The sequence below is a fragment of the Bombina bombina genome, chromosome 6 (genome assembly GCF_027579735.1).
Source record: "Bombina bombina isolate aBomBom1 chromosome 6, aBomBom1.pri, whole genome shotgun sequence".
NCBI classification, from domain to species: Eukaryota; Metazoa; Chordata; class Amphibia; order Anura; family Bombinatoridae; genus Bombina; species Bombina bombina.
Genome location: NC_069504.1, coordinates 955,141,517 through 955,718,232, shown reverse-complemented (window position 1 = coordinate 955,718,232; position 576,716 = coordinate 955,141,517). Strand labels below are relative to the sequence as shown.

At 39.2% G+C, this 576,716-nt stretch overlaps 1 protein-coding gene across 1 annotated transcript; it reads right to left on the bottom strand.

Moving 5' to 3' along the window:
* Positions 1 to 99,077: 99,077 nt before the first annotated feature.
* On the bottom strand, positions 99,078 to 393,568 carry LOC128664790 (protocadherin gamma-A11-like). The gene is made up of 5 exons (XM_053719593.1): positions 393,304 to 393,568; positions 331,553 to 334,074; positions 227,470 to 227,528; positions 225,301 to 225,386; positions 99,078 to 99,340 (listed from the first exon to the last, which is right to left on the bottom strand). The coding sequence occupies exons 1-5, from the start codon at positions 393,566 to 393,568 to the stop codon at positions 99,078 to 99,080; spliced, it is 3,195 nt and encodes a 1,064-aa protein (XP_053575568.1).
* Between the last annotated feature and the right edge of the window lie 183,148 nt (positions 393,569 to 576,716).

Here is a 576,716-nt window from a genome sequence, read left to right as displayed (position 1 = left end):
ACTTGTATTACAGTAAAAACTATTGACATTAGAACAACAGATGAACATGGATGTAAACAGATATCCCCATTATCTAAACACGTTACTTTTACTAGAATATAGTTTATATACCATGGTGAGATCCCACATTCTCCACTGAGTATTATGGGAGTCCGGGAGGCCAAGTAAGAGGCCTGACATCGAATTTAGCAGGGAAGGGTGTGGAGCTATCTCGGAGTAGTGTCTATACGCCTTCCAAGCTTCCAGATTTTCTAGAGCAATCTCGTTATTGATGCCTAGTCCCTGAAGTCTGTATGGGGGGATCCAGAGCAAGTCACTTAGCTCTAATCCCATTGGCAGTGCACACTATTCTACTTCCTTCCATCTTTGCGGCTCTCCTGCTTTTGCCCATGCAAGAACATGGGTCAAGCGTGTGGCTTCATAGTAGGCTTGAATGTTAGGCAGAGATACTCCGCCCTGGTTAAAGTGTCTTTGCAGGATTTTGCCTGCGATTCTCGGCCTGCCTTCCTGCTATACATAACGTAAAATAATTTCCTGTAAACTATTGAGGGTAGTTGGTGGGAGATTGAGGGGTAAACATCAGAAGTAATATAAAACTTTGGGTAAAATGGTAATTTTCAGAGAAGTGATACGGCCTAGCCAAGAGACTTCTTGAAAAGACCAGGATCACAGCAGAGAGCCGATCTCTTGTAATAAGAGATTATATTTCTGCTCTCTTACAATCTTGAGGTCTGGGCCCACCAAAATCCTTAAATGTTGTATGGTATCTAAGGACCAGTGGAAATCATAGGAGGATTGTAAAATTTCAAGTTTAAACTTGGGGATATAAAGAGGAAGGGCTTCTGTTTTAGCTACATTAATCGTATAATAGCTTAACAGTCTAAATGTTTTAATTAAATCAAATACAGCTGGGAGGGAGCCTAGTGGGCGAGATAGGAACAGATTAATATCGTTCGCAAAAAGGGCAATTTTCTGCCCATATTTGCTAACTTGGGCTCCATGGATAAGTTTTCATTCTCTAACGACTTGTGCTAGTGGTTCAATAGCTAGTGTGAAGATCAGGGGCGTAAGAGGACACCTTTGTCTAGTGCCATTAGATATTTGGATTTCCAACTATGAGAATCCCAGACCCTTGATCCTTGCAGTAGGTGTGGAATAGAGGGCCTGGATTGCAGTCACCAGTTCAGATGGGAATCCAAATTGTCAAAGGACCTTCCAGATGTATGTCCACCTGACTCTGTCAAATGCTTTTTCGGCATCCAACGACATGGCCAAGTTGGAAGTCTGGAAGTCAAGTTGGAAGTCTGAGCCTGCGCGCTTCTGCTAGAATATTTAATATTCTTCTCGTGTTGTCGGGAACTTCTCTTCCCAGAGTGAATCCCCTTGGTCTGGATGGACCAGTGTTGGATGTACAAGCCAAAGGCGATTTGCCCAAAGTTTGGCATATATTTTAACATCCAAATTAATTAAGGATATAGGGCAGTAGCTACCACAAAGCATTGTATCTTTTCCCGGTTTGGGGATAGTAAGGATGATCTAAGAGTACTCGACTAAGAAGAGAGTGAACATTTTTATAAAAGAGTGACGTAAACCCATTTGGGCCTGGTGCCTTGTTATTCTGCATGTCCTTGAGCACAGTCACCAACGTTTCCCTTGTGAAAGGAGCGAGAATATTCTCCTTAGCTGTATCATTTAGTGAGGGAAGATAAAGTTTTTCCAAGAATGTGGAGATTGATTGGCTTGAGGAGACCTGTACATTTGCAGAAGAGCTCAAGTTATAGAGTTTGGAGTAATATTTGGCAAAGGCTTCACTTACGTCTTTTGGAGAAGTGAGGATCTTGCCATCAGATTTAATTGCTAGGTTTCTAGAGGCTGCTGTTCGGCCTCTAAGTTTATTGGCTAGGATTGTCCAGGCTTAATATAATAGAGAAGTGTTTTAAAACGGGCTTGGGCTGCTGGATTTCTTTCTAATTCTTTATCTTTAATCAAGTACTTCAGCTTCCCGATTTCCTCAGCTAATTTGGGAGATGGGTTTTGTTTGTTTGAAGATTCTTTGACTCTTAGAGTGGAGACCAAAAGACCTAAGGGGGGCATTTCTGTCGGTTTTCAGTTGGGCTTGTCTCAAAATGCAGATCGCCCGAAGATAGGACTTCAGTGCCGCCCACCGGACCTAGTGTGAAGTTTGGGGGTATTTGTTGTGAAGGAGAAAATCAGATATAGATGATTGCATGAGGGGTTTGAATTCCGGATCTGTACACAGAGAATTGGGCAAACATCAAGTTGGATGGGTGGATTTTTCGATGTCAGTAAATATCGTGAACACTACTGCATCATGATCAGACCATGAACAGGAACAGATTTGGGCCTTGTTAACCATGTTCAGAGTCCAAGAATCAGTAAAAAAGTGATCTAATCTAGAGTAGGAGTTGTGCGGTGTGGAGAAAAAGGTGAAGTCTGTGTCACTTGGATGTAGGGCCCGCCAAACATCAAAGAGATTAAATTGTGAGATTATTGACCGGAATTTAGCTGTTAAGTTAAAGCGACACTCAAGTCAAAATTAAACTTTCATTATTCAGATAGAGCATGCAATTTTTAACAACTTTCCAATTTACTTCCATTTAAAAAATTGCACAGTCTTTTTATATTTAAACTTTTTCAGTCACCAGCTCCTACTGAGCATGTGCAAAAATTAACAGAATAACTATATATGCATTTGTGATTGGCTGATGGCTGACACATGGTACGTGTATGCATTTGTGATTGGCTGATGGCTGTCACATGGTACAGGGGGAGTGGAAATAGACATAACTTTTAAAATTGTCAGAATAAAAATCTACTATTTATATGGAGTCCAGACTAAGTGCTATTGCATTGTCTTGTTTTCTTGCATTTGTTGATTATGCAAATCTACTGTGTTGACTGGTCCTTTAACTGAGTAGGTGTCCACCTCTTTCCCTTTTTGGATCTTTTTGTCAGAAGGTTCCCAAACCATATTGAAATCACCTCCCAGGACAAGTGTCCCCGCCCTAAAGAGTTTCAACCCGGATAGAAGCCCTCGCAAAAAGCATGGCTGTGATTGATTAGGAGCGTAAAGATTCACCAATGTATAAAGGGTACCGTTCAGTCTACAAATTAATATGAGGAATCTGCCCTCCTCATCTATTTCTATGTGTATCTTTTCAAATCCCATCAATCTGTGAATCAGTACAGCTACTCCCCTTGATTTCTCTGCAAAAGAGGCTAAGAATAGTTCAGGAAGTGGTACAGAACTGGACCAATGGGTCTCCTGAAGCAAAACAACTTGTGCGTGTAAGGATCTCAGATAATTAGTCAACAGACTTATCTTTGATGGGGAATTTAGGCCTTTAACATTTAGGGTGGGTAAACTTGGTGTTGAATTCCATTAATGCATGTGGGGGGAGTGAGAAGGGAAGAAAAAAACAAGAAAAAAAAACACAATGGGAGGAGGAGAGAGGAGAGTGGGATTAAGGAGGGCAAAGGGGGAGAGCCTAGTAAAAGGGAAAAGGAATGGCTGGAGACAAGAAGTGGGAGATATTAAGAGTTTAGGGAGGGAGGAAGGGGAGTCAATAGAATTACTGTAAAAGAGGGTAATGAGACAACTGGACTAAGTTCACCTGGGGTCCTAGGTTAGCGAGGAGGAACTAAAAGAAAAAGTAAAAGTAAAAACAATGTCAACCTTGGGGAACTTGTACTACTGGTATATAAATAAGCTGTACAGCAATGCTGTTCAGTATAAACAACTACTATTTTTGAACACAATAAACAATATACAAAGAAATGATAACAGGTAACAATTTAGGGCTGTAGTTGTAATCCAAATGGGACAACAAACCTATGTGTAGGTGCAGGATATAAGGTCAACCTTGTAATATAAAGTGTTACTAGTCCTAAAGCCCGTTTACACGGGCCATTTTTTGCAGTACAGCGGTCCCACCCCTTGCTCTCTCTCCCCCTCTCTTTTGTGCTCTCTCCCCCTCTCTTTTGCGCTCTCTCTCGCCCCACCTCTCTTTTGCTCTCTCTCCCCCCTCTCTTTTGCTCTCTCTCCCCCCTCTCTTTTGTGCTCTCTCCCCCTCTTTTGAGCTCTCTCTCTCGCTCCACTTCTCTTTTGCTCTCTCTCTCCCCCCTCTCTTCTGCTCCTTCTCTCCCCCTCTCTTTTGCTTTCTCTCCCCCCTCTCTTTTACTCTCTATCCCCCTCTCTTTTGCACTCTCTCTCCCCCCTCTTTTGCATTCTCTCTCTCTTTTGTGCTCTCTCTCTTCCCCCATCTTTTGCGTGCTCTCTCTTCCCCTCTCTTTTGCGCTCTCTCTGTCCCCCTCTCTTTTGTGCTCTCTCTCCCCCCTCTCTTTTGAACTCCCTCTCTCCCCCCTCTCACGGCACTCTCTCTCTACCCCCTCTCTTTTGCGCTCTCTTTCTCCCCTCCCTCTCTTTTGCGCTCTATCTCTCCTCCCTCTCTTTTGCTCTGTCTCTCTCTGCTTTTTTTGTTCTCTCTCTCCATCTCTCTCTTTTGCTCTTTCTCTCCATCCCTCTCTTTTGCACTCTCTCTCCCCCCCTCTCTTTTGCGTTCTCTCTCTCTTTTGTGCTCTCCCCCCCTCTTTTGTGCTCTCTCTCCCCCCCTCTTTTGCGCTCTCTCTCCCCCTCTCTTTTGCGCTCTCTCTCTCCCCCCCTCTCTTTTGCGCGCTCTCTCCCCCCTCTCTTTTGCGCTCTCTCTCTCCCCCCTCTCTTTTACTCTGTATATTTCCCCTTTTTTTGTTCTCTCTCTCCATCCCTCTCTTTTACTCTTTCTCTCCATCCCTCTCTTTTGCTCTCTCCCCCCCTCTCCCCCCTCCTTTTGTGCTCTCTCCCCCTCTTTTGCGCTCTCTCTCCCCCTCTCTTTTGCGCTCTCTCTCCCCCTCTCTTTTGTGCTCTCTCTCTTCCCCCTCTTATTTTCTCTCTCCCCCCTCTCTTTTGCTCTCTCTCCCCCTCTCTTTTTCTCTCTCTTCCATTTATTTTGCTCTTTCCCCTCTCTTTTGCTCTTTCCCCTCTATTTTGCTCTCTCCCCCCTCTCTTCTGCTCTTTCCCCTCTCTTCTGCTCTTCCCCCTCTCTTTAGCTCTTTCCTATCTCTTTTTTCTCTCTCCCCATCTCTTTCTATTTCTCTCCCCTCTCTCACGCTGACCGCGCCCGGCAACGCCCCTCTCCACGCCCAGTCACGGCCACGCCCAGTCACGGCCACGCTCCCGTCCGGCCGCATCCACACTCCCGCCCGGCCATGCCCACTTTCGCCCCACCGCCGCAAACAGCATGTCAGGTAAGGCCAGGTGTGTTTGTCCTCGTGCTGTCTCTACTGCGCATGACAGCTTTGGACAAACACACTTGGCCTTTTATATTATAGGATGAGTGTGCACCTTATGACAACAAACTTACTGGAGTGTTAACTGTAGTATTTACTAAAAGGAGAGGTGGTTGTGGACCACCTGTGAAGGGTTGTCAGCCACACTAACAGTGAGACTGTTTACATCGGTCCCAGATACTGGGACAAATACTTAAAGTATAGATAAGTGGTGGTTGGCGGTGTTACTAAAGTGACACTAAACCCAAAATTTTTCTTTCATTATTAAAGTAGAGAATACAATTTTAAACAACATTCCAATTTACTTATATTATCTAATTTGCTTAATTTTTTATATATCCTTTGTTGAAGAAATAGCAATGCACATGGGTGAGCCAATCACACGAGGCATCTATGTGCAGTCACCAATCAGCGGCTAATGAGCCTATCTAGATATGCTTTTCAGCAAATAATATCAAGAGAATGATGAAAATTAGAAAATAGAAGTAAACTAGAAAGTTGTTTAAAATTGCATGCTCTTTCTATATCATGAAAGAAAAAAAATTCGGTTTCATGTCCCTTTAAGTGACCTGAGAAGCCAACACCCCTTAAGAGGCAAATATTCTGCATTAAAGAGTGTGGAACTCAAGCTGGAGTGTTATGTGGGGAAGGTACTGTGGATCATAATATAATGTGGGAAAGGCGGATGCCTGAACTAATATCAAACCACTATCCACAGTATATATGCATATTATATTAAGTGAGGGTACCTTAGGATAGAAAGGAAATCCTATTAAAGTGCAAACTGGACATTTAACTTGGCTTATCACCAGATAACAGTTATTAACAACAGGTCTGGAGTAAAAGAATAGAGATCTGTCAAGTTACCATATTGCTCCTGAACATAGAAGTTGCATGTAAAGTTATACACTTTTTTTTCCCTAACTGCTTGTGTGTAAATGGTCTTTTTATTAGATATGTGCATGATCGAAAAATTTGTTTTTCGGTTCGGAACGATTCAGAGTTTTTCAAATTTCATTTTGGATTGATTCGAATTCAGAAAAATTTGAATGAATTAGTTTCGGATTCATTCGGATTCGACAAAATTCGGCTGGATTCGGTTCAGAAATTCGGAATTCCGAAATTGCCGAATTTTCAGAATTTCCGAATCGATCCGAAACGAATCGCACATGTCTACTTTTTATAGCTTCTTTACTAGTCGGATATTAACAGCATAGAAGCATGCTATACTGAGTAAGGGCAGCTCTGAATAAGGGGGAATCTCTATCTTCTGCTTCCTGAAACTTGATGGCAAAATATAGGGAGGGCCCTATGCTTATCAGCAGTTATTGAGTTAATGTCCTGAAATTCTAGCCATGGACTCAACTGAACATGTATATGGACTAATGTTTACAACACTAATAAAATACAGGTCTAATCAATCAAGGTAAAGGCACAGCTAGAGAGCAATATGGTCTAATATTAACTAACAGTTAAAAAATACAGTCCTAGATTTTCTGGATTAAGGCACAACTGGGAAACAATTTTCCTCTTAGGTTTAGCTAGATAATATAAGAAATAACAGTTTTAATGTTACATATACTTGTGGGAGCGTTCTCCAAATAGACAACCAATTTTAACTGCTATTTTTCAGGCTGTCACAGGGTCCATGTCTGTGTCGGGAAAGTGATGGGCTATTGGATTCTGGACATAGCTGTGTCTCCCTCCTTGGTGGGGATTTACGTTGCCCCAGTTTCCAGGTCAGGGGCGATGTTTGAAGGGGTCGTGATAGAGGCATTTAATGAGAAGGAACAGGTTGTGGATTCCCCAGTCTTTAAGGAGGGCCAAGCCCTCTATAGGGGTTGAGACTAAGTAAGTGGTACCATCTTTGGTGATAATCAGTTTTTTTGAGACTGAGTAAGTGGAACCATCTTTGGTGATAATCAGTTTGGTTGGGTAACCCCATCTGTACCTAACATTCTGTTTTCTCAGTGATAATGTAATGGCTCTGAATGTTCTCCTCTTCTGAAGGGTGTAGGAGAAAACATCTGGGACTATGGTGATTGACTGATATTTTTTAGGAATAGTGGAATTGTTTGCCATTTCGTGGAGAATCTTCTCCTTGTGGGTGAAAAAATTTATCCTAGCTAGAACATCCCTTGGTTTGTCCAGAGATACATTCCTCGGATGAGGAACTCTATATACTATATCTAGTACCAGACCTGGGGGAGATAGTTTAGGGAGAAGTTGAAGACACTGTTCAGATATATATGTATCCAGGTCTGCTGGGCCTACTTCCTCTGGCACACCTCTGAATCGCAAGTTGTTGCACCTGGATCTATCTTTGATGTCAGCCAAATTTTGAGATCAGATATTTGTAGGAGCAGATTTTGTGAATACGAAAGAAGATTGGTGTGGTCAACTGCTAAGTCCTTGTGCTTTCTCTCTAAGGCATCTGTGCATTCACTGATAGCTGCAATGTTTCTTCTGAGCTCAGATGCAGAGCCTTTAATCACCTTAGTGAGTGATTCCTGCATGAGATTCATGTGTTGAGTTAAAACATCTACTATGTTAGTGGCCATATCTTGTGTTGGTGGAGAAGTAGTGTCACCTAGGCCCATATGGTCACTTGATTCTAGAGGTGTTTGATCTCAAGGTCAAAGAGGGGTCTCTGGGGAGGAAAGTTCTCTGAAGTGGTCAACGACTGTAATATAATTTTTATTAAGATGTTCTGTATTTTCACAAACAAACAAAAATAAAATGTATTGTCAATTGTAAATTCTCTGTAGTCCATTATGAATTGCATTCTCTCATAGGTTCTCTGCAGTTATGCTAGATTAGTTATCTATCCCTCACATGTTTTAAAAGCAAAAAACAAACAGTAAACATATTGATGTCATGTGGTAATACTCAGAAATAATCTTCCCTTAGGTTATCAGAGAAAAGGTTATCGCAAATGACCAATAGTGCTATTATGAGGTTGAGGGGGTCCGGTCAACTGCTAGCCCTGCTCTGCATGCATTATTATTCATTGCTTCAAAGAACATTATCCAAGGTTCCCAAATCAGTAAAAAGCGGTCTGTCTGGTCAAATAAGTCCACCCATAGGCTAGATAGTTGAAAAATGTGCTCAATCTTGCGCATAATGAGTGTGAAAGTCGGTATGTGACTTTTCCAATACCGGGCAATGTTTAGTCTGGTGGCTGTGCAAATAATTATGGCTAGCATATTCCCCTTTGGAGTCAAGCCAGGTATGGGTTGATGAAGTAAAACTTGTGCAGAAATAATTTTTATTTGTTTGTCAAATATAGAACTTAACAGAGCTGAAGTCTGGGTCTATATTTGTGAGACAGTTGTATATTCTCACCACATATTTATAAGTGCCTCTGTCCCCACATCCTCTATAACAAGTGTTAGTATTATCCCTCTCTCCTCTATGCATTCGTGTTGGATTTAAATACCATCTATTAGCTGTTTTTATATAATTTTCTCTTAGGTTAGCATTAAGGGTGAAGGAACATCCTCTTTTTATTATGTTAACCCAATCTGCCTGATCCCAGGTGACATTGAGTTCAGTTTCACATTTTAGCATAAAATGTTCTTTATTCTCTGTAGCTGGAATGTTGAAAGTAGTGTATAACCTAGGGATAGAGCTCTTGGGTCTATTTTTAGACAGGCATAGCATCTCAAAGCTAGTTGTGGCATTAGGGGTTTAGAGTAATACCCTAGATTTAAGTTGCAAATAATGGAACCAAATGTTCTTGTCGGAAGGATCCAATACTGCATATTGGCTGAAAGATAGAACCAAATTGTTTACTAATACGTCAGCTATTCTGTAAAGGCCTCTATTAGCCCATTTGTTTATTACCAAAGCTGGGAGGGGAGTCGCCATGGATTCTAAGGGGGTTGCTCTAGAGTATTTTGAGATCAGAAAGTATGTGGAGTTCAATCTATCTCAGAAATATACTGTGTGTGCTATTGTGCAGTATTTCTGCCATTGAGGAGGTCTCGCTGATTTACTTGCCCACAGTATTTTATATATGAAGGGCTATTTGTAGTAGATCGGTCTCTAGTTGTACCCATATAATTCTATCATGCATTTTATGCCACAGGGATGTTTGAGCAATTCTGGCTGCAAAATAGTAGGAGGTCAGATAGGGAACGCCCAATCCTCTGCCTTTCTTATGTTTTGTTAAAGTAGATCTATTAATTCTGGGTCTTTTTCCTCCCCAAATGAATTAAATGATTTATTTTTGTATTTGGTGTAATGCAGTCACTGGAACTGATACTGGTAATGACCGGAAAAGATAAAGCAATTTAGGTAATATAGTAATTTTGGTAACCACTACCCGTCTATAAAAGGAAATATTCTCTCTGGTCCAATTATTTAGAAGTTTTTTTTTTTTATTTGTAGAAACATTGGTTTATAATTAAGTGAGAATAGGGAGTTAATATTATTTGAAAGGGTAATTCCTAAGTATTTAAGGCCTTTTTGTGCCAAAGAGAAAATTTAATCTCAAGAAGTTTTTTTGTGCATGCATGGAGGTGAATACTCAGACCCCCACATTTATCTTCATTTAATTTATATCCTGATAGTTTTTTAAAAAAATGTAATTAATTGATAGAGTATGGGAAGTGTTAACAGAGGTTTAGTAAGGGACAAATAACATCATCCGTGAATAACGAGATTTTATAGGTGGAATCCCCAACCTTAATTCCTGAGATGTCCGGGCAATTTTGTATCTGGGCCGCAAGTGGCTCTATGCATAGAGCAAAGAGTAAGGGGGATAAAGGACAACCCTGTCTTGTACCGTTTTTAATTAAGTTTTCTTTGGACTGATAACCTGCAATTTTAGTGAAAGCTTTAGGTTCTGAGTGTATTGTTTTTATTGCCTTGAGAAACTTTCCTTGGATCCCAATTGTTTCCAACACAGTAAATAGGTAATTCCAGTTGACCCTATTGAATGCCTTCTCCACATCCAACGAGAGGAGCAGAGAAGGCATCCCCTTCACGCTAGCAAAATTAATTAAATCTATAGTTCTGTGTATGATATCTGGGGCCTCCCTATTGGGGATGAAGCCCACCTGGTCTGGGTGCACCAAGGCTGTCATAAGGGGGTTTAGTCTGTCTGCTAGAATCTTCGTAAATAGTTTGATATCTTGGTTAATAAGTGATATTGGCCTATAATTCTGGCAATGTTGTTTATTTTTCCAAGGTTTTGGAATTACTGATATTCTGGCTAGTAATAACTCAGGGGGTATTGTATTACCTTCTAAGATATGATTGAAAATTTTCTCTAATTGGGGGGCAATAATATCTTTTTGTGTTCTGTAAAAGATTACTGGAAAGCCGTCAGGGCCAGGGGCTTTAGCTACTTTAGTATTTTTGATTGCTGTTAATATTTATTGCAATGTGATGGGTTGGTTAAGTTTTTTCTATGGCTTCCTCATCTAAAGTGGCAGATGGCATTCTGCTAAAAATTGATGAGGGATAAAGAGAGGGGAAAGATTTAAGAAGGGAGGTAAAAGAGGGATAGGGGATCATTCTAGAGGTGAGATATATGATGGTTTAGTTTCACACAAGTCTCAATTGGTTTTTCTACAGGGTTTGTGTTTTTCTACAATATGCTCCCTATTTGGACACGATGATAGTGACCTATACCTGAATAGCCAAATGTGAATAGTTATCAATTTTAAATACGCTATGAGATCTGGATATATAGGGCAACATTTTTTGTTTCCACACTGCAGACAATAATCATGTCAATTTTGATCATCTACGTGGGGTTATCAGTAGGGGAGAAGGTTAAGAAAAGAGAGTTACTGATTGAATTAATGGGAAAGGAAAAGGGTAATGGGTAATAGGGGAAGGGAGTGAAAGGTGTGGGTGTTATTCCAGCATTGGAAGTACAGATATTTTACATTTTATCTTCAACAAAATAAAGAAAGCGAAAAAGTCCTGTAATTTTCTGAAACAGTTTCCTTTACTATCTAGTTAAGTCACTCAAACTTGTAAAGCTCCTTATTAAGTTTAAGGTGACATCAATTTGTTCGGAAGTTTGATCATTCACAGGTATAGGATTCTGTCGAGCTCTTTTGTGTTGACCTGATTTCTGAACCAGTGTCCATGTTCTTTCTATTGACCTTCGGGGTTCCTTTGCGGTAGTGGTTATTTTGGTGGTGTTGTAGTTTTTTTGAGTTTGGTCAGTATGGATAGACCTTCAGCCAAGGAAGAACAGTTGTATACATTGTTGTTGTAATTGAAGACTAGTTTAAATGGGAAAGCCCATCTGTAATGAATCTGCACTTGTTTTAGGCCTGAAAGTACTGGTTTTAAGTCTTTCTTTTTCCTCAAAGTAATTAGTGATAGGTCTGTGTATATCTGGATTGCATATCCTTGAAACTCTAGTTGTTTGTGCTTGCGGGATTCTTGGATAATCTGTTCTTTGACATGATAATAATCCAATTTAACTATAATGTCTCTCACATTGTTTCCTGGAGGAGGTTTAGTTAATGCCCTATGAATTCTGTCAAACAGTAGTGGGGGGGGGGGGTGTCCAATGAGGGGATCAGTTGTTGAAATATTTTAGTGACAGTATCCTGCAGGTTAGTATAAGACTCGGGGATCTTCCGTATGTGTACATTAGATCTTCTGGAGCGGTTTTCTAAATCTTTTAATTGGGCCTCCAGCCCAATTATCTGTAATTGGTGCTCTTCCAGAGTTGTTTGTAGGGTTGGTACTAACTTCTGCGATATTATCTACTTTTTTCTTCCAACTCTGCAGTTCTGCCTCCGATATTTTGGATGTCTTGCTTAAGTTCTTGTAATAATGATCATAGTTCTTCTTGGAATAGAGATTTTATTTGACCTAATAATTATTGGTTTGTACTGTCAGTATTTGATATTTGTAGTCTTTCAGGTGTATCTTCCCTGACAGTTTCTTCTTGAGTTTGAGGGGGTGAAACCTCTCCCTTTTGCTTTTTCATCTGTGATTTACATAAGTAATCCTTCATAGTTTGATTGCGTCCTTTCATGGTTTGGAGGATTCACTTTGTATTGGGTTTTCTGGAATAACGTTAATCTCCTCTTGGTCTTTTATGTTGTTTTTGGTTGTTGGCTTCTAAAATCCTTTATGGTTTCATGATTATGTTAAGAAGGGTGTGGCAATTGGTTCTGTTGGTTCTGACAACCCCTTGATGCCTCTTGGGATGATTTCTTTCTTGGCTTCTCAATTCCCAGCTGAACAATACCCAGTTGTAATTAAGAGAAAGCAAAAAGGTTAGGTCTTACTTGCCAAGTGGTCCAGTTGGTGGGGTTAAATTAAGGGTCTAGACCATCCTCACTTCCCTCTTAGATGTTGTATGTGAAAGCTCTGCTTTTTGAGGCAATTTACTGAGAGATGGTTACTTCCTTCAGATTTGTGCTGCTCCCCTGGGGAATCTGTCACTTCATGACCATGTGGGAAAAAGAATAGAGGGATATGACCATTTTATCTAGCAGGAAAGGGTGAGGAGACAGCACCTCATGTGACTGTGATCTATCCATTTATTGTGGTCTGTAGAGGGGTCAGTAAATTCCAGGATAATGTTGATGCTAAAATGGTGGTTTGCACCAAGTTTGTAGGTGTCTCTGTTGGTGGTGCAGCGGTAGTTGCCTTGTGTGTCAGTTTACATACCACTTCAAAAGTGATTATATCGATATATACCCAAAACCTCCCACTGGAGTCTTCTGGTGCTTAGCTAGATATGTCTCTTAGTAAGAAGTGCTGTCAAGCTTTGTAGTCTGGGGCTTAGATGAAGTTATCAGCCTGAACAGAGTGGCACCTGTTCCCCTATATGGGTGACTGTCAGTATGGATGCGTGAGGCCTCCAGTCAAGGCTGAATAGGGACGTCAGTTAAAAGGTGTGATTAATCCAGGCCCCACTTACGCTCTTGCAGGACTGCAGTGATCAGGACACAGCTGATAATCTGTCTCAGCCAGCTCTAAGATCCAGCCGACCACTCAGTCGTTGTTGGTACCTACGGAGCGGAGCCCCGACCCTCCGAAGCTAAGAGTGCGGCTTGATGGAAGTGTTTGGATCGTTTAGTTTAATTGCCACGTAGAGCGGTAGCACTGTAGGCCTCTCCGGGTAATGGCCGCTTTGTGATCCTTGCACCTGACTCTGGAGCGGAGTCCCGACCCTCCGGAGCGGTGATGCTAGGTGTTCGCAGTAAGTTGGAGATGGATTACTGCTTGCCGCTGGTGAAGATGGTCTTGAGCTGCTTGCCACATGGGTCACTCACAATGGAGGTTTGTTGGTGTGTGGCTGGGAACCTTTTCAAATGCCTCCTTTTAAGTTTGATTTGATCGAGAACTATCTCAGAAGTGTTCTCTTTATATTAGTGTAGTCCAGGTGGAACTTTTTTGCCAAAAAAAATGGTTTTATTATTTGCCACAGACGGAGCTCGCTGAACAAGCATCTTGTCTCTTCAGTGCCTGACTCTGTCCCCAACAACTGTTTTTTTTTGTGGACATGGGAGCCTTAGTTTTTTTTTATTGGATTGAGACATAATAATATAATAAAGAGCAATACAGTTGACAGCAGAAAAAAACTACGTAGCATAACATCAAGTATGGCGGAGTATAAGAGGATGTACAAAACCTCTAAGGGGTGCAGGCATAGGGTCTAAGGCTAACATTGTCATCCGGAGTAGGCAGACAAAAATCAGTGTCACAAAAGACTAAGGAATTTTTTCTCTGGGTAGCTGCTGCTATAGAGTGGAAGGCTGGATGGGTGGGATAGGTGGGATATTCACTCTGGATAGGAGATATGTGCTAGTTTCATGCACTTTATGATTTCAGGTTGTTCTGTGAAGGGCTATGGAGATGATAATAAACTCCTGTTCACTGCTAGGGGGATTTCTATATTATGTAGCAGCAAGTTTAGGGGCTGCAAATGGTCAGATAGCTATAAAACCTGGCAGACCAAGGCATATGTTCATAGAAGTCAACCTCACAGTACCTCAATGACTCAGACCATGAGCCAGATGAAGATGGTGTAGTGAGGGCTGCCGCCTCTCCCCTAGCTGTAGGCCTCTGACGTTGAGCCCAGTTTAGTTGTGTTGTGCAGCGGCACAGGCTGGCAACTAACTGCGGAGGCTGGGTGTATGGAAATCCAGGTATCTCTAGCCCGATCGACAGGCCTGCCCAAAAATAACTAAGGGCTGGAACTAAAGTTTCGTGGAGGCCTCAGCCGGGTGGTACTTGGCTCTAATTATTTACTGCCAAAGGGTTCACTGATAACCCTGGACCTTCAGGATGGGAAGAGAGACTTTCTTGGCGGTATAAGCTATAATGCTAGCATAATAGCCGGACCGCACAACTTGTAATACGGATGACCTGAAAATTACATGCGCAAAGGCCAATTTTCAGTGGCATAGCCGTACTGAACAACTTGTAATTTAGGTGTATGCCCCTTAAGTATAAAAATACTTTTTTCATATTGGTTTTGCAAAATGTACCAGAAACTTTCAATTACAAAGGTCCAGATTATAAGTGGCGGACTAAATGATTTTATATCTCCCACTCCACTCCGCTAAAAGTATACATTACAAGTTGAAAGTAAAGAGTGCGAGTGAAACCGGACACACACCAAAGGGACACTAAAGTCAAAATTAAACTTTCATGATTCAGATAGAGCATACAGTTTTAAGAGACTTTCCAATTTAATTATTTTATCAGATTTTTCATATTCTTTTTAAATACACACTTTTTCAGGCCCCAGGTAATGAGCAATTGCACAAGTTCATAGGGTTATATGTATACTAGTCTGTGATTGGCTGATGGATGTCACATGATACAAAAAATAATTATATTATATAATAATTATAAGGGTTAAAAGGTATATGGTATATCACAAGGTATTTGAATGGAAAGGGCTATAATGTATATATACATACATATCTAAATATGTGTATGTATGTATATATACAGTCATGTGAAAAAGAAAGCACACACTCTTTGAATTCTATAGTTTTACATATCCGGACCTAATAACAATCATGTAGTCCTTAGCAGGACTTAAAATTAGGTAAATACAACCTCAGATGTACAACAACACATGCCATGTTACACTGTGTCATGATTTATTTAACAAAAATAAAGTCAAAATGGTGAAGCCATGTTTGAAAAACTAAGAACACCCTTACTGTTTCCCTAGGAATTAAGTAGCAGCCAGGTGCTGCTAATCAAATGCCCTTGATTAATCAATCATCAGCAAGTATGACCACCTCTATAAAAGCCAAAGTTTTAGCAGTTTGCTGGCCTGAAGCATTCAGGTGTGTGTTAGCACAATGTGAAAGAGGAAAGACATCAGCAATGATCTTAGAGAAGCAATTGTTGTTGCCCATCAATCTGGGAAGGGTTATAAGGCCATTTCCAAAACAATTTAAAGTCCATCTGTATACCAAAGTATTCTAGAGTCAAATGTGAGACCATCTGTCCGACAGCTAAAGCTTGGATGAAATTGGGTCATGCTACCGGACAATGCTCCCAAGCACACAAAATCTATTAATTTATTATAGGCTGATTTGCATTTTCAAATTCAAATCAGGCATTAGAATTAAAGCTTTTTCTATTGGCTGATTTAAAATTGAACATACAATCCAATAGGAATGAAAGAGTACCTCTATATAAAAGGGATACCTCGCATTCAAAATTCACTGCATGAAGAGCACCTCCATGTTCTAGATATGAAGATGGATGAAGACCACCACCGACCGGGATGAAGATAAGAAGATGGACCGCCACCAGGATGAATAAGGACCACCGCTGGGAAGAAGATGCCGCAATCATCTTTTGTGACTACCATTTTGGGGTTTAGAGTTAGGTTTTTTTGCTTTTATTTGGGTGGGGGTGTTTTTAAGATTAGGGTTATTTTTTTTATTTTATTCTGGGCCCTTTTAAGGGCAATTCCCAGCCAAATGCCCTTTTCGGGACACTTTTTAGAGTAGTTTTTTTTTACGAATGGTTTTTTTGGGGGGGTTAATGTTAGAGGGTTGTAGTTTTTTTTTCAGAAAAAGAGCTTGATCACTTTAGGGAAATGCCCTACAAAAGGCCATTTTAACCCTTTGAGTGCTAAGCACTTTCCCACCTCGGTGCTAAGATTTTTTTAAGTTTTTTTTTATTTTTTTATTTTTTTGAACATTTTTTTTTTAACTTTTTGTTTTCTTTTTTTAGATCATTATACTGTTGGAAAGGTTAGACAATTACCTTTCCAATGGTGGGTCTTGGGGGTCTGTAGCTGCTTAGATGCCTGAGATACAGCATGCCCCCTGCTCCTATACTTAACATTGTTAAGTATAAATAAAGTTGCGCGGTGACGTCATCACGTCATTGCGCGTGACGTCACCACACAAAACGTGAAGCCCCGGCGATGCCTGTCATTATACAGGCCCGATTGCCGTGGTAGGAGCGGGTGGGAGCCCCCAGATCTCCCTCAAGGTGGGAGAGTGCTAGTGACGGCTCTGAGCCGTCATTAGCACCAGAGTGGGAAACTCTGTGATGGCTCAGAGTGGGAAACTCTGTGACGGCTCATTAGCACTCAAGGGGTTAAGGGCTATTTGTAGTTTAGTTTTAGAATAGTTTTTTTTGGGGGTGGGTTTTTTTATCTTGGGATTTTAGAAAAGGCATAACTCTTTTATATTTAGTAATTTGTTATTTCTTGTAATGTAAGTGTTTATTTGTTTTTGTAATGTTATAGGGGTTTGTTTTGGTTTTTTTAGGTTTTTTTTCTAGGTAATGTAATTTTTTTTAAAGTAATGATAGATTTTTGATATAGTAATGGTAGGTTTTTGTTTTTTTATAGTAATGGTAGAGATTTTGTTTTTAAAAGTAAGTTTTTATATTTTTAAAGGTAGTTAGTTTTTTTGTAAAACTAGGGTTAGTTTATTTTGGGTTATCTTAGGGAGTGTTAGGTTAGGGGGTTTAGATGTTAGTGGGTTACTTTGTATTGGGAGGCTGGCGGTTTAGGGGTTAATAGTATACATAGGTAGTTTGCCATTTCAGGGACTGGTGGTTAATAGTGTAGTGCAGACATTGTGGTGGGCTATGTGGCAGTTTAGGGGTTATTAGAGTAGGGGTCTATATAAACATATACATATATAGTCACTGAAAGCACACAGTCCCCATAGACCAAAATGTAAATGCACTTTACACACCCACAAACTTTAGCCCCCAAAAACTGCTTAGTGCAGTTGTTTTTTATTTAAAAAAAAAGATTTTTTTTAAAAATGAATAAAAAAATTAAATATATACTATATTTTGGAGGCAATTGGGGCACTTTTAGAAAATTAACCAGAGATCTGATCTCTGGTTAATTTTCTGAGCACTAATTGTTACCGCAATCTTGTGGTAGCAATAACCAGCAACTTGTAATGGCTGGTTACTTATCACACTTCTGTAAACGGACGAATTTGCCTAGGTGTGCGATAAATTAGTGCTCCACCAGCAATCTAGCTCAAAATGTTTAACCCCTTAGCAGGGAATAAACAGACAGTAAGGAAAGGGAATTTGTTTTAAAACCATTTCTTAACAGTGTCAATTTAAATCTCATAGACACCTTTTCAAATGGCCTTGGTGTTACATTAAACTAGAATAAATCTGCTGTTGACCATAATTTTAATTTCTCAAATACCTGAACAAATCCCTGGGAAAAATATCTTACCTACATTTCATATGTCTATGATTGCACAAACCTTCTTATTTAATAAAACAAACAACAAAAACACAAAGTAAAACTAAAATTACTTTTTTTCCTGCTTCTCTAATGTTACCTGAGTTATAATAAATGTTATAAAAACCTTTTTCCTGCCATTTACTTCTAAAGATGCTTTTGATGATACAAAACAGCCTTGACAATACAGCACCAAGTCTCATACAAAACACGTTTGTGTGTGTATATATATATATATATATATATATAGACAAAAAGTAGAATACACCAACACGAAGCTATTTAGATATGAAAGCGCAAAACAAAAGGGGTATAAACCACAAAAAAACAAAATTTTAATATTCCCGAAATATGGAAGGAATTGATTGTGACGTATCATAAGGTGAGTGTCAAAAGATGGCTACCAAGAGGCAATGAAATATAAAGGGTGAGTAACCTTTTCCAAGAAACTCAAGCATAAAATGTAGAGGAAGGGGTAACTGTTCCGATACCTCAGCGCTAAAAAAATGACACTAAAAGTAAATGATGATGTATATAAGTCCCCTATAGTCAAAGATAAAATATATATAAAAAAATACAATATATATATATATATATATATATATATATACTGTGTGTGTGTATATATATATATATATATATATATATATATATATATATATATATATATATATATATATATATATATATATGTCCACTCTCAATCTAAAAAGGATAATAAAAGAAAAAACAGCCACGGCACAGTCAAAATAGGTAATATTGATTATTGTTCAGCAGTCCAGACGGGGTTTTCGGATACAGCGTGTGACTTGTCAGTTTGGGGGCTGAACTGACAGAACTCTCCTCCACTTATCAAAAAGGTAGTCAGCGGTTACAATACAAAGTAGCACAAGAAGGCTTTTACTTTGTATGCATCAGAATTTTCAGAGCAGAAAGAGATCTTTTAGGAGCTAGGGAGGAGGAAACGACACTAAGACACTCTAATCCTGTGTGAGAAACACCATATCTGGGATCCATTAGTAACTTTGTATCCAAGTGCGTTGCTGGCTAGATCAAAAATTATGTTCTTCAGGAAAGTTCTTTTCTCTTAAAATCCCAGTTTGGGTAAAAGAGGCTACTGTATAGTTGTAAATCACCCTATGACAAGCTATTGAGCTGTTATTCGTTCCTGAGGGAGCCATTATCTTTCTGACCCAGATATTCAAAACATCGACAGACTGCCAAGACTGCCATGTCTAAGAAAGGGTCTTAACCCGCGAAGTGCTGACAAGTGGCAATGTGTCTCCCATAGGAAATAATAGTGATTGCGGCTTCAGCAAAAGTCTGCCGATATCGCCAATTATCGGCACTATCAGCAGCAGGGACTGTATATGAAGTTTTCCTACACCGCACAGACTGTGGTTTCACTGAAACAAAAAGAGGTTGCTGTGTAGGAACACTACAAATAATGCATACCTAGCATTATTTTTACTAAACCTATACTGCCTGCCTCACACTGGAAAATCAAGATGGGTGAAAACCTGTACCTAACATGCATGGCAGCTCTTGGACAGCATACCCAGTTGGCATTTAACATTGCACAAGCAGTTCTGGTGATTATAAATAAATTTTATGCAATTTATTGTATAATTCATATTATTTTAAGTGTTGTATAGATTTTAAACATCTGGGGTTTTTTTTTACTTTAAACATTAATATTTATTGTTTGCAAAGTTAAACAAATGCCATTATCTAAATATTTACAGTTGTGGCTGCTGACTTTGATAGCATAATTATTTTTAGAAAAATAAATATAAATGTTTAAAATAAAAAAAAAAAACAGAAAAATCTATACAATACTTGAGATAATATGCATTTTACAAGAAAATGCATATAATTTAAACATTGTATATACATATAATGCTGTTCTAACAAATTAACTTATTACAAATCCTCACCCCCAGTGCATCCTAACACCGATACCCTCATACCCTATTAACCCCTAATCTGCCATAACCTATTAACCTAATCACCCCCTAACCTATTAACCCCTAAACCGCCACACCCCCCCATAGCAATAGACCCCCTAACCTATTAATCATCAACCTGCCACAACCCCCATTGCAATAAACCCCATAACCTATTAACCCCTAAATCCCCAATTGCAAACTACCCCTACACTACTTAACTCCCTAAAAGCGAAGCCCCCAACACCCCTAACCTAACAACCCCTAAGCTACAAAAAATAAAAAAAATACTAGCATTACGAAAAATAAAAAACACATTACCAAAAAAAATACCAAAAATAAAAAACCTCAAACAGTAAGGACTAACCTAAAATAAAAGTCCTTTTAATAAAAAAAAAAAGCCCACTCCAAAGTAATAAACTAATACTAGTACTAAAATCTTCTCTAAAAAGGGTAGTTGTCTGGCAGTGCCCTAGTTAATGTGATTAGCTCTTTTAAATCTAAAATATGCTATAATAAAAACAATGTAACCCCACAAAACCCCCTTAAAAAAACTATCTTTAAAAAACCCTATCCTAAAAATTATACCCTGAAAATCAGTAATTTAGATATTTGCTTACCCTACAATAACGCCCCCTCAAAAAAAATGCTAAACCCCAAGGTTTCTACTCACCAAACTTGAATCTGGCTCCAAGATGGGCTGCAGCTTCTCCAAGACAGCACTCCTCTTCTGTCTTCATCCATGGCGGCACTCCGCTGGGGCTTTCCTCTTCCATCCGACCTGTCTTCTTCCATTTTCCATACGATTGTGCTTTTTTTCTTATCTCCTGTCTGATGTCCTCTTCATGTGGTCACCAATACATACTGAAGCTTGAATGTGAGTATTAGCAGTTAAGGAGTTAAGTAGTGTAGGGAGTTAAGTAGTGTATGGATAGATTGCAGTGGGGGGGTTATGTTATTAGGGGTTTATTAGGTATGTTTATTAGGTTTGGTGTTATATTTAAAAAGGAATCCTTTACATTGTCAATGTAGGTGGCGATGCTGCTTAGAATATATCGGCAGCATCGCTACCCATTGCGATGTATAGTAAAATGCCATTCGGTGAGGCTGCCTTTAAACACTGATGTCAGCCTCTTGAAATATTTTGCTGGGTTAATCGACATAGCGATGGATCCCTTTTTAATTTCTTGCTGCCTTGTGGCACTTTCGAGCATCAGGGCCTTAGTGTGTGTATGATATATATATATATATATATATATATATATAAACAAATTGGAATAGTCCCTTTAAATTACTCCATATGCAAGTAGATAATACAATCTTTACCTGTTTGCTGCCATTAAGGATCAAGTCTGGAAACTCATGATTTGTGGCCAGCTACAACCTTTGTTAGAAATATTTACTTCTAAACAATGGTTAATGTTTTGTTAAATCTCAGTGTGCAATCACATTATGTATATGACACTTCTTGGATGATAAAAAAATATAAGATGGCATGTTAATACCTCATTAGAGCAACATTTTACATCTTGTTAACGCTGTTGTCACTTAATGTTAGCTAATTGGAACAATATTCTGTCACTTTCAGTTCTGTATGGATTATCTCAATAGACCTGACTTTCATAAAATGTCCATGATGCAATATCAAGTATTTTAAAAAGAATATGCATCAGAGTTCTTTATAATTACAGAATTTTGTAAAACCAACACATTTCTCTTTTAAAGGTACCTTAATTAAAATACATGGTTGGTTTTTAAATATCTTTATTTAATCTATGAGAGCTTTATCACAAATAAACATTTAAAAAAGTAGGTTTAGAAGCTTTCTGCTTTCTAAAACAGATAAATCTACAGGAATTTTATGCAGAAATTCATCAATAGCAATTAGTCAATTAATCACAACTATCAAACTTCTCTAACTTTGTATGCAGCACTCTGTGGTGTTCCCACTGCTGTGTGTCAGATATCAATAGCCTTTCTTGTAGAACGTTATAATTAATATACAGTCAGCATGTTGCCGTATCTTGCCACAAAACCACAGAAAATAATTTATCTGACTAGAGGAAAGGAAAACCAAAATAGTAGCAGTTTTTAACTAGATGAAGGTAAAATATTGTCTACAAACAATATCTTTATTTATATATTTGTTTTTATTTAAAAAGCATCTGAAGTGTCATCTCAACAATATTTACATTTTTCTTTTTTGCGCCATATCCCTTTGTCTGCCGTATAAGCAGTATTGTATCAGCAGTGTAGTTCAGATAAAATCAGTTTAAAATGTGCCCAGAACATGAAACTTCATATTTGATAAAAATGCCCAGTGACTGTTGGGGAAGCAGCATGCCCAGGACATGAGACCATTTACTCTTTAAGTAGTAACTTTCTGAGAACATAAGTCCACCAGCTAGATTAAGTAAACATTGGATAAGACACAAATACCCAGCTGCCCTTTAAGTAGCCAACCTCCCTTTAAGTAATTTAAAGGAATATAAAACAATGCTCATTTAGGAAAAAACATAAAAATAAAACATAAAACTCTCTTTTGCGCTCTCTCCGCCCCCTCTTTTGTGCCCTCTCCCCCCTCTCTTTTGTGCACTCTCCCCCTCTCTTTTGTGCACTCTTCCCCCTCTCTTTTGTGCCCTCTCCCCCTCTCTTTTGTGCTCTCCCCCTCTCTTTTGTGCTCTCTCCCCCCTCTCTTTTGCTGTCTCTCTCCCCCTTCTCTTTTGCTGTCCCTCTCCCCTTCTCTTTTGCTGTCTCTCTCTCCCCTCTCTTTTGCTGTCTCTCTCCCCCTCTCTTTTATGCTCTCTCCCCCCTCTCTTTTGCTGTCACTCTCCCCCCTCTCTTTTGCTGTCTCTCTCCCCCCTCTCTTTTGCTGTCTCTCTCCCCTCTCTCTTTTGCGCTCTCTCCCCCCTCTATTTTGTGCACTCTCCCCCCTCTCTTTTGTGCACTCTCCCCCCTCTCTTTTGTGCACTCTCCTACCTCTCTTTTGTGCACTCCCCCCTTTCTTTTCTGCACTCTCCCCCTCTCTTTCTTCTGTTATGTGTGATCAGTCCACGGGTCATCATTACTTCTGGGATATTATCTGCTCCCCTACAGGAAGTGCAAGAGGATTCACCCAGCAGAGTTGCCATATAGCTCCTCCCCTCTACGTCACCCCCAGTCATTCTCTTGCACCCAAAGACTAGATAGGAGGTGTGAGAGGACTATGGTGATTATACTTAGTTTTTATAACTTCAATCAAAAGTTTGTTATTTTACAATAGCACCGGAGCGTGTTATTACTTCTCTGGCAGAGTTTGAAGAAGAATCTACCAGAGTTTTTTATTATGATTTTAACCGGAGTAGTTAAGATCATATTGCTGTTTCTCGGCCATCTGAGGGAGGTAAAAGCTTCAGATCAGGGGACAGCGGGCAGTTGAATCTGCATTGAGGTATGTAGCAGTTTTTATTTTCTGAATGGAATTGATGAGAAAATCCTGCTATACCGATATAATGACATGTATGTATACTCTACACTTCAGTATTCTGGGGATGGTATTTCACCGGAATTACTCTGTAAAAGTACATTAAACCTTTTAATAGGTATTTAATTCATGTTAAACGTTTTTGCTGGAATGTAGAATCGTTTGCATTTCTGAGGTACTGAGTGAATAAATATTTGGGCATTATTTTTTCCACTTGGCAGTCTGCTTGTTTTGATTATGACAGTTTCGTTTCTCTCTCACTGCTGTGTGTGAGGGGGAGGGGCCGTTTTTTGGCGCTCTTTGCTACGCATCAAAAAATTTTCAGTCAGTTACACTTATATTTTCTGCATGATCCGGTTCATCTTTGACAGAACTCTGGGGTCTTCAAACTTCTTTGAAGGGAAGTAGATTCTCTCAGCAGAGCTGTGAGATTTAATAGTGACTGTGATTTAAAACGTTGCTCTGTAATTTTTATGTTTAAAATTTAATTAGTGTTATTTTACTAATGGGAACAAACCTTTGCTAAAAAGTTGTGTTGTTTGTTAAGAGTGATGCTATAACTGTTTTTCAGTTCATTATTTCAACTGTCATTTAATCATTTAGTGTTTTTGAGGCACAATACGTTTTTATTAAATAAACTTGTAACCGAGTTGCATGTTTCTTGCTAGTGTGTTAAACATGTCTGATTCAGAGGAAGATACCTGTGTCATTTGTTCCAATGCCAAGGTGGAGCCCAATAGAAATTTATGTACTAGCTGTATTGATGCTACCTTAAATAAAAGCCAATCTGTACAAATTGAACAAATTTCACCAAACAGCGAGGGGAGAGTTATGCCGACTAACTCGCCTCACGTGTCAGTACCTGCATCTCCCGCCCGGGAGGTGCGTGATGTTATGGCGCCTAGTACATCTGGGCAGCCATTACAGATAACATTACAAGATATGGCTACTGTTATGACTGAAGTTTTGGCTAAATTACCAGAACTAAGAGGCAAGCGTGATCACTCTGGGGTGAGAACAGAGTGCGCTGATAATTCTAGGGCCATGTCTGATACTGCGTCACAGCTTGCAGAGCATGAGGACGGAGAGCTTCATTCTGTAGGTGACGGTTCTGATCCAAACAGATTGGATTCAGATATTTCAAATTTTAAGTTTAAATTGGAAAACCTCCGTGTATTACTAGGGGAGGTCTTAGCAGCTCTCAACGATTGTAACGCTGTTGCAATACCAGAGAAAATGTGTAGGTTGGATAAATACTTTGCGGTACCGGCGAGTACTGACGTTTTTCCTATACCTAAGAGATTAACTGAAATTGTTACTAAGGAGTGGGACAGACCCGGTGTGCCGTTCTCACCCCCTCCAATATTTAGAAAGATGTTTCCTATAGACGCCACCACACGGGACTTATGGCAAACGGTCCCTAAGGTGGAGGGAGCAGTTTCTACTTTAGCTAAGCGTACCACTATCCCGGTGGAGGATAGCTGTGCTTTTTCAGATCCTATGGATAAAAAATTAGAGGGTTACCTTAAGAAAATGTTTGTTCAACAAGGTTTTATATTGCAACCCCTTGCATGCATCGCGCCGATCTCGGCTGCGGCAGCATTTTGGATTGAGTCTCTAGAAGAGAACCTCAGTTCAGCTACGCTGGACGACATTACGGACAGGCTTAGAGTCCTTAAACTAGCTAATTCATTCATTTCGGAGGCCGTAGTACATTTAACCAAACTTACGGCTAAGAATTCAGGATTCGCCATTCAGGCACGCAGGGCGCTGTGGCTAAAATCCTGGTCGGCTGATGTAACTTCTAAGTCCAAATTACTTAATATACCTTTCAAGGGGCAAACTTTATTTGGGCCCGGTTTGAAAGAAATTATTGCTGACATTACAGGAGGTAAGGGCCACGCTCTACCTCAAGACAAAGCCAAAGCTAAGGCTAGACAGTCTAATTTTCGTCCCTTTCGGAATTTCAAAGCAGGAGCAGCGCCACCCTCCACTGCTCCAAAACAGGGAGGAACTGTTGCTCGTTACAGACAAGGCTGGAAGCCTAACCAGTCCTGGAACAAGGGCAAGCAGGCCAGTAAACCTGCTGCTGCCTCAAAGACAGCATGAACCGAGGGCCCCCGATCCGGGACCGGATCTAGTGGGGGGCAGACTCTCTCTCTTCGCCCAGGCTTGGGCAAGAGATGTCCAGGATCCCTGGGCGCTAGAGATCATATCTCAGGGATACCTTCTAGACTTCAAATTATCTCCTCCAAGAGGGAGATTTCATCTGTCAAGGTTGTCAACAAACCAAATAAAGAAAGACGCGTTTCTACGCTGTGTACAAGATCTATTATTAATGGGAGTGATCCATCCGGTTCCGCGGTCGGAACAGGGACAAGGGTTTTACTCAAACCTGTTTGTGGTTCCCAAAAAAGAGGGAACTTTCAGGCCAATCTTGGATTTAAAGATCCTAAACAAATTCCTAAGAGTTCCATCGTTCAAAATGGAAACTATTCGGACAATCTTACCCATGATCCAAAAGGGTCAGTACATGACCACAGTGGATTTAAAGGATGCTTACCTTCACATACCGATTCACAAAGATCATTACCGGTATCTAAGGTTTGCCTTCTTAGACAGGCATTACCAGTTTGTAGCCCTTCCATTCGGATTGGCTATGGCTCCAAGAATCTTCACAAAGGTTCTGGGTGCCCTTCTAGCGGTTCTGAGACCGCGAGGAATTTCGGTAGCTCCGTACCTAGACGACATTCTGATACAAGCTTCAAGCTTTCAAACTGCCAAGTCTCATACAGAGTTAGTTCTGGCATTTCTAAGGTCGCATGGATGGAAAGTGAACGAAAAGAAGAGTTCTCTCTTGCCTCTCACAAGAGTTCCATTCTTGGGGACTCTTATAGATTCTGTAGAAATGAAGATTTATCTGACAGAGGACAGATTAACAAAGCTTCTAAATGCATGCCGTGTCCTTCATTCCATTCAACTCCCGTCAGTAGCTCAATGCATGGAGGTGATCGGCTTAATGGTAGCAGCAATGGACATAGTACCCTTTGCACGTCTACATCTCAGACCGCTGCAATTGTGCATGCTGAGTCAGTGGAATGGGGATTACTCAGATTTGTCCCCCACTCTGAATCTGGATCAAGAGACCAGAAACTCTCTTCTATGGTGGCTTTCTCGGCCACATCTGTCCAGGGGGATGCCGTTCAGCAGGCCGGACTGGACAATTGTAACAACAGACGCCAGCCTTCTAGGTTGGGGCGCTGTCTGGAATTCTCTGAAGGCTCAGGGACAATGGAGTCAGGAGGAAAGTCTCCTGCCAATAAACATTCTGGAATTGAGAGCAGTTCTCAATGCCCTTCTAGCTTGGCCCCAGTTAAAGACTCGGGGGTTCATCAGGTTTCAGTCGGACAACATCACGACTGTAGCTTACATCAACCATCAGGGAGGGACAAGAAGCTCCCTAGCAATGATAGAAGTATCAAAGATAATTCGCTGGGCAGAGTCTCACTCTTGCCACCTGTCAGCAATCCACATCCCGGGAGTGGAGAACTGGGAGGCGGATTTCCTGAGTCGCCAGACTCTTCATCCGGGGGAGTGGGAACTTCATCCGGAGGTCTTTGCCCAAATACTTCGACGTTGGGGCAAACCAGAGATAGATCTCATGGCGTCTCGCCAGAACGCCAAACTTCCTCGCTACGGATCCAGATCCAGGGATCCGGGAGCGGTTCTGATAGATGCTTTGACAGCACCTTGGAACTTCAGGATGGCTTATGTGTTTCCACCCTTCCCGCTGCTTCCTCGATTGATTGCCAAGATCAAACAGGAGAGAGCATCAGTGATTCTAATAGCGCCTGCATGGCCGCGCAGGACTTGGTATGCAGATCTAGTGGACATGTCATCCTGTCCGCCTTGGTCTCTACCTCTAAGACAGGACCTTCTGATTCAGGGTCCATTCAAACATCAAAGTCTAACTTCTCTGAAGCTGACTGCTTGGAAATTGAACGCTTGATTTTATCAAAACGTGGTTTTTCTGAGTCGGTTATTGATACCCTGATACAGGCTAGGAAGCCTGTTACCAGAAAGATTTACCATAAAATATGGCGTAAATACCTATACTGGTGTGAATCCAAAGATTACTCCTGGAGTAAGGTTAGGATTCCTAGGATATTGTCTTTTCTACAAGAAGGTTTAGAAAAGGGTTTATCGGCTAGCTCATTAAAGGGACAGATCTCAGCTCTGTCCATCTTGTTACACAGGCGTCTGTCAGAAAATTCAGACATCCAGGCCTTTTGTCAGGCTTTAGCTAGGATCAAGCCTGTGTTTAAAACTGTTGCTCCGCCATGGAGTTTAAACTTAGTTCTTAACGTTTTACAGGGTGTTCCGTTTGAACCCCTTCATTCCATTGATATAAAATTGTTATCTTGGAAAGTTCTATTTTTAATGGCTATTTCCTCGGCTCGAAGAGTCTCTGAGTTATCAGCCCTACATTGTGATTCTCCTTATCTGATCTTTCACTCAGACAAGGTAGTTCTGCGTACTAAACCTGGGTTCTTACCTAAGGTTGTCTCTAACAGGAATATCAATCAAGAGATTGTTGTTCCATCCTTGTGTCCAAATCCTTCTTCAAAGAAGGAACGTCTTCTACACAATCTGGATGTAGTTCGTGCCCTCAAGTTCTACTTGCAGGCAACTAAAGATTTTCGCCAAACTTCTTCCCTGTTTGTCGTTTATTCTGGACAGAGGAGAGGTCAAAAAGCTTCTGCTACCTCTCTCTCTTTTTGGCTTCGTAGCATAATACGTTTAGCCTATGAGACTGCTGGACAGCAGCCTCCTGAAAGAATTACAGCTCATTCCACTAGAGCTGTGGCTTCCACTTGGGCCTTTAAGAATGAGGCCTCTGTTGAACAGATTTGCAAGGCTGCAACTTGGTCTTCGCTTCATACTTTTTCCAAATTTTACAAATTTGACACTTTTGCTTCTTCGGAGGCTATTTTTGGGAGAAAGGTTCTTCAGGCAGTGGTTCCTTCTGTATAATGAGCCTGCCTATCCCTCCCGTCATCCGTGTACTTTTGCTTTGGTATTGGTATCCCAGAAGTAATGATGACCCGTGGACTGATCACACATAACAGAAGAAAACATAATTTATGCTTACCTGATAAATTCCTTTCTTCTGTTGTGTGATCAGTCCACGGCCCGCCCTGTTTTTTTAAGGCAGGTAAATATTTTTTAAATTATAATTCAGTCACCACTTCACCCTTGGCTTCTCCTTTCTCGTTGGTCTTTGGTCGAATGACTGGAGGTGACGTAGAGGGGAGGAGCTATATGGCAACTCTGCTGGGTGAATCCTCTTGCACTTCCTGTAGGGGAGCAGATAATATCCCAGAAGTAATGATGACCCGTGGACTGATCACACAACAGAAGAAAGGAATTTATCAGGTAAGCATAAATTATGTTTTTGTGCCCTCTCCCCCCTCTCTTTTGTGTTATCTCCCCCCTCTCTTTTGTGCTCTCTCCCCCCTCTCTTTTGCTGTCTCTCTCCCCCTTCTCTTTTGCTGTCTCTCTCCCCCCTCTCTTTTGCTGTCTCTCTCCCCCCTCTCTTTTGCTGTCTCTCCCCCCTTTTTTTTTGCTGGCTCTCTCCCCCCTCTCTTTTGTGCTCTTTCCCCCTCCTCTCTTTTGCTGTCTCTCCCCCCCCCCCTCTTTTGCTGTCTCTCTCCCCCCTCTCTTTTGCTGTCTCTCTCCCCCTCTCTCTTTTGCTGTGTCTCTCTCCCTCTCTCTATCCCCCCTTTTCTGCTCTCTCTATCCCCCCTTTTCTGCTCTCTCTATCCACCCTCTTCTGCTCTTTCTATCCACCCTCTTCTGCTCTCTCTATCCCCCCTCTTTAGAGCTCACTGTCTCTCGGCAGCCGGCCGGCCCCGCCCGCATCACGCCAGGCCCCTGCCATGCCATGCCCAACCACACCCATGTCGCACCCGCCGGCCACGTCTACGTCACATCCGTCGGCCATGCCCACTCCACCCCCCCCCGTCAGGTCACGCCCACTCCACCACACGACAGGTCAGTTGGAAGGCCAGGTGTGTTTGTCCTCGCGCGCATGACAGCTTCGGACAAACACTCTTGGCCTTTTATTATATAGGTATATAGATATATATATATATATATATATATATATATATATATATATATATATATATATATATATATATTTGGAAAAGAGAACTGATAGAAAAGTTAGGGCGCAAATAATATTTTAATCAAAAATATAAACCGAGAGTCTAAAAATATATAATATAAAAGAAATATTAAATTCTAACTAATATAGAAAGAATTTTATAAAAGGGATAAGTGTAAATACAATTCATATGATAAAAACCACTTGATGGATTAGTGCAATAATATGCTGTTTCCCTATTGAGGATTCAACAGAGTGCAGAAAATGGACACAATTGAGGTAAATCAATAAACCGAACACTTAATAGACTTCTTGTGTACACTTAAAACAAAGAAATATTACTTTCAAAAAATAAATAAAAAATAAAAACAATTCATACAGTTCACAGTAAAAAGCAATACATATAAAAGTTAATAAAATATAGAATGAATGATCATAATAATAATAAAAATGTCAGAGACTGCCTACTTCCAAAATGCAGATCTCTTAAGGGGTGTCTACTTACACGCCTTTACCTCAATCAGTATGAGGTAAGTGCCGCGCAGTATCAGTAGAAAACTCCCTTGGATCTCCAGCTGTTCAAAGAATAGGATAACGACTTGCAGGACTTGAATCAAAAAGCTTGTCTTTGTAGGAGTAATATTACCCCCTCCAGATGGCCATGAGCATGAAAGACAAATGGAAATAATAATAGTGCAACCCCGTATGTAAAGTGTAACAAATTACTTTATTATATACAGTGCACTCACATTTAAAACCCTCAAGAGTATATGAGGTATTTTTAGGCAATATAAAATCAAATCAAAGACTGGCTTTTCAAGCCAGCAAAGTTTAGCGAGTAGTGTTTCCAGATAGCTGATGCACAGCTATTATGTGTTAGAATTCAAGGCAATTGTATAACAGTCCTGGTTGTCCTATTCACACTTATAATTTTGTCCTTACGCGTTTCAAAGGCATTCACACATTGCAGCCTTCTTCGTCAGAGGAATTTACAGACAGCTGATAGATGGGCTGTATTTCAAGCGGCACACTCCCCCCGAAAACAAAGATTTCATTGGTGCATACAAATATCACATGACCAGCTGTCCGCCTATAGTAATTGTAAGTCATGGATTGGTTATGGCTGAGTTCAGATCATAGTCCCTTCGTGGTAACCATAGAGATTACACTAACAGAATCAAGAATATGCACTGTATGTTAGCCGTAATGAAAATAGTGATGGTATCCTTATTGCGTGTAATTCATATTGTACGCAAAGATATACATTTAGGATTAATTTTCAATGATTACATTTTCTATATTGCTACTATTAGAAGCAGACAGTTTATAAAAAGTTAATTATATAATGTAAAACAAATCTCTAACAATATGTATTCTTAAAAAGATCTAATGTGCAAGTAAATATAAAATATGTATCACTAAAAACCTATTCTAATAATAAGTTAGGGTAAATAAATAGAAAATGATAAATATAGCAGGGTTTTAAACTATAAAACACAAGAGATTATAGCATGATTGATCTGCATGAGTATTTAATATTAGTTAATAATAAGTTTAAAAATAAATTTAAAATACTAGATAGACTAGTTGAACACCTCACAAAATGATATTTCATATTAAGAAATATCTAAATACTAAAGTTGTTCTAATATGAATTGGGCAAGTTTATATTTATATATACGGATAGAGACAATAGTATTCCTATCAAAAAGTGAATAGTTTTAAAAAATTTTATTGCAAGGAAAAAATTAATTAAACTTGAATGTCCAAATAATGCATATAGCCGGACAATAGTGTAATTGTAATGGCCAATAAAGATAAGCCTATTTATATTTAGAAGTGAAACCAATATATTGTGTTAACCCTTGTAAATGGTATTTTCAGACTCAAGTCAAACATCTCAGAGGGGAAATATAATAATCATTTGAGCTCAAGGCTGGTTGAAAAAATTTTAAAAAATTTTTTTGTATGAATAAAATTATATAAAATGCACCATGCCAATGTTTTGTATAATAATTAAAACATGAATTAGAAAAAGTTAAAAATTCATAAAATTGGTTAATAATAGATCTAATATTACATAATTAATAATCTAATGTTCTTAAAAATACTTATCTAGTTTAAAACTATGTACACCATAATTGTACACTAAAATTCATACTAAGAGCCTAATAGACCAAAAATCCAAAACAAGGGTGTTAAGATAGACTACCCAATATGGTATGAAATATAATGACCTATATTATGTCAAAAAGATATATTAAAAGATATATTAAAACAAGTGTTTTTGGGTTAAAAATATATTTAGGTTAAAAATACCGCCAAATCAATATCCTTATTGAGGCCTTGTGGAATTAAAGTTCCTAGTGTATAAATCCAATATGTCTCTCTTTTTCGGAGTTTAGGTTCTCTATCTCCTCCTCTCTTGTGTTTTGTACACAATCTATAATGGTTCCTCTTAGACATGAGGGGTCTTTATTATGTTTTTCCTTGTAGTGTGCAGAGAGATTGTGAGTTTTTTCTCCAGACTCTATGTTGTTAATATGTTCTAACAACCTCTTTTTATAAGGCCTTGTGGTCCGTCCAACATACTGAAGGCCACACCCACATTGTAGGAGGTACACTACAAAGTCTGTACGACAATTACATAGAATTTCAATCTTGTATTTTTTATTAGTTGTTGTTGAAATTATTTCTTTCGTTGGTTTATTATTGTGGAAATGATGGGTGCAGGCCACACAATTTTTGAGGTTACACTTAAAGAACCCAATTGTGGCCTTGTTAAGCCAATTAGTTTCCTTTGCATCCACATTTTTCAATTCGCTTGGTGCCAAGATATTTTTAAAATTTCTGTTTTTTTCTAAAAATTATTCTTGGGTCTTTAGTTGTTACATGATTAAGGAGGGTGTCTTTCTTGAGGATATGCCAGTGTTTTGTTATAATTTTTCTAATTTCTGGCGCCCCTTCGTTGAATGTTGTAATAAAGTTAACAGATTGTTCATTCATATTTTTTATTTTGGAACCTTTACTTGTTCCAGTTTCTAACAGATCATTTCTGTCGATCCTTTTCACCTTCTCGAGTGCTTCTCCCACTCTATAGGAATTATATCCCCTGGCTTTGAATCTATCACTTAAATTTTTCGCTTCTTTATCAAAATCCTCATTTTTCGAACAATTTCTTTTAAGTCTCTGAAATTGTCCTGTTGGAATAATGTTTACCCAATTCTTGTCATCCCCACTTTTGGCATGTAGGTAGCCATTACTGTCTGTCGTTTTTTTATACAGTTTTGTGTGTATCTTGTTGTTTTCATGAAAGAAAACAACATCAAGAAAGTCTATTTCCACAGTGTTCATTTTGTTGGTGAAAGATAAGTTAAAATCATTAATATTTAGTTTTGACACAAAATCATCTAATTGGCTAACTGATCCATCCTAAATGAAGATGATATCATCTATATACCTTCCCCATACTTTTATGTTGGGGAGATAGGCGTTGTTATGCCAAATTACCTCCACCTCCCATTGGCCCAAATAAAGATTGGCATAGCTAGGGGCAAATTTTGTCCCCATAGCTGTGCCATTAGTTTGGAGAAAATATTCTTTTTCGAAGGTGAAGTAATTATTTTCTAAAGTAAATCTTATAGCTTCAGTCAAAAAGGTCTGTTGGTTGTGGTGAAGCTTATTGTCCTTTTCCAGCCAGTACTGTATGGCTTGTATTCCCTTCTCATGGGGAATATTTGTATAAAGCGCATTAACGTCCATTGTCACCCATAACCAACCTTCATTCCACTTTATTCTGCTCAATTTTTGTATCGTATCAGGCGTGTCTCTCAGATCTTAGAGCCGGCTGAGACAGATCATCAGCTGTGTCCTGATCACTGCAGTCCTGCAAGGCCTACAGTGCTACCGCTCTACGTGGCAATTAAACTAAACAATCCAAACACTTCCATCAAGCCGCACTCTTAGCTTCGGAGGGTCGGGGCTCCGCTCCGTAGGTACCAACAACAACTGAGTGGTCGGCTGGATCTTAGAGCCGGCTGAGACAGATCATCAGCTGTGTCCTGATCACTGCAGTCCTGCAAGAGCGTAAGTGGGGCCTATCATTTACCTAACATGTAGCTACTGACAACTAGTTTGTCAAATCTTTCAATTTTGGTTTTGTTCTCCCTATCTAGTTCCTTGTAATACACATCCCCTTTAAAGATATTAAGTTTCTCTCTCATTTCTTTTATTTGAGTTGTGAGAGCTTCAACCTTTTTATTTCTGAATCTTATAAGAATGTCTATAAACTTACTGGAGCATTCCTCCAGTGCTGAGTCCCACTCTGTAAGTAATTCCACTTCAGAGCTGTCTATTATTGATTGTTTTGCTAGTTTTAAACCTTTAGGGATGACACTATATTTTTTATATCGTGCCAAGTTGTTGCTATCGTGCCAATTAAGAATTTGATTCTTGCTAAGTTTTTCTAATTCCCCTAAGAGAACCTTGGGGTCAATAATTTGCAGTATTTCAGAATCTGCTAACTGTTCATCTGCAATGGATAAATTTCTAGATTTATTACTAGGATCAAAATAATTACCATATTCCAACTCCATTGTTGGATATAACTATAGATAAGGTAGTTAAACGTCAGAACTCTATATATGCAGTATATTAATAATAAAATAAGATAAATTAGTTCAATGACAACAATATCAGAAGTCTATTGTTAATATTCAAAATAAATTAAAAAATTAGTAAATGATTAATAATTAATAGAAAGTAAATAGTAATTAGTAATAATCAATAAGAATCTGATAGCCTCTTTTATGCTGCCTAACACTAGGGGAATAGATAGATAAGAAAAAGAAAAGTGTGCATCTGGCGCAAAAAAGAGACCTCAGCTTAGGTGTATAGATTGTAGCAATAATATGGAAAAAATTATTATTAAATGCTGCCCCAATCTATCTACCAAGGAGAGAGAGTCCCTACACCCTCAAACCTAGGTAAGAATGAATATTTGGAAAAGAGAACTATATGCATTATTTGGACATTCAAGTTTAATTAATTTTTTCCTTGCAATAAAAATATTTAAAACTATTCACTTTTTGATAGGAATACTATTGTCTCTATCCGTATATATAAATATAAACTTGCCCAATTCATATTAGAACAACTTTAGTATTTAGATATTTCTTAATACGAAATATCATTTTGTGAGGTGTTCAACTAGTCTATCTAGTATTTTAAATTTATTTTTAAACTTATTATTAACTAATATTAAATACTCATGCAGATCAATCATTCTATAATCTCTTGTGTTTTATAGTTTAAAACCCTGCTATATTTATCATTTTCTATTTATTTACCCTAATTTATTATTAGAATAGGTTTTTAGTGATACATATTTTATATTTACTTGCACATTAGATCTTTTTAAGAATACATATTGTTAGAGATTTGTTTTACATTATATAATTAACTTTTTATAAACTGTCTGCTTCTAATAGTAGCAATATAGAAAATGTAATCATTGAAAATTAATCCTAAATGTATATCTTTGCGTACAATATGAATTACACGCAATAAGGATACCATCACTATTTTCATTACGGCTAACATACGGTGCATATTCTTGATTCTGTTAGTGTAATCTCTATGGTTACCACGAAGGGACTATGATCTGAACTCAGCCGTAACCAATCCATGACTTACAATTACTATAGGCAGACAGTCGGTCATGTGATATTTGTATGCACCAATGAAATCTCTGTTTTCGGGGGGAGAAATACAGCCCATCTATCAGCTGTCTGTAAATTCCTCTGACGAAGAAGGCTGTGTGAATGCCCTTGAAACGCGTAAGGACAAAATTATAAGTGTGAATAGGACAACCAGGACTGTTATACAATTGCCTTGAATTCTAACACATAATAGCTGTGCATCAGCTATCTGGAAACACTACTCGCTAAACTTTGCTGGCTGGAACAGCCAGTCTTTGATTTGATTTTATATTGCCTAAAAATACCTCATATACTCTTGAGGGTTTTAAATGTGAGTGCACTGTATATAATAAAGTAAATTGTTACACTTTACATACGGGGTTGCACTATTATTATTTCCATTTGTCTTTCATGCTCATGGCCATCTGGAGGGGGTAATATTACTCCTACAAAGATAAGCTTTTTGATTCAAGTCCTGCAAGTCGTTATCCTTTTCTTTGAACAGCTGGAGATCCAAGGGAGTTTTCTACTGATACTGCGCGGCACTTACCTCATACTGATTGAGGTAAAGGCGTGTAAGTAGACACCCCTTAAGAGACCTGCATTTTGGAAGTAGGCAGTCTCTGACATTTTATTATTATTATGATCATTCATTCTATATTTTATTAACTTTTATATGTATTGCTTTTTACTGTGAACTGTATGAATTGTTTTTATTTTTTATTTTTTATTTATTTTTTGAAAGTAATATTTCTTTGTTTTAAGTGTACACAAGAAGTCTATTAAGTGCTCGGTTTATTGATTTACCTCAATTGTGTCCATTTTCTGCACTCTGTTGAATCCTCAATAGGGAAACAGCATATTGTTGCACTAATCCATCAAGTGGTTTTTATCATATGAATTGTATTTACACTTATCCCTTTTATAAAATTCTTTCTATATTAGTTAGAATTTAATATTTATTTTATATTATACATTTTTAGACTCTCTGTTTATATTTTTGATTAAAATATTATTTGCGCCCTAACTTTTCTATCAGTTCTCTTTTCCAAATATTCATTCTTACCTAGGTTTGAGGGTGTAGGGACTCTCTCTCCTTGGTAGATAGATTGGGGCAGCATTTAATAATAATTTTTTCCATATTATTGCTACAATCTATACACCTAAGCTGAGGTCTCTTTTTTTGCGCCAGATGCACACTTTCCTTTTTCTTTTATATATATATATATATATATATATATATATATATATATATATATATATATATATAAACACAGATACTAATTAAAGGCAGCTAAATCTAAATTCCCATTCAAACCCTCTGGGGAAAGATATGTCAATTTTCAAATCTAGAAGGTTTCTCTCTGTCTGAGGCGTAAAAAACTATTTTATACATTTGAAGGGGGTATATACTCTATGGGTTTGATTTTATAAATACTGCATTCCACACATACAGTCAACCAGATAAATAACATAACTGCTACCACAATTCATTCTGGATTTGATAGGGAAAGACTTGTAACATTAGATTTAAAGGGACACTAAACCCAAAAAATGTATTTCATGATTCATAAAGAGAATACAAATTTAAACAACAATCCAATTTACTTCTATTATTTATTTTGCAATGCACATGGGTGAGCCAATCACATGAGGCTTCTAAGTGCAGCAACCAATCAGCAGCTACTGACCCTATCTAGATATGCTTTTCAGCAAAGAATATCAAGAGAATAAAACAAATTAGATAATAGAAATAAATTAGAAAGCTGTTTAAAATTGCATGCTTTTTCTATATCATCAAAGAAAAAAATGGGTTTCATGTCCCTTTAAACTCTAAGCATCTATCAACATATGTGCACATCCCACATCTAGATTTGGCATCTATAAACTCCTTTGGCTAACCCTGGAAACCTCAATAAACTCTTATTCTTAGTTGATACTTTACTAAATGTATTGCCTTTAGTAGAAACCACCTTACTTGGTGCTATAGCATTTTTTAATATCAGTGCTCTCTTAAAAATACAAATAGCTCTATCACCTATCAGGTCTTTCAAAATAGGGTCACTTGATAAAATTGGCCAGTGCTTGTTATAAATCTCTATAATATTCCTATAGTTACTATTAAATTTAGTTATGAATTTTGATGAGTTATGGAATTTATTATTCACTCCCCTAACTTTCTTTTTCAGTAATAATTCTCTATCGATAGCAAGAGCTCTATTTCTACTTCTAGTGATCAAAATATGATTGTATTTCTTATCTAAAAATCTATTTTCCAAAACCTTGGACTCACTCATGAAGTCTTCAAGACTAGAACAATTGCGCTTGATCCTACAGAATTGGCTGTAGGGGATTATCCAGCCACTTAGGATGATGATTACTATTCCTATTTATATAGCTGTTGGAGTCCACTTTTTTAAAAAAACGTTTTAGAGAAGACCTCTCCATTTTCACCCCATTTCAAAGTTACATCAAGGTAGTCAATAGACATTTCCTCTATCTGATAAGAAAAAGAGATACCCCAAGTATTTGAATTAAGATATCTTACAAATTCAAGAGCTAAAGAATTAGAACCTTCCCAAACAAAAAGCAAATCATCAATGAAACGGCCATAGAAAACAACGTTTGCCCAAAATGAAGATGAATACATAAAATTCTGTTCAAATAAACCCATAAACCAGTTAGCAAAACTATGGGCAAAATGTGTTCCCATGGCCGTTCCACAGATCTGTAAATGAAAACTATCCTGATAAATAAAATAACTGTGTGTTAAAATAAACCTAGTAGAATCTAACAAAAATTGTTTTTGTTTGGGAGGTAAGTAATTAATTTTAAATCATTTGCATATTTTGCATTAATAAAATTTAACATTGCTGGAAAGTATTTTTAAATAATTGTCCAAAATGATAAAAATTTATTAATTACATAGATAAGCTGCCTAGAGAATTTAACTCCCCTATGGGTACTCAATAGCTGAGACTTAAGTAACAATATTTTCATTATAGGTTGTCAAACCACATTAAAAATCAACTATTTCAAATCTCAAAATAGGTGTAAGTGAAATATAATTATAAACAATTTAATAAACTCCAACAGGTAAAATTGAACATTGTGAACCTTTTAAATGGAAGAAAATGTTGGATTGATCTGTTACTTTAATTCTATAAACCTTCCATCAATACTTAAAGGGAGACTATAACAAAATTGTTACTTTTATGTCTTATAAATATATATATAATTTTTTTGTATTCTTCCAGGGGATGCAAGATACAAATTGTCCGAATGGCTACTTACTCCATATTAGAATCCTCAAGGAAGACAACAAATAAGATTTAAAGAGTCCCATAAAAGCACAAGAGGCATAATTGAGAGGACATTTGGTTTGCTTAAAATGCGTTTTTGTTGTCTCGATCATTCAGGAGGTGTGATACAGTATGCACCAGAGAAAGTGGCAAAAATGATTTTGGTTTGCTGTATACTGCATAACATTGCCATCAGGACAGGATGTGTAATTGAAAATGAGACACCAATACACATCGAAGAATTTCCTGAAGACATTTGTCTTGAAGTTCCCAACAGACGTGGTATTGCAACTAGGGACAAGGATGCAGATAATTATTTTGATGATTGACTATTGTAATAATTAATAAAATCCTTTTTTTTACTTTCAAAGTTGAATAAAATAAAAAATCTATTATTAAATGGTTTTTATTTTTATTTTCTAAAATACAATAAAACAATTTCTATATTTAAACATTGTTACAAAACAAACTATATATACACTTTGTAATGCATAACTATTTTTTAATAATGTCTATTACCTACACATTTTACATCTCATCAGATAACATGGTGTAAAGTTAAAAAAAAAAAATCTTTGCTTAATGACATTATAAAAAAGTCGAAGAATAAAAAATATGACAAAAACCTTAATGCCCTCCTCCAAACTATTGATAGTAGTATATGGACGGAGGTTATGTCAAACTAATTTTGACAGGTGACACGCCCCTAACCCCGCCCCCTTTCTACACCCACTTTCACGCCCCTTTTTAATATCAATTTGATATAAAATTGATATAAAAAGTTGATTTTGATATAAATTTTATATTATATTGATATAAAATTGATATAAAAATTGATATAAAAAGTTGATTTTTATATAAATTTGATATTAAATTGATATTAAAAAAGTGTTTTTAATACGAATTTGATATCCAATTGATATGTATATTTATTAGGATTGGGATTAAAAGGTTTTAATAGGTGTATTAAGCTTATTTTTACATTTTTTATTAGGAGGATTATAAAAGTTATTTAATTATAAATGGTGTAAATTACACTTTGTATTCTATTAAGCTTAAGATTTCTCTATAATGTTCAACAGGTTTAATAAGCCATGTCAGGACTTGTCTTTTGCCAAAAATGCTATAAAATTCTCTGAATGCAAATTTATACACTTCACAAAATGGCTTATTAAAGTGGGCGTAGAAAGGGGGCAGGGTTAGGGGCGTGTCACCTGTCAAAAAGAGTTTGACATAACCTCCGTCCATATACTACTATTGATATTCATTGAAAGATAGACAACACTAATAACATTAGAAGGAAAAATGACAATAAATAACAATAAGCATGCAAACATCTAATAAATATTAATAGTGAAAACTGACGGCTAGATTTAGAGTTTGGTGGCCAAAGGGGTGCGTTAGCTATGCGTGCTTTTTTTCTCCCGCACCTTTTAAATACCGCTGGTATTTAGAGTTCACAGAATGGCTGGGTTTTCAGTGCGTTAGGCTCCAAAAAGGGAGCGTAGAGCATAATTTAACGCCACTGCAACTCTAGATACCAGCGGTGCTTACGGACGCGGCCAGCTTCAAAAACGTGCTCGTGCACGATTCCCCCATAGAAAACAATGGGGCTGTTTGAGCTGAAAAAAAACCTAACACCTGCAAAAAAGCCGCGTTCAGCTCCTAACGCAGCCCCATTGTTTCCTATGAGGAAACACTTCCTACGTCTGCACCTAACACCCTAACATGTACCCCGAGTCTAAACACCCCTAGCATTACACTTATTAACCCCTAATCTGCTGCCCCCGCTATCGCTGACACCTGCATTTTTTTTTAACCCCTAATCTGCCGCTCCGTATACCGCCGCTACCTACATTATCCCTATATACCCCTAATCTGCTGCCCCTAACACCGCCGACCCCTATATTATATTTATTAACCCCTAACCTGCCCCCCACAATGTCGCCGCCAGCTACCTACAATAATTAACCCCTAATCTGCCGATCGGAGCTCATCACTACTATAATAAATGTATTAACCCCTAAAGCTAAGTCTAACCCTAACACTAACACCCCCCTAAGTTAAATATAATTTTTATCTAACTAAATAAATTAACTCTTATTAAATAAATTATTCCTATTTAAATCTAAATACTTACCTGTAAAATAAACCCTAATATAGCTACAATATAAATTATAATTATATTGTAGCTATTTTAGGATTAATATTTATTTTACAGGCAACTTTGTATTTATTTTAACCAGGTACAATAGCTATTAAATAGTTAAGAACTATTTAATAGCTACCTAGTTAAAATAATTACAAAATTACCTGTAAAATAAATCCTAACCTAAGTTACAATTAAACCTAACACTACACTATCAATAAATAAATTAAATAAACTACCTACAATTACCTACAATTAAACCTAACACTACACTATCAATAAATAAATTAAATACAATTCCTACAAATAAATACAATTAAATAAACTAACTAAAGTACAAAAAATAAAAAAGAACTAAGTTACAAAAAATAAAAAAATATTTACAAACATTAGAAAAAAATTACAACAATTTTAAACTAATTACACCTACTCTAAGCCCCCTAATAAAATAACAAAGACCCCCAAAATAAAAAAATGCCCTACCCTATTCTAAATTACAAAAGTTCAAAGCTCTTTTACCTTACCAGCCTTTAAAAGGGCCCTTTGCGGGGCATGCCCCAAAGAATTCAGCTCTTTTGCCTGTAAAAAAAAACATACAATACCCCCCCCACAACATTACAACCCACCACCCACATACCCCTAATCTAACCCAAACCCCCCTTAAATAAACCTAACACTAAGCCCCTGAAGATCTTCCTACCTTGTCTTCACCATGCCAGGTATCACCGATCGTTCCAGACTCCGAAATCTTCATCCAAGCCCAAGCGGGGGCTGGCGATCCATAATCCAGTGGCTGAAGAGGTCCAGAAGAGGCTCCAAAGTCTTCATCCTATCCGGGAAGAAGAGGCGATCTGGACCGGCAACCATCTTGATCCAAGCGGCATCTTCTATCTTCATCCGATGACGACCGGCTCCATCTTGAAGACCTCCACCGCGGACCCAGCTTCTTCTTCCGACGACTTCCCGACGAATGACGGTTCCTTTAAGGGACGTCATCCAAGATGGCGTCCCTCGAATTCCGATTGGCTGATAGGATTCTATCAGCCAATCGGAATTAAGGTAGGAAAATTCTGATTGGCTGATGGAATCAGCCAATCAGAATCAAGTTCAATCCGATTGGCTGATTCAATCAGCCAATCAGATTGAGCTTGCATTCTATTGGCTGTTCCGATCAGCCAATAGAATGCGAGCTCAATCTGATTGGCTGATCGGATCAGCCAATCGGATTGAACTTGATTCTGATTGGCTGATTCCAGAACCGTCATTCGTCGGGAAGTCATCGGAAGAAGAAGATGGGTCTGCGTTGGAGGTCTTCAAGATGGAGCCGGTCGTCATTGGATGAAGATAGAAGATGCCGCTTGGATCAAGATGGTTGCCGGTCCAGATCGCCTCTTCTTCCCGGATAGGATGAAGACTTTGGAGCCTCTTCTGGACCTCTTCAGCCGCCGGATTATGGATCGCCAGCCCCCGCTTGGGCTTGGATGAAGATTTCGGAGCCAGGACGGATCGGTGTGATACCCGGCGAGGTGAAGATAAGGTAGGAAGATCTTCAGGGGCTTAGTGTTAGGTTTATTTAAGGGGGGTATATAGATTAGGGGTATGTGGGTGGTGGGTTTTAATGTTGGGGGGGTATTGTATGTGTTTTTTTTACAGGCAAAAGAGCTGAATTCTTTGGGGCATGCCCCACAAAAGGTCCTTTTAAGGGCTGGTAAGGTAAAAGAGCTTTGAACTTTTTTAATTTAGAATACGGTAGGGCATTTTTTTATTTTGTGGGGCTTTGTTATTTTATTAGGGGGCTTAGAGTAGGTGTAATTAGTTTAAAATTGTTGTAATATTTTTCTTATGTTTGTAAATATTTTTTTATTTTTTGTAACTTAGTTCTTTTTTATTTTTTGTACTTTAGTTAGTTTATTTAAATGTATTTATTTGTAGGTATTGTATTTAATTAATTTATTGATAGTGTAGTGTTAGGTTTAATTGTAGGTAATTGGAGGTATTTTATTTAATTAATTTATTGATAGTGTAGTGTTAGGTTTAATTGTAACTTAGGTTAGGATTTATTTTACAGGTAATTTTGTAATTATTTTAACTAGGTAACTATCAAATAGTTATTAACTATTTAATAGCTATTGTACCTGGTTAAAATAATTACAAAGTTACCTGTAAAATAAATATAAATCCTAAAATAGCTACAATATAATTATAATTTATATTGTAGCTATATTAGGGTTTATTTTACAGGTAAGTATTTAGCTTTAAATAGGAATAATTTATTTAATAATAGTTAATTTATTTCGTTAGATTTAAATTATATTTAACTTAGGGGGGGTGTTAGGGTTAGGGTTAGACTTAGCTTTAGGGGTTAAAAAATTTATTAGAATAGCGGTGAGCTCCGGTCGGCAGATTAGGGGTTAATGTTTGAAGTTAGGTGTCGGCGATGTTAGGGAGGGCAGATTAGGGGTTAATACTATTTATTATAGGGTTATTGAGGCGGGAGTGAGGCGGATTAGGGGTTAATAACTTTATTATAATAGCGGCGCGGTCCGGTCGGCAGATTAGGGGTTAATAAGTGTAGGCGACGTTGAGGGGGGCAGATTAGGGGTTAATAAATATAATATAGGGGTTGGCGGTGTTAGGGGCAGCAGATTAGGGGTACATAAGTATAACGTACCTTGCGGCGGCGTGCGGACGGCAGATTAGGGGTTAAAAAATTTTAATAGAGTGGCGGCGATGTGGGGGGACCTCGGTTTAGGGGTACATAAGTAGTTTATGGGTGTTAGTGTACTTTAGAGCACAGTAGTTAAGAGTTTTATAAACCGGCGTTAGCCCAGAAAGCTCTTAACTACTGTTTTTTTTCTGCGGCTGGAGTTTTGTCGTTAGATTTCTAACGCTCACTTCAGCCACGACTCTAAATACCGGCGTTAGAAAGATCCCATTGAAAAGATAGGATACGCAATTGATGTAAGGGGATCTGCGGTATGGAAAATTCGCGGCTGGAAAGTGAGCGTTAGACCCTTTAATGACTGGCTCCAAATACCAGAGGGCGGTAAAAACCAGCGATAGGAGCCTCTAACGCTGGTTTTGATGGCTACCGCCCAACTCTAAATCTAGGCCTGAATTAGTAACTTTCAAAATTGAGTGTACTTAACAAAATAGATGTAGTGTGAGAATCAACCAAAAAAAAAATGTTTTAGATAAATTAGTATTAACAATTGAAAAATAAAACTTTATTTATAAAAAAATAAAAATATTCTATGATAAAAAAGAAAACACATTAATCGCGTGAGAATGTGATTTGGCAACACGTGACAATTTAGTTGCAATCAGTGTCAAACATGTCTCGACCAGAGCCATTTACGGCTGGTGAACTACTAATTTTAATATATGGTATGGATAGATATTTTCTCAAAAATTGTTGGAGTTCTAGCTTTGAAGCAAGATTCTAGGGATAAGATTATTTACAAGATGTTACGTAGAATGTATAGAGTCTCTAATATAAAACGAACAAGACGTCAATGCATTAGAAAATATAGCAATTACCACTCCATTAAAGGATTGCTGCGGACATGTAAGTATTTTTATAGCGTCATGATTGAATCAATTAAAATGTCTATTTTTATATTTGCATTTTATTCTGTTTAGATTTACACTGAACCCAAATCTATTCCTTCATGATTCTGATACAGCATGAAAATGGAATCTATTTTTTATTATACTCCTTTTAAATACTCTTCTTGTTTCTTTAGCAAGTTTTATTTAACCTTTTAACGCCGTTATGCCGTTCTATTCCGTCATATTTACACTGGGCTTTAAAGCCGTTATGACGGAATAGAACGTCATATCAAACGGCTGTCCTGAAGCCTTCTGCGCTTCAAGGACTTGATCGCGGTCTGGAGGGCGTTCCTAGGGTTGTAGGGACGCCCCCCAGATGCGATCCAATAATTGAAATCTCGCGATCGTATGCACGATCGCGTAGTTTCAATTTGTCTACATCGGAACAGGTGTTCCGATGTAGACACTTTAACCCTGTCACGAAAGGGTTAAAATGCAAAATTGTGATGCATAGGATGTGGTTAGACGTAATCCAACAATAACAAAGCGCTATCCATGGTGCTGGACATAAATGGCTGTTTGGAAACATTTACATTCCATCTTTAAAAATACATTTATCAAGAGAACTAAGAGAAATGGATAATAGTAGTAAATTATAAATTTGAATAACATTGAATGCTCTATTTGAATAAAGATATAAAACTTTTTTTTTTCATTGTCCCTTTAAAATATATTCTTACAGCTACATGGAATACTATACCCCAAAATTGACTTAAGCCATTTTAATCAAATTTTTATTGTAGTACTATTATACATTTTAAAAATATTTATTGATATCTTTATTAAAATAAAGTTATCAAGATAATTAAGAAAAAAGTATAATAGGATTAAATTTAAAAGTTGATTTCAAATTAAATGCTCTATCTGAATTATGAATCTAGCAATCTGTGTCTAGTGTCTCTTTAAAGGGACGCTAGTATTATAGTTACATGGTTTACATGTATCCAATATTTTATATCATTATATGCACTTAACTTCTTCTAAACATGTTCTGTAGCATCTATGTTATTATTAATTTCAATAACCTCTTTTTAAAAAACAATTTTGAAATCAACATTGTGGTTTTAATGGCCCTTGAACTTGATGTTACATATTTATGTAATGCAATCACTCTCTCTCTCTCTCTCTCTCTCTATAGATATAGATATATATAGTATATATATATATATATATATATATATATATATATATATATATATATATATATGTGTGTGTGTGTGTGTGTACATACATTTTGATTTTGAGTATTACAATTTAAAGATCTCTTATAACAGTTATATATAACTAGGTTAGTATTGTTAGTATATTAACTTTGTTAGTAAAACAAGGAAAACATTAATAATAGACACTATAGCCTAGATTACGAGTCTTGCGATAGCCTTAAAAAGCAGCGTTGAGAGGTCCCAATGCTGCTTTTTAATGCCTGCTGGTATTACGAGTCTGGCAGGTACATGTATACCGCTCACTTTCATTCCGCGACTCAATCTTACCGTAAATCCCCTTACGTAAATTGTGTATCCTATCTTTTCAATGAGACTTGCATAACGCCGGTATTATGAGTCTTGGAAGAAGTGATCGGTACAGCCTCTCCTGTCAAGACTCATACCGCATTTAAAAGTCAGTAGTTAAGAGTTTTATGGGCCAATGCGGTAACATAAAACTCTTAACTAAAGTGCTAAAAAGTACACTAACACCCAAAAACTACCTATTAACCCCTAAACCGAGCCCCCCCAAATCACAAACACTTAAATAAAAAATTTAACCCCTAATCTGCCGACCGGACATCGCCGCCACTTTAATAAATATATTAACCCCTAAACCGCCGCACTCCCGTCTCGGAAACACTAGTTAAATATTATTAACCCCTAATCTGCCGTCCCTAACATCGCCAACACCTACCTACATTTATTAACCCCTAATCTGCCGCCCCCAACGTCGCCGCTACTATATTAAAGGTATTAACCCCTAAACCTAAGTCTAACCCTAACATCCTATAATTAAATAAATTATTCCTATTTAAAACTAAATACTTACCTGTAAAATAAACCCTAAGATAGCTACAATATAACTAATAGTTACATTGTAGCTAGCTAAGGATTTATTTTTATTTTACAGGCAAGTTTGTATTTATTTTAACTAGGTAGAATTGTTATTAAATATTTATTAACTATTTAATAACTACCTAGCTAAAATAAATAAAAAATTACCTGTAAAATAAATCCTAACCTAAGTTACAATTACACCTAACACTACACTATCATTAAATTAATTACCTAAACTATCTACAATTAATTACAATTAAATTAAATAAACTAGTACGAAAGACAACAAACACTAAATTACAGAAAATAAAAAAATAATTACAATTGTTTTAAACTAATTACACCTAAACTAATCCCCTTAATAAAATAAAAAAGCCACCCAAAATAATAAAAATCCCTACCCTATACTAAATTACAAATAGCCCTTAAAAGGGCCTTTTGCGGGGCATTGCCCCAAAGTAATCAGCTCTTTTACCTGTAAAAAAAAATACAATACCCCCCAACATTAAAACCCACCACCCACACACCCAACCCTACTCTAAAACCCACCCAATACCCCCTTAATAAAACCTAACACTAACCCCTTGAAGATCACCCTACCTTGAGACGTCTTCACTCAGCCGGGCACAAGTGGACCTTCAGAGGGGCAGAAGTCTTCATCCGATCCGGGCAGAAGAGGACCTCCATATGGCCAGAAGTCTTCATTCAGGCGGCATCTTCTATCTTCATCCATCCGGAGCGGGGCGGGTCCATCTTCAATCCAGCTGGCGCGGAGCATCCTCTTCAAACGAAGTCTAACTGAAGAATGAAGGTTCCTTTAAATTATGTCATCCAAGATGGTGTCCCTTGAATTCCGATTGGCTGATAGGATTCTATCAGCCAATCGGAATTAAGGTAGGAAAAATCCTATTGGCTGATGAAATCAGCCAATAGAATTGAGGTTGCATTCTATTTGCTGATTGGAACAGCCAAAAGAAAGCGAGCTCAATCCTATTGGCTGATTGGATCAGCCAATAGGATTGAACTTCAATTATATTGGCTGATTGCATCAGCCAATAGGATTTTTCCTACCTTAATTCTGATTGGCTGATAGAATCCTATCAGCCAATCGGAATTCAAGGGACATCATCTTGGATGACGTAATTTAAAGGAACCTTCATTCTTCAGTTGGACTTCGTTTGAAGAGGATGCTCCGTGTCAGATGTCTTAAAGATGGACCCACTGCACTCCGCATGGATGAAGATAGAAGATGCCACCTGGATGAAGACTTCTGGCTATATGGAGGTCCTCTTCTGCCCGGATCGGATGAAGACTTCTGCCCCTCTGGAGGTCCACTTGTACCCAGCTGGGTGAAGACGTCTCAAGGTAGGGTGATCTTCAAGGGGTTAGTGTTAGGTTTTATTAAGGGGGTATTGGGTGGGCTTTAGAGTAGGGTTGGGTGTGTGGGTGGTGGGTTTTAATGTTGGGGGGTATTGTATTTTTTTTTACAGGTAAAAGAGCTGATTACTTTGGGGCAATGCCCCGCAAAAGGCCCTTTTAAGGGCTATTTGTAATTTAGTATAGGGTAGGGATTTTTATAATTTTGGGGGGCTTTTTTATTTTATTAGGGGGATTAGATTAGGTGTAATTAGTTTAAAAAAATTGTAATAATTTTTTTATTTTCTGTAATTTAGTGTTTGTTGTTTTTCGTACTTTAGTTTATTTAATTTAATTGTAATTAATTGTAGGTAGTTTAGGTAATTAATTTAATGATAGTGTAGTGTTAGATGTAATTGTAACTTAGGTTAGGATTTATTTTATAGGTAAATTTGTATTTATTTTAGCTAGGTAAATATTAAATAGTTAATAAATATTTAATAACTATTCTACCTAGTTAAAATAAATACAAAGTTGCCTGTAAAATAAAAATAAATCCTAAGATAGCTACAATGTAACTATTAGTTATATTGTAGTTAGCTTAGGGTTTATTTTATAGGTAAGTATTTAGATTTAAATAGGAATAATTTATTTAATTGTAGTAATTATGTTAAGAATATTTAAAATTATATTTAAATTAGGGGGGTGTTAGGGTTAGGGTTAGACTTAGGTTTAGGGGTTAATAACTTTATTATAGTGGCGGCGACGTTGGTGGTTAGGGGTTAATAAGTGTAGGTAGGTTGCAGCGATGTTGGGGGCGCAAGATTAAGGGGTTAATAAATAAAATGTAGGTGGTGGCGAGCTTGGGGTCAGCAGATTAGGGGTTCATAGGTATAATGTAGGTGGCAGCAGGGCCGGAGAGGCAGATTAGGGGTTAATAATATAACGTAGGTGTTCACGATGTTGGGGGTGGCAGATTAGGGGTTAATAAGAGTAAGAGTAGGTGTTTTTAGACTCCGGGTTCATGTTAGGGTGTTAGGTGTAGACATAAAAAGTATTTCCCCATAGGAATCAATGGGGCTGCGTTAGGAGCTGAACGCTGCTTTTTTGCAGGTGTTAGGTTTTTTCCAGCCTGCTCAGCCCCATTGTTTCCTATGGGTAAATCGTGCATGAGCACGTTTAGCCAGCTCACCGCTACCGTAAGCAACGCTGGTATTACAGTGAGATGTGGAACTATATTTTGCTCTCCGCTCACTTTTTTGAGGCTAACGCCGGGTTTAAAAAAACCTGTAGGGTGGCGTGTCCTGACCACGGCCATGATCAGAAGCAAAATGGAGAAGCTCCTCCAGCCACTATAATAATATGTGTTTTATCTCCTCATTAAGCTGGAATCTGGAGACATAACTTATGAATTCAATTAAGGAGAAGACACAGAACAGGACAATATTTCCATTTTCACATTCTCACTGACTGGTCTCTAATCGGCCTAGTGGAAGATGCAGGCCGCAACATCACAACACTTATGTTTATCCCCCCCTCGGCTCCTTCTGTACCGAGTAAAGCAGTATTAACCTGCTGTTATTTTCAGCATTTAAACATTAATAGCAAACACCATTGTCCTAATACAAGTAAGGAGACTTCAACAAATTGTATTTAATTGCTATGGTGACTGACTTCAGGGACCTGATTGTTGCGCTCACAGAACGGGTAGATACCCATACGGCTCTACTAGTTTCAGAGATCAGATACGCTTCACTTGCTACTAGCAAAAAGGATCTTTTAACAACACCACAGGCCTGCCAGGGGAAGATGGACAAGCCAGAGAGTCTGAGATGGGCTCTTACAACACCACTAGAGCAAAGCAAGAATGACGCAGATCCCTCCTCATCAAGGACGATTCAAGTCTCATACTATACCAAGCTTGACAACGGCTTCAAACCTGAAGCACGCATCCTACTGAAAGAAGACCGTCACTTATACCTCCATCTCTATAAGATGTCGGACTACTCTGGTGGGGTGACTCCATTCGGCTCACATCTCCTGGTGAACACAGAACGGCACAATAATCTGAACTCACAAAGCAAGTACAAACCTGCATACAAGAGGAGGGCTGTGTATCGGCGAGGGAGGATTCGACTGTTGTGGATTGCCAAGAAGCAAGTATGGGACCCAGGTGGAATTTACTCACATATCACAAACTATTATGGGTCCCAGATGGAACTCACTCACACATCACGGCTCCAAGCTTGGTAAAATAAAACCTATTTGCAGTTTGGCTTTAGCACGCTGTGTTGGTCTGCAGTCAAATTCTGTCATGCTAACCTTCTATTCTTTGAACTGTGCCTTGACTGCTAACACAATTTTTATTAACTGCCCTGTATAAGTTGAGATTCATCTTTGGGACGTTTGCTGTTTGTTTTATGCCAGCATGTTTATTGAAAAGAGGACATGTTTTCTTTATCTGTTTTTGAATATACGTAGAGGCGGCATATTCTTATTCCGCTATTTATTATTGATCTGAGGATGAGCAGAACTTTGGATTTAAAAGCTTGTTTAAGTTATAATGTATGTTAAATCTCGAGGCCATGTCCTAGCTATATATCCCTAGATAAGCCTACTACTTTGAAATGTATTTACAGTCTAGCACTTGAACAATTTGTGGGCCAACAGTCAATTTATGTTCCTTTTACTTTCAATTATCAACACTGCGTCATTACAGTATACTCAGCTTTAAATAGCAGTCCTGAAATGGTTTTCCTTCATTATCCCTATATATGCATAACGTTCTTATCAAATGGGTTTGTTTACTTCTAGATAGGATGTATTTAGAAATGTTATATATTTAGGTCAATATCTATTATAGCTTTAGGGTTGATCATGATCAAAGCTTTATACTAAACCTTTGTTGAGTAGCTATATTGCCTTTTGTTAGATCCTAAGAACATGTTCTATTTAGCTCCATTTAGATAAGCCCACTACTAAATCTCATGTGGTGTACTTACTAGGTTATGTTCTTTTTTACACTATCCAGTTAAACCTCTGAATAAGCGCAACAAACACTTAGGAGCTTTATGGTTGCCCCCCAATATGATATCAGAATCGCTTTATATGCTCCCGATGACCTGTCTTTTCACCTGAAATAGATCCTAGGGGGAAAAAAAGAATAATGTCCAGGGCTAATCACTTGAATATATATTACATAAGGTCAATACGGGACCTTTCTTTAAATTTTTATAAAACTAGTGAGGTAATGGAGGCTATAGAGAGTCATTCCTCTTCAACTAGGTCCCACTGTCTGCGGCTGGGGTAGTGGGCCAGAAGAGTACCACCTTGGAATTTATTATTACAGAGTCTCAGAGCAGTGACTTGAAGCCCTTTGGTACATACACACCTTTATCTTCGAGATCTTGTTTCTACAACAGTTTATATTTATTTGCAGGTCCAGCTAGTTTACCCTATCTCCCTGTCTACTTAATACCCTGTAAGTATTCCCTTACTTGTCTTAACCATACTCCTTCAGAAGTTCTTGTCATACACCTATGAGATATCGTGAGAATTGTTTTTAAGGACCTCATGTTTAACATAGTGTTGTTAAGTTACTTACACTCACATAATAGGTTTGTTAACTAAGCATTATCTCCTTTTTCATATCTAAATGCTACGAAAATATTCTTTATACTATTAGTCACAGCCATTTTCATTACTATCATTCCTCTTTATTAAGATCATTAGCCTTGACAGGTTCAAGAAGGTTACTTTAAGCATGTGAGGAACATAGCTAAAGAAAAAGAGGTTTTATTACTATATATTTTTTTGTCTTTATTTTTCATGTAGACTTGACTATCTCTAGAGATAGACTGCTATTCTTTGTATATTTTATACTGAAGGTGTCATTCATGGTGGTTTATGTCTACAGAGTTAATATGTATGATGTCATGCAATGAATGTTGTATTACGAATAACCTCAATAAAAAAACTTTGATTTAAAAAAAAACAAAAAAAACTGTAATACCAGCGTTGTCTTAAGTGAGCGGTGAGAAAAAACTGTGCGTTAGCACCGCAAGCCTTACCGACAAAAACTTGTAATCTAGCCGTATGTTTGTGAAAATGTGACATGCAAATAAAAGTATAATAATTTTAAAATTTTTATTTTGGTATATAGATCGGATGAAGGAGAAATTGAAGGGAAAATGGCCACCACGTTACTTACAATCCATGTTAATTAAAACTCCAAGGAGTGAGGCTTTTTCCCCACCTTTACCTTTACATTTGATGGATTGAGAGCTTTCCCCAAAAAGAGTCGGAGGTGTTAAAATTGTAAATATAAGCGTAGACTAAATAATTATATGCACGCTAATAAAGTAAAAATTGTGTTTGTTCAGGAGGCTCATTGGCAGACCACTTCGACACCAATTTTCAAGTCTCCACATTATGTACACTATGTATCGGCTACGTACTCTTACAAAACAAGAGGGGTTGCCATTCTCATACATAATTAGGTAAGCTTTGAAAAAATTTACTTAGAAACAGACCCAGAGGGTAGATTCATCGTTCTAATATGTAAGCTAGATGGTCAGATATACACTCTAGTTAACCTATATGCCCCGAATCAAAGTTAGCCCCGTTTTCTTCAGTCCTTACTTCAGAACATTGAAAGACTTAAGTCAGGTAGACTTCTTGTTGGAGGTGACTTCAATATTATCTGGGACCCCACACTTGATAAGTAAGTGCTGGAAAAGTTATGGACTCCTATTCAGTCAATACAGCTAAGAAATTTAGGGACCTTATCTCACAACATAATTTATATGATATTTGGAGAGCTTGCCACCCCACTACTAGGGACTTTACATTCTTTTCTAGACCACACAGTTCTTACTCAAGACTGGACTACTTTTTTACAGATACATGGACCCTAAATAAAACTAAAGAGCCCAAGATTAGGTACTGATCCTGGTCTGACCATGATGCTTTCATATTCTCACTAGATTCTAATCTCAACATTTCATCTTGCCCAGGCTGGAGGCTAGCGGACCATCTTTGGTCGACACCAGACTTTCAGCCCTTAATACAAAACTCTATACAAGATTATCTGACACATAATTGAGACCCCTCGATTTCACAACAAATGATGTGGGTGGCCTTAAAGGCCTATATTTGAGGTGTCCGCATTCACAAGCAGGCCTCCATTAAAAATTTGAAAGGAGCGCCTCTAGGACTGGTTGCTAAACTTAGAATCAAAGAGAGGCTCAATAAAAATAACCCTACCCCAGACATTACTGCAGATTTAGAGATCTTGCATAATCAGATAAAGGAGGTGGAAACAAATCGAATTCAAGAAGCTGTTCATAGGTTTAAGCAGCTCCTTTACCACTAGGGGAATAAGACGTCAACTATCCTTGCGTGAAAACTAAGAGGTAGATGTGCGAATTCTCGCATCCTTGCAATTGACAAGGAGGGTCAGCAGGTCACATCTCCTAGAGATATTGGAGAAGCATTTGTGGCATATTACTCCAAATTATACAACCTCCATAAATGTGAAATAGGAGATAGTCTTCTCCAAGCCAAAATTCTAGCTTTTTAAAAGAATCTGAAACTCCCTACATTGACAGTTGAAAATGTGGATTCTCTTATGGCCCCATTTTCAGGCGGAAGAGTTGAAGGGAGTCATTAGCCAACTCCAAAATGGTAAAACACCGGGCCCTGATGGGTTCCCTGCCATGTTTTATAAAACATTTCGGGAAAGTCTCTCATCTCTTCTTTTGAGAGCTTACTCAGAGGCCAGAGAATGTGGTACCTTCAGAAGAGAACTCTTAGTGGCGACGGTACTAGCCATCCCAAAGCCTAACAACGTCCCCACTCAGTGTAGCAGCTACCGGCCCATTTCACTCAATAACATTGATGTTAAACTTTATTCTAAGCTTTTGGCTAATAGATTACGCCTAATCCTTCCCACACTTCTACATCCTGATCAGGTGGGATTCACATGGGGCAGAGAAGACCCAGACAATACTAGAAGAATATTAAATATTTTCACTGAGGCGATTAGATTGAGGATCTCCATGCTGGCCCTGTCTTTGGATGCTGAAAAAGCCTTTGACAGGGTCAGATGGGAATACCTCTGGGAGGTTTTGCTGCAGTTTGGGTTTCCTAAGGATATAGTAACATCTATCCAGGTTTTGTATGCTTCATCTTATGCGAGAGTTAAAGGGTTAGGATTTTGCTCAGGAGATTTCTCTATTACCAATGGGACAAGACAAGGTTGTTCTCTTTCGCCCATAGTATTTGCCCTGGCCATTGAACCCCTTGCCCAAGCCATTAGAAATGTGACTGCTATTCAGGGTGTCCCTCTAAGCCAGCAAGGGGAAGGGAAATAGCACTATTTGCAGATAATATTACCCTATTCTTAACTAACCCCATAGGTTCACTCTGAGCCCTATACGATCTTATAGCCCAATTTTGCTGCCTAAGTTTCTATAAGATTAATCTCTCTAAAACAGAAGCCCTACCCATACATATCCTGAAGTTTGAACTAGAAATTCTCAGAGATACGAAAAGGAAGATAGGGGGCGCCCTTAATATCCAATATTCTATAGTGTCAATACTTAGGAGGACAATCAATGAGATATAGTAAAACACAATTATGCAGGTTAACAAATCTAAAAATCCTGAGTAGTATTATCCAAAAAATAGACAGTGTATATTATATTATTTAAATATACAATAGGATTTGTGGATACTTAAATCAACAAATTAGTGTGTAAAAAGTCTCTGGTGGTCGCAGAGTAACGGTGCAGGCAGCAATCTGTGATGATGCAGGCCAGGATCCAAGAGCAATGGTCTAAAAAAGATAAGAAAAACAGATGTGCCACATGGCCCAGTATTGTTGAAACAAAGAGAATGTTTGTAGTATACAGCAATTACACTCACATGTGTTGAAGCACCCCAAATGGTGCTGTAAGAGCAATCTGGGATCTATAACAGTCACCCAGAAGACTGGCCTCCTAAGATTAGTGTAGAGTCTGTAGTGAAAATATATAAAAAAAACAAACAAAGAGTGCCTATATGGCCTAGTACTATTTAACCAAGGTTTAAATGCCACAAGAAGTAAAATATTGCACTCACATTTGTTGTAACATCTCCATTGATGCTAATAGAGCAGGCTGGGATCAATTCAATCACCCAACAGACTTAGTACAGAGGCAAACAGATGAACAGGGGCCTTAAGATGATTTAGGAGGCCCAGGAATATCCAAAGAAAATCCAAAGATAGCAGCAAGTGTTTAAAAAGTAGTAAATTACTTTATTAAAACATTTAAAAGTCTCAAGCGACGCGTTTCTCAGCCAGGGGCTGTTTCATCAGACTTAATAAAATTGGTTACAAACACTTGCTATATATAACAAACATATAATTAAGATAATTGGTAACATTTGATGGGGGGTGGCCAAGAGAGGCTGTCAGCCTTCTTATAGCCAATCAAATTCATTTATAATAAAGTATCAAATGTATACAAATATTACCATAAACCTATAACAACAAGAATCTCATTCATAAAACAAAATCAATAAATGACTATCATTTGATCCTAGACCAAAAATTCCCTCATAAATACATATTCAACCATCATCATTACATATTCGTAGTTAAAGCTCAAGCTACAGCAATAGATCTTTGATAAGGTATAAAACAATTCATATAATAACAACACAATCTATAATAATAACATCCAACTATCATAACATTTTCATTTATAATAATGTGTATGATCCCAATATTAATTCCTTAGGCATGAACTCACTGAGCAGACATAATATCCATAAATTGTTTGTGTGAGAACAACCTAGAGATGCAAGGCTATAAATAAAACCCGCCTTAGAGTGGGGCCAAACCCCCACCCTTCATTTTTTTTTATTTTTTTTTCTCTTACTGTTCTTTTTCTCCTTCTCTCCCCTCCCACCTCCATCCCCCTTTTCCCCACTCTGTTCTCTTCTGCCTCAACCTCCTCACCTGCCTGGGGGTAGCAAGGTGACCGACTACACTTGTGAAAGGTTGTAATATATGTAACAATAAGTGCCTTATATCCATAACATTGAGGTCAGTTAATTTAATTATGTTCTGCAGTAGATTTTAAGACCTAAACTATGCTTATCAGGCTAGAAGGAATTATTCATACCTATTCCTTACATTGGAGAGTATTTTGCATTGATATGTTCTTTAGAGACATTCACTAGAAGCTTTATAGTTTGAGCAAAAGCGAAGGACATAGAAGAGTAGAAGTAAGCACAGAATAAGAAACAAAAATGATAAGCTATAAAATGAGGTAAAAAAGGTTGGATGTATCAAACGACACGGATTGTAATTTGTAGTACTAGAGATCCTTGTTAGAATTGAGTTTTTGGATTGTGGAAACATTTATATTCTATGTTTGTGGTCCGGGTCCCACCTGTAACTGACTGAGACTAAGATGCGCCAATATGTCTGTAATATGTACTTACTATTTCAATAAAAACCTTTTAAACAGAAAAAAAAAAATGTCAATAAAAGGACTCAGACTAGTAATTATATAATTAGTTATTTTTAGTTACATGCATGTAACACAAATGTTTTTTGTTTTTTTTACCCAAAATTTTTTTAAGGATCTATATTGATATAAAAATAAACCCAACAGATAATAACATAAGTACAGAATGTCATTGGAACCAAGATTGTGTGGCTAAACACCAAGACTAAGATCATCATGGTAATGAATTAATAATATATCATTATAAACCAATTTTATACTGCAATCAGATTATAAACTCAATTTTTTTGGTTTTAAATAGACACAGAACTAGATTTTAATAGTTCTGCTCTAGAATTTGAAGATAATTTGACAGACAATGCTCACACAGTAATTAGCAACTTCACAGATAAAGGTATAATTTTTGTTTTGAGTTTATAAATTATATAACTATAAAAACATGTAACGACTCCATATAAATATTCAATATTTGTTATTATTAAATGTATTTTAGCTGCTGGATCCTCAGAACTTATTGTTATGGTTGATCAAATTGTGCAAGCAGATCTAACAGTTGATACAGTGACAACTACAAGGGAAGGTAAATCTTAAATATCTATTTTTATATATTTTTTAAAATTGAAAATACAGAAAAACTGATTTTGCAGATGTCGTTTCACTATTAATTGATTATACCGAAGACAAAATCACACAGACTACCTTTGATGACAACTTCAAGATCAAACTTGCAAAAATCCGGTCAACTTTAAACATGCTTGCCGAACAGGTTGAATTTCTGTATTAGAGATTGTTAGGGAAAAATATTTTTAATTCTGTATATATTTCTCATGTGTTATAATGGGCTGATGTGACATTTTTAAACAGTTACATTTTTCTTGTCAGTTCAGCTATTTTCTGCTGTGTATGCAAAGTAAGTATTTTCAGCTACAGTAACAACACCCAAAGTTTGTATGGACAAGATAAGAAGAAGACCACGAGGTGCTTACATGTGAAGATTCTTAGTTGGAAGCACAACACATAGGCTATAAAAGAAGACACTGTTCTTATCTGAGGCTGCGCGCCACACTCTGTATTACTGTGTAGAATGACTGTTGTCATTTTGCTGTAATCTTGTTTAATTGTACAATTATAACCTTATTAATTTGGAACAGCGGTCTCATGTTAATTTTTTCTTCAACAATTTGGTGCCGAAACCCGGGAGTTTGAAAGTGATTGTGGACGGAGCCAGGACCGGAACTTGAGGACAGGACACCACAAGGTGCCAAAATGGTGAGAACCTTTGTTTCTCAAATTGCTCTCCTATCCTCTGATTCCTAAACCCTCTGTCCTGTCGTGAGTACAAACTCCCAAGAACCTGAGACAGCTGTTTTTATGTTTTATGTTTTAACATCTTTTGTTATGAATGTGTGAGTGTAAGAGGTCCTTTATGGCATGTGAATGTACTGCTCTAAGATGCCCCTCTGTGGAGAAAGCAAGTGTGCGCAGTAGTGTGTTAAGAGGATCCTACTGTCCTCAGAGACAAATGTTTTCTATTTTCTGTGTTTGTTAAGTAAACTGTTACTAAAATTGTCTGCACAGCAAAGGGACAACAGAAGGTTAAGTGTGGGTAGGTGCAGAATTTCTTACTAGTCTACCTTGGTCTGTCAGTACAAAGTCTCTGGGTACCCCCAGAGAACAAGGGCAAATTCTTATCTTTGATCACCTCTTGGCTTTGTTTCTGAAAACCTTGGACACACTGGCTTGAACTTGCATGGTCCTATACTGAAGGGCACATCCCTGAGCTGTAGTAGACTTGTCTCTAATGATATATAAAACTGTTGATGAAAGTCCCCTAGCATGATTTGATTTTGATGATATAAGAGGCCAAGTACTTTTAGGGTTTGTCTCCCTACTGTTTATTATTTGGATTTGTTGGAAAATTTGGAGGGATCAGAAGCAGGAATTTTTAGTATGGGATTTTTAGTGTGGGACTTTCCCTGACAGCCACAGTACTGCTAAGAGTCGAGAGAAAAGGGTAAGAGTCCCCTCCATCATAACAGGGTTATGGAAAACGATTTTTAGCAAGGGTGACATGAGGTCATCCTGAAGCAATGGACGTCCAAAATTTCCTCAATAGCCCACAGGAGGAAATGTATAAAGAATATAGTATGTGGGTCAGCTGGCATCTGCCTAAATGGTGCAAGCTGACTAAGGGAATGGATGTTGGGTTTCCAAAGGGGAACCTTTGAATTATTCCACTAGCAAAATCTCTATAAAAATAACTGTAGAATCCTATCAGAAACAGCCCAATGTATTTTTTACTGTAGAAGACAAAGTATGTTTAGAATCCAGTCTCTCTGATGTGTGCTGCAGCTGCTGTTCTGGGCAGGGGCTTCCAACCCCCCTTCCTCCAGCACAGAGCAGGACAATTTTTTTGTTGTTTTTTTAAACCCTTTTTGTGATTGCTAGAAACTTTTGTTCAACTGAATTAAATGTAAGATTATGTATGTTTTGCACACACACATATGCAAGTCTTCCATTAAAAGACATGAGCGTATGCTATGCTTGAGGGCATTTAGGGGTTTTACATTCCTGCTTGGTATTTATATGGGTTAACTGGAGTTTTAAAAGGCCAGCACTACTGTGACTTGCATAAGTGACACTGCAATAACCATACATTGTCCCTTTGTACATTATGGTCCTAGTGATATCTCTGCAGTAGAATTAATATAAATTACAATATACACAAGATTATAGTAGTGAACCTTTAAGAGGTCTGATTTGCTAGTTACTTTATTGGTAATTACACTTTTACTACTCTCAATTATTTTTACTACTGATAGACCACTAGTACTTACCCCCCGTGAAAGTTATTTGGTCACTAATGGTAGCCCTTGCATTTATAATGTTAGATATTTGTGGTACGGATTGTATGTGGGCACTGGCAATTGGCTGTCTATTGCCATTTGTGACTGCATGCCAAGGCCTTGTGGACTATGTGCCCTAGTCCTGGGAATTGTGTGCATTTTTCATAGAGTGTGTAGAATCTGTGTGCCAGTTTGTCAGTGAGTATCTTTGTAAGTGTATTTGATAGTAAATACATGCGTGCGAGTGTGAATATTTATGTCACAGTGTGTATATGTGTGCTGTATATGTATATATGTATGTGTATGTATATCTGTGTGTATGTATGCGCTGTATATGTGTGTATATATGTATAGATGTATGTATGTATGTATGTGTATACTGCGTATATATACTGTATATATATATATATATATATATGTATGTGAAACCCAAATGTTTTTCTAGGTAGGTTTGGGAGGAGGAATGCATTACTGGGAGCTAGCTGTTGATTGTAGGCTGCACATAGATGGCCCTTTTCTTTGGTTTACCTGATTTGTTCAGCTGACTCCCAGTGGTGCCTTGCTGATCCTTTAATAAAGAATATCAAGTGAATAATGATATTTTGCTAATAGACATGAAATGGAAAATTGTTTACAACTGCATGCGCTAAGTAATAAAAGGAAATTGTTGGGTTTTAGTATTGCTGGGGAAAATAATTTGTGCCCCCAGTTTTGACTGTAGTATCTTATGTGCCCCATACCACCTCATGGCAAGATGTATATGCCCCAAGGAGAGGTAACCTTGAAGACCAAGGTATGGGAAAAATGCTCACTGCCACATTGGTGTCTGGACTGAATAAAGATATCCATTATAAATTGGTTTCCGTCCATTCTGATTGGCGAGATAAATCAGTCCCAGCACTAATGAGCTTAGCGAGCTCAATACAAAGAAACATAGAAGAAGTATAGAAAAAGAAAGCACTAAGGGTAATGCCAGTTAGTGCTCCTGGGACACCCCAATAGAAACATTTTAGAGGGACTAATAAGGGGGGAACCCAGAAAAGTTAAATGTTATAACTGTGGGAGAACAATTGATGGACTGGGCTTCCAGTGCTACCAATCATGCCTGAGAGCAGAGGGGTGATGCCTTTGTTCACCTGACCCTCTCTGACATGCCATACCATTTTGTGGAGTGTTTGGTGGACATTGGAGAAGACCACAGTGTTCTCAAAAGAGCTATAGCTGTTATGAAATTAAAGGCACATCAGCGAGCAATAGATCCTATCACTATGGGTAATAATATGGTAGATGAAGCAGCCAAGAAGGCAGCTCTCATGATACTCCAACAGTCCTCTGCAACTGTGGAGAATTTGAAAGTGGAAAAATGCTGGTTGCAAACTGGAAAATGAGGTTTGGAAACATGGGGATGGTAGATTATGTGCACCTACAGTGCTATATCCTGTTTTAGCCAGTTTATCTCATCACCCTTCCCATGTTTCCAAAGGGGGAATGATTGCAAGTGTTAATAAATTTTGGTTTGCACCAGGTTTCTCACAATTTGTAACTGAATGGTGCAAGAAATGCATGATGTGTGCTAAATACAATCCAGGTAAATTGACAAAGGTGGAGATGAAACACCTTGTAAAGCCTGACTACCCATTCCAAAGACTGCAAATAGACTATATTCAGCTGCCCAAATGTGGTGTGTATGAGTATGTTTTGGTGTGTGTAGACATGTTTTCCTCTTGGGTGGAGGCCTGGCCGGTTGCCAAGGCAACAGCAGGTGTAACAGAAAAAAGCTGATAACTGAAATTGTGTGCAGATATGGTCTACCTGAAACAGTAGAATCTGATCGAGGGACTCATTTTACTGGGCAAGTGTTTGCAGAAATGATGAAAGGGTTGCAGATTAATCGTCTGGGAAAGTAGAGAGAGCCAATGGTGTTTTAAAAAATAAAATAGCTAAAATCTGTGAGCAGACAAAACTTACTTGGGTACAAGCCTTACCTTTAGCCCTCTTTGCAGTAAGACACACCCCAAAGGGGAAGCATGGCCTTTCACCGTTTGAAATTTTGTTTGGTAGGCCACCACTAACAGGACTTTTCTTTCCACAAGAATTACATGGGCAGTATGCTTCTCTAACTGAATATGCTGTTCAGCTGCATGAGCAACTGACTAATTTGTATGGAAAAGTTTGCTCTTCATTACCAGATTCAGAACAAATAACTGGAACTCACCACCTGCACCCTGGAGACTGGATGGTGATAAGAAGATATGTGAGGAGACACTTAGAGCCCCGGTTTGACGGCCCATACCAGGTGTTACTGACAACACCCACCTAAGTCAAAGTGGAATGGAAACCAAACTGGATACACACCTCTCACTGTAAGAAAGTGAACTTCCAGGCCGGTGATAAAAACCTGTGTCAAAAGGGTGAGACCACTGGGGACAAAGAGGGTTAACTAGCTGCCAAAATGCATATACTGTCCTGTTATTTTCTTTGTCCTTTGCTTTGTGTTTTTTTACCTCTATACACCAGTGAAGGGTGACAAATGGACAAATTCCATCTGGCTTTTACACCAACAAGCCACCAAGCAACTGAATGCCACAGACTGTTGGATATGCTCTCATGTTCCTGCCAATCATAAAGGAATCCCTTTAATAGGTATACCAATATCAATGAATGATTTAAATGTGCTACAGTAACTGCTGATTGTAACAGTTTGTGTTTTTGTCCAACGTTAAAAGCTTTGTGTACCCCTAGGTGTGCCTGTCTTGAACAGACAGACAATGATGAATGAAGCTGTCAAACTCAGTTATATAACAATATGAGATGGTTTCAACTATGGCTGGGAAAGATGGTAAGATTATTCCAATGGTCCTTTAAACAAGGTATAAGCAAGAATTATTCTCATCTACAGATAAAGCCTGGATGTGGTCTCCTGCCTGGACAGGTTGGGGAATTGAGCTAGCAAATAGAATTAACAAATATGCTAGTATTATGGATGGGATTTTTAATGAGACTACAAGTTCTACACATGAATAAAGTAAAAGAGTTACAACAAAGATCTAGAGATATAGCTGAGGAAGGATGGGATCCATTGGAACCTGGTTTAACAATATGCTTACAAATCTTTTAAAACCCATAGTGGTAGTGATAGGAGTAATTCTAATATGTCTAATTGTTTGGAAATTGTTAATGATTTGTGTTTCTCGTTGCAGCAAATAGATGAAGACACTGATTGTTTAGGGGGATGATACAACAGCCACAGAGATGACCGACTGATAACCTAGTTCAGCTACCTGCCTTCACTGCAGACCCTCCAGTCATTTTAGGAGAAAGGTGGAAGATCTCATCTCTGCGAGGGGGTCCCACAATTGCACCTCATCAGCTTTGGGCCTACTACAGGATTTGGACCTAGGCCTGTGAAGGGATGCAGTTCTGGCTGCTGTTGTTATCTGTTTAGATAGAGATTGCATATTTTGTGTTTGTGTGTTACCAATAAAGATGTGTGAATGCTTAGAGGAAATGATAACTATGTAGGCAGATCTGGAATGGAGGCTCAGCATCCCACTGTCTATGCAGCTTATCTGTATACTCAGTGATATACAGTCTGTCTAAGGGGTCATTTCCAGGTAGGAAGGTTGTTAGTCAAATGAGAGACACAAAGTAATAATGGCGTGATAATAAATGCAAGGTAATAGATAAATATTTGTGATAATAAAATTATCAAAAGGGTGAGAAATGTTAGGGAAAAATATTTTTAATTCTGTATATATTTCTCATGTGTTATAATGGGCTGACGTCACATTTTTAAACAGTTACATTTTTCTTGTCAGTTCGGCTATTTTTGCTGTGTATGCAAAGTAAGTATTTTCAGCTACAGTAACAACACCCAATGTTTGTATGGACAAGATAAGAAGACCACGAGGTGCTTGGAACAGCTGCCTCATGTTAATTTTTTCTTCAACAAGATATGTTATCTGAACATTCTATAATTTATGTATTTTTCTATAATATTTTCTAATTTTTGAGGGAAATTTTTTTTGTATTTAATTGTTACATTTTTGTACTCTTTTTGTTCTTTTTAAATGTTATGGAAATTAACATTGAAAATGTAACATATGAAAATAAATATGTTAAAATTAGAATTAAACATTGGATATTTATTTTCATATTAAATAATAAATATTTTATTAAAAGAAAATATAATGAAAATGGTAACTGAATATTAACTATTCAAATATATTAATACATTTTACATTTGAAACCAAAAAAACAATGAACAAACAACCAGGGCATGAGAATATGTACTGTAATAAAAACTAGGACATGCATTGTAATTACTCCTGTCTGGCTCTCTTAGGATCTGATAGTCATCTTTATCCCTTACAATTGAAAGCAGAGTTTCTAATGTACATTCAGCAAAATGGAGAGCTCTATTTGTTTGTTCATTTCTCTGTTCATCCATTTGCTTTTGCCACTCAAAGCGTTGCTGATCCATTTGTCTTTGAAACTCAAACCTTTCTCTATCTAAATGCATGTTATTTTCAGAAATGTCTGCCCATCTATCAAATTTTGAGCTAATTAGGTTTTGAAGTTCCAGGTGTCAGCCCTATATTGGTGAGAAAGGTCTAGCATGTAAGTGAGGCCCACGTCACCTACACATTCAGCCTCTGGTATATTGGCAACCTCGGGTACATTTGGCTCTTGTTGTACCCCATCAAGACAAGGTTCTTCTTGTAGTGCTCCTAGAGGATCATGCTCTGGTGGTGAATGAGTATGAAAAGGCTGTGCATCTCAGATTTCTTAAATTAGATTTAGGGTTTCACTGTCTCCTCCATGTCTTTGAATTTCAGCAGACATACGTGTTTCTTCCTCCACAGGGACAAGATTTAACACAACTTCCTCTAAAGAGTTTTCATCCTCTATATAAATACATAATATAGCATTAAAAAATATATATATATAGAAAGAGATGACAGTGAGAAAAATAGAGATAGGGAGAGAGAAAAAAAATAAGAAAGAGAAGAGAGGGATAGATAGTGAAAGAGATGAAGCATAATAAAGATAGAGACTAGAGAGAGAAAAAGAGAGTAAGAAACAAAAAAAGAAAGAGATGAGACAGAGAGAACAAGAGAGATATAAAGCTTAGTAAACTAAGAGATGAGAGAGAGAAAAAGAGAGAGAGAGAGAGAAAGAGAAAAGAAGAAATAGAAAAGAGAGAGACAAAGAAAGAGAGAATGCATAATAAAGAGAGAGAGAGAGAGATGTTAGAGAGAGAAAAAGATGAGGAGATAGAGAAATAGAGCAATATAAAGCATACAATGGAAATGAATGGAAGAGAGTAATAGATAGATAAGAGAGATAAAGAGAGATATATTTAAATGGAGAAAGAGATGAGAGAGAACATACCTTCAAATAAAGATTGAGAGGTGTTATTAAGCATCCTTTGAAAAATCCTGCCTACATAAGCTATAAAAATAAATAATTAAATAATTATATTTTATGTAATTTATTAAATTGCAATTTTTATGAAAATAATTTTCTTTTCATTGATTTTTTTTATTGGTGATTAAAAACTAGCTTTAATATAAAGAGATTAATGAATGTGATATAGATACATATAAAACAAATACTAGGGACACTTTGAAAAGGTTTATGACACAGGCCAATTGAAACATTTACAAATTAGCCTAGACAAGGATGTCATGTAAACTCAAAAATATACATGTTGTTCAACAGAGGCTATCATCCAAGCTATTGAATACAAATATCAATCAAATTGATATTATTTTTCAGGAAATGTATATGTTTCAATTCTATTAAATAGTAGTATAAATGTATAAATAATTTGGGCTATCAGAAATAGAAGTTTTTCATATTATTGTATTAAAGGTATATCACCTGATCCTCTTCCAACCGCTAGTAATGGAGTGCTCCTTCTAATGTCTGGGAAGGTATCAGCTGAAGACAAACTGTGACTTACAGTGGAAGTGGATCAAATGTATTGCCCATGTGCAGAACTTGTAGAAGGCCTGCCAATCGAGGTAGATGCAATGGGCTGAGAAATTTGGGAGGTGGCATGTTGATCAGATGACCTTCTGACCGTCTGTTCTTGTGGGTTGTGGTATTTAGAATTAAAAACATAAATTAAAGAAATAGTAACATACATATATAGATTACATATTCTTTAATAGAATATATATATATATATATATATATATATATATATATATATATATATATATATATATAAATATATATACGGTATATATATATATATACAGGGAGTGCAGAATTATTAGGCAAGTTGTATTTTTGAGGATTAATTTTATAATCGAACAACAACCATGTTCTCAATGAACCCAAAAAACTCATTAATATCAAAGCTGAATAGTTTTGGAAGTAGTTTTTAGTTTGTTTTTAGTTATAGCTATTTTAGGGGGATATCTGTGTGTGCAGGTGACTATTACTGTGCATAATTATTAGGCAACTTAACAAAAAACAAATATATACCCATTTCAATTATTTATTTTTACCAGTGAAACCAATATAACATCTCAACATTCACAAATATACATTTCTGACATTCAAAAACAAAACAAAAACAAATCAGTGACCAATATAGCCACCTTTCTTTGCAAGGACACTCAAAAGCCTGCCATCCATGGATTCTGTCAGTGTTTTGATCTGTTCACCATCAACATTGCATGCAGCAGCAACCACAGCCTCCCAGACACTGTTCAGAGAGGTGTACTGTTTTCCCTCCTTGTAAATCTCACATTTGATGATGGACCACAGGTTCTCAATGGGGTTCAGATCAGGTGAACAAGGAGGCCATGTCATTAGATTTTCTTCTTTTATACCCTTTCTTGCCAGCCACGCTGTGGAGTACTTAGACGCGTGTGATGGAGCATTGTCCTGCACGAAAATCATGTTTTTCTTGAAGGATGCAGACTTCTTCCTGTACCACTGCTTGAAGAAGGTGTCTTCCAGAAACTGGCAGTAGGACTGGGAGTTGAGCTTGACTCCATCCTCAACCCGAAAAGGCCCCACAAGCTCATCTTTGATGATACCAGCCCAAACCAGTACTCCACCTCCACCTTGCTGGCGTCTGAGTCGGACTGGAGCTCTCTGCCCTTTACCAATCCAGCCACGGGCCCATCCATCTGGCCCATCAAGACTCACTCTCATTTCATCAGTCCATAAAACCTTAGAAAAATCAGTCTTCAGATATTTTTTGGCCCAGTCTTGACGTTTCAGCTTGTGTGTCTTGTTCAGTGGTGGTCGTCTTTCAGCCTTTCTTACCTTGGCCATGTCTCTGAGTATTGCACACCTTGTGCTTTTGGGCACTCCAGTGATGTTGCAGCTCTGAAATATGGCCAAACTGGTGGCAAGTGACATCTTGGCAGCTGCACGCTTGACTTTTCTCAGTTCATGGGCAGTTATTTTGTGCCTTGGTTTTTCCACACGCTTCTTGCGACCCTGTTGACTATTTTGAATGAAACGCTTGATTGTTCGATGATCACGCTTCAGAAGCTTTGCAATTTTAAGAGTGCTGCATCCCTCTGCAAGATATCTCACTATTTTTGACTTTTCTGAGCCTTTCAAGTCCTTATTTTGACCCATTTTGCCAAAGGAAAGGAAGTTGCCTAATAATTATGCACACCTGATATAGGTTGTTGATGTCATTAGACCACACCCCTTCTCATTACAGAGATGCACATCACCTAATATGTTTAATTGGTAGTAGGCTTTCGAGCCTATACAGCTTGGAGTAAGACAACATGCATAAAGAGGATGATGTGGTCAAAATACTAATTTGCCTAATAATTCTGCACTCCCTGTATAGAGAGAGAGAGAGAGAGATATAAAGATAGAGATAAGGATATATATATATATACTGTATGTGTTTATATAAATATATATATATATATATATATATAGAGAGAGAGAGAGAGAGAGAGAGAGAGAGAGAGAGAGAGAGAGAGAGAGAGAGAGAGAGAGAGAGAGAGAGAGAGAGAGAGAGAGAGAGAGATTGATCAAAAAGATTGTTTTAAATGTTCTGGGATTGTTATCTAATTAAAGTGCATAAATTTTATTATGCATTCAAAACTCTTTGGTTAGGTTGTCTATATTATTCCTTTTTGTAATCTAATAGATTTCTTTCTTATGGAAGGAATTCATTTTATAAATAAGTGTGTCATTACTATATTCACTACAGTTTTGTGTATGTACCACAAAAATAAATATATTCCATGTAAGAATATATTATATTTTTTTTAATTCTTTTTTAAATTTTATTTCTATTATATTTATGATTTAAACAAAAATAAAAACAAAATAAAAGAATATTCGGAAAATATATCAATCAAAATGCACATACCGCAGGTACAATTAGAACTATTATTTACATACAAATGGCGTCTAAATTGTATTAGTAATACATTTACCTCTTATGTCGCTGTCACAGTTTTCGGCGACTTTGACGATAACCTCTGGACCCAGGCGATCTATTAAATTTTTCTCATAGTCGGTCAGATCAGCGTAATAGGCTGAGCCTCCACCAGTATCCCTTGCAGAATTTTTCTCTTTAGCCAATTTCTGTTTGGCGAAGCTTTTAATGTAATTGAAATGCTTTTTAATTTGATCAATGTCCTTTTTTCCAGGTCCCTGGGCACTTAGAGCATCACTGATTTTTTTTCAGATCGCCTTCTTGCGACTGGTAGGTGTCTGCCTCATGAGACTTCCAAAATGACAGTTGTAAGCTTCGAGGATCATGTCAACAAGGACGACATTCTGCTGGTGGGAAAATTAATAATTTTTTGCTTTTGCAGGCTGAGAATCGGATGCAGAAGAAGCCATGTTATTTGGAGTAAATCGATAACAAACTATTTTGACAAAAGTTGTTGGAATGGATAACCACCTGACAAAACTTTATTTTATAACAGGCTGACTACACTTCCCGCGACTATGATGTCTATGACACCTTGTAGGTCACGAGGGACAAGAAAATAAAAATGTAGACTTCACAAGTCAAACAATTTAGTATATTGGAAACATTGTGGCGAGCGAGGTGTTAGATTTATCATTCATCCGCAACAGCTTGCGACAGATTAGACGCAACATTTTCAGAGGTGTTTTTTAGTACATACGAGTCACAGGCTTCATTTTGCTCATGGCGAGCAAGAGCGAGTTTATCTGATTGTCAACTGGCAAGACAACTGACGCTTTAGTACATGCAGCCCACAGTAATTAATCCAAAATAAGTGACAATTTAAAAAAGAAAGCGACTCGTACATTCAGGAATACAGAAAGTGCAAATATCATATGAAACTTTGTTGCAATAATCAGTTTCGTTGTTATATATGGTATACCACCATTTAGGATGTGATGTATTTGAATACCCAGTAGTATTGAGAGATCAGCATGATATTAAACACTCTTAGTGTAGGCAAGACGAATGGATTATAAATTACCACCAAAACTCTGAATCATCTTCTGCACAGTCTCTGTAAATAAAAATGTACCTGTTGTCTTTAGGTGTGATGTGGTTCATGGAGTAAATGAGCAGCTCCGTGTACTCCCTCAGAGATTGTAACGACCGCAAATTCACCCCACGTGACCGATGGCATCTGACGTCACAGGTGACACTCACAAGAAGTGTATCCTCAGGTATCGGCATGTAAATAAAGTTATGATGCTGGAGGTGGATCATTAGAGCTGTAAGTAGCAAATAACTCCAGAAGTATAAATTAGATCCTGCACTTAGTGCCACGCACGCAGGATAAACAAGATGCTTGCTTACTGTATGAAAATTAACCCGGGTTAAAAGCAGTCCCAAATTATGAAACATATATTGTGGTATTACACAATATTAAAATTGCCACTCCTTTTGACGCGTTTCACCCTTTTCAGGGCTTTATCAAGATAAGTGTGGCATATTGGGTGCATTCTTATAAAAGGTCCTCTTGTTCCTTATTGGTTGGGTATTCATTGGTCAATTTCTAATTACCTGTGATAAAGGTGGTATTGGCACTATCTGAATTAAGGTGGTATAGGCCAATGGAATACTGGCCAATGTAAAGTAGTTATTCGATGCAATGTTCATAACTTAGAGTACTGACAAGATGCATACATGTGAAAAAAGTGAAAAGTAAATAAATAATAAACATTTTTTTTAACTTAGTAATAGTATATGTATATATATTATAACAAATGTATGTGCAAAAAGAAATACAGTAAGCAAGCATCTTGTTTATCCTGCGTGCGTGGCACTAAGTGCAGGATCTAATTTATACTTCTGGAGTTCATCTGCTACTTACAGCTCTAACAATCTACCTCCAGCATCATACCTTTATTTACAGTTGCCAATACCTAAGGATACACTACTTGCGAGTGTCACCTGTGACATCAGACGCCATCTGTCACATGGGGTGAATTCACGGTTGTTACAATCGCCAGAAACACAAGTTATGAAGCAGCGGTCACAAAGACCGCTGCTCCATAACCTGTCCGCCTGCTCTGAGCAGGCGGACAGCCATCGCCGGAAATCAACCTGATCGAGTACGATCGGGTTGATTGACACCCCCCTGCTGGCGGCCTATTGGTCGCGAGTCTGCATGGGGCGGGTTGCACCAGCAGCTCTTGTGAGCTGCTGGTGCAATGCTGAATACGTCAAGCGTATTGCTCGCCGTATTCAGCGAGGTCTGTCGGACCTGCTCCACACTGTCGGATCAGGTCCGACAGACCTTGATAAATTGAGGCCTAAGACTGTTTAATATCATGCTGATCTCTCAATACTATTGGGTATTCAAGTACATCACATCTTAAATGGTGGTATACGCTATATAACAACCAAACAGATTATAGCAACAAAGTTTCATATGATATTTGCCACTTTCTGTATTCCTGAATGTACCAGTCGCTAAATAAGGAATTGGGATTGAGATACATTTTGTGCTTTTTTTTTTAAAATTGTCACTTATTTTGGATTAATTACTGTGTGTATATACATACTTTTAAGGGAGACGTCCCCATTTTTTTTTGAGAAATATTCTAGGAAATATTTGTTTTAAATAAATGTTTTATATTGTTGACACTACTGTATCTTTCATATCTTTAGCTGGCTAACGCCCTTACTACTTTTTACACATCACTGTTACATTTATTTCCTCTGTAGCCACATTTGCATATTACCTTTTTTTGTGGTGTAGAGGGGTTTTATCTCCTCATTGGAAACATTTCCAATTCGGGGTCTTTCTGTCTCTAATTTTCACTCCAATGAGTTGGCTGATTTAATTCTTTTAAATTGTTTACTCTCCCCTGTCCCTAAAAGGATTCCTAATTGCTTCTCTTACTGAATAAGAAGTAGAACCTTTTAGGGATCCATACATTGCATCATGATAATTTTGAATTGGATTGTCTATTTTTGAATGAAATCTTTCTTATTACTTGTACTCATACCCCATCCTCTTCTGAATCCGCAATGACATGATCATTTAAATTTCTATATTCATAGTCTCTCCTAACTTCCATATTGTAAGGTGATATTTTTTGTTTATTCTTATTGTTTTAGTTACCATATCCATGATTGGTACTATTCTGGTGTTTAAAACCATTTTTATTAGAACCATTTTTATTGTTAAAATTGTTAAACTTCTTTTTGCTATTATACTTAGTATTAGTGGATTTTTGGTTCTGTCCTCAATTACTTTTAACTGAAGATCTATTCTTATCCTGATTAGTGTTTTCAGGGACCTCACTCTCATCCTTAGTGATTTTATTAAATAAGAAGATATTCCCTGAACTAAAGTCATTTTCATCTCAAATCATTTTCTTTGCTTATAATTTAAGGATCTCATTTTGATATACATCTGTTCTCTCAAAAACTTTTTTATTTAATTTATTGTATTCAGAATATTCTATAAATTTCCCTATCTCTTTTTGGATACTATCAATTTCAATTACCCATTGGTCTGAAGAAGGGGCATTTTGGCTCTGAAACGTCACAGCAATAAATCACACGATTGATACAAATCCAGTGAGTGTGGATCATACTTTTGTTTTATATATATATATATATATATAGTATATACAGTTTCATATTTTGCAGTTTTCCTCCTTTGAAATAGTATTAAGTTAAAGAGACACTAAACCCATTTTTTTTTCTTTAATGATTCTGATACAGCATGCAATTTTAAGCAACTTTCTAATTTACTCCTAATATCAATTTTTATTTGTTCTCTTGCTATCTTTATTTAAAAAGTAGGAATTTAAAGCATAATAGCCGGCCCATTTTAGGTTCAGCACCATGGATAGTGAGTGCTTATTGGTGAATACAGTTAACAAACCAATAAGCAAGCATAACCCAGGTTCTCAACCAAAAATGGGCCGGCTCTTAAAGGTAAGGTAAAGTTGAGCATACTACTTATCGATATTTTATATAGATTAAAAAATAAGCATAACTTTTCATTCATCAATATTATCATAAATATCGTAATTACTAATATTTCTACTTTACAAGTACTTGCCCGACACAAATTTTTCGTCCGTCCGCCATTTTGCAATAGTTGATTGACAGTTTTGATCTATATTAATGCCCAATTAGCTTCTTCCCCACGAGGGGGTCAGCCCTTCCATTCATACGTCACTAGATTCCTGTGCGCATGCGTTTTACTTCAATCATCATAGTTCCACCCGTGCTCGTTCATGAGATGCGCATGCTCTGTGAGACCTGTGTTACTATTCATCTGTTTTGTCTCATAATAAGCATTGCATCGATCAACGAGTGTGAAAAAGGGGTTCCACAAACTGTATTATGTTAAAGCAATCACTGGCACTATAACAATCAATCAATGCTTTTGAACAATGAATACTTTGTATCGGGAATTGGCGCATGCGCAGAGCAAATCTAAATCGCGAACGCGCTTTCACGTGACGTAAAGAGAGGATGAGACCGCTCTCTGACATGCTACAGAGAAACACGGAAGTGGCATGGGGGAGGAGTTGGTAAATAAACGGTAGGAAAATAAAAGATTAGATTGCATAAAAAGTATAGCATGAAATTAAAAATAAAGTTAGTGACTACTTTGTTATTGAGTATTACAATGCTGACAGACTTTCAATACAGCTAAAGTTTACCTTTACTTTAAGCTTTACATTACAGCTTTTTAAGTAAAGATAGCAAGAGAACGAAGAAAAAATTGATAATAGGAGTAAATTAGAAAGTTGCTTAAAATTGCATATTCTATCTGAATCATTAAAGAAAAAAAATTGGGTTTAGTGTCCCTTTAAGGGTACATTATTCTTAACATATAGTCACCCAGCAAAAATGATTAATAATAGAGTAACTAAACAATATACATGCATTTTTTATATTGCCTGCTCTGGCTATAAAAGTATACTTGTTCCACTTCCTCCCAAACAGGCTGGGGAGACTCCACTTTATTTATTGTGCCTTCAACACAATAAGTGGTTAGTATAGATCACAAGCCCATTTATACCTTTCCCTAATTGGCCGCATCAAAGGAGATCAGGGACATAGATTTCAAAAGAAAGTTAGCAAAGCTTTGTAAAAATAACACGGTTAAATCATTTTATAACATTTATTTTATAATCCAGTGTTTAATTGCTTACATAAGATATGAGTTTGTAGTCCCTTTATATAAGCTTTTATCTGTGCTCACAGCACCAATAGCTGGAAAGTGTAACAATTCAGTGTCATAACAAGTGTTTCTAGTTGGTTTGAAATATACTAACAATGTGTTAAGTTTATTATCAGTAACTGTAATCATAATGGAAAGCATTTTTGAATTAAAGAAAATATACATATCTAAGTCATAGGCAATAAAAGATCCAAGAAACTAAATTATGCCTGTTATAAATTACATTTCCTATCCATTCAAAAGTTTTTTTTTTAGTTTAATAGAATATTAAACGTATAGCTCCAATCACACTCTTAATCTATAAAATGTATACATAAATTAAAGGAAAATTGAAGTAAAAAATTAAACAGGACTTCAAGAAGCAGCCATCTTACGCTAAATTTCTGGCTCCTGATGTGGTCCATATAATCTTTTTAGAATCCTAATGTTGTTGCAGAATCCACAGGTTAGCAATACCAAGTGTATGAAGATATTATCATTGTATTGTACAGAATATTTTGTAGCTTGGTGGGTGGTGGCCTTAATCAAGAGAATAGTCTACAGCAAGGGATTGTGTAAAGCCAAATCGGTATAGGTCTCAGTGGCGTGGCAATGCTGAGTTAACCCTTAGCCATAACCCCACCCCCTCTTCTAGGCCCTCAAAGTGCAACGAGGCAGCAAGATATTCCAAGGGATTTGCCGCTATGTTGAACGAGCCTGTTGAAATTTTTCCATGCTTCTAACATAGATGCTAAAAGGCGTCATTGCCAAGAGGCGTTTACTATATATGCCATTGGTCGGCAATGCTGGTGATAGATAACACCCAGCATCCCTACCTATATTAGTGAAGTATAGTAAACAATCCCTTGGAATATAGCTGCCATGCCCAACCACTTATCATAAGTACTCCTAAACCGTGCTTCACAACCCCCCAATCACAAACTAACACTACACTAATAAATATCTAAACTGCCACATACACACCGCAAGTATCTATCATGTTAACCCCTCAACCACCACATACCCACTGCAAGTACCTATCCTGTTAACGCCTCAACCGCCACCTACCCACTGCAAGTACCTATCCTGTTAACCCCTCAACTGCCACATGCCCAGCGCAAGTACCAATCTAATCTATTAACCCCTATTTTGCCACATACCTACTACAAGTATCTATCCTGTTAACCCCTCAACCACCATATACCCACCACAAGTACCAATCTAATCTAATAACCCCTATACCACCCCATACTTACTGCAACTACCCATCTAATCTAATAACCGCTATACTGCCACATACCCACCTCAATCTAATCTATTAACCCCTATACCGCTACATACCCAAAGCAACTACCCTACACTATTAACCCCTAAACCACCAAAAGCCCACTGCAAGTACCCTATACTATTAACCACTAAACTGCCACTAGCCCACCACAAGTAGCCAACACTATTAACCCCTAAACCACCACAACCCACAATGCAAACAACCCTACTCTACCTATCACCTATTTTTCAGTAACTTAGTTGGTTTAGTTAAGAGGGGGGTTCTAAAATAAACCCTCTAAGTTACTGAAAAATAAAAAATCTAAGTTACAGAAAAAAAGTGTAAGTTACAGAAAATAAAAAAGACAGTATCCAAAAAACACACCATTATACCTAACACTAACCTTCATGCCCCAAAAAAATATAAAACCCACATAAAACAAAAAAAACTAACACCTAACACTACATTTAAATTGCAATAGCCCTTAAAAGGGCTTTTTGTAGGTTGCCCTAAAGCTATTACAGCTCTTTTGCATTTTAGTAAATTACACCACCCCCCTCTACAATAAAAGTAACCCTCCACCCCCCAAAATAATAAAGGCTAACTACAAAACCGATCCTAAAAAATTTAATTTAAAATAAAAAATCCTATTCTTTAAAATAAAAAACCCACCCAAAAAGCCCTGACTAAATCCAAAGTTTAAATTCACCATGGTAAATTCCAGCTTCTCTTGATCCGATGTTGGGCCCTCTTCATCCAGGGTTCAGGCATTGGGGGTACATCTTTATGGAGGCAGACATCCAGAAGGCCTCTTCTGCCACCTCCGCTCTGCAATCTTTATCCACGCCATAGCCCTCTTCATCCAGGGTTCAGGTGCTGGGGGACCATCTCCAACTGCCTCTGCTTGGCATCCTCTATATTCAATTCTTCAGCTCTCTTCCAAGAGCCCTCCTCTTCATGCGGTCTCTGCTGCACACTGAATTTCAGCATGTGCAGATCCCCTTTATATAGGGGTACCACTTCATCTCTATTGACTGATTTTTAATCAGCCAATAGCAAGATATTATTTTGTTTTAAATTCGTATCATCCAATAGAATTTAAACTAAAATATTTTCTTGCTATTGGCTGATTAAAAATCAATCAATAGGGATGAAGCTGAACCATTATAAAGGGGTTCCGCGTATCCTGAAATTAAGTATACAGCGGAGACAGTATGAAGAGAATGGCTCTAGGAAGAGAGCTGACGAATTGAAGATATAAGACCCAGAATGGATGCGGCATAAGAGGGCATCTGGAAGTGCGTCTCCACAAAGATGGGCCCCCGGCACCTAGACCCTGGATGAAGAAGGTCCAGCATTGACAAAGATTGTGGAGCAAATGTGGAGGAAGAGGCCACCTGGAAGTCCACCTCTTCTACTTCAAAGATGGGGCCCCGGTGCCTAGACCCTGGATGAAGAGGGCCCAATGTCGGATCAAGAGGAGATGGATTTTCGCATAGTGAGTTAAAACTTTGGGTTTCGTTAGGGATTTTTTGGGATGGGTTTTTTTTATTTTAAAGAAAGGGATTTTTTTTATTTTAAGTTTTAGGATAGGTTTTGTAGTTAGCCTTTATTATTATGCGGGTTAGGTGATTACTTTTAATTGTAGAGGGACAGTTGTGTAATTTATTTAAATGCAAAAGAGCTGTAATAGCTTTAGGGCAATGACCTACAAAAGGCTTTTAGTGTTAGGTTTTGGGTGGGTTTTATTTTTTATGGGGCATGTAGATTAGTGTTAGGTATAACAATGTTGTTTATTTTGGATACTGTTTTTATTTTACTTTAACTTAGTTTTTTTATTTTTCTGTATTTTAGGGGGTTTAGTTTAGAGGGGGGTTTGAGGTAGTGTAGTTGTAGTTAGTGTTGGGAGGTGACAGTTTAGGGCATAATCACCTAACCACCCCCCATACGTGTATGATGGTTGATTAGGTGATTAGTGTTGTTTAGAATTTAGTATGTCTTAATCACCTAACCACCCCTCATGCCTATATGGGGGGTGGTTAGGTGATTAGGTTAGGGCAACTTAGGGCTTAATAGTTTATTTTATCATTTATTTACAATGTTTAAAATAGTATAAATTCTCATGTATGATGCATATTCTTTTATGTATTGTATATAAATTAAAATGTATTTGTTTTTCTTGTTATGTTTATTATTGTAAAGTCATTAGTATTACAATTGTATTATTACATAACAGGCATGTAGCTATGTAATACTATAATTATAATGCAACTGTCTTTAATAACATAAATTTATATTTTAAAAATATATATTTAAAATAATAAATATTGCATGCATTCAACAAGCAAGAATATCTAGATTGTAATTAATATTTGATACTTAAACTATTATGCATTATACATGACCATGCATTTTATATTAAACATTGTATATATAATGTAGTTTAGCCTTGCATTGATATTCAATATTTAAAATGGTATGCATGGTCATATATATTGCATATTATTTTAAGTATTGCATATAAATTATATAAATGTATTGTAATGTGTTAACTTGCGTTTATTAGTGATAACATAGATATATATGTTAATATATATTTATTTTAAATTGTCAGTAGCATTAAATTATATTTTACATAACAGACATGCAGTTATGTAGAACTATAGTGTTAATTATACTGTCTTTAATAACAAATAATAAATACGACAAGCAACATTAAAGGGACACTCAAGTAAAAATTAAACTTCAATTTTCAGATACAGCATGCAATTTTAAACAACTTTCAAATTTACTTAAATTAACAAAATGTGCACAGTCTTTTTATATTTACACTTTTTGAGTCACCAACTCCTACTGAGCATGTGCAAGAATTCACTGCATATACGTATATGCATTTGTGATTGGCTGATGGCTGTCACATGATACAGGGGAGTGGAAATAGACATAACTTTGCAATTTATTTAACAAAAATCTACTACTCATTTGAAGTTCAGACTAAGTGCTATTGCATTGTCTTCTTATCAGGCATTTGTTGATTATGCAAATCTACTGTATTGACTTTCCTTTAACTACATTTTAATTTATTTGCAATTTTTTTTAATAATATGCATTCTACATAACAATGCATCATTTTAAAGGGCCATAATACCCAAATGTTTAAACACTTTAAAGTGCTGCAGCATAGCTGTAAAAAGCTGACTAGAAAATATCCCCTGAACATCTCTATGTAAAAAAGAAAGAAATTTTACCTCAAAAGTTCCTCAGTAGCCACCTCCCATTGTAAAGGATTTCTAAGCAGCATTTTAGTGTCTATGTCCTGGGACATCTTAGGGGATGAGCATCATGCACTCTCATGTTATTTCACCAATCAGGTAAAGGAAGTTTGCTATGAAATCTCATGAGAGATAAGTCAAATCTCATGAGATCACAGTAAGAGTTCATGACCTCAGCACTGCTGATGCTGATTGGCTGCTGTTTATTTCTTCATTTTTTTTTTTATTTTTACCTGCAGCTGGGAGCAGGTGAAGTATAACTTTTTACACAGAACTTACTCTGCTGAGCTGAGGAGATTGTGAGGTAAAATATCTTCCTTTTTTACATAGAGATGCTCAGGTGATATTTTCCTGTCAGATTTTTACAGTTATACTGCATCAGTTTCAAGTGATTTAGCATATGAGTATTATGTCCCTTTAAATAATGAATATATATATATGTTTAGTGCCTTAGCTTTTACAGTTAGTATTAGTTTATGGCAGTTTAGGAGTCAATGTTTAAATTATGTGCATAGTCCTGTACAATGAATATTGTTTAAAGTATATATATACATACAGAATATATATTAAAGTTAATTAATATTGTGTTCTTTCACTTTAAACATTAGCATATATTTTCAAATATATATTTATGTTTCAAATAATAAACAGAGCAAGCAACAATAAATCTCTTTTAAGATATATACAATACATTAAAGAATCTACATTGTACATGACAATGCATATTTTCTCAAGAAGATGTGGAAAATGTGCTGGACCGGAATTGAGCTTCTTATAAGGGGTGCTGATCAAGCAGGGTTCATGGGATCAAGTAGCCCTTTTAGTATGTTGTCGTTAATTTGATGAGGCACCTGGGGATACCACTCGTTTGAGGGTGCTACATTCTGGAAAGAAGTAGGGACCGGAATTGAAGTGTCCCGCATTCCTCCAATAAGGTAGCACCCCCACACAAGTGGTATCCCTAGGTGCCTCATCAAATTGCCGACACCATACTAAAAGGGCTACTTGATCCCATGCACCCTTCTCAATCGGCACTCCTTTTAAGAAGTGCCAGACCGGGGCTCAATTCCAGTCTGGTGCTCAGTTCCAGGAGCCTGGCTAAGCGAGGTTTTGCCAGCCTTCCAGTGATCAGCTGCCGACATTTAGCACATCTCCATGACACATCATTTAAACATTGTTTATAATTTTAGTGACTTAGCTCCTATAGTTATAAAGGGGAGATTTACAATTTAGTATACTTTATTATAGTCAGGTAGTTTGTAGACAGTAGGCAGTATGTGGGAGTTAGCTGGGGCATTCTGGGGAGTGTAGGTTATGTCTATATATGTGTACATATGTATTTATATGTGTGTATATGTCTGTAAATACATGTATACACATATAAATATGTATGTACAGATATATAGACATGTATATGTATGTCTTAATGTTAAAGCCCATTTTTCTAACACCTGAGACCTCATATCTTTGAGCCCTTATAACTTTTTTGTGCATTTTATTTTAATCATTTGTATTAGATAGTGTTTTTATGAGTGTAACTGTACTTTGCAATGTATTTTTTATGTGTTTTGTGAGACTTTGTTGTTTCGCGAAACAGTTAACTAGGGCTCTGAGGGCACGCTAACCCAACGTATGTTAGCTTCAATTGTGCTCAAGCGATCATATTTACTTTCAACTTCTAATACGAGTGAAAAACCCAGTGTGCGCAAACACCCGCAATAAACCCCTTATTGCTTGCTCGTAACTATTAGCGCTCCAAACCAAAATGTATACAGATATTTGTTATTTCTCTTTTATTACATATTTTCAATACTAGTGTAGGAATGTAAGGAACATTTTTATGATAACCAGACATGTCTCATTGTTGAAGTTTCCATCATTATTGCTTTAGATGACAGATTACAAATGGCTCGCTATTGTTAGCACGAGTTGCAAAAAGCAATATCGCTAACTTGTGTGCATATTACAAGTTGAAAGTAAACGTATTCACTCAAGTGCAAACACAGTTTTACTTTGTGAAACACAATTCAGACCTGCACACCAAAAATACAAACAAGTCAAGATAACATGTTACAGGGTGCCCAATATCTGGGTCTCCCCAAAAAATACCTTCATGAAATCCAGCACAATACAATACAAAATGAGGTTGCACTCCAATATTATGACAAAAGCAAAGAACTTGAAAAAAAGCTTGATAAAGGGACAGGAGCCCTGAAACATTGCTGTATGATCTGTATATATCTAAACCTGTATATATTCATATAGATATATAGGTAGATATATTTATTTTTTAAATAATCATATATATTTAAAAATAAAAAGAACATTTTCTTCTATGTGAAAAACATTGAAATGTAAAAAATGAATAAATTCCTTTGGGTTTAGCGCTGTAGGCCTAACGCAGTGTCAGGTTAGTTTAAGAAGTCTATGGGGAGAAGAAGATAGCGTAGTTGTGAAATCCAAAGTCTGGAAGTTAGTGCTCTTCGGGTTTCTCTCTTGCACAAACAATTTACTTTCAACGCATGCTAACCCACGTGTGTTAAAAGTTTACTTCCAGCAGTGTTTGCATACGAGCAAAAGCGTTACTTGTAATCTGGCCCTTAGTTGGGGATTTCTCTTTCTTTCATGTACTTACAAAGCTGTTTTAGCCATACCCTATTGTTTAAAATATATCTCTCCAAGCTCAAAAAGGAGGGCATTTTTACCAGACGAGGTCTTACTTTTAATTTCAGAATTTGTATTTAATATCTCTCAGATGTCAAGCTTATGATGAGCTTTGGACCCCAGCATGGATTTGTAATTCCCCCACTTAGAACTAATTTGGTCCCCATACTATTTAGTATAGGTCACTTTAAGCAATCCTCCTGTGTAACGTGTGCCTGCTTTTACAGTACAGCAGTAATAGTTTCAACTAATGTGAAAAGACCCCTAGTTCAATGTATGTTTAGATTGAAGTGTATCATTACCTATTCTAGAAACTATTACGATATTCCCTTGTCTTTCATAAAGTCATCATAAACATAGTTTTTTTTTGTTGTTGTTGGGGTTTTTGTTTTTTTGTTTAGTTTTTTTTTTATTTGAAAAAGCTTTTGGCAGCCTAAACTTACATTTTTATAACTTTATTATAAATGCTTGCTTGCTGCCTTGACACCTACTGTTAGAACTGTTTATTGGTAGTTGGAGGCTTAGTTTAATATGGTAAATGTTGTGTACACCTGCATTCTGAATATATTGCTGCTTAGGTAATCACACATTACAGACAAATAGTGTGGCTCGGCACTGTGCTATTAAAACAAAGAGAGTGGAGTTCTGCTCCTGCCTAGAAGATTAGACTTGATAAAATACCTCACCAAGGTGCCATCTGGCATGAAATCCTATCTCTTCCAAGCAAGCTAATCACCCTGATGACCCTAAAATGTTTAGGCTAGCTGCCAGCACAGGACACCAGAGCTCATATTGAGGCTGTGGCCTCTCACCCACCCCCAGCAGAGTGCTCTGATGCCTCTGTCTAAGCACAACGCCAAGGGTGCATTGTAACACATCAGAAATGTAGGAAGTCTATATAACTTTTACAGAATCTTTTGAAGGAGCAGGAGCTCAAGATTGCTGTCTCCAATCGAATCTAGCCTAATCTAGTGTCAGTCGAGCAGCCTTACACACAGAGGATCCGGCTTGCCTATTACTTAAACTTGACATCCCTGCCTGGAGGGAAGTGGCCAGCCTTCCGGATGGGGGCGACAAGATAGGCCCTTATGAGCGAATTACACTCTTGGAATACCGGAGCTTGTCTGATGGGCTACGTGACCGGCTTGATGGACTGGTGCAGAATGTGACCTTGGTTATTTTACATGGTCCGAGACTATGGACAGAGGTGCCACCGTATGGTCTCATGGATCCTGTCTCATCTTCACCTAGGCCCAGCAGTTCTGGAACAAGAGCATCCACTATCAGAGTGTGGTGAGAGACTCACTACCTCTATTTTATTCTACATTAACTCTGGCTTATGGGGATCTATAAATCTGAGACTCACTTAGAGTTTAAAGTACATTCCTGTATAGGGGCAGCAGTTGAGAAAATGTTGTGAACCTTTCCATACTACGTCACTTTACATCACGGTATAAAGAGAATTACTATAGAGGCCCATCAGCAATAGAAACTCACCCATCCATTACTGTATGGTTTTTGGGTTACACAGTGTGTTATAAGAATTGTTTATTTTTACTTGTTCAGCATAGTTGTTTGCATTCTTAGGTTTGTCATTTTTAAATATCCTTTTTCATATTTGGAGTATAACTATAATAATCTCCCACAGCCCTTTTAATATATTGCTTTAGCTTGGGTGGTTAAAGTGAGACCACTAACTCATATTCGGGCCCACCTTGTCCTATATATTTGCCATATCTACAGACTATGGGCCTCATAAAGAGATATGTGGCTTGCTCCTGGTTGTATTCCTAAAATTAGTGGTGCTGATATAGTGCATAGCTCAGTAATCTTGCGGGGTATAACGTCATCATAAAGGCACTAGATGCATACTGGGCCATATTGCTGGTCAAAGAGCGGCCTATGTATTATTGAATCATTATTTATTAACAAGCTACAGGCTCATTACATTACTTAATTGCTCCTTTAAGCCAGAGAAGTGTGTTACCTACTGCTACAAATATGTATAATAGCTTGTATTTAATTGCTCCTTACAAGTTTGAGAAGCGGGTTACCTACCGCTAAAATATGTATAATAGCTTGTATTTGATTGCTCCTGGCAAGCCTGTGAAGTATGTTACCTACCGCCAAAATCTCAAGGGACTTGAGTTGGAGCGGGTTAGAGGTTATGAGTGGACTATACTACAGGACAACGTCTAAATATTAGGAGAGTCTGCTGGACATTCTACAAGGCTTATTTGTGCGAACATTCTCAGTGAAACTGCCATTGCATAGTGGTCCATGCTCATATTATTTAATGATGACATATTTGTCTGATTCATGTGTCCATTGTGCAAGCGTATTTCAGTTCCACATTTGCTGTAACTGATAACAGTACTGGGCTACCTATTTCTCTTTGTTGACTATGCATTACTTATAATGCCTACATAGGTAAAGTAATTCAATAAGATTATGTAATATGCTATATGTGTACTCTTAAGCTGGGCTCCCATACTCTTTCCTCACTGTTATTTGCTGCCCCTGATGTAAGTTTATATATGTATAAGCATAATAATTTGCTGCACTCAAGAATGCACTTTTTAAAGGAAGGCTACTTTTAGATTAAATATTTGACTGATTAAGGTGATCCTTAAAACAAGGAATGAATATTAAGCTGTTTGGCCTACATATATAGTCACCCAGTATTATCATACTGAGGTTATACCTGTATTTCCCTTATGGGCTTCCCATCTATACAGCCGGTACTAATTATGAGTCGCATAATCTTCGACTAGAATGATAATGACAATATTATATCTTAGCTAGGGTTGTGAAAACAGACTGACCTAATGTTTTCTGTATATATATTCCAATTTTCCAAAAGACCTAGCATTCCATGTAGTTTATAGGCCATGGTGTTGGTATCTAAAATCTCCAGCTCAAACTATAAATGCTAACCTTGCAACTGTATTTTCCTCCTGCTAAATATATAACCTAGTTCCAGGACCCAAGAGTAGTCCCATTATTTTTCTCCTGAAACTCCACTCTCCCAGCGAGTTACTGTCTTACACAGCCCAAGAAAGGATGCTATTTTTCATTTGGGGTTACTCGTCGTTTCTTTATTTAAACGCTTATTATCTGAATAGGTAATATATCAAGCAGTTTTAGAGCATCATATTTACTGAGGTCCAAAAGTGGCCTGTGAGTTAGAAACTGCATCTCCTTCTGAGTCGTCTTAATATTACCAGAAGCCCAAAAGTGGCTTCAATTATGTTGGAGATATTTATTTTAAAATTATACTCTATCTTAATATATCTACTATAGCTTTTTTATCTTATTATCTATAGTTCTATAACTTTTATACTTGTTACCTGTATATAGCGAATGTGCAGGTCCAAAAGTGGCCTGCGTCACCTAAAAACCCTCAGTTTAGAGAGCTATGATACTTGGGGTCCAAAAGTGGCCTCTGTTGTTAATGAGGGCAAAAAAGATTAGTGTTTATGGGTTTGATCTTTAAATACTTGAAGATTGGTTTATTTTGTACTGTGACATATTAATGTGTCTGTAAAAAACTAATGTTCTTCATGTACATTGGTGTAGTCATTTACCTGACTTCTTGACATGTGAACTCTGTATGCTAAATGAGAAAACTGAATGTTTTGTTATTTCTTAAATCCCAATAAAAAATAAAAAAAGAGAGCGTCAATAACGAGATCATTGTTAATTGTGCATGCTTGATTCTATTAGTATTTGCTGGATGCAAATGTCTAAATGGCATGCAGTGCGCATGCAAAAATTATTTCTCATAACAGCGCATGGCGGCTAATTAGATGCAAATACAAAATAGGATGATTGGATGCAGAAATTTCTTGCAACTCAGCCCTTTTTCTTGGGCTATCTTATGTCACATTAGAATTAAAAATAGTTTTATTGGTAATAATGTTCTAAATCAATATAAATTTATGCACTGCTTTCTTATCCTTTAAAGGTTGGGCTAAATTTTACAGTAAATATTCCTATTCTTATTGCCCCTGGTTTATTACCATTATTTTTTATAAGCTCGTAATTTAATATGTGTTTGTACTCACATGGTATTAATGGCTTATAACTGAGCAGTATATTGCACTATTATTACTATTTAAAATTAAAAAAAGGAGGTTTGTCATTTGGGACCCAAAAGTGGTGCCCTCTATTCAAGTTAACCTTCTGTAGCTTTGATTTTTTACAAGCTTAGGAGGTTTAAAAGTGGCCTCATGCATTTTTTAGAATGCTTATGGATTAATAGGCATACCGCCTGTGTATTGTTTTTTTTTAATTTCTCTCTTGAATTATTTTTAGTAAATTTAAAATTTTGTCTTATGTGTCTCTTGTACTGCACAATTCTTACAACCTACTGCATGTCTAGGTCAGTGCAGGATGAAATTGCTTTACAATTGGTTAGGTAAATGGAAAATTAGATTTAAAACTGCAAAATGCAAGGTTCTACATTTTGGAAGTAAAAATAAACAGGTAACCTATTATTTAAACTAGACAGCAAAACAGAGGAGCAAATTGATTTGGGGGTACTTATAGTTAACAAGCAAAAGGTGGGTGCACAATGCAGGGCATTGGACTTCTAAGGCTAATACGATACTAGCATGTATTAAAATAGGCATTGATACAAGGGAGGAAAACATATTTCTGTCACAATATAAATCCCTGGTAAGACCTCACCTTGAGTATGGAGTGCAGTTCTGGGGACCAATCACAAAAAAAAGACATTTCAGAAGGGCCACAAAGCTAATTAGAGAAATGGACATTTTAAGCTATGAGGAGAGGGCTTGAGAGGTGACATGATTACTTTATATAAATATAGTCAAGGCCCATATACAGAGATGGCAGAAGCTCTGTTTATTGTTTGTGACAAAAGGTCACAATTTAAGGCTGGAGAAAAGGTGATTCAATCTCCAGCAACGTTAACATTTTTTCACTGTAAGAGCAATCAAATTGTGGAGCTCATTACCTAAGGAGGTAGTCAATACCAATACCTTAGATTTGTTTAAAACTGGTTTAGATACATTTCTGGCTAGAAACAAAATTCAGGTATATGATTGCTGGTGTTAAATGGGTCACTTTTTATTTTTAATGGTTTTTATTGAGCATAAGGAAGTACATAACAAACAGTAAAAGATAACACAGAATTACAAACCGTTCTGGGTTTACATATATTATACATTGCAGTCAAGGTTATCACATTGATTTAGTAGTCCAAATTTCTGTATTTCCTCTAAAATTTCCGTAGCTCAGTTTTCATTTTTTTAACTGTAAACAGTAACATAATAGTAAGTTATAACTTAATAGATGAACTATCCATTAGTGATCCAAAAAACATTTCTTATACATCTATCTTGATAAGTCTCTGGTGTAAAGATAATATTAGAATATTTAAGAAAAGTGTCAGCAAAGATAATGGATTGAGAAGTAGGATATGGAGAGAAGGGAGGGGGAGGAGGGGGGAGAAGATTTATAGGGAGTGGAGAAAAAAAAACAAAAAAAAAAAACCCAGGAGGGGGAGGGGAGTTATGAGCGAGTATGCCCTGACCGGTTGGGCACTTATATTAACTAATTAATTAATTGGAGGCTGGGTGAAGATGATTGGTATTCTGCACAGAAGAGCATGGGTTGTCTGTTAAGGGTCTCATTCAACTAGGGCATGTGGTCACAGATGGATTCCATAAGTCCACCATTGCCTCATGTAGTTCTATTGTGTCATTTTTCATATGTTGATACCTTTCTATTTGGAGCATGGAGGAGACCTGCTCTTTCCATGTCTCCAGTGAGGGAACCTCACTTGATTTCCATCTTTGCGGGACAAGGAGTTTGGCGCTATTTAGCATAATATATAGTAAAAGTTTTTTAGGTTTGTTTCGAATTTTAGGAATGTCTAGAAAGATAAGGATGCCTGGGTCTTTTTGTAACTGAATGTCGAGTTTGGTTTCTATTTCAGAGAATATCCCCGACCAGAAAACTTCCATTTCCCTACACGACCACCAGATGTGTATTATATCTGCCTCCTCCCCACAACCCCTCCAGCATTTGCCACTGCTCTTTTTGTATATATGACGTATTCTGGCTGGTGTAAGATACCACCTCGCTAGTAGCTTAAAGTTAATTTCCATAATATTAGAGGAGATTGTAGCTTCTTTGTGACATTGTAAGGCACGATCCCATGTCTCCTGGCTGATTTCTCTTTCTAGATCTTTGGCCCATTTAAGAGTGAAGGAGGGGTATACTGTGCCGCTATTGGTCAGTAATATGTTGTACAGTTTAGATATGATGTGTCTGGGTTGGGTCTGCTGTGAACATAAGTTTTCAAATCTAGTCAATGGGCGGTTAAATTCTTCTCTTTTCTTGTGCGTCTGAACAAAATGTGCTAATTGTGTGTAAGCGAACCATGGGGGAGGAGAACCCCCTTCGGTGCTTGTCAGGTTCTCCCTCTGTATCAGCTTGCCTCCCTCTAAAATATTTTTTAAGGTGAGTTCTTGTATATGTGGAGAGAGATTGGTCAGGCTGGGGAAACCCGCGGTCGGTAGGTCAGGATTGCCCCTGTATGGTGTCATTGGGGAGGGCATGGTGGAGAGGTGGTTGGACGTTTTAAGAAGTTTGTCCCATATTTGGAACAATTCGCCCCATAGTGGATATTGCGAAATTTCTATGGGTCTTAGTTTTGGAGAGATCCAGGCCCATACTCCCATATTTTCTGTGTTTAGAATTTTTCTATCAAGTTGGATCCACCGTTTATCTACTGAATTGTAGCACCACTCCACCAGGCGTTGCAGTATTGATGCCTGTCTGTAGATTTCTATATTTGGTACCCCTAATCCCCCTTTGTGTCTGGGGAGGAACATAGTAGCTTTTGGGATGCGTGGTCTGATTTTTTGCCAAATGTACTGTCCTATGATCTCTTGCAGGTTCGTAATGTAGTGTCTGGGTAATGGAGTAGGTAATGTTTGCAATATATATAGGATACGTGGTAGAATAGTCATTTTAACCACCTGGACTCTTCCCAACCATGAGATCTGTTTATTGCTCCAGCTAGATAGATCTGCTGTGATTTGGTCTTGTAATGGTTTGTAGTTGGCTGTAAAAAGGTCTTTGGGCTCTGCCGTCAGATATATACCAAGGTACTTCATTTTATGGGGCTGGATGACTAGGGGATACCCAGATTTTATTTTGAGTATAGTTTCTGAGGGCACATTAATATTTAAGATTTCCGACTTAGAAGCATTCAGATGGAAATTAGAGAATCTACCATAAACATCGAATTCATCTAGTAATGTTGTCAAAGAGTGCTCTGGGTCGGTTAGCGTGAACAAAATATCATCGGCATATAATGCCATTTTATGTTCCGAATCATTGATTTTAATGCCATTGATCTGGGGATTCTGCCTAATTTTATGAGCCAGTGCTTCCACAGATAAGGCAAATAGGATTGGAGACAGGGGGCAACCCTGTCTCGTCCCATTGGTGATCCGAAAAGGATCCGACAGGATGTCGTTAACTCTCACCCTGGCTGTGGGATTAGAGTATAGGGCAAATATCTTGGAAATAAATTTGTTACTCATATTCATTTGTTGTAGGACAGAGCCGAGAAAGCCCCAATTGACCCTGTCAAAGGCCTTCTCGGCATCTGTGGAGACCAAAATCATAGGAATCTGTTTATTACGGGCGTAAGAGATTAGTTGGAGTATCCTTAGCGTATTGTCTTTTGCCTCGCGCCCTGGCACAAAACCCACTTGATCTGGGCTCACTAGTTTGGGCAGTATCCTATTAAGTCTGTCTGAGAGGATTTTAGCATAAATTTTTACATCTACATTAAGTAGAGATATTGGTCTGAAATTTTCAGGTTTTGTAGGAGATTTGCCAGGTTTGGGGAGGACTGTGATGTAAGCTTCTAACATTTGTTTAGAGAAGCCACCTACTTCGTCAATGACATTAAATAACTGTGTAAGATGGGGGGTTAAGTCAGCAGAATACATTCTGTAATATTTACCTCCAAAACCGTCCGGTCCAGGGCTCTTACCCACTGGGGTATGTTGTATGGCCAATGATACTTCCTCACATGTGATAGGGTGGTCAAGTAATGCTGAGTCTGTTGAGTCTAGTTGGGGAAGTTCTAAGTCAGAAACATATTTATGTGCGTCGGGGGAACCTCGATATTGCTGGTCCTGATTGCTGTCAGCTGTTGGTTGTACAATATTATAGAGGGTCTCATAATATTTTCTAAAGGTTTCTGCAATACTAAAGCTGTCATTTTTAGTGTGTCCCTTTTTATCTGTCAGCGTGAGAATGTAGGATTTTAAGTGCTTGCGCTTAAGAGATCTAGCTAGTAATCGACCCGCTTTATTCCCGTAAGTGTAGTAGTGCTGTTTGAGAGCTAAGGTTTGCTTTTGATGATCTAGGTGGAGAAAGTCCCTAACCTTTGTACGGGCTTGTGTTAAATGGTCTGAAAGGGTTGTATTTTCTGGGTTCAGTTTGTGAGCTCTCTCTGCCTCCGACAGACTCTGTAATAAATCGTTATATTTTTCTCTATGTAATTTGCGTATTCTTGCTTTATGTTTAATCAGTGTCCCTCTAATCACACATTTGTGTGCTTCCCATCTATTCACTTCTGAGGTCATATTTATTTTGTTAATTTGGAAATATTCTGGGATGGCTTTCTCTAAGTCTGCTCTGACCAAAGGGTCATCTAATAAGTGGTCGTCTAGTCGCCATTGGAACGGAGCGAGGGGTGTTTCGGGCCATTCTACCACGCACAGGACTGGTGCGTGGTCTGACCAGGTGATAGGTAGGATCTTAGACATTTTTATTGTAGATAGAATTAGTGGATCTGCAAAAAAATAATCTAATCGGGAGTAAACCCCGTGAGGATGAGAAAAAAAAGTATAGTCTCTCCTAGTCGGGTTAGATAGTCTCCATACATCATGGACGGTTAGATCTCTGAGGAGGTGGTTAATACTTTTGAGGTCTCTTTTAGGGATTGTGGAGCTACCCCCTGATGTATCTAGTTTGGGATCCATAGGCGTGTTAAAGTCCCCTCCCAGGATGAGTGGGCCTTTCTTCTGATCTAGTATGTGGTTAGATAGGAGTCTCATAAATGTCTTTTGATCTTTGTTTGGGAAGTAGGTGTTTACAATTGTGATAGGGCGTCCATAAAGCAACCCATGAACAATAATAAATCTACCTTCATGATCTTTATCTGAGTGAACTATCTGGAATGGGATGGATCTTTTAATTAAAATGCCTACTCCGTTCCTTTTGTTAGGGCCGGAGGCAAAAAATGCAGTAGGGTAGTCCCTATTGTGCCACTTTGGTTCATGTCCCTTCTTAAAGTGGGACTCCTGTATGAGGACAATATCTCCACCCAATCTATTGAGGTCTTTCAAAACAGGTTTTTACATGCCATTATTAAGGTATATTTTGGAAGGGGAGGAGAGAGAAAAAGAAAAAGAAAAAAAAAAAAAAAGGGGGGGGTTTAAAAGAGGGGAGGAAGATGTAGGGAAGTAGAACGGGTAGTGGAGGCAGGGAAGGTTTAAGAGAAAATGGTAGTAGTGAGGTGAGAGGTTAGGTGATAGAAGAGAGATCAGAGAAAGAAAGAAAAAGAAATATAATTATTGAAGATTCAATAATTAAATACAAGTCTTGTAACCTGTCTACTAAGAGAAGTGTACAGTTACTACTAAAGAGAAAGAGGAAAGAGCTTAGTCTCCTAGGGGTCCTTGGGAAATGTAAATCTTGTATTGTATACAATTTAGTTCCCGGTCTATGGGATCTGTATGGATCAAGTCACTCTTGTTCATGGTAGCTATATCTTGAATTGTAAAGTATTGAAGTAGCTGACTCCTAAGTGTGTAAACCTAATAATGTGTTTTTTTGCTTGGGATTGTGTGGTTGCTTGGGTTGTAGATTATGTGTCATCAGTAGTATTTCAGTCAGAATCAAGCCCCGTCTTAGCGGGTAAAAAGGTGTGAATGGAGTTATAGGCCAGAGAGCATGATATAATAGTCATTTTTAAACTGTTGAGCAGGGCATAGGCAAGCATACCAGAAATATAGTAATATGCTGTATAAAGTCTTATAGTTTTATCAACAAAAGAGGGAGGAGTAACATAGTAAATAATTCAAATATATTAGTTGGTAATTAAGTGGTTAGTACAATTTATATTTGTAGCATATACATACATCTCCATTGTAGGATTATGAAACCGGTACATATCTCAGTGTTCCAAATCAAACATAGTTCTGACTTTCTGCTACGGTGGTGTGATATATTATTTTGAACTAGTAAACAAATCAAATCGTCATCAGACATACATGAAGAATTGCATTTCAAAAAACTTAAATTTCTAGTGATGAATGATAACAAACTGTGGATATGAACAGTTCCTAAATAACATAAGTTAGCTAGTCATTTAAGACTAATTGTATCAAAAAGCATGCACATAACTTTTCTTCTCATACACACAACCATTTGATAAACTGTTTTTAAACTAGAAAATGTCTAATTAAACTGAGGTATACACATCGCCCAAAGTTTGTCATTTACTATAACATTGTGATGATTATCATGCAAAAGTCCAACCTGGAGTGACACAGATAAGTCACCTTATCCTTTGCTGGAATCACAAAATATCACATTCTAGTCTCATTATTATGCAGCCTCCTAACACATGGGCTGTAAAGTCTTTTCCATAAGCAGTAATAGGTGATAAAGCTTTCATTTGAAAAACATACGATACCTCATCTAGGCGTGGAAACAGATGGTTGATTATCCTCAGATTGAGAAGAAGGGGTGATTCTCAAGTTATCTGTCTCTGTGTCTGGAAAGGGGATCTTGAGGCCCAATTTTTCATTAAGCCTATGAAGGTCATCCGGGCCCCGATAAATTATCGTTTCCCCTTTTTTTGTAATGATTAAACTTACTGGGAACCCCCAGCGGTATTGGATTCCCTCTGCTCGGAGTGTGTCGGTAATAAATCTTAGATCTCGGCGCTTCTGGAGGGTAGCTGGACTTATGTCCGAGAATATTTGGATCTTGATGCCTGCATGTGTAATGGGGGATTTAACTCTTGCGTTCTTTAGTACGTCTTCTTTATCAAGGAAATTCAGGAAACGAACTATGACATCTCGTGGGGGTGCTTTACCCACTGGTTTCGGCCTGAGGGCCCTATGTGCCCTTTCTAGGATCACTTCTGGTGCAGACGGGGTGCCCTTAATGGAGTGAAACAGATCTTGCAGACATCCCGGAAGGGCAGATGGGATGATGGATTCGGGGATCCCCCTGACTCTCAAATTGTTTCGTCTGTTTCGATTGTCAAGATCTTCGACCTTGTCTAATAAAAAGTTAATATTTTCTTCATGGTCATGTAACTGTTTTGTAGATTGCTGTACATCATCACACAACATTGTTTGTATATTTTCTAATTTGGTGACTTTTTGCTTAATTTGAGAAATGTCTTTTCGCAGTTCACCAAATAAGCCCCTGACCTCCGTGAGCACTTCCTTAATATCATCTTTGGATGATAAATTTTTGAGGTCCTCTCTTGTTATAAAAGGGCTATTATTATTAGATGAGGTGTCATGTAATGAGGCCTGAGCTTGTGCCTCAGTAGGATCAGGCCCTTTTACAGTTTGGGGTTCCACTGTCTTAAGGTATTGATTGAGAGTGGTATTTTTCAGAGGTTTCTCCATTCTAGTTGCCCGTTTACTGGGCATTCCAGATCACCCCCTGATTTAACTAAAATGTTCCTGTTGTAAATATTAAAGCCGGATTCAAGTGATTGGGCTTAAGATGTCAGAGCTTATTGAGCCATGCATAGGCCGTGTCTTAATGTGAGATAAAGTGTGTAACAGTAATGTTAGGGCCTATCTTGTGCCCCTTGCTGTTTTTGTATGTCCACGGGCTTTAAGGTAATGCAGGAGCCTTTCAGTTTGTGCCTATAGCTCTCCTCTATTAGTGTCTTATCAGCAATATGGTGGCCCCCACCGGAGCAGAGCTATCTCACCACTCTGTCTCGGTATATTAAAGACCCGGTGCATCGGGTGAGTACCTCTGTACATTCAAGACGCTGACTTTGGTGTTTGTCCGGTCGGGGAACAGTCCGCGACCGGAGCTATATAGGAGCTGCGTGGTATGTCTTACCGCTGTATCTTGGGCCTGGGTTGTAATGGCGTCTGGCGTTTCTGGTGCTTGCCGCGGGGAGGATGTTAGACCGGTCTTAGCTGACGATCCTGGTGAGTATTCAGACGAGCAACAGTCTATGTCCCAGGTAGAGCCTGAGCTATGTGGGGGTTGTGCTATCTAAGGTAGCTGCGTGATGTTTAGCTGGTGTGGGCCGATGCAAACTTCTCCTCGCCCAGGTCTCATGCTTCTTTATCCAATTTCGCTGTAATTCCAACCCAGATGGTCAGGGGTGCTCTGGATAAGCTGGGAATAGTATTTATTACCGGGAACTCGAGATCTGACCCCTTGAAGGAGAAACTTAGCTACGGAGCCTAGTTAGTGTGCGGCCATTACCCTGCTTGGCCAGGCTCCGCCCCAAATGGGTCACTTTTTTAACAGGATTCATTTAAGCTCAACTGTAACTTTTATTGTAAGTAACTTAAGATTTGTATAGGTTGAACTTACTTTTTATATGGCTTAAATTGAACCTCAAATAAAAAATGCTTTAAAATAAATAAATTAAACTTCCATTCTTCAGATATAGAGGCTGATTTAATAACGGCCGAATGGCCCCTAATCACCCTGTTTCTGCACAAGCCTCATACACCTCCTCTGAAGCTGCGGACATCAATCCGCCCGATCATGTATGATCAGGTTGATTGACACCCTCTGCTAGCGGCCAATTGGCTGCGAATCTGCAGGGGGCGGCACTGCACAAGCAGTTCAGCATTCAGCGGCCCCATAGTGTCCAAATTTAAATATTTTTTTCATTTCATTCCATTAGGAAATTTAACTCATTATTTTGCTGCCCTTGATTGAAATGTGAACCCTTTATTTGATGGCATACTGAGGCAAACCTATTAGTATGTACTTTTCTGGAGCACCATATGACAGCAGTGGGTATAGCAATGTGTTACAAGCAACTTGTAGATGAAGGCTGCATAAGACAGCTCTGGAATCACAGAAGGGAACACCCACAACTCTGTTTTCACTTATTACTACTGTATTTACTGTTTGAGTGTCTTATTTACCCTCTTTGTATTATTCTACTAGTAAAAGTTATTACTATATTTCAGTGGCATTGCGCTCACGAAAAGGCGCTTCCATAGGCTTCAATGGGAGCCTTGTTCTGATGCCGTCAGAGACCGCATCAGAACCTAAGCGCCGTGAGGGGGCATTTGTAAATGCAGAATTTGTAAATATATATGTATGAGTTTATATACATATATATTTAAAATATACATATATATTTTCTAGGAACACACAGTTCCCATAGACCATAGTGCAGTTGTTTATTATTTTAAAAAATGCTAACATTTTTTTAATAAAAACCTAAAATGCCCTCTATTTTGAGGGCATTTGGGGCACTTTTAGAAAATTAACCAGAGATCGGATCTCTGGTTAATTTTTAGAGCACTAATTGCTACCACAAGCTTACGGTAGCAATAACCAGCCACTTGTGGACGCACAATAATTCAGCGCTCCATTGAAATCCTGCCCATAGACACCCAATGCAAAAGAAAAATAGGGTTGTCAGTTAAGTCAGTGATAACTACCTAATATATATGTGAATATGTTTTTTTATATAACCCATATCATCAATCCATGAAAATGTGCTCTGATATTAACCATACTGTCCACTGCAAGAAGCTGTTATTCTTCTATAACATGAGTTTCAAAATTTATCACAGTAAGTTTTAGACATGTGCAAAGACAAAAATCTTTTATTTCAGATGAATCATTTGTCAGGAAAAAAATTATTTAATTATGTCCAAGATATGGATTGGCTGAATTTTTACAACATTTTTAGGCTTGTTAATGGAAATTTGTTTTCCCCTTATTTTCTTGAGGAACTTATTTATGATAGCAGCCGAAAAGCAACTTAAAAATAGTTGATAGTGTTATTGCTACAAGCCAGCAGCAGAACATAAAAAATTATGTATTTTTTGGGGTAAGGATTAGCACAAAAGTGAAGCCTACATACTTGTAAACACTCAAAATTAAACTATGGAAGGATACGCTCGCCGTATTCAGCATTGCACCAGCAGCTCACACGAGCTGCTGGTGCAACGCCGCCCCCTGCAGACTCACGGCCAATAGGCCGCCAGCAGGGGGTGTCAATCAACCCAATCGTACTCGATCGGGTTGATTTCCGGTGATGTCTGTCCGCCTGCTCAGAGCAGGTGGACAGGTTATGGAGCAGCGGTCTTTGTGACCGCTGCTTCATAACTGCTGTTTCTGCTGTTTCTGCTGCAGGCTCGCTAGAAACACGGGGCATCAAACTCCATACGGAGCTTGATAAATATGCCCCATTGTGTCTAGCCATATTCTGTGGACTTCAAGCCTATCAAATATTATAAAAAGATTACAAGCCATTGAGTCCCTACTGTCATTACTCTTTCATCCTCTAGTCTACTGACCTAATGGTTCACACTCATGGTTTGTTTTTGTTTTTTGTTTTTTTTTGGTGATTAAAGACATTAGATTGTATGTTCTACAGTTAGAGACTGCAGCTGTCCAAACAGCACTAGTAAACACTAGATGTGCCCTGAAGTCTTTTGCTTTTGATTGAATATCTTGCTATAAAATGTTATGCTTTCCCCTCTATTATCTTTCTATAAAATGTGCATCCTCAGGGGTGGTGCACTGAAAGTGCTAATCACCCCATTATATTAGACAATAATTTGGCCATGCGTGGCATAATGAATCTCTAAGCAATCCTTATATTAATTACCTTTAATGTACCCAAGAATCGCCTGTCTCTCATAATTCTTAATCACTTTAAAATTGTACAATTTGAATGCAGTAAATGCAGAAGGTCTTACTTATTTATTCCTTATTTTGTCTCAAATATGAACAAGTTCTTTTCAAGATTGTAAACTGTTAAATAAGTAATACTTTGGTATTTATTTTGAGCTGTCCCTTTTTTTTACTTTAAACAAGTTTTAATCTAAAAGTACATGTGGATTTGTAACCCATATATATATATGGTGTTTTTTTCTTAGCCCTCAAGCCATCTAACTGAAGAACTGTTTCAATATTGCTGAGACTTATAGTGTTCTAACACTTTGAAGTGGAAATTGTAACAAGCAAAAGCACTTGAAAGGATTTACAGACAAATATTGAGTCTACAGAGCGAAAGTAAATTAGAAGAATATCTATAAAACATATGGAAAAAAATTACACATATTTCTCACTGTAGTAGTCATAGATTACATATTAAAAATAGCAAAACTAGAGAATATATTGCCAATTCAACACCATGAAATAGAAATACTGCCTGGTTAATTTATTGCAAATTCATCCAAAGTATACTGTGCAACATCTATGTCTAGTATTTGATATACTTGAATTAAATTGTAATTACACATTTCCTGTAAAATCAAAACATTGTGGGTTTTCCACTTCCTTATGTCCCAGAGAGGATGGATTGGATCCTGCCGGATTCTGAATAATGACCCCGCACATTTATTGCTTTATCAGTGCTGGTCACAGCAGAGAAGGTAAGATAAACAATCACCCTATAACTCATAATTTGATTTTGTTGACTAAAGCAAAGAGAATTTGCAATGGTATTTGACCCAAATGTGCCTACAGTAAAGGAATGGACAATAGTGAGCAAATAAAATATTAATAGAAACAAAAGAAAATGAAAATCTTGCAACACGTGATTAATATGTATATTTAGTATCAAAGTCATACATTAATCCTCACAATGATTGTACAAGCTACAAAATTACAAAAGACAGGGACCTTCAAACCATTTATCTTTAATACAATAAATATTCAAAATAACAAAATCAAAATCATGTTCATGAACAGAAAATTAATGTTTGGATTCCACAGTTCTCAAGGTTAACCTTTATGACTCTATAAGAGTGATACATTTTACAACTACTTTATTGTAAATGTTAAATATGTTTGATAAACCATATTAAACGCATCCTCTGTTCCCACTCCAACAGGCTATGATGCTAGGCTAGTTAAGATTAACCATTTAAGCAAGAGAGTTTCTAAAATATGACATGTTGCAGGAGACACCAGATCTGATTGATAGCTCACCCGCCCTTATCTACAGCTTGCAGAGGCACTAGGTGGGTTTGTTTGCTCTAGATTATTTTAGGTAAACTAGTCTTTAACTTTAATGTACTTGGTCAGAACAGCTGTTCTCTTTTTTATATTTCTTCTTTTATTCTATATGTTCCTTTAAGCTCTGTAACACACTTTTCTCTAAACTTCCTAAAGTTAATAGTCTGCATGGTTCTTCGAACAATAAAAGTTAAATACTACAATTCTTTGGTCATTCTGAAAATAATCCAATGTATTCTGGATGATGAACTCAGTACATTGGCTTTTTAAATGGTTTTATGGTTTCTGGTAATAAAGGACATATAATGTAAGACTTATTCCCAAATACTCCCAAAGGGCCACTATGTTAAAGAAAGCAACTTGAATATGGCTTTGATATGTACAGTATAAATATCATGACCAAAGCAAAATACATATTTTTATAAATTAGCACATTGTATGTCAGATAGCATTTTCAAATAATTATTGAAGTCTTATGACAGATTATTGTCTTTCCTGTTTTTTTCTCTTGTTCTAATGTTAAATTCTTACTATTATAACTGTATATCTTTACAAACTACCCAAACAATGTTCCATATGTACCTATCACAGACTTTTATTAAGAAAAAAATGTTAAATGAAAACTTTTCCCTAAATTTGAAAATCTGATGGGAACTTTACCAGTGAGAAAAGAGTCCAAAATAGCAGTCCTTAAAGGCACACTAAAGCCAAAAAAATATTTAATGATTCAGATAGAGCATGCAATTTTAGGCAACTTTCTAATTTACTCCTATTATCAAATTTTCTTAGTTCTCTTGCTATCTTTATTTAGAAAGCAGGGATTTGATACATAGGAGCCGGCCCATTTTTTGTTGAGAACCTGGGTTATGCTTGCTTATTGGAGGGTAAATGAAAGCATCAAATAAGCAAGCGCTATCCATGGTGCTGAACCTAAAATGGACTGGCTGCTAAGATTTACATTCCTGCTTTTAAAATAAAGAAAGCAAGAGAACGAAGAAAAATTGATAATAGGAGTAAATTAGAAAGTTGTTTAAAATGTCATGCTCTATCTGAATCACGAAAGAAAAAATTTAAGTTCAGTGCCCCTTTAAATTCTGTCCTATACCCGAACATTTAACATTGACAGTAATTTTAAAGTAAATAATTCAGTTAGTGTTACTTTTCATCTAATTTTTGCCCCAATTATGTAATTTGTATATAAATAAATAATTTCCTCACATCATACTTTGGGTACTACAATTACAACCTTGCTGGAACCCAATGTACCATCTGTAATTATTTAAAATCCATCAATTTTGAAAGACATGTCCTCCCTACTCATCATTTATCTGCTTCATATCTGTTAAACACTCATTTGACTCTACTTATCCTCCAGAATAGATCTCTGCCCTGATCAAAAAGTATTCCATCATCACTCACTTTGTTTTGCACTACAAGTCTGACCATCCTTAGCACAATTTATGGAATTCCTTCCTTCTTATACAATATTTGCTTCAAGCCAAGTGTTTCCTAAAATCCTATTTGTTCACAGATCCACAAAGTCAAGCTAGTTTTCTATTTCAGTTTCATCACCTTTTGTAAAACCTGTTCTTATTGCAAAGGTGGTCACATGCTCACAACCTTACCCTTCAGAAGACCTTGCTTAATAGGGTGCACTATAGATTGTAACTCATTAGCAGTAATGTCTACTCCTTCATAGTCTGGGTAGTTGTGTTTTTGTCAATTAATATAATCACATAAACACGGTATCCATTTGCATACTCTGCAGAATATAGTGGATCTTTACAAATGCATGTCAATAATATCAATATTTTCCTCATATACATGTATGTTTCTTACTAAATTATTCTTAGATTTTCTAAAACTTCTTTCCCAGTATTTTTATGTTAACAAACAAATGTATTTTTTGTTCAAATTAAATATTGTACAATTATTCACAAGCAACAGACAAGCCTACAAAAAAAAAAAAACAGAATGAAGGTGTGAAAGTGATTCTTTATAACTCAAATCAGTCACAGACTGTATTTTCTCAAAATATGTTGTGGTATCAAAATGGCAACTTTTTTTTTGCATATTAACATAAACATCACAGTGAGTGTAGTAATTTTTAGTAGTAAGTGATAAGCAGGTTATTTACATACACAGATTTTAAGTTTGTTTTTCTTGTGGATATCTGAAATGACAAATCATATATTAATTTTGTTGATTTAACCATTTAAGTATCTTCAGATTCTCATACATATTTTCTCCATACTGTACCAAAAAGTATATACTCACTAGGCACATTCACATATTAACAATGAAAGACAGAACTGTCACTAAATGAAAATTGCCAAAGGCTCAAATGAGAAATGACATTTCAGAAAAGATGTCCTCTCATTCACTTCAGTCCTAAAGGAAGTCGCTCGGTTGACTGCAGATAGAGAAAATTGCTTTTTACACACAGACGATTCTTTCATTCTCACCCACATTGAATCTGTTTTACCAAATGAAATTGCATCCTGTCCATTTACTCAACACACTGTTTCTATATCATTTATTTTCATTGTCTCTGTGTAGATTTTTCTTGCGCCTTCATTACGTTTTCAAATGTACTTTCATTTCAAGTGTTACAGATTAATTTTAGATCTCTTTGTCCCAATGCACTTTATAGATCAGGGCCTGTCACAGTTTGTGTTTGCAAAATTATCACACAAAACAGACATCAGGTAGGTGAGTTAAGACAGTGTTCTTGGCATAGTAATGACACAGTAGTTTAACCATTGAGGTTTCAGTACCCTCAATGCAGGGAGTCAGCTTTTTATTGTGATAATCCATTTGTCTATTTAGCTCCGAACTCATTTCAAGTCATTATTAATTATCATGTCATCATGTACATCACAGCAAGATGTCATTTTCCTCTTCTTTCCAAAAGTAGAAAAGCTATTTTTCTCCTCTTGTTCAATGTAGACACCCTGTTTATTGGCATGTAACGTTGGCGTCCCCGGAATGTAAACATTATGTTGATAGTCAAGGGATGGCATGTGTTGTTGGAAGGGTAAACCGTACTTGGGACTCCAAACTCCATTTGACGTTGTAGTCGTAGTTGTCTTTTTTACATCTGAATAAGACACAAAAAAAAAGAAGAAGAAATTGAATTCTTTAATTAAACATTTTACATCATGGCAAATTAAGGAGCATAGTATTATAGAATGAGGGACATAAGAAGAATATAGTCTACTTGATTGAAGGGACATTAAACACTATCGGCTAGATTTAGAGTTTTGTCGGTAACGACCCGCGTATCTAACGCTGGCTTTTTTCTGGCCGCACCTTTAAAATAACTCTGGTATTGAGAGTCCAAAGAATGGCTGCGTTAGGCTCCAAAAAAGGAGTGTAGAGCATATTTAACGCAACTTCAACTCTCGATACCAGAGTTGCTTACGGACGCGGCCAGCCTCAAAAACGTGCTCGTGCACGATTCCCCCATAGGAAACAATGGGGCTGTTTGAGCTGAAAAAAAACCTAACACCTGCAAAAAAGCCGCGTTCAGCTCCTAACGCAGCCCCATTGTTTTCTATGGGGAAACACTTCCTACGTCTGCACCTAACACTCTAACATGTACCCCGAGTCTAAACACCCCTAAACTTACACTTATTAACCCCTATTCTGCCGCCCCCGCTATCGCTGACGCCTGCATATTATTATTAACCCCTAATCTGCCGCTCCGTAAACCGTCGCTACTTACATTATCCCTATGTACCCCTAATCTGCTGCCCCTAACACCGCCAACCCCTATATTATATTTATTAACCCCTAATCTGCCCCCCACAACGTTGCCTCCACCTGCCTACACTTATTAACCCCTAATCTGCTGAGCGGACCGCACCGCTATTATTATAAAGTTATTAACCCCTAATCCGCCTCACTAACCCTATAATAAATAGTATTAACCCCTAATCTGCCCTCCCTAACATCGCCGACACCTAACTTCAATTATTAACCCCTAATCTGCCGACTGGAGCTCACCGCTATTCTAATAAATGTATTAACCCCTAAAGCTAAGTCTAACCCTAACACTAACACCCCCCTAAGTTAAATATAATTTTTAATCTAACAAAATTAATTAACTCTTATTAAATAAATTATTCCTATTTAAAGCTAAATACTTACCTGTAAAATAAATCCTAATATAGCTACAATATAAATTATAATTATATTATAGCTATTTTAGGATTAATATTTATTTTACAGGTAACTTTGTATTTATTTTAACCAGGTACAATAGCTATTAAATAGTTAAGAACTATTTAATAGCTAAAATAGTTAAAATAATTACAAATTTACCTGTAAAATAAATCCTAACCTAAATTACAATTAAACCTAACACTACACTATCAATAAATAAATCAAATACAATTCCTACAAATAAATACAATGAAATAAACTAACTAAAGTACAAAAAATAAAAAAATATTTGCAAACATTAGAAATATATTACAACAATTTTAAACTAATTACACCTACTCTAAGCCCCCTAATAAAATAACAAAGCCCCCCAAAATAAAAAAAAATGCCCTACCCTATTCTAAATTACTAAAGTTCAAAGCTCTTTTACCTTACCAGCCCTGAACAGGGCCCTTTGCTGGGCATGCCCCAAGAAGTTCAGCTCTTTTGCCTGTAAAAAAAACATACAATACCACCACCCCCAACATTACAACCCACCACCCACATACCCCTAATCTAACCCAAACCCCCCTTAAATAAACCTAACACTAAGCCCCTGAAGATCTCCCTACCTTGAGTCGTCTTCACCCAGCCGAGCCAAATTCTTCATCCAAGCGGAGCAAAAAAAGGTCCTCCATCCGGTAGAAGTCTTCATCCAAGCGGGGCAGAAGAGGTCTTCCATTCAATTGAAGTCTTCATCCAAGAGGCATCTTCTATTGTCATCCATCCGGAGCGGAGCGGCAGCATCCTGAAGACCTCCGACGCGGAACATCCATCCTGGCCGACGACTGAACGACGAATGACGGTTCCTTTAAATGACGTCATCCAAGATGGCGTCCCTCGAATTCCGATTGGCTGATAGGATTCTATCAGCCAATCGGAATTAAGGTAGGAATATTCTGATTGGCTGATGGAATCAGCCAATCAGAATCAAGTTCAATCAGATTGGTTACTCCAATCAGCCAATCAGATTGAACTTGATTCTGATTGGCTGATTCCATCAGCCAATCAGAATATTCCTACCTTAATTCCGATTGGCTGATAGAATCCTATCAGCCAATCGGAATTCGAGGGATGCCATCTTGGATGACGTCATTTAAAAGAACCGTCATTCGTCGTTCAGTCGTCGGCCAGGATGGATGTTCCGCGTCGTAGGTCTTCAGGATGCTGCCGCTCCGCTCCGGATGGATGACGATAGAAGATGCCTCTTGGATGAAGACTTCAATCGGATGGAAGATCTCTTCTGCCCCGCTTGGATGAAGATTTCTACCGGATGGAGGACCTCTTCTTGCTCCGCTTGGATGAAGAATTTGGCTCGGCTGGGTGAAGACGACTCAAGGTAGGGAGATCTTCAGGGGCTTAGTGTTAGGTTTATTTAAGGGGGGTTTGCGTTAGATTAGGGGTATGTGGGTGGTGGGTTGTAATGTTGGGGGGGGGGGTATTTGTATGATTTTTTTTTACAGGCAAAAGAGCTGAACTTCTTGGGGCATGCCCCGCAAAGGGCCCTGTTCAGGGCTGGTAAGGTAAAAGAGCTTTGAACTTTAGTAATTTAGAATAGGGTAGGGCATTTTTTTATTTTGGGGGTCTTTGTTATTTTATTAGGGGGCTTAGAGTAGGTGTAATTAGTTTAAAATTGTTGTAATATATTTCTAATGTTTGTAAATATTTTTTTATTTTTTGTACTTTAGTTAGTTTATTTCATTGTATTTATTTGTAGGAATTGTATTTAATTTATTTATTGATAGTGTAGTGTTAGGTTTAATTGTAACTTAGGTTAGGATTTATTTTACAGGTAAATTTGTAATTATTTTAACTATTTTAGCTATTAAATAGTTCTTAACTATTTAATAGCTATTGTACCTGGTTAAAATAAATACAAAGTTACCTGTAAAATAAATATTAATCCTAAAATAGCTATAATATAATTATAATTTATATTGTAGCTATATTAGGATTTATTTTACAGGTAAGTATTTAGCTTTAAATAGGAATAATTTATTTAATAAGAGTTAATTAATTTCGTTAGATTAAAATTATATTTAATTTAGGGGGGTGTTAGTGTTAGGGTTAGACTTAGCTTTAGGGGTTAATACATTTATTAGAATAGCGGTGAGCTCCAGTCGGCAGATTAATGGTTAATAATTGAAGTTAGGTGTCGGCGATGTTAGGGAGGGCAGATTAGGGGTTAATACGATTTATTATAGGGTTAGTGAGGCGGATTAGGGGTTAATAACTTTATTATAGTAGCGGTGCGGTCCGCTCGGCAGATTAGGGGTTAATAAGTGTAGGCAGGTGGAGGCGACATTGAGGGGGGCAGATTAGGAGTTAATAAATATAATATAAGGGTCGGCGGTGTTAGGGGCAGCAGATTAGGGGTACATAGCTATAATGTAGGTGGCGGCTCTTTGCGGTCGGCAGATTAGGGGTTAATTATTGTAGGTAGCTGGCTGCGACGTTGTGGGGGGCAGGTTAGGGGTTAATGTTTAATGTCCCTTTGAAGGGATACTCTGGAAAATACATGTTCTAATTAATTAGTGAATTATTTGTCATTGATTGGCTTAGAGGTGTTTTCTGCTTCAGAGTTGCAATGGTTTTGACACTCAAATAAACTTTGTCTATGTTTTTAACCACTTTGTGGGATTAAACTCATAGGGCTAGATTACAAATGAGGCACAAACGATTTTGTGCAAGCAATTTCAACTTTTCGCCAGCATTTGTAATTGCGCTGATATTACAAGTGGAGCGAAAACGTAATATCTCTAGCGCAATCTTGATCTACGTGAGAATCTTTACCGCAATCTCAGAGCTGTGGTTAACTGTTTTCTGAAATTAAAAAGTTGCACAAAACACTTCAAAAATACATTACAACGTACAGTTACACTCATAATAACTGTCTAATAAAAATTATTTTAAATAAAATATAGCATTAAAAAGTTATAAAGGCTCAAAGATATGAGATCTCGGGTGTTAGAAAGATAAAAAGGGCTTTAACATTGAGATACATACATATACATGTCTAATGATGTATATGTATGTATATCTATATCTATATATATATATGTTTTGTAATTTTCCCTATGGTTATTGCACCCAGACCTGTCTGGGGTTAACTGCTTGTGGCTCTGGGGACAGCACAGCTTCCTGTGAGTGCCAGTGGCACCCAGGGCTGAGCATGTTGCAGGGTCATGGGATGTGTACCCAGTCCGGTATGAGAGTGCAGTTCCCTTCCGTGTTTTGTATATGTCTAGGGTGGTTACATATTCCTGTGCACCCTTCCCTTGTTTTCAGTTTGTTTGGATTTGAAAGCTTGCATTGTGTGGCTGTTTTAGGGTCTCAGGTATTGGAAAGGACCTTGACGTGGTACCTGAGCTTGTCCCATTTGGCCAGATGCGGTGACTAACCTTTCCATTTTTTATTTTAAATCTTAGCTGAGAGCTTGTAAGTGAGTTCTGGGTTTTCTCTGTGTGTTGTATTAATTTGTTTTGTAATTTTCCCTATGGTTCTTGCACCCAGACCTGTCTGGGGTTAACTGCTTGTGGCTCTGGGGACAGCACAGCTTCCTGTGAGTGCCAGTGGCACCCAGGGCTGAGCATGTTGCAGGGTCATGGGATGTGTACCCAGTCCGGTATGAGAGTGCAGTTCCCTTCCATGTTTTGTATATGTCTAGGGTGGTTACATATTCCTGTGCACCCTTCCCTTGTTTTCAGTTTGTTTGGATTTGAAAGCTTGCATTGTGTGGCTGTTTTAGGGTCTCAGGTATTGGAAAGGACCTTGACGTGGTACCTGAGCTTGTCCCATTTGGCCAGATGCGGTGACTAACCTTTCCATTTTTGCTTTTAAATCTTAGCTGAGAGCTTATAAGTGAGTGCTGGGTTTTCTCTGTGTGTTGTATTAATTTGTTTTGTAATTTTCCCTATGGTTCTTGCACCCAGACCTGTCTGGGGTTAACTGCTTGTGGCTCTGGGGACAGCACAGCTTCCTGTGAGTGCCAGTGGCACCCAGGGCTGAGCATGTTGCAGGGTCATGGGATGTGTACCCAGTCCGGTATGAGAGTGCAGTTCCCTTCCGTGTTTTGTATATGTCTAGGGTGGTTACATATTCCTGTGCACCCTTCCCTTGTTTTCATTTTGTTTGGATTTGAAAGCTTGCATTGTGTGGCTGTTTTAGGGTGTCAGGTATTGGAAAGGACCTTGACGGGGTACCTGAACTTGTCCCATTTGGCCAGATGCGGTGACTAACCTTTCCATTTTTGCTTTTAAATCTTAGCTGAGAGCTTGTAAGTGAGTGCTGGGTTTTCTCTGTGTGTTGTATTAATTTGTTTTGTAATTTTCCCTATGGTTCTTGCACCCAGACCTGTCTGGGGTTAACTGCTTGTGGCTCTGGGGACAGCACAGCTTCCTGTGAGTGCCAGTGGCACCCAGGGCTGAGCATGTTGCAGGGTCATGGGATGTGTACCCAGTCCGGTATGAGAGTGCAGTTCCCTTCCGTGTTTTGTATATGTCTAGGGTGGTTACATATTCCTGTGCACCCTTCCCTTGTTTTCAGTTTGTTTGGATTTGAAAGCTTGCATTGTGTGGCTGTTTTAGGGTCTCAGGTATTGGAAAGGACCTTGACGTGGTACCTGAGCTTGTCCCATTTGGCCAGATGCGGTGACTAACCTTTCCATTTTTGCTTTTAAATCTTAGCTGAGAGCTTGTAAGTGAGTGCTGGGTTTTCTCTGTGTGTTGTATTAATTTGTTTTGTAATTTTCCCTATGGTTCTTGCACCCAGACCTGTCTGGGGTTAACTGCTTGTGGCTCTGGGGACAGCACAGCTTCCTGTGAGTGCCAGTGGCACCCAGGGCTGAGCATGCTGCAGGGTCATGGGATGTGTACCCAGTCCGGTATGAGAGTGCAGTTCCCTTCCGTGTTTTGTATATATATATATATATATATATATATATATATATATATATATATATATATATATATATATATATATATATATATATATACAGGGAGTGCAGAATTATTAGGCAAATTAGTATTTTGACCACATCATCCTCTTTATGCATGTTGTCTTACTCCAAGCTGTATAGGCTCGAAAGCCTACTACCAATTAAGCATATTAGGTGATTTGCATCTCTGTAATGAGAAGGGGTGTGGTCTAATGACATCAACACCCTATATCAGGTGTGCATAATTATTAGGCAACTTCCTTTCCTTTGGCAAAATGGGTCAAAAGAAGGACTTGACAGGCTCAGAAAAGTCAAAAATAGTGAGATATCTTGCAGAGGGATGCAGCACTCTTAAAATTGCAAAGCTTTTGAAGCGTGATCATCGAACAATCAAGCGTTTCATTCAAAATAGTCAACAGGGTCGCAAGAAGCGTGTGGAAAAACCAAGGCGCAAAATAACTGCCCATGAACTGAGAAAAGTCAAGCGTGCAGCTGCCAAGATGCCACTTGCCACCAGTTTGGCCATATTTCAGAGCTGCAACATCACTGGAGTGCCCAAAAGCACAAGGTGTGCAATACTCAGAGACATGGCCAAGGTAAGAAAGGCTGAAAGACGACCACCACTGAACAAGACACACAAGCTGAAACGTCAAGACTGGGCCAAGAAATATCTCAAGACTGATTTTTCTAAGGTTTTATGGACTGATGAAATGAGAGTGAGTCTTGATGGGCCAGATGGATGGGCCCGTGGCTGGATTGGTAAATTGCAGAGAGCTCCAGTCCGACTAAGGAAACTAGCTCACAAAGCCAAGCGGAGCAAGAAGAGGTCCTCCATCCGGTAGAAGTCTTCATCCAAGCGGGGCAGAAGAGGTCTTCCATCCGGTAGAAGTCTTCATCCAAGCGGGGCAGAAGAGGTCTTCCATCCAATTGAAGTCTTCATCCAAGAAGCATCTTCTATTGTCATCCATCCGGAGCGGAGCGGCAGCATCCTGAAGACCTCCGACGCGGAACATCCATCCTGGCCGACGACTGAACGACGAATGACGGTTCCTTTAAATGACGTCATCCAAGATGGCGTCCCTCGAATTCCGATTGGCTGATAGGATTCTATCAGCCAATCGGAATTAAGGTAGGAATATTCTGATTGGCTGATGGAATCAGCCAATCAGAATCAAGTTCAATCAGATTGGTTGATCCAATCAGCCAATCAGATTGAACTTGATTCTGATTGGCTGATTCCATCAGCCAATCAGAATATTCCTACCTTAATTCCGATTGGCTGATAGAATCCTATCAGCCAATCGGAATTCGAGGGATGCCATCTTGGATGACGTCATTTAAAAGAACCGTCATTCGTCGTTCAGTCGTCGGCCAGGATGGATGTTCCGCGTCGTAGGTCTTCAGGATGCTGCCGCTCCGCTCCGGATGGATGACGATAGAAGATGCCTCTTGGATGAAGACTTCAATCGGATGGAAGACCTCTTCTGCCCCGCTTGGATGAAGATTTCTACCGGATGGAGGACCTCTTCTTGCTCCGCTTGGATGAAGAATTTGGCTCGGCTGGGTGAAGACGACTCAAGGTAGGGAGATCTTCAGGGGCTTAGTGTTAGGTTTATTTAAGGGGGGTTTGCGTTAGATTAGGGGTATGTGGGTGGTGGGTTGTAATGTTGGGGGGGGTATTTGTATGATTTTTTTTTACAGGCAAAAGAGCTGAACTTCTTGGGGCATGCCCCGCAAAGGGCCCTGTTCAGGGCTGGTAAGGTAAAAGAGCTTTGAACTTTAGTAATTTAGAATAGGGTAGGGCATTTTTTTATTTTGGGGGTCTTTGTTATTTTATTAGGGGGCTTAGAGTAGGTGTAATTAGTTTAAAATTATTGTAATATATTTCTAATGTTTGTAAATATTTTTTTATTTTTTGTACTTTAGTTAGTTTATTTCATTGTATTTATTTGTAGGAATTGTATTTAATTTATTTATTGATAGTGTAGTGTTAGGTTTAATTGTAGATAATTATAGGTATTTTATTTAATTAATTTATTGATAGTGTAGTGTTAGGTTTAATTGTAACTTAGGTTAGGATTTATTTTACAGGTAAATTTGTAATTATTTTAACTATTTTAGCTATTAAATAGTTCTTAACTATTTAATAGCTTTTGTACCTGGTTAAAATAAATACAAAGTTACCTGTAAAATAAATATTAATCCTAAAATAGCTATAATATAATTATAATTTATATTGTAGCTATATTAGGATTTATTTTACAGGTAAGTATTTAGCTTTAAATAGGAATAATTTATTTAATAAGAGTTAATTAATTTCGTTAGATTAAAATTATATTTAATTTAGGGGGGTGTTAGTGTTAGGGTTAGACTTAGCTTTAGGGGTTAATACATTTATTAGAATAGCGGTGAGCTCCAGTCGGCAGATTAATGGTTAATAATTGAAGTTAGGTGTCGGCGATGTTAGGGAGGGCAGATTAGGGGTTAATACGATTTATTATAGGGTTAGTGAGGCGGATTAGGGGTTAATAACTTTATTATAGTAGCGGTGCGGTCCGCTCGGCAGATTAGGGGTTAATAAGTGTAGGCGACATTGAGGGGGGCAGATTAGGGGTTAATAAATATAATATAAGGGTCGGCGGTGTTAGGGGCAGCAGATTAGGGGTACATAGCTATAATGTAGGTGGCGGCTCTTTGCGGTCGGCAGATTAGGGGTTAATTATTGTAGGTAGCTGGCTGCGACGTTGTGGGGGGCAGGTTAGGGGTTAATGTTTAATGTCCCTTTGAAGGGATACTCTGGAAAATACATGTTCTAATTAATTAGTGAATTATTTGTCATTGATTGGCTTAGAGGTGTTTTCTGCTTCAGAGTTGCAATGGTTTTGACACTCAAATAAACTTTGTCTATGTTTTTAACCACTTTGTGGGATTAAACTCATAGGGCTAGATTACAAATGAGGCACAAACGATTTTATGCAAGCAATTTCAACTTTTCGCCAGCATTTGTAATTGCGCTGATATTACAAGTGGAGCGAAAACGTAATATCTCTAGCGCAATCTTGATCTACGTGAGAATCTTTACCGCAATCTCAGAGCTGTGGTTAACTGTTTTCTGAAATTAAAAAGTTGCACAAAACACTTCAAAAATACATTACAACGTACAGTTACACTCATAATAACTGTCTAATAAAAATTATTTTAAATAAAATATAGCATTAAAAAGTTATAAAGGCTCAAAGATATGAGATCTCGGGTGTTAGAAAGATAAAAAGGGCTTTAACATTGAGATACATACATATACATGTCTAATGATGTATATGTATGTATATCTATATCTATATATATATATGTTTTGTAATTTTCCCTATGGTTATTGCACCCAGACCTGTCTGGGGTTAACTGCTTGTGGCTCTGGGGACAGCACAGCTTCCTGTGAGTGCCAGTGGCACCCAGGGCTGAGCATGTTGCAGGGTCATGGGATGTGTACCCAGTCCGGTATGAGAGTGCAGTTCCCTTCCGTGTTTTGTATATGTCTAGGGTGGTTACATATTCCTGTGCACCCTTCCCTTGTTTTCAGTTTGTTTGGATTTGAAAGCTTGCATTGTGTGGCTGTTTTAGGGTCTCAGGTATTGGAAAGGACCTTGACGTGGTACCTGAGCTTGTCCCATTTGGCCAGATGCGGTGACTAACCTTTCCATTTTTTATTTTAAATCTTAGCTGAGAGCTTGTAAGTGAGTTCTGGGTTTTCTCTGTGTGTTGTATTAATTTGTTTTGTAATTTTCCCTATGGTTCTTGCACCCAGACCTGTCTGGGGTTAACTGCTTGTGGCTCTGGGGACAGCACAGCTTCCTGTGAGTGCCAGTGGCACCCAGGGCTGAGCATGTTGCAGGGTCATGGGATGTGTACCCAGTCCGGTATGAGAGTGCAGTTCCCTTCCGTGTTTTGTATATGTCTAGGGTGGTTACATATTCCTGTGCACCCTTCCCTTGTTTTCAGTTTGTTTGGATTTGAAAGCTTGCATTGTGTGGCTGTTTTAGGGTCTCAGGTATTGGAAAGGACCTTGACGTGGTACCTGAGCTTGTCCCATTTGGCCAGATGCGGTGACTAACCTTTCCATTTTTGCTTTTAAATCTTAGCTGAGAGCTTATAAGTGAGTGCTGGGTTTTCTCTGTGTGTTGTATTAATTTGTTTTGTAATTTTCCCTATGGTTCTTGCACCCAGACCTGTCTGGGGTTAACTGCTTGTGGCTCTGGGGACAGCACAGCTTCCTGTGAGTGCCAGTGGCACCCAGGGCTGAGCATGTTGCAGGGTCATGGGATGTGTACCCAGTCCGGTATGAGAGTGCAGTTCCATTCCGTGTTTTGTATATGTCTAGGGTGGTTACATATTCCTGTGCACCCTTCCCTTGTTTTCATTTTGTTTGGATTTGAAAGCTTGCATTGTGTGGCTGTTTTAGGGTGTCAGGTATTGGAAAGGACCTTGACGGGGTACCTGAACTTGTCCCATTTGGCCAGATGCGGTGACTAACCTTTCCATTTTTGCTTTTAAATCTTAGCTGAGAGCTTGTAAGTGAGTGCTGGGTTTTCTCTGTGTGTTGTATTAATTTGTTTTGTAATTTTCCCTATGGTTCTTGCACCCAGACCTGTCTAGGGTTAACTGCTTGTGGCTCTGGGGACAGCACAGCTTCCTGTGAGTGCCAGTGGCACCCAGGGCTGAGCATGTTGCAGGATCATGGGATGTGTACCCAGTCCGGTATGAGAGTGCAGTTCCCTTCCGTGTTTTGTATATGTCTAGGGTGGTTACATATTCCTGTGCACCCTTCCCTTGTTTTCAGTTTGTTTGGATTTGAAAGCTTGCATTGTGTGGCTGTTTTAGGGTCTCAGGTATTGGAAAGGACCTTGACGTGGTACCTGAGCTTGTCCCATTTGACCAGATGCGGTGACTAACCTTTCCATTTTTGCTTTTAAATCTTAGCTGAGCGCTTGTAAGTGAGTGCTGGGTTTTCTCTGTGTGTTGTATTAATTTGTTTTGTAATTTTCCCTATGGTTCTTGTACCCAGACCTGTCTGGGGTTAACTGCTTGTGGCTCTGGGGACAGCACAGCTTCCTGTGAGTGCCAGTGGCACCCAGGGCTGAGCATGTTGCAGGGTCATGGGATGTGTACCCAGTCCGGTATGAGAGTGCAGTTCCCTTCCGTGTTTTGTATATGTCTAGGGTGGTTACATATTCCTGTGCACCCTTCCCTTGTTTTCATTTTGTTTGGATTTGAAAGCTTGCATTGTGTGGCTGTTTTAGGGTCTCAGGTATTGGAAAGGACCTTGACGTGGTACCTGAGCTTGTCCCATTTGGCCAGATGCGGTGACTAACCTTTCCATTTTTGCTTTTAAATCTTAGCTGAGAGCTTGTAAGTGAGTGCTGGGTTTTCTCTGTGTGTTGTATTAATTTGTTTTGTAATTTTCCCTATGGTTCTTGCACCCAGACCTGTCTAGGGTTAACTGCTTGTGGCTCTGGGGACAGCACAGCTTCCTGTGAGTGCCAGTGGCACCCAGGGCTGAGCATGTTGCAGGATCATGGGATGTGTACCCAGTCCGGTATGAGAGTGCAGTTCCCTTCCGTGTTTTGTATATGTCTAGGGTGGTTACATATTCCTGTGCACCCTTCCCTTGTTTTCAGTTTGTTTGGATTTGAAAGCTTGCATTGTGTGGCTGTTTTAGGGTCTCAGGTATTGGAAAGGACCTTGACGTGGTACCTGAGCTTGTCCCATTTGACCAGATGCGGTGACTAACCTTTCCATTTTTGCTTTTAAATCTTAGCTGAGCGCTTGTAAGTGAGTGCTGGGTTTTCTCTGTGTGTTGTATTAATTTGTTTTGTAATTTTCCCTATGGTTCTTGTACCCAGACCTGTCTGGGGTTAACTGCTTGTGGCTCTGGGGACAGCACAGCTTCCTGTGAGTGCCAGTGGCACCCAGGGCTGAGCATGTTGCAGGGTCATGGGATGTGTACCCAGTCCGGTATGAGAGTGCAGTTCCCTTCCGTGTTTTGTATATGTCTAGGGTGGTTACATATTCCTGTGCACCCTTCCCTTGTTTTCATTTTGTTTGGATTTGAAAGCTTGCATTGTGTGGCTGTTTTAGGGTCTCAGGTATTGGAAAGGACCTTGACGTGGTACCTGAGCTTGTCCCATTTGGCCAGATGCGGTGACTAACCTTTCCATTTTTGCTTTTAAATCTTAGCTGAGAGCTTGTAAGTGAGTGCTGGGTTTTCTCTGTGTGTTGTATTAATTAGTTTTGTAATTTTCCCTATGGTTCTTGCACCCAGACCTGTCTGGGGTTAACTGCTTGTGGCTCTGGGGACAGCACAGCTTCCTGTGAGTGCCAGTGGCACCCAGGGCTGAGCATGTTGCAGGGTCATGGGATGTGTACCCAGTCCGGTATGAGAGTGCAGTTCCCTTCCGTGTTTTGTATATATATATATATATATATATATATATATATATATATATATATATATATATATATATATATATACAGGGAGTGCAGAATTATTAGGCAAATGAGTATTTTGACCACATCATCCTCTTTATGCATGTTGTCTTACTCCAAGCTGTATAGGCTCGAAAGCCTACTACCAATTAAGCATATTAGGTGATTTGCATCTCTGTAATGAGAAGGGGTGTGGTCTAATGACATCAACACCCTATATCAGGTGTGCATAATTATTAGGCAACTTCCTTTCCTTTGGCAAAATGGGTCAAAAGAAGGACTTGACAGGCTCAGAAAAGTCAAAAATAGTGATATCTTGCAGAGGGATGCAGCACTCTTAAAATTGCAAAGCTTTTGAAGCGTGATCATCGAACAATCAAGCGTTTCATTCAAAATAGTCAACAGGGTCGCAAGAAGCGTGTGGAAAAACCAAGGCGCAAAATAACTGCCCATGAACTGAGAAAAGTCAAGCGTGCAGCTGCCAAGATGCCACTTGCCACCAGTTTGGCCATATTTCAGAGCTGCAACATCACTGGAGTGCCCAAAAGCACAAGGTGTGCAATACTCAGAGACATGGCCAAGGTAAGAAAGGCTGAAAGACGACCACCACTGAACAAGACACACAAGCTGAAACGTCAAGACTGGGCCAAGAAATATCTCAAGACTGATTTTTCTAAGGTTTTATGGACTGATGAAATGAGAGTGAGTCTTGATGGGCCAGATGGATGGGCCCGTGGCTGGATTGGTAAATTGCAGAGAGCTCCAGTCCGACTCAGACGCCAGCAAGGTGGAGGTGGAGTACTGGTTTGGGCTGGTATCATCAAAGATGAGCTTGTGGGGCCTTTTCGGGTTGAGGATGGAGTCAAGCTCAACTCCCAGTCCTACTGCCAGTTTCTGGAAGACACCTTCTTCAAGCAGTGGTACAGGAAGAAGTCTGCATCCTTCAAGAAAAACATGATTTTCATGCAGGACAATGCTCCATCACACGCGTCCAAGTACTCCACAGCGTGGCTGGCAAGAAAGGGTATAAAAGAAGAAAATCTAATGACATGGCCTCCTTGTTCACCTGATCTGAACCCCATTAAGAACCTGTGGTCCATCATCAAATGTGAGATTTACAAGTAGGGAAAACAGTACACCTCTCTGAACAGTGTCTGGGAGGCTGTGGTTGCTGCTGCACGCAATGTTGATGGTGAACAGATCAAAACACTGACAGAATCCATGGATGGCAGGCTTTTGAGTGTCCTTGCAAAGAAAGGTGGCTATATTGGTCACTGATTTGTTTTTGTTTTGTTTTTGAATGTCAGAAATGTATATTTGTGAATGTTGAGATGTTATATTGGTTTCACTGGTAAAAATAAATAATTGAAATGGGTATATATTTGTTTTTTGTTAAGTTGCCTAATAATTATGCACAGTAATAGTCACCTGCACACACAGATATCCCCCTAAAATAGCTATAACTAAAAACAAACTAAAAACTACTTCCAAAACTATTCAGCTTTGATATTAATGAGTTTTTTGGGTTCATTGAGAACATGGTTGCTGTTCAATAATAAAATTAATCCTCAAAAATACAACTTGCCTAATAATTCTGCACTCCCTGTATATATATATATACATACATAGGTATAAATGTATTATTATGTGTATTTACACACATATATACACATATAAATACATTAATATATGTATATATATATTTTTAATGTCGGGTATGCACATATTACAGTATGCAATATTTTTTTCATATATTATAGTATGCAATTATTTTTGCCCATGTTACAGGATGCAATCAGGTATGCGCATATTACAAAAACAACATTGAAATATAAAATATTCATATTTTCATGTTGGGTTAGCACTATTGCGAATATGTCATGGTGTTTGCGCGAGAGATTTTATTTTCAACTTTTTTTGCTCCATTGATTCCTATGGGGGAATGCGAAAACAGAATCGCGATTATTGAATTTCATCTTTAAGCACAATTTGGGTTACCGCTAGCGCAAAATAATTATTTTTTTACTTGTAATAGGAGCACAACCCGACTAGGGCAAAAAGCTTAAAGGGACAGTATACTGTAAAATAGTTTTTCCCTTAATGTGTTTACAATTGCTTTTTTTACCAACTGCAGAGTAAAAAATGTATGAAAATTAGCTTTTTAAGGCTTTTTTGTGTATATTAAAGCTCTGATTTTGTGTTTTGAAGCCACAACCTAATAAAATGGGTTGAGCTTGTAGGTATAATCAGATCTCATTACTGTATCACATTGTGCACATATACCTGCTTCTTTATCTTATATCTGTCCTTAAAACAATCACCAGTACTTTGAGAGAACAATGGAAAATCAACATTTTATTACCTTATCTCTGCTTTATCACACTGGGAGTGTAATTTCTTCTGCTGGCTGTGTTTACAAAGCTTATCTATAGCTGGTACGCGCGGCCACAAACTTTCAGAATAGGTGGGGATACCACATGCTAAATTAACAATTTCAAATGCCAATATAAGGGTAAAGGAGCTACTTGTAAACAATTTAATACACTCCAGCAGGTAAAGTGAATCATTGGGAACAAATTAAAGGGGAGAAAATTTTTGAGTAAACTGTCCCTTTAACTCTAGCTGAGTTTTCGCGATCACAGGGAAAAAAATAAAGCGCCACTTGTAATCTAGCCCATAGTTAGTCATGGTCAGTAATGCAAAAATTACATTATTTAATGAATTACAGCGTGTAGTTTGTTGCATCAGATTGTCAATTTGTTTGCATTTATAAAGAAGTTAATACACATAGCACTGATTGATCACTCTACAACATTCAACACAGTGATTGCTAATTAGTGCAAAAGCTTTTTTATATTAGTGTCTAACAACAAAGCTACATCAAAGACGATAACACACAGGCTAAAATGCTTTAAAACATTCATTTTGAATGCTGATCCTTTGTAATGTGTTTTTTTTTTTAATTGATGATCTGTTATATGGGTGCATCTTTTCTGTTTAGATGAACATTCATATATATATATATTTCCATGGAAACTTGTCTTTGATTATTTTGTATGACAGAAATGTATCCTATTAAGAGACAGAAAGAGCCCCTAAGGAAACAAGTACAAATCTGTGCATTTACTTCTAAGTATAAACTAGCTCACAAAGCCTGTTTTTCTGTAAATAACCAACATTAATGTTTCCACTGCAGTTAAATAATTGCCTGACATTTGAACAATAAATTATTATAAATCAATCTATAAAGCAGTGAAACACACATGTATATAAAACAGTTATCTGTGCACTATCCCCAGCTGAGTCCCACTCTAATATGAGAAAGCATTTAAAATCAGTACTACTGTGCACGCAAATGTTAGTCTCTCGGCAACCTATATAGATTATCTCTAATGATAGCTATTTAAACTATGCCCAATTAACCCATACAGGGATATGCAAGTAGGAGGCGGCAAAGTAATCATGACTATACATATTGCAAAGCAAAAATAGAAAAATAAAGCTCACTCTCAAATGTAGCTCGTTTTGCACCAGAATAACAAAAATAATAAACAGAACACTTTCTAATTTTTGAATAAAAATGAAGAAATATAAATAGCAGAGGAAAGAAAAATGCAATAGTTTACTGTCACTTTCAGATCATGTAATAAACTGCTAACTCAAAAAGGCGGAAGAGAGCTCTATCACACAAACACATTATTTAAATTCATGTCTCAAGAGAAAATTCACTCTACATAATTGCATTTCATTTTCAAGTTTTAGGTCTTTATAATCTTCATTCCCATTAAAATAAAATTAATAAAATAATAATAATAGTTTGTATAAATATGAGGATTGATGTATATATATAAATGTGTATATATATATATATATATATATATGTATATATATATCTATATATATAGTGATGTCGCGAACATAAAATTTTCCGTTCGCGAACGGCGAACACAAACTTCCGCAAATGTTCGCGAACGGGCGAACCGGGCGAACCGCCATAGACTTCAATAGGCAGGCGAATTTTAAAACCCACAGGGACTCTTTCTGGCCACAATAGTGATGGAAAAGTTGTTTCAAAGGGACTAACACCTGGACTGTGGCATGCCGGAGGGGGATCCATGGCAAAACTCCCATGGAAAATTGCATAGTTGATGCAGAGTCTGGTTTTAATCCATAAAGGGCATAAATCACCTAACATTCCTAAATTGTTTGGAATAACGTGCTTTAAAACATCAGGTATGATGTTGTATCGATCAGGTAGTGTAAGGGTTATGCCCGCTTCACAGTGACAGACCAAACTCCCGCAGCGGGTACAACATCATCATCATCACCACACCGTACGTCCATGTGTATAATGCTGCCTGACTGAGACATATCCCTGTTATCTACATCCTCTGGCAATAATGGTTGCGCATCACTCATTTCTTCCAACTGATGTGTAAATAACTCCTCTGACAGATCAAGTGAAGCGGCTGTGGTGCTAGTGTTGGTGGTGGCGGCAGGCGAGCGAGTGGTAACTTGAGAGGTGCTCGAAGCTAAGCTGGAGGAGGATGGTGCGTCAAGGTTCCGAGCGGAAGCTGTAGAAGATTGGGTTTCCTGTGTTAGCCAGTCAACTATGTCCTCAGAACTTTTCGAGTTCAGGGTACGTGGCCTCTGAACACTGGGAATTATTCTAGGGCCAAAGGGAATCACAGCACCACGACCACGACGGCCCCTGCGGGGTGGCCTGCCTCTGCCTGTCATTTTTTTTCCGATTAGTGGTACTATGCGTGCAAGCTACTGTAGCAACAGATATGAGTGGCACTGTGCACTGGCAGAAGTTGGCAGAGTAGACGCTGTAGGCCTGACACACACGCTTGCAGACAACTAACTGCTATTCAATCTATTACAGTCAAAATTGTATTTTTTTTTTAATGTACACTACTGTTACACCAGATATGAGTTGCACTGGTGTGACACTGTGCCCTGGCAGGCCCTGAAACGCACACGCGTGAAGGAAACTGACTGCTATTATTTCACAGTCAAATTTCTAGGTTTTTTTTAACCCCTTAAGGACCAAGGCCATTTTTCAATTTCTTTCACTTAAGGGCCAGGGCTATTTTTACATTTCTGCGGTGTTTGTGTTTAGCTGTAATTTTCCTCTTACTCATTTACTGTACCCACACATATTATATACCGTTTTTCTCGCCACTAAATGGACTTTCTAAAGATACCATTATTTTCATCATATCTTATAATTTATTATTAAAAATATTATAAAATATGAGGAAAAAAATGGAAAAAAAACCCACACTTTTTCTAACTTTGACCCCCAAAATCTGTTACACATCTACAACCACCAAAAAACAACCATGCTAAATAGTTTCTAAATTTTGTCCTGAGTTTAGAAATACCCAATGTTAACATGTTCTTTGCTTTTTTTGCAAGTTATAGGGAAATAAATACAAGAAGCCCTTTTCTATTTCAAAACCACTTTTTTTCAAAATGAGCGCTAGTTACATTGGAACCTCGATATCTGTCAGGAATACCTGAATATCCCTTGACATGTATATATTTTTTTAGAAGACATCCCAAAGTATTGATCTAGGCCCATTTTGGTATATTGCATGCCACCATTTCACCGCCAAATGCGATCAAATAAAAAAAAATTGTTCACTTTTTCACAAACTTTAGGTTTCTCACAGAAATTATTTACAAACAGCTTGTGCAATTATGGCATAAATGGTTGTAAATGCTTCTCTGGGATCCCCTTTGATCAGAAATAGCAGACTTATATGGCTTTGGCGTTGCTTTTTGGTAATTAGAAGGCTGCTAAATGCGACTGTGCACCACACGTGTTTTATGCCCAGCAGTGAAGGGGTTAATTAGGGAGCATGTAGGGAGCTTGTAGAGTTAATTTTAGCTTAAGTGTAGTGTAGTAGACAACCCAAAGTATTGATCTAGGCCCATTTTGGTATATTTAATGCCATGTGAATGATAGAAGGGGAGAAGCGCGGACTCAAGTGCAGTATAAAAAGTTTTATTGTTTAAATAACAAATGACAAATCAACACTCACAAGATGTTATAGCGGTCTGTGCATATCAAAAGCCGACTGCTATATCCCAAACCGGAGACTGGGATCCGTAGTCTCCAAGGAATATTCAGCGATCCAGTCACTTACCAAGTGCTACAGGAGACGTCATCCATCCCGCGACTACAGAGCGGGATTGCCTGTAAACCCAGTGGAGCTGTATTCCTACAAGAGAGACTGGAACGGACTGGGCACATACATCCGGAGGCACTTTTGCAAAGAATCCGGTTTGGGATATAGCAGTCGGCTTTTGATATGCACAGACCGCTATAACATCTTGTGAGTGTTGATTTGTAATTTGTTATTTAAACAATAAAACTTTTTATACTGCACTTGTCCGCGCTTCTCCCCTTCTATCATTCACAGTACATCTTGTTGGGGACAGTGGAGTTTACCCGTATTTGAAGGAGCAGCGTGACTGTACCTTGTTTATGAGCACATTATTTTGTTCACCATTTATATGGCACCTACATGCTGTAAGTAAGCAACATACAGACTTTTAATATTCCAACGGATGGACTTTCTTTTTTGTTATTATTAATGTATTTGTGTCTGCCTATTGCTGTGTATTTGTAATGCCTGCATAATCTGACCACCATTTTTTAATTTTATTGTGTGTTAGCGCCCGGTTGTGTGTTAATAGATACACACGTTTCTGTTTTTGTTTTATATTTAATGCCACCATTTCACCGCCAAATGCGATCAAATTTAAAAAAAAAATAAATTTTTTCGCAATTTTAGGTTTCTCACTGAAATTATTTACAAACAGCTTGTGCAATTATGGCACAAATGTTGTAAATGCTTCTCTGGGATCCCGTTTGTTCAGAAATAGAAGACATATATGACTTTGGCGTTGCTTTCTGGTAATTAGAAGGCTGCTAAATGCTGCTGCGCATCACATGTGTATTATGGCTAGCAGTGAAGGGGTTAATTAGGTAGTTTGTAGGGAGCTTGCAGGGTTAATTTTAGCTTTAGTGTAGAGATCACCCTCCCACCTGACACATCAGACCCCCTGATCCCTCCCAAACAGCTCCCTTCCCTCCCCCACCCCACAATTGTCCCCGCCATCTTAAGTACTGGCAGAAAGTCTGCCAGTACTAAAATAAAAGGTTTTTAATTTTTTTATTTTTTTTAGCATATTTACATATGCTGTGGTGTAGCATCCCCCTTTAGCCCCCAACCTCCCTGATCCCTCCAAAAACAGCTCTCTAACCCTCCCCATCTGCCTTATTAGCGGCCATCTTGGGTACTGGCAGCTGTCTGCCAGTACCCAGTTTGCAAAAAAAGTAGTTTTTTCTGTTTTTATTTTTTTTTTCTGTAGTGTAGCTTCCCCCCCCCCACAGACCAACCCCCACCACCTGCCTGATCATTTTTTTTTTTTAATTTTTATTCCTTTTTTTTTTTTTAATTTTACACCAACTTTTTCTGTAGTGTAGCGGTTCCCACCCGCTCCCTCCCCGTGCACGCGCCCGCCCTCCCGTGCACGTGCGTCCATGCACTCCCCCGGACACCCCTGCCACGATCCCGCCCCCCTCCACTGACTGCTATTATTTCACAGTCAAAAAAGTGCTGTTGTTTTTAAATGTACACTACTGTTACACCATATATGAGTTGCACTGGTGTGACACTGTGCCCTGGCAGGCCCTGAAACGCACTCGTGTGAAGGAAACTGACTGCTATTATTTCACAGTCAAAAAAGTGTTTTTTTTTTTAAATGTACACTACTGTTACACCAGATATGAGTGGTGGCACTGGGCAAGTGGGCACAGTATACGCTGTGAGCCTGACACATACGCTGGCAGGCAGGCAACTGCAATTAGATTACACAGGAAAAAAAAAAAGCAGACTGATGTTCTAGCCCTAAAAAGGGCTTTTTGGGGTGCTGTCCTTACAGCAGAGATCAGATGAGTCCTTCAGGACTGTAGTGGACACTGAATACACTAGCCTAGCTATCGATTTCCCTATTAAATCAGCAGCAGCTACACTGTCCCTCTTCTCACTAAGAATGCAGCTTCCGAATTAATCTAAAATGGATGCTGTCCAGGAGGTGGGAGGGTCTAGGAGGGAGGGTCTGCTGCTGATTGGCTGGAATGTGTCTGCTGACTGTGTACAGGGTCAAAGTTTACTCAATGATGACGAATAGGGGGCGGACCGAACATCGCATATGTTCGCCCGCCGCGGCGAACGCGAGCAAGCTATGTTTGTCGGGAACTATTCGCCGGCGAACTATTCGGGACATCACTATTATACACACCAGACATAAGTTATTCTTTAGCTTTCATTATCGCACTACATTTTGCTCATGTTTAGTAAAGACAAGCAAATCTCACAAAAGTTTCCAAAAAATGCATTCCATCAATCAGCCCTATTGAAAAAGAAAAGCTTATATAGTCATATGGACAGTTGTTCTCATCAGTATAACAAGTTAAAAAATATCCTTATTGATTACCTATTGGTGATTTAATCATTCCCAAAGGAAAAAAATTATGTAAAAGGCTATTTCCTTATCTCTAGGCTAACATACCAGTTACTTAAAAATTGCTCATGAGTGCAGACTACAGATATATTAACACTAAATTCTCTTCTCAAAAAATCATATCAATATAATATACTCCCCTTTGAGTAAGTGATTTCATATCTAACATGCCTTTTGCCTACTATAATATTGCAACTACAGCACATTATATCATTTTGATAAGTTAAGTCAATAAAGCTAAAATCCACAATCACATTATTGGGATTTACTAGTGCCACAGCTTACAAACGCATATACAGGGCCACCCTTAGCATTTGTGGGGCCCTGGGAAAGACATATTTGTGGGGAGCCCTCAGCCCAGTCCCTTTATTCCCCTTCCCCTGTATGGCCACCCTATCCCAATATGTAGTGTGCTTTATAAAGAATAGCAATATATATTATACCTCATGGTACCATAAATACTTCTTTGTTAACATAAATACAGGATGTACATTAGACATGTGCATGGGTAGAAAATCCTGAATGCCGGTGTCTTATGTACATTGCAGCTTCTCATACCCTCAACCCTGACAAACTCTTTATGTTTAACTGTTGAGTCAGAAATGAATTGTGCAACTCAACATCACTGCATTGGCAGTAATGGTTATTCACAACTCAATATTAATTAGCGATGCAATATTCACCCACACCTCTGCTCTTAGTACAAATGCTGATTGACGGCACCGCCTGATGATTTTAATGTAAAATAAAAAAAAGCTTTTTTGGCTGGATGGGTGGCTAGATATGTATCTATGGGCTAGCATTCGAGTGGAGCGTTAACTGTTGCGCGCAAGCGATATCGCATTTTTCTTTTTTTTCACACAACAGAAATACCATGGGTATTATGATTTGAAAGTAAACGCATTCGCTCAAGCGCAATTGCGATTTACGCTCGTCGAGTTAGTGCAACTTGAGAGCTCACGTAAGAGCTCTGTATCGGCTGAAAACAACATGTCGGATACCCAACTCAAATGTTAAAAATGCCATGTGCCCCTCATAATACACACATAAATAATAAAGCGCAACAACCATGAAATATTGCTCTCTACCAGGTCTGTTATTTTTTTACATAATAACGCCAGCTCCTAAACAGCAACCGCATCTCCCAGCATCAGCCAACATATGAATAAGTGAAAAATCAACACACTGATAAATATCAAGATAAAAGGGAATTCCAGGTACACCATTTCCATTCCTATAGTGCCTACTGATTATCCCTCCCCAGTTAGGGAAAAATGTCAGCCTGTTCTGATGTATCAAGTCTCCAGAGAAACAAATGACTAAACATACCACAATGCTGCTTGTAGCATAACACGGTTCTCTACACTGAAGATATTTCTTTACACTACCTTCAACTGCTCAGTGGAAAACCAGCCGGATCTTAGATAATGTTTGCTAAGATCATTAACATCAGGGCAGAAAAATAAGATGTCTCCACTCCTCCTAGGGATTAAGTGACTGATGATTTCTCCCTGAGAAAAATAGTACTCACTGGCACCATTTTAAAATAAAAAACTTCTTGATTGAAGAATCTAAACTAACACCTCACTTCATCTCTTCCTATCACTAACACAGGCAAAGAGAATGACTGGGGTGGGAGAGAAGGGAGGAGCTATATATACAGCTCTGCTGTGGTGCTCTTTGCCACTTCCTGCTAAACAGGAGGCGTTATCCCATAAGTAAGGATGAAATCCGTGGACTCGTCATATCTTGTAAAAGAAAAATTATTTAAAAAAAAAATATTATTAAAAAAGTTATAAGGGCTCAAAGATATTTGGTATAAGGGCTGCAAAGGGCTTTAACATATATAAATACATAGACATGTCTAAATATGTGTATGTATGTCTACATAGATGTGTGTGCATATGTATGTACGTATTTATGTGTTTTACTGTATAGTACTTTACATATTTAACTTTCCAATGTTCTTCCCTTACAGAACAATGTACTTTTTATTGTAAATACATATTTATATATATATATATATATATATATATATATATATATATATATATATATATATATATATATATATATATATATATATATATACCTGTGTATCTACTCCTATAGATATTTAGGTATATATATATATATATATATGTCTATTTAATATTAACATTATATATATATATATATATATATATATATATATATATATATATATATATATATATATATATATATATATATATTACATTATTTTATATGTGAAGAACATAGGAATGTAAAATATGCGTAACGCGCATCAAGGCTTGTGATTTGGATCTAACACAGTGTTAGCGCACATAAAGAAATGCTAACCTCAATGCGCATTATTGAAATATTAAATACAAAATATTTAAAAATGTTAAGAATAATTATTCAAAATTATTATACATACTGTAAAATAGTCTAAATAATCCATAGAATATATCTATATATTTTACTGTATGTATAATTTTTAATAATTATTATTAATATTTTGTAATATGTAATTTTATTTTATATATATATATATATATATATATATATATATATATATATATATATATATATATATATATATATATGTATATAATAATGTTAATGTAAAATAGATATCTATACCTATATATCTATATGAATAGATATACACGTATAGGTATATATAGATATACATAGAAATATGTATTTACAATAAAAAGTAAATTGTTCTGTAAGTATATGGAATGTGAACTATTCATAACTCCTGTCGGGTTAGCACGTGAGCGATAGGTGTTAGGTTTTTTCCTTCTGCACTCTCTATTGACTTCTATGGGGAGAACACGTTAACATGGTGATATTTGGTTAGTGCCCTAAATGATGTATAAAAAAACCTAACCATTGAAGACCTGGGGATCAATTAGGAGGATCAAACAAAAGTAGAAACAAAATAATGTTTAAAAATGTGATCACAGTTTTAAGATGGCTGGATAGATAGATAGATAGATAGATAGATAGATAGATAGATAGATAGATAGATAGATAGATAGATAGATAGATAGATAGATAGATAGAATGATAGATAGATAGATAGATAGATAGATAGATAGATAGATAGATAGATAGATAGATAGATAGATAGATAGATAGATAGATAGATAGATAGATAGATAGATAGATAGATAGATAGATAGATAGATAGATAGATAGATATAGATATAGATAGGTATTATATTTATTCAAATATGAGTTTATTTCTTTAATTGTAAAAATAGAATCCTTCCTATGAGAGAGATCAATTTCTTTTGGTGCTTCAGAATATCTGCTGTCTACATCACAGAATTCTATTATGTTTTCTGAAGTTTCACCATTAAACCTTAATACTATTGTTCTTCTCTGCTAAGCCAGTAAATCATAAAGGGCAAAGAGCCGTTGGGGAAACTGCAAGGGCGCACAACAGTCACAGTGCACAAGCTGCCCTCTTTGTGGGTATTTCAATGAAAGCGACAAAAAACGGATATTGTAATGTAAATTGATAGTCTGAGTCTGCTGAGAGGGTAGAGGGTGACCTATTAAATGCTGGAATGTAAAGATTTAAAAAAAAATATGGTAAAATGAGAGTAAATGAGAAACAAAGACACAATAATAGATGAAGGGAAGGAGTATCGTATATGCAAAATGTAAATTAGATTTAAACCTACACATTGCTTTGTAAAACTACTTGTTAACTCATAACCAGCAGTGATAAAGGAACCATATTGTCAAAATTAAATGTAAATGGATTGAACAGAGCATGACATTTTAAACAATTTTATAATGTACTTATATTATCAATTTTCCTTTGTTTTCTTGATATCCTTTGGTAAAGATCAATTGTAGGTGAGCTTAGGTGCATCCACATGTTTTTAGCCATCTGGCAGTAGTAATTGCAACTATGTTTTTAGTGATTTTATTAATTGTTGCAAATACTGATGCCATAGGCTGCTAAAGATATGTACACACTCCTAAGCTCCTATCAGCTTACCTAGGTTTACTCTTCAACAAAGGATACCAAGAGAACAAAGCTAATTTAAAATAAAAGTAAATTGGAAAATTGTTTAAAACCACACATTCAATCTGAATCATGAACATTCAATTTTTTACTTTAATGTCCCTTTAACGTAGATTTCATTGTAAACATTCCATTGTAAATATTTTTTCTAGACTCATAGGGGTAGATCACCCAAAAAGACTGGTAGTAAAAACAACAATCTTTATAGAGCATAATGAAGACATATGTCACATGATAAACTTGTTTTTTTTAAGGTATGGAGTAAAAGCCTGGATGGAACAGAAAAGTCATAATGGCCATATAATTAGTCAAATAATTTTTAAAACACAGAGGTTTGTATTCTAGATAATTTAGAACAATATTTTAGAAAACTTTAATTATTATCCTTTTAACCTCTTTTTAGCCAGGATGTCTATGGAAAAATAAATAAGTGGCTCGGAAAACTCACTTTTTAAGTAGCCACACTAGCCAAATGTACCTGTTCTACAAAACTATGAGGGCGAGAAAATAAATGAGCCACAGAAAAGCCACAAAATCCACTTCCTAGTGTTTGTTACAATAAAAAATATACCACTTTCACAAAAAAGGGCATTGAATAGCCTCTTCCAAGTTAGCCACACTAGATACATTCACCCGTTCCTCAAGGCATGGTGATAAAGAACCACTATGTGATCCATGTCTGAGTGTCTGTTCTTAGAAAAAACTAAACATTCTTAGCAAAACAAAAAAAACAGAATAACCTAATTCACCCATTCCACAAGGCTAGGACTGGAGAGAGATAAAGCGCCACATACCTGCCACAAAATCCATGTTTAAAGGGACAGTCTAGTATAACTTAAACTTTCATTATTCAGATAGGACTTTTAATTTTAATCAACTTTTCAATTTACTTTTATCGTTAAATTTGCTTTTTTCTCTTGGTATTCTTAGTTTAAACTAAACATAGGTAGGCTCATATGCTAATTTCTAAGCCTTTGAGGGCTGCCTCTTATCACATGCTTTTTAATCTCTTTTCAACACAAAGAGACAGAAAGTACACGTGGGCCATATAGATAACACTATGTTCAGGCACAGGGGGTTATTTAAGATTTAGCACAAAACAATGCTAAATTTAAGACAATAGATAATAAACAGTCACAGTCATGTGATCAGGGGGCTGGAAGAAGGTTCCTAGATACAAGGTAATCACAGAGGTAAAAAGTATATTAATATAACTGTGTTGGTTATGCAAAACTGGGGAATGGGTAATAAAGGGATTATCTATCTTTTAAAACAATACCAATTCTATGGTAGACTGTCCCTTTAAGTATCCATACTGGGACAAGTCCAAGGGGTAGATTGTTGGCATTTAACATTGCACAAGCAGTTCTGGTGAATTGCTCATGCAATGCCACCCCTGCAGATTTGCAGCCAATCAGCTGCTAGCAGGGGGTGTTAATCAACCCGATCGTATTCGATTGGGCGGATTGATGTCCGCAGCCTCAAAGGCAGCAGACGAGTTAAAGAGCAGCGGTCTTAAGACCGCTGCTTCTAAACTCCTTTTTCCGGCGTGCCTGAAGGCTTGCACGGAAACAGGGGTATACGCCCCCATTCGGGCTGTGATAAATCGGCCCCATGTTTCCATACTTGGAAATTTGGATACAGACCTTTTTTTCATCAGATTGGGCACATTCTAAATATCACATGTGAAAAACACGCAGATACTCAAAGGGTCTGTCCCCAGGAAATTCTCTATAAAAAGGAGCTGTCACTGATTTGCTAGCTGTCTCCCATAGTAAGTAAAGGAGATTGCTGGAAACTTCACTGGAGAGAGAGAAGATAGCTGGGCGTACACTTTGAAAATGAAGAATTGCTGCCAATACAAATCAGATTACCCTGTTTTTAGTGTATAATACCTTAGAATTGCCTCAATAAGTGTTTTTGTATTTTGACACCTTTTAGTTTGTGACATAAAGCAGCAAGAGCTACAGGGGGAAATATTTAGAAAATATGCCTTGCAGGGTGTTTTCTGCAAGCACAGTGTATGTTAAATATAATTTCTACTCTGTGTATTAATTTTATTTCCTGCATAATTTAAATACGAAAAGTAAAGTTTAGTAAAGTACAATTTTTGCAGCACAATTTACTTATAATTTTTAATGCAATTTAACAACACAACTTTTACTGTGTTTTTTTTATTTTAATTAATTTCAATTTAATTTATTTGTTTTATACATTTTTAAATTATGGTATTTTGTGAGCCCTAAATATACATCTCTTTCACATTCTTAAATGCATAGAACAGCCCTTTGAGACACACAGTTCTGAAGATAAAAGCTCCCCTTAGAGGAATCCACCAGGGGCTTCATATTACTTTCAAGAATCCTTACAGAATCTCACAAACTGAGACTTTATGAAAATTAAGCCTTTAGACATGGATTCTGTAGTTCATTATCTCTCTCCTTCCTATCCTTGTGGAATGAATAAATGTGGTTAGTATGGTTACTTGGAAAGTGGGCTTTCCAGGCTTTTTTTGTGAAAAACAGTTTTTTTTAATGGAATGAACACTTGGACATGGATTATGTGGTAGGTCATAGTCTCGTTGTCTTTCTTCATTCGTACCTTGTGGAACAGGTGAATTCGGTTACTGTGGCTATTTGAAAAGTGGGAGTTCCAGGGGTTTTTTAACAAAAATTTGTTGGCCCAAAATGGAAACTTAGACACGAAATCCATGGTAAGCTTGTGACTTATGAAATGGGTGAATTTGGTTGGTGTGGCTAGTGGGAAGTGAGCAACAAAGGCCTTTTTTGAGCAAAATGTTTTTTTTCCGCTGGAATGGTTAATTTGACATGGTTATGTAGATTGTAGTGGGTCTGTGGCTAACACTTAACATTGTGGAATTGGTTAGTTTAATTGTTGTGGTTACTTGGGAAAGTGGATGTTCTTTGTCATTATGTTCTATTACATGTTCATTCAGGATTGGAGGAGGTCAATAAAAATATATTTCAATGTGTTAACCTCTAAAATATTGTTCTGATGGCTCTTTAAGACATAGCAATCTGGCTTTTATCTCATCCTTTTTTAGTAATATTTCTACTACCTAGCTAGGGCATAATGCAGCTGCATTGTATCAAGTGGGAGGTTTGCGAAGAATATTGTATCTATATGATTATGGTTATGTGTATATGTGTATGTGATGCACAAGTATCTCTATAAATTAATAATTTATGGATGTGTTGCATATGCTTTAGCCTGCCCTAACAGAACATTGCAAATTCCCAGTGCAACAGAATAATCTTTATTTTAATTATGAAATTACACTTTTTTTCTGAATATTTTACTTATTGTAAGTGTCTAATTTACAGCACAACTATACACTCCTCTTATAATAATACTATATGCCACATTCTATAATGAGTATGATATAATTTACATTGCCAGGCATCCCACAAATCATTCATTAGTAAGAACATGCCATACAAAAGGCAGCATTTCTCACCGTAATCAATTGCCTAGGCAACAAAATGAAATATTATTTACAAAGTTAAATGTTAATTAGCTATTGTTCCCAGTCAGAAAGTGTGAGACAAGTTACATAGTTTTATTCTATAATTATAAAGATTATTTACATAAAGCTCACAGATTTCAAATTAACCTCTTTCCTCTTGATTAACTGTTTTTAATGAGGTGGCTGTATAGCTATCCATACTACTTCAGCACTGAGCTACACACAAATTCAAAACCACAAACGCATTGCAAGAAAGTAAAAGCTGTTCAATCGATGTGTGTATATAGAAGGAGGCATTTGTTCACTAAAGGTTCCAATCAATTCACTGGGGTATATCATATCATGCTATGGTTTGTAAAGCAAATTATTTGTGAATTCTCTTGAAAAAGACTGTTTTGACCGTTGAAACGCGTTGGGCAAATAAATAGCTGTTTTTTATGAAAAAGCAGGTGAAACCTTTCTTTGAACACTTGACGGGCCGTTTATCTCAATCTATACTGTTAGTATCTACACTTAATATTACGGTGTATGGATACAATATTTCAGTGCAATCTCTTTTCATTTTGAGGAAGCTGTGGAATATACCCCAGTGAATTTATTGGAACCTTTGGTGAACAAGCACCACCTTCTATATACACACTTCGATTGAACAGCCTTTGGGAGAGCCTGTGGGAAGCCAGCAGTTCTAGAAACCAGAGGGGAATAAATATCTATATTGTATACCTATTTTTATAAGAATGTAAAAGCAGCTGCTCAACATTAAAAATGGTTGAGCCCCGAAAACGGCTAAGCTTATTTTGAAACGTAAATAGAATGACACAGGGACTTGCATGTACTCCAAACAGTGACAATCTACAGATTTTTGAGTTCAGTCTAAACTTATATAGCAAAACTATATAGGATCATGTGGACTGCCTATATATTGTGTTTTTAAAATTCAATCAATTTTCAGAACCATTCTATTAATTGTTTGCATATAAATGGGTTAAACACATAATTGAGGTCAGTTTTAGAGGAATAATGCACTAGTGAGATCTAGCTAAACCAATCATTAGCTAACCAAGAAGTGTATTAGTTCTCCTGAGTCTACATAGGTATACTTCTAAACAAAGGATACCAAGAGAACAAAATACATTTGATAATAAAAACTTTTTAAAAGTCTATTAAATTTGCATGCTCTCTATGAACTATGAAAGCTTAAATTTAATGCCTCAATAATAAAAAATAAAGTATAAAAATAATAAGGCAGCAAGACATATTTTCAAAAATGAAACTTTGCACTTGCCTCTCATATAGCCATTGGTCTAAGAACATAAAGCATTCATTAGAGCTGTCACTGATCTAGAGGCATAAAAATAAAATGCATAACCAAATTATTAACCTAATTTAAAGCTCCAACCCAGACACACAAAAATAGTATAAGAATCTCTCATCTATTAAAGTGAAGTTAAACTTTGATGAATGAAAACCTGTTTATTTAAAATACTATTAGAAACAGGGGCACTTTCATTCATCAAAGTTTAGAAGGCAGCCATTTTGATTAAAAACTTACCTTTGTTTTTTTTCACAGCCAGAGCAGCTTCCCCACCTGGAGATCCTCTCTTCACACGTCATCATTGACTAATCCAGCTTCCACCAATCACGGCATGGCCTCAGGCAATGACTACCCTGGGGGGAAAGCCGTGATTGGAGGAAGCAGGATTAGTCATTGATGACGTGTGAAGAGAGGATCTCCGGGTGGGGGAAGCTGCTCTGGCTGTGCAAAGAAGAGAAGTAAGTTTTTAATCAAAATGGTTGCTTTCCAAACTTTGATGAATGATAGTGCCCCTGTTTTTAATAGTATTTTTAAAAAACGTGCTTTCATTCACCAAAGTTTACCTTCACTTTAAATAAAAATGATACTTTGGAAATATGCTTTAATGAGGGAATGATATAAGCTCATTGTCTAAATTCTATTTTTAAAGTCAACATAGGTAGTTTGCGTCAATTAATATAAATATGAGAAGGCCCAAGGACACACATATCCATATGAGAAGGCCCAAGGACACACATATCCAGGGCAGGTAAACATTGCATCTCTTAATGTCATTAATATTGATGGGAACTAAGGGCCGTATGATCTAAAGGTCTCCACTCACATGATTATCTAAGGCAGACATCCTCAAACTTGACCCTCCAGAGGTTTTGGAACTACATTTCCCATGATGCTTAGTCAGCTGATATACTGGCTGAGCATCATGGGAAATATAGTTCCAAAACCTCTGGAGGGTCAAGTTTGAGGATGTCTGATCTAAGGTGTCTCGTCAGTACTATATGGTCCCTATAAAGAATTTTAGAAAGGCAAATTTTAACCAGAGCTCAGTTTATCTTGCTATGCAGGATTCTGGGTGTGAAGGAGATACACATAAATTACAATATAATGTTAAAAAAAGACCCAAATATGTTGTGTGATTTATCTCCAAGCCAGCAAGTTTTTGGATCATCGGACCTTAAGTTCAATCAGCATTCCCTAAATATAAATAAAGGCAAAAGATTTACAAGCTGAGTGCTATTTGGTACAATGGAATTCTTTTATCATGGTTTTAATTGCAACTGGTGAGTGTCTACACCAAACTAGTTGAAACTGGTGTTTGGATATTTGTTGAAAATAATATTTTAATAGTTTCACAAATACAAATTAGATTTGGTAGTCAGTCAATAAATTTGAGAATTCAGCTACACATTTTTTTTAAAATCTTTATTAAGATATTGAGAATGACAACAAGGTAGCATATTTAAACAAACATAGAAAATAACATGGGAAATAGCTTTGAACATCATTATATGAAGCTGAGAATTCCAGTTCACCATATTTAAACATGAGAAACCAAAATTGCCTATTCCAATGAGACTTACGTATTCAAGATAAATTATTAGCAATAGACCAGCGTTATATTCAACAATGAACTTTCTCAAGATGCTTAGGGAGTTTTTACATTTTTCATGTGTTCAACAAACATATTTGAAGAAGAAAAAAGGAAAGAGAAATGCAGATTTGTGGGAGTAAGGAAGAAGAGGGGGAGAGAGAAAAAAATGAGGTCCTCCTCCATCTGCTTGCTTAGAGGAGATTATTAAACAGATTTAGATTTCTAAAGTTATATCATTCTTAGCCAGAGTGCCAGCATCATCTCGTGGACCTCTAGTGTATGCGTTTTTAGATAATGATATCTCTCAAGAGAGAGGAGGTCGGAGACCGTTACTTTCCACTATTCCTTAGAAGGAATTGTTTGAGATTTCCAATGTTTTGGTATGAGTTTTTTAGCCGCAGTGAGCATGATTAATAATAATGGTTGTTTACCCATGCCGACTAGTTTGGGGAGATCAAGAAACAGAATTGTGTTTGGATTGTGGCGAATCTCAGAACCTAGGATCTCAGATATCTCCAATAAGATGGCTGGCCAAAATCCCCTCAGTCTGGGGCACGACCACCAAATGTGAAGAAGAGAACCTTCCTCTCCGCATCCTCTCCAGCATGTATTGTTAAGTGAGGGAAAGATTCTGTGCAGGCGTGAAGGAGTTAAGTACCACTTACACAAGAGTTTTATATGGATTTCCTGAATTGTTGCTGATACTGAGGATTTTTTAATTAACCAAAAGATGCTTCTTCATCTACCTCACAACCTAGTTCTTTTTTTCAGGAGTGTATGTAGGAAGGAAAATGTGATGTTTCACTACCAGATACTATTTTGTAAAGCTTAGAAATGAGATGTGCAGGGGCAGTAGGCGAGGTGCACAGGGTCCCAAAGGGTGTGAGCTTCCTTCCAAGATCCTCTTTGTGTTTATGGTGGGAAATAAAGTGTACTAGCTGGTGGTAATGAAGCCACAAGGAAAAAATCTCCCCGTGTGCTTCTTCTAGTTCCGATTGTGCCCTCGACCGAAATAAAATGAGCGGATCCTGTCCTTAGGCTATATGGTTGAAGTGTGGTGAAGCCTAAACGTCAATACGGGAGATCTATGTGTTCCAGAATGGGTGTGAGTGGTGCATTGTTTGAGGAAATGTGCGTGCTAGTGGACAAGATTTTATCCCATTCTGATACTATGCCAGCCGTAACATGATAACTGTCAATTAGTCTGGGTCTCTTTTGGCGCGGCCTTAAAGCCATTGTTGCCACATTGTTTATTTTGAAGATATGTCTGTCTATGTGGATCCAAGGTCTATCTTTGGAATTATGTGCCCATTCTACTATGTGTTGTAATGTTATTGCGTGTTTGTAAGTTTGTAAGCAGGGGACCTCCAATCCTCCATTGTCCCTGGGAAGATACATGGTTTTTCTTGGGATTCTGGGTCTGGCGCTATCCCATATGTACTGTTCAAAAGCTTTTTGTATTTGGGTTATGTATCCCTCAGGGAGCAGTATGGGAAGGGTTTGGAACAAATATAAAATACGTGGTAGGACGTTCATCTTTAGGACTCCAATCCTTCCAAGCCATGAAAGCTTTTTGTTTTTCCAAGACGATAAATCTCTGATTATTTCATTTTTTATATTGAGGTAATTGAGCTTATATAAATCCTGAGTGGAGGGGGCTACATAAATCCCTAAGTATTTTAGTTTATGCTGGGCAATGGGAATGTTATGTATATTGCTTAAGTGTTGTATATAATTTGGGTTAGTGTTGATATTGAGGAGTTCAGATTTAGAGATGTTTAATTGGAAATGTATTCATTTCTTCTAAAAGTGCAGGGATAGATGTCTCAGCGTTTGTCAATGAGAATAAGGCATCATCAGCATATAGGGCTTGTTTATATTCAACCTCTCCTACCACCATTCCAGTAATTTCCTTATTATTTCTAACTTTTTGGCCAAGAACCTCCATGGTCATGGCAAAGAGTAGTGGGGACAATGGGCAGCCTTGTCTAGTTCCATTATTAATTCTGAAGGATTCTGAGAGAGTACCGTTAATTCTGATTTTTGCATTCAGGGAGGAATATAAGGCCATGGACGTATTTAGAAAGTGCGATGGGATGCCCATCTCCATCATAGTCCTATGCAGAAAAGACCACCGAACTCTGTCAAAGGCCTTCTCCGCGTCTGTTGCAAACAGTACTAGAGGGATTTTTGTGACCTTAGCGTGGTTTATTAGTTGCAGAATTTTAATGGTGTTGTCTCAGGCTTCTCGCCCTGGGATGAAGCCGACTTGGTCTGTAGCAATTAGGCCTGGTAAGTATTTATTTAGCCTGTTAGCGAGGACTTTGGCTAGTAATTTCATGTCTGTGTTTATAAGTGAGATAGGTCTAAAATTCTCCGGACATGAGGCTGGTTTCCCAGGCGTAGGGATGACAGTAATATGTGCTTCTAAAAGTGGGTTAGATAAAGTGGGTTTGTCTCTTAAAGTATTAAAAAGCCTAATTAAGTGGGGAGATAGTGTTTGCTAAGCAATTTATAGTATCTAGGGGTAAAACCATCTGGACCAGGACTTTTGCCAGATGGCATGTCTTTAATGGCTAGTTGTAGTTAAGCTGTGATAAGAGATGCAAGGTCTGATTTCGCCTTCTCGTTCAAAGAAGGAAGACCAATGTCACGAAAGTAATTGTCCATGTGCCCTTTAAGAACGTCTGACTCAGTATCTGAGTGAGACATGGTGCCCAAGTCATCTATATTGTACAGTGACTTATAGTAGTCTCTAAATGTGGAAGCTATAAGTTTACTACTAGAAACAGAGGTGCCATCTTTTGCCTTTATGGAGTGAATATATGCTGATAGCTGTTTCCTGCGAAGGGTTCTCGCAAGAATTTTCCCAGGTTTATTACCCCCTTCGTAGTAGTATTGTTTAAGGTGGAGTGCATTTTGTTGGTGCGTTTTTGTAAGGAATCATTTTAAGTCCAATCTAGCAGTAATTTAAGTCTAGTTTAAGGGCTTCATTAGTTAGGTTTTGTTTGTGTGCCTTTTCTAATGTGTTGATTCTGTCCAGAAGATTTGTGTGTTGCAACCTAGCTTGTTTAGCCAATCTCACGCTGTGTTTAATGAAAAGGCCACGAATCAGCGCTTTGTGTGCCTCCCACTCTAATTGAGGAGATGAGGATGTGTTTCCATTTATTAAAAAATATTCAATTAGAGCCTTCTCTATCTCTTCTAGAATGATAGGATTGTCTAAAAGTGCATCATTGTCATGAACTCCTCAGTTCCACCTTAACTTGTGTTGTTACATCTCTCCTTCCACCTTAAGAATCAATTATCAGGTTCTCTATGCATTTAAAAGCCTTCTATTTCCATAAACCTTTTCTAGTTTATTGAAGGTTAATACCCATTCACTCTCCAGCCCTTCTCGTTACATGCCTAAAACAGAGTATCACTTGTTCTGTGATTAGCTCTGTCTCCCTCTACTGAAGCTACTTCACATCTAAGGCAGAAGTCACCTGTTGCCAAGCAAGCGGAACTCAAATTCCCCTGAAGGATTTCGGAAGTCTTTCACTAACACCTCCCAGCGTGTTACGCAGCACTAAGTAAGTCCTGCCTGCCTGATCCGGAATAGCTGCAGCACACACGCAGCTCTAACTACTTCCACGCTATCGGACACAGCCTGCAATCTGCGGAGAGGATCAGAGAGGCTGCACGCTCACAGCTGCTAGAGCCAGGTTCAGTATAAAAGTATTAACATTGCCGTTAAGACTGTGAACTTATCTTTACCACAAGGTGTATTGTTTAAACGGCCAGCAAGCTGATACAGTATTCTTAACACTGTGTACCTATCTTTACCGCAAGGTGTATTATTTAAAGGGCCAGCAAGCTGATAGAGTATACTTACACAGTGAACTTATCTTTACCGCAAGGTGTATTATTTAAAGGCACAGTATTACCTTAAAGGGGACATCACTTGTCTTTCATGTACCTATATAAACTACTAGTTATTATCTAAGAGTTTGCATAGTAGAAACATATCTCTAGACCCAGTCATTATTCACCTGATCTTACTAATTATAATTTTGAGGTGAATATTCCGGCTACATTATACCAGGTGATTAAGACTCTGTCTCCTCACTAGCAGACAGACTTAATCACATGATACATACAAACTATTTTCCAGAGAATACTCGTACTCAGACAAAAGAAACAGCAATCGAATTGCTGATCATTACAATCATCCAGTCTCCAAGATCTATTAGTAATTGGTAGGTCTGGCCATAGGATGGAGCAAGTTACTGGTGCATGGTCGGACCACTTAATATTGCCTATATCACTTTGGCTAGTTAGGGAGAGGCTGTGGGAATCTGTCATTATATAGTCAATCCTCGTGTAACAGTTGTGTGGAGGGGAGTAAAAAGTGTAATCCCTTTCAGTTGTGTGTAAAGTTCTCCACATATCACGAAGGTCGAGGCTAGTTAAGGAGTTTTTTACTGCTCTCAGGACAGATTTTGATACATTAGTTGTCCCCCTCGAGGAGTCTGTACTTGGGTCAAATAGGAGATTAAAATCACCTGCCAAAAATATTACACACTTAGCATGATTTAGCAAAAGATTTGAGACTTTTTTGAAAAATTTGCTCTGAGCTTGATTAGGGGCATACACATTTAGAATCGTGAGAGCGTGGCCAAACAGTGTACCTACCAGGAGGATAAAACGTCCCTCTGGATCTTTAGAAATGTAAGTTGTCTGTATGGGTAGAGATTTATGAATAAGAATGCCCACTCCCCCTTTTTATCAGGACCTGAAGCAAAGTTGGATGTCGGGAAGTGCTTGGGTGACCAGTGTGGTTCCTTTCCCTTCTGAAAGTGGGTTTCCTGTAATAATATAATTTGGCTTTTTAATTTGTTCAATTCTCTAAGTGCTATAGACCTTTTGCCCAGATTGTTAAGTCCTTTGGCATTTATAGATGTTATCTTGAAAGAATGTTCTTGAAATCTACTGTAGTTATTAGGCATGATGGAAAAAAAAAAGGGGGGGAAAGAGAGTTAGGAAGGAAAGATAGGCTCACAGGGAGCGAGCAAACACTGTGTAACAATATTAATTCTAAATGGTCCTCAAGAAAGACCCATACAAAAGTGCAATAAAAAGTTCCTTTTTACTGCGTGAAAGCCTTCGTTAAAATGTCTACACTGGGGAAGTATCTCCACATCCGACTAGGTGGAGAGTGTGACTTACAATAGATATGTTTGATGGCATGGATATTAAAATAGAGTGAAGGTATGGGCAAGAAGGGGGTGGGGAATGGAAGGAGTTAGGGGAGCGGCAGGATTATGGGAACGTGGGGTAAGGGGGGAGGAGGTTGGAAGGAAAAGGGGGTGAGGGGGGCCCTTTTTGTCGTAGAGAAAAATAGGGAGTTAATCTAAGTTGAGAAGTAATCAACTGTCTGTCATAAGGAATATATGGGATTGAGTGTATTCAGTAACATAGGAGGTATCTTGTATTCAAACATTAGTTACACATTAATAAGTCATAAACACTATAGTGCACACAAACATTTAAATGAACTTTCAACTATTAACAATTAACTTTTTGACCTACCGCACCGAAGTGGGAGGTAGATACCTGTAAGGAGATATCTCTGCATCATGGCACAGATAACTTGTGCATTATGTAAGATTTCTGTCCATTAATCAAACCAACCCTTTACCAGATGAGCAAATAAGGTCCTCATCTCATGTAAAACCACTTTGATGTCAACTTTTGAAGACAGATGCGTAATGTCCTTTTTTGTGAGAAAGGAACCCATATCAGTGTCTCCTAGCAGTGATGGACTAACCGTAGGAGTCTGCATTTCCACAGCTCTCTCAGGGCCAGCAGGGGATTGTGACTCTCTAGGCTTTAGATATTGACTAAGAGGTTTTGAGGTGGGGGTTTTATCACCTTTATTTTGTCTTTTACAAGGCATTATACTCTTACACAGATAGGTATATTGGAGATATTCTAGAGGGGTTTCTTGTTTACTGTAGGATAACAAGGGACACCTGATGCACAATTCCAGGGTCAGAGGTGAGTAAAAGGTATAGGGAACTCTGCTTAATTATAAAAATTCCCAAAGGTACATGATGTGGGCTTTATGTTTGCTGAAGAAGGAACCGGACTTCTTTGTGAGAACAAGCTATCACAGTAAAGGACCTGCTTTCTATTGTCCATCCAAGTTTTATGTGTGGTGCTTTGGGAGCTTTGTGCAGCTATAGCATTAGCTATGCCATATTATAGGTGGTGCCTGTACAAATTATATGAGAAGCAAGCTTGTTATATACCGGATCCCTTATAATATAGGTACTTCGTGTGAAAGCTGTAGCGTAGCAAAGACTGTGTTATATACTAATGCTGCTCTGAATTACAGGACCTCCGGTAGACTACGTGATCACAGCATGGGCCAAATGAAATACGCAACTGACGCGTAGGCCTCAGGTGTTATTAATGAGGTCTCATCTATTCCGTGTAGTGGCGCACCTTGCACTAGCCCAAAGCTGCGACTCGGCTCTCTCCCCTCTGACCTCGCTGCTTACACCTGACTTGGACCCTAAATGCCCGATACGGTACTTAAATTTTGATCTCCTTGTCAGAGTCGTGTATGTCGCAATCGGGGTCAATACCTTATCTGCTGCTCAGTCGGCTTGGAGCCAGGTCCCAGACAGAAGCTTCTCTACTGATGCGGTAAAGTAGGCAGAAATGGTTTACAGGCACCGTTGTCTGTGTCAGTAAATCGGGCACTAAAGGGAAGGGTAATTGGATTTTTTGCCATCAAATAAAGCTTTTAGTCGGTGTGGGAGATAGGAGCCCTTCTAATTAGCAGCCATCTTCCAGCGTGGCTAGACTCCGCCCCTCAGCTACACATTTTAGGAGAAAGGTTTGAGGTTTTGTATGTACAATAATCTAAAAAAATTGAGACAGTTAAATTGCCAAAATCTAATATAAGCCTAGACACGTATGGCATAGGATTTGCAAAGAACACATTGGTACTTCTGCTAAAGTAACACTGGTTAACTGTTACGCTCAACAAAAAAGTTGCACAAAAAACATGACAAATGCATTTAAAAGTACGTTTACACTCATAATAATAGACTAATAAAAAAATATTCAAAAAATTGCATTAAAATTTTTTAAGGATTCAAAGATAAGAGGTCTCAGGTGTTAAAAAAGGACTGCTATAAATACTATGTATTAACAGACATGTATACATATATAAACAAAAAATACATATGTATACATATATAGACATATATACACATGCATTGGAGCCCTTTGCAGTCAAGTAGCTGAAAAAATGTAAAATCCTATTTATGCAATATTCATATATAATAAAGTATTTAACTGTACTGTAAACATTTCACATTACAATGTTCTTTACATGGATGGATATGTCCTATTTATAAATAGATATTCCTATATATATCGATACTTATACCTATATATAATCATATATATATATATATATATATATATCCTTAAAAACCATCCAATATACAGTATATAGAAATATGTAAATAGAACAAATTCTTCTATGTGAAGAACATTGGAATGTGAACTTTTTACTTTCAAAAATGCGCTGACACGTGCAAAAAGCCTCTGTCTAGCAAAGTTAATGGGCGGGCGGGAGTGCAAAGTACCGCTCCACTCGTAATCTAGCCCTATGAGTATAGATAATGTAAGGTATTTTTGCACATAAATCAAAAATCTATACATTTGCTGAAATCAGGTATGCATTCTTACTTGATGAAAAATGATCTCTTTTTATAAATTAACATTGAACCATATCTATACTTGCCGTTATTCGTGTGTGATACTGTGAATACTGGAGCTAGTATAAGTGATTTTGATAGGCTTAAGATTTAATGGTATGGTTTTAGAATTAATCCCTTTTGAATCTCAGCTTGATGGGGTTGTGTTTTTTCATGACTTATAACACAAAGCAAATACCTCCATACATGAAGAGATGTACAGCAAAGCCCCCAACCTCCTACATGTCAAAGGACATCCCCAGTTTGCAAGATCTGTCAAGTTGTACTTCCTGCTGCTCTACCTTTCCCATAAATGGACCATTGAAAGTCTGCCCAGCCTTGCCCTCACACTTCCCAGCCACACCCAAGGACAACTTTAACTCCACCCTAGAAACTCACCAACCCCATCTCTTATTCCTCCCTTACATGCACTGCACACAGTTCCAAGTTTCCAAGACCCTGCCCCAGGAGTGGTTCTAAAGCATAACATTTGAGAGTGCAAAAAAGCTAACTTCAAAACTAATTATGAAGAAGGTAAGAGGTAGAAATTAAGAACCTTAACTTCTATTACCTATTTGTTGTCCTGTATCTAAATTCAGGAAACAAACTGCATAGTAAGGATAATACAACATGCATTTTCCAAGATATCAGTTGACAATGCATTTATTTTCGAATTGATGACACAGCCTGATGTTATCTTACATTTTATAGCATAATTTATGTCACAGTTAGGTAATAGCATACAGTTTAAAACAATAAGTATTTAGTGTAATCATTACATAGAATGTATACATTTTATAACATAAGCTTAATCATTACCATACGTGTATGGATAGTACAGACTTTGTTGATGGTACAAAAGGCAATACTAAATGTACATAAATAAATGCATAAAAACTTGTTTATATAAAATGAGTAATTCTCTGTAAGTGACCTATCTATGTAGAGAGAAGACCTCTAAAGACACTTCAAAATAATTAGCCTCTGCTGCAGACAGGGTTAAGGAAGCAAAAAAGCAGTACTAATGAGAGAAAACGAATCCTGGTTATTTAAGCAAAATAACAATGAGCTGCAACAATGATGCTCAATTCAATTTCAAAGTTTTAGGATTGGTGTAAAACGGCAATCCTGCGCAGGTTATAGCCGTGGAGAAACAGTACCTTAATTTGTTCAGGAGCTCCAAGTGTTTTTGTAATCCAGTGTAGCGGTTGTACCGCCAGCATGAAACAGCTCTGGGAACCCTCGGCTTGACAAAGGCTCTGCTAAGAGCTGAAATGTTGCCAGAACTACTTTCTTTACACTATTGTGGCTCACTAAGGACACCGTACTCCAGGAAACACTGAAGCAACAAACGGACATCACACAGCTGAGGGTGGAATTCCAGAGGGTGCAGGGGAGAGGAGCTCGGTGTCTTTCTTCCCATCACACACAGAGGGTTCCCAGAGCTGTTTCATGCTGGCGGTATAACCGCTACACTGGATTACAAAAACACTTGGAGCTCCTGAACAAATTAAGGTACTGTTTCTCCACAGCTATAACCTGCACAGGATTGACGTTTTACACCAATCCTAAAACTTTGAAATTGAATTGAGCATCATTGTTGCAGCTCATTGTTATTTTGCTTAAATAACCAGGATTCGTTTTCTCTCATTAGTACTGCTTTTTTGCTTCCTTAACCCTGTCTGCAGCAGAGGCTAAGTATTTTAGGTCTTCTCTCTACATAGATAGGTCACTTACAGAGAATTACTCATTTTATATAAACAAGTTTTTATGCATTTATTTATGTACATTTAGTATTGCCTTTTTATATTTATCTCATTGTATGAATTATTTGGCTTACAACTCTTTTAATACATTTAGTAAAGTCTAATTAAATTATATTTTAACATTCATTTCAATTAGCTGTTGTTTTTTTCTTGATCATTTACCAATCATTTGTTAAAAGATTTTTTTTTTCTTGATCATTTATCTATCATTTGTTAAAAGATTTTTTTCATATGTATTAGGACATAATCAACTCATATATTTTTTTGACCTGCCCTTTAAGGCGCCCACAGTACTTGTTTTTTCACTTCAATATTCCTTTTGCTAGTTTGTAGGGAACTAGTATCCATCTGTGGTGCTGGTCCTTGCTGTTGGATTTATAGCGCAATAAGTTTAATCTCTTTTCCAATGATAGTACAAAAGGGACAGGGAGGTGGGGGCTTTTTGAGCAGTAGCTGCCTCTGTTTTTAGGGTGGGACCATGATGATTGGGTGTGGTATGGGCGTGTCATGGGTGTGGCCTATCAGAGTCAATGCATGTTCTGGCAGAGCTGAGGCAGTCTGTTTTGTATGCAAATCATTTTGCAATGTAGTGCTAAATTACTGACATATACTATGAAAATAATTAGATTTATATCCCTTTTATCACCTGTGCTGTAATTCAGACAATGAAATATGTGTGCCTTTAAGAGAAACTTTTTTTTGGCACACAAAAGCTCAGCTAGAATCAACAGCATACATTTGAACATCACAATACCGTTAAGAGCTATCCTTGAAAAATTACTGTACTAGCAGTGTACATAAAGAACATTCTATTCTCATAGCTTACAAAAAACAAGGTCACCTCCTCTTGAGAGATATATTTCATAATGTGTAACTATCAAGGTCTTGTAAATTCTCCTCATCCACTTGAGAAGGTCAGTTATACATCTCATCAACCAATGCAAACCTTAGGCAACTGAGAAGACACGTCACAATATTTTAATAATAACAAGGCTATATTTGTCATACTTATTTGCAATTATGTACTACATGATGGTGATCTTTCTAGATTCATAATATCCACACAATCAGTAATTAATTAACTTAAGTATTTTCTGTATTAATTAATCCTTCAAGAAACTAAATCTAACAGCACTGCACGTGTTTATGTCTCAATTTCTGTCTGTTTCCAAAAATAACAAAGCATTAGCACAGAGTAAAACCTTTTTTTTTCTAAAGAAGATATCAGAAAAAAACATTTAAAGCAAAATAATATACAAAACCAATCATTCTAATTAAGCTTACACTAATTAGAGTTTATGAAAAACGCCTTATTAAAATGTACAATGGTGTGATATGTTAAAGATACTCTACAAGGTTCTGAAGTCGGTACTCTACATTTCAAACATATTGTTAATAAAATATGTTGATCTGTAAAGATTTCATTTTCAAAAAATATTAATCCGAAAAATAATGAAGTCAGGGAATAAAAAGCATATTGTAGTGCAGAAAAAACCTTATTTAATTTGTGAGAACATGCAATTTTACACTACTCACCTCCTTTGTGTTGCTTAAACACATAGATAAAGTCCAGCTCAGGAGCTGCAAAGAACTGCTGCCCCTAAAAAGGAAACTGCTGGTGACCCAATAGGTAATGGCAGTCACTCTACTCCACCAATCACAGGCTTTGTCCAGCTCAGGAATTGCAGTGCAGTGTGGGATTTTGTACCTCTTTACATGGGGTTAAACACATGGGGGCATATTTATCCGTATGGAGCTTGATGCCCCCTGCAGGCTCGCCAGAAACAGCAGTTATGAAGCAGCAGTCACAAAGACCACTGCTCCATAACCTGTCCGCCTGCTCTGAGCAGGCGAACAGACATCGCCAGAAATCAACCCGATTGAGTACGATCAGGTTGATTGACACCCCCCTGCTGGCGGCCGATTGGCCGGGAGTCAGCAGGGGGTGGCGTTGCACCAGCAGCTGTTGTGAGCTGCTGGTGCAATGCTGAATACGGCGAGCGTATTGCTCGCTGTGTTCAGCGAGGTTTGGCGGACCTGATCCGCACTGTTGGATCAGGTCCGCCAGACTTTCATAAATAGGGGCCATAGGGGTCTATTCATAACGAGATGAATTGCTTGTGAATTGTAGGTGATTTGAAATATTTAATTAACTATGCATTATAGAGACAAACCCAGTGAGTATCTACTGCAAGAAGAGCTGACTTAAAACTGCACAGTTTAAAGCTGGAATGCCTCCTTATACTTAAAGGGGCGTTTAAGTGATTTTTTATTATTTTTTATTATTCATGCATCAGAAATTATTCATAGCATTAAAAACTAAATAAATGTTTTAAAAGCGTTTTGCATTATTTTGTTAGCTAAATGTACATTGTTTACCAGAACTAGGACACACCCCTTTAAAAACCTTTCCAATGTTGTTCATCTTACTTTCTTTACTGTGGCCAATTAGGGACAAATATAAATGAGCTCCTGCACATATTTACCAATCACTGTGCAGCATATAGTAATGTCAAGGGTTCTGCATTCCACAGAATGAACTTCAGCCTCTCTGGGGGAAGGGGAAACACTATGATATTCAGAGCTAAATTACAAGAAAAGCAATGAAAATAAATATTAAAACTGCATTGCCAATTTTTTAACCCAACGTGCGCAAAAAGCGAAAGTTACATTATTGCGATCGCATTAACGTATTCCCCCATAGAAGTCAATGGAGTGAGAAAAGTGGAGAAAAAACAAAAACCAGATTGCATTTTTTCAACTGTGCTAACCTGACTTAAAATATTGATATCTCATATTCCAATGTTTTTCACGTAGTAGAATATGTTATATTTATTCATAAATGTACATTTTTATATATATATATATATATATATATATATATATATATGACTGGTTGGTAAGCCTGCCCAGAGGGCACTCTATGTGTAGTTAATAAAAAAAAAATAGCTACATAAAAAATTTTTGTATCAAAATAAAAAAATTAATCCTAATCCCTTTGAAAATAATCCCCCCCCCAATAAAAACACCCCCTAATCTAATGCTAAACTACCAATAGCCCTTAAAGGGGCTTTTTGTAGGGCATTGCCCTAAGTTAAACAGCTCTTTTGCAGTTACCAAACCCCCAAAATAAAAAAACAATCCATTGCCCTGAACAGGGCATTTGAATTGGCATTCAGCTCTTTTGCTGCCCATCCCTAATCTTAAAAAAAAAAGTGTGGGAACTCACCAAGACTTCCACCCTCCCTTACTATTAATATTGTTTTATATATTTATATATGATGGCTGCACTGCTCTAACGAATAACCTATATGATGGTAAGGTTTAAGAGAAACGGTACCATACAAAGTTATGCACTGTAGTGCATGGTCTGTTACTCTGATGGGACATTTGCATCCTGTGCTGTTATTTTTACCGCAATGTCTTACATGGCTGGTAGTGTGATTGCGCTTTTGTGCATATGGTTTCTATGGAAACCAAGGGCCAATCAATTTGGGGTAACGTGATGACGTCATTTTAAGTCGATGCGATGAAGCGGGCTGTGTTTTAAATGTATATAAGGTGGGTGTTGTAAGGTAGTGTTAGGAGTTTCTTTGGGGACACGCTCTATTTTGTGCTTTATGACATTTGACAAAGGTGTTAACAAAACACTGAAACGTTATGTCTCTGTAATACTTTTTGGAAATAAATATGACATTATGTTAAAGACCAGTGAGTGCCTTTTCTACGATGGGGATTGCTGATATGATTATAAAGTGCACCCTGGCAGTTGTGATAATCGTGTAAGACTGTGCTTATCCTTTATGGGAGTTTGGAATATATATATATATATATATATATATACAAACACTGTATTTCTATGTATATAATCTATACACATTGGTTAATGAAAGCAAATTAAATTCAGTGAAGGGTTGAATAGTTGCCTTTGGACCTGAGAATCTTCCTCTGTCACAGAGTCTCACCCATTTAAGGTGCAATTGTCCTATTTCTACTGAGGGGAGATTAATATCCCCATAGCAAGCCACACAGAAATGTAAGAGCCATGTGTAATAAAAAGATAATAAAGATAATATTCATAACAGGGGTGATAACACAGCAGGACCGCTGACAGTCTTACATTTAGTGTATTACTAGAGGATCTCACTATCCCTCTAATCAGACTGTGCTCCATCTCCTCCCACCAGTAGCAGCAGTTTTTATTGAAGTGTTTCTGTTCTCTGTCCAGGGGGAACTTAGTTCCCGCTTGACTTGACCCCTGGTCTGGAAGAATAAAATAAATCTCAGTTTATGAAAAATATGTATTTAAAACAAATTTGAGTTTTCTGTGGATTTTTAATTCTTGTTCTATACTTTGAAAAACCTCTAGATTCAACTAATTTTTGTAAGAAGAAAGGGGGTTGTTTAGTGAGATTATGAAGGTTAAAAAGAGAAATTAATATTGTGCATGTGTTGATTAAGCAATTATGAATCAATTATTACCAGATATCATTAGACATAGAGAAAGCCCACTGATAATACAATCATTAATTTTCCTCAGGATTTTTAATAAGTGATATGTTTACTCTAAATCTGATTTAATTTTGTTAGGAAGATGATCTAAATTAGAAAGTGCAATCAAAATTAAGATTGTTTACCTTAGAAAAGATGAGATTTGATTACAAATTACTAATGCATGGAAGTAAAGTCTACAACAATCAGTGAAGCTTTTCATTCTATAGACTTCAATATCTCAGATTTTAATGCATTTTAATGTTTAATAATTTATTATAAATATGAGGGTCTGGGGATCACCTTTGTATGACATCCTAAATATTATCAACTGATCTGATGTCAGAGGTGTTCCCTGGTTCTTATATTTATTTTTAAAAAATTAAAGGGGCATTAAAAATTACATCAGGCATATTTTAAAATATATTGCATGCATGTATGAGACAAGGTTAAAGGTATAATTTGTTTATTTTGTATAATCTAACAGGAAATCCATGTGATTGTGCATGTGTTATCCCCTTAAAGGGATAGTAAACCCAAATATTTTATTTCATGATTCAGATAGAGCATGCAATTTTAAGCAACTTTCTAATTTACTCCTATTATCATTTTTTTTCTATTATCTTACTATCTTTATTTGAAAAACCAGAAATCTGCGCTAAGGAGCCGGCCTATTTTTGGTTAAGCACCCTGGATAGCACTTGCTGATTGGTGGCTACATTTAGCCACCAATCAGCAAAGGCAAACCCAGGTGCTGAACCAAAAATGGGCCGGCGTATAAGCTTACATTCTTGCTTTTCAAGATAACGAGAGAATGAAGAAAAATTGATAATAAGAGTAAATTAGAAAGTTGTTTAAAATTGCATGAATCATGAAAGAAAAAAAATTGGGTTTACTATCCCTATAAGGGACAGTAAATGTTAATTTTTTAAAGGAACAGTAAACACCTTGTAATTACAATACATTTCTATTATGTTGAAATAGAATTGCGTTAACCAAGTTTTAATGTTTTTAAAACAAATTAACAACCTTTTTATTGCAGTTATTTTCAATTGCTAAATTTCACCCACCATTTGTCTCAATTGAAGGAGCCAATCTGAGCTTTAGTCCACAGACAACAAGGCTAGGCACTGGCATAAAGTTAGTATAGGATGCATTGTTTTTCAGTTGTTATCTGATAAAGCCAATTAGGGACCGATAGGTCTCAGAGTTAGACTTGAGAAGTCAAGAGGGTACATTTCAAGTTCTGAGAACTAAAAATTGTTCAATTTCTTGAGTGAAATTACATGAAAGGGGGAAAATAGATGATAAAAATATACTGCAAAGTTGCTTCATTACAAATAACTAAACATTATATCAAAACATCTCAACGTGTTTACTGTCCCTTTAATAAATTAGATTTTTAGTGTGTGTCTTAAGCTATGTTTTTAATGTATAAACCATATAAGAAGTAACCTGTAAAAAAAAGACAATTTTACCTTCAAAAAGTACTCATAGATGATGGAAAGCCCTCAGTCCCCCACAACTCTGCATAATGTTTTACTTATATTGAGAACAAAGTGGTACATATTATGTTTAGGGCTTACATTTTGTAGTTTTATATATATATATATATATATATATATATATATATATATATATATATATATATATATTCTGAATGCTTCTTTTAAATACTTCATTATAGATATCAAGAATGCAATCTCTCAACCATTAGATACTTCCCTTGCGTCTTCCAAAGAACTATTGAATTATATAAATTCTGCTATTGCAGCTGCCTTAAAACATAATAAGCCCACCCCTTCCGAGTCTGATTCTAAGGCTCTTATTTCCCACTGTAGAACAATTTAAACTGATTCATCAGAGTCTGAACCTCCCAGACGCAAGAGACACTGGAAAGCTCAATCTCTCCCAGGCCCTTATAAGGGCAAAGCTCCAGCCCGTAGGCCTCCCCCCCTCCCCCAGGCGTTTCACAAAAAGGTGATAGAACCATCTCCCCAGAAGTAAAACAGGGCAAAATAATTCTTTACCCCCAGGGTTTACAAGAGGGGTATCAGAGCTCAGACTCTCACAATTTTGATCAGTCCGAATTTTACTTGGATGACTTGGTATGGCAAGCAGAAGAACAATCTGACCAAGAGGTCTTTCTCTCTACTTCTCATCCCAACGCGCCTTCGGCAAAGCATGAGGAGATAGAAGAGGATTTAGTAGACCCTTTTGGTAATCCGATCTCTGGTTCCTCATCTTTCCCATTTCCTGCAAAGGCATCTTCGCAAATCCCTGGATCGCGAAGATCGCAAAAACTCAGAGCTGAATGTTGCAGACCCTCTCTACATGGTAGAATATCCATGACCCCCCGAGATTGATGCCAAATTGGCTACCTTTCTCACCAGGAAGGGTAAGGACCCAATGAAGGGCATGGACAAGGCTCTTAGAGGGGTGCAGGATAAATTACTGGATATATCTGTCCCTCTGGCTCAGATCCTGCATCTCGCCGACTTCTCTCCGCCCTTCGCTCCAGCTCCTCCTTGGATCCTTTTGCTATACGCGAATGGGCCTTTCAAACTTTTTTTTTTAGGCAATGCAAATGTAGCCATCTCCAGTGAGCACAGGAGATCTGCCCTGCTGCATATTAATCCACGCCTAGCAGTTCTTGCAGTAGAAGAGGCTGGGACTTCAGCCAATGGACTTCTTTTTGGGGACCCATTTCTACAAATTATGAGACACTATGTCTCCACTTTTACCTCCATCAAGAAAATTCAATCTTCCCTAAGAAGAGTTTTCAACCCCACTCAGGTTTTTGGCAGGGCTGGAAGATTCAGAGGTCGTCTCCCCGGCCGCCAAAAATTTCTGGCACACCAGCGACAAGAACACCAAGCGCTTGGATTCCAGCAGTACCCCTCCCATCCTAGGATGCTCTTTCCACCTCGTTCCCAAACAACCAGGGCAAGACCCTCCAGAATCCAGGGAATCCAGGTCCAACTACCCCCCAGAGTGAGTACACTGCCTCCCCCTCCATCTTTCCCCTTTCTATTAGTGGGCAGACTCTCTTATTTTTCCCTTCAGTGGGCCCTAATATCGCTAAATCCCTGGATCTCCCAAACAATGCGAGGTTTCAAAATCGATTTCATTTCTCCTCCCTTCCAGGACTCCTCATCCAAATCCCATTGTCTGGTCACAAGAAGCTTCCAATCTGTTGTAAGCAGAGGTGTTTTCCCTCAAGCACAAAGGTACAATAGAACAGGTCCTTTCTTCAGACCCAGGTTTTATCAGCAACCTTTATCTGGTCAAGAAGAAGACAGGAGGGTTTTGAATGGTTATCAATCTCCTGGATCTCAATTATTTTGTAACATACCGCCATTTCAAAATGGAAGAGAGATCTTCTCTGTATCGGAAATTGGCTGGTACGTCTGGATCTGACCGACATATATCTCACTGTGCCAATTTCCCTACATCATTGGAAATTCCTCAGATTCATCTGGGCGAATCAAACATGGCAGTTTACGTGCCTCCCATTCGGCCTCAGCTCCGAAACCGGTGGTAGCTTTCCTCAGAAGCTGAGGTATTCACCTTATTATATACCTCAATGAAATTCTCCTCATGGCAGCAGACCCAACGACTCTCAGACATCACCTAAACTACACCCTAGACCTTCTTCAAGGTGTAGGTTTTGTTGTAAACTTTGAAAGGTCTTCCCTGTCTCAGGCACAACAAGTGGAATTTCTAGGCTTCCAAATAGACTCCACTTCGGGTCTTTTGCTCCTCCCTCAAGACAAGATAGACATAATCAAACTGGAGATCCAAGGGGCCCTTTCTTCCCCCATGGTTTCCATCAGACAGCTGTCCAGGATCATTGGTCTCTTGTCCTCTTCCATTCAAGGGATCTTTCCCGCTCCACTTCACTACCGGGCTATGCAATGTCTGAATATTCTATCTTTCTGGGAATTTAGGTCCTACCAACACAGGATATTCCTAACGAACGAAGTGAGAGCAGAAATGTCCTGGTGGTTGCTCCACATGGAATCATGGAACGGTAAAGCTATTTTTGGCTCCGGTCCGGATTTCGTGCTATCCTCAGATGCCAGTCTTCTGGGATGGGCAGCCTCCTGCTGAGATCTGGCTTCCGGAGGTTCCTGGACCTCTCTAGAAAGCTCTCTCCACATCAACTGTTTAGATCTACTAGCAGGATCCTTTGCGATCCGATGTTTTTTAAAACATCTTACAGATTGTTGCATTCTTTTTCGGATGGACAACATCTCAGCCGTCCAATAAATCAACCATCTGGGCAGAACCAGGTCCAAATCCCTTTCAGATTTGACCTCTGAACTCTTTTGGTTCTGTGTCTCCCGCAACATTTCGCTCCAGGTGCAATACATCCCTGGGATCACCAACACAGTAGAATATTGGTTCTCTGCATTTGGAGAGATTCCAGCAATTGCCGACGTCTTCGCCCTATTTTTCTATCTATCCAGAAATCCTTCGGTCCCTTTTTTCTGGACCTGTTTGCCTCCCATACCAACCATCAACTTCCCCGGTACTTCAGCTGCCTCCCAGATCCAGGGAGCGAGGCCACGGATGCATTCCTCCAACCATGGCCTCCCACGGGGGCTTACGCCTTTCCTCCTTTTGCCCTCATTCTGAGGCCTTTTTGGATGGTCCGGAAAAACAGATGTTGCCTGATATTGTCACTCCCTTTTGGACGATGCAACCCTGGTTTCCTCTCCTTTTGGAGATGACCATTGCCCCTCCTCTCCTGCTTCCCCAGGTCTCGGACCTTCTGTCAGACCCGAGAGGTTGTCCTCACCCGTTAATTCTTCAGGAGAATCTCCATCTGTTGGTTTGGCAGATTTCAGGGGATCCTGTGAGTCCGAGGACCTTTCTCAAGACGCTCAACTTCACCTCAGAGATTCTTGGGCCCCAGGTACCCAAAAATGTTATTCTTCAGCCTGGGCATCATGGGTTCGTTGGTGTGATAGCAGGCAAGCTGATCCCTTTTCAGCTCCTCCTAATTTAATTGTGAATTTCTTGATAGAACTTTTCTGTCAAAGGAAAGCCAATCGCTCGATCAACGTTGTCCGTTCAGCCATTTCCGCAGGACATCTGCCTATTGACGGTAATCCTGTGGGCAAACACCCGTTGGTGTGTTGTATTTTGAAGGCCATTCATTTGAAATGTTCTCCTTTACCTCGATATTCTCAACTTTGGGACGTTTCTTCGGTCCTAAAATTTTTTAGGTCCTGGCCTAAAAATGAGGCTCTCTCCCGTAAACAACTGTTGTCAAAATTGGCCATGCTTTTATGCCTCGTCTCTTTTCATAGAATCTCGGACATTCGCGCTTTAGACTTGGAGGGTCTCTCCTTTTCTCCGGAGGGTGTCTCTTTTGTAGTCTCTCGGCGTACCAAAACCGCCTCGTCGTCCATATTCTATCCCTATTTCCGTGAGGACCCCAAGCTTTGTGTGGTTCTTTGCCTTAAAGAATATTTGGGTAGAACCTCTTCTTCTCGCTCATTGCAGCAGGTCAAATTCTAATTTCTTATGTTCCCCCATTTAAGCCAGTCTCCTCTCCTACTCTGGTCAGATGGGTTCGTTGGCTCATGTCTTCAGCTGGCATTGATTTGTCTTTCGGAGCCCATTCGGTCAGAGGAGCGGCAGCTTCCAGAGCCCTTTTGGCGGGTAGTTAACTTCAAGATATTCTGAAGGCCGCAGAATGGGCCTTAGCTTCTACTTTCTCACGTTTTTATTTTAAACCTATTTCACATGCAACTAATGTTCTTACAATGCAATACAAATGCAAAACTATGAAGCCTCCTGTCTTGCTAAAAAATTTGGATTATTATAGCCTTGGTGTATCAATAATCTAGATTTTATTAAAGACAGGAGGCAAATATTTTCCCTTCCCTTTTCTTCCCACCCGAAAAAAAAAAAAAAAGTGTGGGTCTATTTTATTATATGTTTATTGCATGAGTAAGAATTAATAAAGGGAATAGTGTTTATCTGTTGTTTCTCTTTTAATTTCAGTATAATCATTTGGATGATTCCTATTCATGGTTTCTCTCTTCAGCTGTTATTGGTGGATGATCGTTGATGGTTCCGAGTTTCTTTCCTGTGTCTTCATCGCAGAAAAGAGGAAGTTAATATGTTATGTTTGGACTATTATACTCTGTGTGCTGATTGGTGCTGTTCTGTTGCAACTTTTATGCAAATTTTCTGTTCAGATATATTTGCTGCTGTTTGGATTTTAGTAAAGATTTGATGCAAAATATTTGCCTCATGTCTTTAATAAAATCTAGATTATTTAAACACCAAGGCCCTAATAATACGAATTTCCTACTGTGGTTATTTCTTTGCTCTCCCACAGACAGTGAGCGATTTAATTCTTAGAAAGTTATTATTGTTTATTTTATTTCCCTAAAGGTCACCTTGGTGTGGTTATTGTGGTTTATATGAATCTTCTGTTATAATAATAACTGCAGAACATCTGTTGAATGTCAGCTATTATGGTAACCAACAGGATTAAAATCTAACAACATTAAAATAAATCTATTTTATTTTGGGACTTAACATTGTAGTGTTACAAATTAATTTATTCCATATGTAGAGTGGACATACTGCCGCTTTAAAACAGGACACATATGAAAAAAAACATATACCAGGGCTGTTTAAAGAAATATTTTAAATAATGTTCCATTATAAGAACCCTGACATATGTATTTTTCAATATGGCCACCCTATCCATAAGAATTAAATCAGTATCTCAATTCAACAACTTTTTGTTGTAATTATGGATATTAGTGTTTGGAATAAATGCTTCCAATGCTTCTAATGAAACTATGTCATCTCAATATAAGAACTAGGCATGCATCAACAAATGATATTAATGCTGGATTCCTCCTCCCAACCATTTTCTGTATACAGCACCAAGGATCAATGTGACTAAAAACAATTTGTTTTCAATTGAAAAAGCATCAACAACTCAATATTCATTGTACATGCATTCTTTTTTTAAACCTAGCAGCTTTGTTTTTTTTAATAATATTATTGGACAGTTTACAGTTCCCAGTGATCCATTTTACCTGCTGGAGTGTATTAAATTGTTTACAAGTAGCTAGTTTACCCTTATTTCTGCATTTTAAATAGCTGATTTAGCCTGTGGTATCACCTATACTGCAAGTTTTATACTGGAGTCTAGGCTATTGTCAAGCCTATGTAAACACAGCCAGCAAAATAAATTACACTCCCAGTGGGGTTCAGGATAATTTAGTAATTAAAAAATTAAATGTTCTATTGTTCTCTTGAGGTACTGAGCTTTGGTTTACAAATAGATATAAGATAAGGAAGTGTGTGTACAGAAAGTGATAACAATAAGATATGATATGACATTTTCACATCAGCCAATAGGATGACAGCAACTAAAATCTTAATGGCTGCTAAACAGCCAATAGGATGAGAGCAATTGAAATCTTATTGGCTTTGTGAACAGCCAATAAGATTTCAGTTGCTCTCATTCTATTGGCTGTTCACCAGCCAATAAGTTTTCACTTGCTCTCATCATATTGGCTGATGTGAAAATGTTAGCCAATAGGAATGCAAGATATCCCAATAAATATGGGGTACCTTGCATTTCATTTTCAGTGTGCGGCAGACGATCGCATGAAGAGGAACTTCAACGCCACAGAGGAGCGCCGCTGCCAAGGACCGCAGAGGGTTACCACATCTTGGAACACCGCTCCGCATCTCTGCTCCGTGCCGTCTTCGCTGTGGATTAAGATGATAGACCTGCCTGGAAGAGGACTCCATGAACCTTGAGTACCTATTTGGGGCTTTAGTGTTAGTTTTTTTTAATTTTGTGGGGGGTTTATTTTTTTAATTAGGTTTTTTTGGGGCAATTTGAAAAAGAGCTGAATGCCCTTTTAAGTTCAGTTAAAAAAGAGATGAATGCCCTTTTAATGGCAATGCCCATACAAATGCCCGTTTAGGGGCAATGGGTAGTTTAGGTTTATTAGTGTTAGTTTGTTTTTATTCTGGGGGGTTTGGTGGGTGGGGGTTTTAATGTTAGAGGGAAGATTAGTAATTTTTTAGGTAAAAGAGCTGTTTAACTTAAGGCAATGCCCTTCAAAAGGCCCTTTTTTTTTAAAATAAATTTTTATTGAAGGCAACAAACATATCATAGTGTACAGAATACAAAATGCAGATAGGATCGCAGGCCCAGACATAATAGGAATAGCATATTCAGTTTACTTAGAAATCAGTGTCACAGTAAATCAAGTGTCTGAACCTTAGAGGCCATCTAGAATAGTGCCTATTTTCCATTTTAGTGCAGTAAACATAAGAAAAACCATGTATATGTACATAAAAGTTAGTAGATGATGGGTACTGCTTCCCATAATTGTAAGCTTAAACCACATAATCTAAGGTAACAGTGGTAACAACATATGAGCAAGCATTGGTCCAATCACTTCAATCATCAAATGTCTGTGATATCATCAGAGCAAAACATACAAAATCAGGTGTGTATGGGGGAGGGGGGAGGGGAAGGAAAGAGAGGAGAAAAGCTCAGAAAAGGGGGAGAAGGAAAGAATCGTAAAGAGAAGGAGAGAAAGAAAAGCTCTGGGGAATTCTCAGAAGGGAATGCGACTCAGCCTATCTTAATCTCTAGTTTTTGCATGTAGAGTATTTCAAGGCTCCCATATTTGAGAGTACAAGTCAAGGGTACCTCTATTAATAGAAACCGCCTCCTCCATGCCATGTAATTGATAATTTCTAATATTTTATGTAGTTCGGGGGTAACTTGTTGCTTCCAGTGTCTCGCTAGAGCGAGTTTCGTTGCCATCATGACATATATAAATAGGTGTTTTTGGGCCTTGGTGTCCTTGGACAGTTCTATGTGTAGTAAGCATCTCTCTGGGGTACGTACTGTTGGGATGCCTAGTTTGCCACATAGGTCTAGTACCTCTTTCCACAAATGTTGTATGTAGGGGCATTCCCACCATATGTGTCTATCATCACCTCTATTTCTACAATTCCTCTAGCAGAAATCCGAGTTAGTGTGTGAGAGCCTGTGTAGTCTGGCTGGGACCCAATGCCATCTAGTCAAGAGCTTGTAATAGAGTTCAAACAGTGTGACACAGTGGATTGTTGTTTTAGTTAACATAATAGCACTCTCCCAGCTTTCCGGTTCCCCAACAAATCTAAGGTCTATTTCCCATGCTACAATTTTATGGATCTTATTTAGTTTTATGGAATCCATTAAACATTTGTAGTGTATTGTCATAGGTCTCCGTCCCTGCAGTCCTGCCTTCCATTTTGTTTCCCATAAGGTCATATCTCTAGGGGTCGAGGTGGTAAACCCCCAACTATGTAAAACTTACCGAAATCTCATTGATTCGAATGTGAGTTTTTGGGGAATGTTAAATTTTAGGTTTTATTCGTTAGTAGTAAGCCAACTGGCTCCGTCATATAGGTCTGTGAGTTTCGCAATCTCGAGGTTTCCCACAGTTTGGGATTAGATTCGAGGAGGCCCAAGATCAGGCCCCGGATACTATGGATTGGGGAAGGGTGAGGGGCTACCTGAGGATAATGTCTTTGTGTTTGTGCCATGCTTTTAGGCAGTCCAGTAAGACTGAATTAGTGATCAGGAATTTAGTTAAGCAGTGCTGGGTGAGCCATGAGAGATTCTGAAGAAGTACTTTGGCAGGAAGCGATGCTTGCTCTATCTCGTACCATCTGGGGCGCTCACCTGATCCCTGCCAGTTAGAGATATGTGTCAACATTGCGGCATCAAAGTAGGATTTTAAACTGGGTAACCCTAGCCCTCCTTTTGCTATTGGTACATGTAGGATAGAACGCGCTATATGGGGTTTGGTGCTGCCCCAAACATAGGTGTTTAAGACCGATTGAAATCAGTCTAGGATAGCTTTCGGAAATCCCAGTGGCAAGCATCTGAAGAGGTAGGTAAGCTTCAGGAGCAGCAGCAGCTTGAAAGCAGAGATTCTCCCCATCCAGGATATCTCTCTGTATCTGGGTAACGTGACATTGTGGGTTAGGGACTGTAACATATGTGCAAGAGGAATCCCCCAGATGCTTAATGCCATCGCTATTCCATTTGAAGGAATATTGCTCCCGGAGGCTAACAATTTGGGCCTCAGGTAGGTTCAGGGTATAAGCCTCAGTTTTATCAACATTTAGTTTGTAGTACGAGAGAGTGCAAAAGAGTCTAAATAGATCTAAGAGGGGAGGTAACGATCTAATGGGATCCGATATTAAGACTGTGAGGTCATCAGTGAAGAGGCTCAGTTTCTGAAGGGTACCGTGAAGAAAGAGGCCTTTAATGTCTGGATGTTGACGTATCGCAGCCGCTAAGGGCTCAGTGGCTATAATGAACAGGAGTGGGGACAGAGGGCACCCCTGTCTAGTCCCATTACTGATAGAAAAGAGGTCAGAACAGAATCCCAATCCTCTCACTCTGGCTGTGGGGCCAGAATATAAGGCTCTAATGGCCACTTGAAAGGCTCTCGGGATACCCAGTTGTTTCATAACATCATCCATATAATTTCACCTGACCCTGTCAAATGCCTTCTCGGCATCAAACAGGGTCAGGAGTGGGAGGCCCATTTTCTGCGTCTCTGTAAAGATATTTAAAAGTCTCCTAGTGCTATCAGAGCCCTGTCTAAACAGGGTGAAACCAATTTAGTCTCTATGGATGATAGTAGGTAACAGTTTAGATAATCTACTAGCTAAAATTTTAGCGAATAGTTTGACATCTATGTTTATGAGCGATATGGGGCGATAGCTAGAACACAGCTGAGGGTCTTTCCCTTCCTTAGGTATGGTTAAAATACTGGCTTCAAGAAACTCAGGGAGTAATGAACATAATTCAAAGGCTTGGGTAAAGAGCCTCTGTAAATACGGTGAAAGAATGTCACTGTAGGACTTATAAAATAAGGGGGAAAAGTATAATATGTACTGCAGCTAGGACAGTGATGGCTAAATATTGGAAAACATCAGTCCCCCACTACTATGTTATCCTAAACAAAATCAGATAATATTACCAAATGGAGAACATTGCATCGTCTCTATTAGACAAGAGACACGAATTTCTAAAAGTTTGGGAGGAATGGATAGTCTGGGAAGACTCTGTTAGGATGCAATGAGAAGAGCCATGGAAGCTAGGGCCTGATAGGATGTTGGACTTAATAAATAGAAATTCCTACGAGTGCTCAATCTATACCTTTCTTTTTCTCTCTCTCTCTTTCTTTCTCTTTTCTTTAAGATAGGTACTCTTATTATTCTTTCTATCTCCTCTGGTGTCATGAGTCCTATCTGTAATACAGGAAGTCTTCCTTTAATCTAACATAAGGAAATAGATGGGCCAAACTATGTTGCCCTTGTATGCAAGCAAGATATCCTTTAACACTACCTTACATACTGTGTTTCATGCGCTATTATTTTGTACTGTAATGTGTTGTGGTGCATATATTGTTTTTATTTTGCTGGTGGAGTTGGGAGACTTCAATAAATAAAAAAAAAATTCATCTAAAATAGGTGGGGAAAGCTGTCCGGGCCAGGGGTCTTATGGAGCTTTAGCTGTTTAATTGCTCTCCGGATTTCAAGTAAATTGATAGGTTCAGATAGTTGTTCAGCCCGATCCTTCAGACATCTCCAAGAGTCAAATAGGTTATACTGTGCCATGATGTTCTGGAATTTCTTAGATTCTATCATTACTTTATTGTCAGGTTTGAGTTTCATGGGGTGAATTTTGTCCAAGAGTGGGTCCCAGGTGATATTAAAATTGCCTCCCAACAGAAGAGGCCCTTGTCTAACTTTTGTAACTCTTTCTAGTAGCTTCTGTAAGAATGGGCCCTGTTTCTCATTTGGGGCATAAATGTTCACCAAGGTACAAACCACATTATCAAATTCACATACAATAATGATAAATCTACCCTCTGGGTCTATGTCTATAACACTCGGGGTATAAGCAATGTTTCGTCTCAGTAGGATCGCTACTCCTATCTTCTTAGAGCCATGTGTGGTATGTATACAAGAGGTATATAAATGTGACTTAAAGGTGTGGTGAGGTGAATCAGTCCAGTGAGTCTCTTGAATTCAGGCAACTTCAATGTTGAATTTCTGTAAGTGTCTTAATAGGAGGCTTCTCTTAGTAGGGGAATTTAAGCCCTTAACATTAAGGGTGGCTAGTCTAATTGAAGGCATAAGGCATAGAGGTAGTGTTGAGATGGGTCTGGATTTCTAAACATGTCTCCTTTCGAGAGGTAGATTACGAGGCCAAAACAGGGCCTGAGTAGAGGGATACCAAGGTGGAGGAGAGTCTGAGAGAGAGAGGAAATAAAGGTAGAAAAAAGAGAAGGGGAGAGGGGAGAGAGGGGAAGGGGAGGAGGGGAAGGTAAGGTACTTTCAAACAGATATATCTCTGATTTTATAATGGGATCATTACAACCATAACAACCGTTTATAATGGGATCATAACAACCGTGAATAGACTCAGAATGCTTGCCGTAAGCGCATAGAAGCACTGTTCAAGGTCACGCTTGAGGACCTTCATCAAAGGGCTCAGCGTGGCTCCATAGTAAGTATACATATACTTACACTGTGGGGGGGGGGGGAGAGGGAAGGGGGTCTAGGATGTCCTAAAAGATAAAGCATGTTAATTAGTCCTAGGTAGTCTATTACGTCTAGGTACCTTAAAGTATAGTGTACTTAGTTTCTAATATGTGGAGTGTATGAGAAATAGGGTATTTCCCGGCCAGGGAGGGATTTCGGGGGTGATTAGGGTCGTGGGAGGGTTTCTTTATCTGGGCCTGAATAAAATTGATCCTCAGCGAATGGGACCATGGGTTTAGAGCGTGGGGAACAAACCCCCTAGGGTCACTTACTTCAAATCATATAGGGTTATTTGAGAGTTTGGGGTGGCCCCCCTTGAGATAGATAGGATCCAGTCACTAATTCGAAGACTATAGCTGAGGGGGGTGGGTGTTTTGGTTAAAACTTGGAAGTGGGAGACTACTGAAAGGTGTGGTAGTTATGTTCAGAAGGATCCCGCTACTATAAGTAGGGGCCTATATCGGATTTTTGTGGATAAAACAGAGGGGGGATGCATTGTAGTGCAAATAGTATAGAAGATTATCAACTCATCTTGAGCAATTAAACTTTGTAACATAACATTTAAATCTAATACAATACAAGTAATGTGTTAAAAGTGCCACTCTAAACATGGCGGCGCTAAGATTGAGGAGGTCATGTGTGGAGGAGGGGGTCAGGAGCTCCTGAACCAGACAACATAGTCATGGTCCCTCGACAGTTCCAATATCTGGTATACCTAACCCTGGAAATCACTTAAATTAACCAACAGTAAAACAGTGTAACTTTGACATTTAGTGAACCCTGTAAAGAAACAAACACAACAAGTAAAGTAAAACTCTTTTTTTTTCCTGAAAAGGATATGTGCTGAAGGGTGCTTTAGAGTCCCTCCATTCAGTGTGTGAACTTATCAGATCTTATGTCTCAGAGCATCAAGGGGGCTTCTGTTTATTCAAGACAGGTCTTTTACTTTGCTGAGGTAGCCTTTGTGGTTGAGGTTGCCACTTGGTGCATTAATACGTAGGGCTAGAGGGCCCGAAGGGGTGATGGCCGGATCATCCGCAGAAGGTTCCAGAAGTTTCCAACTCTGAAGGAGTGAGCGGGCCTGCTGAGGTGTCGAGGCTGTGTAGAGTTGACCATCTTTTGTGATAAGCTTAACTGGGAAGCCCCAACGATATCTGATCCCTTGAGAACAGAGGATTCTAGTATAATCAGCGTAAGTTCTCCTTAAGTAGAGGGTATGTGTGGAGAGATCTGGGAAGATCTGTATGTTCTCTAATTTCTCGGGTAGAGTCTTTCCCTTTAGGGAAGTGCTGAGGAGTTTGTTCTTGAAGACAAAGTAATAGAGCCTAGCCACTACATCCATAGGTTTGTCCATTGCTATGTTTATGGGTCTCGCGATTCTGTGAGCCCTGTCCATCATAAGATCTCTGTCTGTGGCTTCGGGTATTAATTCCCTAAACAGCTCCTTCAGAAATGTTTCTATGTACTGTGGTTGGACCGTTTCTGGGATGCCCCTGATCCGAACGATCCAGGTCAGACATTTTCTTTTCCATATCTGACATTTGGATAGCGAGAGATTCTGTATACGCTAGGAGGTTAGAATGGTCCACAATGAGATCTTCCTGTTTTCTCTCCAATGTGTCCGTCCTATCACCTATGGAGGCAATATCTCTTTTCAATTCAGCAGTAGATTTGTCAAATCTCTTTATTAAAGAGTCATGATGGCTCGATAATAATGTTGTAATGGTTTCAACGAGATCCGGGTGGGTTTCAAGGCTAGCCATTATACGAGATAGAGAGGTCCTCAGAGTTTTATCTGGTAAAGAATTGGAATCAGAATTATCTTCATCTGAGGCCCCTTGGTGGATAGATGGGGTAAAGCGGTAATGCTCTAGCATAGATTTCTTCTGCATACCCGCCTGTTTAGTCTTCTTTCTTTGGCTGTGTGACATTTTTAGGGTGTAAGCAGGGTGGGTCTCTTAACATTCACGTTATATATGGGGTTGCTGTATCAGTTGGGTCAAACCCCAGGTTTTCCGGTAATAAGGAAATGGAATAGGCCAGGGAGATAGAAAAACTTTTTATGGATTTACATCCGTGTCCATATTTAATTCTGGGTCTGGGCTACTGAAAGGTACAGCTCTCTCTCATGCATAGGTTGGAGACTACCAGAGATAGGATATTATAATATACAACATCTCCAAACCTCCCTCCCCCAAAAAACAAGATAAATTGGCGGCGTCTTCTATCTTCATCCATCTGGAGCGGAGCCATCTTCTTCCAGCCGACGTGGATCCATCCTCTTCAACCAACGCCTACTCCCCGAATGAAGGTTCCTTTAAATGACATCATCCAAGATGGCGTCCCTCGAATTCCGATTCGCTGATAGGATTCTATCAGCCAATCAGAATTAAGGTAGGAAAAATCTGATTGGCTGATTCAATCAGCCAATCAGATTGAGCTCGCATTCTATTGGCTGATCGAAGAGCCAATAGAATGTAAGTTCAATCTGATTGGCTGATTGGATCAGCCAATCGGATTGAACTTGAATCTGATTGGCTGATTAGGATGAAGCCCGGATAGGATGAAGACTTCTGACGCACCAGATGTCCTCTTTTGATCCATTGTGCCCGGCTGGGTGAACACGACTCAAGGAAGGGAGATCTTCAGGGGGGTAGTGTTAGGTTTATTTATGGGGGGTTTGGGTTAGAGTAGGGGTATGTGGGTGGTGGGTTTTAATGTTGGGGGGGGTTGTATTTTTTTTTTACAGTCAAAAGAGCTGATTACTTAGGGGCATGCCCCGCAAAAAGCCCTTTTAAGGGCTGGTAAAAAAGCTGGTTACTTTTTAATTTAGAATAGGATTGGGACCTTTATTATTTTGGGGGGCTTTTTTATTTTATTAGGGTGCTTAGAGTAGGTGTAATTAGCCTAATATTCTTGTATTCTTTTTTTCTTTTTTGTAATTTAGGGGGGGGTTGTAATTTTGTTTAGTTTATTTAATTGTATGTAATTGTGGAGAATTTATATAATTAATTTATTGATAGTGTAGTGTTAGGTTTAATTGTAACTTAGGTTAGGATTTATTTTACAGGTAATTTTGTAATTAGTTTAACTAGGTAGCTATTAAATAGTTAATAACTATTTAATAGCTATTGTACCTAGTTAAAATAAATACAAAGTTGCCTGTAAAATAAATATAAATCCTAAAATAGCTACAATATAATTATTTGTTATATTGTAGCTATATTAGGGTTTATTTTACAGCTAAGTATTTAGTTTTAAATAGGAATAATTTAGTTAATAAGATTTAATTTATTTCGTTAGATTAAAATTATATTTAATTTAGGGGGGTGTTAGGGTTAGGGTTAGACTTAGCTTTAGGGGTTAATACATTTATTAGAGTAGTGGCGAGGTCCGGTCGGCAGATTAGGGGTTAATATTTGAAGTTAGGTGGCGGCGACATTGGGGGGGCAGATTAGGGGTTAATACTATTTATTATAGGGTTTGCGGGGCGGGAGTGCTGCAGTTTAGGGGTTAATAAGTGTAGGTAAGGTAGCGGCGATGTTGGGGGGGGCAGATTAGAGGTTAATAAATATAATATAGGGGTCGGCGATGTTAGGGGCAGCAGATTAGGGGTACATAGGTATAATGTAGGTTGCGGCATTGTCCGGAGCGGCAAATTAGGGGTTAATAGTATAATGCAGGTGTCAGCGATAGCGGGGGCAGCAGATTAGGGGTTAATGAGTGTAAGGTTAGGGGTGTTTAGACTCTGGGTTCATGTTAGGGTGCAGACTTAGAAAGTGTTTCCCCATAGGAAATAATGGGGCTGCGTTGGGAGCTTAACGCTGCTTTTTTGCAGGTGTTAGGTTTTTTTTCATCCCAAACTGCCCCATTGTTTCCTATGGGGGAATCGTGCACGAGCACGTTTTGCCAGTTACCGCTACCGTAAGCAACGCTGGTATTGAGGGTTAAAGTGGTGGTACATTCAGCTCAATGCACCCTTTTTGGAGCCTAATGCAGCCCTTCAGACAACAGACAGTATTGATAGTGCAATCAGTAGCGCTCCACTTGTAATCTGAACCACTGTGAGGAAAGGGTCACTATATAGTTATGTTTTCTAGACTTGTGCGCGATCAAAAAATATGGTTCACTTACGGCTAGATCACGAGTCTTGCGTTAGCCTTAAGAAGCAGCGTTGAGATTTCCCAATGCTGCTTTTTAATGCCCGCTGGTATTACGAGTCAGGCAGGTACAGGTGTACCGCTCCCTTTTCTTCCGAGGATACAGCAAATCCCCTTACGTCAATTGCGTATCTTATCTTTTTAATGGGATTTGCCTAACGCTGGTATTACGAGTCTTGGAAGAAGTAAGCGGTACAGCCTCTCCTGGCAAGATACAACATGTTGAGGTATAGGATAAATAGGGTGTAAAACCAACCAAAGGGGGGGTGTGGTGGCGGACTATGTTGGCAGTAGCGGCAAGCTTCCCTGATGAATATGCCCAGTGTATAAAGTCCCCACCCCTAATCATCGGATGTGCCCAATGAAAGAGAGGTGACCTCAGTCCTCCTGTCAGGCAGAGTGTTCAGGAACAGACCTTTCGGCTACACGCTCCCTCACATACAGAGCAGCTATTGCAGTGGATAGATAAAACAACCAAGCAGTGTAACACAGTTCTCCAATCGCCGTAGCGTTTCACATACCGTGCAATGCAAGCAGGCCACCTGTCAGGATATCCAGCCTGTGACAGTATCCACTTCGTCAGTTGTCCACGTCCCACGGAGAACAGCAGTCTTCAGTCTGGACATGGATAATCCGTTGGTTAATGAGCCACCCTGCAGCCACTTGCTTAAATCTCCGTGCTCACTCAAAAACATGAATAGAGAGCAGGAAGGGAATAGAGGAGCACTCGAGTGTTAGCAAGTAAAAACATTTATTGGACAATTGCGAATTCCACATAAACGTAAAGTGAGGAGTAAATACTCCAGGGTAAAATACAGAGTCAAGTGTACTAATAGGAGTGTAGGGGCACTAGAACAAACAGCTTACGCGTTTCGGCCTAAGCCTTACTCATAGCCATATTAAAACAGTGTGACAAACAAACTAGTTATCAAACCTCGCCCATGCACCTATTGGCCGCCCGGTAAACACCTCTCCAAAAGCTGGCCAATCCAAAGTGTGTACTGTTACACACCCCTGTCGAACACACCCACCCTAATTCCCATGGTTAAGGCATTAAACACGCCCATAGACCGGTAATACTACCAGATTGGGTGGTAACCGGTTGGATATCCATCCCCTCTGTCACGTGTACTCCCAGGGTAAACTTAATACATAGAAATTTGGTGCGCGCAGCAAAAAGCCGTTGCGCCCTGTGTGTCAGCAAGGATCACACACCCCCAGGAAACACACGTGACGAGGGCAGAGAGCCTGTCATTGCAGATATGCGTTGACTAATACTATAAGAGTCTACATAGCACAGGCAGTTATGCCCAATTAAATTCTTTATTAGTATAAAGGTGCCAATGATCAAGGCTCTAGATGGAGATCCCTCCGCACCAAGGCTGAAAAAATAATAATAATAATAAAGTAATTCAAAACCACAAATTTGTACAATGTCTCTTTATTTCCTAATTCAAGTATACAATAACATTTAATAAATGATGTGGTTAAGAAATGGGAATTGAATTTAAAATAGGGGACAAAATAAAAGGGAAAGTGGGAAACTATAGCATCAACAATAGGGATATAAGTGACAACGTGATACCTGGACAAAATTTAATTTTGAAATCCGCTCCCAGACTGGAGGAACCAGAGTGGTGATTAAACTTGTACCCCTCACCAGTGTTAAACAGGTGCCTAACAGGCCAAAAGATTACTCGGTAACCTGCTGGGAATCTAGCTAAACTCACTAACAATGGAAGCCAGCCAATAAGAATATTTATCGACCGGGTCCCACCAGGCGGGATTGATTTCGTCCCAGCGGATAGTGAGGGAAGCATAAAAAGCACAGAGGAGAATTTTAGTGAATTAAATCATTTTAAGTTGACCAAAAGTTGATCAGAGCGAACTCAGAGTTGAGGCCCTCTGGAAACCTAGTTCTCAATTTGAAGATCCAGAAGGCCTCCCTCTCTCCCAATTTAGAGGTTCGATCATCCAAACCGTTCTTATATGGTACCCTGTCGATGAGTGTCCAGACAAAAGATCTGGAAGACTTCTGATGCTCATCCACAAAATGTTTTATAAGGGGGTGGTCAATGTGCCCATCCTAATGTCGGACAGGTGTTCTTTTATACGTGTTCTGGCCTCCCTTGTTGTGAGACCCACGTATTGCAGCGAGCAAATGTTGCATGTGATAAGATAAATGACAAAAGTATGTCTGCAATTCAAGCAGAATTTCATTTCAAATCTTTCGCCTGTTGCTGAGGAAACAAACAAATTGCCCACTGATAATCTTTCACATGCAACACATGCATGATAATGATATCTAAAGGTGCTTAAACAGGTAAGCCAAGAGGAGGGATTGAAGCCAATAGGCTTGATTCTAGTAGGTGCAACAGAATTTCCAATAGTTTTATTCCTTTTATATGCAAACCTGACCCCCCGGTCAATTACATCAGTGAGACCATCATCTGCTGACAAGAGCTTAAGATGTTTACCCACTATCTGACAGATCTCATGATACTGTCTAGAATATTCAGTGATGAAAGTGACTTTGGGGTCAGGTCTATCCCACAAAAGGGCCTCTCTCTGTTTGCTACTGCCTGGGTCTAATAAGTTGGCCCGGGGTATTCTCTCCACAGCTTGTCTGGCCTTCACTATAGTCCGCATGTTGTAACCTCTCTCATTTAGTCTTAGAGCCAACTCATCCGCCCTTGCCTCATAGACAGATAGTACAGAGCAATTTCTTTTCAGGCGGATGAACTGGCTCTTAGCCACACCCCCGAAGACCCTTCGGGGATGACAGCTTGAGGCGTGGAGAAGAGGATTCCCTGCTATCGGTTTGTAGTACACATCAGTGGCTATCTCTTTGTCTGGGATGCCTATAAGGGTAATATCCAGAAAATTCACTTGTGAGTGCCGTATTTCAGAGGTGAATTCAATACCAAGGGCTCCATGTACTAAGCCGTCAATTCATCCGTCATTGTAGACGCGGATAAACTCGCCGTTACTCGCCGCGGGCGAAATGGTGTCCGCTGTCGCTATGTACTAATATTCCCCCAATAAATAGACAAGTCTAGCCCGCCGCGAGCAGTTGCGGATTGTTGATAAATTTGACGCCTTGCTCGCCGCGACTAAGCTGATGTACTTAACTTTCAGTTGAATTGTCTGGCCAATTATTAACACGTGACATGCAAGGTGTCACGAACATCATAGTAGTCACGGGAATAGAATTTTGCTCCTATAAAAGTTCAACTTATCTAAATAACTTTATTATTGTTCAAAATTTTTTGAAGAGTGATAACAGAGCGTTATTTTTGTAATATTTATTTACAATTTGGATATGGCTTCATCTGGATCTGATAATATATAAATATTAATATAAACATAATTATAAAGATTGACAACTATGCAATACAAATTTAAAATATAGATTACTCTTTAATTACAGTCGACAAATTGGGCGCAATTTATGTACATGGAAATGAGAGACAAATTAGACGCCAGTTATGCTGTACAATGCTGATATTACTGCCTTTTATATATGTCTAGACTGGCGTCTAGATTGACTTTCCTATTGTTTTGTACCTTGCCCGCCACCTAAAAGGTGGCGAGGCAAAAATAACGAGGTGGGAGCGGAAATTGTAGCGAGCGGACAAATAGATTTTTTAGTACATTCGTTTTTGGCGAGTTGGTGGTCAAATGTGTCTAATTACAGTGAAAAATGGAGCGGTAGCGAGGTTTGGCGGATAAGTACGCTCGCAATTTTAAAGATGCGAGTTTTAACATAATTGACGGCTTTGTACATATCATTTTGCGAATTTTGACGCGAGATTTGTTGCGGGTAGCTCGCTGACTGCTTAGTACATGGAGCCCCAACAGTATTCATGTTAAGATAGGTACTGAACTCCTCTAACCGGGACTCAGAGCCCTTCCAAATAAAGAGGAGGTCATCTATGTAGCGTCCAAACCACATGATCTCACCCCGGTGGGGATTGGAATCCCCAAAGACGTGGGACAGCTCCCACCAACCCATAAACAGGTTGGCATAGGAGGGGGCAAACAGCCCCCATCGCTGTCCCCCGTCTTTGGAGATAAAATCCCCACCGAATTCAAAATAATTGTGGGTTAAGAGGAATCTGGTTACCTCCACCACATAATCAACAAAATCAGAGTTTTCAGAACACCTGGTCATGAAAAATCTAATAGCCTCCAGACCCCTCTCATGTGGGATCGAGGTGTACAAGGATTTTACGTCCACAGTAAGCCACCTGTAATTGTCCTGCCAGATTACTTTTTCCAGGAGATTGATTACATGTCTTGTATCGGCCAAATGGCTCCACAGGGTGCTCACTATGGGCTGTAAAATTTCTTCCAGCCATTCTGACATATGTTCCAATAGAGAGCCTATACCGCTAACAATTGGCCTCACTTGTACATTGGTAAGCGTCTTATGTACCTTAGGTAGATGATTGAAAGTTGCAATCACAGGGTTGGTGACCAGCAAATAATCCCTAGTATTAGCATGAATAAATCCAAACTCAACCCCATCATCTACAAGGGAGGCCAATTGTTTCTGGAATACACTGGTGGGATCCCCTGGTAGTAGTGTGTAGTCATCCTCATTATGAAGCTGTCTTTCCACCTCTGCTATGAAATCACTCCTATTCATAATGACTACGGTCCCACCCTTGTCGGCGGCCCTGACAATGATGTTTTCATTTCTACTCAGGCTCTCTATTGCTTTTCTCTGCTTATTAGTGAGATTACTGTTCGTTCCTCTGACAGATGTGTAGTGTAACCTAGACAAATCCTCCTCTACTCTTCTCTGGAATTTTTCAAGAAGGTTGCCCCTGCAATGTAGGGGATAAAATGTGGACCTCTCCCGAAATGACGGTAGTTTCACACAGTTAAGGTCACTGGACCCGATACCTTCTTCCAAAGATTCCAGAGTACCCACATCACACAACTCTTGGAAATCAAGAATATTATCTCTTAACCCTTTGTAGCTCCCAGCCCTAGCCGAAATGTGATTGTGACTCTCATCACACACTGTTGGGTGTGTACTGAAAAATTTTCTCAGTGTTAGATCCCTTATCAGCTTATTGACATTCAATAGAGTCTTGAACAAGTTAAAGTCCACTGATGGTACAAATGTTAGTCCCAGACTTAAGACTTCCATCTCCTGGTGATTTGGGGAATAATTGGATAGATTGATTATGTTCCGTATCTGTAATTCCCCCTCCTCCTGCCTCTTCTCTGTGGGTACCGCCGTTGCTCCGGGCAATGATACCCTAGATCCTGACCTTGTTTTTCTCCTCCCCCCCCCCGTCTGGTTTTTTGTGGGGGATGGAAAAAACCTGCTCCAGTTGAGTGCGTTCACGTTCCTCTGTTGTACTCCGTGTTCCTATACCCGGAATGGGATCCTCCCTATAGTTGGAAGTGATGTTAAATAGTGGGGTTGGTGGTTTCAGGATAGGTGCATTCCCTTTGGGTCTCATGATTTGTTCTTGAATAGGTTCTTCGCCTCCTGAGCCCGAGCCTGAGCTACCATCCCAGGACTCACCCTCACTCTCCTGAAAGTTTACTCTCCTGCCCCTATTACACCTCTGTTTATTGGGGCCTCTTCGTTGATTTGGTTGAAATTAATTTCTATTTTGTTCTTTTCTGAAGAGTGTCCTTTCCCTTCTATTCCAAATGTAAACCCTGTTTAGATCATAATCCTGCTGATCCCTCAGGTATTTATTGTGTTTCACTTGTAGAAGCAGGGTTTTAGCCTCTGCTATGACCTGTTGAAGGGTGTTGTTAAACTTCAGAAAATTGGGATCCTCACTTCTCGTGCCCAATTCTTTTTCTACCTCCTTTATTTTGCTCGTAACCTCCTCAAGCTCCTTCTGTTTGTATTCACATATAAGTTGCATCAACTTAAAAGAGCAATCTGATAAATTGCTGTTCCATGATTCCATAAAGGATTTGTCGTCCGTCAGGAAAGTGGGGTATTTGTTGAGTCTTAGACCCCTTGGAATAATCCCCAATTCCAAATATTTTTTAAGGGTATTGATGTCCCAGACGAGTGTATCCTCCTTGAGGAGTAAAAATTCCAATTCCTCAACAAGGTAATTAGATCATAGTTGGACTTATTAGTAGAAATTTTTTTGCTATAATCCCATGGATTTATATCCCTTTCTTTTTCAGTCCTCAGTGCAAATGGGATAGGGTTGGTCTCTGTATTTCCCCCATTGTCCATAGTGGCTGCTAGGGTTGGCTACTGGTAATGCACCCTGAACCTGGCCCAAGGTTCAACCAAAAGGTAGCAAATACAAAATGTTGAGGTATAGGATAAATAGGGTGTAAAACCAACCAAAGGGGGGGTGTGGTGGCGGACTATGTTGGCAGTAGCGGCAAGCTTCCCTGATGAATATGCCCAGTGTATAAAGTCCCCACCCCTAATCATCGGATGTGCCCAATGACAGAGAGGTGACCTCAGTCCTCCTGTCAGGCAGAGTGTTCAGGAACAGACCTTTCGGCTACACGCTCCCTCACATACAGAGCAGCTATTGCAGTGGATAGATAAAACAACCAAGCAGTGTAACACAGTTCTCCAATCGCCGTAGCATTTCACATACCTTGCAATGCAAGCAGGCCACCTGTCAGGATATCCAGCCTGTGACAGTATCCACTTCGTCAGTTGTCCACGTCCCACGGAGAACAGCAGTCTTCAGTCTGGACACGGATAATCCGTTGGTTAATGAGCCACCCTGCAGCCACTTGCTTAAATCTCCGTGCTCACTCAGGCCAAAAAACATGAATAGAGAGCAGGAAGGGAATAGAGGAGCACTCGAGTGTTAGCAAGTAAAAACACGGGGTGAGATCATGTGGTTTGGACGCTACATAGATGACCTCCTCTTTATTTGGAAGGGCTCTGAGTCCCGGTTAGAGGAGTTCAGTACCTATCTTAACATGAATACTGTTGGTATTGAATTCACCTCTGAAATACGGCACTCACGAGTGAATTTTCTGGATATTACCCTTATAGGCATCCCAGACAAAGAGATAGCCACTGATGTGTACTACAAACCGATAGTGGGGAATTCTCTTCTCCACGCCTCCAGCTCTCATCCCCGAAGGGTCTTCAGGGGTGTGGCTAAGAGCCAGTTCATCCGCCTGAAAAGAAATTGCTCTGTACCATCTGTCTATGAGGCAAGGGCTGAAGAGTTGGCTCTAAGACTAAATGAGAGAGGTTACAACATGCAGACTATAGTGAAGGCCAGACAAGCTGTGGAGAGAATACCCCGGGCCAACTTATTAGACCCAGGCAGTAGCAAACAGAGAGAGGCCCTTTTGTGGGATAGACCTGACCCCAAAGTCACTTTCATCACTGAATATTCTAGACAGTATCATGAGATCTGTCAGATAGTGGGTAAACATCTTAAGCTCTTGTCAGCAGATGATGGTCTCACTGATGTAATTGACCGGGGGGTCAGGTTTGCATATAAAAGGAATAAAACTATTGGAAATTCTGTTGCACCTACTAGAATCAAGCCTATTGGCTCCAATCCCTCCTCTTGGCTTACCTGTTTAGGCACCTTTAGATGTCATTATCATGCGTGTGTAAGATTATCAGTGGGCAATTCGTTTGTTTCCTCAGCAACAGGCAAAATATTTAAAATGAAATTCTGCTTGAATTGCAGACATACTTTTGTCATTTATCTTATCACATGCAACATTTGCTCGCTGCAGTACGTGGGTCTCACAACAAGGGAGGCCAGAACACGTATAAAAGAACACCTGTCCGACATTAGGATGGGCACATTGACCACCCCTCTTATAAAACATTTTGTGGATGAGCATCAGAAGTCTTCCAGATCTTTTGTCTGGACACTCATCGACAGGGTACCATATAAGAAGGGTTTGGCTGATCGAACCTCTAAATTGGGAGAGAGGGAGGCCTTCTGGGTCTTCAAATTGAGAACTAGGTTTCCAGAGGGCCTCAACTCTGAGTTCGATCTGATCAACTTTTGGTCAACTTAAAATGATTTAATTCACTAAAATTCTCCTCTGTGCTTTTTATGCTTCCCTCACTATCCGCTGGGACGAAATCAATCCCGCCTGGTGGGACCCGGTCGATAAATATTCTTATTGGCTGGCTTCCATTGTTAGTGAGTTTAGCTAGATTCCCAGCAGGTTACCGAGTAATCTTTTGGCCTGTTAGGCACCTGTTTAACACTGGTGAGGGGTACAAGTTTAATTACCACTCTGGTTCCTCCAGTCTGGGAGCGGATTTCAAAATTGAATTTTGTCCAGGTATCACGTTGTCACTTATATCCCTATTGTTGATGCTATAGTTTCCCACTTTCCCTTTTATTTTGTCCCCTATTTTAAACTCAATTCAATTTCAGTTAAATTCCTCCCATTATAACTAGGTACCTTCCCATTTCTTAACCACATCATTTATTAAATGTTATTATATACTTGTATTAGGAAATAAGGAGACATTGTACAAATTTGTGGTTTTGAATTACTTTATTATTATTATTATTTTTTCAGCCTTGGTGCGGAGGGATCTCCATCTAGAGCCTTGATCATTGGCACCTTTATACTAATAAAGAATTTAATTGGGCATAACTGCCTGTGCTATGTAGACTCTTATAGTATTAGTCAACGCATATCTGCAATGACAGGCTCTCTGCCCTCGTCACGTGTGTTTCCTGGGGGTGTGTGATCCTTGCTGACACACAGGGCGCAACGGCTTTTTGCTGCGCGCACCAAATTTCTATGTATTAAGTTTACCCCGGGAGTACACGTGAGGGGATGGATATCCGACCGGTTACCACCCAATCTGGTGGTATTACCGATCTATGGGCGTGTTTAATGCCTTAACCATGGGAATTAGGGTGGGTGTGTTCGACAGGGGTGTGTAACAGTACACACTTTGGATTGGCCAGCTTTTGGAGAGGTGTTTACCGGGCGGCCAATAGGTGCATGGGCGAGGTTTGATAACTAGTTTGTTTGTCACACTGTTTTAATATGGCTATGAGTAAGGCTTAGGCCAAAACGCGTAAGCCGTTTGTTCTAGTGCCCCTGCACTCCCATTCGTACACTTGACTCATTTTACCCTGGAGTATTTACTCCTCACTTTACGTTTATGTGGAATTCGCAATTGTCCAATAAATGTTTTTACTTGCTAACACTCGAGTGCTCCTCTATTCCCTTCCTGCTCTCTCCTGGCAAGACTCCTACCGCATTTGAAAGTCAGTAGTTAAGAGTTTTATGGGCTAACGCCGGAACATAAAGCTCTTAACTAAAGTGCTAAAAAGTACACTAACACCCATAAACTACCTATTAACCCCTAAACCAAGGCCCCCCACATCACAAACACTAAAATAAAAAATTTTAACCCTTAATCTGCTGACTGGACATTGCTGCCACCTACATTATACCTATGAACCCCTAATCTGCTGCCCCTAACATCGCCGACACCTATATTTATTAACCCCTAATCTTCCGCCCTCAACGTCGCCGCCACCTATCTACAATTATTAACCCCTAATCTGCAGACCGGACATCGCCGCCACTTTAATAAATGTATTAACCCCTAAACCGCCACACTCCCACCTCGCAAACACTAGTTACATTTTATTAACCCCTAATCTGCCCCCCCAACGTCGCTGACACCTACCTACATTTATTAACCCCTAATCTTCCGACCCCAACGTTGCCGCTACTATAATAAATTTATTAACCCCTAAACCTAAGTCTAACCCCCCTAACTTAAATATAATTTAACCCCTTAATGACCGGACCATTTTTCAATTTTCTTACCCTTAATGACAATGGCTATTTTTACATTTCTGCAGTGTTTGTGTTTAGCTGTAATTTTCCTCTTACTCATTTACTGTACCCACACATATTATATACTGTTTTTCTCGCCATAAAATGGACTTTCTAAAGATACCATTATTTTCATCATATCTTATAATTTACTAAAAAAAAAAAAAGATAAAATATGAGGAAAAAATGGAAAAAAACACGCTTTTTCTAACTTTGACCCCCAAAATCTGTTTCACATCTACAATCACCAAAAAACACCCATGCTAAATAGTTTCTAAATATTGTCCTGAGTTTAGAAATACCCAATGTTTATACATTCTTTGCTTTTTTTACAATTTATGGAGCAAGAAATACAAGTAGCACTTTGCTATTTCCAAACCACTTTTTTTCAAAATTAGCGCTAGTTACATTGGAACCCTGATATCTGTCAGGAATACCTGAATATCCCTTGACATGTATATATTTTTTTTTTAGAAGACAACCCAAAGTATTGATCTAGGCCCATTTTGGTATTTTTCATGCCACCATTTCACCGCCAAATGCGATAAAAAAAAAAAGTTAACTATTTCACAAATTTTGTCACAAACTTTAGGTTTCCCACTGAAATTATTTACAAACAGCTTCTGCAATTATGGCACAAATGGTTGTAAATGCTTCTCTGGGATCCCCTTTTTTCAGAAATAACAGACTTATATGGCTTTGGGGTTGCTTTTTGGTAATTAGAAGGCAGCTAAATGCCGCTGCGCACCACACGTGTTTTATGCCCAGGAGTGAAGGGGTTAATTAGGGAGCTTGTAGGGAGCTTGTAGGGTTAATTTTAGCTTTAGTGTAGTGTAGTAGACAACCCCAAGTATTGATCTAGGCCCATTTTGGTATATTTTATGCCACCATTTCACCGCCAAATGCGAGCAAATAAAAACATTTTTTTACATTTTTCACAATTTTAGGTTTCTCACTGAAATAATTTACAAACAGCTTGTGCTATTATGGCAGAAATTGTTGTAAAAGCTTCTCTGGGATACCCTTTGTTCAGAAATAGCAGACTTATATGGCTTTGGCATTGCTTTTTGGTAATTAGAAGGCCGCTAAATGCTGCTGCGCACCACACGTGAATTATGCCCAGCAGTGAAGGGGTTAAATTAGGTAGCTTTTAGGGAGCTTGCAGGGTTAATTTTAGAGATCAGCCTCCCACCTTACACATCCCACCCCCTGATCCCTCCCAAACAGCTCTCTTCCCTCCCCCACCCCACAATTGTTACCACCATCTTAAGTACTGGCAGAAAGTACTAAATAAGAGTTTGTTTGTTTTTTTTTTAAATAAAAATAATAAAATATTTTAGCTGGGATGGACCCCTGCCTTAGCCCCAACCTCCCTGATCCCCCCTCCAGCTCTCTAACCCTCTCCCCTACCTAATTACCGCCATCTTGGGTACTGGCAGCTGTCTGCCAGTACCCACTTTGGCCCCAAAAAACTGAGGCCTAGATTTAGAGTTCGGCGGTAAAAGGGCTGTTAACGCTCCGCGGTTTTTTTCTGGCCGCACCATAAATTTAACTCTGGTATCGAGAGTTCAAACAAATGCTGCGTTAGGCTCCAAAAAAGGAGCGTAGAGCATTTTTACCGCAAATGCAACTCTCGATACCAGAGTTGCTTACGGACGCGGCCGGCCTCAAAAACGTGCTCGTGCACGATTCTCCCATAGGAAACAATGGGGCTGTTTGAGCTGAAAAAAAACCTAACACCTGCAAAAAAGCAGCGTTCAGCTCCTAACGCAGCCCCATTGTTTCCTATGGGGAAACACTTCCTACGTCTGCACCTAACACTCTAACATGTACCCCGAGTCTAAACACCCCTAACCTTACACTTATTAACCCCTAATCTGCCGCCCCCGCTATCGCTGACCCCTGCATTACACTTTTAACCCCTAATCTGCCGCTCCGTAAAACGCCGCCACCTACGTTATCCCTATGTACCCCTAATCTGCTGCCCTAACATCGCCGACCCCTATGTTATATTTATTAACCCCTAATCTGCCCCCCACAACGTCGCCGACACCTACCTACACTTATTAACCCCTAATCTGTCGAGCGGACCTGAGCGCTACTATAATAAATGTATTAACCCCTAATCCGCCTCACTAACCCTATAATAAATAGTATTAACCCCTAATCTGCCCTCCCTAACATCGCCGACACCTACCTTCAATTATTAACCCCTAATCTGCCGACCGGAGCTCACCGCTATTCTAATAAATGTATTAACCCCTAAAGCTAAGTCTAACCCTAACACTAACACCCCCCTAAGTTAAATATAATTTTTATCTAACGAAATAAATTAACTCATATTAAATAAATGATTCCTATTTAAAGCTAAATACTTACCTGTAAAATAAATCCTAATATAGCTACAATATAAATTACATTTATATTATAGCTATTTTAGGATTAATATTTATTTTACAGGCAACTTTGTAATTATTTTAACCAGGTACAATAGCTATTAAATAGTTAAGAACTATTTAATAGTTACCTAGTTAAAATAATTACAAATTGACCTGTAAAATAAATCCTAACCTAAGATATAATTAAACCTAACACTACCCTATCAATAAAATAATTAAATAAACTACCTACAATTACCTACAATTAACCTAACACTACACTATCAATAAATTAAATAAACACAATTGCTACAAATAAATACAATTAAATAAACTATCTAAAGTACAAAAAATAAAAAAGAACTAAGTTACAGAAAATAAAAAAATATTTACAAACATAAGAAAAATATTACAACAATTTTAAACTAATTACACCTACTCTAAGCCCCCTAATAAAATAACAAAGACCCCCAAAATAAAAAATTCCCTACCCTATTCTAAAATACAAATATTACAAGCTCTTTTACCTTACCAGCCCTGAACAGGGCCCTTTGCGGGGCATGCCCCAAGAATTTCAGCTCTTTTGCCTGTAAAAAAAAACATACAATACCCCCCCCCCCAACATTACAACCCACCACCCACATACCCCTAATCTAACCCAAACCCCCCTTAAATAAACCTAACACTAAGCCCCTGAAGATCTTCCTACCTTGTCTTCACCATACCAGGTTCACCGATCCGTCCTGGCTCCAAGATCTTCATCCAACCCAAGCGGGGGTTGGCGATCCATAATCCGGTGCTCCAAAGTCTTCCTCCTATCCGGCAAGAAGAGGACATCCGGACCGGCAAACATCTTCTCCAAGCGGCATCTTCTATGTTCTTCCATCCGATGACGACCGGCTCCATCTTGAAGACCTCCAGCGCGGATCCATCCTCTTCTTCCGACGACTAGACGACGAATGACGGTTCCTTTAAGGGACGTCATCCAAGATGGCGTCCCTCGAATTCCGATTGGCTGATAGGATTCTATCAGCCAATCGGAATTAAGGTAGGAATTTTCTGATTGGCTGATGGAATCAGCCAATCAGAATCAAGTTCAATCCGATTGGCCGATCCCATCAGCCAATCAGATTGAGCTCGGATTCTATTGGCTGATCGGAACAGCCAATAGAATGCGAGCTCAATCTGATTGGCTGATTGGATCAGCCAATCGGATTGAACTTGATTCTGATTGGCTGATTCCATCAGCCAATCAGAAAATTCCTACCTTAATTCCGATTGGCTGATAGAATCCTATCAGCCAATCGGAATTCGAGGGACGCCATCTTGGATGACGTCCCTTAAAGGAACCGTCATTCGTCGTCTAGTCGTCGGAAGAAGAGGATGGATCCGCGCTGGAGGTCTTCAAGATGGAGCCGGTCGTCATCGGATGGAAGAACATAGAAGATGCCGCTTGGAGAAGATGTTTGCCGGTCCGGATGTCCTCTTCTTGCCGGATAGGAGGAAGACTTTGGAGCACCGGATTATGGATCGCCAACCCCCGCTTGGGTTGGATGAAGATCTTGGAGCCAGGACGGATCGGTGATACCTGGTGAGGTGAAGACAAGGTAGGAAGATCTTCAGGGGCTTAGTGTTAGGTTTATTTAAGGGGGGTTTGGGTTAGATTAGGGGTATGTGGGTGGTGGGTTGTAATGTTGGGGGGGGGTATTGTATGTTTTTTTTTACAGGCAAAAGAGCTGAAATTCTTGGGGCATGCCCCGCAAAGGGCCCTGTTCAGGGCTGGTAAGGTAAAAGAGCTTGTAATATTTGTATTTTAGAATAGGGTAGGGAATTTTTTATTTTGGGGGTCTTTGTTATTTTATTAGGGGGCTTAGAGTAGGTGTAATTAGTTTAAAATTGTTGTAATATTTTTCTTATGTTTGTAAATATTTTTTTATTTTCTGTAACTTAGTTCTTTTTTATTTTTTGTACTTTAGATAGTTTATTTAATTGTATTTATTTGTAGCAATTGTGTTTATTTAATTTATTGATAGTGTAGTGTTAGGTTAATTGTAGGTAATTGTAGGTAGTTTATTTAATTATTTTATTGATAGGGTAGTGTTAGGTTTAATTATATCTTAGGTTAGGATTTATTTTACAGGTCAATTTGTAATTATTTTAACTAGGTAACTATTAAATAGTTCTTAACTATTTAATAGCTATTGTACCTGGTTAAAATATTTACAAAGTTGCCTGTAAAATAAATATTAATCCTAAAATAGCTATAATATAAATGTAATTTATATTGTAGCTATATTAGGATTTATTTTACAGGTAAGTATTTAGCTTTAAATAGGAATAAGTTATTTAATAAGAGTTAATTTATTTCGTTAGATGTAAATTATATTTAAGTTAGGGGGGTGTTAGTGTTAGGGTTAGACTTAGCTTTAGGGGTTAATACATTTATTAGAATAGCGGTGAGCTCCAGTCGGCAGATTAGGGGTTAATAATTGAAGTTAGGTGTCGGCGATGTTAGGGAGGGCAGATTAGGGGGTTAATACTATTTATGATAGGGTTAGTGAGGCGGATTAGGGGTTAATACATTTATTATAGTAGCGCTCAGGTCCGCTCGGCAGATTAGGGGTTAATAAGTGTAGGTAGGTGTCGGCGACGTTGTGGGGGGCAGATTAGGGGTTAATAAATATAACATAGGGGTCGGCGATGTTAGGGGCAGCAGATTAGGGGTACATAGGGATAACGTAGGTGGCGGCGATTTGCGGTCAGAAGATTAGGGGTTAATTATTTTAAGTAGCTTGCGGCGACGTTGTGGGGGGCAAGTTAGGGGTTAATAAATATAATATAGGGGTCGGCGGGGTTAGGGGCAGCAGATTAGGGGTACATAAGTATAACGTAGGTGGCGGTCGGCAGATTAGGGGTTAAAAATTTTAATCGAGTGGCGGCGATGTGGGGGGACCTCGGTTTAGGGGTACATAGGTAGTTTATGGGTGTTAGTGTACTTTAGGGTACAGTAGTTAAGAGCTTTATAAACCGGCGTTAGCCAGAAAGCTCTTAACTCCTGCTATTTTCAGGCGGCTGGAATCTTGTCGTTAGAGCTCTAACGCTCACTGCAGAAACGACTCTAAATACCGGCGTTAGAAAGATCCCATTGAAAAGATAGGCTACGCAAATGGCGTAGGGGGATCTGCGGTATGGAAAAGTCGCGGCTGAAAAGTGAGCGTTAGACCCTTTAATCACTGACTCCAAATACCAGCGGGCGGCCAAAACCAGCATTAGGAGCCTCTAACGCTGGTTTTGACGGCTACCGCCGAACTCTAAATCTAGGCCAAAGTATTTTATTTTATTTTTCAATTAACTCTTTCTGTAGTATAGCAGCCCCTCCACCATACCCCCACAATAACCCCACCCCCTCCCCCTCCCAGATCCATTTATATTTGAAAAAAATTTTTTTACCTTTCCCTGGTTTTTTGCCCTCATTGGTGTCAGTGTGGCTAATGCACGCGAGCCTCGTGCACACGCACCGTGCACGCACACTATGTTCACGTGCACGCACGTGCATCTCGTGCACGCGCACGCACGCTCCCTCCCACCAGGACAACGGCACCATCACTACCGGTGCAGAGAGGGCCACAGAGTGGCTCTTTCTGCATCGGAGGCTTGTAAAGGGGTATTGCAGGATGCCTCCATATTGAGGCATCACTGCAATACCCTCAGAGCTGCTGGAAGCGATTGTGATCACTTCCAGCATTCTGTTAGACAACTGACGTACCAGGTACGTCCATTGTCATTAACTGCTTGTTAATGCATGATGTACCTGGTACGTCAGTTGTCATTAAGGGGTTAAATTAAACAAAATAAATTTAACATCATTAAATAAATTAATCCTATTTAAAACTAAATACTTACCGATAAAATAAACCCTAAGATAGCTACAATATAACTAATAGTTACATTGTAGCTAGCTTAGGGTTTATATTTATTTTACAGGTAAGTTTGTATTTATTTTAACTAGGTACAATAGTTATTAAATAGTTAATAACTATTTAATAACTACCTAGCTAAAATAAGTACAAAATTACCTGTAAAATAAATCCTAACCTAAGTTACAATTACACCTAACACTACACTATCATTAAACTAATTACCTAAACTACCTACAATTAATTACAATTAAATTAAATCAACTCAATTGCAAAAAAACCCCACTAAATTACAGAAAATAAAAAAAGAATTACAAGAATTTTAAACTAATTACACCTAATCTAATCCCACTAATAAAATAAAAAGCCCCCCAAAATAAAAAAAAATTCCTTACCCTATACTAAATTACAAATAGCCCTTAAAAGGACCTTTTGCGGGGCATTGCCCCAAAGTAATCAGCTCTTTTACCTGTAAAAAAAAAATACAATACCCCCCAACATTACAACCCACCACCCACACACCCCAGATCACCCTACTTTGAGCCGTCTTCACCCAGCCGGGCACAAGTGGTCCTCCAGAGGGTCCGAAGTCTTCATCCGATTGGGGCAGAAGAGGTCCTCCAGACGTCAGAAATCTTCATCCAGACGGCATCTTCTATCTTCATCCTTCCGGAGCGGAGCAGGTCCATCTTCAATCCAGCCGATGAGGAGCATCCTCTTCAAACGAAGTCCTAACGAAGGTTCCTTTAAATGACGTCAGACAATCGGAATTAAGGTAGGAAAAATCCTATTGGCTGATGTAATCAGCCAATCGGATTGAAGTTCAATCCAATTGGCTGATCCAATTAGCCAATAGGATTGACCTCGCATTCTATTGGCTGTTCCAATCAGCCAATAGAATCCGAGGTCAATCCTATTGGCTGATTGGATCAGCCAATCGGATTGAACTTCAATCCGATTGGCTGATAGAATCAGCCAATAGGATTTTTCCTACCTTAATTCCGATTGGCTGATAGGATTCTAGCCATCTTGGATGACATCATTTAAAGGAACCTTCATTCTTTGTTAGGACTTTGTTTGAAGAGGATGCTCCGCGTCGGCTGGATTGAAGATGGACCCGCTCCGCTCCGGAAGGATGAAGATAGAAGATGCCGCCTGGATGAAGACTTCTGCTGGTCTGGATGTCCTCTTCTGGCCCGATCGGATGAAGACTTCTGCCCATCTGGAGGACCACTTGTGCCCGGCGGGGTGAAGACGGCTCAAGGTAGGGTGATCTTCAGGGGGTTAGTGTTAGGTTTTTTTAAGAGGGGATTGGGTGGGTTTTAGAGTAGGGGTGTGGCTGTGTGGGTGGTGGGTTGTAATGTTGGGGGGGTATTTTTTTTTACAGGTAAAAGAGCCGATTACTTTGGGGCAATGCCCCGCAAAATGCCCTTTCAAGGGCTATTTGTAATTTAGTATAGGGTAGGGAATATTTTTTATTTTGGGGGGCTTTTTTATTTTATTAGGGGGATTAGATTAGGTGTAATTAGTTTAAAATTCTTGTAATTCTTTTTTTATTTTCTGTAATTTAGTGTTTTTTTTTTTTCGTAATTTAGTTTATTTTATTTTATTGTAATTAATTTTAGGTAGTTTAGTTAATTAGTTTAATGATAGTGTAGTGTTAGGTGTAATTGTAACTTAGGTTAGGATTTATTTTACAGGTAATTTTGTACTTATTTTAGCTAGGTAGTTATTAAATAGTTAACTATTTAATAACTATTGTACCTAGTTAAAATAAATACAAACTTACCTGTAAAATAAATATAATCTCTAAGCTAGCTACAATGTAACTATTAGTAAGTTGTTTCTGGGTAAGTATTTAGTTTTAAATAGGATTAATTTATTTAATTATGTTAAATTAATTTTGTTTAATTTAAATTATATTTAAGTTAGGGGGGGTTAGGGTTAGACTTAGGTTTAGGGGTTAACAACTTTATTATAGTGGCGGCGACGTTGGCGGCGGCAGATTAGGGGTTAATAACTATAATGTAGGTGTCGGCAATGTTGGGGGCAGCAGATTAGGGGTTTATAAGTATAATGTAGGTGGCGGCGGTGTCCGGAGCGGCAGATTAGGGGTTAATAATTATAATGTAGGTCTCAGCGATAGCGGGGGCGGCAGATTAGGGGTTAATAAGTGTAAGATTAGGGGTGTTTAGACTCGGGGTTCATGTTAGGGTGTTAGGTGCAGACGTAAATTTTCTTTCCCATAGGAAACAATGGGGCTGCGTTAGGAGCTGAACGCTGCTTTTTTGCAGGTGTTAGGTTTTTTTTCTCCCAGCTCAGCCCCATTGTTTCCTATGGGGAAATTGTGCACGAGCACGTTTAGCCAGCTTACCGCTACCGTAAGCAACGCTGGTATCGAGGTGAGATGTGGAGCTAAATTTTGCTCAACGCTCACTTTTCTGAGGCTAACGTCGGCTTGCAGAAAACTCGTAATACCAGCGTTGTTTAAAGGGAGCGGTAAGAAAAAAAAGGAGCGTTAGCACCACACAGCCTTACCGACAAAACTCGTGATCTAGCAGTTAGTTTGGTTTCGATTCAGGTCGTAAAAAAATTTGGTTTGAGATATTCGTAAAAATTCGGTATGTGTCAATAATTCGGTTTTCGGATGCATTTGAAACTGTTACCAAATTATTATAAATGTCGGACTGAATCTTTATTATGGACCGAATCGTTATTTCTAACTAATGTTCCGGCGATTGCTGAAACAAAATTATGTTAAACCGTTGCCGTCACAAAATAAAGCTATTAACCCCTAAATCGCCATCCCCCCACATCACTAACACTACCTAAACCTATTAACCCCTAAACATCCCGCCCACTAACAAAATAAAGTTATTAACCCCGAAACCGCAGTTCCCCGACATCGCCGACACAAACTAAACCTATTAACCCCTAAACTACACCCCCCCAGATCGCCAACACTACCTAAACCTATTAACCCCTAAAGCGTCGTTCCCAAACATCGCCAGCACTAACTAAACCTATTAACCTCTAAACCGCAGATCCCCGACATCGCCGACACTAACTAAACCTATTAACCTCTAAAAAGCACCCCCCTCACTTCGCCAACACTAACTAAACATATTAATTAACCCCTAAACTGCCGGCTCCCACATCGCAACAACCTAAATTAAACTATATTAACCCCTAAACCTAACCCTAAACCTAACACCCTCTAACATTAATATAATTTAAATAGACCTAAATTAAAGTTTAAATTATTAACTAAATAACACCTATTTAAATCTAAATACAAAGTAACTTACCTGTGAAATAAAACCTGTTAGCTACAATATTACTAATAGTTATATTGTAGCTAGCTTAGGTTTTATTTTTATTTGACAGGTAAGTTTGTATTTATTTTAACTAGGTAGACTAGTTAGTAAATAGTTATTAACAATTTACTAACTACCTAGTTAAAATAAATACAAACTTACCTGTCAAATAAAAATAAAACCTAAGCTGTCTTACACTAAAAGCTAACATTACAAAATAAAAAACTACCATTACAAAATAAAAAAATCTACCATTACAAAAAATAAAAAACACTAAAATTACAAAAAAAAAATAAACTACCATTTCAAAAAATAACAAACGAAATTATTCAAAACAATAAAAATTATTCCTATTCTAATACCCCCTTTTTTAAAAAAAAAAAACACCCCAGAACGAAAAAAAAAACATTACACAAAATAACAAATGAATTATCAAAAATAATAAAAATGATTCCTTTTCTAATACCCATTTAAAAAAAAACACCCCAAAATAAAAAACCTAATCTATAATAAACTACCAATAGCCCTTCAAAGCTAAATGGTTATTAGAATAGGAATAAGTTTTATTATTTTTGACAATTCGTTTGTTATTTTGTGTAATGTTTTTTTTTTTTTAGAATAGTCATTTTTTATTTTTAATTGGCAGTAAAAGAGCTGAATGCCCTTTTAAGGGCAATGCCCATACAAATGCCCTTTTCAGGGCAATGGGTAGATTAGGTTTAACTTTATTTTTATTTTGTGGGTTTGAGGGGTGGGGGGTTGTAATGTTAGTGGGTCTTTGTGTTTTTCTTTTGTAGGAAAAGAGCTGATTTCTTTAGGGCAATGCCCACAAAAGGGCCTACAAAGGCCCTTTTAAGGGCCCTTGGTAGTTTATTATATATTAGGTTTTTTGATTTTTTTGGGGGTGGGGTTTTTTTTTTGTTTTTTTTTTTTAAAAAAGGGGGTATTAGAATAGGGATATTTTTTTTCTGTTTTGGATAATTTCGTTTGTTATTTTTTGTAATGGTAGTTTTTTTTATTTTTGTAATGTTAGGTTTTAGGGTAAGGCAGCTTAGGTTTTATTTCACAGGTAAGTTTGTATTTATTTTAACTAGGTAGTTAGTAAATAGTTAATAACTATTTTTTACTTACTAGTCTACCTAGTTAAAATAAATAACTTACCTGTGAAATAAATATAAAAATAAAACCTAACGGCTAGATTTAGAGTTTTGTCGGTAAGGACCCGCGTAGCTAACGCCGGCTTTTTTCTGGCCGCACCATAAAAATAACTCTGGTATTGAGAGTCCACATAAAGGCTGTGTTAGGCTCCAAAAAAGGAGCGTATAGCATATTTAACGCAGCTTTAACTCTCGATACCAGAGTTGCTTACGGACGCGGCCAGCCTCAAAAACGTGCTCGTGCACGATTCCCCCATAGGAAACAATGGGGCTGTTTGAGCTGAAAAAAAACCTAACACCTGCAAAAAAGCCGCGTTCAGCTCCTAACGCAGCCCCATTGTTTGCTATGCGGAAACACTTCCTACGTCTGCACCTAACACTCTAACATGTACCCCGAGTCTAAACACCCCTCACCTTACACTTATTAACCCCTATTCTGCCGCCCCCGCTATCGCTGACCCCTGCATATTATTATTAACCCCTAATCTGCCGCTCCGTAAACCACCGCTACTTACATTATCCCTATGTACCCCTAATCTGCTGCCCCTTTGATCGGAACAGCCAATAGAATGCGAGCTCAATCTGATTGTCTGATTGGATCAGCCAATCGGATTGAGCTTGATTCTGATTGGCTGATTCCATCAGCCAATCAGAATATTCCTACCTTAATTCCGATTGGCTGATAGAATCCCATCAGCCAATCAGAATTCGAGGGACGCCATCTTGGATGACGTCCCTTAAAGGAACCGTCATTCTTCAGTTGGACGTCGCCGGATGAAGATGGGTCCGCGGTGGAGGTCTTCAGGATGGAGCCGGTCCTCATCGGATGAAGATAGAAGATGCCGCTTGGAAGAAGATGGTTGCCGGTCCGGATCTACTCTTCTTCCCGGATAGGATGAAGACTTTGGACCCTCTTCTGGACTTCTTCAGCCATCGGATGATGGATGTCTAGCCCCCTCTTGGGTTGGATGAAGATATCGGAGCCAGGACGGATCGGTGTGATACCCGGTGAGGTGAAGACAAGGTAGGAAGATCTTCAGGGGCTTAGTGTTAGGTTTATTTAAGGGGGGTTTGGGTTAGATTAGGGGTATGTGGGTGGTGGGTTGTAATGTTGGGGGCGGGGTATTTTATGTTTTTTTTTACAGGCAAAAGAGCTGAACTTCTTGGGGCATGCCCCGCAAAGGGCCCTGTTCAGGGCTGGTAAGGTAAAAGAGCTTTGAACTTTAGTAATCTAGAATAGGGTAGGGCATTTTTTTATTTTGGGGGGCTTTGTTATTTTATTAGGGGGCTTAGAGTAGGTATAATTAGTTTAAAATTGTTGTAAGATTTTCCTTATGTTTGTAAATATTTTTTTATTTTTTGTAACAGTTCTTTTTTATTTTTTGTACTTTAGTTAGTTTATTTCATTGTAGTTATTTGTAGATATTGTATTTAATTAATGTATTGATAGTGTAGTGTTAGGTTTAATTGTAGGTAATTGTAGATATTTTATTTAATTAATTTAATGATAGTGTAGTGTTAGGTTTAATTTTAACTTAGGTTAGGATTTATTTTACAGGTAATTTTGTTATTATTTTAACTAGGTAACTATTAAATAGTTCTTAACTATTTAATAGCTATTGTACCTGGTTAAAATAAATACAAATTTACCTGTAAAATAAATATTAATCCTAAAATAGCTATAATATAATTATAATTTATATTGTAGCTATATTAGGATTTATTTAACAGGTAAGTATTTAGCTTTAAATAGGAATAATTTATTTAATAAGAGATAATTAATTTCGTTAGATTAAAATTATATTTAAATTAGGGGGGTGTTAGTGTTAGGGTTAGACTTAGCTTTAGGGGTTAATACATTTATTAGAATAGCGGTGAGCTCCAGTGGGCAGATTAGGGGTTAATAATTGAAGTTAGGTGTCGGCGATGTTAGGGAGGGCAGATTAGGGGTTAATACTATTTATTATAGGGTTAGTGAGGCGGATTAGGGGTTAATAACTTTATTATAGTAGCGCTCAGGTCCGGTCGGCAGATTAGGGGTTAATAAGTGTAGGCAGGTGGAGGCGACGTTGTGGGGGGCAGATTAGGGGTTAATAAATATAATATAGGGGTCGGCGGTGTTAGGGGCAGCAGATTAGGGGTACATAAGTATAATGTAGGTGGCGGTCGGCAGATTAGGGGTTAAAAAAATTTAATCGAGTGGCGGCGATGTGGGGGGACCTCGGTTTAGGGGTACATAGGTAGTTTATGTGTGTTAGTGTACTTTAGAGTACAGTAGTTAAGAGCTTTATGAACCGGCGTTAGCCCAGAAAGCTCTTAAAGGGACACTGTATCCAATTTTTTTCTTTTGTGATTCAGATAGAGCATGCAATTTGAAGCAACTTTCTAATGTACTCCTATTATCAAATTTTCTTCATTCTCTTGGTATGTTTATTTGAAAAGCAAGAATTTAAGTTTAGATGCCGGCCCATTTTTGGTGAACAACCTGGGTTGTCCTTGCTGATTGGGCAGCACCAATAAACAATTGCTGTCCATGGTTCTGAACCACAAATTTGCTGGCTCCTCAGCTTAGATGCCTTCTTTTTCAAATAAAGATATCAAGAGAACAAAGAAAAATTGATCATAGAAGTAAATTAGAAAGTTGCTTAAAATTGCATGCTCTATCTGAATCATAAAAGAAAAAATTTGGGTACAGTGTCCCTTTAACTACTGACTTTTTTCTGCGGCTGGAGTTTTGTCGTTAGAATTCTAACGCTCACTTCAGACACGACTCTAAATACCGGAGTTAGAAAAATCCCATTGAAAAGATAGGATACGCAATTTACGTAAGGGGATCTGCGGTATGGAAAAGTCGCGGCTGAAAAGTGAGCGTTAGACCCTTTTTTTAATGACTCCAAATACCGGAGGTAGCCTAAAACCAGCGTTAGGAGCCTCTAACGCTGGTTTTCATGGCTACCGCCCAACTCTAAATCTAGGCCTAAGATAGCTACAATTTAACTATTAGTTATATTATAGCTAGCTTAGGTTTTATTTCACAGGTAAGTTACTTTGTATTTAGATTTAAAAAGGTATTATTTAGTTAATAATTGTAACTTTAATTTAGTTATATTTTAATTATGTTAAAGTTAGGGGGTGTTAGGTTTAGGGGTTAATATATTTTAATTTAGGTTGCTGCAATGTGGGGCCGGCGGTTTAGGGGTTAATAACTTTAGTTAGTGTCAGCAATTTTTTGAAACAGCATTTTAGGGTTTAATAGGTTTAGTTAGTGCTGGCGATGTGGGGCGGTTGCGCTTTAGGGGTAAATAGTCTTAGTTTGTGTCGGCAATGTTTTGGAACGGTGGTTTAGGGGTTAATAGGTTTAGTTAGTGTTGGCGATGTGGGGGGGTGCGGTTTAGGGGTTAATAGGTTTAGTTTGTGTTGGTGATGGGGGGTGCGGTTTAGAGGTTAATAGGTTTAGTTTGTGTCTGCAATGTTTTGGGATGGCGGTTTAGGAGTTAATAGGTTTAATTAGTGTTGGCGATGTGGAGGGGGTGCGGTTTCAGTGTTAATAGGTTTAGTTTTTGCCAGCGATGTGGGGGCGTGTGGTTTAGGGGTTAATAGGTTAAGTTCATGTTGGCGATGTGGGGGTGTGCGGTTTAGGGGTTAATAGGTTTAGTTCGTGTCTGCAATGTTTTGGGATGGCGATTTAGGGGTTAATAGGTTTATTAAGTGTCGGCGATGTCAGGCAACGATGGTTTAGGGGTTAATACTTAATACCTTTATTTTAGACTTAGAGTTAGTGTCGGAGAACTGCGGTTTAGGAACAATGAAAAATTCTGAATATGAATAATAGATCTGAAAATTCAGAAACTAATTTATTAATTTTCTGAATTTTTCGGGATGTGCCAATTCAGAAATTCGGATGCATCTGAATCGCTGAATCGGCCAAAATTCGGCTAAATTCCGAATTTGTCCGAAACGAAACGCACATGTCTAATGTTTTCTGTGGAAAGAATGTGCTTGAGAGATTACATGATTACTTTGTATAAATATATATTCATAGTCAGGATAGGGAGATTGCATGGAAACTATTCATACAGAGAGGCTAGAGAAAAGGTAATTTCATCCTCAACTAAGAAAAGGCTGTTTTCAGTAACAACAGTTAAAGGGGCAGTAAACACCTTGTTTATTTATGCATAATGTAACTACTTGCATAATATTTTCATTATTTCTTTTGCCCCCTTTCCGTGTATTTTAGCTCTGAAAATTTAGCAATTTCAAATACTTAGAACTTGAAATGCACGCTGCTGACTTTTCAAGGTTAACTCTGGTAGATATCTGTCTCTAATTAGCTTAACACTCCAAATAAATGCCCTTTATACTAACTTCGTGACTAGCCTAGTAGTCTGCTGACTTAAAGGACCACTCAATGTAGTAGAATTGCATAATTAACTAGTGCATGATAAAAAGACAGTGATTTAACACCTACTTTGAATTTCAAATAAGCAGTATATTTTTATTTTTTGACAAATTTATTTTTTCTTCCATTTTCCGGCCCCTCTATCATGTGACAGACATCAGCTAATCACAGACTAGTACACATATACCCTGTGAGTTTGTGCACATGCTCAGTACGATCTTGTTCCCCAAAATGTGTGTATATAAAAAGACTGTGCAACATGTGATCATTTGGAATTAAATTGCAAAGTGCCTTAAAACTGCATGCTCTATCTGAATAATAACAGTTTATTTTGACTTGAGTGTCCCTTTAAACCCAGACTGTCTCCTCCAAATATGGCAAATGGTGGGTGGAGTTTGGCTATTTAAAAATAATTGCAGAAATAAAGGATTTTTTTTCTTTTCAAACATTAATTCGTGGCTGATATGTTATTCAAAAGAGTTAAGATATGTTTTTAGCTAAAGTAGCACTAGGTGCGCTGCTTCAGAGGCTTACTGTTCCTTAACCTGTCCACCACTTTTTAAGTGGCAGATTGAAATCATCCAATCATACAATCAGGATGATTGACAACCCCTAGCTAGCTTGTCTGATACGTAAAACAATATGTAATAAAGAATAATTATTGGGTGTAGACTGTCCCTTTAAGTATAGAAGCTTTCAGTATAGGTGGAGATACCACAGGCTAAATCAGCTATTTCAAATGGTGAAATAAGGGTGAACAAGCTTCTTGTAAACAATTTAATACACTGCAGCAGGTAAAATGCATCATTGAGAACAAATTAAAGGGGATAAACATTTAGGATAAATTGTCCCTTTAATACCTGTTTTACTTTATAATACAATAATGTTTATTACATTTGTAATTTAATAGATGGAATGTGATGCAAGCAAATAAAAACTTAAGTTTTAGATCATTTTCCATGTATTATTAAAGTGATTTTTTTTGTATGAATATTGTTTTTCAGTCTGTTCAAAATTAGAGCAATAACCTGCTCGTTACCAGGTCTAATTTTGGAACTGAATATTTAATCTATTTTTTTTTCTAGCAGCTTTGTAACTTGGAGCTTATTGAGATGCTAAATATGTCTCATTCTGGTGTGCAATTAAATTTTAATTTTTAAGTATTTTGACAAAATGTTTTGACCTTCTTCCAGAATGTATGTACTTGTACACAAAGAAGAGAATAAATATCAAAAATAGACTCCTTGCATTCGCTAAAATGAATATCTTTTGGCAGAGAATATAATGTAGTGAGTCATTAGTCAATTTATATAGCATTTCTTGTAGAAAGATCTGAGATAATTCTATATTGTTCTCATTTTCCAAATGAGTATCTTTTCTTTCATAAATTATATATGGCACAGGTGCAATTGCTTCAAAGATTAGCGTGAGCTGAATGTAAACCAGTTTTTAACCTTGAAAAGTCATAAATAAGATATTTTAAAGTTCAAAAAAGAGCTGAGTTTCTTTTGGAAAATAAGTGGAGACTTGTGCTTCTTAAAGGGACAGTCTAGTCAAAATTAAACTTTCATAATTCAGATAGGGCATGCAATTTAAAACAACTTTCCAATTTACTTTTATCATCACATTTTCTATGTTCTCTTGGTATTCTTTGGTGAATGCTAAACCTAGGAAGGCTCATATGCTAATTTCTAAGCCCTTGAAGGCCACCTCTTATCTCAGGGCATTTTGACAGTTTTTCACAGCTAGGGGGTGTTAGTTCATGTGTGCCATATAGATAACATTGTGCTTACACACGTGGAGTTACCTAGGAGTCAGCACTGATTGGCTAAAATGCATGTCCGTCAAAAGAACTAAAATAAGAGGGCAGTCTTTAGAGGCTTAGTTGAAAGGTAAACACAGAGGTAAAAAGTGTATTAATATAACTGTGTTGTTTATGCAAAACTGGGGAATTGGTAATAAAGGGATTATCTATCTTTTTAAACAATAAAAATTCTGGAGTAGACTGTCCCTTTAAAAGAAAGACGGTAATACATTTTGTGATGGAAATGAAGAGAGCAGGTGTGACTTACAGTAAGGATAAACAGATGTTTATCTTAAACAAAGGGATTTATTTGAATAGAAATTTAAACATTTGTTTGGTGAAGAATTTATCATTCATAGTTTCTTTGCAATGTTTATTTCACCATTCCCTGAATATGTTCCCTGAAAATCAAAACCCAGAAAAATAGTTTCATATGGTATATTCTTTTCAGTTTATTAACCTTTTACATACACATTATAAATATCAACAGTTGAATAATTAATTAAAAAAGAGCTAATTAAAGACACATTTTATAAATATGTAAAGCTATTAGATTAATACAATTTGCAGAGAATTTTTTTTAGTTTTAAAGCAATCCTGAACTACACCTCTCATAACTCCCTATAAATATGTTTATTGAATCTATTTTAATATAACTAATTAAAGGGATATGAAACACCAAAAAATATTGAAGCATACATTTTAAACAACTTTCCAATTTCCTTTTATGATTAATTTGGCTTAATTCTCTTGGTATCCCTTGTTAAAGGAGTCTCAATGCACTACTGGGAGTGAGCTGAACACATCAGAAAGCTAATGACAAGAGGTATATATGTGCAGCCACCAATCAGCAACTAGCTCCTTGGCATACCTATATATGCTTTTCAACAGAAGATACAAAGAGAACTAAGCAATTTCATAAAACAAGTAAATAAGAAACTTATTTAAAATTGTGTGTTCTATTTGAATCATGAAGGAAAAATTGTAGGTTTCATGTCCCTTTAAGGGGCACTTACACTGATCTAAGCTGATGCAGCATGTAGCAGGGTCCAAAAAACTGCAGAATTTCAGCCTGTCTGGGATGAGTGTAAAAAGGAAGAGTCCAGCTTGTCTGAAATTAGTGGAAGAACATACTTTTAATGATAAATTACAAGAAAAGCCGGAAATATTAAAATTAAGCAGTTCACCAAATCAGTGGCATCAACTGTCTAGATAGTGATTGGTATCTCAAAATATATTATGTCATGTACTGTAGGGTAGCATCATACACTTGTAACACCTAGACTTGCAGAGTGAGTAGTGCTAAAATTATATGCTCTAACAATAGGCTGACCATATTGCCGCTTTAAAAAGGGACACATATGAAAAATACATAAGGCAGGGTTCTCATAATGGAACATTATTCCAAACCATTTCTTTAAACAGCCCTGACATATGTATTTGTCATATGTGTCCCTTTTTAAAGCGGCAATATGGTCAGCCTATCTAACAACCAAGAACATTTGCACTGTAACAGCCTTTGTATTCACTTCTAATTCCTTACAAAACATTTTATGAAATAGGTTCTATAGTATATCTCATATATTGATGCAAACAAAGCATTTGTGAAATTATCACAGCAAAAACTAAATTGTGAAAATCATATTAAATAAATGCTTGTCCTGCAAGACCCTTTTCACATGGTAAAGAAATGAATTATGGATTTTAACTTAAAAAATCATAATACACTAATTCTTGCAAACATTCCAAATTAAAAGGCTCCCATTAAATTGCATGTGTCTTGCCTTCTGATCCAGAAATGTAGAAAACTTCCCTAAGTGAGTTTACAGTGGAAGAGTTTCCTTTAATGAATCCCACAAGGCAGCTTGTAGACCGGAAAGCTCACAGGCCGCTGTCAAAATGAGCCACAATACATTTTGCAAAAGGAGAACAAGAGTAAGCAATAGATTGCAATGAAATATAATTAAAAACCAAGGTGCCTAGAGTTTTGTAGTCTGTGACTTTACGGTAGTGAAAGGAAACCGTGTGGAATTCAGGTTTTGAATAAAAGTTTGGAAGTCCAAGGTGTTCAGAGAGTGTAGACTAAAGCCAAATAAAAATGACCTATTTTATTATGTCTCTAAGCATGAATGCATAGTAGAAGTGAACAGATTTTTTTAATTCTGATTAATTATTTATCATGAAAAAATATATATATTTTGTTTCTTCTAATATTCTTTAATGCGGTCAATTGATGTTTGTTTGATTGCAAAAATCATGCATCTATGGGATGCATCTTTAGGACAGCAAATAAACAGCTGGACAGCAGTTTAAACTTAAAGGGACACTCTAGATAATCCCTGTATTACCCATTCTATTACCCAGTTTTGCATAACCGACACTTATATAATATACTTTTTACCTTTTTGATTACCTTGTATTTAAGCCTCTGCAGACTGCCCCCTTATTTCAGTTCATTTAACAGACTTTCATTTTAGCCAATCAGTGCTGATTCATAAATAACCTCACGGGAGTGAGCATAATGTTATCCATATGGCAGACATGAACTAGCAGTGTCTAACTGTGAAAAAAACTGTCAAATGCACTGAGATAAGAGGCAGCCTTCAATGGCTTAGAAATCATTTTGAGCCCACCTAGGTTTAGCTTTCAACAAATAATCCCAAGAGAACAAAGCACATTTGATTAAAAAAAATTGTAAAATTGATTAAAACTTTATGTCCTATCTGAATCATTAGTTTCCTTTTTACTTTTCTGTACCAACAAAGTACCTACTGCTACTGCTACAAGCAAGCTACAGCACGCACACAAAAAACATTTATTTTTAAATGGGGTCAGGACTGGCCAAGAAAAAAAATCTTACATATTTATCCCTCACACTGGAATAAATCAAATGAAAAGGACATTGCTAAAGCAATATTGAATTTGACATTTCAAAGCCTTTCACACCAATGTTTAGAGCAATGGTTTTAACTGCATAAATGTTTTTCTCAATTGCATTCTGTTTGTTGTTTGTTTTTTGAAAGGGACATTCGTTTATGGTTTGTGGATGAAAACAAATTCACATGTCTATATTGGGTAGATATAGTTTAATGTGTGTACCCTAAATTGCTATCCAAAATAATAATTTGAGAAATTACTTTAAAAGTCCCTTTTGATTCCATCTAAAACTATCCTATTTTCCACCACATCCTTGTAAAATATTAGAAAATCCACCATGACATTGCAATAAAAAAAAAAAAATGGGGGAAAGGAACACTCCTGGCTTTTCCATTCAGCAAATCTGTGTTTGGAGTATAAAAAGTGAAAATATAACTATGCTACATATATTTCCTTAATTGCATTTATCTGATAACAACTGCAAAACACTGCATTTTATACAAACATTATGACTGCAATTAGACTTGTTGTCTGCAAACTCAAATCAGGATTGGTTCTTCCAAAGAAGTCAAATGGTGGCGTTTGTCTTATGAAACACAATATTAATTTGTTTTAAAAACATTGAGACTTTGCTCATATGTTATTCTATAGCAACACAACATAAATGTCTTGTAATTAAAAGGTGCTTACTCTCTCTTTAAGGCAGTGGTCTCAAAGTACCGGCCCTGGGGCCATATGAGGCCCTCAAGATAGTTTGATCTGGCCCTCCCTTGATTATTAAGTAAATTTAATTATTAATTTGGCCCCATCAATTGTTTTATGGTTTTAAGAGGTGTAATAAATTGATGATCTATAAAGGCACTTAAAAGATAAATATAAAGACAAGCATTGTCCAGTGTAGACTCCCATTATGCTCTACTTAGATAAATGTCACTTTTTATTCAGTTCCAGCATGATCCCTTCACTTAGCACTCACAAGATAAATATACACTGTGTATGTCTATTGTGGACTACAATTCCTACCATGTACTACAACTTGGTCGAATGTCACTTTGAGTTTCTAGTTTATTCAGTCCCAGAGCACTCACTCTGTTCAAGTGGCCCCCATGGGAGAAGAACACTTGGCCAGTGGCCCCCGGATACAATGAGTTTGATACCCCTGCTTTAAGGGAAACAGTAACCAATCCAGGTGTGGTTAGCGTGAGCATAAAATACTGGCATTTGGACCAGATTTCCAGCTTGGCAGGTTAGACAGATAACCATGCACGTCTAGGCCACTTCAGTTGCAATAATTACACTACTGAATGTACAGATTGCTGCAGAATATCAAACTTGAGAAGTCCAGAATACCCAGAAGCAGGATTCATAATGTTCTAACCTACTTGGCCGCAATGTGCCAAAAATCAATATGTTCCCCTATGAATTACATTACAGGAGCTATTTTTCTATTTTACCTTAATGCCAAGCAAATTACTTCCAAAAAAAACATTTACCCATAATTCTTCTTACTTCCTGGCAGGTTCTTGAAGAGAACCAAAAGCATGTGCACTGGGGCCCACTGGGGAGCATTATTGTGAAAGGTTAGGCAGACACTGCTTGAACTTGGACTTTGATCTGCATCTCTTCACTATGTGTTACTACTAACAATAGCTCTTCCCTGCAAATCCAGATGACAGGCAACACAGTTAGCCAGATGTTAGGGCTATTCCTTCTCCCAGTTTGCACTACCTTCTCCTTGCACACTAGGATGGGAGGGGCCTCTCAGCAGTCAATGAGACATGCTCTAATTCGTTATCAACCCTACACCATTGTGTGTTTAACCCTCACAATGGGCTTAAAAACACAGTACAAGTGCCATTTGGGACCCACGGAGCACTGCTGGTCCTGAGCTGAACCCGCCACTAATCCAATCAGCAGATCTGCAACTACTGATTGGATCAGAAGCAATTTTCACTCAGGACTTGCAGTGCTCTGCAGGGGTTAAACACACATTAGTGCAGGGTCACTAGTGATAAAATTAAACACTCTAACGAATATGAGTATGTAGTGTATTGACTATTATGGCCCTTTAAGGGAAATAAAACATTTCAATATTTGCCTCCTCAGTATGGAAAAAATTTACATGAGCCAGCAAAATTTTACACACTGATAGGTTAGCTCAGATCATAAGATCATTTACATTCTACACACTGATAGGTTAGCTCAGATCATAAGCTCATTTACATTCTACACACTGATAGGTTAGCTCAGATCATAAGCTCATTTACATTCTACACACTGATAGGTTAGCTCAGATCATAAGCTCATTTACATTCTACACACTGATAGGTTAGCTCAGATCATAAGCTCATTTACATTCCGCACACTGATAGGTTAGCTCAGATCATAAGCTAATTTACATTCTACACACTGATAGGCTAGCTCAGATCATAAGCTCATTTACATTCTACACACTGATAGGATAGCTCAGATCATAAGCTCATTTACATTCTACACACTGATAGGTTAGTTCAGATCATAAGCTCATTTACATTCTACACACTGATAGGTTAGCTCAGATCATAAGCTCATTTACATTCTACACACTGATAGGCTAGCTCAGATCATAAGCTCATTTATATTATACACACTGATAGGTTAGCTCAGATCATAAGCTTATTTACATATGTCCCTAACTGTCCACATGAAAACAGTTTAATAAATTCCATTATGAACATTAAGCCTGTTTTGAAAATAAACATTGTCCAATCATTTCAAGGAATTGTGTAACACATTTGTGACAGTCACACAAGGAAAATAAATTAAGCCTGCTTGTAGTGTGCCATTTATAAAGTTAGCAACTGACTAGCACAACATATATATAGAGAGAGAAAGTTCAAAGAATTTAGAACAAAATTTCAGTGACTTGTGCCTTCTCATTTACTCACAGTTCAAAGGGCATCACATTAACATACAGGAAAATCCTAAATCCATTATCACACATTAGCTGTTGTGCAACTCAATATTCTCACCCAAATGCACACCAAGAAATGGTCACAAACTCTATTTTAAGAACAGAACATGCACATGAGTCACGTCTCTGCTTACTTATCTCTTTCCCCCATCTCAGTGTACAGTGGCATCTTTCTTAAACTATTAGACTATGCTTGGAATATGCACATTTATGGAACTGTTTTTGTATATTTAAATTGCTTTATGTGCTCTGAGTATAATATGATATGGGTTTCCTTAGCCTCACATGAACATGTGCAATAAAGCTTTGGTTGGAGTGGCGTAAAGAACACAGTCACATGACTCTGGAGTAGTGAAATAACATCATGTTTTACTATCTGGCAGTCTGATGGAAGTATCTGGGTGTGGCGTTTGCCATGAGAATGCTACCTACTGTAATGCATAATGCCTACTGTAAAGTTTGGTGGAGGAGTGATAATAGTCTGGGACTGTTTTCAAGGGTTTGGGCTAGGTCCCTTAGTTCCACTGGAAGGTAATTTTGTTGCTACAGGTTACAAAGACATTTTAGACAGTTGGGTGATTTTAACTTTGTTGCAACAGTTTGGGGTTTGTTCCAATTACCGTGCCCCTGTGCACAAAGTGAGGTCAATGAAGACATGGTTTGATGAGTTTGGTGTGTAAGAACTAAAGTGGCCTGCCTAGAGCTCTGACTTCAACCCTACTGAACACCTTTGACATGAATAGGAACTCTGATTGCAATCCAGACCTCCTGGATCAACATCAGTACTTGTCTTCACCAATGCTCTTTTGGCTGAATGGGCACAAATTCGAACAGACACATTCCAAAATCTTGTTGAAAGCCTTCCAAGAAAAATTGCAGCTGATATCATTGCAGAGTCCATATTAATGCCCATAGTTTTGAAATAGGGTGTTCAACAAGCTCATGAAGGTGTGATGGTCAGGTATCAACATACGTTTGGTCACATAGTGGAAATCCTTATTTAGCTCCTGCTCAGATTCTACCTACTTACATCTTTGTAACATTTTTTATTGTGCTCAAGGTGTCGTAGTTCATTACCCACATTGTAAATAATTCTCACTATAGGACCCAGTAGTTTCTCCAAAAATGAAATATAGGAGAGGCACATCCAAGATGCCCACAGGTGTTTTGTGGGCAGGCTGTGATGGGATGGGCAGGACCAGGCATTTATGGGTAGGAACAGGTGACTGCATGAATGTTAGGTTTGTTTGTTTTTTTGTAATGTAGGTTTTTTATTTTTTTAATGTAGGTTTTTTATAATGTAATATTTTTTTTTAAAGTAATCGTAGGTTTTTTGGGGGTAAGCTTAGGTTAATTTAATCTTACAGGGATGTTTTTATTTCTTTAAGATAGTTAGACTATTCTTAAGATAATGTATGGGTATTTTAATTGGGATTACGTTAGGGGGTTTAGATGTTAATTACTTTGCATTGTGGGGGGTGGCGGTTTAGGGGCTAATAGTTTAGTTAGTTTGCATTGTGGGGGATGGAAATTTAGGAGTTAATAGATTAGTTAGTTTGCGTTGTGGGGGGATGGCGGTTTAGGGGTTAATAGTTTAGTTAGTTTGCGTTGTTGGGGTTTGGCGGTTTAGGGGTTAATATTTTATTTAGTTAGTATGCGTTGTGGGGGATGGAGGTTTAGGAGGTTAATAGTTTTTTTTAGGGTTGGCAATGTGGGGGGATTGTGGATTAGGGGTTATTAGGCTAGTGGCTAATTGTAGGGTGTTAGGGTTTTTTCCACTTTTTTTTCCTCCATTGATTTCAAGGGGGGGAACACATGCACGCGTATGCAAAAACTCCTCTAGCGATTTTTGCGCTTCTCGGGCTACCGCTAGTGCAAAATAATTCTTTTTTTCAACTTGTAATAGCGGATCCCAAGAAGCGTAAAAAGCATTTTGCTAGTGGTGTTTTCGTTAGCACAAAATTTAGATTTACTGCAGCACTTGTAATCTCGCCCTTAGTATTTAATATCCCTTTAAGGAGGTTTACTATGAAATCTTGCACGACCATGGTGAAATCCCACAAGATCTCAGAAAACCAAAGTGTGAACTCAGCACTGATGATGCTGATTGGCAGTTTGTGGTGTGTTTTTTTCACCATGCAGATGACAATAAAAACATAACTGCTCACAGAGAAATTACTCTGTTGAGCTGAAGAAATTTTGAGGTAAGAGATCATTCTTTTTATATAGACATGTTCATGTGATATTTTCTAGTCAACTTTTTTAGTGATTTGCCCTATTGCTAGCATACCCTTTTACGTTTTTGTACCAAAATAAGCTTCTTTGTATTCTTTACCTGACAAATGTAATCTTTCTTTATTTAATTTGTATTTATTCTTGGAACATAATGGTTTATATGTTGGTAGTTTTATATTATCAGTCAGATGTGTGATTTCATACTTAAAGGGACATGGGCAACATTGTTAAAAACATTCCAGCTGCAATATAGTGCTCAGGACACACGCACACTCTTGAGCCATTCTAGATATACTCTCATGGAAAGGAAAGGGAAATGATGGCAAATGATAAATTGGAAGTTGTTTTGTTTTTTTAATTTATCTGAATCATGAATGTATGTTTAATATTACTTTAATTTCCTTTTAACACTGATTACTGATTGATCATTGTTGTGAAGTAATCATTTATGATTAGCTTGAAAAAGGGGACTGTGCCCTGAAACAGTGTTGTCAATGAACAAATAAAGTTTTCCTGTTGATAACCAGTAAAGATCAGAGGGTTAAACTTAGTATGTACAGCTCAGTGCTGGGCATTGTGCCTAAATTCAAGGATATAGTGTGTAGGGCAAACTTTGTAATGTAAAACATTAATCATACAATGTAATTGCATCAAAGGTTTTCCGTATGCTTTAAACCGTAGAGGAACCAGAAGATAATTCTCTGATATATAGCCTAAGCAAACTGCACAATAATATACAGCAACTCAGAAAGAGTCCTAATATACTGCCCATCTGCAGAAAAACATCTTAAAAAGAAGAAGGAAATAACATAACATGGTTTGTATTCATAAAATGAGAGGCCATATGAGACTCAATGTCACAGTCTGAATGCTAATTCAGTATAGTCTGAGCAGGGCAATGAACTCTGTAATACTGCTGAAAATAAAAGCATTTGCATTGGTGGCTAAATTAGCTAGCAGTGATAATATGAAACTTGGGAGCCAAGCACATCCATAGAAATCTGTCTGTATAAAAGGGACATAAAACTCATTTTTTCCCCTACTCTGCATTAAAAAATGAGTTATTTTAAAACATATGACAGTTTGTTTGTTTGTTAAACTGATGTGCCACTCTTTCCATATGAGCTTTTATCCAGCAATAGAGTGGAGTTACCTTCATTAGCCATTGAGAATCTAAATGGACAGTAAATACCCTGAAATAACATTTTGTCTGCAGCCTTCCAATATTAAGCAGAGTGTGAACTACTGTAAATTAAAATAGAGTAACAACTTGTTTGCTGCAATGTTTTTTCAAAGGCCAAACTCCACCCACCAATTTACTTTTTAGAAGAGCCAATCTGGACTGGAGGAGAAAAGGTTTGCCACTGTCATTATTTCAACAAATTTTGATTGTTTGTCCTCAGCTTAAATGATAAAATAAACTACAAATTATGGAGAAATAGGCGGAAGCGCTCTTCCAGTTTTCTGGACAGAAACATCCTCTATTTTTACACTTAAATTACAAGAAAAGGGGACAGAATAAATAATGATATATATATATATATATATTTATATATATATATATGTGTGTACATATGAATGATGTGTTTATGCATGTGTTTATATGTGTATATATGTCTGTAAATACATATTAATACATAAACACATATATAGGCACGCACACACATATATATATATAAAAAAAAAAATATATATATATATATAATGTATATATATATATATATATATACACATATATATATATATATATACAGGGAGTACAGAACTATTAGGCAAATGAGTATTTTGACCACATCATCCTCTTTATGCATTTTGTCTTACTCCAAGCTGTATAGGCTTGAAAGCCTACTACCAATTAAGCATATTAGGTGATGTGCATCTCTGTAATGAGAAGGGGTGTGGTCTAATGACATCAACACCCTATATCAGGTGTGCATAATTATTAGGCAACTTCCTTTCCTTTGGCAAAATGGGTCAAAAGAAGGACTTGACAGGCTCAGAAAAGTCAAAAATAGTGAGATATCTTGCAGAGGGATGCAGCACTCTTAAAATTGCAAAGCTTCTGAAGCGTGATCATCGAACAATCAAGCGTTTCATTCAAAATAGTCAACAGGGTCGCAAGAAGCGTGTGGAAAAACCAAGGCGCAAAATAACTGCCCATGAACTGAGAAAAGTCAAGCGTGCAGCTGCCAAGATGCCACTTGCCACCAGTTTGGCCATATTTCAGAGCTGCAACATCACTGGAGTGCCCAAAAGCACAAGGTGTGCAATACTCAGAGACATGGCCAAGGTAAGAAAGGCTGAAAGACGACCACCACTGAACAAGACACACAAGCTGAAACGTCAAGACTGGGCCAAGAAATATCTCAAGACTGATTTTTCTAAGGTTTTATGGACTGATGAAATGAGAGTGAGTCTTGATGGGCCAGATGGATGGGCCCGTGGCTGGATTGGTAAAGGGCAGAGAGCTCCAGTCCGACTCAGACGCCAGCAAGGTGGAGGTGGAGTACTGGTTTGGGCTGGTATCATCAAAGATGAGCTTGTGGGGCCTTTTCGGGTTGAGGATGGAGTCAAGCTCAACTCCCAGTCCTACTGCCAGTTTCTGGAAGACACCTTCTTCAAGCAGTGGTACAGGAAGAAGTCTTCATCCTTCAAGAAAAACATGATTTTCATGCAGGACAATGCTCCATCACACGCATCCAAGTACTCCACAGCGTGGCTGGCAAGAAAGGGTATAAAAGAAGAAAATCTAATGACATGGCCTCCTTGTTCACCTGATCTGAACCCCATTGAGAACCTGTGGTCCATCATCAAATGTGAGATTTACAAGGAGGGAAAACAGTACACCTCTCTGAACAGTGTCTGGGAGGCTGTGGTTGCTGCTGCACGCAATGTTGATGGTGAACAGATCAAAACACTGACAGAATCCATGGATGGCAGGCTTTTGAGTGTCCTTGCAAAGAAAGGTGGCTATATTGGTCACTGATTTGTTTTTGTTTTGTTTTTGAATGTCAGAAATGTATATTTGTGAATGTTGAGATGTTATATTGGTTTCACTGGTAAAAATAAATAATTGAAATGGGTATATATTTGTTTTTTGTTAAGTTGCCTAATAATTATGCACAGTAATAGTCACCTGCACACACAGATATCCCCCTAAAATAGCTATAACTAAAAACAAACTAAAAACTACTTCCAAAACTATTCAGCTTTGATATTAATGAGTTTTTTGGGTTCATTGAGAACATGGTTGTTGTTCAATAATAAAATTAATCCTCAAAAATACAACTTGCCTAATAATTCTGCACTCCCTGTATATATATACATACTGTACATCTTTAGAGATGTACATGTATGTATCACTATGTTAAAGCCTTTTGCCTGCTTATTTTCTAACACCTGAGACCTCATATCTTTAAGCCCTTATAACTTTTTTGTGCAATATTTTTTTTTAAAATATTTTTTATTAGATGGTGTTATTATGAGTTTAACTGTACATTGTAATGCATTTTTGATGTGTTTTGTGACACTTTTTTGTTTCACGAAACAGTTAACCAGAGCTCTGAGGACCCGCTTATCTGACTCGCATTAACTTAAATTGCACATTTGTGTGTGCTGGTATTACGGAGTGGAGCGCAAATATTGAGCTTGCGTACGCGATATTTTGCGCTAGACTCATAATCTGGCCCTTTATATTTCAAGCTTTATTCTCACTTTATAAAGAAAGGGAAAGGGGAGAGTGGCACTGGCTGGGGTAAAGTATGGCACTACATAATGGTGACCCATTAAGCAATAAACACAGTGAATTGTGTTGAATCATGTAGGGGGTTGGTGCTGTATACTAGGGAACTAAGTAAAGTAAATAGTGGAAAAACCAACTAAAAAGAGTATACAGATTAGCACTCCTCACCATAAAAATCCACAAATACCTGATGTGCTTCTGAGTAGAAGACACAATGGGTGATGGAATGGTCACAGATTGGTATACACACACTAAAGTACAGCAAGAAGGCCCCTGACAAAAAGGAGCACTCAGCAGATAAAAACTAACTTTATTGAGTACATTAAAAAAAATTGTTAGGAAAAATATTAAAAACACATGGTCTGAAACAAGATCTATGTCACCTAAATGGTAACAACGAGATAAGCGTAACAATGGTAAGAGGGTCAGAACTATTTAACACCACTATCTCAATCAAATATAGCTCTACTGCTCAACATAAAAATATAGATGCCACTAGGTCAGTATTATAATCACTCATGGATCTATACAACGTAAAGTGTGTTGATCATCGAACATGAAGTGTGTGATAGTATAGCTAGCAGATGAAATATATTGTAGCAATATATTAACTGGATGACTGACAGCTAAATATGCATGGAAAAACCTCTGAGATATATATATATATATATATATATATACACCTAACTTCCTGAGAATGATATAGAGATAATACCAACGGTATCTAGAGTGTTAGTATGTTGCCACTTGTTAATATTGCTGACCACAGTATGCATTAAGAGAGCAATTACAGTGGCTATACTCTTCCACATGAGTATATGTAGGTAGAGGTGAGTCCGTATAAAAGTCACCTATTAATGTGTGTAGCGTAAAGCTGATTCATCAGTCACTGCCACGTGTGTGGTGTAAATTGCCCTATCAAAGCCTCATGTAGTAAACATAATAATTTAGTTATTCCCCATAATTCCATAGATGGCAGAAATTATTGGTTAAATAAGTCAACATAGAGATGATTCATCAACCAACACAACAGCTATGCAATAATCTCTGATACAAAAATGTATTGACTAAGTAGCTGAGCTTATAATTAGACACACAGTAACAAAGTATTAATAAGTGAGCCCCTGAGATATAGATATACACTGTAAATCGTAACTACCATGAGATTATTAATCTATATAAATTCAGAGTGGTACTACACAATAATTGTGTTGTTACTTCAATTTTAATTAAGTCACAGTTGTAATGCCCATAGAGGATAATGATATGCCTGTATTGGGCTCTTAGTATATTTCTCTATGAGTCATGCTCAAACATGCTCAAACAGTACTTACAGTATATGCTGAGATGCTTGATATCATCACAGGAGAATAAATTTCCCTGAACCATAAGGTGCGTTCTAGAATTGTTAATTGTTTTTAGACCATAATTAAAAATGAGGATCCTAATAATCCTCCAACAAGCTCCCTGACATGTTTCGCGATGAAACGCTTTTTCAAAGGCCTCTGATAGCTATACTATCATACACTTCATGTCAGTTGATCAACAAACTTTATGTTGTATAGATCCATGAGTGATTATAATACTGACCTAGTGGCATCTATATTTTTATGTTGAGCAGTACAGCTATATTTGATTGATCCTCTGAAGGACACATTACATTTTCCACTAGTATCGACTGATTATCCAGCTCTGTGCTGCACACTCTTATGAGTTATTATCAATCTGACTCAGTTCTATCTTTTCATTTTACATGAACCATAACAATAGTTACACTTTCACCTTATGTGCATGATTTGATCAGCACTTTCCAGTCTTACCATACCCTGGTACCTATATCACAATACTATTCTTTTTGGGTTCAGCTTTAACTCTATTCTAAGACAGTATTAGGTGATTTCATTTGAGATAGTGGTGTTACATAGTTCTGACCCCCTTACCATTGTTACACTTATCTCATTGTACCTTACCATTTAGGTGACATAGATCTTCAGTTTCAGACCATGTGTTTTTAATATTTTTCCTAGCAATTTTTTTTAATGTACTTAATAAAGTTTGTTTTTATCCGCTGAGTGCTCCTTTTCTTTCCTAAGATACGGTGAGTCCACAAAATTATCAATTACTGTTGGGAATATCACCCAGTCATTCTCTTTGCCTTTGGTGCAAGGAGGAGGTGAAATTTAGGTGTCTGAAGATTTCACTCCGATCAAGATTTTATTATTTTGAAAGCCAGAGTAGATTTGCTCTGATCTTTCCGTTCAAGTTTGGGCATAGCCGTACTCCACATTAGTATCTTCAGTAGGGCAGTCATGGCTTTAAAGCAGTTAGGAACTTGTTAGGTGGGCCTCACTGCCTTTTTCTAACATGTTGCTGCCCTTGTATAGAAAGTCAAAGTAGGCTTGCTCTGATCTTTCTTTTTGTCACAGGTCTCTGTAAGGAGTGGCATCCTTCCATACTGTATGAGCTGCCTTCCTGCCAGGCAGCTAGATGTGCAGGCAAGTGCCTTTTGTCTTCTGGAGCTAGGAGGCTGGCACTTATGGGGTTAAGAATCAAAATATAAGGTAATCTGCACTTAAATATGGGACACATAATCCTTTAAGAAGGATAATTCTGGCAGTAGGCAGGCACTTTATGTCATGTGGTTGGAGACTCAGAGGTTATTCTTCCTCAAAAGAAGGAGTTAACTATCTGTTGAGGGCTCAGAATCAGAGGAAATTTGTATTATTTTTTCTTTATTAAGAATCATTGGGCATTCTCCTACGCTAATTATTTTGCTCAGTATTCTTATGGAGCAAGTATGATGTATCTCCCTCTGCTTATTGCAATGGGGTAGAGCGGTCCGTTATTCTTGTAACTGCAAACTGATTTCTGATTGTCATTCTGTTTTGGAAAAAGTTTAGAAATTCAATAGTAGATAGCAGAGTTTTCATGTTTGAACCTTCAGTCAAGGTTTTATGAATTTATTGTGGAAATTAAATGAATACATTTATTTTTCTGTACTTGTGTAAGCTGATGCATTCTTTTTGTACATTGTACACCCTTAAGTTAAGGGTTATTAAATAATATTTTTGCTTTTCAGTAGAGGCTTATGTTCCTAGGAACAAATGATTATTGGCCTTTGAGGTACTGATTGTTTTCTCTTAGATCTGTCCCTCATATTAATATATATGTTTTATATTTTTATATTTTATACTAGTTAAATGTCTATATTTTTCTGTGCTGTATGTTTAACTATGCTTTTGCAAGTACAGATAGGTTTTTGCCCTCTGAACTTTATGTCTCCCAGGATGATACTGTTCAGGCTATGCCACAGTTTCTCTCCTGGAGGAGTGTATTTGCCTGCAGATTTTGTAGCTCAGGTATCCTCTAAGATATATGGGGCTTTATCTGCCTTTCCTATTCTTTAGGAAAACGCAAGAGGACATTTTCAAGATTCAGATAGTAAGGTTTCTGATCCTCATTCAGCTACACAGGTTTCTCTTTCTCCTAAGTCTGGTGAGGAGAATTTGCCAGTAGCTTCTGAGGGTAAAACTCAGATTTGGACAGTATAATTCCTTCATCTGATGCAGAAGTGGTTTCCTTCAGGTGTATGCTTGCTCACCTCGTGTAACATTAAAGGAGGTTTTGGCTACTTGGACGACATTGGTTGACTGTTGTTGTCAACCTTTGAAAGTTTTGTGAACTTTATCATTTCTATGATGTTCCTTCCTATGAGGAAGTGTTTCTAGACGAGCCTTGGATATTTTCACAGGAATATGAGAAGCTAGCGATATCTTTTTCCCTCTTTCCTGTCCTTAAAAGGATTTTCCTCTCGCTGGCTCCAATAACGTGCACGGTGCTTTAAGTAGAAGGGAGTTTTTCTACTATGACTCGGAGAACTTCAATCCCTTTGGAGGGTAGCTGCTCCTTAACGGATCCATGGATAGGAAGCTGGAGGTTTAATTGTTAATTTAGAGCAATTCCTTGTCTTATTAGACTTGCTGTGCTAGCCCGCCGGGCATTGTGGCTAAACTCTTGGTCAGCTGAGAAGTCTACCTGTGGCTTCATGGTACAGCCTAGACTTTATAGTTCTGCAGTGGCAGGTTCAATATTTTATGTTTCCTCCAAATCCACACTTCTGGTGTTTCCTTTCAAGGATGAGTCCTTGTTTGGATTTGGTGGCAGAATTATCCTCTTTCCGGGTGAAGGACTTTTCTACCACACGTCAAGAGAGTAAGACTAAAGGAAAGTTTTCCTTTTCCTCTTTCTGCATAGACCGCCATGTCTTTTGGAATCCAACCACTCTTAGTCCAAAACAATGTACAAAAATAGTATGAGGGATCAGCACATACCAGCTCCAACACTGTGCAGGCTGTAGGGATAGAGACAGGTCCCAATAACAGTATAAACGAACACAAAGGCAGCAGCACCAGTGAAAAATAATCCTTTATTTAGGACAAAAGAGAAACAGAACACAACATTTCGGGGCTCACCCCTTAGTCATGAGTATAATTCTAACATGGTGGGTCATTATATTTATACCTTTCAGGTGAAAGTATTCACAGGTGTATCAATCAAAAAAATTACCCCATATTGCCATCTACTGGCATACAATTGTCATTACATTACTAGTGGTACATACATAAAAAAATACTAACACTGATGAATCTTTCAAAAAATCCCTACACATTGCCACCCACTGGTGAATATATTAAATTACAGGATACAAAGTTAAACTAAGATTTCCTTCTAGGGGCAGATTTCTACTTCTAGAGTATATGCAATCCAGGTATGATGAGAGGCATTCCTTGAACTGGGTTCAGGACCTTCCTCTCCAGGAGTGATAGTTCCAGTCCCAGTCTGGAATGGGATCTAGGTATTTACCTCAGGATTCTCAAATTCTGACCTTTAAGTAGTATCCATTTTCCTTTGGTTCAAGAGGGCCTGTTCTTAATGAACATAGACCTGAAGGATGTGTACTTATTGTTCCCATGAGTTCTTCTCAAGTTCCTGAGTTTCGTCATCCTAGAAAGACTTTTAAGTCTTGGGATTATGAAGGGTGCTTTTCCAGTTTATATTTAGTTCACATGTTTCCTCCCTTCGAGCAAACTCTCTTTCAAAAATTCATGTCCAATATGCTTTCCCATGGATGGTAAATTAATCTGGAGAAGAGTTCCCTTGTTCCATCTACAAGGGTGATTTATTTGGGGAACTTAATAGATTCTCTATCTAGAAGAAGATTCTAACAGAGGTCAGATAATCAAGGATTTTTTCCTCTCTCTGCATGTTTTCTGTCCGGCCAACAGCAAGCTCTAGTGGTCTGGTAGATAGCTTCACCTTCTTGCAGTAAAAAGGTTGATAGTTTGGATCTAGCTGCAGATGTTTTTTCCTTCACTTTTCCAAGTGACTCACTGTATGGAGGGAACTGTCTGATCTGGTTTACATGGACATCTTTCCCTTTGCTATTCTCCATAAAATGGAGAACATTCGGATCTATCTCAAAGGATAGATCTAGATCAGTCGACAAGAGACTATCTCCCTTAGTGTTTTTTCAGGAGTATTTGTCTTAGGGAGCGTGCGTCTGGAGACATTCCTGGGTGATGTGACCATGGACGCCAGCCTGCTGGGATGGGAAGCAGTCTGGGATTTGTTTAAAACACAGGGATTATGGAATTGGAAGTGTCTGCTCTCCTCTTTATTATCTTGGAATTGAGAGTGAATTAAAATGCTCTGAGGGCTTAGCCTCAGTAGTCCTTAGCTTGGTTCCAGTCAGACGATATCACCTCAATGGCGTACATCAGCCACCAGGGATCTTGGAGTTCCTTAGTCATGCGTTTCGGCAGGTTCAGTTCAGGTTAAGTAATCCGCAGACCACCATGATAGATGTTCTGGCGGTTTTCTTGGGATTTCAGTCTTGCATACCTATTTCCTCCATTTGCTCTCCACGAGTTATTGATCATATCAAACAGGAGAGAGCATCAGTGATTTAAATAGCCCCCGCGTAGCCTCGCAGGATCTGGTATGCAGACTGAGTGGAAATGTCGTCTCTCCCACCTTGGAGACTGCCTCTGAGGAATGACCTTCTGATAGGGTCAGGACTCAGGGTTCCTTCATTCATCCAAATCTCTTTTTCTCTGAAGCTGACTGCTTGGAGATTCAACGCTTAATTTTGTCTAAGCTTTGTTTTTTCCTGAGTGGTCATTGTCACCATGATTCAGGCTCGCAAACCAGTTTCTAGAAAGATTTACCTAAGATATGGCGTATTTATCTTTATTGGTGTGAATCCAAGGGTTACTCTTGTAGTGGGGTCAGGATTCATAGAATTTTGTCTTTTTTCCAGGAACTGGAGAAGGGTTTATCAGTCAGTACCCGGGAGGGTCAGGTTCCTGCATTATCTTTTTTGCTATATCAGCATCTGGCAGACGTGCCAGGTGTGCAATCTTTTTGTCGGGCCCTGGTCAGAATCAGGCCTGTGTTTAAGTCTATTGCTCCTCCTTGGAGCTTTATTCTTGTTCTTTACTTTTTGCAGCAGGCTCAGTTTGAGCCATTGCATTCCATAGAAGGAGGGTTTTGTTTCTTGCTGTTATCTCTTCTGCTTGGAGAGTGTTGGAGCTTTCAGCTTGCAGTGTGATTCTCCTTATCTTTCATGCTGATAAGGCGGTTCTTCGTACTAAGTTAGGTTCCTTCCTAAAGTGGTTTTGGACAGAATTTTAATCAGGAAATTGTTGTTCCTTCTCTCTGTCATAGTTCTTCTTTTATGAAAAACGTTTGTTGCACAACTTGGAGTTGTGCGTGCTTTAAAACTTTATTTACAGACGACTAAGGATTTGCGCAAGTCTTCTGCCCTGTTTGTTTGTTTCTCTGGGAAACGTAAAGGTCAGAAAGCTTCTGCTACTTCTCTTTCTCTCTGGTTGAGAAGTATTATTGGTTTTTCTTATGAGACTGCTGGGCAGTAGTTTCCTTAAAAGAATTACAGCTCATTCCACTAGGGCTGTCTCTTCTTCTTGGGTTTTCAGAAATGAATCTTTTTTGGAACGGATTTGCAAGGCTGCAACTTGGTCTTCTCTGCATACCCTGTCCAAATGTTACAAATTGGATACTTTTGTCTTGGCTGAGGTTTTTTTTAGGAGAAAGGTTCTTCAAGCAGTGGTGCCTTCTGTTTAGATTACCTGTCTTGTCCCTCCCTAATCATGGGTGTCATACAGCTTGGGTATTGGTTCCCAACAGTAACTGATGATTCTGTGAACTCACCGTATCTTAGGAAAGAAAACAAATGCCTGATGTGCTTCTTGGTAGAAGACACAACGGGTGATGGAATGGCCACGGATTGGTATGCACACACTAAATTACAGCAAGAAGGTCCCTGACAAAACCAAAATTTATGCTTACCTGATAAATTTATTTATTTCCGGGTACGGTGAGTCCACGGCCCGCCCTTTATTTTATGACAGTTAATTTTAACTTTAACCTCAGGCACCTCTACACCTTGTGTTATTTCCTTTTTCTCCTTTTTCCTTCGGTCGAATGACTGGGGATTGTGGGAAGGGAAGTGACATTTATCAGCTTTGCTGTGGTGCTCTTTGCCTCCTTTTGCTGGCCAGGAGTGATATTCCCAACAGTAGTTAATGATTCCGTGGACTCACCCTATCCGGAAAGATATAAATTTATCAGGTAAGCATACATTTTGGTTTTGTCAGAGACCTTCTTGCTGTACTTTAGTGTGTGTATACCAATCCGTGGCCATTCCATCACCCATTGTGTCTTCTACCAAGAAGCACATCAGGCATTTGTGGATTTTTATGGTGAAGAGTGCTAATCTGTATACTCTTTTTTAATTGTTTTTTACACTATTTTCTTTACTTATTCTCACTTTATGTTTACTACTCAAGCACCCTGGTAGTTGATCTTAGACCGGGCGAGAGAGCAGATCCACCCAATGAGTAATGATTTATGGCACATTGATTTTATTTGCAGGATATGTGTCACCATCAGCTCTGTGAAGAGAAGCAGTGTCTGAATGTGGGTGCAAGGCCATGAGTATCTGCAGAAGTCATTGGGGAGGAAGGGAGAAAAAGATAAAATGCCCGGATCAAAATAATATCAGTGGCAACATGCACAGTAGGTGTTTCTTATTGTACACATATATTACACATTTTAAAAATGTCTCAATACGTTTGTAAATAAAGAGCAGATCTCAAGGGAAAGACAAAACCAAAAACCCCCACCCCACCCATGCGCACAGGACATATACAGTATATATAAATACATATATATATATACATAGATGTTATATGTACCCCATGAACAGTAAGATACATGAAAAAAATATATATTTTACTAGATGTATTTGTGATTTCTGTTTCAATATACAATAGAATGTCACTTCAATAAAATGATGCAAAAAATATAGAATTTATAGATCATACTGAGCAATGTGTGTCACTAAAAACCTTTTAAGCGAGTGCAAAAAAAAGATTTATGAACAGTTTTGGATCTTTTCATCCACTGACCTAATTTTGAGAGACAACTATAGAGGAGGACTGTGACACCCCAGGGTGTCTCAAAGCTCTAGCTGAAAATTACTGACTTAGATAGACTATACAAATGCAGCTATCACCTGGAACATTTGTAAGATATGAATTAATAATTGTGGTTGCTTGGCAGAGTGTGAGGTTTATGGCTGTCTCACTATAGTGTTGTAAACTAATATCAACAGCAAGCAAATGCATCTAAAGTGAAGGATCAGCATAGTGATAGAAAGGAACTAGCACTATATCCATACCCCCAGGAATAATGTAACTGTTGCTAATACCAATAGCAGCTCCAGTCCTTACTATGTTGCTTTTAGCTCTAGATGAATAAACACTGCGCACAATGGAAGCTCTTAGTAATCAGACCATCCTTGGCAACTTTAACCTGAAAGCCACATGTATAATTATTGTCAAGTATAAAAATAATACATTCTTAGGAGACCCCCTTTTAAATTTATCTCCACCATATCTGATGCCTCCTCTTTTGGTAGACTTTCTTTGAACATGAACTTCTGGAAATTACTCCTGAACATGATGCCATCAGCTGTAGATCGTGGACCCCGTGTTGGTGGTATTTTTGGGGAAAATATTTTAATTTTAATTTTTATTAATTCCCTTAACATAATTGAAGAGATACTTCTTTTCTCTTGATTGAGTTATGCATATTTAGGTTTTGAAGTCTTTCTCTGTAAGGCTTTCTTATACTGTATACTATTTTAGTACCTTCCTTTGAATAGTTTTTATATCCTTCTGGAAATTCAGCCTCCAGACCTGTATACAATATTCAAGGTGTGGTCTAAGGTTTCCATCTATCAATACCTCTTTTTTATGTAACCAGACATCCTATTAGCATTACCTGCTGAACTACCTCATTGCTTACTAACTTACAAATCATGGCCTCGATCACATACTTTGCGACGTGCACAAAAACCAGCGTCGCCATATTTTACTCAAATCGATCAACCATAAACCCGGCACAGCAGACAAGTTACGCGAGTAGATTTTTCATGGCATGCACATTTTTTACTCCCATAGACTAACATAGAACTGGCGTCAGCAGTCAGTATCATAAAGGCAGCGCATGGACTTACAAGCGCAGAATGGATATATTTTACTCCATTATAAGCTTGCCACACATATGCCGGCGCAACAACCCTTGCACACAGTAAAAAAGCAGCGTAACTCCCTGGAAGGCTTAACAAACACCTAATGCATGCGCACTCACATACATTTCATCCACACATATCAAACAGTTAATCCTAATAAACACTAATTAAAGTTATTAACCCCTAAACCACCATCCCCCACATTGAAAACACTAATTCAAGTTATTAACCCCTAAACTGCCTTCCCTCGCATTGCAAACACCAATTAAAGGGACAGTCTACCATAGAATTGTTATTGTTTTAAAAGATAGATAATCCCTTTATTACCCATTCCCCAGTTTTGCATACCAAACACAGTTATATTAATATACTTTTTACCTCTGTGATTACCTTGTATCTAGGAACCTTCTTCCAGCCCCCTGATCACATGACTGTGATTGTGTATTATCTATTGTCTTAAATTTAGCATAGTTTTGTGCTAAATCTTAAATAACCCCTTGTGCCTGAACACAGTATTATCTATATGGCCCACGGGCCCGATCCGATATGCAGCGTCGCCCGCAAAAGCCGCGGTTCAGCCAATCGGATTGAACTTGAATCTGATTGGCTGATTCAATCAGCCAATCAGATTTTTCTACCTTCATTCCGATTGGCTGATAGAATCCTATCAGCCAATCGGAATTCGACAGACGCCATCTTGAATTACGTCATTTAAAGGAACCTCATTCGTCGGGAAGTCATTGTGCCGGATGGATGTTCCGCGTTGGAGGAGCGAAGAAAGAAGATTGAAGATGCCGCTTGGAAGAAAACTTCGCCACGATGGAGGACCTCTTCTCTGCCGCTTGATTGAAGACATCGCCGGATGGAAGACTTCTTCTTTGCTGCTTGATTGAAGACATCGCCCGGATCGGATGAAGAGTTCTGCCCGGCTGGGTGAATACAAGGTAGGGAGATCTTCAGGGGGTTAGTGTTAGGTTTATTTAAAGGGGGTTTGGGTTAGAGTAGGGGTATGTGGGTGGTGGGTTGTAATGTTGGGGGGTGGTATTGTGTTTTGTTTTTTTACAGGCAAAAGAGCTGATTTCTTTGGGGCATGCCCCGCAAAAGGCCCTTTTAAGGGCTGGTAAGGTAATAGAGCTGTTAACTTTTGTATTTTAGAATAGGGTAGGGACATTTTTTTATTTTGGGGTCTTTATTATTTTATTAGGGGGCTTAGAATAGGTGTAATTAGCTTAAAATTCTTGTAATCTTTTTTTATTTTTTGTAATTTAGTGTTTGTTTGTTTTTGTAATTTAGTTTAGTTTATTTAATTGTATTTTAGTTTAGATATTTGTAGTTTATTTAATTTATTGATAGTGTAGGTGTATTTGTAACTTAGGTTAGGATTTATTTTACAGGTAAATTGGTAATTATTTTAACTAGGTAGCTATTAAATAGTCATTAACTATTTAATAGCTATTTTACCTAGTTAAAATAAATACCAAGTTACCTGTAAAATAAATTATTATTATTAATTACATTGTAGCTATCTTAGGGTTTATTTTATAGGTAAGTATTTAGATTTAAATAGGAATATTTTAATTAATAATATTAATTAGATTTATTTTAATAAGAATTTAGTTAGGGATGTTAGAGTTAGATAGGGTTATTATACTTAATATATATATAATATAATAACGATATTAACTATATTAACCCTAATATAATTAGGGTTAATATAGTTAATATATATAATATAATAACTATATTAACTATATTAACCCTAATATAATTAGGGTTAATATAGTTAATATAGCTGGCGGCGGTGTAAGGGGATTAGATTAGGGGTTAATCTATTTAATATAGCTGGCGGCGGTATAGGGGGATTAGATTAGGGGTTAATGTATTTAATATAGCTGGCGACGGTATAGGGGGATTAAATTAGGGGTTAATCATTTTAATATAGCTGGTGGCGGTGTAAGGGGCTCACATTAGGGGGTAGTTAATGTAGATGGTGGCGGGGTAGGAGCTCACATTAGGGGGTAGTTAATGTAGATTGCGGCGGGGTAGGAGCTCACATTAGGGGGTAGTTAATGTAGATGGCGGCGGGGTAGGAGCTCAAATTAGGGGGTAGTTAATGTAGATGGCGACGGGGTAGGAGCTCACATTAGGGGGTAATATAGATAATGTAGGTGGCGGCGGGGTCCGGGAGCGGCGGTTTAGGGGTTAATAACTTTATTAGGTGGCGGCGGGGTCCGGGAGCGGTGGTTTAGGGGTTAATACATTTTTTATTGTTAGGATAGTGAGGGGGGATAGCGGATAGAGGGTTGGACATGTCGGGCTATGTTTGGGAGGCGTGTTAGACAGTACGGGAGATTTAATAATTTAGTCAGGTTTTGTAGGCGCTGGCAGTTTCTAAAGTGCCGTAAGTCACTGGCGACTCCAGAAATGTGTACTTACGCAGATTTCTGGACATCGCTGGTTTATCAGACTTACGGCACTTCAGCATCTGACGGCGCCGTATATAGGATAGCTCGAGTTGCAAGCTGAAACTATGGGCGGCGGGGGTTCCCTCGCTTGCTCCGCAAACTACAATCTTTATCGGATTGCGCCCCACGTGTACTTTCTGTCTCTTTGTGTTGAAAAGAGATTTAAAAAGCATGTGATAAGAGGCAGCCCTCAAAGGCTTAGAAATTAGCATATGAGCCTACCTATGTTTAGTTTAAACTAAGAATACCAAGAGAAAGAAGCAAATTTGATGATAAAAGTAAATTAGAAAGTTGATTAAAATTAAAAGTCCTATCTAAATAATTTATACTAGACTGTCTCTTTAAAGTTATTAACCACTAAACCGGCCTCCCCCACATCGCAAACACTAATTAAAACTATTAACCCCTAAACCTCCATCCCCCACATCACAAACACCACTTTAAACTATTAACCCCTAAACCGCCATCCCCCCACATCGCAAAGTTTTAAACTAATATCTAAACCCCCTAACCTAACACCCCCTAACTTAACCCCAATTAAAATACACTTAAATTAAATTAAAAATAAACTAACTACCTTTAAAAAACTTAGAATAAAATTCAATACAAAATATGAAGAGTGGCGCCCCTATAACCTAAGGGCTGAAAGTTAAAATTATATACAGGGGTAGTACAAGTATCCATATATTTATACAATAGAATGTATAGATATTATGTATAGAAGCTCTACAAATTCTAAATAGATAATGTAATAGTTAATTTCCTAATAAAACACAATTTAAATATAATCCCCTGATAAAATGAGTAAACATTATAAAAAATATTCTATAAACTTATCAAGCATATATATAGTACAATTAGCTTTAATTCATATATAACACAATATTAAAAAAATGTATAATATATTCAGATAAATAAATGTTGTGGCCACAAGAAAAATTATATGGAATATTCCCCCAAAAAATATAATAATATAAAAATCATCAGATAAAAAATATCATTAAATCACTGCTCTTTGCTATTACTGGTGTTAATCTGATACCCAATAATAAATGTATATTTCAAAGACGATGAAACTTCTAGACTTATTGCCCTTTCATGTTCAAAGTATCAAATATTCAATGTATAAATTTCAAGTTATCCACCGTCTGTGAATAAAAAGTACCTTGATCATAGGATAGTCGGCGTTCTCTAGCCGTTATATTCTCCAAATCACCATGTGACAGTGTGATAGCCAATAGGTTAGCTGATCTTATTTTTAAAAACAATGTATGAAAATAGCCGGTTTATATCCACTCCGGTGTTTGCGGTATGTATTGTCAGTGTAGAAAATGGGATAATACAGTCACTGGTTATATCCGGTTCAATATACAGATTTTAAATGTTTTTCATTGCACTGTGTGATAATGCTTTAGAACCGCTTACCAGTCGCTGGCTTTTCAAACTCACAAACAGCTTTTCACTTCCCCCGTGTTAAGCTGCGTCTGTTTGATGTTGGTTTGTAATCCGCTGTAGTAGACACTGATTGGTATCTGTACCGTCCACCTTGTTGTCACCGGATATACCGGGATCGTATGCTTCTGGTGCTAAGTACAGCTGAACTCTTATCAGCTGTTAGGTTGAATCTTACAACTCTATTCACAAATCTTTGTCACCGGATATACCGGGAATACCAGGGATCATATGCTTCTGGTGTTAAGTCCGTATCAGCTGCTTGGTTAAATCTCACAACTTCCTTCACAAATCAGAGAGATTTGTGAAGGAAGTTGTGAGATTTCCCGGTATATCCGGTGACAAAGACTTGTGAAGAGAGTTGTAAGATTCAACCTAACAGCTGATACAAGTTCAGCTGTACTTAGCACCAGAAGCATATACCCCTGTATATAATTTTAACTTTCAGCCCTTAGGTTATAGGGGCGCCACTCTTCATATTTTGTATTGAATTGTATTCTAGTTTTAAACGTGTTTGAGGAGATAACGGTATTTTAGAGTGTGCATTGAAGGTCCTAAGCTGTAGTGAGGTCTAGAGATAAACTCTTCTTTTATCAACTTTTTTAAAAAACTTACATGTAAAACATAATAAAAACCTAAGCTTAAACTAAAAAAAAACTAACATGAATTGATAAAAAAAAGTTACAAAAAATAATAAAGTTACATTACAAAAAAAATTACAAAAATAAAAAACTAACATTACAAAAATAAACCACCTACCATTTCAAAAATAAGAAACCTACCATTACAAAAAATAAGAAACCTACCATTACAAAAAATAAGAAACCTACCATTACAAAAAATAAGAAACCTACCATTACAAAAAATAAGAAACCTACCATTACAAAAAATAAGAAACCTACCATTACAAAAAATAAGAAACCTACCGTTACAAAAAATAAGAAACCTACCATTACAAAAAATAAGAAACCTACCATTACAAAAAATAAGAAACCTACCATTACAAAAAATAAGAAACCCTATCATTACAAATGACAGAAAATGTGAAATCTTTTAAAAATGATGAATAATACATATTGCAATGGTATTTATTAAGCATACCCCACTGCTTAGTGCTTTTTTATAACAATGAAATAGACTATTTTACCGGTATATCCCTTTTTTGAGTGCTAAGAGCCGTCATTAGCACACAACTACCTTTCTTGCAATCTGGGGGCCCCCATCCGCTCCTACCCCTGCGATCGTGCCTGCATAGTGACAGGCATCGCCGGGGCTTCCCATTACATGCGGTGACGTCACGAGCAATGACGTGATGACGTCACTGCGCAACTTTTTTAAAATTGTCAATACAAAGTATAGGGAAAGGGGGCATGCTGCTTAGAAAGCTGTATCTCAGGGATCTAAGCAACTACAAACCCCCAAGACTTACCATTGGAAAGGTAATCGCCTAACTTTTCCAATGGTATAAGTTTTGGGGATCTGGGGGAAACAATAAAAAAGTTTAAAAAAAATGTTTTTTAAAATAGTAAAAAACAGAAAAATATTAAATTCAGCTTAGCACTCAAAGGGTTAAAGGGACATTAAGCACTAATACATTTTAAAAAGATAATATTGAGGTTTTCCCTTCATTCCTCTAGACATGGGTGCTGCTATGTTCAAATCTGCCTTTCACTACATTCCATTGCTGATGTGTTTGCACATGTGCAGCAACCCTACTTTAGATACCTGCAGTGTGACAGGTTTCATAATGGTAAAACCCCTGATTAGAGGGAGCTGCATGAAATGTATTTAGTGTTTAGTGTCCCTTTAAGGGAAAATAGCTTATAGTCACTCCTGTCCAGTTACAATTTTGTGATATTTACAGCCAGATATTAGACACTAGCTATTATGCAGAGCAGCGTATGTAAACTAATGTCCATATATATATATATATATATATATTTACAAACAGATGCACACTTCGCTAGAAGTTTTTTTGCACTTGTCAGGATGCGCTCAAATAATGAGTTGAAAGTAAGCTGTTTTAGCACGCTCGTGTGCTAACCCAAATAGCACAAAAAGCAGAAGTTAAAATATCGCGTGCAGGTTCACGTATTCCTCCATAGAAGTCAATGGAGAAAAAAAAGTGGAAACAAAACCTAACACCCTACTCGCGAGCAAACCCGATCACATTTTCTCATGTCTGCTAACCCGATATGAAAATATGGATATTGCACATTCCAATGTTCTTCACATAACAGAATATGTTCTATTTATTCATAAAAATATATTTCAACATATATCTGATGGTATTTTGCAACAATACATATCTATACCTATATATATATATACACATCTAGATGATTATATATGCAGAAGGGATAGATATATACAGATATATAGGAATATCTATTTAGAAATAAATAGAACATATTCCCCTATGTGAAGAACATTGCAATGGGCCCTATTTACAATAAATACACTTTATTAAAAATGATTTTACATGTTTTCATTTACTTAACTGCAAAGGGCTCCAATGCACTTATATAAATGTGTACATATGTATTTATGTTTTATATGTGTATATATGTCTGTAAATACATACATACACATATAAATACATAAATACATATGTACACACATATACATATTTAGATATGAGACCTCATATCTTTGACCCTCAAATCTTTTGTGAGCAATATTTTATTTTAATAATTTTTATAAGATAGTATTACTATGAGTGTAACTGTACTTTGTAAAGTATTTTTGAAGTGTTTTGTGAGACTTTTTTGTTTCACAAAACAGTTAACCAGAGTTCTGAGGACACGGGGATCATTCTAGTGTAAACAGCGATCCCGCTCAAGCGAATGCATTTCCTTTCAACACATAATACCAGCAGTAAACCCAACACGCGCAAAACATCTACGATAAACCTGTTATCGATCGCGCAAACGTTTGCTTTCCACTCATAATTTGGCCCTAATAAGGTTAAATAAAATAAAAAAAAGCAAACATCAACATAGTTTAGTTTATAATGGAATTTCCCAAAAATAAGCATTTTTTTAATTGAAGAAAAAAATATATTTTACAGATTTACTTTTTTTTTATATTGCAAATATTTTTTAGAATGCTCAGAATAACTACTCTGTCTATACAACAAATGAAAAGTTCAATGTCACTGGCATAATGTGACTGCATTAAGAAACATTTTAAAATTGAAGTTTTAACCCTTCAGTCACAGAGGGCCTGAAGGGCATTACATTTCGGTCTGCTGAAGGCTGTTCTGGCAGTGATGAGGCTAACAAACAAGAGCAGACAAATGAAGTGAAAAGCAAATTCATTCCAGCCTTGGAGATATAATTCAGAGTCACATTTCTATGTGACAAAAGGGTAAAAATGTAAAGCATACAGAATAATTAACGTGAAATATATATAGCATGATACATAAATTATTCCAAACCAAAAATACAGATTATAGAGACACTAATTACAAAAAGTTGGTTCAGTTTAAAGAGAAATAAAAGCTAACTTTTATGATCAGCCATATCATCATATAATTTATTAGTCTTTTAGACTTTTAATTGGACTGAAAGGGACATCACACATAGGAACACAGGAGAGACACAATGTGTACAAATGTACCTATGTGTGATGCTCTGTCTCCTATAGTACAATATGATAATATGTTGTTTTTGTAGTAGAGTTGGGGTTACCACCTTTTCTGGAGAAAAATACTGGCCATGCTCATTAGCATATATTTGCATAAATAATTATATAATATATATCAGGAACTAAAGTTGCTAGAAATGATTTTAAATAATTGTTTATAATTTGATTCCAACACACTTAGCAGAGGTTTGACCGTGATAGCATATTTATTTCTGTATTTAATCACTATTTTTCACATTGACTAGAAACTTTAAAAAAAAAAAACATCTGTGTCGGTAAAATACGATCTGGGTGGTAAACCTAAGTATCATTTAAAGAGAAATAGACTGCTCAGTCTTAATGCTGTAAATAAGTCTAGAATGAAAGTTCAGAGGTGAAACCGACTCTGTCCAAGAGTCCCACTAATGCGGATGTCACCTAAATACTGTAAAATATCCAAGTGAAGTTAATCAAAAAAGAGGACTCACCCGATTGTAACCCTCTCGGTGCGGTATAGGTTCCTTGTGTCGTTTTGCAGGTATTCAGAGCAAACATGTATCCACCGGGCATTAGTATGCATACAGGGCTTTAATCCAGGGCCTCACAGAATAACAGTGTAATTCCGGTCTGGCTGCTAATACTAACACTGTTGCTGGGGGCTCTCCACACCCCTATTTAGGCAAAGTCACAAAGAGAAAACAGGTATCGCAACAGTGTAGTAAAAATATGGCTGAGAGATATGCAGGTAAAAACGTAATTTAATACATATTACAAAGCGTGCATACAATATTTCAGGCACAGCAAACAAACCCCGCTGACGCGTTTCCCGCTTCACAAGCGGTTCATCAGAGCTGGGAAAGAAGTGTTATAGGCAGCTGTTAAATCTCAGGTAACAAATCTGAATAGCCAATTAGCAGACAGAAGTCTCACCTCTGACCTAACCTTTTACACTCCATAAACTTCTAAGCATTAACTTTCTTGCAGCAACATAAGAAATGTTACAATATCATTATAAACATCACATAATAATATTACAAGTTAAGACTAAATAGAACACCTCTATTAAAATGAGTTAAATCAAAGTAAAGAATTTCGGAACCCTGAAAACAAAATGTTAAGCGAAAGTTGTTACAATTAAATCACATGTTACACGTTAAAGTAGCCAAAAAGATATAAAAGTTAAATGCAAACTTAGTTATATTACGGCAACTGTGAATACATGTCATAATGTTACAATTTAGCAAAAATAAGGAGAGAAAACATATTGAACTAATCTCAATAGTAAAAGATCAGTCCTTATATAGTAGTTACTATATTAAATGGACATATTCATAAAACTAAGCATCTATAAATAATTTGATGTCACTAATTTTATTTATTCCTAGTGGGGAACCCGTTTTGAGGGTATAAATCCAATAAATTTCTCTTTTGCTCAAAATCTTATATCTATCACCTCCTCTGATGTTAGTTTTAACCTGTTCAATACCTTGAAACCGAAAATACCTGAATTTATCAATATGTTCAAAAAAATGCTTGGCCACTGGAGTTTTGGGTACCTCCGCCTCTAGGGACAAAAGATGTTCCCGAATCCTGTCCTTTAAGCCCCTAGAGGTGAGACCTACATATTGAAAATTACAGTGTAAACAGGTGATAAGGTAGACAACAAAGTTTGAACTACAATTAATACGTCCCTGAATATTATATATTTTTCTAGTATTTGTGGACTGAAAAGTGTCTCCTACCATAGCAAAATCGCAACTTTTACATGGCCTCACACCACACTTGTAAAAGCCACATTTTTTAGAAAGCCAATTGTTGGTTTTACCTGTCTGTATAGTGGCTTTAGTATTGGAGTGTGAACCTGAATTTTTGTTTATTCTATCACCTATAGTATCTGATCTATAGGAGATAAACTTGCAGTTTTTCGACAGAGATCTTAAATCATCATCCATATCTAAAAGGGGTAACCTTCTCTTGATAATATTACATATAGCATGATATTGATTGCTATATTTGGTTATAAAGTTAACACTATTACTACTCTGATTTCTGGCATCGTATCTATCAATGGGGGAGAGATTGGGCGAATGGGTAGATGCACAGCTACAGCCTATAGTCCAATCATTACCTGGGTTTCTGAGAGACACTAAACATTTACTTAGATCCATACAACAGTTTGAATGGAAGGAGGGTTATGTTTTTTCCACAATAGATGCAGTTTCTTTATATTCATGCATACCGCATGAACAAGGATTAAATGCTGTACAGAGAATGCTTGTCAGATATTCTGGGTATGATGACAGATTAATTGATTTTATATTGGAAGCTATCTCATTTTTACTACACCATAACTACTTTATGTATAATGGTGAGTTCTATCTGCAACTTAGAGGGACAGCGATGGGGGCAAAATTTGCCCCCTCGTATGCCAATTTATATCTAGCTGATTTTGAAACCAGAAAGATCTTTGGAAATGAGAACTCTTATAAAGATAATATTAAGTTATATACCAGATATATCGATGATATTTTGATAATTTGGGGAGGTGAAGAAAATAATTTGAAGTATTTTGTTGATGATCTTAATTTAAATGACAACAACTTAAGTTTCACTTATAATGCTTCTAGAGACAATATACCATATCTAGATGTACTGATAGGACACAAAGATGAATCTATTGTCACTGAAGTTTATAGGAAAGATATCTCCGGGAATACTATTCTCAGAGCAGATTCATCACATCCCAGACATCTGAAAAAGGGGATCCCTAAAGGACAGTACATTAGGTTAATGCGTAATTGTAGCTCTTTGGATATGTATTGGAAACATGCTAGAAATTTGACTTCACGTTTGGTAGAAAGAGGTTATAATGTAAGAGAGCTAAATGATATTGCTGCTTTGGTGTCTGGCTTTGATAGAAGTAAATTACTCAAGGATAAACAAAAAACTAGATACGATGCCAGAAATCAGAGTAGTAATAGTGTTAACTTTATAACCAAATATAGCAATCAATATCATGCTATATGTAATATTATCAAGAGAAGGTTACCCCTTTTAGATATGGATGATGATTTAAGATCTCTGTCGAAAAACTGCAAGTTTATCTCCTATAGATCAGATACTATAGGTGATAGAATAAACAAAAATTCAGGTTCACACTCCAATACTAAAGCCACTATACAGACAGGTAAAACCAACAATTGGCTTTCTAAAAGATGTGGCTTTTACAAGTGTGGTGTGAGGCCATGTAAAAGTTGCGATTTTGCTATGGTAGGAGACACTTTTCAGTCCACAAATACTAGAAAAATATATAATATTCAGGGACGTATTAATTGTAGTTCAAACTTTGTTGTCTACCTTATCACCTGTTTACACTGTAATTTTCAATATGTAGGTCTCACCTCTAGGGGCTTAAAGGACAGGATTCGGGAACATCTTTTGTCCCTAGAGGCGGAGGTACCCAAAACTCCAGTGGCCAAGCATTTTTTTGAACATATTGATAAATTCAGGTATTTTCGGTTTCAAGGTATTGAACAGGTTAAAACTAACATCAGAGGAGGTGATAGATATAAGATTTTGAGCAAAAGAGAAATTTATTGGATTTATACCCTCAAAACGGGTTCCCCACTAGGAATAAATAAAATTAGTGACATCAAATTATTTATAGATGCTTAGTTTTATGAATATGTCCATTTAATATAGTAACTACTATATAAGGACTGATCTTTTACTATTGAGATTAGTTCAATATGTTTTCTCTCCTTATTTTTGCTAAGTTGTAACATTATGACATGTATTCACAGTTGCCGTAATATAACTAAGTTTGCATTTAACTTTTATATCTTTTTGGCTACTTTAATGTGTAACATGTGATTTAATTGTAACAACTTTCGCTTAACATTTTGTTTTCAGGGTTCCGAAATTCTTTACTTTGATTTAACTCATTTTAATAGAGGTGTTCTATTTAGTCTTAACTTGTAATATTATTATGTGATGTTTATAATGATATTGTAACATTTCTTATGTTGCTGCAAGAAAGTTAATGCTTAGAAGTTTATGGAGTGTAAAAGGTTAGGTCAGAGGTGAGACTTCTGTCTGCTAATTGGCTATTCAGATTTGTTACCTGAGATTTAACAGCTGCCTATAACACTTCTTTCCCAGCTCTGATGAACCGCTTGTGAAGCGGGAAACGCGTCAGCGGGGTTTGTTTGCTGTGCCTGAAATATTGTATGTACGCTTTGTAATATGTATTAAATTACGTTTTTACCTGCATATCTCTCAGCCATATTTTTACTACACTGTTGCGATACCTGTTTTCTCTTGGTAATCCTAAGTACAGTATATGTCTGCTCTGTATTGCAATATGCTTACATGTGGATCTTATTTGTGGACCTATGTATAGGCTTACCATAATTTGGGACCACCTGTCGCTGTGGTCAAGGGGCGTGGCGATTGCCAACCGGAAATAATTTTCTAAAAAACTCACAAATGCATCATTAAGTGGAACTAGATCATTCAGTTATATTAAAGTAGTTAGGGTTGGAAAAGTCAGAAGTTAAAGCATAAACTACTCAGAGATGGTAAGGATATGGCTATGCAAATTAGTATTTCTACATATATAGAGGAATTATATTAAATTGATCAATATACATGTTGGCATCTGTGTTCACAGTGTTAATTATCATTAGTATGACCAATGCAACAGCATGGTGCATATAAGGAGACACATACAGGCCTTGCAATTGTACAGGGATGGAGGTAGGTACTGTGAGATGGAAGCATTAAACTGCTGGTCTGTGTTCATGACCAGATTTTAGTAATAAAACTGAATGAACAGTCAGTAGTTGAAGAGCAGGGGCAGAATGCTCATTGATAGGAGACTACTGCTTGACCAGTCTGGGGCATAAATATAGAAACCCTAGGCCCCATAGCAAAATGTAAAAAACTGAGCTCCTCCTTTACACCCTTTTCTTTTCTTTATCACCCATATAAAAGATTAGTGATTTGATCTGTTGCACTTGAATGCTTCATTTGGGTGGACAACAAAGGCAAATTTGTTTAATCTTTATTAAAGGGACAGTATACACTCATTTTCATATAACTGCATGTAATAGACACTACTATAAAGAATAAGATGCACAGATACTGATATAAAAATCCAGTATAAAATGGTTTAAAAACTTACTTAGAAGCTGTCAGTTTAGCTCTGTTGAAAAGGTAGCTGGAAAGCCCACTGCAAGTGGCAAATAAGACACTCCCCCTCCCCCTTCTTTTGCATATGAAAAGACCCTTTACACAAACAGGAGCAAGCTGGAGAAGGTAGCTGACCGTATTCACATAAAACTTTGGGGCTTGGTTAGGAGTCTGAAAATCAGAGCAATGTTATTTAAAAATAAGCAAAACTATACATTTATTTAAAAAAAAATCTTTATGGGCTATATAAATAGATCATCTACAAAACATTTATGCAAAGAAAAAATGAGTGTATAATGTCCCTTTAAACCTCTCTGCGTCTGCTGTATAATAGAGAGAGAAGAGACAGAAAAAGATGTCTAATGCTGCTCCCTAGAGCTTTGGGAGGGATAACAACTACATTCCTCACATCCTAATGGATAAGCCTATAGTAACTAAAAGTCATTAGTGGCTAATGGTTGTGGTTGAGAGGTCAGCGCTAGTCTAGTGATGGGAGGTTAGAGTAGAAGCAGTCAGTAGTGAATTATAACTATTCACTTAGTATTCATGGTAAGCACTGACCCAAACAGTGAAAAGATTAGGATTTCACCATTTATTGATGGGAGTTGGAGACTGTACCAGTAAAATAAGAGAGTCTAGTTTTAGGAAATTAAGTGACGTAATTGTTGCTCCCAGTTGGTTGCATTTATTATTTACCTCCTAGTTTCAACGATTCAGTCCTTATGAGACTATGACCCAAATGAGTGATATTCACTGCTTGTGGCACAGTGATTACTGCTGATTCTGACTCACCAATTTCCTGAATCGATTATACTCACTCTGAGGGCAGGCATGGTAGTGTGTACGGGAGGTAGCTTGGATATTCCTGGTCTAATTCGCTCCTCTTCTGCCCTGTGTGCCTTTGTGCTACGGTTATTTTCAACTCTTTCCTGGTCCTGCTTTGCTTCCATTACTGACTCTCTTTGTGTCCTGGTTCAGTCTTTTCTTCCGTGATTATTACCAGTTCCTTATAGCCCCGGTTCTGCCCTGCACTGTCCCTGCTGCTGTCAGTGTTTTGTCAGATGACACCTTAAATTCCTCTCACTGCAGTGCATTTTTTGGATTGGATGAATAAAGCTATTTGGGCATGTCACTATTTGGGCATGTCACTGAGTGTGGCTTCCAATAGGAGGGTTGTGTGGTACTTGCAATTCATTTTGAGTTTAGAGGGAGCATTCAGGGACCTACATAGTATAGCATTTCTTGATAATACCGCCCATGTCAGCTATGCTAGCCAAATGCAATCAGAATGTAAAAAAAAATGGCTTTTGTATTTGTAATGCTGGCACCGACTGGGACAGAATGAACAAACGGGTGGGACACTGGGACAGCGCCTCAAAACAGGGACAATCCCAGTCAAACTGGGATGTCTGGTAAGCCTACCTATGTATCTCCTGTGGTGCAGTATGGAAATGTAAGTATCTGTGTCTCTCCTGTGGTGCAGTATGTGTGGTATAATATGCTAATATGTGGTGCAATATGCTAATGTATGCATCTGTGTCTGTTCTGTGATGCAGTATGCTAATGTGTGCATCTGTGTCTGTTCTGTGGTGCAGTATGCTAATGTGTGCATCTGTGTCTGTTCTGTGGTGCAGTATGCTGTGTGCATCTGTGTCTGTTCTGTGGTACAGTATGCTAATGTGTGCATGTGTGTGGTGGTGCAGTATGCTAATGTGTGCATCGATCTGTGTCTGTTTTGTGGTGCAGTATGCTAATATATGCATCTAGGTCTTTTCTGTGGTGCAGTATGCTAATGTGTGCATCTGTGTCTGTTTTGTGGTGCAGTGTGCTAATGTGTGCATCTGTGTCTTTTCTGTGGTGCAGTATGCTAATGCATGCATCTGTGTCTGTTCTGTGGTGCAGTATGCTAATGTGTGCATCTGTGTCTGTTATGTGGTGCAGTATGTTAATGTGTGCATCTGTGTCTGTTCTGTGGTATAGTATGCTAATGTGTGCATCTGTGTCTGTTCTGTCGTGCAGTATGCTAATGTGTGCACCTGTGTCTGTTCTGTGGTGCAGTATGCTAATGTGTGCATCTGTGTCTGTTCTGTGGTACAGTATGCTAATGTATGCATCTGTGTCTGTTCTGTGGTGCAATATACTAATGTGTGCATTTGTGTCTGTTCTGTGGTGCAGTATGCTAATGTGTGCATCTGTGTCTGTTCTGTGATGCAATATACTAATGTGTGCATCTGTGTCTGTTCTGTGGTGCAATATACTAATGTGTGCATATGTGTCTGCTCTGTGGTACAGTATGCTAATGTGTGCATATGTGTCTGTTCTGTGGTACAGTATGCTAATGTGTGCATATGTGTCTGTTCTGTGGTACAGTATGCTAATGTGTGCATCTGTGTCTGTTCTGTGGTACAGTATGCTATTGTGTGCATCTGAGTCTGTTCTGTAGTGCAATATGCTAATGTGTGCCAGTGTATCTATCCTGTTTACAATATCTTAATAAGTGTGTGAGGGGGGGGGGGGGCAGTATACTGTGCAAATTTATGTCCCTACAGTGAATCATTATGCTGTCAACATGGCAGCATAAGATAAAAGCAGCACAACATAAACACAGCATTTATTACACTTAATATTAATAGGAACTCAAAATGCATTCAATTTGCTGGTGCACCTATAAGCTCTACCCATATAACATAAACTATATTAACTATACAATTAGGAGGACACATATACTGACCAGAAACAGGGGAAACTAGTGTGCGCAGCCTGTCATGGTCTTTTTTCCCTCCTTTTCGAGTTCCAAGGTCTTCAAGACTTTGAGAACTAGAAATCAAGAACATATGAATATATCCATTTGTCTTCTGTTGGTAAATTTAAAAAAATATAAAATTAAATAAAAGATTGTGGTGGTCTTTTATAGATTTTTTAAAAATGGCAACCGTTTCAGCCTACAAGTAACCTTCATCAGAATCTACAGGAAGTCAGATACTTCATACTGTAATGCTTCATTAGAGGTATCAGAATGCTTGTTTTAACTTTGAAACAGTATATGTAGGGTCCACAAAAACATAAAACAGTTGCCAATATTTGTGGAATATTCCCAGTGAAACTTTGTAGCAGAACAATCTAGTAAGCAGGTTGCGGGAATATTGAACACACCCACTATCCATTCGCCCACTCTGATCTGCTTTAAATGCCCAATGTAAATTGTACACAGTATGCACAAATTATGTCATTTTGCATTAATTAATCTAACTTGTAAACTTCAGAGACTTGTGGATGCCAATTCACCAAATTACAGATATTATTTTATAATTTTGCTGTTGAAATGTAAAGTGCAGTAAACGCAAGCAAATATATACATTACATCTTCACAAACGTCATTTTTTATTCCAATAGTCAGACATCTTTGGCAAGCCCACACCTCAGTGCAGAATTGGTACAGACTCCCAGGATAATTACCACAAGGGAAAGGAGGCCAAAAATAGGAACTGTCCCTGGAAACTTGGGACAGATAGAAATTACGGTAATGGAAGGTATAAAACAATAAAGTGGTAAGAAAAGGTTATCAGTATGCATTTACGTCCTTATATAGAGTAGAAAAGCACCTCATCTGCACAACCACAGAAAAAAGCAGATTTTCTTCTTTTTCAGACACAAAAAACAAATGAGTGTACACTTAAAGCAGCATCATAAAAACAAGTTTATATATTTCAGCAAATGCATTGCCTTCTTCAGGGCAAGATTAAACAATCATTATATAACCGTTATCTGTTTTTATGAATGAATGTTATTTACATGCATTTAAACCTTGGACTATGCTTGTGTAATTCTTCCTGGCGTTTTACCCATTACCGTACTACTATATGTCTACTCCTCCAAGAGGAGGTGTGCAATGACGAGCATGTGAGTTTCACATATTGCCAACAGTCACGATTTCCCCACTTCACTAGTTTTTGGCCTCCTGACCCTTAGCATAACTATCCCAGGTGTCTGTCCTACATTATATAAATCTGTCATGTGATATAGATTTCCATAGAGTTTAAATCAGACATGAGGTCTTAATTAGTTTTATGCATATATTTATAGTTACATGACACCAGCACAAAAATAAAATACAGCCTTGCCATGCCCACTGCACACCCACTGTCCTACCCCTCCCACCGTGGCTCCACCCACAAACATAGGAGGGCCACAACAAACAAGATCCCTCACCATCTTGTCCCAGAAACCCTTGGTGAAATGTTGGTAGGCAATGCATCTGTAAATCTCTTGCAGTTTAGAGATTAGCATGAATAATACAATCTAATGGGGGGGGGGTTATATGGTGTGCAATTTTCATTGTGTGTTTTGGGACAGAAACTGTTGGTGGGAGGGGCCAATTCTTCCATAACCTGTTTACTCAATTGTAGTGCAGCAAAGTGTCCCGGGAAAAAAAAAATTCCAAATGTGGGCAACTATGGTTTAAAAATGTTACAGATAATTTGTAAACATTTTACTTATAATTTAAATAATATGTTAAGAGCATTTTATTATTGTGCTGTTGCTGGCAGATAACTATGTGTTGAACCGCTGCAAATTGATTAAACACATAGTTAAATCAGCTCCAGAGCAGCAATGCACTACTTGGATGCACTACTTGAACACATGAGCCAATGACAAGAGACAAGTGTGTAGCTACCAATTGCCAGCTAGCGTCAATTAGTGCATTGCTGCTGCTGAGGATATGTACATATGCTTTTCATAAACACATACCAACAGAATTATGTAAATGTGATAATAGAAGTGTCTTTAAATTGCATTCTCTATCTAAATCATGACAGATCATTTTGAGTATACCTTTAAATTTAGGAACCCTAGCAAAAAAAATGAATGACATATTTACATAGGATTTATTACAATATACCTTTTTAGGCTTGGTTTTTGTTCCTTTTGGGGTGACCAGTCAGTGTTAGGAAGCTTGATCTGTAAAACAAAACCAGCAAAACAATAAAACATATATAACACATTCTGCTATTATTTTTTAAATACTGCTTAGAACAGTGTATTCTCAGCTCCAATCTTATCATGACCCCCAACTGGCAAGATTTTTAGCATATCACTGCATGACACCAATTTGCATACACTCAGCCTTAATTACATTTAAATGGAGATGATTTGCAGGTGCCTTGGTTGCAATGAAAAACTGAATCAGTGGAGGAATAGATTTGAACAGTGAATAATAAGAAATTATATTGTAGTGAATCCTGAAAAGAAAAATCAGATTTTCAAGGAATATCATAAAGTCAGACATTATGCATTGTGAGACCATTAGCATTTTATGAAATATGAATTTGTGGCAAAAAAGAATGAGTTATTAGTTTGACCTTTAGCTCTAAATGTATATTTTTTTTTTTTACCTTGCAAGAGACGCTATCAATATACCTTATGTGCCTCTCAAGGGACGCTTAATCCCTTTGCTGCAACACATTGCTATGCAAAAAAAGCCAGTGAATTACTTGACGTGCTGAGATAATATATGAATGTTTGATAAAGCTAGGCCTTTGAGTTCAGACTATTGTATAGAAAGTATAAATAAATCCCATCATGCAGAGCAGTTCTGAAGCATAAAGATATAGAAATCCTAGCATGTCTGTGGCCCTCCAGGACTTGACTAGGAAATCCCTGCTTTAGATTTGCTAAATATCATTTTATTTGACATGGCACTAGTGAAAGCAACAGAATAATTTAGTTATACAATGCTCTAATTTGTTAAAGGGATATGAAACTCAATTTTTAGCACGTGCAATTTTAAAGTGAATGTAAACTCTGATGATAAAGTGCTCGTTTTTTAAAAATTCGATTAAAAACAGGGGCACTTTAATTCTTCAAAATTTACATTTCACTCGTGTTGTGAAAATACTTACCTTTTAATCTTGACAGCCGCTCCAGCTTCCCCTGGTTGTCGCAAGCCTCTTCCTACGTCAGAAATGACGGATCGGACATCCTCCAATCACGGCTTCCCCCTCCGGGAGAATCAGTGTCTAATTCAACTCCGTGATTGGAGGAAGCCGGATTCCTCATTTTAGACCCAGAGAGAGGCTTTGGAAGCGATGCAGCGGTTGTCAAGATTAAAAGGTAAGTATTTTCACAACACGAGTGAAATGTAAATTTTGATAAATTAAAGTGCCCCCGTTTTTAATCAAATTTTTAAAAAACTGGGCACTTTATCATCAAAATTTACATTCACTTTCTACTACATGCAACTTTCTAATTTACTACAATTATCCATTTTTCTTTGTTCTCTTTGTATCTTTATTTGTAAGAGCAGGAATGTAAGCTTAGGAGCCAGTCCATTTTTGGTTCAGTACCCTGAGTAGTGCTTGGTGACTACAATAGTTAAAATTGCCAGTGGGACATGTATAATGGGCTAATGTACTGTTGTTCTTCCACATAATTACTAAGGTTTTCATTGGGAATATTGTACTCACATCATTATTGCAGTGACCAAAATATTACAGTCACAATATCACTATGACCAGAATGTGGCAGGCAGTATTACCATTGGTGGGGGAGGCAAACTCTTATTAAAGATTTGAATGCTCACTAAAGCCAACCCGTAACAAGAACTCTAACTAAACACCTGAGATCAATATCGCAAGCATGATGCACTTAGACTTGAATGTCACAGCCAACAATATCTTACATAACCTTAACGCCAATACCTTACACAAAGTTTACCTGAGACTAAGATTTTTTACTCAATCATTCGTTCACCGTGATGTCATGGACAGCAAGATCTTAGCATGCATGAGATCTTAATTTATGACAATGCCACTTAAAAGACCATTCAATACAGTAGAATTGCATAATCAGCAAATGCATAATAAAAAAGACAATGCAAAAGAAATTGGTCAGTTAGTTCAATTATCCTTCCCCCTGCATCATGTGACAGCCATCGGCCAATCACAAAATTCATATATGTTTATACTGTGAATTCTTGCACATGCTCAGTAAGAGCTGGTACCTCTCAAGGTGTGCATTTAAAAGATTGTGCACATTTTGACAATGGAAGACTTTAAATTGAATCATGAATGTTTAATTTTTACTTTAGTGTTCCTTTAAATGGCATTAACATTTAAAGCATGTTGATATTTGAATGTATCCCCAATTCTATACCATTGTGTTACCCTCCAATACATTTTATTTAGCACTCAACTTCTCTAAAAAAATAATTGTGTCTGAACCAGAGAGATTTTTTTCAGTAGTTTGATCTACATCTCCAAGTATCATTTGTGCTCCCAGAGATGTAGGAAACAAATCCTGTATGTAAATGACTTACAGACATCCTTGCACTGGATGTTACAAGGCAGATCTTGTACAGTCCAAAACAGTCACAGGTGCATAGCTAAAGCCTTGCTCATTTGAACGTAGTTTATATCTAAGAAAGTAGTTTGTATATAAAAACAGTACCTATTCTGTGTTTATTACTAGTGTTTTCAAAAGATGCACATGCATGCGCACTCGCTCAGAGACAGTCATGGACCCTTTCTCCCACTGCACTTGCAATAACAATTAGCATACAAGTAATTTATTACACATTCACACGCATGCACACTCACTCGCTCAAAGACAGAGAGTCATGGACCCTTTCTCCCACTGCACTTGCTATAAAAATTAGCATACAAGTAATTTATAAAACATTCACACGCATGCACACTCACTCGCTCAAAGACAGACAGTCATGGACCCTTTCTCCCACTGCACTTGCTATAATAATATGAATACCAGTAATTTATAAAACATTCACACGTATGCACACTCACTCGCTCAAATACAGACAGTCATGGACCCTTTCTCCCACTGCACTTGCTATAACAATTAGAATACAAGTAATTTATTACACATTCACACGCATGCACACTCACTCGCTCAAAGACAGAGAGTCCTGGACACTTTCTCCCACTGCACTTGCTATAAAAATTAGCATACAAGTAATTTATTACACATTCACACGCATGCACACTCACTCGCTCAAAGACAGACAGTCATGGACCCTTTCTCCCACTGCACTTGCTATAAAAATTAGCATACAAGTAATTTATTAAACATTCACACGCATGCACACTCACTCGCTCAAAGACAAACAGTCATGGCCCCTTTCTCCCACTGCACTTGCTATAACAATATGACTACAAGTAATTTATAAAACATTCACACGCATGCACACTCACTCGCTCAAAGACAGAGAGTCATGGACCCTTTCTCCCACTGCACTTGCTATAACAATTAACATACAAGTAATTTATTAAAAATTCACACGCATGCACACTCACTCGCTCAAAGACAGACAGTCATGGACCCTTTCTCCCACTGCACTTGCTATAACAATTTGAATACCAGTAATTTATTAAAGGAATAGTCTAGTCAAAATTAAACTTTCATGATTCAGATAGAGCATGATATTTTAAGCAACTTTCTAATTTATTCCTATTATCAATTTTCTTCGTTCTCTTGGTATCTTTAGTTGAATATAAGCTTAGGAGCTGGTCCATTTTTGGGTCAGCACCGGGGTAGTGTTTGCTGATTGGTGGCTACATTTAGACACCAATCAGAAAGTGCTAACCAGGTGCTGAACCAAAATTGGGCCAGCTCCTATGCTTATATTCTTCTTTTTCAACTAAAGATACCAAGCGAACAAAGCAAAATTGGTAATAGGAGTAAATTAGAAAGTTGCTTAAAATTGCATGCTCTATATGAATCATGAAAGTTTAATTTTGACTAGACTATTCCTTTAAAGATGCACACTCGCTCTATCAAAGAAGACAGTCATTGACCCTTTGTACCAATACACTTATTATCACAATTAGAAGACCAGTAATTTGTTGGTTAAGGGTCCTTGTAATTCATGGTGAAAACATCATCCGCACTCCATCTTTACTGTAATTGACAATAGAACTCCTAAAAAATACATGTAGTGTAATGTCCCTGTTTGTCATTGTTCACCAACTTGTTGTACAGAGGCTACTGCAATACTAGCACTGCTCATTGATCTAGTCTTATATCACACACAACTTTGTGCTGTATTTTGTAGTCTGCTTCAACCTTCTCCATATTGGTTGTTGATTAAGGGGAAAAACTGTGACAAATCTAGGTGATTGGGAAAATTTGTGAAAAACAAACATTTCTATCTCACCTCTTTCTTTGAGTGACAGTTTTAAAGTAAGTTCCAATGTTTGATTTCAATTTAGTTTAATGTTCAGTTATTTGACCTTGTGAGTAAAGAGGTCAACACTGTGCTTTACTCCTCTGTATTTCCTCTGAAGGCAACGCTGTGTCTCCATCTAGCACAGATATATTTTCTTTGTTGTTAAGTGGAGGAACCAGAGGTTCTCATTCTTAGCATCCATACAATATCTTGATTATGCAAAGTCATTATGGTGACATAACACACAATGAAAAAGTGCCAAGGGACAGGGGCGTAACTACAGGGATCTCAGAGGTCTCAACTGAGACAGGGCCCACACACCTAGGAGCACTTTCTGGTCCTTCAGTCAGTAGTTGTGTTCCTACAGGCATTCCTAAATAACTGGTTTTAAAAATAGTCTATGAGTTTGAAAATGTTCTGTAGTAAGAACATTGAATGTGTATTTTTCATAAGGGTCCTGTTTTAAATTAATATAGCAACCCTATACATGCAGTTCATGTGTTGTCTGAGCTCCACCTGCACCATGTCTGGAGTGGACCCTCTCTGTGCCACTCTTTCTGCTAAATGTGGTTCACAGCATACCGAAAGTGTATGATTTAACCTTTGCAAATATGGTGGCAGGGTTTCAAGATGCTGTCTTACAGAAAAATCTGTCACAATATTCATACTGGAAGGCTTTACAAGTGTATATTTTCTGGCATGTCACAGAGAAGCGGCAAATCTTGTTCCTATGTGCACAGTATGTGCTCTGGGGCCCAGTGACATTTATTTATGCCCTTCCCAGGCATAAATAAATGCTTAAAGGCATATGAGACTCCTTGTTTGCAAGAGAGGAGTCTGTCACTCTAACATGCAGATGGTAGCTATGAGAACATCAAATACCTGAAGCAGCAGGTTTTGTTTGAGGTGCCCCATCTATTTTACCAAGAGCAACAAGTAAGAAACGGGAGAAGCCCCTCTACCAAATGAGTGGTCACTTTTCCCCACAGGATGCAAGTGATCACCATAATCTTTATTTGACTGCATATGGGTCCAAACAAGAGAATGTTTATGCCATAAGTAAACCCTGCATCATGGTAACAACTATGCAGGGGTAGCAATACAGGCTTAGGTAGCAATATTGTAAGATCATCTGTTCACATCTCTTAAGTGAACATTTATAAGTGAGGAACAACGAATTATACAAGACTATACTCACCACACTGCTGTTTACTAACTAACAAACCGCCTATTGATATCTGCTAAGGAATGCTGAGTTAACCAACTCTCTCTTCTGCTTTCAGGTATGTGAATTGGGTGCATTCAAATCCTGCCAATTTTCCATTTTTCTGTGTCATTTGTACTACAAGTCTCTCTTTGGTGTGTGAATTGGGTCCCTACATTCAAATCCTGGCAATTTTCCCTGTTTCTGTGTCATTTGTACTACAAGTCTCTCTTTGGTATTTGAATTGGGTCCCTGCATTCAAATCCTGCCAATTTTCCCTGTTTCTGTGTCATTTGTACTACAAGTCTCTCTTTGGTATTTGAATTGGGTCCCTGCATTCAAATCCTGCCATTTCCCCTGTTTTGTGTGTAATCTTTATTGCAAGCCTCTCTTTTTGCATTTGTCTGTATAATTAATTATGCTGATAAGTGAGGAACAACGAATTATACAAGAAATGGACAAGGATTGGACAAGGGATAAGGCAAGTTCTGTTTTTATACTGAGTTTTATACATTATCTGACTATTTTGTAAAAATGCTAAATATCTTCATATTCCTTTTTGCCACCTTTTGTCTGTTTAACAAACTACTTCACTCAATTACTCCTTACCCCTCACCACCTGCCCTGCTCATTAGCCCATCTCTCTTAACCTCACCTTACTTCTGTATTCATGAACTTCACACATTCCTAAAGACTCTCTCTCCCACTTGCAACTCATCGCAAAAATCCACATCTCTTCTCATGTCACTCTCCCTCTTGCTCATACTAGCTGCTGGCGACATCTCCCCTAATCCTGGTCCCCAACATTTTCCTTGCCCTGCACACCCATGTGTACCCTACAATAGACTTCAAAAACAAAACTCTTGTAACCCTAATCTCATTCCTCTTGCATCTAAAGCCACCACCCCCTTCACTTGTGCACTTTAGAACTCTCGCTCTGTTTGCAACAAGCTCACTTCTATCCATGACCTCTTTATCTCCCACTTTCTCAATCTTCTGGCTCTCACAGAAACCTGTCCCTCTCCTTCAGACACTGCTTCCTCTGCTGCACTGTCACATGGGGGTCTCCACTTCAGCCACACTCCTAGGTCTGACAATAGACAAGGAGGTGGTGTTGGTATTTTACTTTCATCTTGTTTCACCTTTCAACAAATCCCTTCTCTTCCCTCACATTTTCTTCATTCGAAACACACATGATTCGCTTATTCTCTCCCCTCTCTATACGTGTTTGAGTCATATACCACCCCCTGGCTCCACAACTCTATTTCTAGATCACTTTGCCACCTGGCTACCTTACTTTCTTTCCTCAGATACCCCTGCCCTCATTCTCGGTGACTTAAACCTCCCTGTTGATAATCCCACTGCCTCCTCTGCAAAACAACTTCTGCAACTCACTTCCTCTTTTGGCCTGCAACAATGGACTGACTCTCCCACTCACAAAGATGGTCACTCCCTTGATCTGATTTTCAGCTATTGATGCACTATCCTCTTTCTGACCACCACCTCCTCACTTATACCATCACCTCCCTCCATACAACTCTCCCTCCTTCTACCCCCCACACTAAACTTCACAGAAGAATCAAGTAATTAGATCAGCAACAGCTCACTAGCTCTCTCGAACCTCTTCTCTCTTCCATCCCCTCTTTTTCCTGTCCTGATGAATCCATCTTCCACTATAACTCCACCCTTACATCAGTCCTTGATAACCTAGCCCCACCTACCATAGCTCGGAAAACATACACTCATCCTCAGCCCTGGCATACTCCTCTGACACGGTACCTACGCAGATGTTCCTATACTGCTGAGCGACACTGGAGGAAATCTCGGAGTTCTGCTGACTTTCTTCACTATAAATTCATCTTGAACTTTTACTATTCTGCCCTTAATCTATATAAGCAACACTACTTCTCTACTCTCATCTCTACTCTTTCTTCAAACCCGAAACGTCTGTTCTCCACATTCAATACTCTTCTCTGCCCACCCCCACCTCCCACCACAACTTCTCTCTTAGCCCAAGATTTTGCCACTCCTCACATTCAGTCCTTGGCTAAAGCCTGTCGCTTCCACCTTAAAAACATTGTTAAAATTAGACATTTCCTTACACAAGACACAACAAAGATTTTAATCCACTCTCTCATCCTTTCCTGCCTCGACTACTGCAACTCTATCCTCTCTGGTCTCCCTAGCTGCTGCCTAGCTTCTTTACAATCCATAATGAATGCCTCTACCATGCTCATCTTCCTCGCACGTCACTCTTCATCACCTCTCTGCCAATCCCTTCATTGGCTTCCTCTTGCCTCCTGGATTAAACACAAAATTCTCACTCTGACACACAAAGCCCTCAATTTCATTGCTCCCCCCTACATCTCAGACCTTGTCTACAGATACTCTCCCTCCAATCCCCTCCACTCCGCTCATGTTCTCCTACTCTCCTCCTCTCTTGTTACCTCCTCACATTCCAGTCTACAAGATTTCTCAAGACTGGCTCCCATCTTATGGAACTCTCTGCCTCGCTCCACAAGAATCTCCCCTAGTTTTAAAAGCTTCTAGTGATCCCTGAAGACTCTACTATTCAGGGACGCTTACAACCTACACTAACCTTCCTAACTCCATTGATATTCCCTAAAACCCCATAGCATGTAAGCCTATGAGCCCAGCTGTTTGTAGTTCACCTTCATAAGAGCCAACTACAACAGTGCAACTCTCGGCAGGACCCTCTACCCATTTGATCCCTGTAATCGTTTTTTTATATACCACCCATGTTCATAGCCCTGCGGAACCTGTTGGCGCTCTACAAATACCTGATAATAATAATAAGGGGGCAGGCTGCAGAGGCATAGATACAAGGTAATCACAGAGGTAAAAAGTGTATTATTATAACTGTGTTGGTTATGCAAAACTGAATAATGGGTAATAAAGGGATTATCTATCTTTCAAAACAACAACAATTCTGGTGTTGACTGTCCCTTTAAGCTTTCCATTCCTGCTTTTAAAAAAAAGATACCAAGGGAACAAAGAAACATTGATGATAGGAGTAAATTAGAATTTTGCTTAAAATTGCATGCTCTATCTGAATCGTGAAAGAAAAAAATTGGGTTTAGTGTCCCTTTAAAGGTTAACTTTTGTCTGAACTGCTAGGTGTTCTGTCTAAGTGTATTAGCTGATCTTTCAGCTAGAGGGGGATGTTGCAGAGTTTATAATAGTGACAGCAAGCAGTAAGTAGGGTCCCTTCCCTCCCAAGTTACAGGTGTTCAGTTTCCAGTTATGGTTGGAGTGGATGGAGTGTTCCAGTCGACAGCAGAGTGCAGAGATGCTGGCAATAGTCTCACTTTGGCTGAGGGCTAAATATTCATTCGGACCTTGGTAACAACAAAGTGCTGTAATTGTGCTCTTAGGGACCCTCCTTCGGAACTAACAGTCTTTTGGCCGAGGAACAGTTGTCTTAGCAGTTTGGGGGTCCCTCAACTCCAGTATTAATTGTAGGAGCATGGCGTCATGCATCCTGTTGTGGCAGCAGCAGGGTGTGACAAATCTGCGGTAGGCTCAGCCTGGCGGGGTGAAAGAGGAGGGGGACAAGGGAGCACATTCAACGTCAGCCACAAGGGCTGATGCTCGGTGGTTTCCTGCACGATCCCTCCTAAAAAGCCCTCCAGGCTGACGGAATGGGGTCACCCCCATTCCTTTAGGGTGATAGTGCCCCTTTCTTAGGAGTTGTAGGACAGGGAAGATCTCTAAGTTATTAAGTTATTTAAGTTAAGATTAAGTTATTGTTTAAATAAATACAACCCTTGTGCCTGGATGGGGAAGGGGTTTTTTCTCCCATAACTGGTGTTATTCAGTCGTCGGCCGTCATTTGAAGAGGATGCTTGAAGATGGACCCGCTCCGCTCCGGAAGGATGAAGATAGAAGATGCCGCCTGGATGAAGACTTCTGCCGCTTGGAGGACCTCTTCTGCCCAGATCGGATGAAGACTTCTGCCCCTCTGGAGGTCCACTTGTGCCCGGCTGGGTGAAGACGTCTCAAGGTAGGGTGATCTTCAGGGGGTTAGTGTTAGGTTTTTTTAAGGGGGGATTGGGTGGGTTTTAGAGTAGGGTTGGGTGTGTTGGTGGTGGGTTTTAATGTTGGGGGGGTATTGTATTTTTTTTTACAGGTGAAAGAGCTGATTACTTTGGGGCAATGCCCCGCAAAAGGCCCTTTTAAGGGCTATTTGTAATTTAGTATAGGGTAGGGAGGTAGGGAATTTTATTATTTTGGGGGGGCTTTATTATTTTATTAGGGGGATTAGATTAGCTGTAATTAGCTTAAAATTCTTGTAATTGTTTTTTTTTTCTGTAATTTAGTGTTTTTTTTTCATAATTTAGTTTAATTTAATTGTAATTAATTGTAGGTAGTTTAGGTAATTAGTTTAATGATAGTGTAGTGTTAGGTGTATGTAATTGTAACTTAGGTTAGGATTTATTTTACAGGTAAATTTGTACTTATTTTATCTAGGTAGTTATTAAATAGTTAATAACTATTTAATAATTATTGTACCTAGTTAAAATAAATACAAAGTTGCCTGTAAAATAAATATAAATCCTAAGATAGCTACAATGTAACTATTAGTTATATTGTAGCTAGCTTAGGGTTTATTTTATAGGTAAGTATGTAGCTTTAAATAGGATTAATTTATTTAATAGTAGCAAATTTATTTAATTTTATTTAAATTATATTTAAGTTAGGGGGTGTTAGGGTTAGGGTTAGACTTGGGGGCGGCAGATTAGGGGTTAATAAATGTAGGTAGGTGTCGGCGATGTTAGGGACGGCAGATTAGGGGTTAATAAAATTTAACTAATGTTTGCGAGGCGGGAGTGCGGCGGTTTAGGGGTTAATAAATGTATTAAAGTGACGGTGATGTCCGGTCGGCAGATTAGGGGTTAAATAATTTTATTATAGTGTTTGCGATGTGGGGGGGAGGCTCGGTTTAGGGGTTAATAGGTAGTTTATGGGTGTTAGTGTACTTTGTAGCACTTTAGTTAAGAGCTTTAAATTACAGCGTTAGCCCATAAAACTCTTAACTACTGACTTTTATATGCGGTAGGAGTCTGGACAGGAGATGGTCTACCGCTCACTTTTTAAGGCGATCGTAATACCGGCGTTAGGCAAATCCCATTAAAAAGATACGATACGCAATTGACGTAAGGGTATTTGCGGTATGCTAAAATCGCGGAAAAAAAGTGAGCGGTAGATCCTTTCCTGTCCGACTCGTAATACCAGTGGGCGTTAAAAAGCAGCGTTAGGACTCGTAATCTAGCCAATAGCTAGGTAATGCCATTTTTGATGAGGGCAGGGAAACTGATGTTAAATGTGAAACTATAAATTATGTGTGAAATAATTAGCTACTAACGACCCCCATATTGTTGTTTACTATGTGTGCTACAGAAAATGACAAAACAATTTTTTATTTTTTTTTGGCAGATCAAATGAAGAATTGTTCCCATATATCTGCCAATGTAAATTTTTGGTTTTTAATTGCTTGTTTTGCTGGGGGTGGGGGGGGGGGGAGAATATATAATTTGTTTCCACCATCCCCTCTCCACACAAAAAAAAACACCAAAAAAAAAACTAAAATTGATGTTTGAATACAATTAGTGCAAAGCAGAAATAATGCCTTCAGCGCATAGGATTAAATTGTCTCAGCAGTGAAAGGGTTAAGTATGTAAATATAGCTGTGCTGCGTTCTACATTAACACATACAATACATGGTTATAAAATTAAAAATAATAAAACATAAAGGCATACTCATGAATAATTCATATGACACAATTCTCTAGTGAGTGGTTGGCGTTATCCCCAACATGTAAACAGGATTTTTACAGAATACAGGATTAGTTTATTGTAAATAAAATGATGGATCAAAGCAGCGATGTGGCGTTTCACAATGCTATTTTACAGCAAATAATGCATTTCCAAATGAATGCAAGCATTTCTTTGAGGGTGTTGAAATAAACTGATGGTTATTCGTGTAACTTGACAACCATTAATTCTGATTCATGTGGCTTTATTTCCGCACAAAAAAGGAGCTGCTTAATTAGACCTTTCTATAAAAAAGAATAATAATAATACAATGCTGCCATCTAGTGGATATTATACGGTTTCAATTACAGAATGAGCAAACAGTTATACGGATATATTCAGCTAGAATACAAGAATAAACAAACTCAGTACATAAAATGTTTAAAATGAATTGCCCTCAAATTATTATTCAATGCATAAAAAATGAAAATACATTTTCATCCCATTTTGTGTCTTCATATTACAACATTGGTCACTTTTCGCATCCCATTTATCTGGTAACTTTGTAAGCATCACTTGTGCCTAAGTACAGAATACAGTTTATTGCATTCGATAATCCTTTACAACCAGGCACTAACATGCTTTCATGTTGTATATCATAATAATTTAGACAAATTATAATCAGAAATCCAATTAACAGCTTTTCACTTAGCCAACAAAAATAGTCCTGTTAATTAAGCTATCATTAAATCTGTTACCTCTTATAATGCAGACATATGCTGAAAAAGCACAAAGAAATTTGATTAAATAAATTCTAAGATTTTCTCTTTCAGGCTAATGTAATATTGTAATATTCATGTTGTTTAACATCTTCATTGCCAAAGTGGATTAAAATATATATTACTGCATTTTTCCTTGCTTGCCTGGCAGCCAAGGGGTTAACACTGCACTGCATTGGTTTAGAAAAAAAGCTTGCTATTAATACAACATACGTTTCTGTACAATTAGGATTTTTTTTTATTATTATTAAATAATCTATCAGTTCAAGCTGTTCAGTGTAAAAGGAACTAAATGAAAGTAGAAAATAACGGGGATGATATTTTAATTAATTTAGGAAGGATCCCTACAAAAATACCATGAATCTCTGCAAACAATATGTTCTGAGTACTGTGATATATTTGAAATAACATATACTTTTCTTTCTGTGTAATTATAGCCAAGTGGACAAGATTTGAATGACGCTTTCAACAACAAAAAAGTAACTTCTTGTTTCTATAATCATAGCATTTATTATGTTCATCTAACAGACAGTTGCAGGATTGTGCTTTTAGAAAGTACTCTGCCAACAGGGAGAGATTGCTATTATTATCTTTTATTAGTAAAGCACCAACAGTGATGTACAGTGATGTGCAGTGATGTTACTGATGTGCAGTGATGTGCAGTGATGTTACTGATGTGCAGTGATGCTACTGATGTGCAGTGATGTTACTGATGTGCAGTGATGTGCAGTGATGTTACTGATGTGCAGTGATATGCACTGATGTGCAGTGATGTTACTGATGTGCAGTGATGTGCAGTGTATACACACAGCAAAGGTTAACATAGAGTTAGGGGAAATTGATTTAAAGTTACATGTGCAATCAGGTTAAAAGGGAGAAAAAACACACTGGTCAGAGGATTAAAGCGACATTCAACACTGCCCACAACATTAATCTATGTTGAAAAACTATAAATAAAGATCAAGCTGCAACATGCCCCCTTTCTCTTACTTCCTGCCTTCACTGTTGAATAGTCTACGATAACTTAAAAATTGGTGTCCTAACATGGCTTCCTAACTCCCCCCACCGTGACGTATTCACCTTCTTTTTCAAACCAGCAGCCAATGATAGCCCATTCCTCGGACTGAAATCCAAGCGCGTTCACGGCCATTAGCGCATGCGCGATACACTAGGAACACTAAAAGCGGAACCATAATAAGCCAAGTTGTTTCCGTTGCGCTTATATTACGCATAGTACTCTATTTCGTTCTATTAGGTAAAACCCCTATCCGCATCAAGGGCCCGATCCGATATGCAGCGTTGCCCACAAATGCCGGCGACGCTGAATTTTGCACTGGTTTGGTATCCTATATACGGCGTAACCTAGAAGTTATGCCCATATATTTCTGCAGTCGCCCGTAGTTTTTTGGGCCATAGGCAGGTATACCAAACCCGCGCAGTTTGGTATCCAATATACAGCGTAATGACTTACGTGGCGAAAATGGAGATATCTTACTCCATTTTCACCTCGCCACAAAAAGCAGCCGTAGTAAGCCTTACACTGTCTATTGGAGCCCCGTAACTCCCTAAACTACCTGCCAAATAAACCTAACACCTAACGCATGCGCAATGTCTATCTACCTGTCAACCGCGATCTGCTAAATAAAACCTAACACCTAACGCATGCGCAATGTCTATCTATCTGTCAACCGCGATCCCCCGCCGCAATCCCTAATAAAATATTTAACCCCTAAACCGCCGCTCCCGGACCCCGCCGCCACCTACATTAACTACCCCCTAATGTGATCCACCTACACCGTTGCCAACTATATTAAACTACCCCCTAAAGTGAGCCCCTTACACCGCCGCCATCTACCTTACCTACCCCCTAAAGTGAGCCCCTTACACCGCCGCCATCTACCTTACCTACCCCCTAAAATGAGCTCCTACCCCGCCGCCATCTATTTTAAATTTATTAACCCCTAATTTAATCCCCCTACCCCGCCGCCACCTATATTAAATCAATTAACCCCTAATTTAATGCCCCTACCCGCCGCCACCTATATTAAATTAATTAACCCCTAATTTAATGCCTCTACCCCGCCGCCACCTATATTAAATTAATTAACCCCTAATCTAATCCCCCTACCCCGCCGCCAGCTATATTAAATTATTTAACCCCTAAAATACTAAACTATCCCTACCACTAAACCTAAGTCTAACCCTACAAATAGCCCTGAAAAGGGCTTTTTGTGTGGCATTACCCCAAAGTAAACTGCTCTTTTGCCAGCCCTTAAAAGGGCTTTTTGCGGGGCATGCCCCAAAGAAAACTGCTCTTTTACCAGCCCTAAAAAGGGCTTTTGGCGGGGCTTTGTCACAAGGTAATCAGCTCTTTTGCCTCTAATCTAAATTCCCCTACACAGCTGCCACCTATAATAAATGTATTAACCCCTAATCTAATCCCCCTACACCGCCGCCGCCTATATTAAACACATTAACCCCTAATCTAATCCACCTACACCGCCGCCAGCTATATTAACTATATTAATCCTAATTATATTAGGGTTAATATAGTTAATATAATTATTATATTATATATATTAACTATATTAACCCTAATTATATTAGGGTTAATATAGTTAATATCGTTATTATATTATATATTTATTAAGTATAATAACCCTATCTAACTCTAACATCCCTAACTAAACTCTTATTAAAATAAATCTAATATTAATAATATTAATGAAAATATTCCTATTCAAATCTAAATACTTACCTATAAAATATACCCTAAGATAGCTACAATGTAATTAATAATTACATTGTAGCTATTTTAGGGTTTATATTTATTTTACAGGTAACTTGGTATTTATTTTAACTAGGTACAATAGCTATTAAATAGTTAATAACTATTTAATAGCTACCCAGTTAAAATAATTACCAATTTACTTGTAAAATAAATCCTAACCAAAGTTACAAATGCACCTACACTATCAATAAATTAAATAAACTACAAATATCTAAAATAAAATACAATTAAATAAACTAAACTAAATTACAAAAAAACAAAACACTAAATTACAAAAAATAAAAAAAAGATTACAAGATTTTTAAGATAATTACACCTATTCTAAGCCCCCTAATAAAATAATAAAGCCCCCCAAAATAAAAAAAATTCCCTACCCTATTCTAAATTAAAAAAGTTCAAAGCTCTTTTACCTTACCAGCCCTTAAAAGGGCCTTTTGCGGGGCATGCCCCCAAAGAAAACTGCTCTTTTGCCTGAAAAAAAAAACACAATACCACCCCCCCAACATTACAACCCACCACCCACATACCCCTAATCTAACCCAAACCCCCCTTAAATAAACCTAACACTACCCCCCTGAAGATCTCCCTATCTTGTCTTCACCCAACCGGGCCGAACTCCTCATCCGATCCGGGCGATGTCTTTATCCAAGCGGCAGCAAAGTCTTCTTCCATCCGGCGGCATCTTCCATCAAGCGGCATCTTCAATCTTCTTTCTTCGCTCCTCCGACGCGGAGCATCCATCCCAGCCGACGACTGAACAACGAATGAGGTACCTTTAAATGACGTCATCCAAGATGGCGTCTGTCGAATTCCGATTGGCTGATAGGATTCTATCAGCCAATCGGAATTAAGGTAGAAAAATCTGATTGGCTGATTGAATCAGCCATTCAGATTCAAGTTCAATCCGATTGGCTGATTGGTTCAGCCAATCGGATTGAACTTGAATCAGATTTTTCTACCTTAATTCCGATTGGCTGATAGAATCCTATCAGCCAATCGGAATTCGACTGACGCCATCTTGGATGACGTAATTTAAAGGTACCTCATTCGTTGTTCAGTCGTCGGCCGGGGTGGATGCTCCGCGTCGGAGGAGCGAAGAAAGAAGATGCCGCTTGATGGAAGATGCCGCCGGATGGAAGAAGACTTTGCTGCCGCTTGGATAAAGACATCGCCCGGATCGGATGAGGAGTTCGGCCCGGTTGGGTGAAGACAAGATAGTTTTCTTTGGGGCATGCCCCGCAAAATGCCCTTTTAAGGGCTGGTAAGGTAAAAGAGCTTTGAACTTTTTTAATTTAGAATAGGGTAGGGAATTTTTTTTATTTTGGGGGGCTTTATTATTTTATTAGGGGGCTTAGAATAGGTGTAATTAGCTTAAAAATCTTGTAATCTTTTTTTTTATTTTTTGTAATTTAGTGTTTGTTTGTTTTTGTAATTTAGTTTAGTTTATTTAATTGTATTTTAGTTTAGATATTTGTAGTTTATTTAATTTATTGATAGTGTAGGTGTATTTGTAACTTAGGTTAGGATTTATTTTACAAGTAAATTGGTAATTATTTTAACTGGGTAGCTATTAAATAGTTATTAACTATTTAATAGCTATTGTACCTAGTTAAAATAAATACCAAGTTACCTGTAAAATAAATATAAACCCTAAAATAGCTACAATGTAATTATTAATTATATTGTAGCTATCTTAGGGTTTATTTTATAGATAAGTATTTAGATTTCAATAGGAATATTTTCATTAATAATATTAATATTAGATTTATTTTAATAAGAGTTTAGTTAGGGATGTTAGAGTTAGATAGGGTTATTATACTTAATATATATATATAATATAATAACGATATTAACTATATTAACCCTAATATAATTAGGGTTAATATAGTTAATATATATAATATAATAATTATATTAACTATATTAACCCTAATATAATTTGGGTTAATATAGTTAATATAGCTGGCGGCGGTGTAGGGGGATTAGATTAGGGGTTAATGTGTTTAATATAGGCGGCGGCGGTGTAGGGGGATTAGATTAGGGGTTAATACATTTATTATAGGTGGCAGCTGTGTAGGGAGATTTAGATTAGAGGCAAAAGAGCTGATTACTTTGTGACAAAGCCCCGCAAAAGCCCTTTTAAGGGCTGGCAAAAGAGCAGTTTACTTTGGGGTAATGCCACACAAAAAGCCCTTTTCAGGGCTATTTGTAGGGTTAGACTTAGGTTTAGTGGTAGGGATAGTTTAGTATTTTAGGGGTTAAATAATTTAATATAGCTTGCGGCGGGGTAGGGGGATTAGATTAGGGGTTAATTAATTTAATATAGGTGGCGGCGGGGTAGGGGCATTAAATTAGTGGTTAATTAATTTAATATAGGTGGCGGCGGGGTAGGGGGATTAAATTAGGGGTTAATAATTTTAAAATAGATGGTGGCGGGGTAGGAGCTCACTTTAGGGGGGTAGGTAAGGTAGATGGCGGCAGTGTAAGGGGCTCACTTTAGGGGGTAGGTAAGGTAGATGGCGGCGGTGTAAGGGGCTCACTTTAGGGGGTAGTTTAATATAGTTGGCGACGGTGTCGAAGGATCACATTAGGGGGTAGTTAATGTAGGTGGCGGCGGGGTCCGGGAGCGGCGATTTAGGGGTTAAATATTTTATTAGGGATTGCGGCGGGGATCGCGGTTGACAGGTAGACATTGCGCATGCGTTAGGTGTTAGGTTTTTTTTTAGCAGATCGCGGTTGACAGGTAGATAGACATTGCGCATGCGTTAGGTGTTAGGTTTATTTGGCAGGTAGTTTAGGGAGTTACGGGGCTCCAATAGACAGCGTAAGGCTTACTACGGCTGCTTTTTGTGGTGAGGTGAAAATGGAGTAAGATTTCTCCATTTTCGCCACGTAAGTCCTTACGCTGTATATTGGATACCAAACTGCGCGGGTTTGGTATACCTGCCTATGGCGACGGCAGAAATATACGGGCGTAACTTCTAGGTTACGCCATATATAGGATACCAATCCAGCGCAAAATTCAGCGTCGCCGGCATTTGCGGGCGACGCTGCATATCGGATCGGGCCCCAGATGCGTATAGGGGTTTTACCTAATAGAACGAAGTAGAGTACTATGCAGTAATATAAGCGGAACGGAAACAAATTGGCTTATTATGGTTCCGCTTTTAGTGTTCCTAGTGTATCGCGCATGCGCTAACGGCCGTGAACGCGCTTTGCATTGAAGTAGGAGAGATGGGATATCACTGGCAGCTAGTTTGAAGAAGAAGCTCTATACGTCACGGTGGGGGGAGTTAAGCAGCCATATTAGGACACCAATTTTGAAGTTATCGTAGACGATTCAACAGTAAACGCAGGAAGTAAGAGAAAGGGGGCACGTTGCAGCTTGATCTTTATTTATAGTTTTTCAACATAGATTAATGTTGTGGGCAGTGTTGAATGTCCCTTTAAAGGGACATTATACACTCATTTTTTCTTTGCATAATTGTTTTGTAGATGATCTATTTATAAAGCCCATAAAGTTTTTTTTTTAATAAATGTATAGTTTTGCTTATTTTTAAATAACATTGCTCTGATTTTCAGACTCCTAACCAAGCCCCAAAGTTTTATGAGAGTACCGACGTATACCTACTCCAGCTTGCTCCTGTTTCTGTAAAGGGTCTTTCATATGCAAAGGAAGGGGGAAGGGGGGAGTGTCTTATTTGCCACTTGCAGTGGGCTTTCCAGTTACCTTTTCAACAGAGCCAAACTGACAGCTTCTAAGTAAGTTTTTAAACAGTTTTATACAGGATTTTTGTATCAGTATCTGTGCATCTTATTCTTTATAGTAGTGTCTATTACATGCAGTTATAAGAAAATGAGTGTATACTGTCCCTTTAAGCTGAGAACGTGGGGATATGAGCCTGAGAGAATGGCACTGAGGCAAAGGATGAAACCACGGGCTGGAAAACAGGTGGTTAAATAAAGGGCATGTTTAGAAGGGGATATTATAGAGGGCAAGGACGCAGGGGATAATACAGGGAGCTGGGAAAAGGGATAATATAGAGGGAGAGGGGAAATACAGAGGGAAAGGGGAATAGGGGATAATGCAGGAGTCTGGGATGCAGGGGATAATGCAGAGGACTGAGGTGCAGGGGATAATAAAGAGGGCTGGGGAGCAGGGGATAATATAGAGGTATATCAGAGCGCCAACCGTAGAAGGCAGGGTCTCAAATAAACCAAAACCAGCTTCACAGGTGTGTTTCCAGTGTGTTTATTACAACACAGTCAGAACAATCATGGTTAACTTTCCAACTATGTTCGTTGTGTATCTTGCGATACAATGAGAATAATTAGGTTAAAGCCCAATATTGTACTTGAACAGTATTGAATACCAATCTTAACAAACAGATGTCTAAATCAATTTATTAAAAAAAAACAAATTTATTAAAAAACCACAATCCTCAGGATGTTCAAGATATTAAAAACAGAATTATAGAATTAAAAACAATCTTAATGTCCCTCATGGATCCATGTTAACAGTCTAGTGCTTGGTCCAACCATTCATTGGAGCATATAAATTCAATTTTGGAGCTTTTTAACACCAACATGACTGGACCAAAATTGAATTTATATGCTCAAATGAATGGTTTGACCAAGCACTAGACTGTTAACATGGATCCATGAGGGACATTAAGATTGTTTTTAATTCTATAATTCTGTTTTTAATATCTTGAACATCCTGAGGATTGTGGTTTTTTAATAAATTTGTTTTTTTTTTATAAATTGATTTAGACATCTGTTTGTTAAGATTGGTATTCAATACTGTTCAAGTACAATATTGGGCTTTAACCTAATTATTCTCATTGTATCGCAAGATACACAACGAACATAGTTGGAAAGTTAACCATGATTGTTCTGACTGTATTGTAATAAACACACTGGAAACACACCTGTGAAGCTGGTTTTGGTTTATTTGAGACCCTGCCTTCTACGGTTGGCGCTCTGATATATTTCTGAGTCATTCTATTTCCAATTTTTGACCACTAGGGGTCAATTCATCCGAGCTAAGGGTCATTTTCAGCAGGCGCTTGGTGAATCTGTCTAAAGATAATACAGAGGGCTGGGGAGCAGGGGATAATACAGAGGGACAGGGGAACGGGGGATAATACAGAGGGATAGGGGAGTAGGGGATAATACAGAGGGACAGGAGAGCAGGGGATAATACAGAGGGACAGTAGAGCAGGGGATAATACAGAGGGACAGAAGATCAGGGGATAATACAGAGGGACAGGGGTGCAGGGGATAATACAGAGGGACAGGAGAGCAGGGGATAATACAGAGGGACAGTAGAGTAGGGGATAATACAGAGGGACAGGGGTGCAGGGGATAATACAGAGGAATAGGGGAGTAGGGGATAATACAGAGGGACAGGGGTGCAGGGGATAATACAGAGGGACAGGAGAGCAGGGGATAATACAGAGGAACAGGAGAGCAGGGGATAATACAGAGGGACAGGGGTGCAGGGGATAACACAGAAGGACAGGAGAGCAGGGGATAATACAGAGGAACAGGAGAGCAGGGGATAATACAGAGGGACAGGGGTGCAGGGGATAATACAGAAGGATAGGGGAGTAGGGGATAATACAGAGGGATAGGGGAGCAGGGGATAATACAGAGGGACAGGGGAGCAGGGGATAATACAGAGGGATAGGGGAGCAGGGGATAATACAGAAGGATAGGGGAGTAGGGGATAATACAGAGGGATAGGGGAGCAGGGGATAATACAGAGGGACAGGGGAGCAGGGGATAATACAGAGGGACAGGGGAGCAGGGGATAATACAGAGGGATAGGGGTGCAGGGGATAATACTGAAGGACATGGGAGCAGGGGATAATACAGAGGGATAGGGGTGCAGGGAATAATACAGAGGGACAGGGGTGCAGGGGATAATACAGAGGAACAGGAGAGCAGGGGATAATACAGAGGGACAGGGGAGCAGGGGATAATACAGAGGGACAGGGGAGCAGGGGATAATACAGAGGGACAGGAGAGCAGGGGATAATACAGAGGGACAGGGGTGCAGGGGATAATACAGAGGAATAGGGGAGTAGGGGATAATACAGAGGGACAGGAGAGCAGGGGATAATACAGAGGAATAGGGGAGTAGGGGATAATACAGAGGGACAGGAAAGCAGGGGATAATACAGAGGGACAGGAGAGCAGGGGATAATACAGAGGGACAGGGGTGCAGGGGATAATACAGAGGAATAGGGGAGTAGGGGATAATACAGAGGGACAGGAGAGCAGGGGATAATACAGAGGGATAGGGGTGCAGGGAATAATACAGAGGGACAGGGGTGCAGGGGATAATACAGAGGAACAGGAGAGCAGGGGATAATACAGAGGGACAGGGGAGCAGGGGATAATACAGAGGGACAGGAGAGCAGGGGATAATACAGAGGGACAGGGGTGCAGGGGATAATACAGAGGAATAGGGGAGTAGGGGATAATACAGAGGGACAGGAGAGCAGGGGATAATACAGAGGAATAGGGGAGTAGGGGATAATACAGAGGGACAGGAAAGCAGGGGATAATACAGAGGGACAGGAGAGCAGGGGATAATACAGATGGCGAGATACCAGCCCAGCAGCGGTGGTTCGTAGAGTCTGCATTACGTATGGTGGCTACGCAGTAGTTATAGTGGCTACGGTGCTGATGATCCGTTGGTGAGTGCTAGAAGCATCCTTTTCTACGGTCCAACTTCCAGCCAGCCTGGAGGCAACCGTAACATTTGGCGGCAGCGGTGGGATGGCGTCCTAGCGCAAGGAGCAGCACCCCAACAGCACTGGTATCGTAGGAGAGTTATTGAGGGCAACGCTAGCCACTGCGCAGCGTCCCTACCTACAGCAGCATGGAGCTGACAAGATACTGGTCAGAACCCTGTGAAGAGCACCTCAACCAGATCCGTCGCTATGAGGGCGCGGATTTCGTTCCAGAGGTAAAGAGGCGGCTAGTCCGATATGGTCCAGACCCTGCGCAGGAGGTAGTCAGTCACATCATTCGGGAATTGGATACGGAGAACAAAGCGGCATGAGCCTTTGAGCGCCAACTGTGGAGTTTGAGGGTATGGACACCTGGTCTCTCTCCCCAGCTGCAGCATGTTCCACAGGGAGAGGAGAGCAGCGACCTCCCTCCCCAGCGGCAGTATACCGTGCAGAGGGAAGAGACAACCGGTCTCCTTCCCCAACCCCAACCAGAGATACCCGAGGCAGCAGGCCTCATAGACTGGTCCTGGGAGGACCCCCAGCAGGCAGGTGGAGATGGGACCGCAGTCTCTCTACCGGCCCTACAGGGATGCTGGGCAGGCGGCCCAGATCCCCAGCGACAGACCCAGCTACAGGGAGGGGAGAGCATCGACATCCCTCCCCAGCCGGAGTGTGCCTTCCAGGGAGAGGAGACAACCGGTCTCTCTCCCCAGCCGCATCATGTTCCACAGGAAGCGGAGAGCATCGACCTCCCTTCCCAACGGCCGCCGGAGTATCAGGAGGAGGAGGTAAGCCAATCTCCCCCTCCCCAGCTAACTCCTAACTTGGGCCCAGAGTTAACAGTGGAGATGTTAACCCCCACTGACCCCCACGTTCCCTTTGCCACCGGGCAGGACTATGCCCCAATTCCCCCAGCAGAAGAGCTGGCACCAGGACAGAGCGCTGCTGGCCTCTGCCCTACAGACCCCCTTGTTACAGGACTGGCCTGCAAACCCCTCACCCCAGCAGAAGCGCTGGCACCAGGGCAGAGTGCCGCTGGCCTCTGCCCCCAACTACCATCAGCTATTTGCCCAGCTGCGCCAGGAAGGCCGAGGATGCTACACTTTCATCCTACAACCTGGAACCTACAGGCCAGTACTACTTATTGTGGGGGGGCTACTTTGCTGCTAATGTTTATTTGTGGGTGGGTTGCGAGACTAACTTAGGCACTGACCGACAGAAGGTCAGGTGCCTGGTTAGTCTCCCTCCAAAAGGGGAGATATGTTACAAACTGCTATTTGTAACTGGCCCTTTAAATGGAAAATTGCCCTGCTTCCCTGGATTTTGGAGAAGCCTATTTGCCAGCCTCCTTCCTCATGACTATGGCCCCTGGAAGATTGTACCCCTGAGAACATATTAACTTTTATTGGGTGTGTATGGCCCTTTGAGAACCGTCTGGGGACATATTGTGACTTTGGTGAACAATGCCCCTTTAAGACTATGTCCCCAGACCTGTGAAATGACTTGTCCCTGGCTTTCTCCCACTTGGTTCAGTGGATAGGGCTTGCTGAACCAAGTGCCACACAGGCAGAGTGTTCCACAGAGGGGGAGCACTATTGCAAAGGCATTGGTTTTCATTGTGTGCCATTAAGAATTAATTTTGTTAAATTCTAAATACAAGTTTGCTGGGATCAGCTCTAATTAAGTTTAGTGATAAACCTTCCCTTTGTCTAACCAGCCTGCTAGTGATAAGGTGGACTGCATTGTTTTATTGTGTGTAAATTGTTATCTGCTGAAGAAATGTAATTCTACTATGGCCTGTAAAAGGGCGTTGTCTCTATCTAAATGTATCAAATGTGTGATTGGGGATTTTATGCCTCCCCCTGAGAGTGTCTTTTTTTTTGCATGTAACCTCAATAAAAAGGAGGCTGTGTGTTCCAGCACATCAGACCTATTCTGACCCTCTAACTTGCAGCATTGACTCATGTTTGTAGGGGATAGCATAATCACTACAGGGGTTGCTATGCTCTTCATACTCCCTTAGCTACTGAACTACTGTAAGAGCTCTTGTTCCTGATCCTGCTTCGCTGTACAGAAGGAAGAGGTTCACCTACTGGAGCCTGGTCGTAGGTCCAGGGCACAGAGCAGATGGCGAGATACCAGCCCAGCAGCGGTGGTTCGTAGAGTCTGCATTACGTATGGTGGCTACGCAGTAGTTATAGTGGCTACGGTGCTGATGATCCGTTGGTGAGCACTAGGAGCATCCTTTTCTACGGTCCAACTTCCAGCCATCCTGGAGGCAACCGTAACATTTGGCGGCAGCGGTGGGATGGCGTCCTAGCGCAAGGAGCAGCACCCCAACAGCACTGGTATCGTAGGAGAGTTATTGAGGGCAACGCTAGCCACTGCGCAGCGTCCCTACCTACAGCAGCATGGAGCTGACAAGATACTGGTCAGAACCCTGTGAAGAGCACCTCAACCGGATCCGTCGCTATGAGGGCGCGGATTTCGTTCCAGAGGTAAAGAGGCGGCTAGTCCGATATGGTCCAGACCCTGCGCAGGAGGTAGTCAGTCGCATCATCCGGGAATTGGATACGGAGAACGAAGCGGCACAAGCCTTTGAGCACCAACTGTGGAGTTTGAGGGTATGGACACCTGGTCTCTCTCCCCAGACGCAGCATGTTCCACAGGGAGAGGAGAGCAGCGACCTCCCTCCCCAGCGGCAGTATACCGTGCAGAGGGAAGAGACAACCGGTCTCCTTCCCCAACCCCAACCAGAGATACCCGAGGCAGCAGGCCTCATAGACTGGTCCTGGGAAGACCCCCAGCAGGCAGGTGGAGATGGGACCGCAGTCTCTCTACCGGCCCTACAGGGATGCTGGGCAGGCGGCCCAGATCCCCAGCGACAGACCCAGCTACAGCGAGGGGAGAGCATCGACATCCCTCCCCAGCCGGAGTGTGCCTTCCAGGGAGAGGAGACAACCGGTCTCTCTCCCCAGCCGCATCATGTTCCACAGGAAGCAGAGAGCATCGACCTCCCTTCCCAACGGCCGCCGGAGTATCAGGAGGAGGAGGTAAGCCAATCTCCCCCTCCCCAGCTAACTCCTAACTTGGGCCCATGGTTAACAGTGAAGATGTTAACCCCCACTGACCCCCACGTTCCCTTTGCCACCGGGCAGGACTATGCCCCAATTCCCCCAGCAGAAGAGCTGGCACCAGGACAGAGCACTGCTGGCCTCTGCCCTACAGACCCCCTTGTTACAGGACTGGCCTGCAAACCCCTCACCCCAGCAGAAGCGCTGGCACCAGGGCAGAGTGCCGCTGGCCTCTGCCCCCCAAGTACCATCAGCTATTTGCCCAGCTGCGCCAGGAAGGCCGAGGATGCTACACTTTCATCCTACAACCTGGAACCTACAGGCCAGTACTACTTATTGTGGAGGGGCTACTTTGCTGCTAATGTTTATTTGTGGGTGGGTTGCGAGACTAACTTAGGCACTGATCGACAGAAGGTCAGGTGCCTGGTTAGTCTCCCTCCAAAAGGGGAGATATGTTACAAACTGCTATTTGTAACTGGCCCTTTAAATGGAAAATTGCCCTGCTTCCCTGGATTTTGGAGAAGCCTATTTGCCAGCCTCCTTCCTCATGACTATGGCCCCTGGAAGATTGTGCCCCTGAGAACATATTAACTTTTATTGGGTGTGTATAGCCCTTTGAGAACCGTCTGGGGACATATTGTGACTTTGGTGAACAATGCCCCTTTAAGACTATGCCCCCAGACCTGTGAAATGACTTGTCCCTGGCTTTCTCCCACTTGGTTCAGTGGATAGGGCTTGCTGAACCAAGTGCCACACAGGCAGAGTGTTCCACAGAGGGGGAGCACTATTGCAAAGGCATTGGTTTTCATTGTGTGCCATTAAGAGTTAATTTTGTTCAATTCTAAATACAAGTTTGCTGGGATCAGCTCTAATTAAGTTTAGTGATAAACCTTCCCTTTGTCTAATCAGCCTGCTAGTGATAAGGTGGACTGCATTGTTTTATTGTGTGTAAATTGTTATCTGCTGAAGAAATGTAATTCTACTATGGCCTGTAAAAGGTCTCTATCTAAATGTATCAAATGTGTGATTGGGGATTTTATGCCTCCCCCTGAGAGTGTCTTTTTTTTTGCATGTAACCTCAATAAAAAGGAGGCTGTGTGTTCCAGCACATCAGACCTATTCTGACCCTCTAACTTGCAGCATTGACTCATGTTTGTAGGGGACAGCATAATCACTACAGGGATTGCTATGCTCTTCATACTCCCTTAGCTACTGAGCTCCTGTAAGAGCTCTTGTTCCTGATCCTGCTTCGCTGTACAGAAGGAAGAGGTTCACCTACTGGAGCCTGGTCATAGGTCCAGGGCGCAGAGCAGATGGCGAGATACCAGCCCAGCAGCGGTGGTTCGTAGAGTCTGCATTACGTATGGTGGCTACGCAGTAGTTATAGTGGCTACGGTGCTGAGCGCTAGGAGCATCCTTTTCTACGGTCCAACTTCCAGCCAGCCTGGAGGCAACCGTAACAAATAGCAAAGTGGCAACGGGTAAAACCAAATTTCTGGGGTAACAAACTTTTCTATAGCTTGACTTGTCTTCTCCATTTAAAGGGACACTAAAGTGAAAATTAAACTTTCCTGATTCAGATAGAGAATGGGTTACCTTAAAGGGTACAGCTGGGGGGAGGGAGTGATGTGGGAATGGGTTACCTTACCGGTTACAGCTGGGGGGATTGAGTGATGTGGGAATGGGTTACCTTACCGGGTACAGCTGGGGTGAGTGAGTGACATGGGAATGGGTTACCTTACCGGGTGCAGCTGGGGGGAGTGAGGGACGTGGGATTGGGTTACCTTACCGGGTACAGCTGGGGGGAGTGAGGGACATGGGAATGGGTTACCTTACCGGGTACAGCTGGGGGGAGTGAGTGACCTGGGAATGGGTTTCCTTACTGGGTACAGCTAGGGGGGGTGAGTCATGTGGGAATGGGTTACCTTACCGGTTACAGCTGGGGGGATTGAGTGATGTGGGAATGGGTTACCTTACCGGGTACAGCTGGGGTGAGTGAGTGACATGGGAATGGGTTACCTTACCGGGTGCAGCTGGGGGGAGTGAGGGACGTGGGATTGGGTTACCTTACCGGGTACAGCTGGGGGTAGTGAGTGACGTGGGAATGGGTTACCTTAACGGGTAGAGCTGGGGGGAGTGAGTGACGTGGGAATGGGTTACCTTACCGGTTACTGCTGGGGGGATTGAGTGACGTGGGAATGGGTTACCTTACCGGGTACAGCTGGGGGAGTGAGTGACGTGGGAATGGGTTACCTTAAAGGGTACAGCTGGGTAGATTGAGTGGCGTGGGAATGGGTTACCTTACTGGGTACAGCTAGGGGGAGTGAGTAACGTGAGAATGGATTACCGGGTACTGCTGGGGGGAGTGAGTGATGTGGGAATGGGTTACCGGGTACAGCTGGGGGGAGTGAGTGATGTGGGAATGGGTTACCGGGTACACCTGGGGGGAGTGAGTGATGTGGGAATGGGTTACCGGGTACAGCTGGGGGGAGTGAGTGACGTGGGAATGGGTTACCGGGTACAGCTGTGGGGGAGTGAGTGACGTGGGAATGGATTACCGGGTACAGCTGGGGGGAGTGAGTGATGTGCGAATGGGTTACCGGGTACAGCTGGGGGGAGTGAGTGACGTGGGAATGGGTTACCGGGTACAACTGTGGGGGAGTGAGTGACATGGGAATGGGTTACCGGGTACAGCTGGGGGGAGTGAGTGACGTGGGAATGGATTACCGGGTACAGCTGGGGGGAGTGAGTGATGTGGGAATGGGTTACCTTACCGGGTACAGCTGGGGGGAGTGAGTCATGTGAGAATGGGTTACCGGGTACAGCTGGGGGGAGTGAGTGACGTGGGAATGGGTTACCGGGTACAGCTGGGGGTAGTGAGTGACGTGGGAATGGATTACCAGGTACAGCTGTGGGGGAGTGAGTGGCGGGGGAATGGGTTTAAAATTATTTTATTTATTTTTTTGCTGCCGCCCGGACTCCTCCTGACTGACTGCACATGTAGTCTAGTCAGTAGGAGTCTGGGAGTCTGCAGTGCGGCAGTGAGACTGGAGTGGCGGCGATTTATTTTTTTGCCCATATCTCCAAGCTCTAATCAGGATGTTGGAATCATTATCTACAACAAAACTGCCATTATATTATTCTTTCAAAAATATATCTATCAAAAGATGCAGCCTATTAATATTTACAAATTTCCTAAAAGATTGCATCCAAATCGTATATTTCTTTAATGAGATATAGAAGGTTTGAGCTCTGGGTTTTGGAAATATAATATTTATGTGTACCTATTGGGGGTTCTTAACACACGAGCAAAAGAATGGAATTAATGAAACGTTTAGCAGAAAGGAAATACTCTGGAGTATATCTGCTACGTTTTATTGCTATTATGAAAGCGTGTTGTCAGTTTGTAATATGATGTATTTACAGCATAACATGACAGCTTGGTTCTCAGATCACATAATACTCAGCAACCATTTTTTGAAATGAAAAAAACAAGCTGATAATAATTATGATTTTTATTTGACACTATCATTATTGCACAAAGTGTTATTAGGATATTATCATTAAGCCTCACTCACTATTTTGGTGCTAATCTATCTGTATCAGTTTAAATGGGCATATTTTTTTTTCTTTTTTGTATCTAAAAACAATCGGCTAGATTACGAGTTGTGCGTTAGGTTAAGAAAGCAGTGTTAAGAGGTCCTAATGCTGCTTTTTAACGCCCACTGGTATTACGAGTCTTGCAGGTACAGGTGTACCGCTCACTTTTTTGGCCAGACTTGTAAATACCGCAAATACACTTACATAAATTGCATATCCTCTTTTTTCAATGGGACTTGCATAGCGCCAGTATTACGAGTCTGACAAAAGTGAGCGGTAGACCCTTTCCTGTCAAGACTGGTACCGCGTTTTAAAGTCAGTAGTTAAGAGTTTTACACTACAACGCCGTAGCATAAAACTCTTAACTAAAGTGCTAAAAAGTACACTAACACCCATAAACTACCTATTAACCCCTAAACCAACGCCCCCCCCCACATTGCAAACACTAAAATAAAAATTTTAACCCCTAAGCTGCCAAACCAGACACCGCCGCCACTATAATAAATATATTAACCCCTAAACCGCCACATTCCCACATCGCAAACACTAGTTAAATATTATTAACCCCTAATCTGCTGTCCCTAACATCGCCGACACCTACCTACATTTATTAACCCCAAATCTGCCACCCCCAACGTCGCCACCACTATATTAAAGTTATTAACCCCTAAATCTAAGTCTAACCCTAACACCCCCTAACTTAAATATAATTTAAATAAATCTAAATAAAATTACTATCATTAACTAAATTATTCCTATTTAAAACTAAATACTTACCTATAAAATAAACCCTAAGCTAACTACAATATAACTAATAGTTACATTGTAGCTATCTTAGGGTTTATTTTTTATTTTACAGGCAAGTTTGTATTTATTTTAACTAGGTAGAATATAGTTACTAAATAGTTATTAACTATTTAATAACTACCTAGTTAAAATAAAGACAAATTTACCTGTAAAATAAAACCTAACCTAAATTACACTAACACCTAACACTACACTATAATTAAAGTAATTCCCTAAATTAAATACAATTAAATAAAATTGGCTAAAGTACAAAAAAAAACAACACTAAATTACAGAAAATAATAAACAAATTACAAGATTTTTAAACTAATTACACCTAATCTAATCCCCGTAACAAAATAAAAAAAGCCCCCCAAAAATAAAAGAAAGCCCTACCCTACACTAAATTACAAAGGGCCTTTTGCGGGGCATTGCCCCAAAGTAATCAGCTCTTTTACCTGTAAAACCCCCCCAACATTGAAACCCACCACCCACACAACCAACCCTTCTCTAAAACCCACCCAATACCCCCTTAAACAAACCTAACACTAACCCCTTGAAGATCACCTTACTGGGAGACGTCTTCATCCAACCGGGCCAAAGTTCTCAACGAAGCCGGGAGAAGTCTTCATCCAAGCCGGGCAAAGTGGTCCTCCAGACGGGCAGAAGTCTTCATCCAGACGGCATCTTCTATCTTCATCCATCCATCTTTAAGACATCCGACGCAGAGCATCCTCTTCATCCGACGGCTCTTCTGGAATGAAGGTTCCTTTAAATGATGTCATCCAAGATGGCGTCCCTTCAATTCGGATTGGCTGATAGAATTCTATCAGCCAATCGGAATTAAGGTAGAAAAAATCCTATTGGCTGATGCCATCAGCCAATAGGATTGAGCTTGCATTCTATTAGCTGATTGGAACAGCCAATAGAATGCCAGCTCAATCCTATTGGCTGATTGCATCAGTCAAAAGGATTTTTTCTACCTTAATTTCCGATTGGCTGATAGAATTCTATCAGCCAATCGGAATTGAAGGGACGCCATCTTGGATGACATCATTTAAAGGAACCTTCATTCCAGAAGAACCGTCGGATGAAAAGGATGCTCCGTGTCGGATTTATTGAAGATGGACCCACTCCGCGCCGGATGGATGAAGATAGAAGATGCAGTCTGGATGAAGACTTCTGCCCGTCTGGAGGACCACTTTGCCCGGCTTGGATGAAGACTTCTCCTGACTTCGTTGTGGATTTTGGCCCGGTTTGATGAAGACTTCTCCCGGTAAGGTGATCTTCAAGGGGTTAGTGTTAGGTTTTTTTAAGGGGGTATTGGGAGGGTTTTAGAGTAGGGTTGATTGTGTGAGTGGTGGGTTTTAATGTTGGGGGGATTTGTAATTTTTTTTACAGGTAAAAGAGCTGATTACTTTGGGGCAGTACCCTGCAAAAGGCCATTTTAAGGGCTATTTGTAATTTAGTGTAGGGTAGGACTTTTTTTTATTTTGGGGGGCTTTTTTATTTTGTTAGGGGGATTAGATTAGGTGTAATTAGTTTAAAAATCTTGTAATTTGTTTATTATTTCGTGTAATTTAGTTTTTTGGGTTTTTTTGTACTTTAGATAATTTAATTGTATTTAATGTATGGAAATAATTTAATTATAGTGTAGTGTTAGGTGTAATCGTAACTTAGGTTAGGTTTAATTTTACAGGTACTTTTGTATTTATTTTATCTAGGTAGGGGGATTAGATTAGGTGTAATTAGTTTAAAAATCTTGTAATTTGTTTATTATTTCGTGTAATTTAGTTTTTGGGTTTTTTTTGTACTTTAGATAATTTAATTTAATTGTATTTAATTGTATTTAATGTATGGAAATAATTTAATTATAGTGTAGTGTTAGGTGTAATCGTAACTTAGGTTAGGTTTAATTTTACAGGTACTTTTGTATTTATTTTATCTAGGTAGTTATTAAATAGTTAATAACTATTTAATAACTATTGTACCTAGTTAAAATAAATACAAACTTGCCTGTAAAATAAAAATAAACCCTAAAATAGCTACAATGTAACTATTAGTTATATTGTAGCTAGCTAAGGGTTTATTTTATAGGTAAGTATTTAGTTTTAAATAGGAATAATTTAGTTAATGATAGTTATTTTTATTTCGATTTCTTTTAATTATATTTAAGTTAGGGGATGTTCGGTTTAGACTTAAGATTAGGGATTAATAACTTTAATATAGTGGCGGCGACGTTGGGGACGGCAGATTAGGGGTTAATAAATGTAGGTAGGTGTCGGCGATGTTAGGGCCAGCAGATTAGGAGTTAATAATATTTAACTAATGTTTGTGAGGCGGGAGTGCGGCGGTTTAGGGGTTAATATGTTTATGATAGTAGTGGCGACGTTGGGGGTGGCATATTAGGGGTTAAAAAGTGTAGGTAGGTTGCGGCGACATTGGGGGCGGCAGATTAAGGGTTAATAAATATAATGTAGGTGTTGGCGATGTTGGGGGCAGCTGATTAGGGGTTCATAAGTATAATGTAGGTGGCGGCGGTGTCCGGAGCGGCAGATTAGGGGTTAATAATTATAATGTAGGTGTCGGCGATGTTGGGGGCGGCAGATTAGGGGTTAATAAGTGTAAGATTAGTGGTGTTTAGACTCGGGGTTCATGTTAGGGTGTTAGGTGTAGACATAAAATGTATTTCCCCATAGGAATCAATGGGGCTGCGTTAAGGAGTTTTACGTTGCTTTTTTGCAGGTGTTAGACTTTTTTTTATCCGACTCTCTCCGTTGATTCCTATGGGGAAATCGTGCACAAGCACGTTACACCAGCTCACCGCTAACGTAAGCAGCGCTGGTATTGGAGTGCGGTAATGAGCAAAATTTTGCTCAACGCTCACTTCTTGTCTGGTTTGTAAAAACCCGTAATACCAGCGCTGTCTGTAAGTGAGCGGTAAGCATAAACTGCTCGTTAGCACCGCACAGCCTCTAACGCAAAACTCGTAATCTAGGTGAATGTTTTAAAATGTATGAGTGGAATTTTGTGTTTTTTGTTTTGTTTTGTTTTTTAAAGGGACAGTTTAGTCCAAAATAAACTTTTATGATTCAGATAGGGCATGTAATTTTAAACAATTTTCCACTTTACTTTTATCACCAATTTTGCTTTGTTCTCTTGGTATTCTTAGTTGAAAGTTAAACCTAGGAGGTTCATATGCTAATTTTTAAGCCCTTGAAGGCCTCCTCTACCCTCAGGGCATTTTGACCGTTTTTCACCACTAGAGGGTGTTAGTTCATGTGTGTCATATAGATAACACTGTGCTCACGGACGTGAAGTTCCTAGGAGCCAGCACTGATTGGCTAAATGCATGTCTGTCAAAAGAACTGAAATAAGGGGGTGGTTTGCAGAGGCTTAGATACAAGATAATCACAGAGGTAAAAAGTATATTTATATAACTGTGTTGGTTGTGCAAAACTAGGGAATGGGTAATAAAGGGATTATCTATCTTTTAAAATAATAACAATTCTGGTGCAGACTGACCCTTTAATTGATTACCCTGGGCAAAATGAAACAGCTGTTTCATGTGAGAGCTGTCCCTATCAGTCAGCGAGCAACACAGTCCCAAGACTCAGTTGTACACAATCATACAATACTGCCCGTTTCACTTTAAAGGGACACTCAAGTCAAAAAAAACTTTCATGATTCAGAAAGAACATTTTTTAAACAACTTTCCAACTTACTTCCATTAACAAAATGTGCAGTCTTTTTATATTTACACTTTTTGAGTCACCTACTGAGCATGTGCGAGATTCACAGACTATACGTATATGCATTTGTGATTGGCTGATGGCTGTCACATGATACAGGAGGAGTGGAAATAGACATAATTTTGAAATTTGTCAGAAAAAAAATCTACTACTCATTTGAAGTTCAGACTAAGTGCTGGAAATTGGTGGTAACACACATATGCCTCTTCTCATTGGCTCACCAGATGTGTTCACCTTAGCTCCCAGTAGTGCATAGCTGCTATGAAGCCAGTTTTAACTATGTGTTTTACCTCTTTCTAGGGGGATAAACACGTAGGTACATGCAAGTAACAGTGCAATAATGAAATGCTCTATGACTTTAAACCATTTTCTATTTGCACTTCAAATATAAAGAGACATAAACAGCTATTACTTTTTCAGTGCACATATTAACACACCATATCAGCATATACATATATATTTAAGATTGCTGCTTTCACTGTGCTGCACGAAGTTTCACTGTGCTGCACGAAGATCCCATAGGATCCTATAAAAGTACACTCGCATTGCTGTTAAGTTGTAATACCAGGACACATTAGTGTGCGCTGGTATCACACAGTGGAGCACAAATATCAATTTCATTAACGCGATATTTAGCGCTCCACTTGTAATCTAGCCCTAAATGTGTGTGAGTGGTAATTCTGTACAAGTGTAAATAGGTACAAAGGGGAACACTTATGGCTAGATTACGAGTCTTGCGTTAGGCTTAAAAAGCAGCGTTGGCCGGTCCCAACGCTGCTTTTTAACGCCCACTGGTATTACGAGTCTTGCAGGTACAGGTGTACCGCTCACTTTTTGGGCCAGACTCGGAAATACCGCAAATCCACTTACATCAATTGCGTATCCTCTTTTTTCAATGGGACTTGCATAGCGCCAGTATTACGTGTCTGACAAAAAGTGAGCAGTAGACCCTCTCCTGTCCAGTGGCGGATCCAGAGCCTGGTCTCGGGAGGGGCACTTCCAGATTTTTTTGTGGCGGCGGACAGAAAATAATGAGTGCTTATAGAACAGGACTGGGAATCAAAAGCAGCCCTGGAAAATTTGTGGACCAGCCCTAAATTTTGCCGCGACCATAGAATATGCATGCCAGACAGTGGCGGCTGGTGAATTTTGAAGTTTGTGGGGTGCTAGACCCCACCCCTTGAAATAAAGCCCTGTGCACATATGGCTTCTTCCATATCACTACAATAAACACATTTATTATATATATATATATATATATATATATATATATATATATATATATATATATATTTATTTATACACACACACACCTCTATAAATATGTCTATATTATAGTGATATGGAAGGACCATCTGATATATAGAAAACTTTGTAGCCCACAGGGAGCAAGTTAAAAATGTATCTATGTGGTCTCATCATAAAAGCAGGTATATAAAAATAAGATAACAGTAATATCCTCAGGATTACTTGAATTTACAATACTATTCTGATCATTTAATGAAGACCTATAGGAATTAAATATCAAAAAATAGAACATTAGTTTATCAATTTGTAGTATATCAGAGTGTATAAAACTGTGACTACCCTTCTAAAACCATGGTATGAAACACTAGGGCACATGCTTACATAGAGCAAGGCAAAACTATATTGGCTTACAGATATCCTTTTGCATCCTAAATGAAATAGGCACAGAAATCCATAGTAAAACAAACTTAAGCAGTCAGGTTGAGTTTCCATAAAGCATATATTAAAGTGGAAAACAAAGCAAGGATAGTAATAGTAGAAAGTCCTTTTTAGTAGAATCATGTAGTAAAAGCATTGGTATACTTGCTCCCTCCCTCCTTAACACTAATACCTTCTATTGAAAATAAAACTCTCAGAGGTGTACTCTGTAGATCCTCTCCCCACACAAATGTACTTTTACTTTTTGACAGGCAAGTGAAGTGTGCTCCGTGTAGTGAAAGGAGGGAGATGACATCACACGCAGAACTGCTACTACTGCTGTCAGCTAAGATTTACTGCTCCTTCCCTTCGATGTTTTTAGCTAGCCATGAGGACTGTAAACAGCAGCTGAACTGCATTCCAAACTATTAGCTGCTGTCAGAGAGATTTACAGTATACAGTGGGACAGTGATGAACCGTTACTTACAGCTGATTCCAGGAACCCCTCACGATCCAGCTCCACCCACCAGCTTCCTGCAGCAGAACTGAGTGTTGTAACAGCTCTCTGCACGCTGTAGCTGCTGGCTGCATGGGAATTTTATTCACACTAACTCAGTGCCGATATAAACACCGGGCCAGCTTTACCATTGCCGGTTCAAATACAATTATGTACGCAAGTATGTCACTGCAGTGAGTCTGCAGTGCACACACACACTACGGTAGTCTGAACCCCCACATCCCCCATTAGGGCTCTGAACCCCCACATCCCCCATAACCCCCACATCCCCCATTATTACAGACCAATAAGAAAGATTCAGTTTTACCTGAGAACGCTTCAAGTTGGATCTTTTGAATGTGGGGCTAAAAGGAGCAGGTGCAAATGAGGATGAAGTTGTCAATGTCAGTCAGCCTGTCCGGACCGCTAATAAGCTCACAATGACCGGGACTGTCTGCAGCCGCCAGCAACGTGCCTCATACTGATTGACTGAGTCACTTTGTCTGACAGTGTTCCGCTCCCGCGCTAATTGCCTATCAGTTAAGTTCCCGCTCTGACCCCCCCCCCCTCCCCCATTACCAGTACAATATCAAAAGCTTAAAAATATTTTTACAATTTAAATAAAAAAATAAATAAATCCTGAATGCTTCACCTAACGTTAGGCTCAATCTTTCTGCAGACAGTCTGCATTTTCTGCGATGACATCGCAGATTCTCGGGGGGGGGCAATTGCCCCGTTGCCCCCCCCCCTGGATCCGCCACTGCTCCTGTCAAGCCTGGAACCGCATTTAAAAGTCAGTAATTAAGAGTTTTACACTACAATGCCGTAGCATAAAACTCTAAACTAAAGTGCTAAAAAGTACACTAACACCCATAAACTACCTATTAACCCCTAAACTGAGGCCTCCCCACATCGCAAACACTTTTAAAAAAATGTAACCCCTAATCTGCCGAACCGGACATTGCCGCCACTATAATACATATATTAACCCCTAAACCGCTGCACTCCCGTCTCGCAAACACTAGTTAAATTTTATTAACCTCTAATCAGCAGTCCCTAACATCGCCGACATCTACCTATATTTATTAACCCCTAATCTGCCGCCCCCAACGTCGCCGCCACTATATTAAAGTTATTAACCCCTAAATCTAAGTCTAACCCTAACCCCCCAAATTAAATATAATTTAAATAAATATAAATAAAATTCCTATCATTAACTAAATTATTCCTATTTAAATCTAAATACTTACCTATAAAATAAACCCTAAGCTAGCTACAATATAACTAATAATTACATTGTAGCTAGTTTAGGTTTTTTTTGTTTGTTTTTTACAGGCAAGTTTGTATTTATTTTAACTAGGTAGAATAGTTATTAAATAGTTATTAACTGTTTAATAACCACCTAGCTAAAATAAATACAAAAGTACCTGTAAAATAAAACCTAACCTAAGTTACAATTACACCTAACACTACACTATAATTAAATTAATTCCCTAAATTAAATAAAATTATCTAAAGTACAAAAAAAACACTAAATTACAGAAAATAATAAACAAATTACAAGATTTTTAAACTAATTACACCTAATCTAATCCCCCTAACAAAATAAAAAAGCCCCCCCCAAAAAATAAAAAGCCCTACCCTACACTAAATTACAAATAGCCCTTAAAAGGGCCTTTTGCGGGGCATTGCCCCAAAATAATCAGCTATTTTACCTATAAAAAAAATTACAAATCCCCCCAACATTAAAACTCACCACCCGGATCCATCTTCAAGACATCCGACGCGGAGCATCCTCTTCTTTCCACGGCTACGACTGAATGAAGGTTCCTTTAAATTACGTCATCCAAGATGGCGTCCCTTCAATTTTCGATTGGCTGATAGAATTAAGGTAGAAAAAATATTATTGGCTGATGCAATCAGCCAATAGGATTGAGCTGGCATTCTATTGGCTGATTGGAACAGCCAATAGAATGCCAGCTCAATCCTATTGGCTGATTGGATCAGCCAATAGGATTGAAGTTCAATCCTATTGGCTGATTGCATCAGTCAATAGGATTTTTCCTACTTTAATTCCGATTGGTTGATAGAATTCTATCAGCCAATCGGAATTGAAGGGACGCCATCTTGGATGACGTCATTTAAAGGAACCTTCATTCAGTCATAGCCGTGGAAAGAAGAGGATGCTCTGCGTCGGATGTCTTGAAGATGGACCCACTCCGCGCCGGATGGATAAAATAAGTGAAAATAAATACAAACTTGCCTGTAAAATAAAAATAAACCCTAAGCTAGATACAATGCAACTATAAGTTATATTGTAGCTAGCTTAGGGTTTATTTTATAGGTAAGTATTTAGTTTTAAATAGGAATAATTTAGTTAATGATAGTAATTTTATTTAGATTTATTTAAATTATATTTAAATTAGGGGGTGTTAGGGTTAGACTTAGGTTTAGGGGTTAATAATTTTAAAATAGTGGCAGCAACGTTGGGGCGGCAGATTAGGGTTAATAAGTGTAGGTAGGTTGCGGCGACATTGGGGGCGGCAGATTAGGGGTTAATAATATAATGTAGGTGTCAGAGATGTCGGGGCGGCAGATTAGGGGTTAATAAGTGTAAGATTAGGGGTGTTTAGACTCAGGGTTCATGTTAGGGTGTTAGGTGTAGACATAAATGTATTTTCCCCATAGGAATCAATGGGGCTGCGTTAGGAGCTTTACGCTGCTTTTTTGCAGGTGTTAGGTTTTTTTCCAGCCGGCTCTCCCCCATTGATTCCTATGGGGAAATCGTGCACAAGCACGTTCAGCCAGCTCACCGCTAACGTAAGCAGCGCTGGTATCGAGGTGAGATGTGGAGCAAAATTTTGCTCTAAGATCACTTTTTTTGCGGTTAATGCCGGGTTTGTAAAAACCCATGATACCAGCACTGTCTGTAAGTGAGCGGTGAGCATAAACTGCTCGTTAGCACCGCACAGCTTCTAACGCAAAACTCGTAATCTAGGCCTTAGTGATTAAATGCAGATGTATTTCATAATATAGAAAGAAAGGATGAAGGCAGAGAATAATACAGACTTTTGTAAAACTGAATCATACTCAAAGCCAAAAGAAGGATTTAGCAGCGGCTCAGCTCTCAGAGATTTACATCAATGGTATTTCCTATGAAAACTCCTTTCAGGCAACTGAAAATGTTGAATTGGGTGATCAATTTGACAGTCATTTTAGCAACAGTTTAAACCTTTTGTAATTAAAGGAATGTGAAACACCAAACAGTCTATTAGGCATATGAAAAAAAGAAGAAATCAATAATTTAAAAATATTTTTTAACATGACAAAGGTTAAGATAAAGTTATTTCAATTCATGCTGAAATCCCCCACAGTTCTATTGGTTGACAAAGGTACACGAAAGCAAAGAACAGTTTTTTGCAGTAATAACAGATTTTCAATAAATACATTTTTTTACACACAAATGGCTTTAAATGGACATTGTAGTGTACAAATGGTATGCTCTAATTTATTAGCGATCTATTCGTTTAATCCACACAAAAGTGTTAAATACATAGATAAAATCACTCTTGTGTTCCACAGAGAACTGCTGACTCTGTGCATGAAATAGCCAATGAACCAATCAGCATGGGCAGTCACACAATACCGCCAATCACCAGCTGTATTAAGCTTAGAAGCTGCAATGCTTATGGCAGGATTGTATCTATGTGCAAAAATTACATGTTCTATCAAATAAGAGATTATCATTTTTTTCACTACAATGTCCATTTTAAATGCCTTTAAAGGGACAATCAATTCAGAATTAAACTTTCATGATTCAGATAAAGCATGAAATTTTAAATAGCTTTCCAAATTACTTCCATTAACAAAATGCACAGTCTTTTTATATTTACACTTTTTGAGTCACCAGCTCCTACTGAGCATGTGCAAGAATTCACAGAATATATGTATATGCATTTGTGATTGGCTGATGGCTGTCACATGATATAGGAAGAGTATAAATAGACATGACTTTGAAAATTGTCAGAAAAAAATCTACTACTAATTTGAAGTTCAGACTAAGGGGTATATTTATTATAGTGCGGATGGACATGATACGATGTAGCGTATCATGTCCGCCGCACATCGATTGCACCAGCAGTTCTTGTAAACTGCTGGTGCAATACCGCCCCCTGCATATTTGTGGCCAATCACCTGCTAGCAGGGGGTGTCAATCAACCCGATCATTTTCAATCGGGTTGATTTCTGTCCGCCGCCTTAGAGCAGCCGGACAAGTTATGGAGCAACGGTCTTCTGTTTCCATACAGAGCTTGATAAATTGACCCCTTTATGATGTTGCATTGTCTTTTTATCATGCATCTCTTGATAAAGCAAAACTATTGTATTTACTGGTCCTTTAATTATTTCAGGTTTCTCTTGCTCCTGTCCTATTTTTATATATATGTTTATCTTTTGTAGAAGACTTATATGCCAAACTATATGAACCTAATACAGGTACAAATCCAAATTTTCAAAATGCAGAATAATTCAGAAATCCAGACTTTTCACTAATAGTTTCAAAAAAAAAATTATTAAAAATATTTTTTTCCCTGTCAGTAAGTCACAATCTTCTCTGGTTTAGGTTTTGTGTTCTAAAATGCAAATGAAAGCCTATATTTATTTAAATATAAATATGGTACTGATTACACTACTGTACTATCTTTCTGATGGCACTAGGTATATAAAAGTATTAAGAATGATACAAAACTACCTTCAGGTTACATTTATAAGTAGTATTATGACATGTACATATTGCCTAATTGACATAAGATATTGTTTATACTATGGGGCCGATTTATCAAGTGTTTGGAGGACATGATCTGCTGTAGCGATCATGTACGCCAGACATTGATAAATGCAGACAGCATACGTTGTTGGCATTTATCATTGCACAAGCAGTTCTGGTGAACTGCTTTTGCAATGCCGCCCCCTGCAGATTTGTGGCCAATTGGCCGCTAGCAGGGGGTGTCATTAAACCTGATCTATTCGATCTAGTGGATTGCTGTCCGCCGCCTCAGAGGAGGCGTACAAGTAAAGGAGCAGCCTGAAGGCTTGCGCAGAAACAGGGGTATACGGCCCCATTCGGGCCATAAATCGGCCCCTTGGTCTTACCCCCCCCCCCCCATTCTGCAAATACAGTTCAGATATGACAAACAGCACAGACCTGATGCAAGTGGTAGAGGGCCACTGCAAACACCTCTCAGTAGATCCACAGCAACTTAGTTCCACAGCACCAATCACAAGGAGAACATCTTTAATCTTTAAAGCATTTATTGATCTTTTAGGTGATACAAAGCAAAGGCACACAGCAGCAAACGCAACGTTTCGGCCTATTCACCCTTAATCATGCTAATACAGAACACCTGTATGCTGCTCCTTAAATACTATCATATGGTATTTAAGGAGCAGCATACAGGTGTTCTGTATTAGCATGATTAAGGGTGAATAGCCTGAAACGTTGTGTTTGCTGCTGTGTGCCTTTGCTTTGTATGAGCTAAAAGATCAATAAATGCTTTAAAGATTAAAGATGTTCTCCTTGTGATTGGTGCTGTGGAACTAAGTTGCTGTGGATCATTCTGCAAATACAAATATACAACTATTTCAAAATCCAAAGTATTCCAAAATCCAAACCTTTTTCAAGTCTAAAGCAGTTTGGATAAAGAATTTTCTACCAGTCATCAAGTTTTATTTTGTTTATTGTTTTTGTTGTTATATTTGCTTGTTTTATTTGTGTAACCTTTGCAATTTGCTGTTAATTTGAGCTACAAAATGTTAAAATTACAAGATAATATACACTTAAAAATCCTAGTGGTTATTAGAAAGTCTGCATTTTAAATCAAGCATGCTAAATGTATGCTGACTCTTGTTAGTAGATAAACATAAAAGCCTTGCAAGATATAATTTGAAAAGGATTGACTTTGAAGATATATTTCTAATTATTTGTTGTGAGTGACTAAATCTTATGAGAGTTAGAGAAATCTTGCATGTGCTTATTAACACTTCTGGAAATAACATCTATGTAAATAATTCACAAGAGTCCAAAAGGCTGTCACTGCTGCTACCCTTATGTTTTTCATTTCTATCTTGTCATGATACAAACTGATGAAAAGCTCTTCACTACTGCACTATGGAATGATGTCACTGATCACAGATGCCATAAATTAAATTCTTCTGATTTTATAAGATATTGAAAGTGGATCTGTCATTTTAATGAGATATTTTGTAGCATAAGCTTAGTAACTATATAACTTGCAAAGTCAAGGTCACCTAGGTACAAACTGTACAAATTAAATTATGTGAATACTTTATTTTTTTATTTATACACAAGTATTTTAATATGACAACATTCTAAAGGGAATTTTATGCAGAGCAATTGCAGTTTAATAATTAGTTTACTTAAAGGGACACTGAACCCAAATTTTTCTTTCAAGATTCAGATAGAGCATGAAATTTTAAGCAACTTTCTAATTTACTCCTATTATCATTTTTTCTTCGTTCTCTTGCTATCTTTATTTTAAGGGCAGGAATGTAAAATCTTAGCAGCCATCCCATTTTAGGTTCAGCACCATGGATAGCGCTTGCTTATTGGAGGCTTTCATTTACCCACCAATAAGCAAGCATAACCCAGGTTCTAAACCAAAAATAGGACGGCTCCTATGCATCAAATTCCTGCTTTTAAATAAAGATAGCAAGAGAACAAAGAAAAATTTATAAAAGGGGTAAATTGGAAAGTTGCATAAAATTGCATGCACTATCTGAATCATTAATAAGTGCTGATAATCCAACACAGAAATGTGGGTAAAATCAGTTTCTTTATTCAACATCAATTGTTAAAAACAATGGAAGAAACAGCATCATCTGTCAAAACGATTGGCATTCACAGGCGTAGCACTGAAGGGCTTACGCGTTTCGGATTTACATCTGTAGTCATAGCCTGCCAGGCTATGACTATGGTTGTAAATCCGAAACGCGTAAGCCCTTCAGTGCTACGCCTGTGAATGCCAATCGTTTTGACAGAAGATGCTGTTTCCTCCATTGTTTTTAACAATTAATGTTGAATAAAGAAACTGATTTTACCCACATTTCTGTGTCGGATTATCATTGCTTATTAGTGTCTTCATTCCAGTTTGAATCCGGACACAACAGTGGATGCGGTGTTTGGAGCAGGTGTTGTGTGTATACCATTGGCCGTAGGGTAGGTCACATGAGTGTGACGTAGGCGGTAACCGAAGAACGCAGAGGAGTATGCTGGAGACAACCTGTGAGCTATCCCTGCTTCAACTACTACACAAGTTTTTTTTGGATAATGGGTCCCAGTGGTCGGATGGTGAGTATTCTTCAGCGGTCACAGTTAGTTACCCCTTTTCCCCTCCACTTTTGTTTAATGCCAGTATTGTATTTCGTCACACACACACCTAGTGCTATGGCACTCTGAGACTTTGCTATTTCAGAATTAGTAATATCAATAGTTACTAGGTTTCTCAACTTTACTATCTGAATCATGAAATAAAAAAAAAATGGGTTTATTGTCCCTTTAAAGGGACATACAAGTCAATAGCCTAAGCAATTTATTGCAGCACATTTTTAAAAGTTTGGTTTAAAAAAAAAAAAAAAAAGCTGCTTAAAGGAAACTCAAATATTTTTCCCGTTATTTTAAATCATCATAAAACAACATAATATATTGTAATATACACCTATTTTTCGCTCTAATCACAGGTTGAAAGTAAACGCCAGATTAGCACGACCTCAAAGCTCTGGTTAACTGTTTTGCAAAACAAAAAAAAAGTATACATTTGTGCAAAAAAAACATATATATATATATATATATATATATATATATATATGTGTGTATTTATATATAAATAGAACATATTCTGCTATGTGAAGAACATTGGAATGTGAAATATTCATATTTTTATGTCAGGTTAGCGCACATGTGGTCGTGTTTGCAGGTGAGTAGGGTGTTAGTTTTTTTTCCACTTTTTTTGCTCCATTGACTTCTATGGGGTAATATATTCTAACTTCGGCTTTTTATGCTCATCGGGTTATCATGCAAGCTATTACTTTTTACTTTCAACTTGTAATATAAGCACAACCCGATGAACGCAAAAAGCTTACTTCCAGCGCAGTTACCGCTCGAGTGGGAGTGTCACATAATTCTCCAGTTGTAAACTAGCCCTACATACTTCCCAGTGTTTACAAGTATTTTTATATTAAAAATAAAATACTATTGCTGACAAACCTACCTTTTAACTCATTATGCAGGTCCTATTACAATGGTCTACCTCAGTAGGACCATTATGAAGGCCTGCATGCGCAGTTTGTGCCTGTTTTTGACTAACGCAAGTGCATAGGGGATCCCATCTCACTTCTGCTTTGAGGAGTGTCATCACCAAAGGGCTGGAAGCTGACACTATGATTCCTGATGTAGCGTTGGTGGGAGTGGCATTCCAGACCTTAGAAGGGGCGTTCCAAACCTAAGATGGAGCGGATGCTGCTGACAAAGCAGGCAATATTGTTTTTGAAGGTAAGTATGGGTATCACCCCTAGACAAACGATTGTGATGGTAAAAGTTTCTGGCAACAGAACTATAAAAATGGTGTGCAGGTCTTTTTATTTGAAGTGTGCATGCAATTGCCCTTAAAGTTTACTGCGCATGCAAATTTGACATTAAAGGGACAGTGTACATTAAAATTGTTATTGTTTAAATAAGATAGATAACCCCTTAACCACCCATTGCTCAGCTTTGCACAACGCTTTGCACAACCAACATTGTTATATTAATATACTTTATACCATTTAAACCTCTAAATTTCTGCCTGTTTCTATTGACAGCCTCTTAATTACATGCTTTTGTATTTGCTTTTCAGAACAGAAGACTGCTAGTTCATGTGGGCCATATAGATAACAATGTGTTCACGCCCGAGAAGTTATTTAAGATTTAGCACAACACATTACTAACTGCAAGTCAATAGATAATAACTACATAAGTCATGGGATCAGGGGGCTGTCAGAAGATGCTTAGATACAAGGTAATCACAGAGGTAAAAAGTATATTAATATAACTGTGTTGGTTATGCAAAACTGGGGAATGGGTAAGAGGACATTTTGACTTCTAATTACATGATACTGCTGCGCGATTTGAAGAACTATTATGCATTTTTCTGAAGTTCAACCTTATTTTATGGCTGGTTGTTGGAGCGGTTTATCAAGAAATGAAAATATGAAATATATATGTTTAGAAGCTTCATTTTTAGACAAAAGTAAATAAAAATAAATATTTAAATAAAAGGTTAAATATTGATGTATCTAATATTTTATTTTTTATTCATACAGCTTTGCAAAGATTTCTAACCATTTTAGGTATATAAAAGTGGAAAGAGAAAATGTTGCAATGTGTTAGAGCATTTTCTCATTGTACTATTGCTTGCAAATATCTATTGGCTAGATTACGAGTTTTGCGGTAAGAGCGTCTCGGTACTAACTTGCAAGTTATTTCCACCGCTCACCTCCCTATAGCGCTGCTATTACAGGTTTTCATAAACCCGGCGTTAGCAGGCAATAAGTGAGCGTTGAGCAAAATTCAGCTCCATACCACACTCAAATACCAGCGCTGCTTTGAGCTGGTTTTACGTGCTCGAGCACGATTTCCCCATAGACATCAATGGGGAGAGCCGTCTAAAAAAAAAGCCTAACACCTGCAATAAAGGAACGTAATGCAGCCCCATTGATTCCTATGGGGGACCAAAATTTATGTTTACACCTAACACCCTAACATAAACCCCGAGTCTAAACACCCCTAATCTGCTGCCCCCGACATTGCTGGCACCTACATTACACTTATTAACCCCTAATCTGCCGCCCCCGACATCGCCGACACCTACATTATACTTATTAACCCCTAACCTGCCGCCCCAATGTCGCCGCCACCTACCTACATTTATTAACCCCTGATCTGCCGCCCCCGACATCGCCACACCTACCTACACTTATTAACCCCTAATCTGCTGCCCCCAATGTCGCAGCAACCTACCTACACTTATTAACCCCTAATCTGCCGCCCCCAATGTCGCCGCAACCTACCTACACTTATTAACCCCTAATCTGCCACCCCCGACATCGCCAACACCTACCTACACTTATTAACCCCTAATCTGCCGCCCCTTACATCGCCGACACCTACATTACACTTATTAACCCCTAATCTGCTGCCCCCAATGTCGCCGCCACCTACATAAATTTAAAAACCCCTAATCTGCCGCCCCCAGCGTCCCGCCACTATACTAAAGTTATAAACCCCTAAACCTAACCCTAAGTCTAGAAAAAAGGTTATCAGGAGCACCAAATTTCGAGTTAAAAATAAACTTTATTATTTTACAAAAGGTTAATTAAACCCCAGGGTAAGAGTCAAAAAAGAAAACAACTGAAAAACAGAAGACAAAAAGTCTGACCGGTTTCGGCGTCTGCCTTAATCCTAGCCTGCTTAAAAACTGATTGTCAGATTCCAGTTTAAAAACCCACCTCTGTGATCCAATTGGTTGTGGTGCTCACACCTCTTTCCTATTCAACCAATAGTGTCAACAGGCTAGGATTAAGGCAGACGCCGAAACTGGTCAGCCTTTTTGTCTTCTGTTTTTCAGTTGTTTTCTTTTTTGACTCTTACCCTGGGGTTTAATTAACCTTTTGTAAAATAATAACGTTTATTTTTAACTCGCAATTTGGTGCTCCTGATAACCTTTTTTTTCTGGATATTTGCAAGCATTGGCCATAGTGAGCACAGAAAGTGAGTTTTATCTAAACATACCTTAACTGCGGAGGTACAATACCACTCTGCTTGGACTGTTTTTTATCACTAAGGGACATTTGCCAACCATCAGCAAGGGACTAAAGATAAGGACTGGCGGAGAAAATATCTTAACTGGCAAACAGCATCAAAGAGAGAGAGATAGGACTGCACCTAGCAACAGGAATGTGATGAGACACTTTGGATTACAAAATATTGTCTTGGTGATATTTGATGCGAACTTTCCCTTAATTTTGAAACAGTTGGGGGTGTAGGGGGTCTTCCACCCACTAACAGTTTACAGCAGCAACAACTATAGCACTTAAGCAGTATGTGGATAAGAGACTTGCTTTAATAAATATAAATAAGTGCACTGTGCAAACATCCATATGAACTTTGTTCCCCCATTACTCTGATAACCCTAAGTCTAACCCTAAACCTAACACCCCTAACTTTAATATAATTAAAATAAATCTAAATAAAAATTACTATCATTATCTAAATAATTCCTATTTAAAACTAAATTCTTACCTATAAAATAAACCCTAAGCTAGCTACAATATAACTAGTTACATTGTGGCTATCTTAGGTTTTATTTTTATTGTACAGCTAAGTTTGTATTAATTTTAACTAGGTAGACTAGTTAGTAAATAGTTATTAACTATTTAGTAACTACCTAGTTAAAATAAATACAAATTTACCTGTAGAATAAAACTTAACCTGAGATACACTAACACCTAACCTTACACTACAATTAACTAAATTACAAAAAAAAACCCACTAAATTACACAAAATAAAAAAGAAATTATCAAATATTTAAACTAATTACACCTAATCTAATAGCCCTATCAAAATAAAAAAGCCCCCCTAAATAAAAGACCCCCTAGCCTAAACTAAACTGCCAATAGCCCTTAAAAGGGCCTTTTGCAGGGCATTGCCCCAAAGAAATCAGCTCTTTTACCTGTAAAGAAATATCCTATCCTAAAAAGATAATCCTATCTAAATAAACCTAAGCTCCCCATTGCCCTGAAAAGGGCATTTGTATGGGCATTGCCCTTAAAAGGGCATTTAGCTCTTTTTCCGCCCAAACCCTAAGCTAAAAATAAAACCCACCCAATAAACCCTTAAAAAAAAAAATTAACACTATCCCCCGAAGATCCACTTACAGTTTTTGAAGACCCGACATCCATTCTCAACGAAGCGGCAGAAGTCCTCATCGAAGCCGGCAGAAGTCTTCATCCAAGCGGGCCGAAGTCTTCATCCAAGCAGGCAGAAGTCTTCATCCAGACGGCATCTTCTATCTTCATCCAGACGGCATCTTCTATCTTCATCCATCCGGCGCGGAGCGACTCCATCTTCAAGACATCCGGCGCGGAGCATCCTCTTCAATCGATGGCTCTTCCAGAATGAAGGTTACTTTAAGGGACGTCATCTAAGATGGCGTCCCTTGAATTCCGATTGGCTGATAGAATTCTAGCATCTTGGATGACGTCCCTTAAAGTAACCTTCATTCTGAAATAGACGTTGATTGAAGAGGATGCTCCGCGCCGGATGTCTTGAAAATGGAGCTGCTCCACGCCGGATGGATGAAGATAGAAGATGCCGTCTGGATGAAGATGTCGGGTCTTCAAAAACTGTAAGTGGATCTTTGTGGATCTTAGTGTTAGGTTTTTTTTAAGGGTTTATTGGGTGGGTTATATTTTTAGCTTAGGGTTTGGGCGGAAAAAGAATTAAATGCACTAGTACGTAGAAGTTGAAATGAGTATACAGAAGTATGCTTTTAACAAAGGATACCAAGAGAGAAACATAAATTTGATAATAGAAATAAAGTCATATATTTGGGTGCTGCTGAATTATTTTTGTTACACCAATCTAAACATGCCTTGCTAGGGTGAGTGTTATGGGAAAGCATGGAAAATGCCATCCGCACTATAAAACCAATCCTTCTATCATGTAACCAACACAGGCAACTATCTGATTACAGAGCTCTCTGGCTCTACCTGCTTACCAGATGCTGTTAATTTCGCAATCAGCACTGCTATTTAAGGCAGCCACACAGACCCCTCCCTGCCCTGACATTATAGTTTACACTCTCTTTGTGCCTCTGACCTGTACCTGTATACAAGATATTCTGGTGAATCTTCTGGCTTCTGTACCTGGCTTGTCTCCTGACCTCTCTTTTGGACCTCCCCTGTGTTTAGACAAAGGATCGGACATCTTCTCTGGTAAACTGCACTTGGCTTGTTTTCTGACTACTCTTGCGGATACTCACTTTGTTTGGTGACTTATTGGACTGCTTTCTGGTATCTGACCATTTAGACTATTCTCTTGTTATCAGCCAGTCTCTGCTATCAGTGTATCCAGTATTTCTACTCTGGTATCTTGCTCCTGTACTAGGGCACCTGCCAAGCACTGGTATTCTGTTCCTGTACCCAAGTTCTGCAGATGGCATCTGTCCAACACTGGTATCCTGCTTCAGCACCCTAGCCCTGCAGAGGGCGCCAGCCAAGCACCAGTATACTGCTGCCTAATCCTGTTTCCAGTCTCCTATACAAGAACTTGCTTGCCGCGATTTATCAAGCAGCGGTCACCAGACCGTTGCTTCCCTAACATCTTTGTGGCTCCTGCCCGCGCGTGATTGGCTGTGCACGGGCAGGGGGCAGGATTGCACGCGTGCAAATGTTAATTACCTGCGGGTAATTTCGCCCCGCCACAGGCGAGCTGAGGCGTACAGGGGCGCGTATACGCGTCCCTGTACGCCTCATCGTTGATAAATCTAGCCCTAAGTCTAACACCTCTACACATGAGCTCCAAACCCCTGAACCAGCTCTGCACAGCATCACAGTATCGTTAACATTTAGTGAACAAGTACCTTTTTGCCTTAACTTTTTAACTCTGACTAGTTAACTATAGTGACATTTTTCACCCCTGCATATATATTCTTTCTTGGTTGATAGGACAGCCATTGGCAGCTTTTAAAGCCTCTTTTGTGTTCTTATAGTCCAAAGATTGAATTTTAAATTTGATATAATCTGGTTGATCTGGTTTGATATAATCTGGTTGATTATATGATTACTGACTGACAGTTTTTTTTTGTCTTAGTTCCTCATACTTTTCTCAAGCTTTCCATTTATGGTGCAATTACTCTTTAGAGGGACATTACAGAGGAAGCAGCAATAAAAGGAGGAATATTTTGTGACTGAAACTTTTTTGTGATATGCCACTCCTAAACATGACATCATAAAAGTGTGACAATTAACATTGCGTCCTGTGGTAAAGGAAAAACCCAAACCAAATGTGCTGTAGTCTACTCACATTTATTATGACACTAAACAAATGGTGTCTTTGCATACACTGGACATTTTTAGCAGCAAACAGGAAAGCAAATTGTTTTATAAATAAAAATGTTAAAGTCCGGTATTTCTTGTTATTCTCCCAGTCTTTTGGCAGGTACACTATAAACAAAATCAAAAATGGTGACTAAATCTGATATTCCTGTTCGTTGCTAAAGTGGAGGGAGTCAACTGGACCACTCAGAGGTTCCAATGTGTGCATACTGCATAGACAACAATTGTGTGGTTTCATAATAAATTTGAGTAGACTACCGCAACTTTGGTTTGGGTAATTATCCTTTACCACAAGATATGCTATGTGGTATCCCACTTTTTGTTTCCCAGAATCCTCACTTTGTTAAAGGTTGTATCCAGAGCTTATTTGTGGGAGAGCGACTCGTGTGACCAAGTTGACCAGGACTCTTTCCTGAAAAGAACAATATTTGTGGTTCTTTTTAGACATTTTCTACATTTTGTATTTCCTATTGGGTTGTGAACTGCTCATTGTTTGAAAGTGCACTATTTTTTAAATTTTACATTTTACCAGTTTATTAAGTATTGAGGGATACTGTCTTTTTATACATCATAACAATTTGTTTTACTTGCATAACAGTGTAAATATGTATAGCACATATATACTGAAAATAAAAGTATGCAATACATCTGCAGGTTGTTTTATATATAGTTTGATAAATCATAGTGGCAGATCATAATATATGCCTTTACTAGGTACCAGTTTAAATTCCTTAGACCCACCTATCACTCTTACATGAAGGCAAAGCCAAAACCATTCCAATGGGTTCAATATAAACATAGGTTCTCAGATATATTATTTATTCCATGTAATAGAATATTTGAGTAGTCTACTAACAGGTGCACCATGAGTACAGTTCTGTGAGCCAGAAACCGAGGTCATTTGTCAACAGAGCCATCCCTTGAGGTGGCAGTTTAATTAAACTCTTATATGGTGGGATATCTCTAATTGTATGTTCCAGTGAAGATAATTACAATAGTATTTCTTAATGAGGATTAATAATTAATCACTAAGGAGGTAATATCCATCAGAACATAAATATCCAAACATCATCACTGTTTTCCTTTGAGTGTACAGTCTTTATTTTTGGAGAATCTGGCTTGTTGCTGCAAAATTACTGAAATATATCTTCTGGGACATTACACGTATGAGATTATGTTATATAGTCGAGTGACTTGGCTCAAATGTGTAATGGGTAGTGCTTTGGACCACTGATAGTTTCAAAAAGTCTTTTCTTGCACCCCTTAAAGGTACAAAAACCAGCTCCAAAATGTGCTTCTTGTTCTCATCTTTATATGGGCTTGCAGCTGTTTTACTTTCCTTCTCATATTCTTTAATGGGGCATTATATAATTCAGGTCGCTGGCTACCTTAATTTTATTCCTAAACAAAGAACCACCACAAATAAACCCACATATCACCCCTAAACAACCCCAGCTAAATAATCACTGCCACCCCCAAAGACTTTATATTGAGGTTTCCTTGGTTACCTCTAAATTGTAGTTACATTATACCATACCTAAAACTAAATAGGAAAGGTTTTAGTTTGTATTATTTTACCAGATACATTTTATACCCATGCTACGTTTAGGAAACTGTGAACATAAAGGCATATTGATTAAATTATTTCATTTTAAATCTGAGAAAAATAGTTTACAGTGGTTTACAAAAGCAGAACAAGGAAATACATATAATTAAATCACATATATAAAAATAAACACACTTTTAAAAACCAAATGCAAAAATAAACAAGAAACAAACAAAAAAATCCCCTGAATTTAGAAAAGACTGGGAGGTTCAGCGGAAACCACTGGAAATTACAAGTTGCAATCCTTGTATCTGGCAAATATTAACGTTTAGTGAAGCTCTTGATGGCATTTTTAAAATATATTAGAATATTTAATTATGTGTAGTTAAAAATCTTTTTAATATACTCTAATTATTTATTTTGTCCTCTTTTCCTGTAATTTAAAGGGACAGCCTACTCCGGAATTGTTATTTTTTTAAGAGATAGATAATCCCTTTATTATCCATTCCCCAGTTTTACATAACCAACATGGTTATATTAATACACTTTTTACCTCTGTGATTACCTTGTATTTAAGCCTCTGCAGACTGCCCACCTATTTTAGTTCTTTAGTTTTTTATGACAGACTTGCATGTTAGCCTATTAGTGCTGACTCCTATTTAACTCCACATGCGTGAGCACAATGTTATCTATATGGCATACATAAACTAATGCCCTCTAGCTGTGACAAAATTGTCAAAATGCCCTGAGGTAAGAGGCGGCCTTCGAGGGCTTAGAAATTAGCATATGAACCTGCCTAGGTTTAGCTTTCAACAAAGAATACCAAGAGAACAAAGCAAATTTGATGATAAAAGTAAATTGGAAAGTTCTTTAAAATTGCATGCCCTATCTTAATCAAGAAAGTTTAATTTTGTCTAGAGTGTCCCTTTAATGCTGAAAACAGTGGGATTTCCAACTCCTTAAAATTTTTAAAGCCTGTTCTCTTTATCTCATATCTGCTGTTGAGGCCAGTTAGTAACAGTTATGAATGAACTGAAAAAGTAAATATATCAGAGCGTGTACACTATATTGCAGCCATTGTTTTCACACTTCAGTGACTCTTTTATTTCTGTCCCTAATTGTCCTCAGTGGAAGAGACTGGAAAAGGGAAACCTAGGTTTTAACATGGCCATTACCAGGGGTCAAGTCGGGAGGGAACGCATGCAGGAGGAACTAAGTTCCCTCTGGACAGAGAACAGAAATGCTTCAGTAAACACTGCTGCTGCTGGTGGGAGGAGCTTGGTACAGTCTGGTTAGAGGGAAAGTGAGATCCTCAAGTAATGGGCTATAAAATTTCCTACAATACACTAAATGCAAGCCTGTCAGTGGTCCTGATGTGTGATCACCCCACACTGTGTGTAACGCATGGTACTTACATTTCTGTGTGGCTTGCTCTGGGGTTATTTGGTTTCCCTTAGGAGAAAGAGGACTATTGCACCTTAAGTGTAATAGAGGAGAATTATCAGGCCCAAAGGCAACCATTCAACCCTTCATTGGATTTAATTTGCTTTTAATAACCAAAGTGTATATAGTATATACATATAAATACAGTGTGTGTGTGTGTGTGTTACAGACCCCATTCAGGAGGCCAGTAAGCAGATTAAATGTAACCTGTTAAAACAGGAAATAAGGAGAATGGGTGTGTGCTTCACAGAATACTCAATGGTTATGAGGTAAAACAAAAACAGTCTCATTGCTCCACCCATGATCTCCCACAATCCTTCAGGATCATAAGTCGCCGAAGATTCATCAAGCTCCATCCCAGACTGCTTGCACCACGTCAGATGACAAGTGTGCACTCAGTGGCCTACTTTTCCATGTCAAGGGGGATACGCGACAGTGTATCAGCGTCAATATTTACTTTACCAGGCCGGTATTTGACATCAAAGTGGTAGTCAGACAATTCTCCCACCCAGCCATGACCAACCCCATTTAACTTTGCAGTGCTCGTAATATAGGTCAGGGGATTGTTGTCTGTCTAAATGGTAAAGTGTGGAGCATAGAACAGGTAGTCTCTGAATTTTTCACACACTGCCCATTTAAGTGCAAGAATGTTATGTTCCTGTCCCTTTAAGTCAGGATGTTCAGGTATTCACATTCCTATATAAGGCCCCTCCTCCAGTCTACCTATGCTTGGTAATTTGTATTCACTTAGCTATAAGCTGAGCAACAACGAAGACACCTTGCTGATATTCCTAACCAAGGAATTTACTATTAGTAACTTCAATTGCTGTGTGCTTTTCAACTTTGGATCGTCATATTTCAGGTTTCCTTATTTTGACCGGAATCCTCAAAGTATCTTACACTTGTTAAATCTGTTTCTCCCGGCTTATACATTGAAGCCGTGTATCGGCGTCTGACGTCACCGTAAGTCTCAGGAGCTCTCTCTCACTCTGGCTGCAAACAACCAACTCCTGTGCTTAATAGTAACTCACCTTGAAGCTGCGGTAACCGTTACTATTTCTTACTCTCTGAAGGTGGTAACGTATATACCTTAATTCACTTACTACTTTAAAGGACTTTCCTGCATGTTATACAGTGTGACGCTTATGCAAATTCAGCTACCTTTAACAATCTGATTGCTTGTAATATCTATCGCTTCAGCTTGACGAACTGTGCTTTAATATTCTATGTGCATTATCAAATATCAAACTGTTGATTGTGAAGGACTGCCTGCTGTTTACATGAATACTAACAACGTTATAGACTAACTAAGGATTGCCTGTTAACTAAAAACAATATAACCGTTATAGAGCTCTCCTGCTTAATTTATATAGAAACACCTCCTGGTTGCAACCTGTGTTATTTGAGGCTGACATTCACATACTAGCACTAATCTATATTTACCTTTCTTTTATCTACTATCTCTATAATTATCTGCATATTGCAAACTGCTATTGCAATCGGGATAATATACCTTTAAATCTCATTTCCTCCTCTCTGTATAATTATCTGCATATTGCAAACTGCTATTGCAATCGGGATAATATATCTTTAAATCTCATTTCTTTCACTCTGCATCCATGCAGCAGTGACCCTCAGATCTATGAGCAAAAACTAGGTTCTTGATTACATCTAATGAACCTAAAGGTTTGGTGTGAGACTGAGTGGTCCTGCAGTTAAGGATATCAAATACTTGCACCAACATAACATATTACCAAGCCTAACATATATCCTACAGCATGGATATCAGTGAACTTACAAACCGTGTTGGTTCCCTTGCACAAAGCATGGACCATATGCTACAAGGCCTCAGAGAAATTAAAATTGAAAATGATCACATTAGGAAGTTTATTAATGTGCATTTATCTGATAAACCTGCTCCTATTGATTTAACACCTGAACCAATTGTATCTCCACCTGAAAAATTCTTTGGTGACAGGACTCAGTTTAGAGAATTTAAAAACTCCTGTACTTTGTATTTCTCTTTAAAACCCCGAACCTATGCATCTGATCGAGTCAAAGTTCTAACGGTCATCTCATATCTCAGAGGAGAGGCTAAATCATGGGCTAACGCCTTCTATGAGAACAATGACCCCATATTGGACTCCTTAGATGCCTTTTTCTCTGCCATGTCCCTATTATATGAAGACCATCATAAGCAGAATACTGCTGAGACAGCTCTTAGGAACCTACGACAAGGTAAAAGAGCAGTAGAAGAATATATCACGGACTTTAAAAGATGGGCACCAGACACCCAATGGAATGAACCTGCTCTGAGAAATCAGTTCAGAACAGGTCTTTCTGAAACATTAAAAGATGAATTAGCCCGTGGTGCAGTTCCTGTGGATTTAGAGAATCTTATGACTTTATGTATCACTGTTGATAGAAGGATAAGAGAACGTAGATCTGAAAGGGCACTATCTGATCCTGTTGTCAAGAAAATCCCAGCATACCATCCTGTGGTCACTGCACCATCTAAATCAAACGATGAACCTATGGAAGTTGCTGTCATGAGGGGTCCTCTAAAACCAGAGGAAAAAGCCAGAAGGAAGCTACATAACTTGTGTTTATATTGCGCAGCAAAGGACCATGCTGTTAGAGACTGTCCTGTGCTTATCAGACAGAAGAGGGGTAAGAATCTTCAACACCAAAATTGTCTTAATAAATTGTCTGCGCTTACCACTCATTTACCAATTTCTGTTCTTTTGCAGTGGCGTCTACAGAAGACAAAAACCCAGGCCGTTATTGACTCTGGTGCATCTGGGAATTTCATTGACCAAGCATTTGTAACAAAACATAAAATACCCACAATAAAAAAAGATAGTGCACAAGCCATAAGATTGGTTGATGGTTTTCTTATGAATACAGGGCCTATTACCCATCATACCACACCCTTACAAGTTATCACACAGAAGGGCCATACTGAGACATGTACATTTGACATTTTGCCCTCTAGTTTATACCCATTAATTTTTGGTATCAATTGGTTGATAAAACATGATCCTGATATTTCTTGGAAGCAAGGTGTTGTGAATTTCAATTCCACTTACTGTAAGGAAGTCTGTTTTCCCAAAGCTTCTGTGTGTTGTATGACTGATCATGTTTTACCTGAATGTTATAAAGAATATTCTGATGTGTTTGACAAAGTAGAAGCTCAGAACTTACCCCCCCACAGGTCATATGACTGTCCTATAGACTTACTACCGGGCAGTTCCATTCCCTTTGGTCATATATACCCTATGTCAGAACCTGAATTGGTTCATTTGAAACAGTACTTAGAGGATAACCTTAAGAAAGGTTTTATAAGACCTTCCACCTCTCCAGCAGGTGCTGCAATGTTTTTTGTTAAAAATAAGGACGGATCACTTCGTCCTATTATTGACTACAGACAACTTAATAAATGTACCAAGAAAAACAGGTACCCACTCCCACTTATCCCTGAACTTATAGAACGGTTGCAAGGAGCTAAAATTTACACAAAATTAGATCTTAGAGGAGCTTATAACTTGATAAGAATGAGGAAAGGCGATGAGTGGCTAACAGCTTTCCGCACACGTTATGGACTGTATGAATATACAGTAATGCCTTTTGGGCTGTGCAACGCTCCTGCAACGTTCCAGTGTTTTATAAATGACGTATTCCATGACTTACTTGATGTCTGTATGGTCATTTATTTAGATGACATTTTAATCTATTCTGACAATATAACAAACCATCACACCCATGTCAAGCTTGTTTTGTCCAGACTTCGTACACACCATCTCTATGCCAAGCTAGAGAAATGCATTTTTAATACCACTACTATCTCCTTCTTAGGATACCAGGTTTCCCCTTCTGGTATCGCTATGGAAGCAAACAAAGTGGAAGCTATTACTAACTGGAGCACCCCCCGTACAAAAAAAGATGTTCAGAGATTTCTTGGGTTTGCAAACTTCTATAGGAAGTTTATCAAGGGCTTTTCTGAGATTGCTAGACCCTTGACTAAATTAACTCAGAAAAAACCTGGTTTCTCTTGGAATATACATGCTGAGAACGCATTTAAAGTATTAAAGGAGAGGTTTGTAACAGCACCGATACTCAAATTCCCAGATCCCAGTTTACAGTACACGCTTGAGGTTGATGCTTCTGAGTACGCTCTTGGAGCTGTACTCTCACAAAGAGTTTCACCCAAGGAAGCACTACATCCAATATCATATTACTCTAGGGTAATGAGCTCAGCCGAGCTAAATTATGCTATTGGTGAAAAAGAGCTTCTCGCTATAAAATCAGCACTAGAGTTTTGGAGACACCTCCTTGAGGGTACTAAACATACTATTCTTATATTTACGGATCATAGAAACCTTGAATATTTAAAAACCAGCAAAACATTAACATCTAGACAAGTTAGATGGAGCCTCTTCTTTTCAAGATTTGATTTCACCATCACTTACCGCCCAGGTTCTAAAAATACAAAAGCAGATGCGCTTTCAAGGAAGGATCCAAAACCTCAACATTATATACCTCCAGATTCTATCATTCCACAAAATAAGTTCATTGGATTGACTTCAATCACTGAAACCTCTATAAAAGAGTATCAGAGAGCAGATCCAAAACTCCCATTAGCAGATCTACAAAAACACAGTAGTAATCTGTATTACCATGGAAACCAGATATACATTCCAGAACCTCTACGAAATGAATTGATGCATTCTGCACATGATTCTCTCCTTTCAGGACATCCTGGACTTCATAAAACACTACGCATACTACAAAGAGACTATTGGTGGCCTAATATGAAAAGTTCTGTCTCTTCCTACATTCGATCCTGTTCTGTCTGCGCTACTTGCAAACATACTAGAACTCGTCCTTATGGACTTCTACTTTCATTACCAGGTCCTGAAAGACCCTGGAAGGACATAGCAATGGACTATATAGTGGAGTTACCTCCATCCTCTAACCATAACACAATTCTAGTCATTGTTGATTTGTTTTCTAAAATGGCACACTTTATCCCACATATGGGTTTACCAACCGCATCCGAAACAGCCATACTGTTCTTGAATCATGTTGTAAAGTTACATGGACTACCTGACTCCATCACGTCTGATAGAGGATCTCAATTCACCTCTAAGTTCTGGACTCAGTTATGTTCTATACTCAAGATTACTAGGAGATTAAGTACTGCTTATCATCCCCAGACTAATGGTCAGTGCGAAAGGACTAACCAGTCTCTTGAACAGTATCTGAGATGCTATTGTACCAACCAACAGGATAACTGGTTCGCTCTGCTACCTACTGCAGAATTTGCACATAATAACATGACCAACGCATCCACAAAAACTTCGCCATTCTATATTAATTATGGTTTTCACCCTTCATACCATCTTTTCCACAGAACCGATTCCTTGCTACCTACGGTTGATCAGACAGTTAATACTATTGCTGAGGGTTTTTCTGTTCTCAAAACAACCTTACAAGAAGCTCAAGCTTCACAGAAACATCATTATGATTTGAGACGCTCGAAACCCCCTCCTTATAAACCTGGGGATAAGGTTTGGTTAAGTACCAAACACTTGAAACTCTGTATTCCAAGTAAAAAGCTTGGAAGTCTCTTTATAGGTCCCTATGACATAGTTAAGGTTGTTAATCCAAATGCTGTGACTCTTCAGCTACCTCCCTCTCTCAGGATACATCCTACATTCCATGTGTCCCTCCTGAAACCTTTCTCTCCGACAAGGGATCCCCCTCATCCGTCATTGACTAACCCTCCAGTTGTGGATGATGTTGAGTATGAAGTGGATTCTATTTTGGACTCTCGTTTATACCGCAATCAACTCCAGTACCTGGTACGATGGAAAGGTTTTGGGGCTGATGAGGACTCCTGGGAACCATACTCTAATTTGTCGGCACCCCGTCTTCTTTCAATTTTCCATCGAAGACATCCCGACCGACCCAAGCCTTGATCCGCGGAGCGGCTCTTTTTAGGGGGGCGTCCTGTTATGTTCCTGTCCCTTTAAGTCAGGATGTTCAGGTATTCACATTCCTATATAAGGCCCCTCCTCCAGTCTACCTATGCTTGGTAATTTGTATTCACTTAGCTATAAGCTGAGCAACAACGAAGACACCTTGCTGATATTCCTAACCAAGGAATTTACTATTAGTAACTTTAATTGCTGTGTGCTTTTCAACTTTGGATCGTCATATTTCAGGTTTCCTTATTTTGACCGGAATCCTCAAAGTATCTTACACTTGTTAAATCTGTTTCTCCCGGCTTATACATTGAAGCCGTGTATCGGCGTCTGACGTCACCGTAAGTCTCAGGAGCTCTCTCTCACTCTGGCTGCAAACAACCAACTCCTGTGCTTAATAGTAACTCACCTTGAAGCTGCGGTAACCGTTACTATTTCTTACTCTCTGAAGGTGGTAACGTATATACCTTAATTCACTTACTACTTTAAAGGACTTTCCTGCATGTTATACAGTGTGACGCTTATGCAAATTCAGCTACCTTTAACAATCTGATTGCTTGTAATATCTATCGCTTCAGCTTGACGAACTGTGCTTTAATATTCTATGTGCATTATCAAATATCAAACTGTTGATTGTGAAGGACTGCCTGCTGTTTACATGAATACTAACAACGTTATAGACTAACTAAGGATTGCCTGTTAACTAAAAACAATATAACCGTTATAGAGCTCTCCTGCTTAATTTATATAGAAACACCTCCTGGTTGCAACCTGTGTTATTTGAGGCTGACATTCACATACTAACACTAATCTATATTTACCTTTCTTTTATCTACTATCTCTATAATTATCTGCATATTGCAAACTGCTATTGCAATCGGGATAATATACCTTTAAATCTCATTTCCTCCTCTCTGTATAATTATCTGCATATTGCAAACTGCTATTGCAATCGGGATAATATATCTTTAAATCTCATTTCTTTCACTCTGCATCCATGCAGCAGTGACCCTCAGATCTATGAGCAAAAACTAGGTTCTTGATTACATCTAATGAACCTAAAGGTTTGGTGTGAGACTGAGTGGTCCTGCAGTTAAGGATATCAAATACTTGCACCAACATAACAAAGAAACTCAAGTTTACCACTATGTAGGCAGTCATTTTTTTCGGCTGGGGAGAGTGTCCAGGAGCCGTACGCAATGACCCTCAACTTTACATACTGATGCTGGTAGAGGATAGCTCCAAGGCCCCTTTCTGATGCATCGGTGTGCAGCGTGAATGGTAAATTAAAGTCTGGGTAGGCTAGAATTGGTGGTTTTGTCAACATGTCGAACAATACTTCAAGCATTTTCTGGTGCTCTCTTGTCCACTCCACAGGGGTTTGGGAGGGTATTTGTGGGCCCTTGGTCTTTCTTCGACTAGGCTGAACTGGTGCCACCCCAGGCTTTGCCTGGAGAAGCTCATAGACAGGCTTGGCCACACCTGAAATTTTTTTAATAAATGAGCGATAGTAGGTTAGGTAGCAGAGAAGCCTCCTTACCTCACCAATGGTCTGTGGAGTATGATTTTTGAGTGACAGAACTGCTTCAAGATCTTTGGGATCAATTTGCACACCTTCAGCAGACACAGGACGACCCACATATCTGACTTCACTACGGAAGAGCTCACATTTTTCAGGCCGAAGTTTGACCCCATGACATTGGAGGGCTTGGAGAACCTTGCAAATCACTTCCACATGTTCATCAAAATACTTGGCATAACATTGCACGTCATCAAGGTATGGTATGCAACATTCATCCCTGAGGGAATCCAGCATTTCCTCCATGCTGCGCTGGAACGCTGCAGGTGCATTGGACAGGCCGAATGGAATTCTTACCCATTCATAAAGCCCCCAAGATATGATCAGTAGTAATGGATGTATGTGCTATGCTTGAAGTTTGTACACCAACATTACTCTCATTATGTTGATAAACAGGTGCAGCCATAGTACGAACATGTTCAACAGAGTCAACAATGTCTCCCAAATTAAACAGTTTAGCCATACCTCTGTCCTCTGATTCTAATAAGTCAGTACTATACATGAAGGCATTAATGTATTCAAAACAGCCCTCTTGGTCTCCAGCATCTAGTTCTGAAATGTCCCTCTCCGGTACTGGACATTTGCTCTGGGTGATCTGAAACAGTTCATCAGCAGAAAAGGTGAGAAGTTTCTTTCTGATGTCGCACACCAGACTCTTCCATACTTTATCCGACATAACTACCCTTCTCACGATCCCTCACGTCACTGTCACCAGCCAGCCAGGCCACTCCTTTCACAAACTATTTTTCTTGAATACAGCCACTACATTCATACTTTGTTGGTCCCGAAGATCATAATTTTGCGAACCGGCGTTCTGCAATCAATCAAGCGCCGAATCCCGGACGAGCCCCCAAGAATCTGTTACAGATCCCATTCAGGAGGCCAGTAAGCAGATTAAATGTAACCTGTTAAAACAGGAAATAAGGAGAATGGGTGTGTGCTTCACAGAATCCTCAATGGTTATGAGGTAAAACAAAAACAGTCTCATTGCTCCACCCATGATCTCCCACAATCCTTCAGGATCATAAGTCTATGTCAAAATAACAGTCCCATGCTCTCACAACAGAGAGTTGCATTCTCATAGTAAATTATTACAAAATAGGAGTCCTTTGCTCTCATAACAGAGAGTTGCATTTTCATAGAAAATTATTACAAGCACCATATAAAACAAATACAATCTAACAAACATCTTTCAATATGAAACATGAAAATTGCATAAAACAATATACAATTGTGCACATATATTTTATGTGTCACATGTGTGTATATATATTATATATGTGTGTGTATGTATATATATATATATATACAGTATATGTATATATACAGTATCTCACAAAAGTGAGTACACCCCTCACATTTTTGTAAATATTTTATTATATCTTTTAACGTGACAAAACTGAAGAAATGACACTTTGCTGCAATGTAAAGTAGTGAGTGTACAGCCTGTATAACAGTGTAAATTTGCTGTCCCCTTAAAAGAACTCAACACACAGCCATTAATGTCTAAACCGTTGGCAACAAAAGTGAGTTCACCCCTAAGTGGAAATGTCCAAATTGGGCCCAATTAGCCATTTTCCATCCCCGGTGTCATGTGACTCGTTAGTGTTACAAGGTCTCAGGTGTGAATGGGGAGCAGGTGTGTTAAATTTGGTGTTATCGCTCTCACACTCTCTCATACAGGTCACTGCAAGTTCAACATGGCACCTCATGGCAAAGAACTCTCTGAGGATCTGAAAAAAATTATTGTTGCTCTACATAAAGATGGCCTAGGCTATAAGGAGATTGCCAAGACCCTGAAACTGAGCTGCAGTACGGTGGGCAAGACCATACAGCGGTTTCACAGGACAGGTTCCACTCAGAACAGGCCCCGCCATGGTCGACCAAAGAAGTTGAGTGCACGTGCTCAGCATCATATCCAGAGGTTGTCTTTGGGAAATAGACGTATGAGTGCTGCCAGCATTGCTGCAGAGGTTGAAGGGGTGGGGGGTCAGCCTGTCAGTGCTCAGACCATAGGCCGCACACTGCATCAAATTGGTCTGCATGGCTGTCATCCCAGAAGGAAGCCTTTTCTAAAGATGATGCAAAAGAAAGCCCACAAACAGTTTGCTGAAGACAAGCAGACTAAGGACATGGATCGATGAGACCAAGATAAACTTATTTAGTTTAGATGGTGTCAAGCATGTGTGGTGGCAACCAGGTGAGGAGTACAAAGACAAGTGTGTCTTGCCTAGCAGTGGGAGTATTATGGTCTGGGCCTGCATGAATGCTGCCAGCACCGGGGAGCTACAGTTCATTAAAGGGAACCATGAATGCCAACATGTACTGTGACATACTGAAGCAGAGTATGATCGCCTCCCTTCGGAGACTGGGCCACAGTGCAGTATTCCAAGATGATATCGACCCCAAACACACCTCCAAGATGACCACTGCCTTGCTATAGAAGCTGAGGGTAGAGGTGATGGACTGGCCAAGCATGTCTCCATACATAAACCCTATTGAGCATCTGTGGGGCATCCTCAAATGGAAGGTGGGGGAGTGCAAGGTCTCTAACATCCACCAGCTCTGTGATATCGTCATGGAAGAGTAAAAGAGAACTCCAGTGGCAACCTATGAAGCTCTAGTGAACTCCATGCCCAAGAGGGTTAAGGCAGTACTGGAAAATAATGGTGGCCACACAAAATATTAACACTTTGGACCCATTTTCAACATTTCCACTTAGGGGCATACTCACTTTTGTTGACAACGGTTTAGACATTAATGGCTGTGTGTTGAGTTATTTTGAGGGGACAGTAAATTTACACTGTTATACAAGATGTACACTCACTACTTTACATTGTAGCAAAGTGTCATTTCTTCAGTGTTGACACATGAAAAGATATAATAAAATATTTACAAAAATGTGAGGGGTGTACACACTTTTGTGAGATACTGTGTGTATATATATATATATATATATATATATATATATATACTGGAGTGATTACATAAGACTGTGCACCCTTCCCTTGTTCCCAGTTTGTTTTATTTGAGAGCTTGCATTGTGTGGCTGTTTTAGGGTCCCAGGTTTTGAAAAGGACCTTGACGTGGTACCTGGGCTTGTCCCATTTGGCCAGATGCGGTAACTAACCTTTCCATTTTTTCTTTTAAATCTTAGCTGTGAGCTTGCTAGTGAGTGCAGGGTTTTCTATGTGTGTTGTATTAATTTGTTTTGTAATTTCCCCTATGGTTCTTGCACCCAGACCTGTCTGGGGTTAACTGCCTGTGACTCTAGTGACAGCACAGCTTCTTGTGAGTGCCACTGGTCCCCTTCCGTGTTTTGTATATTACTGGGGTGATTACATAAGCCTGTGCACCCTTCCCTTGTTCCCAGTTTGTTTGATTTGAGAGCTTGCATTGTGTGACTGTTTTAGGGTCCCAGGTTTTGGAAAGGACCTTGACGTGGTACCTGGGCTTGTCCCATTTGGCCAGATGTGGTAACTAACCTTTTCATTTTTGCTTTTAAATCTTAGCTGTGAGCTTGATAGTGAGTGCAGGGTTTTCTATGTGTGTTGTATTAATTTGTTTTGTAATTTCCCCTATGGTTCTTGCACCCAGACCTGACTGGGGTTAACTGCCTGTGACTCTGGGGCTGAGCATGTTGCAGGGTCATAGGATGTGTACCCGGTCCGGTCTAGGGGTGCAGTCCCCTTCCTTGTTTTGTATGTGTTATATATAGCTCTATCTATCAGAAGAAAGAATGGCACTCTCTGGACTTGCATAAAAATGTTACCTTTATTTATACCAGTGTAAAAAGTGGCATAACGTTTCGGGATTCTTACAATCCCTTTATCAAATGCCAATGTGTGATTCACCTCAGTGAATCTAAAAACATATGTTTACCTATGGTGCTTAAATGCACCATAGGAAGGACCGCGAACTTCACAAGCGTTGCACGTGTGTGACGTAATCATGTGACGCCTCTCACGCACGTACCCACATGGAGAAAGGCGTCACGTGATGACGTCATACACGTGAAACGCTTGTGGAGTTTGCGGTCCTTCCTATGGTGCATTTAAGCACGGCTGGTTGTTCAGGTAAGCATATGTTTTTAGATTCACTGAGGTGAATCGCACATTGGCATTTGATAAAGGGATTGTAAGAATCCCGAAACGTTATGCCACTTTTTACACTGGTATAAATAAAGGAAACATTTTTATGCAAGTCCAGAGAGTGCCATTCTTTCTTCTGCTACATTTCTGCTTTTTTTATGTGCACCCTGGCAGTTATATGATATAAAAAGGACTGTGTTTATCCTGCTGGGACTCTGATATATATAGATATACAGTATATATATTGTGAGGGGAGGTGGAAGTCTTGGTGAGTTCCCACACTTTTTTTGTAGGACTTGACCCCTGGCCATTACGCTATAATGCTAAATTACATAAATATAACTTTACACATATCTCTTCAATATTTTAACAAATAATAAATAAATAAATCCACACACCATTTTCAGTTTAATATTTGTGTTGAATACATTATTATATCCAGCATTTATTTAGTGTTTATTGTCCCTTTAGGTAGCAGCACAAAGAAACTCTCACCCTGAACCAAAGCCCTCCAATGATGCAGATAGAGCAACAGGCTGAGAAAGATCCAGTAACAGAGGTCCAAGGTTCAGAGATATGAAAAACCCACATGTTTTACTCATCTCCTGCAATGTCTTACTTGTCAAGGATTAGCAGACTAGTGAAAATGTGTAGCTGTGTATGTGTGTGTGTGTGTATATATATATATATATATATATATATATATATATATATATATATATATACACACACACATCACATAGAAAGTTTGGCCCTTTCTTGCAAAAACACAACTAGATTAAAAGCAAAACAGAAAAGCTTTTATCTTGGTGTGTTTGGTTGAAGGCCAACATTGTTTGGATGTAGGTTAGAGACCAAGGGAGGAAGAGACCCTGACGTGATCCTGGTCCTATCACCATTTAACCAAATGCTGTGACTTGTTTTGTACGCTTCTCTATGGGCTTTGCACCCAGGCTTGTCTGGGGTTAGCTGCCTGAGTCTCTGAAAGCTGTGAAGCTGTGTGAGTGCTTGTGAGCACCTAGGGCTGTGAGTTTTGCAGGGTCATGGGATGTGTACCCAGTCCAGTTTGAGAGTGCAGTCCATTTCTGTGTTTTATAGATAGATAGATAGATAGATAGATAGATAGATAGATAGATAGATAGATACAAAGAATATATACAACACATTTAAGACAGATTGGTACCAATATAGTTAGACATAGTTATCACTTGTTTTTTATATGAATAAATGATTGTTATTTTTACCAGCATGTATCAGTGTTAGTTATTTTTTAACATATTTTTAAATTGGTTATTTTTTTGTATCATTTAACGGTTTATTAGAACGTTGCCAATTATTAGCCATTCTGATAGATCTTCAGCTAGTGTTTGTTGACCCCCTTTTTTGTATGACTTAGCTGAACACACCTGGTGAGTGAATAGCAAGGGGCATATGTTGTATGTCACCACCAATAGCTGATCCTGAGGTTACCTAGGTATACTGATAACAGTAAATTGAAAAGTCTCTTAAAATTGTTTTCTCTGCATGAATCAGGAAAGTTTAAATGCATAGTCAAGTTAAAATGAAACTGTCAATATTCAGGTAGAGCATGTTATTTTAAACTAGCTGGTTGTCTTTGTTAAAGAGTAAACCTAGGAGCAACAGTGCACTACTGAGCAAGTGACAAGATATATGTGCAGCCACTCATCACTAGCTAGTTCCCAGTAGTACATTGCTTCTCTTGAGTCTACCTAGGTATGCTTATGAAAAAGAAATGTGAAGAGAACAAAACATATTTCATAACAGAAGAAGATTGGAAAGTTATTTAAAATTGCATACATTGGGGCATATTTATCTATTTTTCCGGCGAGCCGGAAACAGAAGTTATGAAGCAACGGTCTAAAGACCGCTGCTCCATAACCTGTCCACCTGCTCTGAGGCGGCGGACAGAAATCAACCCGATCGAATATGATCGGGTTGACCGATTGGCCGCAAATCTGCGTGGGACGGTATTGCGCAATGATAAATGCCGACAGCATATGCAGCGGATATGATCCGCAATATCGGATCATGTCCGCTCGCACCATAATAAATAGGCCCCTCTGTGTAAATCAAAAAATTTTCATTTTTATTTTACTGTCCCTTTAATTTTGCCTTTCATCTCCTTTAAGAGTCATAATGTGCTTGGGAAGTGTTAGGCAAGAAAATTACCTACACGATAACAAAACAGAAGTAGATTATTTTAGCAACCACATTAGCAAATTAGCAGAGCAGACTGTGCTACAAAGTAATATTCAGCCTTACATATTAGCATACAAAGCCTCAAGGAGTCAAATCAGCCAGTACAATATATAGCTATATTGCTAGCTAATGACATTGTCCTTTTAAACACAGCAAAACTACCATAGCTGTTATTACAGAAAACTGTCAGCATTACAGAGTGCTGTTCAGTGCCCTAAAAACAAACTAGAATGTGCCCTCAATAGATGAAAACATTCTGTTAAATTTTTATCAACATCATATCATGCTTTGTTTTGCAATTTCAGCCTGTAAGGGAGATAGAGAAAATCTGTATTCATAGCTTTCCACCGTCTCATGTTTGTAAAAGTTCAGGACTCTGCATTAACATCTGAACTCCATCAGAAGACTATAATAGAGCGTGCTCCTGTCCTCGCTAGAGGTAAGTTACTAGTCGCAAATCATCAGGCGCTGCTGGATTCTACGCATATCATAAATTAGTGTGTGCTAAAGTCATACTAAATGGGCTTCACATTGTGTGAAGGATCTGAGTCAGTTAATGAACCAAGTTAATGAAGCTCGTAAAGGTACAGCTCTGAAAGATCCATGGTAGGACCTTGACCTTTTATTTGATGGCTCTTTCTGCTTTGAATAGTTAAAAAAGAACCTTGCAACGACACTGCTATATATATTTTTGTCTTTGAGCTGAGAATCAATATAAAGCTGCTAAAGTGAAAGCATGTAAGAAATCTTCCCCAGAGCTACAGAAAGCAAGTTAGTTGTCTCATATGAATGCTAGGACATGACCTCATTCAACCAAGATTCATGTTTGTCATACATATATATATATTTATTTACACAAACACACACATATATATATATATAAACATACAGTATCTATATACACACATATAGAAAGATAGATAGAAAGATAGATAACATAGATAAGATAGATCAATAGATAGATCGATAGATAGATAATAGATATAAACATAGATAGATGATAGATAGATAGATAGACAGATAGACAGATAGATAACATAGATTAAATAGATAGATAGATAGATAGATAGATAGATAGATAGATAGATAGATAGATAGATAGATAGATAGATAGACTGATAGATAGATTGATAGATAGATAACATAGATTAGGTAGATAGATTGATAGATAGATAACATAGATTAGGTAGATTGATAGATAGATAGATAGATAGATAGATAGATAGATAGATAGATAGATAAACATAGATTAGGTAGATAGAGAGATAGATAGATAGATAGATAGATAGATAGATAGATAGATAGATAGATAGATAAATAGATAGACACACAAAGGCATTTTTTTATTTGTTGTAAACTAATTGAGCACTGTAAAATTAAATCTATTAGAGTTTTTTTTCCATTTGTTCTTTTAAGGGACCTTACGTTTAAAATTAAACTTTCACTGGTCAGATTACCTAACCAGTTTTAAAAGAAACATTTTAATTTACTTCTATTATCAAATGTAGGGTTGAACCCAATCCTTTAGAAAGGACATTAAACAACAAATTTTTCTTTCATTATTCAAATAGGACATACAATTTTAAACAACTTTCCATTTAAATTTTAGTATCAAATTTGTTCCATTCTCTTGGTTTCCTTTGTTAAAGGAGCAGCAATGCATTACTGGGAGCTAGCTGAACATATCGGGTGAGCCAGTGACAAAAGGCATATATGTGTAGCCACCAATCACCAGTTAGCTCCCAGTAGTGCACTGCTGCTTCTGAGCCTACCTAGCTATGCTTTTCAACAAAGGATAGTATGGAATCATGTCCCTTTAAAGTCTATGGGGATTATTGTACATAAATAATTTGATAAACTTTTCTACGGGATTGTGATAAACTCAATATTTCATTCTCTTTGTTGAAAAGCATACCTTGATAGGCTTAATAAAACTATTGAGGTGCTAGCCATACACTTTTAGGAGCAAAACAAGAGTATCTGTATACAGATGTATATGGAATAATCTGAAAATGAGATACCGGGTGTAATATGTTGAGAGCCAAGCTTCCTAGATCCCAAAAGTTGTCAAGCTCAGGATATTAGGCAGTGAGCATGTATAATGCATCAGCTGTGCACAGATGGAATTCCTGCTACTTTCAATATAAAAATTGTAGTCAAACTTTATTTGCAAAAATACAATAAAGTCCAAAAATGAATCCATTTATAGGAAACTATTTAAATATATTAAAATATTTGTTTTAAGGAACAGATTGCTAATTGGCTAATAAGTACAGCCCCCACACTTACATTGGTGGTAACTAGCATGCCCCACGGACATAAACTTAAAAAATAAGAGAGAATAGTAGGAGTGTTCAGGTTGTTTTTTTTCGTAATATATCAATAATGACCAATACACTACTACTTTTGTGACATTCTCCTATATTTATGTACTTGAATAGTTAGTATTAATAACATTACTTTATATCAGTCTTGCAGTTAACCTCCAGAAAGTGTCATGGTTATGTTTGTATAAAGCTTCTGCCATAGGTATAATTCATTTAGAGGTATATTTAACATTAAAACATAGAGGTTTCATTAAAGAAGACTTAACCATATGTTAGCATATTGTATTGACCTTTATCATGGTTAACATTGTACTAATTTATATGCTTGCATAAGTGTTCATTTTCTATGGCAACTTACATGTCTTCTATGTAACAAATGTCTATTTTTTTTCAAATTCCTGAATAAAAAATATGGTTTTAAAAAATAAAATAAAAAAATTCAAGCAGTAGCCAGTACTAGTCCTACAAGCCAGCAGTAGCAGAGAAAATATCTTTTTTTATGGGATTAGTACTTGCTAAGAATTTATTATCAGACACAGGAAATAATCACCTGACAAGGAGATTGTTAAATCATTATTAAATTGAGTAAAACTATAAATTTGAGCTTTACCCACTGGCAGAAAATGCTCTCCCAACTTTAGATTAACGGTTTCACATGAACAAAACAACATTATTTTTTTATTGTATACAATCTGTTCATTGATTTTTCATTAAAGGAATGTTTGTTTATAAAAAAAAAACATGCAAGACATTTTAAAAAGTGCTTGATGCATTTAAAAAAACATATTTTCTGAGTATAAAGGGACATAAAATTGCAAAAACAAAATGAGCTAATGTATTACAGCATTTTATCTGTGCACAGTTGCTTGCATATAACTAAATGCTCTACCACTGCAAGTAGTTAAACACATAGTTATGGTCAGTTCCAGAACGCCAATGCACTACTGGTATCAAGCTGAACAGATCTGGGGCCTGATATTGAAAACCTCACCAGCATGGAAAGAAATCACGGAAAATCGTTGGGATTTTTTTAGACCTTGTATTGTAATGTAGGAGTCTCTGTTTCACATAAATAACACTACATAGCAACATAAAAATGTCTCAAGTTAAAATCTGTGTTTCTAATTTTTTGTTAATGGCCTTGCTGTACCGACGTGACCTCTTAGAATATCTCGCCTGACGAGCGAGGTTTTGAATGTCAGGTCCCTGGTGAGCGGATGACAAAAGGCATTTGGGTGTAGCCATCAACCACCAGCTAGCTTCCAGTAGTGCACTGCTGGTCCTGAGACTACCTGGTGTGCTTTTCAACAAAGGATACCAAGGGAACAAAGTCTGTTATATAATAGAAGTACATTGAAAAAAATATCTTAAATTTGTATGCTCTGTCTAAATCTTTCATGTCTGCTCGTTTACGTGTTTGTTTTTTATGTTCCTTGATAAGTATGAAGAATGCATACTACAAAATGTGTTTTTTTATGTGTGCTATATTAAAGGCAAGATATGTTCAGACTAACTGTAAAGGGGTACCCAACATCCTAGCTCATGTCAGCAAAATGATGTTATTTTGAGCTGGGTATTCCCCTCCTCCCATATACAAATGTATATAAAGAAGAAACCATCTGAGATATGATCTGTAGTAATAACAATATGTTGCTTTTTACAGACGCATCAAGGACATGCAAGGTTTACTGGTGTTTAAGACCAATTATAATAATATTATGGTAATAAGCTGTTTTCTTATTATTTTTTTTTCATTAGTTGATTTTCTGCACCCTGGAGGTGATTTGAAACCCCAGCTGAGAAGTATTACTTTCAAGAGTAAAAGAAGATAAATAGAGAACCGCAAAATAGATAGAGAGATAGCGGGAGAATGACAGCTAAAAAGACAAAATATAACAAAGACCGAGCAAGAGGCAGAGAGATGGTGAGATAGACCACAAAACAAAGGAAGAGTCAAGCAGTGTAATAAGAAAATATCTGAGAAGAAATAGATTTATATAAAGACAAAAGAGATGCGGAAATGTGCTTGGGAATATAAGATTGATTGCACCAAATGTAAATAGTAGAAATGTTTGGAAATATATTAAAGGCAGGTGGCATTTGAAAATCTGAAGGGAAAAAGTACCATTACAATACAAGGAATTTAATCATGCTTCAGACATAGGGTTATTTATCAAAAAGAATCAAATTATTATGGTTTATAAAGATACCGTAGAGCAACAAGGAAGGATGAGTTAAAGGGATAGAAAGGTCAAAATGGAAGCATTTTTGCAATATATTTCCATTATAAAAAATGCTTCTAAAAAACGTTATTAATGTTTTTAAGCAGCATACCCACATATGCTGTGAGTGCCCCTGCATCAGTATTCAAACACCACACCATGGGCATCCACAAGGGGGGCAAGGGAGGCATCTGCCCCTCTGGATTTTTCTCCCAACCTGGAGTACATACTGTAGGGGAAAAAGACAGTTGAATGTCTGTTATTTTTTTTTTCTTTTTATTGCCCTAAATGTAGCTCCTTTTAGAGGAAGAATTATTAAAACAAATATTTTGGATAGGTACATTAGTTTTGTTCTTAACACTCCCTTAAAGGGAAACTCTAATGCAAAAAAAAAGATATGCCTTAATTACTTAGAGCATTTGCTTCTGCATTAGTGTACCTGGTTAACCTCTGCAAGAAAGGTAAAACAGATAGGTTGAGTCCTGTTTAGGATCTACATGGATTGCAGCTTCCAAGCAGAACACAGCCAGTAAACCAATCACACTCTACTTGTCAGCCTACAGTTTCCGAGTAGGACTTTGCCTATGTGCTTAACCTATTTTAAGGCTTAAAAAAATATTAAGCTTGGGTCAGTAATGTATAAATTACATGCTGTAACAAAATATTATTATGTAATTATTGCATAATAATGTCCCTTAAATTGTTTGGCTTATTTCAAAAGACAGATGTAGAAAAAAATAAACAGGTAACAGCATCATTTGAGTAATTCCTCCCCATCCCCCAATATTCTGCCAACACACAATATTTGTCACTATATATATGCATATTATCTAACACCCATACATATACAATTGTATGTACACATGTTTAAAGGGACAGGTAACCCAATAATTTTCTTTCATGTTTTAGATAGAGCACACAGTTTTAATCAACAAATTTGCTTCATTATCTTGGTATCCTTTGTTGAAGGAGCAGCAATGTACTACTAGGAGCTACCTGAACACATTGTGTGAGCCAGAAGAAGGAGGCATATATGTGCAGCCCCCAATCAGAAGCTAGCTCCAAGTAGTGCATTGCTGCTCCTGAGCCTACCTAGGTATACAAATCAACAAAATATACCAAGAAAATAAAGTAAATTAGAAAATAGATGTAAAATGGAAATTTGTTTACAATTGCATGCTCTATCGGAATCATTAAAGAAAAATTTGGTATTTTCTGTTCCTTTAATAATATTTACATAAATGTAAATAATTAATAGATACCACTTAAATAAATCTAAAATCAGCTACCCAGCTGTGCTGGTCAAGAAAATGTTCACATGTGTAAGGATAACATCAAAAGAAATCTTCAACACATAATTTTACCAGGGTTTCTTCATACAAATGTTAATTTATTGACTGCAACGTTTCTGCAGTCCCATGGAGCATTCTTCTGACACAAAGCTGTTGGCTCAATAGTGACGAAACCTGCTGCACTCCTTACAGTTATTCCCATGTGCCAAGTTAGAACTTAAATGTGCAGGGCTCCATTCAGTGACGATTCTAGAACATAATACGTGGGGGGAGACTAATTGGGGGCTAACAAAGGTGGTGAAGATACAGCACAAATAATATATGGAGCCCCTTTCAGCTTAACAGGGGGTGCTACACACGTTTGGCAGTGCATAGCACCCCAATAGAACCGACCATTTGTATTTTAAAAATCATATAAAATGAATAACTAAACTATTCACACAAACAAAATGCAGGAAAAAATTGTATTTTAAGGTGCATCAAAAATTGTAACAAAATTCTACAAAACACAGGCATACAAAATTATAGGTGATTTTAAGATGCTATACGCAGAAAGCAGCGTAATGTGATTTATATTGGCTGCACAATTTCATTTTGAAAGTGCACTCCCTGCTCACTGCTAACTTCACTCCACAGTTGCAAAGTGTTCCAGCGAGCTACATTACTTTCAATAGGAGACATCTCGGCACTCGCAGGGACTGCGCTTTTTTACAATAACTCCACCAGAGCAGCCGGCAGGAAAAAGCACGTCTGAACTTACTTACAAGTTAAAAATCATAGGGTCTATAGTCTCTTAAAAGAACTCTGATGCTTAACAGAAGCAAAAATATGTCATTAATAAATAGCTAACTTTATCAAAATAATTGCAAACTGGTAACATATAAATAAAAAATTTAATTGACAAAAGCTGTTTTTCACAATATTTCACAATATTCCGAATATTCAACTAAATTTTTGCATTCACCTTGCATCTAATAAGCCACAATTCTACATTCTGAAAGTTTAATTTTGCCCAACAAACCAGGAGATGTAAGAAAAAATGTCATTGTACTGTCAACAATAGTATAAAAAAGCAAATCCCATTTCTAAACAGATGGATCAGTGAATGAACAGGCAATCCAATGGTTAACAAGAGTTCTGGGCTTCAGTTCACTTTGCTTTCAGTGAGGAAAAACTTTGCAGTATTTCATACATAATAGAAAATGTATGTTTTTTATAGATGTATTCATTTCAGCTGAAATTTTCATTTTTTTTTTTTTTTTTTAAATAATTTTTATTGAAGACAAAGTATTAAACATACATTTCACAGCATATCAAAACAAAATGAAAAGGTAAATAGTTGTTACAATCGTAAAATGCAGTATAATAAAGATTGTATATTCAGTCCTCTTTTTCTTTTTATGCTTCGGCATAATCTATAAAACATATCTGAAACTCAGTAGTAATGTTCACAGGGTAGTTGTAGAAATAAATGTTATAACTAACTGATATTGTCAACATTAATCAATTTCGTTAAGAACAAATGCAAAAGCCATATCATACTTGTACAGTTAATATGCAACAATGATGTTCTAGTTGGCTTGAGAGTATGCCTGTATCTAACACTTGTGTCCTTCAAAATTAAGATTATATGAAGGTTTATTAAATGCTCAGGTGGTGCTGTGTTTTGGCAGACGATTTCTCATCTAGGTAAGGTTTCTGCTCTATTTAATTTGTTCCCTATACTGTGTCCATTCCAGCAACATGTATTCATGGATATCTATTGTCCCCTTCTGCATGTGGTGATACCTCTCTAGCTGTATCAGGGTGTCTACTTGTTTTTTCCACTCTGTTATGTTTGGAACAGTCTTTGTTTTCCATTTTTGTGGTATGAGTAGTTTTGCGCTGTTAAGCATGACCAACAGTAAGGCTCTTACCGCCTTGTTCTCGATTCTAGGGAGGGAGAGATAAAGGAGTATTTTAGGGTCATTTGGGATTGTTTTCCCCACCGCTCTGGAGATGTGTGTGAGGATCTCTATCCAATAGGAATCCAGGTTAGGGCAACTCCACCAAATATGTGTCGGTGTGCCCTCCTCCCCGCAGCCTCTCCAGCACTTCCCGTTCGCTGTTTTATATAAATGTTGTAACCTGCTGGGTGTAAGATACCACCTCGAAAGAAACTTATAACTAGACTCCTGTATCCTAGCTGAAATTGAGGCCTTTTTCGTGGCTTCAAATGCCCTCCACCACTCTTGGGGTGTAATATCAATATTTAGCTCCCTTTCCCACGACTTAGTGTATGAGGGGAGCGTGTGTTTGTCTGGAGTGAGGAGTGTTCTATAGAGAAGGGATATGGCATGTCTAGTGGGGGTGTCCCGTGAGCACAATGTCTCAAATGTTGTCAGTTGTCTGGTGAATTGTTCCCTATGCTGGTGTGTGTTAAGAAAATGAGATAGTTGAGCATGTGAGTACCAATTCATACCTCTATCTTCAAGTGTTTCCCAAATTTCTGTCAGTGGTTTGATCTTTTTGCCCGAGAGGATGGTCAAAAGTGACCTTTCTTTTATTGGCGTCCCTTTCTCCCTACGTGGTTGTCTTAGGTTCCATGGTAGTTCCGGATTGCTACATATGGGGGTTAGGGGGGAATGTATAGAAGATATGTTCACTGAGGTGTTAATTAATTTATCCCACGTGTTGTAGAATGCAGACAATAGTGGGTATTCTGTCGCTGCTCTGTGTCTATAGTTCGCGTTCAGCCAAGCTGACATGCCTGCATTATCAGTTTCCATGATGTCACAGTCCAGCTGCACCCAACATTTCTGTGTGTCATTTTGGCACCATTCAAGGAGCCGTTGCAGGTTGATAGCCTGCTTGTATACAGTCAGGTTGGGTACTCCAAGTCCTCCCCTATCCCTTGGGTAGTACATTGTGTGTTTTGCTATTCTGGGTCTGATCTCTCCCCAGATGTATCTTTCGATATGTGTCTGAAGTTTGTCTAGAAAGCCTAGGGGGAGTGGTATAGGGGTGGTCTGCAGAATGTATAGGATTCTTGGTAGGATGTTCATTTTTATGACATTAATCCGGCCTAGCCAGGATATTTTTTTATTTTTCCAGCTAGAGAGATCTGCCACTATGGCGCTCTCAAGTGATTTATAATTACTTTGAAATATTATCTGAGGGTCTGAGGATATGTAGATCCCTAGGTATTTCATTTTTTCCCGTTGTCTTCTAAGGGGGCAGTTACATAGCAGCTTATTTAGTATTTCTGGGTCGTAAGTAATGTTGAGTATTTCAGATTTGTTAATGTTCAAGTGGAAGTTAGATATCTTCCCGTATTCTTCAAATATATTTAGGGCTTCAGGCAATGCAGTGTCTATGTTGGTGAGGATGAGCATGATGTCATCAGCGTATAGGGCTACCTTATAGTCTGTGTCCCCCACTGTAAGACCTGTAACTTGCTTGCATTCCCGCAATTTTTGGGCGAGCACTTCTACTGAAAGAGCAAATAAGACTGGGGATAAGGGGCAACCCTGACGGGTTCCATTGCGAATTATGAATTTATCTGACATGAGATTGTTTACTCTGACCTGAGCTGTGGGCGCTTCATATAGCACAAAGATTTGGTGTATGAAGGTGTCGCTGAATCCCATGTGTCTAAGTGTTGCTCTGAGGAACTGCCAGTGGACCCTGTCAAAGGCTTTTTCAGCGTCTGTGGACACAAGGACCACTGGCAGCTTTTGTTGTTGGGCATGTGTGGTCAACTGCAGGATTTTTAGAGTATTGTCCTTAGCCTCTCTTCCCGGCACGAATCCCACCTGGTCAGGGTGTACTAGTTTAGGTAGGAATTTGTTAATTCTCGTGGCCAGGATCTTTGCATAGATTTTTATGTCCGAATTGAGAAGTGAAATAGGGCGGAAATTTTCGGGTCTGTCTGGTGTTTTGCCTGGCTTAGGGATTACTGTGATGTGCGCCGTGAGCATATGTCCTGAGAAACCTCCTTCTGTTAATAATGAGTTAAAAAGTGTGGTGAGTGGGGAAAGAACATGATGTAAGTATGTTTTATAGTATTTTATCCCCAAGCCATCTGGACCTGGGCTTTTCCCATTTGGCATGCTTTTAATCGCTTGTTTTACCTCCTCCGTAGTGATTGGCAATTCTAGTGATTCAGATTCCTCTAGTTCAAGAGTGGGGAGATGTATTCCAGATAGAAACTTTTCTATGTCTGATTGTGTGCTTGGGTTTTCAATGTTATATAGATTCTCATAATATCTCCTCAATGTCTCTGCAATGTGTTTGCTATCTTTGTGAACGTGTCCATTGGCGTCTCTGATGTGATATATGTGTGACCCTAGTTGTTTACGCCTGAGAGCTCTTGCCAAAGATGTTCCCACCTTATCATTTATATCAAAATATTTTTGTTTCAGAAATATAGATTGCTGTTGATACTTTTGAAGGAGGTGATTGTGTAAGTCATTTCTCGCCTGGGTGAGTGATTCCTGCGTCTTGCTTGAGGACGGCTCTCTTTTATGTTCTTTTTCCCAATACCTAATTTGGGCCAAGGTGGAGTTCAGAAATTGCCTGTCTGACTTTTTTTCCCTAGCTTTGTATTTTATAAACTCCCCCCGACTAACACATTTATGTGCCTCCCAGGTCGTAGTGTTTGTTGTGTCTGTTGCATTGTTCTCCCTGAAGTAGTGTCCTAGTGTTTTGTCTATTTCCGTCTTGATTAATGGGTGTTCAAGCATCTGTTCGTCTAGTCTCCATGTGTACTGTAGGTCCAGTTTGTCAGGCCAGTCGAGTGTGCATTGTACCGGTGCATGATCCGACCACGTTTGTGAGAGTATTTTAGAGTCAATTATCTTTGCCAGTCCAATTTGGTCAGTCATGAGGTAATCAATCCTAGTGTATATCTGGTGTGGGTGCGAATAAAATGTGTAATCCCTTGTGTCTGGGTTCGCTGTCCTCCAAATGTCATGTAACCTTAACAGTCTAAGCTGTGTGTTGGCAGCTTTAATAACTTTGGTTGAAGTGCTGGATTTGCCGCTGGAAGTGAAATTTTCATTTTGTTTAAATAATTTTAAAGTAAAGCTAGGAACTGAATTATTTCTCTTTCCAAGCCACTTTTACTAAAAAACTTACTGTGCCCTACAAAAATGGCATTTTAAGCACAAAAGATCTTTATGGCCATTTTTACTTACAGTAGCGAGTGCGCTTCCAGCAGAGACTATAGAACTCGATAGCGCATCAACAAACTAATCTAGTAATAGGGGGCTGCCAAAACAAGTCTCTCTAGCTATTACTAATAGTCACTGCAATGCATCAAGATTCAAGGCACTAAGCTTAAAACATAGTAATTAATTTTTGAGACAGGGTAATTATGTTTCAGGTTATCAGAACTGTTCAGGCTGTTGTTTGTTTATAAAACATATTGCTGCGCGTAAAATGTCGAGCTGTAATGTATGCATTTGGGACTGTAATGTGCTATAATACAGGTGAGTCAGAGACTTAGGTTACAATATAATTAAGCTAAGGCCTCCTTTTTAATCAACTTTATCCCCAAGGAGCCGTACAGGTTAACTCATTTACTTCCTTTTTCAATTCTTATTTTTTCTTTTGTATTTTGCTTTTTTTAATCATTCAATTTGCATTAAAAAGTATCCCAAGGGAGCGCAATAAACAGTCAAAAAGATATTAATGCAACTACTGTTGCATTAAAGGGACACTAAAACTATTTTTTTTATTTTGTGATTTAGATAGAGGGGCATATGTATCAAGCTCCGAATGGAGCTTGATGCCCCGTGTTTCTGGCGAGCCTGCAGGCGGACAGACATCACCAGAAATCAACCTGATCAAGTACGATCGGGTTGATTGACACCCCCCTGCTGGCGGCCCATTGGCCGCGAGTCTGCAGGGGGCGTATTCAGCGAGGTCTGTCGGACCTGATCCACACTGTCGGATCAGGGCTGACAGACCTTGATAACTAGAGGCCAGAGCATGCAATTTTAAGCAACTTTCTAATTTACTCCTAGTATCGATTTTTCTTCGTTCTCTTGCTATCTTTATATAAACAGAAGGAATGAAAAGCTTAGGAGCCAGCCCATTTTAGATTCAGCACCCTGTGTAGCGATTGCCCTTTGGTGGCTACATTTAGCCACCAATAAGCAAGCGTAACCCAGGTTCTCAACCAAAAATGGGCCAGCTCCTAAGCTTTACATTTCTGCTTTTTAAATAAAGATAGCAAGAGAATGAAGAAAAATTCATTATAGAAGTAAATTAGAAAGTTACTTAAAATTGCCTGCTCTATCTGAATAATTAAATACAAAATTTGGATTTAGTAACCCTTTACGGTAGCCTACAAATGCAACTGCACCATACTTTATAGATCTTACACTTCCAATTATTAAATTGGACTACATTATTGTCCTTTTTGTCATTATTTATGTTGTATAAGTTGATAAGTAATTTTCAAACCCTACGCCATTAAATTTAGAATCTACTCTGATGTTTTTTAGCTGTAGGAGGGTATAAAATTATTTACAAATCAATCCTTTATCTTTTTTGTAATTTGAAATAGCCGATTTTGTCTATTGAAACTGCCACATAGACAGAAAATACAGAAAATATCAATACAGCAGTACTGGCTATAGAAAATTATGTAAACAAGAGACAGCAGCAGAAAGCAATCTCCCATTGGGGTAGGAGAGAGCCCAGTCCGTTTTAAAGGGTTTTCCAGCAGTAACTTTGAATACAATTACATTTTCACAGCTTCTTGCCTTAGTAAATGTTCCCTTCAAGTTACAGGAACAGTGGGCAAAGTACTTTTACTATTCATAATTAAACATTTTGAATTTAGTATCTATTTCAAGGAGCATTAAACATAATTTGCATTTGTGTAAGAATTGTGCGTGTCCCACACTCCCTAAAGACGCCAAAAAGCTAATTCTGTAAGATAGCGTTCTTCTGAATTTTGCAGATTGCCTTAACCAGCTACACCCTAGACAGTGATTACGTAGAGCACCGTACAAACTCATTTACAGCTAATTGGTGAGAATTGCGAGAGAGAAAATAAACATTCTCAAAAATGTTTTGAAGTAGATTTGTCAATAGTTCATAAAGTGACAGTTTTAAATAATGTTAAAACATTGTTTTTTGTATGTAGATCTTTTGCATTTGCTGATATATAAACTGTGTATATAAAAACATAACTTTAATATCCATTTACAGCTTGTTCAAATTCATTTTTCCATTATTAGAAACTTCTAAATGGCTTATTAGGCAGATTTCCTGCACGCTATTTACTAAGAGGTGAAAATGTCACATCTTAGCAAAACAGCGTTCTGCCGTGGGCTGCCTGAGCAGCTCAATGCGGCAAATGCTTGAAACAAATAAAGGAGCTTTCAGCATGAAGTATTTTATACTTCATGAATGAAAGTCCCCTTTATTTGTTCCAACGGTCCGTCCTAGCGCTTCACAAACACTAGGATTGACTTTCACTTTAATGCATTTTCCCATTGTGACAGCAGTCAACCAGACATTAAAGTGAAGATAATGTTTGTCGAATCAGTGCCCGGTTTTTAATAATCCTGCCCTCTTCGCGGGTCCAAAATGACGAATCCGGCTTCCTCCAATCACGGCGTTGCCTCAGGCCATGATTTCCCCGGGGGGGGAAAGCTGTCATTGGAGGAAGCCGGATTTGTCATTTCTGAAGTATGAAGAGGCTTTCGACGGCCGGGGGAATCGTTGAAGTGGCTGTCAGGATTAAAAGGTGAGTATTTGAACAAAACAAGTGAAATGTAAAATTTGATGAATTAAAGTGCCCCTGTTTTTAATAGGATTATTAAAAACTGGGCACTGATTCGTCAAACATTACCTTCACTTTAAAATAGGTAATCGTTGATATTATTATTTAACAATATTAAAGGGACAGTTCACCCAAAAACTTTCTCCCCTTTAAATTATTCCCAATGATCCTTTTTACCTGCTAGAGTGTATTAAATTGGTTGCAAGTAGCTCCTTTACTCATATTTCAGCATTTGAAATAGCTGATTTAGCTTGTGGTTTCCCAACCTATACTGAAAGTTTTGATACTGGCGTATATGCTATTGACAAGCCTAAGTAAACACAGCCAGCAGAAGAGATTACACCCTCAGTGGGGGGCATGATAGTTAAGTAATAAAATGATAATTTTCCATTGTTCTCTCTATGTATTGAGTTTTGGTGTTCCAGACAAATATAAGATAAGGAAGCAAGTCTGTGTACATAAAAGTGATAACATAATGAGATCTGATATTACCTGAAGCTCAACCCATTGTAATAGGCTGTGGTTTCAAAGCACAAAACCAGCTACTTCAGATACACAAATAAACCCGAAAATGCAATTTCTCAAATATTTTATGCTCTGCAGTTGGTATAACAAGTCATTTAAAATGCATTTATGGAAAAACAATTTTACAGTGTACTGTCCCTTTAAGCATTTTAATCAGGTGTGCAGCACACATAAACTTGTAGAGTGATTTATTGAAATTCTGAATCACATTGCTTTTCCTATAGACATTGATAAAATGTAAATAGTTTTTTTATGCATTTATTTTGATGCAAATTTCTATCAGAAAGGATCATACTTTTTCTGTTAAATTAATCAAGCTGTATAAAACAAAATAGCATCACATAAACAGAAACTAGTGCAATCACTTAAACAGTGACATACTACACTCAAACTAAATAAAACAAACAACAAAAATAGCAGAAAAACACTACACACATTTGTAAAGGATATAGTCCTCATGTTGTTAAAGGGATAGTCTAGTCAAAATTAAACTTTCATGATAGGACATGCAAATTTAAACAACTTTTAAATTTACTTTCATCATCAAATTTGCTTTGTTCTCATGTTATTCTTTTGTTGAAAGCTAAACCTAGTTAAGCTCATATGCTAATTTTTAAGCCATTGAAGGCCACCTCTAATATCATGTCTTATCTTATATCATTTTGACAGTTTTTCACAGCTAGACAGAGCTAGCTCATGTTCATGTGTAGATAACATTGTGCTCATTCCTGTGGAGTTATTTATGAGTCAGCACTTATTGGCTAATATGCAAGTCTGTCAAAAGAACTTAAATAAGGGGGCAACCTGCAGAGGATTAGATACAAGGTAATCACAGAGGTAAAAAGTATATTAATATAACAATGTTGGTTATGCAAAACTGGGGAATGGGTAATAAAGGGATATCTATCTTTTTAACAATAACAATTCTGAAGTAGACTGTCTCTTTAAAGGGACAGTACACTGTAAAATAGTTTTTCCCTTAATGTGTTTACAATTGCTTTTTTTACCAACTGCAGAGTAAAAAAATTATGAAAATTAGCTTTTAAAGGTTTATTTGTGTATATTAAAGCTCTGAATTTGTGTTTTGAAGCCACAACCTAATAAAATGGGTTGAGCTTGTAGGTATAATCAGATCTCATTACTGTATCACATTGTGCACATATACCTGCTTCTGTATCTTATATATGTCCTTAAAACAATCACCAGTACTTTGAGAGAACAATGGAAAATCAACATTGTATTACCTTATCTCTGCTATATCCGACTGGGAGTGTAATTTCTTCTGCTGGCTGTGTTTACAAAGCTTATCTATAGCTGGTACGCGCGGCCACAAACTTTCAGAATAGGTGGGGATACCACATGCTAAATCAACAATTTCAAATGCCAATATAAGGGTAAAGGAGCTACTTGTAAACAATTTAATACACTCCAGCAGGTAAAGTGGATCATTGGGAACAAATTAAAGGGGAGAAAAATTTTGAGTAAACTGTCCCTTTAATAATAGGGAAAAAATGGAAGTTGTCTATTCAAGATTATTCTTCCTGCAGAATAACTTAAAAAAATAGAACTGATAGTGAAGTTCTATTATCAACAGGGTATAACACAGGAAATAATGATTCTCTACACTTTAATTAAAGGGACAGTAAACACCAATTTTCATATAACTGCATGTAATAGACACTACTATAAAGAATAATATGCACAGATACTGATATAAAAATCCAGTATAAAACCGTTTAAAAACTTACTTAGAAGCTTCCAGTTTAGCTCTGTTTAAAAGGTTACTGGAACACCCACTGCAAGTGGGAAATAGCAGACACTCCCCCTTCCTTTGCATATTAAAAGACCCTTTACACAAACAGAAGCAAGCTGAAGTAGGTATATGTCAGTATTCTCCTAAAACTTTGGGGCTTGGTTGTCTGAAAATCAGAGCAAAGGTATTTAAAAAAAAGCAAAATATCCATTTAAAAAAAAGCTATGTAAATAGATCATCGACAAAACATTTATGCAAAGAAAAAACAAGTGTATAATGTCCCTTTAAGCTCTGAGTATATGTGCATGGTTGCAAACACCAGTAATCAAACAAAGGACTCACTGGATTACAGTAGACGGTGGGAAGAATATCCAATCCCTCTCATAGAAAGAACGTTACCTTTACCTCATAGGATTGAGGGGGGTAAGTACAAAGTCATCAGCTTGTCTTTAAAGGGACAGTCTACACCAGAATTTTTATTGTTTTAAAAGTTAGATAATCCCTTTATTACCCATTCCCCAGTTTTGCATAACCAACAGAGTTATAATAATATACTTTTAACCTCTGTGATTATCTTGTATCTAAGCCTCTGCAGACTGCCCCTTTTTTCAGTTCTTTTGACAGACTTGCAGTCTAGCCAATCAGTGCCTGCTCCCAGATAACTTCACATGCACGAGCACAGTGTTATCTATATGAAATACGTGAACTAATAACCTCTAGTGGTGAAAAACTGTTAAAATGCAATCTGAAAAAGGTGGCTTCAAGGTCTAAGAAATTAGCATATGAACCTCCTAGGTTAAGCTTTCAACTAAGAATACCAAGAGAACAAAGCAAATTAGTGATAAAAGTACATTGGAAAATTGTTTAAAATTAAATGCTCTTTCTGAATCATGAAAGTTTATTTTGGCCTAGACTGTCCCTTTAACATCACATACCAGTGATGTAATACTTTTTTTTTTTTTTTTTTTTTAAACAGATTTTTATTGAGGTTCTTTACCAAACATACAAGTATTGCTTTTCCGTACATAGTAAAAAGGAAAATAGGTTATTACAGAGTAAGCTGCCAAAACAAGATCACATAAGTACATAGTATAATTAAATGACAGATTACCTATTAGATATAATCAATAAACTCTGTTCAAACATGAAACCTGCTGTAAGATATAAGCAGCCACACAGGGACCGCCAAGATAATGTAGTACAATATAGGGCAGGAAAGCAGTAATGTGATAGGGCCACTCATGGACCCCTAATGAAGAACCTCTATTTTATGTTTTTAAAGCTATAATTAGGAAATATTGTAAATGATCAGGTAAATATCAAATATAAATTGAATAATGGTATAAGAGCTACTTAGAGATATATAGCAACAAGGTAAACCTCAGTGTAAGCTCATCATTTATATGAAAATTGCTTAGGAAAACCTTGCTTGTGAGAAAGGAAAATGTTACTAAACTAAATCCTGCTCAGCTTTGGAGGAAGTAGTGCCAATATGAGTTTATAATGCAAGACATAATTATAAAAAGGGGAAATAAGGTGTGGTATTGGCTAGAGAAACCACAGAATTCACTCTCCTAAAGTAGGAGATATATTAAGGTGGGGGGGGGGGAGGTGGTAAATTAAGTATGGTAGACCAAATATTTAAGTAAAGCGCCATATCAAATCTAGGAGTTACACTTACTCTATGCTATATATAGGTATTCCATGGGTATATTGGATGCTGGTAGGTATATTGTGGGGGAAGAGGAGGTAGTAATGCAATATGCAAAGCGCTATAACTAATCTAGGAGATGCCAGGGTATCTAGGAGTTAGAGGACATATAAGTAGGAGCTAGTAGAAAGATGCCTTACTCTGTATGTAAGAGCCTAGATGTTAAAGGCACCAAGCCTACCACTGGTTAGGGGTCTTATTTATTATAATGTGGAGAAAACAACTGTTTACGGTAGCACTAGCTGGGGTCCAGCCCTCACCCAGGTTGTTGCCTTACTTTCTGGGTATCTGTCATAGGAATAATAAAGAAAGAGGTTACTACTCCCCTCAATAGAAGGGCTATTATGAGCAAATAGCTGTAACTGTAAGATAGATCTTCCGTCAAGAGGTTGCTGCTCACTAATCACAGATATGGTAACCTTGTATAATATATAAACATGACTCAACATTTATGCGCTATATTTGATGTTAACTCTGCAGAGGAAGAAGTACTAAGGATAAATATGCTTCCACCTCAATACAATGTTATAGTGAACAGAGTGGTCCGTCCTGTCTCGGCCGCCGACAGGCCAACTCACCAAACAGTAGTCCAGAAGGGGGAGCTAGGATGATCATCAAATACTGGAGACCCTCTGAGAGTGCTAATAGTTAAAAATTAGTGAGCCAGCTAGCAGCATGGTCGTCATCATAGCGGCATAGTAAAAGGAGTAGTACCTGCTTCATAGCAGCATAACATGTAAGAGGAAGTGGCTTTGTAGGGACATATTATAACAACAGTGACAGATCTATTGCTAACAATGGGTTAATAACTCTGTGAGGCAAACAGTAATCACCAAACATAACAATGTTGACTCTTTGATAAAAAAGTATTAGTAAGGCGTGATATCCTGGAGTGACAAGTTTATCACCAAACATAATAATGTTGTCTCACTAATAAAAAAGTACCAGTGAGGCATGATACCTAGGAGTGACAAATTTTGGAGCATGTGCAGTCTCCATATATCAACATATACTGTATTGCTATATTCTCATCCTGTGAACACAGTCTACTTTAGTGCGAAAATGTAGTGACATCTGCAACTCAGTGAGCCACCTTGGCAGTAAAACATCAAACATAAAACATATGGTGGCTCAGACATGAAAGTACAAAAACGTATGCCCCCTTATTAAGACAATGTGCTCCTTATTGCAAAAGAGTGTCCCCCTATTCCCTGTTACCGCAAGTGTCTCTCTCGTTGGGAGCCCTGCAGCACCAGCAAAGTCTCTTGTTTATCCTACCCCAGTCGGCCAGGGTAACTGAGCTCCTCCACAGGGTCGATAGTAGTTACCGAAATTAATCTCCGGTAAAATGCCTCTTCTGCCGTATAGAGGAGTAATACCTATGACGCTGCGCTCTTCAGGCCCCTTCATTGCTTGACCAATATGAGTGAATGGTACAGCAAAATAGAAAGCGGGAGTTAGTCTGCAAAAGGAGACCATGTGGAGATGAGCCCTTGTCTCCGGTGTCCACACTAAACCGCTGCAGAGCATGTCCAACAGCGGGTCTTGTAATGCGAAGGTAGAGTTTAGTCCACAATCAGCTACACGCCACTCAAGCTCAGATTTAGTGTGGGGCAATGAGGGGGATCTCTGTGTTAGCTGTAAAGATGGCGGCGGCTGCGTGATGGTTAGAGCTGCTGCGCTCCTCTCCTCGTGGCAAGTTGCCATGGCCGGGACATTAGTGTAGTTAGCGGAAGGGCTAAATGCCGCAGCCACTGCCTCCAGTAAAGAATCGTTATGCCGGTTCAGTAAGTCTTGAAGTTGGAGAAGGAGCTCGGCCATGCTTTCGCATACACAGCTTCTCCTCAAGAAGTAGAAAGCCTGGGTTGAAAGAGTGTAGATATTTAACGCTGTAGGGTTCCTCCAATAGTGCCCGGGTGGTAATCTTCAATGAATGTCTACAGAATAAAGACATAGGAGGATGTTGTCAATATCGAAATTAGTAAGATCGTGGTAGATATCAGGAGCTCTGAAGATATGCGTCCAGCTACTTTGGCGGTTGGCTCCGCCCCGTGATGTAATACTTTTCACATATATTTGTTGCCTTGTTGAACTGAATATCAGGACTTTGTTGGACTTTGAATTTTCTTACATTTGGACTCTTGAGCGCTATTGTTTTTGGTTTCACTTTATTTTTTGGCTTTTCAAAAACTGGTGTTAGCTGTACACTAGACCAGTAGTAGCAAAACAGAAACCTTCATTAAGTTGTCAATATATTCATTTGTATTTAAAGGGACAGTCAAGTATAAATTAAACTTTCATTATTCAGATAGGACTTTTAATTTTAATTGACTTTCCAATTTACTTTTATCATCAAATTTGCTTTTTTCTCTTGGTATTCTTAGTTTAAACTAAACATAGGTAGGCTCATATGATAATTTCTAAGCCTTTGAGGGCTGCCTCTTATCACATGCTTTTTAAATCTCTTTTCAACACAAAGAGACAGAAAGTACACGTGGGCTATATAGATAACACTGTGTTCAGGCACAGAAAGTTATTTAAAGGGACAGTCTAGACCAAAATAAACTTTCATGATTCAGATAGAGCATGTAATTTTAAACAATTTTCCAATTTAATTTTATCACCAATTTTGCTTTGTTCTCTTGGTATTCTTAGTTGAAAGCTTAACCTAGGAGGTTCATATGCTAATTTCTTAGACCTTGAAGGCCACCTCTTTTCAGAATGCATTTTAACAGTTTTTCACCACTAGAGGGTGTTAGTTCACCTATTTCATATAAATAACACTGTGGCTGTGCACGTGAAGTTATCTGGGAGCAGGCACTGATTGGCTAGACTGCAAGTCTGTCAAAAGTACTGAAATAAAGGGGCAGTTTGCAGAGGCTTAGATACAAGATAATCACAGAGGTTAAAAGTATATTAATATAACTGCGTTGGTTATGCAAAACTGGGGAATGGGTAATAAAGGGATTATCTATCTTTTAAAACAATAAAAATTCTGGTGTAGACTGTCCCTTTAAGATCTAGCACAATACAATGCTAAATTTAAACCAGAAAAACACAAAATATACAGCGCTAAAATCCAAGAAGATACCTATGCCACTCTCCAACTATCTCCCCCAAATAGATAATATATCAAACTAATACTCTAATGAGAGGGCGCTAAAGCTAAAGTAACTTGACACACCTAATCATATAAATAATACAAATAATACATACAATGAAGGTATGAAATAATCAATTTTACTCAGTATTATAAAAAATGACAGGGACGTCTCCCTAATAAAGATACATATCTCAATACATAATAAAAAACATGTTACAAAATATCTATAAGGAATACCACCCTATTAAAAATATTGCGCAAAAAAATATTGCGCAAAAAATAAAGAAGTGTACAAAAAGTTTTTTAAAAATACGGGTTTGCGAGTTTAGATCACTACATATGTTTTATGGTGAATCTTCAACTTATAATGTCCCTTTATCCGCAGTTAGTCCAATGGATCTTTCTGATAATTCAACAGGTGTTAGATCGATGTATCTTTGTTTATAATTTGTAAGTGTAACTTTCACTCTATAGCCATAATATGTAACAATGTTCCATGTATATAACAGAATCTGTTTAAGTACAACAAAGTGTGTTATTTTTGTATCCGTATATCACCTCTGAATGTGGACAGTTATAACAGTGACTCACGTAATGTTGCAGCAGCTCCGGTCAAATTGCTGCTGTTGTCGGTCTGATTGCCTTTAGCACTCCGCTCTTTACGTATGTGAGGCTTGTCAACCTTCGGCTTTTCGTCCTCCGTAAAAAGACTCACCGCTCCTTGCGTATGAGAGTCCTGCTGGATCCCGGCTGACAGCCCCTGGGATGTAAGACACGCCGTTTCTTGCGTGTAAATGATCCGCTGTGTTCCGGTTCAAATGTAGGTTTGAGCAAACACCCGCTCTTAGCGTATTACACACGCGGGCTAAAACTAGGTACCTAGTGTAGTGGGTTCTTGACAAGTGAGCAACTTCCTCCTTCTACGCGTTTCACCCGTATATCTGGGCTTTTTCAAGAAGATTTATAAGATTCACCATAAAACATATGTAGTGATCTAAACTCGCAAACCCGTATTTTTAAAAAACTTTTTGTACACTTCTTTATTTTTTGCGCAATATTTTTTTGCGCAATATTTTTAATAGGGTGGTATTCCTTATAGATATTTTGTAACATGTTTTTTATTATGTATTGAGATATGTATCTTTATTAGGGAGACGTCCCTGTCATTTTTTATAATACTGAGTAAAATTGATTATTTCATACCTTCATTGTATGTATTATTTGTATTATTTATATGATTAGGTGTGTCAAGTTACTTTAGCTTTAGCGCCCTCTCATTAGAGTATTAGAATGCTAAATTTAACACAATAGATAATAAACAGTCACAGTCATGTGATCAAGGGGCTGGAAGAAGGTTCCTAGATACAAGGTAATCACAAAGGTAAAAAGTACATTAATATAACTGTGTTGGTTATGTAAAACTGGGAAATGAGTAATAAAGGGATTATCTATCTTTTAAAATAATAACAATTCTATGGTTGACTGTCCCTTTAATTCACTGAGTATATATGATAGAAGTCCAAATAATGAATCCTATACATTATCCAATATTTTACAGTAGGACTAGAGAGCTAGTATTTTCCTTTCGTTTAAATATCTGTATATATCTATACCTATATATAATCATGTATGTATACATAAATATATATATATATACAGTGAGGCCTCGGTTTACGAATTTAATTCGTTCTCCGGGTCATTTCGTATTGCGAAAAATTCGTAAACCGAAACACGGTTTCCCATAGGAATGCATTGAAAATCAATTAATGCGTTCCGGAGGTCCGAAAAAATTCAAGTAAAGTGTCCAAAAAAGGCTCCAAAAGGCTTAACAACTTGCTGCAAATGGCTCCAATGTCTCCAAAAGGCTCCACAACTTGCTGCAAATGGCTCCAAAAGGCTTAACAACTTGCTGCAAATGGCTCCAAAAGGCTCAACAACTTGCTGCAAAATGGCTCCAAAACTTCTCCAACACCTCTACACTGGTACCCAAACTTCATTAATTCAATCATACTTGAGTATGCAGGGGGCACAGGGGCCACTGGTTTCGTATTGCGAAAAATATTCGTAAACCGAGGGGGGCAAACCGGCATTTTGTTTCGTATTGCGAAAAAAATTCGTAAACCGAGTCAAATTTTCTTCAAATTTCGATTTCGTAAACCGAAATTTCGTATACCGAGTCGTGCGTAAACCGGGGCCTCACTGTATATATTTTTTTTTTCTTCAAATATATATATATATATATATATACAGGTTTAGATATATATTGTACCAAAATACCTTTAGATATATGTAGAAATATGTATTTATGAATAAATAGAACATATTCTGCTATGTAAAGAACATTGGAATGTGAATATTCATATTTTCATGTCGGTTTAGTGCACTTGAGTATATGCAATCGGGTTTGCGCGTGCGTAGAATGTTATGTTTTTCCCCCACTTTTTTGCTCCATTGATAGGGTTATGGGGGAATTATAGGGCAATACGTTATCGTGCACACAATATCCTAATTAAAGCTTTTCACACACGGGTTAGCGCGCAAACAAAGTCTTTTTACTTTCAACTTGTAATACGAGCGCTACCCAATACGCACAAAAAAAGACTACTTCTAGCAAAATGCTCAGTTTCCCTTGAAGCAACCACAGGGAGTTAAAAATATGTAATGTAAAGTCCTTTTAAATAAACATATGTCTACAAATGCGCTGTTCTACTTTGGATACTGCACTGTTTGCAAACATGAAATGATTTATTTAATAAGCCTCATCTGAGCCAGTGATAGATATAATTGATCATAATACAGATTAATGGGGGGGGGGGGGTTGCACCACTTTAGCACCTACATTAAATCAAAAACATTTTATACCACACATGTGTGTCAATTTGATTGTTCCGCTTCCTACAGAAGAGCGTCTCACATCTGTTAGACTATGAGCTATTACTTTGGATTATAAACTATATTTTTGGATGTCTTAGCTGGTTTGTAGATATTGGGGAGGGGGGACATTGTATCTGCCATTTACACTGTGACCATATGAAATATTACATTTTTATGCATTTCTTTTAATTAGGGGTTTGAGTTTTTATTTTATTTTTGTCATGTATAATGTGCAAGACAGCTGGAAGATAATGAAGAATTTCATCAGTAAAACTAATTATAACCTTGATTAAAACTCAATTCAGTCCTGAAGTATTGAAGTCACTTTTGAAGGGCAGTGAATATAGGGATTCTTTTTTTTTTTCAGCTTTAATAATTATAAATAGACTCGGCTATCAGTAACAGGTACATGGCCTGATATTAAGCCATTTAAAAAAAGCAGAAGAGAGGGTAGGAAAGAAATGCAAATTATTTCACTGATTAAATAATTAGAGGTGATAAATTATATTATACTAATTAGTATTCCAAAGAGCTTGCTATTATGCATATCACTTTAGAATGGGATAACGTCTTGCATATCTATCCATTAATATTAACCCAGAGTACTATTTTAGTACCAAAGAAGACATTTAACTAACATTCATTCATTTACTTAATTTAAAGATATAAGTTAAATCATTGGTTTATATCACTCTTATAATATAAGATCAATTTTTAAATGTATTATTATTATTGAAAAGCATTAGATAAAAAGATCCGTCCTAGTGTGTCCAATATATATATATACACTTTTACAAAACAGGAAGACTTTATTATAAGTATTAATGCACATTATTGTTTAAATATTAAAAGGACATACATTTGGGGTTAAATACATAAATTAGACTAGAGCAGCAGTTTCATAGTTGCGGCAGAGCCATTGACTCAATGATGAGAGGCATATCTGCATAGACACCAATCACCATCCATGTTCACCTCTGAAGCAGGGGTTAAATACATAGTTATATGCAAGTCACAGCACAATCATATCATTTTCTATCATATTAGAACTTAAATATAATTTTAAATAATCTAAATAAAATTACTACAATTAACTAAATTATTCCTATTTAAAACTAAATACTTACCTATAAAATAAACCATAAGCTAGCTACAATATAACTAATAGTTACATTTTAGCTATCTTAGGGTTTATTTTTATTTTACAGGCAACTTTGTATTTATTTTAACTAGGTACAATAGTTATTAAATAGTTATTAACTTTTTAATAACTTCCTAGTTAAAATAAATACAAATATAACTGTAAAATAAAACCTAACCTAAGTTACAATTACACCTAACACTACACTATCATTAAATAAATTAACCAAATTAACTACAATTAATTACAATTAAATAAAATAAACTAAAGTACGAAAAAAACAAACACTAAATTACAGAAAATAATAAAATAATTACAAGTTTTTTAAACTAATTACATCTAATCTAATCCCCCTAATAAAATAAAAAGCCCCCAAAATAAATAAAAAAATCCCTACCCTATACTAAATTACAAATAGCCCTTTAAAGGGCCTTTTGTGAGGCATTACCCCAAAGTAATTAGCTCTTTTACCTGTAAAAAAAAATACAATACCGCCCTAACATTAAAACCCACCACCCACACGACCAACCCTACTCTAAAACCCACCCAATCCCCCCCTTAATAAAACCTAACACTAACCCTTTGAAGATCACCCTACCTTGAGACGTCTTCACCCAACCGGGCAGAAGTGGTCCTCCAGACGGTCCGAAGTCTTCATCCTATACGGGCAGAAGAGGTCCTCCAGACGGGCAGAAGTCTTCATCCAGGCGGCATCTTCTATCTTCATCCATCCGGAGCGGAGCGGGTCCATCTTCAAGACATCCGACGCGGAGCATCCTCTTCTTTTCAACGACTACCACTAAATTATGGTACCTTTAAGTGACGTCATCCAAGATGGCATCCCTTCAATTCCGATTGGCTGATAGAATTCTATCAGCCAATCGGAATTAAGGTAGAAAAAATCCTATTGGCTGATCCAATCAGCCAATAGGATTGAGCTTGCATTCTATTGGCTGTTCCAATCAGCCAATAGAATGTGAGCTCAATCCTATTGGCTGATTGGATCAGCCAATAGGATTGAACTTCAATCCTATTGGCTGATTGCATCAGCCAATAGGATTTTTTCTACCTTAATTCCGATTGGCTGATAGAATTCTATCAGCCAATCAGAATTGAAGGGACGTCATCTTGGATGACGTCACTTAAAGGTACCGTCATTTAGTGTTAGTCATCGGAAAGAAGAGGATGCTCTGCTCCGGATGGATGAAGATAGAAGATTCCGCCTGGATGAAGACTTCTGCCCATCTGGAGGACCTCTTCTGCCCGGATAGGATGAAGACTTTGGACCGTCAGGAGGATCACTTCTGCCCGGTTGGGTGAAGACGTCTCAAGGTAGGGTGATCTTCAAGGGGTTAGTATTAGGTTTTATTAAGGGGGGATTGGGTGGGTTTTAGAGTAGGGTTGGGTGTGTGGGTGGTGGGTTGTAATGTTGGGGGGGTATTGTATTTTTTTTTACAGGTAAAAGAGCTAATTACTTTGGGGCAATGCCCCGCAAAAGGCCCTTTTAAGGGCTATTTGTAATTTAGTATAGATAAGGATTTTTTTAATTTTGGGGGGCTTTTTATTTTATTAGGGGGATTAGATTAGGTGTAATTAGTTTAAAAAACTTGTAATTATTTTATTATTTTCTTTAATTTAGTGGTTGTTTTTTCGTACTTTAGTTTATTTAATTTAATTGTAATTAATTGTAGTTATTTTAGTTAATTTATTTAATGATAGTGTAGTGTTAGGTGTAATTGTAACTTAGGTTAGGTTTTATTTTACAGGTATATTTGTATTTATTTTAACTAGGAAGTTATTAAATAGTTAATAACTATTTAATAACTATTGTACCTAGTTAAAATAAATACAAAGTTGCCTGTAAAATAAATATAAACCCTAAGCTAGATACAATGTAACTATTAGTTATATTGTAGCTATCTTAGGGTTTATTTTATAGGTAAGTATTTAGTTTTAAATAGAAATAATTTAGTTAATTGTAGTTATTTTAGTTAGTGTTAGGGTTAGGGTTAGACTTAGGTTTAGGGGTTAATAACTTTAATATAGTTGCGGCGACGTTGGGGGTGGCAGATTAGGGGTTAATAAAATTTAACTAATGTTTGTGAGGCAGGAGTGCGTCGGTTTAGGGGTTAATATATTTATTGAAGTGGCGGCGATGTCCGGTCGGCAGATTAGGGGTTAAAAAATGTATTTTAGTGTTTGCAATGTGGGGGGGCTCGGTTTAGGGGTTAATAGGTAGTTTATGGGTGTTAGTGTACTTTTTTGCACTTTAGTTAAGAGTTTTATGTTACGGCATTAGCCCATAAAACTCTTCACTACTGACTTTTAAATGCGGTAGGAGTCTTGACTGGAGAGGGTGTACCGCTCACATTTTCCAAGACTCGTAATACCGGTGTTATGCAAGTCCCATTGAAAAGATAGGATACGCAATTTACATAAGTGGATTTGCGGTATGCTCGAGTCTCAGAAAAAAAGTGAGCGGTACACCTATACCTGCCAGACTCGTAATACCAGCGGGCATTAAAAAGCAACGTTGGGATCTCTCAAACGCAAAACTCGTAATCTAGCCGATTGTTTCTTAGTTCTCTTGGTATCTTTATTTTTATTTATATTCTTGTTATTTCAAATAAAGATTCAAAGAGAACGAAAAAAAATTGATAATAGGAGTAAATTAGAAAGTTGCTTAAAATTGCATGCTCTATCTGAATCATGAAAGTTTAATTTTGACTAGACTATCCCTTTAAGGTCACATAATTCCATGATGACAATCATGTCCCTATTAGAAAATGTAAATGCCCTCATGTGCCAATCTTAGAATGTAGTTAATCACCTATGTACACTCATATACTAGCATTGATAGGCAACCATGAGCATAGAGCTTACCAACCAATTTGCTCCCTTGTAAACTCTCACATCGGGTACATTAAAGGGACAGTCTAATCAAAATTAAGCTTTCATGATTCAGATAAGGCATGCAATTTTAAACAACTTTCCAATTAACTTTTATAATCAAAATTGCTTTGTTCTTTTGGTATTCTTTGTTGAAAGTTAACCCTAGGTAGGCTCATATGCTATTTTCTAAGCCCTTGAAGGCCGATTCTTATCTCAGGGGTTAAAGGGATACTAAACCCAATTTTTTTTTTTCTTTCGTGATTCAGATAGAGCATTCAGTTTTAAGCAACTTTCTAATGTATTCCTATTATCAATCTTTCTTCGTACTCTTGCTATCTTTATTTGAAAAGCAGGAATCTAAGCCTAGGAGTCCACCCATTTTTGGTTCAACATCCTGGGTAGTGCAGGGCCGGCTCCAAAGCTTAGATTCCTGCTTTTCAAATAAAGATAGCAAGAGAACGAAGAAAAATTGATAATAGGAAAGAATTAAAAGTTGCTTAAAATTGAATGCTCTGTCTAAATCATGGGGAGAAAAAAAGTGGGTTTAGTATCCCTTTAAACATAAAGAAGAGAGAATATTCTGTTTTTTCAGTGTGATTTTGTGTCCATTTAAAATGCATTCTCTTTTAGCTCTTTGTTTCTTTTCTCATAGATTCTCTTTTCAAAATGTAAGTTGTCGAAACATAAAGAAGAGAAAGGAAACAAAGCAATGTGACATTTGCAAACAATCTGTTGGTAAAATTTGAAAGCCCTGTGTAATCTACTTTTATTTTAACAGGGACATAAAAGCTGCATACATGTGTCAATTAACACTTTAAATGATTTTTTTTTATAAACCATCTGTCAGTGTCACTTAAATATCATTACACTATATATCATTACGTGGTATTGCTATTTGTGGTTTTAATAATTAGTGCATTTTTTTCAATCTTGGATTCATTGCTTAGTTATTTTATGTCAGTGAAAATTGGAAACTAGGAAAATAAGTGATATATTTAATATGGGTGTTATGAAAGGACTGGAATGTTGTATACAATTAAAATAAAATCATATTAAGATGAGTGAATATATATGTAATGTATTACAGTGTGTTTATTACATGTCAAGCACATTTCTAGAATATTTCTGTAAAAGAAAATTACCAATGAGTTAAAGGGACAGTTTACTCAAAATTTTTCTCCCCTTTAATTTGTTTCCAATGATCCTGCTGGAGTGTATTAAATTGTTTATAAATAGCTCCTTTTCTCTTATATTGGCATTTGAAATAGTTGATTTAGCATGTGGTATTCCCACCTATTCTGAAAGTTTGTGGCCGCAGGTCCAAGCTATAGATAAGCTTTGTAAACATAGCCAGTAGAAGAATTTACACTCCCAGTGGGATATAGCAGAGATAAGGTAATACATTTTCCATTGTTTTCTCCAAGTACTGGTGATTGTTCTATGGACAGATATAAGATAAAGAAGCAGGTATATTTACACAATGTGATACAGTAATGAGATCTGATTATACCTACAAGCTCAACACATTTTATTAGGTTGTGGCTTCAAAACACAAAATCAGAGCTTTAATATACACAAATAAACCTTAAAAAGCTAATTTTCATAAATTTTTTACTCTACAGTTGGTAAAAAAAGCAATTGTAAACACATTAAGGGAAACACTATTTTACAGTATACTGTCCCTTTAAGCTATCTCTACAATGCTACCCAATATATTACAATTGCTCCATTTTTTATTAAACATATTATATTAATGTTATAGTATTCCCTCTTTGATTTTTGAGCAGTTAAGTCTTTTCATAATGCCACAAAAGGAAAGCATAGAGATATTAGCTGCACAGTGAATGATTAACACAGGGGAAGAGAGAGGCAGATAAGGGGCAGAACTGAACTACCACCAATGGTGTGTATATATATATATATATATATATATAATAAATACACATATATATATATCTATATCTATAAAACAATACAAAAACAATATAGTTGTACTCTGTTGGTTTGAATCACGACAATACTTTAAATGTGTTTACATTTTTGGGGTCTTCCCCCGAAAACATTCACACATTAAAGTATTGCTGTGATTTTGGATCTATTAATTACATTGCTGCACCCTGGTATTTTGTCCCTGAAGTCTGTGAGAGTGCACCATATCTGCTGTTTTATATATATATATATATATACTCAAAATCATTATACAGAGAAGCATGCATATTATTACTATTGCTTATTACTGAGTTACCTTCGTGAGTAGGAATGCTACTGAGAAGGATGATGCCAATAAGGAAATTTGAGGTTAAGAATAGGTTAGATTTCCAGAGCAAAGGAGGGGGAGTCAGCCAACAAAAAACAAATAGTGATCTTAAAGAAGTGGGAGTCCAGGCAAAGATGAAAAATAGTTCAAGCAATAAGAGTATCAGATAGAAAGAAAGGATGTTAAAGTCAGATGAAACAAAGGATACAAGAATTAGAAAGGGCAAGGAGGTAAGAGTCAACAAGGGCTGTAAAGAAAGATGCGAGCTTAGCACTGTGAAATCTGTATTCTACAAATACCTGATAATAATAATAATAATAATAATAATAATAATAATGGCAAGGAGAAAAAGAGTCAGCTCTGGGAAGAAGGGAGAAAGGGAAGGAGCCATGACTAGGATAAGACAGTCAGCCAATGGAGGAAAAGATAGTGAGAGCTACGTCATGAAAGGAGAGAAGTTAACCAGGGCTAAGAGAAGAGACATAACTAGGGTAGGAATCAGGATAGCAGCCAGGACATGACAAATATAGACTATAGGGGTAAGAGTGGGAGGTTAATATCTGTGAATGGTAACTGGTACGAAAAGAGTTACTCAAGATAGGAACCAGGGAAGGAGATGGACCTGGGTGTTGCTTAAGAAGGGGCCATTAAGATTGTAATATAAAATATTCAGTTATGCCTAGTAAAAACAACTTTGCAATATACTTTCAATATTTATTTTCCCCTTTTTTCATGCAATTTAGCTCAGTAAATAGTGGCTTTTCTAATTCTCAGAACTGAAAATGCACACTGTAGACTTATCAAGGCTACATCCTCCTATCTTTGTATCCTACATATATCTTCTAATTGGACTTAACAGATTCGAACTACAAAACAATACACTGTATACTAAGGATATAACCACAAGCTTTTTCAGCTGCATACACAAGCCCAGATTAGCACCTTCAAATCAGGCAAGTGGTGGGTCAATACAATTGTAACAAAATTGCAGCAAACAAGATGCCAGTTTGTTTTAGCAATGTTTAGACTTGGCTGATATTTTATTCTCTAGCAAGATAACAAAGGTGTCTTGTGATTACAAGGTGTTTACTATCCCTTTAATATCTGGTATAAGCCTAGGGCCATAAAGACCCCAAATGAATACTGTAGCAATAGCATGTGGCTAAAAGATATCTAATAATTACCACTGAGAAGTATGAGAAGATAAGACAAGTGTGATACAATAAGCAAATAGTGTGAGGAATATTCAGGAGAAGGTAGCAGACTAATAGGGAAAACAAGCACACAGTCAGGGGATAATATCACATACAAAGGCAGTGAAGCTAGCAGATGAGTGACCATGGGAATCCAGGGAATGCTAGTAGACAGGCAGCTTGGGAAATTAGCAGAGAGGCAGCTAGGGGATGCTAACAGATAGGCAGCCAGGGAAAGCTTGCTGTCAGACATCCAGGGCTCACCAACAGACAGAAATCCAGGGACAGCGAGCAGACATCCAGATAAAGACAGGCAGCCAAGAAAAGTTAGCAGGAAGATAGCATGGGGAAGATAGCAGACGGGCAGACAAATGAAGTGTGAAGAGAGACAGCCAGGGAAAGCAAGCAGACAGGCAGACAAATTAAGTGTGCAGAGAGACAGCCAGGGGAAGCTAGCAGACAGGCATCCAAAGTAGGTGTGCAGAGAGACAGCCAGGGACAGCAAGCAGACAGGCAGACAAATGAAGTGTTCAGAGAGACAGCCAGGGACAGCTCACAGATAGGCAGCTAAGGGAAGTATGCATATAGATAGCCTGAGAAAGCTAGCAGACAGGCAGCCAAAGTAGGTATGCAGAGAGACAGCCAGTGACAGCTAGCAGATGGGCAGCAAAGGGAGGTTTGCAGAGAGATGGCATGGGGAAGCTAATAGAAGGGCAGCCAAGGGAAGTTTGCAGAGAGGTAAGAAGAGAAAGCTAGCAGACATCTAGAGAATGCTAGCAGACAGGCAGCCAAAGGAAGATTGCAGAGAGACAGCCAGGGAAAGCTAGCAGACAGGCAGCCAAGGGAAATTTGCAGAGAGACAGCCAGGGAAAGCTAGCACACAGGCACCCAAATTAAGTTTGCAGAGAGACAGTCAGGGAAAGCAAGCAGACAGACAGCAAAGGAAAGTTTGCAGAGAGACAGCCAGTGACAGCTAACAGACAGGCAGCCAAATTAAGTTTGCAGAGAGACAGTCAGGGAAAGCTAGCAGACAGGCAGCCAAGGGAAGTTTGCAGACAGACAGCTAGTGACAGCTAGCAGACAGGCAGCCAAAGGAAGTTTGCAGAGAGACAGCCAGTGACAGCTAGCAGACAGGCAGCCAAAGGAAGTTTGCAGAGAAACAGCCAGGTAAAGCTAGCAGACAGGCAGCCAAATGAAGTTTGCAGAGAGACAGCCAGGGAAAGCTAGCAGACAGGCAGCCAAAGGAAGTTTGCAGAGAGACAGCCAGTGACAGCTAGCAGACAGGCAGCCAAAGGAAGTTTGCAGAGAAACAGCCAGTGACAGCTAGAAAACAGGCAGCCAAAGGAAGTTTGCAGAGAGACAGCCAGGGAAAGCTAGCAGACAGGTAGCCAAAGGAAGTTTGCAGAGAGACAGCCAGAGAAATCTAGCAGGCCGGCAGCCAAATTAAGTTTACAGAAAGACAGGCAGGGAAAGCTAGCAGACAGGAAAGATAGTAGATAGTCATCTAGAGCAGTGTTTTTCAACCAGTGTGCCGTGGCACACTAGTGTGCCGTGAGAGATCCTCTGGTGTGCCATGGCAGACTGACAACAGTGTGACATATTTTTTAAACTTTGCTTGTTTTTTACTCCCAGTGCAGGGGTAGTTTGTAGGAGGCATGGCATAACAGCACAATACATACAGTATGTGTGTGTTTGTGTGTATGTGTATATATATATGCTGTATTAGGCTACAATGTGTGATTTTTTTTAAATTTTGGGATGGTGGTGTGCCACGGGATTTTTTAATGTAAAAAAGTGTGCCACGGCAAAAAAAGGTTAAAAATCACTGATCTAGAGAAAGCTAGTTTATAGGAAGATGAAGGAAGTTAACAGAGAAATAGTCAGGAGAAGTTAGCAGGCAGTTTGTCAGGGGATCCTAGTAGACACACAGCCATGAGAAAGTTAGCAGAGAGAAGACCAGCATAAATAAGCATACATAGAGCCAAGATCACTTAGTAGAGGGATAGCCATGGAAATTAGCAGACATATAGCCATGGGGAAGCTAGCAGGCAGACAGCCAATGGGGCAAGAGCATAGAGAAGATCAATAGAAAGTAGCAAATACACAGCCAAGGATAGTTATCAGTTAAAAAGAAGCTAGCAGAGACAGCCCAGAGACATTAGCAGACAGATAGTAAGGAGGAAGCTATCAGAGACAGCCCAGAGATGTTAGCAGACAGATAGTCAGAAGGAAGCTAGCAGAGATATCCCACAGACAGATAGTCAGGAGGAAGCTAGCAAAGACAGCCCAGAGACGTTAGCAGACAGATAGTCAGGAGGAAGCTAGCAGAGACAGCCCAGATACATTAGCAACAGATAGTAAGGAGGAACCTAGCAGAGACAGCCAAGAGACTTAGCAGACAGATAGTCAGGAGGAAGCTAGCAGAGACAGCCTAGAGACGTTAGCAGACAGATAGTCAGGAGGAAGCTAGCAAAGACAGCCCAGAGACGTTAGCAGACAGATAGTCAGGAGGAAGCTAGCAAAGACAGCCCAGAGACGTTAGCAGACAGATAGTCAGGAGGAAGCTAGCAAAGACAGCCCAGAGATGTTAGCAAACAGATAGTCAGGAGGAAGCTAGCAGAGACAGCCCAGAGATGTTAGCAGCTAGATAGTCAGGAGGAACCTGGCAGAGACAGCCCAGATACATTAGCAGACAGATAGTCAGGAGGAAGCTAGCCCAGACAGCCCCAGAGACATTAGCAAACAAATAGTAAGGATGAACCTAGCAGAGACAGCCCAGAGACTTAGCAGACAGATAGTTAGGCGGAAGCTAGCAGAGACAGCCCAGAGACTTTAGCAGACAGATAGTCAGGAGGAAGCTAGCAGAGACAGCCCAGAGACGTTAGCAAACAAATAGTAAGGAGGAACCTAGCAGAGACAGCCCAGAGACGTTAGCAGACAGATAATCAGGAGGAAGCTAGCAGAGACAGCCTAGAGATGTTAGCAGACAGATAGTCAGGAGGAAGCTCGCAGAGACAGCCCAGAGACGTTAGCAGACAGATAGTCAGGGGGAAGCCAACAGAGACAGCCCAAAGATGTTAGCAAACAGATAGTCAGGAGGAAGCTAGCAGAGACAGCCTATAGATATTATCAGACAGATAGTCAGGTGTAAACTAGCAGAGACAGCCCAGAGATATTAGCAGAGAGATAGTCAGGAGGAAGCTAGCAGAGACAGCCCAGAAACGTTAGCAGACAGATAGTAAGGAGGAACCTAGCAGAGACAGCCCAGAGACGTTAGCAGCTAGATAGTCAGGAGGAACCTAGCAGAGACAGTCCAGATACATTAGCAGACAGATAGTCAGGAGGAAGCTAGCAGAGACAGCCCCAGAGACTTAGCAGACAGATAGTCAGGAGGAAGCTAGCAGAGACAGCCCAGAGATGTTAACAGACAGATAGTCAGGAGGAAGCTAGCAGAGACAGCCAAGAGACGTTAGCAGACAGATAGTCAGGAGGAAGCTAGCAGAGACAGCCCAGAGATGTTAGCAGACAGATATCCAGGAGGAAGCTATCAGAGACAGCCCAGAGATGTTAGCAGACAGATAGTCAGGAGGAAGCTAGCAGAGACAGCCCAGAGATGTTAGCAGACAGATAGTCAGGAGGAAGCTAGCAGAGATAGCCCAGAGACGTTAGCAGACAGATATCCAGGAGGAAGCTATCAGAGACAGCCCAGAGATGTTAGCAGACAGATAGTCAGTAGGAAGCTAGCAGAGACAGCCCAGAGATGTTAGAAGACAGATAGTCAGGAGGAAGCTAGCAGAGACAGCCCAGAGATGTTAGAAGACAGATAGTCAGGAGGAAGCTAGCAGAGACAGCCCAGAGATGTTAGAAGACAGATAGTCAGGAGGAAGCTAGCAGAGACAGCCCAGAGATGTTAGAAGACAGATAGTCAGGAGGAAGCTAGCAGAGACAGCCCAGAGATGTTAGAAGACAGATAGTCAGGAGGAAGCTAGCAGAGACAGCCCAGAGATGTTAGAAGACAGATAGTCAGGAGGAAGCTAGCAGAGACAGCTCAGAGATATTAGCAGACAGATAGGAGACAGCCCAGAGATGTTAGCAGACAGATAGCCAGGAGGAAGCTAGCAGAGACAGCTCAGAGATATTAGCAGACAGATAGTCAGGAGACAGCCCAGAGATGGGAGAAAAAGGCTAATTATAAGTGCAAGTGTAAGGATATTTATAAAGTCTAACTTTTCCAAATCTCAGGACAGGAAATGTATTTGACTTCACTAGTAATTACTTATTATACACTTCACAATCAGCTGACAGTTTACACATCAATAGATAAATATAACTGTGATGCCATCCCTATACTAGAACATTCCCTATTGTTTCTATAATGTCATAGACTTGTGTAACTTGTTTTTATAAAATGTTATTGAAAGGACATGAAACCCAAAATGTTTCTTTCATGACTCAAAAAGAGAATACAATTTAAAAAAAAAAAGTTTCCAATTTACTTCTATTATTACATTTGTGTTGTTCTAATATTATTCTTTGTTGAAGAGATATCTATATAGGTAACATGCACATGTCAGGATCACTACATGACAGGAAATAGCGCTGCCATCTAGTGCTCTTGCTAATGTATATCATGCTTGCAAAACTGCTGCCATATAATGCTGCAGACAGTGCACACTCCTGAACAAACCTTCCTGCTTTTCAACAAAGGATACAAAAAACAAATAAAATTTTATAATAGAAGTAAATTGGAAATTTGTTTAAAAATGCATTTTCTATCTGAATCATATAAGAAAAGGTTTGGGTTTCATGTCCCTTTAAGAAGACAATAGTCTTGAGAAACAATACCGGCTACTCATAAAGAAAAGGTTATGCGTTATCTACCTCATTGACTAAAAGACTGTTTAATAAAGAACGGGCTAAATAACTTTATCCAATGAATCCTAAAATGCACAGTGGGGGTTTGTTGTATGTTGTTAACATTTAATTAGAATTGTGAAGTTCATTAATCAAAGACACTAATTTATGGATTTTAAAAGTGCAGTAATTAAAGATGAGTTTCAACACTGCCAAAAAAAAACAACTCCATATATTTAAAAATAAAATAAAAAAAAATAATATATATATATATATATATATATATATATATATATATATATATATATATATATATATATATATATATATATATATATACAGATAAACCATTAGATATATGTTAGAATAGCACAGCATATGGTTGGCAATTAGTTATCACACACTAAATGCAGTTGTACATTCATTGATTTGTTACTGTGCATTATTATATTGATGTGGTGACCTTGCAGCTGATATGTTATTGAATATTATTGCAACATAAAAATAGCCAGTGTTTAATCATATTAGAATAAAAGCCCCATGAGTATGTTTAATAACAAGTTCTTGGTAAAAACACAGAATGTAGATATTTATTATTTAATGGTGCATTTAAGTCTATTAGTGGTAACACAATTATAATGCTATGAATTTTGCTTTTTCTCCTTTTGTGTATTTTCATATTTTTATAATAAAATAGCTATATTACTCCTACGTATTTTCTTGTTAGCTTGCACCATCTAGTGGTCTCTAGTCCAAACTGCATTTCATGTATGTCCTTTGTGCCTTATCCAGCATGAAATTAACCGATACCAAGCTATTCACAGAAAATAGGATAATGGCTGGAAATCAAGGTTTCCTTTTCTTAAACAACACCTGGCAGACTTGTGATATGCAAGTTCTGCATAAACACAGTAGCAGTTTTCTTAGTCTTTGATTACAGAATTGCATATTTATTTCTCAGCCTAAATCATAAATCCTCTTGTTTTTTTTAATTCAGACCCCATTTCTTCTTAGATTCATTACATCAACTATGCTCACAGAAAATAATCACACTGCATTTACAGTCATTATTTAGCATTACAAAGTATGGTGAATATCCCTGGAGCTACAGGTTGGGTTCATATTATTAGTATTCTATAAAATAAGATATAGACAGAACAACTATAGCAGCATATTGTCTAGAATAAAAGAAAATACTGAGTCTATATCTATAGAGAAATGTGACAATTATTAATTAAGTGAGGAGTGTGTGTTGTATTTCAGATCCTCGCATATAATTTGAGCAGTAACCTTGGAGTATAACACTGCCCCTTCTTGTATTTCCATCTACATAATCTTGCTATTAATTGATTCATATCCTAGCCTCCTTGATATTAATCCTAAGTGTCTGTCCCTGTCCGGGCGCTGTCCATGCTAATGGTGCTGAACTACCCCAACACGCTGAAATGCCAGTAAAGCACAAGAAACACTATTGTTGGCGGTGAAGCAGGATTTATAGACTGTGCTAAGTGATTCACTGCTCTCAGACACTGATTTCATGTGTCACACGTAAAGCAATGACAACACAGCAATAGAAAAGATCCATTTGGTCCATCCTGAAGGACGCCCTTGGAGTTAGAACAGAATAATTGTGAAACATAAATTACTTTCACAGGATGATAGTGGGGACACAGAGAAGATGTTCCATAAAACACATCGTCCTTGGAAGCATATGAGGAATACATGAACAGGATGCTATGTGAGATACATTTTCTATGGTTGTATTTTTTTTATTTTATTACTAATAGTAAAATAACTATTACACTACACTGTGGATAGGACGGTTTTAATTAAATCATTATTTTTAACAGTTACATTAACGAGGAAATCACCAATTAGAGATGTTTTGTTCCTCTTGTACGTGCAGGTGATTAATTTACCACTAATCTACAGACATTATGACTGGGGTAGATAATGCATTATTAACCCTTTGACCGACAGAGAGTGATTGAGATGCAATGCATTGCCCCTGTGTCTGGTAATAAACAGGTTAAATAAGTGATTAACGTTTAAAGTAGTAATTTTAAATCATTTTAAATATATACAGTATGCTGAGCTTTAGCAGTGACTATATAGTTTAATTAAAATCATAATGAACTTTAATATAATTAAATAATTATTAACTCTTAATTTACCTCGTTTGCATTGTTTACAGCAACTGGATTATGCCCACTTCTTCCTTGTGCTACTTTTTCAGGATTTTTTTCATTGTTTTGGGTACTCGAGCTATATGGTTTTAGAAACATGAAATCACTCTTTGCAGATTCTGGTGTCAGGCAGACTTTGTAGCAGTAATTTTGTGGAGCGCTTCCAGTAGAATCCATACAATTAGTCTGAACTTTATTCCCTGAGGAGATTTGTAGGTTAATATTTGAGTTTTTAAAGACACCTCCAGAAGACCCAGATTTTATACAGCAACAAGTAGGAAGAGAACACTTGTAATCCTGCAGGGACAATCTGTCTTTGTGACATTTAACAATAGTAAGGACAATTATAGCTACCAGAAATGTAAAAGACACTGAGCCAAGGGATACTATTAAATATAGGGTCAGAGAAGAGGTTGAAGGATCTGAATTTAAAGGCAGGTCATTAAATTCCGAGTGAGTCTCAGGTAAGCTGTCCACCACTGTAAGGACAATGGAGACTGATGTGGACAAGGGTGGTTGACCATTGTCTTTGACTTGTATGAGGAGTCTGTGCCTGGTGGCATCTTTGTCCACTATTGCCCGCATGGTCCTTAGCTCCCCAGTGTATAATGCAACACTAAATAAAGTAGAATCAGTAGCTTGTAAGATTAGGTAAGAAAGGCGTGAGTTTTGACCAGAGTCAGCGTCCATTGCTGCTATTTTGCCCACCAGGTAGCCTGGATCAGCAGACCTGGGAATGACATCAGTGGCCACAGTGCCATTCTTGGGCAAGGGGAACACAATAACAGGAGCATTGTCATTCTGATCAAGAATAAATACATTAACTGTAACATTGCTGCTCAAAGGAGGGAAACCAGCATCTTGCACTTGGACTCGAATCTGAAAGTTTCGTATCTGCTCATAATCAAAAGAGCGTAGTGCATAAATATTCCCACTGTCCGAATTAATGGACACATAGGTGGACACTGGCATTCCCTGTATCTGACCGTCCATGATTGAATAGGATAAGTAGGCATTTTGGTTGCAATCTGGGTCTAGGGCAGTTACAGAGCAAATAGATGCCCCTGGGGGATTGTTTTCTGGCACATACTTAGTATAGGAAGGCTGTAAGAAAGTGGGTATATTATCATTGATATCTGTCACTTGAACAGATATTACTTTCTTAGTCATTAGGGGGGGTGATCCAAAATCCCTAGCACTGATTGTTATGTTATATTCAGGCACAGCTTCCCTGTCTAACACATCGGTGGTCACCAGAGTGTAGTAATTTTTGTAAGATGAATGTAGTTGGAAGGGAACGTTTTTAGGAATATCACAATTTACATCCCCATTGTCCCCAGAGTCACGATCCATAACACTAATGACAGCAATGACAGTCCCTGCGGGAGCATCTTCCATGACTGGTGTGGAAACTGAGGTGAGTATTACCTCTGGGGCATTATCATTAACATCCAACAGGTTAACTAAAATTCTACAGTGCACAGCAACAGCCGACGGCCCCCTGTCTTTGGCTTGCACATAGAGCTCATAAAGATTAGATTTCTCATAGTCCAGTATACCTTTAACCCGCACTTGACCAGTGCGTGGTTCCACCATAAACAGGTCCCTTACCTTCTGAGGTGCATGCCCACTAAATGAGTACTCGATCTCCCCGTTTGTACCCTCATCTAAATCAGTGGCATTTAGCTTTATAACAAGCGTTCCCTTTGGGACGTTTTCAGGTAGACTCACTCTGTAAAATGACTGGTCAAATGTGGGCACATTATCATTGGCATCCAGGACACTTATAGTAACCAAAGCTGTACCAGACCTCTCAGGGAGCCCACCATCCATGGCAGTAAGAAGCACCCTGTGGGTCTTTTGCTGCTCCCTGTCCAGGGGTCTCTCCAAAACCAGTTCTGCAAATTTGCTGCCATCGCTTCTGCTTTGAACCTCTAGAGAAAAATAACCATTAGGGCTCAGTTTGTAGGTGCGCAAGGAATTGGTGCCCACATCTGGGTCATGGGCACTCTCCAGGGGGAAGCGAGCACCTGGAGCTGCTGACTCTGTCACTTCCAGTACATAATCATGCCAAGGAAAGCTGGGTGCATTATCATTGATATCCAAAATCTCAACCTCTACCCTATAGAGCTCCAAAGGGTTTTCCATCACTACCTGCAAGTGCAGGGAGCACACAGACTGGAACTCACAAACTTCCTCCCTATCTATTTTTTCATTCACAAACAATATTCCATTTTCCAAATTTACCTCCAGGTGCTGTTTGTTGGTGCCAGAAGCTATCCTAAAACGCCTAGGTGAAAGCTTTGATATGTCCAGCCCCAAGTCCTCTGCAATGTTCCCTACAAAAGCTCCATGGTCAAGTTCTTCAGGGATGGAGTAGCGGATCTGACTGGTAGCAGGACCAATGCAACAAGTTATCAGAGCCGGGAGGATTTGCCCCAGCCATTGTCTTCTGCTCCTCATCTCAGCAGCTGTCATAGCCTGTGGATCTCGCTGAGCACCGGTCAAACCTAATGAAACTGAACAAATCCTCAGGCAAAATACAGCTATAGCTCTCTCTTCTCTCACTAGGGAACTGGGCTCCAGCAAAGATCTGTTAATCCAATCCGAAAGCAGAAAATGGGCAGCTCTTTGGAAAATGTGAAGATCGTGCTGCACTGACTTCTGTGTCTTCAATACTTTCAGCTCCCTCACAATCCCTCCCCAACTATTTTAATTTTTAGCAGGGCTGGAGAAAGGAGGACATGAATTCACATCGCAGCATCTGTATTGGTGGACAGAGACACCGACAACTCCAAACAGCAATTTACAGCTGTTATGCATAACCCCTTTGCTGCCAGAAAGAGTTGTGATGCATTGCTATGCCAAGCGTGGCAGCTCTACAGGAGCTAAGGGATTAACTCTTTGCTTAATATATAACTCCGGAGGGGAGATACCAGGACAGGTACCAGGAGTAATTGTGGAGATACAACTTGTTCAATTAAATATGCACAAAGAACACGTAGGTTACACGGAATTCCACTTAATGGAAAACTCTGAAAGGGGAAAATTAATTCAAGTTTTGGAAGGTAGCAGACAGTTTCAAAACAGGATAAAAGAGAAAGGTGGTATGCACTTAATGCATAGGTTTGTACACATCACACACGTGTATCTGCATTTATGTTTGTATTTAAATAACTATACAATGTTTATTTATAGAAAGATAGATAGATAGATAGATAGATGATAGATAATAGATATAAACAGATAGATAGATATGATATATATATATATATATATATATATATATATATATATATATATATATATATATATATATATATATATAAGATAGATAATATATATAAACATAGATAATATAAACATAGATAGATAGATAATATAAACATAGATAGATAGATAGATAGATAGATAGATAATATAAACATAGATAGATGATAGACATGATAGATATATAAGATAGATAATAGATATAAACAAAGATAGATAATATAAACATAGATATGTAGATAGATAGATATGGTAAATATATATTTTTTATATATATATATATATATATATATATATATATATATATATATATATATATATATATATATACATACAGATATAGATATACACACAAACATGTACACACAAATATTAAAGCATGCATTAGTATATCTCCATATAAATATTGTGGAATTATAATAATAAGTAATTGCAGTAAGCGCTTAGGATAATGATGAGCTATAACAAATAAGAAGCTCTGGACATAAATACTATGTAAAGTATTAGCTTTGGGTGGAATTTAGCTAGATGAATGGAAATTGTCTTGCAATGTTGTTAAAGTTTATCCTGCTAACCATGATAAACCTCTGTTTCATCCCCCACCCCCCACCATTCCCAGCAGCTGAACAACACCAGTTCAGTGATATCTTCCTACAGATGTTCGCTTCATCAGTGCAGTAGATTAAAGGGTCCAAATACTCACCCTGAGCCAAATCCTGAATATAAATATTCTGACATCAGTATCCATGCATAGACTTAACCTTTAGCAGATGGTTAAGCTTCTGCAGAATTGATTACATTTTGATGCACACCGTTTTGGTTGTTAATACTGATTTTTTAATTATATCCCAGGATTACAACCCAGGCAGCCGGTATTCTATCTGATTTTCATACTTCATCCGATTTTGCTACCTGCTAACTGAGCATGCTCCGTACGGGGTAATTGCATTCCACAGCTTCTCTCAAAAGAATATTTGTCACTGAGTTAAAGGGGCAGGTGTGTGTGTGAGGGGGGTTATTCTTTTTAAGCAGTACATTTGTCACTAAGTCTTAAAGGGGCAGGTGGGGGGGTGTTTTATTCTTTTAAAGCAGTACATTTGTCACTGAGTCTTAAAGGGGCAGGTGTGGGAGGGAGTGTTTTATTCTTTTTTGGCAGTACATTTGTCACTGAGTCTTAAAGGGGCAGGTGGGGAGATTTATTTGAATATCCTGTGTCTTGAAGGGGCAGGTGTAGGATTTTATTGATTAACCTTGGTCTTAAAGGGGCAGGTGGGAGAATTTTATTGCTCACAATGTTTCAGCATGTGACACACTATTTTGGGTCTGTGCACTGGATGTTTCAGTATGTGACACGCTGTTTGGAGTCTCCTCTCTGGGTGTTTCAGTATGTGACACACTATTTGGGGTCTGTGCTTTGGGTGTTTCAGTATGTGACACAATGTTCAGTATGTGACACACTGTTTGGGGTCTGTGCTCTGGGTGTTTCAGTATGTGACACACTATTTGGGGTCTGTGCTTTGGGTGTTTCAGTATGTGACACACTGTTCAGTATGTGACACACTTTTTGGGGTCTGTGCTCTGGGTGTTTCAGTATGTGACACACTGTTTGGGATCTGTGCTCTGGGTGTTTCAGTATGTTACACACTTTTTGGGTCCTCTTTATTTTTAATTAGTAGATGAAGATCCCTGTTTTTCATAGTAGGAGTAAATTAGAAAGTTGCTTAAAATTGCATGCTCTATCTGATTCACAAAATAAAAAATTTTTGGTCCCTTTAAGGTTCTGCCACAGCATTTCAATCGGGTTGAGGTCTGAACTTTGACTGAGCCATTGCAACACCTTGATTCTTTTCTTTTTCATCCATTCTATTGTAGATTTGCTGGTGTGCTTGGAAGCCCAAATCTTCACCCCTCTGCCACCGTGCTTGACAGTTAGAATGGTGTTTGTGCTGATATGCTGTGTTTGGTTTTTACCAGATAAAAATAATACAATAAAAAAATTCAAAATACAAATTATCTGCATGAAAAAACTATGCATATGAAATTTTACAAGTATTTAAAGGGACAGTCAACACCAGAATTTTTGTTGTTTAAAAAGATAGATAATCCCTTTATTACCCATTCCCCAGTTTTTTGCAAAACCAACACTTATATTAATACACTTTTTACTTCTGTGACTAACTTGTATCTAAGCATCTTCTGACCGCCCCTAATCACATGACTTTTAGTTATTTTGCATATAGTTGCATTTTAGCCAATTAGTGCAGTGTCTGCCACTAGCCACAAGCGTGATCACAATGCTATCTATATGGCCTACATGAGCTTGCACTCCCCTGTTGTGAAAAGTAAATAAAATAGAGGCGGCCTTCAAGAGCTTAGAAATTATCATATGTGCCTCCCTAGGTTTGTTTTCAACTAGAATACCAAGAGAACAAAGCAAAATTGTTGATAAAAGTAAATTGGTAAGTTGTTTAAAATTACATGCCCTATTTGAAAAATAAAAGTTTTTTTTGGACTTGACTGTCCCTTTAAGTTATAGTGCACTAAAAACAGCGTAATGTAAATGTTATTTAGTGTAATATACAATTTTAAAAAAAACAACAGTTTCTCTTGCTGTACTTTGCACCTCATTGAAAGCTTTGTGAAGCAGAGAGCTCTGATTAATTTTATGGGGGACATTTCACCACTAACAGGGAGCACTCATAGGGCTCGATTTACCAAAGCCCTACGGCTGTAATTTCTCACAAGAACTTGCTTGCCGTAATTTATCAAGCAGCGGTCACCAGACCGCCACTTCCTCAATCTTTTCGCCACCTCTAAGGTGGCAAAATTCAATCTCCGCGGTCGACTCCGACCGAGGAGATTGACAGCTCCTGCCCGCGCGTAATTGGCTGTGCGTGGGAGGGATTGCACGCGAGGGCAAAATTGCACTCGTGTGCAATGTTGATTACCTGCGGGTAATTTCGCCCCGCCACAGGCGAGCTAAGGCGTACAGGGGCGCATATACATGCCCCTGTACGCCTCAGCTTTGATAAATCTAGCCCATAACATAGGTAAGATTATTGAATCTACCCTTAAGGAAGATAACTAGCTATTATCATTTTAAAAAAAGCTCACAAAGCTTGCAATGAGGTGCAAAGTACAGCAGATGTTTTAGATCTTGAATATGTATTTTTAATGCATTTGATAAAGGAACCGGACCGTTTCTGAAATGTCATGTTTTTTTACTTTGTAATATTAAAAGCTACGTTTTATATGGAGATGTCCAGTGAGTGCTTTCTCTTTGCATTCATGTATCACGATACTTGTTAGCACCCTGGCAGCTGGACTTAACTATACAGAGTGCATACTGCTTTGGATACGAGTACTGTACGTATGTATATTTTTATATATATATGTATATATATATATATATATTTGTGTGTGTGTGTGTGCACACATACCTACATATAATAACTATTTTAGTAAAAATTTAAAATAATTTACCTCTCACCCCAAACAGTTTGTCACATACTGAAACACCCAAACACCCAGAGCACAGACCCCAAACAGTATGTCAAATACTGAAACACCCAGATCATTGACCCCAAACCGTGTGTCACATACTGAAACATCCAGAGAAGAGACCCCAAATAGTGTGTCACATACTGAAACACCCAGAGCACAGACCCCAAACAGTGTGTCACATAATGAAACATCCAGAGCAGAGACTCTAAACAGTGTGTTACATACTGAAATATCCAGAGCAGAGACTCCAAACAGTGTGTCACATACCGAAACATCCAGAGCAGAAACTCCAAACAGTTTGTCACACACTGAAACATCAGACCAAAAATAATGTGTCACATACTGAAACACCCAGAGCACAGACCCCAAACAGTGTATCACATACTAAAATATCCAGAGAAGAGACACCAAAAAGTGTGTCACATACTAAAAAATCCAGCAAACAGACCCCAAACAGTGTGTCACATACTGAAACACCCAGAGTAGAGACCCCAAACAGTCTGTCACATACGGAAATATCCAGCGCACAGACCCCAAACAGTGTGAACATACTGAAACACCCAGATAAAAGACCCTAAACAGTGTGTCACATACTGAAACATCCAGAGCAGAGACACCAAACAGTGTGTCACATACTGAAACACCCAGAGCAGAGACCCCAAACAGTGTGTCACATACGGAAACATCCAGCGCACAGACCACAAACAGTGTGTCCCAAACACCCAGAGCACAGACCCCAAACAGTGTGTCACATAATGAAACATCCAGAGCAGAGACTCCAAACAGTGTGTCACATACTGAAACATCCAGAGCAGAGACTCCAAACATTGTGTCACATACTGAAACATCCAGAGCAGAGACACCAAACAGTGTGTCAGATACTGTAACACCCAGAGCAAAGACCCCAAACAGTGTGTCACATACAGAAATATCCAGCGCACAGACCCCAAACAGTGTGTCACATACTGAAACACCCAGAGCACAGACCCCAAACAGTGTGTCACATAATGAAACATCCAGAGCAGAGACTACAAACAGTGTGCCACATACTGAATCACCCAGAGCACAGACCAAAAAACAGTGTGTCACATACTGAAACATCCAGAGTAGAGACACCAAAAAGTGTGTCACATACTGAAACACCCAGAGCAGAGACCCCAAACCGTGCGTCACATACAGAAACAGCCAGCGCACAGACCCCAAACAGTGTGTCACATTCTGAAACACCCAGAGCACAGACCCCAAACAGGTTGTCACATAATGAAACATCCAGAGCTGATACTACAAACAGTGTGTTACATTTTGAAATATCCAGAGCAGAGACTAAAAACAGTGTGTCATATACTGAAACATCCAGAGCACAAACCCCAAACAGTGTGTCACATACTAAAACATCCAAAGAAGAGACATCAAATAATGTGTCACATACTGAAACACCCAGAGCAGAGACCACAAATAGCGTGTCACATACTGAAACACCCAGAGCACAAACCCCAAACAGTGTGTAACATACTGAAATACAGAGAGCACAGACTCCAAACAGTGTGTCACATAATGAAACATCCAGAGCAGAAACTTCAAACAGTGTATAACATACTGAAACATCCAGAGCAGAGACTCCAAACAGTGTCACACACTGAAACATCCAGAGCACAGACCGCAAACAGTGTTTCATATACTGAAACATCCAGAACAGAGACTCCAACAGTGTGTCACATATTGAAACATCCAGAGCAGAGACTCCAAACAGTGTGTCACACACTGAAACACCCAGAGCACAGACACAAAATAGTGTGTCACATACTGAAACATCCAGAGCACAGACCACAAACAGTGTGTCACATACTGAAACATCCAGAGCACAGACCCCAAACAGTGTGTCACATACTGAAACACCCAGAGCACAGACCCCAAACATTGTGTCACATACTGAAACATCCAGGACAGAGACTCCAAACAGTGTGTCACATACTGAAACATCCAGAGCAGAGACCCCAAACAGTGTGTCACATACTGAAACACCCAGAGCACAGACCCCAAACATTGTGTCACATACTGAAACATCCAGGACAGAGACTCCAAACAGTGTGTCACATACTGAAACATCCAGAGTACAGACCCAAAATAGTGTGTCACATACTGAAACATTGTGAGCAATAAAATTACCCCACCTGCCCCTTTAAAACCAAGGTTAATCAATAAAATCCTACACCTGCACCTTTAAGATACAGGGTAATCAATACAATCTCCACACCTACCCCTTTAAGACACAAGGGGATGAATAAAATCCTCCCCACCTGCCCCTTTAAGAAACATGGTAATCAGTAAAATCTCCCATCTACCCCTTTAAGAAACAGAGTAATCAATAAAATCCCATACATACCCCTTTAAGACACAGGATAATCGATAAAATCCTACCCATCTGCCCCTTTAAGACACATGGTAATAAATAAAATCTCCCCACCTGCCCTTTTAAGACACAGGGTAATAAATAAAATCTCCCCCACCTACCCCTTTAAGACACAGGGTAATCGGAAAAGCCCCCCACCTGCCCCTTTAAGACTCAGTGACAAATGTACTGCTTAAAAAGAATAACCCCCCCACACACACACACACAACTGCCCCTTTAAGACACAGGGTAATACAATCTCCCCCACCTGCCCCTTTAAGACACAGGGTAATCAGTAAAGCCCCCACCTGCCCCTTTAAGACTCAGTGACAAATGTACTGGTTAAAAAGAATAAAACACGTTCCTCCCACCTGCCCCTTTAAGACTCAGTGACAAATGTACTGCTTAATAAGAATAAAACACTCCCCTACACCTGTCCCTTTAAGACTCAGTAAAAATGTCCTGCTTAATAAGAATAAAACACACTCCCCACACCTGCCCCTTTAAGACTCAGTGACAAATGTCCTGCTTAATAAGAATAACCCCCTTACACACACACACACATCTGCCTATTTAGGACTCAGTGACAAATGTACTGCTTAATAAGAATAAAACACTCCCCCTGCCCCTTTAAGACACAGTGACAAATGTACTGTTAAGAAGAATAAAACACCCCCCATCTGCCCCTTTAAGACTCAGTGACAAATGTACTGCTTAAAAATAATAAAACACTCCCCCCACCTGCCCCTTTAAGGCACAGGGTAATAAATAAAATCTCCCCCACCTGCCCCTTTAAGACACAGGGTAATCAGTAAAAAGAATAAACCCCCCCCACCACCACCACCACCACACCTGCCCCTTTAAGACTCAGTGACAAATATACTGCTTAAAAAGAATAACACACACACACACCCACTGCCCCTTTAAGACTCAGTGACAAATGTATTGCTTAAAAATAATTGAAAAAAACAGCTGCCCCTTTAAGACTCAGTGACAAATGTATTGCTTAACCCCTGGGGTTCTCTCTGCCGCAATCTCGCTACTATGAGTGGTCCAGTAAAGAACTAGACTTGCAGAGGTACCGATGCTGGAGGGGGGCGGGAGCGGGTGGGACCGCTATGCTACAAAAAAAATGCTTAGAGGGGGAAGGAGGGACTCCTATAGTGGTATTAGTGGAGGGGGGATTAGAGGGTGGGAAATTGATCTGGGAGGGGAAGGGTAGGGTAATGAGGGGGGGGGGGCAGCTTACCTACAGAAAAAAAGTTTTTTTTTACTATTATTATGACATTTTTAAAAATTGATAGATAACTGGGTACTGCTACTGACAGACAGCTGACAGTACCTAAGATGGCAGAAACTAGTTAGAGGGGGGAGAGTTAGAGAGCTTTTTGGGAGGGAACGGGGAGGTGGGAAGGTAAGGGGGTAATCCTAAACTGAAGAAAACAATAATAATAAAAATAAAAATAAATACATACATACATAAAGGGCTAAAACTGCATACTGGCAGACTTTCTGGCAGTACTTACTGGGGGTGACCAGTGGAAGGGGAGGGAAGAGAGCTGTTTAAGAGTTGTTTGGAAAGCAGCCTTCTAATTACCAAAAAGCAATGGCAAAGTCACACGTCTGCTATTTCTGAACAGGGGGATCCCAAAGAAGCATTTACAACCATTTGTGCCATGATTGCACAAGCTGTTTGTAAATAATTTCAGTGAGAAACCTATAGTTTGTGAAAAAGTGATCTTTTTTTTTTTTTTTTTTGATCGCATTTGGCGGTGAAATGGTGGCATGAAATATAATATAATTAATAATTATACAAGGCACATGTTTTGCACAGAAAGCAGTTAAAGGGACAGTCTACACCAGAATTGTTATTGATTAAAAAGATAGATAATCCCTTTATTACCCATTCCCCAGTTTGCATAACCAACACTGTTATATTAATATACTTTTTACCTTTGTGATTACAGGTATACCCCGCTCATAGGGACCGGAGCCCCGCTGTAAAGTGAAAACCGCCTTAAAGTGAAACAAGGCGGTTTTAGCTTTCTTTTCACTTGCCAGTGTGTTTAAAGACTTGAAAACATGTTTGAACTAACAAATATTAGGGCTGCAATAGTGCTAGGTTTAACACTAGCACAGCACAGTATTCTATTAGTATTCAATAAATACTGTACCTGTAAAATAGTGACTATTACTGTAGTACAAATTGCCAGACTATAGCACTGAGACACAGATTGCACTGTAATGATATAAAAAGGGTGAATTGCACATAACAAAATGATGCCAGACACTTTTCTCGCAATCTCACGAAGATTACAGCACTGTTTCAAAATCCTTGGAGGTTGAACTTCAGCTTCACAAATCGCTATATTAGCGAAGCGCTGTAAAGCGAAGCGCTGTAAAGTGAGGTATACCTGTACCTTGTATCTAAGTCTCTGCAGACAGCCCCCTTATTTCAGTTCTTTTGATAGACTTTGATTTTAGCCAATCAGCGGTGACAATGTTATCTGTATGGCACACATGATCTAACACCCTCTAGTTGCGAACAAAAAATCTAAATTCGTTTAGATAAGAGGTGGCCTTCAAGGGCTAAGAAATTTGCATATGAGCCTCCTATGTTTAGCTTTCATCTAAGAATACCATGAGAACAAAGCAAAACTGATGATAAAAGTAATTTGGAACATTGTTTAAAATGACATGCCCTATCTGAATCGTGAAAATTTAATTTTGACTAGACTGTCCCTTTAATAGCTAAATACACTAACTTTTATTGTATGAAGCTTTATGCTAAAGTCTTGTAACTATTGAGAACTTGAAACTGGTTATAATGAATCTGACAGCTATTGTTTCAAGTCTAGTGAGCACAAGGAGCAGGACGTATATAATCAATACGATTTCAGATGTTACGTGTTAAAACTGCCTCATATGCCAAATGATTCCCAGCTCATTAATATGAACAAAATAGTTTAACCCTTTGCTAAAGTTGTTCTTTTGTGTTTGTTTTTTTCCATTGCTTGTAAAATCCAATTTATTTATTTTTTGTCTGTGAGTTTCCCACACAAACCAGTAAATGGTTTTCTCAGCTGATCAATCACTTTTAGAAAATACCATCAATTTGCAGAAATGTCAACTTATCTAAGAAGCCTTATTTTTTTCTAAATTTTCTATGACATGCATGGTAAAAAAAAATACAGGAATAATTATTTCCTACATATTTTAAATAATTACTTTATTGTTCCATATTTAGCATATTTGTCAGTGTTTTCAATTTTTTTCTCAATAAAAATAGTTATTAAATACTGTAATAGAATTTAAAATATACTATTTGTCACTTTGTATCGTATTGCAATTAATACAGAAAATGCATAGTAATAAATGATCTAGCTATAAACATTTTAGATACACTAACCACATTTATATGACACAGGGGTTGCATAAATAAACAATCTTTAGTAAAAAATTAAAAAAAATTGTTTTGTTACAAAGTCTTTGCAAAGGGGTTAAATTCATATTCAACACTTTGCTCCTGTATGACTCCTGGACAATACAGCTATTGAGAAAATGAGAAGCAGGCATACACACATATGCTCCAGTGACTATCTGTGTCCGCTTTTGGAACCGTATAGGGGTGTTCCAGGAGTGGGCTCCATTTAATAAAATGGGGATGGACAAGGTTCCCAGCTAGGAAACCAGTCCAACTGCATTCAGAAAGTAGGCAGCATACAAGATTTGTCCACTGCCCACATTTATTATTGCACAAGTAACTGCTTGTGCAGCACTGGACCCTGCTCTAGCATGTTAGTCACCCCAGATGAGTGATTTTGGGGTGATTTAACAATGCCACCTCAAGGTCTCCAAAGCAGGCTCTGCTGCATAAAAAACGGAGCCCTATGTCTTTAACCATTTGGAAAAAGTTAAAATAATAGAAAGGCAGGTAATTTATTTAAAAATAAAATACTCTATTGAATAAAACGATAATGTCATTTTCACTCATTCTGTCCAGATTCACTTAGCATAGTAAAAAGATTTACAAAAAAAAAATATTTGTAGGAATTCATTTTTTTATTAAATAAGAAAAACAAGGATTTATGAGTCCTAAGATCAACAATAAAACATAATATAGCTAGCATTGTGTGTGTGTTGGGGGAGGGGGGATAGGGAGCTGCTATCCATTATACCAGTGTTTTTCAACCAGTGTGCCGTGGCACACTAGTGTGCCGTGAGAGATCCTCAGGTGTGCCACGGCAGACTGACAGCGGTGTGACATATTTTTTAAACTTTGCTTGTTTTTTACTCCCAGTGCAGGGGTAGTTTGTAGGAGGCATGGCATAACAGCACAATACATACAGTATGTGTGTGTTTGTGTGTATGTGTATATATATATGCTGTATTAGGCTACAATGTGTGATTTTTTTTTTAATTTTGGGATGGTGGTGTGCCACAGGATTTTTTAATGTAAAAAAGTGTGCCACGGCAAAAAAAAGGTTAAAAATCACTGCCTTATACATATATAGATTAGATAGGTGAATGGCATTTTTCTAGCAATTATCTACAAGTCACATACCCTTTGTGAAAATAGACCCATCATAAGATAAATTAGCTGTGAATTCCCTGTTGTAAAGCATAACAAAATCAATGTTATCTGACAAATCCCCACATTATTTCCTGATGTACAAAAATTATTACCATCATATTCAACAGGCTCCATAAACCAGGCTAAAAACTGACACTTTATGCAAGCCCTTTAGTGTGACTATATCCGAATGATAGATCAGATTTTTTTTCTAATTTTAGCAATCTTCAGATTTAGGGCCCAATAATCTAAACCTCGTAAATTCAGACATGTTTTTTCACGCCGAACTTTGCAGGGGCTGCCCTGCTGGAATTATCATAAAAAGGGGCAGTCCCTGCGAGTGGCAAGATGTCTCCTATTGAAAGTAATGGAGCTCGCTGGAATGGGACGCCACACCATGAAGCAAAGATAGCAGTGAGCAGGAGGCGCACTTTATAAATGAGACCCTGCAGCCAATATAAATCACATTACGCTGTTTTTTGCCAGGGCCGTCTTTAAAATTGACTGGACCCTGGGCAAAAATGTTCTTGGGCCCCCCACCCCATGCAATTTCACTCTCCGCCTCAACATCCCAAAAAACTATTAAATCAATTAGTTGATTTTTTGGCTAATCATTTAAAAAAAAAAAAAAAAAAATTGCAATATGTGAAACTGGACCTAAGCAGTGCTAATAAGTAAATAAATATATAAATTCCTCCACTGTGGATTAATTTAATATGCTTGTGATTCTGGTGTGAGGTTAGCTGGTTAAAGAGATTTAGGGCAGCCAACAGGAGCACAGCAAGTAAAGACTGAGGAGGAAGCATGGAGGTGCAGACAAATATAAATTTACTGACTGGAACAGCAGAACTACTATGGGAAGCTGTAAAATCTGAGACAGAGAGAAAACAAAAACTATAAAAATAAATCTTACATTAATGTGTGAAGTATCAGCATGACACTATACATCAGCCACAGCAGCACATGTCCCTTCTTTGCTAGTTCCCTCTCACCTGTACTAGACAATGCTGCATGGGAAGGGGCATATGTGCACTCACTTATTCTTCCCACTGACACCATTCTACAAAGCACTGTTCCCCTAACAAACTTCAGTTAGTTGATCTTAGGGCCACAGCAGAAAGAGCAGGGCTAAGGGGAACAGCAGACTGGATGCTGTCTGCCCAAGGCTTCATGGATACAATGTGAGACAATTCACACAGCCTTAAGACTGAAGAGAACAGAGTGTGCAGCTGCACAGATGCTCAAATTGTCACATGCCTGCCGCTCCAGCTTTCTGCTGCATGCGCCTACAGTCAGCCCTACCCAGAATCAATCCCCACCATCAGAGCAGTTACCTGGTAACAGTGGTAACCCCAGCAGGACCTTTTCTGATGCAGTGGGAATGGCAGGATGCAGAGTTAGGGCTTAGCATTCAGTGCTGCACAGTGCACATCTAAAACAGCACATGGCAATAGCTTGGCATGTCACATGACACTGGCACGGTCTGGCACAGTTTCTCACAAATAAATATAATCAGAGAACTTTTGACTGTGACAGTATTAGGACTGACTGTGTGTGTTCCCCATGTCACATCAACAGTCTGGTATGAACCAAAAAAAATTTATTTTTATTTTTTTAGGACTCTTGAGCCCCTCAACAAAGACTGGGCCCTTGCCCTGTGTTAAAGATGGCCCTGCTTTCTGCATATAGCATCTTACAATTGCCTATATTTTCGTATACAGGTGTTTTTATATTAGGGTTATAAGTATTTCAAGTGTTCTGAGAAAAGCTTTTAGTTGGCAAGAGAAAGCTGTGAGACCTGTAGTGCAAAAATCTTTACAGAATTACGCTGGGATTAGAAAGACAATGTCATATATGCCCATGGAATGCCCATGTTCAGCCCATTTTACAAAAATACAACAATTACGTTTTGTATTTTGTACTTATAAGTACAAATTTTGCACATCCAGTGTACTAAAATTACGATTTATACTGTGCATATTTAATTCACTTTAATTCTGAGTAATATGATTTTTGATGCTTTTCTGCGAATATTTGTGTGAATGGTTGACTAAAATCACATGCTCTGTCTGAATCATGAATGAATAATTTGGGGTTTCATGACCCTTTAAGACAGAGCATACAATTTTAAGAATGTTTCCAAATTACTTCTATTATCAAATTTACTTTGTTCTTATGCTATTCTTATTTGAAGAGAATGCTTAGGTATGTTGCTTGCGGTCACAAAAGTGTCTGGAGAACCATAGGGCAGCAGTTTTGCAAGAATGTTTCTAAACATTAGATGGCAACAGTGTGCACAATGCATACCATTGTTAAAATCATTCTTGCAAAATTGCTGCATACAATGCACACTCTCGAGCCTATACTTACATGCTTTACAACAAAGGATACAAAGAGAACAAAGTAAATTTGATAATATAAGTAAACTGAAAAATTGAATGCTCTGTCTGAATCATTAAAACACATTTTTTTTTTTTGGGGGGGGGGTGTTTTTGTTTGTTTTGTGTCCCTTTAAACATGGGTTGTAGCATGAAGACTGTAGGCGCAAGTATCAAAAACTTGCTGACACAGAGAGACATTATATTGTAATGTATGTGTCTCTCCTTTACATCCAGAAACTTACCTTAGCAATATAAAAAGCTCTCACGCTAAAATTTGCTTTTTTTAAAATTCTTTGTGGTACCTTGCAATATTAAGGAAACTACATTTCCCATGATGCTTAGGCACTCTGCAGTCTAGTTGAACATCATGGGAAATGTAGTTCCAAAACATCAGGGGTGCCTAGTTTAGCCATCACTGTTCTAAGCTGATCTTGCCAGACGGGGAAGCTTTAGAGAATAAGACACCTGTGTGTTAGGTCTACAAGAAATGCATATAATAAACATGCAGAGATTACAATAACTATTTAGATGCTGACATCAGATAAAAATATAATTGTAAGCCTAAAGCAAAATTAAACACATCTTACTTTTGTTTAATATTGTGTTTTGTCCCACACTCCCTAGAGAGGACAAAAAAAAAAAAGAAAAAGAAGTCTGTAACTTAGGTTTTTACAAAACTCCAAATTGCATAAAGCAGCTATATGATTTTTAAAATTACCTATTTATACTCTCCAAGCACAATTTTTACTCAAAAGCGAAAGGTATTTAATGTTATTTTAAACACAAAGCAAAATAATACTAACCAAAAAAATAAAAAATATATATATATATATATATATATATATATATACACAACATATTTTTAGCAGGCATGTGAAATAGCAAAACTTAAAAGCAGGTATTCAAATTTGCAGTAAAACATTTCTTTATGCACAACTGATACCCAGAAACAGTTTCTCACTGAATGATTATAAAGACTCTTACCAAGAAATAACTCAACACAAAGGAAAATAAAATGTAATTTTATCAAATACAAGATTATTAGTTAATTAAAACCTATAATATTCAAATGGCCTAAATAAGCTGACCTATTTATCTTCTCTTATTTATACTGCTTAAGTATATGCCCGGGGAACTACCAATGACATCTTGTGTGTCCCTCAGTGCACAAGCAGTGGTTGTAAATATAAAAGTGTGTATACTTGTACAGTCATTACAAATATACAGAAAAAAACATCAGTGTGGCACTCTGTACTAAATGATATGAAGGAAAAGGGCTCTGAGATGTCAGGACATAGGAGATGTTATTTGCTATGAATGTTGTTTTTGTCACACAAAAAAAGCTCCATTAAAATCTATTCATACTACCAGTTAAAGGAACATACTAATAATAATAATGCTGCAAAGGGGTTAAACATATAGCTAACCTCTGAATGCCAAGCTGGTCTTGAGCTGGATCTGGCCAATGACTGGTGTCTACATAGATATGCCTCTTTATTGGCCCAACGGCTATGCCCTGATCAAGTGTAGCAATGCATTGTGGTTTCTGAAAGGATTTTAATGAAGTGTTTAACCATTTTGTCAGAGATAATACACCGATGTGAACACATATACCCAATAACAAATTGTTCTAGTGTATTAAAGCATTTTATTACTGCATTTTTATGTCTCTTTAAGTTTACAACTGGAATGTAATTTACCCTGTTGCCTCTTTTCATGAAACAATGCATTATGTTTGCTGCAGTTTGTGTACTTTTAATGCATCTGTACAAAATCTCAAATCATTGATTTGTAAAGTAGAAAACCTCTTTTTTTTGTAAAATGTTAACATGATATTTTCAAATGCAAGAATAAAATATACCTTTGCAGCCCATTGAACATATAATTACTATATTTACTGACAGAGTTCAGAACAGGCATACTACTGTGTTTGTTCTGGTGAGCCAATTTAGTGCAAACCACAACATTTTAATTCTTCTTAGCTTAAGAATGGATCTAAGTTCTTGATGTCCCCAAATTTAAAGGGACAGCCTACAATAGAATTGTTATTGTTTTAAAAGATAGATAATTCCTTTATTACCCATTCCCCAGTTTCGCATAACTAACAGTTATATTAAAGGGACAGCCTACAATAGAATTGTTATTGTTTTAAAAGATAGATAATTCCTTTATTACCCATTCCCCAGTTTCGCATAACCAACACAGTTATATTAATATACTTTTTCCCTCTGTAATTACCGTGTACCTTAAGAGGCTGCCTATAGTTGCTTAGAAACAGGCAGAAATTTAGAGGTTTAAATGTTATTAAGTATATTAATATATCAATGTTGGTTGTGCAAAGCTGGGGAAATAGTAGTAAAGGCGTTATCTTCTTTTTAAAACGATAACAATTTTAGTGTAGACTGTCTCTTTAAGTCAATTTTTAGGCTATAACACTCCTGTAGTTAGCTGTACAGATTCTCACAACACACCTAGCAGTGTAGCATATTATCTTGTGTGCACCATCAATCATTCTTACTGTAGAGTGGTTCATTTCCTGAGGGCTTTATTGTATTAAAATACTGGTTGACAGGTGGAGTGATAAGTGATTGAGAGACACCTAATCACTTGGAAGAGACATGCGTCTGAGTGTTCATCTCACCCTCCTGTTTGTATGTCAGAAGGTGGACATTCACTTTGGCTTATTAGTATGCTACGGTTTCATTTTTCTTCCATCAGTGCTTCCACAGCTAGGAAAATACATTTTCATGGGTGCAGTGTCTGACAATATGTGTTAGAGATTAGCTCATTTAATACAGACTGCTTTTCTCCCCTGACTACCTGTGTGTCTACCAATCAACCCATAATAGGAAAAGTAGTGGGATGAAAAAAAATGAAAATCTGCTATGAAATAGCTCAAGGGAAAGTGCCCATCCTTTGGCATCTTTTTCAGAAGAGCAGACATATGTTACAGTCATCTTTGTATGCCTATAGGGAACACACCAGAGGGTCCTGTCCAGATGTTGCTAAAGTATATGTGAAGGTAAAAAGTGCTGACATTGTGAATTGAATCAGAAAAACTTGTTAGAGAGTTAAGAAAAAAATAAAAAATAAACACATAGGCATAGAATTCCCCCTTTAACCATTCAGTGTTGAAATCAGAGCTGAGCGATGATTTAGCAAATCAAGGGAAATATATGAAACCTGATTCATCTACATGTGCTGTTTTGTACTATAAAAAGTGATTTGTATGCTGTGTTGTTTTGAATACAAATTCTTGTAGTCTTTCCTTGACATGACAGAGGGAGGATTTATGGAGTCTCCTAGATGCAAGAGTATAGAAAAGCAGGTGCGATCATAAACCCAATGTAATTTGTTAAAATACAGGTTGCTATGTCTTATCTACATTTTAGTTCATTTAAATATTGCTCACAGTTGCTTTAACATAGTAATTTAAAGAAATATTCAATTCAGAATGTTAGCCCCCCCACACCCCACAAAAAAAACAAAAAACTTTGCAATTTATATTATTTATTTTGTCTCCTTTTGCTGTATACAACCTCTAAGAAATTGTGCTTGACCCACTGCCACTAGATAGGCTTTCATGCTTCCATCATACATAACTATGGTAACATTTATACTGTATGACCCTGCAACATTCTACACATTACATAAGCTCATTCATATATACCCCAATGGAGACCAGGAACTCAACATATGTACCCCTGAACTGCTCTTGATTTGCAAAAGCTATAAATTGTGCTAACAAAATAACAATGTCATTATATTAAAAATTAAAAATACAAACCACACAATAAAATTAAAAATATTATTTTACCATAGGGCAATTATGTATATAAACCATGAAGGGTTAAACCATATTCCAATTACAAACTTATTACAACATTATTTTTGAGGCATAATTCTTTTATTATGTTATTAAATATATTTATTAAGTTTGTAGAGATCCTTCAATCTCAAGTTGAAGGGGCAAAAACCGATTCTTTCAGGGGTGTGTGGCCTAACAGCTGCCATGTGCAGACATAAAATTTTGAAGCTCTAGGCCTTACATAGTCGGCATACTAACTACCCACTCTTCATCCAGAAAACCAGAATCCTTTCCTGTAGGATTGGATTTGTGAAGCAAAGCTGAATTGACTAATATATGTTTGGTGAAGATTGCAACTAAGGAACCGTTTTGCAAGACAACTGGATAGGCATGGCAGAGGCCTTTTACCATCATTATTTCTCCCCCCCCCCCGTCTGCTGGGTAAAGCAGAACTACTCCACTACTAATACGGGGTCACAACTACTATTTAATATGGATGTGGTTTTACATAAGGAGATACAAGCCCTCTTGGTGGCTTTAGCCCAGAAAATGGACACTAATTTTGCACAACTGATCTTTGTCACGAAAGCTCTGCCCACAGAAGCAGCCGTCTATAGATTTGCAAATGGCGACCGCAATAGATCACGACTGCCATCATAGCTGCTTACAACCCCCTCCTAACGTGATCAAACCTACACTGCTGGTTGCTGCTTTACGAGAGGAACCGTCTGTGAAGTTGCTGGAAGGTAATATTCTGCGCCAGGGAGGAGGAAGCTTAGATGACACTACTATCCGTATCACTCTAGGGATTGAGAGTATAATTGAAGAGAAGCAGTTACTTGTGTGGGTGGATGCAGCCGAACACCCGACGCACCATAGGAGATTATCCAGAGTTCTGGTGACGACCGGAGATCTAAATTCTCTTGTGAGGCTCTTACTAGCAGGGACAGAAGTGATCCTAAATTCTTATACTCAACTCCAGTCCTTATCCCTGGCGGCTAAGATGCGAATAGGGAAGTACTCTTGACTGGACCCTTTCATCTCATCCTCCTTCCTGAGCCCTAATTATGCTAGCGGCAAGATTAGTACCACCCGAACGGGAATCGGGTGATCCCATCTGTATCAAAACTTTCTGCAGACCTCAGTAAGAGGACGTTGACTCTCTGAATTAAAACCATACTGTTAGACTGAATTAATGGATGCCATATACCCTGCTCATATGGAAGTCTTCTCACCTAGGACTTATCACAGGCAGTAACATTGTTTTATACCTTGGACTATTACTACCCATATATAAAGCTTAAAGGGACAGTCTAGTCCAAAAAAAACTTTCATGATTCAGATAGCGCATGTAATTTTAAACAATTTTCCAATTTACTTTTATCACCAATTTAGAAACATTGTATATATTGATGTTCATAAGAAACAATTGTCACAACTATTGTTTTTTAGCACTGTTTCTTAACTTTTTAGCTTTTGAATGTTGGTATAGGTTAAATTATTTTGTATAAGATATATATATTTAATATTGGTACCAATATAGTTAGACACACATTTTAGTTAGGCTATATTTTTAATAATAAATTAATTTGATTTTCACTGAATTCGTTTTTTATATGAAAAAATAAGAAAGAAATTTGATATAAAGAATAAAATAATTATTTGTTTTGAACAGTTTTCTGTGATGAATTACTAACCATTATTTATATGGGACAAATACATTGCTGCTTCTTATGATACAACAGTTATTTAAAAAAAAAAAACTTTTAGTAAGAGGGTGGCCATTTAAAAGATCTTAAGCCATTTGTGTCTTACACACTAGGCGCTCACATATATCCATTTTTTCTTCTGTACTTCTTACAAACTATCCCATGCCTTCATAAAGTCTAGATTTCTCTCAAACCCAGGACCTTGCCCTCAGGCTTAGGTGCCTGTGGTCAATAGATGTGAAATTGGAGGTTGTAGGCTTTATTTTTGTTCTAAATTATAAGAGATATTCCACTGTAGAGCAACAGCCGCTTATGTTTACATAAAGTTCTTATAGTCGGCAATACTCATACTTGTACAGCCCTGTTGTTACATCTATATCCATGTGTTTGTGATCGTGTACATTGAACTATAAATCTATGCTCTGCTCCCTGCATATACAAAGCTTTAATGTGAGGCTAATATATGTAATACAAACTTATTCCCTCTTTCAACAGTCTGGAGGTATATATAGCTTAGGTTGTGTATATGATGAGATACTAACCCCTCTCTTACATGTCCCAGATGTAGTTGTCCAGGGTCTCTAGCTCTCTGTTCTGGGGAACACATGTGAGTATAATTAGAGGAGAAGACAACTGGATACATAAAAGTAACAGAAGGCCTTTAGAAGTATTACACAGCTTCTATATCTATTGTGCAAAAGTGCCTCATTACCAGTATATGGAGCACTATAAGCTCTGCTTAGCTTACTCTGGTGTAAATTTTGTTGGGTCACCTTCCTTAATAGCTTTTGTCGAGCTCTACCTTATACATTTATTAATATTAGTGGTTCTAGACATTTAGGCAGATTGCAGTCCATTTAACTATTAAACTATTCACGCGTAGCCCCCCTCTTTATTTACATGGTGACCTTAACCTTATAATTGTGGCAGGTTTCCTTAGAGATTACAACTTTTTATCAATCATCCTATAGTTAATTGCTAGATCCCCCCCTTCCTTATATTAACACCCCTATAACCTATATTTTACCCCATTGGAAGCTTAGCAGTGCTTACCCGCTGAATATCCCCCCTATTCCCCCTTTTCATTTTCTTTTTCTTAAATATTTTTTCAAATACTTATACCACATATAATAAGTTTGCAGACCCATCAAGTGCCCAAGGCTCTAGGATATCTAGATTACTTACCTAGTATAGAGGTTGCATACTATTGTTTGTAGATTTTTATTTTTGTAATCCTTTTATGAGATTATCTAGTAAGAGTCGAACTTGTGTTATAGTTTATACGTTGTGGGTCCCACTTGTAGCTACCGAGTCTTCTTTATAGTTCATTTGATCCGAGAGGATCTTGCTAATGGCTACTTATATATAACTTTATAAAAAAAATTAAAATGAGGATTCCATCTAGCCGATTACTAATTGGCCTAATGTAATGATATTTCTCTCTGTCAATTGTGTCGCTAAAATGTGAAGTACCATTAATGTTGTTTGTTGTATTTACTTACAAGAGCTGCTGGTGCAACGCCGCCCCCTGCAGACTCGCGGCCAATGGGCCGCCAGGAGGGGGTGTCAATCAACACGATTGTACTCGATTGGGTTGATTTTCGGCGATGTCTGTCCGCCTGTTCAGAGCAGGCGGACAGGTTATGGAGCAGCGATCTTTGTGCCCGCTGCTTCATAATTGCTGTTTCTGGCGAGTCTGAAGACTCGCCAGAAACATGGGCCGTCAAGCTCCTTTCGGAGCTTGATAGATAGGCCCCCATGAGTGCAATTTTGATAATAGAAGAAAATAGGAAATTGAATCATGAAATAAATGTTTTGGGTTTCTTATCCCATCTAAGATCCTAAAAATAGTCGAGAAATTTCATGGGAGCTTTGTCTCTTTAATATATTTGAATTCTTACACAATATAAAAAACCATGGGCAAAATCTAGTATTGTATCGATTTTTCCTTTTTTTTTTTAACAGGACAGGTTAATACTGGCAACCCTGTTGCAAATAATTACAACTCATAAGCAATCAAAATCTTGGTACAAAAAAAAATCAAAGCTCATAGCATCACGTTGCTTTACTTTCAATGGTTAACATAAAATAATTTAGTAACAGCTTCACAATCTAGTCGCCATTTATTTGTTTAATTTGCCTTTGCAAATCCCTTTTTGCATTTCAGCTATCTTGACCAGGAATAAGTCATTTCACCAGCCTCAAGGCAGTCTAAAACTCACAGAGTAAATAGAAAAGATCTGCATACTGTAGTTGTTTGTACATTATGAAGAATCTTTGATCCCCCTCCCCACACCACCACCATGTGCTTTACACACTCCTCCAGTGGCAGTTCCAGGGTGTGCCTTCCCATTCATTACTACAGCACCCAACAAAACATCAAAAGTGCTGACTTCCCTTAATTTGCAAGGTCCTCTTTTAACATGTTCTACAACCAAATTGGCCAGGACCCTATTAAACACTTCCTTGTGTTCCACCACAACAAATTAACACTAATTTTGACCTCTCCCCACTGCATTTAACTCTAAACAAACCTGAGAAACTGGAGTGAGACATAGTGGTTGGGATTAATTTCAGTGAAGAAAGAGCAAGACATCTTTGGCCCTGTCCATCCGGCATCACATCTTATGTGCAGCAATACACTGCCCACATTTATTATTGCAACCCCGCCCACTACAGCAGGAGCTGACAAACTCCCAGGTCGGAAAACTCAGGGGGAGATTGACATACAACATTACAGGTGGCGTAGGGAGTTAAGAAGTAGCTGTTCTGATGATCGCTGCTTCTTAACTTTCTGATTCCGGTTCGCTTGTGCGAACTTGCAGCCGATGGGGCTCAGAAGCTTATATCAGAGCTTCATAAATGGAGCCCTTGGGGCTAGATTTATCAAGCTGAGGTGGACAGAGGTGCATATACGCGCCCCTGTCCGCCGCAGCTCGCCTCTGGCGGGGCGAATTTCCCAGGAGGACTTTACCATTGAACACAAGCGTTATTTTGCACTCGCGTGCAATCCCGCCCCCCTGCCTGCGCAAGCCAATCACGCGCAGGCAGGAGCTGTCAATCTCCCTGGTCGGACTAGACTGCGGAGATTCAATTTTGCCACATTAGAGGTGGCGAAAGGTTAAGAAAGCAGCGGTCTGATGACCGCTGCTTGTTAAATATGGCGAGCAGGTTCTCTTGTGAGAACCTGCAGCCGTAGGGGCTTAAAGGCTGGCGAAAGCCTTTGCTAAATCGACCCCTTAATGTTGATTGTGGGGAGGATACATTTAGAGTTACTGGTCCATAACAGATACCAGAGCATATGTTAAGTTTCTTACTAGGATGGTCATCATAACAGTTGTAAGGAGCCACTATGTGATATGCAAATAGCACACTTCCACTAAATAATAGCTATTGTACCACTAAAATGGTGTCACTATGAAAAATGTGATGTTGAAAATTATTTTTAATAGTCTTGTTTTTCAGCTAGATTCCAGGAGGGCATTGCTTCTCTTTAGCTGATTTTAATTTTGCAGGAGTTAAACACATACTTATCTACAAGTAACAAGGCAATAATGAAATGCCCATGTATTCCACCATAGAGGTCAATGGAGACCCCACCCTCACGCAAATCCGATAACATGAAAATATGAATATTTCACATTAAAATGTTCGACTAATAGCAGAATATCTTCTATTTATTCATAAATAAATATTTCTATATATGTATGTTTTTTAATTCAATATATATTTATACCTATATATATATATATATATATATATATATATATATATATATATAAAAATATATACAGTATATATATATATATATATATATATATACATACACATGATTATATAAAGGTATATGTATACAGAATATCTATTTAGAAATACTTAGAACATATTCTGCTATGTGCAGAACACTGAAATCTAAAATATTTACGGTAAATGCATAGCTAAATCTTTAATAAAGGGACACTGATTCCAAATTTTTTCTTTCATTATTCAGATAGAGCATGACATTTTAAGCAACTTTCTAATTTACTCCTATTATCAAATTTTCTTCATTCTCTTGGTATCTTTATTTGAAATGCAAGAATGTAAGTTTAGATGCCGGCCCATTTTTGGTGAACAACCTAGGTTGTTCTTTCTGATTGGTGGATAAATTCATCCACCAATTAAAAAGTGCTGTCCAGTGGCCTGAACCAAAAAAAAGATTAGATGCCTTTTTTCAAATAAAGAAAGCAAGAGAACGAAGAAAAATTGATAATAGGAGTAAATTAGAAAGTTGCTTAAAATTGCATGCTCTATCTGAATCACAAAAGAAAAAATGTGGGTTCAGTGTCCCTTTAAGAATGAATATTGCGTAAATATGTTTTTTCTTGTTTTCATTTATATGTATTTATGTGTTTAAATGTCTGTAAATACATATATACACATATAAATACATAGATACATATATATAGACATATATCTCTAGACATGTATATATATGTATCTCTATATTAAAGCCCTTTGCCTGCCTTCTTTTTTTCTAAGACCTGAGCTCTCATATATTTGAGCCCTTACAACTTTTCTGTGCAATATTTTTTTAATTATTTTTTGTTAGATGGTGTTATTATGATTGTAACTGTACTTTGTAATGTATTTTTGATGTGTTTTGTGCAATTTTTTTGTTTTGCAAAGCAGTTAATCAGAACTCTGAAGTCGCGATAATAATTCTAGCGTAAATCGCAATTGCGCTCAATCGATTTTTTTTACGTTCAACACAAAGTACGAGCGGTAAGCCTGACGAGCGCAATCACTCACTATAAACTCCTTATCGCTCGCGCACAAACATTTGCGCTCCACTCATAATCTGGCCCTAAATGTGAGAGCAAGTTGTACGGCTAAGGTATGAAGGGAATAACTAGTACTGTAATTTGAACTAAGACTGTTTGCCACAGTTGTTGTGGCCCCTGGTAAAGATAAAACTAAAATGATATGGGTGGTCACAACTCAAAAGAACCCTCTATAGGGGAGAAAATAGGGGAGAAAAATATAATGTTGAAAATTATTTTTAACAGTCATGCTTTTCAGTTACAGTAGATCCCTGTAGTGCATTGATACTCTTTAGCTTTAATTTTGCAAGGGTTAAACACATAGGTATATGCAAGTAACGGTGCAAATATAAAACACCATGGGCTCCATTACATATGCAGCGTCGCCCGCAAAATCCTCCGTCACCAGATTTTACGCGATTTTGCTATTACATATGCGGCGTAGCATACAACTTGCGCACGTATATTTCACCCTTCAGCCATATTTTTTATCCCCATAGAATAACATAGAACAGCCGCGCAATTTGGTATCCAATATACAGCGTAAGGACTTACGCGCACAGAATTCAGAAAATCTACTCCATTCTCATCTCGCCACATATTGCAGGCGCAGCAACCCTTGCACTGACTAAAAAAGCAACGTACCTCCCTGGAATCCTTAACAAACACATACATTTAAGCAGCATCTCAAGGTTAAAGGGACAGTATACTATGATATTGATTTTTTTAAGGTTTATTTGTGTATTTGAAATAGCTGATTTTGTTGTTTGAAGCCACAACCTAATCAAATGGATTGAGTGTGTAGGTAGAATCAGATCTCATCACTTTATCACATTGTGGACATATACTTGCTTATTTACTTCAAAATTGTTCTCAAAACAATCAACAATACTTGGAAGAGAGAACAATGGGAAATCGTAATTGTATTACCTTCATCTCTTTAGAACCCACTGGAGTGTAATTTATTCTAATGTTAACACAGCTTGGCATTGATGCCAAAATATATAAAGGGACAGTCAAGTCCAAAGAAAACCTTCGTGTTTCAAATAGGGCATGCTATTTCAAACTACTTTCAAATTTAATTCTAACACTTGCTTTGTTCTCTTGGTATTCTTAGTTGAAAGCTAAACCTAGGATGGCTCATATGATAATTTCTAAGACTTTCTTGAAGGCTGCCTATTCGCAATTGTGTCAAACCAATCACAGACAACACAACCTTTCACCTGCAGCCTTAAAACACCTGATAATGCACACCCTATCAGTAACATCAGTATTATATATACCCGTGTGTCAATTTATATTCGATGTGAGATGCATTGATTTAAATCTTAGAAGTGACTATTACTATATGTACCCTTCATAAACAACTATTGTGGCTGTGAGTTATAGTACAAGAATATGTCATAAACATGATAATATTACCTGTTTTTATTGCCATTTCTACACAGATCATATTATATGTTTTAACAATATTAGTGTACTAAAACACACCTCACATGGATGTGGATGACAATTATATGGTAAATAACAGAGGACAAGATTTATGGTGAACTATAAGAATATTTATTTATTTTTTGGCTTCTTGCATGAGGGAGCTGAGGTTACTGTAGTGGATTTCCTTGTTCTCCTGGTTTGAGAAGATTCTGGTGTTTCTGCTGGTGTGCTGGCCACAGATGATAGGCTGGAGGCAGTGTCCTTCTGGTGTGTAAAGTGCTTAACTAACACAGAGTTGATTTTGTTCTCTCCATCTATTGTCCATTTGCATCTGCATATCAGACAGAATTCGCATTATCTGTGACTATGAACACTTGCACTTAACGATGCTGCCATGTCCCTCTGTATCTCTATGCTACGTTGTTGTTTCCTCTCTTGGCTCCTGATGAACCTTTCATGGTTCCTGAAGAACCTCTCTTGGCCTCTTTGTATGCTCTCTGTGCTTGTTATGAGCATCCTCTGGAGTGCAATGCATTCCTCACCCAGGGGAGAATACAATGCATCCACAGGCTCTTGAGCAGCAGGGCTTCTAGGTGCTTGTGGGGCAGGGACACCTGTATCTGCAGGTTCGTCAGCTTCAACTGCTGGTTCATGTTGGACAGGGTCAGCTTCAACTGCTGGTTCATGTGGGGCAGGGTCAGCTTCAACTGCTGGTTCATGTTGGGCAGGGCCACCTGCATCTGATGGTACTTGAGGTGCAGCTGTAGATTCTGCTATATTTCCATCTGCAGATGGTGGAGCTCGTCCAATTGATGATGATGGTGGAGCTCATCCAATTGATGACGATGGTGGAGCTCTCATGGTTGGTTGATAGTCCCACTGATGACCAGTGTGTCCAAATGGCACTTCCTGTGACATTGTCTGTGGGTAAAATCCCTGACTGCCATGAGATTGTGTTGTGGGGGGGGGGGTAAATACATGGACCCTTTGTTGCTGCCTTGGCTCCCCCTCAAAGCCAAAGGGAGGATATTGCTCTGGCCAGGAATCTTGCCAGGAGTCATATGGCAATGGTGGTGGCATCACTCCAGGGTCCTCAACTGAAGCCATCCAACCATGCTCATGCCTGGGAGCATACTGTTCTTGCGTTTGCCTGAAGACTGGTGGTGGTGGTGGTGGCATGGATGTTTGTATCCTCGTGACAGGAGGTTCTGTGAAGGAGTCAAAGGATGAGAGGAATTAGTACAGTCAGATATATGTCCACGTGGGCATCCAATATACATTGATGCATGCTAGGGCCTAATTCTAATTTCAAACTCTATAACATGTGTCCTGTGTTATTCTGAGACATGTTAGTATTGCACTATTCCACTTCATATCATGAATTGCATTGTGTTAAGTAGCAGTAATGTCAAGTATAATTGTAGATGTTTTTGTTAGTAGGCCAAATATTATGCTCCTCATTTTGTACATGAATGTGTGATATTAAAGGATGTTATATCTCAAATACATATAATACTGGTGTGTGGGATGTTACTCACCAGCACGAGCCCCTGGAAGTTCACGGACTGCTGTGATACTCAGGGACCTGCGTATCATCTCCTGCCAGGTGTTATACTCAATATCCAGGGATGGACCACCGCCTGTTCCCCTCTGGTGCATAGCTTCCTGCCCCATCTTTGACCCTCCTTTTGCAGTCATTCCACCGCTTTTCAGGCCCTCAACAGTCCTCCTCTGCGGGGCCACACTGTTGACGGCATTCTCTACCGCCAACAATGCCATTTTTCTTCTTTTGGCAATGCCTTTGCCCATCTCCTGCCCGAAGAGGTCACTGTAATAGTCCATAATGGCCTGGACAAGGGCAACATTTTCATCAAATGAGAAGTTGGGACATCTCAGCCTCTCATCCTCCATGGACACCTGGCTTGCTCCCTGTGATGTCCCTGGTGTGGGTTCCTCCCAATCCTCTCCCTCCTCCCCCCTTCTGTCCCCATGTGCACCCTCTGTCCTTCTCCTAGATGTGCCTGCTCACTGGGGCTCTCGGGCATCTGCCCTTCCATCATCCCTTCTATCTCTCCCTCTCCCCACTCCACTTACTCCCTGACGGGGGGCCCACGGCTCCTCCTGTCCTCTCCAATACTCCTTTCCCTGCCACTCCTCTCCCACACTCCCCTCCTCCCTCCCTCTCCCTGCCATACTCACACTAAATCACGCTACACGCACACTCACTCCCAGTTCAATCACACACAATCACAACCAAACATTCAGCCTATCACACTGTAAAAATCAAATAAAATGTGGGAGGTGTTAGGAAAAAAAGTGTGGTGTATTTGTATATGTATGTATGTATGCAAAATATGTGTGCAATATGTAAAAATATGTGTAAGTGTACAAGCTTAATCAAACAACAATGCAACCTAACTAACTCCTCTGTTTGCACCTCTCTCTACTCTCACTAATCCTCCACTCCAGTGTAGTGTGTTGTAGCTCAACGAACAATCCAAACACACTGAAGAAAATGGCGGCTGCGCATGGGTTTATATATGAATTTTGAATAGCATAATTACGTGTTGCATTTTTATTTGAAATCTGTCCATTTTTATGAGTGTTAGCCTAATTTGCATAAAACTACTCTTTATTGACACTTTCTGTGGACAAAATACTGGCGTAAGTTGTATTTGCGCACATTTCAGAAGATCGCCAGTTTGTCCTACTTACGCCAGTTTAGTATCTAACGGTGCAGTATATGTAATACCCCGATGTGCAAAGTGAACTTACGGGCAGTGCGGGTTCCCACACTTGCGCCAAAACCTGCGCCGTATATTTAATCACGCCCCATATGAGCAGTGTTGGCTAATTGGTGGCCTGATAGCCAATTGTAAGACTGTGCACTAGCTTTGCACCCGTTTACTGGGAAAAAAATTAGAACTAAGATCATTTGTCATACTTTGTGTGTCCCCAGGAAAAAAAAGCAAAACTAAAATTGTGTGCTTTGTGTGGTCACAACTTAAAGGGACAGTCAACCCAAAATGGCTTCTAAATCATACCTATGGGCCCCTATTTATCAACCTGTCAACTTACTTGCATTTGCCGGCACCAATATGCTAGCCTAAAATCGCTGCCGCAGACCTGAATACGTTCTCCAAAGTTACCAAAAAAGCTGTCAAAAAGCCGCGTGCCAAGTATGGCGCGATGAGCAGCAGAATGTTGTTAAATAACAGTCATCGATCTCGCTGCTCTTCGGCTTTTTCCCAGCTTTATTAGTACCCTGTCACTAAACACCCACACTATACTATACTGTTTTACCCCTATCCCGCCGCTCCCGGACCCCACCGCAACTAAATAAAGTTATTATCCCCTAAACCACCGCTCACGGAGCCCACCGCCACCTACATTATACTTATTAACCCCTAATCTGCCGCCCCTACACTGCCGCCACCTAAATTATGTTATTAACCCCTAATCTGCCGTCCCCTACACCGCCGCCACCTACATTATGTTATTAATAAATTTTCATGACACCAGATACCTCTTATTATATTGATGGTGCCCGCTGATACTGGAGTTGCTTTTTCATCCCCCACAGTCTATACTGTTCTCTGTCATAAGATTAAGGTATGACTAAATAAAAATATTTACTAAATAACGTATTGTGCACAATACTTAGAGCTACCTATTAGCTCCATTACGTATGATTTAGCTGTTCAACGAATTTATGCTGCTTGTCTTAGGTTTTAAACACATTTTTGTGTACTGGCATAAATCCTCAAGGATCACTATGGTGGCTAATTTTACATCTATTATGTAACCACCCTCTAGTGGAGGTGTTGTCAGTCCATACTCTTTACAGTTTCAAAACTTTCAGCTAACCCATTGCATAATATTAAATAAAATTTGACAGCAAACACTGTTTCAAGCATAATGTCTATTGGTGCTTCTTTGTTTATTTGGTTCATGTGTCTTGTATAAGAAAATTAGTCACTGTTTGTATGCCCTGGAAGTCTGTGGATGATGAGAATGGACCTCACATACCGCTAAATGTGGAGCTTTGCATTTGCTTAGCATTTATATTAAAAAAGGTTGTGCTGAAATCCCTGTCTTTCCTAATAACAACCTAATTATGGTTGCTATTCTTTCTCACTTTATAACGTGATTAAATATTTAGTTTAAGGGTCTGCACACCGGTTTATTTCCTTCATATAAGGTTTTACATTCACCTGAGCATTGTTTTTTAGCTCCAGGTAAAGTTCTATATTTAAGGTTTGACTAGTCTCCCTTTCCCTATCTATATTATGTTATTAACCCCTAATCTGCCTTCCCCAACGTCACCGCCACTAAATTAAATTTATTAACCCCTAAACCTAAGTCTAACCCGAACACCCCCTAACTTAAATCTAATTTAACTAAATATAAATAAAATTACTATCATTAACTACATTATTCCTATTTAAAGCTAAATACTTACCTATAAAATAAACCCTAAGCTAGCTACAATATAACTAATAGTTAGATTGTAGCTACCTTAGGATTTATTTTTTATTTTACAGGCAACTTTGTATTTATTTTAACTAGGTAGAATAGTTACTAAATAGTTATTAACTATTTAATAACTAACTAGCTAAAATAAATACAAAAGTACCTGTAAAATAAAACCTAACCTAAGTTACAATTACACCTAACACTACACTACAATTAAATACAATTAAACAAATTAAAAACTGTTAACTAAATTATATACAATTATCTAAAGTACAACCCCCCCCCCCCACTAAATTACAGAAAATAATAAACAAATTACAGAAATTTAAAATAATTACACCTAATCTAATAGCCCTATCAAAATAAAAAATCCCACCGAAAATAAAAAAAACCCTAGCCTAAACTAAACTACCAATAGCCCTTAAAAGGGCCTTTTGCTGGGCATTGCCCCAAAGCAATCAGCTATTTTACCTGTAAAAAAATACAAACAACCCCCCAACAGTAAAACCCACGACACACACAACCAACCCCCCAAAAAAATACTAACTAAAAAAACCTTAGCTCCCCATTGCCCTGAAAAGGGCATTTGTATGGGCATTGCCCTTAAAAGGGCAGTTAGCTCTTTTGCAGGCCCAAAGCCCTAACCTAAAAATAAAACCTACCCAATACACCCTTAAAAAACCTAACACTAGCCCCCTGAAGATCGACTTACTGGGAGACGTCTTCATCCAAGCCGGGCAGAAGTGGTCCTCCAGACGGGCATAAGTCTTCATCCAAGCTGGGCAGAAGTGGTCCTCCAGACGGCAGAAGTCTTCATCTAGACGGCATCATCTATCTTCATCCATTTGGAGCGGAGCGGGTCCATCTTCAAGACATCCGATGCGGAGCAACCTCCTTGGCCGACGACTACCGATGAATGAAGGTTTCTTTAAGTGATGTCATTCAAGATGGCGTCCCTTAGATTCCGATTGGCTGATAGAATTCTATCAGCCAATCGGAATTAAGGTAGAAAAAATCCTATAGGCTGATGCAATCAGCCAATAGGATTGAACTTCAATCCTATTGGCTGTTCCAATCAGCCAATAGAATGCCTGCTCAATCCTATTGGCTGTTCCAATCAGCCAATAGGATTGAAGTTCAATCCTATTGGCTGATTGCATCAGCCAATAGGATTTTTTCTACCTTAATTCCGATTAAGAATTCTATCAGCCAATCGGAATCTAAGGGACGCCATCTTGGATGACGTCACTTAAAGGAACCTTCATTTGTCGGGTAGTCGTCAGCCGAGAAGGATGCTCCGAGTTGGATGTCTTGAAGATGGACCCGCTCCGCGCCGGATGGATGAAGATAGAAGATGCCGTCTGGATGAAGTCTTCTGCCGTCTGGAGGACCACTTTGCCAGGCTTGGATGAAGACTTCTCCCGGCTTCGTTGAGGGCTTCGGCCCGGTTGGGTGAAGACTTCTCCCAGTAAGGTGATCTTCAAGGGGTTAGTGTTAGGTTTTTTTAAGGGTGTATTGGGTGGGTTTTATTTTTAGGTTAGGACTTTGGGCCTGCAAAAGAGCTAACTGCCCTTTTAAGGGCAATGCCCATCCAAATGCCCTTTTCAGGGCAATGGGGAGCTTAGGTTTTTTAGATAGTATTTTTTTGGGGGGGTTGGTTGTGTGGGTGTTGGGTTTTACTGTTGGGGGGGTTGTTGGGTTTTTTTTACAGGTAAAAGAGCTGATTACTTTGGGGCAATGCCCCGCAAAAGGCCCTTTTAAGGGCTATTGGTAGTTTAGTTTAGGCTAGGGGTTTTTTTTAATTTTGGGGGGGCTTTTTTTATTTTGATAGGGCTATTAGATTAGGTGTAATTATTTTAAATGTCTGTTATTTGTTTATTATTTTCTGTAATTTAGTATTTGTTTTTTTTGTACTTTAGATAATTGTATATAATTTAGTTAATTGTTTTTAATTTATTTAATTGTATTTAATTGTAGTGTAGTGTTAGGTGTAATTGTAACTTAGGTTAGGTTTTATTTTACAGGTACTTTTGTATTTATTTTAGCTAGGTAGTTATTAAATAGTTAATAACTATTTAATAACTATTCTACCTAGTTAAAATAAATACAAAATTGCCTGTAAAATAAAAATAAACCCTAAGATAGCTACAATGTAACTATTAGTTACATTGTAGCTAGCTTAGGGTTTATTTTATAGGTAAGTATTTAGTTTTAAATATGAATAAGTTAGATAATAATTGTAGGTTTTATTTAGATTTATTTAAATAATATTTAGGTTAGGGGGTGTTAGGGTTAGACTTAGGTTTAGGGGTTAATACATTTAGAATAGTGGCAGCGACATTGGGGACAGCAGATTAGGCGTTAATAAATTTAATGTAGGTGGCGGCGGTGTAGGGGGCGGCAGATTAGGGGTTATTAACATAATGTAGGTAGCGGTGGGCTCTGGGAGTGGCGGTTTAGGGGTTAATAAGTTTATTTTGTTACGGTGGGGCCCGGGAGTGGTGGTTTAGGGGTTAATAAGTATAAAGTAGGTGGCAACGGTGTAGGGGGCGACAGATTAGGGGTGTTTAGACTCGGGGTACATGTTAGGGTCTTAGGTGTAAATATAAATAAGGAGAGAGATGCACTCAGCTGAGACAGAACATTTCGGAGCTGGACTGTCATTGGGCAGGGTCAGACTGATATGCTACAGGATATTTTTTCTCTGTGAAGTGGCATAGTGTGCTAAAAGAGTATGCACCCTGAGTGGCACCCTAAAATGAACATGGCACGGAAGTTTTTCCAGCTTTTGTTCTGTCTCAGCTGAGTGCATCTCTCTCTTTTTATATTTATGCAAATTGCTCTTGGGTCTCCCTAAGAGTAAAAGGGGAAACCAGACGTGGACTCCTTGCACACATGCCCTTAGAGAGATGCTACTGCACCTCACTGATGAGGCCCACAGAAGGCCGAAACGATCGTCTGGGGTTGTTGTTTCTCTTGTTCAGAGAAGAATTGCCTGGTATTTCGGTGCTGGACTGTCATTGGGCAGGGTCAGACTGATATGCTACAGGATATTTTTTCTCTGTAAAGGGGCATAGTATGCTAAAAGAGTATGCACCCTGAGTGGCACCCTAAAATGAACATGGCATGGAAGTTTTTCCAGCTTTTGTTCTGTCTCAGCTGAGTGCATCTCTCTCTTTTTATATTTAGGGTCTTAGGTGTAAACATAACTTTATTCTCCCATAGGAATCAATGGGATATCGGGCAGCAGCGTACATGAGCTTTTGCTGCTTTCAGACTCCCATTGATTCCTATGGCATTTGCTACCTCCAGGGCGGCGGATTGAAAACCAGGTACGCTGGGCCGGATTAGTGGCGAGCGTACCTGGTGGATATTTGTTAACTTCCAAAAGTAGTCAGATAGTGCCGAATTTGCATTCGGAACATCTGTAATGACGTAAGCATCGATCTGTGTCGGACTGAGACCGGAGGATCGTATGTTATGTCACAAAATTCTACTTTTGGCGGTCTGTAGGCTTTCATAAATATGGAGAATCAAGGTCTCCACAATTACGCTGTGGAATTCCAGCTTATTTGCAGTTGACGGCTTGATAAATAGGCCCCATAGAGTTTAAAACAAATAATATTTTTAAATGTAGCCCAATTTTCAACAATATTGCATTAGCATGTAAAAAGACTTACTATGTTCGTTTCTGTTGTTCAAAAATGTCCTCCTGCCCCCTCCCCTATTGCATCACAAGTCTTTGCTCGCCTTAGCTTTTCTATTCTACACGCTCCTGGCGTTTGTGCATGCGCAATGCGCCAATTTTCGTCAAGGGGGTACTTTTAAAACTGTAACAGAAAGTAACCGCTCAGTACACAGGGCACAGTACGTTTGTTCTTAGCTTGATCAGGACTCGCTCATACTCTGTACTGAGCGGTTACTTTCTGTTCCGATTTTAAAAGTACCCCCTTGACAAAAATTGGCTCCTTGCACATGCGCAAACACCAGGAGAGTGTAGAATAAAAAAGTGAAGGCGAGCAAAGACTTGTGACACAATAGGGGAGGGGGCAGGCGGACATTTTTGAACAACAGAACAAAACATAGTAAGTCTTTTTACATGCTAACGCAATATTGCTGCAAATTGGGCTACATTTTAAATAATTAATTGTTTTAAACTCTATAGGTATGATTTAGAAGCCATTTTGTGTTGACTGTCCATTTAAAAGAGCCTTCTAGAGTGCAGAACCAGAGAAAGATTGTACTCTGCAACCCTATCTAAATCTGACCCTGTAACACTGCATATTGTTAGGAAATATATTATTATTTAGGTGATTAATAGCCGTACATTTATATGTGACCTTCAAGATCGCTAAAATTTTCATCTGGGGCCTCCATGTTTGGGAAGTTGACTATTATTAGAGCATTTTGTTTTTGGACATTTATGTTCCTTTAAGGGAAAGTACTAACCTTGTTAATGTAATCATACCCATTATATTTGCAACACAAGGGAACAAGCAAACTAAAAAAAAAAAAAAAAATCTTAAGAAATTGTTAAAATTATGAGCCTCTTACTGGCATTGATTACGGTTCAGAAACTGAATTTTAATCAGCATCTTCACAATACAGATTACAATTTATAAATACTAGGCTGAAATGTGTGATTTAAATTACAGTACTAAATATTCCCTTCATACCTTAGCTGTACAACCTTGCTCTCACATTTAGAGCCAGATTACGAGTGGAGCGCAAGTGTTTGTGCGCGAGCGATATGGAGTTTATCGTGGGGGTTTTCGCTCGTCCAGCTTACCGATCGTATTACGAGTTGAACGTAAACACAATCACTTAAGCGCAATTGTGATTTACGCTAGAATTATTATCGCGACTTCAGAGCTCTGATTAACTGCTTTGCAAAACAGAAAAATTGCACAAAACCCATCGAAAACACATTACAAAGTACAGTAACATTCATAATAACACCATCTAATAAAAAATATTAAAAAAAAAATATTGCACACAAAAGTTATAAGGGCTCAAAGATATGAGATCTCAGGTCTTAGAAAAAAAGAAGGCAGGCAAAGGGCTTTAACATAGAGATACATATATATACATGTATAGAGATAAGAGATATATGTATATAGTCTGTGAACCCTAACTTGTTCCCAGTTTGTTTGATTGAGAGCTTGCATTTGTATGGCTGTATTAGGGACCCAGGTTTTGGAAGAGACCTTGACGTGGTACCTGTGCTTGTCCCATTTGGCCAGATGTGGTAACTAACTCTTCCAGTTTTGCTTTTAATCTTAGCTGAGAGCTTGAAAGCCAGTGCTGGACTTTCTCTTTGTGTTGTATTAATTTATTTTGTAATTTTCCCTATGGGCCTTGCACCCAGGCTGTAATGCTAGTAGGATACTCCTCTATCAGACTGAACTCAGCCAGTAATCTTGTTATCCCGGCGTTGATCCAGAAAGATAGGGAATATCCCAGAGCAGGAAATATCAGGCACATGAGGAGAGCGGCACTCACCACAGGCGGGACAGCACAAGGCAGATTACGAGAATGGTCAGGCAAGCAGCATTCGGCAACAGAAAATCAGTTCAGCAATTAAGGGGATAACCAGATAGTGTAGTGAGACAGGCAGGGTTCCAGGAACAAGTATCAGTCCAGTAATTTAATTTTAGGGGTTAACCAGGTAGCGTAGTGAGACAGGCAGGGTTCCAGCAACAAAGTAACAGTCCAGTAATTTAGGGGTTAACCAGATAGCGTAGTGAGACAGGCAGGGTTCCAGCAACAAAGTAACAGTCCAGTAATTTAGGGGTTAACCAGGTAGCGTAGTGAGACAGGCAGGGTTCCAGCAACAAAGTATCAGTCCAGTAATTTAGGGGTAAACCAGGTAGCATAGTGAGACAGGCAGGGTCCCCTAAGACTGCTACGGTAACTGGATGCTTGTCAAACATCAAACCATTTATAGCCCCATATTACATTATCCACATTATCAATAAAATTGCTAGAAGCTCTTTCAAAGATTTTTCTCCACTCTTAAACAACTAAAAAACATTAAAGGGACATTGTGGTCAAAATGTAACTGCACATAGATGAATTACATCTTTTTATAGAAACATATTTGCAATATACATGTATTGCCAAAAATGCTTCTAGTTATCACTGTTTTAATGTTACAAGCAACTTTGGCTCAATGAGCAAGTGCTGTGTTTAAAATGCTGGCGTACGGTGCATACTTAAATACACTTTTACACTTTTGAAACAGCTATAGCTTTTATTAGAAGCGAAGCATTTTTTGCTAATACATGTATATTGCAAAAATGCTTCTATTCAAAACTGAAAGGCATCCATGTGCACAACTACAGTAGCATGGTTACTATTCAGTCACCATACTGTTGTTTTTTTCTCCTGTGCCAGTCTTCAAGGTGTCGGTTGCTTAATCTCTATATCTTCATAATTGGGCTCCACTATCATGGAGCTACAGTATTCTTGCACAGTGCACCTCCACAGATCAGTTATGTTGCAGGCTTTTTGGCAGCTGAATTGGGTTAATGTGCATAATATACCGCAGGAACTTTACGCTTTTATTTTTATATATATATATATATATATATATATATATATATATATGTTATATATATCATGTGACTTTTAAACTGTGTATAAAAAATGTAAGCACACATTGTATCAAGGCCTTTTCTCTAATTGTATATTTGTAAAAATGTATATATATATGAATTTTGTAGACAGTTTATAATTATTCTTTATCGGGTGAGGGGTGTCTAAATAATATGTAGGTTATAAATCCCTAGCCTAGTTTCAGGTCTATCAAACTCCTTTTAGAAAATACTTTTAAAGGGACATACAGCTCAGATTTTTTCTTTCATGATTGAGATAGATGCGGCGAGCATACAATGTTAAACAACTTTTCAATTTACTTCTATTATAAAAGTTATTTAATTGGTGAATGAGCAGCAATGCACTACTGGGAGCTAGCTAAACAAATTAGTTGATCCAATAACAGGAGACATGTGCCCCAGATACCAATCATACTTAGGCTGACCATATTGCCGCTTTAAAAAGGGACACATATGAAAAATACATATGGAAGGGTTCTTATACAAAACATTTATTTGAACTACCCTGAAAACAGCCATGACATATGTATTTTTCATATGTATCCCTTTTTAAAGCGGCAATATGGTCACCCTAATCATACTATCTTGGTATGCTTTTCAACAAAGGATAGCACATGAACAAAGCAAATTAGATAATAGAACTAAAATAGAACGTTGTTTAAAATTGCACACTCTATCTGAATCATGAAGGAAACCTTTAGGGCTAGATTACAAGTGGAGCGGTATTTTTCATTTTTGCTATATGGATTTCATTTTTGCACTAGTCCGCTTGTGCTGGTATTACAAGTTGAAAGCAAACTGTTTTTTTCTCCAGCAGTAACCCAAATCGCTCTTAAAGTCAAAATTAGAAAATCACCATTGCGTTTTCGCATTTCCCCATAGAAGTTAAACACCCACTCTCTCGTGCAAACACCATGACATATTCTCATTAGCGCAAACCTTACATGAAAATATTCCAATGCTCTTTACGTAACGGAATATGTTCTATTTATTCATAAATATTTCTATATTTATCTGATATTTTTTAAAACAAATATATATTTATACCTATATATAGAGATGATTATATATAGGTATAGACATATACAGATATACATAGGAAAATCTTTTTAGAAATACATAGAACATATTCTGCTATGTACAGAACATTGGAATGTGAAATATTTACAGTAAATACATAGTTAACAACTTTATTAAATATGCATATTGCAGAAATATGATTTTTCTTCTACTTAATGGGAAAAGCCTCCAATGCAACTCATTTCTTTGAGCCCTTATAAGTTTTTAATGCAATTTTTGTTATTAAATAATTTTTATTAGACAGTGTTATTATGAGTGTAACTGTACTTTGTAATGTTTCAGAAAACAGTTAACCACAGCTCTGAGATCGCGGTAAGGATTCTAGTGTATCAACTTGTAATTTGAGCGCAATTAAAATGGAGTGCAAACGATCACGAAATCGCTTGTAAAATCATTTGCGACTCACTTGTACTTTAGCCCTTTGGGTTATATGTCAATTTAAACCCCTATTTTAGGGCAAAATGCATTAACATCACATTGAGAGCATATGGCAGCATTTTCAGGACATTAAAGGGACATTTCAGCCAAAAATTGGAATACACATGGATGCATTTCAGTTTTGTATTACTATAGAAGCATTTTTGTAATATACATGTATTAGTAAAAATGCTTCTAATAAAGGCTACAGCTGTTTCAAAAGTGTATTTAAGTATGCATTGTGCGCCAGCATTTTAAACACAACACTTGTTCAGAGAGCCTAAGGTGCTTGTACCAACTGGCAATGACTCAATTTGTTAATTGCTGACATAATACAGGCCCCATTGCTGCTCTGAGCAGCTGCAGTAATTAAAATGCTGGTGCACTGAGAATATCTAGCTATGCTTCACACGCACGTGCAGAGAAAAATGTTAGCACTAAAACAGTGATAACTTTTACTAGAGGCATCTTTGCTAAGACATGTATATTGCAAATATGTTTTAACTCAAAGATGTAATTCATCTATGTGCATTTAAATTTTGACCGGAATGTCCCTTTAAATGAAAGAGCATTTATCATATATGTTAAAGCTGTGTAAATGTTGTTTTTTTTTTTAAATCAACAGGAAGCACACGTTTGTGCACAGGTCTCATTGCTCACTGGCTAAAAAGGACAACTCCCACAATTTGTTTGGTTTACACAAGAATATGTCTCCACCAGTACTAGTTTTATTCATTAAAAAAACATATTTTTTACATGCAATAATAAAGAAAAGAAAAATAATATAATGCCTTAGTCATCTCTTCTTTTGTTGGCTGTGATTTTGTGTTGATGGGATTGAAAGGGAATTGGGTGGTAAACAGGGGGCGGGCCGCGGGCTGAAGAACTACATGCATGCAATATTACATTTTTGTTGCTGTCGGTATTACTATTAAATAGATAGAATGCACACTTTCCGTGAATGCAACAATGTGCTGCTTATTTAACCAGGGTTCTAAACACAAAAAAACGAACAATCCTGTATTTGAATGTTTTATAGTATAGAATGTGTAATGCACCTTTTCATCTGCATTCATACATTATTTATTATTAATAGCTGAAAAAAGCAAGTTAGAAAAATCCATCTTGTACGTAACACAAACAACATTCTTAAAAGTAGCCTAATGATTATGCCCTTCAGAAATTACATGAAAAGATTCTCAGAAGCACAAAAGAGCTACTAGTTTTAAAAGAATATTTTTTTTTTTTTACGTATATTATAAAGAGAAATGGCACAAGAAAAGCAACTCACAGCAGTCTGTAGTGTAGTATATATTGCACTCAGAAAGATAAATAAAGCTTCCGCTACGCTTACAAACAAAAGAAGATTAAAGGCTGCAGTCAGACGGGTGCCATGAGGTCTCTCTCCTCCGTATTAGATCACTCATGTTTCCAATTTCTAGGATGTCCTCTTGGCCTGACGAGAAGAGGTTGAAATTGCACCTATGGTTGTAACAATAGAACGCAGTTTGGCAGTATTATTCCCTGAAGAATCCCATTTTATTAGATGTAGAGATTCATTTCTATAATTTCAATGTAATATTGGCAAGTATGTGCTTTATTGACGTGATTAGCATTATAGTTTACTAGTTGATAAGCCTGCCCAGAGGGTGAAAAATGTAACCCCCCAAGCTACAAAAAATAAAAAACGTAAAAATACAGAAAAAAATAAACAACACTATCCAAAAAAAAAAATGAAACCTAATCCCTATGAAAATAAAAAAGTCCCTCCAAAATAAAAACACCCCTAATCTAAGAATAAACTAACAATAGCCCTTAAAAGGGCTTTTTGTAGGGCATTGCCCTAAAGAAATCAGCTCTTTTACATTAAAAATAAACAAAGTCCCCCTAACAGTAAAACCCCCACCCACCAAACCCCCCATTCAGCTCTTTTTCACTGCCCTTAAATTGGGCATTCAGCTCTTTTGCAAATTGCCCAATAAACCCTAATCTAAAAAAAAAAACTAACACTAAAGCCCCAAATAGGTACTCACAGTTTCAGAAGTCCGGCGGAAAAGGTCTTCTTCCAGGCGGGTCCATCATCTTCCTCCACAGCGAAGGCGGCGCAGAGCGGTCTTCCTAGATGTGGCGATCCTCGGCGGTGGTCATCTGTGGTGGCGGCGGCGGTCCTCAGCGGCGGCGGTGGTCCTCGGCAGCATGGAGGCTCGTCTTCATCCGATTTCTATCGTATACTGAATATTGAATGCAAGGTACTGCATTCAATTTAGGGTACCTTGCATTCCTATTGGCTGGATTTTTCAAAACAGCCAATAGGATTAGAGCTACTGAAATCCTATTGGCTGTTCAAATCAGCCAATAAGATTTCAGTAGCTCTCATCCTATTGGCTGATTTTTAAAATTTCAGCCAATAGGAATGCAAGGTACCCCAATAAATATGGGGTACCTTGAATTCAATCTTCAGTGTGCGGCGGATGGTTGCATGAAGAGAAACCTCCATGCCTTCGCCGAGGACCGCTACCGCAGATGACCGCCGCCAAGGATCGCCACATCTGGGAAGACAGCTCCGGACCTCCGCTCCGCGCTGTCTTCGCTCCGCGCACATCTGGGAAGACCACTACATCTGGGAAGATCGTGCTGCCTTCGCTGTGGATGAAGATGATGGACCCGTCTGGAAGAAGACCTTTTCCACCAGACTTCTGAAACTGTGAGTACCTATTTGGGGCTTTAGTGTTAGTTTTTTTTAAAAGTTTTTTTTTGTTTGTTTTTTTAGATTAGGGTTTATTGGGCAATTTGCAAAAGAGTTGAATGCCCTTATAAGGGCAGTGAAAAAGAGCTGAATGCCCTTTTAAGGGGAATGCCTATACAAATGCACCAATAGTTAGTTTAGGTTTATTAGTGTTAGTTTTTTTTTTATTTTGGGGGAATTGGTGGGTGGGGGTTTTACTGTTAGGGGGACTTTGTTTATTTTTAATGTAAAAGAGCTGATTTCTTTAGGACAATGCCCTACAAAAAGCCCTTTTTAAGGGCTTGTGGTAGTTTATTCTTAGATAAGGGAGTGTTTTTATTTGGGGGGGGGCTTTTTTATTTTCATAGGTTTAGATTAGGTTTAATTTTTTTATTTTGGATAGTGTTGTTTATTATTTTTTGTAATGTTAGCCTTTTTTATTTTCTGTGATTTTAGATTAATGTAATGTAATTTTTTTTAATTTTATTTTAATTGTAATATATTTTTTTTTAAATATAATTAAGGGGTTAATTTAGGGGGTGTTAGGTTAGGGGGCTTAGTCATTAAATTAGTTTTTTGCGTTGTGGGGGTTGGCGGTTTAAGAGTTAATAGGTCATTTAGGTTTAATGCGCTGTTGGGGGTTGGTGGACTAGGGGTTAATAGATGTATTAGGTAATTTGTGATGTTGTTCTGGACGGATTTAGGGGTTAATAATTTTATTGGGTATTTTTTTTGTTCTTAATACTTCATACGGGCGGTTAGTTTATTTTTTTCTTAATAGTTCATACGGGCAGTTAGGTTTTTTTTTATTACTTAATGCGGACGGTTAGTTTTTTTATTGCAGACGGTTAGGTTTTTTTTTTTTAATACTTATTGCGGGCGTTTTTTTTTTTTTTGTAATGCTTCATTTGCCTTTGCTGCATCCCGGTGGATTCTGAAAATGGTGCTTCACTGCATCCAGGTGAATTCTTTTGGCTGCGCGACATTCTTTTAAGGATGCGTGCGCAACTGCCGACAGCGACGGACGTGTTACAAACGCGATTATAGTATAAATTTGTAAAGCGCTGCTAAATTCTGTAGCACTTCCCTTTCACCATTATGTATCAACATTTAGGGACTCAATGTTTCAACATTTCAACGCTATCCTTCCCCACATTGCTGAGTTTCCCAATTCCCTGTATCTTTGTTACCCTCAGTGTATTTCTTCTACTCTTTGTGGTGTCTGTGGCTGTCTTGTTAATTATACATTTTCATTTTCATTGCTGTCACCCAATTTATTTTCAATGTCCTAATTGTTTTGGTCATGTCCTAGCCCCCCACCCCACACAACTTCTTTTTTTTTTCGAACTATGCATATCTGCTCTGGAACAAAGGAAAAAAGGTACCTAAGCGCAAGCATATTATATGTTAGCTATTCTGGAAAGACAGTCCTACTTTGCTTTATGGGACATTATAGTACAAAAATGACATGCCTTAATTTTAATACTAACAATCCTGGAAGTCTATGGGCTCGATTTAATAAGCAGTGGGTGATGCTTTATCCGCGTAAAGTTTACGGCTCGTCGATGCTCCTTAACTTGTCCACCACCTTTTAGGTGGACTGCAATCATCCCAATCCGATATGATCAGGATGATTGACACCCCTTCTAGCGGCCAAGTGCAATGTTAAATGCCTACAGCATATGCTGTCAGCATTTAGCGATGTCGGGCGGACATACTCTCATATAACATACAACATACACACTCTCATATAAAACATACCACACACTCTCATATAGCAAACACACTCTCATACATCCCACACAAACCACACACACTCTCATATAACACACACACACTCTCTCATATAACACACAAGACACACACTCTCATATAGCACACACACCACACTCTCATACAACACACACACCACACACATTCCCATATAACACACCACATGCACTTTCCTACAAGAGACACACACACTCTCACATAACACACACCACACACACTCTCATATAACACACACTCTCATACAACACACACACCACACACACTCCCATATAGTACACACCACATGCACTTTCCTACAAGAGACACACACACTCTCACATAACACACACCACACACACTCTCATATAACACACACTCTCATACAACACACACCACACACACTCCCATATAGTACACACCATATGCACTTTCCTACAAGAGACACACACACTCTCACATAACACATAACACACACCACACACACTCTCATATAACACACACACCACACTCTCATACAACACACACACCACACACACTCCCATATAGTACACACCACATGCACTTCCCTATAACACACACACCACTCTGACAAGGCACATGCACAAGTTGCAATTGAGTAACTTGTTCTATGGTGAGTCCCCACCTGGGAGCAACTTATTTCCTGAAGCATATCAGTCTGATCCCACCTACCAAAGTCAGTAAGCCCTGAAATACCAGCCAATCCTCCTCTGAGCAAGGAGCATGGCAACCCCAGACAATCATTTTGGCCTTCTTTGGGCCTCATCAGTAAGGTGCAGCCATATTCCTCTAAGCATTGGGCAAGGAGTCCACCTCTAGTTTCTCCTATCACCCTCAGGGTGGGAAACTTCCCCAGCACATATACCAGGAATGAACAATAATATTCATTACAGGAACATGCATTTTTTTTAAGAAAACAAAAAAAACTCTGTAATACGTTTTTAAACATCCCCTTTAAAAAAAAAACTAGCAAAAATATTTTAGTATCATGTCCCTTTAATGCAAAATAATATGGCTCTTTGCAGACCTTTCTTCATTCTGTGTATTGTTGCTCTTTTTGTAATGCTTTATTTTTTATTTCTTATCCTATGGCAAATGAAGCTATGAGGAGAAAATGAAATTCACACTAAATTAATTACACTCTTTTATCATGAGCTAAAGAATGTTAGCAAAAGTAATTAATTAAAAAAAAAAACAACATTTATTAGAAACATTTACAACAGAGAGAATACAAAAAGATACTGCAGGTTAAAGCAGGACAAAGGCTGTCTTCTTGACCAAAAGCTTTCTTCAAAATTACACCTCAGTTCCAAAACACAATTCACAAACCTAAAATTACATATAAAAAAGGGCACAATCTTTTTCTCAGGCAAAGCTCTTAGTGTAATAACTTGCACCAGTAAACCGATTTATTTATTACCTCATGCTAAAAGCAGACATGTTAAAGTACATGATGTAGGGCCTAGTTTCTGTAGTATGTTTACCCCATGTGAGTACTTGGGGGCATCAGCATCCAGGGATTGCCCTTTGTTATTTCTTCCTTGATGTAGCTATGATAAACATAAGATTTATCACAGAAAGCATTGTTCCTCATTTCAATCGAAGTGCTATGTACAGTGCATTAATAAACAGGGGCAATAGGCGTGTGCAGAATATGTACGATCCATATTCAGGGGAGTTTTTTATTAGTGTAGGTTGCCATTCCATCCTATCAATCTATCATCTATCTATCATCTATTTATCATAAAAAAAACATTAGACAGGGCAGCCTGTATATTATTACTAATGGTTACTAGTGAGTTACCTTTAGCGGCCTTAAAAATAATTTTGCACCACTGCTCTCTGTTGAGTAGGTCCGCTACTGTTAATAAATGTGTCAGTGTGAAATAGGCTAGGTAAAGTGTACATGAAATGAAGTTATAAAAAAATAGTACCATAAATATTACTCATCATCATCACACAAACAAAATGTAAAAAACACTAAAATGTATTTTTTAGGTAACAGGAACAATATTAACGGACTATATATTTATGTTGTGTTTATTCATATGTATTAATTTAATTATGTATCATTTATTTATTACATTCAAATGATCTGATTGATGCCTGTATATTTTCTCTGGTTAATAGTTTGAGAAATTATCTGAAACACATTATTTGAATTTGTGCTCATATTATATGTTGTATTTGGGGTACATATACAACAAATGTATGCCAGGAGGGTACTTGCTACAAAAAGTTTGAGAAACACTGATGTAGGACAGCTTACCTATATGCTTTATCACTTGAACGTAAGTCGTAATGCAGCATATACAGTATGTAAAAATCTGGCATCCGTGTAAAAAGCTAACTGTAGAATGGCTTTAAAGGGACAGTATACACACATTTTCATAGACACTAATATAAAGAATAAGATGCACAGATACTGATATAAAAATCCAGAATAAAATTGTATAAAAACTTTATCTTAGAAGCTCTCAGTTTAGCTCTGTTGAAACTGTAGCTGGAAAGTCCACTGCAAGTGGGAAATAAGACACCCCCTCCCCCTTCTTTTGCGTATAAAAAGACCCTTTACACAAACGGGAGCAAACTGGAGTAGGTATCTGTTGATATTCTCCTAAAACTTTGGGGCTTGGCTAGGAGTCTGAAAATCAGAACAATGTTATTTAAAAATAAGCAAAACTATACATTAAAAAAAAAAAACATTTTTATGGGCTATATAACTAGATCATCTATAAAACATTTATGCAAAGAAAAAATGAGTGTATAATGTCCTTTTAAGTATCCAGTCCTGATGTCTGTCCTAAGGACTAGCAGCTGCATCTGGTGTGTATAGGAACATTCTTTTCCTCCTCGGTTCAAAGATTTACCCTGAAATCTAACAAGAAAGATCACTGTAAAACCCCATGGGATTAAATGAAATCCCATAATCTGACAGCAAATTAAAGTGTGAACTCAGCATTGAAGATACTGATTGGCTGTTTTTATTCACCAGGCAGATGAAAATAGGAACAAAAGCTGTTGGAACTGCTCACAGGGCAAACTCTCTGGTAAATTGATCTTAGTTTTAAATAAAGAAAAACCCAGGGGCAGATCATGACACGTTTTCTTCTTAATTACATTAAAGGGACAGTCAAGTCCAAAATAAACTTTCATTATTCTAATTGGGCATGTACTTGTTAACAACTTGCTAACAACTTTCCAATTTACTTTTATCACCAATTTTGCTTTGTTCTTTTGGTATTCTTAGTTGAAAGCTAAACCTAGCTAGGCATATATGCTAATTTCTTAGACATTGAAGGCCGCCTCTTATGTGAATGCATCTTGACAGTTTTCCTCCACTAGAGGGCGTTAGTTCATGTGTGTCATATAGATAACATTGAGCTCACGTGAAAGAACATAGGGGTAAGCACTCATTGGCTAAAATGCAAGTCTGTCAAAAGAACTGAAGTAAGGGGGCAGTTTGCAGAGGCTTAGATACAAGGCAATCACATAGGTAAAAAGTGTATTAATATAACCGTGTTGGTTATGCAAAACTGGCGAATGGGTAATAAAGGGATGATCTATCTTTTTAAACAACGACAATTCTGGTGTTGACTGTCCCTTTAAAGATAAAAGAGCATTTATGGTAAGCAACATGTCCCTTTAATGATATAAACAATTATTTGATACTATTGTGCTGTTCATGTTAGATATCGCAAATTTAAACTGCACACATACATTATTATTAATAATAAGAATATAAAGAATACGAGGAATATAATTATAACAATAAAGACAAGTGCTTGAAAAAAACACATATTGATGTCTTATATCTCCGTTGTTTTATCCAATGTTTTAAGCAGCAAGGATGGGTAATAAAAATATATTAAAATATGACTGTTAAAATTGCTGCTGTAATGTGTTTTCCTTAAGGATGTAAATTAATACAATGTTAAGGAGGATAAATTCATCCCTTAATGTGTTATTTGCAATAGTAAAATTGTGCTGTTTCTTTGTTTTTATGTATTTTGGCAAAAAACATAATAATAAATGCCATTTTTAATTATCTTCAGAACCTACTTTTGGTTTAATGGCCTATTAAGTTTCATTGACTAAAACTAATATGAAAGTGTAGTGTACTTGAATTGAAAAAATTAATGAAAAAATAGCAAAGTGCACATGGAGCCCCCTAGTGGCAACTATTAGTGCTCAACAGAGACTTTTTACTTTATGCATGTGAGAAAACATCATTATTATTATCATTAACGTTTATTAATAAAGTGCCAAAATTGTATGCAGCGCTATACAAAGATACATTACATTCATTAAGATATAAACAGTACTAGAGTTACAATGACAAGCTATACAAGGGTAAGTTACAGCCATAGTACAAACTTCTGTAACAAGCAATACAAATGTCCTTTTAAACACTAAGGGCCAGTGGAGCGGTAATTATCGCTCATGCTTGTGAGCTAACTCCGCTAGAAGTAAGTTTTTTGCACGTGTCAGATACCCATAAGTAATACAAGTTAAAAGTAAAAAGTGTTTGCTCGCACGCTAACTTGACGCACACAAAAAGCCGAACTTACAATATTACGATCAATTTAACTTATTCACCTATAGACTTCAATGGAGCGTGGGGAGGGGAACTAACACCCTACTCGTGCGCAAACACGATCGCATTTTCTCAAATACGCTAACCTGACATGAAATATTTTTTTTGTGGCGGTACTCACTAGTACTGAGTACCACCACCTCTCCCATCTCATAACAGGTAATATTTGTAATAATTATGTAAATATTCTAGATTTCACAAGAGGGGGCTGCAAAATATATCAAGCACTGTAATAATTTTGCTTTACTTAAAGTTCCTGAGCACAATATATCAATCAATAACCAATCAGTACCAGCACCTTTTTTTGAGTACAGCACCTTTTGTTTATTTTTTTAAAAAAGCACTGATTACAACATAAACCCTTACCCAACCTATAGTGTGGTACTGAAATAGGAAACAGCTTATAAAATACAATAGTATCTTACTCTGGAACAGATATATTGTTCTTCAAAAGCCATTGTAGATCAGATTTTTCTTTGTATAAATGTTTTGTAGATGATCCATTTATATAGCCCATCTGGGAGTGTTTTTGTAACAATGTATAGTTTTGCTTATTTTTTAATAACATTGTGCTGATTTTCAGACTCCTAACCAAGCCCCAAAGTATCAGATGTATACACTCGTTTACAGTCTACTGCTGACTCCTGTTTGTCTAATCTGTCTTTTTATATGCAGGGGGAGAGTGTCTGCTCCCAACCCCTTTCACTGGGTGTCACAGTTTAACCTCATCAACAGTGCTAAACTTGGAGCTTCTAAGTAAGTTTTTAAAAGGTTTTATACTGGGTGTTTATATCAGTATCTGTGCATATTCTTCTTTATAGTAATGTCTTTTACATGGAGTTATATGAAAATTGGTGTATGCTGTCCCTTTAAACCTTGTTTAACATACTGGCTGGTATTTGCCCTTCTTTTGTATCTAATTTTAATTACAGACTACTGTATACTGATTAAGTTTGATTTAAAGATATAATCATCTTGCATTTCTCTGGATCAATAATTCAATGTCTTGTACTGAAAACATTTAAGAACACTGAAATGCAATTAAGGCAGGGGAAATACCATTCAATGTGTGCATTAATATTTAATTGACTATAATTCTCTTTCTTTTTAAACATTCTCATATAATTAAAGTGGGGATGCTGTAGCCCCTGACTAGCTGCAGTTCAAGGGCCCTCGATGCGCCTGAGTTTACAGGGACAATCTAGTATACAAATAAAATGTTCTATTTTGGTAAATCTTAGATGTCAGTAGCTCTTATTAGAATGTCAGTAGCTCTTATTCTATTGGCTATTCAAATCAGCCAATAGAATTAAAGTAGCTCTCATCCGATTGGCTGATTTGAATTTGAAGGCTCAAATCAGCCAATAGGAATTCAAGGGACGCCATTTTTAATCGCGTACCTTGAATTCCTATTCAGTGTACGGCAGAGATCGTATGAAGAGGATCCTCCACGCTCCATGGCTCCATGGTCTTCAGTTCCAGCGTCGCCGATCTTCAGTTCCAGCATCGCCGGTCTTCAGTTCCAGAGTGGACGGTCTTCAGCTCCGCGGTCATCGGTCTTCAACTCCTCCGCTCCGCGCCGGCTGGTTCCTGGAAGAAGAAGAGGTCGCCGCTTGGAAGAAGACTTCACCTCCTGGAACAGAACCTTCTCCGCCGGTCTTCACAACAGGTAAGGAGCACTTGGGTGTTAGACTTAGGTTTTTTTAAGGGGGGATCGGGTGGGTTTTAGAGTAGGGGTGTGTGGGTGGTGGGTTGTAATGGGGGGGTTGTTCTTTTTTTTACAGGTAAAAGAGCTGATTACTTTGGGGCAATGCCCCGCAAAAGGCCCTTTTAAGGGCTATTTGTAATATAGTTTAGGGTAGGGAAATTTTATTATTTTGGGGGGCTTTTTTATTTTATTAGGGGGCTTAGATTAGGTGTAATAAGATTAAAATTCTTGTAATATTTTTTTTATTTTTTGTAATTTAGTGTTTGTTTGTTTTTGTAATATAGTTTAGTTTATTTAATTGTATTTTAGTTTAGATAATTGTAGTTTATTTAATTAATTTATTGATAGTGTAGTGTTAGGTGTAATGGTAACATAGGTTAGGATTTATTTTACAGGTAATTTTGTAATTATTTTAACTAGGTAGCTATTAAATAGTTATTAACTATTTAATAGCTATTGTACCTAGTTAAAATAAATACAAAGTTACCTGTAAAATAAATATAAACCCTAAAATAGCTACAATGTAATTATTAATTATATTGTAGCTATCTTAGGGTTTATTTTATAGGTAAGTATTTAGTTTTAAATAGGAATAATTTAGTTAATAATATTAATATTATTTAGATTTATTTAAATAATAATTAAGTTAGGGGGTGTTAGGGTTAGACTTAGGTTTAGGGGGTAATATAGTTAATATAGGTGGCAGCGGTGTAGGGGGGTCAGATTAGGGGTTAATATAGTTAATATAGGTGGCGGCGGTGTAGGGGGCTCAGATTAGGGGTTAATATAGTTAATATAGGTGGCGGCAGTGTAGGGGGCTCAGATTAGGGGTTAATATAGTTAATATAGGTGGTGGCGGTGTAGGGGGATCAGATTAGGGGGTAATACATTTAATGTAGGTGGCGGCGGGGTCCGGGAGCGGCAGTTTAGGGGTTAAACACTTTATTAGGGATTGCGGTGGGGGATTGTGGTTGACAGGTAGATAGACATTGCGCATGCGTTAGGTGTTAGGTTTTATTTTGCAGGCATTTTAGGGAGTTACGGGGCTCCAATACTCAGCGTAAGGCTTGCTACGCCTGCATTTTGTGGCGAGGTGAAAATGGAGTAAGATTTCTCCATTTTCGCCACGTAAGTCCTTACACTGTATATTGGATACCAAACTGCGCAGGTTTTGTATGTTAGCCTATGGGTAGGAAAACTACAGGGGAAGGCAGAAATATACGAGCGTAACTTCTATGTTACGCCATATATGTGATACCAAACCCGCTCAAAATTTGGCGTCGCCGGCTTCTGCGGGCGACGCTGCATATCGGATGGGGCCCCTAGATTACAAGTTTTGCGTTTGTGTTTAAACGCTGAAAAAATGGCCATTTCAGCGTTAAAATAGTAACGCAGCCATTACGAGTCTTGTCAGTATAGCTGTACCGCAAGCATTTTAGCCTGTAACGCAAAGTCAGTCCCGCACTCAAAAAAATTATGTTTTTGCGTGGGATTTCCATAGCGCTGCCATTACAAGTTTTGCAGTGAGGCTAAAACATTGTGTTACAGCGTATACCGCCACGATCCGTTCTGCAACCTGAGACCAGTAGTTATGAGTTTTATGCAACAAAACTGTTACACAAAACTCATAACTAAAATGTTACAAAGTACACTAACACCCATAAACTACATATTAACCCCTAAACCAAGGCCCTCCCACATCGCAAACACTATATTAAACTTATTAACCCCTATTCTGCCGATCCCGACATCGCCGCCACTAATAAAAGTTATTAACCCCTATTCCGCCGCTCCCCGATGTCACCACTATAATAAAGTTATTAACCCCTATTCCCCCACACCCCAACATCACCCACACTATAATAAAGATATTAACCCCTATTCTGCTGCTCCCCGACATCGCCCCCACTAAATAAAGTTATTAACCCCTAAACCTCTGGCCTCCCACATCACTGCCACTAAATTAACCTATTAACTGTATTAATATTTATATGAATAACTTTTATCAGAAACTGTATACATGAGTGTAACCCATTATTTTAATGTATTTTTATGTGTTTGGTGCACATTTTTTTATACCCTTACGCACGCAAGTTAGTGCGGTTGTGATATTGCTTATCACTCCCCACTCTAACAATAACGCACTGCTTGTAATCTAGCCCTTAACGTTTAATTTCCTTCTAAAGCAAATTACTTTATATTTTGAAAAATATATTTAAAAAAAAATAGCTAATATTTAAATTATCTGACTTCCTGAACAAATCCTATACAAATAAATACATATTGATGAATTGGTCTATGAGGTAAAACATGTTCTGCCCTGGTCAGAGACTCTAGCGGGATTATTTAACCTATTTTGATTTTAAAAGTTCAGCGCTACTCAGTCTGTGCTATGAAGAACTGTGAAGAATACAGTGCTCATTTTCAAAGTGCAAAAGAGTATAAAATTGCTAATACTTCACAGATTGGAAAGTAAGTCTCACAAACACATCAATTTGTAAAATATTAAATCCCAAACTACTTGTTTTAATGCACTCTGTTCAATGCATGAAGACATCAATGTGTGAATGATGCTATGGTCACTTCCTTGTCATTTTATAGAAAATCAAATTGCCCACCAGACAGACTGTTCTCATTCATGTTAAAAGGAAGCACATCATTATACGAGGGGTCATTATGCTTCCATTAAATTGCTGTGAATCAATCTTTAATAGTCGAGGGCAAACACTTGGAAACTTGCGAAGCCTCAATAAACAAGAACTGCTTGCTTTTAACTGTGGAAAAATACATTTACTCTGTAACAGGCGATTATTTGTCACTAAGTATAACATAAAACATCTGTACATTCCATATTCATTAATTATTCTTTCAAGATGCTGAAATTTTTGCAACATGTTTTCAGACTCAATATAAAAATATATGCAGACAATTTAATAGAAAGTAATTTGCTCTATCACTTATATCTCCTTTTGATTATTGTACCTCTCATTTCACTCCAGTGACTTATTGTAGACAATTAGACCTGTGCCTAGGGCAGCAAGATTTAGGGGTATTTTAATGACATAATGCTTTTATCACTGCTTTTATTTCAATTTATAATTAAATTAAAATGATAGAGACAATTTTTACAAAATGGTTTCCACTACTGTGCTATTGCTTTTCCACCTGTGCCTGAAGGGATCTTCAGAGTTGGTCTCTTATTTTAACCCTTTACAGGTTCCAGTTGATGAAGCTCTGCTTTTTCATACTGGGGGCCGCCATCTTGGAGTTCACATATTTTTGGAAACTGTGTCAGAATAGTGAATATTTACAAATCAGTGCCAGCTTTTTCACAGCTGTATTGAAAGCTTCAGGTTAGGGCACACAATACAGAGGGAGGTTTAACATTTTTATGGTTGTTATACGCAGTTTAGAAGTTACATAACATATCAAAAAAACACATGATTTATATAGAGCTATACAGCCACTGTAAAAATTTAAAATGCACAATACAGTTGTCAAAAAGTTGTCAATGCCCCTGTTCTGTGAATGCACACCACTATTGTCGGTACACACTGCTATTGGCTAAGAGGCAGAAACGTCACCTCATTGAAAAAATTAGCAGTCCCATGGGTTGCCAGAGCCATTTAGCTAAGCAGTGAAGCCGCAGCAAAATAAAGGCACCTTTTCATCAATTTTTTTTTTAAATGATGATTGAACGTGGCATTTATTTTTAGTATTGGTAAATCCTAGCTTTTTTGAAATGCTAGGATTTACCACTATATTCAAAACATTGCGAGGCCGACGTGGAAATGGCTTGCGAGCCTCACCAGTATTGCCACACATCGTGGGGGCGAAATTTGCCCCATCATACGCTAACATCTTTATGGCTTGGTGGGAGCGGTCCCACGTCTATGCAGAAAGCAACCCTTAAAGAGATTACATTAAAATATACAAAAGGTATATAGACGACCTTTTGATCGTCTGGACAGGCACCGAGCAACAGATGAGAGAGTTCGTCCAATACATTAATCAAAACAATTTAAACCTCCAGTTCACTTCCCAATATGAGACCGAACAAGTTCCTTATTTGGACCTTATACTCAGAGGCAATGTAGAACTTGGCCAGGTGACCACTAGTCTCTATAGGAAGCCAATAATGTCCAACGCGTTGCTAAACGCATGCAGTAATCACCCCAAACATACAGGTTTTGGCGTAGCGAAGGGGCAATTCATACGTATAAAATGCAACTGTACAAATTAAGTGGATTTTTCCAAAGAGAGTGAGGTTCTAAAATTACAATTGGCTGAGAGAGGTTACTCAGGAAAAACTATAAATAGGGCCCTCCTAGAAGTAACTAGAATGGATAGAAGCACTATGCTTATCCAAGATGCAAACAAGCAACACACAAATACTTTCGATAGGTCCGACTCCAAACCACTTTTTGTTACCACATACAGCTCTCAATACAAACAAATTTGTGATATAATCAATAGACACCTTCCAATCTTGACAGCGGAAGATAGTCTCAAAGAATATGTCAGCAAAGACTGCAATTTTTCAGCAAGAAGGGGATGTACCATAGCTAATATGTTGTCACCTAGCATGCTTAGGAAGTCAGCAGTCAACACCAGTAGTTGGCTAAGTGTTAAAGGTCATTACAAGTGCCATTTTGCAAAATGTATTGCCTGTGGCTGTACGAGAATTACCAAACATTTCCAATCACAGGTTACACAAAGAGTTTATAACCTATCAAGCTGTACTAATTGTCGCACTTTGAATGTAATCTATTTGGTAGACTGCACCCAGTGTAATAAACAGTATGTAGGTTGTTCTACCAGAGAAGTGCGTACACGTATAAGGGAACACCTAAACAATATTGATAATGGTGCAGAGGTATCTGATCTAGCGAGACATTTCATCAATACACATGGGAAAAATGTAAATAGTTTCACTTGGCAGATCATTGAACAGATCAGAACCCCAGAGAGAGGGGGGGGGGATACTACCAGTAAACTTCTATATCAAGAAGCGTTCTGGATTTTCCAACTGAACACCAGAAGGCCAAATGGCTTTAATATTGATGGCGATATAATTAACTTCTGGCAGCGTGAAAAATGAATATGTTTTTTCACACCCATGAATAACCTTTTTACATAGTATTAATAGGATATGCTAGGTCAAATGACACACTAACGATGAGTGAATAAATAATAACAACAAACACACTACTTCATTTCATTAATAATTTAGTTTTAAATTTGCATTGATTAATATAAATTAATTCATTCATATATGAAGGACAGATAATAGTAGTAGTAGTGTTCAAATCATGTTAAATTTAATGAAATTAATCAGGTCTGACCAATTGCAAGTATGTATTGAAGATATAAGATTGTTTATCACTGCAATTATCAATAGGCACAGTAGCTACAGGCTTTTTATAGGTCTTCTAGTTCCCTCTCCTTGTTGCCAGATGTGTGTATGCAGTTTTAATTTCCATTTTCATTTTTTCTATGTTTTGTTCAGCCATTTTTGTCACTTAAGTCTATTAGATATTGACAATCTAAATGATGTAACTTATTAAGTTTAATATAGGCTTCCTTAGGATGTATTCCGTCATTAATGCAAATCAGCTAATTTATGCAGCAGTGCTTCAATACTATATGCTTTGCAAGTCTAATGTTATTATTTTTTGCACAGTGTGTTGTTAACATTAATACCACTATCTTTTCCCACCTTACATTATGTCCATATTCTGTGTCAGAGTTATGTTTCCAATTATTACTGACAGCTGTAATCAATCCATGATCCGGGGCACTGGCTATTTAAGCTGGTGGTTCCAGGTCATGGTTATGTCTATGAGTAAGGCTTATTATAGCCGAAACGCGTAAGACACTTTGTCTTGGAGCTGTCAGGCTTCGTTATGTCTATTTTAAGTTGTTTCCAATAAAAGCTAACCATTGATTTGAATATAAGTGCCTGGAGTTTGCTTGCTTTGGATTTGTTTACCTTACCAGGATCGGGACTCGGCACTCTGGAGTACACACAGCGTGTGGGGTCAGCTGGCTGTTTGAGGAGGACCTATCAGCCACTTGCATCGGCAAGCACACATACCGGAAGTGAGGCTGTATGGATCAACGAAGGTCCGTGGCGGATCCTGTTTGGACAGTGGTCAGGGTGAGCGGCATCGGATTTGAGTTGTCGTCAGGACACCAAGCAAGACCTGGGTGTACATCGTGGTAAGAATACTCACCTTATAATGGAGGTTTGCTTGTTTAATGCCGCATCTACCCCTTTTACACTAAATCACTTCATTTTCGCCTCTTTGTTGCCCAGTTTATACGTGCATTCACACAGATTTCATAACATTGGTGTTTCAGGATTACCCCAAACGCCTTGAGCCTTCTATAGGGAGATTTTTGCCTAATCATTGCCACACATCACCCTGGCAATATTTTCAAGGAGCGTGGTCGAGCAGTACAAGCAAGTGGCATTGTCTCTCCCATAGAAGAAATGGGAGCGTGATGTCCCCACCTGCATCACCAACATCTTTGCTTTTTGCTGCTTTCTGCTGCAGCTGGGGGGTCCTTATTTGAATTGGGCCTACACAGCGCAAACAGTGTGCTTACTGAAACTAAAAATAGTTTATTTTTAGGCACCCACCACATATTGCCTGTGTGACCTAAGTTGCATTAAACCTATGCTAACTACCTCAGATGATGTAAGTCTCGCCTGCTAATATCTGGTGAGACAAACATGGCCGCTTCCCACCTTGCAACCTGCACTTTGCTGATTCGAACATATCACACTGGAGGCGATATATCCAAATCAAAGTGCAGACTGCTCCCACTAGCACCCCCCGCTATCTCCCCTGAATGCCTATGCATATGTCACATCTAATCTACACTCCCCCTACTCCACATTGCTACCTGCCACCAACCACCTACATCAGAGTTAACCTACACCCCCCCCTGCACTGCCCAGCTAACTCCCCCTGACTGCCTACACCTACGTACACACCCCAAGAACACCCAGCTTATTCCCAATACTGCCTACACTTACATAATGTCTAAATTACACTCCCCTGGAAGGCCCCAGCTAACTTAACTCCCACATACTGCCTGCAAACTACCTGACTATAATAAAGTATACAAAATTGTAAACCTCCCCATTATAACTGCAGGAGCTATGTCGCTAAAATTATAAACAATGTTTAAATTATGTGTCACAGAAATGGGCTAACTCCAGCAGCCGACCGCTGGAGGGCTAGCAAAACCTCACCTCCTGGGACTAAGCGCTGGGCCAGAATTGAGCCCGGTCCGGCGCTTCTTAAAAGAGGTGCAGAGCAAGCAGGGTGCAGGGGACGAAGTCACCCTTTTAGTATGTTGTTGGCAATTTGATAAGGCATCTAGGGATACTACTTGTTTGGGGGTGCTATCTTCTAGGAATAATGGGGGACACTGGAAGCCCACCTCCGCCACTATGAAGATGGACCCCCCCCCTGCCTGGACTATAGATGAAGAGTTGGATTAAGAGGAGCTGTTTTTTTGTTTTTTGTTTTTTTCAAAAGCTTTATTGATGTGTAAAACAAATACAAACAGCCGTTAAAAGGGCTTAAAAAAATAATTACAAACAGACAATTTTTTCTAACAGCATGAGTTTTTTAACAAGATTAAATGACAAATTGATCACATCAATATAATATATTCCCATTCTGAGTAACATACATCCAGGATGAGATCAGACGTGTTACGGGTTTTTCCATGTTTCTAAATGATTTAGCTGATTAGAGATCTGTAATGGTAAAAGTAGTTTATAAGGGTGTATTAGGGAGGGTAGAGGTGGAGTGGGAGGGGACATAAGGAACGAGGGAGAAAAAAAAAAAAAAGTAGGGGAATTAAAGCTATAAGGTATTGCGCCATATCGTGAGTATCGTTTCATGTACCGCCAGTTTGTGGGTTTTCAGGTAGTGGTATCTTTCCATAAGGAGGATGTCCTCTACCTGAGAGTGGGAAGGTTTTGCGGTAGATTAACTTCTTTGCACCAGTGAGCATTTTTAACAATAGGGATAAGTGTGCCTCACTTTGTGTTTCTGGCAAGGCGAGGAATAATAAAATTTCAGGCGAATCTGGGATGACTAGGTTCATGGTCTCAGAAATGTTTTTCAAGACACCTGGCCAAAAGTTTCTCAGTTTCGGGCAGTGCCACCATATATGCAGGAGGGAACCTTCCTCCCCACAACCCCTCCAGCATGTGGGGCTAAGAGACGGGAATATCCTATGCAGCTTTGTTGGTGTGAGATACCATCTGCTAAGTAGTTTAATATGGGTCTCCTGAATACTTGCCGAGACCGAGGATCTCTTAATTAGTCTAAAAGCTGTCAACCAAGACTTGCACTCCAGCTCGGTGTCAAAGTCACCCTGACATCGAATTGTGTATGTTGGTAGATTATCTATTCCCTGTATAATTATAATTTTGTATAATATGGAAATCAGATGTTTTGGAACTCTTTCCATAACACAGAGCTCCTCAAATGGGGTAAGCCTCCTCCCCAGATCTAGTTTATGTTTATGTCTAGAAATGTAGTTTATTAACTGATTGTAGTGCATCCACAAGGTGAAAATTGCAGCTTGTCTTTCTTTTAGTGTACTTTGCGGTAAAATGTTCCAGTTTTCGACCACTCCTTGGAGGGATCCTTCTCTTAGTTTGTAAGGTTTAATCTTTCAAGAACCTAAGTAGTGGAAGGGGAGTTCGGAGTTTTCAAGAAATGGAGTTAGGGGAGAGTGTTTTGTGGAGATATGTACGGAAGTAGCTAAAGACCTGTCCCATACATTAAATGTTTCCTCTAACAGCTGATAGTCTGTAATTACTTTTGGTCGCTGAGGAGATGGTATTCATGCTAATGTGCCTAAGTTATTTACTTTGAGAAGTTGCCTGTCTAGTTGGACCCATGCTTTGTGTTCTGTGTTATGTGACCACTCTACAATCCTTTGCAACATAATTGCTTTCCTATATGAATTGAGGTCTGGTAAGCCTAACCCACCCCTGTCTCTCGGAAAATACATAGTGCGTTTTGGTAACCTAGGTTTGACATTAGCCCATATAAACTGTTCGATTAATTTTTGTAGTTGAGTGATATAACATGCTGGGAGTGCTATAGGAACAGTTTGGAAGAAATATAATATTCTCGGCAGAATGTTCATCTTTATAAAGCCCAGTCTTCCTAATCAGGATATATATTGTGTCAAGAGGACAGGTCTGAGGCAATGTTGTTTTTAACTATGGTATAATTGTGTTTAAAATGATCAGAGGGGTTAGGGGTAAGATGTATTCCTAAATATTTTAACTTGTTCTTTGCGAGTGTAATATTATGGGCTTTTTGCAGTGATTGTACTGTCTCTGGGCAGGTGTTTATATTTAAGAGTTCCGACTTAGTTAAATTGAGGAGAAAGTTTGAGGCTTTACCGTAAGCTCGCAATTCATTGAGTAATTCAGGGAGTGATGTATTTACATTGGTTATAGTATAGAGAACATCGTCTGCGTATAACGCCTGTTTGTGCTCTGTTTGCTCAATTTTGATACCTGCGATATTGTGATTTGTCCTAATTTTATGGGCCAGAACCTCTATAGACAGAGCAAACAGTAGCGGAGACAGAGGGCACCCCTGTCTAGTGCCATTGCTAATAGTAAATGATTCTGAAATGGTTCCGTTGATTCTAATTTTGGCATTTGGGCTTGAATAGAGTGCAAAGACAGAATTTAGGAAGGCTTCCCCCGAAGCCCATTGTTTCCATAACCCGACGCAGAAAAAGCCAATTGACCCTGTCGAAGGCTTTCTCCGCATCAGTGGAGAAGAGCACCATAGGGATTTTTGAGGCTCTAGCTTGGGTTATCAGTTGTATCACCTTGACGGTATTGTCCTTAGCTTCCCTCCCTGGGACAAAGCCTACCTGGTCATTCCTAATTAAATCTGGTAAGTATATAAAATTTTTGCAAGTATTTTCATGTCTGTGTTAAGGAGATGGGCCTAAAGTGTTCAGGGGAGTCTGCCGCCTTACCAGGTTTAGGTATGACAGTGATATGGGCCTCCAGTAAAATGTTGGAGAGGTGTGGATTTTCTCTTAGGCCATTGAATAGGTCCAAGAGTGGCTGAGAACCCATCGGGCCTGGGCTTTTGCCAGTTGGGGATTTTTTAATGGCAGAAAACAGTTCTTCTGCTGTTATCGGGGAATCTAGGAAGTCAGAGGCTTCCTGAGGTAGGGCTGGGAGATCAACTCCCTGTAGATAAGAGTCAATAATATTTTTCTTTTAATTCATTGAATCTTTCTGGGTGGTTAGATCCACCCTATTGTGTATATTGTACAAAGAATGGTAATATTTATGGAATGCTGAGGCTATATGAGCGCTGCTACACAGGACATGTCCGTCTCTAGTTTTAATGGAATGGATATAGGACTGGAGTTGATGTCTTTTGAGGTATGTAGCTAAAATCTTACCTGGCTTGTTCCAACCAACATAATAATACTGTTTCAGATATAGAGCTTTCTTTTGATGAGATTCGTCCAAATTATTTTTGAGTTCTAGTCTTACGTCATTTAACTGGGTCTTTGTGTTGTTACATGAGGGGTCAGATTTGTGTTTAGCCTCCAGAGAGCCCAGCTTGGACAACAACTCGCTATGTTTTAGTCGATATTGTTTATTAAGTAATGCTTTATGTTTAATTAAGGCTCCGCGTAGCACGCTTTTATGTGCTTCCCACATGGTTACTATCGACGATGATGGGTATGTATTTATATCAAAGTACTCGATTAGGATCTTACATAAGTCATCCATAATTAAGGGGTTATCTAAAATAGAGTCATCGAGTCTCCATATTCTACTTGTGATCAGTATATCAGACCAGAGAACCGAGCATGTGAGTGGTGCGTGATCAGACCATGTGGTGTGACCTATGTCACTATGATGTGTAACTGTGAGGCCGCAGGAATCAGTGTAAATATAATAGATCCTAGAGTAACTGTTGTGTGGAGTAGAATAAAAAGAATAATCTTTGGAGTTAGGGTGAAGTGTTCGCCATACATCATGTAGGGCCATCTTTTTGAGGGTGGAGTTAACCTGTCTAATTGTGGAGGTGGGTGTACAAGACACTCCCCTTGAGGAGTCCATAGAAGGATCTGATACTAAATTAAAATCTCCAGCTAGGTATGTAATTCCTTTTGGAATGTTCTAATAATAGGTTAGACATTTTTTTTATGAAAATATCTTGAGAATGGCTGGGCGAGTATACCATTGCTAAAGTGATATAGTGGCCAAAAAGAGTGCGCACAAGTAGTAAGTATCATCCTTCCGGATCTCTCTCAATATGAGTCAATTGGAAAGGAATTGTTTTATAGAATAATACACCAACTCCCCCCTTTTTACTTGGTCCTGAGGAAAAATATGCAAGGGGGTATGAAGGGTTATACCATTTAGTCTCTTTGCCTTTTTTAAAATGAGTCTCTTGTACTAGTATGATATGGCTTTGCAATTTGCTTAGCTCTTTAAAAGCAATAGAGCGTTTGCCTGGGTCATTAAGGCCTTTAGCATTAATGGTTGTGAGGTTAATAGAATGGTCTTTAAATTTACTGACTTTAGATTGGGTGGCCATCTTGTTAAGGAGAAAAAAAAAGGATAAGAAGTGAACACTAGGGGGTGGGGGAAAGGAGAAAAGAGTGATCAAGGAAGGAAATGAGATCTCAGTACAGAACTTGTGTTAAGGTAGCATTCTAGATTACATTACAAAATGATCTAAAAAAACAGTAATAAAAGTACAGTTCTCAATAGCAAAATCTGCAAACAAGTTTAACGGGGAAATAACCCCAAAACTGACGTAAGCACAGCACCTTAAAAAATAGGAAAATATGCGGTAAAGGCAAAAGTACACCATAATTTAACTGGGCAACTGTGAAGGAAAAAAAGGAAAAGACCAAAAGGGTCTGCCATCTATAAATGGACCTGTGGTGTGTGCTTTCCCCTCTCTCTAATTGGGTGAGTGCCCCATTGCTATCCAGCTGAGGTTATGGTATGTGGTTGAGATGCACCTATATTGCTCAAGCCAGTACGCTCCCTAATGCCAGTAAGAATACTCTAAAGCCCTACCAAGACCTGCTTTGTGCTACATGTCTTATGTTAGTGGCTAGGTGATTGGAGGCTTCAAGGAGCCGGCTAAAATGTTATTGGATTAATCTAGGAAAATAGCCTTAGCATGGTAGAAAAATATAGGGAAAAAAAGAGAGAGGGCACCAATAGTGTAATATTGTTTGTTTCAGAACGGAATTAAACACAAATATTGTGCTTACCAAAAAAAGTTGCACTGAACTCTGACCAGTGCGATATCGCCTGCTGGCACTTTATTCAGCGGCCAGTATACTGTGTATAGGCATATATTCTCCAGATGACCTTTGTATTTCTATGGATTCGACTCAAGGATGTGTGAACCTTAGAAAATATAGAGGGAACTCCACATAGTGTAATATGTCTTGTCAAAGGGATGGAGGAAACATATAGTATGCTTACCAAAGGAAAAGGCACTGTACTGTGACCAGTGCAGTCTCGCCTGCTAGCACCTTAAACAGCGGCTAGTGTGCTGGTGTATCCTCGCTGTTCTTTGGAGTATACAGCTCTCTGTATGGTATCTTCAGCTGTAGCCGTGCACGTTAAACTTTGTAAAGGAATGTCTGTTATATTGTTACAACTGGATATATAATAGTTGTAACTATTTGTAAGTAGTTTAAAACTTAACGGCACTAAATAAAAGGTGCTAGCAGGCGAGACTGCACTGGTCACAGTACAGTGCCTTTTCCTTTGGTAAGCATACTATATGTTTCCTCCATGCCTTTGACAAGACATATTACACTATGTGGAGTTCCCTCTATATTTTCTAAGGTTCACACATCCTTGAGTCGAATCCATAGAAATACAAAGGTCATCTGGAGAATATATGCCTATACACAGTATACTGGCCGCTGAATAAAGTGCGAGCAGGCGATATCGCACTGGTCAGAGTTCAGTGCAACTTTTTTTGGTAAGCGCAATATTTGTGTTTAATTCCGTTCTGAAACAAACAATATTACACTATTGGCGCCCTCTCTCTTTTTTTCCCTTTTTCCTACCACAGTGTTACCCCCGCTCTCTGGGACCAAGAGGAGCTGCCCCGCTAGAAAACGTCCGGCGGTAATTTGTTCTATGGACTAAAACATTGTTTATTAACACTTTTGGGACATGGTATTTTATCTTTGATAACCATTACATTGTTGTGGAAAACACATTGTTTTTAGTCTCGTTGTATCTTTTGTTTGGGTGCATTTTTTTGTTACTCCCACTTTTTCCCGCCCCTATCTTTTTCAAATCTGACAGCGTGCCTTTTTGTATCCCCTTCTGGGATACTACAGAGTGGTAGAAAAATATAAGCTGGTTGGGCATTAGGAAATCTTGAAGTCGCCAGGAAAGAGGCTTCAGAGTGGATACCACTGTAGAAAATGTTGTGGTGTCAATATATCATTAAAGGCAGGTGAGTCTGCAGTCTTTATTCTCTAACAAACCCAGGTTGTACCAGCATTCCCAGAGTTAAACTGCAGTCTATTCTATTGTAACAATGCCTCTAATCAGTTATATAATAATGTACAGGTAAAATATACACCTCAATCATTGAGGCAATTTAGAATATAAGAGTCACAAATAAGCAGATGAGTTCTTATTGAAAAGCAAAAGTCATCAAAAAGGCACAGTAAGTTACCCAGTGTCCTCCTCTGATGTTCGGTCTCTAGGCGATTGTGGTAGGGGTGCTCCACCTTCAGCTTGCGCTCCCCGTATGATAGGGACCTGAAAAAACAAATTTTCATAAAAGAGTTTTTCATCCATTCCAGGCCTGTAGATGGCCGTTTTGTTGTTGTGGTTGGCGATAATAGAGACTGGGAACCCCCACCTATATTGAATCTTACAGTTCCTTAAAATGGCGGTAATGTGGCCTAGCTCTCTTCTCTTTTGTAGAGTTACTGGCGAAAGATCAGTAAAAAGTTGTATCTCCTCCCCAGCGTGAAGAATGGGGTGCTTGAATCGGGCTCCTTGGAGAATCTCATCCTTGTCCTTATAACTAAGGAATTTGACGATGATGTCCCTCGGCGGTGCCTTATTGGGTGGCTTGGGCCTAAGGGCCCTGTGTGCCCTCTCTATCGGTACATCCGGGGATGACGGAGATCCCTTTATGATCTTAAAGAGAGCCTGTAGGTAACCTTCAATGTTCTGAGGGGACACTGCTTCAGAAACTCCATGGATACGCAGATTGTTCCTTCGGCCTCTATTGTCGAGGTCTTCAATCTTGTCATTGAGATATTGTAGGTTGTCTGCGTGGTTTTGTAGGTCTGAGGTATGTTGTTTCATAGAAGAGGAAAAAGTGTTGGCAGTTGTTTCCACTTTAGAAATTCTGGATTCTAGTGCCACCATATCTTTCCTGAGATCTCCAAATAGGTTCCTCATCTCGTTTAGTACACTCTTAATGTTGTCTTTGGAGGACAGGTGTTGGATATCACCCTTTGTGACATACTGTGTTTGGGAAGTGTCACTATTAGATGTAGAAGGGCTGAGGGAGCTTTGTTTAAGGGCCATGTCTCCACTAATAGTATCCCTTGTAGCGTCTATGGGTTTTAGATATTGGCTCAAAGGCTTAGTGGCTGCTGATTTTCCTGCCTTACTCTGTCTCTTATTATTAGGCATAACCCTGCGATTATAGGGGTGGTTAGAGTAAGGGGGCAAATGGGCCTGTATTAGCAGAGAATGTGACCCCAGGTCTATGTGTAAAAATGACCTGGCCCTGTAGCTATAGAACAGAGGCGAATCTCTGTGTTCCCCTATACACCAATGTCTTCTTAACCCTTTCTTACCAGACTATGTAAAATCTTTGTAAAGGGGGTATTGCCAAAAATTGCTGTGTTATATAAATTAGGCCTCCAAAATGTAAGCCCTCTTAGTTACTCCTGGGCTTTGTTCTACCTCGGTAGGGCCTCTGAAAAGCCTGCCTCCTCCAGAGATATATTTATATTGTGTTTTTGTGTCTCTTATAACGATGTAGTGGGCCCCTTTTAAATCTGCTAGTGAAGCTGTCTCTGTAGGACCAGTTATCCAGTATCAGTATCTGTCCTGTTCCCCCTTACACTGGTGGTTGACGTTTTCCCCCTAAACCCCAAGCGTTTCAAAGAGAGGTGTCTGAGAGGCCTGTTGTTGCCTACCGTGGAGCCTCCTTCTGTCACCGGATCATTCCGGTACTGTATTCAGCTGTGCCTACAAGATCGCATCCAGAGCTGTGCCTTTTCACACCTCCGATGGCTTGTGTCCCTTCAGAGTTCTGGAGTAGGTGGTTCAGCAGCCTCCACGTGGTGTAGCGATCAGCCGGCTCGTTCTACCCTTGCTGTGGCGCTGATTCGGCCAGCCTCTTCTCTCAGCTGTTTTCCGGGCTGGTGTGGATTGGAGCTTAGGTATATGCTTTCATAAGCTGTTCGCCTATTTCACCGGATCAGATTTAAGTGGTTTAGTGCTGCAAAAGAGCTAAGAAGTCAGTCCAGGGTTCTGGAGCCCTGCTAGTGTGCGGCCATCTTCCAGCGTGGCCAGACTCCACCCCCAGGAGCTGGGTTTTTGTATAGTGAGTTTAAATTTTGGGTTTAGCTAGGGTTTTTTTAAGGTGTTTTTTTTATTTTAAAGAATAAGTTAGCCTTTATTATTTTGGGTGGTGGGAGGGTTACTTGTATTGAAGAGGGGTGGTTGTAATTTATTTTACTGCAAAAAAGCTGTAATACCTTTGGGGCAATGCTGTACAAAAGTTGCTTTTATGGGCTATTGTAATTTAACTTTAGCATTAGGTTTTACGTTTTTGTTTTTATTGTTTTTTTGTGGGTTCTATTTTTTATGGGGCATGTAGGTTAGTGTTAGCTATAATGGTGTTTTTATATTTTTGATACTGTCTTTTTTATTTTCTATAACTTGGGTTGTGGCGCTTTAGTGGTTAATAATGTAGGGTACTTGTAGGCTAGTGGCAGTATTAATAGAATAGATGGGTACTTGCGGTGGGATAGTGGAGGTATAAGGGTTAATAGATTAGATAGGTACTTGAGGTGAGCTAGTGGCAGTATTGGGGTTAATAGATTATACGGGCACTTGTGAAGGGCTAGTGGAGGTATAGGGGTTAATAGATTAAATCGGCACTTGCGGTGGGCTAGTGATGGCTAGTGGCAGGATAGACACTTGTGGTGGGTATGTAGTGGTTGAGGGGTTAATTGAGTAGACGGGTACTTGTGGTGGGTTTAGATATTTATAAGTGTAGTGTTATTTTGCGATCGTGGGGTACTTCGGTTTAGGGGTACTTATGGTTAGTGGTTAGGCATGGCAGCTATATCCCAAGGGATTGTTTACTATACATAGCCAATATGGGCGACAATGCTTAATGTTATCTTTTGCCAGCATCACCGACCAATGGCATGTATAGTAAATGCCTCTCAGGGATGCCGCCTATTAGCATCTATGTCGGGAGCTTTGAATATTTTGACCAGCTCGCTGACATAGTGGTGGATCCTTTGGAATATTTCGCCGCCTTGTAGCACTTCTGGAGCCAAAGAATGCAAACAATGGTTTTGTGGGATATAGGGCCTTTAAACCAAGTAAAATAGTTACTTTAACATTGCACACAGCCATTGTTTGCACTCTTTATGTGTTCCTAGCTCTCAGTAGTGTATTGATGCTCCTGAGCCTACCTAGATATGCTTTTCAACAAAAGATACCAAGAGAACCAAGTAAATGCAATAATAGAAGTACATTGGTAAGTCACTTAAAGGGATAGAAAAGTCAAAATGAAATGTGCATAGGTGCATTTCTTTTTTTAAATAGAAGCATTTTTGCAATATACATTAATTAGCAAAAATGCTTCTAGTAAAATGTATTTCTATTTTTCTGCGGCATACAGACATATCCTGTGAGGGCCCCAGCACCAGTTTTCAAACACCACACCTTCTCAGGGATTCGGCAGTAGCTTGTATGACACAAATGACCTCTTCAGAAGCAATACACACCACAGCTAACTGTCTGAGGCCCTCAGAGGATATGTGCGTATGCCACAGAAAACCAGTCATAACTTTTACTAGAAGCATTTTTGCTAATGGGAATATATTGCAAAAAGGCTTCTATTTAATATTGAAATGCATCTAGGCACATTTCATTTATGACCTTTCTGTCCCTTTAATATTGCATTTTCTATCTTTCTATCTGAACCATATAAATTGCATTTTGAGTTTCTCTGTCCCTTTAATACACAGTGGAGAACAACAAGTGGCCCATATAAGCTTTATTTGTTGGTCCGTCCTATCCTTTGCAACAAGAGTGTGTCCTTCTCCACACACACATAAATGTAATATTAATTTCAATAATATTTCCATCTCATTTACTCCATGAATGACTTCTTCACTCATCATTACCCTTTAATATTTTTTTCACCCTTAATCAACTCTCCCCCACTCTTACCATTGTGAATCTTGGCTCCTGTGCTTTACCTAATTATATTTACATGATTAAATATAGAATGTGTGTTTTTTTTATAAACAGAAAAGTGTACAGGCTGCCGTCAGACATTTCTTGTATATAACCAATTCATATCAGGCACTCACTGCTCATGCACAATACATATGTACAGTACAGTGCTGTATTAATTGCCTCTTTATCAGAATATGGTTGTCATGCTTTCCTATTCAATTCGATTTTTTGCTCAGTGGTAGACATAAAAGGTTTAATATATTGGATATCTGTGAGTCCCCAGAGTTCAGATCAGACAGCGGTAATAAAATATAAAATAACAAGATGGTGCTTTTTGATTGTTGCTGTAAATCAGGTTAATCATTACTTGTTGACCTCCCAGGCACCACTGTATTTGAAAAAAAAGCAAATGTTCCCTGAAACAGTAAATTAATTTTCCATATGTTTACACTGTAGATATGTTTTGTACCACCAATTTCTGTATAGGTTTAATTATCTGGAATTATCAGAGGAAGCAGTAGTTCAGTATTAATTCATAAGAAAATATTCTAATGTATTCAATACTTATTCATACCTCCCAACATTTAAAAATTCAAAAGAGGGACAACTCCCCCCCCCCCCCGCGTCAAAAATTTGAAATGTTGTGGGCAGGAGCAGGGGCAGGGCTTAAAAAATCATAAGACCAAAGTAATATTAAAAATAATCTAAATAAATTCATATCTTTTAATACTCTTAGGCAGCAAATCAAACACAAGCTCATACCACTGGTATAGCTATGTGAGCTCTGTATTTAATTAACCTTTGCCTAGACAGTGCTAAATATTTTTATCTTAATTGAACATTTAATAATATATTCTTTAAAACTGTTCTCTGCTTTCCTCATTAATATTCTAGATTCTGGCCTTTAAAGTTAGCAAAAATGCACAGTAACATACTACATAGTATACACTTACACATGCAGATACACACACACACACACACTACATAGCATACACTTACACATGCAGATACACACACACACACTACATAGCATACACTTACACATGCAGATACACACACACTACATTGCATACACTTACACATGCAGACACACACTACATATCATACACTTATACAGGCAGATACACACATACTACATAGCTTACACTTATACATACAGATACACACTACATAGCATACACTTACACATACAGATACACACACACACACACTATATAGCTTACACTTATATATGCAGATACACAATTTTACATACAGATACACACTACATAGCATACACTTACACATACAGATACACACTCACACTACATAGCATACACTTATACATGCAGATACACACACACACACTACACAGCATACACTTAAACATGCAGATAAACACACATACACACTTATAGATACACATAGACACACACACTACATCATATATGGGTATCTGTAATTCACTGTATGGGGTCTTGGGGTTGGCAAGCACATTAACTGGCATTCTGAGACCTCCACCGTTTGTTACCCTGGTGTTAGCACTGCTCATCGTATAAAACTGAAGGCATGCTAGTATTATCACCAGGGGTAGACATCATCACTACCAAGGGTTAGATGTCATCATTACCTGAGGTCAGAGGGTATACAGCCTTCCTACTCCTGCTTAACCCACACACCATTGCTTTTCCACAAGGAATCTAACAGGTATATAACCCTGGGAGAGAAAAGCCAGCTGCTTCTGAGTATGTGCCCAATAGAATTTTTTTAATGAATGGGGCAATGCGGGACAGATGGCTAGCAACCTGGACAGCGGGACAGACCCATAAAATCGGGACTGTCCCGCGAAAATCGGGACAGTTGGGGGGTATGCTTATTGCATTAATGCCTGCCTTTAACTATGTGTTTAACCCCCATAATTCACTGTGGAGCTTAACAGAGCTGGTGAGCAAATTAGTAGCAGCAGTGGTGTCAATTGGGGGTGCACTAGCCCCCCAGCAAAATGGCTGCCCTCATATATATAATCTGCACCATCTAAGCACAAGCTCCCTTACATAGAACCCTGGTCAACTTGTTATTACCCCACTCTCTTGCATGCAACCACCTCTTTATCCTCCTCTCAGTCTCACCTTTATTTCCTGTACACATGACATGTTGCTTTACTTCTCACTCCCTCTAACTTATCTTCTCAGCAACCTCTCCCTCACACCCTGCTCACCCTCTAAATCGCACGAACCCACACCAGCATCTATTCATCCTTTTAGCAATCCCTCTTCAAACACAGCCTCCTCAAACTCTCTCCCCATTTCCCTGATGCCGACTTTCCTCCTCAAACTCTTAAACAGCTTCTTCTTCATCCAGTCTCTACATAGTCTGATTCAGACCTTCCTATTCCTCTCTCCCTCATATGCAGACCCCTGTCTCTTACACACAACCTCTCATCTTCTTACCCCTTGTCATCCTTTTGGCTCACTGTCCCTCACATGCCTGTCCTTGCTCACCCTCTCAGTCCCCCTCTCCCTTACACGCAGCCCTTGCTTCCTGTCATCCCCTCTCTCTTGGATATTACTCCTGCTCACCCATCAACACCACACTAACACATTTCTGGCATCACCTTCCTATCATATAACAAAAAGTTATCTTTGTTTTATACATATATATTTCTGCCCACGAACTTATAAAAATATAATCTACATATATGTTTTAGAAAAAATGTAGTGAAAACATTTCAATTTAATTTATATTTCCTGCAAACTGAGAATTTATGTCAGTGCCAGGTGCTCCCCTGTTAACCTCACAGAACTGTGAGCTTCACTATTCCAGAGAGCTTCATTACTTTCTATGGTAGGAAGTTTTCATCTTTCTGTGACTTTCAGGGTCTGCTCTTTCTAAAGGAACATGAAACCCAATTTTTTCCTTTCATGATTCAGACAGAGCATACAATTTTAAGCAACTTTCCAATTTACTTCTGTTACCTAATTTGTTTCATTCTCTTGGCATCCTTTGTACCAATAGCTGCTGATTAGTGGCTGTACATACATGCCTCATGTTTTGGCTTATTCATGTGCACTGCTGTTTCTTCAACAAAGGATACCCAGTGAATAAAGCAAATTAGATAAAAGGGATATTATATAAATGTTGAATCAATTCAAAGTGATGCAGTAAAAAGCTAACTATAAAATATCACCTGAACATATCTGTTTACCTCAAAATGTCCTTAGTAGTCACATCCCATTGTAAAGCATTCAATTAGGATACTAGTCCCAGGACTTGCAAGTGAGTATGCATCTAGCATTAGAAGCACAGTCACTTTATTTCACTTCTCAATTTAAAAAACTTTACTATAAAATTTATGAAATCACATTAAAGAAAAATATGAACTGAGCATTGATGATGCTGTTTGACTGTTTTTTTTTCATCATGTAGATGACAGTAACAAGACTAGTTCTGGAACATAGGGCATTTACTATTGTGAGCTGAAGGAATTTTGAGGTAAAGTATCTTCCTTTTTACATAGAGATGTTTAAATTATATGTTCTTGTCAGCTTTTTTTACAGTTATGCTGCATCACCTTAAAGGGTTACTTTCTGTTATAATTTTTAAGCTAAACAACTAACATATTAAAGTTAATAAACATTAATTAAAACCTACTGACCTATATTTTCTCCAAAACGAAGTTTCATAACGTTCTAAAAGTTATATCTTTTATTCGCCAATGATGTCACGTTATCCTGCCCACTATTTTCAGCACTGAGTGTTCAAAATACTTAAACCAATAACTTTGTGTTTAAAGCGCCATTTTGAAACCTAGGTATTGTAAACGGATTGGTACAGAGCAAAGGATACCCATGTAGTGGGTTTGGAAAACAATTAAATTTGCAGACAAGATTTCTGATATACGGTAGAGATATGTTAATGAAATGCTATTGATAAAAAGCGTATTGGGGTAGTTAGTTAGTAACAGGCATAGAAAATATTTACTTACAGTGGCCCTTTAAGTGTTAAGTGATTTAACATATGGTTATTTAGTCACTTTAATTGAGTTTTGTCCCTGAGAAGTCTGAATAATATTTTTCTAGGCTGTAATGTTTTTGAGAATGAAGCCCTTAGAAGTCTGGAGAAACAAACACGGATATAGGATCCCCCTGCAGACAGACACCTGTACTGCAGCTAGACTGATAATGTGCTGAAGAAGAATCTAAGTTTATGTCCGGTGGTGACATAACTGTGCAACCTGCACTGCTGCAAAATAAAAGCTAATTTGGATGAAACAACTTAAAAATAATAATGTATTTCAATTACTAGTCATAAGCATTTTAAGTTTGCTGAAAATACATTCAGCCATGTCAGCTGTAGTATGGCCATGAAAGATATTCATCCTTTTCTCCCTTGGCCACTTTTAAAAAATTGTTCCCGGTCCCTGACTCTCAATTAGAGCTGTCGGGCTCCATCTCTAAGGTGGATGATGCCATTTTGACGCTAGCTAAGTGTACTACTACACTCTCTTGAGGATAGCTCTTCCTTTAGAGAACCTATGGATAAGAAGTTAGAAACTTTCCTAAGGAGAATGTTCCAACACGCAGGAGCAATCATTCACTTCCTTACGATCCTGCTGCAGACAGCACTCCTGAGGAGCGTTGCTTGACAACTTGGGTCTAGGAGGTGGTGAATGCCCCAGCTATCCCTAAATTAGATAGGGTTTATGAAGACAATAAGGTCCCACAAACTTTTCCGGTCCCAGTTCGTATGGCGAACACTATTAGTAACGAATGGGAAAGAATTGGAACATCATTTTCTCCCTCGGCTACTTTTAAAAAATTGTTCCCGGTCCCTGACTCTCAATTAGAGCTGTGGGGCTCCATCCCTAAGGTGGATGGTGCCATTTCAACGCTAGCTAAGTGTACTACTATCCCTCTTGAGGATAGCTCTTCCTTTAGAGAACCTATGGATAAGAAGTTGGAAACTTTCCTAAGGAGAATGTTCCAACAAACAGGAGCAATCAGTGTTAATAAGCTACACTGCTTGCTTTTCCACACTCAGGTCCCTGTCAGAGCATCGCTACAAGGCTGTCACACTTGAGAGGCTGTATCTGTTCCACAGCACGGATCCTGGAGGTTAAGTCTGTGTTATTTTCATATAGCAGGGGCGCCTTATATAGGGTCACAGTGTGTCTCCTCTATACCTCAGTAGGATCGAGGGTTAATGTCTCCTCATTGGGAGTTTATTGGGAACAGTTTGGGGAGTTTATATACTGCTTTAATATTTGTGAAAAAGTTTTCAGGGCTCATTTAGATTGTGTTCTTTTGCATGGAAACAAGCAGGTTTCGCTTTCACTTTTGTGAGTTGTGCAGCTCCTAATAGCTTTGTGCACTTTTTTCAAAGCAGGGGAGGTCCTGCCTTGCGCACCATGTGACCGGGTGCAGCTTCATTCACTTCCTTACGATCCTGCTGCAGACAGCACTCCTGAGGAGCGTTTCTTGACAACTTGGGTCTAGGAGGTGGTGAGTGCCCCAGCTATTGGTTTTGTAAAGGTACCTTTCTATATTTAAAATGTTTATTTTTGTATTGTTTTCTCTTTCTACTGTGGGATTACATACCTACTATGGAGGACTCTGATAATTTGTTACAAGGTTCCACTCCTTCTGTAGTATTTAATAATACCTGCTTATATTGTGAGGAGGCTGTGGTTTGCCCACCTGCTCAGTTTTGTTCCAATTGTCTAGGTACTTTTTTAAATTCTAAGAAGGGAGCTAAATCTGCTATTAACCCTAGTGCTGTTAGTCCTTCTGAGCCATCAACCTCTCAGAATTCTGTGAACCGAGAGATTACTACCCTTTCTACTCTAACTGCTTCACATGCAGTTACCCGCGGCACAGCTATTTCTCCGTCTAGAGGGGGCCTTTTTCCTGCTGACATTACTGCACAGTTACAATCGGCGGTGTCCGTGGCCCTGAGTGCCCTACCTATCTCTGGGAAACATAAGAGAAAGGTTAAACACAGTTCTCCTGTTTTAGATTAATCTAATTTCCAATTGGATCTATCTTGTATGTCCCAGCTATCCCAGGATGAGTTAACCTCTGTGGCGTTAGAAGGTTAGCTTTTGGAGTTGGAGACTTCTATTACTAAATCTCCTCCGACGGAGGAACCCTCTTTTAGATTTAAAATTTGAACATCTGCGTTTTTTACTGAAAGAGGTCCTGTCTACGCTAGAAGTTTCAGAGGCTAAGCTACCTAAGGAACCTAAGATCCCTAAATCCCAAATGGGAAAAAATTGGAACATCCTTTTCTCGCTCGGCTACTTTTAAAAAATTGTTCCCGGTCCCTGACTCTCAATTAGAGCTGTGGGGCTCCATCCCTAAGGTGGATGGTGCCATTTCAACGCTAGCTTAGGGTACTACTATCCCTCTTGAGGATAGCTCTTCCTTTAGAGAACCTATGGATAAGAAGTTGGAAACTTTCCTAAGGAGAATGTTCCAACATGCAGGATTTTTATTTCAACCGGCGGCAGCAGTGGCCGCGGTGGCCGGGGCCATCACCTACTGTCAGTACTTATAGAGGTAGGTCATCACCTACTGTCAGAACTTATAGAAGTGGACTCTCCCCTCGAGGATATTCAGGAGAGAATTAAAGCTTTAAGAGTAGCTAATTCTTTCATCTGTGATGCGAATATGCAGAATATTCATCTGAATGCTAAGGCTTCAGGTTTTGTGGTCCTATCCCGCAGGGCTCTCTGGTTAAAGTCTTGGTCTGCGGATATGACTTTTAAATCCAGACTCCTTTCTCTTCCTTTCAAGGGGAAGATTTTATTTGGACCAGGTCTGGACTCCATCATCTCTACGGTTACTGGAGGAAAAGGTGCCTTCCTACGTCAGGATAAGAAGAACAGACCTAAGGGACAGCAGTCCTCTAATTTTCACTCCTTTCATTTGGACAAATCTCAATCTCCATTCAAACCCGAGCAGCCCAAGAGACTTTGGAAGCCTACTCAGTCCTGGAACAAGTCCAAATAGACAAAGAAGCCCACCGATAACAAATCAGCATGAAGGGATGGCCCCCGATCCGGGATCGGATTGGGATCGGATCGAGTAGGGGCAGATTGTCGCTTTTCTCAGACATTTGGTTTCAGGATGTTCAGGATCCTTGGGATCTGGAGGTCGTATCTCAGGGATACCGAATAGCATTTAAATCTCATCCTCCCAGGGGCAGATTCCAACTCTCCAGACTGTCTACAAGACCAGAGAAGAGGACAGCCTTTTTAGATTGCATAAGGGATCTATCGTCCTTAGGAATAATAGTCTGCTACCTGCATCAGAAAGAGGTCTGGACTTGAAGTGCCTAAACAAATTTCTAAGTGTCCCCTCCTTCAAGATGGAGACTATAAGATCAATCCATCCCCTGGTTCAGGAAGGACTTTTTATGACTACCATAGATCTGAAGGATGCATGCCTTCATTTCCAGTTCCTGAGATTCGCCTTTCTGGATCAACACTTCCAGTTCATAGCATTTCATTAGCTACTGCTCCAAGGATATTTACAAAGGTTCTGGGGGTTCTTCTAGCAGTTGCCAGAACCCGAGGTATAGCAGCAGCTCCTTACCTGGACAGTCACATGGAAGTAAGATAAACTTGGAAAAGAGCTCACTTACTCCAAATACCAGAGTGAATTTCCAGGGCACAGATATATACTTGGTGTCCATGAAGATCCTTCTATCAGATCAGAGACGTTGCAAGCTAACAACAGCATGTCTTGCCCTCCAGACCTCCTTGAGACCTTCGGTGGCCCAGTGTATGGAGGTGATTGGACTCATGGTGTCTTGTATGGACATCATTCCCTTTTCCAGATTTCATCTCAGACCTTTACAGCTATGCATGCTGAGACAATGGAACGGTGACTATTCCAATCTGTCACAACAGATAGTTCTAGACAACCTGTCGAGAGACTCACTCTCATGGTGGCTCTGTCAAGATCACCTGTCCCAAGGCACATGCTTCTTGAGACCGTCCTGGGAGATTGTGACTACAGAGACCAGTCTATCCTACTGGGGAGCCGTTTGGGGTGCCAGGAAGGCACAGGGGCTGTGGACTCAGGAGGAGTCCACTCTTCCAATCAATATCTTGGAACTACGGGCAATTTTCAATGCTCTGAAGGCTTGGCCCCTCCTGGGTTCATCCCAGTTTATCAGATTCCAATCAGACAATATAACTTTGGTAGCCTACATCAACCATTAGGGAGGAACAAGAAGTTCCTAAGCAATGAGAGAAGTTTCTCAAATCCTAGAATGGGCTGAGGCCCACAACTGTACGCTGTCAGTGATCCACATTCCGGGTGTTGACAACTGGGAAACAGTCTTCCTCAGCAGGCAATCCTTTCATTCGGGGGAATGGTCTCTCCAACCCAAGGTCTTTGCAGAGATATGCAGCAGATGGGGGATGCCGGAGATAGACCTCATAACCTCCCATCTCAATGCCAAACAACCCAAGTACGAATTGAGATCTAGGGATCCTCAAGTAGTTCTAATAGATGCCCTAGCGGTTGAGTGGAGGTTCAGACTCATATATCTCTTTCCTCCATTACCTCTTCTCCCTCGCGTGTTGGCCCGCATCAAACAGGAGCAAGCATCAGTGATTCTAATTGCCCCATCTGGCCGCGAAGGACTTGGTTCGTGGATATGGTGGGGATGTCCTAATCTCCTCTGTGGAGGTTACCTTGTCGCAGGGACCTGCTGATACAGGGACCTTTTTCTTCAACAAAATCTAGATTCTCTGAGGCTGACTGCGTTGGGATTGAACACTTAGTCTAAGCCAGGAGAGGTTTCTCTGAGAGTGTAATCAACACTTTGATTCAAGCTCATAAGCTAGTTACTAGATGCATCTACCATAAGGTGTGGCGGACTTACCTGCACTGGTGTGAGGAGCGTTTTTTTTCTTGGCATAAGGTTAAAGTTGCCAGAATTTTATCATTTCTTCAGAATGGACTGGAGAAGGGTCTATCTGCTAGTTCCCTGAAGGGACAGATATCGACCCTGTTAGTGTTGCTGCACAAGAGATTAGCTGAGCTTCCGTATGTGCAGTCCTTCCTTAAGTCCCTGACTAGGCTCAGACCTGTGTTTAGAAAGATGGCCCTGCCATGGTTCTTCATGTGTTGCTGCAGGCTCCATTTGAGCCCATGCATAATCTTGACATTAAACTGTTATCTTGGAAGGTTTTGTTTCTATTGGCTATAAAGTCTCAGAGATTTTTTGCCTTGCAATGTGACCCCCCTTACCTTGTTTTTCATGCCGAAAAGGCAGTTTTAAATACTAAATACTAAGGTTTCCTTCCTAAGGTGGTGTCAGATCGCAGAGATTATTGTTCCTTCCTTGTGTCCCAATCCTTCTTCGGCGAAGGAACATTTGCTTCACAATCTAGATGTGATTTGTGCCTTGAAGTTCTACCTTCAGACTACTGAGAAGTTCAGACAATCTTCATCTTTGTTTGTCATCTATGCAGGTAAGTGTAGGGGTCAGAAGGCCACTACATCTTCCCTGTCTTTCTGGTTGAGAAGTGTCATGCGCCTATCTTATGAGACAGCAGGACAACAGCTTTCTGAGAGGCTTATGGCTCATTCCACTAGAGCAGTAGCTTCTTCCTGGGCTTTTAAGAACAAAGCCTCAATGGATCAAATTTGTAAGGCAGCTACCTGGTCCTCCTTACATACATTTTCTAAATTTTACAAATTTGATGTGTTTGCTTCGGCTGAAGCAGCTTTCGGGGAAAAAGGTTTTGCAGGTTGTGGTGCCCTCAGATTAGAGCCCGCCTTTTTCTTTATTTCCCTCCCATTATTCCTTTAGTGTCCTCTGGAGCTTGGGTATTGTTTTCCAACTATAAGGAATTAAGTTGTGGAATCTCCCTGCCTTATGGAAATAAAACAAAATTTATGCTTGCCAGATAAATTCCTTTCTTTCCTGGCAGGGAAAGTGCATGACCCGCCTGTAATTTATTTTTTGTTTGGGTGGCTCCCTTTTTGTTTTTCTTCTGGCACCTTTATACCCTGATGTTTCTCCTACTTTTCCTCATTCCCTCGGCCAAATGACTGGGGGGATAGGGGAAGTGGGAGGGATATTTAAGCCTTTGGCTGTGGTGTCTATTGCCTCCTCCTGGTGGCCAAGTGTTGTATTTCCCAACAGTAAGGAATGAAGTTGTGGACTCTCCCTGCCAGAAAAGAAAGGAATTTATTTGGTAAGCACACAATTATTTATTTTTAACCTCATCTACTATGTTATATTTAGTTAAGCTAAGAAGCAGCAATGCACTACTGGGAGACAGCTGCTGATTGGTGGCTGTGCATACATGCCTCTGCTAATTTATTTTCAAGGGTTTTTTCTTTTGTATATTTGTGTTTAATCTCTAGTGGATTTTACACCCAGTCTGTCCTGGGGTTAGTTGCCTTAGTCAAGGGTGTGCACCCAGTTTACACTGAGTCTGCTGCCGAGGACATTGCCTGTGCAATTAGTCCAGTCAGTGAGTGGAGTTCATTACATGTATTGTATGATATTCTGGGGATACTACGTTAATGGTACAAATACTGACAACATTTTTCTGTTACATATAAAAAAAAAAAATTTTAATGTATTACACTGATTGTTTTTTAAAACCTTCCTGTGCTGAATAAACCAGATATTTTATGTGAGTTGTCCCTCTCTCAATGAGCAATGGAGTCCCAGGACCCAGGTGTATACAATCAGGCACGTCCTGTTAGTTTTACTTTAGACTAAAACAGCCTAGTCAAAATTAAAAAAAAATTATGATTCAGATAGGGCATACAGTTTTAAAAAAACTTTCCAGTTTACTTTTATCATCAAAATGACTTTGTTCTCTTTGTATTCTTTGTTGAAAGCTAAACCTAGGTGGAGTCATATGCTAATTTCTTAGACCATGAAGGCCGGCTATTATCTCAGTGCAATTTGACAGTTTTTCACAGTTAGACAGCACTAGTTCATGTGTGCCATATAGATAGCATTGTGTTCACTCCGTGGAGTTATTTATGAGTCAGCACTGATTGGCTAAAATGCAAGTCTGTCAAAAGAACTGAAATAAGGGTGCAAACTACAGAGGATTAGATACAAGGTAGTAACTGAGGAAAAAAGTATTTTAATATAACCGTGTTGGTTATGCAAAACTGGGGAATGCATAAAATATCTATCTTTTTAAACAATAACAATTCTAAAGAAGCCTGTCCCTTTAACCTTTTCTCAAACAGGTTTTGAGTAATCTGTAGGAACAAATTGTAAGCATTATTAAAAGACAGCAGATACGTTTTTGATTAGGAAACACAAAAATGGCCAAAAGCTGTAATTAAAACCTCTATTTTATGCTTTGTGTATATAAGTGAGTGCCAGCTATTTTATTTTCAATTTTATATATATACAGAGAGTAATATAGTATTTCTTCCAATCTAGTGAAAATTGCCCTTGATGTTCTTAAAAAAAATGACTATGGAAATGTGTTTCTGTAAGGTAAAATAAAAGGATAAATTATGGGTAATCCACAGCCAACATCCTCTTGCTGAACTTTATCCAAAAAATATTTAAAAATAGCTATATACTTTTATGCTTTAAAAGTCATTTATTGCCTCAACGGAGACTTACTTTCAATGTGATTTTAACACAAATGCAACAATTGAGTTATCCTAAATGGCTAGGAAGAGGGAACATATTCATCCCATTTGATGCTTTGTTGCAAATCTTCATAACGACACCTTAGTGGGATATATGCTTTTTACAAGTGTTTGATGGGGTGTCATAAAATGGTAAGTAATTCATATTTTTTCTTGCTGCCTGTGTTGAACATGGATGGACCTAGCTCTGCTTTTTTCCTAGACAAATTAGTTTTAGTTAATCCCTATGTAGTCAAATTATGCTTTAAGTAAAAAAAAAGATGATTAATTAATTCTGCACACAACTCTACAGGATAGGTTAGCAAATCTCAAATGATTTGTATTTTCATCTCTTGTTATCTGTAGTTAGCAATGCAGGCTAAAAATATATGTGTGATTATGGGAAGTCTATAAAACAGTATGAGATAACATTTAAGAAGGTTAAAAAGGTTATGTAGCAGCCGCAGGATACTAGTATACAGTTATGCATTTAGTACAGGATTCATAACAAGTAGTCTCTGAGAACAAGTCAACCTCACTTTCCTCTTTTGAATATAAATAGCCTCTTGTTCATTGATGCAGGTAGCATTTCTGGCTATGGTGAAATACCCAAACAATATTTTAGTATTGTTTAATACTAGACTGGTTAGAAATTTACACTTTAAAGGGACAGTAAAGTCATAATTAGATATTAATGATTCAGACAGGACATACAATTTTAAACAACTTTCCAATTTACTTCTATTATTTCATTTTGCTTCCTTCTCTTGTTATTCTTTGCTGAAAGGTTTATCTAGGTAAGCTCAGGAGCAGCAAATAACCTAGGTTCTAGATGCTGATTGGTGGGTTCATATACAATATATATATATACGATTGTCATTGGCTCAACCATGTGTTCCGTTAGAAACCAGTACTGCATTGCTGCTCCTTCAACAATGCTACCAAGAGAATGAAACAAATTTGATACAAAGAGGCCCATTTATCAAGCTCCGAATGGAGCTTGAGGGCCCGTGTTTCTGGTGAGTCTGTCCGCCTGCTCTGATGAGGCGGACAGAGATCGACACAATTCAACCCAATCGAGTACGATCGGGTTGATTGACACCCCCCCTGCTGGCAGTCAATTGGCTGCGAGTCTGCAGGGGGCGGCGTTGCACCAGCAGCTCACAAGAGCTGCTGGTGCAATGCTGAATACGGAGAACGTATTGCTCTCCGCATTCAGCGATGTCTGTCGGATCTAATCCGCACTGTCGGATCAGGTCCGACAGACATTTGGGGCGCGATCCGATATCGATCGCAGTTTGCGGCGCAAGCGAGGGAACCGGCGTCGCCCGCAGTTTCAGCTCGCAACTCGAGCCATCCCATATAGGTCGCCGTCAGATGCTAACGTGCCGTAAGTCTCACAAACCAGCGATGTCCAGAAATCTGCGTAAGTACAAATTTCTGGCGTCGCCAGTGACTTGCGCCACGTTAGAATCTGCCGGCGCCTATAAAACCTGACTAAAGTCTAAAACACCCGCACTGTCTAACACGCCTCCCTAACATAGCCCGCACTGTCTAACACGCCTCCCTAACATAGCCCGCACTGTCTAACACGCCTCCCTAACATAGCCCGCACTGTCTAACACGCCTCCCTAACATAGCCCGCACTGTCTAACACGCCTCCCTAACATAGCCCGCACTGTCTAACCCTCTATCCGCTATCCCCCCTCACTAGCCTAACAATAAAAAAGCTATTAACCCCTAAACCGCCGCTCCTTTACCCCGCCGCAACCTAATAAAGTTATTAACCCCTAAACCGCCGCTCCCGTACCCCGCCGCCAGCTATATTATATCTATAACCCCCTAAAGTGAGCCCTTAACACCGCCGCCATCTATATTAAAATTATTAACCCCTAATCTAAGCCCCTTACACCGCCGCCATCTCTATTAAAATGATTAACCCCTAATTTAATCTACCTACCCTGCCGCCAGCTATATTATCTATATTAACCCTAAGTATATTATAGTTAATATAGGTATTACATTATATATATTAACTATATTAACCCTAATTATATTAGGGTTAATATAGTTAATATAGTTACTATAGTATTTATATTAACTATATTAACTCTATCTAACCCTAACTAAATTTATATTAAATTAATCTAATTCATTTATAAACTAAAATATTCCTATTTAAATCTAAATACTTACCTATAAAATAAACCATAAGATAGCTACAATATAATTAATAATTACATTGTAGCTATGTTAGGGTTAATATTTATTTTACAGGTAAATTGTTAATTATTTTAACTAGGTATAATAGATATTAAATAGTTATTAACTATTTAATATCTACCTAGTTAAAATAATTACCCAATTACCTGTAAAATAAATCCTAACCTAAGTTACAAATACACCTACACTATCAATAAATTTAATAAACTACTAACATCTATCTAAAAATACAATTAAATTAACTAAACTAAATTACAAAAACAAACAAACACTAAATTACAAAAAATAAAAAAAAGATTACAAGATATTTAAGCTAATTACACCTATTCTAAGCCCCCTAATAAAATAATAAACCCCCAAAATAAAAAAAATTCCCTGCCCTATTCTAAATTCAACAAATTTCAAAGCTCTTTACCTTACCAGCCCTTAAAAGGGCCTTTTGTGGGGCATGCCCCAAAGAATTCAGCTCTTTTGCATACAAGAAATACAATACCCCCCCCCCATTACAACCCACCACCCACATACCCCTATTCTAAACCCACCCAAACCCCCCTTAAAAAAGCCTAACACTACCCCCCTGAAGATCTCCCTACCTTGTCTTCACCACACCGGGCCGAACTCCTGATCCGATCCGGGCGATGTCTTCCTCCAAGCGGCAAAGAAGAATTCTTCCTCCGGCGATGTCTTCCTCCAAGCGGCAAAGAAGAATTCTTCCTCCGGCGACGTCTTCCTCCAAGCGGCAGCAAAGTCTTCATTCTTCCGGCGGCATCTTCAATCTTCTTTCTTCGCTCCACCGCCGCGGAGCATCCATCCCGGCCGACTGCTGAACTTGGAATGATGTACCTTTAAATGACGTCATCCAAGATGGCGTCCGCCGAATTCCGATTGGCTGATAGGATTCTATCAGCCAATCGGAATTAAGTTTAAAAAATCTGATTGGCTGATTGAATCAGCCAATCAGATTCAAGTTCAATCCGATTGGCTGATCCAATCAGCCAATCAGATTGAGCTTGCATTCTATTGGCTGATCGGAACAGCCAATAGAATGCGAGCTCAATCTGATTGGCTGATTGGATCAGCCAATCGGATTGAACTTGAATCTGATTGGCTGATTCAATCAGCCAATCAGATTTTTTTAACTTAATTCCGATTGGCTGATAGAATCCTATCAGCCAATCGGAATTCGGCGGACGCCATCTTGGATGACGTCATTTAAAGGTACATCATTCCAAGTTCAGCAGTCGGCCGGGATGGATGCTCCGCGGCGGCGGAGCGAAGAAAGAAGATTGAAGATGCCGCCGGAAGAATGAAGACTTTGCTGCCGCTTGGAGGAAGACGTCGCCGGAGGAAGAATTCTTCTTTGCCGCTTGGAGGAAGACATCGCCGGAGGAAGAATTCTTCTTTGCCGCTTGGAGGAAGACATCGCCCGGATCGGATCAGGAGTTCGGCCCGGTGTGGTGAAGACAAGGTAGGGAGATCTTCAGGGGGGTAGTGTTAGGCTTTTTTAAGGGGGGTTTGGGTGGGTTTAGAATAGGGGTATGTGGGTGGTGGGTTGTAATGGGGGGGGGGGTATTGTATTTGTTGTATGCAAAAGAGCTGAATTCTTTGGGGCATGCCCCACAAAAGGCCCTTTTAAGGGCTGGTAAGGTAAAGAGCTTTGAAATTTGTTGAATTTAGAATAGGGCAGGGAATTTTTTTTATTTTGGGGGTTTATTATTTTATTAGGGGGCTTAGAATAGGTGTAATTAGCTTAAATATCTTGTAATCTTTTTTTTATTTTTTGTAATTTAGTGTTTGGTTTTTTTTGTAATTTAGTTTAGTTAATTTAATTGTATTTTTAGATAGATGTTAGTAGTTTATTAAATTTATTGATAGTGTAGGTGTATTTGTAACTTAGGTTAGGATTTATTTTACAGGTAATTGGGTAATTATTTTAACTAGGTAGATATTAAATAGTTAATAACTATTTAATATCTATTATACCTAGTTAAAATAATTAACAATTTACCTGTAAAATAAATATTAACCCTAACATAGCTACAATGTAATTATTAATTATATTGTAGCTATCTTATGGTTTATTTTATAGGTAAGTATTTAGATTTAAATAGGAATATTTTAGTTTATAAATGAATTAGATTAATTTAATATAAATTTAGTTAGGGTTAGATAGAGTTAATATAGTTAATATAAATACTATAGTAACTATATTAACTATATTAACCCTAATATAATTAGGGTTAATATAGTTAATATATATAATGTAATACCTATATTAACTATAATATACTTAGGGTTAATATAGATAATATAGCTGGCGGCGGGGTAGGTAGATTAAATTAGGGGTTAATCATTTTAATAGAGATGGCGGCGGTGTAAGGGGCTTACATTAGGGGTTAATCATTTTTATATAGGTGGCGGCGGTGTAAGGGGTCAGATTAGGGGATAGATAAGGTAGATGGCGGCGGTTTTAGAGGCTCACAGTAGGGGGTTAGTTTATGTAGATGGCGGCGGGGTCCGGGAGCGGCGGTTTAGGGGGTAATAACTTTATTAGGGATTTCGGGGGGGGGGGGGGATCGCGGTTGACAGGTAGATAGACATTGCGCATGCGTTAGGTGTTAGGTTTATTTTAGCAGATCGCGGTTGACAGGGAGATAGACATTGCGCATGCGTTAGGTGTTAGGTTTATTTTCTAGTTAGTTTAGGGAGTTACGGGGCTCCAATAGTCAGCGTAAGGCTTCTTACGGCTGCTTTTTGTGGCGAGGTGAAAATGGAGTAAGTTTTCTCCATTTTCGCCACGTAAGTCCTTACGCTGCATATTGGATACCAAACTGCGCGGGTTTGGTATACCTGCCTATGGCCCAAAAAACTGCGGGCGACGGCAGAAATATACGCGCGTAACTTCTAGCTTACGCCGTATATGTGATACCAAATCCGCGCAATTATTGGCGTCGCCGGCTTTTGCGGGCGACGATTTTTATCGGATCGACCCCCTGATAAATAGGCCTCTATAAGTAAACTGGAAATTGAATGTTCTACCTAAATCATGAAAGAAAAGTGTTTGATTTCAAGTCCCTTTAAAGGGGCACAGTTTCCAAACTGTCAGTCTTAAAGGGATAGCAGTGCATTTAACTACAATGTCACTGTAACAGTGTCAACACTGAAAAAAAAACATTTTTCTTAAGACATGTATATGATAAAATGATTCTAACCAGATCTGAAATGCACTGCTGTACAATTCTAAAATGACTCTTTATTTTTTTCCTCAGGAACAGTAAAGTAAAATAAACTGCTATGCATCAATAAAGCTGTTTGTTTTAGGTCATTTTAGCAGGTTAATGGGGAAGAGGACAAGCTTTTTTTTATTTTACCTTTTCTGTAACTACTCACAATTTGTGACACACAACATTAATCTATGACATGCACATAATTGCATTTTTGCATTTTAAAAACAATTATACTGCATTTTGCAAAAACATTTTTAGTACTTGTAAAATGTTGTAATGTGCATACAATTGTTGCAGGTACAACAGTAGGTTATCATTACCTAACCTCACTAGTTTTCTCAGCATGCTCTTACCTAGCTAAATGAGTATCTTTTTAAAGAAGGCTTTTTGCAAATACAATTATATTGCAAAATTTCTCTAGTGGTTTCTGGAAAATAATCATACATTTATGTCCTTGTAAGATAATTTAAAGATTTTTTTTATTATTATATTAAAGGGACATGAAACCCAAAAATGTTCTTTTATGGTTCAGATGGAACATACAATTTTAAACAACTTTCCAAATTTACTTCTATTATCAAATTTGCTTCTTTATCTTAGTATCCTTTGTTGAAGGAGCAGCAATACACTACTGGATGGTATCTGAACACATTGGTTAAAGGGACAGTCTAGTCAAAATTAAACTTTAATGATTTAAATAGGGCATGCAACTTTAAACAACCTTCCAATTTACATTTATCATCAAATTTGATTTGTTCTCCTTGGTATTCTTAGTTGATAGAAGTGACGTTGCGAATAGTTCACCGGCGAATAGTTCCCGGCGAACATAGCATGTTCGCGTTAGCCACAGCGGGCGAACATATGCTGTGTTCGATCCGCCCCCTATTCGTCATCATTAAGTAATACTTTGACCCTGTACCTCACAGTCAGCAGGCACATTCCAGCCAATCAGCAGCAGACCCTCCCTCCCAGACCCTCCTACCTCCTGGACAGCATCCATTTTAGATTAATTTGGAAGCTGCATTCTTAGGGAGAGGAGGGACAGTGTAGCTGCTGCTGATTAAAAGGGAAATTGATAGCTAGGCTAGTGTATTCAGTGTCCACTACAGTCCTGAAGGACTCATCTGATCTCTGCTGTAAGGACAGCACCCCAAAAAGCCCTTTTTAGGGCTGCTTTTTTTTCCTGTGTAATCTAATTGCAGTTGCCTGCCTGCCAGCTTGTGTGTCAGGCTCACAGCGTATACTGTGCCCACTTGCCCAGTGCCACCACTCATATCTTGTTTAATAGTAGTGTAAGTGTACATTTAAAAAAAAAAAAAATTTGACTGTGAAACATCAGTCTGCTTTTTTGTGTCAGGCTCACAGCGTATACTGTGCCCACTTTCCCAGTGGCACCACTCATATCTTGTTTAATAGTAGTGTAAGTGTACATTTAAAAAAAAAAAACTTTTTGGACTGTGAAACATCAGTCTGCTTTTTTGTGTCAGGCTTACAGCGTATACTGTGCCCACTTGCCCAGTGCCATCACTCATATCTTGTTTAATAGTAGTGTAAGTGTACATTTAAAAAAAAAAAAATTTTTGACTGTGAAACATCAGTCTGCTTTTTTGTGTCAGGCTCACAGCGTATACTGTGCCCACTTTCCCAGTGGCACCACTCATATCTTGTTTAATAGTAGTGTAAGTGTACATTTAAAAAAAAAAAAACTTTTTGGACTGTGAAACATCAGTCTGCTTTTTTGTGTCAGGCTCACAGCGTATACTGTGCCCACTTGCCCAGTGCCATCACTCATATCTTGTTTAATAGTAGTGTAAGTGTACATTTAAAAAAAAAAAAATTTTGACTGTGAAACATCAGTCTGCTTTTTTGTGTCAGGTTCACAGCTTATACTGGGCCCACTTGCCCAGTGCCACCACTCTTATCTTGTTTAATAGTAGTGTAAGTGTACATTTAAAAAAAAAAAAAACTTTTTGGACTGTGAAACATCAGTCTGCTTTTTTGTGTCAGGCTCACAGCGTATACTGTGCCCACTTGCCCAGTGCCATCACTCATATCTTGTTTAATAGTAGTGTAAGTGTACATTTAAAAAAAAAAAATTTTTGACTGTGAAACATCAGTCTGCTTTTTTGTGTCAGGTTCACAGCTTATACTGGGCCCACTTGCCCAGTGCCACCACTCTTATCTTGTTTAATAGTAGTGTAAGTGTACATTTAAAAAAAAAAAAAACTTTTTGGACTGTGAAACATCAGTCTGCTTTTTTGTGTCAGGCTCACAGCGTATACTGTGCCCACTTGCCCAGTGCCACCACTCATATCTTGTTTAATAGTAGTGTAAGTGTACATTTTTAAAAAAAAACTTTTTGGACTGTTAAACATCAGTCTGCTTTTTTGTGTCAGGCTCACAGCGTATACTGTGCCCACTTGCCCAGTGCCATCACTCATATCTTGTTTAATAGTAGTGTAAGTGTACATTTAAAAAAAAAAAAAACTTTTTTGACTGTGAAACATCAGTCTGCTTTTTTGTGTCAGGCTCACAGCGTATACTGTGCCCACTTGCCCAGTGGCACCACTCATATCTTGTTTAATAGTAGTGTAAGTGTACATTTAAATAAAAAAAAAACTTTTTGGACTGTGAAACATCAGTCTGCTTTTTTGTGTCAGGCTCACAGCGTATACTGTGCCCACTTGCCCAGTGCCACCACTCATATCTTGTTTAATAGTAGAGTAAGTGTACATTTAAAAAAAAAAAAACTATTTTGACTGTGAAACATCAGTCTGCTTTTTTGTGTCAGGCTCACAGCGTATACTGTGCCCACTTGCCCAGTGCCACCACTCATATCTTGTTTAATAGTAGTGTAAGTGTACATTTAAAAAAAACCTAACTTTTTTGACTGTGAAACATCAGTCTGCTTTTTTGTGTCAGGCTCACAGCGTATACTGTGCCCACTTGCCCAGTGGCACCACTCATATCTTGTTTAATAGTAGTGTAAGTGTACATTTAAAAAAAACAAAAAAACTTTTTGGACTATGAAACATCAGTCTGCTTTTTTGTGTCAGGCTCACAGCTTATACTGTGCCCACTTGCCCAGTGGCACCACTCATATCTTGTTTAATACTAGAGTAAGTGTACATTTAAAAAAAAAATTTTTGGGACTGTGAAACATCAGTCTGCTTTTTTGTGTCAGGCTCATGGCGTATACTGTGCCCACTTGCCCAGTGCCACCACTCATATCTTGTTTAATAGTAGTGTAAGTGTACATTTAAAAAAAAAAAATTTTGGACAGTGAAACATCAGTCTGCTTTTTTGTGTCAGGCTCACAGCGTATACTGTGCCCACTTACCCAGTGGCACCACTCATATCTTGTTTAATAGTAGTGTAAGTGTACATTTAAAAAAAACAAAAAAACTTTTTGGACTATGAAACATCAGTCTGCTTTTTTGTGTCAGGCTCACAGCTTATACTGTGCCCACTTGCCCAGTGCCCCCACTCATATCTTGTTTAATAGTAGTGTAAGTGTACATTTTAAAAAAAAAAACTTTTTTGACTGTGAAACATCAGTCTGCTTTTTTGTGTCAGGTTCACAGCTTATACTGGGCCCACTTGCCCAGTGCCACCACTCATATCTTGTTTAATAGTAGTGTAAGTGTACATTTAAAAAAAAAAAAAACTTTTTGGACTGTGAAACATCAGTCTGCTTTTTTGTGTCAGGCTCACAGCGTATACTGTGCCCACTTGCCCAGTGAAACCACTCATATCTTGTTTAATAGTAGTGTAAGTGTACATTTAAAAAAAAAAAAACTTTTTTGACTGTGAAACATCAGTCTGCTTTTTTGTGTCAGGCTCACAGCGTATACTGTGCCCACTTGCCCAGTGCCACCACTCATATCTTGTTTAATAGTAGAGTAAGTGTACATTTAAAAAAAAAAAAACTTTTTTGACTGTGAAACATCAGTCTGCTTTTTTGTGTCAGGCTCACAGCATATACTGTGCCCACTTGCCCAGTGCCACCACTCATATCTTGTTTAATAGTAGTGTAAGTGTACATTTTAAAAAACCTAACTTTTTTGACTGTGAAACATCAGTCTGCTTTTTTGTGTCAGGCTCACAGCGTATACTGTGCCCACTTGCCCAGTGGCACCACTCATATCTTGTTTAATAGTAGTGTAAGTGTACATTTAAAAAAAACAAAAAAACTTTTTGGACTATGAAACATCAGTCTGCTTTTTTGTGTCAGGCTCACAGCTTATACTGTGCCCACTTGCCCAGTGGCACCACTCATATCTTGTTTAATAGTAGAGTAAGTGTACATTTAAAAAAAAAAAATTTGGACTGTGAAACATCAGTCTGCTTTTTTGTGTCAGGCTCATGGCGTATACTGTGCCCACTTGCCCAGTGCCACCACTCATATCTTGTTTAATAGTAGTGTAAGTGTACATTTAAAAAAAAAAAATTTTGGACAGTGAAACATCAGTCTGCTTTTTTGTGTCAGGCTCACAGCGTATACTGTGCCCACTTGCCCAGTGCCACCACTCATATCTTGTTTAATAGTAGTGTAAGTGTACATTTAAAAAAAAAAACTTTTTTGACTGTGAAACATCAGTCTGCTTTTTTTGTGTCAGGCTCACAGCGTATACTGTGCCCACTTGCCCAGTGCCACCACTCATATCTTGTTTAATAGTAGTGTAAGTGTAAATTTTAAAAAAAAAAAACTTTTTGGACTGTTAAATATCAGTCTGCTTTTTTGTGTCAGGCTCACAGCGTATACTGTGCCCACTTGCCCAGTGCCACCACTCATATCTTGTTTAATAGTAGTGTAAGTGTACATTTAAAAAAAAAAACTTTTTGGACTGTTAAACATCAGTCTGCTTTTTTGTGTCAGGCTCACAGCCTATACTGTGCCCACTTGCCCAGTGCCACCACTCATATCTTGTTTAATAGTAGTGTAAGTGTACATTTTAAAAAAAAATCTTTTTGGACTGTGAAACATCAGTCTGCTTTTTTGTGTCAGGCTCACAGCGTATACTGTGCCCACTTGCCCAGTGCCACCACTCATATCTTGTTTAATAGTAGTGTAAGTGTACATTTAAAAAAAAAAAACTTTTTGGACTGTGAAACATCAGTCTGCTTTTTGTGTCAGGCTCACAGCGTATACTGTGCCCACTTGCCCAGTGCCACCACTCATATCTTGTTTAATAGTAGTGTAAGTGTACATTTTTAAAAAAAACAACTTTTTGGACTGTTAAACATTAGTCTGCTTTTTTGTGTCAGGCTCACAGCGTATACTGTGCCAACTTGCCCAGTGCCACCACTCATATCTTGTTTAATAGTAGTGTAAGTGTACATTTAAAAAAAAAAACTTTTTGGACTGTGAAACATCAGTCTGCTTTTTTGTGTCAGGCTCACAGCGTATACTGTGCCCACTTGCCCAGTGCCACCACTCATATCTTGTTTAATAGTAGTGTAAGTGTACATTTTAAAAAAAAATCTTTTTGGACTGTGAAACATCAGTCTGCTTTTTTGTGTCAGGCTCACAGCGTATACTGTGCCCACTTGCCCAGTGCCACCACTCATATCTTGTTTAATAGTAGTGTAAGTGTACATTTAAAAAAAAAAAAACTTTTTGGACTGTTAAACATTAGTCTGCTTTTTTGTGTCAGGCTCACAGCGTATACTGTGCCAACTTGCCCAGTGCCACCACTCATATCTTGTTTAATAGTAGTGTAAGTGTACATTTAAAAAAAAAAACTTTTTGGACTGTGAAACATCAGTCTGCTTTTTTGAGTCAGGCTCACAGCGTATACTGTGCCCACTTGCCCAGTGCCACCACTCATATCTTGTTTAATAGTAGTGTAAGTGTACATTTAAAAAAAAAAAACTTTTTGGACTGTGAAAAATCAGTCTGCTTTTTTGTGTCAGGCTCACAGCGTATACTGTGCCCACTTGCCCAGTGCCACCACTCATATCTTGTTTAATAATAGTGTAAGTGTACATTTTTAAAAAAAAAACTTTTTGGACTGTGAAACATCAGTCTGCTTTTTTGTGTCAGGCTCACAGCGTATACTGTGCCCACTTGCCCAGTGCCACCACTCACATCTTGTTTAATAGTAGTGTAAGTGTACATTTAAAAAAAAAAAAACTTTTTGGACTGTGAAACATCAGTCTGCTTTTTTGTGTCAGGCTCACAGCGTATACTGTGCCCACTTGCCCAGTGCCACCACTCATATCTTGTTTAATAGTAGTGTAAGTGTAGATTTAAAAAAAAATACTTTTTGGACTGTGAAACATCAGTCTGCTTTTATGACAGGCAGAGGCAGGCCACCCCGCAGGTGCCGTCGTGGTTGTGGCGCTGTGATTCCATTTGGCCCTAGAATAATGCCCAGTGTTCAGAGGCCATGTACCATGAACTCGAAAAGTTATGAGGACATAGTTGACTGGCTAACACAGGACACCCAATCTTCTACAGCTTCTGCTCGGAACCTTGATGCACCATCCTCCTCCAGCTTAGCTTCGGGCATCTCTCAAGTTACCACTCGCCCACCTGCCGCCACCACCAACACTAGCACCACAGCCGCTTCACTTGATCTGTCAGAGGAGTTATTTACACATCAGTTTGAAGAAATGAGTGATGCGCAACCATCATTGACAGAGGATGTAGATAACAGTGATCTGTCTCAGTCAGGCAGCATTACAGACATGGACGTACGGTGTGGTGATGATGATGTTGTACCCACTGCTACTTCCTTTGTTGAGTTGTCAGATACAAGTGAAGCGGTTGATGATGACGATGCGTCCGTGGATGTCACGTGGGTGCCCGCTAGAAGAAAAGAAGAACAGGGGGAAAGTTCAGATGGGGAGACAGAGAGGAGGAGGAGGAGACGAGTTGGAAGCAGGGGAAGGTCGTCGCAAGGAGCTAGTGGCACAGTCAGACAGCATGCATCGGCACCCAGGGTCAGCCAGACAGTACGCCAATCAACGCATGCTGTTGCCACCACCAGAATGCCGTCATCGCAGAGCTCAGCAGTGTGGCATTTTTTGTGTGTGTCTGCCTCTGACAACAGCGATGCCATTTGCAACCTGTGCCAAAAGAAACTGAGTCGTGGGACGTCCAACACCCACCTAGGTACAACTGCTTTGCGAAGGCACATGATCGCACATCACAAACGCCTATGGGATCAACACATGAGTACAAGCAGCACACAAACTCAAAGCCGCCATCCTTCTCCGGGTCCAGCATCTTCAGCCACGTCAACCACTGCTGTCCTCCTTGCCCCCTCTCAACCATCCGCCACTCCGTCTCTCGCCTTGAGCAGTTCCTGCTCTTCAGCCCACAGTCAGGTGTCTGTCAAGGACATGTTTGAGCGTAAGAAGCCAATGTCACAAAGTCACTCCCTTGCCCGGCGTCTGACAGCTGGCTTGTCTGAACTCTTAGCCCGCGAGCTTTTACCATACAAGCTGGTGGAGTCTGAGGCGTTCAAAAAATTTGTAGCTATTGGGACACCGCAGTGGAAGGTACCTGGCCGAAATTTCTTTGCACAAAAGGCAATCCCCAACCTGTACTCGATTGTGCAAAAGGAAGTAATGGCATGTCTGGCACACAGTGTTGGGGCAAGGGTCCATCTGACCACTGATACCTGGTCTGCAAAGCATGGTCAGGGCAGGTATATCACCTACACTGCGCATTGGGTATACCTGCTGATGCCTGCCAAGCATTGAATGTGTGGCTCTGCAGAGGAGTTGGTGACACCGCCACGACTTGCAGGCAGGCCTGCTGCCACCTCCTCTACTCCTCCTACTCCATCCTCTTCCATAACCTCCTTGGCTGATTCCTCTTCTGCTGCTGCGTCTTGCTCCACATCAACGGCACCCCCCCAGCTCTCCAGGTACTATTCAACATACCGGACACGGCAGTGTCACGCCGTCTTGGGGTTGACTTGCCAGAAAGCAGAGTCACACCGGACCAGCACTCCTGTCCACCCTGAATGCACAGGTGGATCAGTGGCTGACTCCGTACCAACTGGAGATCATCAAAGTGGTTTCTGACAACGGAAGAAATTTGGTGGCGGCATTGAATTTGGGCAAGTTGACACATGTGCCGTGCATGGCACATGTGTGTAATCTGATCGTACAATGCTTTGTGCATAAGTACCCAGGCTTACAGGACGTCCTGAAGCAGGCCAGGAAGGTGTGTGGCTATTTGCGGCATTCCTACAAGGCCATGGTGCACTTTTCAGATTTCCAGCGGCGAAACAACATGCCAGTGAGGCGCTTGATTTGCGACAGCCCAACACGTTGGAATTCAACACTCCTAATGTTCGACCGCCTGCTCCAACAAGAAAAAGCCATTAACGACTATTTGTATGACCGGGGTGCTAGGACAGCCTCTGCGGAGCTGGGAATTTTTTTGCCACGTTACTGGATGCTCATGCGCAATGCCTGTAGGCTCATGCATCCTTTTGAGGAGGTGACAAACCTAGTCAGTCGCACCGAAGGCACCATCATCGACATCATACCATCTGTTTTCTTCCTGGAGCATGCCCTGCAAAGAGTGCTGGATCAGGCCCTAGATGAGCGTGAAGAGGAAGAGGAAGAGTTGTGGTCACCATCACCACCAGAAACAGCCTTATCAGCATCGCTTGCTGGACCAGCGGCAACGCTGGAAGAGGATTGTGAGGAAGAGGAGTCAGAGGAGGAATGTGGCTTTGAGGAGGAGGAGGAAGACCAACCACAACAGGCATCCCAGGGTGCTCGTTGTCACCTATCTGGTACCCATGGTGTTGTACGTGGCTGGGGGCAAGAAGATACCTTCAGTGAGATCACTGAGGACGAGGAACGGGACATGAGTAGCTCGGCATCCAACCTTGTGCAAATGGGGTCTTTCATGCTGTCGTGCCTGTTGAGGGACCCTCGTATAAAAAAGCTGAAGGAGAACGACCTGTACTGGGTGTACACGCTACTAGACCCCCGGTATAAGCATAAAGTGCCTGAAATGTTACCGAATTACCGCAAGTCGGAAAGGATGCAGCAGTTCCAAAAGAAATTAAAAAGTATGCTTTACACAGCGTATAAGGGTGATGTCACAGCACAACGGGAATCTAACAGGGGAAGAGGTGAAAGTAATCCTCCTCCTCCCACGACCACGCCGGCAAGGACAGGGCGCTTTACAGACGTGTTGTTGATGGAGGACATGCAGAGCTTTTTAAGTCCTATGCATCGCCACAGCCCTTCGGGATCCACCCTCAGAGAACGACTCGACCGACAGGTAGCAGACTACCTCGCCTTAACTGCAGATCTCGACACTCTGAGGAGCGATGAACCCCTTGACTACTGGGTGTGCAGGCTTGACCTGTGGCCTGAGCTATCCCAATTTGCGATAGAACTTCTGGCCTGCCCCGCTTCAAGTGTCCTGTCAGAAAGGACCTTCAGTGCAGCAGGACGTATTGTCACTGAGAAGAGAAGTCGCCTAGGTCAAAAAAGTTTAGATTTCCTCACCTCACGCGCAGTGCCCCAAATTTGAAGTAGGAGGACCGACCAAGCATCTTTTTCCATCTCCCGGTTCCTAAAATCCATGCCATATACACGTCCCCTGATAGGGGACATAACAGGGATTAAACTGATAAGAATAGTACTACTTAACACACCACTCCTATCTGGTGGCACAGTAGATTGCACGCGCAGTTCCCCAAATTTGAAGTAGGAGGACCGACCAAGCATCTTTTTCCATCTCCCGGATCCTAAAATCCATGCCATATACACGTCCCCCGATAGGGGACGTAACAGGGATTAAACTGATAAGAATAGTACTACTTAACACACCACTCCTATCTGGTGGCACAGTAGATTGCATGCGCAGTGCCCCAAATTTAAAGTAGGAGGACCGACCAAGCATCTTTTTCCATCTCCCGGTTCCTAAAATCCATGCCATATACACGTCCCCTTATAGGGGACGTAACAGGGATTAAACTGATAAGAATAGTACTACTTAACACACCACTCATATCTGGTGGCACAAAAGATTGCACGCGTAGTGCCCCAAATTTGAAGTAGGAGGACCGACCAAGCATCTTTTTCCATCTCCCCGGTTCCTAAAATCCATGCCATATACACGTCCCCTGATAGGGGACGTAACAGGGATTAAACTGATAAGAATAGTACTACTTAACACACCACTCATATCTGGTGGCACAGTAGATTGCACACGCAGTGCCCCAAATTTGAAGTAGGAAGACCGACCAAGCATCTTTTTCCATCTCCTGGTTCCTAAAATCCATGCCATATACACGTCCCCTGATAGGGGACGTAACAGGGATTAAACTGATAAGAATAGTACTACTTAACACACCACTCATATCTGGTGGCACAGTAGATTGCACGCGCAGTGCCCCAAATTTGAAGTAGGAGGACCGACCAAGCATCTTTTTCCATCTCCCGGTTCCTAAAATCCATGCCATATACACGTTCCCTGATAGGGGACATAACAGGGATTAAACTGATAAGAATAGCACTACTTAACACACCACTCATATCTGGTGGCACATTAGATTGCACGCGCAGTGCCCCAAATTTGAAGTAGGAGGACCGACCAAGCATCTTTTTCCATCTCCCGGTTCCTAAAATCCATGCCATATACACGTCCCCTGATAGGGGACGTAATAGGGATTAAACTGATAAGAATAGTACTACTTAACACACCACTCATATCTGGTGGCACAGTAGATTGCACGCGCAGTGCCCCAAATTTGAAGTAGGAGGACCGACCAAGCATCTTTTTCCATCTCCCAGTTCCTAAAATCCATGCCATATACACGTCCCCTATCAGGGGACGTAACAGGGATTAAACTGATAAGAATAGTACTACTTAACACACCACTCCTATCTGGTGGCACAGTAGATTGCACGCGCAGTGCCCCAAATTTGAAGTAGGAGGACCTACCAAGCATCTTTTTCCATCTCCCGGTTCCTAAAATCCATGCCATATACACGTCCCCTTATAGGGGACGTAACAGGGATTAAACTGATAAGAATAGTACTACTTAACACACCACTCCTATCTGGTGGCACAGTAGATTGCATGCGCAGTGCCCCAAATTTGAAGTAGGAGGACGACCAAGCATCTTTTTCCATCTCCCGGTTCCTAAAATCCATGCCATATACATGTCCCCTGATAGGGGACATAACAGGGATTAAACTGATAAGAATAGTACTACTTAACACACCACTCATATCTGGTGGCACAGTAGATTGCACGCGCAGTGCCCCAAATTTGAAGTAGGTGGACCGACCAAGCATCTTTTTCCATCTCCCGGTTCCTAAAATCCATGCCATATACACGTTCCCTGATAGGGGACATAACAGGGATTAAACTGATAAGAATAGCACTACTTAACACACCACTCATATCTGGTGGCACATTAGATTGCACGCGCAGTGCCCCAAATTTGAAGTAGGAGGACCGACCAAGCATCTTTTTCCATCTCCCGGTTCCTAAAATCCATGCCATATACACGTCCCCTGATAGGGGACATAACAGGGATTAAACTGATAAGAATAGTACTACTTAACACACCACTCCTATCTGGTGGCACAGTAGATTGCACGCGCAGTTCCCCAAATTTGAAGTAGGAGGACCGACCAAGCATCTTTTTCCATCTCCCGGATCCTAAAATCCATGCCATATACACGTCCCCCGATAGGGGACGTAACAGGGATTAAACTGATAAGAATAGTACTACTTAACACACCACTCCTATCTGGTGGCACAGTAGATTGCATGCGCAGTGCCCCAAATTTAAAGTAGGAGGACCGACCAAGCATCTTTTTCCATCTCCCGGTTCCTAAAATCCATGCCATATACACGTCCCCTTATAGGGGACGTAACAGGGATTAAACTGATAAGAATAGTACTACTTAACACACCACTCATATCTGGTGGCACAAAAGATTGCACGCGTAGTGCCCCAAATTTGAAGTAGGAGGACCGACCAAGCATCTTTTTCCATCTCCCCGGTTCCTAAAATCCATGCCATATACACGTCCCCTGATAGGGGACGTAACAGGGATTAAACTGATAAGAATAGTACTACTTAACACACCACTCATATCTGGTGGCACAGTAGATTGCACACGCAGTGCCCCAAATTTGAAGTAGGAAGACCGACCAAGCATCTTTTTCCATCTCCTGGTTCCTAAAATCCATGCCATATACACGTCCCCTGATAGGGGACGTAACAGGGATTAAACTGATAAGAATAGTACTACTTAACACACCACTCATATCTGGTGGCACAGTAGATTGCACGCGCAGTGCCCCAAATTTGAAGTAGGAGGACCGACCAAGCATCTTTTTCCATCTCCCGGTTCCTAAAATCCATGCCATATACACGTTCCCTGATAGGGGACATAACAGGGATTAAACTGATAAGAATAGCACTACTTAACACACCACTCATATCTGGTGGCACATTAGATTGCACGCGCAGTGCCCCAAATTTGAAGTAGGAGGACCGACCAAGCATCTTTTTCCATCTCCCGGTTCCTAAAATCCATGCCATATACACGTCCCCTGATAGGGGACGTAATAGGGATTAAACTGATAAGAATAGTACTACTTAACACACCACTCATATCTGGTGGCACAGTAGATTGCACGCGCAGTGCCCCAAATTTGAAGTAGGAGGACCGACCAAGCATCTTTTTCCATCTCCCAGTTCCTAAAATCCATGCCATATACACGTCCCCTAATAGGGGACGTAACAGGGATTAAACTGATAAGAATAGTACTACTTAACACACCACTCCTATCTGGTGGCACAGTAGATTGCACGCGCAGTGCCCCAAATTTGAAGTAGGAGGACCTACCAAGCATCTTTTTCCATCTCCCGGTTCCTAAAATCCATGCCATATACACGTCCCCTTATAGGGGACGTAACAGGGATTAAACTGATAAGAATAGTACTACTTAACACACCACTCCTATCTGGTGGCACAGTAGATTGCATGCGCAGTGCCCCAAATTTGAAGTAGGAGGACGACCAAGCATCTTTTTCCATCTCCCGGTTCCTAAAATCCATGCCATATACATTTCCCCTGATAGGGGACATAACAGGGATTAAACTGATAAGAATAGTACTACTTAACACACCACTCATATCTGGTGGCACAGTAGATTGCACGCGCAGTGCCCCAAATTTGAAGTAGGTGGACCGACCAAGCATCTTTTTCCATCTCCCGGTTCCTATAATCCATGCCATATACACGTCCCCTGATAGGGGACGTAACAGGGATTAAACTGATAAGAATAGTACTACTTAATACACCACTCATATTTGGTGGCACAGTAGATTGCACGCGCAGCGCCCCAAATTTGAAGTAGGAGGACCAACCAAGCATCTTTTTCCATCTCCCGGTTCCTAAAATCCATGCCATATACACGTCCCCTGATAGGGGACGTAACAGAGATTAAACTGATAAGAATAGTACTACTTAACACACCACTCATATCTGGTGGCACAGTAGATTGCACGCGTAGTGCCCCAAATTTGAAGTAGGAGGACCGACCAAGCATCTTTTTCCATCTCCCGGTTCCTAAAATCCATGCCATATACACGTTCCCTGATAGGGGACATAACAGGGATTAAACTGAAAAGAATAGTACTACTTAACACACCACTCCTATCTGGTGGCACAGTAGATTGCACGCGCAGTGCCCCAAATTTGAAGTAGGAGGACCGACCAAGCATCTTTTTCCATCTCCCGGTTCCTAAAATCCATGCCATATACACGTCCCCCGATAGGGGACGTAACAGGGATTAAACTGATAAGAATAGTACTACTTAACACACCACTCCTATCTGGTGGCACAGTAGATTGCACGCGCAGCGCCCCAAATTTAAAGTAGGAGGACCGACCAAGCATCTTTTTCCATCTCCCGGTTCCTAAAATCCATGCCATATACACGTCCCCTTATAGGGGACGTAACAGGGATTAAACTGATAAGAATAGTACTACTTAACACACCACTCATATCTGGTGGCACAGTAGATTGCACGCGTAGTGCCCCAAATTTGAAGTAGGAGGACCGACCAAGCATCTTTTTCCATCTCCCGGTTCCTAAAATCCATGCCATATACACGTCCCCTGATAGGGGACGTAACAGGGATTAAACTGATAAGAATAGTACTACTTAACACACCACTCATATCTGGTGGCACAGTAGATTGCACACGCAGTGCCCCAAATTTGAAGTAGGAAGACCGACCAAGCATTTTTTTCCATCTCCTGGTTCCTAAAATCCATGCCATATACACGTCCCCTGATAGGGGACGTAACAGGGATTAAACTGATAAGAATAGTACTACTTAACACACCACTCATATCTGGTGGCACAGTAGATTGCACGCGCAGTGCCCCAAATTTGAAGTAGGAGGACCGACCAAGCATCTTTTTCCATCTCCCGGTTCCTAAAATCCATGCCATATACACGTTCCCTGATAGGGGACATAACAGGGATTAAATTGATAAGAATAGTACTACTTAACACACCACTCATATCTGGTGGCACATTAGATTGCACGCGCAGTGCCCCAAATTTGAAGTAGGAGGACCGACCAAGCATCTTTTTCAATCTCCCGGATCCTAAAATCCATGCCATATACACGTCCCCTGATAGGGGACGTAACAGGGATTAAACTGATAAGAACAGTACTACTTAACACACCACTCATATCTGGTGGCACAGTAGACTGCACGCGCAGTGCCCCAAAATTGAAGTAGGAGAACCGACCAAGCATCTTTTTCCATCTCCCGGTTCCTAAAATCCATGCCATATACACGTCCCCTGATAGGGGACGTAACAGAGATTAAACTGATAAGAATAGTACTACTTAACACACCACTCATATCTGGTGGCACAGTAGATTGCACGCGTAGTGCCCCAAATTTGAAGTAGGAGGACCGACCAAGCATCTTTTTCCATCTCCCGGTTCCTAAAATCCATGCCATATACACGTTCCCTCATAGGGGACATAACAGGGATTAAACTGATAAGAATAGTACTACTTAACACACCACTCCTATCTGGTGGCACAGTAGATTGCACGCGCAGTGCCCCAAATTTGAAGTAGGAGGACCGACCAAGCATCTTTTTCCATCTCCCGGTTCCTAAAATCCATGCCATATACACGTCCCCCGATAGGGGACGTAACAGGGATTAAACTGATAAGAATAGTACTACTTAACACACCACTCCTATCTGGTGGCACAGTAGATTGCACGCGCAGTGCCCCAAATTTAAAGTAGAAGGACCGACCAAGCATCTTTTTCCATCTCCCGGTTCCTAAAATCCATGCCATATACACGTCCCCTTATAGGGGACGTAACAGGGATTAAACTGATAAGAATAGTACTACTTAACACACCACTCATATCTGGTGGCACAGTAGATTGCACACGTAGTGCCCCAAATTTGAAGTAGGAGGACCGACCAAGCATCTTTTTCCATCTCCCGGTTCCTAAAATCCATGCCATATACACGTCCCCTGATAGGGGACGTAACAGGGATTAAACTGATAAGAATAGTACTACTTAACACACCACTCATATCTGGTGGTACAGTAGATTGCACACGCAGTGCCCCAAATTTGAAGTAGGAAGACCGACCAAGCATTTTTTTCCATCTCCTGGTTCCTAAAATCCATGCCATATACACGTCCCCTGATAGGGGACGTAACAGGGATTAAACTGATAAGAATAGTACTACTTAACACACCACTCATATCTGGTGGCACAGTAGATTGCACGCGCAGTGCCCCAAATTTGAAGTAGGAGGACCGACCAAGCATCTTTTTCCATCTCCCGGTTCCTAAAATCCATGCCATATACACGTTCCCTGATAGGGGACATAACAGGGATTAAATTGATAAGAATAGTACTACTTAACACACCACTCATATCTGGTGGCACATTAGATTGCACGCGCAGTGCCCCAAATTTGAAGTAGGAGGACCGACCAAGCATCTTTTTCAATCTCCCGGATCCTAAAATCCATGCCATATACACGTCCCCTGATAGGGGACGTAACAGGGATTAAACTGATAAGAATAGTACTACTTAACACACCACTCATATCTGGTGGCACAGTAGACTGCACGCGCAGTGCCCCAAATTTGAAGTAGGAGGACCGACCAAGCATCTTTTTCCATCTCCCGGTTCCTAAAATCCATGCCATATACACGTCCCCTGATAGGGGACGTAACAGGGATTAAACTGATAAGAATAGTACTACTTAACACACCACTCCTATCTGGTGGCACAGTAGATTGCACGCGCAGTGCCCCAAATTTGAAGTAGGAGGACCGACCAAGCATCTTTTTCCATCTCCCGGTTCCTAAAATCCATGCCATATACACATCCCCTTATAGGGGACGTAACAGGGATTAAACTGATAAGAATAGTACTACTTAACACACCACTCATATCTGGTGGCACAGTAGATTGCATGCACAGTGCCCCAAAGTTGAAGTAGGAGGACCGACCAAGCATCTTTTTCCATCTCGCGGTTCCTAAAATCCATGCCATATACACGTCCCCTGATAGGGGACATAACAGGGATTAAACTGATAAGAATAGTACTACTTAACACACCACTCATATCTGGTGGCACAGTAGATTGCACGCACAGTGCCCCAAATTTGAAGTAGGAGGACCGACCAAGCATCTTTTTCAATCTCCCGGATCCTAAAATCCATGCCATATACACGTCCCCTGATAGGGGACGTAACAGGGATTAAACTGATATGAATAGTACTACTTAACACACCACTCATATCTGGTGGCACAGTAGACTGCACGCGCAGTGCCCCAAATTTGAAGTAGGAGGACCGACCAAGCATCTTTTTCCATCTCCCGGTTCCTAAAATCCATGCCATATACATGTCCCCTGATAGGGGACGTAACAGGGATTAAACTGATAAGAATAGTACTACTTAACACACCACTCCTATCTGGTGGCACAGTAGATTGCACGCGCAGTGCCCCAAATTTGAAGTAGGAGGACCGACCAAGCATCTTTTTCCATCTCCCGGTTCCTAAAATCCATGCCATATACACATCCCCTTATAGGGGACGTAACAGGGATTAAACTGATAAGAATAGTACTACTTAACACACCACTCATATCTGGTGGCACAGTAGATTGCACGCACAGTGCCCCAAATTTGAAGTAGGAGGACCGACCAAGCATCTTTTTCCATCTCGCGGTTCCTAAAATCCATGCCATATACATGTCCCCTGATAGGGGACATAACAGGGATTAAACTGATAAGAATAGTACTACTTAACACACCACTCATATCTGGTGGCACAGTAGATTGCACGCACAGTGCCCCAAATTTGAAGTAGGTGGACCGACCAAGCATCTTTTTCCATCTCCCGGTTCCTATAATCCATGCCATATACACGTCCCCTGATAGGGGACGTAACAGGGATTAAACTGATAAGAATAGTACTACTTAATACACCACTCATATCTGGTGGCATAGTAGATTGCACGCGCAGCGCCCCAAATTTGAAGTAGGAGGACCAACCAAGCATCTTTTTCCATCTCCCGGTTCCTAAAATCCATGCCATATACACGTCCCCTGATAGGGGACGTAACAGGGATTAAACTGATAAGAATAGTACTACTTAACACACCACTCATATCTGGTGGCACAGTAGACTGCACGCGCAGTGCCCCAAATTTGAAGTAGGAGGACCGACCAAGCATCTTTTTCCATCTCCCGGTTCCTAAAATCCATGCCATATACACGTCCCCTGATAGGGGACGTAACAGGGATTAAACTGATAAGAATAGTACTACTTAACACACCACTCCTATCTGGTGGCACAGTAGATTGCACGCGCAGTGCCCCAAATTTGAAGTAGGAGGACCGACCAAGCATCTTTTTCCATCTCCCGGTTCCTAAAATCCATGCCATATACACATCCCCTTATAGGGGACGTAACAGGGATTAAACTGATAAGAATAGTTCTACTTAACACACCACTCATATCTGGTGGCACAGTAGATTGCACGCACAGTGCCCCAAATTTGAAGTAGGAGGACCGACCAAGCATCTTTTTCCATCTCCCGGTTCCTAAAATCCATGCCATATACATGTCCCCTGATAGGGGACATAACAGGGATTAAACTGATAAGAATAGTACTACTTAACACACCACTCATATCTGGTGGCACAGTAGATTGCACGCGCAGTGCCCCAAATTTGAAGTAGGTGGACCGACCAAGCATCTTTTTTCCATCTCCCGGTTCCTATAATCCATGCCATATACACGTCCCCTGATAGGGGACGTAACAGGGATTAAACTGATAAGAATAGTACTACTTAATACACCACTCATATCTGGTGGCACAGTAGATTGCACGCGCAGCGCCCCAAATTTGAAGTAGGAGGACTAACCAAGCATCTTTTTCCATCTCCCGGTTCCTAAAATCCATGCCATATACACGTCCCCTGATAGGGGACGTAACAGGGATTAAACCGATAAGAATAGTACTACTTAACTTCCGGTGGGCGGGCACTGGCAACGGACGCATCTGGGAGCGCTCCGTTGTCGGCTCCTAGTATTAGGCAGCAATTATCACTAAAAGTAGCCCAATAAGCCTACATCCTTGGCAGAGAGACCCTAACCTCTGTCCGGACACGCAACGGCAAGGAGATCCTCTAACTTCTCCCCCACCGGAGTGCAGATAAGCAAAGAGCAGTAACGGAGGACCAGCAGCCAGAACGGCTCGGCTACCGCTGGATTCAACTCGACTATTCTGCAGGCTGCCAAGTGAAATAGCCAAAAAGACACGGAAGAGAAATCGGCAGCTGTAAGGCGGCGGTAGGAACTAACTTACTGAGGTCAGTAGTGGCGGCCATTTTCCCTGCACGCAGCAAAACTTTTCCTCTTAGTGACACATCAGCCTGTCACTGCAAAGTATACGCAGCACAATAATAAGAGGCTCCTGGGATGTGGGGAGAAGTGATAGCCCCTTCAGTGTAACTAGTGTGGTGTGGTGGGAAACTGTCTTAAGACTACTGCACAGAACCAAACGCTATCGGCACAACCCCTCACACACACGCAGGTGAAGCAACATAACACAACTCCTGTGGGGAACAAGGGAGATAAGACTTTTATTGCTGGGCCTACATCCATTAATGGGCTGGAGGAATAGAAGGGAGGACCAGGCCCCCTGTGATCTAAATAAAGTGAGTGTCTCCATTCTTTCTGACATCTTTTAGCCCCCGGTGGGCAACAGGCGATATGAAGAGATAAACTCTGAGAGGCCCGCCCTGAGACCCCCCCCCCCAGAATTCTCCTGAGCTATCTACTGCCCTGACTTGATCCTAGCAGGCCATACAATCCTAAGAAGTGGTGCTGGTCCTAGTACTGGGACACCCTTTGTCTGTATTCAAAAGTATTACACTCCATATAATAAAAGAACTGATAATATGGCCAAGCAACGCCAGCATGAAAATCGGCAAAAAAGCCAAGCTGAAGTGCACGCACTGCTTGCAGCAGCGATGGAGCTTTCATATCCTCTACCGCAAGACACCCACCCAATAGTTTCACAGCTGTCTGCTTTATTTCTACCAAAAATTGAGCAATTACAAACGGGACTAGACACCTTATCCTCAGATTTTAAGACCTTTTCTACACGGCTAAACACAGTTGAGCAAAAGGTAGCAGACACAGAGGTGCAGCAGAGGGAATCAGCGCTAGACATCACGCAACTACAACGCCAAAACAAAGCTTTAATCTCTAAAATAGAGGATCTGGAAAACAGATCCCGGCGGAACAACATCCGTGTGGTGGGGTTATCTGAAATGGTTCCAGGTTCGGCCCTAATGGAATTTGCAGAGACAGAGCTCCCGAGACTTCTGGGTATGACCGAATCAGATATTCCATGTGTCGCAGAAAGGGCGCACCGCGTGGGTCCTCGGCCACCCAACAATGGAAAGAAAACCTTATCCAGACAATTGATGATCAAATATCTCAACTTCAAGGACAAAACCCTTATCCTTAAAGCCTACAGACAAACAAAGGAACTAGTCTATGAAGGATCCAGAATACACCTGTTTCAAGATTACTCGGCTGAAGTGGCAAGGAAGCGCAGAGAATTCTCTCCCTATTGTAGGGAACTTTTGGAAAAAGGTGAATCAGTGTCCCTCTTATACCCAGCAAGACTCAAGCTACAGACCCCTCAGGGTCCGAAATTTTTTGAATCTACCATGCAGCTGCGTGCTTTCATGGCATCACGACACCCATGCAGAATGGATCAAAATGAAGCAGATGGAATTGAGGAGGAAGAGGTTTCTTGAAGCCACAGTAACATTTTATGTGTAACATAAATTGCGAGGGAGCTATGATCCTACACTATAACTGTTGGAGTTTACCAAATCTTGTTTGCAGGGACATGATGGAGGAATGGAGGCTAAGGACATATCTGAAACATGGTGTTTGCGGGCATAGCCCGAGACATCATCTCATATCCTTTTTTTGAAATATAGGGGGGGGGGGAGGGGGGGTTCATCGTTCATTATTAGTTGCTTGTTATATTGTGTTATTGCATTACTTCTTTGCTCACTGTTACTGTATTATTGAACTGTTTTTTTCCCTGGTCCATTTTTCTCTCAACTGGGTGATATTGCTTTCCCAAAAATACGCATTGTAGCCAATTTCTGCCTGCTAAGAATTATTAACTGTTTTATCTTCCATAGCTGTTAGAGATTCGGCATAACTCAAATTTTGATTGTTCCTAAAGGGAGAGAACCCCAGGGTGTCAGAACTGTAAGTAGTGAAGGAGATCACACACACAAACATTTAAAACTTGGTTTACAGGTGGCTTTGGGACAGTATATTGCAGTAGTATCTAATATAAGGGTCGTCCCATAAGGGCCCCCTCCTTACACTAGCCTTGAAGATGGGACTACATATTATCTCATGGAACGTGGGAGGAATCACATCCCCATTGAAAAGAAAGGCTATTTTGAAATATCTGAAATCTAGAAAGGCAGACATAGCGATCCTCCAGGAAACCCATCTGAAACCCATAGAGCACCAAAAGTTGAAACAGGGATGGGTAGGTGAGGTCATATACACTAAATATGAGAGCAGCAGAGCTAGGGGGGTAGCAATCCTCTTCCGCAAGAATCTAGAATACAACATAACCCACACCGTGTTAGATCCCCAGGGACGATACATTTTACTCAAGCTCACAGTTGACGGAACTCCAATGCTCTTAGGCGGGGTCTATGGACCCCACACACATAAACAAGCCTTCTGGAGTGAACTTAGAGTACAATTACTGAAAGTTGCAGATGTCCCAATAGTCCTAGGTGGGGATTACAATATCGCGCCACAGACCCCTGCTGACAGATTCCATAATCCGCTACACCCACAGTTAGCTCGTAACACCAAAGTCAATCCTAGGAGGGACACAAATCTACTTCGTAGGTTCCGAAATGCACTTCTCCTCACTGACATCTGGAGGGATAGGAACCCGGAGGTTAAGAGTTTTACGTGTGCCACTCCGGCAAAAGACACTCTATCACGCATTGATTATTTTCTGATTTCTGGGTCCATGAACTCCAGGGTCAGGGACGTGGGAATAGATGATCCAGTTCTCTCAGACCATGCCCCAATTACATTAAAGTTACAGCTAGGAGCAGTCAGACCTTTCAGTACCAGATGGTTACTCCCCAAGTATCTGATACATGATGACAACTTCAGGAAACATCTTATAGAGGAGTGGTTAGCGTATGCTGAAACGAATCAGGGACATAGGTACAATCCAGTATTGTTCTGGGAGGCAGCCAAGGCAGTGCTGAGAGGCTCTACGACGACTTATGTCATAAATTTCAAAAAGAAAATGCAGGTCAGGGAAGAGTTGTTACTCAAGCAACTTTTGAATGCCAGAAATAGATACTTACGTAACCCTACGACAGAAAACAAACTCAAATATCATGACACCAAAGCGCACAGGGATACATACTTAACGCAAACCGTGGCATGGGATGCCACGAGATTACAGGCCAGGTACTACCGCTATGGCAATAAGACAGGAAGGGTGTTGGCCAGACTGACCAAACTAAATAGAGGTAGTAACACAATATCGGCTATTAAACACAATGACATGGTTTATACCGACACAACAGGAATACAGAGGGCATTTACGCAATTCTATTCAAAATTGTACACCACACATGAGGTAGACACAACCGTTCGGGAAAATTTTTGGAGAGAAATTCCTCTAGCCACTTTAACGGAGCCACAGCGACAAGCGCTAAGCGCAAGCATAGCCCCAAGTGAGGTACTTACCTTTATAGGGAAACTTCCTCTGGACAAAACCCCGGGTACTGATGGCCTACCCGGGGAGTTTTATAAGATACTTGGGCAAGAAATAGCTGGTCCACTGACTAAGTTGTTTAATGGCATTCTACAAGGAGAAGCCTACTTGTCGCAGAGATTCACAGAAGCAAATATCAGTTTGATTCTCAAACCAGATAGAGACTGCTTGGCCCCGGAATCTTATCGTCCGATTTCATTAATGAATTCGGATTATAAATTGTTCACGAAAATTCTAGCAGACAGGCTAGCAATAGTGCTCCCTAACCTCATTCATGAGAATCAGACGGGATTTGTGAAAGGCAGATCTTCGGTAATCAATGTGCGCACTCTACAGTTCTTGCTCACCCATTATTGGGATAGAGCAAGTAAAAATCGGGTACCGCAACAAGACAAAGCATGTGCACTGCTAGTAGACGCGGAAAAGGCCTTCGACAAGGTCCTATGGAGTCACTTGTTCTATACTCTGGAACGATTTGGGATAAATGGGAACTTTGTGAGAGCTTTAAAAGCAATGTATGCTAGCCCCCAGGCTGCGATAGTGGTGAACGGAGTACCATCCCAACCATTTGCCTTAAGTAGAGGATCGAGGCAGGGCTGCCCGCTCTCGCCTCTTTTGTTTGACCTGGCATTGGAGCCTCTCGCAGTGAAGATCAGACATACTACACAAGGCCTCAAATTAGGTGACAAGACATTGCATTTGTCACTTTTTGCGGATGACATGGTGTTGTACATCCAAGACCCCAGACTTAACATCCCACTACTAATGGATATTATTAAAGACTTTGGCCTTATCTCTGGCTACAAAGTCAACACTGATAAAACGGAGCTAATATGGTTATCTTATGCCAATGATATACCTGACCTCCACTACGACTTTCGAGTAGCGGGGACTACTAGGAGTCAAACTCTCGCGAGATCCGGCGAACTGGTACGAAATAAATTACGCGCCCCTGAAAAAAGGTGCCTCGGAACTGACCAAACACTGGATGGGGCTACCATTGACTGTTTCAGGTAGGATAGCTCTCATCAAAATGGTCTTATTTCCCAAGCTGCTCTACATAATGCAGATGTTGCCACTACTTATACACAAGAAGGACTTGCTTTATTGGAAGTCACTCTTTTTGTCTTTTATCTGGGCTAGGAAAAAACACAGAATTCACTCCATTAGAATGATGAGCGCAGTTCCCTCGGGAGGTATGGCGGTTCCTAATGTTGAGCTCTATTGCTGGGCAGCACAGGCGAAATACGCCCTAGACTGGCTAACGGGAAATAGTCATTTCACAATCCCAGAACTAGAGCGGCAGGTGGTTCAGCCATGGTCGCTCTCTGTTCTTCCACATCTTAAGGCTGATAAGCTAGACAAGTCTCTGATACATTATCCCCTCATGTCACAGTCTTTACAGGCATGGAGAAAACTATGCAGCAAATTGAAATGTAGTCATGAAATATCAAAGTATTTACCCTTACAGGGGAATTCACATTTCGTGCCAGGCATGACCACGCAGACATTCAAGACCTGGATGTCCTTGGGACTAGACAGGGTGTCCAAGATGTTGGAGGTCACTGGGAAAACTATATGTACTTTCTCACAACTCCAAACGACTTACAATCTGCCACGTACGCACCATTTCGCCTACCTTCAGGCTAGGCAATACGTCTTGGAGTTGGTTAACTCAGAAGATTTCCCTGAACGATTTCCACTAACGGACATACCCTGGAATACCTAGGGGAAAAATGGACTGGAATTCTGAATGCTCCTATAGCCAAAGCACAGATTCAAAATAGTATTGAAAATGTTCAGAGAGCCACCTTGGCGATGAACATTAGAGAATCTCACACAAAAATCTTGCAGTCCGCCTATGTGACTCCCCACCAATACAGAAAATGGGAAAGGGATCACACGGGGAATTGTCCGAAGTGCTCTAAGGCACAGGCGTCCTTGTTGCATATGCTATGGGAGTGCCCCAGGCTGAAGAAGTTCTGGGGAATGATTTGTCATTGGCTACGCTCCCTGAACATACAAGTGGCAACGCTTACACCACAAATGGTAATATTCCTAGATACGCCTGAGCTGCCCAGAAGTAAGACAGCTTTTCTACACAATGTTATTCTCCAAGCGAGGAAAATGATTCTGAGGTACTGGATAGATAGACGTGCACCAACCCTAGTGCAGTTAAAAAATGAGATACATGCACAGCTGATACACGAACAGGTAGACACTATGGGAGATGTAGCAAACCGCACGGCACGTTTCATGAAGAAATGGGACACTTACTTACACTCACTACATGCTCCACAATTGGCGAGAATTTTATACCCCATACGCAATTCCGAATATCTGTTGGAAGCTCAGCTACGAGGAGAATGGAAGGTAGATTTTGCAGAACAGTAAATAGAGAGATATCGCTTCTTTAGTGAAAATGGGATGGGAGGTGAGCGGGGGGGACTGACACCCTGGGGGAGGGAAGAAGAGCCGGCTGGCTGAGTAATAGGCTGCATAAGGGAGGAGGGGGGGAAAGGGGGGGGGATTTAAAAAACTGTGAGAGATATGTCATGTTGATGTAAAACCAATTGATGAATCAATGCTAGTTTGATATTCTGTAACAATATTCTATCCTTGATGATCTCTGACTTCCCAGGAATAGGGAAATGTTTTCTTTTCTTCTGTTTTGATTCATGTTATGTCTCTTCGCTGAATAAATAAAGAATTAAAAAAAAAAAAAAAGAATAGTACTACTTAACACACCACTCATATCTGGTGACACAGTAGATTGCACGCACAGTGCCCCAAATTTGAAGTAGGAGGACCGACCAAGCATCTTTTTCCATCTCCCGGTTCCTAAAATCCATGCCATATACACGTCCCCTTATAGGGGACGTAACAGGGATTAAACTGATAAGAATAGTACTACTTAACACACCACTCATATCTGGTGGCACAGTAGATTGCACGCGCAGTGTCCCAAATTTGAAGTAGGAGGACCGACCAAGCATCTTTTTCCATCTCTCGGTTCCTATAATCCATGCCATATACACGTCCCCTGATAGGGGACGTAACAGGGATTAAACTGATAAGAATAGTACTACTTAACACACCACTCATAACTGGTGGCACATTAGATTGCACGCGCAGTGCCCCAAATTTGAAGTAGGAGGACCGACCAAGCATCTTTTTCCATCTCCCGGTTCCTAAAATCCATGCCATATACACGTCCCCTGATAGGGGACGTAACAGGGATTAAACTGATAAGAATAGTACTACTTAACACACCTTATAATAACGCAGAGAGAGGCAATGCAGAGAGAGGAGTCTGAAGAAGAGGATTCAGAGGAGGAACGTGGCTTTGATGAGGTGGAAGACCAAACACAGCAGGCGTTCCAGGGGGCTTGTTGTCACCTTTCGGGGACCCTTGGTGTTGTACGTGGCTGGGTGGAGGAAGAGACCTTCAATGACATCAGTGAGGATAAGGAACGGGACATGGCTAGCTTGGTATCCAACCTTGTGCAAATGGGGAGTTTGCGGTTGTGCAAATGGACTGTTTGCAGTTGTTTGCGGTGCGTTAAACGAGGAGTTTGGTCTGTCACTGTGAAGCGGGCGTAACCCTTACACTTACCTGATCGATACAACATCATACCTGATGTTTTAAAGCACGTTATTCCAAACAATTTAGGAATGTTAGGTGATTTATGCCCTTTATGGATTAAAACCAGACTCTGCATCAACTATGTAATTTTCTGTGGGAGTTTTGCCATGGATCCCCCTCCGGCATGCCACAGTCCAGGTGTTAGTACCCTTGAAACAACTTTTCCATCACTATTGTGGACAGAAAGAGTCCCTGTAGGTTTTAAAATTCGCCTGCCTATTGAAGTCAATGGTGGTTCGCCCGTTCACGAACTTTTGCGGTTCGCGAACGCAACATTTTATGTTTGCGACATCACTAGTTGATAGCTAAACCTAGGTGGGCTCATATGCTAATTTATTAGCCCTTGAAGGCTGTCTTTTAGCTCACTGCATTTTGACAGATTTTTACAGCAAGACAGCTCTAGTTCATGCGTGTCATATAGATAACATTGTGCTCACTCCCATGAAGATATGGTCAGCATTGTCAGCATTGATTAGTAAATTCAACTCTGTCAAAAGATCTGAAATAAGAGAGCAGGTTGCAGAGGCATAGATACAAGGTAATCACAGAGGTAAAAAGTATATTAATATAACGTGTTAGTTATGCAAAACTGGGGAATGGGTAATAAAGGGATTATCTATCTAATTAAACAATAACAATTCTGGTGTAGACTGTCTCTTTAAGACAATAATATTAAGCATATATGCGCTGCAACCAATCAGCAGCTAGATCCCTGTAGTGCACTGTGGTACTGTAGTACTCCAAAGTCTACCTAAATATGCTATAATAAAACAAAGAATATCAAGAAAACAAACGGCTAGATTACGAGTTGTGCGTTAGGGTTAAAAAGCAGCGTTGAGAGGTCCCAACGCTGCTTTTTAACGCCCGCTGGTATTATGAGTTTTGCAGGTACAGGTGTACCGCTCACTTTTTTGGCCAGACTCGGAAATACCGCAAATCCACTTACGTCAATTGCGTATCCTATATTTTCAATGGGACTTGCATAGCGCCGGTATTACGAGTCTAACCAAAAGTGAGGGGTAGACTCTCCTGTCAAGACTGATACCGTATTAGTCAGACAACGCCGTAGCATAAAACTCTTAACTAAAGTGCTAAAAAGTACACTAACACCCATAAACTACCTATTAACCCCTAAACCGAGGCCCCCCACATCGCAAACACGAAAATAAATATTTTAACCCCTAGTCTGCCGAACCGGACATCGTCGCCACTATAATAAATATATTAACCCCTAAACCACCGCACTCCTGCCTCGCAAACACTATTTAAATATTATTAACCCCTAATCTGCCTGCCCTAACATCGCCGACACCTACCTACATTTATTAACCCCTAATCTGCCGCCCACAACGTCGCCGCCACTATATTAAATGTGTTAACCCCTAAACCTAAGTCTAACTCTAAACCTTTTAATAAATCTAAATAAAATTACTATCATTAACTAAATTATTCCTATTTAAAACTAAATACTTACCTGTAAAATAAACCCTAAGATAGCTACAATATAACTAATAGTTACATTGTATCTTTCTTAGAGTTTATTTTTATTTTACAGGCAACTTTGTATTTATTTTAACTAGGTACAATAGTTATTAAATAGTTATTAACTATTTTATAACTACCTATCTAAAGTACGAAAAAAAACACTAAATTACAGAAAATAATAAAATAATTACAAGAATTTTAAACTAAGTACACCTACTCTAATCCCCATAACAAAATAAAAAAGCCCCCCAAAATAAAAAAGCGCTACCCTACACTAAATTACAAATAGCCCTTAAAAGGGCCTTTTGCGGGGCATTGCCCCAAAGTAATCAGCTCTTTTACCTGTAAAAAAAAAAGTACAAATACCCCCCCAACATTATGTCAGGGTTTTTACCTGTTTTGTTTGCCATGTGCTGCTGGCAGCCATTTTACTCACCTCTCTTGCAGACTATGGTGCATTGTGGGGGATGCTGCTTATTTCCTGCACTTCCTTTTATGGCCAGCCTGGTGTGCATCATCCGTGTGAGACAGGATGCAGTCTCAGAATTGTGATATCATCACTTATTATTTAAAGGTCCTCTGTTCTGTTTGTGAGAGCTCCTGTATATTACCTGGCTATCTGACGTCCCTCCTGGCTCCTGATTCCTGGCTTGTTCCTGACTCTGCTGTTTTCCTTGTTCCTGATTCCGGCTCGTCTGACTACTCGCTTTGGCTCCTGACTCAGCTTGTCTGACTACCAGCTCTGGTTTTTTATTCCTGGCTTGTTATTTGACTTGTGGACTTTTTATTATTTTTTGCTATTAAAAAAGGTGTGATTATTTTTGCACTTCTAGTCTCAGTCCGATTCCTGGCACCCTGACATTATGCAAAGGCCATGAATTCTGATGGTGCTGATAATCCACCTTTACCTACCATAATTTCCAGGATGGATGAACAGGATCACCACTTGGATCAATTTGCACTAGCCCTGCAAACCCTGCTGACTCGCACTGCACATTTGGACCAAAATGTCCCGCAAGTTATGGCTGCTCCTGTTTCCGCTGCTGCACCTAGTCCTACCAGGAGCATGTCCGGTTCTGCATCTCTACCTCAGCGATATGGAGGCGATCCTAATCAGTGCAGAGGGTTTTTGAACCAGGTGGGCATTTACTTTGAGATGTAACCTCAGGCGTTTCCCTCTGACAGAACTAAGGTGGGATTTCTCATCTCATTACTCTCTAACACAGCTCTTGCCTGGGCTAATCCCTTGTGGGAGACTAATAAACCTGTGATTTAAAATTACCCTGAATTTGTGGCCTCCTTTCAAAGGGTATTTGATGTTCCGGTTCGCTCCTCCTCTGCTGCTAAACGACTCATGTCCATTAAGCAAGGTACAAGATCTGTTGCTCAGTATGCCATTGAGTTCCGTACACTTGCCGCAGAGGTAGGTTGGAACAATGAGGCCCTTGTTGTTGTAAAGACGAAGTTGCTGCCAGAGATTTACCAGAGGATCTTGAGGCATTGAAGTCTTTTTTGATCCTAATTGACATCAGACTAAGTGAGAGGCCCTCTTTCAAGGAGCGCTTGCGGAAGCCTCCTGTTCCGTTGTCTCCTACGTGTTCATTCCCACCCATGCCTCCCACTCCTCCCTTGCGTCCTGGTCCCAAGTCACCAGGTACTGAGCCGATGCAGTTGGGATTCACGCGTCTCTCCGTGGCGGAGAGGGCCTTTAGGAGGAGGGAGGGGCTCTGCCTCTATTGTGGGTTACAGGGCCACCTTTTGAAGTCTTGTCCTACACGGCCGGGAAATGCTCACACCTAAGGTCCTGTCAGGGGCAGACCTTGGGTGGTTTATCCTCGTCCCCGGAACCGCTAAAGGAGAAACCTTTGGTCACGGATGTCCTTTCCTGGGTGGACTCTTCCATAGTCACCCAGGCTCTTGTTGACTCTGGTGCTGAGGGCTATTTCATTGACAGTGCTTTTGTATCAAAACACTCCATTCCTGTTTTGCCTTGGTCCATTCCGCTTGCTATTGAGGCCATTGATGGCAGGCCCCTTCAGCCCGCACTCGTTACTCACGAAACTGCTCTGTTATCCATGGCTGTAGGGGCTGTCCATTTTGAAACCCTCCAGTTCCAGATGATAAACTCTCCGCATTTTCCGGTTGTTCTGGGTTATCCCTGGCTCCAAAAGCACAATCCCAGTCTCGACTGGCGCAGGTCCGAAATTTTTTCATGGTCTCCGCAATGTATTTCCACTTGTCTTCCGAAACCAGTTGAAGTCTTGTGCACTTCTTCGGTATCTCAATTGCCAGAGGAGTACCGAGAGTTCCTAGACGTTTTTGACAAGGTGCGTGCTGGTACGTTGCCTCCTCAACAGTCTTACGATTGTGCCATAGACCTGCAACCCGGAGCCATTCCTCCTCGGGGCCTGGTTTACCCTCTGTCTGTTGCGGAGAATTGTGCTATGGAGGAGTATGTTGCTGATGCTCTGTCGCGGGGGATCATCTGCAAATCCTGCTCTCCTGCAGGGGCTGGCTTCTTCTTTGTGAAGAAAAAGGGTGGCGAGTTAAGACCATGCATTGATTATAGGGGTCTTAATCGTCTTACCATTAAGAATGCTTACCCTATTCCGCTCATTACGGAACTCTTTGACCACCTCAAGAGAGCTATGGTCTTTACTAAACTTGATTTGAGAGGAGCCTACAATCTCGTTAGGATCAAGGAGGGCCACAAATGGAAAACAGCATTTAACACCAGGAGCGGGCATTATGAGTATCTTGTAATGCCCTTTTGCCTATGTAATGCTCCTGCCGTTTTCCAGGAATTTATAAATGATGTCCTACAAGATATGTGGCAACAGTGTGTTGTGGTGTACTTAGACGACATCCTCATACACTCACCCACACTTGAGGCTCATCGTTCTGATGTTAAATGGGTTCTTCAGAGACTACGTGAGAACGGCCTGTTTTGTAAACTCGAGAAGTGTGAGTTCCATCAGACTCAAGTAACCTTCCTAGGTTATGTTATCTCCGTTGCAGGGTTCTCCATGGATCCTGACAAGTTATCTGCAGTTCTGCAGTGGCCTCACCCATTTGGTCTTCGGTCTATTCAACGTTTTTTGGGGTTCGCCAATTACTATAGAAAGATTATTAAAAACTTTTCTTCCTTGGTCAAACCTATCACAGACATGACCCATAAAGAGAATGATCCACTCCATTGGTCACCTACTGCTATTAAGGCCTTTGATAGTCTTAAGATTGGCTTTGCTGCCACTCCAGTTCTGACTCATCCTAACCCTGTCCTGCCTTTCGTTCTTGAGGTCGATGCGTCTGAGACTGGAGTAGGTACCCTCTTGTCTCAACGTCCTATGCCTGACGGTTCCTTGCATCCGCATGGTTTCTTCTCTAAGAAATTGTCTGCAGCGGAGAGCAATTATGAAATTGGCGACAGGGAATTACTGGCTATAATTTTGGTACTCAAGGAATGGAGGCATCTTCTCGAGGGTACTAGCATGCCAGTGCTCATTCTTACTGACCACAAGAATTTAACTTATCTTTCTGAAGCAAAATGTTTGTCACCCCGACAGGCCAGATGGGTGCTATTTTTGTCTTGGTTTAATTTTGTGGTCTCCTACCTGCCTGGTAGTAAGAATGTTAGGGCTGATGCCCTCTCTCGACAGTTTTCACCTCTGTCCAAGGAGGAGTCTGTACCTACTCCAGTTATACCTCCTGACCATATTTTGGCTACCATACGTACTAATTTGACTTCTTCCTTGGGGGAGGAGATCCTGGCTGCACAAACCAATGCACCTCTTGAGAAACCTAGTGGTAAGTGTTTTGTTCCTGAGAATCTTCTAACTAAACTTTTGCACACTTACCACTGTCCTAAAGTCGCAGGTCACCCAGGCAAGAACCAAAAGATTTGGTCTGTCACTCGACAATTCTGGTGGCCAGGTCTTTGTTCTGATGTTGCTGCGTTTGTTGCCTCCTGCTCAGTTTGTGCACAGAATAAGACTGCTCGACGTCTTCCTGTGGGTCTTCTTCAACCTATTGCTAATGGTGAGCATCCTTGGACTTCATTGTCGAGCTCCCTGTTTCCAATGGCAATACTGTTATCCTTATGGTGGTTGACCGTTTTTCTAAAATGTCACATTGCATTCCCTTGAAGAAGTTCCCTACCGATCAGGAGCTTGCTTCAATTTTTGCCCGGGAGCTCATCCGTTTACATGGGTTACCCAAGGAGATAGTGTCGGAACGGGGTAGCCAGTTTGTCTCCAGATTTTGGCATTCCTTTTGTTCTCAAATGGGGATCCAGCTTTCCTTCTCCTCAGCATATCTCTCTCAATCCAATGGGGCTGCGGAACGGTCTAATCAAGCTCTGGAACAGTTCCTCCATTGCTATGTCTCAGATCCCCACAATAATTGGTCTGAACTGTAACCTTGGGCTGAGTTTGCTCATAATAGTGCTATTAATGCTTCCTCTAAGTTATCCCCGTTCATGGCGAATTATGGGTTTCAACCATCCTTGTTGCCCGATTCATTCATGTCTTAGGGTATTCCGGCTTTGGAGGAGCATCTCCGGCAACTCCATTCCACATGGGTGCAGATTCAGGATTGCCTTCATCGTTCTATGCAGCACCAAATGTTCCAGACTGATCGTAGGCATCTGCCTGCGCCTTCCTATCAGGTTGGTGAGAGAGTTTGGCTGTCCTCCTGCAACTTGAACCTTTGTGTGCCTTCCAATAAACTGGATCCCTGTTATGTTGGTCCTTTTCGAATACTCCGACGGGTCAATCCTGTGGCTTACGCTCTTGACCTTCCTCCTGCAATGCGCATCTCCAAAGTTTTTCATGTCTCCCTCTTGAAACCATTGGTTTGTAATCGGTTTACCACTGTGTTGCCTCATCCCCATCCTATCTTTGTTGACAACCATGAGGAGTATGAGGTCAGCAGCATTATTCACTCTCATATGTCCAGGGGCCGCGTACAGTATTTAGTTCACTGGAGGGGCTACGGTCCGGAGGAGCGTTCATGGGTTCCCTCCTCTGATGTTCATGCTCCCGCCCTCCTCCGTGCTTTCCATGCCCGTTTCCCCAATAAGCCTTTTGTCCTCCCGTGGGGGAGGGTTCGTTGAGGGGAGGGTACTGTCAGGGTTTTTACCTGTTTTGTTTGCCATGTGCTGCTGGCAGCCATTTTACTCACCTCTCTTGCAGACTATGGTGCATTGTGGGGGATGCTGCTCATTTCCTGCACTTCCTTTTATGGCCAGCCTGGTGTGCATCATCCGTGTGAGACAGGATGCAGTCTCAGAATTGTGATGTCATCACTTATTATTTGAAGGGCCTGTGTTCAGTATGCTTTGCCTTTGCAATGTCTCATACCTGTTTGTGAGAGCTCCTGTATATTACCTGGCTATCTGACATCCCTCCTGGTTCCTGATTCCTTGCTTGTTCCTGACTCTGCTGTTTTCCTTGTTCCTGATTCCGGCTCGTCTAACTACTCACTTTGGCTCCTGACTTGGCTCGTCTGAATACCAGCTCTGGTTTTTTATTCCTGGCTTGTTATTTGACTTGTGGACTTTTTATTATATTTTGCTATTAATAAAGGTGTGATTATTTTTGCATTTCTTGTCTCAGTCCGATTCCTGCCACCCTGACACATTAAAACCCACCACCCACACAACCAACCCTACTCTAAAACTCACCCAATCCCCCCTTAAAAAAACCTAACACTATCCCATTGAAGATCACCCCACCTTGAGAAGTCTTCACCCAACCGGGCCGAAGACCTCCACGAAGCCGGCAGAAGTGGTCTTCCAGACGGGCAGAAGTGGTCCTCCAGACGGGCAGAAGTCTTCATCCAGGCGGCTCCATCTTCAAGACATCCGACGCGGAGCATCCTCTTCAAACAACGTCCAACTGAAGAATGAAGGTCCCTTTAAATGACTTTTAACTAAACAGTCTTTGAGACTCAAAGCTTTTCTAGCAGTCAACAGGGGACGATCCCCTACTTTCCCTGCCAATTTTTTATCAGCAAGTAAGAAGTGCCAGTTTTTTGCCAAAGTTTAGCGAATTTTGTCCCAGTGGCAGTTATATTGTGTAATGAATCTAAGATTAGATTGTTCAACTGCTTTATCACTTTTAGAGAACAAAATATCTTCTCTTTTGAGATTTCTCACTCGATTCAATGAGCTTTTCTTTAGTTTAGGTAATTAATTTAATTATAGTGTAGTGTTAGGTGTAATTGTAACATAGGTTAGGTTTTATTTTACAGGTAAATTTGTCTTTATTTTAACTAGGTAGTTATTAAATAGTTAATAACTATTTAATATCTATTGTACCTAGTTAAAATAAATACAAAGTTGCCTGTAAAATAAAACTATTCGTTATATTGTAGCTATCTTAGGGTTTATTTTACAGGTAAGTATTTAGTTTTAAATAGGAATAATTTAGTTAATGATAGTAATTTTATTTAGATTTATTAAAATTAAATTTAAATTAGGGCGACATTGTGGGCGGCAGATTAGGGGTTAATAAATGTAGTTAGGTTGTGGCGACATTGGGGAAGGCAGATTAGGGGTTAATAAATATAATGTAGGTGTCGGCGATGTTGGGGGCAGCAGATTAGGGGTTTATAAGTATAATGTAGGTGGCGGCAGTGTCCGGAGCAGCAGATTAGGGGTTAATAATATAATGTAGGTGTCAGCGATTTCGAGGGCGGCAGATTAGGGGTTAATAAGTGTAATATTAGGGGTGTTTAGACTCAGGGTTCATGTTAGGGTGTTAGGTGTAGCAGTGGCGTATTTAGGTTTTGTGCTGCCCTAGGCACTCAAAATTCTGCTGCCCCCTTCACCACCCCACCCCCACCAGGTTTTATGTCTTTTTTAGCCATAATATTTTTTGTCAGGGTATAACACACACACACATATATATATATAATGGATCATTATAGTTGAAAAATGACATGGTCTAAGACTATCTACCATAAAGGGGTTAAAAAACACTATAGAAGTACTGCTCATGAACCGCAAAGTACTGATTGAATCGGCAGCGCTAGTCGCACTTCTCAGATGTGTCATTTGTGCTGCTGAGCTGTGATTTCTGCTCTGGACCAGCAGTAGTGCAAGGTTGAAAGAATTAAAAAATATATGCTCTTAGGTTAAAATTATAGCTTGCAATTTTTTGACTATGATGGCGCTTTAATACTTACTTGAGACTTTCATTATTTATTTTGTTCCCTTTTCCTGCATTGTGAAATTTCCAATTTTCCTGAGTTTCTATGAAGTAATGGGTACTGCCATGTTAAAAAGTAGTTATTCCTTGTCTAGTCTCTTCTACTGAGGACAATTGAAGACAAAAAGTGTGCAAATGAAAACTTTTAAAATATAGCAATGCTAAAAAAAGTGTTTTAAAATGATAAAATTACTTTAACATTTGTATATTCCACAAACCATTGTTTGCACAGTCGCACACTCTATGTCCCTAATTGCCCTCAGCAGAAAAGATTAGATGAGAGAAACCTAGGTTTTAACATGGCAGCAGTGCCTAATTCTTTAAAGAAGCTAACATTGTATACATAGTTCTTAAAATATAAAACTGGTATTTTAAAGATACATCTACATATTCCTAAGGTAACCTTTGCTTTCATTATATCATGACAAGCATGCATTTGGTTTTTCCTAATACCCTAATAAAAGCTGATTGATATTTAAAGTCTTCCGTAAAATAAATGTTAGAAAAAAAATAAGAAAATGCATACATTTTTAATAAAACAAATGTAAAATTAAAAATAAAATATTTGGGTGTGTCCACAAAGCTTTTAGCTAATTTTTGTATATATAGATGACAACCTTTGGCCTAGATTTGGAGTTTGGCGGTAAAAGGGCTGTTAACGCTCCGCAGGCTTTTTTCTGGCCGCACCATAAAATTAACTCTGGTATCGAGAGTTCAAACAAATGCTGCGTTAGGCTCCAAAAAAGGAGCGTAGAGCATTTTTACCGCAAATGCAACTCTCGATACCAGCGGTGTTTACGGACGAGGCCAGCCTCAAAAACGTGCTCGTGCACGATTCCCCCATAGGAAACAATGGGACTGTTTGAGCTGAAAAAAAACCTAACACCTGCAAAAAAGCAGCGTTCAGCTCCTAACGCAGCCCCATTGTTTCCTATGGGGAAACACTTCCTACGTCTGCACCTAACACTCTAACATGTACCCCGAGTCTAAACACCCCTAACCTTACACTTATTAACCCCTAATCTGCCGCCCCCGCTATCGCTGACACCTCCATATTTTTTTTAACCCCTAATCTGCCGCTCCGTAAACCGCCGCAACCTACGTTATCCCTATGTACCCCTAATCTGCTGCCCTAACATCGCCGACCCCTATATTATATTTATTAACCCCTAATCTGCCCCCCTCAACGTCGCCGACACCTGCCTACACTTATTAACCCCTAATCTGCCGAGCGGACCTGAGCGCTACTATAATAAAGTTATTAACCCCTAATCCGCCTCACTAACCCTATCATAAATAGTATTAACCCCTAATCTGCCCTCCCTAACATCGCCGACACCTACCTTCAATTATTAACCCCTAATCTTCCGAGCGGAGCTCACCGCTATTCTAATAAATGTATTAACCCCTAACGCTAAGTCTAACCCTAACACTAACACCCCCATAACTTAAATATAATTTACATCTAACGAAATTAATTAACTCTTATTAAATAAATGATTCCTATTTAAAGCTAAATACTTACCTGTAAAATAAATCCTAATATAGCTACAATATAAATTATAATTACATTGTAGCTATTTTAGGATTAATATTTATTTTACAGGCAACTTTGTAATTATTTTAACTAGGTACAATAGCTATTAAATAGTTAAGAACTATTTAATAGTTACCTAGTTAAAATAATAACAAATTTACCTGTAAAATAAATCCTAACCTAAGATATAATTAAACCTAACACTACCCTATCAATAAAATAATTAAATAAACTACCTACAATTACCTACAATTAACCTAACACTACACTATCAATAAATTAATTAAACACAATTGCTACAAATAAATACAATTAAATAAACTAGCTAAAGTACAAAAAATAAAAAAGAACTAAGTTACAAAAAATAAAAAAATATTTACAAACATAAGAAAAATATTACAACAATTTTAAACTAATTACACCTACTCTAAGCCCCCTAATAAAATAACAAAGCCCCCCAAAATAAAAAATTCCCTACCCTATTCTAAATTAAAAAAGTTACAAGCTCTTTTACCTTACCAGCCCTGAACAGGGCCCTTTGCGGGGCATGCCCCGAGAATTTCAGCTCTTTTGCCTGTAAAAGAATAAATACAATACCCCCCCCCAACATTACAACCCACCACCCACATACCCCTAATCTAACCCAAACCCCCCTTAAATAAACCTAACACTAAGCCCCTGAAGATCTTCCTACCTTGTCTTCACCATACCAGGTTCACCGATCCGTCCTGGCTCCAACATCTTCATCCAACCCAAGCGGGGGTTGGCGATCCATCATCCGGTGCTGAAGAGGTCCAGAAGAGGCTCCAAAGTCTTCCTCCTATCCGGCAAGAAGAGGACATCCGGACCGGCAAACATCTTCTCCAAGCGGCATCTTCGATCTTCTTCCATCCGGTGCAGAGCGGGTCCATCTTGAAGCAGGCGACGCGGATCCATCCTCTTCTTCCGTTGTCTCCCGACTAATGACGGTTCCTTTAAGGGACGTCATCCAAGATGGCGTCCCTCGAATTCCGATTGGCTGATAGGATTCTATCAGCCAATCGGAATTAAGGTAGGAATTTTCTGATTGGCTGATGGAATCAGCCAATCAGAATCAAGTTCAATCCGATTGGCTGATCCAATCAGCCAATCAGATTGAGCTCGCATTCTATTGGCTGTTCCGATCAGCCAATCAGAAAATTCCTACCTTAATTCCGATTGGCTGATAGAATCCTATCAGCCAATCGGAATTCGAGGGACGCCATCTTGGATGACGTCCCTTAAAGGAACCGTCATTCGTCGGGAGACAACGGAAGAAGAGGATGGATCCGCGTCGCCTGCTTCAAGATGGACCCGCTCCGCACCGGATGGAAGAAGATCGAAGATGCCGCTTGGAGAAGATGTTTGCCGGTCTGGATGTCCTCTTCTTGCCGGATAGGAGGAAGACTTTGGAGCCTCTTCTGGACCTCTTCAGCACCGGATGATGGATCGCCAACCCCCGCTTGGGTTGGATGAAGATGTTGGAGCCAGGACGGATCGGTGAACCTGGTATGGTGAAGACAAGGTAGGAAGATCTTCAGGGGCTTAGTGTTAGGTTTATTTAAGGGGGGTTTGGGTTAGATTAGGGGTATGTGGGTGGTGGGTTGTAATGTTGGGGGGGGGTATTGTATTTATTCTTTTACAGGCAAAAGAGCTGAAATTCTTGGGGCATGCCCCGCAAAGGGCCCTGTTCAGGGCTGGTAAGGTAAAAGAGCTTGTAACTTTTTTAATTTAGAATAGGGTAGGGAATTTTTTATTTTGGGGGGCTTTGTTATTTTATTAGGGGGCTTAGAGTAGGTGTAATTAGTTTAAAATTGTTGTAATATTTTTCTTATGTTTGTAAATATTTTTTTATTTTTTGTAACTTAGTTCTTTTTTATTTTTTGTACTTTAGCTAGTTTATTTAATTGTATTTTTTTTTAGCAATTGTGTTTAATTAATTTATGGATAGTGTAGTGTTAGGTTAATTGTAGGTAATTGTAGGTAGTTTATTTAATTATTTTATTGATAGGGTAGTGTTAGGTTTAATTATATCTTAGGTTAGGATTTATTTTACAGGTAAATTTGTTATTATTTTAACTAGGTAGCTATTAAATAGTTCTTAACTATTTAATAGCTATTGTACCTAGTTAAAATAAATACCAAGTTGCCTGTAAAATAAATATTAATCCTAAAATAGCTATAATATAATTATAATTTATATTGTAGCTATATTAGGATTTATTTTACAGGTAAGTATTTAGCTTTAAATAGGAATCATTTATTTAATAAGAGTTAATTAATTTCGTTAGATGTAAATTATATTTAAGTTAGGGGGGTGTTAGTGTTAGGGTTAGACTTAGCTTTAGGGGTTAATCAATTTATTAGAATAGCGGTGAGCTCCGGTCGTCAGATTAGGGGTTAATAATTGAAGGTAGGTGTCGGCGATGTTAGGGAGGGCAGATTAGGGGTTAATACTATTTATGATAGGGTTAGTGAGGCGGATTAGGGGTTAATAACTTTATTATAGTAGCGCTCAGGTCCGCTCGGCAGATTAGGGGTTAATAAGTGTAGGCAGGTGTCGGCGACGTTGAGGGGGGCAGATTAGGGGTTAATAAATATAATATAGGGGTCGGCGGTGTTAGGGGTAGCAGATTAGGGGTACATAGGGATAACGTAGGTGGCGGCGCTTTGCGGTCGGAAGATTAGGGGTTAATTATTTTAAGTAGCTGGCGGCGACGTTGTGGGGGGCAGGTTAGGGGTTAATAAATGTAATATAGGGGTCGGCGGGGTTAGGGGCAGCAGATTAGGGGTACATAAGTATAACGTAGGTGGCGGTCGGCAGATTAGGGGTTAAAAATTTTAATCGAGTGGCGGCGATGTGGGGGGAGCTCGGTTTAGGGGTACATAGGTAGTTTATGGGTGTTAGTGTACTTTAGGGTACAGTAGTTAAGAGCTTTATGAACCGGCGTTAGCCAGAAAGCTCTTAACTCCTGCTATTTTCAGGCGGCTGGAATTTTGTCGTTAGAGCTCTAACGCTCACTTCAGAAACGACTCTAAATACCGGAGTTAGAAAGATCCCATTGAAAAGATAGGATACGCAAATGGCGTAGGGGGATCTGCGGTATGGAAAAGTCGCGGCTGAAAAGTGAGCGTTAGACCCTTTAATCACTGACTCCAAATACCAGCGGGCGGCCAAAACCAGCGTTAGGAGCCTCTAACGTTGGTTTTGACGGCTGCCGCCGAACACCAAATCTAGGCCTTTGACTTTAATTGTCAACGTTTCCCAAGACACACAAATGTATGTACATATGCAGTCACACAAAAACGCATATACATACTAACACATACTAAGTTTGATGAACATTTGCCTTTACACTTTCAATCAACAATCTGAGCTAAGCGATTAATTTTGAAGCAGCCCTTATGTAATACACTTGTAATGGAGATAACATTTCCTACCATACCATGCATGCATAGATTCTCTTCTTAGTAAGCTAAGATGGTGAATGAGTAATTTGCTTCCTTTAACACAAAACTGTCCCTCAACAAACAGAAAACGAAAACCATTTCTCGTTTAAGCTCTTGACAGCTCTGAAAATATCTGTAGGCAGCTGCCATATACATATTTTATCCCCATGTATCTATATTTGCAGTTCTGAGAACATACTGAATAAAGTTATTTACAAGTGCCCTTTGCCTGTGCTTTTCATGCGTTGCATGTGTCAGAAAGGTTAGGTTGGGGACAAGGTAGGAAATTATGGCGCCATATCTATATCGATAGAGACATATTAAAACAGTTTTTATTATAAAGCCATAGTTTACATGCTCTGTATGAACGAAGATCCTCTCCTGACAGCCTCCTCTTCCGCCCACACAATTAAGGCCCGCCCAAGTCCTCCTAGCTCAGACGCTGAAGCGCTGCAGTAAACCAGCCACACCAGGCTAAAAATGTTATGTGTGTCTGGCGGGTGGCGGCATAAACCACCTGCAAAAGCAGGGCACCCATGGGTCTCTGGGGGGCTTCAAACAAGGGGCGCCAGAGAGCTAAATTTTAAGACGCAAGTGGCATCCTGCATTATTGAGTTTTACAACGTACAGCTACAACGTAACTCCCATTTAGCTACAGTAGAGAGGGTGTAAGAGTGCCGCCCCCCAAAAAGTGCCGCCCTAGGCACGGGCCTTGTTGGCCTAGGCCAAAATACGCCCCTGAGGTGTAGACATAAAAAGTATTTCCCAATAGGAATCAATGGGGCTGCGTTAGAAGCTCAACACTGCTTTTTTGCAGGTGTTAGGTTTTTTTTCAGCCGGCTCTCCCCCATTGATTCCTATGGGGAAATAGTGCACAAGCACGTTACACCAGCTTACCGCTGAGTTAAGCAGCGCTGGTATTGAGGTGAGATGTGGAGCTAAATTTTGCTCTACGCTCACCTTTTTGTGGCTAACGCCAGGTTTGTAAAAGCCCGTAATACCAGAGTTGTCTGCAAGTGAGCGGTGAGGGATAACTGCTCGTTAGCACCGCACCCCTGTTAACGCAAAACTCGTAATCTAGGTGATTGTAAATTAGATAACAGCCATAAATTGAAAAATTTAACTATTTCTAAATATCAAATGCAACAAGCTATACACAGTGCAAAGTGAAGGCCAAGTGAACCCAACAGGTAAAAAAGATTTTTAAAAAAACTTGCTCTGAAATAACCTACAATTAAAGTGAATGTAAATTTTGATGATAAAGTGCTAAGTTTTTAAAAAATTAGATTAAAAACAGGGGCACTTTAATTCATCAAAATTTACATTTCACTGGTGTTGTGAAAATTCTTACCTTTTAATCTTGACAGCTGCTCGAGCTTCCCCCGGTCGTCGCAAGCCTCTTCCTACGTCAGAAATGACAGATCGGTCATCCTCCAATCACAGCTTCCCCCCCCCCCCCGGGGGAATCAGTGTCTGATTCAACGCCGTGATTGGAGGAAGTCGGATTCCTCATTTTAGACCCAGGAAGAGGCTTTGCGACGGGTGGAGGAAGAGATGCAGAGGCTGTCCAGATTAAAAGGTAAGTATTTTCACAACACGAATAAAATGAAATTTTGATGAATTCAAGGGCCCCTGTTTTTAATTGAATTTTTAAAAACCGGGCACTTTATCTTCAAAATTTACATTCACTTTAAATGTTCTGCTTGCATGTAGGACTATAAAAACCAGTACACTTACACAATGTTCATATATTCCCTCCTCTTTAGGGTGGACAGTTTCCAGAGACAGCTGAAGGTTCAAGAAATAGCTTTTTGAAAGGACTAAAGGACAACTTACACAGACAAGAAGCTAATAAGAGTTCATTGAATTCAATGCACCCTTTAAAATAGGCTGGGCTATTTTTCTGTATTGCTGCTTTCTCTTGTTTACACAGAAAGGAGCTAAAAGAGACTGCACCCTGAGTGGCACCTGCACATATGTTTTTCCAGCTTTTGTTCTGTCTCAGTTGAGTGCATCTCTCTCTTTTCTTTTTTGTGTATCCAAATTACTCAGCAGTTTATCTTAGATTAAGAGAAGAAAATAGGGGTGGACTCCTTGCCAACATGCCCTAGAGAAGGGGTATCAAGCTCAATGTATCTGGGGGCCACTGGCCAAGTGTTCTTCTCCTATGCAGGCCGCTTGAACAAAGTGAGTGCTCTGAAACTGGATATACTAGGAACAAATGAGATTTACCTGAGTAATAGTACAACATGGGAGTTGTAGCACACACAGGGGCGTATTAAGGCATAGGCCAACGAGGCCGGTGCCTAGGGAGGCAGATTTTTAAGGGGCAGCAGAATTTTGAGTCCCTAGGACCACTCTACTGAACTCAGGGCCGGGTGGCTAAATCAACCAATTATAAATGACTTAAATGGCTGGCCCAGCTATTGCTATCCTATGGGATTTATGTGGATGCGCATGTCGTGGTGACAGTGGAGGCGGAGCCCACTTGCGCAGCCTGGCCTGGACTGAGAGGGAATGCGGTATTCTTCCTGGCTCCACCGCGTGATTGAGACTCACACAGACTACACAGTGCAGTGTGCACTACACCGTGACCACTGTGAAACAGCATGTGCCTTTCTCCCTTCAATACATCTTCATTAGGCATTAAAATACTTAAACGGATTTGTCACTAAATACTTGTACATTTATTGTTTGTCTATCTGTCATACATGCAAAGAATAAGTATTTATTGCTGAATCTATACAACTATGTGACTTAAAACACAACTGAAAATATGTTGTATGCATTTAATACATTCAGAAATAATACAAGTATATACTTTATTTTGATTGTATCATGTGACTTTATCCCCTAGGATAGAATTCCTAAACCTATCATAACTACTGTTGTATTTTTTAAGTACTTTTAAAGGCCAGTTTGTATATTCATTACATATTTATCCAAGCAGATATTTTGCTTAAATAACTGTCAATCACCAAAGAAGATGTTTAACCCTTTAATGACCACAGCACTTTTCCATTTTCTGTCCGTTTGGGACCAAGGCTATTTTTACATTTTTGCGGTGTCTGTGTTTAGCTGTAATTTTCCTCGTACTCATTTACTGTACCCACACATATTAAATGGACTTTCTCAAGATATCATTATTTTCATCATATCTTATAATTTACTATAAAAAAAATTATAAAATATGAGGAAAAAATTGAAAAAAACACACTTTTTCTAACTTTGACCCCCAAAATCTGTTACACATCTACAACCACCAAAAAACACCCATGCTAAATCGTTTCTAAATGTTGTCCTGAGTTTAGAAATACCCAATGTTTACATGTTCTTTGCTTTTTCTTACAAGTTATAGGGCCATAAATACAAGTAGCACTTTGCTATTTCCAAACCACTATTTTTCAAAAATAGCACTAGTTACATTGGGACACTGATATCTTTCAGGAATCCCTGAATATCCATTGACATGTATATATATTTTTTTAGAAGACATCCCAAAGTATTGATCTAGGCCCATTTTGGTATATTTGATGCCATGCCACCATTTCACCGCCAAATGAGATCAAATAAAAAAAAATGTTTACTTTTTACAATTTTTTTCACAAACTTTAGGTTTCTCACTGAAATTATTTACAAACAGCTTGTGCAATTATGGCACAAATGGTTGTAAATGCTTCTCTGGGATCCCCTTTGTTCAGAAATAGCAGACATATATGGCTTTGGCGTTGCTTTTTGGTAATTAGAAGGACACGAAATGCCGCTGCGCATCACACGTGTATTATGTCTAGCAGTGAAGGGGTCAATTAGGTAGCTTGTAGGGAGTTTGCTGGGCTAATTTTAGCTTTAGTGTAGAGATCAGCCTCCCACCTGACACATCAGACCCCCTGATCCCTCCCAAACAGTGCTCTTCCCTCCCCCACCCCACAATTGTCTGCCAGTAGTGATGTCGCGAACCTAAAATTTTGCATTCGTGAACGGCGGACGCGAACTTCCGCAACTGTTTGCGAAAGGGCGAACCGGGCAGACCGCCATAGACATCGATCGGCAGGCAAATTTTAAAACCCACAGGGACTCTTTCTGGCCACAATAGTGATGGAAAAGTTGTTTCAAGGGTACTAACACCTGGACTGTGGCATGCCGGAGGGGGATCCATGGCAAAACTCCCATGGAAAATTACATAGTTGATGCAGAGTCTGGTTTTAATCCATAAAGGGCATAAATCACCTAACATTCCTAAATTGTTTGGAATAACGTGCTTTAAAACATCAGGTATGTACACTACTGTTACACCAGATATGAATTGCACTGGGGTGACACTGTGCCCTGGCAGGCAGGCACTGAAATGCACACGTGTGAAGGAAACTGACTGCTATTATTTAACACAGTCAAAAAAGTGTTGTTTTTTTTAAATCTACACTACTGTTACACCAGATATGAGTTGCACTGGGGTGACACTGTGCCCTGGCAGGCAGGCACTTAAACGCACACGTGTGAAGGAAACTGACTGCTATTATTTAACACAGTAAAAAAAAGTGTTGTTTTTTTTAAAATCTACACTACTGTTACACCACATATGAGTTGCACTGGGGTGACACTGTGCCCTGGCAGGCAGGCACTTAAACGCACACGTGTGAAGGAAACTGACTGCTATTATTTAACACTGTCAAAACAAGTGTGTTTTTTTTTAAATCTACACTACTGTTACACCAGATATGAGTTGCACTGGGGTGACACTGTGCCCTGGCAGGCAGGCACTTAAACGCACACGTGTGAAGGAAACTGACTGCTATTATTTAACACAGTCAAAAAAGTGTTGTTGTTTTTTTTAAATCTACACTACTGTTACACCAGATATGAGTTGCACTGGGGTGACACTGTGCCCTGGCTGATAGAATAAGTCATTTCTACCTGCAGGAAACAAGAAAGGAGCTACAAAACTACTTTTTAAGTCTCAAAGTTTTTGTCTATGACATTTGAATTGTGTTCATCATAGAAAAAAAGTAGTTTTGTAGCTCCTTTCTTGTTTCCTGCAGGTAGAAATGACTTATTCTATCAGCAGGAACAGGGTGAGGCATTTAATGTAAGTAATTGATTTAAGAAATGGACAATATGAGATGAAACATATGATAGAATCAGTAATAAGTTGATACAAAAATAGGATCAAAATTGTATGTGAGTGAGAAATAATATAGCATATGTCAAATGTTGATGAGGTTATAACTTCCAAAAGCTGAATAAGCAGAATAATATACGTAGGAGGTATGTCCAGATAGAAATGTAGATAATAGATACTTCATGCACTCACACAGTCACTCGATAAAATATTTACAATCCAACAAACACGCTATACTGCCCCAGAGAGTAAGAGGTTAATACACAGAAGGTATCAGATCTCAGAGAGAAATACAAGGAAGTCAATTTTGTATGACCCGATTAGGTAAGTAACGTTACCAACTTGTGCGTGGAGAGCGGATCTTAACCCTTCTGAACAGACTGAAACTGGAGCGTGGAGAGCGGTATTACCAGGCTGAGACGAGGAGAGATGGAGATAGCAGGTGAGATCCGGTGACCGCTTGTGTGAGCGCGACTTAGGCGTGCGTCCGGAAGTAGTTCCGGTAGGTGCAGGGATCCAAAGAAAGACTCCGGTAATAGAAACCAACACGGCAATACAGGAGCTGCTGCAGGGAAGTAAATACAAGCTGGGGATAGAGCTGAAAGAAAAAGATTCTGAGGATTCAAGAATAATTTCTCATAAGAGTTAAAGGGTGAAGCATCAACTTCAATTTTCAGGCCCAGAATGAAGGAATAGTACTTCCTTAAATAGGGAGGAAGTACTAGAGGGAGTATTTCTTAAAGGGATATCACACACTGTGCCCTGGCAGGCAGGCAATTAAACGCACACGTGTGAAGGAAACTGACTGCTATTATTTAGCCAAGTCAAAAAAGTTTTTTTTTTAAAACCTACACTACGGTTACACCAGATATGAGTTGCACTGGGGTGACACTGTGCCCTGGCAGGCAGGCACTTAAACGCACACGTGTGAAGGAAACTGACTGCTATTATTTAACACAGTCAAAAAAGTGTTGTTTTTTTTTAAATCTACACTATTGTTACACCAGATATGAGTGGTGGCACTGGGCAAGTGGGCACAGTATACGCTGTGAGCCTGACACACACGCTGGCAGGCAGGCTACTGCAATTAGATTACACAGGGAAAAAAAAGAAAAACAGCCCTAAAAAGGGCTTTTTGGGGTGCTGTCCTTACAGCAGAGATCAAATGAGTCCTTCAGGACTGAAGTGGACACTGGATACACTAGCCTAGCTATAGATTTCCCTACCAAATCAGCAGCAACTACACTGTCCCTCCTCTCACTAACAATGCAGCTTCCGAATGAATCTAAAATGGATGCTGTCCAGGAGGTAAGAGGGTCTGGGAGGGAGGGTCTGCTGCTGATTGGCTGGAATGTGCCTGCTGACTGTGAGGTACAGGGTCAAAGTATTACTCAATGATGACGAATAGGGGGCGGATCGAACAGCGCACATGTTCGCCCGCCGCGGCGAACGCGAACATGCTATGTTCGACGGGAACTATTCGCCGGCGAACAATTCGCGACATCACTATCTGCCAGTACTAAAAAAAATTGTCTGCCAGAAAGTCTGCCAGTACTAAAATAAAAGGTATTTTTAAAATATATATATTTTTTGTTAGCGTATTTACATATGCTGATGTGTAGGATTCCCCCCTTAGCCCCCAACCTCCCTGATCCCCCTCAAACAGCTCTCTAACCCTCCCCCTCTACCTTACTGGGAGCCATCTTGGCAGCAGAATTTTAAGTGCCTAGGGCAGCACAAAACCTAAATACGCCCCTGAGCACACAATAGACATATTTATACGGTTGCCTATATATCTTGTGAATGCCAAGTCTAGTGATCATTCTGAAATTGTATAACTGCATAATAAGTGACATTTAGCCAAGCAGTGCATGGTGGAAGTCTACACTGGTTAATGCATGCTTGTGTTCATTTTGCGACTGCCTGTATAGAACATTAGTCAGTTTCCCCTCTTAGACCCATAAACAAAATTGACAGTCCCAAATGTATGATTTACCTAAAAAACAAGGGAGGGCCAGCTGAAACTATCTTGATAGCCGCATATAGCTCTGGGGCCAGTATTTTGAGACCACTGCCCTAGAGAGTTGCAACTGCACCTCACTGACGAGGCCCAGAGAAGCCAAAACGCATGTCTGTGGTTTGTTGTTTCTCTTGTTCAGAGGAGAATTGCCTGTTATTTCGGACTGTCTTTTGGCAGGATCAGACTGATATACTACTATATTTCTCCTCTGTGGAAGGCATAGTGAGCTAAAAGAGACTGCACTCTGAGTGGCACTAGCCTTGTAGACAAGCACAGAAGTTTTTCCAGCTCTTGTTCTGTCTCCGTCTTTCTATTTTAAGCTGCATACTATGTTGTTGTTTTTTTTTTTTGGGGGGGGGGGTTTACTTAAGGAATATAAACAATCCAGTTAAATACAAATAAATTGGGTAGAATATTATTAGAGAATTGATAAAATGTCACAAACATATATCAACATTTTTGTACCAAAAAAAGTCCCAAAAGATGTATTGAGCAAATAAGCCATTGAATCAATATGCACATAACATTTTACATTTTTTTCTGCTAAATGTGTGTTAAGATCATGCAGACAGCACCTAGTGTGTTTACATTAGCAAATATACGGCGAGATTACGAGTTTTGCGTTAGCCTTAAAAACAGCGTTGAGAGGTCCCAACGCTGCTTTTTATCTAACGCTGGTATTACAAGTTTGGCAGGTAGAGGCTCACCGCTCAATTTTCTTCCGTGACTCGAGGCTACCGCAAATCCCCTTACGTCAATTGCGTATCCTATCTTTTTAATGGGATTTTGCTAATGCTGGTATTACAAGTCTTGGAAGAAGTGAGCGCTACAGCCTCTACCACCAAGACTCCTACCGCATATAAAAGTCAGTAGTTAAGAGTTTTATGGGCTAACGCCGGAACATAAAACTCTTAACTAAAGTGCTACAATGTACACTAACACCCAGAAACTACCTATTAACCCCTAAACCGAGGCCCCCCCCCCCCACATCGCAAACACTATAATAAAAATTATTAACCCCTAATCTGCCGACCGGACATTGCCGCCACCTACATTATACCTATGAACCCCTAATCTGCTGCCCCTAACATCGCCGACACCTACATTATATTTATTAACCCCAAATCTGCCGCCCCCAACGTCGCCGCCACCTACCTACAATTATTAACCCCTAATCTGCCGACCGGACATCACCGCCACTTTAATAAATGTATTAACCCCTAAACCGCCGCACTCCCGCCTCGCAAACACTATAGTAAATTTTATTAACCCCAATCTGCCCCCCCAACGTCGCCGCCACCTACCTACAATTATTAACCCCTAATCTTCCGACCCCAACGTCGCCGCTACTATAATAAAGTTATCAACCCCTAAACCTAAGTCTAACCCTAACCCTAACACCCCCTAACTTAAATCTATTTTTAATAAATCTAGATAAAATTACTATAATTAAATAAATTAATCCTATTTAAAACTAAATACTTACCTATAAAATAAACCCTAATATAGCTACAATATAACTAATAGTTACATTGTAGCTATTTTAGGATTTATATTTATTTTACATGCAACTTTGTATTTATTTTAACTAGGTACAATAGCTATTAAATAGTTAATAACTATTTAATAGCTACCTAGTTAAAATAACTACAAAATTACCTGTAAAATAAATCCTAACCTAAGTTACAAATACACCTAACACTACACTATCAATAACTTAATTAAATAAATTAACTACAATTATCTAAAATAAAATACAATTAAATAAACTAAACTATATTACAAAAAAAACACTAAATTACAAAAAATAAAAAAATATTACAAGAAGTTTAATCTAATTACACCTAATCTAAGCCCCCTAATAAAATAAAAAAGCCCCCCAAAATAATAAAATTCCCTATCCTAAACTAAATTACAAAATAATCAGCTCTTTTACCAGTTCTTAAAAGGGCTTTTTGCGGGGCATTGCCCCAAAGTAATCAGCTCTTTACCTGTAAAAAAAAGAAGTACAATACCCCCCCAACATTACAACCCACCACCCACACATCCCTACTCTAAAACCAACCCGATCCCCCCTTAAAAAAACATAACACTACCCCATTGAAGATCACCCTACCTTGAGCCGTGTTCACCCAGCCGGGCACCGACGGGCCAGAAGAGGACATCCAGACCGGCAGAAGTCTTCATCCTATCCGGGCAGAAGAGGACATCCAGATCGGCAGACATCTTCATCCAGGCAGCATCTTCTATCTTCATTCTTCCGGAGCAGAGCGGAGCCATCTTCTATCCAGCCGACACGGAGCCATCCTCTTCAATCGAAGTCCTAACGAAGAATGAAGGTTCCTTTAAATGACGTCATCCAAGATGGTGTCCCTCGAATTCCGATTGGCTGATAGGATTCTATCAGCCAATAGGAATTAAGGTAGGAAAAATCTGATTGGTTGATTTAATCAGCCAATCGTATTGCAGTTCAATCCGATTGGCTCATTGGATCAGCCAATAGAATGCGAGGTGAATTCTATTGGCTGATCCAATGATTAAATCAACCAATCTGATTTTTCCTACCTTAATTCCTATTGGCTGATAGAATCCTATCAGCCAATCGGAATTTGAGGGACGCCATCTTGGATGACGTCATTTAAAGGAACCTTCATTCTTCGTTAGGACTTCGATTGAAGAGGATGGCTCCGCGTCGGCTACATAGAAGATGGCTCCGCTCCGGAAGGATGAAGATAGAAGATGCCGCCTGGATGAAGATGTCTGCCGGTCTTGATGTCCTCTTCTGCCCGGATAGGATGAAGACTTCTGCCGGTCCGGATGTCCTCTTCTGGCCCATCAGTGCCCGGCTGGGTGAACACGGCTCAAGGTAGGGTGATCTTCAATGGGGTAGTGTTATGTTTTTTTAAGGGGGGATCGGGTGGGTTTTAGAGTAGTGGTGTGTGGGTTGTAATGTTGGCAGGGTATTGTATTTCTTTTTTTTACAGGTAAAAGAGCTGATTACTTTGGGGCAATGCCCCACAAAAAGCCCTTTTAAGGACTGGTAAAAGAGCTGATTACTTTGTAATTTAGTTTAGGATAGGGAATTTTATTATTTTGGGGGGCTTTTTATTTTATTAGCGGGCTTAGATTAGGTGTAATTAGATTAAACTTTTTGTAATATTTTTTTATTTTTTGTAATTTAGTGTGTTTTTTTTTGTAATATAGTTTAGTTTATTTAATTGTATTTTATTTTAGATAATTGTAGTTAATTTATTTAATTAATTTATTGATAGTGTAGTGTTAGGTGTATTTGTAACTTAGGTTAGGATTTATTTTACATGTAATTTTGTAGTTATTTTCACTAGGTTGCTATTAAATAGTTATTAACTATTTAATAGCTATTGTACCTAGTTAAAATAAATACAAAGTTGCCTGTAAAATAAATATAAATCCTAAAATAGCTACAATGTAACTATTAGTTATATTGTAGCTATATTAGGGTTTATTTTATAGGTAAGTATTTAGTTTTAAATAGGATTAATTTATTTAATTATAGTAATTTTATCTAGATTTATTAAAAATAGATTTGTTAGGAGGTGTTAGGGTTAAGGTCAGACTTAGGTTTAGGGGTTAATAACTTTATTATAGTAGCGGCGATGTTGGGGTCGGAAGATTAGGGGTTAATAATTGTAGGTAGGTGGCGGCGACGTTGGGGGGGGCAGATTAGGGGTTAATAAAATTTACTATAGTGTTTGCGAGGCAGGAGTGCGGCGGTTTAGGGTTTAATACATTTATTAAAGTGGCGGCGATGTCCGGTCGGCAGATTAGGGGTTAATAAATATAATATAGGTGTCGGCGATGCTAGGGGTTCATAGGGATAATGTAGGTGGCGGCGGTGTCCAGAGCGGCAGATTAGGGGTTAATAGTATAATGCAGGTGGCGACGATGTTGGGGTCGGCAGATTAGGGGTTAATAAGTGTAAGGTTAGGGGTGTTTAGACTTGGGGTTCATGTTAGGGTGTTAGGTGTAGACTTAGAAAGTGTTTTCCCATAGGACAATGGGGCTGCGTTAGAAGCTGGACGCTGCTTTTTTAAAGGTGTTAGGTTTTTTTTCAGCCGTCTCAGCCTCATTGTTTCCTATGGGGAAATCGTGCACAAGCACGTTTAGCCAGCTTACCGCTACCGTAAGCAACGCTGGTATTACAGGTAGAAGTGGAGCTAAATTTGCTCAACGATCACTTTTCTGAGGCTAAAGCAGCCATTCAGAAAACTTGTAATACCAGCGTTGTTTAACCCCTTAATGACCACAGCACTTTTCCATTTTCTGTCCGTTTGGGACCAAGGCTATTTTTACATTTTTGCGGTGTTTGTGTTTAGCTGTAATTTCCCTCTTACTCATTTACTGTACCCACACATATTATATACCGTTTTTCTCGCCATTAAATTAACTTTCTAAAAATATCATTATTTTCATCATATCTTATAATTTACTATAAAAATTTTTATAAAATATGAGGAAAAAATGGAAAAAAACACACTTTTTTTAACTTTGACCCCCAAAATCTGTTACACATCTACAACCACCAAAAAGAAAACATGCTAAATAGTTTCTAAATTTTGTCCTGAGTTTAGAAATACCTAATATTTACATGTTCTTTGCTTTTTTTGAAAGCTATAGGGCCATAAATACAAGTAGCATTTTGCTATTTCCAAACTACTTTTTTTCAAAATTAGCGCTAGTTACATTGGAACACTAATATCTTTCAGGAATCCCTGAATATCAATGGACATGTATATATTTTTTTTTAGAAGACATCCCAAAGTATTGATCTAGGCCAATTTTGGTATATTTCATGCCACCATTTCACCGCCAAATGCGATCAAATACAAAAAATCGTTCACTTTTTCACAAATTTTTTCACAAACTTTCGGTTTCTCACTGAAATTATTTACAAACAGCTTGTGCAATTATGGCACAAATGGTTGTAAATGCTTCTCTGGGATCCCCTTTGTTCAGAAATAGCAGACATATATGGCTTTGGCATTGCTTTTTGGTAATTAGTAGGCCGCTAAATGCCGCTGCGCACCACACGTGTATTATGCCCAGCAGTGCAGGGGTTAATTAGGGAGCTTGTAGGGAGCTTGTATGGTTAATGTTAGCTTTAGTGTAGTGTAGTAGACAACCCAAAGTATTGATCTAGGCCCATTTTGGTATATTTCATGCCACCATTTCACCGCCAAATGCGATCAAATAAAAAAAAAACGTTAAATTTTTCACAATTTTAGGTTTCTCACTGAAATCATTTACAAACAGCTTGTGCAATTATGGCACAAATGGTTGTAAATGCTTCTCTGGGATCCCCTTTGTTCAGAAATAGCAGATATATATGACTTTGGCGTTGCTTTCTGGTAATTAGAAGGCCGCAAAATGCTGCTGCGCATCACACGTGTATTATGGCTAGCAGTGAAGGGGTTAATTAGGAAGTTTGTAGGGAGCTTGCAGGGTTAATTTTAGCTTTAGTGTAGAGATCAGCCTCCCACCTGACACATCAGACCCCCTGATCCCTCCCAAACAGCTCCCTTCCCTCCCCCACCCCACAATTGTCCCCGCCATCTTAAGTACTGGCAGAAAGTCTGCCAGTACTAAAATAAAAGCTTTTTGGGGGTTTAGGTTTTTTTAAAAAATAAAAAAATAATTCTTCTGCTGTGTAGGACCCCCCTTAGCCTCCAACCTCCCTGATCCCCCCCAAAACAGCTCTGTAACCCTTCCCTATCTGCCTTATTGGGGGCCATCTTGGGTACTGGCAGCTGTCTGCCAGTACCCAGCTTGCACAAAAAAGGGCTTTTTTTTTTTCTTTCTTAGTGTTATTTTTCTTTCTTATGTATTTTTTTTCTGTAGTGTAGCTTCCCCAAACACCCCCCCCCCCCACCACAAACCCCCACCATCTCATTGATCGTATTTTTTTTTTTATACATTTTTTTCTGTAGTGTAGCGGTTCCCACCCGCTCCCTCCCCGTGCACGCGCCCGCCCCCGCCCTCCCGTGCACGCGCGCGCGTCCGTGCGCGCCCCTGGGCATCCCCGCCCACGATCCCGCCCCCCTCCACATCTCCAGGGCCATCGATGGCCGCCACCCGCCTCCCGGTACTGCTCCCACCCACCAACGAAGGAAGCCACCGATCTCCGGTGCAGAGAGGGCCACAGAGTGGCTCTCTCTGCATCGGATGGCTTCAAAAGGTTATTGCAGGATGCCTCCATATCGAGGCATCACTGCAATAACCGGAAAGCAGCTGGAAGCGAGCAGGATCGCTTCCAGCTGCTTTCCACACCGAGGACGTGCAGGGTACGTTCTCAGGCATTAACTGCCTTTTTTTTGAGGACGTACCCTGCACGTCCTCGGTCGTTAAGGGGTTAAAGTGTGCACTGGAAAAAAAAGGCTTGTTAGCCCCACAGGTCTTTACCGACAAAACTTGTAATCTAGGCAATAGCATTTTTGTAATACATAATATACTATGCATTTGACATGCTAAAATATTTTGCATTAATTAAAAGTTCAATAAAAGAAACATGAAGGTGCAGAAATAAAATCCTGTAAAGTGTATTATTTTTTTATTTAGCATTTTATTATTGCACGATAGCTTGCATATAACTATCTGTTTAACCCATGCTAATAGGTGAAACACATAGTTAAAATCAGCTCTAGAGAAGAAATATCCTACTGGGAACTAGCTGAACATATTTGGGCCTGTGACAAGAGACATATGTGTGTAGCTGCCGATTGCCAGTTCACTCCCAGTAGTGCATTGCTGCCTTTAAAACGGATATGAAACCCAACATTTTGCTTTCATCTTTCAGATAGAGCATACCAATTCAAACAACTTTCCAATTTACTGCAATTGGCAAATTTGCTTAATTCTTTTGGTATTCTTTGTTGAAGGAGCAGCATTGCACTGCAGGAAGCTAGCTGAACACATTAGGTTAACCAATGACAAGAGGAATATATGTGAAGCCACTAATTAGCAGCTAGCTCCCTGTAGTACACTGCTGCTCCTGAGACTACCTAGCAGTGGCGTATTTAGGTTTTGTGCTGCCCTAGGCACTTAAAATTCTGCATTTTCCATCTATAGGTACAGATTGCTCACAGACTAATGACACCATCACATGTATAAAAGTAAAATATTTTTTTTTTTTTAGCATATCATCCCTTTTTCAAAAATTGAAAACCAAACTGTAATTTTTTTTTTTAATACCCTCTGCAAGAAAGAAATAATAATAATTTTAAATTCCTGTAATTAGTTGTTTCTGATCAGTAGCATAAAATGGGTGGGAAAGTATATATGACATTATCAATGATCTTCATAAGTGCATCTGTTGTAGTTTATTTCTTTTTTTTTTAGCTATCAATGACATTTTATACAGAATGCAAGCAAGGAAAGTTTCAATGTGGCAATAAATATATCTCCTACAAGGTTATCGAGAATGCAAGAAGGTAAATAAAAGCTTTTCAATAACTTTAAGCTGTCAAATTCATAAAACTGTTAGCAAGGACATTTTTCTTTGAGCCTCTAAGAGTACATGTAATTTCTTTTTTTATAGATGCAAGTCTTTCTTCCTGGATCTTGAAAAAAAGGCTGTAAAACTAGCGGAATTAAAAGTAGTTAAGATTAATATTTTTAAAGAGAGAAATGTACATGGAAATTAGCAGAAAATTAACGATTGTCATATTGTCATATTAAAGCAAACTGGTTATAAAGAACACTTCCCATGACACTATTGGTGGAGTCGGACAAACCCTTATAAGCCTGAGAAAAAAAAGATATATACAGCACAGGGACGTGCATATAGGCTGCATTTATATATTTGCTGTTAATGAATTATTGTCCACTTTAAATTCGTTCATTTTTCCTATTTGTAAATTTTCTTGCTTTGCGCTTCCTAAACCTCATCTGCGGTCTACCATTTGTGTCTCCCACTGAAATCAATGGGAAGTATTGAAGGATAATTAAGACCACATTTACATTTTACAAAGTACCATTTTACATTGACCAAAACTTACATTTTTCATTACTAGACGTTCAGGCTGAATAACATTTGTATATAAGCATGATGGGTATACCAACTTTCTAACTATCTGACCCCTGATCAATCAGGTTTTCGCCTGAATCACTCCACTACAACTGCCCTCCTAAAAGTTTGCATCCAAACTGGCATGGAACAAGGAGAACTAACTGGAGCTATTTTCCTTGATTTTGCAAAGGCCTTTGACACAGTAGACCATGACATACTACTGCTCAAACTAAAAAACTCTGGTATTGCTGATCGTCCGTTAACCTGGTTTCGATCATATGTATAGGATCGATCACAATATGTCTCCATTTCTAACAGTGACTCCCTCCCTCTCCCAGTCACGTGTGGTGTTCCCCAAGGTTCCATTCTCGGCCCCCTACTATTCACATTATTTATAAATGATCTGCCTAATGTCTGCAAATCCTCAACTCTACACATGTATGCAGATGACACGGTAATCTATGCAAACAATTCCGATCTGCAGCAGCTTGAAGCAGTGCTCCAAGACCAGTTAACAGAGGTAGAAAAGTGGATCTCAAAAAACAAACTCTTCCTAAACACTGACAAAACAGTCACAATGATCTTTGGAATGAGACCTAAATTACACAAATTACAAAATTCCCATCTACGCATCAAAACAAAATCCAATTGCACGCTGACCGCAGTCCACTCTTTCAAATACTTGGGTATGTTGTTAGACCCTAATCTATCTTTTGACCTCCACATAGAAAAACTTTGCATCTAAAATTATCCAAAACTAGGTGCCCTGTACAGAAACAAATCTTGCCTCAGCCCTACAGTAAAAGAAAAGATTGTACAGCAAATGCTGATGCCTATCATGGATTACGGGGACGTAGTATACGCACCTGCACCGCAAACTCACCTTAATAAACTAAATACATTGTATAACTCGTTCTGCCGCTTTGTGCTACAATGTAACTACAGGACCCACCATTGTGACATGCTAAAAGAACTAAACTGGCTGACGCTGGAATCCAGACGCACCCTCCATCTTTCCTGCCTTGTGTTTAAGAGCCTTTCTGGGAAGCTCCCACCCTACCTGAGCAGAATGTTCTCCCCGGCTATTCCCACCTCCTATATCCTCCGATCCAGTACCAGCAAATTATTTAGCTTGCCTCAATACAAAAAGAAAGCAGCTCAATCCTCCTTTTCCTACAGAGCGCCACAGTTATGGAATGACCTCCCGCACACTTTCAAACCTTCCCCAAGCCTAATATCCTTTAAGAGATCCCTCTCTGTATATCTCATAACAGAATGCACCTGTCATGGTTGATTATATATTTCCTACCTGTTCTATGTTAATTTTTGCATATATTGTGTATTATTATTGTTTTTGTATTTTATTGTACCCTATTGTATCAATGCAATGTTTTGTGATCCCAGTACATACTTGAAAAAGAGAGAAATCTCAATGTATCCTTCCTGGTAAAATATTTTAATAAATAAATAAATATATTTGCCCAATAATTATATTTTTTACCAGTGGAGGCTCCTCCATAGGCGCACAGGTGCACGTGAACCCCTCAGAGACAAAAGAAGTACATTTTTTGACTCAATAAAATATAATTTTTCCAATAGCCCCCCTATTGAAAAAATTATATGTAATTACCAAAAAAAAGTCAAAGCCAGACTGTGTTTTGAAAAAAAAAAAATTTATTTTTTTTAAAACGTTTTTTTTTTTTTTTAAACGCACGTGCGGTAGAGCCTAGATGCCTGGCATACTTCTCTGCACTTTATTTATGTGCCTGCAGGCGCTGCTCCCAACCCATCCCCTATACTTGCCTAATCGCACAGATCAGCCTGTGCGAGTGAGATGCATACGTCATCACTCAAGTCACATGTATCACACCGTGCCAGTACTAGGGGCGCTGCGTCTTCCCCTTGCTCTTTGCCTGTGTCGGCTCAGGATGCGTGCAGTGCTGACATCACCGCCGCACGCTGCTGATGCTGGCCGGTCTTGTGGCGCCAATCCCTCAGGTATTTGAACAGGCAGCAAATGACCTGTCACTGCCCAAGTATAGGTGCTTCTTTGTGTGCTCCTGGGAGTGATAGATCGTTTGCTGGATTGTTACTTTGTTGCTGTAACCCTGTCTGTCTCACTACGCTACCTGGTTAACCCCTAAATTACAGGACTGATACTTTGTTGCTGGAACCCTGCCTGTCTCACTACGCTAACTGGTTAACCCCTAAATTACTGGACTGATACTTTGTTGCTGGAACCCTGCCTGTCTCACTACGCTACCTGGTTAACCCCTAAATTACTGGACTGTTACTTTGTTGCTGGAACCCTGCCTGTCTCACTACGCTACCTGGTTAACCCCTAAATTACTGGACTGTTACTTTGTTGCTGGAACCCTGCCTGTCTCACTACGCTACCTGGTTAACCCCTAAATTGCTGGACTGATACTTTGTTGCTGGAACCCTGCCTGTCTCACTACACTACCTGGTTATCCCCTAAATTGCAGGACTGACTTCTTGTTGCTGAACCCTGCCTGTCTCACTTCTCTTTTTGTTTAACTCCTGAATTGCTTAACTGATTTTCTGTTGCCGAATCCTGACCATTCTCGTAATCTGCCTTGTGCTGTCCTGCCTGTGGTGAGTGCCGCTCTCCTCATTTGCCTGATATTTCCTGCTCTGGAATATTTCCTATCTTTCCGGCTCGACGCCGGGACAACAAGACTACTGGCCGAGTTCGGTCTGATAGAGGAGTATCCCACGAGCCTTACAACATGACGACGGTTGACGAGGCTCTTCCCCCTCATCGGCACGAAAACGCAATGCAGGATAGTCGTTTGAGCTGAGAGGAGCAAATTTTTTTTGTTACCACTTGGTGTTGAAGTTGACTTTATTTAACAACTTAGCAGAGAGAGAGTAACTATGGAAGCCAGGATATTCAGAGAGAGGCTGAGCAGCAGACTAGTTTTACTAGTTGACCGTTGACAGCTGTCACGGCTGCTAATACTAGTAAAAAGTGTTTTATTCATTTATTTTGCTAGCACAGAGGATTGCAGAGAGCAGACTAATTTTACTAGTTGTTAATACTAGTAAACAGTTACAGGTAGATTATGAGTTGTGCGTTCGTCTTTTAACGCTGAAAAAATGGTCATTTCAGAGTTAAAACAGCACCGCAGCCATTACAAGTCTTATACTCATATTTGTACCGCAAGCCTTTTGGCCTGTAATGTCAGTCCCGCACTCATAAAAATTACGTTTTTTCATAGGACTTCTATAGCGCAGCCATTACGAGTTTTGAGTTCTGGCTAAAAAGATCTGTTTCACAATCTGAGAGCAGAAGTTATGAGTTTTACGCTACAAAACTGTTACATATAACTCATAACTAAAGTGTTAAAAAAGAAAATTTATGCTTACCTGATAATTTGATTTCTTCTACGATACAACGAGTCCACGGATTTCATCCTTACTTGTGGGATATTAACCTCCTGCTAACAGGAAGTGGCAAAGAGCACCACAGCAGAGCTGTATATATAGCTCCTCCCTTCCCTCCACCCCCAGTCATTCGACCGAAGGTTATAGGAAGAGAAAGGAGAAGCTGAAAGGTGCAGAGGTGACTGAAGTTGAAATAAAAAATATAATCTGTCTTAAAAATGACAGGGAGGGCCGTGGACTCGTCGTATCGTAGAAGAAATCAATTTATCATGTAAGCATAAATTTCCTTTTTCTTCTACAAGATACGACGAGTCCACAGATTTCATGCTTACTTGTGGGATACAATACCAAAGCTACAAGACACGGATGAAAGGGAGGGAAAAGACAGAGACCTAAACGGAAGGCACCACTGCTTGAAGAACTTTTCTCCCAAAAACAGCCTCAGAAGAAGCAAAAGTATCAAATTTGGAAAATTTGGAAAAAGTATGAAGGGACGACCAAGTCGCAGCCTTACAAATCTGTTCAACAGAAGCATCGTTTTTAAAGGCCCATGTGGAAGCCACAGCCCTAGTATAATGAGCCGTAATTCTTTCAGGAGGCTGCTGTCCAGCAGTCTCATAAGCCAGGCGGATGATACTCCTCAGCCAAAAAGAAAGAGAGGTAGGAATGAATAATGAAGATGATTGACAGAAATCCTTAGTCGCCTGTAAGTAAAACTTCAAGGCACGGACCACGTCCAGGTTATGTAACAGACGCTCCTTCTTAGAAGAAGGATTAGGACACAAGGAAGGAACAACAATTTCCTGATTAATATTCTTATTTGAAACAACCTTAGGAAGAAATCCAGGTTTGGTACGCAAAACCCCCTTATCAGAATGAAATATAAGATAAGGCGAATCACATTGTAATGCTGAAAGCTCAGAAACTCTTCGAGCAGAAGGAATAGCAACTAAAAACAGAACTTTCCAAGATAATAATTTAATATCTATGGAATGCATGGGTTCAAACGGAACCCCTTGAAGAACTTGAAGAACTAAATTCAAACTCCAGGGAAGAGTAATTGGTCTAAATACAGGCTTAATTCTAGTTAGAGCCTGACAAAAAGACTGAACATCTGGCACATCTGCCAAACGTTTGTGAAGCAAAATTGACAAAGCAGAAATTTGTCCCTTTAAGGAGCTTGCTGATAACCCTTTCTCCAATCCTTCTTGGAGAAAAGACAGAATCCTGGGAATCCTAATTATACTCCATGAGTAACTCTTGGATTCACACCAATAAAGATATTTACGCCATATCTTATGATAGATTTTTCTAGTGACAGGCTTTCGAGCCTGTATCAAAGTATTGATAACCGAATCAGAGAATCCCCGCTTAGATAAGATCAAGCGTTCAATCTCCAAGCAGTCAGCTGCAGAGAATGTAGATTTGGATGCAGGAAAGGACCTTGAATGAGCAGGTCCTGTCTCAAAGGAAGTTTCCACGGTGGCAGAGATGACATGTCCACCAGATCCGCATACCAAGTCCTACGTGGCCACGCAGGCGTTATCAAGATTACTGAAGCTCTCTCCTGTTTGATTCGAGCGATCACACGTGGCAGGAGAGGAAACGGTGGAAACACATAAGCTAGGCTGAACGACCAAGGCACTGCCAAGGCATCTATCAGTTCGGCCTGGGGATCCCTCGACCTGGATCCGTATCTTGGAAGCTTGGCATTCTGACGAGATGCCATCAGATCTAAATCCGGTCTGCCCCATCGGAGAATCAGTAAGGCAAACACCTCCGGGTGGAGTTCCCACTCCCCCAGATAAAAAGTCTGACGACTTAGAAAATCCGCTTCCCAGTTCTCTACTCCTGGGATGTAGATTGCCGATAGATAACAAGAGTGGGCCTCTGCCCATCGGATTATCTTGGATACTTCTATCATCGCTAAGGAACTCCTTGTTCCCCCTGATGATTGATATAAGCCACAGTCGTGATATTGTCCGACTGGAATCTGATGAATTTGGCCGAAGCCAACTGAGGCCACGCCTGAAGCGCATTGAATATTGCTCTCAGTTCCAGAATATTGATTGGAAGTAGAGACTCCCCCTAAGTCCAAACACCCTGAGCCTTCAGGGAATTCCAGACTGCACCCCAGCCCAGTAGACTGGCATCCATTGTCACTATCACCCACGAGGGTCTGCGGAAACACGTCCCCTGGGACAGATGATCCGGCGACAACCACCAAAGAAGAGAGTCTCTGGTCTCTTGATCCAGATTTATCTGAGGAGATAAATTCGCATAGTCCCCATTCCACTGTCCGAGCATACACAGCTGTAGTGGTCTGAGATGAAAGTGAGCAAATGGAATGATGTCCATTGCCGCTACCATTAATCCAATTACCTCCATACACTGAGCCACTGATGGCCAAGGAATGGACTGAAGTGCTCGGCAAGTATTTAGAATCTTTAACTTTCTGACCTCCATCTTCACCTTCCAACCGTGAGTTCTCAGGAAGGACAATACTATGTCCGTGTGAGATATTGTCCAGATAAGGTGCCACTGCTATGCCCCGCAGTCTGAGAACCGCTAGAAGAGCCCCTAGATCCTTTGTGAAGATTCTGGGTGCCGTGGCCAACCTGAAGGGAAGAGCCACAAACTGATAATGTTTGTCCAGGAAGGCAAACCTTAGGAACCGATGATGATCCTTGTGAATAGGGATATGAAGGTATGCATCCTTCAAGTCCACGGTAGTCATATATTGACCCTCCTGGATCATTGGTAATATTGTTTGTATAGTCTCCATCTTGAATGATGGAACTCTGAGAAACTTGTTTAGACACTTGAGATCTAAAATGGGTCTGCAAGTTCCCTCTTTTTTGGGAACCACGAAAAGATTTGAGTAAAACCCCTGTCCCTGTTCCAGTTTTGGAACGGGACAAATTACTCCCATGGTAGAGAGGTCTTTTACACAGCGTAAGAACACCTTTCTTTTTATCTGGTCTACAGATAATCGTGAAAGATGAAATCTCCCTCTTGGGAGAAAATCCTTGAATTCCAGTTGATACCCATGGGTCACGATTTCCCAAGGGTCATGAACGTCTCTTGCCCAAGCCTGAGCAAAGAAAGAAAGTCTGCCACCTACTAGATCCGGTCCCGGATCGGGGGCCGCCCCTTCATGCTGTCTTTGTAGCAGCAACGGACTTCTTGGATTGTTTACCTTTATTCCAAACCTGGTTGGGTCTCCAGACCGACTTGGATTGAGCAAAATTCCCTTCCTGCTTTGTGGAGGAAGAGGAAGCTGAGGGTCCTCCTTTAAAGTTTCGAAAAGAACGAAAATTATTTTGTTTACCCCTCATCTTAACAGACTTATCCTGAGGTAGTGCATGGCCTTTACCTCCAGTAATGTCAGAAATGATTTCCTTCAATTCAGGCCCGAATAGGGTGTTACCCTTAAAAAGAATAGCTAAAAGCTTAGATTTTGATGACACATCAGCAGACCAAGATTTGAGCCATAACGCTCTACGCGCTAAAATGGCAAATCCTGCATTTTTTGCCATTAATTTAGCAACTTGAAAAGTGGCATCTGTAATAAAAGAGTTAGCTAGCTTGAGAGCCTTAATTCTATCTAAGATGTCATCTAATGGAGTCTCAACCTTCAGAGACTCTTCTAGAGCCTCAAACCAAAAGCTGCAGCAGTAGTTACTGGAACAATGCAAGCCATAGGTTGTAAAAGGAAACCCTGATAAATAAATAATTTCTTTAGAAGACCCTCTAACTTTTTATCCATAGGGTCTTTGAAAGCACAACTGTCCTCAATAGGTATAGTTGTACGCTTAGCCAGGGTAGAAATAGCTCCTTCCACCTTAGGGACCGTTTGCCAAGAGTCCCGAATGGCGTCTGATATAGGAAACATTTTCTTAAAATTAGGAGGGGGAGAGAACGGTATACCTGGTCTATCCCATTCCTTTTTAACAATTTCCGAAATTCTTTTAGGAACTGGAAAAACATCAGTGTAAGTAGGCACCTCTAGATATTTGTCCATCTTACACAATTTCTCTGGTGGTATCACAATAGTATCACAATCATCCAGAGTCGCTAAGACCTCCCGAAGTAACAGGCGGAGGTGTTCAAGCTTAAATTTAAAGGACATTACGTCCGAATCTGTCTGAGTTAACACATTTCCTGAGTCTGAAAGTTCTCCCTCAGACAGCAATTCCCTGACCCCCAACTCAGAGCACTGTGAGGGTACATCGGAAATAGCCAATAAAGCATCAGAGGATTCAGTATTCAGATTAATACTTGACCTACTGCGTTTACCCTGTAACACTGGTAATTTAGATAATACCCCTGTAAGGGTAGTTGACATAACTGCAGCCATCTCCTGCAGAGTAAAAGAATTAGACGCACTAGAAGTACTTGGCGTCTCTTGTGTGGGCGTTAAAGGTTGTGACACTTGGGGAGAATTGGATGGCATACCCTGATTCTCTTCAGACTGAGAATCATCCTTAGACACACTATCTTTACTTAAAATATGCTCTTTACAATGTAAGGCCCTTTCAGTACAAGAGGTTCACAATGTAAGAGGGGGTTCCACAATGGCATCTAAACACATAGAACAATGAGATTCCTCAATGTCAGACACGTTGAACAGACTAGTAATAACCACCAATAGTCGTTTAAACACTTTATTAATTGCTATAAATAACTTTTTCAAAACGTGTACTGCGCCTTTAAGAATTAAAAAAGCGTACAATTTTTTTCAAAACTGCTTTAAATTACTTTCAAAATTAACTAATCCTAAATAAAGGCTCCAAATATTATTGCACCCCAAGAGTAAGGGGGGGATTAACTTCTAAAATGTATTTATAGCGACAATTATGTTAAAGTCAGCAAAAATACCCTCTGCAGAGCTGTGGCGCCTACCTGCCCCCAGGGTACTTCTAAATGACTCGACAACAATCCGGAGAGGAAAAACTCTGCTTAGGCTCCACCGGAGCTAATGCCTGCTGCTTCCCAGCCAGAATACAGAGCGTGTCTGAGCACGCGAAAATAAGCCCCGCCCATCAGGACCGATGACCGAGTAGGCCTGAACAACCGCATGGAGGAGCGGTTACCAATATAAGCCATGTGGAATCTTTACCCCTAGTAACTTACACTACGGTCAAAATGTTTACCCAAACACCAAAACCGCTAAACATATCTCCCAGTGTCTTTTATAATGAGCACTCAGCACTCTTGTCATTATAAATTTGTTGGCCCAAAAATGTCAACTGAATAAAACAGGCATAGGTTTCAGTAACACCCCCTTTGTTAACAGGTCTACTGCTTACCCCTTCCCTAACAGGGAAATAAATGTCAGCCAGTTCTGATATACCAAGTCTCCTCAGAAATAAAGGGCTGCACATACCTCAATGCTGCTTGTAGCATAAACCGTTCTCCACACTGAAGATGTCTCCTGTATTACCTTCAAATCTGTGGGAACCAACGTGGATCTTAGTTACAGCTGCTAAGATCATTAACCTCAGGGCAAAAATCTTCTTCCATATCCCCCTGAGGGAAACAGTACTCACCGGTACCATTTAAAATAAAAAACTTCTTGATTGAAGAAACTAACACCTCACTTTACCTCTTCCTAGTACAAACACAGGCATAGAGAATGACTGGGGGTGGAGGGAAGGGAGGAGCTATATATACAGCTCTGCTGTGGTGCTCTTTGCCACTTCCTGTTAGCAGGAGGTTAATATCCCACAAGTAAGGATGAAATCCGTGGACTCGTCGTATCTTGTAGCATAAACCGTTCTCCACACTGAAGATGTCTCCTGTATTACCTTCAGATCTGTGGGAACCAACGTGGATCTTAGTTACAGCTGCTAAGATCATTAACCTCAGGGCAAAATCTTCTTCCATATCCCCCTGAGGGAAACAGTACTCACCGGTACCATTTAAAATAAAAAACGTCTTGATTGAAGAAACTAACACCTCACTTTACCTCTTCCTAGTACAAACACAGGCAAAGAGAATGACTGGGGGTGGAGGGAAGGGAGGAGCTATATATACAGCTCTACTGTGGTGCTCTTTGCCACTTCCTGTTAGCAGGAGGTTAATATCCCACAAGTAAGGATGAAATCCGTGGACTCGTCGTATCTTGTAGAAGAAAGTACACTAACGCCCTGAAAAAGGCATTTGTTTTGGCATTGCCCTTAAAAGGGCATTTAGCTCTTTTGCATTGCCCTGAAAAGGGCATTTAGTTCTTTTACAAAAAGCCCAAACCCTAAACTATTAAAAAAACACCCAAAAAAGTTTAAACACTAACCCCCGAAGATCCACTTACAGTTGCTGAAGTCCCGCTTGAAGGATCTTCATCCCGGCGGCTCCATCTTCATCCAGACAGCTCCATCTTCATCCAGATGGCATCTTCTATCTTCATCCCGGAGGCGTCTTCTATCTTCATCCCGGCGGCGCAGAGCAGGTCCACCCTGAAGTCATTTGGCACTGAGCATCCTCTTTATACGGTCGCCGCCATATACTGAATCTTCAATGCAAGGTATGCAATTCAAAATGGCGTCCCTTGCATTCCTATTGGCTGATTTGATTTTGGAGATTCAAATCAGCCAATAGGATGAGAGCTACTGAAATTCTATTGGTTATTCAAATCAGCCCCTTAAGTGGCTATTGGTAATTTATTATAGATTAGGTTTTTTATTTTGGGGTGGTTTTTTTTAAAATGGGTATTAGAATAGGAATAATTGTTATTATTTTTGATAATTTGTTAGTTATTTTGTGTAAAAAAAAATTTTCATTTTGGGGTGTTTTTTTCTTTTTAGAATAGACATTTTTTATTTTTAATGGGCAGCAAAAGAGCTGAATGCTCTTATAAGGGCAATGCCCATACAAATGCCCTTTTAAGGGCAATGGGTACATTAGGTTTTACTTTATTTTCATTTTGTGGGTTTGGGGGTGGGGGTTTGTATACTGCTAGGGGGTGTTTGATTTTCTTTTTTAGCAAAAGAACTGTTAACTTTAGGGCAATGCCCTACAAAAGGCCCTTTTAAGGGCCCTTCTTAGCTTATTATAGATTCAGGTTTTTTATTTTGGAGTGTTTTTTTTTTTTTTAAAGGGTATAAGAATAGGAATATTTTTTATTGTTTTGGATCATTTCATTTGTTATTTTTTGTAATGGTAGGTTTTTTTATTTTGTGTAATTTTTATTTTTTTTATTTTTTTGTAATATTAGGTTTTAGTGTAAGGCAGCTTAGGTTTTATTTCACAGGTAAGTTTGTATTTATTTTAACTAGGTAGTTAGTAAATAGTTAATAACTATTTACTAACTAGTCTACCTAGTTAAAATAAATACAAACTTACCTGTGAATTAAAAATAAAACTATTAGTTATATTGTAGCTAGCTTAGGTTTTATTTCACAGGTAAGTTTGTATTTAGTTTTAAATATGTATTATTTAGTTAATAATTGTAACTTTAATTTAGCTCTATTTTAATTATGTTAAAGTTAGGGGGTGTTAGGGTTTAGGGTTACCTTAGGGTTAGGTTTAGGGTTTATTATAGTTTCATTTAGGTTGTTGCGATGTGGGGGCTGGCAGTTTATGGGTTAATAGGTTTATTTAGTGGTAGTGATGTGGGAGGCCAGAGGTTTAGGGGTTAATAGCTTTATTTAGTTGCGGCGATGTAGGGGAGCGTCAAAATAGGGGTTAATAGATTTATTATAGTGTGGGCGATGTTGGGGTGCAGGGGAATAGGTGATAATAACTTTAGTATAGTGGCGGCGATATCGGGAGCGGCAGATTAGGGGTTAATATATTTATTTTGGTGGCGGCGATATCGGGAGCGGCAGATTAGGGGTTAGTAACATTATGTAGGTGGCGGTGATGTCGGGGGCAGCAGATTAGGGGTGTTTAGACGTGGGGTTTATGTTAGGGTGTTTAAATGTTAGGGTTTAAATGTTACTTTTTTTTCCCCATTGACATCAATGGGGCTGCGTTACAGAGCTTTTCATTCCGTGATCGCAGGTGTTAGGTTTTTTTCTGACCCACTCTCCCCATTGATGTCTATGGGGAAAGAGTGCATGAGTACGTCAAAACAGCGCTTGTATTTTGTGCGGTATGGAGCTCAACGCAACCATATCGCAAGCACAAGCTGGCTGTTTCAAAACTTGTAATGGCTGCACTATAGGTGGTGAAATAACGCAACTTTTGTTGCGTTTGTTAAATTCCCTATGGCGCACATAACTCGTAATCTACCTGTTAGTTTTTTTTATTTTAAAAAGCAGTTAACTGCTGCAGATAGGCAGGAAACCTGCATATTTTTACTTTTTATTTTATCCCCACTGACTCCTATATTTAATTGCATATTATTATTATTTAGTTTACAAGTCAAAATTTAAATTTCATGATTCAAATAGGGCATGTAATATTTTACTTCAACTTTAGTATTCAGATTGAACATTCAATCTTAAACAACTTTCTCATTTACTTTTATTATCTAATTTGCTTAAAGGGACAGTCAAGTAAAAAAAAAACTTTCATGATTCAAATAGGGCATGTCATTTAAAACAACTTTCCAATTTACTTTTATCACCAATTTTGCTTTGTTCTCTTGGTATTCTTAGTTGAAAGCTAAACCTAGGAGGTTTATATGCTAATTTATTAGACCTTAAAGGCCGCCTCTAAGCTGAATGCATTTTGACCACTAGAGGGCGTTAGTTCATGTGTAAGTTACGTCGTAAATGTAAATTTAATTTTCACAATTTTTATATTGTGAACCCCCATTTGAATAACCCACGAGCCACCACTGTTTGTTACATTTTCTATTATTGATTATAAAAATTACTTTTTCTGTTATGGCAAAGTTTTCATTTAAAAACAAGAAGAAAAGTGTAGGAAATAATTATTGTAAAAGAAAGTGCCCCCAAATATTCTCATCTTCTTAAAAATGTTTTTCACATTTCTCATAATGAAAGCTTTAAGTGATAGGGTTTTAATATAGTCCAAAGTTGCAGAACACACTGTACAGACCACATTTTTTAAAACCTAACTGTACAGACTGCGATTTCAAAATCTCACTCTCACTGTAGGGAACAGGGTTTATATAACGTCAAGAAGATATAGGGGTAGATTTACCAATGTAGCGTATCATGTCCGACAGACATCGCTTATCATTGCACAAGCAGCTCACCAGAACTGCTTGAGCAATGCCGCCCCCTGTAGATTTGCGGTCGCTAGCAGGGGGTGTCAATCAGCCCGATCGTATAGGATCGGGCGGATTGAAGACCGCAGCCTCAGAGGCAGCAGACAAGTTATGGAGCAGCAGTCTTTAGACCGCTGCCTCATAACTGCTGTTTCCGGCGAGCCTGAAGGCTTGTGTGAAAATTCGGCCCTTGTTAAATCTACCCCCAAGACTGAATAGCAAATACTTAACTTCCAATTACGACGACGAGATGACTGAGAGAAACCCTGTTCCTTAAAGGGACACTGAACCCAAATTGTGATTCAGATAGAGCATGACATTTTAAAGCAACTTTCTAATTTACTCCTATTATCAATTTTTCTTCATTCTCTTGGTATCTTTATTTGAAATGCAAGAATGTAAGTTTAGATGCCGGCCCATTTTTGGTGAACAACCTAGGTTGTCCTTGCAGATTGGTGGATAAATTCATCCACCAATCAAAAACTGCTGTCCAGAGTTCTGAACCCAAAAAAAGTTTAGATGCCTTCTTTTTCAAATAAAGATAGCAAGAGAACAAAGAAAAATTGATAATAGGAGTAAATTAGAGAGTTGCTTAAAATTGCCTGCTCTATCTAAATCACGAAAGAAAAAAATTGGGTTCAGTGTCCCTTTAAGATAAGACAACTGTACTTTACAATCCTGACAATGCGAGTATGAAATAAAAGAAACGATTGGAATAACACGTTTGCTAAGGGCCAGCTCTCAATATTGCTGTCAGGATTTCTGGTTTCTTGCAGTTTCTATAAATTGCGGAAGCTGTACGGGATATGATGTATATTAAATACATATACATATGTAATCATTACAAGGAAGGAAACCATCTTTGCAGTGGGACTAATATAGTTGAAGGGACAGTCTACTCCAGCATTGTTATTGTTTAAAAAGATAGATAATCCCTTTATTACCCATTCCCCAGTTTTGTATAACCAACATGATTATATTAATATACTTTGTAACTCTGTGATAACCTTGTATCTAAGCCTCTGCAGACTGCCCCTTTATTTCAGTTCTTTTAACAGACATGCATGTTGGCTAATCAGTGCCCTCTCATAAGTAACTCCATGGGCGTGAGCACAAAGTTATCTATATCCCACACATTAACTTGCGCCCTCTAGCTGTGAAAAACTGTCAAATGCATTCAGATAAGTGGTGGCCTTCAAAGGCTTAGAATTAGCATATGACCCTACCTAGGTTTAGCTTTCAACAAACAATACCAAGAGAAGAAAGCAAATTTGATGATAAAAGTAAATTTGAAAGTTGTTTAATATTACATAGCGTATCTGAATCATGAAAGTTTCATTCTGACTAGACTGTACCTTTAAAGTGTGGTCAGGAGCCAAAATGCATTGCTGCTCCTGAACAGGATATGCCAGTGATTGGCAGCTATGTGTATATGTCAAGCCTAGTTAGCATGTCCTGTTCAGCAGTGGCAATGCACTACAGTACCTGAGTGTACTTCAACTATGTTTTTATTTTGAAAAAAGTTGTATTAATTTTAGTTCCAAAAACATAACAAATTCAGACATGTACAATCAGCATACAAGTACAATAAATGCATTTCAAATGTTGTCAGGTTCATATCTCTTTTTAACAGTTTTAAGGTTCAGAAGTTCAGGTGTTCTTACTCTAAAGTCCATAGGTGTCTTAGATTCTTATTACAGTTAGCCACAGCTCAGAACATAACATATCCTAATTCACGAAAGGAAAGGAAACATAAAAAAAGGGGAAATCTAGAACATAAGGGTTAAGTAGTCAACAGACTATGCCTTCAGAAGATACAAGTGATAAATATACAGTGGTTATCCGTTGACAATTGATCTCGGCTCTCCCCCCATCTCGCTTGTATCTGTGGGACTAACCCTACAGGTCTCTGTATTTCTTTGCCTGTTAGCTTCATGGTGCATAATGAATGGTTCCCATTGGGCTATAAATTCCTCCTTCGTATTTAAGGTATCTGCTGCTAAGCTAGCCATTTCATAGTGGTAAATAATTTTATTCTTGATAAATGTGAAACTCGGGGGTGTTGTTTTCCAGTATTGAGCAATACAGATTCTGACTACTGTGCAGATAGTCATCGCTATTTTTTGGTGTTGTTTTAGGATGCTAGGAATCGGGAAATGTAATAATGCTTGTTCGGGGGATAATGTGATGTTCTTATGGAATATTAAACTGAGGAATTCTGAGGTTTTTCCCCATATCTCTCTAGCCCTGCCACACTCCCACCACATATGAATATACGTGCCCCTATCATTACAACCTCTGTAACAAGAGTTTATAGAAGGTTTATTCGAGTCTCCATATCTAGTTGGGTAAATGTACCATTTGAACGCTACCTTAAGGTAGTTCTCCTTCATGATGGCATTGTGTGTAAACGAGAGACCCTTTGCTAGGTTAGTCTTCCAAGTCTCCAGAGGCCAGGTCTTATTTAAGTCTTGTTCCCACTTCAATATATTTGGGGATTTTGTTTCTTTAAATTGATTATTGAATGTAGGGTATAGTAGGGAGATTGTCCCATGAGTCATCTCTTTGGACAGGCATATTGACTCGAAAGCTGTACTCACTGGCAATCTCAAAAGCCCTGTTATTTCTCTTGTTCTGGATTTTAACTGCAAGTAGTGATACCATATATTTCTATCGTGTAGGTCTATGTCTCTATATTGTTCATATGTGAGGAAGCCTCCATCTATGTATACATCAGCAATTCTATAAAGTCCCTTATTAGCCCATTTGTTTTGTATATTTGATTCTATTGTGGTCTGTGGTAATACTAAGGGAGTCAGCCTAGAGTTATTCTGAACTATGGGGAATTTGGTAATCAGTTTATTCCACAAGAAGATTGTGTGGGATATTGCTACAAATTTAAGTAGTGGGGTGGTACTGGGTTTTTTTGGGGTCCAAAGTAACCTAGAGAGTTGGTTTGTGTTAGCAATCTGTGATTCAATCTCTATCCATAAAGGTTGTAACTTCTGTTTAAACCAATGTGTTGTTTGGGCCATGCGGGCCGAGTAATAGTAAGAGATCAGGTCAGGGAGACCCACTCCTCCCTCCCTTCTATGTGTACTCATGATTCTTTTATTTATTCTGGCCCGTTTCCCCTGCTATATGAAACGCAAGATATCCTTCTGTAGGGCATTAAGTTCTGCTATAGGGACAGTGATTGGCAGGGATCGAAATAAATATAAAAGCTTCTGGAGTAAGGTCATCTTTGTGGATATTATCCTACCATAAAAAGAAATTTTAAGCTTCAGCCATTTCGTGATCAAATTCCTAATATGTGTATACATTGGGGGGTAATTTGCTTGATATAAGAAATGAATGTCTGCTGTGAGGTATATTCCTAGATACTTAAGTTTTTTCTTCGCCCATGTAAATGAGAAATTAATTTCTAGGAGTTTTTTGGTGTGTTGGGGTAGGTTAATACTAAGCGCTTCGCATTTGTCTCCATTTATTTTGTACCCAGATAGGGTTCCATATTGGTGCAGCATTGCATATAGCGGGGGGAGGGAGAGTAGGGGTTTAGACAAAAATAATATGATATCGTCCGCGAATAGCGAGATTTTATATTCCCTGTCTCCCAGTCGTATACCCGAGATGTCAGGATTATTTCTGATCTGGATGGCCAATGGCTCGATACAAAGAGCGAACAGAAGTGGGGACAGGGGGCACCCCTGTCTAGTCCCATTCCTAATCTGTACAAACTTAGATTGATATCCTGAAAGTTTAACAAAGGCTGAGGGGTGGGAATATAGCATCGTGAGAGCATCATAGAATGCCCCCGTGATACCTGTTTTTTCTAGCACCGCGAACATATATTTCCAGTTTATCCTATCGAACGCCTTCTCCGCATCCAAAGAGAGGAGCAGAGAAGGCGTTTTTTCCACTGAGGCCAAATTGATCAGGTCTATTATTTTACGTGTGTTATCTGGGGCCTCCCTATTTCTGATAAACCCCACCTGGTCCGGGTGAATTAATCTTTTGAGTATGGGATTAAATCTATTTGCTAAGATTTTAGTGAAAAATTTGACATCTTGATTTATCAATGATATGGGTCTATAGTTTTGACAGTGTTGCTTATTCTTTCCTGGCTTTGGGATAACTGCTATTCTTGCCATAAGCATTTCTTTAGGAATTTCTTTCTTTTGCATTATAGAATTAAACATTTGAGAGAGGAGGGGTGTAATTTCCTCTTGAAATATCTGATAAAAAATTCCCGGATATCCATCCGGACCAGGTGTCTTGGAGCTTTTTAGAGTTTTTATGGTGTTTTTAATCTCTAACTCAGATATGGGTGCGTTTAAGCTGTTGCGTTCCTCCTCAGTGATTGTCGGAAGCTTGCTGGGGCTTAGGAATGAGCTTAAGTCTTTGGAACTATCAGTGTCTTTCTTACCTGCGGGAAGGTTATAGAGGGCACTGTAGAAGTCAGCAAAAGCATTGGCAATCTTAAGTGGGTCATTAGTGTTTTTGTTGTCAGGTAGTTGAAGTTGTGGTACTGTAGTGTTTCTGGTAATTTCTTTGAGTCTATTGGCTAGCATTTTATCGGGTTTATTCCCATATATGTAGTAGTGGGTGTTTAGCTGTCTAATGGATCTGACTGCCTCTTTATTTAAGAGCTTATCAAGCTCATCATTTATAGCTTTAAGTTTATTTTTTATTTTTTTGCTGGTATTAGCAGTGAATTGTGCTCGCAGTATATTAGCTTCTGATTGTAGTTGTAAGAGTTTAGCTTTGTTTTGTTAGTTTTGTTTGCTAGCTTCTGCAATTAGACTGCCTCTAATGTAGGCTTTCAGTGCCCCCCAAACAAACGTAGGATTAGAAATGCTGCCTGAATTAAGTCTTATGAATTCACTCACGTGTTCTCTAATTTTTTGTGAAGTTAAAGCATCTTGTAATAGCTTAGTGTTTAGGGACCATGATTTGGTTCTGTTTGGGTTTAGTACCCCCGATATGGTGACTTCCACTATAGAGTGGTCAGACCAGGGACAATTCAGGATCTTAGCTGTGGACAAAAGTGGTAGCAGGATTTGGCTTAGAAAAATGTAATCCAGTCTAGATTGGGTGCAATTCATTGGGGAAAAATAAGTGTAATCTCTAACCTTATCATTCAGGGACCGCCAGCTGTCAATTAAGTTATGATCTAGGGAGAAATCTTCTAAGATATTTATAGAGGAGCTAGGGGGTCGTGGTTGTGAGGTTTTATTTGTAGTCCTGTCTAGTGCCTGGTCTAGTGAGAGATTGAAGTCACCCCCCATAATGATTTTGTGTCTTTTCCACTGAGTCAATAGTTTACTTAGTTTTGTCAGAAATGGTGTCTGATTCATTGGGGGCATAGACATTAACTAATAGGATCGGAGTGTTTTGAATTAATCCTCTCACCACTAGAAACCTTCCTTCTTTGTCTCTAGTGATTTCTTCCTCCTTGAAGTTCAGGGAGGAGTGTAATAATATAGTTACCCCACATTTTTTCTTCCCACTTACAGCGTGATATTGTGTAGTGTATGATTTATCCCAATACTTGGGAACAAAATTTCTAGAGAAATGGGTCTCTTGTATCATGACAATATGGGCTTGTAATGACTTATAAGTGGTAATTGCTTTTTTTCTCTTGATGTCAGAGTTAAGTCCTCTGACATTGTGTGAGAGAATTTTTATAGACATGTGAGAATACAAAATATATCAATATCACCTAGCCCATAGAGTGTCACATAGAGGTTATAGAGAAGATAGTGTATGTTGTTTGTAGTGAGCATGGTAACGATCTGCCACTTGCAGTTCTGAGAGAGAGAGCCGGGACCTACCTGAAACTCAAGTATTAGCATTGATAGACTGTACTGAACAGAAGGTATGCACTTCAGCTTTATGGGAACACCTTGAAAATCTAAATAACAGAGAAAAACCTTTATTAAATAGTGCAGATCCATTATGTGGACCACATATGACTGTCGACATATCCGAATAATTAGTACATAAATAAGAAAAAAACAAATAATTTTAAACCTAATGTTAATATCCCCAGCCAGGGATTCTTGTAATAATGTAATGGGTGTAGGGTGGAGGGTGGTGGACCCTATGATATCAAACGCCACTGTGATTTCTAATCTTAGGAGGAATAGGGAAAGGTGGGTAAAGGAAGGGTAAGAGGGTTAGGTGAGCTCCAAGAGGGCTCCGTGAGAAAAGGAGAGCGAGTAGGGGAAAGGAAGGGATAGACAAATGGTTGGAGAGTGTTTCTGGATTTAGATATTTGCTGTATATGGGGGGGGGGGGGGTTGGGGGAGGATACCAATAGCCACAGTTACTCCAGGTCTTAGGAGGAATAGGGAGAGGTGGGTAAAGGAAGGGTGAGAGGGTTAAGTGAGCTCCAAGAGGACTCCAACATTTCCACACTATATGGTAAGGTCTAGTGTTGTATGAGAATGGTATATGCAGTAAGTGCTGTGTGAGGAAAGGGGAGCGAGGAGGGGGAAGGAAGGGGTGGATAAATGGGTGGAGAATATTTCTGTATTTAGATATTTGTTGTATGGGGGGGGAAGGTAGGGGAGGTATGGGATGAGAGGGGGGAGAAAATTGGGTTCAGTGTTAACAACAGCTACATCAACAATAGTAATAACTATAAAGATAACAAAAACAGCAATAGCCCCTGAGTGGGTCTAAAACACAGCCCATGGTGGTTACTATAGAGCATTAGGATCTAACCAATGCCTGTCTAGGAGACAGTGGGCCTGCTTAAAGACCCCGTCAGGTGAATATAAATTTGTGAAGCCTGAGTATCTCTGGCTATCACATCTCAAGATTAAAGCAAATTAAGTATAGTACTCATCTAGTCCTCTCTCTAAGTCAAGTTGGTGAACATTCTTCTTCCTGTTGAGATTCAGAGTCCGAATGATTATTTGTCAAATTCTTTAATTTTCTTTGTTTTTGGGATTGCCCACTGGTGTCCATTCTTTTTGGATAGGTTTCCGCTGCGAAGTCGGGTTAGGTGGAGTTTGCTGAGACTCAAAAGGAATCTCTAGTCTGCGCAGAATAGTTGTTCCTTCACTAAAGGTGGAGCAAGTGTAAGTCATGTTGGTATGCGTAAAAGCCAGTTTAAAGGGAAAGTTCCATCTATATTTTATTTGGGCCTTTGTGAGAGCCAATGTAATGGATCTGAGTTCTCTTCTTTTCCTCAAAGTGACTGGGGCAACGTCTGCGTATATTTGAATTATATGTCCTTCAAATTTAATCGTTTGCAGTTGTCTTGCCTCCCTGAGGATGAGTTCTTTTACATGAAAATAGTGCATTTTAAGGATTATGTCTCTTGAGGTGGATTGTTGAGGCTTGGTGAGGGCCCTATGTACCCTGTCCATCAGGAGTTTGTCTGTCTCCACATCTGGAACCAGTTGTTGGAAAAGCAAAGTCATGGTGTCAGTCAGGTTTTTATAGGACTCTGGTAAATTTCTGATTCGCAGATTAGATCTGCGGGATCTGTTCTCGAGATCTTCTATTTGTTCTTCCAATTTGTGTATGTATTCTTCATGATCAGACATGACTTTCTGTATATTAGGGATCTCTTCTGCTATTGCGTCTGTTTTCTCTTCTAGTTCCGCTGTGCGGGTACCTATTTCTTTGATATCTTGCTGTAATTCAAACAATGTCGATTTCAATTCTTCCTAAAAGACAGATTTAATTTGGGAAAACAGTTCCTTATTTTGATTCTCAGTGGGGAGGGCCACTGTTGATTCCGACATGCTGGCTTCCAGAGTTTCTCCCTGTGTAGGGGAGCCTTTGTTCAGTTGTTTTTGTTTGAGTTGGGATTTAGAGAGGCATTCCTTGACAGTTTGCGTTTTGTTCTTCATCATGTAGTGTTTATGAGAGGACACCAGATGAGAGAGAGTATAGTAAAACAAATGAGAGCTTTAATCAGATAAACCACTCAGAGCTGACGCTGAAATAAGTCAATTACTACTTCTAGATCATTTGTTAGGAGATAATCCTTGCATGTGTGATTTTTTTTTTTTTTTTTTGGGGGGGGGGGTCCACCTTATTTCCACCCCACCTCACTTAATATGCATCCATCCTCTGGGCTGTGGGAAGGCTTGTGAAAAGGGAGGGGGGGTCTGGAGTCCGATTATTAGGACTAAACAGCTCCTCAGTTTGGCAACTCTGAACCCTCTAATAACACTCCTAAGATGATTCCCAAATAAAGACAGCCTCTCGTGCTTCCTTCTCAGGTTTAGGAGGAATAAATGATGTTTCCAATAGGGGTTAATATGTAAAGAAGCTGTGTCTCTTTAAATACAAATTAGAACATTAACAGGATTGTTTGAGTATGTACACTTCACGCCAGACCCAGCATCTATGAGAGTCTCCTGCTCAGATGTACCCGGTGCAGGCTATACACTTATTTGGCTAAGGGCCAGCTTTAAGTTCAGGGTGTTGCGCTGTGCAAATAAAAACTTCTTATTAACAGTCTATTGTGGGTAATGATGTTGACTGGCAGTGTATTATGTATGGCTTGTTGTTTTTCTTTTTTAAGGCTATATAACTTGGTAGGGTGAGACTGAATTGAATTAGCCTTGTCTCCACGTGGGTCTAGTTCTGAGTGCGTGCTGTGGGGACCCACGTCTGATTCCGCAATTGTGAGGGGGACCGGAGCAAATCTCTTACTCTTACCTTCCTCCAGGTGCCTTTGCCGAAAGATGCTACCTCCGCTTGTGCCTGCTCCTCCGCAGACCAGGACCGCTTTGAGGATTATGTAGGGCCGCCAACATGATGGCGGGTTTTCGCGCCACTTTCGTCCCGATCTGCTTCTGATGCGAGGAGCTTCACTCAATCTGCTGGGACAATTTGTCCGGAGGCCAGTTTTTGTCTCGGTAAGTCCTTAGTTAAGAGGGCACCCTGGCTATCTGTATTGCAGCGTGTGGTGATCTGATCTTGTCAGCCGGCAGTCTATGGTCCGATCTGTAGGCTTGTTTTCCCACCTCTTGCCTCACTATTTAAACCTCCGGAGCGGAGCCCCAACCCTCCGGAGTGGTTCTAGTTGTTTGCCTGCCGGGGGTATGTGGTTCCCGCTATAGATGTAGTTATGCTGGTCCGGTTCTCTACCTCCCTCCGCAGTAGCCCAGAGCGGGTCTCGCCTCTCAGCAGAAAGTTTCCTCTTCTTTTTCTTTCTGTTTTTTGTTTTTTTCCTTCTGCCCTCAGTTGTTTCAGTTGTGTATGGTCACTATAATATACAAATATATTAACTTCAGGTAATTAATTCTGAACTTTGCGGTATATTATATGCTAAGGGTTGGGAGCTCTCCTCAGACACGTCCGTTCAGCTCAAGCGCTAGCCCCGCCTCCCCTTCAACTATGTTTTTAACCCTTTTAAATCGGTTAAACTCAAAGTCATCTATGATAATTTCTGTAATTATAAAATGTTATTTGAAATAAGAGCATTTTATTATAGCACTAATGTGTCTTTTTAACATGACAAAATACAGTGTGAAATGAAACTTTGGCACAGACTAGAAAAGTCGAGCTGTGCGAATATGCTCTTTTTTTCCCATCACCACGGACTCATTAGTACATCGCTTCTTTAGTGCCTTATTAACTGAAATGCATGACTGCCTCAGGAAGCTACAACATTAAAAGATCTAACTGTGTATAACACAAATCTTTTATTTCAGAACGAATACGATAACACGTTATGCACCCTGCATGTTAAGATTCAGCCTTCCCAGCTAACGGCCTTGAAAGGTTCATGATACATAGTTTTTCATAACCTTTTTGGTGATGCGGTATCTGTGATAGGTTAATGGACTGAAATCATGCGCTAAACCATTTCCCTTCTTTTTAATTTCTCTGTTGTTTCCAGGTCAGTAAATAGGTTAACACTGCTAGACTGTGCTAAACAGTTATACTTGTCACTAACAGTGGGCTAGGAACATTTATAATTTAGTGTACCCTAAGGAATCACATTCGTATTAACTTGGTATTGCATATCTTACATCTAAATAATTAACTTTTTTTTTTTTGCTACAAAACCAGAGACCAAAAACATGGTTAAAGGGATATTAAACCCAAATTTTGTCTTTAATGATTCAGATAGAGCATGATATTTTAAGCAACTTTCTAATTTACTCCTATTATCAATTTTTCTTCATTCTCTTGCTATCTTTATTTTAAAAGCAGGAATGTAAAGCTTAGGAGCCACCCCATTTTTGGTTCAGAACTTGGGTTATGCTTGCTTATTGGTTTGCTAAATGTAGCCACCAATAAGCAAGCGCTATCCAGGGTGCTGAACTTAAATGGGCTGGCTGCTAAGCTTTACATTCCTGCTTTTTAAATAAAGATAGCAAGAGAATGAAGAAAAATTGATAATAGGATCAAATTAGAAAGTTGGTTAAAATTGCATGCTCTATCTGAATCATGAAATAAAAAAAATTGGGTTTAGTAGCCCTTTAAATATAGATTCTGACATGTTAGTCCACAAATCTGCCTCCCTAATAAATATATCTTTCCAGAATAAAAGTAAATATTTTACCATTCCTGGCCTCAGAAATCTAAGTTAGTGTTTTCTTACCGCATAGAAGAAAATGTATGCTGGCTGTGTCGCTGTATTGAAATGTTTATATGCAAATTATAAATCCACATGAATAATTCAAATACTGAGGTATTTTATTTAAGTTTTATGAATTTCTAACGTCATTCATGATTTTCTTTTTTAATTTGCCATTACTAGATTATTTCATACAATTGCAAGACACCGAAGACAGCTACGGTCATCGTTTAATTTATTATAAGGTGCCAGTTTCATTAGTGCATTAAAATATTCATATTAATAACATTCATATTAACTTGGGAAGCTATGTAAATAAATGTATACAATATGCACATAAAATGAGTATACCTGATGAATGTGTGAGTTAAAGGGACAGTTAGAGCAATTTACTTCTTTTACTATGTACTTCATTTCATCAGAAGGGTTAAACACATGATCAAAGCACTACTGGAACACCTCACATTGTGTTCCAGATGAGGATACAAACAGTAATGGGAGGATGTATGTTGATCTTGATTGGCTCCTCTCAGTAATGGACCTTCTCAGCAGAGGGCCCTGATGTAAAAAATGTTTTGGCAAATCAGTAATAAGCAATAGTTAAAGGGACAGTCTAGTCCAAAATAAACTTTTATGATTTAAATAGGGCATGTCATTTTAAACAACTTTCCAATTACCTTTATCATCAATTTTGCTTTGTTCTCTTGGTATTCTTAGTTGAAAGCTAAACTTAGGAGGTTTATATGCTAATTTCTTAGACCTTGAAGGCTGCTTCTAATCTGAATGCATTTTGACAGTTTTTCACCACTAGAGAGCGTTAGTTTATGTGTGTCATATAGATAACACTGTGCTTATGCATGTGGAGTTACCTAGGAGTCAGCACTGATTGGATAAAGTACAAGTCTGTAAAAAAAATCTGAAAAAAGTGGGCAATATGCAGGGGCTTAGATAGAAGGTAATTACAGAGGTAAAAAGTGTATTATTATAACTGTGTTGGTTATGCAAAACTGGGGAATGGGTAATAAATGGTTTATCTATATTTTAAAATAATAAAAAATTCTGGTGTAGACTGTCCCTTTAAATTATACTTGCTTCTGTGTATAATATTTTTAAGGATAGATAGATTAGATAAACTTGCATCCTGCACTAATAAAAGGCTCCCTGCATTAGGATTGGGTACATGCCTATGTATAGACTGGCTGCTATGCCCCCCCCCCTATCTCTTGGGCCCTAGTGCTACCCACCTGCTGCACAAATGGTAATCTGCCCTTGGTTGCCCTTGTGTATCCTCATATAGAATGCACAAAGGAGCACAACCTTATATTTAAGCACATCACTTTGTTTTTACAGTAAAATGTAGCTTTACGTTTCTCAGCTTAGCAGAGAGCCCCACTATGTACTTCATTTCAATGAATTAATGACATATTGTGTGAATAACTCAAGGTGACACCACTGTTTTTTTTATGTAAGGATGAGTCATAACACTCCAAGGACACCATTTGATTTATACAGTAATATAAAAATAACATTAGTTGAACAATTACGTATAGGAATTATTACCCAGTGGTCAAAATTGTAATTCACTCACTTTTTTGTATGCATATTAATTTTACAAAAAAGCCATCATCTTAAAAATACCACAGCCAGTATGTTTAAAGGACAGTAAATTCAACAAATTTGTATCACATATGCAGAAAACAATATTAAAGCGTTTGTTTTATTTTCAAAAGTGTTAAACTGCTGCTATATAGTGCTGCAGACACGTGCACACTTCTGAACTTACATCCATGCTTTTCAACAAAGGATAACATAAAAATGAAGACAATTTGATAATAGAAATCATGAAAGAAAACATTTTGGGTTTTATGTCCCTTTAATGAAATGACCTCTAATAGATTCAACAAAAAGAAAAAAATTAATAAAGAGACAGAAAAGTCAACATTAAACATTCATGATTCAGACAGAGCTTGTCATTTTAAATAAATGTTTTTTTTTTTTTCATTTTAAATGTAATGGGTTTTTTTTTTTTCATTTTAAATGTAATGGTTTTTTTTTCATTTTAAATGTAATGGTTTTTTTTTCATTTTAAATGTAATGGTTTTTTTTTCATTTTAAATGTAATGTTTTTCGGGGGGGGTTATGGATTGGAGAACTGAGTTAGTGCTGTCAGGAATTATTGAAAGTGTCTTTATTAAATATGAACTGCACATGCTGCTAGGAGATTAGGCCAAATAGTAACAGACTGGCAAGGCTAAATACACTGGAATGCAACAGTCAGGTAAATAGCAGATGAAAAGTGCAGCTAAAGCCAGGAAACTCGCTACATTCATAGGCAAGCTTAGCCTGCATACATAGGTATGCTTTAGTCTTTGACAGGTACTGTAGAGGCAAGCTGAGTCTGGATACACAATTATGTCATAGTCTTTGATAGGTACGGTAGAGGTAAGCTGAGTCTGGATACACAGCTATGCCATTGTCTTTGACAGGTACAGTATAGGCAAGCTGAGTCTGGATACACAGGTATGTCGCAGTCTCTAACAGGTACAGTAAGGACAAGCTAAGTCTGAATACACAAGTGTGATGTAGTTGCTGATAGGTGTAGTAGAGACAAGCTGAGTATGAATACACAAGTATGTCACAGTCTCTGACATGTGCGGTAGAGACAAGCTGAGTTTGGATACACAGGTATGATGTAGTTGCTGGCAGGTTCAGCTGGGACAAGCTGATATAAATACCTCAAGAGCAGGCTAAGACAGGTATCTCTGTAGCAAGAGATGACTGGTATCTCAGAAGCACACAGACTGGTTTCACAAAAGCATGGTTTACAGATAATCCAATAGTGTATAGTAGCACAAAGTCCAGACGAGCAGCAAGGAATAAAATCAGCAGGGTCAGAAGAACGAGCCAAGGTCAAAATCTACATGGCATCAATGTACTAAATCACAAGGTAGAGGTGAAGTCATTATTACTCATCTCCTCCTGTCTCTCTCTAGCCATCGTCATCTGCACCCCTCTGCACTCCATCTCCCAGTGAACTCAACCTATTACAACCATATCAGCTGTAACTAATAAATTGTTCCACCTTAAGTCCATAATGGAGATTAAAGAAACATTTCCAGTTACTGCTTCAAGTTCTCCTCCTCTTGGTCCATGCCATCACCGGCTACTACCTCCTCCAAGCCCCTCTCTGCCCCCACCAGTAGCCTTCCCCAGAATCAATTCCAAGATGCAGCAGCCTGCTGGTGGGGACAACTGTAACAGACCCTTTCCAGGCTTGAGCTACTAGGGGACCAAATTAAAAACAACACTTCTGGGTAAATGTTACTTCGTACAGATATTGCAAATAGCTTCTATTGCAGTTGTATATTTAATAAATAGTCATGAGTGCTATGGCGCTAATGTTGTACTATGTTAGTAATCCAGAACCACAACTATATCTTGGGTTACTAGCTGTTCTCCGGTTATCCGGTCCTGTGTAAAACTGAGTCAATCCCAGGCAGAAGGCAACTCTATCTTTTCTATTTTTTCATACATAATACCATCAGAAAGATAGTGCAGTACTATAATAAGAAAGGTAAATTACAAGTAAAAGGTTTTAGTACAGGTACATTATGTATATTATACTTTTTACTGTATACATATGCTTTAACCCCTTCCCGCCCGTATTTATTTGTTTACATCGGAAAACAAAGTTCCACTAAAAACAAATAAGTAAAAAATAGAAATCACGTGATTCTTCATGTGATCGCGTGATTTCAATGATGGGATCGGGTCAAGGGGGAGTGCCTATGACATTAGGCATGCCCTCCCGCCCGCCATCCCATTTAGGAAGAGCCTCTGGCTTTAGTACAGGCAAACGGTATAGGACAGCATAGAACATCTTAAGGGGGGGAGGGGGTTAAAGCAGTAAAAAAACTTTATGAACTAATGTGCTGATATTATGGTTCCCTAAAAAATAAACTATTTTTAAAATGTGCGCCAGAATAATATATAATTATATATATATATACTTCATCACCAAGGGGACCTTGTATTTCTTCAACTAATAATTCTTTAAATTGTTTTATTGAATTACTATAATTACCTGAATGTATAAATATAATAAAACCTATATGTACAACAGGATCCTTACAGCAACATTTTAATTTTTAAGGGAATTACCAAATTAAAATGTGCAAATAGTCCTTAAGCAATAGTCATTGCAGTAAATAAAGTAAAATACATTTAGTCTCCAAACAATCAAAATGCACCATGTTGAAAATTGTACTTCTTAATAGAGATCAATACAATGTCTAATAATCACAGCTGTATCCAAATTAGCAAACTTATGGGGGGCGGAGCCAGCTACAGAAGAGACAAGTCGCACAGTTCATAAGCTCCTGCAAAACTAACTGATTTAGAGGTTGTATAAATAGATTCTAACAACCTGTGTGACTTATATTCATGAACCGGTAAAGCAAACTTTTTAAAGATTCACTTGATGGGGTTTTAAACATTTGTAACTACAATTACTAGAACCTAAGCCGTTTGGAACGACCACGAGGCAGCAGGGACTGTTTGCCTTAGACGCAGCTTGTGGGCAATATGGACATACTGACAATCCATACTAACGACATAATGGATTCGATCCATAGATGGGAGGAGAATATACAGAAGCTAATCAGCACCCATTTTAGGGAGTTGGAAAAGACAATAGCTCTGACAGTGTCATCTTTATGTAACGGACAGTCCATGAATGATGCCCAGCAATGCCTACAGAAACAGAGCGCTCTGCAGGACCTGACCCTGATCGCATTGGAATCTGAAAGCAAGACGCAAGTATCCGTGAAAGAAACCAATAGGGCATATGAATGGCCTCATACTACCAATGCACAAGAATCCATTTTGGTCTTGACACCTACTCAAGATGAATCAGTGACCCACCCAACAGAGGCATGCGGAACTCCGAGGATATTGCCCCGGTTCGTCGACACTGACCTGCACAAAGATTACTCAGAAATATGGGGAAAAGTTGAAGAACTGGTACCTAGGTCATTTTGACACTGCGGGACATTGATCCTTGAGGCTGCCTCAATTGGTTCGCAAGAACTCGAATTCGATCCAGCGGCTAAACTGGAGCTTGCATCAATTAGAGTGCTACTTATGGGGACCCGCAGTTCTGGTGTAGGCTGAACAAAGGAACTACAATACTTTATTTAATTCTGCATGTTTATTCTCCTTAGCTCACCTTCAGTTAATTAAGTTTGTTAATATATGATGATCGTAAATATGTGAGTTATACTAATTGTCACTACTGTTTGATAGTTATATTTTGAATTGGTATGTTCCGTTGTACTGTAAATTTACTTATAATATTCTGCAGATCCCTATCATGGGACTGTCAATGCTAATCCTGCATAGAAGGTGTACATAACCCTTAACTATCACACTCTCTCAATCTCCCCTTCATGGCACATTTAAAGTATTACTGTTTGGTTGTAGATTTAACATTACATTGCGCCCATATGTCTACTATGCCTGCTGTTTGCTATTGTACCATTGGCAAGACAATGCAGACCCATGTATATAAGCACATTTTCTATTATGCAACTACAGATATCCCATTCTATAGTCTCCAATATGTCAAAAGAAGTTTAGTAATGCCATTCTTTACTACTAGATAAACATCAACACAATCTTCCCAACACCCTATTACGTTAATATAATACAAAGGGAATAGTGTACGGAGGGGTCACTTAGACAAAAACGTGATTATAATACTGTTTGAATATAGTTAGAATACATCTATGAGTTATAGAAGTTTGCGTTGTACTTTGCAGACATACGCGTTTAGGCTATCGTAGAGATGATTGCTCAACAAAGAACTAAGAACATCTTATACTACTTTATTCTAACATTTATAAGCCTTTCCTTGAGGATCTACATACAGGGTACTGCTGTACTATTACTGAAATATTATGTTGGATGCCACAAGGTATAGGGCCCATACCCAAGGGGCAAACTCATTTGCTAACAAGTACATGTGGGACAATGCTCAAAATCCCAGAAGGTGCAATAGGGACTACTTCTAGATTACCTGTTTATTTTTCTAGTAAATAAAATAGGAAGGACAGTCGGCAGTAGCTAACTTCTTTTACATTCCTATATAGACTAGATAATATTGCTGTTACATTACTAAGTGATTTTTCTACTTATCTAACTGTCCAGTACTGATCAAAACTAGACCTAGCTCCAAGTCTTTTGCCAATAAAAATAGTTAATCCTGCTTTGTGGGTCAAATTTTTACATGTATAAGTATTTAAACTAATAGGCTCCTAGTGGATATTAATAGAAAATATGCATGTGACCAATAGTTATAATATCACTTAAAAAATTGAAATAGATGTGATCCCAACTCTCACTTAGTCAATAAGTCCTTGTTTCCATGTTTAAATATTGTATATACTTTGTTTTAACTTTCACTCAACATTGTTATTTTGGTCTCCATAGGACTCTCTAACCACATATGCCCTCCTACAGCAATGGATAGGAACATGTGTTCTTAGAAACTCTAATAATACAAAAAAAAAGGGGGGGGGAAGGAAGTCTCCCCTCACCCTTTCCCAGATAGAGAGTGGGTCATCTCCAATATCCCTTTTCCGTCTCCGTCCGGTGGTGACAGCAACCCCTGAGGGGAGACACAACATACAACACATATCTGTGACGAACCAAGGTTATCCAACCCTGCACCAGTCACTTATTTGGCACAGAAAGGGTTTTCAGCCCCCTTTTCTGTCACCTATAGCTCAAATGCTGCCACTACTTAAAATTTATTAAAGGGAAAATCTTAAGGAAAACCCCAGACTTTACACATTAACTCTAGAAATACAATTTAGCAGAAAATAACCTAAAATTATACAGTTCTAATATTCCAGTCTCTTTCAGTAAAGTGGTTCAATTATTAGACAAAGGCCAAACTTAATAAAGGAATTATTTATTATGCCAAAAATATTATGCACAATGCATTAATAATAAAAAGTTGTTACAAATAAAATTACACACGCAAACAGTGTTTTAAAATAAAAAGGAGAAAAACAGAATTGAATACTTTACTAGCTTCAAGATCTGCGCCAGGGGAATGGCAAGAAAATGATGGCTCCTTACTTCTGTACAGCAGCTCCCCTTGTAAGAATGACAATCTTATTGTTAAAAAATAAGATTCTTAAACCTACTTCTCAGAGATCATGTTGCTTAACCACACCCTCCTGGGCGGGCTAAGAAACCCCACTGTCTTTACAACCTTCAATAGACTAAATTTCTTGCCTGAATTTATACAATCCATTATCATTCCTGCTAGGTAAGAAATATCTATATTTACATATTTAGAACCTCTTAGTTTTATTGGGAGAACCAGTTTGATATCAAATATGCCATAGGTTGTCATATTTACCTGCCGTTAAGGTTATAACACTTTTAACCCACATATGTACATAATATACCAATGTCCTGTCAGTGACCTGGTCAGTTTTTGTAATGAAGGGCCTGTTTTGCATCATGCATTCTATTGACAGCTTAAGCCATAAACTTTATCCTGTGTATCTCTGTGACTAAGAGCTTCAGTGATTTTATGACTCAATGCATACACACTAGCATTTGGTGGCTAGTTAGAGGGTTCTGGCACTTCAAAGAAAATACAAACACAATTCTTCTTGAAAACAAATAACTGTTTTGAGTGCACACTACACAAAGTTAACTCCTTAGGAGCTGAATCCTGAGATATTTGTGACACCTCCCCCAATAAGAGACGCAAAAGGGGGTGGCTACGAGCCACTCCCGATGCGTATCAAAAGGAGCTTCCCCTTGCGGTGAGAACACCATTGCCAGACAGATTGCACCTAGCAGTTTTGGCAGCAGGATGCCCTCCTTTTAAAAGTGACACACTAGTTGCTCTACCCAACCGATTGAATATATTGCAGGGCCCCTCCCATGCAGCCTCTAGTTTGTTCTGTCTCATGGGCGTGAGTACAAGAACATTATGGACCATCTCACACACTCCCTCTCTGGCAGTAAACTCCTGCAACTGTTTTTGTGTGAATATGGCATCTCTGGGTTTTGCAGGTACCTCCCCCAATAAGGTTGGCATCTTATCCCTGAACAACACATCATCCCCTGTTACAGAGGTGCCTGTGAAACCTAGTGTCTTGCTACCTATGGTGTGCTCTCTAAGCATATTGTGTGCTGTCAGTTGCTGCTTAACTACCATAGGCTCTTGCCCTCCCACTGGAGTAGAATTCCTGTACTCCTGCACTCTGTTATGGTTGGTAGGGGGTTGACTAACTGCCCCCCTTCTTCTCACTGTGGGTTCTAACTGCTGGGGACACTGATGCTGCACATCTATCAGTGTATTTGCTGAATGGCACGGTGGGGCTGTGTAAATACACTTCTCTGTACTCCTCCCCCCTGTGCCTGCAGTCTGTGTCAGTCTCTGTCCCCTAGCCTGTGCAGTCTGTTTATAGGTCACAGCTGAGGTTACAGGGGTCTCTGTCACCCACAATCTTTCACACTCACTCTGGGGGTCCCTCAAAGAGTATCCTGTACCCTCCTCCCCCACACAGTCTGAAATCTGTGGCTTTGCTGCTTCTGTCCTAGAGTGGGCTAGTTTGCCCCCCTGCTCTCTCTCACAGTCAGTCTGCCACTTTGCATAATCACACAGAATCTGGTATCCTTTTGACACTGGTGCAGACAAGCACACATCTTCCTTCTGCCATTTATCCCAACTATTGTGTCTTTTCACAGGGTACAGAATTGTCCCTGGCGGAGACTGGCACACATCATCCAGCGGCCCAGTCACCCAGTCATTCTCTCCCCCGTCAATCTCACCTCCTTCTATAGAATACACTGATTCAATCACAAACAGACACGCACCCCTCATCTGCCTTCTCTCACAGACAAGCTCTTCCCGTACAGCTAGACTTGGTTCCGGCACAGACAGACCCACACAGTCTATCTGCCTTTCTCCCCCAACAGCTAACGGTAATTCTGCCGATACTGCTGGTTTAAGTACAGGAAGACACACACCGTCTGTCTGTCGTTTTCCCCAGTCAGTCTCTTCTCTCACAGATTCACCTCTCAGCACAGACACCCCCAGTTCAGGCACAGCCCTGCGCACACATGCACTCTGTCCTCCCTCCTGGTCATAATGTCTCTGAGCATTTTTACACACAGCCCTTTCCACATAAGGGTCGGGAACTAATGTCACTAGGTCACATGTAGCATTGTCAGGCACATAAAGAGATAACAATCTACCCAAATCAGTACCCAGTAAAACATCATTAGGAATATTTTCAGATACCCCCACATTTCTTAAACCTCTCCCCACTCCCCAATCAAGATATATACGTGCCATAGGCACTGCAAGTTTCATTCCCCCAATCCCTTTAACTGCTAGAGTCTTTCCAGGGATAATGTTCTCAGAGTTCACTAGCTTTGGATGCACCATAGTCACTTCTGCACCTGTGTCCCTTAGCCCTAGGGTTACCTTATCTCCAACAGTCACAGGTTGCAGGTTCTCATGGTTGTTTTCCTCTGGACAGGTAACAAACAAAACAGATGCTGGTACTTCTGAGGGATTACTCCCTCCATCTGATTGCCCCAAGTTAATCCTCTCTGGGCAAGTGGAGCTGATGTGGCCCACTTTGTTGCAAATAAAACATCTGCGGGTATCCCCCTGCCCAGATGCAGCACTCGCCCCTCCTTTCCCTGAGGGAGCAGACACACTGGATAAAGGCACAGCAGGCTTTGTGAAGGGGGGTCGTGCAGCAGCTCCTTTACAGGTGGATCCCCCCTTAGAAAAGGATTTCCTCCCATTCTCTGGAGACCTGTTAGCTGTGTAAAAATCAGCCAGCTCGCCAGCTTCCAATGCTGTTATGGGCTTCCGATCTAAAACCCATTCTTGAACTCCGGCTGGGCACAGCTGCATAAATTGCTCCTTCACAATCAAATCTTCCAGCTCCTCCATAGTGGCAACTTTTAATCCTCTGACCCACTGTTTAAAGGCTGTCCTCAAGTTTCCAACAGCTGTAATATAGCTCTCTGACAAACCTTTCTGCAGAGAACGGAATTTCTTTTGGTAAACTTCAGGAGTAAGATTGTATCTCCTCTGCAGTGCAGCTTTAATGGAATCATAGTCCTGATCAAACTCTGGGGGTAGTTCAGCAAACGCCTCCAGTGCAGGACCTTTCAGGCCAGGGGTAAGGTACTTGGCCCACTGCTCCCTTGGCAACTGGAACTGTCTGCACACTTTCTCAAAGCTACGCAGGAATACATCCACATCTCCATCTTTCTCCAGGGTGGGAAAATTCTCTGCACGCACTCTGGGAGCAGGGGGGTCTCTAGGTTCACTAACAACAGGTGAGACCATCCCTCTCTCCAACCGTGCAAGCTGTAGCTGATACTCTCTCTCTGCCTGTCGTTCAGCAGCCTGTCTTTCAGCTGCCAGAGCCTCTCTCTCAGCTGCCAGAGACGCCTGTCTCTCAGCCACAGCAGCTTGTCGTTCAGCAGCCTGTCTTTCATAAAACTTTGTAATCAGTTCCATGCGCAAACTTGCATCCACTGAGCCCATATGTTTAAGAACAGTTTGCAAATAACAGTCCAAGGGATCCCCAGATTCTGATGAATCGCTGCCCCCAGCTGCAGACATCTCTCCTGAGACCTCAACTGGTGTGATTTGGCTGTTATCATATTCAACAAGAGCTTGTATTAGTAAATCTTTGTTCTTTGAACGTGTTGGAATATCCCGCTCCTGGCATAGGAGTATAAGTGCCTCTTTAGATCGCTGCTCGTATGCCTCCATAGCAAAAATAAAATAGAAAAGAACAACAGAGAATAGGGAAGGGGACTGTTTGCAATGTGTCACTATATAATGCACTGAGTTTTAGCCTTTGGAAATTGTAAGAAACAATCTCTTTTAGTACCGGGATTTCCACACTAGCAAATCCACAAGCACTAAAATCTAATAATAAAAAAAATTATCTACACCGCTGCCCACCAATTTGTGACGAACCAATGTTATCCAACCCTGCACCAGTCACTTATTTGGCACAGAAAGGGTTTTCAGCCCCCTTTTCTGTCACATAAAGCTCAAATGCTGCCACCACTTAAAATTTATTAAAGGGAAAATCTTAAGGAAAACCCCAGACTTTACACATTAACTCTAGAAATACAATTTAGCAGAAAATAACCTAAAATTATACAGTTCTAATATTCCAGTCTCTTTCAGTAAAGTGGTTCAATTATTAGACAAAGGCCAAACTTAATAAAGGAATTATTTATTATGCCAAAAATATTATGCACAATGCATTAATAATAAAAAGTTGTTACAAATAAAATTACACACGCAAACAGTGTTTTAAAATAAAAAGGAGAAAAACAGAATTGAATACTTTACTAGCTTCAAGATCTGCGCCAGGGGAATGGCAAGAAAATGATGGCTCCTTACTTCTGTACAGCAGCTCCCCTTGTAAGAATGACAATCTTATTGTTAAAAAATAAGATTCTTAAACCTACTTCTCAGAGATCATGTTGCTTAACCACACCCTCCTGGGCGGGCTAAGAAACCCCACTGTCTTTACAACCTTCAATAGACTAAATTTCTTGCCTGAATTTATACAATCCATTATCATTCCTGCTAGGTAAGAAATATCTATATTTACATATTTAGAACCTCTTAGTTTTATTGGGAGAACCAGTTTGATATCAAATATGCCATAGGTTGTCATATTTACCTGCCGTTAAGGTTATAACACTTTTAACCCACATATGTACATAATATACCAATGTCCTGTCAGTGACCTGGTCAGTTTTTGTAATGAAGGGCCTGTTTTGCATCATGCATTCTATTGACAGCTTAAGCCATAAACTTTATCCTGTGTATCACTGTGACTAAGAGCTTCAGTGATTTTATGACTCAATGCATACACACTAGCATTTGGTGGCTAGTTAGAGGGTTCTGGCACTTCAAAGAAAATACAAACACAATTCTTCTTGAAAACAAATAACTGTTTTGAGTGCACGCTACACAAAGTTAACTCCTTAGGAGCTGAATCCTGAGATATTTGTGACAATATCCCTTTACTGTATTGGTTTAGTGGTGACCCAGAGAGGAGACACAGCTTACTGAGGACATTATATGGTCGACACTAGATACATAGATCTTAATTCTCCCCACAATGTTATACATTTTCTATACCAACCCAGCCTTAAAATTAAAACGATTTCTCATCTTACCCCCCAACCCCAACCTTTTGAGTTTTTGTTGGCTCCCCCCTCCCCCCTCCTTATACCATTGAGCTTAGGAAAATGCAAAGGAAAATATATCCTATAGAACCTTTTCAATAACCTACTCATTCCTCAACCATTTTTTTTTTCGGTGATCCTAATAGATTTACAATTATAGATAGACCCTATAGTATTAAAAAACACATTTTCTGTATTGAAATGGAATGGATAACATGACAAATGATTTATTATACTACTACTACTATTTTTGTAATAAGTGTTCATATGGTGATCCTAAATTATTTACAATTATAGATAGACTTTAAAGTGTGACAAATACATTGTTTGTTTTGAAACGGAATAGACAGCATGACAACTGATCTATTATACTACTATTATCTTTGTAATAAGTGTTCTTATTTGTCTGATTAAAGGATTACTTTCTGTTATAATTTTTAAGCTAAACAACTAACATATTAAAGTTAATAAACATTAATTAAAACCTACTGACTATTTTCACCAAAACCAAGTTTCATAACGTTCTAAAAGTTATATCTTTTATTCGCCGATGATGTCACATTATCCTGCCCACTATTTTCAGCACTGCATGTTCAAAATACTTAAACCAATAACTTTGTGTTTAAAGCGCCATTTTGAAACCTAGGTATTGTAAATGGATTGGTACAGAGCAAAGGATACCCACAGAGTGGGTTTGGAAAACAATTAAATTTGCAGACAAGATTTCTGATATACGGTAGAGATATGTTAATGAAATGCTATTGATGAAAAGCGTATTTGGGGTAGTTAGTTAGTAACAGGCATAGAAAATATTTACTTACAGTGGCCCTTTAATGGTTGAAATACATATCATTAAAAAAAAAGAGGTTCCCATTTGAGACTCAAGAGTAGTCTCACGCAGTCCTTGATAGCCCTCTGTAGCTTTATGTTTTTGATAGTACTAAGAGGTCCAAAAGTGGCCTCATACACCATATAGAGGGTTTATAGTACAACAGGCTAGCTATGTGTATGATTCTAAATATTGTCAGTTGAACAAGTTTTGTCTATGTTGTTTAATGTCTATTGATGATGTGTCTAGAAAGATTTCAATGTAAAGATCTTACTGACACATTTGAATTGTAAACCCTGACTTTAACCTCAATAAAAATATTTTTTTTTAAAAAAGAAATAAAAAAAAAATATTAACAAACTTCTTGCTGTTATTATTTTCAAGCAGGTCCTCTTTCTTAAAGATTACCCTGATCGATTCCCATAAATAATTGTCTTATGCTTATACTAGCAAGTATAATCGTGAGGAGGTTTCTCCTACTGTAAGAAGCATCAACTCATCTGCTTTAAACTTGTCCCTGCTGTTGGAATCACTCAGAGTATCTATTGTTTGCAAAGCTTTTTTGTGAATTCCCTTAGAAATGAAAATGTTGCTGTAAGGATCCTGTTGTACATATAGGTTTTATTATGTTTTTACTTTCAGGTAATTATATTAATTAAAGGGACATGAAACTAGAAAACAAGTATTTAATGATTTAGATACAGCATACAATTTTAAACAACTTTCCAATCTACTTCTAGGGGCCGAATTATCAAATGGCGGGCGGACATGATTCGCCACAGCCCGATATCGGTAAATGCAGACAGCATACGCTGTCAGCATTTAACATTGCACAAGCAGTTCTGGTGAACTGCTTGTGCAATACCGGCCCCAGCAGATTCGCGGCCAAGGGGGTGTCAATCAACTCGATGGTATCCGATCAGGTTGATTGCTGTCCGCAGTCTCAGAGGTGGCGGATAAGTTAAGGAGCAGCGGTCTTAAGACCACTGATTCTTAACCGCTGCTTCCGGCAAGCCTGAAGGCTCGCACGGAAACAGGGGGATCAGGGGCCGTTCGGCCCTTGTTAAATTGGCCCCTTATTATCTAATTTGTTTTGTTCTTTGATATCATTTGTTGAAAAGCATACAAATGTAGGCTTATGAGCTAATAGCTAGCTGCTGATTGGTGGCTGCACATATATATATCTTTTCATTGGTTTATGGGTGTGTTCAGCAAGTTCCCAGTACTGCATTGCTGTTTACTTAAAAAATGATACCAAGAGAATGAAGGAAAATATATAATAGAAGTAAACTGGAAAGTTGTATAAAACTGTATATTCTATCTGAATAGTGAAAGAAAAATGTTGAGTTTCATGTTTCTAATAATATACACCGCCATACAGGGAAGCAGAAAGATATTTAATTAAAATGTTCAAATGACACCCAAAGAAGGAGAAGGCCAGTTTTGATTAGATTAGTTGTTATCCAAGCAGAAGGTTACAATTTTAATTCAAGAAGTGTTTCATGTCTACAGATAACCTCGTGGTAAATCTTTACCACAAATTTACAGCTATAGGGGCATACTGATGCCCTGTGTTTCTGGCGAGCCTTCAGGCTCACCGGAAACACAAGTTATGAAACAGCGGTCTAAAGACCGCTGCTTCATAACCTGTCTGCCTGCTCTGAGGCAGGCAGACAGACATCACAAGAAATAAACCCAATCAAATACAATCGGGTTGATTGACATCCCCTGCTAGCGACCGATTGGCCGCAAATCTGCAGGGGGTGGCATTTCACCAGTAGTTCACAAGAACTGCTGGTACAATGATAAATGTTGACAGCGTATGCTGTCGGCATTTATCAATGTGCAGAGGATATGATCTGCAATGTCGGATCATGTCCGCTAGCACAATGATAATTCGGCCCCATAGTCTTGAAATGTTTACATATATATTGCATCACATAAATAATAAACATACACAATTAATTTTGGATTAATTATTTCCACAAACAGCAGAGAACAGCTGGACAGTTTAAGCTTAAATACAGTTATTATTATCGGTTATTTGTAGAGCGCCAACAGATTCCGCTAAAGTAATAACAATGCTACTGCTACAAGCCAGCAACAGACCCCCCAAAAAAACATTGTTTATTTTCTCATTTTTTTATGGGTTCAGTATTGTCAAGAACAAAAGTAAAGCTGGCATACTTATGGTCTCACGCAGGAATCCATCAACTGATAACGAGATTGCTGGATCTCTATTGAATAATTTAAATTTATTTTTTATTTTTATTTTTTTCATTAAAGGGCGGTTGCAAATCATTTTTGGACAAATGCAATGAATATATATTTTGCATTACTTTGAATGCATAGCTTCAAAAAAAGTGAAATATACTAATCCATATAATCTACAGTATATTCACACATAATAGTGTGCCTAATATTTCTGCCAAAGTCAGAAAAGTCCAGCACTCATATACCAACTGCACGCTGCCTGGGATCCTGCAATCCCACAAAGTAGAAAACACCAAAGGAGGCAGCAGCATACATTTTCACAAGGTTTATTTGGCACAAAAGCCCACAATAATATTTCTGTCCCCGGTTCCATGGTGTAGGCGTCAGTTGATCCATAACATCTGTCTTTTCCATCATGTTTCTAGTAATGACTCTTGTGCCTTAAAGGACCATAAAATACAGCAGAATTGCATAATTACAGCGTAATAAAAAGACAATGCAATTTCAAATAAACAGATCTTTTTCAAACAATTTTATTTTTTCCCCATTTGCTACCCCCTTGTATCATATGGCAACCATCAGCCAATCACTGACTAGTATGTTTATAGACTGTGAACTTATGTGAATGCTCAATAGGAGCTGGTGTCTCAGAGAGTGTGCATATAAAAATATTCCACAAAATGTGATAATGTAAGTAATGTGAAAAGTCTGCTTTAATTTTTACTTTAGTGTCCTTTTAATTAGCTGATAGTCCAAACCCTTAGAAAATTCCACACTTTCAAATTAACTGACTTTCTCTATTTCTTCTTTTTTATACCTGTTTCTTTTAAAAATGTAATATATTAAAATGTGATTATGTATCTTTTTTTTAATAAATTTGGACTTGACAGAAATTAAATGCTTCACAGTTACTTAGGAATTGTTTCAGTTAACTATCAAACCATTCCTGGCACTAAAGATAACACATTTACTAACTGTAGGGATTCTTCTGTATAAGGACACAATGAGAAGTATGGCTATTATTAATGACCCTTTTAGAACAGTCTCCAGACATATCAGAAGTGCAGTCATGGGCAATGGGGGTAGGTTATGAAACCCACTTGCTAATCAGAGCATGGCAAATAGAGATTATATTTTACAACTATTTTACATTTCATTCACACCCACTATGTCTATGATTACCAATGTATCTGGCTTCTCCATATGGATAAGCACTACACAAAATCAGGGACAACATTTGTATAATATATATATCTGACAGGCAGGGATCCTTAGGTACGCAACATTAATAGTATAACCACAAGGGCAATTTATTTGCAAAGATCAACTCATTCCTGGTTCCAATATTTTAGATTTAGTACATAGGGTTACACAAAGTCACAATGTCACCATGTGCAAAACATCACAAGGCTGGGACATTTTTATGAAAGCTGAACATACCTTCATCATTTGTAGGTAACACTACTAATAGAGACACCTATGGTCATTTAAAAATGCAAATTGGGGATTTACCTCTTTTACCAGAGGGATCACAACATCAGAAAAATCTGACAACACCTTCCACGGGTCTAACCACTTCTCATAGATACCTAGCACAGAGGAAAAGACCTCAAGTACTTTTAAACTCTTGCAGTGGTTAAGTTTGTACATTTTCTCAATTGTTGTCTTGTTACATGTACAAATTTATATTGTGTGTAACCTTATCTTTTTCTGATGTTTTATGGGTTATGAATAAATGTTAAAAGAAAATACATTCAGCTTTTTCATTTTAATAGTACAATTATGGCAGAGAGATTTTCCTGTGACTCCGTGAGGATACTGGCATACCATAATTGAGGTATTCCTTTACCCTTTTTCCTTAGTGAAATTATCCTTAATTCTTCCCTGATTGATGGAAGAGGGGTACTTAGTCTCAAGTTAGGACTGAGTTCCCAATAAATAATGAAAATAATAAAAATCTTGCTTGCAGAGCACCTCTCTCAACCTCTCTCCTCTGGGGCCAAGAACAAACTGAGTGGGAGACGAGGTGGGATGGATTAAACGTTCTTGACCTCCTCCTAGTGGCAGGAAATATATCCCTCATGTTATGGATACCTGTGCACTCATCACCTTAAAAAAGAAAATGTCAATACAATTAAACAATACATGAAAGATTAACATCCACACTTTAAAATACATTATTTTGTTTATTATAACATTAAAATAACTATTAAAATAACTATTAAAAAGCCTCATAAAAATGATAATAAAAGGGGTGTGAAATATGAAAAAGAGTGAGTGGATAGTGGAGGAAAGAGATGGAAAAAGGGGCATCAATGTGCATAAAGGGGCGTGGTACATGTCAAATTAAGTTTGACAAATTATCCAGTTATCTACTACTACTGGCAACACATAACGGTGGAGAAAATTATTCCGAACAATGACTTCGTAACATGACTTTGCTTCTTTAACATCAGTGTCACCTGCAATACTGTACCACATTATTTATTTGGCAACAACATTGCAGTCCTAGTGGCAAAATTGTTTCTGCCACAGTTAAACCCTATTCAATAAAACTCCCTACCTTGCACAATGAAGCAATCACAGAGCTTTCAGACTTTCGGTGACATTCTATAATCAATATAAAATGCAGTGAAAATGACAACTACAGCTGTTTTTGTTACCATTTGCAACCTTAGCTAATATAAAGCTAATGATAGGGTAAGGCATGGTTACATACAATTTAGGAGAGTGATAGATGTCTCTAGTAGTGTTCATTGAATGGTTAAAATGACAAAACAATGAAACATTTGTATGTACCTGTTTTATATATCTGTAAAAGTAATAGCTATTAAAACTGTTAACTGCACACAATAACTTTTATGTTAATTTAACATATATGTATAGGCTGTCGTGTATCATCATCTACTTTTGTGAAATGCGTTAGATTATCCTTCCTTCTCTTCTTCCTTTGTATGAGATTTTGAGCTGATATTTATGATGAATTTGCATTTCAATGTTTTTTATATAATTAAATTTCTATTGTCTTTACTTGTTGCCTTCAAATAGTTTGAGTGCTGCTTTCCATGTGTAGTATTCAGCTCCCAAGGCCAAATAATTATACAAGATTCAACACTTCAAGGCAATCAGCACCTTTATCAAGGGATCCCATGGCGAGAAATTAAGACCTATACACATACCCATCACTCAAGTGAATTATATGTGGTAATTAAAATCACATAAATTCTTGCAAGAGATTGCCAAACAAAAAGCTCTCATAGTACGAAGTAACCAAGGGAACTAAACAAAAACAAAGAACGTACTTAGAGAAATATCAAGCTGTGATGAGACAACTAGTAATAAAAAATAAAAAAAAAAATGAGAAGCGATTCCCTGTATTAAAAAGGGAAAAAATGCAAAAATAAAACATCAACAAAATCGATACTTTAAAATACAGTACCAGCTTTAAGAAAATGTCTGCACTAATTTAGTCAGTTAAGTCATGAAAACAGTAAATTATACAGCAAGTTTGCCCAACTTAAAGGGCCATTAAAGTGAGGGGGAAAATGACATTCTCTAATTTGTTAGAGCATGTAATAATATCACTAGCAACACTGCAACTCTATTTGTTTAACCCTTGCAAATAGGTTAAACACATAGTTAAAGTGCCACTTGGAAGCTGCAGAGAACTGCTGGTCCTGAGCATAAACTGTTGCTGACCGAATCAGCTGTGCTAGTATCACAACACAGCTGTGCTATTAGTGCCACTGATTGGTTCAGGGGCAGTTTTTGCTTGAGATCAGCAGTACTAGTGTTAAACATATAAAATTGCAAGGTTGCTAATGATAACATTACATTCTCTAACCAATTAGAGCATGATATTTTTTTCACTTTAACAGCTCTTTACTATTCTACACATTTACTCTTCTCTAAAACGTGTTGATTTCTCTTTTCTCTGCGTGAACCCCAATATATGTTGCTAGGTTTGTGTTTATATGTAGACTTCAAAAAATGCTTGTTTGAAAAGTATCTAAAACATTTCCTGTACAGCTATCAGAAAGCTGGTCTCACCTACAGGGTGACACTACAAGATTTCTGCATGCTTCACGACTGAGGCATGGCCAGCGATCACCAAGACATGGTGTTCCTATGATTGCATGCCTAACATTAATCAGGATTGGGGTACCACTTTCAATGAGATAGACCCTGCAATCAGCATGTATCTCATGCTGTTGATGGAAGCCTACATGTGAGGCTATCCAGCGACAGTACAGTAACAGTCAAATATGACTGTTACTGTATATACAATCACTGTGACAGCCAGTCACAGTGATTGTAGAAGAGCTATTCTCTCCATATTGGTTTTTTTTTTTAACATATTTTTTTTTTTTTTTAAATAATTTTTATTAAGGTTAAAGTCAAAATACAACACAACTGTGATATATCAAAATATACCTGAATACAGGGGGGGAAAAAAATCACAATATACACATTGTTGAAAACATAGAGTAATTTCTGTTGCATCACAGAAGAATCCAACCATGTAAAAAATAAACTTAACCTCACTTTTTCAATTTTTGTCCTGCTTTGGGATATTCTTTAAATGAAAATTGCACAGAATACACTTAAAAAAATCTCAACATGGGATAAACAAGGTGCATCTAGTGAATACATTAGTCATATATACGACATGTAAATCAGAACAAATATCCAAAACACTAGAATTAAAGTCATAGCTTGTAGACAATCTCCATTTTCTATCGTCTAATGTGCTTTGTAGACACTCTTGGCCCTCACATAAATACAAAACAATAAACCATTAGAGAACTAGAGTGAAACTATAACAATCGTTATATATAGCCTAGTGTAGGATTAATAGATTTCAGACGAAGCACTAGGTCAGTCTAGACCATACTTTTCTACAGAACTAGAACTTTAGACATATATGTGTAAAGAAACAACATGTAATATAAAATATAAACTGAACAGTATTATAAGAATCATTGTGAAACATGCACAGATATATTTCCCAGCTGCAGTAACCCACAGGACTGCAACACGAGACATTGTCTAACAGTCATCATCAGCCTACCCCAGACCGCCAGGCTAAGCCGTACCCTGAGAGCTCAAGTTCAGATCCAGCACATAGATGAAAGAGTCTTAGGTAGGGAGACTGCTTTGCCCAGGGACATTTGGTTATTAGTTGCTGGGATGGTAATAGATTTTGGAGACTGCGGGTTGATCCGGGCACACTGTTAATTATGTACCTGATGCTGGTAGGATCTGGGGATCGATAATGATAGCTGTCGCAATATATACCTGGAGATCTCCAGGCTGTATCAGTGAGTAAGGTCCAGCTTTGCTGCTTAAGTGAGCGTATGTCTATTTTGATGCGATCCCATGTGGAAGTACATACCTCTGCTATTTTTGCCTTCTTTTGTTCCCTCTGGTCTGACCCATGATCCATTAGCTGAGGGAAGGGTTCTGTGGTGCAGCTCAAGTCCTTAATCGCCTCAGGGACCATCTGTGCCTGCAAAGGGCTAGGTAGGATTCTGCATGTCCCATAAATGGCCTCAAGCCGCCTCATATGAGCATCCCATAACTTCGGATTCAATCCAGCCGAACCAGGCATTATTGATGAGTTTAGGGGCCGTGTTTTATTCAGAGACAAGCATATCGGAGCAGCCACATGGCAGGCATAAACACTGTCGGGATCTTTACCTTTCACTTCTGCTAGGTTCTCCACTTGGGCGGGAGGTTTCTCTCTCTCGGCATAATCATATGAACAGGGCTGTATTAGTGCATGTGAAACAGCCACCTCGATCACTCCAGTATGCACTATCTTCCGCTCTGGGTGAGTGTCCTCTCCACTCTCAGGAAGCTCCGGTAAGGCCACCCTAGAGGTCTGGGTACTATGCATCTGAAGACACTCTAGTAGCTGGATATGTTTGTCTCCTGGCTGCTTCACATCAGACTTAGGTTGGATAGTAGTGCCTGCAGTGTCACTCTCCAGCGTTTGGAGCAAGTGCAATTCCAGTTCCTTCAGGCGGTCTTCTAAGAACCAGGATGCAGCAGATAGTAGATCATAGTAAGCAGGCGCCATTTTAAGTGTTATGGGAAATATTGAAAACAAATGCACTTTGTAATGCAGGAACAGTAATAACTGAAGCAGCACTTTTCACTGCTAATAACCCAGTGTCTTCTAGATCCTGGGGGGGGGACTGTGCGGCAGCCCAAGCAGTCCGGGAAGCAGATTCACAGCACAGGTTCTCTGTCATGCTGTCAGCTCCCCTCGCCGCTTAGCTGAGGAACATAGGAAAGTCTATCTTCGCAAAAAGAACTCACAGACAGCTCTGGGGTGTCTCAGGACACCTCACCTTCAAACTCAGCCTTGTCAAACCAAATTTAAATGAGAAATAGTCTCTAAAAGTCCTGATAGAGTCAGGAGCTCCTCACAAACATGACCATCCGCAACAGCTGTAGGCTCCGCCCCCCCTTTTTAACATATTTTACCCATTATAGGGCCAGATTACAAATGGCGCTCTAATGATAGCTCACGCACGATAATCAATATTGCGCGCTACTTTGATATTACAAGTCCGTGTTAACCAGAGAAGGGTTAGCATGGATGGCTTCCCTCAAGCTCAGCCTATACTTTAAATGGATATTGCGACTGCGCTAACTGGCACTGGTATTACAAGCTAAAAGTTATAGTTTGTGCTTCAGCAAAAGACGAAACTGCACTTGAATATTTAGAGCGACTTGAGACCTGAAGTAAACTGTAAGAGTTAAAAAAAAATAGTTGCACAAAAGATATGTAAAACATTGATAGCAGTCCAGTGTATTTTTTTTATTTATACAAGGATCTTTTTCTGAGACCAAAAGGAGTATCCAGTAGTGTTCCATCATATCTGATAGTGTGACTTGAAAAAGGTTCAGTCATGATTGGCATCACATTAATATTCAGCAGTCACTGAAACAGAGGACGTACTCTGATAACATCAAGGGAACAAAGAAAACAACACCTGACTAGTCAGGGAATATCTCATTCTTATATACATGTGTATATTTTTATTCACATACATTTTTAATATTGGTTCTAGCTGTAACTCTATGTCACATATGTTGTAAACCCTGAGATAGCAACATACTGAGAATACATCATCTGTATGGAAATATTAATTAGAAAATAAAAATGATCGCGTTGAGCCCAATCTTGCTTTTGTTTTCAGCAGATAACTATTTCTTAACCTCAGCCAGTGTTGTCAGTCTGTTTATATCCACACTTTCTGAGGGATCAGCTACTAATCACAGTATATATGTATATGCATTTGTGATTGGCTGATGGCTGTCACATGATACACGGGGAAGGGAAAATGGACGTAACTTTGAAATTTGAAAGAAAGAATAAATCTACTACTCATTTAAATTGAGACTAGGGGCCTAATGATCAAAAGCTTGCTGGCATGGAGAAAAATCACACAGAATCTTTATGGGCTTTTTTTAGTACTTTATTGTAAATGTGTCTCCCCAGAACACGAGGTAAAATAGTAAAATTTACCTTTCTAAAACCTTTGAGGGACCTCACAGTACTGTCGAAATTTCTTAGATAATCTTACTTAAAGTTTTAGATCATTGGGCCCTAAAATGTCACTGCATTGTCTTTTTATTATGTATTTATTTATTATACAACTCTACTGTATTTAATGGTCCTATAATAGGTGTCATGTGCTATTAACCTGCTCCCAAACCATAAAGATATGTGTTTATGTCTCTCTAAGGGATTTGGTGTTAGTGATAATGTGTTTAAATGTTTATTAAAAGTGCTTATTATTATTTATAATCTAATAAAAATAATTATTTTTCTTTAACTGATTAAACAGGTAATGTTTGGTAACATTGCTTAATAACTCCATTCAATATAGTAGTGGGTCATTTCACTGTGTTTTTAGCCCCTGTGCAAAACCAATACTACATTTTTATTTTGGCTACACTGTAATAATCTGATTAGTCTTGGAAATGTTAGGACTTTTACATTTTGATCACCCAAACACGACTGAAACATGTTTAGAATAGGGACATTTTCCACCAAACCAATACTGAAAAAATGTGCTTCCGATAAACAATGAAAATGTCTAATTCACGATAACATCATAAAAGGGTTTATCCATAGCTGCTAATTATGAAACAATATATTATAATCAACCCAAATATTTGTAGCAGTGTAGAGCTAGAAATAATAATAAAAAGAACAAAAAGAATTCAATATAAAAAATGGTAAAGATTAGAATAATAAATAAAAATGAAGTTGTGATAAGCAATGAAATCAATTACAAATTGAATTAATGAACAATAAAAACTTTCTAAATGTAGAATGATTACCGCATCCTCAGGGCTCTGATTAACTGTTTTGCAAACTAAAAAGTGTCACAAAACACTTACACTCATAATAACACCATCTAATAAAAAAATATCCTTAAAAAACATTGCACACAAAAGCTATAAGGGCTCAAAAAAATGAGGTCTCAAGTGGGAAAAAAGGCAGCCAAAGGGCTTTAACATATAGAAACATACATATATATCTCTAAAGATGTATATGTACAGTATGTATATATATATATATATATATATATATATATACATATATGTGTGTGTGTACATAAACACACAGTACTGTGCAAAAGTCCAATGACCATTTATATTTATTTTTCTTTATTATTGAGATACAAACATAAAATACAGGAAATATGTACACAAAATATTTAAAAAACACACGACTAGATTTAGAGTTTTGTCGGTAACGACCCGCGTAGATAACGCTGGCTTTTTTTCTCCCGCACCTTTTAAATACCGCTGGTATTTAGAGTTCACAGAAGGGCTGCGTTAAGCTCCAAAAAGGGAGCGTATAGAATAATTTACCGCCACTGCAACTCTCAATACCAGCGGTGCTTACGGACGCAGCCAGCTTCAAAAACGTGTTCGTGCACGATTCCCCCATAGAAAACAATGGGGCATTTTGAGCTGAAAAAAAAACAAACACCTGCAAAAAAGCAGCGTTCAGCTCCTAACGCAGCCCCATTGTTTCCTATGTCTGCACCTAACACCCTAACATGCACCCCGAGTCTAAACACCCCTAACCTTACACTTATTAACCCCTAATCTGCCGCCCCCCGCTATCGCTGACACCTGCATATTTTTTTTTAACCCCTATCTGCCGCTCCGTACACCGCCGCAACCTACGTTATCCCTATGAACCCCTAATCTGCTGCCCCTAACCCCCGCTGACCCCTATATTATATTTATTAACCCCTAATCTGCCGCCCCCAACGTCGCCGACACCTACCTACAATTATTAACCCCTAATCTGCCGACCGGACCTCACCGCTACTATAATAAATGTATTAACCCCTAAAGCTAAGTCTAACCCTAACACTAACATCCCCCTAAATTAAATATAATTTAAATCTAACGAAATAAATTAATTCTTATTAAATAAATTATTCCTATTTAAAGCTAAATACTTACCTGTAAAATAAATCCTAATATAGCTACAATATAAATTATAATTATATTGTAGCTATTTTAGGATTAATATTTATTTTACAGGCAACTTTGTATTTATTTTAACCAGGTACAATAGCTATTAAATAGTTATTTACTATTTAATAGCTACCTAGTTAAAATAATTACAAAATTACCTGTAAAATAAATCCTAACCTAAGTTACAATTAAACCTAACACTACACTATCAATAAATTAATTAAATAAAATACCTACAATTACCTAAAATTAAACCTAACACTACACTATCAATAAATTAATTAAATAAAATACCTACAAATAAATACAATTAAATAAACTAACTAAAGTACAAAAAATAAAAAAGAACTAAGTTACAAAAAATAAAAAAATATTTACCAAACATTAGAAAAATATTACAACAATTTTAAACTAATTACACCTACTCTAAGCCCCCTAATAAAATAACAAAGACCCCCAAAATAAAAAAATGCCCTACCCTATTCTAAAATGAAAATAGAAAAGCTCTTTTACCTTACCAGCCCTGAAAAGGGCCTTTTGCGGGGCATGCCCCAAAGAATTCAGCTCTTTTGCCTGTAAAAAAAAACCATACAATACCCCCCCAACATTACAACCCACCACCCACATACCCCTAATCTAACCCAAACCCCCTTAAATAAACCTAACACTAAGCCCCTGAAGATCTCCCTACCTTGTCTTCACCACACCGGGTTCACCGATCGGTCCAGAAGAGGGTCCGAAGTCTTCATCCAAGCCCAAGCGGGGGGCTGAAGATGTCCATGATCCGGCTGAAGTCTTGATCCAAGCGGGAGCTGAAGAGGTCGATGATCCGACTGAAGTCTTCATCCAAGCGGGAGCTGAAGAGGTCCATGATCCGACTGAAGTCTTCTATCAAGCGGCATCTTCAATCTTCTTTCTTCCGGATCCATGTTCATCCCGCCGACGTGGAACATCCATCTTCACCGACGACTTCCCGACGAATGACGGTTCCTTTAAGGGACGTCATCCAAGATGGCGCCCCTCGAATTCCGATTGGCTGATAGGATTCTATCAGCCAATCGGAATTAAGGTAGGAAAATTCTGATTGGCTGATGGAATCAGCCAATCAGATTCAAGTTTAATCCGATTGGCTGATCCAATCAGCCAATCAGATTGAGCTCGCATTCTATTGGCTGTTCCGATCAGCCAATAGAATGAGAGCTCAATCTGATTGGCTGATTGGATCAGCCAATCGGATTGAACTTGAATCTGATTGGCTGATTCCATCAGCCAATCAGAATTTTCCTACCTTAATTCCGATTGGCTGATTGAATCCTATCAGCCAATCGGAATTCGAGGGACGCCATCTTGGATGACGTCCCTTAAAGGAGCCTTAATTCGTCGGTAGTCCGTCGGGCCAGCAGGATGTTCCGCGTCGGAGGTCTGCAAGATGGATTCTGAAGAAAGAAGATTGAAGACCCCACTTGGAAGATGACATCGCCCGGATGGAAGACTTCTTCAGCGCCGCTTGGAGGATCACTTCCGCTTGGAGGATCACTTCATCGGATGGAAGACTTCTTCAGCGCCGCTTGGAGGATCACTTCATCGGATGGAAGACTTTTTCACCGCCGCTTGGAGGATCACTTCATCGGATGGAAGATTTCTTCAGCGCCCCTTGGAGGATCACTTCTGCCGCTTCGGATCTCCTCTTCAGTTCCATCGGTGGCTCGGTTGAGTGAAGACGACTCAAGGTAGGATGATCTTCAGGGGGGTAGTGTTAGGTTTTTTAAGGGGGGTTTGGGTTAGATTAGGGGTATGTGGGTGGTGGGTTGTAATGTTGGCGGGGGGTATTGTATGTTTGTTTTTACAGGCAAAAGAGCTGAATTCTTTGGGGCATGCCCCACAAAAGGCCCTTTTAAGGGCTGGTAAGGTAAAAGAGCTTAGAACTTTTTTAATTTAGAATAGGGTAGGGCATTTTTTTATTTTGGGGGGCTTTGTTTATTTTATTAGGGGGCTTAGAGTAGGTGTAATTAGTTTAAAATTGTTGTAATATTTTTCTAATGTTTGTAAATATTTTTTTATTTTTTGTAACTTAGTTCTTTTTTATTTTTTGTACTTTAGTTAGTTTATTTAATTGTATTTATTTGTAGTATTGTATTTAATTAATTTATTGATAGTGTAGTGTTAGGTTTAATTGTAGATAATTGTAGGTATTTTATTTAATTAATTTATTGATAGTGTAGTGTTAGGTTTAATTGTAACTTAGGTTAGGATTAATATTTATTTTACAGGTAATTTTGTAATTATTTTAACTAGGTAGCTATTAAATAGTAAATAACTATTTAATAGCTATTGTACCTGGTTAAAATAAATACAAAGTTGCCTGTAAAATAAATATTAATCCTAAAATAGCTACAATATAATTATAATTTATATTGTAGCTATATTAGGGTTTATTTTACAGGTAAGTATTTAGCTTTAAATATGAATAATTTATTTAATAAGAGTTAATTTATTAGTTAGATTTAAATTATATTTAACTTAGGGGGGGTGTTAGGGTTAGGGTTAGACTTAACTTTAGGGGTTAATAAATTTATTAGAGTAGCGGCGAGGTCCGGTCGGCATATTAAGGGTTAATACTTGAAGTTAAGTGTCGGCGATGTTAGGGAGGGCAGATTAGGGGTTAATACTATTTATTATAGGGTTATTGAGGCCGGAGTGAGGCGGATTAGGGGTTAATAACTTTATTATAGTAGCGGTGAGGTCCGGTCGGCAGATTAGGGGTTAATAATTGTAGGTAGCTGGCGGCGACATTGTGGGGGGCAGATTAGGGGTTAATAAATATAATATAGGGGTCGGCGGTGTTAGGGGCAGCAGATTAGGGGTACATAAGTATAACGTAGGTGGCGGCGGTGTGCGGTCGGCAGATTAGGTGTTAAACATTTTTACTAGAGTGGGGGGACCTCGGTTTAGGGGTACATAGGTAGTTTATGGCTGTTAGTGTACTTTAGAGCACAGTAGTTAAGAGCTTTATGAACCGGCGTTAGCCCAGAAAGCTCTTAACTCCTGACTTTTTTCTGCGGCTGGAGTTTTGTTGTTAGCCGTAACTCTAATAAAAACAGAAACAGAAACAAGAACAAGAACAAGCACAAGAATAAGAATAAGAATGAGAACAAGCATAAGATCAAGTCACATCTAGCGAGTGCTTCAATATCCTCGTCTGAACCAAAATCCATTTTAAAGAAAAAACATAAAAAGAAGAAAAACAAAAAAGTGGTGTTTTCATCTACCGAATTGGACACATCTGACCAAGATTCAGTTTCCTCAGATGATAGTTCATCATCCTCTTCTTCTTCTTCCTCTTCTTCTTCCTCTTTGTCTGCCCCTCCCTTACTCTCGTTGCAGGAATCATCACGTCAAGATCAAGGAAGGAAAGATGATGATGTCCGTCCCAAAGCAAGAAAACAAGAGATCCCTTTAGGAAAAGAAAAAGGACGCGCAGAGCTGGATCCAGGAGAAGGAAGAAGAGTTTCAAAGAGGGGGTCAAAGAAGAAATAGCACTCTCTGTTATTAATTTATCGGACTTCCAACTTACTGATGATCACATAAATGTTTTATCTAAAGGCTTAGGTTTTGCCCCAACTTACAATTTTTCAGTTTTTAACACGCTACTTGATGTTAATAAATTTGTAAGGAAGCTAACGTTGCACAAACACTTCCATAACTCTGATCATTGTAATGAAAGTGTTGATGACATATTATCTGAGGATAGAGAAGTATATCCTACTTCCTTTGATCTCAGTGCCATTGGACCTGATATAAATTTAAGTTCAATTTCGAATTTTGATTTTAAGGATATTTGCACTCTAGAACAATTAAAAATTCTGGGAGAAAATGGCACTGAATTCAATGACCTGTGCATACCAAAACCAAAAAAGGTGAGATCCAATTTTTATCCCACTCAATCAAGAGGTCAACACATCAACTTATTTCAGAAACAAGTAGAGAAAGAAATTGTCCAATTAGGCAACCAGAAGACATATACCAATACTCATGACAACCTTACAATCAAGCAAAAGGCAGCAGTTAAACAATTAGAAAACCAACAAGATTTGGTCATTCGTACATCTGACAAAGGCGGTAATATAGTTGTGATGAGCAAGCAACAATATATCAATGAGGCATACAGACAACTAAATGATGGAATTACATATAGAAAGTTAGCGTCTAATCCAGAAAGAGAATTTTCTAGGAAGCTAGATAGACTACTTGATGAGGCATTAGCATTGGGCTTTATATCTAAAGAAGAGCACACTTCATTGATACCACCCCATCCAGTGACGCCCGTTTTTCACCACCTACCTAAAATGCACAAGGATCCAGTCAACCCACCAGGTCGCCCAATAATTTCTGGGATTGGTTCATTATTTGAGCCTTTATCTGAGTGGGTTGACTCGGTCTTGCAACCTTTGGTTAAAGGTTTGAGTAGCTACTTAAGGGATTCTTCCCATCTACTCACAATAATTGATAATATTAAATGGAATGCTGACTTTAGGTGGGTGGTGATTGACGCGGTGTCACTGTATTCATGTATACCACATGCTTTGGGTATACAGGCTGTCCGTTTCTTCTTGGATAACTACACCAATTATTCAAGAGAGTTCAAACTGTTCTTTTGTGAGACTGTTGAGTTTCTACTATCCCACAATTACTTTATGTTTAATGGCGAATACTATTTACAAATATGTGGTACTGCAATGGGGGCGAAGTTTGCGCCCTCATTCGCAAATTTATTTGTGGGATGGTGGGAACTCGGCAGTCTCTATAGCAGTAATAATCCATTTTTTGAAAATATTTGCACATATATGAGATTTATTGATGATCTCATCTTTGTGGTTAAGGGCGACTTCGTCTTTGAGGAATTTTTGAAATATGTTAACAATAATGACCTCAAATTGAAGTTCACTGGGGAGATCCAGGATAAAGAAATACATTTCTTAGACCTTACTTTATATGGCTCAGTAGAAACCAATAGGATCATTACAGACACATTCAGGAAACCAACATCAGGAAATACGATCTTGCACGCTACCTCTTGTCATCCTAAGCATTTAATCCAATCAATTCCGAAAAGTCAGTTTCTAAGGCTTCGAAGGAACACAAACTCTGATGATCTGTTTAACCATCAAGCCAATAAACTAACGGACAGACTAATTGCTAGGGGTTATAATCCTGATACATTGCATAGGTCATTGGAAGATGTCAAGAGAAACTTTATCCCTTCATTTAGTAAGGGTAAGAAGGATGCTTTTGATAAAGATGTAGTGATATTTTCTACGGAATTTTCCTTGCAGTTCAATGACTTATGTAATATAATTAAAAAGAACTTACCCATACTTAAAGGGGACAGTGCTTTGGCCAATGTTGTTGACAAGATTAAATTTGTGTCAAAAAAGGCTCCCACATTGGGCAAAAAACTTTCCCCCAGTATGGTTAATGACAATGTCAGAGAGAAAAGTGTGCAATGGCTTAATAAGAAAGGGACTTTTAAATGCTTGTCAAGGAACTGTCACACCTGCGAGCATATTTCTATGGGAATAAACTTCAATAGTTACTCAACTAAAGGCAATTTTAAGATTGATCATTATGCCAATTGTGGCACTACATTTGTAGTTTATCTCATAGAATGCTCTTTATGCTCAGAACAGTACGTTGGTCAAACTTCACGTGCCCTCAGGTCTAGAATAGGGGAACATAAAAGAGACATAAGAAACTATAACAAAGATTCTAGTGTAGCAAGACACTTCAATGGCATACATTTTACAGATCAATCTAAGTTCACAGTAAAAGTAATTGATGTAGCCAAAAGACCCATTCGAGGAGGTAATATCAATTCTATCCTTTCCAAAAAAGAGCTTTATTGGATATGGAAGCTTAACACTAGGACACCACATGGCCTCAATAAGGAATGGGACATCAGTTTCTTTGTTGATTCCTAAGCTAGTCTAGGAAAATATATATTTACCTAAACTTATTTCCTTTAAGACTATTGATCTTCTGGTGCTAATGTTCTGTAATCCCCTTTGGTATAGTAGCCAGTGCAAGCGTACATATAATACCTGCATTTATTGTATATGTTTTCACATTAACAAGTTATTAAGGTATTTCCTTTAAGACCATTGATCTTCTGGTGCTAATGTTCTGTAATCCCCTTTGGTATAGTAGCCAGTGCAAGCGTACATATAATACCTGCATTTATTGTATATGTTTTCACATTAACAAGTTATTAAGGTATTAGTGATATCCTATCACCCTTTTGTTTGATATTATCCCATGATCAGAGGTCTCATAATAATATTATTATCTGCTTCCATATTTTATGATTAATGGTTATGTCTTTTGAAACATCTGTGATTTAAGACATCTGTCGGTGTGATCTAGACAAATAGTTGCGATGCGCATCATACCATCAATTGTTATGAGAATGGTATTCATAGATATTTTAAGTCTAATATGAATTAATTGAATATGAGGGCAGTTGCAGAATTGAGTAAACAAAGTTCCTATTATTGAAACTCACTATACATCAAAGTATGTGAAAATTAATATTTTATTAATTATTAAATATTAAATATTAAATATTTTTCTATGAAGAGTTTATAAACCTATCAAATTTGAAATTATAGTTAAGTTGTAATAATAGGAATTAACAACAATGTTTTTTCATTCTATTTATCATTTCTTTTATAACTATAGTGTTTTTTTTTATCATTGTATGTTATTTTTTGTTTCATTATTCTTGTCTTCCTCTGTAATGCACCATTTATACTAGCTCTCTTTGTTTTAAGGGTGTGTATACCTTTGAAGAATTCTGATTGGTTAAAAACCAGTTAAATGGAGCATTACACAGGTGGGGAATTATCCTATGATTAAGTGCTGAATAGCACGAAACATGTCAGGACCTCGCTCCCCTTCCATGTAACCCTTTTTGCTGATGTGCTGTGCTGTGCTGCACTGCACTATTTTTTTTGTGTGTGTATTTTTTGCATTTTTAACTTATAAGAATAAAGACTGTGTTTTTACTCTACTTTCTGGAGTGCTGCTAATCCTTGAACCTGCGTTAGATTTCTAACGCTCACTTCAGCCAAGACTCTAAATACCAGCGTTAGAAAGATCCAATTGAAAAGATAGGATACGCAAATGGCGTAGGGCAATCTGCGGTATGGAAAAGTCGCGGCTGGAAAGTGAGCGTTAGACCCTTTCATGACTGACTCTAAATACCAGCGGTAGCCCAAAACCAGCGTTAGGAGCCTCTAACGCTGGTTTTGACGGCTAACGCCAAACTCTAAATCTAACCGACAATTTGCAGAACAAAATAGCTTCTTCAGGCAAAGGCCAGTATTTACTGTGACCTCCCTTGGCATTAAGCATATTTTGAACTCTTTTGGTGGACTGTCCTGAAGTTTTCTGAAGTAATCTTCTGGTATATGTTACCAAGCTTCTTTCAGCACTTAAAGGGACAGTCAAGTCCAAAAAAAAACCTTTTTTCAAATAGGGCATGTAATTTTAAACATCTTTCCAATTTACTTTTATCACCAATTTTGCTTTGTTCTCTTGGTATTCTTAGTTGAAAGCTAAACTTAGGAAGGATCATATGATAATTTCTAAGCCCTTGAAGGCCACCTCTTATCATATGCTTTTTTATTTGCTTTCACAACAGGGGAGAGCTACTTCATGTGAGCCATATAGATAACATTGTGATCAGGCCCGTGGCTTGTGGCAGACACTGCACTAATTGGCTAAAATGAAAGTCAATAGATAATAAATAAAATGTCATGTGATCAGGGGGCTGTCAGAAGATACTTAGATACAAGCTAATCACAGAGGTAAAAAGTATATTAATATAACAGTGTTGGTTATGCAAAACTGGGGAAGGGTTAATAAAGGGATTATTTATCTTTTTAAACAACAAAAATTCTGGTGTTGACTGTCCCCTTTAACAGAGTTCTTCTTTAAACTTAGGTTGTCTTTTATTTATTTCTCTGTTCAGGTGATCCCATACTGCCTAATAATATTCAGGTCTGGACTCTGTGTCCATGACTGTCAGTGTTTTATCAGCTGTTTTTCTCTCCAAGTATGATTTCACTGCATTAGCAGTGTGCTTGGGATGGATATCATGCTGAAAAAAACATAAATTATGCTTACCTGATAATTTTCTTTTCTTCCGTTAGAAAGAGTGCACAGCTGCATTTATTACTTTTGGGAAATAAGAACCTGACCACCAGGAGGAGGCAAGACACCCCAGCCAAAGGCTTAAATACTCCTCCCACTTCCCTCATCCCCAGTCATTCTGCCGAGGAACAAGGAACAGTAGAAGAAATATCAGGGTGAAAAAATGTGCCAGAAGAATAAAAGATGCCCCACATAGAAAAAGGGTGGGGAGCTGTGGACTCTTTCCAACAGAAGAAAAGGAAATTATTAGGTAAGCATAATTTATGTTTTTCTTCCTAATTGGAAAGAGTCCGCAGCTGCATTCATTACTTTTGGGAAAGCAATACCCAAGCTAAAGAGGACACTGAATGCCAAAATGGGGGGTATAATAGGCGGCCCATTCTGAGGGCACCAAGCCAGAAACCACTACCCAACAAAATCCCCGCTTCGTCTGAAGCCGAGAAAACTTTGAAAAGGAAAGGCCCCAACGGCACTGACCCGCAGATAGTCCAGAAGCCTAGCTAGAGACCGCAAAATCAAACTCAACTGAGCAAACAGTCCTCTAGGAGACACCGTTGCCCAACAGGCGGTCTCTCACCAAGGGATAAGGCAAAGAAGAATCGAAGGGGAACTGAAAGGTCACCACAAAATCCATAAAAGGAAAACCCCAACACTAGCTTAAAAACGAGCGGAAGAATGGCCACAGCCATCCCAACAGAGCATGGTGCCAACTCGACTCCTTAGAAACAGACAACAAGGCCATAGACCCAAAGGAATCTAACAAAAGGCCCACCATAGTCTTGACACGGAGCCAGCAAGATTTTAGATGGAACGTAACAACCCAGAGAAAAACACCCCTCTCTGAAAAGTTAACTCTCAGTTCCAACCTCCTGAATCCAAGAGAATCCCTAGAAAAAGGATCACATCTCCATAAGAAGGAGAATAAGACCCCCACCCTAAGAAAAGGGATGGGGCCATAAAGGCAGAGCACCTGCCCACAACACACAAAGCCACAGGCTAAAAGAGAGATTAATTACCAACGCAGATGAACTTGGAAGGAATCCCCCTAAGGAATTAGCTTGCTAACACCCATCAAATGTGCAATAGCTACAGCAGAGACACTGCAAACCCATTTGCCTGCAGAGCAGTGAATCCAGGTTACTACAGCAAGCTGACCAAGAGAAACCGACCATAAAGGCATAAGTCCAGCCCAATGAGCATCGCCACTCAGACAACATGGTGAATTAGCCCAAATAAAAGGACATAGCCCAAGTTCCCAGGGACTGGGGACCCCGAACCAGTCCCTAGAGCCAAAAAGGCAGGCAATAACTCCACAAAGGAAAACACTGAGCGAAGCCTCAGCAACCAGAAGCACCAGGGAGAAAACAGACCCGAGCCCCCAATTGTTTAAACAAACAATATCCGAGAACTTAACACCCCGTCTGATATAAAAAAACAGACCACAGGGAGATATCAATGCAATATCCAGATCAACCTGGGTAAAGAGATAACTCGCAAGTCCCGACCCAAGGAAGAGACCACCCCTTGCCAAAGTCCAATGCTCCAAAGGAGCTAAGGCATTAAAAGTCATACAATGACACTAGAGCCCATAGGCTCTCAAACAGCCGCAGGACAACAAGCAAGGGGATACCCCGAGTCCAAAATCACTCAAGCAAAGGCTGGTCACCTCCATACAATCAGAGGATCATAGAGAGAAAAGGACGCACAGCATCCCCAGCTCCCAGTAGAGCCTAAGTAGACCACGCCCAGTGCCCCTAACAGGGAATGACCATATCTTGGAGGGGAACCCAGGTCCCTAAAAGGAGACCTAACTCACATGGAGACAACAGAGGAAGACAAAAAGGTCTCATAAAAAACAGCTAGACAGTACACAGTCAATGTGCAATAGCTGCAGCTGGTCACATTCTGCAACCCATCCGCTGCAAGGCAACTGAACTACCCAATAAACTACTAGCTGCTGAGAACTAGGTCCAGAAAGACAATTACCAGGGCCTCAAAAGAAAAAAGGCCAAATCTCCCAACTCGACGGCAAGAGGGCGCAAGCCCACCAACCCTCCACTACATGGGAAGGAGCTCTAGGGTCTGACAACCCCAGACAAGAGAAATAGACGCAGTGGAACTCCACTGACAGAGTCATCCAAATTGAAGGCTATAAGGACTGAGACAATCCTTCCTGCCTTACAGACCCACCTGTCCTCTAGAATGCTTAGTTGAACACAGAGGATAACATGAGCACTCAGCGCGTCTACCGGACCAGCCAAGCAGAGCGGCGCCACGTGTCCGAACAGCTACCAGACAGAACTGAACCCAAACAGGACCAGCCTGCAATCCGGGTCCTAACAGTCAAGCCGCATAAAACCTCCCTCAGAGGGGAAGAAGGAAAACAGACAGGACATCCTATCGGATGAAAATAAAATACAAGGGCAACCCGTAGGTTAACGCCCAAAAAGAAACAGGCCTACCAACGGAGCCCTGATCTTCCAAAAAAACTGGAAAAGATCTCAATACATGGACAATCAGGAGATTACATCATCCCCACATGTCTAATGAAGTGCGCCATTCAAAGAGCAGACAGAGTATTCCCGTATCCGATAAGGATAGGGTCGTTTATTAACTGAAAAAACATGTCTGAGTAACACGCGAAGGCGCGCAATTCTGTAATGAAAGGCACAACACTCTGGGACAGTCACACCTGCAGTGAACTGTACAGTCAAAGGTTGGAATACCCGGGGACAACAGGAGCAGGGAAGGGAAGGCACCACCCTGTCCTCAAACTCTATTCAATTTAGGAAAGAAAGGTTCATCAGGCAATATGACCTCTGGAACCCCTGAATTTGCCAAAAACTTCCTTTAGAAGAAGCGCAAAATCCTAAAACTAAAGTCTGGTTCCTCCGGAGCTGGAGGTTGAGAGGCAGCAGACTCTGACCCAGAAAGTTCATACTCTGAAGTCTCAGAAAGAACTTCATCCTCGGATAACCCTATCAGTTAAATCCAAAAATTATTTGATGTACTCTGGGAAGTAGTGCAAAATGTAACCTTTCAACCGGAGAACTAGAGAGATAAAACATCCTTTTTTTTTTCTTCTTTTTTTTAATAAAATAACGGCACCTCTATACCCCAATGGCTGGGGCACTCACCATCTTCTATGACCCAGACAGTACAGAGATGTATGACTCCTCTCTGAAATAAATCACACAGTGCACAATGCAGGACCATCCCCGTTATGACAGAAAGCGCACCAAGCTTGTAAGCTGCATGGCTCTCAAAGTGAAAATGAAACCTGTATAGTCCATAAAAGCCTAAGAGCCCATAACATCTCACACATAAAGCAGCATAAAATCAAATAAACATATAAGATTATTATTCCCCCCTGTTCAATAATCCCCCTAAGGAGATATTAACCCTTGCTTCTATAAAGATAAATGGCGCCACACTGTGACCCTGTCTTCTGTGTTAATATTATGTAATAAAACATGAAACGATCTTAAGAGAATCTACGCCGTGGAACAGGAACACGGCCCTTCAAGTGTGACAGGCTGTAGCATCGCTCCTGACATGCACTTGAGAGAAAAAGCAGTCTGCGAAACTCGTCAATGCCGATTGCTATAGGAGCTGTTAATTCTGAGTCGGGATGGTGTCGCAAAAGAGAACTCTCCTTGCATCTCCGGACTTTAACTTTCACCCAGGCCCTCACTGAGAGGCTTATAGGGTTACTTAAAACTCCTGTCCCATTGCAAAGAGTAGTACCCTCCAAAAGAGACAAAACAAATTCTGACACTTCTCTGCCAACCGCCTGGGACGAAAGGCAAAGAATGACTGGGGGATGAGGGAAGTGAGAGGAGTATTTAAGCCTTTGGCTGGGGTGTCTTTGCCTCCTCCTGGTGGCCAGGTTCTTATTTTCCAAAAGTAATGAATGCAGCTGTGGACTCTTTCCAATTAGGAAGAAAATAAAACCATTTCCAATCAGGCGCTTTCCAGAAGGAATGGCATGATGAATTAAAACCTGTCTGTACATTTCAGCATTCATGATCTGATCAATTCGGACAAAATTGCAAACACCACTGGCAGAAATGTAGCCCCAAACCAGGACAGACCCTCCGCCATGTTTCACTGAAGGCTGCAAGCACACATTCTTCCATCTCTCTCTAACTCTTCTTCTCATATATTGTCGATGACTGGACCCAAAAATATAAAACTTGGATTTGTCACTCCATAATATTCTTTTCCACTGATCTTAATTCCAAACTTTGTAAGGTTTAGAATATCTTAGCCTTTTCACCTTAGTCCCCTTCTGAAAAAGTGGTTTCTTGGCTGCTACCCTTCCACAAAGACCATTCCTGATCAAACTTCTTCGGACTGTAGAAGGGTCAACTTGGCATCCCAATGAAAATGCCAGATGCTGAGCCAGGTCCTTGCTGGACTTCTTCCAATCTCTCAAAGAAGAAACTCTGAGAAACTTCTCATCAGATTTTGAAAGTTTTCTTGGCCTTCCAGTGCTTTTTTTGTTCTTGAACTCCTGATTCCTCAAATTTCTTTGTAACAGCTTGAATACCACATCTTAAGGGGTCAATTTATTCAACCTCTTCGGCAGGGCTTTCGTCTGCTTACTACTGCAGGTTCTCACAAGAGAACATGCATGCCGTATTTAACAAGCAGCGGTCATCAGACCCTACCCTTTCGCCACCTCTTAGGTGAGAATTTCAATCTCCCTGGTCTCGTACGACCGGGGAGATTGACAGCTCCTGCCCGCACGAGATTGGCTGTGCGCGGGCAGGGGGCAGGATTGCACGCAAGTGCAATATAGCGCTGGTGTGCAATGCTGAATTCCACCAGGGCAATTAAGCCTGCCAGAGGCGAGATGCGGGCAGATAGGCGCATGTATATGCGCCCCTGTCCGCCGCAGCTTGATAAATCAACATCTAAGTGTAGCGCCTCTGTTGCTAGGGACGCGGCGCCTGCTGCTAGTTGCCTAGGGGGGAGTCGGCTCCTGTCTGCGTGGGGGCGGTGACGTCATTGTTCCAGAAACCGGTTGGGATCTCCTGTGGCGCGAATCCTGCACCTATGTAAGTGACTCTTGCTATATATCACTGCCCAAGTATAGGTGTTACTTACAGTTCTCTTGGGTGTTATTGTATGCTGGACTGTTATATTGTTGTTGGCCCCTGCTTGTCTGACCACTATGCCTGTTTACCCCTTAACTGCTGGATTGATATACTGCTGCTGAACTCTGCCTTGTCTGACCACGTCTGCCTGTTTACTACCAGCTCTGGTTTTGATTCCTGGCTTGTTATTTGACTTGTGGACTTTTATTATTTTGCACTTCTTGTCTCAGTCTCTTTCCTGGCCCCCTGACATTACGCAAGAGCCATGAATCCTGATGGTGCTAATAATCCACCTTACCTGCCATAATTTCCAGGATGGATGAACAGGATCACCGCTTGGATCAATTTGCACTAGCCCTGCAAACCCTGCTGACTCGCACTGCACATTTGGACCAAAATGTCCTGCAAGTTATTGCTGCTCCCTGTTTCCGCTGTTGCACCTAGTCCCTACCAGGAGCATGTCCGGTTCTGCACCTCTACCTCAGCGATATGGAGGCAATCCTAATCAGTACAGAGGGTTTTTGAACCAGGTGGACATTTACTTTGAGATGTTACCTCAGGCGGTTTCCCTCTGACAGAGCTAAGGTGGGATTTCTCATCTCGTTACTCTCTGACACAGCTCTTGCCTGGGCTAATCCTTTGTGGGAGACTAATAAACCTGTGATTTCAAATTACCCTGAATTTGTGGCCTCCTTTGAAGGGTGTTTGATGTTCGGTTCGCTATTTCCTCTGCTGCTAAATGACTCATGTCCATTCAGCAAGCTACAAGATCTGTTGTTCAGTATGCCATTGAGTTCTGTACCGCTTGCCGCAGAGGTAGGTTGGAACAATGAAGCCCTTGTTGCCTTCTTTCCAATGGGCTCTCTGATGCGATTAAAGACAAAGTTGCTGCCAGAGATTTACCAGAAGATCTCGAGGCATTGGTGTCTTTTTTGATCAGACTTAAGTGAGAGGCCCTCTTTCAAGGAGCGCTTGCAGAAGCCTCCTGTTCTGTTGTCTCCTACGTGTTCGTTCCCACCCATAGCCTCACCCTCTCCTCCTATGCCTCCTGGTCCAGAGTCACCAGGTACTGCTGAGCCAATGCAGTTGGGATTCACGCGTCTCTCCGCGGCGAAGAGGGCCTTTAGGAGGAGGGAGGGACTCTGCCTCTATTGTGGGTTACAGGGCCACCTTTGAAGTCTTGTCCTACACGCCGGGTAACACTCACACCTAAGGTCCTGTCGGGGGCAGACCTTGGGTGGTTATCCTCGTCCCCGGAACCGCTAAAGGGGAAACCTTTGGTCACGGTTGTCCTTTCCTGGGTGGACTCCTCCATAGTCACCCAGGCTCTTATTGACTCCGTGCTGCGGGCCATTTCATTGACAGTGCTTTTGTATCAAAGCACTTCATTCCAGTTTGCCTCGGGTCCGTTCAGCTTGCTATGAGGCCATTGATGGCAGGCCCCTTCAGCCACACTTGTTACTCACAAAACTGCTCCGTTATCCGAGGCTTGATCAGTGTAGCCTGATGAAACAGTGGTACCACTGAAAAACGCGTTGCTCTGTTTTTATTGTTATTAAACCTTTTAATATATTTTAAATTCTCCGGTTGCTGCCTCATCATTTTCTCTCCCTGGGGCTGAGCCTGGTGAACTTCCTTTGGCCTCCATTACTCAAATTCCGTTGGATCTCTTGCCATTAGGATCTGGCTGATATCTGCTGTTCAGCTCCACTTGTACCCCCTTTTTGGACATCCCTGGACTCTCCCTGGTGAGACTAGGATCTCCATCTGTGTGCTCCATCCACTGTGGTCGACCGGGAACGACGTGTAGTTTCCGGACTGCCATTTCTGCACTTTATTGTGCGCTTCCAATTGTGAGTAGGATTCTTGTGATCATTCTGTTGTTGTCATTATCTTATTGATCTGCACCATGTGGCGCCCTCTATCTAATTCCATCTAGGTTATCCGAGGCTGTTGGGGCTCTCCATTTTGAAACCCTCCAGTTCCAGGTGATAAACTCTCCGCATTTTCCGGTTGTTCTTGGGTTATCCCTGTGCTCCAAAAGCACAATCCCAGTCTCCGACTGGCCGGGGTCCGAATTTTGTCGTGGTCTCTGCAATGTATTTCCACTTTCTTCGGAAACCAGTTAAAGTCTTGTTGCACTTCTTCTGTATCTCAATTGCCAGAAGAGTACCGAGAGTTCCTAGACGTTTTTGACAAGGTGCGTGCCGGTATTGTTGCCTCCGCACCAGTCTTACGATTGTGCCCTAGACCTGCAACCCGGAGCAATTCCTCCTCGGGCCGTGTTTTACCCTCTGTCTGTTGCGGAGAATTGTGCTATGGAGGGAGTATGTTGCCGATGCTCTGTCACGGGGATCATCTGCAAATCCTGCTCATCCTGCAGGGGGGCTGCTTCTTCTTTGTGAAGAAAAAGGGTGGGCGAGTTAAGACCATGTATCGATTATAGGGGTCTTAATCGTCTACCATTTAAGAATACTTACCCTATTCTGCTCATTACGGAACTCTTTGACCGCCTCAAGGGAGCTTTACTAAACTGTGATTTGAGAGGAGCGTACAATCTCGTTAGGATCAAGGAGGGCCACGAATGGGAAAACAACATTTAACAACAGGAGCGGGCATTATGAGTATCTTGTAATGCCCTTTGGGCCTATGTAATGCTCCTACTGTTTTCCAGGAAATTTTTAATGATGTCCTACGAGATATGTTGCAACAGTGTGTTGTTGGTGTACTTAGACAACATCCTCATACACTCACCCACACTTGAGACTCATCATTCTGATTTTACAACGGGTTCTTCAGAGACTAGGTGAGAACACCTGTTTGTAAACTCGAGAAATGTGAGTTCCATCAGACTCAAGTAACTTTCCTAGGTTATGTTATCTCCGTTGCAGGGTTCTCCATGGATCCTGACAAGTTATCTGCAGTTCTGCAGTGGCCTCGCCCAGTTGGTCTTCGGTCTATTCAGCGTTTTTTGCGGTTCATTAATTACTATAGAAAGTTTATTAAAAACTTTTCTTCCTTGGTCAAACCTATCACAGATATGACCCGTAAAGAGAATGATCCACTCCATTGGTCACCTACTGCCATTAAGGCCTTTGATAGTCTTAAGACTGCCTTTGGCTGCCGCTCCAGTTCTAGCTCAACCTAACCCTGTCCTGCCTTTCGTTCTTGAGGTCGATGTGTCTGAGACTGGAGTAGGTGCCCTCTTGTCTCAACGTCCTACGCCTGACGGTTCCTTGCATCCGTGTGGTTTCTTCTCTAAGAAATTGTCTCAAGCGGAGTGCAATTATGAAATTGGCGACAGGGAATTACTGGCCATAATTTTGGCACTGAAGGAATAGAGGCATATTCTCGAGGGTACTAGTACGCGTGCCAGTGCTCATTCTTACTGACCACATGAATTTAACTTATCTTTCTGAAGCAAAACGTTTGTCGCCCGACAGGCCAGATGGGCGCTATTTTTGTCTCGGTTTAATTATGTGTTCTCCTACCTGCCTGGTAGTAAGAATGTTAGGGTTAATGCCCTCTCTCGACAATTTTTGCCTCTGTCCAAGGAGGAGTCTGTACCTACTCCAGTTATACCTCCTGGCCATATTTTGGCTACCATACGTACTAATTTGACTTTTCCCTTGGGGGAGGAGATCCTGGCTGCACAAACCAATGCACCTCCTGAGAAACCTAGTGGTAAGTGTTTTGTTCCTGAGAATCTTCAAACTAAACTTTTGCACACTTACCACTATCCTAAAGCCGCAGGTCACCCAGTCAAGAACCAAATGATTTGGCCTGTCACTCTACAATTCTGGTGGCCAGATCTTCGTTATGATGTTGCTGCGTATGTTGCCTCCTGCTCAGTTTGTGCACAGAATAAGACTCCTCGACATCTTCCTGTGGGTCTTCTTCAACCTATTGCTAATGGTGAGCGTCCTTGGACACATCTTTCCATGCACTTCATTGTCAAGCTCCCTGTTTCCAATGGCAATACTGTTATCCTTATGGTGGTTGACCGTTTTTCTAAAATGTCACATTGCATTCCCTTGATGAAGTTGCCTACCGCTCAGGAGCTTGCTTCAATTTTTGCCCGGGAGGTCTTCCGTTTACATGGGTTACCCAAGGAGATAGTGTCGGACCGGGGTAGCCAGTTTGTCTCCAGATTTTGGCGTTCCTTTTGTGCTCAAATGGGGATCCAGCTTTCCTTCTCCTCGGCATATCACCCTCAATCCAATGGGGCTGTGGAACGGTCTAATCAAGCTCTGGAACAGTTTCTCTGTTGCTATGTCTCTGATCACCACAATAATTGGTCTGAACTGTTACTTTGGGCAGAGTTTGCTCGTAATAGTGCTAATAATGCTTCCTCCAAGTTATCCCCATTCATGGCGAATTATGGGTTTCAACCATCCTTGTTGCCCGATTCATTTATGTCTCAGGGTATTCTGGCTTTGGAGGAGCATCTCAGGCAACTCCGTTCCACGTGGGTGCAGATTCAGGATTACCTTCATCGTTCTATGCAGCGCCAAAAGTTTCAGGCTGATCGCAGGCGTCTGCCCGCGCCTTCCTACCAGGTTGGTGAGAGAGTTTGGCTGTCCTCCCGCAACTTGAACCTTCGTGTGCCTTCCAATAAACTGGCTCCCCGTTATGTTGGTCCTTTTCGAATACTCCAACGGGTCAATCCTGTGGCCTACGCTCTTGACCTTCCTCCTGCAATGCGCATCTCCAATGTTTTTCATGTCTCCTTCTTGAAACCATTGGTTTGTAATAGTTTTACCACTGTGTTGCCTCGTCCCCATCATATCTTTTTTGACAACCATGAGGAGTATGAGGTCAGCAGCATTATTGACTCTCGTATGTCCAGGGGCCGCGTATAGTATTTGGTTCACTGGAGGGGCTATGGTCTGGAGGAGCGTTCATGGGTTCCCTCCTCTGATGTTCATGCTCCCGCCCTCCTTCGTGCCTTCCATGCCCGTTTCCCCAATAAGCCTTTTGTCCTCCCGCAGGGGAGGGGTCGTTGAGGGGAGGGTACTGTCAGGGTTTTTTCCCTACTTTGTTTGCCATGTGCTGCTGGCAGCCATTTTACTCACCTCTCTTGCTGACTCTGGTGCATACTGTGTGATGCTGCTCATTTCCTGCACTTCCTTTTATGGCCAGACTCGTGTACATCATCCGTGTGAGACAGGATGCAGTCTCAGAATTGTGATGTCATCACTTATTATTTAAAGGGCCACTGTTCAGTATGCTTTGCACTTGCGTTGTCTCAGACCTATTTGTGAGAGCTCCTGTGTATTACCTGGCTGTCTGACGTCCCTCCTGGTTCCTGATCCCTGGCTTGTTCCTGACTCTGCTGTTCTCCTGGTTCCTGACTCGGCTCGTCTGACTACTCGCTTTGGCTCCTGACTCGGCTCGTCTGACTACCAGCTCTGGTTTTGATTCCTGGCTTGTTATTTGACTTGTGGACTTTTTATTATTTTTGCACTTCTCGTCTCAGTCTGATTCCTGACACCCTGACACCATCCTAGTGGTTTACCTCTGGACTGCCTTCCTGTTGCCGAACCCTGTCTGTCTGACCTTTCTAGTGGTTTACCTCTGGACTGCCTTCCTGTTGCGGCTGAGGACTATCCTGCCTGTGGTGAGTGCCGCTTACCTCATCTTGAAAACTTTCTCTGCTCTGGGATTTTCCCTATCATTCGGGCTCAACGCCAGGATAACAAGACTACTGGCCAAGTTTGGTCTGATAGTGGAATATCCCACGAGCATTACATTAAGTATCCAGTTTGTTTGCTGATTTCCCTTTGAGAGTGGCCTTGCTGATGCAAAAGTATGATTTTATGTCTGTCGAATTCTGTGAGCTTTGGCATTTTGAATAGAATGATGTGATTGAAAGTTGGTTTTATTAGCAAGCTTCCAATTAAAGGGACATGAAACCCAATTTTTTTTCTTTTATGGTTTAGAAAGAGCATGTAATTTTAAACAACTTTCTAATTTACTTCTATTATATAACTTGCTTCATTCTCTTGATATACTTTGCTGAAAAGCATATCTAGATAGCCTCAATCGCTGCTGATTGGTTGCTGCACATGGATGCCTTGTGTGATTGGCTCACCATGTGCATTGCTATTTCTTCAACAAAGGATATCTAAAGAGTGAAGAAAATTAGATAATAGAAGTAAATTGGAATGTTGTTTAAAATTGAATTCTCTACTTGAATCATTAAAGAAAATGTTTGTCTTTAGTGTCCCTTTAATTAAACTCATACCACATGTCTATGTAATGCTCGAAAAACAGAATTTATGTTTACCTGATAAATTTCTTTCTCCTACAGTGTGTCCGGTCCACGGCTTCATCCTTACTTATGGGATATTCTCTTCCCCTACAGGAAATGGCAAAGAGAGCACACAGCAAGAGCTGTCCATATAGCCCCCCCCTCTGGCTCCGCCCCCCAGTCATTCGACCGACGGTTAGGAGAAAAAGGAGAAACTATAGGGTGCCGTGGTGACTGTAGTGTATGGAATAAAAAATTTTAAACCTGACTAAAAGCCAGGGCGGGCCGTGGACCGGACACACCGTAGGAGAAAGAAATTTATCAGGTAAAAAATAAATTCTGTTTTCTCCTACAGTGGTGTGTCCGGTCCACGGCTTCATCCTTACTTGTGGGAACCAATACCAAAGCTTTAGGACACGGATGAAGGGAGGGAACAAGTCAGGTAACCTAAACGGAAGGCACCACAGCTTGTAAAACCTTTCTCCCAAAAATAGCCTCCGAAGAAGCATAAGTATTGAATTTGTAAAATTTGGCAAATGTATGCAGAGAAGACCAAGTCGCTGCCTTACAGATCTGATCAACAGAAGCCTTGTTCTTGAAGGCCCATGTGGAAGCCACAGCTCTAGTAGAGTGAGCTGTAATTCGTTCAGGAGGCTGCCGTCCGGCAGTCTCATAAGCCAATCGGATGATGCTTTTCAGCCAAAAGGAAAGAGAGGTAGCAGTAGCTTTCTGCCCTCTCCTCTTACCAGAATAAACGACAAACAAGGATGATGTCTGTCTGAAATCCTTTGTTGCTTCTAAATAGAATTTTAAAGCACGGACCACATCTAGGTTGTGTAACAAACGTTCCTTCTTTGAAACTGGATTTGGACACAGAGAAGGAACAACTATTTCCTGGTTAATATTCCTGTTGGAAACCACTTTTGGAAGAAAACCAGGCTTGGTACGTAAAACTACCTTATCTGTATGGAATACCAGATAGGGAGAAGTACACTGCAAAGCAGATAATTCAGAAACTCTTCTAGCAGAAGAAATAGCAACCAAAAACAGAACTTTCCAAGATAGTAACTTAATATCTATGGAATGCATGGGTTCAAACGGAACCCCCTGAAGAACTGAAAGAACTAAATTTAGACTCCAAGGAGGAGTCATGGGTCTGTAGACAGGCTTGATTCTAACTAACGTTTGTACAAACGCCGGTACATCTGGCACGGCTGCCAGACGTTTGTGTAACAAAACAGACAGAGCAGATATCTGTCCCTTTAAAGAACTAGCTGACAAACCTTTATCCAAACCCTCTTGGAGAAAGGAAAGTATCTTAGGAATTTTAATTTTACTCCAAGAGAATCCCTTGGATTCACACCAACGGATATATTTTTGCCATATCTTATGGTAAATTTTCCTAGTTACAGGTTTTCTGGCTTGAACCAGAGTATCTTTAACTGAATCTTAAAACCCACGCTTAGATAGAATCAAGCGTTCAATTTCCAAGCAGTCAGTTGCAGAGAGACTAGATTTGGATGTTCGAATGGACCTTGTACTAGAAGATCCTGTCTCAAAGGAAGCTTCCATGGTGGAGCCGATGACATATTCACCAGGTCTGCATACCAAGTCCTGCGTGGCCATGCAGGAGCTATTAGAATCACCGAGGCCTTCTCCTGTTTGATCCTGGCTACAAGCCTGGGAAGGAGAGGGAACGGTGGAAACACATAAGCTAGATTGAACGACCAAGGCGCCACTAATGCATCCACTAGTGTCGCCTTGGGATCCCTGGATCTGGACCCGTATCGGGGAACCTTGGAGTTCTGACGAGACGCCATCAGATCCATATCTGGAGTACCCCATAGTTGAGTTAACCGGGCAAAGACCTCCGGGTGGAGTTCCCACTCCCCCGGATGGAAAGTCTGACGACTTAAATAATCCGCCTCCCAGTTGTCTACTCCTGGGATGTGAATCGCAGATAGGTGGCAGGAGTGATCCTCCACCCATTTGATGATCTTGGATACATCTCTCATCGCCAAGGAACTCTTTGTTACCCCCTGATGATTGATGTACGCTACAGTCGTCATGTTGTCCGACTGAAATCTTATGAATCTGGCCTTCGCTAGGTGAGGCCAGGCCAGGAGCGCATTGAATATCGCTCTCAGTTCCAAAATGTTTATCGGGAGGAGAGACTCTTCCCGAGACCAAAGACCCTGAGCTTTCAGGGAGTCCCAGACCGTGCCCCAGCCTAAGAGACTGGCGTCGGTCGTGACGATGACCCACTCTGGTCTGCGGAAACTCATTCCCTGAGACAGGTGATCCTGAGTCAACCACCAGCGGAGTGAGTCTCTGGTTACCTGGTCTACTTGAATCTGGGGAGACAAGTCTGCATAATCCCCATTCCACTGTTTGAGCATGCACAGTTGTAATGGTCTTAGATGAATTCGAGCAAAAGGAACCACGTCCATTGCTGCAACCATTAATCCTATTACCTCCATGCACTGAGCTCTGGAAGGCTGAGGAATAGATTGAAGAACTTGAAAAGCATTTAGAAGCTTTGATTTTCTGACCTCTGTCAGGAAAATCTTCATTTCTACAGAATCTATCATTGTTCCTAGAAAGGGAACCCTTGTGGACGGGGACAGGGAACTTTTTTCTACGTTCACCTTCCACCCGTGAGATCTGAGAAAGGCTAAAACAATGTCTGTATGAGCCCTTGCTTTGGAAAGAGACGACGCTTGGATTAGAATGTCGTCTAGGTAAGGTGCTACAGCAATGCCCCTCGGTCTTAGAACCGCTAGAAGAAACCCTAGCACCTTTGTGAAAATTCTGGGAGCAGTGGCTAAACCGAATGGAAGAGCCACGAACTGGTAATGTTTGTCCAGAAAGGCGAACCTCAGGAACTGATGATGATCTTTGTGGATAGGAATATGCAGGTACGCATCCTTTAAGTCCACGGTAGTCATATATTGACCCTCCTGGATTGTTCGTAAAATTGTTCGAATAGTTTCCATTTTGAATGATGGAATTTGTTTAGAATTTTTAGATCCAGAATTGGCCTGAAAGTTCCCTCTTTTTTGGGAACTTCAAACAGGTTTGAGTAAAAACCCAGACCTTGTTCCGCTGTTGGAACTGGGTGTATCACTCCCATCTTTAATAGGTCTCCTACGCAATGTAAGAATGCCTGTCTCTTTATCTGGTCTGAAGATAAGCGAGACATGTGGAACCTTCCCCTTGGAGGAAGTTCCTTGAACTCTAGAAGATACCCCTGAGAGACTATTTCTAGTGCCCAGGGATCCGGAACATCTCTTGCCCAAGCCTGAGCAAAGAGAGAAAGTCTGCCACCTACTAGATCCGGTCCTGGATCGGGGGCTACCCCTTCATGCTGTTTTGGTAGCAGCAGCAGGCTTCTTGGCCTGTTTACCCTTGTTCCAGCCTTGCAATGGTTTCCATGCTGGTTTAGGCTGGGAAGTGTTACCCTCTTGTCTAGAGGCTGCAGAGTTAGGAGTCGGTCCGTTCCTGAAATTGCGAAAGGAACAAAAATTAGATTTGTTCTTAGCCTTGAAAGGCCTATCCTGTGGGAGGGCATGGCCCTTTCCCCCAGTGATGTCTGAAATAATCTCCTTCAATTCCGGCCCGAAAAGGGTCTTACCCTTGAAAGGAATATTAAGCAATTTTGTTTTGGACGACACATCCGCCGACCAAGATTTTAGCCAAAGTGCTCTGCGCGCCACTATTGCAAAACCTGAATTTTTCACCGCTAACTTAGCCAATTGAAAAGCGGCATCCAAAATAAAGGAATTAGCCAACTTTAGTGCGTGAATTCTGTCCATGACTTCATCATATGGAGTCTCCTTTTGGAGCGAATTTTCTAGTTCCTCGAACCAAAAAGACGCTGCCATGGTGACAGGAATAATGCACAAAATTGGTTGAAGAAGGAAACCTTGTTGAACAAATATCTTTTTAAGCAATCCTTCCAATTTTTTATCCATAGGATCTTTGAAAGCGCAACTGTCCTCAATAGGAATAGTTGTGCGCTTGGCTAACGTTGAAACTGCCCCCTCAACCTTAGGGACCGTTTGCCATGCGTCCCTTCTGGGGTCGACAATGGGGAACATTTTCTTAAATATAGGAGGTGGAACAAAAGGTATACCTGGCTTCTCCCACTCCTTAGTCACTATGTCCGCCACCCTCTTGGGTATCGGAAAGGCATCAGCGTGCACAGGGATCTCTAAGAATTTGTCCATTTTGCACAACTTCTCTGGAATCACCAAAGAGTCACAATCATCGAGAGTAGTTAGCACCTCCTTAAGCAGGGCGCGGAGATGTTCTAACTTAAATTTAAATGCCACGATATCAGGTTCTGCCTGCTGAGAAACTTTTCCTGAATCAGAAATTTCTCCCTCAGACAGACCCTCCCTCACTGCCAATTCAGATTGATGTGAGGGTATAACAGATAAATTATCGTCAGCGCCAACTTGCTCATCCTCTGTATTTAAAACTGAGCAATCACGCTTTCTGGGAAATGAAGGCAGTTTGGATAAAAGATTTGCTATAGAATTATACATTACTGCAGTTAATTGCTGCATAGTAACAAGCATTAGCGCGCTAGATGTACTAGGTATCGCCTGCGCGGGCAAAACTGGTGTTGACACAGAGGGAGAGGATGATGAGCTATCCCCACTACCTTCATTTGAAGAATCATCTTGGGCAACCTTATTAAATGTGACAGTACTGTCCTTACTTTGTTTGGACGCCATGGCACAATTTGTACATACATTTAAAGGGGGAACCACCTTGGCCTCCATACACACAGAACATATGCTATCTGAAGGTACAGACATGTTAGACAGAATTTGGCAGGCTATTAATGCAATAAAAACGTTTTTAAACAAAACCGTTACTGTCTCTTTAAATAATAAAAAGAGCACACTTTATTTCTGAATGTTTGAAAAACTATGAAGGAAATATCCGATCTTTACAAAATTTACACCCCAGTGTCTTAATGCTTTGAAAGTATTGCACACCAAATTTCAAGTCTTTAAACCCTTAAATGAGCAACCCGGAGCTATTTGTTCAATTTACCAGTTTAAACACACTACAGTCCCTGCCACAGACTTTGCTGCGGCTTTTACCTTCCTTAGGGGTTATTCACCACAGAAATAAGCCTTCCTGAGTCAGTTTTTTAGCCACAGGACCCTCTCACATGAAGCTGCATGCACTGCCTCTAGAAGTAACTGCGCAACTGAGGCGCGAAAATGAGGCCTCCTCCCTCTGCATACCACAGTGAAGGGGCCTTCCTGACTAGATTAGGCGTCTAAACAACTGCCAGGCGAAATAAAAACGTTCCCAAAAGTGTTTCCAAATACACAAAACACTCCAAATGACATATAAATATGATATAAACCAATCGATTTAGCCCACAATAGTGTCAACCAGCATAGAGCCCATTTTATAAGCCTTAATTCTGTTATGAGTCTAAGAAAATGGCTTACCGATCCCATAAGGGAAAACTGACAGTCTTCTAGCATTACTATGTCTTGTTAGAAAATAGACTGGTCATACCTGGAGCAGAAAAGTCTGCAAACTGTTCCCCCCAACTGAAGTTCTCTGGTTTCAACAGTCCTGCGTGGGAACAGCAATGGATTTTAGTTACTGGTGCTAAAATCATACTCCTCTTTTAACAGAACTCTTCATCACTTTCTGTTGTAGAGTAAATAGTACAAACCGGCACTATTTTAAAATAACAAACTCTTGATAGAAGAAATAAAAAACTACAACTATCACCACATACTCTTTACCATCCCCGTGGAGATGCTACTTGTTCAGAGCGGCAAAGAGAATGACTGGGGGGCGGAGCCAGAGGGGGGCTATATGGACAGCTCTTGCTGTGTGCTCTCTTTGCCATTTCCTGTAGGGGAAGAGAATATCCCACAAGTAAGGATGAAGCCGTGGACCGGACACACCAATGTAGAAGAAATCTCTTGCACAAACCTGGTGTAATAGACCTTTTTCACAGCAGTCATTTGACATGAAATAGTAGGACAAATACAGGTGTTAGCAATAATATTAATTAGGGTTCCATTCCATTTAGGTTACGAGAGCCAGGTCCTGCTATTACTCAAGTGTAAGGGGAAGTTACACTAAATACTTGCTTACTTTAGCCTATAGAAGCATTGTTTTTCAGATTGTTTTCTGTTTTTTTAATACTGCATACAATTATACCTGTATTTTCTAGTTGTATTCTAATAAAGAGACCTGAGAAATAATTATATATGGTCACTATACAAGTGCTAAAACAACATATCTAGATGGTGGCCTAAGACTTTTGCACAGTACTGTATATATATATATATATATAAACATATATATATATATATATATAAATAAATATATATATATATATAGTATATCTATATTGGAGCCCTTTGCAGTTAAGTAGATGAAAACATGAAAAAACATATTTATGCAAAATTCATTTTTAATAAAGGTTTTACTATTTATTTACTATAAATAATTCACATTCTATGTTCTGAACATGGGCAGAATATGTTTCTAAGTCCTTTCTAAATAAATATTCCTATATATATCTGTGTATATCTATACCTATAAATAATCATGTGTGTATGTATGTATGTATGTATGTATATATATATATATATATATATACTGTGTGTATGTAGGTATATATATATATATATATAAATATAAACAGTATATATACACATATATATAGCAAGAAAGAAAATGAAGCACTCACGGACTTTGATATCATAGTGAAATATTTATTTAGTGACGTTTCGGGACCTCAAACGTCCCTTCTTCTGACAATCAGTGTGAACAAACTTATAAAGGCCTGTAGGCCCCTTCCCCAATCCAGTCACTAATCTCTGGAGACCGTGTGCAAACCATAAGGGGCTAAACCATATGGGTAGCTCAAACAAGTCATGAATAATGTTATAAACTGTACAAAAAAATTGCCATAAAAAAACCAAATAGCAAATGTGCTATCAAATAGTGTAATGTAATCTTACAACCAGGTGTCTATAAAGATAATAAGTGTTCATGATCCACAACTCTCTAATCTTCCCAGCCGGTTTCTGCCCCAGATTGTGTTTAAATGGAACAGTCCATGCTATTAGTAGTTCCATTGGACAATTAACAATGCCTCCCATATCCAGGGTAATCCGTTGTCAGTCATTGTCATGACAACTGTGGTAAACCATACTGGGAGAACACTCCCTGTTCCAATTACATCATCCCCACAACATTCGTTCCATACACCTTAATTCTACATCATAATGGTCGATCCGGTCACTGACCCAGCCACCAAAGATCGCTCCAAATTCCCACTCATCTCTATACTATCTAGAGCCTACAGTGTAAAACCACTAGTAATCTGATCACCCTCTCTGTCAAACTAAAGGCAATGCCGTATCGGCACCAGTATGTTTCCACCCACTGGCCATGGAGACCACTCCCCCCGTAACCTCATAGGAATCCCCATAGAGCGCTCCCTCTCTCCTATTAGGTTGGGAGCCCAAATGGGCAAGACCATGACGTCACTTCGCACCAAATGTGATAACATACCTATCAGATACAAAGATGCCAGCGGTGTTAACAAGCACAGCAGTGCGAAGATCACTATACCGCAAAAAAGATAACCCGAAATCTAAGCCCCAGTAAGGGCAGTGTGTTATGCATAAGCACCTCCGGGGCATATACACCAGAGTCACCCCCTCCAACCCGACAAGTAAAACGACTGGAGTAGTTATATGAAGCTCTAATGAGGCTGAGTAAACCACCAAATAAAAACGTTTGTCAGAGGATTATATACAAGTGTCCACCTAGCTTACAGTACAGCTAAATTCGCGTCGAGACCGAGCTGTGTAAAACCGAGTCTACCAAACCCTTCCTCTACAACTTCATAGAGCAGACAGGGGCGCACCCCTTCTCCAATAGGTTGGGAACATCAACATCACCTCAATAATCAGCTTCATTGTGAGAGCCACTGGCAGGGCCTCCACTAGAAATTTTAGGGCCCATGAATTAACCATTGATCAGGGCCCCCCCCCCCCCCTCCTTTGATATGTGCAATTTTTTGACCAAGTGACTAAAAACGTATATGCACTTTATTCTTAAGTGTCTATTTAAACTTGAAATGTTGTAAGAGGTAGTAACATACAAACACACAGACACACGCATACACTGAAACACACACACACACTGACACCATAAGGATTCGCATATAGACACTCTAGCAGACACGCAAAAACACACTCAGACACCCAAACAGACACTCAGTACTTGTTTATATTGACCTGACAAGTAATGAGGTAAACTACAGTTTTGTAAAAAAAGGAGATTTAGAAAACAAAATATGGAGTTCTGATTATCTTTTTGTAAAGGAAGATGCAACTAAATGATGACAACAGCATGCAGTGGCTGAAAGGAAAGGCCCTGAACTGCCTAAACAATTTAAAGGTTAAATGGTAGATTAGTGACTTCTGGAAAGGTCTCATTAGTCTCAAAATCTGTAGAAAGATGTGAATAATCAATAGTAAGGTCAAACTGTCATAAAAGGAACAGACAATTGACACACACACACAAACTCAAACTTGCACATACACCTAAGAAAACACCAACAGAGACAGCCTCAGAAAACACACAAAGACATACACACACACACACACAACACACACATGACACCCACAGAAAACACAGAAAGACATACACACAGAGAGAGACAACCACATAAAGACACAGAAAGACATACATACACACACCCTCACTGAGACATCCACAAAAACACACAAAGACATACACACACCCTCACAGAGACACCCACAGAAAACACACACCCTCACAGAGACATCCACAGAAACACAGACATACATACATACATACATACATACACACCCTCACAGAGACATCCACAGAAAACACAGACATACACACCCCCCCTCACAGAGGGCATCCATAGGAAAATACACAAAGACAAAAAAACTAGAATAAATGAAAGTAGTTTTTTTACCATTTTTTTGTTTTATAATGATTTAACATCCAGCCCCAGACCCTAAGTTCCCCTGACTGATGCCTCTCACTGGATTGGTTCAGCCCCAAAGAGGCCTGCCTCAAATAAGCACTTATGGCCATGCAATGATCTTAACCACTTTCATCAGTAAGTGGCGCAGCATGTTGTGTAATGGAGGGCAGACCAGCTTGTGCCTCTCCATTGCACAACATGTAGCTGTGAAAAAAACAAATGCTGTAAAAAAAATATATATATATTTGCCCACATGAGAGGTGAAGCCCTGCCTCACCTGCCTCTAGTGACTGGCACATCATATATATATAAATATATATATTATATATATATATATATATATATAGGGTATAGATATATATTGTAACAAAAAAACTTCAGATATATATATATTATATAGTATAAATGTTTATTTATAAATAAATAGAACATATTCCTGTATGTGAAGTGCAAGATTTTTTCCACTTTTTTGTTCCATTGACTTCTATGGGGAATAACGTGAATGCGCATGCAATATTCTAACTTTTTGCGCTCGTCGGGTTAGCGCAACAAGCAAAAACAGTTTACTTTCAATTTATAAGTACCAGCGCAACCCAATGACCGCAAAAAGCCAAACTTCTAGCGTAGTTTAATGCTCAAGCAGGAGCATTAATTAGCGTTCCATTTGTAATTAGGACCCTATATGATTAAAACACATTGGGCCTATCTATCAAGCTCCGAACGGAGCTTGAAGGGCCCCATGTTTCTGGCGAGTCTTCAGACTCGCCAGAAACACAAGTTATGAGCAGCGGTCTAAAGACATCTGCTCCATAACCCTGTCCGCCTGCTCTGATGAGCAGACAGGAATCGCCGGAAATCAACCCGATCGAGTACGATCGGGTTGATTGACACCCCCCTGCTGGCGGCCGATTGGCCGTGAGTCTGCAGGGGGCGGCGTTGCACCAGCAGTTTCTTGTGAGCTGCTGGGTGCAAATGCTGAATACGGAGAGCGTATTGCTCTCCGCAATCAGCGATGTCTGTCGACCTGGATCCGCAGTGTCGGATCAGGTCCAACAGACATATGATAAATAGGCCCCTTATGGGCCATATTACAAGTGAGAGCTAATTAACACTCCCATTCCAGCGTTAATTGCACTAGAAAGTAAACTTTTTGCGCGCATTGGGTTGCGTTTTGAATTTAAGAGTTGAAAGTAAAAAGTTATCTCTCTCACACTAACCAAACGAGCGAAAAAAGTTGAACTTAGAATATCGTGCATGATAGCCTATTCCCCCTTAGAAGTCAATGGAGAAAAAAAGTGGGGGAAAAAACACCCCACTCTCGCGCAAACCCAAATGCATTTTCTCATGTGCACTAACCCGACATGAAAATATGAACATTTCACATTCCAATGTTCTGCATATAGCAGAATATGTTCTATTTATTCATAAATGCATATTTCTAACATATATCTGATGGTATATTGTACAATACATAGTTATACCTATATATATCATATATATATAATATATATATATATACACACACACACACATATATTTATATATATATAAAATGTAGAGAAAATAACTAATTGTGTAGATAATTTACAAATCTAGACAAGTCAGAAGACTTGCTTTTCCCACAGAAAACTCTCTGATTACACTGTTTCCAATGCAGCAGAGATTCTGGGTAAGACATGCAAATGAGGTTCACAATGGCTCACCTTTTTACTTTTAGCCTGCTTTTTAAGGCAGACTTCCCTTTAGCCATAGCATCTGCCGCATTACACAGCTTTTATGCTTAGCTAGAGTTAGTACAGTGATTCAGACCAATCCCAGGACAGCTGTTTCATGGTTATTGCCACTCATCAGCTGGGAGTAGGTTGAATCACTGCTTGGTAAAGTTCATTTCTGGGGGAAATACAACTACAATTAAAATTATGGGGAGGCGAAAAGTGAGTTTAAAATCCTCCACTAAATACAAAATGTAGAGAAAAATAACTCATTGTGTAGACCATTTACAAATCTAGACAAGTCAGAAGACTTACTTTTCCCACAGAAACTCTCCGATTACACTGTTTCTTCTGAGTGGCAATAACCACGAAACAGCGTGTCCTGGGATTGGTCTGAATCACTGTACTAACCCTAGCTAAGCGTAAAAGCAGTGTAATGTAGCGATGCTATGACGTAAAGGGAAGTCTGCCTTAAAAAGCAGGCTAAAATGTAAAAAGGGGAGTCATTGTGAACCTCATTTGCATGTCCTTACCCAGAATCCTCTGCTGCATAAGAAACAGTGTAATCGGAGAGTTTCTGTTAGCAAGTCTTCTGACTTGTCCTAGATTTGTAAATGGTCTACACAAATTGAGTTATTTTCTCTACATTTTGTATTTAGTGGAGGATTTTAAACTCACTTTTCGCTCCCATAATTTTAATTGTTGTTTGTATTTCCCCCAGAAATGAACTTTACCAAGCAGTGATTCAACCTACTCTCCAGCTGATGGGGTGGCAAAATCACGAAACAGCTGTCTTGGGGATTGGTCTGAATCACTGTACTAACCCTAGCCAAGCGTAAAAGCTGTGTAATGCTGCGATGCTATGGCGTAAAGGGAAGTCTGCCTTAAAAAGCAGCTAAAAGTAAAAAGGGTGAGTCATTGTGAACCTCATTTGCATGTCTTACCCAGATTCCTCTGCTGCATTGGAAACAGTGTAATCTGAGAGTTTCTGTGGGAAAAGCAAGTCTTCTGGCTTGTCTAGATTTGTAAATGGTCTACACAATGAGTTATTTTCTCTACATTTGTATTTAGTAGAGGATTTTAAACTCACTTTTTCGCCTCCCCATAATTTTAATTGGTGTTGTATTTCCCCCAGAAATGAACTTTACCAAGCAGTGATTCATCCTACTCCCCAGCTGATGAGCCGGCAATAACCATGAAACAGCTGTCCTGGGATTGGTCTGAATCACTGTACTAACCCTAGCTAAGCGTAAAAGCTGTGTAATGCGGCAATGTTATGGCGTAAAGGGAAGTCTGCCTTAAAAAGCAGGCTAAAAGTAAAAAGGTGAGTCATTGTGAACCTCATTTGCCTGCATTGGAAACAGTGTAATCAGAGAGTTTCTGTGGGAAAAGCAAGTCTTCTGAATTGTCTAGATTTGTAAATGGTCTACACAATGATGTTAGGATATGTTTAGTTGTTTTAAAGAACACTTCAATTACAGCTTACTGCTTTATGCAGGACCACTCAGTCTCACACCTTACCTCGGATTCCCACAGATTTAACTTAAGGGAACCCTGATATGCTCATTGATCTGAGGGTCACTACAGCAGGGTAGCTGAGTGAAAACGGAACCTTCACGCAACAATAACTGCTTGTAGCAGAAAAGAGAGTCTTATAGGAATGTGACTTCAGCAGTTGTGAAAGAGATAATTAGTGCAGGTGCCTTAATTCAAACAGTCTAGCAGTGAGAATAGTTTATGCAGCAGGCTTTAGCAAACACACTGAAATTCACACAGTACTTTGTTAAATAAATAAATAAACCTCTGGTCATTTTGTAAACCTATACTTTGATAATGAATATTAGTAATTTCCAGAGTTGTTCAATCAGAGTAATATAAGCTGTGTTTAACTGATGAAACAGATAAAGTTTAAGTTAAAGCAAACAGTTCATTTCAAGCAGGAATAGAGGTTAATTGTTGTAAAGTTTGAAATATGCTTAGGCAGTCCGTTAATGAAATAATGGTAGTTGTATTAATCTTTGTCACAGTTATTTGTTTGCAATTTGGGTAAGTAGCAGTAAGAGGTTTAGTGCATATTTGATATCTGAAGCGAATATGAATATCCAGCAAGTGAAAGTTTCACAAATAATATATAGCAAGCGTAAGTGTAATGAGGTTGCAGCAATACACACAGTTCATACAATGCAATATATACAGACCGGTAATAATGGAGATGATATTAGCACAGAGCAATACAGTTACCAGACAGCAACAAGTCCCAGCTGTATCACAGAGAGCCTGGCAGAGACCGCGGCGGGAGAATGTCGGGCGTGACGTTCACACACGCTGCAGGAACAACCTCAATACAGGAGAGAGACTGAGAAATCTCTCAGTGAACAAACGGAGCAAAACTTCAGGCGCAAAAGAGCATCTGCAGGTTGATTCGAGTAGGCAGAAACTCAGGGTGAGCAATAAGTTGAAAATACAAAGTTGTATAAACGGCTAGGTCTCTTCTGAAGCAGCTTGACACTGAGCAACAAATTACCAAGCAATGAGTTCTGTTGGGAGGAGCCTTAAATTAGGGGTAGTGAGTTCACATTCTTAAAGGCACAGTGTGAGAAGGGATAAATCCCTGACAGGACACCCCCCCCCCCCCTCCCCAAGGAGCCGCTCCGCGGATCAAGGACCAGGACGATCAGGATTTCTACGATGAAACAAGGAGACAAGACGTGGTGCAGAGACATTATTGGAAGGCTCCCAAGAGTCCTCCTCAGGACCGAAACCCTTTCCAACTGACAAGATATTGAAGTTGATTACGATGGTAACGAGAGTCTAGGATAGACTCAATCTCATATTCCATGCCATCAATGACTGAAGGATCCACCGTGTCATTCTGAGTCGTGTCTCTGATTGTACTGTACGGTTTCAAAAGAGAAACGTGGAATGTGGGATGTATCTTAGAGAGTCTGGTAGTTTAAGTGTTACAGCATTAACATTGATGACCTTTTGTATTGGATAAGGCCCTAAATATAGAGAAGCGAGTTTTTTAGATGGAACTTGTAACCGAAATGTTTAGTGCTTAACCAGACTTTGTCACCAATCTTGTAAGCTGGGGCTTGGATCTACGTAGATCGTAATGGTGTTTCTGAACAGCCTGAGCTTCTAGTAAAACTTGTTTCAATGTTTGTGAAATTGGTGGCAATGGTGTTAACAAGATCATAACTATAGGCATGTCCGGAATTGTTGATCCGATTTGGGTAGTATGAGGGATGAAATCCGTAGGTTGATGTAAAATGGTGTCATTTTAGTTGATGAATTTACGGCATTATTATGGGCAAATTCTGCAGTAGCAAGTAGAGAATGCCAGTTATCTTGTTGTTGAGTGCAGTAGCAACGAAGGTACTGCTCTAATGTTTGATTTGTTCTTTCTGTTTGACCATTCGTTTGTGGATGATAAGCGGCTACTCAAACGTTTAGTAATGTTAAGAGAGGAGCACAGTTGATTCCAAAACCTTGAAGTGAATTGCGTACCTCTATCTGTGGTAATTGTTTCAGGTAGACCATGTAGTTTTACAATGTGATTCCAAAAAAAGTGAAGCAGTTTCTGAAGATGTAGGCAATCCTCTATGTGGTAGGAAATGTGCCATTTAGAGAATAAGTCCACTACTACTAATATGGTGTTATAATTAGCTGATGAAGGTAGATCAACAATAAAAATCCATAGCAATCGCTGCCCAAGGTCCTGTCTGGTACTGGTAAAGAGAGAAGGTAACCATAGGGACTCTTATGCTGATGTTTCTTAGTTGTACATACCATACAGGAATCAATATACTGTTTAATAGTATCATTCATCTTTGGCCACCAGTAATTCCTTTTAATCAAATGAGCAGTTCTATGAACTCCAGGATGACCAGCCAATAAAGAGTCGTGAGCAGAGGTAAGTATCTCATTCCTGAGAGAAGGAGGTATATAAATAGAGTGCCATGGTAGTATAAGTTGTCTGAATGTTTTAGTACATCCAAATGACCCAAAGATGAATCATCCTTCAAATGTTCTTGTAAGATGGTTTTAAACTCAGTTGTTAAACAAATAATTCTATCCGGAGGTATGATAGATGAAGGAGAAACGCACATCAGTAGGACGAGGGTCTTTTCTAGAAAGAGCATCAGCTTTCATATTTTTGGATCCTGGTCTATAAGTAATGACGTAATCAAAACGAGAGAAGAACAAACTCCATCGAACCTGGCGAGCAGTAAGGGTCTTGTTTGATTTTAAATATTCTAAATACGGTGATCAGTATAGATGGTGATTGGATATGTTGCACCCTCTAGGGAGGTGTCGCCAAAACACCAAAGCTGATTTGATTGCAAGAAGTTCCTTATCACCGATTCCATAATTAATCTCTGCTGAACTCATAGTTCTAGAATAGTAGGAGACAGGATGCAAAGGTTCTTTTTCAGAACGTCTTTGAGATAAAACAGCCCCCACAGCAAACTCAGAAGCATCGACTTCTAGCGTAAATTGACATGTGGGATCTGGAAATTGTAATATAGGGGCTTGAAACAAATTTAGTTTTTAGAGTATTAAAGGAATGATCAGCATCTTGATTCCAAACAAACTTAACTTGCTTACGTGTTAGCGTAGTGAGAGGTCTGACAATAAGAGAAAAATCTTTAATGAACTTTCTATAAAAGTTCGCAAAGCCAAGGAATCTTTGAACATCTTTTTTATTACGTGGAATAGGCCAATTAGTGATAGCTTCTACTTTGCTTGACTCCATTGAAATTCCAGCTGGTGAGATGCAATAACCAAGGAATGATATGGTGTTTGTATTAAAAATACACTTTTTCAAGCTTGTGCATATAGATGGTGTGCCCTTAAACGTGTCAATACTTGTTTGACACGTACAATGTGAGCCTGTAGAGAATTTGAGTAAGCCAAGATGTCATCCAAGTATACGACAATACAAATATCTAACAAATCATGAAAGACATCATTTATAAAACATTGAAAAGTCGCTGGGGCATTGCACAACCCAAAGGGCATTACAGTGTATTCATACAAACCGTATCTAGTACGAAATGCAGTTAACCATTCATCCCCCTGCCCTCATCCTAATCAGATTGTAAGCACCTCTGAGGTCAAGTTTAGTAAAAACTGTGGGCACCTTGTAAACGTTCAATAAGATTCAGGTATGAGGGGCAGGGGGTATCTGTTTCTTTTTGTGCATTTGTTTAACTGCCTATAATGATGATGGGTCTAAGACTGCCATCCTTGTTTTTTACAAAGAACATTGCTGCAGCTGCAGAGGAGGTGGAAGGTCTAATAAAGCCTTTTTTCAGGTTATCATCTAAATATTCTTTTAAATGATTTAATTCTGGCTGTGACAATGGATATATATGTCCATATGGTATGGAGCTTCCAGGAATAAGATCAATAGGACAGTCATAGTCTCTGTGTGGAGGTAAAGACTCAGCCTCCTTTTGTCAAAAACATCAGCAAATTCACTATAACATTCTGGTAACTTATGTTCAGTGATATGACAAAGTGTGTGTACCCCAAAACAGGATTGTTTACAGTGGTTTGAATCAAAAACTACTGATGCTGTGGACCACGATATAGTGGGATTATGCTTTATTAACCAATTCAGTCCAAGGATTAGTGGATAAACAGAAGATGGAAGAACATCAAAACAAATAAGCTCTGTGTGTCCTGAAGGGGTAACCACTTTGAGTGGGATAGTGTGGTGAGTTATGGGACCAGAGCTAAAGAATGAACCGTCAACCAGACGAATAGCTAATGCAACACTCTTCTTTATTAGTGGGGATGTGATTATTAACAACAAAAGTGTTATCAGCAAAATTCCCAGAAGCCCCAGAGTCAATTATGGCCTGAACGTTTATCTTCTGATGGGACCACTGTAAGGAGACATAAATAGATAGATGAGATTTATGCTGTCAACCAAATTAACTGTATGGTTATTGAATGAAGTCTCACCCTTCTTTTGTCCAATCAGAGAGGGACAGTCCCTAACTGCATGGTTCTTTTCAGCACAGTATAGACATAAGTTTAGTAGCTTACGCCTAGCTTTCTCCTCAGGTCTCAAGGGTCCCCTAATAACTGCAACATCCATGGGTTCTTCTATGGGGTCTAGTGAATGCTGTGGAAGGAGTTGAGTGATGATAATTGGGGTTCTTCTGGGGGTAGTCTCTGAATAAGATCTCTCTGACTTCTTTCCCTAAGTCAACAATCTATGCCAATAGAGAAAGTCATCAATTCATCCAAGTCCTCTGGAATCACAACCCCTTGCCAACTCATCCTTAACTGCATCATTGAGTCCCAGACGGAACTGATTGCGTTAGAGCAGGAATATTCCACAGGGTGTCAGGAGCCCATCTTTTGAATTCAGTAATGTAGTCTTCTACCATTCTTTTGCCCTGCCTTAGAGACCTAATGGCAGTTTCAGCAGTATTTTTTCTATTGTGATCTTCATATAAGAGAGACATAGCAGAAAAAAAATCTTCTAGGGAATTTAGGATAGGATCATTTTTTTCATAAAAAGCATTGGCCCAAGACCTGGCCTCACCTCTGAGAAATGAAATTACAGTTAGAACTCTAATCCTGTCAGTTGGGTATGACTTAGGTTTCAAAGTAAAAAGCAGAGTGCAGGAATTCCTGAAATCCCTAAACATAGCTCTGTCCCCAGAGAACTTTTCAGGTGGACTAACAATGGGTTCTGGAGTTGACTCAACATTAGGAGTTTTGTTAGCAAGATGATCATTAAAAAAAAATTTTATACTCTGATTCTCTAGTTGTATATCTCTTAAGCCTTGAATCATGTGATCCATACTCTGAGCTAAAGATCCAACTCTCCTGGACAATTCACTTACATCCATGATTTTAGCTGTTAGTAGTATTCCTTTTTTAAGGCTTGGTAATATGTTAGGATATGTTTAGTTGTTTTAAAGAACACTACAATTACAGCTTACTGCTTTATGCAGGACCACTCAGTCTCACACCTTACCTCGGATTCCCACAGATTTAACTTAAGGGAACCCTGATATGCTCATTGATCTGAGGGTCACTACAGCAGGGTAGCTGAGTGAAAACGGAACCTTCACGCAACAATAACTGCTTGTAGCAGAAAAGAGAGTAAGTCTTATAGGAATGTGACTTCAGCAGTTGTGAAAGAGATAATTAGTGCAGGTGCCTTAATTCAAACAGTCTAGCAGTGAGAATAGTTTATGCAGCAGGCTTTAGCAAACACACTAAAATTCACACAGTACTTTGTTAAATAAATAAATCAACCTCTGGTCATTTTGTAAACCATACTTTGATAATGAATATTAGTAATTTCCAGAGTTGTTCAATCAGAGTAATATAAGCTGTGTTTAACTGATGAAACAGATAAAGTTTAAGTTAAAGCAAACAGTTCATTTCAAGCAGAATAGAGGTTAATTGTTGTAAAGTTTGAAATATGCTTAGGCAGTCCGTTAATGAATAATGGTAGTTGTAATAATTCTTTGTCACAGTTATTTGTTTGCAATTTGGTAAGTAGCAGTAAGAGGTTTTAGTGCATATTTGATATCTGAAGCGAATATGAATATCCAGCAAGTGAAAGTTTCACAAATAATATATAGCAAGCGTAAGTGTAATGAGGTTGCAGCAATACACACAGTTCATACAATGCAATATATACAGACCGGTAATAATGGAGATGATATTAGCACAGAGCAATACAGTTACCAGACAGCAACAAGTCCCAGCGGTATCACAGAGAGCCTGGCAGAGAACCGCGGCGGGAGAATGTCGGGCGTGACGTCACACGCTGCAGGGAACAACCTCAATACAGGAGAGAGACTGAGAAATCTCTCAGTGAACAAACGGAGCCAAAACTTCAGGCACAAAAGAGCATCTGCAGGTTGATTCGAGTAGGCAGAAACTCAGGGTGAGCAATAAGTTGAAAATACAAAGTTGTATAAACGGCTAGGTCTCTTCTGAAGCAGCTTGACACTGAGCAACAAATTACCAAGCAATGAGTTCTGTTGGGAGGAGCCTTAAATAGGGGTAGTGAGTTCACATTCTTAAAGGCACAGTGTGAGAAGGGATAAATCCCTGACAAATTAGTTATTTTCTCTACATTTTGTATTTAGTGGAGGATTTTAAACTCACTTTTCGCCTCCCCATAATTTTAATTGTTGTTGTATTTCCCCCAGAAATTAACTTTACTAAGCAGTGATTCAACCTACTCCCAGCTGATGAGTGGCAATAATCACGAAACAGCTTTCCTGGGATTGGTCTGAATCACTGTACTAACCCTAGCTAAGCGTAAAAGCTGTGTAATGCGGCAATGCTATGGCGTAAAGGGAAGGTCTGCCTTAACAGGCAGGCTAAAAGTAAAAAGGTGAGTCATTATGAACCTCATTTGCATGTCTCACCCCAGAATCCTCTGCTGCATTGGAAACAGTGTAATTTGAGAGTTTCTGTGGGAAAAGCAAATCTTCTGACTTGTCTAGATTTGTAAATGGTCAACACAATGAGTTATTTTCTCTACATTTTGTATTTAGTGAGGATTTTAAACTCACTTTTTCGCCTCCCATAATTTTAATTGTTGTTGTGTATATATATATATAGAGAGAGGTATACTGGATTTTCACACTACAAACTAGGGTACCACAAGGTATGATGTAAATTAATTTATAGATCAGTAAACTAAAGATCAACTTGAAGCTAGAAACATGAGTATGGCAATACACATCTTCCATCAAATAGCTCAGACTTTTGTATTACTCATCTAGGGATTTTCTCAGATGATATTCTCTGCCAACCTAGATAATATTACTAATTATCATAAAGTTAGAATGTACATTCTTCCAACTCATCTAGTATATAGTACAATACATGCTAATCAATCAACATGGCTAGTGGGCCAAATCAACTTTTCTATGATTACCAATACACTATTTAAACAAATAGGTATTGGCGGACATATTTAAACTATAATAAAGGTCAGCAGTAGAGTATCACTTTTCCATCCCAATATAACCAACTCTTCCCCCATCTAACTACCTCTGACTCATCTCTAATATCTTTTTTGAATAAGTATCCCCCTCCACGGTTCTATTGATCTTAGCTTTTGCAAATTAGTGTTTTTATACACAGCCACCAATAAGTTAAAAAGTTCAGACTTGTAATGACATGAAGGAAGTAAGTCACAGTTACAACAGTTTATAAGGAGCACTGTATCCATTACAGAAGAGGACATGATTTCTCCCCTTAGACGGTTCTTAGCACAAGCAGAGCCAAGTGAGATAAATGAACAACATTTCTCTTTACCCTTTTCTAAACTTAACAAATATATCCACACTGAAAGGGAGTTAGTAGTCTTTTGCACTGTTCTTCCTCAAGCTCAGAGAACATCAAGCCATACTAGTCCCATGACACCTCATTAATGTTTTTAAAGTGATTCTATTAGCAACAATGTTTAGTATTTTGTATTTTACTTTTCATTATTTGCTTTTTTACTCTCTTATTCTACATCTTCCATGATTATATTTTTATTAATTTTTTGATTTTCATTCATATGCTAAACATCATTTAATCAACTTCAAATACTTTCCTTTATCTTTTTATTATCACATTTTTTATTACCATTATATATCCTTTTCCAACACATCATCACATTTCTCCTAACAAAGCAAAAGTACCATTTTTTTATGAAGGATACACTAATTCATGGATACGTGTTAATTAATTATCATCACTAAGGAAGTTTTTGCAATAGATAAATCTTATATGATCAATTCTGTTCTAATGTGTCTCGCAGTGCACTGGAGCAGTGTAACATGAGAAGGCCATACTCCACACACTAAAACACCGATCTGACCTGTCTGTAAATCAATAGACATATTTTTTACATATCTAAAGGGTTAACAATACCATCTCTGTACTGATTGGCCAGTCTCACCTATATACAGATCCAGTGCACCTGAGACCATTATCTCTGATGAAGCGCATGTACGCATGCGCGAAACGCGTCAGATAGGAGCTTACCTTGTGCATCATGTTTAAGCATGCTCCTCAATAAACCGCTTTTGGATCTACTGTGAGACTCTGCACCTCTTTCTTTCCTCATCGCATATATATATATATAGACATGTGCATGGCGAAAAAATTCGGTTTGGTTCGGATCGATTCAGATTTTTGAATCAATTCGGTTCAGATTCGTTTCGGATTTATTCGGATTCGGTTCGATTCGGTTAAGAAATTCGGAATTTCGGTAAGTGTTAGGTGGGATGTGCTGTGTATTAGACTAGTATTATGTACTGTATATTAGGTGTAACCCATAGCAGAGTGATATAACCTAATATACTGTACAATACTAGTGTAATCCATGGCCATCCGAATCTACCGAATAAATCCGAACTAATTCGGATTTATTCGGTAGATTCAGCACTATTTTAAATTGGAAATTCGAATCGATCCGAATCCTGAATTTTACGAATTCGGCCGAATAGATCCAAAACAAATCGCACATATCTAATAAATATACATGATTTCATATAGGAATAACTATATACAGATAATTATAGGAATATCGATTTATAAATACATAGAACATATTCTGCACTTTATTAAAAAAATGAATATTGCATAAATATGTTTTAACATGTTTTCAGCTACTTAACTGTAAAGGGCTTCAATGCACTTATAAATATATATGTCTATTTATTTACATATGTATTTATGTATTTGTAAATACATATATAAACATTGAAATACATAAATACATATGTATATATATATATATATATATATATATATATATATACACATATATATATACATATAGAATACAAGTAGGATCCTTGGTAGAAACCAAAGAAAACCCCAAGATTAAAAAAGCGCTCCAAGAATTGGTATAATTCGCTTAGTCACAAGGTCTGACTTAGTTAGTCAGAGCTAATATTAAACAAATTGTATCACCTGCTGCTAATTTCTAAAATCAGAGAGATCCTCCTCAAGCTCTCTCTTAACATAAATATCACATATAAGACTTCCGGTGGGCGGACCAAGGGATAGGCAGCTGAAGTGAAGAGCTCCGGAGCTGCTGCAAATTCAAAGCTATTAAACTGCTACTTAGCCCCTTTTGGATTGCTGGTTTCTACTACTGGCTACCCATAAGTGCATTATAGCCTTAACACGGTTGGTGTTCGGCACTTCAAGCACTGGCGACAGTCATCTCGCCCCCACCGTTGAAAGATAGCACATGTACGTGCGCCATTCTGAGTGTGAGAGTGTTACCGCAAAGTTCCGGACCACGTCTGACAACCAGGCTGCTGTTGTGAAGGGCTCGACAGACACCCCCACCTGGTTGGGGAGACCACAAGGGTGAGACCGCTGCCTGAAGAGTGCTAAATCTCACCACCGAGTCCGGAGAAACTTCCCTCCTGTGCCGGTATTGGGAAACAGCAAGTAGAGAGGACCGATCTAAAGTGTACTTACCTGTGATAGCCGAGATGACAGCGGAGGTAAGCGGGGCTGTCTAGGAGCAGAGACTACCGACTCCACAGGGCCGCCAACACATACGGCGCGAAATCCACCATCTTGCTCACCGCAAGCCGCTGAGAAAGACCGGACCCACGTGGCTGCTGGAAAAAAGCGCTGCCCAACTCCACAAAGCACCGCCGCTTCTTGCCGCTTCATACCTCGCATCGGCTCGCTAAAGAAAAGATCACTTGTGTGCCAAAGTACCCGCAACATATAACTTGTGACCGGCTGAAAAGGTAACTTTATCACCCTGCACATTTTCACTTGGTGTGGGGCAGACTCTGATATTACACTAGACAAGGGAACGCACTTCTCACAGAGTGCCCCGGCACTATCCCTGATAGCTAATCTTGGGGCCTGGACGGTGCTATAATAACACTCAGTAGCTGTAAGAACACTGGGGGAAGCACACCTTAAGCCACAAACGGCTCAGTTTGCAGAGAACTTTTTACAATATCAGTGGCTCTAATCACCTTATAGCCCTCTCTCATCACTACTAACCCCCTTGCTACGAGCCAGTTAAAGCTCTCTACAATCAACAGGGATTCCCTTGGCTGATCCACCCAGAAGTTAGGGGAAGGGGAGATAGAAGAAAAGAAAACAGACTCTCTTGTACATATTTGTTTCCTGCCTGGACTTTTGATGATTATATGCAAAGAGGTTCATACAACTAAGACTCTGTATAGACGGTGTTAATTTACTGTGCCAAGTGTTTCATATAACTAAGACAGTGTTGTATTATACAGGCTTTTTCTATCGAATTGATTACACCTCTGAAGGGGAGTGGGGTGGTGGGACACTACCTCTGATAGAGATTGTACCCTTGCATGGATAGATTTTTGACTGGGGGCAAAATGTCAGGGAAAAACAAGTCCTCAGGAAAGAACAGGGGGGCTGCTGACCACACACAGGATACGCCCTCTGCTGTGCAGGACTTTAATGGGCTACCTCTCGATACGCATGTTGGTGTGCAGCAGCTTTCCTCCATCTTTCTCCCAGGATTGATAGCTTGCAGAAGGGCCTAGATCACTTAACAGGGGAGATGAAACAGTTTTCAGTTCGCTTCACTGAGATAGAGAACAGGGTGTCAGGGCTTGAGGACACTGCAGTTACTCATGGTACCCAAATTGATGTACTAGTTAAGGAAAACATTGTTTTACACCAGAGGCTGGAGGATTTAGAAAATAGGTCCCGCCGCAACAACTTGCGCATATTGGGGATTCCTGAGAGCGTCAAGCCCAGAGACCTTATTCACTTTATTGAAAATACCCTGCCCCTAGTGCTTAAACTCATCCCCAACATCTTTAAAGGTAGTGTGGAAAGGGCACATCGGGTGGGACCTGATAGACAGCAGGAGAGGGATAATGCGCAGCCCAGACAAGTGATGGTCAAGTTACTACATTTCCAATTGAAGGTAGAACTGCTGCGTGCTTATAGAAAAATGTCACCCGTAATTTTTGAAGGCTCTAAATTGCTCATTTTTCAGGATTACTCCTCAGAACTAATGAGGAAGCGTAAAGAATTTTCCCCGCTATGCTCGCGACTTAACTCAGAGGGTAGGCAGGTTTACCTTTTATACCCAGCCAGACTTAAACTGCTAACTCCCTCGGGCCCTAGATTCTTTGACTCCCCGCGGGAGGTTACAGAATACCTGGGAAGAGAACAAAATAGAAGAGGGAATAGCCCCAATGGCCCATCTCGCTCAGACCCGGGTTGAGAGGGTTTAGATCAATGGCCTTGATCAGGTCCAGGTTTTTCATTTGCAGGATAGTTGCCATATAGGCCTAATGACTGGTTATGATGTTTGTTTTTTGCACAAAATGTTTTCTTGTTATGTTTATTTGTGAACCTAGCTCATTGTATATGCTGATAATGTTCTTACTCCTGAAGTTTACTGCCATGAGGTATGTGACAGTAATCCGGACAATAGGGCCGGAGCAGAGGGACTACTACTGCTCCAACACTCAAAGCAATGTTAAGTTGGATAAGACACCTCATATTATAAGGTATCTTCTTTTTTTTTTTTTTTTTTTTTGAATCAAGGATTTTTATTGAGGCAATACGAGAAAAAGAAAGAACATGAACATAATGTACATTTTGCATTACTGTGATAATTTTTGCATACATGACATTATTTAGCTATTGGATACTGAAACCTTTACAAATATGAGAATAAAAAGATCTTAATTCAAGTATAATATATGTATCTCACTAATCAAACATAAAAAATATAGAAGATACTGTATGCATATACGAAATCAAATACATAAAATCAAGCATTACCTCTTTTTTCCTTTTGTTTCCTATGTAAATACATAATAAAATGATAGAATTTAAACATCCCATGAAAATTATACTTCCTATAGAGTGGTATATTAAATATAAAATAAGTGTATTTATTATTTGAAGATTGACAAATTATAAGGAGTCAAAACAAGTTGCTCTTATGAGATACATGTGAACAGGAGGCAAAGTGCCTCATTTTCTTTATAGACAGAAGACTAAGAGCAACTTATGACAAAGCGATATCTGTGGCGGGTTAACACCGCTTATTTGTTCACCTAAATTAAGAGTGAACAATAGCTATAAGGGCGGGGGGGGGGGGGGGCGGCACCGCTATATGTATAGGAAAAGGGGGTGGGAGGGAGGGCGGAGCCATATAAAAGTAAGTGAGTTTAAGTATCAAAGGGCAGCGGGTACCCGGGGGGGGCTTAGGGAAGCCCGACTGCAAAGACTGTAGGTCTGGCTGCTGGATTACTAAAAAGATAAGATAAATTAGATATGCCTTAGAGGATTAGTCTACTCAGGAGTAAGCAGTGGGGCAAAGTGACATCATAACACTAGGTGGAGTAGCTAAATAGTGGCAAAAAGTTAATTTGCTGATACATTCAGGGGGACTCAAAAGTTATACAAATCAAGCTCAAACAAATGCATACATGTCACAATGGTAGCACTTCACATAGGTGTTCAGAACTGACCTAAAGAGTAATGAAACAGGTAATATATTAACTTATCCAAACATTGCGTGTCAAACGTGTCGACTAGTTGAAATGGAGTATGATACAAAATACACCTTTCATATAACATTTGGGAAAATATTAAACAGTTATGTCTTGTAAATATAAGAACAAACATTTCTCATTCTGGTGTCTAATAACAGTTGAGACGATACGAAAATGCCTTTCCAAAGCATTGCTCATCACACCACTAAATAAATCTCTATTACCAGTACTATGTGGCATATGCATAGCAATTGGGAGCCTCTGCCTAACTAATGGAAACATTTTGCAAGTAATTATTACGTTATGTATTCAACAACATGTAATCAATAGCTTAAATCAGGCGTTGCACCTAGAATAAGTGTGCTAGTTAGGTCCATAGAGCAAATAGGTACATTTGAGGATTACCTCATTGAAAATGAGCAACATGAGGGATAAGCTAATGCTGTTCATGTGGGAGAACTTAACAGTTAAAACATAGTAATAAAGGTTAAGACCATGACTGACATATATAACATGGGTATTAGTTAGGTCTATGTAATGAATTTATGATATAAGTGCCCATTGTCAAGTATATTGGACTTACGTTGGACTTACTTCTTTTGAGAATCTATAATTGAAAACATGAACTAGGGGGTTATTCTATAGCATTGGGGAAGAACTAAGGTAGGAAACCTCTATATGTACAAATAGTCTTTGTTAGAATTGAGATTCAGGTAAGAGACCACTAAAGATTCTAACGTTTGTAACATTAATGCAGTATGGGTGTGCAGTAATAGCCTCAGCAAACCAGATTATAAGCACTGCGTGAAGCTAGGTTAACTATGCATAGAGATTTAACGAATATACATCTTAGGTAATAACTAATAGATAATTTAAGCAGGCATGTACTAACTAACAACATTGTTATCCTTATGAACCTTACTTTAAAGGCGTTAGCAGATGAAGATAATAATATAGCTATAGTATAGACAGGGTAACTTTGATAAAATTTTGGCTCCAAATAAGGAGGCTCAAACATATTTTGGAATGATTATAAGTGTCTTAAAAAGATAGGCATAGATTAGCATTATGTAAGCCACTAAGTAAGTAAACATCATATATATACACTCAGAGTGGCAGAGCTGGCACACAAAGAAACAACATTCTAGAAGAAGTGTGAATATTAGGGTACAAATTCCCTAGTAACTTTAAAATATTTTCTGTGTCCCATATTCACCTCTATCTCTGTCTGCTCAGCTTGGAATAGAGTAGAGTCTATATGTAGCATGTTCAAAGCTAATAGTCAGATTAGTACCACTCTAGCCAGCTGGGGCTAAGTCCTCAGGTTAAGATATAATGCATAGGACTAGTGGCTCCATATATTAAACCAAGACTTACTGACATTAGTATAAATATAAATAGTTTAATTCCTGCCTATTCTCACTCAGATAGGGCATATTCCTGTATAATAGCTAAAGCACTTTTCCTCTCTTATATATGTAGATTGTCTAAGCTGAGCTCTATAGAGTTAAATTAGTTAGCTAAGGTAACAGATAGAAATCTCTTATACATAAGTGCAGTGAGGGCAAGGGAAAACATTTCAAACATTTAACTTAAACATTTATATTTTTATCTTTAGTAGTCTGCACAGAAAAGCATTGTTATAAGTCAATAAATGTGGGTAGCAGGTGTCAGTCTCTCCTACGCTGGAGGGTTAACTCACGTACAGTTCTGCAGACTTTGCTGCTTTAACCCACTCCATTCCCGTGAGGAATATACGTAGTGTTAGTATTACTACCAGAACTGCAAACTCCGAACTGCGCCCATATATCAGCCTCATCTGTAGAAAAGTAAGCCTGAGGGTCAATATCTAGGTATCTAGATTATGAGGGTTTCTCAATTAATAAAGCATGTCCGATGTCCTGCATCATTACAATAGAACTTTAAGTATGAGTGCATGTAGGGATCGCGTGTGGCCTGCTGTATTTAGAGAATCAATGAAGGAGACTGAAGGTTGCGTTTACCGGGTTATGATCCCGATCTCCAAAAAGATCATATATTCGGTCACAAACTCTTTCTCCTGACCTATCGGGTCCTTATACAAAGAAAGTTTACCCGACTCCCATTCGAGCATCGAGATGTCTCCCTCTGCAGCAGTAGACAAGGCTCACAGAAGACTTAGAAGGGGAGCGTTGTGTGAGTGGTAACTTGCATAGAACCCACAACATAGCCCTGTGAGACCATCCTGGGGATTCATGTACCGCCAACTTCAGGTAGGACAAAAAGCCCAAATCGGCTATATGGTTGATCTTGCGAGACACCGCTCTCCTATGGATATGAGCGCAAAGTTCTCCAATCTTTGTCTTCTCCTGGGCTAGCGTGACACAACTGAGGTCCGGTTTGCTCGTGCTCACCAGCATCTTTTCACTGTCTGAGTCGGGGCCAAATTCTCTCTCTCCTGTCAGAGCTAGTGTCGCTTGGGGAGGTATAGGGTCAACCAGTATAGGCAGAGATTGCGAAAGGGTTGCTGCTGTTGTCACTTGCATATCGCCGCCATCTTTCGCGCCATGCAGATTGTCGAGTTGTACACGGAGCTGTGCAAATAGCCGGCTCATTTCTTTGAAATGATCTTCAAGCAGCCCATAAGCACGGTCTTCAAATTTGCGAAGTGCTGCTTCTGGATCCATTTGGCTGTTGTTTTGAGGAAAATGTTTCCCAAATATTAGAACAAGCTGCTGTAGGCCCTAGTGTGTGCCGCCACTAGGGAAGTTCCAAAAAAAATCCGCAGTTTTAGTTTTTTCACTCTAAGAAGTCGGCATGTGCAGTTAACTTTATTCTCAATACCCGTTTGGAGCCTAGGTTATTACAAAATATAGTATTTATCCATATTTAGGTATTTATAGCAGAGGAGCTTCAGGCATACACATCTGCTCTCTTTGTTAGTTGGCTCCGCCCCCCGGTATCTTCTTTTTATTTCTATGGTAATAATGTTACAATATGTCAGACAGATCATGTCAACAGCTTGGAGGGTTTGCAGGTACCGATTCAACCTCTCTATTATAGTACTAAGAATGTTTAGTTGGGTTTATATGCTATCTTGGAACCGTTTATTTTGCCAATTCTCTGATATTACATATTTCACGTTCTCTCTAAAGAATGGGACACAAGTTATACTCCTGGGAGTGGCGTCCCCGGACCCCGTTAGTTTAAATGCTCATGACAAACTTGATGAAATAAAGGACCTCCCCATTCTAGAGTACTTAACCTATCAGGAGAATATCAAATTGATGGTTTTTTTTTTTTTTTTTTTTTTCTCTTCCCCTCTCCCTTCTCCTCTCTCTCCTTCTCTCCCCCCTCCCCCTCTTCTTCTCCTTCCTCCTTCCTGCTTCCCCTGCCCTTTCTACGCCTTCTCTCGCTGCTTTCGGCCTGCCGCTTGCCTTACTCCTCCCCGACTCCCCCCATTGGGGGAACGACTTGAACGGCCACCTTATAGCATTACTTAAATGGCTGTAAGATTAGTGACATGGAATGTGGGGGGAATTAACTCCCCCGCTAAGAGAAGCACCATACTGGCGCACTTGCGACGTTTGGGGACAGGCATTGCCCTACTGCAGGAGACTCACCTCTCAGAGGTGGAACATGACAAACTCAGACGGGACTGGGTGGGAATGGTGGAACATGTCTCATACACCAACTCGAGCAGAGGTATAGCCATTCTATTTGGGAAAAGGGGGAACACTGAGATTTTAAACACCCACAAGGACAGTGAGGGACGCTTTTTAATAGTCAAAATCAGAATAAATCAAAAGATACTGGTAATCTGCAACATTTATGCCCCGAACTGCAAATCCACAGCTTTTTGGACCAGGCTCATCCAGACACTGTCCCCTTATCTTGGTCAGGATATCATACTCGGGGGAGATTTCAACCTAGCACCAAACCCTGTGTGTGACAGGTGGAGAGACCCAGAGCGAGTATCGGGAGACGGACAGCCCCGAGATTCTGGTGCCTTTGAAAAGAGGACCTTCTCTAGATTGTCGAACTCCTTGCAGTTAGTAGATGTATGGAGATTGCGGAATGCAGAATGCAAGGACTTTACTTGTATCTCTAGAGCGTCGCCCACCGTGTCGCGGATAGACCTGTTCATGATTTCTTCCAATATCGTTCCAAGGGTCAACAAGGCCAAGATACACCAGGTAGTGGTCTCTGACCACGCACCAGTAGAACTTGTGATCTCTATGGGAGCAAGGATTGCCAACAAGCAGACTTTGCGATTCCCAAGCTTCTTGTACACCTCGGATGCTTTCCTGAAGCACTTAACACATGCCTGGAATGATTTTTACACGGATAATCAAGCCCACCGGGACAACCCAGAACTGTTCTGGAATACTGCGAAAGCAGTCCTGACTGGGGATATAATCTCCTATGTGGCCGCTCTACAGAAGAAGGCCCAGGCCAAATTACAGACGCTACAATTAGCTCTCACAGAAGCTTATCAGGCCTATTGTGGCAAGCCGTGCCAGACTTCCAAGGACAGATACCTGGCCAGTAAGAGCGAACTGGATGTGTTCCTTAACCATCAAGCAGTCGGTCAACTTCTTCGAACCAGCGCTAGGTTCTATAGAGAGGGGGACAGGTCGGGCAGGTTGCTGGCCTTACTGATAAATAAACAGACGGCTCGCAAGCCCATAGCGGCCATTAAATACTGTAACAAAACCTACAAGACTCCGGAATCCATTGTGAAAGCTTTGGCTCTATACTATTCTAACCTATATACTAGCCAACAAGACTCTACTCCGGAAAGGGTGTCAGACTTTTGGAAAGACCTGGAGCTTCCTCAACTCAGAGATGAGCAACTTGAGGCTCTAAACTCCCCGATATCCCCTGAAGAGATTCAAAAAACAATCTCTTCCATGTCCAATGGGAAAGCAGCGGGTCCCGATGGCCTACCCATTGAATTCTTTAAAATGTTGAAGCCCCAAATTACCCCTACTTTAACTACACTCTATAACCAGTACTATAAGGAAATGATTGCTCCCTCCCAGACATTTACGATGGCGCATGTGTCGCTGATCTTGAAACCAGGAAAAGACCCCGGTCTCCCTGAATCATATCGCCCCATCTCCCTCCTCAATTCGGATTACAAGATACTCATGAAGATCTTGGCAGATAGATTAAAAGTAATCCTGACAGACATTATTAATCCGGACCAAACCGGATTTATGTATCATAGAACCTCAGTGACGAACGTGCGGAGAGTGCTACACACCATCGCGCATTTCGCATCGACCCCAGAACCCACTGAGGTGAGAGGGAACTCGGAGGCCTTCCTGCTATCCTTGGATGCAGAGAAGGCCTTCGATAGAGTAGAGTGGAGTCATCTCATCGATACCCTACGGCGCTTTGGCCTTGCGGGCTCATTCCTTACTTATGTCAGAAATATCTATGCATCCCCTTGGGTCCACATTATGGCTAACGGCTTGTTCTCCCCACGCATCTCACTGCAAAGGGGCACACGCCAAGGATGCCCATTATCTCCCCTCCTCTTTAACATGGCCTTAGAGCCATTAGCCATCAAGTTACGCTCGGCATATCCGGGCATTCTAATAGGTCAGGAAAGACTACACCTCGCACTATATGCGGACGATATGCTTCTATTCGTAGAGAATCCTGCCAAACATATCCCGAACGTCCTGGCGATAATCGAAGCCTTTGGATCTTTTTCAGGCTACAAAGTGAACAACACCAAGTCGGAAATTTTGTGGCTACAAAAGGACAAGGTTCAACTGTTCCCCTACCCATTTCGACCTACTTGGGTATTCAGTTATCCCCCAGTGGTCAGGCTCTGTACCGCGACAATATCAGCCGAGCATGTCGTGATGCCGCGGCCACGATGGACGGCTGGAGAAATCTGCCAGTCTCTCTTTCGGGGCGCATAAGTCTTGTTAAGATGGTGATTCTACCACGACTACTGTACCCCTTGCTGATGTTACCTTTTCTTATTAGCAGGAAAGACATGGCGGAATATAACCGGGCCCTCTCAAAATTCTTATGGAGGGGAGGTAGACCGAGAATAGCTCTTGTGAAGTTATATTCACACCCTTCGGAAGGGGGGCTAGGCCTACCCAACCTAAGGTTGTATAACTGGGCTACACTTGGCCGCCTTATGATCGACTGGCAGCTGCAAACAACCCACTTCTACTCTCCAGACCTGGAGAAACAGGCCCTGGGTGGTCTTGATTTATCGGTCCTACCCTTCACCCCCCCCCCCAGTGTCCCTCTCGCACAGCTTACGGACAGCTTCCTCTATAGGGACACAATGAGGGCCTGGCGACTAGCCCTCAAACAGGTCGGCCGCTGCTGTGTGGCATCTAGAATGATTCCATTGCGAAACAACACTGACTTTCCCCCAGGAACAGACTCCTCTCCCTTTACCATGTGGGCCTCCAGAGGACTGTGCTCTGTTGGGGATGCTGTGGATCTGTCTAGGAAGTGCATTAAAGCTTTTGCCGATCTTCAAACTCAATTTGGGTTACCAAGAACTCACTTTTACGCATACCTACAAATGAGACACTTTATAGACCATCTGATAAGAGGGGACCCACAATTCTGGGAGCCTCATGCATTTGCCAGAACTGTGTCCTCATTTAAATTAGGCAACTTTTCCATCTCGGAAATGTACAGAACGCTCTTAAGCGCCATTGACTCTAAAAACATAACTTTGCTGACTGATAAATGGAGTGGGAGCGTGGAGAGGGAAGACCTCACGGAATTAATCCAGCAGAGCGTATTGTGCGCTCGGAGAGCGACTTTATCCATGTCCCTGAGGGAATCTCAGTTTAGATTACTACATAGGGATTATATTACCCCTCAAAGATTGACCAAGTGGAGACCTGGAGTAGTGAATGAATGTAGCAAGTGCAAACTGGCTAACCCAGACTTTCTTCACTTCTTTTACACATGCCCAAAGATCAGACAGTTCTGGGGCAAGGTTGCCTTTTGGATTACGAGCGCCATTAAGATTGGAGTTCAACTAGAAATAGAACAAATTTGCTTCTTGGAATGGCGCGATCTCTGTTTCAGAGATACTCTCTTATTGACTACCATTATTTTAATTGCTAGGAAGACCATCTTGAGTGTCTGGGCAGAGAGTACTAGCCCCACCTTCAGTGCATTCAAACACCGACTACACAAACAATTGCTCATTGAACAGCTAGACACTAAACTAGATACTACTAGGAGACTCAAACAGTTTATTCTTAAATGGCGACGATACATCGAATCATTGAGCTTGGACTCCCAGAGACTAATTTTAAATCCCTTTGCACATACTGAATATATGCTGACAGCATCCCTAAGAGGCGAGTGGGGATTCTTATACCAACCACGCGATAATGGGGTGGGAGAGAGGGAAAACATGACCATATAGATGCTCATAGGTGACTCTAGGACCCTATCTACTACAGCCCTCACCCTCTTCCCCTTTTCTCTTCCCTTTTTTTTTTTTTTTTTTTTTTTTTTTCATAGAGCAGGTACTATGACTATTACAAGTCTTGCCAAAAACCCTAAAGATACATTGCCATACGAAGGTGTCACAGTTAATTAATAGATGTCTAGAAGTTCAGTTAAATTAATAATGTTCCCCAAGTAGGGGAGGATGAAAAGAGGACAAGTAAAAATTGGATTATGATATAGTTCAAACTGTTGTTTTCTTGCTTATTGAAGGCATGCATGTATCAGGTGAACATTCTCTCTGTCAATTCCAGACCTGCGAGTCTGCAGTGTATAAGTTTACATGTACTTGTATCCTTTTTCTTGTTCTCAATAAAAATAGTATTTTAAAAAAAAATATCACATATAAGAATATAGAAATGAAAAAGCGCTGGTTACTATAAAATATATCGCTATATACAACATATACACATATGTATACAGAAAATATATGTTGGTATTCAAAAAATATATCCCAATAGGATGTGAATGTATAGGTTAAAGATAGTATTAGAACAGTTCCCCTTCTGGTCAGCTAATATAAGACCTCTTGTTTGTTCCCCCTTTGGGTGTCCACTTACTTCATACTACCTCAATCGTAATGAGGTAAGTATTTGACGTATCCAGTGTATCTGTTCCCAGGTGAATGTTTTCACAGAAGCTTGTCTTGGGGAGTTGATGCCTTTTGTCAGTGGTAGAAACCTCCAGGTTAGAAACTTTCTCCCAGGTCTCTGTATATTCTTGTGGTTCTCATAGGATTAGGATGAAAAGAAACAGCAAAATAGTGTAATACTGTTTATTTAAAACACAAGTAACAAAACTTTTAATACATCGCACTCACATATATATATACATATAGAATACAAGTAGGATCCTTGGTAGAAACCAAAGAAAACCCCAAGATTAAAAAAGCGCTCCAAGAATTGGTATAATTCGCTTAGTCACAAGGTCTGACTTAGTTAGTCAGAGCTAATATTAAACAAATTGTATCACCTGCTGCTAATTTCTAAAATCAGAGAGATCCTCCTCAAGCTCTCTCTTAACATAAATATCACATATAAGAATATAGAAATGAAAAAGCGCTGGTTACTATAAAATATATCGCTATATACAACATATACACATATGTATACAGAAAATATATGTTGGTATTCAAAAAATATATCCCAATAGGATGTGAATGTATAGGTTAAAGATAGTATTAGAACAGTTCCCCTTCTGGTCAGCTAATATAAGACCTCTTGTTTGTTCCCCCTTTGGGTGTTCACTTACTTCATACTACCTCAATCGTAATGAGGTAAGTATTTGACGTATCCAGTGTATCTGTTCCCAGGTGAATGTTTTCACAGAAGCTTGTCTTGGGGAGTTGATGCCTTTTGTCAGTGGTAGAAACCTCCAGGTTAGAAACTTTCTCCCAGGTCTCTGTATATTCTTGTGGTTCTCATAGAATTAGGATGAAAAGAAACAGCAAAATAGTGTAATACTGTTTATTTAAAACACAAGTAACAAAACTTTTAATACATCGCACTCACATTTAAAAAAATCATATATGAGGTATTGATACAGCACATAGAAATTCCACCAACTGGTGTTTTCCTTTGCAGTTCCCAAACGACAAAACAGCCAATATTCTATCTCTTAGCGTTCAGCGTAATAGAAAATATAGCAAGTCTCTGGAACGTATGTTCTGTACAATGCTCAGTCCCAAGATAAAAACAAATTCACAAATACACGATAAAAACTCAGTAACAGAAAGGGTCTGTATATAAGGACCCCAAACATGCTACCCTTACGCGTTTCGAAGGTCAGTAAAAGCTTTTCAAGGTGCCTTCTTCGTCAGAGGGTTCTGTTTGTACGGATTACTTCCGTGTTTAAAGCGTCTTGAGCGTGGATACGTCATGGGGGCGGACTTCCCCTTACTGGACATGAATGCGGTCACATATACCGGTCCCACCTATCTCTCCCAGTCTTATATTTAAATTATCCTCAGAATCACACATCGTTTTGTTTTGTTATTACAATTGATACCTTGTCAGTCTTGTATCAATTCGAGTACCATTATTTCATATTCAGTTGTTCATCCCAATTCAGGTCATGTAAGTTAATCATATCTCAGTCAGATGTCAATGTGAGTATTGATTACCCTATTTTTAAAAATACATATTTTAGGAGTTAACTATTGCAATAGTAAAAATTATACTACATGTAAATATTGTTTCAAAGTGCATTAGTGTTCCTAATAAATATAATAAAATATACAAGTTTCACCTATCTCGTATAGCAATGCAATCTTACGCTAAAAAGAGAGTAGGAAAAAGTATATCCCAGAGAGAGCTGATACCAGGGAGATAATTTCTTATGCTAAAAGATTTCTATATAAACTAACTTAAAAGGGGGAAGGATATCTCACTCTGGTGGACATGAATTCATATTTAGAGAGGGCTCCATATAATAGAAGTAGGATAACATAAAAAATATCAGGTAGAGATTTCTAATTTAATAATGAATATTTAGGCAATTTATGTACACTTATATAGGGATATACATAGAATTGAAAAATACCTATAGTTCCCTGACAAAACCCACTAATTTTCTCCACTAGTGGTAATTAGTTTGAAATACTTGTCTAGAAAATGACCCAAATTGCAGACTCCTAGGTTTTATTATATAACAAATTTATACTTCTTATTTATATGGAAGTCCTCTCCTAATGAATTCTCACTATAGTATTTCTTATTTCATTTATTTTGATATTATTTTCTTTCCAATGGTATAGTCCTTACAAGAAAGCTACAATATCAATGTCCTTATTCAACCCTCATGGACTCAGACTATTTAAGTAATGAATCCAGTGGGTCACATTTGTCTCAGAAGTATCTCCCTATCGCCACCCCTTTCTCCTAGGATAACATGCTCCAAAATGGTGCCTCTCAGACACTTCGGGTCCTGATTATGTTCCGTTCTGAAGTGTTCGGACAGATTATGAGTTTTGAGGCCTTCTTTGATATTGGTAATGTGTTCATAAAGCCTTTTTTTGTATGGCCTTGTTGTACGCCCAATGTATTGGAGATCACAACTGCACTGTAGTAGATACACTACATATTCCGTTCTACAATTGCATAGGGTTTGTATCTCACATGTTTAATTGTTTGTTGTAGACGTGACTATTTTGGTTGGCTTTTTACCATTATACATATGATCACACGAGGTACAATTTACCCTATTGCACTTGTAGAAACCTTTAGTTCCTCCTTTATTTAACCAAGTCTCTTTCTGTGGTTTTATTCTTAGTTTACTAGGTGCCAATATGTTTTTGAGATTTTTATTCTTCTTGAAAACAAATCCTGGTTTTGAACCTATAATATCATTAAGAATCTTATCTTTTTTCAAAATATGCCAGTGTTTCTGAATAATATGTTTGATGCCACTTGCTCCCTCATTATAATCTGTGATGAAATTGAGATAACTTTTTCTAGATGTACTACTTTCTTCCTTTATTGTTATAGTTTTGTTTTTAAATTTTTCTTGTGTTCTTGCATAGGCCTTATTCACATTTTTCTTTTTATAGCCCTTCTGAAGGAATCGATTTTTCAGAATTGTTGCTTCTTTTTAAAAAATCCTCCTCCTTCGTGCAATTCCGTCTTATTCTCTAGAATTGTACAAAGGGGATATTCTTTATCCAGCTGGGATGGTGGTTAGTGGTAGCATGGATAAAACCATTACTATCGGTCTCCTTCTTGTACAGTTTTGTCTTGATCTGGCCCTCTTCATGAAATAATATTAAATCTAGAAACTCTATCTCCGATTTATTGTATTTTGCTGTAAAATGGAGATTCACATCATTATTGTTTATATATTTTAGGAAATCTTCTAAAGTTTCCTCATCCCCCTTCCAAATAAAAATAATATCATCTATATAGCGGGCCCATGTGATTATATTTTCTAAAAATGGGTTATTGACCCAAATATGATTATTCTCCCATAGGCCCATATACTCGTTGCGTAGCTTGGGGTTTCTACCACTGACAAAAGGCATCAACTCCCCAAGACAAGCTTCTGGGTGTATATAGCAATATATTTTATAGTAACCAGCG

Coding starts and splice junctions, on each gene's coding strand:
- LOC128664790 (XM_053719593.1), bottom strand. CDS start 393,568: ATGTGGGAAGCACATAAAAGCGTGCTACGCGGAGCCTTAATTAAACAT. Junction 334,075..393,303: donor TGTTGGTTGGAACAAGCCAG/GTAAGATTTTAG, acceptor CAGTTTCATTAG/GTTTGACCGGTGCTCAGCGA. Junction 99,341..225,300: donor ACTAGTTTCCCCTGTTTCTG/GTCAGTATATGT, acceptor TGTCTTATTCAG/ATGTAAAAAAGACAACTACG.